At 39.2% G+C, this 576,716-nt stretch overlaps 34 protein-coding genes, 2 long non-coding RNA genes and 1 other non-coding gene across 48 annotated transcripts in view; 16 read left to right on the top strand and 21 right to left on the bottom strand.

Moving 5' to 3' along the window:
- Positions 1–9,207, bottom strand: part of LOC133988186 (probable G-protein coupled receptor 153) — a 16,996-nt gene extending 7,789 nt beyond the window's left edge. The window contains exons 1-2 of the mRNA XM_062427744.1: positions 8,834–9,207; positions 4,615–5,044 (exon numbers count right to left, since the gene is read on the bottom strand). Coding sequence (XP_062283728.1) covers positions 4,615–5,044; positions 8,834–9,207 — 804 coding nt within the window. The remainder of the gene's footprint in view (positions 1–4,614; positions 5,045–8,833) is intronic.
- A 19,198-nt stretch (positions 9,208–28,405) lies between these two features.
- Positions 28,406–83,359, bottom strand: acot7 (acyl-CoA thioesterase 7). Of its 2 annotated transcripts, XM_062427259.1 has the most exons (10): positions 83,226–83,359; positions 82,148–82,294; positions 75,134–75,251; positions 73,320–73,497; positions 60,961–61,052; positions 60,528–60,642; positions 59,798–59,884; positions 44,732–44,848; positions 37,545–37,729; positions 28,406–28,895 (listed from the first exon to the last, which is right to left on the bottom strand). In XM_062427259.1, the coding sequence occupies exons 2-10, from the start codon at positions 82,195–82,197 to the stop codon at positions 28,797–28,799; spliced, it is 1,041 nt and encodes a 346-aa protein (XP_062283243.1). In that variant the 5' UTR covers positions 82,198–82,294; positions 83,226–83,359; the 3' UTR covers positions 28,406–28,796. The 2 variants fall into 2 exon arrangements, with proteins under 2 accessions (XP_062283243.1, XP_062283244.1); XM_062427260.1 differs by lacking the exon at positions 83,226–83,359 and having other exon boundaries at positions 73,320–73,476; positions 82,148–82,403.
- A 2,670-nt stretch (positions 83,360–86,029) lies between these two features.
- Positions 86,030–86,953, bottom strand: LOC133988220 (transcription factor HES-2-like). Its single transcript, XM_062427791.1, has 4 exons — positions 86,864–86,953; positions 86,665–86,760; positions 86,466–86,553; positions 86,030–86,361 (listed from the first exon to the last, which is right to left on the bottom strand). Exons 1-4 carry the CDS (start codon positions 86,951–86,953, stop codon positions 86,030–86,032), a joined length of 606 nt encoding a protein of 201 aa, XP_062283775.1.
- Positions 86,954–97,806: 10,853 nt separating this feature from the next.
- On the bottom strand, positions 97,807–98,627 carry LOC133988225 (transcription factor HES-2-like). The gene is made up of 3 exons (XM_062427797.1): positions 98,538–98,627; positions 98,248–98,431; positions 97,807–98,138 (listed from the first exon to the last, which is right to left on the bottom strand). Exons 1-3 carry the CDS (start codon positions 98,625–98,627, stop codon positions 97,807–97,809), a joined length of 606 nt encoding a protein of 201 aa, XP_062283781.1.
- Positions 98,628–114,549: 15,922 nt separating this feature from the next.
- Positions 114,550–154,617, top strand: espn (espin). The gene is given in 15 exon segments (XM_062427255.1): positions 114,550–114,849; positions 116,971–117,164; positions 124,232–124,418; positions 124,781–124,963; positions 126,449–126,580; positions 128,648–128,819; positions 129,052–129,087; positions 129,505–129,822; positions 133,488–133,630; positions 136,296–136,530; positions 141,311–141,456; positions 141,973–142,350; positions 151,555–151,634; positions 152,572–152,583; positions 153,911–154,617. Coding segments are annotated over 15 exon segments (2,664 nt in total). The 3' UTR covers positions 154,059–154,617.
- Positions 154,618–157,722: 3,105 nt separating this feature from the next.
- arhgef16 (Rho guanine nucleotide exchange factor (GEF) 16) lies at positions 157,723–172,049 on the top strand. The gene is made up of 15 exons (XM_062426403.1): positions 157,723–157,848; positions 158,566–159,190; positions 159,887–159,938; positions 160,873–161,036; positions 161,372–161,428; positions 163,759–163,919; positions 165,196–165,348; positions 165,440–165,569; positions 166,252–166,326; positions 166,429–166,521; positions 166,653–166,804; positions 167,855–168,037; positions 168,891–168,961; positions 170,722–170,823; positions 170,922–172,049. Exons 2-15 carry the CDS (start codon positions 158,633–158,635, stop codon positions 171,059–171,061), a joined length of 2,091 nt encoding a protein of 696 aa, XP_062282387.1. The 5' UTR covers positions 157,723–157,848; positions 158,566–158,632; the 3' UTR covers positions 171,062–172,049.
- ybx1 (Y box binding protein 1) lies at positions 171,816–176,523 on the bottom strand. 4 transcript variants are annotated; one of them, XM_062426404.1, is made up of 8 exons: positions 176,267–176,523; positions 174,462–174,525; positions 174,160–174,193; positions 173,985–174,074; positions 173,489–173,833; positions 173,091–173,188; positions 172,458–172,744; positions 171,816–172,170 (listed from the first exon to the last, which is right to left on the bottom strand). In XM_062426404.1, exons 1-7 carry the CDS (start codon positions 176,370–176,372, stop codon positions 172,504–172,506), a joined length of 978 nt encoding a protein of 325 aa, XP_062282388.1. In that variant the 5' UTR covers positions 176,373–176,523; the 3' UTR covers positions 171,816–172,170; positions 172,458–172,503. The 4 variants fall into 4 exon arrangements, with proteins under 4 accessions (XP_062282388.1, XP_062282390.1, XP_062282391.1 ...); XM_062426406.1 differs by having other exon boundaries at positions 173,103–173,188; XM_062426407.1 differs by having other exon boundaries at positions 173,552–173,833.
- A 3,263-nt stretch (positions 176,524–179,786) lies between these two features.
- Positions 179,787–193,801, bottom strand: ppih (peptidylprolyl isomerase H (cyclophilin H)). The gene is made up of 9 exons (XM_062426402.1): positions 193,654–193,801; positions 184,327–184,391; positions 184,129–184,152; positions 183,277–183,321; positions 182,799–182,841; positions 181,407–181,499; positions 181,041–181,128; positions 180,877–180,917; positions 179,787–180,278 (listed from the first exon to the last, which is right to left on the bottom strand). The coding sequence occupies exons 1-9, from the start codon at positions 193,792–193,794 to the stop codon at positions 180,210–180,212; spliced, it is 609 nt and encodes a 202-aa protein (XP_062282386.1). The 5' UTR covers positions 193,795–193,801; the 3' UTR covers positions 179,787–180,209.
- Positions 193,802–194,414: 613 nt separating this feature from the next.
- Positions 194,415–198,757, bottom strand: taf10 (TAF10 RNA polymerase II, TATA box binding protein (TBP)-associated factor). Its single transcript, XM_062426928.1, has 5 exons — positions 198,343–198,757; positions 197,651–197,808; positions 196,561–196,625; positions 194,838–194,952; positions 194,415–194,722 (listed from the first exon to the last, which is right to left on the bottom strand). Exons 1-5 carry the CDS (start codon positions 198,473–198,475, stop codon positions 194,633–194,635), a joined length of 561 nt encoding a protein of 186 aa, XP_062282912.1. The 5' UTR covers positions 198,476–198,757; the 3' UTR covers positions 194,415–194,632.
- Positions 198,758–200,196: 1,439 nt separating this feature from the next.
- On the top strand, positions 200,197–206,215 carry zgc:154075 (uncharacterized protein LOC556929 homolog). Its single transcript, XM_062427254.1, has 14 exons — positions 200,197–200,293; positions 200,594–200,702; positions 201,064–201,148; positions 201,248–201,321; positions 201,444–201,503; positions 201,797–201,904; positions 202,298–202,354; positions 202,510–202,640; positions 202,909–202,963; positions 203,188–203,280; positions 203,452–203,586; positions 204,751–204,852; positions 205,244–205,405; positions 205,672–206,215. The coding sequence occupies exons 1-14, from the start codon at positions 200,280–200,282 to the stop codon at positions 205,798–205,800; spliced, it is 1,314 nt and encodes a 437-aa protein (XP_062283238.1). The 5' UTR covers positions 200,197–200,279; the 3' UTR covers positions 205,801–206,215.
- Positions 206,216–215,000: 8,785 nt separating this feature from the next.
- On the bottom strand, positions 215,001–215,957 carry LOC133987804 (uncharacterized). The gene is made up of 3 exons (XR_009925584.1): positions 215,618–215,957; positions 215,199–215,320; positions 215,001–215,092 (listed from the first exon to the last, which is right to left on the bottom strand). It is a non-coding gene; the product is annotated as an uncharacterized LOC133987804 (long non-coding RNA).
- Positions 215,958–219,511: 3,554 nt separating this feature from the next.
- LOC133987802 (putative oxidoreductase YteT) lies at positions 219,512–234,117 on the bottom strand. Its single transcript, XM_062427249.1, has 16 exons — positions 232,982–234,117; positions 227,383–228,175; positions 226,483–227,077; positions 226,074–226,182; positions 225,628–225,712; positions 225,455–225,528; positions 225,266–225,325; positions 224,865–224,972; positions 224,351–224,407; positions 224,037–224,167; positions 223,713–223,767; positions 223,382–223,474; positions 223,132–223,266; positions 222,549–222,650; positions 221,954–222,115; positions 219,512–221,687 (listed from the first exon to the last, which is right to left on the bottom strand). Exons 3-16 carry the CDS (start codon positions 226,494–226,496, stop codon positions 221,559–221,561), a joined length of 1,314 nt encoding a protein of 437 aa, XP_062283233.1. The 5' UTR covers positions 226,497–227,077; positions 227,383–228,175; positions 232,982–234,117; the 3' UTR covers positions 219,512–221,558.
- A 987-nt stretch (positions 234,118–235,104) lies between these two features.
- On the top strand, positions 235,105–245,182 carry LOC133987803 (ERBB receptor feedback inhibitor 1). Of its 3 annotated transcripts, none has more exons than XM_062427251.1 (4): positions 235,105–235,798; positions 240,519–240,653; positions 240,962–241,111; positions 242,780–245,182. In XM_062427251.1, the coding sequence occupies exons 2-4, from the start codon at positions 240,641–240,643 to the stop codon at positions 243,775–243,777; spliced, it is 1,161 nt and encodes a 386-aa protein (XP_062283235.1). In that variant the 5' UTR covers positions 235,105–235,798; positions 240,519–240,640; the 3' UTR covers positions 243,778–245,182. The 3 variants fall into 3 exon arrangements, with proteins under 3 accessions (XP_062283235.1, XP_062283236.1, XP_062283237.1); XM_062427252.1 differs by having other exon boundaries at positions 235,110–235,798; positions 241,032–241,111; positions 242,780–245,181; XM_062427253.1 differs by lacking the exon at positions 235,105–235,798 and having other exon boundaries at positions 240,521–240,653; positions 240,985–241,111; positions 242,780–245,181.
- Positions 245,183–245,598: 416 nt separating this feature from the next.
- emc1 (ER membrane protein complex subunit 1) lies at positions 245,599–256,124 on the bottom strand. Its single transcript, XM_062427248.1, has 22 exons — positions 256,004–256,124; positions 255,076–255,203; positions 254,902–254,967; positions 254,718–254,811; positions 254,475–254,603; positions 254,109–254,235; positions 253,839–253,988; positions 253,486–253,653; positions 252,835–252,906; positions 252,440–252,538; positions 252,140–252,236; positions 251,365–251,481; positions 250,448–250,647; positions 250,088–250,237; positions 249,631–249,792; positions 249,266–249,385; positions 248,936–249,073; positions 248,074–248,247; positions 247,709–247,919; positions 247,444–247,528; positions 247,223–247,352; positions 245,599–246,592 (listed from the first exon to the last, which is right to left on the bottom strand). The coding sequence occupies exons 1-22, from the start codon at positions 256,093–256,095 to the stop codon at positions 246,413–246,415; spliced, it is 2,889 nt and encodes a 962-aa protein (XP_062283232.1). The 5' UTR covers positions 256,096–256,124; the 3' UTR covers positions 245,599–246,412.
- A 3,162-nt stretch (positions 256,125–259,286) lies between these two features.
- On the top strand, positions 259,287–312,264 carry ubr4 (ubiquitin protein ligase E3 component n-recognin 4). Of its 4 annotated transcripts, none has more exons than XM_062426365.1 (104): positions 259,287–259,411; positions 262,749–262,846; positions 262,973–263,076; positions 263,288–263,417; positions 263,677–263,819; positions 264,033–264,132; positions 264,789–264,930; positions 265,091–265,215; positions 265,432–265,556; positions 265,694–265,753; positions 265,943–266,133; positions 266,437–266,536; positions 266,852–266,989; positions 267,813–267,930; positions 273,396–273,583; positions 273,725–273,881; positions 273,967–274,052; positions 274,202–274,371; positions 274,638–274,917; positions 275,314–275,446; positions 275,716–275,795; positions 275,933–276,061; positions 276,519–276,701; positions 277,073–277,195; positions 277,281–277,510; positions 277,874–277,992; positions 278,091–278,188; positions 278,384–278,541; positions 278,722–278,928; positions 279,047–279,148; positions 279,230–279,330; positions 279,539–279,926; positions 280,290–280,353; positions 280,496–280,687; positions 281,214–281,284; positions 281,718–281,865; positions 283,050–283,283; positions 283,484–283,654; positions 283,789–283,971; positions 284,135–284,293; positions 284,553–284,705; positions 284,930–285,157; positions 285,390–285,547; positions 285,849–286,023; positions 286,184–286,385; positions 286,676–286,839; positions 286,962–287,178; positions 287,427–287,643; positions 288,512–288,575; positions 288,669–288,803; positions 289,613–289,787; positions 289,989–290,120; positions 290,378–290,499; positions 290,849–290,960; positions 291,237–291,367; positions 291,692–291,869; positions 292,268–292,372; positions 292,844–292,981; positions 293,245–293,413; positions 293,676–293,880; positions 293,955–294,068; positions 294,252–294,461; positions 294,551–294,700; positions 294,808–295,035; positions 295,301–295,379; positions 295,491–295,721; positions 295,876–296,044; positions 296,405–296,549; positions 296,804–296,889; positions 296,988–297,075; positions 297,205–297,398; positions 297,547–297,786; positions 297,881–298,019; positions 298,140–298,265; positions 298,673–298,801; positions 298,894–299,243; positions 299,477–299,567; positions 299,727–299,811; positions 302,293–302,420; positions 302,746–302,875; positions 302,996–303,156; positions 303,349–303,458; positions 303,782–303,923; positions 304,110–304,191; positions 304,382–304,555; positions 304,674–304,795; positions 304,916–305,113; positions 305,235–305,315; positions 305,470–305,557; positions 305,708–305,835; positions 306,241–306,348; positions 306,514–306,630; positions 306,763–306,953; positions 307,160–307,333; positions 307,456–307,555; positions 307,745–307,963; positions 308,107–308,220; positions 308,426–308,568; positions 308,700–308,825; positions 308,922–309,116; positions 309,289–309,513; positions 309,705–309,795; positions 310,215–310,377; positions 310,740–312,264. In XM_062426365.1, exons 1-104 carry the CDS (start codon positions 259,287–259,289, stop codon positions 310,802–310,804), a joined length of 15,462 nt encoding a protein of 5,153 aa, XP_062282349.1. In that variant the 3' UTR covers positions 310,805–312,264. The 4 variants fall into 4 exon arrangements, with proteins under 4 accessions (XP_062282349.1, XP_062282348.1, XP_062282347.1 ...); XM_062426364.1 differs by having other exon boundaries at positions 293,955–294,095; XM_062426363.1 differs by having other exon boundaries at positions 281,718–281,910.
- Positions 312,265–316,609: 4,345 nt separating this feature from the next.
- On the top strand, positions 316,610–317,332 carry LOC133988088 (transcription factor HES-5-like). Its single transcript, XM_062427629.1, is given in 4 exon segments — positions 316,610–316,639; positions 316,641–316,697; positions 316,699–316,773; positions 316,889–317,332. Coding segments are annotated over 4 exon segments (606 nt in total).
- Positions 317,333–321,571: 4,239 nt separating this feature from the next.
- Positions 321,572–322,260, top strand: her12 (hairy-related 12). Its single transcript, XM_062427707.1, is given in 3 exon segments — positions 321,572–321,623; positions 321,626–321,738; positions 321,847–322,260. Coding segments are annotated over 3 exon segments (579 nt in total).
- Positions 322,261–326,941: 4,681 nt separating this feature from the next.
- LOC133987318 (taste receptor type 1 member 1) lies at positions 326,942–331,182 on the bottom strand. The gene is made up of 6 exons (XM_062426636.1): positions 330,995–331,182; positions 330,099–330,414; positions 329,260–330,015; positions 328,942–329,160; positions 328,484–328,604; positions 326,942–327,867 (listed from the first exon to the last, which is right to left on the bottom strand). The coding sequence occupies exons 1-6, from the start codon at positions 331,180–331,182 to the stop codon at positions 326,942–326,944; spliced, it is 2,526 nt and encodes an 841-aa protein (XP_062282620.1).
- A 3,430-nt stretch (positions 331,183–334,612) lies between these two features.
- rprd1b (regulation of nuclear pre-mRNA domain containing 1B) lies at positions 334,613–342,789 on the top strand. The gene is made up of 7 exons (XM_062427642.1): positions 334,613–335,276; positions 336,024–336,153; positions 336,473–336,609; positions 338,309–338,427; positions 338,655–338,781; positions 339,414–339,589; positions 340,330–342,789. Exons 1-7 carry the CDS (start codon positions 335,126–335,128, stop codon positions 340,477–340,479), a joined length of 990 nt encoding a protein of 329 aa, XP_062283626.1. The 5' UTR covers positions 334,613–335,125; the 3' UTR covers positions 340,480–342,789.
- A 3,583-nt stretch (positions 342,790–346,372) lies between these two features.
- On the top strand, positions 346,373–350,349 carry LOC133987317 (kelch-like protein 10). The gene is made up of 5 exons (XM_062426635.1): positions 346,373–346,482; positions 347,287–347,773; positions 348,586–349,203; positions 349,566–349,715; positions 350,002–350,349. Exons 2-5 carry the CDS (start codon positions 347,354–347,356, stop codon positions 350,347–350,349), a joined length of 1,536 nt encoding a protein of 511 aa, XP_062282619.1. The 5' UTR covers positions 346,373–346,482; positions 347,287–347,353.
- A 998-nt stretch (positions 350,350–351,347) lies between these two features.
- LOC133987799 (protein-glutamine gamma-glutamyltransferase 2-like) lies at positions 351,348–359,871 on the bottom strand. Its single transcript, XM_062427243.1, has 15 exons — positions 359,706–359,871; positions 359,117–359,302; positions 358,752–358,985; positions 358,369–358,487; positions 358,055–358,183; positions 356,525–356,693; positions 356,017–356,149; positions 355,739–355,842; positions 354,961–355,049; positions 354,568–354,721; positions 354,195–354,283; positions 353,510–353,693; positions 353,028–353,188; positions 352,282–352,418; positions 351,348–351,964 (listed from the first exon to the last, which is right to left on the bottom strand). The coding sequence occupies exons 1-15, from the start codon at positions 359,713–359,715 to the stop codon at positions 351,799–351,801; spliced, it is 2,064 nt and encodes a 687-aa protein (XP_062283227.1). The 5' UTR covers positions 359,716–359,871; the 3' UTR covers positions 351,348–351,798.
- Positions 359,872–362,450: 2,579 nt separating this feature from the next.
- On the bottom strand, positions 362,451–403,051 carry LOC133987316 (uncharacterized). The gene is made up of 30 exons (XM_062426634.1): positions 402,993–403,051; positions 398,006–398,317; positions 383,465–383,612; positions 377,368–377,565; positions 376,754–377,136; positions 376,344–376,540; positions 374,817–375,767; positions 374,509–374,712; positions 373,999–374,119; positions 373,753–373,846; positions 373,355–373,441; positions 372,657–372,773; positions 372,440–372,538; positions 372,119–372,270; positions 371,579–371,717; positions 371,068–371,190; positions 370,745–370,942; positions 369,639–370,366; positions 368,857–369,303; positions 367,367–367,616; positions 366,913–367,002; positions 366,117–366,224; positions 366,050–366,063; positions 365,898–366,006; positions 365,614–365,784; positions 365,317–365,494; positions 365,087–365,210; positions 363,925–364,184; positions 363,326–363,561; positions 362,451–362,519 (listed from the first exon to the last, which is right to left on the bottom strand). The coding sequence occupies exons 1-30, from the start codon at positions 403,049–403,051 to the stop codon at positions 362,451–362,453; spliced, it is 6,366 nt and encodes a 2,121-aa protein (XP_062282618.1).
- Positions 403,052–403,462: 411 nt separating this feature from the next.
- Positions 403,463–421,604, bottom strand: kif5aa (kinesin family member 5A, a). Its single transcript, XM_062426774.1, has 28 exons — positions 421,476–421,604; positions 417,352–417,439; positions 417,188–417,261; positions 416,561–416,665; positions 416,283–416,331; positions 416,135–416,190; positions 415,892–415,979; positions 411,667–411,791; positions 411,329–411,433; positions 410,376–410,524; positions 409,764–409,912; positions 409,398–409,576; positions 409,238–409,306; positions 408,942–409,148; positions 408,064–408,210; positions 407,781–407,969; positions 407,536–407,653; positions 407,341–407,402; positions 407,105–407,214; positions 406,792–406,893; positions 406,546–406,606; positions 406,351–406,422; positions 405,635–405,739; positions 404,912–405,128; positions 404,623–404,791; positions 404,203–404,282; positions 403,869–403,908; positions 403,463–403,559 (listed from the first exon to the last, which is right to left on the bottom strand). Exons 1-28 carry the CDS (start codon positions 421,602–421,604, stop codon positions 403,481–403,483), a joined length of 3,123 nt encoding a protein of 1,040 aa, XP_062282758.1. The 3' UTR covers positions 403,463–403,480.
- A 1,444-nt stretch (positions 421,605–423,048) lies between these two features.
- mbd6 (methyl-CpG binding domain protein 6) lies at positions 423,049–438,521 on the bottom strand. 2 transcript variants are annotated; one of them, XM_062427011.1, is made up of 13 exons: positions 437,945–438,521; positions 437,193–437,405; positions 436,194–436,333; positions 435,713–435,815; positions 435,046–435,217; positions 429,316–431,724; positions 427,920–428,938; positions 427,404–427,512; positions 427,070–427,215; positions 426,164–426,925; positions 425,844–425,896; positions 425,606–425,672; positions 423,049–424,779 (listed from the first exon to the last, which is right to left on the bottom strand). In XM_062427011.1, the coding sequence occupies exons 3-13, from the start codon at positions 436,307–436,309 to the stop codon at positions 424,708–424,710; spliced, it is 5,028 nt and encodes a 1,675-aa protein (XP_062282995.1). In that variant the 5' UTR covers positions 436,310–436,333; positions 437,193–437,405; positions 437,945–438,521; the 3' UTR covers positions 423,049–424,707. The 2 variants fall into 2 exon arrangements, with proteins under 2 accessions (XP_062282995.1, XP_062282997.1); XM_062427013.1 differs by lacking the exons at positions 435,046–435,217; positions 435,713–435,815; positions 436,194–436,333; positions 437,193–437,405; positions 437,945–438,521 and adding an exon at positions 434,288–434,999.
- Positions 438,522–441,598: 3,077 nt separating this feature from the next.
- Positions 441,599–445,932, top strand: stac3 (SH3 and cysteine rich domain 3). Its single transcript, XM_062427383.1, has 12 exons — positions 441,599–441,641; positions 442,111–442,189; positions 442,662–442,815; positions 442,950–443,047; positions 443,222–443,276; positions 443,425–443,522; positions 443,752–443,821; positions 444,092–444,141; positions 444,286–444,368; positions 444,521–444,572; positions 444,699–444,836; positions 445,006–445,932. The coding sequence occupies exons 1-12, from the start codon at positions 441,634–441,636 to the stop codon at positions 445,111–445,113; spliced, it is 993 nt and encodes a 330-aa protein (XP_062283367.1). The 5' UTR covers positions 441,599–441,633; the 3' UTR covers positions 445,114–445,932.
- A 7,010-nt stretch (positions 445,933–452,942) lies between these two features.
- On the bottom strand, positions 452,943–453,056 carry LOC133989400 (U5 spliceosomal RNA). The gene has a single exon (XR_009926539.1). It is a non-coding gene; the product is annotated as a U5 spliceosomal RNA (small nuclear RNA).
- Positions 453,057–458,151: 5,095 nt separating this feature from the next.
- On the top strand, positions 458,152–463,691 carry LOC133987305 (neurexophilin-2-like). The gene is made up of 2 exons (XM_062426623.1): positions 458,152–458,238; positions 462,864–463,691. The coding sequence occupies exons 1-2, from the start codon at positions 458,152–458,154 to the stop codon at positions 463,689–463,691; spliced, it is 915 nt and encodes a 304-aa protein (XP_062282607.1).
- Positions 463,692–464,183: 492 nt separating this feature from the next.
- On the top strand, positions 464,184–473,643 carry LOC133987315 (serine hydroxymethyltransferase, mitochondrial-like). The gene is made up of 13 exons (XM_062426633.1): positions 464,184–464,191; positions 464,272–464,374; positions 465,981–466,175; positions 468,184–468,263; positions 468,529–468,729; positions 469,965–470,046; positions 470,217–470,339; positions 470,635–470,774; positions 470,951–471,113; positions 471,304–471,403; positions 471,894–472,049; positions 472,442–472,549; positions 472,742–473,643. The coding sequence occupies exons 1-13, from the start codon at positions 464,184–464,186 to the stop codon at positions 472,867–472,869; spliced, it is 1,587 nt and encodes a 528-aa protein (XP_062282617.1). The 3' UTR covers positions 472,870–473,643.
- Positions 473,644–476,516: 2,873 nt separating this feature from the next.
- Positions 476,517–481,935, bottom strand: ndufa4l2a (NDUFA4 mitochondrial complex associated like 2a). Its single transcript, XM_062427675.1, has 4 exons — positions 481,817–481,935; positions 478,338–478,423; positions 477,406–477,466; positions 476,517–477,305 (listed from the first exon to the last, which is right to left on the bottom strand). The coding sequence occupies exons 1-4, from the start codon at positions 481,859–481,861 to the stop codon at positions 477,249–477,251; spliced, it is 249 nt and encodes an 82-aa protein (XP_062283659.1). The 5' UTR covers positions 481,862–481,935; the 3' UTR covers positions 476,517–477,248.
- A 5,664-nt stretch (positions 481,936–487,599) lies between these two features.
- Positions 487,600–494,025, bottom strand: actr5 (actin related protein 5). Its single transcript, XM_062427453.1, has 9 exons — positions 493,642–494,025; positions 492,701–492,939; positions 492,297–492,466; positions 491,993–492,210; positions 490,850–491,014; positions 490,355–490,459; positions 490,007–490,146; positions 489,356–489,488; positions 487,600–488,560 (listed from the first exon to the last, which is right to left on the bottom strand). Exons 1-9 carry the CDS (start codon positions 494,023–494,025, stop codon positions 488,234–488,236), a joined length of 1,881 nt encoding a protein of 626 aa, XP_062283437.1. The 3' UTR covers positions 487,600–488,233.
- Positions 494,026–502,399: 8,374 nt separating this feature from the next.
- On the top strand, positions 502,400–504,719 carry LOC133988201 (vesicular inhibitory amino acid transporter-like). The gene is made up of 2 exons (XM_062427767.1): positions 502,400–502,780; positions 503,532–504,719. Exons 1-2 carry the CDS (start codon positions 502,400–502,402, stop codon positions 504,717–504,719), a joined length of 1,569 nt encoding a protein of 522 aa, XP_062283751.1.
- A 2,037-nt stretch (positions 504,720–506,756) lies between these two features.
- bpifcl (BPI fold containing family C, like) lies at positions 506,757–513,744 on the top strand. Of its 2 annotated transcripts, XM_062426938.1 has the most exons (16): positions 506,757–506,871; positions 507,014–507,117; positions 507,280–507,394; positions 507,603–507,734; positions 508,675–508,830; positions 508,909–508,972; positions 509,100–509,160; positions 509,343–509,434; positions 509,559–509,735; positions 509,848–509,907; positions 511,944–512,111; positions 512,497–512,564; positions 512,649–512,691; positions 512,780–512,840; positions 513,211–513,287; positions 513,391–513,744. In XM_062426938.1, exons 2-16 carry the CDS (start codon positions 507,018–507,020, stop codon positions 513,445–513,447), a joined length of 1,431 nt encoding a protein of 476 aa, XP_062282922.1. In that variant the 5' UTR covers positions 506,757–506,871; positions 507,014–507,017; the 3' UTR covers positions 513,448–513,744. The 2 variants fall into 2 exon arrangements, with proteins under 2 accessions (XP_062282922.1, XP_062282921.1); XM_062426937.1 differs by lacking the exon at positions 506,757–506,871 and having other exon boundaries at positions 506,878–507,117.
- LOC133987545 (uncharacterized) lies at positions 510,028–510,987 on the bottom strand. The gene is made up of 2 exons (XR_009925574.1): positions 510,689–510,987; positions 510,028–510,558 (listed from the first exon to the last, which is right to left on the bottom strand). It is a non-coding gene; the product is annotated as an uncharacterized LOC133987545 (long non-coding RNA).
- A 535-nt stretch (positions 513,745–514,279) lies between the features above and the next one.
- On the bottom strand, positions 514,280–520,609 carry LOC133987543 (PRELI domain containing protein 3B-like). Its single transcript, XM_062426939.1, has 6 exons — positions 520,508–520,609; positions 518,890–519,058; positions 518,697–518,786; positions 517,448–517,518; positions 516,695–516,797; positions 514,280–516,574 (listed from the first exon to the last, which is right to left on the bottom strand). The coding sequence occupies exons 1-6, from the start codon at positions 520,537–520,539 to the stop codon at positions 516,458–516,460; spliced, it is 582 nt and encodes a 193-aa protein (XP_062282923.1). The 5' UTR covers positions 520,540–520,609; the 3' UTR covers positions 514,280–516,457.
- Positions 520,610–522,371: 1,762 nt separating this feature from the next.
- atp5f1e (ATP synthase F1 subunit epsilon) lies at positions 522,372–524,578 on the top strand. The gene is made up of 3 exons (XM_062427424.1): positions 522,372–522,458; positions 522,797–522,921; positions 524,366–524,578. The coding sequence occupies exons 1-2, from the start codon at positions 522,427–522,429 to the stop codon at positions 522,918–522,920; spliced, it is 156 nt and encodes a 51-aa protein (XP_062283408.1). The 5' UTR covers positions 522,372–522,426; the 3' UTR covers position 522,921; positions 524,366–524,578.
- Positions 524,579–525,411: 833 nt separating this feature from the next.
- On the bottom strand, positions 525,412–553,726 carry si:dkey-11f4.7 (piezo-type mechanosensitive ion channel component 2). The gene is made up of 56 exons (XM_062426632.1): positions 553,663–553,726; positions 552,032–552,127; positions 550,029–550,130; positions 549,850–549,895; positions 549,309–549,468; positions 549,012–549,225; positions 548,618–548,831; positions 548,025–548,202; positions 547,240–547,338; positions 546,933–546,974; positions 546,580–546,712; positions 546,162–546,316; positions 545,039–545,305; positions 544,320–544,428; positions 543,975–544,096; positions 543,331–543,390; positions 542,092–542,240; positions 541,809–541,973; positions 541,422–541,463; positions 541,119–541,151; positions 540,729–540,841; positions 539,967–540,142; positions 539,551–539,727; positions 539,211–539,375; positions 538,562–538,762; positions 538,286–538,490; positions 537,878–537,979; positions 537,599–537,764; positions 536,189–536,432; positions 535,987–536,083; positions 535,483–535,642; positions 535,149–535,238; positions 534,957–535,045; positions 534,530–534,595; positions 534,286–534,398; positions 534,006–534,126; positions 533,427–533,501; positions 533,061–533,227; positions 532,696–532,895; positions 532,350–532,511; positions 531,565–531,660; positions 531,192–531,450; positions 530,796–530,984; positions 530,439–530,643; positions 530,198–530,330; positions 529,870–530,017; positions 529,562–529,776; positions 528,642–528,800; positions 528,416–528,563; positions 527,893–528,081; positions 527,511–527,603; positions 526,947–527,116; positions 526,529–526,645; positions 526,173–526,252; positions 525,775–526,000; positions 525,412–525,667 (listed from the first exon to the last, which is right to left on the bottom strand). The coding sequence occupies exons 1-56, from the start codon at positions 553,724–553,726 to the stop codon at positions 525,412–525,414; spliced, it is 8,022 nt and encodes a 2,673-aa protein (XP_062282616.1).
- A 5,454-nt stretch (positions 553,727–559,180) lies between these two features.
- The window catches only part of gnas (GNAS complex locus), a 26,152-nt gene continuing 8,616 nt past the window's right edge, over positions 559,181–576,716 (top strand). The window contains exons 1-4 of the mRNA XM_062427991.1: positions 559,181–560,244; positions 564,822–564,894; positions 571,012–571,066; positions 571,303–571,422. Coding sequence (XP_062283975.1) covers positions 560,106–560,244; positions 564,822–564,894; positions 571,012–571,066; positions 571,303–571,422 — 387 coding nt within the window. The 5' untranslated portion in view covers positions 559,181–560,105. The remainder of the gene's footprint in view (positions 560,245–564,821; positions 564,895–571,011; positions 571,067–571,302; positions 571,423–576,716) is intronic.

The raw sequence follows: 576,716 nt of genomic DNA, 5'->3' as shown, positions 1-576,716 counted from the left end.
TGAAGAATTAACAGAGGTATATGCAAATTCCATTAATATCCATAGCTACATAAACAATCTGTCATGCACCAAAGCAAAGAGTTCATGTACAGGTTGCCACTACATGATGATAATAATAATAATAATAATAATAATATATTAAGATATTGTGTAATTGTGTTTTCAAGCATTAATGATTTTGGCAGCCATTGGATGAAACTGAATGAAATTAGTCGCATTTAATAACAGCAACTGAACTGCCCCTTAATGGAATGAAAGGTGACTTTGGTTTGGGTTCAACTCCTTTTAATAAGCATTAGAGCTAATATGGGTCATCTACCTCGTTGAAGCAATGAGTACATTATCTGATCATTGAAGTTGACAGGTTGAGTGCCTAATCATGCACTGAGCTATGACACTGATCAGATTGATTAACTCAGACTCATTACCTGTTGATGAAATTGCAGAGACTCAACTTGTTTGTCTACTGAGCCAACCACCTTTTAAAAACTGCCAAGCGAACCAAAGACAATGCAGGTAAACAGGTTTCCCTCAGAACACCTCACTTGCAGATTTGTAGCATCTTTTCATCTGGAGAGCACAATGATTGAATGTGAACCCTAGATAAGAGTTTGAGAGTAAGGCTGGAGTTATTCTATATTTTAGTTATTGATGAAAAGCACCAACATGTTACTACATTTCTCAATACATTCCAATGTCCCAAGCTTGTTCCTACAGAAGTTTGTTTGTTTGTTTTTTTTAAATGGTAATAACTATACACTTTGCTTTTTAAAATCTTCAAGAATTTCATAAAATGGCATAGCACTGCAGTTTTTAGCAAAAATAACTTAAACAGCAGTAAATAATGTATTTGTCAAGGACTATTTTTAGACCCAGTCCAACAATGTGGCTAATGTATGTGTTAATAGTTCTATGGCACAGAAGAATAAGCTACAGTATATCAGACTTTGGACACACTGACAGTACTTATTAGAAGGATCAGTTCACTGCTGCTTTTGGTCTTCTCGTGGGATTTGTTGACATTTAGTGCAAAATAGAATATGACTGGATGTACCCTTATAAAATACCCCTCATAAGAACAGTTTGAGTACATTACAGTTGCACAGTGTTCCTGGCTACCAGGCTATAATGCTGTTATAGCTGATGTATTTTCCACTGGCAAGTACTGTCTTTGGTTTTTTAGACAGCAAATTGCTAATGAGTGGTGAAGTTATCATTAGTATGTTTCAACTGTGTGCCGTGTTTCAAACAATGTTTCCAATACAGTTAAATATTTACTCGTATAGCTTATAAATTCATGGCAGAATCTTTAGCAAAGTGGCATCAAATGACCTGAATCATGATGAATTTTACCACGACATAGTAATGTTTACTTGTCATCATCATCATCATCATCATCATCATATTACCTCAAACTAAACTGAGATTATTTGAAGCAACTTTTTTTTTTTTTTTACAGTCCATCCTCCAGAAATCAAATATATTATAGTCACTGTTTAGAAAAAAAAAGTCCTGTAACAGCTTTCACTGTCATATAAAAATGTTTATGTATAAGCATAATTTTTTCCCAAGTAGTATATCAACTCATCGGCCAATTTTTGAGTGTATGCTCATACAATCAATTTATTTCTTATTTGTTTCTTTCTTTAGCATCTGTAAAGATTTTCCAACAGTGTGGATATTGTGTTCTCTTCTGATCATAGTCTTATTCCTCAGTATATATCTCTGTGTAACACTGTAGAATTGAAAACAATTGTGCACATCAGTTTGTATGTGTGTTACAGCTTCCCATGCATTTAAATAGCTCATTACATCAGGTCATAAAGATGACTAGGAGACCTTTTGTTGTTTCTGTTACTGCACTGGAAATATGATCTTTCATCAGCACTGCACTCCCCTTACCGTTATGTATGCAAATACAGATATACACAATAGGATCGTGTTGCAAAAGTAATACACTGCTGTCTTTTCAAATTAACTCTCTGTTTATGAAGCCAGAAGAAGTTTCAACTCTGATCCTGAACTCAAACATCTCAGTATAGAGGAGTGGTGTTGTTAAATCTTACAAGTAAAAATATAACACACACACACCATTTAAAACAACATTATTAAAGGAATTATCCAAAGAAATTGTAGTATATCCCTTACTCATGTTTCATCTTTCACTGAAATTCATTCATTCATAAAAATCATTTCCCCTTGCTCTGAAAAACCAGCTAAAAACAGCAGCTGTGGTGCCTAAAGACCCATGAGCTCATCAGTGCTGACTAATTGCTCTTACCAGCAAGGATTTAATAACAGAGTCCATTTAGTATTCACTATTTTCAAATATATTTTTAACACAGACTATAATGTTCCACCATCTCCTCAAATCTAGCCAGGACCCATCATATTCCTTGTTGAAAGGCAAGGGACAATTTCTGGCAAATCATTTTTTTGTCATGAGAAAAATAGTCTTTCACAAAGATGATAATATTGGTAACATGTTAAGTGTCAGGTAGAGGCAAAAGGGCACAAAAGCAATGCATTTGTCAGCTGATTATAAAAGAGACCCTTTTTGTTGTAGGATTGAGACAGGGAAGCAGTTTTGGGAAGGTTTCTTGTAGCTCAGCTCTTGATGGGCAGACACTGGCAAATGGCAGCAGATTTGGATAATCCCACAGGAAACCAGAAGCATAACTTTAAGCCTAATTTAAGATCACTTTAAAAGCCAAGACCTGCAAGGTGTTATTATATCCTCAAGGACATTTTTCTTGGAGACACTTCACAAGAAAAATGATTCCAGTGAGACACTTTTAAAAGAAAGTATTGTATTGTAATAGAAAACAATACTCAATTGAACAAAAAAACAGCATTTTTAAAGTAATCATTTAAATGATTTTGTTCTTCAATGTTTCTTTGAAGCATGCTGCTGTCCAAGGTTATTATCACTTATGTAAACATTAATGTCCCAAAAATGTGTCCATTTGAGGTGGGTTCTTCAAGTGTTTCTCCCAAAATTAGCAAACAATAATATCCATGCATGTTAATACGATCATTAAAGTATGAATACCATATTTCTCCTATAATTATATGCAGAATTACTAGTTATCTTGCTGTGTGCTTCTGATTTCAGCATTAAAAGGCGTGTGCACACAGCAGCGCTTAGTGCAGGAGTTTCTGCATGGCTTGCCTCAGGTTTACAACACTTAATTTAAAAAAAAGGCTTTGTTTAATGTCAAAATGACGACTAACAGATGGTTATTTGTACAAATACTAACAGGACTGAGGCGATGTATTGTAAATAAACTGAGGCTGAGGCACTTTCATACAAATAATGTTCTCCCACTTAGAATTAAAATAGTGCTATCATATATGAGTCAACCCACATTTAACAAAACCTCGACTATAATTGAGGTGGTTTAAACATGAGCGGAGGGTGCTTGCTATAACAACCAGAAAAACTGTCAAAGTACATTTCCCTTATGGAAAGAACTCTACCATGGTGACTTGCTTTTAAGATGCCAGGATGGCTGATTTGGCTGCGTCACAAACAATGAGCCTTGAGCTTTCTACAGGCTGCATAGAAAACCAATGAATTGACTCGTTTAAAAATGAATGAGATCCTGAGGGTAGAATTTGCAAACCAAATGGTATCACATAGAAACAGAGCTTGCTCCTGATGTACTTGAATGATTAGTTTCCCCCCAGGAAAAACAGGGAAGTTACACTCCCTGTTCCCTGTAAAACTACAGGAGGAAGATGATCCCAGTGCTAATCTGTAACCTGTACCTCCAGTAGAAACATACCATAGACCATATATAAAAACACTCACACCATCCATAAGCACTTAGTCTGACCTACTTACAGCCCCAGATGTGAAGAAACATTGAAGTTTATGTAAATAATAAATCAGCATGGTATGGTAACAGGAGCTACAGTGTGCTAACTCCACCTTCAAAACATTCTTTTACATTTTAACCCTAAGCAGCCCTGTGCACTGTCTTTGTCTCACTAGTACCAACTCTATTAACACTCTCTTACCCTAAATAAACAGAGTGGATGATGAAGAGTTCACAAATATGGCTGCCATCAGCCTAAACTTGCTGTTGGTGTATTTGTGTGCCTGTTTTTTAAGAGGGATGTGAGTTATATTTCTATATATATGATAATGCATTTATATTTTCCTGTTTCTTTATGTTACTTGCAGCTCTTTGTTTGAATTAGCAAATACAGTCACAACTTGAGAAAAACAAGTTAAAAATAGTTTTTATTTTGCAGAAAATGTACTATTTTTAAATCTAAATGGGCAGAAAAGTCTTTGAGAGTTATTAAAAATACCTACAAAACATCTGGCAATGTTGGTAAATGACCTTGAAAGATCACTAGGGATTTAGCTTTCAGAAAAACAGATGTTCTGTGAATCAAATGTCATGATAAGACATGAGAGTCACACACTGGGGCAACGTGTACACCAGAAAACTCTTACAAAACACTAATGAATGCCTGAAAGCATACGCACTCAGCCACAACTGATCCAGAGGTCTAACATATATGCCTCATATTTGATGATATGGCAGACATATGACATCAGCTCCATCATGACTTTCAGTCATGTTTAAGCAGTGAACTCACCAGTATGGGGAAGCCAGTCAGGAAGTCATAGATGAACACAATGCCACTGATCAGGTAAGTGATCTGCAGTGACGTCTTGAGAGGCTCTGATCCATCAATGGATGATCTGCGCTTCCCCTGGGCATCCTCCACCACTATGGTGGGGACATTAAACTTGTTCTTGTCAGCATTGTGGCCCGCCTGAATGGAGAAGGTCTGAAAGAGAGCAATGCCGATACAGATCACACCCATGGCCACGCTCCCGCCAATCAGCAGCAGAAAGCAAACGCCAAAGCCCAGGCCGATCTCAGTCACAATAAATCGACAGTCAGAGGTGTAGAAGCGGTCGATGGTGTCGTGCCAGCCCACTGCTGGAAGCGTAGACAGGATGAATGATACCATCCAGATACCCATCACTGTGTGCACCGCCTGCTTCTTGGTGTTACTCAACCTGGAAGAAGAACAACAACACATTTAAGCACAAAGCAAGTTCAGTTGAATGTTTCTGCTGTGTATGTCTTATAGCTCATAAGAATAGGCCTTGAGTCTTAACAGGAGAACCTTGACTGATACTGATGGATCTCAAATGTTCTGATAGTACTAACACAAACTGTGTTAAAGTCTTAACGCTTGTGTTACTTATACTGAAGGTATTTGCAGTTTTCATCAAGTAAAGCCAGGAACAAACAAAAAAGAAAGAAATATATGACTTGCCGACATAACAAACATGTTCATACCTTAGACAAGACAAAATTGATGGTGAAAGGAGGACCCCTTATAGTAATTATAACAGCTTACGGATCACCAACTCAGAATGTTGCATCAAATAATTCAAATGTGACACTAATAACAGTCTGACAGTATGGTTAGTCTCCTCCATCAGTCTTCTAATTAAAATATTTCTAAGGAGCAGAATAATAGTGAAGAAATATGCTGCTGAGAGAGTCAACAGAAAGAACCCTTGTAAAACTACTCCATACCTAAGCTATGTCCGAATACTGTAAATGCCACAAAATGGCAGATCTGCACTTGGGACATATAAGTTAAAAAAGCACAATCTCACAGTGCTTTTCACATCCTTCGGTCTATTTATCATCTAGGTCTATTACAGTGCAAAGGGATTTCCATTTTCTCTCACCTCCAAGTAATTGTTACAGTCAAGCAATTTGCTGAATGTGTTTGTGTCCTCTGGCAGTGTGGCACTTTTAAAGGTTTGCAAGAGTACATGTACTGTACATCTAAAAATACGGCAGGTGGTGACTGGTGTTCTGATTTTCGAAAACTTGACGAAAGACTGCGATATCCTGCAAAAAACCATTTGCACCTCACGTAGTGCTGAGCAGTTCAAGTCATTAGCAACAAATCATTTATAGAGGCAAATCATTTTTAACTTTTAGAATAGATACAGTCTATTACATTGCCTCAATAAAGAGGCAAACGTTTGAATTTAAATTCAATTCAGTCCAGCATCTATAAATTGACTCCCTTTAAAAGTGTATATAATATCTCATATAATAGCTCATGGAGAGAGTGCTACAGTTTACATAAACGTACCTCTCCTGCTTCATGTATGTTGCAAAGGAATACATTAAATTGTCTGTTTAGTGTCAGTTGTCCGGGAGCAGTTTTGGCAGAAACCTTATTCTGTCTCCCTCCAGAGAAGCAGAGCACATGTCGCCTATCCTCTTCTTCCTCTCATTAAAATCATCTGGAGAAACACTGTTTAGATATAGAATAAATCCTACCACATTCTAAAAGGTACAAAACATAGTTTAAAGATATTTGTATCTCATAATGCTTTAGCTTACATGCACTGACACAATAAGAGTGGCAAAAAGGGTTCTGCAGTAGCCTCTATGTTTGCACTGTGGCTTTGTGCAAAGACAAGTAGGTCTTGTTGTCACTGTGAGTAATAATGCTAGCCTTTCCTGAATATACCTGGGGTACATATGATGGGGAGGTTACATCACCAAGCTGCTTGAATCTATTACCAGAAAGAGAGAGCGTTGCAAGGGAATAAGCTCCTAAGAGATAGTGAGAGCAGGGTGATGAGAACAGCTGCCGAAGTACAAGGTTGGAATTCATAATTCAGGCCTTCAGTGTGTGTTAATGTCAGAAACAAGGCAGCCATGCTAGCTCAGCACGGCAAACGTGGAGCGATTTAAATGAAAGATGAACAGCAATTACACGGTGCATCACCTGAGCAATCACTTCACCTTATCGTTGTTCAAAGTGACTTGAAAACAAGAAGAGGAGCTGCTGAGAAGAAGGTCAGTGTTTCCAGACAGGAGATGATAGAGAGTATAGTCTGATGAGTGAGAGAACAGACGAAGGAGATAAAAGCGTTTGTGTAAAGTCTGATATCACTGTGTGGGCATCAGCCAATAGTGACAGCTGCTCTAGCAATACAGATAGCAAGACTGAGCATAGATTTAAAAGGAAGTTTGCATATCTTATTTGAACGTCTGCTTATCTGCATGAAGCTGAAAAATTGGCCGAGCTGACTGTATGCTGAGCATCTGCAGATATTATGCCACAGGAAGTACAATCACTTCTCGTTGTTCAGCTGGGAAGATAAAGCAAGGCAACATAAGCCACAGCATCACTTTCTCTACCATTTCAATAACCCACAAAATGAATACTGAACTCATGTGCGCTATGCCTTTATTTGCCACAGTATTTGCTCCAGAAATGCATTCATCTGCAAATCATTGTTCCGCGCCTGATGACCAGAAAATGAAGATCTGCATAGCCATGAATAACAGCTGGGTTGCACCAAAGCCAAGACCTTTGAGGTGTGCTTCAAGGTGAGATGTCATACAGCTGCAAATGTGTTTTTAGATTCATCACTGTGAAGCTATTGTCATGTATCGTTGCAAATAAAATACCAGGCCAAAATCAAAGACATATAACAAAATCCCTGATGTTGGAATCAAATGTAGAAATACAAACAAAACTTTCTCCTCTTTTGTGATAATGAAGTAAGATAAATGCCAACATAATGACGTGATTTTCTCATTAAATGTGTTTGTAAAAGTGAAATCTTCTAATCAAACAATAGCCAAAACACTGGATCTTATTAAAACAAAATAATAGCTGCTGTTGATTAATAATCATTTTCATTTTTAATGTTTAAGCAGCACTGGTTTATCCCTAAATACAGATATAAATAGCATAAAGGAAGCACCAATGTTGCTCAGAACATCTGATTATGTGTGAACAGCAGATGTCTTGGGTGCCTAACAAGACCAGAATGGTGTTACTGCAACAGGGTGCTGCCTGTTAATGTGAGGTGAACCTGATTTTTATTATTCAGTGCTACTTTGTAATAACACTTGTTGTGAGGAGCCATCTGAAGCTGGAAGCTAGAGCTGGCAGATGCTCAGTCTAGATGGTTTTATATGGTGTTACCCCAAATAACTGCAACCAGCAGATGCGTTGGCAGGAGAGAGATTTCACCTGATGCAGAGCAACCCTCTCAAAAACTGAGGTAAACAAGCTCAGAAGTGACACTAATCTAAACAGTGTCCCCATCCCATCAGAGGAATCTGTTCAGAGATGCAGTGAGAGGCATGAAATTTGCAGCTTAAATGCCAGAATGTTGTACTTCAAGGTGGTTTTGGCAGGCGGTGTGTTTATGGAAAGCCCTGCAGGAGGTCAGACATTCAAAATATCATCTTACAAACTCTTTTGCTAGGAAGTTTACACACATATATATATATATATGAAAGTACTATAGCCTGAGCAGAATCTAAAAAGTATGTTTAAACAAAACTGTTTAACTTTCATTCCATTGGTTTCATTGTGTGTCTAGCACAGTAAAACACACAGCATATGAAAAACCTCCATACAGGACACAGAATATTATGTATGATAAAATATGTTTGATGGAATGTGCAGACACATGTTAAAGGGAGTTAAAAAATAATATATATATATATATATATATATATATATATATATCCTCTTTTCTATATTGGTCAATCATGCAATGGCAAAGAACACACTGTCAAGAGAATATAGTTCAGAGCAAGGTCTTTGATTTATTCAACATAACAGAAATTGTCTCTGAAAAATGTTAATGCTATGAGCACCACAAACAAAATTTCATCCACTTATTTTGTAAGCAGACATCTCAGATATCCTAAAACCTAAACAAACTAATGCAAAATGATCTTTGGTGGTATAATCTGGATAGATAAAAGAAGTTAGTGTGTAACAACAGAATCAGAGGTCTTACCTGTAGTTTACAGGCCAGCGTACCATCCACATGCGGTGATAAGAGAGCGAGGTGACAGAGAAGCAGGTGACCAATGTGAGAGTGTAGAAGGTGGAAACAAACACCTTGCACAAACCCTCGTTCCACTCGTAGGTCGAATGCTGGCGGCGCAACGTTATGACACAGTACATGGTGATGGGGATGGCCATGTTGAGGATGTGCGTGCCTGCCAGTGTGCAGATGAGGAATTCCAGTGGCTTCCACTTTTTCTGCTTGGCACTGACGCTAAGGATGCTCCATGTGTTGGCCAGGATGGACACGCCCGAGCAGACCAGCCAAGGCAGCGTGTTGGCGTTGATGACGTCATCCTTCATGGTGGTCACCTCATCCACCATGTTGGAGCGGGGCAAGGCAGAGCCTGGGAGGCCGCAAGGAACTGTTGGCAAGAGCAGGTACACGTGAGGAGAAGGAGGAGGTGGTGATGGGCAGGAGGGGGTGCAGGGTGTCGGACGAGGCAGGCATCCTATCTGAGTGGGCGTGCATTCTCCATGGGATGGGCACAGTGGGGAGAGGACATGGTAGTGGTGCAACACAACGGGATGTTAGCGGGAGAGGATGGCAGATCGGGGCCTGTTGCCTGAAGGGGGGGGGGGGGGGAGGAGAAAAAAGGCAGGGACAGTAATCAGAAACAGAGGAAGAGAGGATGTAATGAGAATTATATTAGTCAGTCCAACTCACAATAATCCTTCATCCTACATGATCCCTCATCCCAGTGAACTAATAGTGTTATGTTAATCACAACTCTAACTATTACTGTTAATACTAAAACGTCATGCATTTCACATGGTTAAGACAGAACAGTGATCAGGCTTATTTTCAAAGCAACGTCATGACAGAGCACAACAAAAGCTACTGTCATTTTGCAAATACTATTTTACAGAAAAGCAAAGTGAACCCAGACCCTTTACCAAAATGATACAGGAAATGAACAAAACACATGCAATTCAAATAGGACCATCCTGAAATATATACCATTTCGGGAAAGGTTATAATTGGTGTTGAAACAATTAGTTGATCAAGTTGGCAATCAGTGAAAAATTAATTGAGTGTGATTTTGCTCCGTCATTTATCAGGCAAACATGCAAAAACATTTGCTGGTTCCTGCTTCTCAAATGTGAGGATTTATGCATTTCTGTTTTTTCTATCATTCTATCATAACATCAAATTTTATATATTTTCATTGATTAGACAAAATAAGCAATTCAAAGATGTTAGCTTCCAGAATCCAGAACTGGCATGAGCATTTTCCATGGACTAAATAATTGATCCTGATGGGAAATAATCAATATTCTAATCTATAATGAAAATAATTGTGAATTGTAATCTGATCTATGGTGTTAATTCTTGTCTGTAGTCCGTAGTGTTGATGTGCAGGGTAACACTATATGGTAAATTGTTCCTATTATTTTGTCTTACTACAATACAGTACACCAGATTAAAGGAGGATGGCATAACAAAATTGAATCTCATGCAATCTTGTTAAAAGAAGCTATCAAAAGAACATGCACAAAAAACGATTGCTCCATTTTTTCGGTGTCATTTCCTACATAACACAGCTCTCTGGTCAGAGAATCATCAGAGGAGAAAGACTTTTGTTCCCCCACTGTGGAGTGAAAAATGCTTGGCACAGCTGGAGCATGTTGTCACATCTATTTCCTGTCTTTTGGCTTGTCCAAACACTGATGTGCTGTGGGCAAGACCCCTGAGAGGGGACACTGGAAATGACAAGAGCCATGTCATCATCATCCTGCTCTCACTTCCAGTGATCTAATCCTCACTCTCACTCTTCCCTCTGATGGTACCTGGCACGACCAATCATATTCAGTTGTGCTAATATTGTGCTGGTTCAAGGAGCTGCATATTTACACCAATGCATCCAACTCTTCACTAATTTGGCCAGTGGAGATCAATTAGACTCTAACTGACTCCTGAAATGTGTAGTCTCAGAAAATGTGGCACAGTTTGCTAGCAGTAAAATAATGGTACTATACTATTTGAAATGATGCCATCATGATGTGTCATATGTAGAAGACTGTGAATGACTTTATGAACAGAGGCTGAACCACAGTCCAGACTCTTATATTCAGCATATTATTATTCTTCTGAAATCTCAATATGCAATAACCCCATATGAGGCAAACAACACAACACCATATTTGTCATGATTTTCCTGGCACCAGAACAGGTTACCACTTGTCTAATTAAAAAGCTTCCCAAGGTCTGTGTGAATTTTGTTTGAAAGTAATTTGGTTGTAATACTGCACTGTGAATTTAAACACACCGAACACAAAATAAAATATATTTTCAAAAGCATAAAAACAAAGCAACTGATCCACTAACATTTCACCGTGGAGACAATACAAGATAACACAACACATTGTGTTAAGAAGTGTTTTCACACCTTCAAAAAAGCACAAAAAACACATTACACCAGGCTGGAATAGGCTATAAAAAGATCCATGGCTTTGATGCAGGAATCCCCAGGTGGTTGGGATGGACTGAGCTGCCGCCTGTCTGTTGACGGAGGACTGCAAACTCAGCTGAGTCAAACACTAAACACTTCAACAGTGTCACACGATCCACCACAGCTTGAACCAAGTGAACAAGTCCCCACAGTGGGAATACGCTTTACTATGCCTCCCTAACTCTTTTTCTTTAAATGCATGTACTGTGTATGTTCTGTCCAGGAAACTATGTGGTGGATTTGTGAAGTAAATTCCCTCTTTTCTGCTTGTGTCATCTTCCAGTTGCTGAGCCATGGGTCAGGAAAACACTGCTAAAATGAACAGTGAATGCACCCAACCCTTTAAACATCATTCCCACACTTTTTCCTTTCACATGAGAATATAACTATTTCATAAAATAACAGTTATTTTGCCCCCAAAATGATTAGTTAAGAAGCAATTTCTGGGCAATTAGTGTGTACTCTATTAACCCTTTGAACCCTCAGCTGTAGATTTTCATTCCCTTTATTTACAGGATATGGCAATGTTACTTCCTGTCTAACCTCATTAATTATTTTCTTTTATTTTATTGTTTCTTTGTTTTAAAATTTAAATAGTCTGCCCTGTGAAGTCATGCTGCAATAGCTACTAGCAGTTTGCACTGTGGCCAATGATGTACAGAAACAGTCGTCTAGATTGCTTTTGATAGGAAAGGAACATCTATTAGTGGAAAAGGTTAGTAGTAGTAGTAGTAGTAAAGGTACTAAATAGTGGTTCAAAGTAGTACTTTTTAGTTTGAGTGCACAATTGACATGATAGAAAGACCAAAAAGAAAGGTTGAAAATTTGAGCCACCCCAGAGCTGCAGTCTAGAAGCCTTCTATGAAATAAATGAGCTTAATAGGAATTACGTTTTGTGAGAGCTGCCGGGGCTCAAACCAAAGCAATAAGCTAAAATCAAAACAAAAGTGCTGCAGAATGGAGCTGATTTTCAGTGGGATTATCATAACTATGGCTTTCACATTATGGGGACCCATTTGATTAATCTCTATTTGTTCTTTAGGTAGCATTTCCATGTTTGGTGTAGAACTAATTAATAATTCATTTTGAGGCACCAGAAATGTTTTACTACTACTACAGCACAGTTTGTAATACAGTCAGACATAACTTGCAATGGCAGAATTAAATTCCAGTTATTTAACTGATCAAATAATTAATGTGATCTTGACATGTGGCACCATTTTGTATGTCAGAATGAAATCTTATCCGTCAGTTTCTTTACCTGCAACTGACCTAATTCACTATGGACAGAAAGCCCGATCAAACAGTAAAAGTTCATGATCAACTGACCACAAGATCAGTTTATAAAATCAGTTACATTGTATCTTGTAAATCGGCCACATAAATTCCTTTCCTGTTTATTTTTCATGCTATAACATTAACATAGCTGTAAAAATGTACACATCTGTCAGTCACAGGAATATGGTTTTCTGGTGAATAGTTCAACCCTTCAGGTCTAATTAACTGAATGTACTTCATTAGTAGGCATTGGATCCCAAATTTACTCTGATTTAGCACTGAACTTTGATTCTATTTACTTGTGTCTCCTTCTTCATTCACAGGCTTAACTAGAAGTTAGAAAAAACATTGGATAATATTTCAGTCACAGTGAAGGAATTGGTCCCTTGGCTTATAACCTTGTGATGCAGGTTTAATATAAAAGCCATATCTATTTATGTGGGTATTGCTCATAAAAGGTCATATAATACCACAGAGACACTGCAAAAGACCACTTAACCAACAGTATGCTCCGTATTCAAGATAAGTCATGTTTCAACTTAGGCACAATATACCAAAACAATTCCCCTTTCCAGCTGTGTTTGTAATTTACCGAGTAGGCAGAGAGCAGAGAAAAATAAACTCCAGGCCCTCCAGGCACTTCTGCTTGGGTGACTCATGAGGCTCATAAGGGACAATGGCAGCATTATATTAAATACAAGAAATGGCAATTAAGTTATTCCAGGATGTTTACAAGCAACTGCAGTTTTGCTACCTCTGGGAACAGCTTGAAGTACTGTGGAGATTTAAAAACCAATAACAGATGGATGGTATTTTTAAAAACGGGTAATGTCAATTGTGATCCAATATTCACATTTTGGTAGTTGCTCCCTTTATGTATAAGTCAAATACTCATAAATAAGACCGTAGATGATTTGAAGACTTATGTTGCTGTAGATGTCACTAAGAATCCACAGCTAACCGCAAGATGTCTGTAGGAGTAATAATGCTAATGTTGATGCACAGGATATCATGAACAAACCAGTTTTGTTTGTTCACGTTTGTGCTCTATGAAATTCTTTGTCATTCAAACTAAAATTCAATTACATCAGCAATTCTCCTCTAACAACAGTATCTAATAAGGCCAAAACATGAGAGTGTGCACCTCAGCGCTACGATGTGCTACACAGACTCCAAAATGATTTTTTCACAGTTAATATTCAGAGATCAGAAATGGAAGATGCAGACACAGTTCATTATGTCTACAATGTGGGCAAACCCTGCATTACAAATCAAAGTACAACAGCAGACTACAAATTAGATCCAGTCAGAGAATTATTTTAGGGCATGAACATCCAATCTGTAGCTTGAGTGTCAAATTTTTAACAAGGACAAACACATTCCTCTCTTGTGTGTTGAAAGGAAAAAGAAAGAAAAGCAGGCTACTCAAACAAGTGACACATACCAATTAACATACTAACACCAATTAGACCAACCCGACCAACCCTATCACCCGACAACAACAGCAATACACTACGATTCTGCAATTTTTTTTTTTTTTTAGGTATAATGCCTTAATTTTTAAAATCTTGTTTTCCATAATATCTGCCATTGGCAAGTATGGTGTTGTTATGGTTATGGAAATACTGAATAAAGAAATGATGGCAATATCTGCCTCGCTACATAAAGGACACATGTAGCACACTGCATTGTCTTTGCATGTTGACATTGGACACAAATCATGGCGTGCAGAATCATCCATTAGAAAGCATTCATTATTGGGATACTGGGCTGAATTAAACATGATCAGCGGATTGGCTGACGTTAACTTAATTTGTTTATTTCCATTTCCATTACTTGTTATTATTGGTAACAACGTCTCTTCCTGCTAGAAGAGAAAAAAAACAAATGCAGCAGCTTTCAGTGCGAATAATACTGACAGTTACAACTAAAGAGATTTTGTTGAGACTCTGGGTGACACTAAAAAGCGCGGTCAGTAAAAACTTCCCAATTTCCTCAATAATAATTTCTCTCCATTTTTTCCTTGTCATTTTCCTTTAAAGGAAGTGTAGTCACCTTTGTGTAGGAAGTGTAGTCAGTGCTGACTTCACCTTGAAAAAAACCTACTTACTGTGAACTGCCATGAACAGAAAATGCAACTACTTTTGGATGCATGTTAGACATTAAATTTGGATGGCCTTCTACTATTTGTATGTAGTAATTAAAATAAGTTAAAATAACAGCTTCAGGGAAGTACTGTATTATTTTGTGTAATAGTAGTAATGGTAGTAGAGTATTAACAATAGTATTAGTTGCAGTAGCAGCAGTAGTATAGTGGTTGTCGTAGGAGCATAGTAACAGGAATAGCAGTGGTAGTAGCAGTAGCAGTGCTTTTATTTAAACGCTTGACTGACGGGCTTCCTAACCACAGTGGAACTAACAGCTCGATCACCCACAATCCCCTGGGCATCCGAGCCAAATCTGTCCTTTACACAGGGGAAATCAGTGCTGACAATTACAAACACGCTGTAAAGACTTTCTAACATCAAGATGCTGAATGTTCAGGGAGATAAAAAAAAAACAGATGTGTGTCACTGGAAACACATTTTAATAATTTGAAATTTTACACTCTCCCAAGCTTACATTAACTGTTTACATCCAAATATCAGTAATCGCTTTAGAGTAAAAGTACTGACCGGTAAATAATTAATATTTTTGATCTGATGAAATTTAATGGAATTGATTTCTGTGACTCCTGCCATCAAAATTGCTTCTCTTTACCTATAATAGCTATGACAACAACATGTGGTGGCAGAAGTACAAGTCATTATAGCGTTCACTGTTCCTCTATTAGCTCTGTTAGTATTTAAATATGATCAATAATAACGCAACATGATCAAATCTGCATCTTCCCTTAGCAAGCTGTAGAAATACTGTGTATGTATCACAATGACTTCTGCCCTATTTTTAGATAAAACAATATTTTGGGTGTGTTTTGACACAGATTACTGAGCACTGCTTTTTTATGTCTAAGCACAACATAAGTCATTTACTACCATAATGTATAAGCCGATGTTAACAGAAAGGCTGACAGGCTGTTTGTGCAAATGCATTTACGGAAATACAATCAGCATCGTGGAGGTCTGGTGAAAACTGCTGCGTAGGGAGCTTTTCTTCTCCTCATCACTTTGCACATTAGTCACATTTTGGACTGCAGAAGGAGAAAAAAAAGGGACCACAATTTTTCATTCTTTATTTCAAACTGTAATCAGCTGAGACACAAACAGAAAGAGTGTGCCTAGACAGATTTTGGCTGGCATAGACACAGATTTATCTGTTGAAACAAAGGCCAAAATGGATGACATTGTGTCTGCATTAGATCAGGCCATTAATTACACAGAAACCTGTTCCAGATAACATGATGATTTTCAAGGCTCTAACCACACTCATCAGCACTATGTCGGTTAGTGTGCTGGGTGTGGCACACTGTGTTGCTGACCCACATCTCTCAGCTTCAAATTGGCAGGAACTCAGGTAGACAGGGTGGGGGTGGGGGGGACTCTTTTATAAGCTCCCTGCTGACAGGTGTCATGCACGGTGTCTTATTGCCCGACCAGCCAGTGAACTCTGGAGCTGTCAGAGAGGAAAATACTTTCCCCAGAGCACAGCTTCAGTGTTTAATATTACATCTCTGATGCTTACACATGACAGGTGCTTTTCTTTCAAAGTCGAGTCAGCAGATATATGTTTTTGCAGCAGTACCAACCAGTTCTCTACAGCTCTGGGGGTTAAGTGCCTTGCACAGGTGCAGTCACTCATTTCCCTGTTCCACTGAAAAGCAATTACAAATATCTACGAGAAATGCACAGCTGTCTGCTTTTTATTCATTTTAATTGTCTTTCTTGTCTGCAAAAAAACTAAGCAAATTTTCTCTGGCAGTAATCTGTTTTCTTTGTTTAGTTATGCCGAATGTTCTCTAATATGAGTGTCTGTTTACATTCTTAAATCCTAGATTTTTTTTTTGAAGCAGCTAAAGGGGATCCTATAAAAATGAGTAAACCTGATCCATGGATTTTAATAAGCAGTTTTCTTTTCCCCACATGCCTGTATTTCTGTCATCAAGTAAACATTATTGACCATTATGATAAGCAGATGTGGACTGAATTAGCATCCAAGTCTTCTGTATATTTTTATTTGCAGTTTACAGACTTTAAATTATTTTTTTGCTTCTCCCATAAGACATATCTCAAACATTAATGTGTGCATCAATTATCTTTGTAATAACATAGAGGACTATAAAAGTTATCTTAAACTCTGAAGTTACACTCCTCTTTGCAAGATATTTTATATTTTTTAATTTAACATTTAGTTTTCAGGCTTCTCTTCTGCTCTCTCTGTGGACCACAGAATCACTTAGCCGGGGGGGGGGGGGGGTTCACCAGAAGCATTTTCCTGGTTTTGACAGGGAGTGTTTAAGGTTATTAATAATGTTCAGAGATTGGCCTCCTGATGAGAGGGAAAGGGAATAGTGAAATAATACATAAAAGAAGTTATCAGCAGTTAAGGAGAAGGAAATAAAGATTACACATCAAATTGCAGCTATTATTAGAAATGTAAGACACACGTCTTGTCTATTAATGGATACATTTCCATGGGAGAAAGTTGATATTTCACAATTTATTATCTTATCGATGCAACTGATCTTTCAATAATATAAATAATGATGTGTCTGAAAAATAATGGAAAATATTTTTTTTTAAATAACCGCATCCCATTTCTAATTTGGTGTGCAATGTCACCCACACAGTGCAGGCAGAGCTCTCCTTTACCCCATGAGGGATTAAGTTGGCCCTTTAGAGGCCAAAACACTATCAATCTCACTCACTTCCAGTGAGCGCTCATTATCAGGTTATCAATGATAATCCTGGAGAGGCTGCCCCATTAGTGACAAATGTTCAGAAGAACTGGCTTTAACCCGCTGTCCTGCAGAAAGACTCACCTCTGACAACATAGTTTAACCTCTTTAAGACTCATGAGGCTGATATTTGTGACATTTCTGAAACTGTCGGTTCAACATTTTACACATTATTATTCCTGGAGGAGAGGAAGAATAATTGAGAACACAGACTTTGGATTTTTCCTAGTTATCCTAAAGGGCTTTTTACCCTCTCACAAAAACAGTCAAGCATGATTGGAGTAATTTCCAAGACTGCCTATACCTACTCTACAACCTCATTGACAGTCTGTCTACTAATTTTATTATATGTGAATCCATTCAAATGTCTTTGTATTGCATCCAAGTCAAAAATCTGCCAGCTCTTAATTAAAATCTATTGAGATTACTGTTACCTCGACTCCTCTCTCGTTGGTCTTTATATACAAAAAAAAAAAAAGCACAGCAGAGTACTGGAAAGTTTATAAAGCAGCCAGTGGTGATAAACTCACCAGCTCAACTTCCATGTAAACATACAGCCATCCCACCTCAGTCAAAATCTGTCTGACCACAACTCCCAGCTGTTTCCATTTACAATATTATCAATACCTGACATGTCTTTATCATCCCTTCATCAGATAAGCTATGTAAACCATTGGTAAACCACTATCACATCATGCATGCTGTTCCACTGCACTGGAGCAGGCTGGATGTCTAATTGTGTATGTTGCATAGCAACTGCATCAGCCTTGTAGAAAACATTCAGCAGGAAAAATAAATAAATGTTTCCCTTAAGAATATGCTAGCACTCCTTCTCCTATGTTATTTCTTTAAACAAGCCCATGTTACTCTTGTTGAACAGCTACAGAGTGTCTGCAAGGGGCAATTACAGGATTGTGCCACGCTGACTTTACCTTCATTTTCACAAAATTATCCTGAGTAAGCTGCATTGCATTGATGACATCATAATTAGGCAATCTAACTCAGAGCTAATGCTTCACTTATGTCATATCTGAAATATCGTAATATTCATTCATATTAATAAACAGAATATATTTGGCTTTTGGACAGTTTCAAACAAAACAAGATATTTTAAGACATGACGTTTGACTCTGGGAAATGTTCATTATTTAGTTATGCTAGAGACAAAACAATTTATTGATTAATATAAAAAATAATCTGCAGATTAATCAATAATGACAATAATCATTAGTTGCAGCCCTAATCTCAATTTCGTTATTTGCTGGTTTCAATAGTCAACCACATATGACCTATCAAATCACTACAGTTGTTTCAGGGTTTATTTTCCTACAAGTAGAGCTTGTAGGAAGCGTGTAGGATGTTTTATTAGCCCAAATATAGGCCAAACCATCCTCTTTTAAAGAAGAATACGTATGCTCCAACAACTTTGTTAATATCTATGAATGGCCTGTCTGGTCTTTCAGACATTGGTGAATGGGTGAAAACACAAATCTGTTACATGCTGGAAAATAAAAAGCCACTGAGATGCATTTTCCCAGGGCATTACATCCACGTCACCATTTTGTTCCAGTCTATTCAGGGTAACATGAGGCCAAAGTACAGTGTGCAGTAGCTTTATTGTTTTTCAACTATGAATGAAACATTATGTTGGAAAAACATTTTGGTGTAATTAGAGTATAATGTTAGCTTACATGTCATATACTGTATAATGGTCTTCCCATAGTGAGTAATTTCCCTCAGCTGCTGTTAATGTAAAGATCAGTTTACAGCAGATGACTTCGGACAGCAGATATGCACAATCACTCATAGTCAAGGACTGAAACAACAACAATAACATGTTGTGAGCAAATGCCCCTTCCGTTTAATCACAACACTTCACTAATGCATAGCAGGGAGGCAGTGTGAGCTGGCAGCCTGCTCTGACACCAGAGGACCTAGATTCAAGACCCTGTGTCAGCCCTGCTCCACTGAAGTCTCCTAAACTGAGCCAGTGAAACTCTGTCAGCTCCACTCATCAGGAAATAGTACAGTAAGCTCTAGAGACGCTCTGTGACCTTGACCTCTGACCTTTCAGTCAATAGAGGTAAGTTGAGACTATTTCTCTACTGAGTCAATATCCTTTAAACTATTGACTGCTCCCTAGCTTCCCTATAGTGGCAAATAGTCTCCCTAGTACCAAGTATAAAAAAATAGTCAAGTTGTCAATAGTTCTGCTATCCTACAGTCAAGTAGAAAAAGCAACACTTTCTTCTTTTTTTTTTAAACGTATTCCTTCATCAGGCTTTTTTTTTCAAAGAAAGGTTTAAAATACGGTATTGACAAGATATTGTTAGCAGTCCTGCAATTATTTTCATTATGGTTTAAAGCTGATTATTTTCTCAATTAATCGATTAATCCTTTTGTCTATAAAATGACAGAAAAGAGTGAAAAGTGCCCGTTATAATTTCTTAGAGCCAAAGGTGAAGCCTTCAAATGTCTTGTTTTTGATTCAAATGTCAGCAGTCCAAAATCCAAAGATATATAGTTAAAAATCATCAAATCCTCACATCTGACAAGCTGCAACCAGCAAATGTTGGCATTTTTCCTTAACAAAAAGACCAAAATTATTACTCTATTATTATTATTATTATCATTAGTAGTAGTAGTAGTAGTAGTAGTAGTAGTATTATCAAATTTCTGTCGATCTATTGATCCACCATTATCAACATTTTAAACATTAGAACGCCCTTTGTCCCAGTTAGCACATTATTTTACGGTAAGGTGATGAAAGTATCAATCAGTCACTAATGAATCAAGTATTATTAAAGAGTGCAAACACTGAATCAAGTTCACCGGTGCAGAATGAACTTAAAAATTAAATCACTTTAGATGAAGTATCACTGATTACATAACTCTCAATTAATATCAAGAACATTATGCTTTGAGGTACTTAATTTTGCAGTGCCAGTAAATGGAGTCTGTTGTCTTCTTCTCTCCACAAGGAACATAAAAATAAAAGCCATCAAGACATTCCCAGTGAGTTAAAGCATCTAAAACCAATACTGCAGCTGATTAGAGGTCTAAAAGGCTTCCAAAAGGGTGCTAATTTGCTCGTAAGAAGCTAAAAAATTTCATTTAATTTGTTTTTGACATCCCATTGCAACCAAGCTTGACATACTTTCTCTTAAATATAGTGTGCAGTCATAAGAAAACAGAGAGCCTCCAGCACTGATATGTCATATTATCTGTGATTTTCATAAGTCCTTTCCTGCCCTTGATTTTCCAGCAACACAGAGCTGTAGTAAATACTGAGATTACCAGCCGTACTGGTGCAATCAGTGTCAATTTGATGCCTCGCCACAAAATTACTAATAAGGTAAAAGGTATTAAAAGGTTACAAGCTAGAATCCAGCATGTTGTTTGATGCTCCTGGGGGACATTGTAAGCATTTACAATCTTTTCTTAGCTGAGAGACCAGCTTGTCACAGAGTAAGTAGTTACATTTTCCATCACAAATGTAACCCTAGAGGCTGCCTTCCTGTTTATGTTGAGCTACCTCCAGCTATGACTGTAGCTGGATCACTGGCCACCATATGGCAGACGGTTTAGAGTTTGTCTCAGGAAGAGACAGGTGGTGGAATAATGCCATAGATTAAAATTTCAACTGATGCAAGGGACTTATAGCATCTTGGAACGATTCTTACTTTTAAATCATTAAATCAGTCATTATTACCACATCACCAGCCCAAAACGTAACTGACTCTGGTCGATGTGTTGTGGGTGAGTGAAAAACAGAATTGTGTGAACCCAAGCTAACACAGTCACAAAACGACAGAGCCAAACGTGTGACAAACAAAATGTCACATATGCCCTGTGAAACACTGAGATCTGTTATGAGGCTTTGTGGTGTAGCAGCAACTGTCACGTGTGTAGGCTACAACACTTTCTCTGAGAGGTGGATGTGATCGCTGGCTATCAAGGCCACTCTCTGACCTGTGACTGCATGTTATCCACACTTCTCCTCTATTTCCACCATCAGATCTCTAATGGGAAGTGTATTTAAGTACTTTTTGAAAGAGTGCGAAGAACAGCCTCCTGCTCATCATCTGTCGTAAGTGATAGTTGCTGATGACACTGGTGCACTTATAACACACATAAATGAATGACCTTAGATATTTATAGCACTTTTTCGAACTGTTATATTTCACTCCTCATCATTATTGTGTGTGTTAGTCAAAAAATTCATTAGCATTATATACAGGGTGAAGAGGGTGATTGATTGGAAGGGAATGTGTAAATGTTTGGTCTGGTGTGGGGATTCTAATGTCTAATCAGTGTCAGTTACAGCTGGTGTCAATATGTCTTTATGTCTTTAAAAAAAACAAATAAGTTGGAAGAGATGCAGCTGAGAACTGATGTTTCAGGACTGTTTCAGGACTGGTTCAGGACTGTTTTCATTTGTCATACAGAATGTAGGGCAGTGGCCTAAAGGTTATAAAAGCGAGCTAGTGAACAGAAGGTCGTTGGTTCAATTCTTGATCACTAGCTGGCCACTTCCAGATGTGAATGTGATCATGGCGTTCCTGCAAAAGAAAGGCTTCCTTTAAGTAGTTTTACTCTTTTGAGCTTCTTTTTTTATTTTTATGTATTGAACATTCTTATGTTTGAATTGAAAGATTAAATTATCTATTATATCTACATTCATTCATAAGGCATAAAGTTGCACTGATAAAAACAAAGGTGGAGGTGTAAAGCATTTCTAAAATTGTGACCCCCACGTTTAAGAGAAGCAGAAGTTTGCATGTCCCCTGCTTTGTGTTTGTTTGCATGTTGTAATATTGTTTGCCTACTCGGTATTTTTGTGTCAAAAAACCTGCCTATAGTTAATATACTCTGGGTTATTTAATCCAATTACTGGTGCATTTCTCTCTATCACCAACACAGTCTTAACACAGTGCTTAATCTGTTTTTTCTAGCAAGAACGCACGTAGCAGCTTTGTGTAATTACCAGTCTTAATTTAATATAAAAGACGCTCCTCACTCAGTTCAAGGTTTAACATAGCAACAGTATTTAATATTTGTAATCCAACCTTTCAATTAGGCCATTTTTTTTTCATCCCTACTTGACTGGCTTGAAAATTGATTATAGTGCAATCATCAAAATAGGTCAGATTTGCTCAGCAGGTCCACAGGAATGTTGTATTTATATTTACATTTACACACTTTTCATTAGTTGAGCTGTTCGTGCAGCAGGACACCACCTGTTTGGATGAAGCCTTTTCTTTAATTAACCCTATTAAAACTAGCTGATTACCAATGAATGTGAAACCAGCTGTGGGAGACTTATCTTACCTTTCACAAGACGTGTGAGCTACTATCTGCTCATTGTTCCCGGGTATGAAAACATGCTCGCTGTGTCACATCAGTTCAGCTCCGCAAAAGTGGCTTCCCAGCAATTACATCCCCAAACTGAACGGCGTCAGGAGTGTCGACAGCATCAAGTTAGAGGAATGACCTGCGAAATGAAGGATGAGCCCAGGAACAGCACATCACCACAGCTGTACTCCTCTAGTATCTTGTTGCCCTCTTTGTCTCATTGACGTGAGGGGGAAAAAACATTTAAAAAAGACAGATTATCGACGACTTGTGATACAATTTTCAGTTTCTTCAAGCGGGCAGTAGCGACGCACCACGAGTGCCTGAAGCTGGTGTAATTTTAGGCAAAATACCAATTTCTTCTTCTAATTCTCGACAGCGGCGAGGCGAGAGGCGGCTTAGGCATGACTGCTGCGCGCTCCCGACAGCACAGGCTCGTGCGTGGGACAGACGCTCAGTGGCCGTGGGAGCGAACCGCAATATGAAATAATTCATGGAAAAGGCAAATGGGCATTTTGATAAAGAGAGAACTGCTTTGCATGTTGCACATGTCCTTTGAATAAAAAACAGGTCATGTTATTCCTTCAACGGTAACCTCTTTTTTTCTTTTTCTTTAAAGGTCTAAATTAATGAGTTTATTTCTACAACAATAGAAATATACTAACGTATTACAGTTCTAAATTTCACTGACTCTGTCATTTTTTATTTAAGATGGACTATTGCAGTGAACCTCCCATACGTATTAATCTCATTAATGCACGTTATTCATGCTCCTTTAAATGGGCCCTTTTCATTGACATTATACGATTTGTTATGTAAGACTCCTTCCTCATGATTCTGTAAGAGCGGCTTTCCTCCCTCAGGGCTTAAATTGTACCAAGTGAGAAAACTAATAGGCCCTAGTACACGAGAGGAGAGACACAGAGAGGTCCCCAGTGCTTTGGTTTTTGCGTCACTGTTATAAGGATTATTTTCATTTATTTGGTGGATGGACTGATGAGCAGCGCACGCCTCTCCCCGCCTTCCATTCATTAAAACAGATACACACAACCACACCTGGGAGCTGCCTGTGTATGTCATGCAGATTCAGTATGAAATGCCTTCTTTTTTTTTAAGAAAGAAAGAAGGAAAGAAAAAAAAGCTCCTCCTCAAGCAGGGTATGAAATTTCCCCTGAGCTTCCCAGCTGATCCAGTCAAGGCTACCTAAAGCTCAAGAGCTCCCGCAAGGTTTAAATTCAAATTACACACATAATTGGACTGCAACAGAAACAACACATTCTGTCAACTTAATTTAAGGGCAATGTTTGCTTTTGTTCTTTTTAAGTTGGTGCAAAATTACACTAAGGTGCACTGCAGAAAAGAGAGACTTGTTAAAAGATTCTCAGAGGAAATCATGAACACCAGATGATTGGAGAGATTGCCTTCTTTTGTCAGTGGAAGGTAAAATAAAGTCCCTCATAAGAATTGTTTCAAAGGTTTTTCCCAAATTTTGGGAAAGTTACCAATTCAGCTTTAAAACTTTTATTTTTCACAACGTGGGGTAATAAGCAACATTTTTTTTCACCGTCATTGATGAGATATAGAAAATATTCCAGCAGAAACCATACAAACAAGTTTGAACTAGGCTCATAGTTTAGCCCTGTTCTCTAAATCATGTATTGGGTTAAAAAACCTTACAGTTATTGAGGATGGGAGATGTGTTTTTAGTTTTAGCTGGCTAACCTCCAAATGTGGGAACATAAAGGTTTTCTGTATTACCAAATCCCATTAGATCATCCATACCTGACTTTGTGATCTTACCATAGATGTGCATGCTCACATTCTTTTGTGCAATGGTCTCACTTCCTAATAAGTGGTTTAGATAAATATGTGATTTGTTTGGTTGTCTGAGCACTCATGTTTCTTGCTTTGTTGGACTCCACTGTAAAGCTGTGTCCAATGATGTTGCTGCGTTCCCTGACCTCAGTAATCTAATTGGAAATAGTGGCAATGTTAACATAATCCAAGTTGTAAAAGGGCTGAATTTTCCTTTAATAACCTATTCCAAATAGTTGTACACAGCAACCTTTGCACCCCATCCCCAGCCACCATGTCATGGTGCCCATGGTCCAAATCACAGCTGTGACCAATCATTGTTTGTACTTGAAAAAGCTTTCACAGTGTTGAAATTATGTAAATCATAACCTTATTCACGCATAGTTAATCTGTAGAAAAATAGATGAACAATGTTTATAATATATATAACATGTATTATTTTAATGTTTGCTTATCTCTGCACTGGGGAAATGTGACACCTACATGTTTTATTTAAAAAAAGGTTTGTGAAGACCCACATTTACACCGTTACTCAGACTTCCTTAATTTTTCTTGGGATATCTTAACATTTAAAAGGTTCAACAGAAGTAAGACTTGAGAAGATGGAAACAAGATGAAAGAACAGAAGTTTGTCACCCACAAAACCGGTGTGTGCGTGAGTCAGGGAGAGAACATAAGGGACAGGTTGTGAAGGGAAAAAAGGAAATGAGCAAAAGGAAAAATTTGTTTTTTTAGCAACTTTAAAGTGAATGACGCATTTGATCCACAAACGTGTCAAAAGTAATTTCAGTAAACAGGAGTGTTACATCCGAGAGTGTAAGACTCTGCAAGAGTTGGCTTAAACTTGAGTGACTTTTTAAGATGTTCATTATTAAGTTGTCAGGATAAATTCAGCCAGGACCTCTTAAGTAGATCTGTTGGGGGGTGAATGAATTAGCAATCCATTTACAGAATTAGAATGAGCATCAATTAATTCTGGCCTCCTTTGCTCGATGAATGGGTTGCAGTAAATAAATCAAACCTATTTCTGATCAAACTTGTTTAACAAAAGGAGCAGAGCCTGAGTTTCTTTCTTGGGCATGATGGTGTATGGGTAAAGACAGGTATAGCATGTTATGGACGCTTTATTTTTGTACTTTTGGCATTAATTCATTCACTAGAACAGGACAGGACAAGAGAGTTTGTTAAAAGAAGCAGACCATGTATCTCTAGTCTCTACTGTGTGATGCTAAGTGACCTGGAAGTAAAGAGTAACAGAAGGCATTCCCGCCCACTGGCTCCTCTGGCACCAGGCTGCCCCCACTCTTCACCGTCATCTCCACAATCACACACAAGCACAGACACAGCAGCACTTCAGTACTTAACACTATTTGAAGGTCCCACTGTACGATGTCGACTCTTCCACGTCCTCTCACGGTTGCCTCCTCCCTGTGTGGAGGAGTTTGTGTGTCTCACAGTCAGAGGTAGCCTAATTTAGTAGTATTCCCAGCAAGGTCCCCTGTGGCTGAAAAAAAGAAGGGAGGTTCCAGGCCAGACAAAGTACATCCCATCACCTACTCCTCTGTTAGGAAAGCCCTGTTGGCTCCAAGCCCAGATAACAAAGGAAGGATGGATGTAGGACTTGTATCTCTATTCTGTGAAGCTATTCCAGGAAACACAAACAAAACTTACACAAAAAAAAAAACAACAAGGAAAAATTGAGCTTTTTAAACATTTTGTGTGTGTGTGTGTGTGGCCGGCATCTGCCAAGAAACTTAACAGAAGCATTTTCTCATACAAATATTGACAAACTTATTTTCAGGAGTAACCTTGAAGTGTAATGTGGAGACGTTTCAGGTTTCTGTGTCTTGTCTCTTGTGGAAGTAAAGCTGTCAGAAGATGATGGACGATGGTGACATTCGCCAGCTGCACGCACGACGAGGAGAAAATGCAAAAGCGGGTCACTCTGTGATGAAAGCTTAGAGTTTTCTCAACACTGCTTCGCTTTATCGGTTATCCTTCCTTCACACACCTTAATGGTTTTTGTCCTGAACCAGAGGATCATTCATCTTCAAAGTAGCCTTGTCAGTCTCTCTACACTGTGATACAGCAGTGAGAGGGGTGCTAGTCCCCTAATTTAGATGCGAAGACATGGGTGGAAATATGAGATGTGCTTTTTGCCTTCGATTCATTATTCTCTGTCGGTGAAAAAGCAGTTTGACATGTAGCTTCCTCTGGTGTCATTGATTTTGGTGTATTGAATATATGCTGCTTTTCATATATGGAAAGCACAAAGATTACTTACATATAAGACTTTAAAGATGCAATTTAAAGCAGATTTCAGCATTTTCTGTTGCGACCTGGAGGATAAACATCTATTTCTGATAATGTCATCTGTTCTATTTCAAGTCTGTTCTTCCACATGAGTAACCATGGTTACCATATTGTGTCTCTACATATAAAAGCCAGCTGCTACCAGCTGAAATGGCCAAAGATAGTAATGAACATTGTTGTGAATGATGAGAAATGAGAGTAGTTTTTTGGATTTTCTCAGAACAGGGACTAATGCTCTATATTAAAAAGTGCTTTTCAATAAGCGTGTATTTCCAAGATGTCATATATTGCCATCTGAGATGGATACTGTCTCCCTGTATTGTGCCCTCCTTCCTCTCCCTCCATGTGCTCTCCTTTTCCCACAAGATGCCTTGACTTCACTGGGGCTAAAAATAGATGTATCCCCCGGTGCAGCTTGAGCCTAACTTTATTTTTTTGGAGGAAATGAAAAGCACACATACTGTGCTGGAGGGAGAGAGGGTAAAACAACAATAACCTTCAAGATCCAATGACAAATCAGTTTCTGTCTGTGTAGAGACAACAGTACAAGGAGGAACAAATGTTTAGACCTCAGTAAAATGCTTCTTTTCTTCACAGAGCTCTCTTTCATCCTTTAATTTCACTGTGGTTTTGATCTCAAATTAGTTCTCGCCATCTGTTGCACAGGGTGAAGCCCACCTACTCCCCCTGACAAATCAGATTCAAGTCTAAGAGTCGTCTCAATAACTAAATGAAAAAATGATCCTGCTAAATATTTGAACAGCAGTTGTTGTTTTTTTGTTTTTTTTTATGGAAGGTTAATAATCACAGCCTTCTCAGTCCTGGCATGGCAATATGAATATTGATTCCTCACTGGCTAGTGCTGACCCTGATACATCTTTCTGATCGAGGACATATGCAAAGAGAGAAGTGCACATACATGATGCTCACTTTCTCCCTGTCAGGCTCCTACCAGGCCGTGAGGAGTCTTTACATCTCATCTGGAGACAAAGGGAGGGAGACGGCGAGAAGACTGGAGGAGACAGAGGGACAAAAAGAGTGAATGAGAGGAGCAAAGAACTGACATTGCAATAGAATGGAGACCAATGAGAGACCTGAATGTAAGCAGGAGAGGGAAGTGAGAGCCTGGGAAGTGAGAGCCCGGCAAGGCAGAGTGAATGCTGGAGTCAGAGTGTGACAGACAGGCAGAGGAGAGGAGAGCAGGGAGGAAAGGAAGGGGGAAGGGCAGGCGTGGGAGAGATGTGAGTTGAGTCAAAGCCCCCAAGCTCCCCTGATTCGTCTGTGAAAGACACAGTGCTGAAAAGATGGATAGCGTGTGCCCTCTCTGCCAAGGCATGCCCAAGACAATGACATCATCATCATCATCATCAAACTAGCAAGGACACAAGGCGAGAGCCCCAGATTCACGCTTGGATCTTTTATTCATTATTATTCACTCACTTATTCATCATTTTGCTTTCGCTCAGACTATCACTTTGCATTGACACTGATCATGAAGTCTTCATACTTAAAACAAAATAGTACTCTTCCTTCTAAATACAGTCAGACTGTTGCTTTGACCTGACATTGATCATAAATAGTCTTCATACATCAATAAAAATCTCTTACTTTTACATACATGTACAGCTACAAGCGGACACTTTGGTGCGTAGCACAGAAGGAATCATCATAGATTTAGGTTTAAGAGGTGGTTACAATTACAGAGGAATAAGAGGAGAGATGGTTCTTATTTCCTTCATACTGTATGTGTTGTGAGGGGTCGATATACTGTTGCTGAAGGCGTTCAGTTGTGGTGAGCTGCGGCGTCACTGCTGGCGTTCTTTATCGGCAAGTCTCTTTGCTTTACTCTGGAGGTAACGTGCTTTGCCCTCCTCAAAACGTCTCTGCTCCTCCTCACCATCAATCTGAGGGAAGAAGACAAAAGATTTGTTTTCAGACACATTCATCTTTTACATGCGTTGTATGCTGAAATGCTTCCCCTGCTGTTATTATATTAACCGTGGGTATGAAGCTCTGATCTAATTTACCAGTCTGTGCTATTGTAACTGTTGTATATCTTGTTTATGACGTACAGGAGGACTGGGAATGATTGGAACTCGCAGCTCTGCATTATATGCATACATCAACCTGTGGGAGAGTAATAAAATATAACTTTATGACTACTGTATTTACTTTAGTCATCATATTATTGGGACAACTGCCCACCAGACTGCACAGTGGACTGACCGTCCATATAATGCCACCATTAAGTCAAATATTCTTGATGGACATTTAGGTAGTTTTGGTAACTCAAAGACTAATTTGCAGCTTTCCATGAAATTGGCAGTAAATATTCACAGCTAGACCGTGGGATCCTTCGTGGGAGGATGCGCTTGCTAGCCCTGCACGGTTTAATTAGACTGCCTGGCAACCTTGTGACTTAAACAGCAATACCACCACCAGTGACAGTGTCAACACTTTTTTTGTATGGCGCTGCCTGCTTTCTCTCATCTGCACTGTTCTCACAAAACAAAGGGGGAGGGGAGTATGTTGCATGTGAGCATATAGGCGTGTGTAAAATATAGTTTGCGTTAATGACACGCTCAGGAAGAGTCTCTTCACTGTGCATGCACAAGTTGGTTGGCAGACTCAAGAGCACCTGCCACTCAGTAGTACTCGGACTGCAGAGCTGACAGATGGCGCCTTAACTTTATGGAGAGAGAGCAGGGTGGTAACAGATATGACAAAACATCATGCCAGGGACAAGCCCAGGGGTCACGACTCAAATGTGATGAGAATATTAAGATAGTGAATTACAAGCAGTGCAACGATGGGAGTATCCAGCAAGTTCTAGGGAATACAGCTGTAGTACTGGTGTGTTTGTAGTATGTCGGTTATATAACCATCAACATACTGCTCAGTCAATTTTGCTTGTGCCAACCAACTGAAAGTAATGGATAATTACAGTTCATTGACCCTCAAAGAAAATGAATGCCAAGTTTCACTACAGTTCTAGTATTTTTTGTTAGGGTTGTCAGTATTTTTGTGTTGTTAGAAGAAAAATTCAGGGTTGCAAAACAATGCATCAATATTGCAAACAAAAAGCCACATAGACAGTAAACTTAAGTTTATGGCATATTTTTTAAGAATATGGATTGTTTGTTTTTTCATTCTCTGTGTTTCTCTTCCTTATCCTTAAATAAAAACTGTCTTTAAGGTTATCAATGGAAAACTGCATTATCCATTCTGAAATTTGAATTGAAAGTCTTCTAAATGCTGGTTTAAGCATAATATAAATTCTTAAATGGTTCTACTTTATTGTCCAAGTGTATATTTGCATTATATGTACACACATTATTTTCCCTGCTAATACTCTATGTGCATTCCTGGTAGCGTTGCACATGTGCATGCATATGTTTATGCCCATGTGGATCACATTTGCATAACTCAATGAGACAATTCAATACTAAGCTCAAAATGTCCTTCTTGTGTCCCTGTGTAATTGGTATTCCCACAGTGTCTCCAGTCTAATAACTATGATTATGCAGGATCATCAACTACCACTGGTGACTCTCTGGTACAGAACCTATAACCTTGTAAAAGCAGTCATGCCTGTTTTCTAGTGTCTTATATGTGTCTCTGCTGCCTTTTAACATTTCAGGCAACAAGAAAATTCTGTAATTTAACTCAGATATGATCTATTTAACTTTTATCTTTAACTCTTATGAATTATCATTATTATTATGTCATTATTGTACTGTTTTTGCTATATCTAACACTAAAGCAAGGACATTCTGTCTGTGTGTCCTTTGCATATCTATAGAACCACTCCTCTGATAAACTTCACACTTGGAAGCTGTATTGCTGGGGACCCGAAAAAGTGCAGTGTCTAATTTGGTGCAATTTAGACAAGCAACATACTTTGAGTAAACAAAGCAAACAGCGAGCCACTCAGCTCTGCAGCATGGTTTCATGGCTCTGTGAACGCATGTCATGAGCACAGCCGGAGATCAAAGCTGTACAGCAAGTCAGAAAAAAGTATGTTCACATGGCATGTTTGGACACGTGAGACATTTAATTTTAATAAACTTTGAATACACAAACAAACAGCGAACTGCACAACTCTGTGTCTAAATGTGGAGTATGCTGCCCAGTAGTAAAAAGAGTGGGGTGTGGAAGTGGTGACCGTCCTCCACTGCTGGAGTGGAGAATTTCTCTGTATCTGGAAATGAACTTGGATTAGTAGGAGTGGATTTTCTCACTCAGGATAAAATCTGATGATTTGGAAATTGTATAGGGCTTAACTGGAAATGGCTAAATGAAGTACGTTATAGTCAAATAATTAAAAAACGATTGAAAATATTGAGTGTGAGTGTTCATTAAACTAAATGCTCAGAGTTGTTTTCGTCAACAATTTTTTTTTTTCAGATTTTTTTTGTATTCCATAATAATAAAACCATAAACATGGGCACAGATGGTGATCAGAGATGTACGGTGAGTCAGAGAAAAGTTTTTTGCACATGGTGTGCTCTAAAAAGAGAAAAGTACATAGCAAAAACACTTTTAATCAAGAATGAACTGCTTCTTAGGCTACTTCTCACAAGCAGTTCAAAACCAGTATGTCTCATATAAGCACAAATTGTTTGAGCAAACATACCCACTCAAATGATCCGAACTTAAGCCACAGACAACAAACAATTTAAGAACCCAATACTATCAATGCACTTCAGAATGCACGTTATTTCAAAAGCTCTCTGTTACAATGCAGCCTACCGGAGGCCAAGCAATCAGTCTGTTCCGAACAGGCACATTTTGCAAGTGTGGCTGAACTCTGAAACCCTGCTTGTTGCAAAGCAGAAAAAACAATATGATTCAAAGGTCAGCTGCAACAGACTGTACAGGAAACACATTAGATATCAATCTGAATGTCATCCAGTGGGAACCAAGACAAAGTCAGACCTCATAGCCTGGGCCAGTTGGGTCAAACGACCAAGAAAAACAGCTGTTCCACCTGTCATCCTCATTGTCCATTAGATGGAAAGCTGAATGGATTTTGACAAACCAAATGCAGTTAACTTGGAGCAGCCACAAGGCTTGTAAAAGGGACTCACTCCGACAATACCAGAGGGGTTCCTGTGTGTTGGCACAAGCCGTTATTAGAGTGGGCACCAGGTATCAGTGGCACTGCCAAATGCCAGTGTCTCAAACGTAGCACTAAGCTGTAAGCAAGAAAAATAATAACCATATGGTCTGGCATGAGTTTATATCCCAACCTATATTATCTGTCAGAGCAAGGGAGAGAGAGAAAGACATACACAAAGGCTGGCATTTTAGAAAATGTTGAAAGGTGTTTTATGCTGACAGCAGCGTATAACTAAGTAATGACCTTTCGTACACAGCTACAGTGGATGATTGTTTGCTAAAGGTTCAATTTACCTTAAAACACTGCTAAAAAAATTAACAGATGTACTTTGCATTCCCGTATCCAATATTTGATGTTTTATCCTTGTTATTTGCTTATTGCTGTAGATTAGGTTTGTTTCTCCAATAACACACAGTATCTCATTCATGCAAAGCAGTAAATTAACGAAACAATAAGCCAGTGTTCAATTGTTCAAATGAGTCTGAGCTTTTAGGTGCATTACCAGGTAACAGTCATGTAACTATGACCAAAATAAAACAATACATTCTCTGAGCTAAATTATGCTGCTGTGAAATATCATCCAACAATGTACACAATGTATACATGTCCACTGAGAGAGTCAGAAATTATTTTCAGCAAGATTCCTAATTACAAATACTGAAGAAATCCAGCAGCACTCAAACTTTTATAGAAATCTTAAGTTAGCATCAATATTAGCTATCTCTCTTTATGTTCCTGTAAGCCGATTATTTAATTAGATTCATGTCTCTGTGTTGTGCTTTGGACTGCCACAGAATCAAGAATATCTTCAACTCTGGCACGAGTGTACCCGTTAACCCGTTGCTGATTGTCTCTAAAAATAAACGTGCATTCATGTGGACTACAGGAGGTTGCCATAACAACTGGGCTTGTTTTCGTGTCAAGGGAGGCCAGCTGAGTCTCTGCCAGCAAGAAAGCAAGGAGGACGGGAGGGAGAAGAGATGGAGGAGAAGGAAGCAGGGAGAGATGAAGAACGGAGGGGAAATGATGGATGGAAGGACAGGGAGGGGATGGAAGAGAAGGCAAGGGTGTAGTGAGGATGAATTGAGGCAGGGGGAGATGAAGGTAGAGAAAAAGGGAGAGGACATATGATGTAATAAAGAAGAAAAGGGAATAGGAATAAAAAAGAAAGCTATGTATGGTATGCATGATGTACACTCTCTTGCTTTAACCTTTATTTGTCTGCAGAAGGAGTGCTGAAAATGCTGACAGTTTTGAGCAGCGACCAGCTTTTCATTAATGCCTCTACACACATGCAAACTCGAGCTCTGGCCAATGTAACCACAGCACAACCACATCCATCCACCGCCAGCTGTTAGTCAGCATGCACTGGCCACTGCTGAGGATTCAAAGTGCTGACCTTCTAGTAACAAGCACACTTTTCTAACCTTGAGGCAACTGCTACCCCATTAAAATACATCTGAAACACAACAAGGACATACATTGGGTAAAGGTGCTTCCAGGCATTTTCAGTTTTCTCTATGCTGTCCCAGCATGTACATATATTATATCAGTACCTTTCAAGGGTAATACTGCAGAGAGGCAAGGTATTCCCCTGTTATCCTCCCTTCTCCTCAAGCTGTCCTCTTTCCCCACTTCAGCATTACCCACAGTGCACTACCGTTAGTGACAGCCCCCCCACAAACTCACAGTCCCTAACCCCCTGCTGTGCTAAAACAATGAAAATCTATAAATAGTAAACGCAACAGGCTCACTTGAGAGAAAGCAAGGATGAGAGAATAGGGGGAGGGGGGCACCTGCAGTCAAAAATAGCAGAAGCTGTCCTTTCAATCGGGCTATTTATAGAACACGACTGCAGCCAAATCTGCCACAATGCCATGAAAATTTCATCAGTGAAGGTTAGAAATGTATCTTTTATCATTGTGGGGTTTTTTTAAGTTTAGACTGAGGAGGTTTCAGAAGATAGAAAGATGACTGAAAGATAATGGTCTTTTCAAAATATTTTGTCAGACTGTGCTGTCCAGATAAAGATAAAGAATACATGAATAAAGGTTTTTGCTCTGGTTTTAGCTTTGTGATTCATACAAGCTTCATAAGAGGGATCCAGGAGGAGGCTCGAGAGAATGAGGTTGAGCTTCTATAAAGCTGGAGAAGGTGGAGAGTGCTTTGGTAGAGGGGGGCTGTGTAGGAGTGGAGTTGGGTGTCACTGATGTACATTTTAGACATCTACAGTAACAGTAGCTGTCATGCAAAGTGCTTTGCATTGAGTTCATTTCTAACAGAACATATGATTGGTATTAAAGATTCAAAGTGCACTGAGATACACACTGAAAACCCTCCTCACTATAGTCATGCCTGGACGAAGAATAAGCACCTGGGAGAAATAGTAGAAAAACGTTAAGTTGTCTTTCATGAGGGTTAGGGTTAGGACCAGCAGATCAAGATTGTATGAGGAAGAGGGATATGTTTGTGTGATCTCTAAAAGGATAAAGAAAGGTCTTAAAACTAATCATCAAAAGCTGTGACATACTGTCTGGTTAGCTAATCATAGTTCTGATTACACATTACAAGAAAGAAAATCAACCTTCTTCTCATACAATGATACACTATACCTGACACATTTAGCTGATTAATCCATGCAGAAAATCTACTTTATTAATCATTCAGATCATTTATGAAGCAAAGTAGCTAAATATTGTTTGCTGGTTCCACCTTTTCCTTTTTTAAATTATATGTATTTATTTTCTGCTTTTCTCTGTTTTATATTATTGTAAATTGAATATCCTTGGACAAAACATTTGAAGGTTGATCTTTGGAGGTACTTCTTGTTGTCACCAAAACAGTAAAGAACAACATTTATTGTACTTGAAGGGAAGCAACATGTTGATCATCTTTACATAAATGGAAAATATCTGCTAAAGTTTGATGTTCACTTGTGATAACAACTCAGTGACAATTAATTCAGTTAATTTAGCCTTAAGTTAATTTGGTCTTTTCAACTTTTTCAATTGAAACAAAAATATTTTACCACAACAAGCCTAAATGCTTTTTGATAAGACTGTTAATAATAATAGATGGTGATAGTGGCCGCAGGTAAATTAAAAGTGGAAGGATAATGAGGCCACATATTTGTTGTGCTGTGTTCTACTCATTATCATCTGGTTTATGAGGCTAATGAATGTCATCACTGCATTTCCATCCATCACAGTCTCATCTCCACACACCGCCATCAATAGAGTCCTGTGTTTAAGCCCTCGGTAAATAGTTAAAGCCATAAATAGCCCCAATTGAACCGTGTCCTCCTTCTCTCACTCATTCGTATAAATAAACACACACGCATTTGTGCCCAGTGATGTGTTCAAGCACGTGCACATATACACGCAAAGTCCACTCTCGCACACACGGGAGCTCTATTTGTCCTTCTTTCTCTTACAAACAAACACATTATGTCTGTCTATGCTGTATTTCTGTCCAGCACATTCTCTCCCTCTCTCACACACACACACACACACACACACATTTCTCTTGCCGTGCCCTTGTTTATCCGACATGCTACATCAGAGCCCTGACAGCCCGGGCCCCATTTAGACTTCCATTTATAGTGTTGAGGATGAATTATTAAAATCACCAGGAGATTTTTTTAGCCTCCCTTCTCATAAAATTGAGGTGAACAGAGAAATTACAATGACTCTAATCATCACTGCACTTCCCTGCCACTAAAACAAAAGCCATGAGCAGCTCTTGTGAGATGGAAAACCAGGTAATGAATGCATGGAGGGAGGCAGACAATTGGCGAACCAAACATAGGTTCTTGTGAAATGGAAATGGGGAGTCTGGCAGATGCTTTTGAAAATGCCGACCGGCAGAGATGCACAATGGATTCACATTTCTCTCAGGGGGGAGCAGAAGCAAAAAGAAGTCTGTTTCCAAATAGACGTGTCATGGTGGTAAAGGCTGATACTGCACTTTTAGGTGTATGTGAATGTTTATAGTAAGAGGGGTTGCTAGAAACATGACGACACATGTGTAACAACTATATTCTACACTTCATTCTCATCCACACAGCCATGCTTTGTTTTGACCTGCAAATTTCTTATTACTCACTCATGCTGCTTGAGACACACCAGAACATGGTGTTACGTACCACTTTTCTTTTAAGATGTTAAGGTGAGTTAGACTTCTGCTATACAAAATGTATAATTTTTTACAAGATGAAAGAAAAAAGCTTTGTCTTTGCAGTTCCCTGGCTTACTCTGTACTCTGCGCATACTTAAAGTTGAATGATTAGCTCAGGTGCAAACGCTGTGAATTTTGTAAAATGTTGTGGACTGAATGCTATTGTTACTGAATTTATCAAGAAAGTGATTGATGTACAGTAGATCATGTTTCGAACATCCATTTAACCCAACAAAACAATGTCCAGACATCAAACTGAATATGAATTTTGAGTCACAAAATATGGCATATTAATTACAACCAGAAAAATTGAATAAATGTTAACTTGTGTTGGTATTTATTAAGAAGAGTTAATTGCAATCTCCTAAATCCTTTGATTTGTGCTTGGAATGTGATTTCAATGGCTCCTCTCTTGTCTAAATCCCATTAAGCTGGCTTTAGTTCACACAAAAGTTTGGGACGAAAGATTTTTAAAAGGATCATCACAGAGACTGTGCACTGTGCACGAATGGCACTAAACAGATGGTCTGTGCATACACTGTTTACATATAAACAGACTGTGGATCAGCGTGTATTGCAGAGCCAGATCAAACAGCAGGCGCCTCTCTCCTGTCGGCAGGTAAACATGCACACTTTATATCCTGACAACAAGTGCTGAGTTAGGTAGACATCAACGTCCAGGGATGTTGTAAGGGACATCAACGTTCAACCCTCAGTTATTAAAGATAATATGCAGACACAGCAAAGAACATAATAAACTGAAAAGAAGGATAATCAAGGACAGTGTCTCTCACACGGTGGGCTTCAAAAGGCACATGTATCACTGACTGAAGGAATGTTACTAGCAGAGCAAAAGGAAGCGAAACAGAAGATCATATTTACTGAATGAGAAGTGAAGAGAAAACTATGAACATTAAATTGAAATTTAGTGTAGGATCTGGTGTTTGTCATTACAACATTAACATATAATTATGTTAAAACAGGAAATGTGTCTCTTTATTAGTTTGGACAGACAACCCAGCATTGAATGCAGTCTGTCTTTCTACTTTTGATCCTCAGTTTAAAAAAACATTGTACTCATCCAAATTGATATCAGTGAGACAAGCAGAAAACAATCCATGTTTGACTCTAAATCTGTGTAAGATCTGTGTAAATGTATGCTGTCTGCATGGAGCACAATGTGGATCTAAAATGAGACCACATTAATTCCATGTTCAGGTTTAATAAAAGAAAACAGTGCTTGGATGGTACCAACCTTGAGAGGAGGGACAGGCAGAGGCTTATTTTCCTTGTCCAGGGAGATGAAGGTGAAGAAGGCAGAGACAGCGCGGTATTTCCCTTTATCTTCCTGCACCAGTGAGGAGGCATCTACCAACACTTCAATCTCCATAGACTTGTTACTGACAAAAGTGAGCCGTCCTGTCACAGTCACCACACAGCCTTGGAGAGGAAAAAGAAAACCAAAACATGCTTGACGTTAACACAGTATACTGGTTTTCAGTGCTTTTAAACACCTGTAAATATGCTGCTATTGAAGATAGGAAGAATCTGAATTTCTTACATAATGATTTGATAACATTTCCCAAAAGTGCTTCAACTTTTTCAAAATCTTTATGTTTGAGTCAAGCAAATCTGTCCTTCTGCCAGCCGTAGAAAATTCATTTTGTGTTGTTATTTAAAGATGTACCAGGGTACAAAAGTGAGGAGTTAATTGAGGATTACCAAGTTTACAACTATTTCACATCAAAATGCTGAAAGTTCCTTATCACCTTGAACTTTGAATGGATGCAACAATCTTCACATTAAACTATGTAAGTTAGAATCAAACTACGGCCCTTCATGTATACTGAACATGAGCTGAACATGAAATAAGGTGGAATATTGATTTAGTCTGCCAAGGAACATTTAGGACCTGCTCTTAAAATCTACTTCACACTGTTGCATCACAAACTTCTTGAAGTCTGCTCCACGGACAGACTCTCCAGAGCAAGACTGGGAGATGATCTCTGGCTGCAAGAATTTGACAACTACAGCTAATCCAAGTTTTTTTTTTCTACTGCAAAGTTTTCAGATGAATAAAAAATAGGATATTTAAAAACTATAGCTTGTTTTTTGTGATTAAATTAAGACAGAAAAGTAAGAAAATTAGTAAAAACTAAGTTTTGTTTTGGTTCAAATCTTTAGAAAGATGTTCATGTTTGTTACCATATATTCAGAGGGCACATCATATCCATTGCAGCTGAGTATTTTATCCCCTTACTTTTGATTTCAACCTGCGATCCATCTAATCCACCTAATGTGTCTGACTCATCAAAAATTAGTGCTCCTGTGCTTTTGTCACTGTGGGAAGGTGGGGAAAAACTGTCAGCTAACAGTACAGGGGATTGTTGATGTGTTTCTTTATTCTCTTTGATGTGCCTGTACTGTGTTATTACTGCTTGTTGCCATAGAGACAAGGAGTGAAGGTGTTATCCCTGCAGTCTGAGGGAGACATTGGCTGCGTCTGAAATCCCATACAAACATTTAGTATACAAAGAACAGTATGTGAGATGTTAGTGTGTCCAAGACCTTAGCAGGAAACCAATAGTATATAAACTGCACATTATTTATGGGGAAATATTACAGTATGCAAGCACTGAAAACTAGGCCTGCATACATATCCCACAATGCAATGCAACAATGACGTCAACAACAACTAACAGACACAGCGGACAGCGACAAAGGCCGCTCAGGCATAATGTCAGGAAAGCTTAAATTTAAGTGTGAGTGTAAGATTTCACTTTGCTAGGCATAATGTATGTTTTAATTTAGTTCAGACTTTATGGTTGGCACAGGCTACCATGGTTACAGGTCTCCAAGCGGCTCTCAGAAAGTGACGTGATAATTACAGCTCAGTGTGTCCAAAAAGATACTCAACAGTATGTCACCACAACGTTAGCACACATAGTGGGTATGTAGTACATGTGATTTTGGATGCAGCATTTTTTACTAAGATCTTATAAAACAGTCAAAGTCTTAAATAATAAAAGATGTACATGGAAAATGAAAAGATGGTTTTCATCAAAGCCTCTTCCCTGTCATTATGGGAACAGTTTCTACAAGAACTAGTCTTTCATACAATGGCTGCCCCCCATTAGCAGCAAACTCAGACCTCAGAAAAAGGAAGGAAGATGAGGCTTATGGGTGTACAAACGTGTCACTTTGACATCGGAGACCATGTTTCATGTTTTTTTTAACTATGATGGAATAAAGCGTCAATACCCAAATGTTCTTCTTCGTCTTCTTCAACTTTGACCAAAACCATGATCCTTTTCTAGCTAGTTTTCATTCCCTAACTACATTAAACTTGTAAATGCAACAGATCATAAATTCTCATATGAGTTGATCCTGTAACAGTCATATGCATCGGGTGTCTCCCATATCCTGTTTTTTCACTCTTCTTGCAGACAAAAATGCAAACCTGGCAAAGATCTCACTGCTAACATTATGTGAAATTACATCATCATTATCAGAGATCTTAAACACCAAGAGATTTGAAAAATGACAACAAGGTGATAATGAAACTCCCACTGAGTGAGAAACTGTGCAGAGGTGATTTAATGCAAATCTGTATAAGAGTTTAGGATGATTCGTTTCCATGCAACTTGTTGACCCAGAGTGCATACACTTAAAGTATTAATTTTATCCCTTACTCTAGTTCTTTGTCTGGCCCATTGGGTGTTTTCACATGTTACCACCAGGTGTCCAGTTTCATTCAGGTACACTATCTCTGGCACAGATATATTAGGCTCAGTGGAGTGTGTTCCGCTCAATGAAAATACACAAAAAATGAGCTTTGATGACACGGGTTGATATTTTTTAAAAGACCTTCATGATTAATAATTGATTTATTCAGAAAGTAGATCTCTGACTGGTGTAGTAGTGAAGGTCAGCCAGCGTGAAAAACTGGCAGCAAGTCTAAGTCCCACCTCTGAGGAGCAGTTTGATACAGCTAATCTGCAGGGAGGAGAGTACATGCCAGGACGTCATGTTGTATGCACTAAACTGGGATTGTAATATCTTTGAGTCATAGATTTGCTATTTTAGTAACAGCCTAGATCAGTAGAGTTTAGGTTTGTCTATTATTCTGTCTGTCGACTGCCTGTGGACAAAGGGGAAAATATTTCTCAGTTGTGAAAACAAGACCGACAAAAATAAAGTCTAAAATGTGTTGTTATACATGTTTCCCTTTATTCACAGAGCTTCCTGCTAATTGTGTTTTTGCATTATAGTGACCAGAGAAGACTACAGAAAAAGGGAACAAGACATTAAACAAATGAAATAAAATCTCGCACTTGTGACACGAAGAAGAAAGAAACACAGTTTTGATCCCTCAAAGTACATTTGAGGGATCAAAACTAATTTTCCTTTCTATGTAAGCAGTAATACATGACCGACAGAGGGTTTAGCTTTTGGGCTGGAGTTACTCTAATCCCAGACTACAATAATACCAGTCAGTTGTGGCATCCATTCGTCCACCTGTCACAGATCATCCCTTCTATCTGCTGTCTTTACTCATTTGGTTAAACAATGCATACAGGTTCACCCAAAGATCAATAAAATGACATTTAAAATAAGCGAGCAAGAACATCATTGTGAGTTTAAATTATTCAACCAATGTTCCCTTCATTTCTTTCTCTCACATTTTCTCTCTCACCTTCAGCACTCCCTTTTCTCTCCCTCCTTTCATCCACCCTTCACTTTTTGAAGTTGTATGCCTTTCTTCTCATTCTTTGTACCTCTGGGCATTTTTGCTGTAATGGATAATAGAGAGGAGCACCGACTGAACACTCCTTTGGTACATCAATGGCCAGTACATCACTGACTTATGTCCCAAATGCCAAAAAATACACATTATTGTTTCGCAGCGTGTGGTTAAAGAGACAAAAGAAATGCTTCACTGTGCAGGCGAAGACAAAGAATGGACACCAATAAACCAAATGATCCCTAAACTATGACACAAGCAGCCATTTTCTAATATTTAAAACTTAATTTAACTCCACCCGGGGTGTAATTAGACACCAAGGTTAACTTTTCACACTTCTCTCTAAGGAAAATCAATCCAATTAACATACAGTGCATCCGGAAAGTATTCACACCCCTTCACTTCCCCCACATTTTGTTATGTTACAGCCTTATTCCAGAATGGATTAAATTCCTTTTTTTCTCATCAATCTTCACACAATACCCCATAATGACAAAGCAAAAAAAAAATTTTTAAGACATTTTTGTACATTTATTAAAAATAAAAAAACTGAAATATTGCATGTACATAAGTATTCACTCCCTTTGTTTTGACACTTAAAATTGAGCTCAGGTGCATTCTGTTTCCATTAATCATCCTTAAGATGTTAAGATGTTTCTACAACTTGATTGAAGTCCACCTGTAGTAAATTCAATTGATTGGACATGATTTGTAAAGAAGCACACCTGTCTATATGAGGTCCCACTGTTGACAGTGCATGTCAGAGCAGAAAACAAGCCATGAAGTCAAAGGCGATCCTGTCTCCGAGACAGGATTGGAAAGTGAATGGGTGTGAATACTTTCCGGATGCATTGTCGATGTCATTTCAGTGTGACATCAATACTTAAACTCTCAGAGAGCCTGGCATCTTTTGGCTAGGTATAATCAAGTTTTACTTTTACTACTTAATTATTTGCATGGCACACTGTCTGAATGTTTTTCTAAAACAGAGCAATAACTGGTCTCTTGACAGCTTCATAAACAGTAAATTAGGCGACAAATGAGGTGTGAGAAGGAATATGACAGGAAGGCACATTGTTAAATGGAAAAATAAAATTACAACACATTAATTTACTCATGATTGCTCAATAGAAATACAATTTTATTATTTTTGTAATAATAGTTTTTTAATAGCTTACATGAAATGCAGTATTCCTAATGGCACATGGTCTAATGGTTTGTTCTGCTATTGTGTTGATAATGCATAAAACTAAACCAAATGTTTTTTTACACCACACTGTAAAATCTTGTTTGCAGTTCAGTGAATCGAGTTTCCAAGAATTTATATATAAGTGTGTTGTGGTGACAAGTTAACAAGTCACACTGTAGCTGTTAGTAGAAATTATTACACCAAATCAGTTTAAAACACTGTTTTAGTGACATGATTGCATATAGACATTTAACTTGCCTTATTAATTTCCAAATCTTTCCATAGTTTGAATTCAGGTTTTCTGTGTTTTTTCTCTGTGGAGATTTTTTGTTTACACTGCACAATGTGACACTGTAGTAGAGCAAAAACAAGTCTGCTTTTTTCTAAACCTTCCGTGTTCTACAGTGATTTTTCTACTGTTGAACTTGTGACTGGATCTGTGCAATCTGTTCAGGCTAGACACAGCAGGACCTCCAAAAACTCATAAACAAATCATCGGGACATCCTCCACATGAGCAGACACAGACCTCGGCCTGTTCTTAACATGCCATCGCACTGTACTTAATGTTCATTTCATCTGCTGGTGTGTGTGGTCCTCCAGCTTCACACATGGCATGTTCAATACTACAAAGTATTGATCAGTTACTTAACTATAAAAAGCTGAAATGTACCTACTGTATCTGTCTATAAATGTAACTCATCAACTCTTCTTTTATCTAATGATCTTCTTCTTTTTTTTTTGCAATAAAAATAAATCTCTGAATGGTAGAGATTATGGTGACAGTACCCTCCCTGTTTAAAATGAGAAAATTGGTGTAAAATAGTAAATCTAGAAAACAAAACCTCACATTTACCACCCATAGTTTGGATTCTTTAAATGTCTGACCTTTACTGTAACTGTACTGGAAATACTTTAGAATTATGTCTTATTATCTACATTTGTCTGGCTGGAGAATGTAATGCTAAGAAATGCACACCATAAAATAGTTCCAGAGGTTCCAGCATCTGTTTTAAGATGTATTTTGTCTTAATCCTTGACCTTATTTTCCTATGCACATCTCCTGAGTTGTTTGTCTGAAGTCCTAAAGCAAAACGGGAAATCTACTGGTGACATAACACCTAAGTCTCTGGGGAAGCCAGGGCAAATCATGTCACCACCACCTAAACTCAGAGGACAGACAGAGGCAGGAACTGGAGCGACTAGCAGCAGCTGGAAGCTGTGGACATGAATCTCAACCAATCTGTACTGTTCAGTTTTCTGGTCCTGAAATTCCCAGACAGTGTTTTAAATGTTTTAAATGTTGCCTGCTTTAAATCCCCTTACTCTTTCCTCCCTCCTAGAGAACATGATTTTGGATTGAGTGAATTATCCTGCTTGAATAAAGTCGCCTGTTTATGCCAATGCACGTACTGTAAATGCAGCACGGCAGTTAGAGCTGACTTAGCATAGTTGTGCTGAGTTGTGAGAATAAAAATGTTCCTACCGCTTCATAATATAACAATAGTGAGAGATGTAGCTGCACAGCATGGCCTGTGCTAATCATAACATCTGAATGTCAGCACTGGATGTCTGGATCCCATCACTTCCAGCACATGAACACATTACAATAACCCACAAGTGTAATCCATTTCACACATCACTTTGAAGTCTCAGTCACTTATAAAATATTTAGATTGTGTAAAAAGATGAATGACCAAACTGTGGAAACATTTTATCCACAATCTTGCTTTCCAAATGTGGTCTGTACTTTGACATTTTCCCTGAATAACAGTCATCAAAAATGTCTTTTAAGTCAGTCACTGTTAGCTTGTTTCACTACAGTTTTTACTTTTTTTGTTGTGTGCAAAATGTAGAAGAATACATTTGTGCCCTCTTCGATTTATGTACTATTTTTTTCCTCCAGCTGTGTTCAAACCTCTAAACCCAGCGTTCAACTTTCAGAATGGAAAATCAGTATGAATGGTATCACCGTCATCACGCAACCTTTTTTCCCACCAAGATGTGAAAGGCTAAGTTGATAGCAGCAAATTGTTGCATTAACTGTAAAATAAGAGGCTTAGAGTTTGTCTGTATGGTAATCTTGACCTCACAGATTGAGAAGAGTTGGGGCAAACACAGTATAAATGATTTCTCACTTCATCATTGAGGAAACAATAAGCTCAGAGACAAAGCTTGGTAATGGAAAATAGTTTAAATCATAACAACGATGTGTTTTTCCAGATGTAGTGGCAGTGCTAGAAAACACAACTGGTCTTGATTAGCAACAGTGTGGAGACTGTTAACATTGGCCAGCCCAATTTAAAACAACATGTCTGAGGCTGAATTTATAGACTGCTGAGTTTTTTCCACATTATCATGTAATTAGGTGTCTTGAGAGTGAGTAAAGTATAAGAAAAGCAGCTTCATGTAAGGATAGAGAGACAGTTTCCTGTATATCCTTCAAACCTGTGGATATTTTTAAGTATCAGTGACTTAAAACTCATAGTGTATTCTCAGTGTCGCCCTCACCTTTCTTGATCTTGCGATGGAAGTTGATGGCATCCACAGAGGCGGTGACAATGTTGGTGTTGCAGTGCCGAGCTGCCACAATGCCGGCAACCTCATCCATCAGCTTCATGGTCACACCTTTTCCAGACAAACACACACACAGAGACTTCAGTTAAGAGACAGTACAGTATATCCATACAGGAAAACTACTACGATGGCTTGTTCTGAATATATTTTAGTTGGTTTCTGTTTCATTAATAACAGTGATTTCTCTATGATGTTCTCTTATCAACACAACATCATTAGCATTCATTATTAGTAATAAAATGATTATTAGAACATATGCAGTCGTGTGAAAACTAAGCAAACTCAATGAAGACCATGTGATGCAATCCAAAGTGAGTATGTGGTCCTTTACAGTTGAATTTTTTTTTTGTCAGTTGCTGATTCCAAGGTCAAGAATGAACTTACAATGACCTTAAGCTATGATTGTGCACTTGCACAACTAATACAACTAAAACTTATATTTATACAGCAACTTTTGCTTCTCCTGTCATCACCAGCGGAACATCACACTCATCCTCTCTGCAGATCAAAACTTTCAGGGTAAATGAAGTCATTAAGCTGGAGGGATTCTTGGTCATGTTTGAGGAACTATTTCACTGAGATAAGCTCATTTGAAGTAAAAGCTAATGGGTTTCCTGATGCAATTAAAAAACTATGCACCTAAGGCTGAATTATGAATGAGTCTTCTCGTCGTTTCCTCAATATTAGCTTCTCATTGAGACTCATTAGTCCACTGTTAACATTGTGCATCAGCAGACTGCCAAGAAGTGTTTTGACAGACTTTCAGCTAGCTGACTTTTAGCTGCCAGATATAACAAATGTTCAATAAACTATCAATAACTTGTGATTCATTTATATTTATTTGTATGTTTCTAAGTGAAGTTCACCTCTTAAAATCACTAAAAACTGCCCGTTGATGCACTGTAAATTACATAGAGGAAACACAGAACAGTCCACTTCTCCACTGCATTTGCTGAAATTTACTTCTGCTTACATTTTCCTGACAAGTGACTTCATGCAGTCGTAGATGGTGGTGCATACAAAGTATGTGACTTTAAAACAAGACATATACATCAGGTTTTTTAACCATTAAGTCATTAGGTGGTGTGGAAGGCACTGATGAATTAACCATTTTGTCAGTTACATTGTGCTCAAAACTTTTACATTTATCTCACAGAGTTCGATGCTTATGCTTGCTGCTAGAGACCAAAATGTGTCACATTAGTTTTAATAAAAATAGTATGTTTGGAAGTGTTTGGAAAACAATGAGCACATGCTGGACAACATAGGATTAAATTACACTGCTGAAAGGGTCTGAGAACAGGGATCTTGTTGCTTAAGTCATCTTCCTTACAAGCAGTACATCAAAAGATAGGTAAAATGACATGAGATCTGGAGCACATGGCCATCTGAAGAAGACATGCAGGTTTGTTAAATGTTACATGAAATTAAATAAGTGAAATTAAATCAAGCAGTTTTCAGTCAGAGAATAAACTACAAAACAGGGGGAGAGTATTGATACTCAAAAGACTTTTTTGAGTAATGTATCATTTTTAAAATATGAGAGCACCTCAAATAGTTTATGCAACACTTTGCCAATTTCCATTCTACAAGCTTACAAATGATTTGCAGAGCAAGGAAACACTTTGAGCTGGACATCAAAGTTGCAGATTACAGTAAGACCTGAAACCCATTAGCTCCCTAATGGAGCAAAGCTCACAAAGTGGACACAGAGGAATCCACCAATCCACACCTGCATCTACCAGCCTGTGTAATTGGTTAAGGAAACAGTCATTTGTGGGGTTTTCACAGAAAGCGGGACATCTTGTCTGGAGTGGGTGGGTTGAAGATGATAGAAGTGAGGAAGAGTGGCATCTGTTTCTCATCTTGGAGATGGAGAGAGAGAGAGAGAGAGAGAGAGAGAGAGTGTGTGTGTGTGTGTGTGTGTGTGTGTGTGTGTGTGTGTGTGTGTGTGTGTGTGTGTGTGTGTGTGTGTGTGTGTGTGTGTGTGTGTGTGTGTGTGTGTGTGTGTGTGTGTGTGTGTGTGTAATATCATTTAAAAATATTCAGACTCCTTCAATCCACACTCTCGTTCTATGGTTGATTTCTGTATCTCTCATGCTAGAAAATCAATAAGTCTGCTTGGTGATGGCTGCTTTGGCTCCTTCCATCTGCACTGTGTGGCTCTATTTATGACGGCCAAATGTGTGGGAGTACAAACAGAATGTGCAGCCTGCTCCAAAACGCAGCATTCACAGTAAAAGTGGGCCTGCTTAGATGCCGAAAAGGCTTTCGATAAGATGGAGTGGCCTTATCTCTTTAATGTCATGGAACGTTTTGGATATGGAAATAATTTTGTAAAAAGGGTACCTTTACTTCGTACAAATCCTACAGCAGAAATAATAACAAACAAAAACATATCAGAACCAATTGCAATCAAAAGAGGATGCCGTCAGGGATGTAATTTGTCCCCATTATAATTTTATTTTGGCCATTGAACCATTTACAATAGCTGTAAGAACACATGTAGACATTACTGGTATAACAATTTGACAAACTGAGCATAAGCTTTCAATATATGTGGATGACGATTTTTGGTCCATTTCGCACCTTAGTAAATCTATTCCTGCTTTGCTAGAATTGATAAAAGTATTTGGTGGTATCTCAGGATACACAATAAATAACACCAAATCCTCAATTTTACTATTTGATGAGAAAGAAAGGGAAAACCCACCCAGAACAGTCTCCCAATTCAAACTGGCTGACCAGATCACTTACTTGGGAATACAAATTGTGCCCAAACTAGCTTTAACTGTAAAAATTAACTATGACATTTTAATGGAAGAAATAACAGAATCAATCAACAGATGGATGTTTCTGCCCATGTCCTTGATTGGTAGAATTAATATCATAAAAATGAAAGTGCTCTCTAAAATACTGTACTTATTTCAAAACATTCCGCTGACACCCCCTGAAGATTTCTTTCAGAAACTAAGAAAGCTATTCATCGGTTTAATATGGCAAAACAATTAAAAAGATTAAAGACTTGTACCCACCTAATTCAGACAATATGATGTCATTTGAAGAAATAAGGCATAAGTATGATATAGATAAAAAATACTTTTAAAAAATACTTCAACTCAGAAGCTTCATTAGAAAGAGTCAAGATGGTCTCCTAACTAAATCCTTTACATCAAACTTGGAAAAATGTATATCTAAAGACAGCCTAAAGTAAAGGTGCTATATCGGAATTTTCCATTTTGCTGTATCCAATTCATCCGAGAACTCTGATTACAAAAGAAATGCATGTAGAGAAGACCTGGAATTGGATATTTCACCAAAAGACTGGGAATCAATATGGCCGACACCCAAACAATTAAATCCAGATTAAGATTGCTACAGTAAAAAAGGTTAATGAGGACATATACTACGGCAGTTAACTTAAATAAATATGATAGTAATATTCCAGATTTATGTGTAAAATGTTCTGAAATAAAAGGTACGTTTATTCATTGTGTTTGACAATGTCGCAAAGTAAATTATTTTTGGTTCAGTTTGTATATGTTAATATGGTGTGTATGTATGTGATGTACTCTTGCTTATTTTGAAAAACTTTAAATAAATATAGTGTTGGGGGAAAAAAGTGGGCCTGCTGAGCATCCTGTTATCTCAAATGGACCAGGCATCACTTCTTTGCTTTGATAATACTGATATTTAAAATAACTGCTGAAAAGTTAAACTGCCCAATCTAAACCTTTTCAGACATCAAAGAAAATTGTACTAAAATTCCCAACATAAAAAATACTAATACAATGGCTTGTGAAAACTGAATCAAGGGTCAACTTTGATGAGTGATTATGTGGTTACACACGGGCAGCATGTGACAGTCAGATGATTTGCTCCACAACATAAAAGGCTCCATCATCCTTTAAACTGAACCAAAACCCAATTGGTCTAGAAACTTTAATCATTAAAAACACCCTCTTATCTAGGCTGATGATGTAGCCACATCAGAAAAGGTGACAAGAGCATGTCAGACCTTAAGTGTATGTGGGGGAGGAAATATATCACTTCCTTTCTCAAGCCTGTTGCAAAGCATTTTCCAAAAACCCATCTTGTTTTTCCACCTTATCTCCACTATGTTGTTAAAATTGATGGGATCTCACCTAATTGAAAATTTCCCCTGGGCACAAGGCACAGCAGACTGCTGCTATTCAAAACCTGGACTAGTCACGTCTGAGCATGTTGCACATAATGGAGATGGATCATGACTTGGACAAGATGATGAAATTGAACATAGACACTGCATGGCATCAGAGTGAATCTAAACATTTGACATTTTTGAAAAACAGAAAATGTAACCTTCATGAATGTAGGATTTATTGCAGGGCTGTTGTATTACACTGCATTAGTTATATCTAGCTATAGACCTACCTAATAAAATGGCATGTGAGTGTATCTGGCAAGAAAGAGTGAAACAAAGCTAACAGGAGAGTGAATATTGGACTTGGTGGCCAGAAACACAACCTTGAATGAATACTAATGTTGCTCCATAACAGCTGAAACAGTGTGCTAACATGTGAAACATACCAGTGTAGTCCAAAGGAGACTGAAAGTTAGTAAAGGTTTAAAATGAACAAAACTACATTTTAACACCATTAATGTGGACCAGAATAAGAGCACATCCTTCTATAGGCTGTAGTTTTATAGGTTATATATTTCTACGATTAACCCCCAAAGGTACACACTTACTGAAGCATGAATTCCAACTTACTGCTGAATGGTCTAGCACCCCATCATAATTAAGCTTGGTTTCACTATTTCTATCTCTGTAAACTGCACTGTCTCCCTGTCATGAGCTAATATGGTCCAGTAACTTCCTTGAACTTTGGAACTTGTTCCAACTTTCTAGGTTTCATCTGCCTCAAACTGTGAGAAACTGAATCCCAGGGAACCAAAGTCACCAAAGTTTCTTTCTCTTAAGAGAGGTCTGATGCAATATACATTTTATTTAGAGGAATATCTTTAAGGTTGTTTTCCATTAATTAATGCTAAATTCAAGGACTATTGGACTGGGCACGTGCACAACATTGCATTAGTGACAATAGCAGGTAACTGTTCAGAATTCAAATTGCTTGAATTTAAAGCAATGAGGATTTCAGCTTGCAAAAATAATGTATTATGTCCATAAGAGTATATTCTTATTTTCTCCAGTAAACATTTTAAGCAGTAAAAAGGAATACAACACTAACAATGACAACTGAAATCTAAAAGCAGCATTCAATATGATGATCTAACTGAGCCAGATAAGCTGCAATAAATAATACATTGCTGTTGCCTTTTCTACAGAAATATCTTTTTTTTTCTATTTTCAGAGCTGAAAAACAGCAGCTTTGGTAACAGCAGTCATGCATCTGCTGATAAGCGCTGATGATATTAATCCTTGAAACAAAGTGACCCCGCATTTTTGAGATTTCATCTGATTTGATCTTCCGTTTGCAAATATCAACTGGTAAGAATTAGATTATATTTTTATTCTGTTTATCTGTAATTATATGGAGGCTCTTATCAGAATGAAATGACCCTTAGGAGGTCGTCTGGGGTAAATAAAGGAATCATGAGGGATTGGACAGAAAGTCCAGCTCAGCATGCTATGGTATGAAGTGAATGCTAATGTGCTAAATGGCTAGACTGGATCAGTTGAGAATATCACTTTTACCATGACGCAAATTCTGTGACTTTGTGAGAAAAGAATAAATAGAAAAGTACAGAGGACGTAAATGTCTGGGCTAGGGTTAAGGGAGCAGTGAGAGTGGGCTTCTGCGGTCTTTTTCCCCGGCTCCCTTGTGTTAGCAGCTCTTCAGTTGCCATGTGAGAACGAGGCTGGTGTGTGTTTGTGTGTGTGTGTGTGTGTGTGTGTGGGGGGGGGGGGGGGGGGTTTGCTCATGTTCTTCACTTTACCACACTCCCTAAGAGACTTCCCACGGCTTCAGAGTCGCTACGAGGAGTTTGGATGTTTGAAAATACTGTTGTTTAGTTAGAGAATGGAGTTAGTTGAGAAGGCAGAGCTCAGAGGCAGTTGTGCACAGTAACTGATAAAGGTCTTCATTATCTAAATTGTTGCAATTTTAAGTCACTTATTTTTCTACATGTCACACTGTGGGAAAAAGCTTCAGTAGTTCTCCAAAATAATTCATTAGCATTCCTCATTGTGCAGCACAGCGAATGTAGATGTAAACGAAGATATCTCATCACTTCACAGAAATGTTAACATTAAATTTAGCTGCTGAGGGAAAATGAAGGACAAATGTGCACTGTGGTCTGAATTATGGATAAGAGTACAGATCTGCCTTTGACCACTACCTTGGTTCAAATCCCAGTATAATGTTACATTTTTCTAATACTTTCTGTTAATCTTCAGCTAGTTTTTCTTTTTGTTGCACTACCTTAAAACTCAAATAATAAATATTCTTTATATTAACAATGAGTCAAATCTAAATCTAGAGTCTAGTATTTTGAAATAGGTTAATCAAAGTCACAAACCACCAAATTAACTCAACTCTGCAGCTCTGTGAGCTTTTTAGCATCCATTAGCTCAGTGTTTTGATTTTAAACACATTACTGTGTGGTTCAGTTTAATCATCCTCATCGACCTCATCTCAAACAGTGGACCAAAAATGCATTAACACAGATTTAAATTTTCAATAGCGACTATCCCATCAAAAATGGCACATTTTATCCTATTTGTTACCTCTATGACATTTCATCACATATTTATGACATCATCACATAACTATAAAATAAGGCTCTTTTCTTTTCTATGCCATTGTTGTTGTGGTTTGCTAATAGAAAGCCCCCAGGAACGGTGCTGGGTTGTGAAGCAATATTGGATTCATCACACGATGCACACTGGCAGGAAAATTAATCTTCCTATATATAATCATTGGAAAATGGTAAAGATGTTTTTCTAAGCTTCACAAACCACATGCAATGATATATATTGAATTATAGTATCAGAATTTAATCCATTTGGTCCAAAAACATTTAGAAAATTGAGAGAAACCATATGATTACATTGTTTCATTCCATTTATGTGTGCTGGGAGCCAGCAGCATGTCAGGAAATGTTTTTGGCTTCAAACATGAAGCCACTGGGCAACTTTCATAGGGCCATGGTGCCATCTTGTAATGTGATATCCAGCTCTCCATCATACACGATTCAGAATTTGCTGTTAACTTTGCTTTACATCATTATACAGGTATACTGTCATGTGTTACAGTATACTGCATCTTGCAGACACACAGCATTCATTTCTGAGGATGTACTCAACTGTGCTCGTCGTGGGAATAATGAGACTGTGTTGGATGTATAATTCATGTAGTGCACTAGAGACCTGTGACTAAAATGTCAAGGCAAATCAAAAGGAGAACTGCACTGTCCTTGAGTACCGAAGAAGATCTTTATTAATCACTACCATCAGTGGAGCTGTTAATGCAACTACTGCAAAAACTATCTCTGTATACAGTTGATGTAAAAGGTTGAAGTGAGGCTCAATGTGAGACTGAAAATGAGGACAAGCGAGGCCAAGACAGCCCTGGGCCTGGCGTTACACATTCACAGGGTGACATGGCACACTATGACTCTCCCTTTGCCGTAGGGTGGGAACACGAAAGGCAGAGTGGGGTGGATGGGAGGGTGGGGAGGAATGGAGATGGTGTGTGTAAAGAGGAAAGACAGCTCACTCCAAATGGGGAAAAAAGGACAATTAGTAACCAAGTCCCTAGTGCAGCCCAGTTTGCCACGGGGCAGAATACCTCAGTGATTAGATTCCTTGTGACCATTTCCCCAAATTTTCGCGAACAATGCTGTCTGTCAGCAACAGGCATGAGAACAATGAAGGGAGTGTTCCGGGCAGCTCTCACCGCCCATCAACTCTGCCCACTAACTTTAAAACCCTTTTAATTATAACAAGCTCAGACACAGCACACTACACAAGACACCCACTCATGAAAGGAGGGAAGAAAAAGTGACACCAAGAGATATCGACAGCAAAGCACGCATGACCTCTGCCTCTCTTACATATTCTCTCCTCACTCCTCAAACTTACACCCTCCACCTCCTTATCTCGATTTCTTTCCTTTTCATCCTGGTTCTTGCCCTCTGCCTACCTCCATCCACTAAAGACAATTCCCTTTCTATTTCTGTCCCTCTCATCCCCTCCCCAACAAGTGCTTTAATCATGGACAGTATCAAATGGCTCAAACTGCCTCCTAATGAGCTGTTACTATAGAAACAGCTCCTGTTAACATTACAGCCATGCAGCAACCCACCCACATCTTGTCTGAAAGTCCCATAAGCTGCATTTTCTTGGTATGTTTTACCATTCCAGCTGTGGGAAGCTTTATTAAATACACAGCAGTAACTTAATAAATTTGTATGTGGTTCAAAGTTCTGCAAATTGCAAGAACCCGCTGTCATGGTTACTGTTCAACTGTAGCCTTCATGAATAAAGCAGGCCTGAGAAAAATCACTGTAATGGAAATCCTGTCTGCTAAATGGCAGTATTTCACTGCCCTCTCTGGTTGACAGTTTGTTTCACCTCTGGTTGGGGATCGACAGAAGAGTGCTTTTGCACCTATAACCACACCCAACAACGACCATATACTGACACGACCTGGAGCACACCTCTACATCAGTGCAGCAGCAAGGTGCATCATTATGATGCCATGACCAGTTGCTGTGCTTCAAACGAACCTGAAAGAAACTAATGGACTGGTTTCCTAATTACCATAAACAACCAAAAACACATTGCAGTTTGTTATGATTATGTCCTGCTTTTGGAAAAAAATATGACTTACTGGAAAACAGTTTTATAAACAATAACTATGTGTGGCAGACTCTTCCACTCCTTTTCACAAGTTTTTCACATTTGATGGACAACTGACAGCTTGTCGGCATTGCTCAAATTGTCCTTCCTTCTGGGTTAAAAACACACACACACACACACACACACACACAGTCAAAAACATGCCTTATTATACCATGTTTTTGGGTTGGTGTGTTGAATCACTTTGGTGCAGTTAAAGTTGGTGCCTCAAATGCTCCTCTGGTTCAGTCACTCAATATAACTGTGATTTGCTGCATGTTATGTTAATGTGTCAAAAATTTCCTTTATTTGATGGTTTTAGGTAACTCGATTTTCATGCAAAATTCATGATGCATGTACTTAGACCAGCACATCACATGTACATCACCTTATCACCTACATCTATAGCTTAAAGAATTGATTTATGATCAGGTTTCCTATAGCTTTAATGATTGTGGAGGAAATGTGATCAATATTTGCTTCCTCAAGCATGCTACCATTTGTGTGACCATCCTGCCAGCGGATGTGAGGGAGTTTTCAGAAGCATATTTAGTGGAATGAGCTCTGAGATCTGATATTGGCCACTACACAATACAGCAGGATAAGATAATCCAGAGCCTTCTTTCGTACCAGGAGCTTGGCGTTTACCTGAATGTCCAGATCTTGAAAGGCTCGTCTCTTCAGACTTAAAAAGGCTACACCAGCGCATCTGAACATGCAAATGTGTGCAAATGTGCACTGAAGTTTTCATCAAGTTTGAATATTTAGCATCTGATTTACTAAAAGAGCAGTTCATTAAGAGGTCAGCTCCTGAATTGCGCCTGGTGCTGCCCTACAGCTTCATTCTGCCAGTGAAGGAGAGCTCATAGACGCAGTCAGCAGCAAGATTTCTATGAGATCACTGGACTCAGAAAAGAAAGAACAGAAAAAACTATGAAAACTGAAAATATTATTAATACAATTATGATATTATGATATTTAGCATTTATCATAAATACATATGGAGGCAATAAACACATTTATGTGAAACAAAAAGAAGATGAAAAGTTTGATGTGCGAAAACCAAAACTGCCCACTTACTGTTGTTTTACACTTATCAGATATTAACTATATATTAAAAGCTTTTCAGTCATATACAAGCTTTTATTTAATGCACATTTATTATCTGAGCCACTCTGTTTGTGCCTGGTCTTTAGATGTGGAGAATTGTATCTACAAAACGGACACATGATCTTGTTGAATCCAGCAGAATACATAATCAACCTCTGTTAACATGTCTCCTATTATTTGCATGATCCTCCCCTGAATGCCTACAATGAGGAGAGAGGCACACCTTGCAAACACTTGAACAAATAACACAAACTCCGATGTGTCTGATAAATAAAGCATGTGTGTTTGGGCAGAATGTGCCACATCTGACAAACAGGTGCAAAAGCTGCAGTATATCTGGCCCTGAGTGTATTATCTCTGAATCAGTGTTGGTTTTGGAGTTGAGAAGGCTGCCAAGGTAGAGGAAGCAATCCACACACACACACTTCACAAAGGTCGATCACACAAGCTCCAGTGGACATATCCCTATCTCCATGAATTCCTCTGTGTCTGGCACTGGCATGTTTATATACCAACTGAGCATAGATCAGAGCAGGGGACAGATAATACAGAGCCACAGTGATGGATGTGTTCCTGTGCTTAGGCAATCCCTGGCTCAACTCTGTGTCTCATACACACACATACACACTTATACACTTACACACTTACACACACACACACACAGAGACACACACACACACACACACACACACACACACACACACATACTGCATTAAATCTCTGCTGTGTGCACAGAATGCAAACATACCGATGAAATCATAAATCAGTGGCATGAGCACACACAAAACACAGATTTTAATTTTTTTTTTTAAGTATTTTAACACATCGAATTTTTCATAGAGGACATCACACTATTTAACACTGTGTGTGTTATTTTTATTCTTCTTTTTTGGTGCACTTATTTTAATCAGACTGCAGTGGTGTCCACCTGTGGCAATCAACTGCTGTTTCCATGGAAACAGGTGGTACGCTTGCTTAGAACATGAAGGAAAGAGGGAGCGAGTGGAAAGAGAGGGAGAGAGAGCATGAGATAATGAGGAGAGGTGGGCAGAAGCAAAGAAAAAGCAACAAAGAAAAGGAAAGTAAGCAAGAGAATGAAAAGGAAGAATGTTGAATGTTAATGGGCATTGTGTTATGCCTCTGATCTTTTCCGACACTTAGAACGTTTCAGGCACGTTGGAGACTTTCATTTCAAATGCAGGTGTCTACATTTAAAGAGCAACTGTACAGTCACGGGGCTTGACCTCACAACATCTGGTGTTGTAAACATAAGTTATTCATCGCAAACTATTATATCACACAGTGTGCAGGTTATTCTCTTTTCCTAGAGGCAAGCAACTGCCAGTGCATGCATGTTTTACTGATCAATAAATATGATAAATGACTCCTCAAATGTGACTCATTCAAGTTCAAAACATATCTTACTATCTAACTTACTTACAAATACAGTTTTGGTTTTGTGTGACCAGATTTTGAGATATCTGTCCCTAAACGTCAGCATCATGGGTTTCCAGAAATAATGTTTTGGCTACGCAGGATCACCAACAGGATTGACTGAAAACTATTTTCAAAGGGATCTTTTCTTGTATTCATAGTAGATCCATAGAAAAAAACTTTTAAATATCCGACATACATCTTAAACTTGGCTAACAAAATGAAAACTGTCTGCATGGCTGCACACCACTAGAGGTAAGTATTAAAGTATATTGTATTGTGATTAACAGAGTGTGTGAATCTGATGGCCATATATCGCAGAATACAATCCTGTATGACTGTCAAATCATTACTGACCAAATAGATAGTATTACATTGACACATATGTATTAGCCTTCATTAGCTCAATTACATTATTGTCTAATCTCTGGCTAGATGAACATGGTGTCATACTTTGGCTCTGTAATTACTATCCGCTGTCAGTTGGTCAAGGCTATTTAATAAGACTTAAATATATATTATTTTATAGAGAATAGGACAGATGGGCAGTGTCTTGAGTGTTCATTTGTTTGGGCACATGCTTTACGTCTCCTTAGGCTCAAACTAAGTAGGCCACTTTTCCAGACCACTGTGAGGAAACAGTAACAGAATAGCCTGTCAATGTCATGTAAAAGTCAGTTTTCTTTTTCCAACAAGGGTGTAGATAGAGGAGCGGGGGGGCAAGAAAGAGTAAAGACTACACAATAAGAGAGAAAGAGAGAGCGAGAACCCTGACTGCCTGACCTGACTCGGTTATGTAAACAAAATAAGTGTAGTGAAAGCAGCAGCAGCGAACAACAGGGAACATTGGCTAATGAGCAATGGCATGTACAGAGAGAGAGCGGCGCTCTCTCTGTGTGTGTGTGTGTGTGTGTGTGTGTGCGTGTGTGTGTGTGTGTATTCTAAATGACCTGTATGCTTGTTCCACATTTGATTTTTAATTGGACAGATTTCTCAGCGAGCCCTCCAAATTACAAAGGCAACCATGACACATGCAACACTTCTCTGTCCCACCCTGCTCCCTCCTCCTCTCATCCTGCCGTCCTGCCCCGTCTCCTTTTCATTCCCCCTCGTTCTCAGTCAACATCTCTCCTCTGCTTTTCGTCCACACTATTTGGTGTCTCTCTGGTGGCCTCTTTACATAGCTGACCCCAATAAAAATGGCAGCACGAGGCAGGAATGTCCTGCCAGCAACAATATACCTCGAGTGATAAAAAGCATCTGTTTTGTGCTGATAAAATGTTGGATTTATTACAGATGCAGCCAGGTCAAGTCAGTGAAGGTTTTCTTTTTTATGTTGTTTGAGACATCAGATAACTGGGTTTTTAGTTACGGGTGGCTAACCCATCATATCTGGACTCATTTTAATCAATTGTTAATCTGGCTTTTAATCTTGGCTTGCTCTATGTACTGTTTGCTCTGTGCTTTTTTTCTTCACTACTTTGTAAACGTTTCTTTCAGGAATCTGGATCAAATCGAGTGGGGAAAAGGGCCCAAGGAGAAACAACAAAAAGAGAACTGGAAGCTCCTTGCTTTCCTTTGTTAATTTACATAGTAAAAACTTGTTTTTTACTTATTGCAAGCAAGGAGCCTGCAAAAAGTAGGCACAATCCAAATAGTAGTTTTTATATGTAAAGATGATTGGATAAGCCTGGTCCAAAATTCTAACAAGCTGAAAAAACGAGTCATAGGGGACAATTTAAGCCTCCGAGTAGCTTGTCAGCAAAGCACACAACTGGAAACAGCATCAGCACCATAAATTTCCTGTTACAATGACTTTAAATTTCCCATCTGTTGTTGTTGTTGTTGTTGTCTATTTCATGCTTTGTCCTTGTCACTCTGTTCTTCACTATTACAGCCATGCTCATAACAGCACAGAGTGCTGTCAGCGCGAGTAAAACAGAACTAAAACAACCCAAGCAGTTATTTTAGCAATGCAACAGTGCACACATAAACAAAAATACAGAACAATCACTCACAACCCCCATGTATTCACACTTACACTCCCCTAACAGCATTTTTTATTCTTACAAACAACGTCCATTCGCTTAGGAGAACATAAGTACTAAAAGCCACAACATTCTTTCTCAAGGACATTTCACTTTGGATTAAATTCAGCAGTATTTCATGTTCTGTTCCTCCACTGTGTCGCCACAGTACACACAGTGTCGACTCACATTCTGGGGGTTAAAGCCAAAGGCTGTAAAACTGTGAGGAACCTGGTCGGTGATTCATGAGCTCATTCACAAGATTCATGAGAAACGGAATAAGCTGTAAACACACGAATAAGTACTGTATATGTATATGCAGGTGCATGAGTATATTTATGAGTGTGTGACTGTGACATCTTTATGATTTTATAAGCTTCAGGCGTTGTTTTTTGGTCACTCATAAGAGATGTTTTTTACTCATCTCCTCCTGTCGTTTCATCTATACATTTGTTTTTCTTCTACTTCAGTAAATCTCTCTCCCTCAGCCCAACCCTCTCTCTGTCTTTCAACCCTTTGCTATATGTTCTGTGCTGTATGTGTCTCTGTTTCATCCTCTGCAGCATATCCATACCGTACAAAGAGCAGTGGGTCCGGTCTGTTCCTGTCTTGAATACCAATCAGTGTGATGCTGCTCATATGCTCTTTGTTTCACTTGTGTGAGGATGAGATCTGATAGACACTGGAAACTAAGTGGCAGAGGGCAACTTGGAAACACTGGGCTCTAAAATGGCTTGTCAGCAGCTGTTACTACTGGATCGATCACATTGTGTGCTTGTACATTTGAACTTTAAACAAAACTGAAAGTGGTTATAAAATGTCACTTTGTATTGATTTGAATGCCATAGATAATATCAAATAAATTCAAGTTAACCACTCTATACTTCAGTGAAGTGAGCCTATTAGATATTTTTTCTTTGAATATTTTTTCTTTGACCCACAGAAATGCTTGTATAAGACGTAATAGTCACCATGGTGTGTAGGGAGCACACGTATATGTATGAAGTCATGATGAGAGACCTAGTGTACATCTTACTGCAAGCTTGCTGCAATGCAGACCAGATGTAGAGAAACAATATGTACAATTCACACTGAATTCATCAGTCAGTATTTTTGTCTGTGCCATAAAAGGTAAATACAGACAGGCTGTTGGGATTAACTGAGAAGAGGAACAGAATCCTCTTCAGGTTTTCATGCACTCCTCATCGAATTTTAGAAAATATTTCAGGTAAGTAACATCAACCACTCCTAGCTGTTTTTGGACATCCTGTTTACCACTGAAAGCTGAATGTATTCATTTGTGAACACAAGGGACACAGGAATGACGCAAGGTGTGAATTTGCTTCACTTTCTGTCTGAACAAACTTTTTGAGCTGCAGAGAGAGGGATGTCAATTCTCGGTGAGTTTGATACTATAAAGGACCCCTCACATTGCAGGTAGTCATTTCATTCAAAAATATGCTCAATTGACCAGTAAAGATTCTTCATTTTTATCAGCAACCTGGTAAAGGATGGACTCTCTAACCATCTGACATTCACAGAAAATTAATTATCTACCTAATGACAAGAGGTTGTTGGACTCACCTCCATGAACATAGTCATGTAGTGTACAGTCAGAGGGGCCCACCAAATGGATCAGACTGGACTGGCTGAAGCCAACCGTGTGCTGCTCTGCAATGCACAAACACACATATACACAAGAAAAGAAAAAGTGAAAAAAAGTCATTTTTGCACTGAAAACCTTTGTAAACTACATGCTTCTGTATTCTGCCTAGCCAAAGTCATTGTTATGTACGGGCATAAGAGTTAACATACTGTACCTTTTGGCGCATCCTCTGCGGTTGATGGAGAATGACAAAATTAAAGAATCAATCAATTTTACTGTCATGATGGTTGAATACATATACAATGCACCCAAGTGCATTAAGTACTGAAAGCAGAAGGTATTCTTCACTTACACTATGGACAGTTGCCATTATTTTACCTCAGTAATTAGCAATACTGTCTATATAAAAAAAGAAAAATTACAGTGTTCAAGAGAAAAGTTGATTTATCTGTATTTATCATACATATCAAATCCAGATAAAATAAAATGTCCTACTATGATTAAAACGTTTAATTTTGACTTTGGGCTGCAGTCAAAACATTACACTACACTGAATGTTCTCATGTTACTGCAGTCACCACACCAACTGTACATACTGCATATCCACTGTACCACAAAATGAAGATCCAAGAGGGAGTAAAAACATTACCTACAACCTGTTGATTGCATATTTGAATTTGATTTGGGGCCTTGAGGTTAGTCTGTTACCTGGGCTAGGTGGAGGTGGCACCACCTCTTCAATCCTAGCCTTTGTCTCCAGTCTCTCCATCTTCTGAGCCTCGTAGCGCTTCCTTCCCTCCTCCTCTTTTTCTTCACTGGCATACTACAGGCAGAACATATAGAGAATGAACATATGCACAGGTGTACACATCCACACACTAAAGATTTACACTGTGAGACTGCATGCAGTATAGAAAAACAGTTTTATCACATTGGCATTCAACAGAAGTGAGCCGAATTAAATGGACTTTTCACACTGTTAAATGTCAATATCTTTATCTTTACCACCCCTCTCTCATGAATTCCCTCTCATCTCTGATGTACATACTATGTGTGCAGAGAGAAGTTGACACGAATCTACAAAAGGGTAAAATGCCAAACTTTGGTCCATTAAGGTCAGAAAAACCAAGTTTCCATGTACCTTGATGGGCGGCACCTCAGTGATTTTTTCGACATTCTTCAGAGAGCAGGGGACGTACCACAACGCCGCCTTGTTAGCCAGCTTTTTGGCACCTGAAATCACAGAGAAAAAGTTGAATTTTTGTACCAAGAAAAATGTCAGTGAGGAATTTTTAAATAAATAATACAAATAAACGGACACATTTTTGGACGCAAAAGACAATTTTCAAGTTGTATGACTGCAAACCAATAAGCAACAAGTTTTGACACGTCTTTCAAATAAAACAACAATGGCACAAACGATTTTGAAACAGTTGTCAAAACAACAGCTACTTTTATTAACACCCCAATAAAAGACAATCCAGTTTTTAACAAATCCACTGCCACCGCCTGAAGATTAGTCTTTCTTCCGCCAACAAAGGAAAAAATGAGGACTTTGTTCAAAGACAATTGTTCATGTCCTATTGAAAAACACAAGCTCACATTTACTGAAGTGCTCGGTTAGGTTTAGCATAATCCCTAAACCCTGAACCGTTCTGCTTTTCATGTTGTGATTATAAAATGGCTGAAATACAATAGCTCATGCATTCAATTCTTTATACACAAATTTATTTTGTGACATTCATTCTTTTGGCAGTTGACAGTTATTAAAGGCATTTTCTTCGGTGACGATTAAAAAGCTTCTTTATTATGGGAAAGCATAGGAGAAAAATTCCAAAGTCTACTACTCTGTTCTGCACAAAATGACAGAATATACTGTATGTCCTCAGTGAGTTTTTTTTTTTTTTTTTTTAAAGGAGCAGAATGTGTTGCTTGATGACTTTTTGTTTTTTACCAGTTGAGTCAAACTGTTGAGATGTTGATGACTGTTTTAATTTTTAAATCATGGGAAATTATGTTGCTTTAACTGTTTAGATATTAGATATTGAAATATATTAATAGTGTGTTCTTGGAAATGTTGCTTAAAATATTATTCCTTGAAATCTCCTGTCTTGAAAATCCATAAATCAAACATTCACCATTGACAAGTGTATACATGCCTCTTGCCTGATATTTCCATGTGGTTCCACACAGTTCAGTACATGAAACATTTATGTGGTTGGAGGCTATAGCATTAGCTCTGCCTTCCTGCAGGAACTTCAGAAGACAAAACTCACATCTCACAGCAATCAGACAGAGAGGTTGTCAAAGTGATATCTGTTCTGTTCTACCTACACCTTTTCACTTAATTCTCTAACGGAGTGAGAGGGTCTATTTTGAGGTTGTGTTGTTACGGCACAGACAAGAGACAGCACACAGCCAGCAGGTTGGAATTAAATCACTGTCTTGAAATGTTAAAGGCTATTATTTATGTCTCCCCCATCTGATGAACTGGGTTGATTGTCTCATTAAGACAGATGAGGCTTTTATTCATATAAATTAGAAATTAGACTAATGTTTTATGTTAATCAATGACAAAAATATGTTTTCTTTTAATAGTTTATTTGCCCATATTTCTACTATTCTAACTTATGTCAAATGCATACATACTGCATAAATGTGCATTGCATTCATATGGTCATGAAAATATGGCATCTCACAAATAAAAGTCTTGATGAATTAGAAAATTGTGACATTATTGTGTGCACTGTGACCAAAATGATCAACAGTAAACCAGCTGAAGACTTTTTGCGCAAGGCAGGAAGAAGTACGAAGTTCAGAGAAACGAGTGGGAGCACAGGCTTATAGCAGGCTACTCTTGGGGAATAACATGTGTATTTTACACGCGAGTTAAAACCGTGCAGACAGACAGACCTCGTTGCCATGCCGACCTGGCTTCTCTCCTCCTCCTCTCATTGGCTCCCGCCCTTGCCAGCAACCAGGAAGTTGCCCACAGGAGAAAGGGAGACATATTTACATATCCTTGACTCTACCAAGACTGAGAGACTCCAGTCTATTATTAGCTGCTGCTGGACCTTTCAAGTGAACTGTTTAGGATGGAGGGAGGAAGAAGAGGAGTAAGAGAGGAACGGAAGATGAATTGCTGAAAAGAACCGACCGCTAAGAACAATTCCCAATCCAACTGATGACCTTTTTGACCAGAGCGCAACCAGGGAACTGGCTTTGAATTTTAAATCCCTCAGCATCAAATGAAGACAATGTCAATGTTTGACCATGTCGCCTCTTGGAATTCACCCTTGTAACCTTCACAGTATGTGAACAGCACACATTTCTCTTTATCCTGCTCACTATCATGCACATTTTTACAAGACAACAAACCTGAGGCAGAATAATCACAAAATCTACCTTAAAAACTACATGTAGAATATACCTATATATATCTTAATAGCATTGTTTTACATTTTAAATGCTTGTAGAAAAGCTTGATATTTTCTGAAAAATCTGTTTATTGTACCTGTTGCCTGCTTTAATTGTGACTACAGATAATTCAGTTACAAATGAACTATACAAAGGACAGCTGGCTTACTTAGTTAGCATTAATTAATTAGTGAATAGGAAGATTTTTGGCTTCCTCAACCCTGAACACAAGCTTTAAAAATCTGCTCACTCAAATTTCCACACTCTGACTTTGTACGTGGTTCGTCAAGTTTGTCTGGTGGCAGCTTTAGAACGAGGAGCTCAGTGAGTGCAGGAGCACTATGGCAGCTATGATGACAGCTGAGACAAATAACACCTGGCAGCAGCAGATTTTTTTTAATTGATGGTATATTGGTGGAGCAAGACTGTGTGACGCATGTTACACAGTGCATTGAGTGCATGAACGTGCAAAAAAGAAAACTGCTAGTGAGCGGAAGGATATTACACAGCAGACAATCCAGCTAACACTTGACTGATTTTACAGGAGCCTAATGTTGGCAAACACAAAGCACTTTAACATAAGCAGTAATAAAACATACTGATGTAAGTGTAGCAACAATGGAAACCAAAGCCACATAGTCTGGCAATCTGCCGCAGGACAAGCAAAAACAAAAAGATCTAATTCATCAAACTGCACGTGTGTCTACCATTGTAACACTTACAACTGATTACAGGACATAAATCCAGCAAATCAGATATTAACTACAATACAAACAGCACCAGCAGCTGTCAGGGTTAGACACCCAGGCAGACCGCAAAATGTTTAACTCTATGACAGGCAGCAGAACACTCTGCTCTGTCACATTTAATTATAAATTAGAGCATTTTTGGGCACTGATTTGACTATTCACGGGGGTGCTTAAGTGGAGGAAACATCTCTCCAGCACTACTTATGCCTCATCCAATCCCCTTTAATCTAAGTTTAAGGCATCAATCAGTGCTTCATACCAGTCTTGAAGTTTCCTAAATGGACATTTTTTTCTGTTCGCTAGTGGTTTGAGTGGTCCCAAATCCCAGCCTGCACTACTCAAAGATCTCTCATTTATCTTGTTGTTCATTCCCTCCTTGTTCTTCCTCTTTCTTAAAAATATGTTCCCCTTTTCCATCCACTTTGCTCTCATCCCCTTTTTTCTCTTCAAGCACTTTCACTTGATTCATCATAGTCTTTTACTATGTCCCTCTTGTCCAACAGTAGCCTGTATCCATAAGGACTGTGTGGACATGGACTCAGGAGGCTAATGAGGCACTGAAGGAATGCTTTGAGTCTACAGACCAGGATGTGCTTTGTAAGCCACATGAGGAAGATATTAACAGCATGACAGACTGCATCACAGAATACATCAAATTCCGTTAACACTCACTTTGCTAGCCTAGACTGTACACTGCTTCCTTAATAGCATGCCCTGGTTCACCAGTGACCTGAAAGTATGAAAGTACCTCTTAATAATAGAAAGAAAGCCTTCAGATCTTGGGAAAGGGGACTGAGGAGTGTACACCATGACCTAAACATACAACTGGAGAGATTCCACCAAGTCAAGACTGCAGGCCTGATGGTATCAGCTCCAGGGTTCTGTGACACCTCTTCAACTTGAGCCTGAACCAGGAGGAAACACCGGTGCTGTGGAAGACATTCTACATGGTTCCTGATCCCAAGAAGACGACTCCATCTAGCTTCAACAACTATCAATAAGTTGCCCTAAAACCTCATGTGATGAAGGCATAGGACAGGCTGGTTTGGCCCAACTTAGACTGCAGGTGAAATCATTGCTGGACCCTCTGCAATTTGCCTACCAACCTCATCTGAAGGTAGGTAATGCAATAATCTACCTGTTCGCATCTGGAAGGAACAGGTTGCACTCTGAGAATCACATTCTTTCAGTGCATTCAACACTATTCAGCTACTGAGGCAGAAGCTGCAAGAGATGTGGGGACATACGTCCACCTCCTCATGAATAACTGACTACCTGGCAGGCAGACTGCAGTTTGTCCAACTGGGCAGAGCTCTGTCTGAAATGGTTGAGAGTAGTACAAGGCCTCCTCAGGGAACTGTGCTGTCGCCCTTTCTTTTCACCTTGTATACTTCAGACTTCCAGGTCATGCCACCAGAAGTTCTCTGATGACTCTGCATTGTTTGGGTGTATGAGTGATGGAGGAGTACACAGCACTGGCAGATGATTTTGTAGAAGAAATCATCCACTTCTGAATGTGACCAAGAACATGGAGATGGTGATCAACTTCAGAAGGAAGAGGCTGTTATCCATCATGGATAATCCTGAACACCCTCTTCATCACCCACTTGACAGTCAGCAGAGCACTTTCTCTAACAGACTGGTTTAGTTTCACGACCAATACAGGAAGTATTTCCTGTCCAAAGCAATAACTCTCTACGACACCTCTTTCTAACAGAGGAGTCTCAGATTTATAGTTTCTGTCTCAACCAAACTCTACTGTTTTGCTCCTTCAATTACTTTGCTCATGGTGAAATACACATCTTTATACAATTTGAACACATATTTAATGTCTACAGTATGTTATCATATGTTCATATTTTATCATGCATTCTAGTATATTCTTTATATTGTGTTCTATGTTGTATTTTTGTTGGGTTTATTTTTTTGATAGACATACATTTCTCTCTTCTTCAAATATTTTTTGTCCAGTGCAATGCTTGGATAACCTGCTGCTGTAACAGAATAATTTTTCTGTCATTACATCATCCATCCATCTCCTCTGTTCTCCACCTTGTCTCTTACCCACTACACTTCAACCTCCTACAAGCAGGAAAAAACCCCGTTTTCTTTTCTTCTTCCTGAACAGCATGTTCCAGGCTCAGAGACATTGCAGCAAGGATTGTTCTTAGTGCTTGATCCCCATGATCAAAACCACAGATTTTCCATTGTGCTGAGCCAAGGCTCCATCACTTTTAACTACACTAGAGTCCCACTGTGGGATGTTTCAACCTAACAGGAATAGATGAAATCATGCCAGAAGTAGTTTTAGGACAGAGCATTTTGACTGAAACCTAATATCCAATACTCAATGTAAGTATTATGGTATGTTTCAACTGCAAGACCTGAACTGAGACTTAAATCTGTCCTTTTGTCCAAAATGTGAGATGAAAAGCTGCCTCACATTTGATGGATTGCAGAGTAACTACACATGAACATAGTTTTTTGTTATACTCAAATGACCTTTTTAATGTAGTAGTAGTGGTCTTGTTACAGACATCAAGAAATTCTTCTGCATTCAAGTCAAGCCAGCCTCACACTAAAGGTGTTACATAGTTATTTAGTTTTACATCTTTCATTTAGTGTTCAAATTTAGATTTGTTAGATTTTACATTATAAAAATATCACTTCTTCTAGAATGTCTTCGACTTACTTTTCGTGCTGTGGGTGTTAATGACGGGACAACTGAATAATTAAGAATGGCATTATTAATTTCATTTCAGACGAGCTTAAAATAAATCTGAAACAACACTTTAAAAATTGTATCTTTATAGATTCAGAAAGCTCTCTTTCAGTACGTGTAGCTGTGTGACCCACCAGGATCATGGAAAGAACCATCATGCTTATTTTAAGCCTTACCCACAATGCATTGCTCTCAGCTGTGCGTATGCATGCTTGTGTATGTGTGTTGAGGGGGCACGATCTGTGTATGCTGTGTTTATGCAAATGTGTGCCTGAGTGTGCATGCAATACAAGCATTATTACCTCTGTGGGAATTTTGCGTGAGTGTGTGTTCCAAGTGAGGCTGCGCACAAACACGTGTGTATTCATACATGAATGTTCACTGCTTTTTCTGTATGGCAATTTCACATCACATCTGCACATCTTTGAGGCTGTGTGTGCAAAAGCCTGATTGTGTGTATAAGTGTGTGTGTGTGTGTGTGTGTGTGTGTGTGTGTGTGTGTGTGTGCGTGTGTGTGTGTGTGTGTGTGTGTGTGTGTGTGCGTGTGTGTGTGTGTGTGTGTGTGTGTGTGCACATGCAACTCTCGAAAGTGGATCTATGTGTATCATGTTGGATCCGAATATGTGTGCATTTACATGTGGTATGTATATTTTCATGCATGTTTGTACATACATGGGTATATGCAAATCTGTATGTGCCAGTTTGTGTATGTATGTGTGTGTGTGTGTGTGTGTGTGTGTGTGTGTGTGTGTGTGTGTGTGTGTGTGTGTGTGTGTGTGTGTGTGTGTGTGTTGGGGGAGGAGGCAAGCATCCAGGTTCCACAGTCAGTCAGGCAGCATCTCGTCAGGCAGGCCTCAGTCACGGCACCCCAGGGGAAGGCTGCCTACTGTGGGCACGAGCCGTGATGATTGTCCCCGCTGGGCGGATTGCACATGCGCATTAACACACACACACACACACACCAGTTTGCGCAGCTATTCTTGTTAGGACATTACATTGACTTCCATTCAACCCACTAACCTTAACCCAACCTCAATACACACCTTGCCCCTAACATTAACCAGGACTTAAGAGTGAAGTTTTGCCTCTTTAGGCTCAGTCTTTGGTCCCTACAAGGTTGATGTTTGGAAAAGGTCCCCAAGAGGTAACAGAAATGTGCACGCACACACATGTGTAATAAGCTTGAATGCTTAAAATACAAAGATATCTGCACTGACTTTTTTTTTTTGCACTGAACAAGATGTGTGTAAGTTTACATAATACAAAAAACTGCCAAAACATGCATGACTGCACAAATGCAGACAAAGATTCATTAAAATATAAACACCAAACCACATATGCAAGTCTACAACCAAACAGTAAAATTAATTCTTCTATCATCCCATACCAGTCATCTATCTATATTTTGCCTTGTAAAAGATGTAGCCAGGAATGTGAAAATCTCTGTCAGTCCTGCCTCAGTATGAGACTTCTTTTAGAAATAAGGGAAGTGTATCTGTGATCAGTGTGCATCCGTGTGGGTGTGAGAATGCGTAGGTGTGTGACTTTTTCTGTGCAAAAAGTGTCAGCATGTGCATATCAGGCTCTGTATGCATACAGGTCGCCCCTACACATCATATGTGTGTGTCAGTGTGTGTCGGGTATGTGCACGTGTCGTGTCGGAGCATGTGTGCAGGTACATCCACTTGGCGTCCGTGTCTGACTGGGCCACAGTGTGTGAGGCCTGATGCTAAGCCGACATGACAGAAGCAAATAATGTCTGCTCCCGTTATCTTCTCTTCCCCCTCGCCCCGCAGGAACCTTTTAAAGGGCCAAACACTGATGAAAGCACACACACATGCACACACATGCATCTATACAATACATATGCCCACACAGTACATATACATACTGTTTTATATGTACGGAAACACACATCCACAAATTCATGTATCTAAATGCAAGGAGCAAAGAGAAACACACACATCTAGCTTCACCTTTTTCTCTGTTATCGACATATGAATGACCTCCTGCGCAACTCTACATATTTAAAAGCGGAATCAGATCAAAATGTGAACTCAACCTTTTAATCTGTTAACAAGTACTCTACTGAGATCTGGACAAAAATATATCAATAAAAGCCCACAGAAATGCACGTGTTTCTATGGATAACAGCTGTGTGACCTCAAATACACACGCCCAAACATACTGTTTGGTATACACAAATGTGACCTACATCCTATAGTTATTACCTAATAGACCACCAATCCGCAGCCTGTTCTTTGGCTCTCCTCTTAACATTGAGGCTGTGTGTTGTTCTTATTAGAGATAATAAACTGATCTGCTCACTCTACAGAAAAACAGCTTTTACATACTGGTATTCTGAGCAACTCACCTCCACGCCTGCTCTCAGCACAAGCCAGAGCTACACTCATCTACACTACACCCACACTGCCCTGACACTGAACCCACACTAAAGACTTAAGACACCCTTTGTTTGTTTATATATCATAATATGCACAGTTGTGCACTTCTAATCTATGAGCAGATCTTAACATTTTGAAAAAAACGTGACCTTCTGAGGCTAATTTATTGTATTACAAAATAGTCTACAACCATTTGTTTTTTTGTTTTTTGTTTTTTTTTTTTTTTTAAGATTTCTTTTCAGGCATAGACACCTTTATTTGATAGTTGCCAGACAGGAAACATGGGAGAGAGAGGGGGGTGTGACATGCAGTAAAGGTCCACCGGCCGGGATTCAAACCGGGGTCCACTGCGTACGTGGCATGCGCTCTAACCACTCAACCACCTGCGCGCCGTCTACAACCATTTGTTGACAAAAAAGGCTAATATAGCAATAATGTGGGTCAATTTATTTAAAATAAATGTTATATGCTTCTAAAAAAAGCAAATATTTGATATTTATCAGGAAAAACTCTGGATTGCATTTCATTAAAAATGTATGTAATACTATTAAATATGTTATCACTGCACAGAATCATGAAGCCTGTAATGTGCATCAATCATACAGTGCTTTTAGTGTATTCTCTTCCTGATCTGCCCTCTTCGGGGTCCTTCCTGACAGGCCATGTACTGTAGCAGGCTGTCTGTGTCAATGCCTGTATGTATGTACACTACTCTCCACCTGTCATCTCATATCTCTGCCTCCGCCTCCGTCAACCTGCTTCCAGCCCAGCAACCAGCCAACCAACCAGTACAAGCCTGTTGCTAGGGCAACGGCTGTCTAGGGGATACTTCTTTTGTTTTTCTCACACCTCCTTTTCTTCATCCTTCTTTCCATCTCTTTTCTATTCATATTCTTGCTTTCTCTGCTATCGCTTTGCTCATCGATATACCTGTCTGCCTGTCTTGTCCCTCTTTCTGTCTCACCACTCTTTTTCTCTCTCTCTCTTTCTCGCCCCCCCTCCCTTCTTTCTCAGTCTCTGTAACCTTATCAAATAGAAGCCGAATGGTTCCTTTAATGCTACAGTACCTTGTAAATGCAAATTCATCTAAATAAGAAAAATAATTTTTATTTTTGATGAACAAGAGACATAAAAAGCATACGTTTCTTATTCTGCTAAATGCTATGCTATGCTCATTCAAAACCAGCATTACCATGACATATTGTGTGTACCGTATGTGTGTGTGTGTCCATACATCTATTAATAGATGTAGACATCATCTCTCCCTCTTTGATATTAATTCAAACAGTTACAGTACAGATAGCACATGACATTTGGTTGTTACACACAGTCTGTACATTGCTGTTGCCACTGGCATTTAAGAGTAAAGAGATAACACTAGGTCAGTCCAATGTGATCCTCCATCAGTCCTTACTCAAGGGAGTTGAGTGTGTATATATAAGCTCGCCTACATGGTGCCTGAGAAATGAGCACAAATAATAAACAAGAATTGCAGATTGCTTCTAAAACAGGAAACCAACATGGCTCTTAGTTTACGTTCCCCTGTCAAGGCAAGTAATGCAGGGCCACATGAAAGCATTAAAGCAGTGTTTCATCTTTCATGCTTCTGGGGGCTGCGTTACTTATGGCGTCCTGCCCTCTGCTGGCCAAACAGCAGAATTTCACAGTGAGGTAATTCTTGTTACCTCTGACCTAACCAGACGGATCGGAAAGACTGTGTATTTGGAAAGTGACACCTCGATTTTAAATTAAATGGACCATATTTTTATAAACAAATGATAGTAGGGAAAAAAGTAAGTTAAAATTCTGCTGCACTCAATTTTAATGAGAGCAAGTGACAGAATTAAATTAATGATTGTAAAGTAGATATATAAAGCTTCACAAAACAAATTTTCCAGCTCATGTATAGCCAAATTCATGGCACTTGATGTTTTAAATTGTGAACATTACAGTAAGACAATCAGCCAAAATGATTCTCACTTACAAATGTAATATAATTAAAGAGGATTTTACATTGGAGGGATCATTGCAAAAAAACAAGGTTTGTTTATATACACTCACCGGCCACTTTATTAGGTACACCTGTCCAACTGCTCGTTAACGCAAATTTCTAATCAGCCAATCACATGGCAGCAACTCAATGCATTTAGGCACGTAGACTTGGTCAAGATGATCTGCTGCAGTTCAAACCGAGCATCAGAATGGGGAAGAAAGGTGATTTAAGTGACTTTGAACGTGGCATGGTTGTTGGTGCCAGACAGGCTGGTCTGAGTATTTCAGAAACTGCTGATCTACTGGGATTTTCACGCACAACCATCTCTAGGGTTTACAGAGAATGGTCCGAAAAAGAGAAAATATCCAGTGAGCGGCAGTTCTGTGGATGCAAATGCCTTGTTGATGCCAGAGGTCAGAGGAGAATGGCCAGACTGGTTCGAGCTGATAGAAAGGCAACAGTAACTCAAATAACCACTCGTTACAACTGAGGTATGCAGAAGAGCATCTCTATACGCACAACACGTCAAACTTTGAGGCGGATGGGCTACAGCAGCAGAAGACCACACCGGGTGCCACTCCTGTCAGCTAAGAACAGGAAACTGAGGCTACAATTCGCACAGGCTCACCAAAATTGGACAATAGAAGATTGGAAAAAGGTTGCCTGGTCTGATGAGTCTCGATTTCTGCTGCGACATTCGGATGGTAGGGTCAGAATTTCGCGTACACAACATGAAAGCATGGATCCATCCTGCCTTGTATCAACGGTTCAGGCTGGTGGTGGTGGTGCAATGGTGTGGGGGATATTTTCTTGGCACACTTTGGGCCCCTTAGTACCAATTGAGCATCGTGTCAACGCCACAGCCTACCTGAGTATTGTTGCTGACCATGTCCATCCCTTTATGACCACAGTGTTCCCATCTTCTGATGGCTACTTCCAGCAGGATAACACGCCATGTCATAAAGTGCGAATCATCTCAGACTGGTTTCTTGAACATTACAATGAGTTCACTGTACTCAAATGGCCTCCACAGTCACCAGATCTCAATCCGATAGAGCACCTTTGGGATGTGGTGGAACGGGAGATTCGCATCATGGATGTGCAGCCGACAAATCTGCAGCAACTGCGTGATGCTGTCATGTCAATATGGACCAAACTCTCTGAGGAATGTTTCCAGTACCTTGTTGAATCTATGCCATGAAGGATTAAGGCAGTTCTGAAGGCAAAAAGGGGTCCAACCCAGTACTAGCAAGGTGTACCTAATAAAGTGGCCGGTGAGTGTATGTTCTGTATGTATAAAACTATCTGCCAATTTATCAATATCAGAAAATGTATTTACTACCTAATACTGGTATCGGCCAAAAAGTCAGTATCAGTTGGACCCCAATCTTTTTCTCTCCTTGGTTCCACATCTCCCAGTTTTGGTTCGCTTTACATTTAGCAATTTTCAACATTCACACACATTTAATCCACACACTTCTTCCGCTACAGATGTGGCTGACCACCATACCCTATGATTATCATTTTATATATATTTATGTTTAAATTAAGCATATTAACTCGTACTTGTACTTGGTAACTGGTTTTTGACATGCAAAAAGTAACAGGAAGAGAACTGCATTAATATAAGAGAGATAGAGAAGAATGAAGAGAGAGAGAAAGAGAACAGAAGTGAAACACACACTTTTTCTAAGGGAGTATTTCCTTATTCGAATCATAGATCTAAGGACAGAAGGTGTCGTATCGCTGTATTGACTGCAAAGCCCCCAAAGCCAAATTTGTGATATTGGGCTATACCAAAAAAATAAAAAAAATAAAAAATAAATTCTAATCTTGTTATAGAAAATTGAAGCTTTTGGGGTTTAGGACTGCTGTTAGGGAAAACGTGACAGCTGAAGCACACACTGTAGCTGGCACATATGTGTACGTGTGCGTGTGTGTCTACATTTGTCTGTTTGTGCATATCTCTGCTCCTGAATGCCTTTCCCTTTTCTCCTCTGCAGTGATGCAGGTGAGAATGAGGCTAAAGGTGAACACTGATGAAAGGTGAGAAAGTAGGTTCAACCAAAATCACTACTTCTAAACAAAAAGAAGCTTGATAATTTGCCTCGAGGTTTAAATTTCAATTTATTACTCATATAAACGTATCATCTAATACTTTCAAGAAAACCATCTGTTATAAATGTATCAAATGCCAACATTAAAATGAGTCACCTGTGAGGATGTTCTCAGCCATGACTTTGACCTGCACCTCCAGTGAGTGCTTGGAGGTGTACGTGATGTCAGCGGTGACATGAGCGACCTCGCCAATGAACACGGGGCACAGGAACTCTGTCTTCTCCACCCGAACCAGAGCTGCCAAACAGCGGTCCTGTAGAGGAGTACAGGACATCTAAAACAAATGTCATATATACTCAACATCAAAGAGAAATGTACAGAATACTTTTTAAAGTGGCGTTAAGTAAAACATTGACTTCCAACAAGATCTAGTGATGATGAATGAGTACTCATTGGCAAAACTTTTGTATTTTTATTAAACTGCTCTCTACTGGAAATTAGGTTTAGAGTAATATATATCAGAATCAGTACTGATTAACCCCGTAAATCCATCACTGGTGTACTGTTGTAATTTTGTACTGGCTAAATCTACTTTTTTTTATTTACTGCCCATTGAGAAAACATGGTATCCCCCCTGTTTAGTCCTACTAGGGTTAATGATTTGTACAACTGTATAGGCAGAAAAGTATCAATTAGTGCCAGATGATATAAGACAAAGGCAGACGAGAAGAGGGAAGGATAATTAAAACTGTTAATTAATGCTTGAATGCTTAAAAAATAATTAAAACTAAGTGTTAGGAGAAAACCAGGAGCGGGGGGGGGGGGGGGGGCAACCACCACACACAGCATGGCGACTCTAATCAGACAAGTTTAAAGGTACCATGATGTCTGTAAAAGATAAATCTGCTGTACACTTGAAAAATCAGTGCAACTATTGCAAGATGGGCAGGGTCAGAATAAATGTAGATGTTATTATAACAGAAAAGACAACTTATGAGGAGACAAAATACAACTGATTATCCTCTGTGATTCTACATTTTCCGGGTTCACACGGAGCCTTTTAACTTGATGGAATAACTGTTTAAAACTGTCCACAGGTTGATTAGTTATTTGAGTTTACCTGTCTTATATGATAATATTAGTTAAAGGGTGCTACTGTGATGGCACTGAAACATCCATCAACATGAACCATCACATTACCACTAAAAATAAACAACAGAAATTGAATTTGATATGAAAAACAGGAGAATATGTGCATAAATAAACAGTACACAGTGTATTATAATATGAAGAAATTATTTTAAATTATCATAATCATTTCTTAACTGAATTTGACTTTAATGGTTTAGATTATTTTTAAAAATATGCTACCTATAAGTATATTAATTCTTTATAAAAAATAGTTTGTCTTTATGAGGCAGGTATGTACTGTAGTAGAAGCAAATAGGTTTGTGCACATTAATGTCTTGTTGTTGTCTCTGAGCAGTGGCACACACTGAAATGTGGGGCATTAGATCAGATTATGATCAGAATGTTCATCAGATGAGATGACAATCAAATTATGCAAGACAAGAGCCAAGTATAGTTCACCAGGTGAAAGGTAAAACTAAGAAAATGAGAAGGAAAGCAAAGGAGATGGACACCTGTTATTCTCTATCTTGGTTAAGACTGTCATTGTTTATGTGAAGTATGGACCTATGGTGTCTATTTTGACCCTATGCAAGTTATTTCATTTGTATGTAGTCTATATGTGTGGAATGAAGCCAAACTCAAGGTGATTTTGTTATGTACAGCAGTTTATGAATGGCAATAAAGTTTAAAAAAAAAAAAAGTCTTTATTTACACAAAAAATAGAATAAAATAGTTATCAGGAATACAATAAATATATATATATATATATATATATATATATTTTTAAATGTATCATGAAATAGTTTAAAGTAGGGTCTGAATGTATATTATACTCTCACCCCATTCTGTGTGTTACAGTGTCGCGTGCCGACGATGCATCCAGCTTCCTCGATCATCTTGAGGATGATGCCACCGTGGACGTTGCCTACAATGTTGGCATCATCTGGGCGCATGAGCCTGCAGTAGAGAATATTAGTTAGCATTAGCGTCTTGTAATAAATAACCACATCTTGTATTATATGATTTCTTGGCATCTTGGTGTAAACAATACAGTCAATAGATAAATATGAAAACCTGGGCAGCACAGCTGACTGGTAGAAACTAAAAAGTAGTTTTCCCTTTTACATATTTTATTTCAAATTTTTCAGATGCTAATGTATGAAAGGCTGTTTGTTGGAACATAGCAATTAAAAAAACAACAGAAAAGAATCTGACATTGCTTGTTGACAAAAGGCCTTAATTATAGTAACACACTAACGGGAAATAATTTGAGCTGCATTCCATCTAAGTGAACTATCAGGGAACATATCTGCGGCGATGTGCTCCTAGATGCTCACTCTTGCATTAGAAGGACTGCCTTACATGTTGTGCAGTACATTGTCTCATGCATCAGCTGTTTAAAATGTTTCATTGCGTGGGTTAAACTAGTCTTACTGGTTACATTCCAATCTGTTTACATACTCGGAGGTCACAAACACACAAATGTCAAACCACTCTGCACCATTGCACTGAGATCTACAAAGTATGACTCAGATGGTAAACTTTTACAGACATGTGCGCAAAGTAAAAAGCAAGAAAAGCAACACCTTGGTGTCATTAGCAATCCCTTAAATTTACAAGATCAACTTCCCAAGAACTGACTGTAATGTTTACCATCTGAAGATTACAGCTTCTTTCATTTTACAAATCTTCCTTGTTTTTATGAATGAACAGTCTGAGTCACAGTTGTATTTACATGTGTGGGGAATTTTACAGTTGCAATACCAAGTAACGGTCAGAACAGAGCACAAGCACTGAAAGAGGAACACTTGTAATTATACAGATGAACCAGAAAATGAGAAACTCCTATTCACTGCAATACAGTCCAGTACAAAAGCAGTGTAATAACTACTACCTTTGTGAAACGTATAGTGTCGGAGAGGGGTCGGTTTACCTTTATGATATGCTTAAGAGGCCTTTGTATACATTGTTAAGATATTCTAATAGTTTCTCAACTTAATTTACATATGGGAAGCAAAATGTTATTAAGAGCTTATAACATATTGTAATCCAATACAACAGCCTAAAAAATGCCAAGAGTTGAATCAACACCTCTCAGACAATGTCAACAATTAAAAAGTTTCACAAAAGGTAGCATTAAATATTCAAAGCATTTTTAGTAATTTTGTAATGAACTGAAGCCACTCAGTATGTGTTATTGTGTACAAGTGTGCGAGATAGAGAGGGAACCAGACAGAGCATGTGTGTGTGTGTGTGTGTGTGTGTGTGTGTGTGTGTGTGTGTGTGTGTGTGTGTGTGTGTGTGTGAGTGTGTGTGTGTGTGTGTGTGTGTGTGTGTGTGTGTGTGTGTGTGTGTGTGTGTGTGTGTGTGTGTGTGTGTGTGTGTGTGTGTGTGTGTGTGTGTGTACCTGCTGACATCAGCCCTGACATCTCTGCTGACTTGCCGACTTTGACTCGCCTGGTGATTCTCCACCACTGCTTTTGTCTTATCCACTTCATCTACTGCCTTGCTGCTCCGAGGCCTAAAGCAACGCATCTTTACACCCTGGCTCTCAGTCTTACTCTCTAACCCACTTCACTTCTGAATGATCTCTACAGTCACATCCTCTGAGATTTTTGGCCATGGCATTTCTACTGTGAGTGACATCACATAGCATTATGGTTAGGCATCACGACTGGTCTAACTGGATCTCAACTCACCCACTGATCCACTGATAGACAACAATTGACCAATAACATCTGTTGTTTTCACACTAAGGTTAGTGTGTCACAGCTGTCAGGCAGAGTAGGAAATATCTCAGACAGGAAAATGTTTGCCAAAAAGCCCTGAGGCAAATGTGAAACAGACTTAAAGACAGTTAAACATTGTTTCTTTTCAGTTAGAATGTGCGTTCTCTTTCAGAAACTCTGCCTGAATTGCTTAACTTCTGAATATATCTTATATACATACTGTATCTTCATGTCTTTTTTATTCAACAACAGCTAAGACATTTTATAATTATAACAACAGTGAAAATGTAGACAAACACCTGTCTGTTCATCTTATATCAAATTTGTTCATATAGAAATATCCCACTGGCAGACAGACGAAGAGACTAACAGGGGCAAAAGCACGGTTACACCCATACTTCTTGTGAAGGGGAACTGAAAGGACACCAGTGTTGCAGTGTTGTTTCAAGAATTGATTTAGAAGTGAAGAAATATGCCAGGACCGAATGCCTACTTTGGTCTTTTAAATCCTGTTCACATATCTTCTAAAATGCGGATGATCAGCAGTTCCCCATATGGTCTGGCACTCACAACCAACAGTCATTTACCATTGAAGTATGAGATAAAATTACCCAACTACAGATGGATGATTAAGAAGAGAAGTGGGTATAAAAGTGGTTGATGCAGAAAATATTTCAATTTAAATGATCATATATGTTTTATGCAATTATGGTATATCTAATCAATATATTTTACTGCCTAGTGTGTTGGTTTTGAAGTTGTAGCACTCAATTGACATGAGTTAGATTAAACGGCATGCATCTGGACCAGCCACACCATGAAAATACTTAAAACACATATTAGCGTAATAGAAATGCATAAACCAAAATCAAAATAAATCCTACTGCATGTTGACAAAAAACACTTACCAGGTTTGTGAATGGTAGCGCAAACCTTGAAATAGCTTCAGAAAAGGACCCCTTGGTGCCATTATGTTTCTCGCAGAACACAGCAAAGAACAAAGAACAGACTGCAGGAGTGGACTCTGATTTAACTGCCCCACCTGTACAATATACCATGCAATCTTACATTGCCAGGTAATACAGGTATTTGTCAAACACTGTATATACACAAACCTGAAACACACACCTTAATAATACATATGTATTATGTTTGCACGGACTGATACACAGTGATAAATTATCCTTTGGGGTAATAAAAAAAAGTTGAAACAAGAACTTTAACCAGGTGCTGGAGTAAAGAACTAAAAGTACGAAAGAAAGAAGAATGTCTGGTGTAAGGAGATAACCAGGTGAGTGATGTTTCTCACATACTGTTTGTGGACGTGCTTGTTTATTTTGTTAATATTGACACCAAATTTACAGAAATCAACATTTCATTGGTTGAAAATGTCTCAACCTCTCATCTGCTGTTAAATGTCAGCCCTAAAAAGGTAGGGTCAATGCAGCTTTTTCTTCAACGCCCCAGGAGAGCTGGCTAATCAGTGATATTTACAACATCCTGCAAACAGAAACGATCAGATAAGAAGAAGCCTTTTCTCCTACATAGCCACTAAACCGGACCGCTGACTCAAGCTCCCTTTGACCCTTCAAGATCTACAAAAACCAGCAAGATGGAAAGGTCAATTCACACCCAATATAAACTGTTAGCAAAACTTTGATAAACACCCCCCACCAGTGGCTATGATAACTCATTTCAAAGAGACAGTCACACTAGCTGGCACCAACTTTAATCCCACTGTGAACGCTAATTTTCAAGACTTCAATAACTGACCGAAGAACTGATCACTGCACAAACCAGCATAAGTGCATGAACTCTAAAATATAGTTTGTATTTTGTTTAAGGACAATTAATACAGTGTATTAGTGTGTGTGTGTGTATGTGTGTGTGTGTATGTGGGTTGTGCATATATAACAGTTTTTGCCTTCGTTAGATTTTTATTCCACTGAAGTGTACCACTAACATAATTCCACTAACATCATATAACACTCTGATTGCTCCACTCTAAAAATGGTAAAGCTACTATCACATATGCAAAATTACAAATCATGCAAATGTTATAAGACTAACGATTTTGAACGAAAGAGTAACAGTATTAAAGACTTGAACTCGCCTATCCGTGAACTGGAGGGGACTGACACTGCCCCCCCCCCAGGACTCCCTGTAATTGGTCAGGGTGCATCTTCTGGACTGAAACTTTAAATGATCTCTTATCTGAGAAACCAGGCTTTTGCTATTTGGCATTTTTCTTGCTTTTGTCTGTCTTCTTGCATTTTGCCATGCCAGGGGAGTGCCTGCTCTTTGCTTAATCTCAGACTCAGGAGTTAAGAATCAAAACTAGAAAAGCCAAAACCAGGAGCTCTCTTCCAATTTACTCTTTGTTACAAGATCTAGACCTCCACTTCTCACCCAGCACATTGAACTCCATTCTCTGTGAGATGCCACTCGAGAGAGCAAGCAACTATTCCTACAAAACCTTCATAAACTTATTTAACTCTGGTGCTTTCATGATTAGTAACTTCAACTGCCAATTCAGAACTAAGCTGTTGTACCTTGTCTCGCTGCATCTTAAGTAACATCTCTCTGTTCATCAGGTCTCTCATACCAGCTTTAAAAGATAACTCTGCATGCATTTCAATCATTCACTGGCCATAGCCTTGTGTGCCAGTTTCCTCTTTCCCTCTTGTGTCTTGTTATTAAAATGTAGTAGTGTACTTGTAGCTGAAGTATTAGTAATAAATATGTATGTCATCCAAAGTTAAATTGTTTTTTTTTTTCTTGTGTTTGGATCTCAGTCACTTAACCTTAAATAACTTTATACACTCACAAAATAATAATTAAGATTAATAACAATAATAATTCTATTTGACATCTGTTGTCAAGGACTACTTCCATTTTAGTATACATACTCTAATATGAGTTATGTTGCTGGACAAATAATTTAATATTTGAGCCCCATTAAAATCATAACACTATTTGAGTGCAACATTCCTATCATGGGCAGATGTATATGCAGGGTTGTCAGGTTATTCTTTATGCGGATCCCTGAGCAGTTAGTCATTACAGCAGCTAGTTTCTGTGTTTACTTTCAGTGTGGCTCAGACACGTGTTTAAAATTATTCATGTAAGAATCATGTTTATTTGGAAAACTGTAGGTTTGTGCAGCTTGCCCCAGTATACATTGTTTAGAGTGAGTCCTTGTCTCCCAAAATCTCTATATTGTCGCTGGCTACTGCAAAGTTGGCAAGACCACCACAATGGCCACATTTACTGGAAATACCCCAGGTTGAAATAAACAGGAATTATCCTATAAGCAGACTGAACATTTTTGAAAGTAACTGGCGTGCACAGCTGAAACCCCTTTAGTCAAGTCCAAGTCAATTTTAAGACAAGAGACAGTACAGATTAGTCTAAATGACATTAAGTCCAGATTTACAGTACAACACACACAGCACGCACCACAGTGACGAGGTGGCTGACTGTTACCAGCTGTCAACTCCCCCCTCAACCTCCATCCATCAACCCCACCCCCACACAGTCCTACTGTACCAGACCAGCACCCTGAGCCTACATCCCTGACCCACCATCAATCTACCCATCTCTCATTCATTAATACACACACGCATGCATGCAAACACACAAAGACTGTGTTGCATACACTCAAGCGTTTTTCTTTATACTTTACACGCACGGCACATGATCTCCACGCAGTTTTGGCATAGCTGGCCCATCTGCATACTTCTAAGTCCATGTTGTTAGTGTCAGCTGAAGCGAATCATCCTCACCCTCCTGTTTGGAAGCTCTGTACTGTGATTGTGTCCTTTAGCTTGACTCTTGGATATTTCAGCATTAATCAGTTTTTCTTGCTATAATTATTCCTCCTGTTCAGACTGGCCATCAAAAGATCCATTCATAATGCACTTACAATGGAAGTGATGGGGACCAAAATCTACAGTCCTTCCTTTGTGCATCTGAAGCTAATATAAAGCTTCAGTCCAAATGAGTCAAATCAAGTACACATCTTTCAATGTTACTGTCTTTTTAGTGCCAAGGTCCCTCTTTTTATTACTATATTTTAACCGCAGCTCAACATGGAAACACTGTCTGAGGAAACACATAGAGAATTTGATGCTAAAACGACTATAAGTGAGGCAGATATCCACTTGATATGACTAACTCCAACTGCTGAAGTCTCATTTAAGCTTCAGATAGACTTTTAAATGCATTGCTACACAAAATAACTGTGTGGACATTGTGGATTTTGGACCCCAACATTTAGATTGAAAGCACATTTGAAGGACATAGGTCAATATGAACATGAGGAATGATTACAGTGAAGAAAAACCTCTTTCACTGTTCATATGGACACCTGACAGCTGTTTTAAAACAGGCTTGAAACAGTGTGCACCAGTTTGTGAGGGGTAAAGCTGTTTGTCAAGCAGAGCTGTTGTACTGTGACAGAGCTATATGACTCCATCTATCGACGAGCACAAGTACAACACCCCCTGCGTGCAACTGGGAAATGAAGCCTATTCATTGCAAAGGTATTTTAATGGGTAGCAGTAACGTTAATGCTGTATCACACACAGCTTCCTGCACCCCTCCTCTGCTATTTATTCTTGGGATAAATAAATAAAGGGCTCGATTACGCACCTAATACGTCACAGTCCTTACGTAGGTAATGTTTCCAGGAGCCAAATTACTGAAGCCTACACTGTAAAATAAAACTTTTATTAGAGTTTCAGTATAATGACGGCGACCTTAACGTGTCCTTGGTAGTTTTAACGCGCCCTGCCGGTGTTTGCCGCGTTGAGGTCATCACACAGACTACGACATGCGACATAAACAGTCTGCATCTCTGCCGGGAGCTCACAGGCTAAATAACCTGGAAACATCCCGTTTGATTGATCAGAAACCAGTCACAATTAAACATCAGCGCCAGCAGTAAACAGTGTGCACAGACCGCAGTGTGCTGTGTGTTAACGCGGGGCGGGAAGCGGATTATCTGGGTTATCATCCGGTGAGGACCGCTGCGCTCGTCATTTGTCGATCAGCAGCAGCACGTTTTTTTTCATATGAAGGGTTGCTCGCACATGTGTTAACGTCTCCTAATAAACGTCCTACCTGCATAACTGAAGGGAGGATGCCGTCTCCGGAGCCCGCGTTACCGACATGATGATGACGATGAGCTTTCCTGTGAATGTGGTCCTGTGCGGTGTGAGGGGATATCTGACTCCTTCAGTGTCCGCCGGCTGCTCTGGTCACAGTTTCCTAGAAAAATGAGTCATGTGTGTTGTTGAATGGGTTCAGATACAAACACAAACAAGGTGTAATGCAGCTTATTTGTTTTGCAAATATAATTAATGTATTGAAAACGGCTCAAAACGGGCTGTGTTTATAGGCTATTACAATCTAAGTCACACAGACACTTGGTTTAGATAAAGGGGCCGGTGCAGGGTGACCGGATGAGAGGGGGTGAAACCCAGCACAGAGGAGTCAGAGAGGGCGTGGTTTCAGTGGCCGTGGTCTTCGGTTAAATTACATTGATTAAAACACGTGAAAGTCAAAACTCAACACTAACATGTATTAATTTTGTGTTCATCAAGTTAACTGTATGTCATTAGGGGAAATACATTTAATAACTGTGTTGTATGTAACAGTGTGTAAATCATTATCCGTGAAGTCAAATTCATTCATCAGTGCGCTGCCTATCTTATGATTTATGTCAGATTGTGACAGTTTGACTTTTAGAGATCTTTGGTCTTCTTTATTTTGTTTGGATGTCAGCTACGTTTCTCTCCTGGCATTTAAGAGGAGTCACTTTTGTAGTTTGTCACTTTCAAAAAGAGTTTATCTAAATCAAACATCACACCAGGGTGAAGACATTTTACTGTAAATACCCTTTTCGTTGAATGACCATAAATTCAAAACTCACAACTTTATTGTAAAAGCAAGCAATTACTTACATTCACAGATTTCATAAAATCCCATAGTTCACAAACAGAAAAAAAAATAGTCCAACTCAAAACTCCACCACGGGTTTTCTTCCTCACTCAGTTCAATTTCAAAGATAGAGAACATTTAAATTCAAAATTCAAAATTTAAAAATCAGTTCAGTACATAAAGTAGCAACCAAAATAGTTTTCAAGAAGAAAAAATAAAACAAAACAAACAACAAACGTTAGTCAGTTTTGCTACTCACAAATCCGTCAGTCAGTGATACAGGCCGGGTTTTTCCCTTCTGGGGTTGAATGAATGGCCGGTGTGTGTGATAAACTGATGACACTATTGTCACAGCAATCCGGATGAATGAAGAGTATTGTCGTTGTGGAGAATGCTTGAAGACCGGAGGTTGGTTTAACGTGGTCAAGGGATTTACGACCTCACTGTTAGTACCGCGCACGGAGCTATTTGCTCTGATGAGTGCGCACACTTCTTCCTCCTCGCTCCTCAGACCGGTGTTCTGTCGATTTCTTCTACCCGTCGAGAACTGCTACTTTGTGGTTCTGCGCATGCGCAGAGCCGATTTCCCAAGTTTCATTTCCACGGCCATAATTTTTTGCGGCTCCTCAGTCTAAATGTCCATCTTAAGTTTTACATGTTTGAAAAATTTTGACTATTTAAAATAAATCATAAAAAAAAGAAAACTGGGAAGAACTGTGCTGGAGCCCTGGACTCTGGATGTAGTATGTGGTTTAGCATATTGGTATTTTATGAATGCATTGAGTAGCGGGAGAATTATTTGATAGGATGTTATTGGACTATCAAAATATGCTACCCCTGCAATATTAATTAAAAAATGTTAAAGAGATATGTCTAAATATGCAGCCATTCATCCTACAGTGGCAGTGAGGTCATGAGTAGTCTTACTTGAATGAGTTGAGTAGAGGGAGCATTTTTTGATGCTAAGTATTTGATCCATCAAAATACACTACCCATGACATACATTTCATTACACTTTTTGTACATTAGACAAATGAGAGAAGAAAACACTTTATTATTTATTACTACATTATGCCTTTATTTGATATACAGAGGTAGACAACCATAAAGTAGCATTTTTGATAGGTAGCGTGAATCAATAGACAGACCTATCGGTTTATGCGGCGGTAGCAATTTTCGACAAAGCAGCAGAAATCGACAGAACACCGGCAGACACATCGGATATCCAGGAGGGTTTAAAGCGGAGCACCAACCAAGGAAGAATCCGCGAGTTGCGCTAAGGCAAGGCAGTGGAAAATCCCCTCCCACTCCAACCGTCCTCCACATGCCTCACTGCTTCCTGGATTGGTGGAGCCTCAGCATCGTTCTCAACTTTAGAGAACAAAGCAGCTGTCTGCCCTCATGTGTATGATTCATGCCTCCAATAGTTTGATCTGTGTACTATACGATATGTACGTTTCATCTAGTTTAAAATGCATTTATAACAGCTTTAGTTGTTTATGATTTATTTGTTGTAGATTACTGATAAGGTTTCAGTCAAGGTAAAGTTATTTCTTCATTTCTAAGGTTACATCGTAACTGTGTTTGAAGTTAAATTACCCTTGTTGGATTAAAATGATTGAAATTATGAATTATTATGTCTAGATTCATTTCATTTGTTATCCTGTTTCTTCTATCAGGTAACCCAGTGTAATATATTCCATAATAAAAGATTGGACTGGATCTTCCCCTTTGCTTATCTGTCCTGTAGGCAAACCATTGAGTCAGAGATATTCCTGGAACCAGACTATCCGTAGGAGATATTACGATCTCAGTCACTATATAAACTCAATAATAGGCTACATAATTTGATTTTAAATGTCAGCAATAAATATATAGGATAATGTAGAGTAACATCAGACATCACAACATGGTGCCTCTCGGAGGTAAATAGGAAAGTCATGTTTGCTCAACAGAAATAGACACCAAACCACGTTGATGCCCACAATCGCCGTAAGAGGGCAGCAGAGACCGTATTTATTCCAACAACATCAACTGAGGCAGTACTTATTACTGCCTGATGTAGGCGTGTTTGACCCCAACATCCTCCAACGATTTTTTGTGTTGAATCTGCTCGACAGATGTGTCATCCAGGTTTTTACTCATTAACAGAGAGGCGTTTTGTACTTTATGTAAATGCATCATATTAGCTGTTCAGTCTGGTGAGGCTGTCTTTAGTTTTCATGCTACCAAAGATGTGTACTTCCACTATTTTAAACTGAAACGGCTCAACCCCAGCCTCAACGCATTTCCTAGTTTTTTTCTGTTGCATTTTAGTAATTTGTTGTCTATATTACCACTGAATGTTGTGTGCATAGTTTTGAGAGACTGGTTGTAAACTCCTTTTTCTTTCCCGTTAGTTTAAAAAAAAGCACATGCTGTTTTATGTGTGAGGCCTTTATTTGCCTCTCAATAGGTTATCTAACCTTTCATGTCTAAATGGGTTAAGATGAATTTTCTTACAAATGACCATGAAGTGTACAGAAAAGACAACACCAGAGCTAACCACGACATCGCAGTTTATTTTTTTTTATATAACATATATACATCATTTGCTGTAAATAGCAAAATTAAAACACATCCCCACAGAGGTACTTACAGTGACACATTATGTGTCAACAAAGTTCATTTGCACAGATTCTGGACACTGAATTCTATGCAAATTCATACATACTGACCCGTTGGGTCTTACAGGGCTGTTTCAATGGCCCTTTATCACTCAGTCCTCAAAGAAGACTAAATATTTACCGACGCCTATACATACATGCAGATTTTAAAAAAAAATACGACTGTCTAAACTTGTCAACGTATACAGGACAACAGACTAGTGCGCAAAACGTAAGTATATAATACTCAACTGATACGATTTAACAATTAAATCTGGATTTTCATCAACGGAAACAAAGTAGTAAATCACTGTGAATATTTAAAAGTGATGCTATGTCAACATGTTGCCTACATATATTACACTTTACAGTCTTTTCACAGGTTTGTGTCAGACCCGGCGACTTAAACTCGAGAAGTCTACCAAGGTCTCCACATGGTAGCGCTGACAGCCTGCGGGCTTGGATGCGCTCTGCTGGGAGCAACTGAGCTGCTGTTGCTGCGGGACTCGCTCTCAAATCTGGAACTGAAGCTGGACTTGAGGCTCAGGAGTCTCTGCTGAATCTGAGGGAAGGTCCTGGAGCTCTGAGCACAGCAGTTCAGGCAGGCAGGGGCGACCGTCGCGGTCATGGACCGCTGAACGAAGTCATTCACCCGCTGGCACGCGTCTTGGTCCAAACTCGTTTTGGGAAGCAGAGCGGAGATGCGCTGGAGGCAGGCTTTGTAGCCTTCCTTGTAACTTTCTGTGGAATCTGAAAAAGCAATGGGATATTAGTTTTATTGTTCAAAAATGATCAGACAATAGTGTTTATATCGTTATCAACAAAAATGTTATTCAAGCAGAAGCAGAACTCACTTTTGGTGTTAACGGGGGGAATGTCGCTGAGGAACCTCACGGTCATTTCCAGGATGTCGGCTTTCTCAAGCTTGGAGTAGCGACTCTTCTGGAGAAAATGATAAGAAGCAAATGTTAAACATGTGACTCTGAACGCTGCCTTGCTTTTAATTGATCTGAAAAGCGTGTTGTATGTATTTAAGTTCATATAATAACTTACATCTCTGCCTGTGAGGGGAAGAATGAGGCTTTTCAAGTGGTTCAGGCTGTCGTTGATACGTGCGCGCCTTCTTTTTTCCATTAAAGGTTTCATAGTCTGAAAAGAACAAATAATAGTTAGTATTCACTAGTAACATCAAGACTAAGACATCAGAGAAAATGCGTAAGATAATGAAGCAAAATTCTGTAACTTCACTCACCTTTCTGAGCTCAAGAGCCTCCTTTCTTTTGGCCACAGTTAGTCTTGGAGAAAAAGACTGGAGAGCTTGACAAGTCATGTTTGGAGACATTTTGAGTGTCGTCTTTGTACCAGAGAAGTATCCAAAGCAGATATCGACAAGGATGTGTCTCTAACTGCCAAGGGCTGTGGTATTTATCCAGGTCCGTGGCGTCGGTCCCCGTGCGTCACGGGTACGCCCCCAAGCCAAGACCAAACGATTTGACTGGCCACGTATTCGATGAAAACAACAGAAAAGCATCACATTAACTAAGATAACCATCTGTCCTCTTCTTTAATCCAAGCGTAACAACTCCAGTGCGTGTCTGCATTATGATCCATAGACAAAATAAAACAAAATCTGCATCAAGAAGCCGAAGAAATGCGTGCGTAAAGATGATAAGGTTGGATGAATGCTCACTCCTCAGATACCAATTTTGAAAACTCTTCCATTTACATCTTATCAAATAGTACACAATTAAGTGCATTATTTCATATTTAATATATGAAGTTTTCGTTTAGTTTAAAAATAATATATTTATTTTTACTGGTGCGTAATTACGCAGTGCCTAGAGGTGTCTTGGGCCAAAATGTATGTGATATTTTTACCCAAATCCAATATTTATTTATGATTTTACTATTAAACATGACAAACTAGACTTAAACGTAGCCTACTCGTTAATGTTAGTAGTTAGTAGTTCATAGTTAAAGTTAGTAGTTCATTTGTTGCATTGTTATTGTCTTCTTGTTTAGGTTTACTGTATGCAGTTATATTTTGTGTGTAATTTACCCATGTTTTCATTAAGTATTTTTTTCATAATGTTGTTCATTTAATAAATATGCACACTTTGAATAGTAGGGTGCAATACATACATTACTGGCATAGGGGTCAGACTTGCGTGTATAGAAAAGTGTCCAGACTCTTACTCCAATCACATACCCAAGCCACGCTACTTTCAAATAACATCTGCTCTTAGATTTTGACAACAATAGTTTTGCATATAATGTTTTCATGCAGTTTCTGCCCGGGGGGGGGGTCTATACCTGTAGGGTGTACTATCCTGCTGCTGCCAACGCCTAACTCAGGACGCTGGGGGCTAAAAAAACAGAGGGAGGGTAGCGAGGGAGTCACTATACAATAGCCACCGCAAAATATAAAATGAGCGTATTTTTTCAACTTCTAACTGGGTGTTTTCAATATTTAGCCTACTATTACTTGTGGACTTGGTATATTAAATAAGCAAACATCGCGCCCTGAGAAATATATATCATTTGAATTACAACTTTGAGATTTCAAGATTTTAAATAAAAACTGCAGGGACATGACAACCCATCAAATACCACTGCACTCAGGGGAACCACGCGCGAGGCACGCGCCACGGAGACCAGATGGCTGTCTGTTACCCAGTCTTCACCCCCGCCCCTCAACCTCCATCCATCGACCCCACCCCCCAACAGCCCCCCCTGCACCACACCAGCACCCTGAACAGCCCACATCCCGTTCCACCATGAATCTACCCATCCCTCATCCATAAGTACGCACACGCACACGCGCACAAACACAAACACACACACACAAACACTCACACACACACACACACACACACACACACACACACACACACACACACACACACGGAGCGTGTACTCGAGCTATTTGTCTTTATACTCAACACGCACGACACATGATCTCCACGCAGTTTTGGCGTGGCTGCCCCATGTGCATACTTTTAAGTCCATGTTGTGAGTATCCAACTGAAGCAAACCATCCTCACCCCCCTGTTTGGAAGCTATGTGCTTCAATTGTCTACTTCAGCTTGACTCTTAGATATTTCAGCGTCCAAGCCATCATAAAATGCAATGTTTATCCATATTATATGCTGATGACGACACACAAGACTCAATCTGTTGATGGAGATGAAAGATGCTTGTCTGGAAAAGCAGATAGCACTGGAGGTCTGTCAACACCTCTTTGTTTAGAGATTCCTTATACAAGGTTCCTTTTGAACGAGAATTACGTTGAAAGTAAACTAGCCCGATCGGAAAAACGCACATATTTAAAAGCAGGAGTTATATTTTACTAATACACAATTGTATTTCGTGTAAGCAGTCATGTGAAGACAAACTGTATAAAATGGGGTTTTGTTTTCAAAGACATTTATCAAAACTCTGCAGTCAACTTTTCAAGAATATTTTTTCTATTCTTTTATACATTTTTGAATAATTTTCCACTCTGCAGTACTCATGCAGTTTGATTTCTATTACAGTATTATGTTTTACTACCGTATACCTGGACTTTGGGCGACTTTTCTAACTGTAAATGTGATTATGTATATGACTGTAGTGTTTCTGAAACTTGAAATTGAAACAAATAAAATCTACATAGATATGTGAAGGTTAGCATCGTGTTGACATGATTTTGTTGTGCTGCTCTAACAAAGAAAAGCGTTGTCCTGAAATTGAGAGGCACACTTGCTGCACGCGCCCCTCACTGCCCTGCTGGGATGGAGGGATGATTGGGGTCCGGAGATGGGGGGAGGTCACCTCTCCTCCGTTTTGGTCTTTCGGTTAGAGTCCTCTTTTGTCTTTTCAAGTAAATTCGGCGTCGGTAACCCATCTGTGCAGGCTGGATAACAGGGAGCCTTTGTCTGTAAATGTTCCGACACTTCATAGGAATTAAGAGTCACATGCGGGCTTTGGGATGGGGGAGAAACAGAGAGCGCGGCACCACCTGACTTTTGCAGTAGCGTTGATGTAAGCTGAGAGAAAACGGCCGGCTTCGGTGTTTTTTCTGAGTCTCAAACAATAGCGACCACCTTTTTCCTCTCTATACCTCCTATAAACAATTTGGATCCCCCAATCTTACCGTCAACAGAGTCAACAGTTTCATTTAGACTATCAAACGTTAAGAGACACTGTTGATATGACGCACACATCGACTGTATTATCTATTATTATTCTCTATGTGTAATGAAAACAATATTGAGACTTGGTGGAAATCTGATCTAACACACGTCGGTCTGCACTGCTGTTGTGGAAAGATAGTGAGAAAATATCCAAATGATATCGTAATAAACGAAATCTTGCTAGGTGCACTTGTTCTCTTTGTTTGACTGACTGGTTTTGTTATAGCACCAAGTAGCTTTTAGAAACTGCACTGTATCACACTTAGACTTGAGCTTTGCAGACAATCTTTAGCTATTTTTATTTATTTTATTCATGATTATTTCCAATGTTATGTGCAAATTCAAATTTACCTGTAGGTGCGAAACTGGGAATTTTTTGTTCTTGATCCTTATTAGAGTCTTTTAATATTAATATTCTAGTATTTTGTGTAATATCTGGACAGAGGAGAGCCTGTGCAGATCTGCTGTGGCAGGAAGCTTTGGAAAGCAGTCAGACAGCCTCAATTGATCCTCAATATGAACTAAATACTGAAGTTCAGCTGCAGTTTTTGAACCAATAGCAGCACTTCAGAGGTCTGATTCACCTGCAAAATGTCACTGAAAGAGACAGAAAATGGCTTACTACAAATGGTGCAAATGCAGGAAGGGTGGGGGACATGCCACATATCTGTGCCCAGGGGCCCATTGTCTCATAATAATGACTACTTCAGTGGAGTTCTTCCTTAACAACAAATATGATTTTACTTGCAGCTTCCATGCGTCCTCCTATCTGACAGCATGAAAAAAAAGACTCATCCAATTTGGAGTAGAAATACATACTGTGTTTTTGCAAATTGAGATATGTATTTCCATTTTTTTTTAAGATCAGCAAAGCAGCATAGACTTATTCATTCAAATGACAATAAACGTAAACTTACAGTGCATTTGGAAGTTATTCACACCCCTTCACTTTTACCACATTTTGTTATGTTACAGCCTTATTCCAAAATTGATTAAATTCCTGTTTTTCTCATGAATCTACACATAATACCCCATAGTGACAAAGCGAAAAAGGTTTTTTATAAAAGTTTTGCAAATTTATTAAAAATAAAAAAACTACTGTACATATGTATTCACACCCTTTACTCAGTACTTTGTTGAGGCCTTGGCAACGATTACAGCCTCCAGTCTTCTTGGGTATGAAGCTACAAGCTTGGCACACCTGTATTTGGGGTATTTCTCCCATTCTTCTCTGCAGATCCTCTCAAGCTCTGTCAGGATGGGGAGTGATGCCTGAGAGGTGCCTGGTTTCCTACAGACGTGACGCTTGGCATTCAAACTTGGTTTCATCAGACCAGAGAATCTTGTTTCTCATGGTCTGAGAGTCCTTTTGGTGCCTTCTGGCAAACTCCAAGTGGGCTGTCATGTGCTTTTTACTGAGGAGAGGCTTCCACCTGGCCTCTATACCATAAAGGCCTGATTGGTGGAGTGCTGCAGAGATGGTTGTCCTTCTGGAAGGTCCTCCCATCTCAACAGAGGAACACTGGAGCTCTGTCAGAGTGGCCATTGGGTTCTTGGTCACTTCCCTGACCAAGGCCCTTCTCCCCTGATTGCTCAGTTTGGCTGGGCAGCCAGCTCTAGGAAGAGTCCTGGTGGTTCTAAACTTCTTTCTTTTACGAATGATGGAGACCGGTGCTCTTCAGGACTTTCAATGCTGCAGACATTTTTTTGTACCCTTCCCCAGATCTGTGCCTCAATACAATCCTCTCTCAGAGGTCTACAGACAATTCCTCTGACTTCATGGCTTGGTTTCTGCTCTGACATGCACTGTCAACAGTGGGACCTCATATAGACAGGTGTGTGCCTTTCCAAATCATGTCCAATCAATTGAATTTACTACAGGTGGATTCATATCAAGTTGTAGAAACATCTCAAGGATGATCAATGCAAACAGGATGCACCTAAGCTCAATTTTGAGTGTCATAGCAAAGCGTGTGAATACTTATGTACATACGATATTTCAGTTTTTCATTTTTAATAAATGTGCAAGAATTTCTAAAAAAAACTATTTCACTTTGTCATTATGGGGTATTGTGTGTAGATTGATGAGGGGGGAAAAAGGAATTTAATCCATTTTGGAATAAGGCTGTAACATAACAAAATGTGAGGGAAGTGAAGGGGTGTGAATACTTTTTGGATGCACTGTAAATTACTCTTTGCTGGACATTGTGGCATCACACCTTTTATGACACCTGTTAACACTGATCAGAATCAAACATCATGTGGTGCCTTAATGGGAAAATCAATACTTGCAAATACCCACTGAGAAATCAAATCTGTGATTTCAAATTGCACATTCATAAAGTTAGTAAACAAAACATAATGTACCAAATCAAAGTAGTAGAGGCCAACATATTGCAACATTTCACTACTAATATGGGTCAAGCTCCTATAACACTGGATTCAACCACAGTGCAACTCCATAGCATTGTTCTTCAGACCTTCCCAAGCTCTTTATTGCTAACGTCTTTAAAACCCAACATCTGATCTGTGGGATTTCTGTTAGAAGTTTCAATCCCATGCTAACTCTGATTATATTGTTTTTTCAAACTTTAGAAAGCTCCTCCAAAACCACAGAAAACATTATACAACTGTGTAAAATCAACCCTATCACCACAGAACAATGTCAATTGGAACACAGATACATTCAGTGCAACATGTTTATGTATCCATTGTTAACATTGTTAAAAAAGATCTCACTCTCTACAATATCAACAAATGGCCTCTGCTGTAAGGTTAATTTTTGGGGAAATATTGTTGATACAGAAAAATGAAGTGGTATAGGGTTAGTTAACTATACAAATTCAGTCAGCTTGGGTTTCCAAATGTTGACTGATTCTGTATATAACAATTGATTTGGCAACTTTCAATCTGGCCATTGAAAGAACCACAGTACAGAAACAGCCCTGCTCAGAGTAACAATGACATCCTAATGATACTCTTACTATTCTCATATTCCTAACCCTCCTGTTGTCCTCCTGGGTCAAATTGACCCCATCTCTTTTGACTATTCCTTCTTTCCTTCCTTCCTCCCTCTTTCTTTAATTTTTCCTTTGTTCTTCCCCTCCTTCCCTCTTTCTTTGCTCCCTCCTCCTTCCATCCTTCCATCCTTCCTTCCTTCTTTCCTTCTCTCCTTACTTCCTTCCTCTTTTCCTCCCTCCCTCCCTCCTTACTCCTTTCTTTCCTTCCTTACTTCCTTCCTTCCTGCTTTCCTTCCTCCCTCCCTCCTTACTCTTTTCCTTCCTTCCTTCTTCCTTCCTTCCTTCCGTCCTTCCTTCCTCCCTCATTACTCCTTTCTTTCCTTCCTTCCTCCCTTCCTTCTCTCCTTACTTCCTTTCCTTCCTTCCTTCCTTCCTTCCTTCCTTCCTTCCTTCCTTCCTTCCTTCCTTCCTTCCTTCCTCCTCCCTTCCTTCCTTCCTTCCTTCCTTCCTTCCTCCCTCCTTCCTTCCTTCCTTCCTTCTTCCTTTCCTCCCTCCCTCCCTCCTTACTCCTTTCCTTCCTTCCTTCTTTCCTCCCTTCCTCATCCCTTCCTCCTGTCCTTCCTTGACCGGAGGACAACAGGAGGGTTAAATACAGTTGATCATACCATTTTACTTGATAGACTGATGGACTGGGTTGACCAAGGTGAAACCGCTTTAAACGCTTTAGAGTATGCAAAGACGCTGTTGATAACTTTAGTTCTTACTCAGCTCTGATGTCACGTGGGGTCCCAGTTGATCATATAATTTTACTTGATAAACTCATGGAGTGGTTAAATGCTTTAGATTATGCAAAGACGCTGTTGACAACGCTCATGTCCCAATTGCTACATGCATCCAATTCAAAACCCTGACACTTGCTTAAAAAACAGTATCTAAAACAGCCCCTGTCTGCCTGAACATCCTCATCCAGGTCTACACCATTGAAAGGCAGCTGGTACCACCACAACAGGGCCCTAAGTTGCTAGCTAGACTCTTCTCTTCAGTAATTCCCCAGTGGTGAAACAAATTGCCAAACTCCATCTCATTAGCAAAGTCTCTCTCAATCTTTAAGAAAAGACAAAAGACCCAGCTCTTTGACAAACACCTCCACATTTGATGGGCTGAAAAAAAATCTGCTACTATTCATTGCCTCTGTGCACTGCTTGTTGGCATCTACATCCAATCAGACTTAGACTTAGATTTATAGCACTTACTCGTGTTGTTCTCTCTTGACTAGATCATTGCTTGTGTTGTATCAACTTCCCTAAATGAAACTGTAAATTGTAATTGTAAATCTCCAGTCCTGGCTGAGTTACACCAGCTCCCTAATTGTTTCAGAATCCAATTTTGGATTATATTTTGAAATCACTACAAGGCTACAGCTGAGTCAGGGCCACATTTTAAAAAGCTTTTTAAAATCCACTTGTACAGTATAGTTTTTTTATAGCCTCTATATAATTTATACTGCAATTGTTTTATGTTTTTATATAACACTTTATTTCTCTATGTTTGACCACTTCATGAAATTCCTCCTATATTATATGGTTTTGGTATTGTAGTTACTGTGAAGCAGCTTGTAACCCTGTAGAAAGAGCCTAAAAGGTTTACTTATTTACTTACTTACTAAAACACTTGTTTAAAGGAAATATTGTGGTTACAAAGAATAAAATGCACACAATAATTGCAGGTCTGTGACAGGAAACACTCGTCTCCTGCATCAAAGTTCAACCTAACCTCTATACCCCCATTTTCTACATAAAGGGCACAATACTTTCTACATTGGTACTGAATGTGACATTGGATGTAGGCTAAATGAGGTGCAGATTTGCCATATGAACACAGTTTGCAGGGATAAAATTGACAGTGTGCTCCTTTATGACAGACAGGTAACACAGGTGATGTACTGATAAAGCCAAACTAGGATAACCTTTTTTTATATTTTTTATATATATACTGTATATATATATATTTATTTTTTCTTAGTATATTTTTACTTTTGGACAAGAGCAAACTGAACAATATGGATCTCAGTTTTTTTTTAAATTCTGTATTACACGACCATTTTCTAGTGTTTTCATGCACAATTTTAGTCCTCTTTCCACCACTTTTTAGACAGAAAACGTGTTTTCTTAATGAATAGTTTTACCTTCTCACACCTTCTCTGTTTTTGGCAGTGCATTTTGGCAGTGTATCCTGAACTGTTATGTCATATGTGCTTGTCTTCTCAGTGGCAATGACACATTACATTACATATGACAACTTGTTGGAAAAAAACAAAAACAAAGCTAAGAGTTGGCTTTTGTTTAAGTACTTCTTATCTTATATTATCTTATATGTTTTTCTTTCTTTCCGCCATATTTCTGTCTGTTCTGAATTATGAGATGCCTTTAAAAACATCCCTCTTCACAACACCTTCACCCTTTCAACTCTGTTTACCATGGCGCTTTGCAGTTTACTACTAACTCTGCTGTCTGTAGCCATTATTTTGCTTTGTATAAAAAGGTTGCCCCCCAGTTTTTGCTTCACTCAGACTTACACACTGATGCAGACGACTAAGAAACACTTTTTCTGCTTCTTTGATCCTTGATAGCCTGGTATTAGTGATATATGGTGCTCCCTCTGAGTGGAACATGCTTCAGTCAGACAGAAAGCTTAAAGGCCCCCTCTCTCTCTCTTTTTTTGCAGGCTTTCAAATCCATTATATTTCCATTTGAGACAAGCTATCCATGTTTCTAAACTACTTACGTGCTTGGAATATTTTAATGTGCTCCACGGTTTCAACTGGATTGTATTTCCCATTTGATGTATCTTCTAACACATTTTAATCTGTTGCATGTCTGTTTGCTTTCATTTTTTCAATCTTACTTCATCATTTTGATCTTACGTGTTTAGTGACAGTTGATTATTCTCTTGATATTTCATCTAATTCTTCATAAGTCTCTGTTCATGCTTTGTAACCTCTATGAAGTTTTTGTCCAAAAATGAATTTAACTTCCATAACAACAAAATACAAATGAGTTCACATTTTATCAAGTCCCTATACATGTTGATAATTACCAGAGTTTTTGTTCAATGTAATCGTTTTTCCTGTTCATTCTGGCCACAAAGAGATCTCTTTTTAAACAATGTGAATGTAAGTGACGGGGAACAAAATCCACAGACAGCCAAAACTAATATGCCTCAGCATTTTCCAAGTTAGACTTTTTCCCTATTTGTGTTACTATCCTTCTACCACTGGGACCACAAAGAGGTAAACAGACTATGAATAGAAGATGTCAACTTGACAAAATATTGCTGAATCCTCACAATAGCTTCAGCTGAAATTAGGGATGTATATTTTTACAAGAGGAAGACTGAGGATTTTGTCCTCCATCTCTTACAATGGGGTGGTATATTCATCGCCATTGTGGAGAGCAAGAACTATTTCAGTGTTAGTATTGTTTTGAGACTTATAAATATCCACCTGTAGTTTACAGCAAATATGATTTTGCAGTTGAATTTACTTTATTACTGACCATTTTCCAAATAAAACCATATGTTTTCATATGACTTTCCTTCCCATAGATAGCCACTAGTTTCAGTTCATGCCCCGCAATTTGAAAGTCAATTTGGAGAGCTTAAATATAAACAGATAATATTTCCTCACCATTATTGGTTTATTCAACAATTCTCCAACATACACGATTTGTGAATTGTCTATCTAAAAACACTGCATTTATCAGAAAACTGTGAATTGTAATGTGAAAGGAGATTGATTTGAATTAGTTTTTTTGCATTTAAAAAGTTGGGATTGAAGTCTGATGGACCTTTGAATACACCAACACTGCCCTCAACTACATTACCACAGAACAATTCAATATCACTTTGCACTGAAATAAAGATTAAGATACCGGTCTGAGGTGGGTGTCAGGTCTCTACAATTTGTCTTTTAATTCAGGGATGAAAAACCAATGTTGTTTATAAAGTGTATACTCTCTCCTTGGGTGTGCTCTGCACCTGATGAGGAGCTGATCTGTGCCGGAAAGGTTGCAGTTTCTCTAAATGTAATGAAGTTTTTGGGTTTTTTTTTAATTAAACGGAACATTCTCAAAAATTCAGGATACAAGCCACCTATATCACAGAAAAAAATAATGAAATGTTATAGTGATGTTATTTACTGTGAAATGTAAAATATTTGGATGACTTTAAGCCTCTTAATGGCAGGATAGGCTTAATTATTTTTAAAGAAAAGTGTTTGTTTGGGCTTTGTCGATTTTTTCATTGTACTTAACCCTACCCTGCCACCCCCCACCCTCATCTCAGTGTGTGTTCCATCACACACAACCAGTCCAACTTCTTCCCACCAATTTGGCGGCAAAAGAGAGGCGCCTCTCATCCAGCAACAATAGAGCAGCTGCTCATCAGCATCAATAGGCTCAGGATGACCTGTGGCTTCCTGCGTTTGCGCGCCTTTTTTATTTCTCTCATATCCCTGAGATTCCTCTCGTCACGATGTGTGGGATTAATGACACATTTGAGATCCATAGACCACAACAAAAAGATCAAACAATAAATCTTCTATTTCAGTTCGTTTATTTAAAAAAGCTCATCGATGACAAAACATTTCAAGTGTCACAAAACATATTTTTTCTTACATGCCGTCAATGAATGTATGATCCTATTTAACACATAGTGTTTACGGACTATTCTTTTGCACAGACCAAAATACTTTTAAGTCCATCGTGCAAACCTCGAACAAAATAACCCTTGGGGTTTTACAAAAGTGTTGTCTACAACCCGTATCTTTGAAACCCCAAAGAGGATTGCATTTAAAAAAGCTCATAAACTGTACAGTTTCTTTGAGATCTGTGCTCGTGTGCCTTCTGGCATTAAACGCAAAATGAGCTAAATGCTTATTAAAGTCATTATACAGCAACTCCAATATTTCTTCATCTTAATCGCTAAGGTTGGGGATATATGAATACAAACAGCATAAATAACATCACAAAATAAATAACACATAAGATAAATGTCCATCTAATCTACCAAGGTCTCCACATGGTAGCGCTGACAGCCTGCGGGCCTGGCTGCGCTCTGCTGAGAGCCACTGAGCTGCTGCTGCTGCGGGACTCGCTCTCCAGTCTTGAGCTGAAGCTGGATCTTAGGCTATGGAGTCGCTGCTGGAACTGAGGGATGGTTTTGGAGGTCTGGGCGCAGCAGTTCAGACAAGTTGGGGTGACCGTCGCGGTCATGGACCGCTGAACGAAGTCATTCACCCGCTGGCACGCGTCTTGATCCAAGCTTGTTTTGGGAAGCAGAGCGGAGACGCGCTGGAGGCAGGCTTTGTAGCCTTCCCTGTAACTGTCTGCAGAGTCTGGAAAAAGAGAAGATATTTGATTAGAGGTTTGAATCTCACGCTTAACCTTAAATATGAACGGAAGAGTTTATGGAATGCACATGGCAGTTTAAGAGATGATACTCACTTTTAACTGGGCTGGTGGGAAGGTCTCTGAGGAACCGGACGGTCATTTCCAGAATATCAGCTTTCTCCAGCTTGGAGTAGCGTGCGTTGTCTTTGCCAACCAGAGGCAGAATCAAGCTCTTCAAATGACTGAGACTGTCATTAATACGAGCACGTCTTCTCTTTTCCAGCAAGGGTTTCAGCGTCTAGAGGAAATTGCGGAAAAAAAACGTTATTCGGCTGCACTTAAAAGTCAAATCAGAAAACATTTCCAGTGATAAGAAGGTCTGTGTAGTTTTCTCTTTTTCTTACCTTTCTTAGCTCGTTGGCTTGTTTTCTCTGGGCCACGGTGGACCTGGCAGGGAGAGGCTGGTTGGCCTCAGTAGTGATGCTGGGACTCATTTTCTGCTTGTAGTGTTTTTTGAGGGGAGGTACTTGCTCTTGGAGCGACTAAGCTGAAGTGTGCTGCAGAGATGGAGAGCCTCCTATTTATGTGGATCCGGCGCGTCAGAGGGGAGGGAACACAAGCCACAGTGCTGGGGGTTTGAAGCAGGGGGGCGATGCCTTTGGGAAATGAGTGGAGCTCCTGTCTGGGCCATCTGGTCAAGTTTGCCCCCTCCGTGTACCGCTGGTATGCAGAGTTTGGTGATGATGTTGCGCTTTGTTGCATTTACATTTTGTAACGCTTTAACGTTCACCCAAGATCTAATTACACATACAAACCATCTAACAATGTTGTTTTTCATTAATAGACAGGGTATACCAGGCAGCATTTCGTGTCGTTTTCTACACTAAAGATTGCTTATTTTTTCGTCTGCCTTTGTTGTAAACTGATATTCATAGAGTTTGCTTATTCTTCCCTCTAATTCCCTGATAAGGAACGGCCAAATCAGTAAAAGATATAGCTTTTTTGATGACAAAACAGAAAGTTGTAGTTATAAATAAATAATTAAAAAGTTGGATTGTTATAATGAAAATATCGTAATAAATGAATGAATTCCATGTATTAATAATGCCTATGGCCCGCTTGTCTAACGCCACAACAAAAGAAACACAGAACCAGACGAGTGTTTCTGAGGTGACAGAACTAATCTATTCCTAAAATTAATAAACCAGATACCCAAGCCACGCTATGTATGGATTAACATCTGCTTGTGGACCCTCAGCAGCTTGTTTCCAATACCAACAACACGGTGTTTACCTGGAGCAGAGGGGGAGGAGACTGGATGACATGGACAACCTGGAACCCACGCAGTGCTGAGCAGAGAGCTGCGTGTATATGTGCGTACAGAGACATGTAAAGCACAGCTTCAACAACGGAGGGGTGATGGGCTACGAGTATTATGATCCAGTATAAAAGACTTGAGCCTTTCGAAGTTCCAGTCCCACAAAAATCCCACAAATCACTGGGATATACCAATATAAATCTAATGAAGATGATTTAATAACAGTTTTCATTTCAGTATAACAACATAGTGTCAATCTCTGCTGTTCAACATTAAGCTAAACTGTGCAGTGAGCTGCCAGTAGGATTCACGCGTTCGGCACGCGCCACAACCGTGCAGCAGATGGGGAGCTCCCCTCCCCTCTCATCCTCTGTCTCTACATACACCCCTCCCCCCTCCTCTGTCTCCCACTGCTGCTCCCATCAGCATCCCGGCTCCTGTTCTCGTGTCCCCTCACCATCGATGTGTTTCAACGTTGTGTCTGTTTTGGAGGGAGGGAGGCTTGGGCCACAGCGCATAAAAACAATAAAAATAGTTATAAAGCTATATCATGTTAATACAAGACACCATTAGGAAGTCTTAACATTTATAGTAAAAGTTCACAGGAAAAACACACATCAAATTAAACAAAATCTATTTAAAATTGTTAAAATGATTATGGTAACATCATTTCCTACGAGAAATGTTGAAGACTGTTCACTTATAGATCGTTTTGTGTTGAATATTACTTGACATTTACATTTCAGATATGGAACATGTTTTACGCACAGCATTTACGCACCAAATTGTTTATCAAAGTTCATCTATTGAATGTAAATGTAATTTACATCTGGAAACATTCCGCTCAAAAAGCTCATATCATTAAGAGGACGCTGTTCTTCGGCTGCAAGCTGTCCTGCTGTAGCTTGAGGGTTTTCAACCCTTCTTTTTTCAAACATTATAGATGCACCGTTTTGCACGCGTCCTGCCCCAAGGGGCCCCAAATAACTGCCATTAAGTCCAGTATGGGAACGAGCCCTTCGAAGTAAGCACAAAAAAAGAAGTCAGAGGAGCTTCGGTTAGGACCCTTTTTGTCCCGGTTTTAGCGTGGGTATCCATCTGTGCAAGCTGAGAGCACAGTGATCTTTTGTTGGAGGATGTACTGTACAGAAAAGTGGAATTACGAAGAGTTTTTCGGCAACTCTGTGGGACAGGGATATGATTAGCATCTTTATTTTCTACCAGTTAAACTGTAGGTCATCTAATTCATTGCGTGGCTATTTACGCATAATTCAGGGAGTAAAGAGAAAGCCTAACTGGAATATTGCAGCTTTATTTCATGTGCACCGTAAGGGGACAATTAATTATCCAAATGAAACAATGTGAAACAGGCTTATAGCCACACTTGTATTTTCCAATCAGTTATATTACAATTAAATCAGATTAATAAAAATGGCAAAATGTTTTATTACATATTATTATTTATCCTTTAGAATTATTACAAGTAGGGCTGCAAAACATCATCAACAATGTTAGTAGGACAAGAGATTAATATAAATCAAAAGATGATTCAGTATCTAATGTTTTCAGGGAAAACATTTTAAACTTCAATCGTTGAGTTTGAGAATAAAAGTCTATTAGAGTACTTGGTTTATAAACGGCATGAGACTGACACGAGCCAAAGCATTCAGACAGATGGGGCCGTCGCGGGTTAATTGAGGCGTGAAACCAAAAGCATCGACGGACTCTGCGCAGTGCTGAAGGTGATCTTCAGTCTCCACCACGGCTACATGGAGGCTTCCAGACTTGTTTTCCAGCCAAATCGCGGCTGCATCTGAAAGGAAGTTTGGCATCCCAAGCCAAAATCTATGCTCACATTATCTGCATGATGCTGTGACACATGTCTGGAGAACAATAAAACATTAAGGCAACCATGTCCAACTTTAAAGTTGCCCTATGTGTTTCTTTCTTTCATCCAAAAAATATTAGAATAAAACGCTCATGTGTTAATTAAAATGTAGACTCAAAATCAACAGGGCTCAAATAATTACTCAATGAGTGTCACAATTCTCCAGAAAAGTCAATATGATTTCAAAACGTGTATGTGCTGTATGTTGTATGTTATGTGCCTGATTTCTCAAGTCAGCTCCATTTTCTTGTTACTACAAAGTGTATAAGTTTGTTTAAACAAGTTACTCAACATATTAGGTCTTTTTATCCAGTTATCCCACAACCAGGTTTTACATGGAACTATCTCGTACTGAAACACAAAAGCTAAATTATTTTCATGTCAACTTATAGTAAGAAATCTCACAAGTCTGTGCATCCTCTGAGCCTTGTTGCTCGGTCATTTACTTCAAATTAAATACAGATAAGTAAGAGGACATGCTGTATTTTAACATCTGAAACATATTTAAAAAACTTATCAAAGAAAAATGTATGCTTATACTAAGCACACAAGCTGAACATATTGTGATAGGCATTACAAGAACATAAATTACACATTTTGTGATGCTTTTGATTGGTGCTGATTCAGAGAGACTGATAACCAAGGGAGCACAATGGTGTTTTATAGAAATAATCATACTGAGATGGATGATTGGAAGCCAGTTTGACATTATAATGCCAAAATAAATAAAGATAACTCATTAGGATACTGTGTAGAAATGCAGAGCTCCTGAATGAATCTTAAAGGCATTGTTTGTCAGACGTCCCGAAACCATGAAGTCTACAGTGGACACTTATTTTCCAGGCTCTCATGGTGAGTTGTACCTGATCAGTAATGCCATCATGGTTGGGGTCATTATAGCCTTCATCAGGGTTTACAGATAAAGACCAGGAAGATAGAAGATTTATTGACCTTCTTTGGAATTTTCCATAGACTGATGCGTTCACATGATCCATCTCACGCAGTGGGACTTTCCCACACAACTATGGACTAACTGATGATACTCATTGTTCATGTGACACTTTATTTATCCTTGGAATTGTGGCTGGAGACACTTTCTCTCATAAGAGGATTGGATGCAGTCATTTAAGTTTCTGGCTTTCTGAACCTATGAGCTCATAATCATTAGCTTTTGGTTGCACATAAAGCTAAATTCAGACTGTTGGTAGGATCACAAATACTCCTTTGCTATAAGTGGATGAAAACACTACAGTCTCCTCTCAGAATGAATCGCTCTCCACTCTCAGTTTTTCATGTCCTGTGCAAGTGACAGCATGATAAAAAGCAGTGTTGCTATTGTAGCAGTACAGGGAAGTGGGGATACTTGATTAGATGGGTTGTATTTCAACCAAAGAAGTGAGCTTAACTGTTCTAGCTCAAATTCAATAGCCTGCCCCCACTACACTGACTCCTCAACAACCTGAGGCTTGCCAGACTCAACCGCTTTCTCTTGGCTCTCTAAATCTCTTTGGCACATCTGGTACTTCATGTGCATTCAGTCCCATACACAATTTGAAGCTAAGTTAAAACCATTTCCAACATGGTTGAGTGGAGGTTATGTTTGTTTTTAACACAAGGAATAATACATCAGAGAGCATTCAAGTAAATAATTTTTTAATTACTTTAACATTTCTGTCCAAATGAAAATTGAGGTTTGGATTCAGCTAGGGTTCATTAGGGGATTGAGTTTGTTCAGTACAATGATGACCATGAGATATGGCTGAAAGCTTAGGTAAAGGCAAGGTAAGTGCAAACTCAACGTTAAAACTGTTTCTATGGTCAAGAATAATGTTTAAGGTCAACTTTTCCAGCATGTTCGCATAGTCTCAATCGCTGCATGGTCTCTTTTTATTCTGACTAATTACTATAGTCCAACCAATATATCAGTCAACTGATAATACCAGCTGATATTGGCCTATCTAGGTATCAGTGTATAAGTTGTTCGATGTGCGCCACCTTTAAAAAAAAAAAAAAGAAAAAGTTATATAGGCAGCATTTTATGTGTATTTGATCCTTTTTCTTACTTCAAGTTTAATATATAATTTTTTTTGTTCTGTGTTTTTAGTTATAGTTGCATATAATTAATAAATTCCCAGTGAAGTTTACTGTTCCAGAGCAGTGATGTCATTTTATACAATAAATCTTATTGTTAAGCTGTAAAATATCATGCCTCCATTACATATCTTTGTCGCAAGTGTTTTATAACCATATTTAAGGGATCAGTGCAAAGAAATGTGTATTTATGTATATATTCTGTAAATATAAGATTATCTGCTGATAAATCGATATTGGCAGATTATCATATCAGAACTATTTAACTCTGTGATATCGATATTGGCATTGGCCCCACAAATTCAGTATCCGTTAGGCCCTACTAGTAAAATTACAGGTCATAAAATAACATTGACTGTAATCTACTTTGATCTAGTGAAAAGCCTTCCTGAGAGGAACCTGAGCAAAATTTCAGGAATGGCTTCTGTCCTCTCCGCCATTAACACAACAGATAGAAAGGTCAGTGTCAACATCCAGGTCATGGTAGATACAAGGGGATGTCATTTAAACAGTCTCTAAGATATTGTAAATTTAGGCACTGCTTTCTTTAGCTACTTCTGAGGCTTCCATGATGAGCCCTCTTCTGTGCCCTCTCATCTCAGATCAAGAGGAGTCAGCTGTGGATGACTGGTTGACGTTTTTGCTCCATGTGTTGGTGCTTTGTAAGGTGATCGCTGTCCATGGTGCTGAAGAGTCAGGGGGTGTTTGACAGGTGAATCTGTTTGTGGTGCTTCAGTCTGGCTCTGAAGTCACCAATTCAGGTCTGACAGTACAGGTTTTGTTTGTCCTTGTGTAGTTGTAGTTATCTTAATTGTTCTCTACCACTAAAAGAGGCTGCATAACAAAGATGGCAGCGAATTGGTGTTTTCTGATATGCATAAGGGCATATTACTTAAAATATGCATGAGATGTTATTAAATGGAGAAAAGGTTTTCCAAGTGTTTGACTTCTGCCTGAGAGGAACTATGCCCTGCTCCAATGAATTACTCCTGCAACACAAACATACCAGCTGTATTATCAGTCCCCATCATGAAGAGGGACATTGGTCAAGATGAGTTTCAATGGAAAACATTCAAAAAAGATCTATCATCAAGAGTTTTTGCTGAGTAATTCAGTTATAGTTATCATGAGTGATATGCAATGAGTGCAACAAAGAAGCTCAGAGCCCTGGAGTGCATAAATAACAATTTTGGTAAAAAAAAAAAAAAAAAAACAAAAAAACAGAAAATAGATATAATATAAAGTATACTCCACTATGTTGCTGTTATTATGTTAAGAACAGCTCTGGACCAGATATATAAAACTAAGAATGACATCATGAATGTATTAGTGTACCAACAAGAGATTCTCTTTGTGTGGCTTCAAGATACAGTAGGCTAGATGTATTATTTGTACATTACCAGTTAAAAGTACTGTTTTTTGTTTTTGTTTTACATTTTTAAAGATACAAAATGTTACCATATAAATACAAATGTCAAATGCACTATAGCGTTGTTTTTGTTTGTTCGTTTTGCAATAGCACTGATGCGACATTGTATCACTGCCCCCTCTGGGGAGGCAAAATGAAGACCTATCAAAATGTGCCGAGGAGCTTCCCACGCCTGAAACAACGCCATTTTCATAAAGCATCTGCTGCACCAGCCAGGAAATGCAAACTTTTTTTCTACTTTGCACGACTCGTTTGACGTCACTGACAGCATCAGCATCCTCACAGCCAGGTCACGTGCTAAATGCCGTAACCATCACCATCAGGCAACCGTGGTAGAGACAAGCAGACTCCCTTATTCATTGTTATGTAGGCTTTTCGATTTGAGTTCTTAAAATACCTTAATATAAACCATGTAGACTCGAGAGGTCTTGTAATGATGTCAAACTATTTCAGCTGCCTCTTATTTTGTTTAACTTACCGTGTTTGGTTATCGGTACCTATTTATTGTACTTCATAATTACTGTATTATATATTGTGTTTTATGTAATGTTATGGTTATTTGTTTACTGTAGTTCAACAGATAGATACTGGCTACTGGCTAAATCTGGTGCAATCACCTTTATATTTCTCGCGAATGATTAATGTCCATGCACACTGTCCTTACTAAACATCCTTTAAACACCGCCATGGTTTCCCCTCTGGGTATTATTTTCGTTTTAGTTTTCAGTTACATGGCTGTAAGAGAAAAATCATACTGAAGCCAGAACTGAAATGGATCCAAATCGAGCATTATGAACATCCATGTAGCCTACACTTGGTTAAAGACAGACTAAAGACTGACATACACATATTGTATGAAAAAACACAAAAAAGGGTAAATGAAAGACATAAAATAATAATAATAATTGTTATTATTATAATAATAAACATGTATGAGTGACTAGAGAGCTTTTGGGAATGTCTTGCCAACATTCACGGTGCTTTAATTACTTTAAAGACGCGTTGCAATTGATTGCGTCTATTGTCACTCCACATTGAGAAGAAAGTCTACTACAGTCAAAAGCATCGAGTCTGGCGTCGTCCTTCGTGGCAGAGGCTGAGAAACATTTTAGTTGATTGTACATAAATTAGAAGGATGGCTCAGACGGGATTTGAATATCCAAAGAAGCCTCACCAAGCCAAAAGCCAAGCTGTATGTAGGCCACCACACATCTGATGGCGCACATTTGTTGTGCTCTTCAAAGTTGACAAAGGTAAACTTATAGCGTCGCATAGGCTGCTCCACCAATAGCTGTCGTTTTCTGCTCAGACAGACTCTTCATTCATACACGTCAATGTGAGCTCCACAAGAAGCCAGCAGGATAATACATCTATCAGAACATTAATAATAAAAAAAAGGCACACAACCCTGAACTTAAAATACATTTCTGTTGATTTCTTTATCTTTTTGTAAATGGACTATGCAGGGCTTAAAACTGCCCTAGCTATTGGCAAGGTATCAGACGCGCTGGACAGTCGGCTTGTTGGCGGGGTTTTTTGAATATTGGATAGAAATCCAATCCGTCCATTGTGCTGCCATATCAGGGGCACGAGAACAGCACGAGCCGGGTGAACAAAGGCAGCAGATGGCTTTCCTGCTCCGATGAATTATATTGAAGTTACAGAGACACTGGGACTATTAAGAGTTGTCCGAGGGGAAATTGAGCATGGGGGGGGGGGGGGGGGGGGGGGGTATATCAAGCTCCTATAGACTGAATACCTAATAGATTATAGAAGGAAAATATGATCAAAGTTGATTATTGGTCATATCACAATCACCTGAGTGTTACTTTGTGATGTATGTCTGACAATGATCTTCAGATCTCTATCAAAACGTTACTCCGTTAAATTAAACTGGCTGGGAAAGATCACCAAAGTGTCCGGATCTTTCATCAAACCTATGCCTTCTGTTTATTTATTTTTTTAAATGCAGCATCTGTAAAGGTGTTTTTGGATGTGCATGCCCTACATACTGCATGCATCTGCTCATAACAATTAACAGGTATAAGAATAAAGAGATCACATTTGGCATTTAAAAAAGGTAGTGCCATTACTCGATAGGTTATTCATATTTTACATTAACATGTTTTGATTTATCAGACTCTTTTATGCAAAGCGACTTACAAGCGAGGCAAGACAATCAAACGACAGAGGACAGTGACCCAGAAAGAGCCCAAACTAACCAGGTTTTTAAAATTGTGTAATCAACAAAGCGCTAATAAGGTAAAGAGGCACAAGGGTCGACGTGTTCAGGTGTTCAGGGGAGAGCTGCGTTTTCAGATATTTCATGAATGCACCAATGCGGACTGTATGGAGCTTGGTAGCGTATATACTACACTGGGACAATTAAAGATGCAAACCTGAGAAATGGATGCTTTTGACTACATTTTTAGTAAAGAGGTAACCTGGCAACAACAAACAGCCAAGAAAATAGCCTTTCTTTGGGTCTAACTACGCCTTAAGTGAAACTCAAGCTTGCAAATATCGCAAACAATTTCAACTCAATCCTTATTGAATTGGAAATCTTAAATATTCTGTATATTTTTGCACTTTGCTGTGCTGTTGCGTTGTCCTGCGGAGGACTTCAGAAGTGCAGCTGAACCAAGCCGATGTGGGGTGTGACCTGTAGGAGGGATCCGCCCACAAAGACAGAGCGTCTCTGCCATTGAGCTTCGGACCTCGTGTTGTAAAAGGGCGCTCAATATGATTTCAGTCCTCAACCAGCAACGACCTGGAACCGCTGCTGCTGCTTCTGCTGTATGGGCTTTAAACTGATGAGCATGTGGAGCAACGAAGTCACACAATGGTATGTTATTTTTGCGTTTTAAAAATGTATGACATTTATACCTGTTTGTGTTTTGAACATGTTACTTACTAAATGGTTAGTGTACATGGCTTTAATTAATCTCAAGACACCGCGATTGACATAAAATCCTTTTCTCTTATCTTCACCTGTATCAGTGTGTTGTTTTAATATGTTGTTTATGGCTTTATAAATGACAAAAGCTGTTATGTGTAACATTGTCTGAGCTTGAATAATGACACATGTCCAATAATTTGACTGTAGCCTAATTGTAACCAAGACTGTTTTAACTGTAACACGTGACATAAAGATTTTGTAATGACACATGGATATTATAAGAATAAGCTAATAATAACCTGTTATTTTTATATATTGACTATATTTGTTGTATGTGTAATCTGACCCATTGTTTGATGTTGACGATATAATTAGCTGAAGACTGAATAATATACTTACTGTACTACTACCACTACTACTACTATTACTACTACTACTACTACTACTACTACTAATAATAATAATAATAATAATAAAAATAAAAATAATAATAATAATAATAGAGTAATAATAATGATGATTTAAAGTCTATTTAACCAATCAATAATATCACACCAAAGTTGTCTCAAACTTTTCACTGTAGAAGCTGTACTGTACTTCAAATGTCTGTCTTGTCAAATTAGTTGTCCTGTTTCTGTCTGTCGCTAATGAGCCTGAGTGTGAGAAAGTCTGACCATAGAAATTCTCACTGCAGCTCACGGATGACTGGGTCGCTGTGGGGGCCACATCAAGCCTGCATGGTGAGTTCAAGGGCACAGAAGACGTCTCAGTAATGTCTGAAGGCTGCGATAAGGACAGAGGAGAGACGAGATGAACTACATTATGCTTATTCTTGTTTATTTCTATACAAATTTGCATTAGTGTGGAGCCTGTTATTGAAAAGATGGTAGCCTATTTCTATGTAAAAAGATTGATGTCAGTCTAAAACCAAAGAGAAAATGTTGTTTCTGGGGAATTACTCTAAAGTTTCTTTATCTTAAAGCCCCATGAATATAATTAGCTACAATATACCTCAATTATGCAGAAAAGTTCTTTATTTCTTTGTGGTTTGTGTCAATCTGGAACCTGTTGCTTTATTGAAAAGATGATATTTATATGAAAAGGAATTTATGTCACTGTTAAACCAAAGGCAAACATTCCACTACTATGTATCTATTTTCCACAACATCCATGTGTTTTGTGTCAGTAAGGAATAATGTGATAGAAACAATGATAATATTAAAGCTGAATTTGTTTCTGTAGAAAACATAAAAAGTGGAGGCTTTGTGTTTATAAAGATGAATGAATCTGTTTATCTTTAGTTTGGAGTGTAGGAAGGTCAGCAAGTACAGAGTAAAAAACCTTTTACATCAAAACGCAATGTATAATCAATAACAATGGCCTATAGACGACCAATTTGTTTGCAACAGAGCCTCTCAAATCTTTTATGCTTTGGGCTTCCCCTATTCCAAAAAAAGACAGCCAAATTCAGAATATCAGAGCATCTCGTAGTGCTGGCTACAGCCTCAAGCCAGATTTTTGACTGAATACAACTTTGTACCGTATAAAACCACCATTCATGAAGATTTTTTCTTAAAGTAAGCCTTTTTATGTAAATGTGTAAATCATGTTTAGACATTAGACATTCAATTTATGAAATCAGTCACATTTCTAATTACATTTACATGTGCATAGATATACCATCAGTATATAACCCCTGTACAGGATGCTTCACACAACTGCTTTTACGTGTTTTCCTGATGTTTTAAGTCGGATAAGGAAAAGGAAGAGAGAGAGAGAGAGAGAGAGAGAGAGAGAGAGAGAGAGAGAGAGAGAGAGAGAGAGAATGAAAGAAAGAACGAAAGAAAAAAGAAAGAAAGAAAGAAAGAAAGAGAGAGAGAGAGAGAAAGAAAGAAAGAAACAAAGAAAGAAAGAAACAAAGAAAGAAAAGGAGGAAGGAATAAAGAAAGAGAGAGAGACAAAAGAAAGAAAGCAAGAAAGAATGAATAAATTAATAGATGAAAGCAAGCAGGCAAGAGAGACCATACTGTAGGTTAAGAAAAATGTGAAAAGATGCAACCTGTTGCGGATGTGAGGAGTATAAATAAAATGATTTCCTCTGTGTGTGTATGTTTCTTCTTTCAATGTCTTAATAAAGATTTATTTTGTCTGGTCTCTTTTTTATAAACAGTACAATCGTTATTATCAATTATGGTGATTTTTATTCTTACATTTACACAAATATGTAAGTTAGATGCTGCATTATTATCATTTTGTTATTAGTGGTATTTTTGACCATAAACTAAGACACAAACACTTCGCTTAGACTTGCCTCTTGGCTGCACGCGCCCAGGTTTACTCAGGCGAAAGCAATCACTCATATGGCACGCGCCAACCAGCTGGGCGCGAGGATAGCTGTTTTAAAGACAGTCCAGCTACTCTGAAGGACCGAGTTACCATAACCTCATTTTCAATATACGAGTTTAAACGGTGATGACCAACATAATGAATAGAGATTTAAGGGAACAAAGAATATTCTTATTTATTATTTTCATTATTTTTGATTTCATAAAAATAGAAAAAAAGTGTTACATTTTATGGACCAAATCTGCACGAAAACATTTCTAGAGGTCCTTATAAAGAGACGTCTTCTCATAAAAATGGGCCTGTGTCGGCCATAAAAATGTTAAAATAAACAATGATCTGTGATAAGCATGGACTGTTATAAGCAGTGAACTAGGGGCATACTGGTAAATCGTTCAGTATCAGCTTATACTCGGTTTTGGGACTTTTCCCTGGATGGCAGGCCACTGTTTGAAGGTGTATTAAGGTCTTTCTGTCGTTGTAAAGGGTAAATAGCTGCAAAGAATAAACGGACATTGCATTGTTATAAGCAGTATGAACTTGAGCAAAAGATGTCCTGATTTGAATGTTCCCGCGCAGCAGCAGATGTGACCACACAAAAGAGGGGCCCCACGCCTTGAATAATTGAGTCCAATTTGAATAACTGTCGCACGTCTGACGCGTGCAAGAAATATCCCAGCCTTCACAGGAAAACCGTTGGCAGCCCGTTTTCCAATTCAATAGAGATTTAAGCTTCTCTTTACTTGAAGTCTGTGGGAAAAAACTCCAGCTCACACACACATGATTAAGCCCTGTGTTAGACCCTTCATTATAAAGCTGCTAAGCTGCAGCTGCACCAAAGGCTTGACTTACCTACTCTTGTCTGGACCTCAATGAAAAACCAAACAAATAGACAACCGACAATCGACAAATAAATATCAAATGGGCAGTAAGTTATCATGTGATCAATAAGCATACATATCCTTTAGAAATGTTCAAATATCAAATTTTGTATAGATCTATGGTGAATTTGTGCTATTGCACCTTTAAGTTGTTGTTTTTTTTTTTTTTTTTTAAAAAGCTGTCGGTCTGCTTCTGTTTTGGTAAACAACTAATGTGGAAATAGTATAATCAATACTATAATACATTTACTTAATAATAATCCACTCAGTCACTAAATAAAAACAACAAAAAATGGCTTAATACCTCTAAATATGAGTAAGCTGTGACGACTTTAAGGTTTTTTGTGTATTTTGGCCTTTACAAAAACTTCTGGGCTGTGTTGTTTTACAGTGATATTGATGAGGTGTCTTCCCACATCATGCTGAGTGTCGCTATTGTCCATTTTCTTCAGGGACTTGTACAATTAGTCAGACCACTCGTGGGAATTTCCCCTGACCTCCCCCAAATTGGCGCGTGGTGTCTATGACAGTTGGGCCGGTGCAACAGATGGGACAGAGAGGCACGCGTCGAGCACGAGGCTCGCCCATATCCCCCAACCACCTCCCCACCCTACCACACACACTTAAGCGGAAAAATCAATCAACCTAATCTGAGCGTGTGAACATGCAGTGCGATACCTGATGTGAGGCTGCACGTTTTCTTATTATGATGTTAGCTCTCAAACTATCCCATAAAAAGAAGAAGAGGAAAAGTTCGTTATTACCCTATAAATAAGACTGAATACTAAACTGCATTAGCTTAATTGTAAGACATACGTCATAGCTGATATTTTGACATTGTAGCCTAAATCATAAAGACTTGAAAGGGCTGACATTTTGAGTTAAAAAAAAGATTGGTAGTGTACTTCAAATTGTGTAGCCTATAACTAGTGGTTATTTGGTTACATTAATGTCCTATGTATGCCACAATTTACAGTGATTCTGAGCCAATACAAAAACACAGTTTAGCACCTGAACATCTCTGCAGGAGGAAGAAGATTACATTTTGAATATCAAGCTTTCCTGCCACCGTTTGGTGATGAAAAGTATTACAGTTCATCATAACGCCAGGTTCATACACTGGAAATATGTATCCATTACATCTATCAAGCCTACGTTTTTCTTCTCTTCTCTTTCATTCATCCATCAAGCTGAGATCCTAATACACATGGTTCATTTTAACAGCATGAAGCGAGAAACATTACAGTGTAACTGACTTGCGGCGGTAGACATACTCAGATCTTCTACTTAACACTTACATACTGTTCATATACTGACTCATAATTAATCTCTACACCAGTTCATTTTCATAGATTGCCCGTCAGTCATTAATAAATGTTTGAATAATCTTGTGGAAAAAAGACATTCACAATCACTATTTTATGGTCCAGGAGAACATTTGATAGAATATGATGAATACAACATGTTTAATGCTGATTTTTGAGTTTTGATTTTGATTTTTAAATAAACACGTGTTACATGTATTCATTTGCATATAAAAATTGTGTCAGCTGCACACACACAAAAAAAAAAGATGCATTTTATTTCCTTTTTTGTATACTGTGGTTCAGGAAAAGTCTGGCTGAAGAAATGTGTATAGGTTGTTTTTACAGCTCTCAAATGTAAAATTGGGTCAAATTTGACGCTGAACATTATGTAAGGTTTAAGAAAAAGTATCAACAATGCAGACTAAAATAAAAAAAAATGTATAAGAAAAGTTCTGCATACAAAGTGTTACTGAAGAGAATAAGTAGGTAGTAGGCTATAAAAGTATCCAAAATTAAGTATATATTCAGAATATATATACTATTACCGATTACTATCACAGATGCATGAACATGTAATAAGTATAATATTTCATGAACTGCTTATTATACTGTTAGGCACTTTAACCTATCACTAAACATCAGATGTTAGAGGCTGATCTTATTTTTGTATATACAATCTTACTCTGCAAAGTGACTACAGATTTAGAGTTAAATGTAGTGGAGGTAAAAGTGCAATATTTCTATTAAGTTGCATAAAATGAAAATACTGAAGGAAAAGTACCCTAAAAATTGTATTTCATTGTAGTAATTAAGAATGTGTACTCAGTTAATTTCCGCCATTGCACACACCACAGTAAAACATTGCTATTATTATCATCACCCAGAAGTAACTTGCTCAGCATTTTGCCAGTGAATCAACTGTATTGCTATTATCTGTTCTTAATTTCTTACATTTAGTTACTTGGCAGATGCTTTTATCCAAAATCCAAAGTGACTCACAAGTGAGGGTTGGATTACTTTTATGTCAGTGACTCAAAGGAGCTGTGGCCCTAATTCTTAAGTAGCTGAGGAACAAGTTAATTATAAAGAGTTTGTTTATTTTTTTAAAACATATAATTATTAAAATAAAAAAATAACTGGAAAGAGCAAGAGTATAAAGAATACCATTAACAACAAGTAAAAAAGTGCAACAATCAACAAAGTGCTAAAAGTTTCTGGGATTTCAGTTATACATTAAATTAATAGATTATCTGTACCAACAGCCATGTTTAACACTTCAAAACAACAGAAGCTTTAAACAGATAATTTTGACCAAATTGTTTTAGCTTTTAGCTCCAAGGCATTTCATTTTGATACTGTACTTCTCTAAACAGCCACATGTGAAAACACAAGTTATAGTCTTTCAGAAGCTCAGTTTTACAAAAGGCCACCAGATGGACCTCTTCAGTGTGCAAGACTGTGGGTGTCCAGTGATGCTGATTTCACTTCCATATGTAAAATTAATGCTGTATGCAAACAAGACTGGGCGTGTGTTCAAAAATTCCACTGCTGGATTAGTTCATAGCCGTGTTGTATAGGCTTACTTGACTGACATCCACCACCACAGTTGTGTAACTTTCTCCGTTGGACAATACTCAGAATTTAAGCAGTCTGGTCGCACTGCCCCTTTAACTTCTGAGCCGATTTCCAGAAAGCAACAACCTGTAACAGGCTCAGCGATCCTCCCCCTGATGGATTATTTAACAGGCTCTGAGTCCCATGTCGCCATCTGCTATAGGAAGAAAAACACTGCGGAATATTCTCTGAAACGTATTTAGTTTTTCGGAAGACAATTAGAACAAACTTATTAAACAAAACTAGTTTAATGGTTCACAAGAAACAAATAGTCTAGTGTAGCAATTACGCAACAGGTGTGCAGCATCCTGCTGGCGTCAGAGAGAAAAGAAGCAGACAACTGGGCCACATCCTCTGGACAAACATAGACAGCGGGTTAGTTTATCACTCAGATAAACAATAACGATCTGAGTTCAATTTCAACATGTAAAAAGTCGCGTATTAAAATGTGCAGCATCTGAAGGAAACCGGATCTTGCTTGTCATTATTTGGCTTTTGAAAGATGTGGAGCGATAACTGAGCTTTCGTACTAAATTAATCGGGCGACTGAGATGATCTGACGCTTCAGAGGGACAATGCTGACCCCAGCCACACGGTGAACTGATTCGGGCTCAACTAGAAAGGAGTAGTGTAGCCTGCGGCAGCCATGGTGGTGGAGGGGGACAGGACGCTGCTTGCTGCAAGGCAAGGGGACGTGCAGACCCTGAAAGTGCAATTTGCGGCAAAGGCGCTCACCAGCGATGTGAAGGATGTGCTAGGAGCCACGCCGGTCCACCACGCAGCCCGGGCAGGGAAACTGACCTGTCTGCGCTTCCTGGTGGAGGAGGCAGGACTGCCGGGTAACTGCCTGGCCAACAACGGGGCGAGCCCGGCGCACGACGCAGCAGCCACTGGCAACTTGGCCTGTTTACAGTGGCTGCTGACCCAGGGTGGCTGTCGGCCAGAGGTGAGTGATTTACGCATAGTGAAGTGTAGCAGACTGTAGCCTAATTCAGTTTCCTCTGACCTGGCCGGTATTTCTCAGCCCTGCATGCATCACCTAAACCCCATTTTTAGTTGATGTGGGCTTTATTTGACTGATGTCAAAGTTTCCTCATGTCTAAAACTTAAACGTTTAATGCATCCTTTCAGACAGAAGTGAACATTTTTCCAAAACAACATTTAGATAATCAGATTTGTATTACCAAACTCAAATTGTTCATGTTTAATAGTTCTTCCTCAAACCAGGGTGACTCCTCTTGTAGAGGAAACCAAGATAGACATTCATGATAGGCTAAGGCTACCTTTGTGGGTTTGGTGATAGAGAAAGACTTCATTCAAAAATGAATGGTGTATAGACTAGCTGACAAACTTTGGTAGTCCCTTTGAAAGAGAAGAAATCCTCAGACATTCAGAAAAATTGAAAGGTAGCATTATATGACTAACATTGAAATCTGTTTGATTAAAGAAATCAAATTAATCTCACAAAGCTTCAGTACATATAAAATAATGTCAGCAGGGCATTTTAAATGCATTGACAATGTTAGAATTTGCCCTTGGAAATTTGTGACTTTTCTCTTGGTGCTCCATTGCCTCATGTTCTCATGGTAATGAAGTATGCAAAACTGGATTTGCAAATGATATCCATTAAACAGCAAGTACAGTAACTCAGAAAAGGAACAAATAAAAACACATGGCAGAGCCTTTGATGTGATACTGGGCAAATAGTTAAACCCTTCACATGATGGATTAAACCTTATGACTCAATTACCTTATTTTCATGTCCCTGCTGGTAAGATGCAAAGTATTCACACCAATGAAGGAATGCAGCAGGCACTTTGAAGGAGCCTTAGTAAAAGCTGCAGTGTTGTACTACAGTGTTCTCTTTATACCCTCATATATACAGGTTTAATACATCATCATCAGCACTTGTATTGTGACTTTTCTACACCTGCTTATACTACACATACTATGCTACATCCTTCTCTGACATACTGTGTGTAAGAGGCAGACAGTACTTTCTTTACAGGTCACCAGTATATCACACATAGACATGCAGATTAGGGAAACAGGAATATCGAAGTTGCCTGTGAATGGATGTCTTTGTGACTGTAGGAAACCCACACATACATATGGAGACTATGCAAACTCTGAACAGAGGTCCCTGCCAGATTCATACCAAGAGCCTGGAGCGACAGTGCTAATGATAATAAACAGCTCTGTGACCCACATTAAGTTTTCTTCTCTAACTCAAAAATAATTTAGGCAGCACAAACAGAATTACCAAACCTGAGTTGATCAAGCACTTGATCTGACCGCATGTAATCTGTGATTCTAAATGTGAAAGAGTAATAAGAGCTCGTCCATCTACTTACTGTCTCCATTTGCTTTTGAGGGCTGCCTGACCAACCGCAGAAGAGTGACAAAGAGCGCCCCATGCCACTAACTAACTGATAAGATACTTGGCTGACATTTAGTAAAACCTATCAATTACCACTAGCACTGGCAATCTACTTGACAAATGGTCAGTGCTGGCTTCCAGTTTTCACCATTGTGTCTTTTGCTTTGTTATTGCACTCTGATTATATCAGATGTTAATGATGTTAATTTAAAGCGCTCCGCTGCCTCAGACTACAACTGTAGCTTCTATGTGATTAGACTCAAGTATTAATAAACATCCAATCAAAAAACACAAAAAATAACACAGGGTGTCCATTAAGTCTCTTTACAATTTAACACATTTATTACAAAAGCAAATGAATAGACAAATCTGTGGAAATCATTTAATACACCTCTATATGGGCACCAATAGTTTCAGTTCCACCTGCTACTTTTCTAAATTGTGAAGATTCCATATACATTTCTGAAAATCACACAACTTTGAGCATTGAGATTAAACATGAACCTTTATAGAAAAAGATATATGAACATTTCATCTCATACCGCACAGACGTTGTGTGACTAAGTCCCTTTCCCTTCATTTCAGCAGTATAAAAAAGTAGCCAATAATAACATTATTGTTTGATAAATACATCATATCTGACTACAAAACTATTTCAGCTCTGTTCCTTCTTTCTTTGTTTTCTAGGAGAGGGACAGCTCCGGTGCCACCGTTCTCCACCTTGCATCCCGCTTCAGTCACCATGAGATCACTGAATGGTTGCTGAAGAGTGGGGAGGTGGACCCTGGGGCCACCACAGATGCAGGCGCACTACCCCTTCACTATGCAGCTGCCAAGGGAGACCTGCCCTCTCTCCGACTGTTACTGGGGCACAGCCCAAAGTAAGAGCAGCATGGTGGTTTTCTCTTTGCAGGGATCTGTGAGCTTTAATTCACCGTTTTCAAGATCTAAGCTAACAGTATGATTTTTAAGTTGTCGATTTCTTGTTTCTGTTGTCTAACAGTGACTTAATTTGGTGACTTTTGGGCAGGGAAGGCAACTGACTTTATTAGAAGGACGAGCGTATAGGATTTAGGTATCTAATGGTGAGGTTGCAGATTGCAACTAACTGAATACTTTTCCCCACCCAAGCATGTAGCTACCCAAGCAACCTAAAGTGGCTGCAAAACTCGTGAAAAACACAAGGGCATGTTAGAGTCAGTGTTTGGTTTGTCTGTTCAGGGTTACTGTAGAAAAATGATGGTGCAACATGGCGGACTCAGTGGAGAGGACCTGCTCCCTGTGTAGATACAAAGGGCTCATTCTACAGTAATGAAAACATGATTCTTATTTTCAGATGATTATACACTAATGAAAACATAATTATGAATTATTCTACAAGCTTTTACAAAAAAAATGACGCATAATATTAGTAATACACAAACTACAATAGTATTTTCACTTATGCTATGATGATGAGCATCCATCTGATCAGTGCAAAAAATCTGTTGGTCCTTAGAAGTTACTTTCAGTCCTCACCATTCCAGTCATTCCCATCCTCTGTAGTTGTTAACTGTTCCACCTTTACAAAGACATTTTAACACAATGTTAATGAAACTGTGAGCTCCAAAATTAATTCAAACAATACATTAGGAGGACACTGAGTTTTGTCAACATTTTAAGTAAACATACTAAATCATCTCACAAACATCACAACAGTAAATTCATGAGTAAGTCCAGCTGCAGCTTTAAAAGTAATAGCTACACATACAGTATCAACAGGCTTGACACAAAGTTAGGATAAACAGCCAATATAAAAGTATGTTATCAGTGTTGTTTATGTTGCATATATAGTGGGATAAAAAGCTAAACTCTCAAACTCCACAACCCACTTTTTTTTCTCCCTCTCTCTTTCTCCAACACGGTGCCCTTTAACACTCTTGACAGCCATGAAACCAGCAGCACAACTTTGATTTAAAAAAAGCCCTAAGCTTTACAATCTTTATTTTTTATACAGGTCAGTTTTCTCCTACTGTTTAAAGCTGAAGCAGGTTGTAATGGATCCACTGTTCAGATTCAGATTTAAAAGTTTGAAATTGTTCAAAATTTGAAAAACTTGCCTTGAAATCTGCAACTTCAAATGACCTAGCAGATTTCAAGGCAAGTCTTCTTTCTTATTAGGTGTTTACTAAACAGTTCAGAAATAGTTCAGTTTTTGCTAGTATATAAACTTTGGGCTTATAGTATTTATAGTACCCATTGGCACTGGTGGGGATCAACCTGAACTTTGCTTTTTTTAATACCAGTGAGGCAATCAAAATACCAGTTTAAATCCTTAGTGGTTTGCTTTTCACAAAATATCGTGACAACAACGCCCATGTGCTGCTTATGTAATACATTTAGAGTCTAGACTAATGTCTCTGGGTGCTGTGAGAGCCAGATCAGTCAAGTAAGATTTGGTGATCTAATATTTGTGTTGTCAGATTGTACTGTGTATTACTATATGGGGAGGCTCTTGATGGATATCATCCCTAATCAGTGCTGTGTCAGAACCACCTGTGCCCTGTAGAGATGACACCCACTCATATGATCCCCATGGACACGCGTAAGGCATTAGGAAGACTGAATTGTCTTTTCTAAGACACAACACTGATCACACAGAGCTGAAAAGATAGCACAGACTCTTTATACATAGCAGACAGGCTATTTGCAGGGCAGGTATTATATAGTAAAAAGGGAAGCATGATTAGGGTCACTGCATTCCCATTTCAGTCAGTTCAGCTTTTGTACAGTAAACCCCAGAGAGTTTGGATTTGATTGATGTGTGATCATGATGCAGCAATTTAAGCGCAGATTTGGAGTAAACACTGTAGTGACTGTATGGTCAAGCTGTTCTTCATCTAAAGACAATTCTTATATGTGCCTGCATTGCACTACATTCAAATGTATTGAACTTCACATAGTCTCGCTTAGGGACATCTCAGCATGGCTGTTGACTGATCATGTCTCCCTACTGAAAGTTGCAAGTAATGAATGCTTCTAAAATTTAAATCAGTTGTTTTTATTTTAGCCTATAAATTAAAGTGTATTCAGCACATGACCAGGTACCACTAGATAACGTTAAAGTAATGTTAAGACGACTGGGTTTGAGTGAGTTTTTTTCTGTTTAGCGTTATAGATAACAACACCTGTCTGGTTATAAAAGACTAAAGAAGGACAATATGGAGATGACCGTTGAGTTGACGGATGTTCTCTGTGTTGGTGTCTTCTTCAAACATCAAGGACAATAATTCACTGCTGCCATAAAGAAATAGTCTTTAAACTTAACAGCGTTGTCTGTTGAATTGCTTTGACTTTGAAGGCTTTAGCAGGAGCAGCTTGTAACCTTGTGCTCTACACCTCCAATATTGTCTAGATGCAGCCCAGACAGGTGCATAGCTGTTGAAAATTTAATGAGCCCCAGGGACACGGTAGCCTCCCTGATAGCTGGGCCCCATTCACTCTTCTCCTCAACCCCTCCCATGGTTGCTGTTTACCACCATCTCCACGGTGACACACAGTAGCACCAACCGGTGATAAGATAATGAGGAAAACAAACCCGTTAGAATAGACGGGCTTCTTTCTGGTCGCCAGCCTCATTGTTTAGAATGGAACTTTGCAGCAGGGAGATAGCATTCTTGTTTCAGGGTTTATTACAAACCGCAAATTTGTATCGATGAGTTTTAAGAGCTAATTGTATGGCTTAGAGTTTGTTCCAGTTGAACAATTGCAAGGTTAACATGACCCCCTCTGTTACATCATCAGTTTAGTAACTGGCAGACTAATGACAGTAAAACATAATTCTGCACAGAGGTAATAGTAGCTGGCAATAAACAGTAAACAAGTGACACCAACTACATTTGAAGTGCTTTGTTGCATTTTGTGGATGCTGCATTATCCTCTGTGTCATTTACAAGCCTCTTGACTATGACAACAAGTTTACAAGTGGTTACAACCTGTTTTATGTTGTATTTCACACTGTTAACGCTTACACAACTTCAAACTGAAAACTTGTGTAAAAGACCACATACCTCCACCTAGGCTTTGACTGACCTTACATTTTGGAGGCTGGTGGTCGAGTTTAAGGGTTTGGGATTGCATGTTTACCTGATCTGACCTCTTCATTACAAAAAATGCAAAGATCTACAGAACTTTCGTCTTGAATTTTTTTCTTGACATAGCATTCAGGGTGCTGTAAAACTACCACTACATCATCTATTCACTGACTGGGTAAGAATTAGATTGAAACGTATAAAAATATATATATATATATATATATATATATATATATATATGTAAGTATTGGTTGGTATGAAGTATTGGTTTAACCATACTTGCAAAATCCACTGAGATGGTTGCAATTGGGGTTTTTTTTGTATTGTTATTTTATTTAGATAAAATTGTTACAAATGCGGCATAGCAAACGAGTTTTCTCAAAAGTCCTTTGTGAAGTAAGGACAAGCAAGGAAAGGTGTAACCATCAATTGCTGCAGTATTAAGATGTCTACAGTTTTCTACTCATTAAGCAATCACAGTGTTTATATGGGACGAATGTGGCTCTGTTTCCAGACATGTAGTGTTTGTTAGATTTATAAGCCACATCTGAATTGTCAGCTTGTTCGCCCATCCATCCCAGTGAAGCAAAACCAACAGGCTCGTGTGCTGTGCCTCCACTGATAACCTTGGTACACAAAAGACTGAATGAATGAGAGAGCGTGAAAGGGGGAGAGAGGCTACAGACAGGTTATGCAATCAATTAGCACAGATTAAGATCTTTTGGCCAAGCCATAATTTTAACATGCAGTTGAGAAGGGAAGACTGCTGCATTAGGATATTCTTGAAAGTTAGATGACTAAAGTAGGACTCACTGCCGAGGGAGATGACAAGTCTTCTGATTTATTATTCATACCATACAGCGTAAAATTAATTTATACTCACATTCGTTTCCTCACCTTCAAAGAAAATATATTTTTCCAAAACGAGTCAAGACTTCATCAGGTATCCAGGTCTCTGATGTAGCAGTAATGAACAGCTTTAACACTAGCATAGAGAAGAAAAGACCAAGATAAGTAGACATCTTGAACGTTAACAAATATGAAAAAGTAATTAAGATGGCTGCTGAACACTACAAGTATTTTATCAGCATATAAGCGCCTTCTTACTTCTTATGTTAAGGTCATTTGAATTGTTATGGTTATTGTGTATCAGTGCGAAAGTTCTTAAATTAGGTTTTCAGAATTAAGCAAAGAAAGAGGTAAATAGCAGTTTTTTACCCAGTCAAGAGCTGAACTGCAATTGAGTTCTTCAGCACAAATCTTCTCACTGAACGTCTTGCTACGAGTTGGATAAAATCCCTTTCTGTTCCCTTTCACAACACAGGTTTAAACTCAAACGCAATCCAATGTGCCATAGTGAGATGCTTTTGGGCAAAGGGCCCACAGTATTACAACTGTACACTTGGACATGGACGTGCAAGATTATACACCTCTCTCCAGGGTCAGAAGCTGAACAGAGGATCTACATAGATGCTGTACATCATGTAATCAGTGGATTTCCATGTTGGAATGTCAACTTTTTAAAATTGCATACAGAAACATACTTAGATCACATTGGTAAATAATGCGTATGAATTCTCCCACAACATTCTTCATTATTTAGACAGGAAAAGCCATTGAGTCTATATCCGGCAGGAAGACCATTAGTGTGACATCAATTACTTTACTTGTAATGAAGTCTTGAAGGTCTTTGTTACCATTCACATGGTTCGAAGGGAGGGGCCAGTGTACAGACAATTACTGAGGTAAATTACTCATCGGAGCTGAAGTAGAAATATATCAAATGTCTGCTACTTCAGAGTGTGTGTTTTTCCCTTTGAGTGACAAAGTGATTGGCGAAGTATTGCCCTTTGTGCCACTTGCTAGCTGTTTCGTCACACAAGGCTAACCTCATTCTCAGCACTATGAAATCTACACCTGTTCCTCAACAGCACTTCTTTAGCGGAGAGTGTTCAAGCCTCTTCATTCTGGAGAGTTCTGACAGGAAGTTTGTGCTTTGTTAGAAACGTATCCATCTTACCTCAAACACATTGGAGTTTGTCACTCTCACAATGTTTGTGGTCAGGATTAATGACAAAAGTAAGATTCTCTCCTACAAAGACCCCACTGCACAGGTGAACATCATCCCACTTTGGTTACATTCATGAATAATTAAATCTGTCTGTCCACTTCCTGATGATAGAACTCCAGATTACTTCCCCTTCATTCTGTGAAATATTTAGGATGTGTTTGTTTTAACTTAGAACTTTTCCCTCAATCACCCAAACAGACCCCCTTTCTAACGTTTGCCTCTAAGACAAACCGATGCATCAGACTTGTCTGACTAAATTTATTTTGGATGCCTACAATTTTCGCGGAAGATGTTATTTTGAGAATGTATATCTCTTTCCTGAGAGCTCAGGCACACATTGAGCTTTAATATGGGGTCTTTAGTCAGGAGAGTTTTGGCCTTGAGCCACATCCCTTTGACGGAAAACTGGGCAGGGTCATGTTTGTGTCTACAAGATCCACCTGTCCACTTAATCCCTGCCTCTCATTTTCCCCACCTTCTCCACTCCTCCTCTTCACCTACTTAGTCCGTCTTGGCCACTGGCAACCCTTCATTAAGCACAAAGCAAGTTGGGCAAAGCCAGTGGAGTGATAATCCTCTTAGGAGACTCATTGCTCATTTGTCAGTGTCCAAATAAAGCACGACCTTATGGGATTTAGAGGGGAAGTGCCTGCTCACTCACTGACCTCCCGCTGGGACTGAAAAGATCTGGGACAAGGAGAGATACAGGCATTGGATAAGCTTTTGCATGGGAAGCGTGCTAAGGGCCTTTGGAAATAAAGAGACCAGGATTTGGCTCAGCATCACCACTGACTGCTCTCAAAACAGCTGTATGTTGACATTGACAAAGGCATGTTTTCCTGTTACAGTTACCTGTTTCCTTCAGACTATTGAGTGAATATAAACAACATGGATGACATGACAGCTCCCTTAAAGTGAAGCCAAGACATTTTGATCGCCCCCTGGTGGCTGGCTGCATCATAGGTCAGAAGTCCAGCACCCTCCATGTTAGCGGATGGGTCAAAGTACACATCAAATACATTTTTCCCCATTTTTGGTAGTTCTTATCACATTGATGTTTGACCAAATGCTCATTTTACTGATACTTTGTTTTTAATTAGTAATTTGAAGACATAAAAAGGGGTGCATTATATCATAAATGAAAGCTGTGACAGCCGCTCTCAAACCTCCGTCAGGCAGCAGGATGGCTGGTGTGTCCTGCGGGAAGTCATCCACCCAACTCTATTGCACAGACTTTGGTTCCAAATGTCACAAAAGCAAGATGGCAGCTCCTGGAAAGGAGACATTTTGACTTAACTTTTCCACAGGAAGTGGAGACAAATCGTATACATATTTATATAGAATACTACTTCAGAATACTTCCCCACATTCACAATCTCATACTGAAAACTGAAACCATGGGAAACACACCAGGGGAAACACGTTCAAGTTTTGGATTCTCTATAATAATAAAATAATAAATGCTAGTTTTCATTGCAGAAATTGTAATTACAGGTGAGACATAATGGATAATTTCAGTAAATGTGACCAATTCTAGGCAGCGTGTTTTGTTTGTTTTGACATGCTCAGTGTAATAGTCTTTATTATGCCTTAAAAAAAGATTACTCAAAATAATCCATGCTTGAATATTGGGTGTCAGCAAGTTTTGATGTCTTAATAATCAGGGAACGAAAAACTCTACATTGAGTTTGTTTCTGTTCAACCATCCAAGTTTAAGTGATAACGAGAGAACAGGCTAACATACAACCTCCATATTAGTTTCCATGGTCTCTCTTATTTATTGCACTGTTTAATTTCCCTTCAGCGTTGTCAACTCCCAAACTAAGAATGGTGCCACACCGCTCTACCTGGCCTGCCAAGAGGGTCATCTGGAGGTTGTCCAATTATTGGCCAGGGATTACGGGTCAGATCCGAGCATCAGAGCCAATGATGGGATGACACCTCTGCATGCTGCAGCCCAGATGGGCCATAACACTGTCATCGTCTGGCTGGTGTGTTGGATTGTCAAGATCCTAAAGATCAAATCTTGAAAACAACAGAGTTCACTGATCTATTTCTAGGCCCACATCCCATACTTAATGCATTGTTATATTTTTATATGGCTCCACTTAAATCTGGATATTCTATAGGTGTTGTATCTACTCCAAGTCTTAGTCCAAGTCTATACTGCATATCCAAAATTATGCCTAGCCGAGAAAAACTGGAGAATGATTTGGTTCTTTTGATTTTCCCAAATCATATTTTATAAATACATTGCACATATTTAAAATTCAACTACAAATGCAACTGAAATATTTCATTATGAGCTGATAGAAGATGACTGTAACTTGTGTTGATGTCCTTCCTCCTGTAGATGAGTTTCACAGAGATCAGCCTGACAGACCGGGATAGTGATGGGGCCACAGCCATGCACTTTGCAGCCAGTCGTGGTCATTCAAAGGTGCTCAGCTGGCTGCTGCTGCATGGTGGCGAGATCGTCACTGACAACTGGGGGGGGACGCCCCTTCACGACGCCGCAGAGAACGGTGAACTAGAGGTGTGTGTTGGTGTGTAATTTTTTTTTCTAATGTCAGAATCAAACTACAATTAAAAAAAAAAGGATATATAGGAATATAAATCAGGTAAATAGTCACCAGAGAAAGAGATGCTGCATGTTTAACCCTGAAGTGATTACAAGATGCAATATTCTCTGTCTGTAATAATTAATATTAAACACTATTTTGTTGTTTTAGTTTTAGTTATTATCACTCAAGTCAAATAATACAGTAGAAATTTAATGTAGTGGCATGTTGATATTAGAGTGTAAAGGCTTCCTACACTGAGATATTTCGTGTTTGAACGGTGAATTTTAATTTTTCATGTTGTGAAGTGACTTGGCTTTGTTGGCTCTCCTGATCATTTTTAATAGTAAGGATATTACAAGCAATAGTAGAGATGACTTAAAATAAACCATATTCCTATCAGCTATGTAGGAGTACTACATAAGAATATGATTCTTGGTGCTCACATATCCCTTCATATAGCCACACTGGGTTTCACCCTTAACTATCTGTTTTGAATGACTGGTTTCATGGTGTACACCACTCCAACCTACTACTTTGACTAATGTTTTGCTGTGTCTATGTCTGGTCAGTTAGCTGTGTCAGCACAGACTTGATGTATTAAACAAGGAGGAAATTAATATTTGTCTGATATTTGTATTGCAGAAGAGGAATTAAAATTGGTCCAAACCCTGACTTGCCAGGTGCTTGCCCAAGTTTTGAACTGGAGAAAAGAATATTAACAAGCTCACACTAAAACGAGTCAATATGGTAACACAAAGCTTGCTCAATCTGAGAACAACAAACTTAGGCTGGCTTCCACCTGGCACTTGACAGGGTTTCGTAACAGATGTTTGAAACAGTTTTCAGTTTCTTTTGAGTACCGGAAAGCCATGCTTTGTGTTAGAAGAGATGAACGTTCCCAATCATAAGGTAAAGCATTACAATCATACACTAAATCAAGTAGCTGTTAGAAGGATGTCTAATTTTTGTCTTCTTTCATGATGATTTAAGAGCAATCTTTGAATGAGATGATCAGTGAAGAATCAGGCAAAAGTTCACATCTTATGCTCAATGAGGGTGTGATGACTAATTCAATTGTAGTAAGGAATGATAGTAGAGATTTAATTATGATAGTGTAAATATAAAAACAGAACAGGTGGTTTATACAATACATTGCCTCCATCTTTTATACTAAATTAAAGTCATGCTGCTGACAATTTTTGAGTTGTATTCCTCTGCAGTTAATCATGTCTTTAACTGGACAAGTTTTTAACAGTACGTGTCATTATTGTGAATTGTAAGTCAATATTTACAGAGTTGATATTTACAACCAGGGACATAGCTTGACCAGAGACAACGAAGAATTAATTTCACATCTGAGTCATGCATTTATTCAGTCAATACTGTGAACTTCTTCCAAGGTTTCCACCTAATTAACTAATTAACAAAATATCTGTTTCTCTCATGTCACTCTCAAGTGCTGTCAGATCCTAGTGGTCAATGGCGTGGATCTGGGTATCAGGGACCAGGATGGCTTCACAGCAGCAGACCTGGCTGAATACAACGGCCATTCCCAGTGTGCCAAGTACCTGCGCACTGTGGAGAACATGGTAAGAGACACAGATGAGCCCAATATGTCCTGGGGCTGAAGCTAAGAGCTTCCTCTGCAGAGCTATTAACAAAGCTGCTGAGAGAAGCTTTTACTTAGAAACTGAGAGAACACAAAGCTATGAGAGGGGATCGGGTTGAGCTTGTTACTATGAATGACATCATGGTTCATGAATAAAGACTTACTATCTGTACAGTGACCCGTCTGTGTATGTCAAATAAAATATTCAATACATAGAAGTACAAGAAGCAAATTCAAATTTGATTGATCTTATTAACACATTTTGTAGATATGTTATATTCTGAACAATTTTGTAAACTTTTATCCAGTTGAGCAAGCAAATTTTCATTCTTTGGTGGCATAATGAGTGTGTCCCACCTATTTTACTGGCCCTGGAACCAAATTTATTTAATCCAGTTGAGATATTTCAAGTTAATCAGCCCAACCAACTGCATTTTTCGACAGTCACAGCTGTGACCATCATCACCTGATTTATTGGATGTTAGGAAGCTGACCGGATCCTTATTAACTCACCCGCAATCATATATGCTGTTAAAAGTTCACTATCATTGTAGTTTTTCAAAATGTTGATGCAACAAGGAGTATTTCCTGAAGCACATGGCTGAGTGTGAGCAGGTCAAAAACTTAGAAGTCCTAAAGTTTGGACTGGCACTATCCTTATTTTGTAGGTGTCTGTCCTGACTCATACAGTTTGGAGCTACTTTTAGCCTTTGTTGCCCATATCAGCCCCTCATCTGCAATCTCCCTAAGAACACTGCCAAGCTGGTTCTTGTGTGGATCAAAGTATGACAGTGTTTTATTTTACACAAATGGCTCCAGTATTAACTGAAACTTTAAATCATGTCATAAGTAAGAACAAATTAAAGCTTGTATTATCTACCCAAAGAAGGAAGATGTACATTAAGCCTACATACAACATTTTTTACAGCAGTCTGTGATTTCAGCAGGATTCAATGAAGAGTTTTATATCTAATAATGTCAGAATTAACAATAATACACCATTTAACTAGTTGTATGTTATGAACAATGTCTCGGACTCCATTTATATTGGATTTCCAAAGATCTCAAACCCTTTAGCTGCTATAATGTTTCGATGTAGAGTGATTACACAATGTTTCATACACTGCTGGTCAGATTCGTATCAAACCTGGGGACACAACATGACATACCAATGTGTCATTAAATTTTCAGACACTAATTGGGCCAATGGGAGCGCTACTCTTACAGGTCAAAACAAGGAAACAAACAGTATTTATTCCTTACTATTCAAAACAGAAAATACTCGGACAGTGTGTAAACTGTTGCCTCGTTTGTTCTGTCAAATTGTCAACTCTCACTTTATCAGACTCTAAATTGAATTATGACTTACATGTCTGCTTTAGTGAGTATGTGTTCCATGTCCAATGTATTTCAAACTGTGTGCAATATTAGTCTACAATGGAATCTCTGAAGTCCAAATGCTAAGCCAAAATGCAGCCTTAAAAACACAAGTATATATAAACTGAAGCAAAAAAACAGCTGATGCTGAGCCAAAGTGTTCTTTGACTAGCCTCAGTTTTTCTCAGCTAATTACTACAGGTATTAGCACTTGACATACAATGGGCCCTCATGGCTCAACCTACTGAAACCCCCAAGTGGCCGACTGAATAATAACTCCTCCACACTGCAGGATGTGGGAAACATATTTCTCCCTCTTGTATGCATTCCCATGTGGGACATTCAGCCAACTGAGTCCTACCTTGTGGGAAAAGCAGATGGCCACAGAGGCTTTTTTTCAGCTGTGAGATGTTTCATTAGTGTGCAATAATTAAACTCATAATGCTGTTCTCTTCATGTAAGTCATCAGGGACTGAGAAGTCATGGGATTTAAGAAATGAATACTGAAATGATGAATGACACATTTCAATGATTAATTAATTCAGAATGAATCAAAAGATTGTTTTTTTTTTCATTACTAATGTAAAAATTATATTCACATTTTGAACAGTTCAACAAAACAGATAAAGGGTAATGACGCTTGTATTCACAAACTGCATTCCTCTGACAGAGTGTGGAACATCGTGTTTTGTCTCGGGACCCCTCAACGGACCTTGAGTACAAGCAGCCGGACTCGGGCCTTTCATCCCCAAACACCACCATGCCCCCTGCTAGCCAGGCAGCACACTTTGACATCGGTTCACCATCCAGCTCGCTGTCAAACTACGACTCAGCCAACTCCAGTCAGTCCAGCACTGGGGAGAAGAGGAGCAGCTTAACAATGTCACGAAGCCCCCATGCCCAGCTGAACACAGTCGCACACACTGGTAAAATGAATGAACTCCTTACATTTTAGTTTGATTAGATCAATTAAAAAATCCAAATTAAGATCCAAATTATGCATAATTCTGTTCTAAATTGAAATACCAAGTGCTTGATGAGCTTAATAGTCAAATATGTGTTTTTTTTAATCAGCACATAATCAGAATGGGGGTTGAAACAAGCCCTGCTGTCTATATTTAGCTGTGAATCCTTAACTGCTGTTTTTTGTAACATGTCAACTTTGTTGAATTGCAAATACAACTCCTCAGCAATGGTGGATCCCTCAGATATTGACTAAAGTGTTGACAACATGCAGCAGTTTTTTTTACTCTTTTGTTTTATGCCACAGGTGCTTGCTATACTGGTGCTGCACCCTAGTGGTCTGTGTGCAGATAGTTGATTTGGATGGAGGTGTGGATCATCATTACAGTAACTGTCATTTCTTAAGAAAAACAAATGGAGTAAATGTTGAAAGTTTTCAGAATGCTTTGTTTTGTTCATCTTAATTGGGAGTACACCATGTTCAGGTTCATAAGGGAAACTGTAAGTCTGTCAGTCTCCATTACACATGCCTACGTGTCATGTGCCTCTATATCTTTGTCACAGGTGCATCAGAGTCAGCCATATCAGACATACAGGCGTACATGGACATGCTCAACCCAGACATCGGCTCTAACATTCCCAAGAAGGATGAAACACCTACTGATCCTCCCACGAAGCTTCCGCCACCACCAACCTATCCACCACCGCCTCCCCCCCAGGCTCCCCCGGTGCCTCCTCCAGCCCCGACCTACCCAGCACCACAGCCCCCTCATGAGCCATCATCAGTTGAATTTCTGAAAGTGAAAAGCAACTTGCGCCATGTGGAAAGCAGCACCAGCAATAAGCAGGTAAGGACAAAGGCAGAGGTGAGCTCTTGCATGAGCTCAAAAGATTAAGCCGTTTGCAAGATGAGCCTCAGAGCTGTGCTAACATTTCCTCATCTAAAGGGAAATTTCTCAAGCATTCACAAAAAGTTTTTATTTGTGCATGTGCGTCAGATTGTCAGAGATAGTTAGCAGCACATCACCCTCTGGCTTATTTTTTGTATAAAAACAAGGATTCTCACTTTTTGCTACAGGGGATGATGCACGGCACATGGCAACATATTATCTATATTGAGTTATTGTTACTCAAATATACCTCCTTTATTTTATTAAAACTATAGATATGAGTGATATGGAACAATCCTAAAGAAGCAGAGGGACCGGGGTGTTTGGGATAAACTGGTCATTAGCTGCAATGTTCCCTTGTGCCTCATCAGTTGAGCTATTGCTCTTCTGTAACAATGTGTCTTGTCTTGGTGCCGACAATTATGTTATTGTGTTAGCAAGGCTAACGAGACTAACAAAGATGCTCATTACTGAGGCGAGCCTCTGGGTTGACACATTATGGCTGTTGTGATGGGTTTGATGTTAATTCCAGTAATTAATCTGGCTGCAGATCACTCAAAAGTGAGTTTTACGAGCTGATAAGCAACAACAATTAAAATTGGCATAAATATAAGTTTCAGTGCTGCTTCTGGTGTTTCTAGTGGTTTAGTACTTCTGTGAAGGACATTAACACTGAATGTGAAGTTGTGATTATAATTAAATTGCAATTGACTTGCTCAGGGAACACTGTAATTACAACAAAGATAACTAATCTGAGTGAACAATTTTCTGTCCAGCTGTATGAACGTGGTTTTAGTTTCAACCAGAGACACCAAAAAAGTGCAATATTTGGAAGTTTGGGAGTTTTTCATCTCATAATTATTGCTTTAGTTTTAATTTTCTGCAAGCATAGTGGCAAAATAATGTGTTGTACGTCTGTTTCATCGAAAAGTACAAGTGTAGCATAGTCAGCTGAGTTGCAGGAAAAATCTATTCTTCAGACAGACAGAAAGTTAGGGGCCATGTGTATAAATCAGCTATGCAAAATCAGCTGTTGTTAGCTGTTATAAAGTCCACAGGTAACCATAGTGTCCTGTCGCTATAGACTGTCTCCAGGGTGATGTCTGTATGTATGTGTGTTTGTGTGTGGACACATGCACCATCAGTCATGTGAGGGAGTGATTTTAATTAGTGCCGCCCCCTCTACTCTCTGTACCCAGGTGATCAGCCCAGGGCATGCCCTCATCAACAATTTAACATCAGCCTCTCTCTGGAACACATAAAAGCAAGCGCGCACGCACACACACACACACACACACACACACACACACACACACACACACACACACACACACACACACACACACACACAATTAAGATCAGTGTACACCATACTGTATACATTGGAAAAAACAATCTACCTTGGATGCCATAGTAACAGGACCATTAACTTCATCCAGGGAAACAGCTGATCAGATGGAATAATTTTTACAAACTTAAGACATATTCGAGCTTGGTGCGTGGAAAATGTATTTCACACTCTTAAATTCACACTCTTCTAACTCTTTGTTAGACAGTGTATGAAACTTGTTAAAAGCATTTGTAAGTGAAGGAGGTTTCTGGTGTTTTCTTTCGTTCACGACTTTGTCCCCTCATTTGTCTGTACTTGCTTTGACTCAAGTCAAATGTGTCGTGAAGTAACCAAACAAATGACTGCTTTGCCTCTCACATTATTATTCTTTAGATCTACTGTAGTAACTCCAAAAGAAACTTTGAGATATCACTCATGATAAGTACATGTTCTACCATTTTTTCAGCAAATTTAGGCCACTGAAGTTATCAATATTCTAATAATCCTAAAGCTTCAGAGATTTGAGTGCAGCTGGCCATGGTGAGGGGCAGCACCTGGGTCTTTGTGTTTTGCATAAGAAGCACTGGGCAGTTGGGGAGTGGTTGGTCTGTGCGCTGGTGGTGACATCATTGGTACTGCTGAGGTCTGAGTGATAGGTTATTGATGAAGCCTGTGGGTAAAGTGAGAGGGCAGGTAGAGTGACAGGTGTAGCGCTGAGCGGAGAGGAGGTGACGCTGTGGATCTGGTGACAGCTACTCTCTGTGCTCTGTGAGGCTTTGTGGCTGAGGCTGTGTTGAGACTGGAGAGCTCCAGGAGAGGATTGTTAACGCTAAGGTAAGGTGTTAAGAGGAGAAAGAAAGCTTTGTTTTCACCAGTGACAGGAGTAATGTCATGTAGAAGCTTGTGCTGCCGATATAAGTTTTTTTGCTTTTTTTTTTTTTATATCTCCAGGTTCAGAAGCTGTTTGAGCTGCAAGATGATAGGACAATGAATCTGTTGCATCTTAATGTCATGTTTTAACTGTGTACTCGCTGTGTACTTTCAGTTTTAAAAGTTTTTAAGGTAGTTGTACAGAATGTTTGTAGCTTTGTACTTTGATACACTGAGGTTTTTGCAAAATGACACACAAATGTGCTGAACCAAACTGCAGCAATACTAAGCAACATTTGATAATACAAACAAATTAAATTGTAAAAACAAACATATAATAGTGACTTTATGCTGACAGTCGGATTGTATAATGGGAAGAAAGGCTTTCTCGGTGTGTATGTCTGTGTAAGGGATGGGAGGGGGCAATTGAAATGCTTTGTACATTTACTATTGTTGGCCCACCTCCCTGGAGGATGACAATCAAACCATCTGTAGCGCTCCCCTGCTCACATTACTCTCCCACCTGATAAGTGCCCGGGGACCAATTCTTTAACAGGAGACATGAGTCAACAGCACTAAACAGGCTTATGAGAACTCAGAACATGACACCACAAAGGATGAGAGGTCAGGGGTCAACTGTCAATTATTTCCACTTGAGTTAACTTTGGACATCTGCTTGACCGCTAAAGCTCTTGTCTGGATTTTGTGAGAAGTCATGACCTCGGTGAACACCAAAATGTAAATGAAAGCAAATCTGAGACTGATGCCTAGATTTGAAAGGCAAAGTAACTATACTACATTTTGCTATGACAACTGAGGCATTTCTTGTACTTCCCAGCTTTTATGGGTTTTTTTTTTTTAATATACAGGGCTTGCTTTTTCATATTTACACACCATATCTGCACACTGTTGGAAAAAAGGAATGACTAGTAAACAAGGATTTTCGTAATAATAAATTGATACGAAGAAGCATGTTAGCTGCTCAAATTGGAAAGTGATTTCCAGAAACGTATTCACTGCTAATTTCTGGTTCTTCTGCAATATGTCCAATGGGATCCACATGTTTTCTAACCGCAAAATACTATGAAGACTCTCAGATTGACAGGATTTGAATATCCTGCTTTGCAGCTGAAGTAGATAGTAAAGTATGAAAGTAAGAGTGTGAATTCTTATATGCAGTGGCCCAGCAGGCTTCACATGAAACATAAATGCAAATGTTTTACTGGAACTTAGTGAAAGCTTGTTGTCACTAAAATAAAGCTAATTTAGTCACACCAGAGAGCTAATCTGGCAAGAAAAGCTACTAAGCTACAATTTGCACAGTGTGTTGTCCCACACCAAAAGAAGTGCTGTAATAGTAAATTAAAGTAGGAGAATGCAAGACATGTCATTTTTAATTGTTCTTAGCAATGACATCACTTTTTTTTTGTCTCTTGAGCAACTTACTCCTGAAGAAGACCACGAAAAATTGCGGCGAGTGGATTCAAACAGGAGGTCGAGGAGCTTTAGCAAGCAGCCCAGCACTGGGGACTACTACAAGAACCTGGGCAGCGACACGGTTGAGCCCCGCGGGAGCAGAGGCATGGTCGCCAATGAGGAGGTGAGCCAGATCTCCGCTGTTTATGACCACACAACATCCGAATGATTTAAATGAAGTACATGGCTACATGCTGTGTTAAATATAGTCGGTCTGTACTTCTCTGTAACCACCTCATTACCATAAACCAACAAGTGCTGACACGATGTCTGAAAAGTAAAGCATGTGTAAACGGTTTATTATTTCATTTATGGACCTATATGGAAATGCAAATATTGGAATATTATGGCTTAATTTCCCCTTTAGCGGGCATTTTCATGAATTTATTGGTGTGTATCATGAAAAAAATATACATGATATTGCAAATCATGTGTAGTGTAAACTGTAAAACAACAGCCTATTGGTCACAAGCTTGATGGATACTGATATAAGGTTAATAAAGGATTAATATACTGTGCCCTGGTTGTTTACGATTGTGAGTAGATCTTAGCTCCTTTAAGATCCTTTTCAGGGTGAAGTTTAGCTGGATGATGGTGTGTTGGCATTAGGTTACCACTCTGGCTGCAGTATTTGCATTTGCATTATGCTACTCAGCATGTTACATATCTTGTGTCCTCTAGATGCAAATTGCCCCCTCATTTTCACTTGACTCTCCACCCTGTTGTGTAAACTTTCTAAGAACAAACAAAAGGAACAAACTCAGACAAATGAGGCCTTAGAAGGAAGTCACCAATGAACAGACATCATATAAAAAAGGATACCACTGACTTTCATTTTGTCTTAATAACCAAGGATCTGTTGTATTTTTTAGCTTGTGATTCATTTGTTACAAAAAATGTGTGACATGTTAAAGGTTAATTCACACTAATATTCGAGTAGTATCTGGGAAGAAAATAAGTAATTTCACACAGTAATTGAATACATTTTTTGTATAGTGCTTTTCATAGATATAAGTCACAGAAAGTGCTTACAAGGGCATAATACAACATACAAAGATTAAAGAAATTATAGTAGATGAAGTGACTACCTAAGTCACATGATTAAAGAGTGCACAAGTAAAAAAACACAATGAAAAAAAAAGTGATTTTGAGAATAAATGCTCAAATATAAAAATAAAATTCATCTTGTTATGTGGTAAATTAAAGACTTATTAGGTTTAACCTGATAATGCTTCTATAAACTTCATAAACAAAACATCAACATACAAACTGAAAAAGAGTCCAGGTCATGAGCCACTTCAAACATCGCACTTTAAAACACTGCTCTGATGATAGCCTGATGAGATGGAATCATCTTTAAATTTTACATTACTTAAAGTAAAATAACCTCATTTTGAGTTGTCTTTTCTTGGTATCTGCCACTGGCTGTAAGAATAACACTCTCTGAGCTGCCACTGGTTGTTGTCAATCTGTGTAAAAAAAACTATTAGTTTTCTCATTAAAGGACATTTGCATGACAATGAAATGGAGAGTTAAATATTTTAGATGCAAAATTAAAGTAAAATACATTTGCTTTCATACGTGCCCTAAAAAGATTTATCAAGAAAATATTTTGTCTGTGCCTGCTTGTGTTTCCTAATATTATATGTTAAACTACTTGTTTATGGCCACATACCTGCACAGGCAGTTTGAAAGGACTCTCCAGGGACTCTCTTCAGTGTCCCTGGAGAGGTGTTTTTATAATCTCATGGGGATCCAGAATGGGGGTGCTCTGGGTGATACGGGGTATAATCCACATTGAGCCAATTAAGGCCTCAGTGGGGCCCCTACTGGTCTCAGAGGCACCCTAGCAGATGGACAGGCTAATCAACGGCAGCAATGGCACGTGCTGCCGAGACCCATCTGGACAGGGCCCTCGCCCCAACTCTCTGGGGGGCTTGCAGAGCGAAGGGGTCTACAATCATGAGCACGCGTCTGAAGAATAAAAGGAGGGGCGGGGCGGGTTAAATGTCAAGGCCCATTAACTTGCTTCCAGCAGAGTTATGGCACGCTTTCAGAGTGTGTCGGACGCATGCACACTGGGGGGGAGGGGCGTGGTGGGCGTGGGGGTTAAAGCACTATCACTTACACTGACAGATGGCTTCTTCCCACTGTTTTCCCTCAGAGTTTCCCCAAGAGATTAGGTCATATTAGCTTGGTTATTAGCAATAGGGTATTATGTCTTTATGGGTTGATTAAAGAGGGCAGGAAGCAGAGGAAGGACACTTCTAATAGGGCTGCATACATCTGTCACTGTCAACAGCCTCTGTGCAACAATGCTGGCTCAGCCAAGCAGGACTTTCAACTGGGATGCCTATGCAAGCAGGGAAGGCAGATTCCTGTCAGTGTGGTGTTTATTATATATATATATATAAATAAATGTTTTTTTTGTTTATTCACAAATTAAGAAAAAATTGAGGCAACAGATTTGATTATGACTGTTTTTTTAAAACATTATTTTGCATCCTTTATAAGCAGAACTGGCAAAAGGAATGCAAAACTCACACTTATTACTGTATTTTATTACTGTTTTATTAAATGTGTGTTTTATCTAATGTGTTTAAAATTAAGTGGACAATACTACTGAATGGACAACATGTCACAACCCTGTTTATCAGTGACCAAATATTAGCCAGCAGAGTAAAACAATATGGTTGCTAGGGGAAACCTTCTAGTGGCGACTACAACAAGGTAATGGATATAAAATTCGACTGACTAATTCTTCTCTGTGCCTCCCTCTTCTCAACCAGGGCTCCGTGTTATTGGAGGAGCCTACCGACAGCTCCGCCCCCAGCTCTGAGAATGGCACTACAGAGGAAACAGTCCCGCCACCACTTCCTCCACCTCCACCCCCTCTTCCCCGAAGCAACCCAACGCCAACACCCCCTCCACCTCCTCCGTTGCCCCCAGAGATGCCAACCACTTACAATCACTATACCAGTAACACCTACACCAACCAGCGTCGCCCATCTTCCTCATCAGGAAGTGAGTGTTCCATAACTTTTTTTTTGTTTGTTTTTTACACACAATTTTCTTTTTTTTGTTTCTCTTCTTTTCTTAATTGCTTTTCTGGTATTAAAGATCGCTTAAAAGCTATTTAAAAAGAGAAAAAAAAACAAGAAATGTAAACACCCTTTTCTGGTTAAATGTATTATTTTTTACACATTCCTGTACATTGAGCAGAGCTCCTGGAATTACAGCAAAGGCCACAATCTAATCTCACTGGGTTAAGATGAGTTGAGTCTCGCATCCTAAATAACAGATTATAAATTAATGATGCAGGGCTACCATTACCCTGAGAACTGGTTTAGTGTTCAGCCATTTCCTTAAGTGCCCCGCTGCCCTAGATGCTGCCGTCTGACGGAGCACACACTGCTCCAGTTGCAGGGAAATTTTTCACTCTTGTGTAATGTTATGTGTTAAAACTGCATTTAGTAAGTGGTGAAAATGTATTATCCAAGTATAATTTATGAAATGATGTGGGACAAGAAATTGAGTCAAAGCTTTAAGTATTGACAAGTCCTTGAATTTGATTATGATTGTAAATTTGTGATTGCTGTTCAAGATCAAGTTCATAAAATTTGCCTGCACTATTTCTCACAGCTAAACCTAAACGGACTTTACAGAAAAAAAACAGCCCCAACCAATTTACAATCAGCTAAAAGGAAAAAAAATTGACAACAATGAAATGTTGCCTCAAATAAGAAACTGGAAGGCAAAATTAGGCCCAATACACCATCATATCAAAGAAACAAAAGAAATTTATATAATTTAGTCTGACCTGTTAAAATTGACTTTGGTCCTAAGAGAAGATGAGGAAAATGTCCCCAAGTAATCGTGATTTTTCAGAAAATGAAAGAAACCGTGGGTCAGTCAGGTCAATGACATTACTTTCTCCTTTGGTAGTAATTAACAATGTTACACAGACGCTGTTATTGTTTGTTTATTTTCATTGTCAGGCCAACACTGTTCTTTCCTTTTTTCCATTCACCTTTTTGTATGTTTATTTCTGTTTACATGTTTCTTCATTTTCTCGCTCCATCTCCACCTGTTTTGTGTTTGTTTCTGTCCTCTTTTTGCCTGCCGTGGTCTGTCCTCACTGCTGCTCTATCAAGGCGGGGGTCAATCTGACTCTCAGGCAGAGGGAGGGGCACTAAGACCAATGAGGAGTAAGTACAGTCTGCAAACCAGTCTTTCACCTTATCAGTTAAGTCATGCTGTAGCACATTTGGGTTTCACTGTAGGCGTCATACTTTGAATCCACCTAGTTCTAAACACAACACCACACATCATAAATAGTGATATATTTTCTTTACACCACAACAAAGCACTCAGAATAAATAGAAGAACTGGGTAGAAACATTGATATCCACTATGGCTAGACAGATAAAAGAGAAACACCTACCTACTTGGAATTGACCATTGATCCCCAGGATGTTTTTTTGGGGGGTTTTTTATAAAATAAAATAGAGCAATTAACATGGACAAAGTCAGAGTCAGAAAGACAGAGAAACCCGAATCTAATTTCTCATCCTAAAACTGGATGAAAAAAGATGAATCAAATTTCTGTACAATATTAAAAATTTACCCTCACAGTAGAAAGTCTCCCCAGTAAACCACAGGCTACATGTTATTCATTTAAAATAAGGATTTATTATTTATTTTTATTAGCTTCAAAAATTATTTGTTGATTGTTGAATATTTTTAAGCATGCACTACCCTGGTTTGAGAATATACTATTTTAAAAAGTAAATATTTATTATACTGAAGAAATTTCTGCTTAAATCATTAACATTTTTATAAAACAGCCACATAGATGACATTTAAAAGAGCAAATTCTGGTTCAGAAGAGAATTTTTGGTGATGAGAATATGACTATCATTGACACAGCATGTCACAGTTCATTATCTCAGTGGTTTAAGTGAAGGATGAATTGCAGTATGAGTGACAAGCAGCAGCTCAAAGGGTGATATACAAAACAGGTCTTTATAAACCAGTAATAAAGAGAAACATCAATTAAGCTGTAAACCATTAGTTACTTAATGTGAGCACCTTTTTCAATCAATGTATTTTATCTTTAGGCTTTTTTCACCATATATCTAAATGTCTTTGTGTATGCCACCTGCTCCCTAATGACAGGACAGCAATATAACCCTTAACGCTTCAGAGTAGAATGTGCTCACTAATGCCATGATTTGTGCTACAGCGTTAATCAGGTAATAAACAGGCAGTTGGGTGGTCATAAAATTAAAAGCCACCAACACATCTGAGAGTTCAAGATGAATTTACAACTCTGGTGCTTATTGATATGACGGCAACAGACCAGGTGGCTGATTGAAAATGCTACTGCAACATTCTAGACGGTTAGAGGTTCCCCTTTGTTTCTCATCGATCAACAGGATGGAGAAGATTAGTGCAGGACACATCTTTATCTGAATTGCAGCTAATAAGAGATGCAGCAGCTTGACTCCTTTTAAATGTCTAACCCAGAGCAGAAACCCTTTGTGCTATGATTTCCAGCATGAGAGGCAATTTGTCAAATGTTCTCTACCTGTCACAGCTCCACCCTCCTTTACTTTCCTTTACTCTCACTCTGGCGGACCTGCAGAGTCCACACCCTAGCCTAAACAGAATTTAACTAACACACACACAACCTTTGACTCAAAAACACACAAACTCCAAAGGGTTATTCAAATACATGTAAGTACTTCAGTCAAGTGCTAGTTTAAGTTTAGCCTTTAAAGTGATCTGGCTGTGGATATTTAAGTGTGCTGGTGCTCTACAATTAAGATCAGGGAGAAATGGGTGAAGGTAGGCTGTATATGTTGTCAGACTTTTTTTGCGATGGATCCACATTAAGTAAGAGAAAAAAAGAGTAAGACTTTTGGGATGACTCATTATAAAAGATCCTAAATCTGGATCTTTTATAATGAGTCATCCCAAAAGTCTAACTCTTTTTTAAAATATAATCTATTAATGGTAAATTTAAAGAGGTGTTACATGGGGTTGTAAATTTCCCTGTAGCTGTTTCCTGTCTTTTTACAGACCACAGTTTTTGTGTGTGCACATTGTGTGGTGCTCAGGGGTTGACGGTCACCAAACTGTCTCTCTGTGTAATCCAGTGAATGTGTGGTGAGACGGTGGGGGGAGGAAAGTGAGTGAGCTGTGTGCATGTCATGAATGCGTGTACATGAGTGAATTATCTGTTGAGTTTGCTGTGGTTAGGATTGGTCCGGTAGGGTGGACTAACAAGCTGGGGATTGAAAGGTGATTGTGTGTGCTTGCGTGCACGTGAGTGCATGTGTGCATGTGTGTCTGCCTGCCTAACCTCATCCGTCCATGCGTGTGTACGTATGTGTGTTAATTCCTTGCCAGCTTGCCAATAGCTCGCTGTCACTCTCAGTTACTGGTGATTCCTTTAGATTTCCCCCAACTGTGATGATGGGTCTTTAATAGAAAGCTGCTCTCTCCTCCCCGAGAGAGAGAGAGAGAGAGAGACAGAGCGAGTGAGAGCAAGGGAGAGTGAGGAGGGGTGGCAGGCTAGCGAGGTCTTGTCTCCAGCTAGACCGTTGTGGTCGCCTCAACAGGGAACATTTTACAGGACCTTTTTTTCTTTATTTCCAAAGTAGAAAATGAGTGCTCAATGAGGGACTGAAGATATACAATTCATTTGAGGTTTACATTCACTAAAACAGGTGAGGCAGCTGTTGGTTCTTGGTTTATTTTGGATAAAATGTGTGAAATTGAAATGTTGTTAAATAAAAAATGTGTAGCTATTGTTATAGCAGCAAAATACATTATCATGTTTGTTTTGAGATTTTTCCAGCTACAGCCTTAAAGGTTCTTTGGATAGGTAATGTTAAACTAGCAGCTACATTGCTATTGTTTCATATTTTAGAACTGTCCTATTGACATTGGAGTAATTGGAGTTAATGTTAATTGATTACCATTTTAGTAACATTTACTGTATGTATAAAGCAACTGTACAAAATTGTGGCGTCACATGTAAGCATGTAAGCACTGCCTTATTGACATTTGAAATTTCAATAATTTTGTCCATTTCATTTTCTTTTTATGGCATTATCAATAGAGGTCGTATTTGAAGTCTGAATTTGATGCATTTTTCACTATAAGCAGATTAGTGTCCGTGGAAACTGAATGCATACATTTTACCACAGTTCAGCAGCAGTTTAGCTGTATACATAACATCAGGTGACACTCCGAAAGAGACTGTGTGCCTCTCTTTGGACTCACTGTAGTGAAATAACGTAATAATGTTGAACTGCTCCTCCCCATCTCATCCCAGCTCATTGCAACTGTTTATTGATGCAACAGTTGCCAAATATGCTGAATTATCACTGGTCTATTTGTCTCTGAAACGCATTCAGAACCGCTTGGTAGCTGGGGAGCCATTTGATAATTACAAATGGTGTCAAACTGTTTCAGAGAAACAAAGCAAAACCCTGAACTCCAAGAGGCATAAAGACGAATGCCAATCAAAGCAAACAAATCTAAAAAGAAACATATTGCTGAGAGACACTGACTCACTACAGCATAATGACCTCCCATCACGATGCAACACGCTCCAGGTCAGCATTGTTACCTGCCTGATCGGATGAAATATTTAACACTGAAATGCCACCGAACCCCTCTCCTGCTCCCTCTTCTTCAATGTATCTCTCTCACTCTCTCTTTTTTTCTCTCCCTCTCTTTTGTCTTTTTTTCTACCCGGTTTCACTTTTCTACTCCATCCTTTTGTCTGCAGGCACAAAATCTTTCAACATGATGTCCCCCACTGGCGACAATTCAGAGCTGCTGGCAGAGATCAAAGCAGGGAAGAGCCTCAAGCCCACACCCCACAGTAAAGGCTACACCACTGTCTATTCCAGCAGTGCACCAACAGGCAACAATGTAAATCAACATCTTTTCTACATTACTGATAATACATTAGTCACAAATAGAGAATTGATCATTTTAGAAATTCAGCCACAGTTTTCGCAATTGCTCTGTCTCAATTTTAAATCCAGTGCCAGTAAATGAAAAGACATGCTGAGTTAAATGCATGCAGTCAAGAGATAGAAATTAAGTTTTTATGAATTTGGAAACTGCAAACAGTAACGAGCGGACGCCATAAATTACCTCAATCACCTAACTTACACTACAATGTCACTAATACCAAATACATCAAGTAAGTTGTGAGTTTAACTTCAGCTAAGTAAAGGCTGACTAGAGAAGATTAAATCTGTCTGAAAGCTAGTTAATGTCTGTGAATCTGAAAGTAATCATTGTAGGACATTCAATTTCCACAAGAATGCTTTTTGCACAGTATGTCTAAATATGTAGTCAGAAGATAGGTTACTGGTTAAATAAAAAACTGTTTTGTTACACCCATGTTCTCCTGTTCACCTGTTGCTTATATTCCCCCAGGGAAACACCACACCTCCACCAGAGACTCGCACTTGTATCCCATCAGCCAAGCCACCATCTCCTCCACCGTCCAATACGTCTGTCACCTCCCCACCCACAACCCCGAGTCCCAGCCCCAGCCCAACTGGCTGTGAATCTGCCATGACCATGTCATCCTCTGCGAGCTACGAGCAACTGCCCTCCAACTCTGTGATCAATGGGAATAGCGGTGGTGGCACAGCAGAAGCAGACCCAGGGCGGAAGACGAGCCTCACAGATGTGGAGGCACTTGTACCCACTCATGACGAGCAGGGAAAAGCTATCCCTGAATGGAAGAGGCAGGTGATGGTGCGAAAGCTTCAGGTCAAGATGCAAGAGGAGGACGAGTACAAACGCAAGGTAGGATTGATGTTGAAAGTTTTGTCATGTTAGCTATCCCATTTGTGGCCCTGTAAATTTGAAATGCTCTCTACACTTGTTTACATGAATGCACTCTCAAATTATTAATGACACAAACTGGGATAGCTGCTTGAATTTGGATTTGAGTGTGGATTTTTGTGATTTTGAACAATGAGGATGTGTGAATGTATTTTAGCATACATGCATGACAGAAGTGTTGATCTTACTTTTAGACTTGTCAAACAGTTAGTCGAGTGTGAAACATCCAATGGGAGTCAAGACTACACAAATGTACAAATTTACATTTAGCATCTATGCTTTCTTATAATTATCCTTTTCAGCTTTTTTGTGGGTTTCATTGCCATCACCTGCCTTACACTCATATACTTATTTATATATAGTTATTCACAAGGGATTCAGCCAGCACTCTGTGCTTTCCTAAACAAGCTTTGTGTTTAAATTGAATTATTTGGCCTTACAATCCATGACATTTACCTTTAAGTATAATCAATGCAATGTGTGTAGTGATATTATGTGTATTTAGACACGGTTTTAATATGTAATTTATACAGTGGCAATCTGAACACTTATTAGTCCTGTGTAATACTCTATACAATATGTAATTTGACTGATTAATAATTTATTGCTATCAAGGATGTGGTTCATTAATGCTGGCCTACTAGCTTTTTGTTTATTTCTTGAGATACAGGGGCATCATTACAACTTCTAACAACGACATGCTTTAAGTAGTAATCTGAACTGAGCATAATGCTGAACATTTTTAGTGATATATTGCCCTTGTAAATAAGAAATCTAAATACATCTTATTAGTCACTGCATGAAAAGACATTTGACCTAGAAAGCTCTGAATTTAGATATCAGTGTGTTCACTATTTATGTTTCTTTGGGCATCTCTATGCATGTTTCTTTTTTCAACAGTCTTTCGAGTGCAGTGAATTGAATACTTGGCTACAATGCCCATCACAGCACTAACACACTTGACATGGATTCACAGTGTGGGCTGGTGTTTGATGATGGAGTTTTGCGGTTTCAAGGTGTTACATGCTGATTCAGTGGTGTGATGCCAAGCCCATTCACACTACAGGTCAAAGTAATAATAACAAAAAACACTAATAAAAATACTAATATGACATTTATATAGCACTTTACTCTAGAAGTTAAAAAATACTTCAAATAAAATGTACAAAAACCCTAATGTCATCCCATTCAAATGTTTTGTTTTATTTTTTTGCATGGAGATCATGACATATGGAAGATTAACTCCAAACCACCACCTTTACGTTTACTTTGTTGCAACGACCACTATGGGTTGACAGTTTCAACTCCATTGCACCTCTAAACAAATCCAGTGTGGTTTATTACCACTGTTGGCTGTAGACTGCGGTCTATTGTACTGGTGACAGTAACCAAAGGCGATGTGACATTACACTATCATGCAGTACTACATCCTATTTGGGTTGCTGACGGAACATGCAGCAAGACTAAAAAAGATTAAAAAGCAGGATGCTCAGCCTTTGTGTAGTTGCTCTTTAAATTAACCTAGAATATAAAAACCTGATTCATAAAAATGGAGTAAGGAACTGGGCAGAGGGGAATTGAGCAGATATAGATGTAAAAGATCTACAGTGTGAAGTGCCCAGAAAGTGCAAATTTAGACATGTAAACCTTAAATCAATGCTCTATTTATCCATGCTGGTATAATGAATATGTAATTTGCATATTAATTCAAAAAGGATAAAGCTTTTTTGTTCTCTTTGACTCAAAACAAAAGTTTGATGCTTGTAATGAGGCAGTGCCATTGCACCACTAAATCCATGTAAAATCTGTGTGTCAAGACGGATTTGCACTGAAGCGTGTGTTTACACAAGGAACTCCCGAGCTGAAGGAACTCCCCCTTCCTTCCTTTTTTTCTTGTCTTGTGGTCTCCTTTGACTTCTGATTTAGTTTGCGGCAAGTGGGCACTACCAGCCTCAGGAATGGCACTACTCCCATGTCCACAATGCCATTTTGGGCCCATTTGGGGAACTGATGACAGAGGATGACCTCAACCGCATTGAGAAGCAAATAGAGAATCTGCAGGTGATGCACAAGGTCTCAGAAGTCGAGAAGGAGCTAGAGGAACTGGAGCGGGAGCTTCACCAGCTTCTCCCAGTGTCTGCTGCTCTCCATCAAGGGCATTTCTCAGTCAATCCAAAGCAGGTTCATGGCCAAGCTGAAGACCTTCCAGCCTGGTGCAACAAGATTTCCACCCTACTCAAGAGTATGGCCATTCTTCTTGCCACCCTGGGGGGCAAAGAGATAGACATTTTGGATCTTATATGTCCTGGATATTCTCAAGAAGAGACAAGGACTGTAAGCGTATGTCAGTCTGATCCAGCAGGATCAGCTGGATTTATTGGACGGTCTCAGTCCTTCTCAACAAGAGAGGATGTAGAGAAGGAGATAAAGCAGTGTGGAGTTTCAGTGAAGAACCTCAAGGCAAATTATGAAATTCAGAATCAACCACAGTCTGCAGATAACAAAGCAAACAGAGTGTACAAACGCAAGAGGTCACTCCCTGTGGTAAGTGAGTCTAGTTATTGTCCAGAAACCATTCCAGAGGATGATATCCCTTGTTCCTATGCTGAAGCCCCTCAGTCCCAAACCAATGGAGTTTTACCTTCAGTGGAGGAATCAGTCTTACCACTTGTTGAAGAGCCAGTTATCATTGCATCTCATGCTCCTCAGACGTATGTGCCCACTGAAATATTGGCTCCAACCAACATTGAACAGTTTAACCAGGTTCTTTGTACAGACCCCATTTTGAAAAATGATCAACTAACAAGAAGTTTGGAGGTGCAGACAGATCTAAGCTACGTCCAGGAATGCATTGAAATGAGGAAAGAAAGGATTGTCTTCCTGTTCCTTGAACATTGGCGGAAGTACACTATCTCTGAATCTTACAGGACTAAATATGCTAGTAGAAGAGGAAATAATTTAGATGTTGGCTGGGAGGATTACAACCAATTTAGTGCACAGATTGGAGAGGAGATGCAGAGTGAAGATGACAAACTCCTCCTTTTCATGAAGTCAAAGCAGGTAGTAGGGAATCTGATTGGCCACTGGAGGACAATCATGAGCCAAGTGCCTACACGCCAGATTCGCAGGCTGAGCCGGGCGCAGATGATCTACTGGCCAGAGCATTTCTTGCCACACATCAGCGGATCACCTGTGAATTACGAAAGCCTAACCCTTGACCTATTCATGCTTGGATACTTTCAGCTGCTGGAAATGAATATGTCTCGCAGCGAGCGCAAATTCCGCCACCTCTTGTGTTATGAGATGTTTGATCGTCTTGGTAGCCATAAATGGGAGGTCATTAGGCAGTTTCACAAGGAGGTCATGGAGGAAATTGAGAGAGGAAAACGAGACTGGGCGGATGGTTTTGAGGACATAAAGGCCAAGTATTTTGGAGAATCGGATAATGAGGGAGGTGTGATGACGGCTTCTCTACGTTCCATGTCTCCTGACATGTCCATCCTACCAGTGCAGGAGTCGCTCCCTCCCCCACCTTCTCATCCTCCACCTCCTCCTCCACCTACCCACCCTGCTTCCACAACTCCACCTGCACCAACCCCACAATCAGAGGTTTCCCTATCATCACCACCTCCTGCAGCCATGGATGGTTTAGCTGACAATAGTCGGTGTGTGGAGCAGAGACCACTGCAACACTCATTGGACAATGCTCAGAGGAATGTAAAAGCCACTGAGCACATGTCATCAAATGAGACTGGGGTTTCTAATGGGACAAGTTCAGAGCAGGACAATATGCAGAACTTGGCAACTAAAGCTGTACCACAAACTGATGCAACAGCAAAACCTAAGACACTGCAGGACACAACAGTAAGCGCAGGACCAGATACAGTTAAGGATGTTCCACCTGATACCATTAAAATTATAGAGAAACCTCACATTGATGAACCTCCACCTAGAGATGAACCTAATGAAGACTCAATTAAACTTATTTATGAGCTCAAAGAGTTCAGTAATGAGGAGATCATCAGATACATTGACCGAAGCTTTGCTTTCTGGAAAGGAAAGGAAGCAGAGCTTTTTGATATCTAACAACCCTGTTCTATTGTATCTATTCAATTCTATTTAAAGTCTGATCCACCTGCACAACCAGAGAAGAAATGCGTGAAGAGCATGGCCAGGAGAACTAACCTGCACAGTGGAAAGGAGCTAATCTGGTGTGTCAGCTTTTAGGCCATGTCACATAAGGGACTTAACTGCAGCAAGGCAAAGAGCATCCACTTAGTAGTACCGACTTCATCACTTGCATGCTTAAGTGGATGAAAAGACAGCCTGTGATGTCAAAAGATGTGTAAAATTGTTACAACCCTTTTGAATTGTTTTGAACCAAGTGCTTTTGAATCTATGATTGATTGCCATGGTACACTACTTCTAGGAACGTTTTTAAATGATAAGATTTGCCATACAAGTTGTGCAGTATGTTTGTTTAGATTGGCTTTGTATTGAAGAACATAATTGGTAAAACTCTGCATACCTGATTTATACTGAATACTTCAGATTGCATTTCGTGATAAGGTAGTGTCATTGATTCACTATCTCAAGAAGGTAAATGCAGTAAAGGATCCACTTCACTATTAAACTGCGAAGACTACCTGGTTAGACAGTTACTATGCATACCCCAGTGACAGTGAAATAAATCTTAATTTGCATTCTTGATAACCACTGATGGCACAAATTGTATTGCTCTAAGTGCTCTTTTTTGCTTGAGCAAAGCCCTAATACCTAATTTCTTTGCCTTTGAGTTGACAAAGGCAAAGAAGTGCTCAAGTTTAAGGTTACTTAGTGGTTCACAAATGGTTTTTGCCTTTACTTCATGATTGTGCTCATACAATGAGTGCCTTTCAGTATAGATTATTATAAAGATTAGCAGGTATGTTAAAGGTCTGGAGAAACAGCTCAGATTATGTCTATAACTACCAATTCAGAACTCAAAAATTGAAAATTTCTGTTAGCAAATTGAATTCTATTTATATTTATTTTATTTTATTACATTCAAATGTATTCAACTGACAAATGATCTAAATCTTTCTTCTAAATTCAACAGCAAATTTACGATGAATTGTTCCATGAAGGCTGTTATGCATTTTGTATTTTACATTTTATTTATAATTTGAGTGTTTTTGAGAGAATTACCCAAGCTTTCCATAATTTAAATTTGTGTTCCTTTATTATTTGGTTTTTACATTGTTGTTTGAAATAAAGTTTGTTGACATTTGATTATATATATTTGTGATTATACGATTGTAGTAGCTCTTTCCTACTTAATTCTACTTCACATTTTTAACGTAAACACGTGAAAGCTTAGGAGTCATCCAAATGCATACATGAATATACTTCATAAGACATTATTTGTTTCCATCATGGTAGAGAAACTAAATAATCTCAGTGAAATACATACCAATGAAAGAGCCACTGTCAAACACTGAGCTCTTAAATGTGTAATCTTTTACTGCAACACTTGTAGCTATGAAGAACAACACTATTCTCATAGTGTCATCTTGAGCATCAAGATTACCTTCAAATAACCCTCTTAGCACCACCCGCTGTCATGCTATCTGTGGCTTACAGAGGCCATAATGAGGTTACAGTGAATCTTTATCAACTCACAGCCCAAAAGGGAAGGCAGTCAGCTGGTAAACCTTAAAGGTTTACATATATATTTAGGTTTGTATTTGTGTACAGTATGTGTGTCAGATTTGGTGAATGTACACAGCTCGGTAAAAAGTATGTTGTGATGCTGTTAATATCAACAGTTATGTCTTTGTCAGTGTGTGTCATGTAGAGATCTAGATTTGGTACCACTTCTGTCTGCTAAGCTTGTACACTGCACAAGGACAGAATCTTTGTGTTTACAGTATTGCACATATTCAATTGACTGTGAAACACTAAATCCTGGCAATGAACATATAGCATAAAAATACAGTATAAAACAGAAAAGAGCTATGAATTTAAAGTTCAATAATTAGATTGATTTTAGTTCTAAACCCATTATAACAACATTTGACCAGACTATACAAAGGTTTATGTATTTATTGTTAATATTTGTTATTTGTTTTTATTAGTTAGTATTTGGAAAGATTTTATTATAAGATACCACATGCAGCTAAATATAAATATATGCTATGCAAAAAAGTGGTAACAGGTAATGGCCAACTGTTTTTAAACAGGCATGAGTTCCCACATCTTGAAAACTCAACGTGCCAAATTCAAGGCCCACTGCGAACCCACCAGCACAAAATACAGTGAGCTTATAATTGCCAAAGACCTCTTCCTCTTCAATATGTATAGTGGCAAAAACACTGTACAAATTACCCCAACTGCCACAACAGGACATCTCATAATATTATAATAATAAAGCCTCTGCCTTGCCTGTTTGTTGATATCAAGGTCAACTTGTCTTTGGTCAGATGAATGTGGCTGATAGACTCAAAACTTCTTACTCAAATGAACCCAACAATTTACACAGTCATAATCCATAACAATGTAGAAATACCATCACACGTAATTAAAGTTTTGTCTAAATCACTGGGTGTTTTGGGAAGCTTAGCTGTTCACAGTCTTGTATTACGTCCATTAGTGCCTTTAATGTATGGTTGCCAACATAATGCAATGTACTGGCTAAACTCTCTAGATTTGAAAACAACCAAAACTGGAATGAGACATGATCCTGAAGCTGTTTGCAACAAAATGATACAAACCTGACCCATAGGTTGTATAGCAGAACATCAATTCAAACTATCAGTGTGTTGATTAGTGCTTCAGTATATTATAATACTGTCTTTTGGTTTTGTTAGATTGGTCTCTGCATCGACACTACAGCATGTTATTTGTGTATGTTCCTTTCTTAATGTTCATATTACATAGCTGATATTGAAGGGTGTAATTAGTCAATTAAATATTCCACATACAGTAATGTACAACCAAGTGTAAAACAAGTTACAATCCATAGGTTTATATAACTACATGGCATTTTGTATAGTACCTTGAGGAAAAAAAGCCAAGTCAAACATTGTCTATCAAAATATGATGAATTTATCACTGGACTTTAGGGTATCATGGTTGCCAGGTAACAAACACAAGTAAATCTGTAACTTGTAGATGAACAGTAAGTGGTAATACAATCCGCATTTAACCAGCAGATTACTTACCATAGTCAATCTATCAGGTAAAGTTTAGATTTTTCTTTGTTGCTCTCTAATTCCCAGGGGAATCATTAAAAATTGATTATGAAGATAATCTTACCTGGATTCATCTTAGCCAGGGCAAGTGAAACGCTTTAGTAAGAGGAATGCAAAAGGGTAATGTATCTTGTCAGGCGAAGATGAGAAATCCAAGATGGCTGCCCTCATTCTCACTCTCTGCTCCACCTCCAATTACAGGCTGAAAAAGAGAAAAGGATCCAGTTACTTTATGTGTGTGCTGTCTGAATCCTGTCCATTTAAAGGTCTTTACTTTATTCTAAACAAACAGGAGAAGAGTACCTATTGTGAGCTGTTTGATATTTTAAGCACATGCGTCAGTTAACACAACACATACGCTTTAAGCAGTGTAAGCAGTAGTCTCACAGTTCTGCTAATAGAGGCATTTTGTTTTAAGTTTGACATTTGAGAACATTTTGATGAATAGGTTGGAATAATGTTTCATTACAGTTTATTCTTCTCCATGCAGGTGCTCATCTGCCCTCTTTAGCATCGTTTTATGTGACACTGCAGGCATGAAACGCTTCAATGCAACCTTTGATTGTGATTGAGTTCACTGTCCCTTTAAAAGTTGCCTTGACATAACCACAAACCACAAGTTTATTGATTTATCTGAGTAAATTTGCCAAGTAAAACCCTTGAAATGCCAAAAAATAAATAAATAAATAAAGACAGAAAGACAGCAACACAAATTGATGTTTGAAAACTAAAATGATTTATGCATTACAAATGTTGATGAAATCCAAAATGACATTAGCACAATTTAAATAACAAACCCACATTAAAACACCTAAACTAATGGCTGAAGTAACTGAAAATTACATTATAAATCTGTGATGCCCCTCTTGTTTTATTACAGCTGATAGTGTAACAGAAGGCTGTTCCACAACATGGCACCAGTGTAACTTAAAGGAGAAATATGTAATACTGACAACAAGCATTTAAAACGGGTACTGCTGTCCGGATTCAAAATATTAGAGATAGTTGTCTCCCCCGCCGCCTCCTCCCTGAATTCAAAGCTCATGCGTTTTTTGTTTGTCTGTTTTTTTAAGTTGGGTGGAATCTATCTCTATCTATGTCTGATAAGATATCATGGTCATTTTATGACTTAGTACGGTAAATATTCTACATATTGGTCCTTTAACTGTAATTTACTCAAGGCACTGGACATGAATATGCAGTGGCTCTGGTATTACAGCCATGCTGAGTATGGATGACTGTTATCTGTAGTATTGAAGAGAATATCCATGTATTATATTGTATGATGTAGCTTCTGTTATTCTACCCTGAGCTGTGCTGGCAACAGTCCTACCCTCCTTGATTCATTGCTGCCAATATGAAATAATGTTGAGGGGATGTGTTTAACCAGTCCTGAATATTATTTTCCATCACCTTCAGTTTGTTCCTAATTGTAGATTAAACCAAGCGTTGCATTGAGCATCAGTTAGAGCATGATTTCTGTGATTTTGCATACTTGATATTAACTGTCAGTCAACATAATATCAACTGTCACAGCATGTAGGATTGTCCCCTTAAAATATACAGATGGCTCTTCTAGATTGATAGACCTGATGATGATTGAACCCGTGACATTACAGAAAACTAATCAGTCTGCTAACTGTCGGTTCATGATGGTGCACTACAGCTATAAAGGCTTTGGTAAATGTTCTGTATTTCAAAATTAGAGAAAGGTTACAGAGAGTTTTGATTCTTCGCCACACAAAAAATGCATTGTACAATTCAACCGAAATCAGACAACTTGATTTCGGTTTAAATTCACTGGGGGATAAATTGACAGGGGAAGTGGTCATGCAGAGCAGGACAGGACTGCCTGTGTCAAAATTACAATCTTTTACTGACTGGTATGGGAACCCATCTCTGTCTCTCTCCTAACCCCTCTTCCCCTCTACAGGCTGAGGAGGAGGCAGCACGCCTGGCATCAATGCCGGCCTGGAGGAGAGACATGATGAAGAAAAAAATGGACGAAGAGAGGTGAGTAACACCTCTAGGTGTTTGTCATCTTATCTAGTATCATCATGTCCTGGGCGAGCAACGGGAGATAGTGTTAATTGTGTCTTTGTATGTAAGTGTACTCTTTACTGTTTCTGCAAGTTTAGTTTTTGCTGAATTTTTAAGGAAATTGTTTAACTAACTGAAAACAACCCCAAGATTTTAGTATGCACTGACTCAATACCATCATACAGTTCCTGTTTTTTATTGTGGATATGGAGGGAGAACATGATGCTGAAGTGAAGGTATAATCTGGAGATGCACACATTGTAATATGGCTCATTATCTAAATAGAAACATGTTGTCCATTGTTTTGCTTAACAAGTGCATCACAAGTGCAGAGTCAGCTTTATTCAAGACAGAACGGATCCATGGACACAAGATCTGTACATTGTTGGATGAAGTGGTTTTTAACTCCACGCATTCAGTTTTGGATTGTATGCTTTTTTTTCTTTTTCTGCCACTGCAGAAATTCAATCACTCTGCACGTAATTATTGTACTAATCTATATAATTATCAATATTTATGCATAAAAACATAATTTACTCATTTACCGACAACTAGTCCACAGAGCCACATATGTGACAGTTAGGAGCAGACTGATGTTTTTGTAAACAGAAAGTTTAACCTGTAAAGTGGACAGTGTCAGTGTTTAGTTGAGTAAAGTAACCCTGTTAAAGTCTACATCTCTCTTTTCTTTATTTATCATTTATGTTATATTAAAGTTTTATTTATCTATTTAAAGCATTTCTCTGCACTTCTGTACTAAAATATAATTGTTTTGGGTCTGTAATGTTACCCCACTTTTGAAGATTTATTATGTACAATGTGCATGTGGTTTAATATGATAAAATAACTGGTGTTGCTGTTTGAGATACTTACCATTTCTTCTTGTGCTTATGCCCACCTGATGTGGCAGGGACCAGAAAAGGTAAGCACAAAAATGATTTAAAACTAATGCTCACATAACATTTAGCTTATTGTGAGATGTGATAATGTTGATAAGACTATCCTGACTGATTTCATAAGTGTTTCCTTGTCCACAGTAATAACCAAAATCTAGACATTATCTATTCCTCTGTTAACTAGAAGGGACAGAAAGAAAAGAGCACCGAGGATAAATCAATATCACTTGTTCAAAGGTCTAAACTCCAACAACACTAAGCAGTCTAAAAAACAACGTTATTGAGTAAAGTTGTTTTCTCAGACTTTATAAGCCCTTTACCTTCTCCATGTGCTTTGGAAGTAAGTGAGATTGTGCCAGATATGCCTACTTAGTATCACTTGTAGGCTACAGTCCGAAAAAGTTATTCGGTCTGTCGTTTGCTTTCCTGACTGAAAACCTCCTAACTCTGCAGAGTAATACGATGGGCATGTTTATACGCTATACTAATGTGTAAACAGAAGAATAACTGTAGAAATCCTCGAAGAGTTAGCCTTCAAAAGTAAGCTAACACGACCTATCCCAGGGCTCATGCTAACACCATAAAATACAACCATAACACAACCTGACCACCACTCACGCACCTGTCATTTTGGGCCATAAATAACTTCTCCTTTGAACTGAACGGGTCGCAGTTTGGAGTAAAAATGTCACATACTCCACAAATGTTGTCGTATATAGATATAGCCGGAAACAACAAGTCTAGTCACTGTTTTCAACAGCCAAAACGACTAATGTTTTTCACCTTGCACCTACGTACTTTAAAACGGTCAGTGTCGCGCCAATTTGCCAAATTAATCCCACGTGGGCTTATCAGTCAATCAAACGGTCACAACAGAGTGACGTAGACGTTGCACCCGGTCATTGCATTTGTGTTTCCCTTTACTAGCCGTACTCATCCTCATGTAGTGAGTGGGAAAGTGGCTTAGTTGTGTAACTTTATAAAGTGGAAGACCAGTTAGCAGCCAGGGGCCATTTATCAGCCATTATCAGAGCCTGACGTCTTTAATGCCTTCACAGAGTGGAGGCCGTTATGACAGTGTATTAACACACATTAACATGTTTTTGAAATGAGATAGTGACAACAAATCTGTGCCCATGTAGTTTAATAATAGAGGAAAAACACTTACATTTTTCCCACAACACATAGACAAACAACTAGTGAACCAACTATAGGCTTTTTTAGATATTGTAACAAACTCTTTATGTAAGTGTATATAATTTTAAATTATATAAACCAATGTTATGTGCAACTTTGATGGTTGTTTTTGAACCTTTGTCCTCCATTCTTTTCTTTTCTTATTTATGCATCTAGAAAAGCAGATGAGGAGGCCAAGAAGGTGAAGGAGAAGGAGGAGAAGACGGAGCAGGAGCGACTACGAACCATGGGCTACGACGAGAGCAAGCTGGCCCCCTGGCAGCGACAGATCATCCTGAAGAAAGGGGATATAGCCAAACAGTGAACTTCGCCGTCTCACCCCAACATGCCCTGCAGCACTCCTCATCCTCACACCCCCACCCCCAAGGCCTTCACTATACACATCCCCTCTGCCTGATCCTCAACTCTTCTCTGTAAACTGGACGGTGGGGACAAGATTGTCTTCTCTGAACCCTGTCTCTCTCTTCGGCCTCCAGAAACACAGGACCACGTTACAGTTACTTCTGTCCACACAGGCTTTGAGACGTAGCCTGGATGAAGCACAGCAGTGTGACCCTTCACCTCCCACTGAACGTATCATGGACATAAACTCTTGGTCTTTTAGCGTTAACAATAGCTGTGATATGCACTGATTGTCCTCACTTAGACATTTACTATAACTGCATGTGTCCTTAATTACATTAAGATTATTTGTAGTATCCAGCTATTTGCTTTCCTGCAAATCACCAGAGGCTGTTTCATAAAGATTTACTCAAACAGGTTTATGCTAAATAGAGAGGGGCTACTTGTGAGCATTTCTGCTATGGAGGAAACATCCTGTCATTGCATTTGTGTTTTCCCTTATTAGCCGCCCTCACCCTTATGTAGTGTATTGAAAAGTAGCTCAGTTGTGTTATCACAACTCAGCAACGGCTTATTAAACCCTGAAGCAGCTAATGCATTCTGTATGTAGACAATATCACATCTTTATCATGCTATATACTTAGTCATGAGGTTTTTGTATCAAGCTCATAGAAGCACTTTCTAAATGGCTTCATTTTACTGCCAGAGTTGTAATTCTTGTAAGAAACAAATCCTAACACTTTTCAAACTAATCTGTTTCGTTAGATAAGCTTGTTGTCATTTCTTTGTGGATTTGGAATACAGATATATATCTTATTTTAATTAATGTAAAGATTACGTAGCTGTGCAAATTGAATTTGATTAATTATTACTGGGGGAAAAAGCTGCAATGTTCGTAATTCATTTTTCTATATGTGACCTATGTGTTATTGTGATCATGAATGTGAAATGTTGTGTGCATGTGTTGCATAATGTGTATCAAACATGTGGTGATGTATTATTAAGCACATTTGACCCAGGGCCCTGAATTTACACAAAAGAAAAAAACAACGACACACAATGTGAATACAGTCCTGCTAGGTTTCTATATGAACATGGCCTTTTTAAAATATATGCATATGTGAAGAGCAGCATCATACACCAGACATCTCATCTGCACACGCTATATATTGTGCAAGCAGAAAAAAGAGATCAGTTTGTACTGTATCCTGTTCCAGCCAATCGCCCACTAACCTGGAAGATCTGCCGACAATACAGAATTCTCTCAGTCTGCCAGAACATCTGGAATGCACAAAAAATATGCATAGACATGCTGGCTGTGTTATTATCTGCAGCCACTAGTGTGAAGAGTCTAGTTTCATGTCTTTGGTCAATCATTTGATAACAAAAGATGAATTAAACTTGCACAATTTACGGTATAATTCACACTAAACATTCAGGCAGATCATCTTTACATGACTGAATTTATGCGAATGCCAGATTGATAAATATACAGCTCATTTGATTCATAATTTCTCGGGTCTAAACAGCTTATTAGAGTTCCAGGGTTTCAAACACTCGTACAATTCACAAATTTGTTGAGCATTCATCAGTTTCAGGCTGAATATGAATATCTGTGTTGAAATTTTTTGGCAAAACTGAGAAAACAAATGTTAAGTTGTAGCAGTGTGTGAACCTGGGCATTGACATTTAATAAGTAAGTGAATCTCACTCAATCATGCTGGATGTCTATCTCTGAATGTGACACATGAAAAATATTCTACATGTTTACTACGTTCATGTTGGGTGCACATTTTTACAAATCAAGCGTACACGTCATTTCGTCATCAAAGACACAGTCCTGGCCAGGGGAATTATTTGGAAATATTCTAATTCACCTTCATCGGATGCCATATGATGTTGAAATTGAAAATGATGTAAACGTCATTGCCATTTGATATATATATAAACTCTGTATATAGTGACCCTCTCAAAATTGTGTCATTTTATTGTTTCCACTTTGCATCATATTACATGTCTCAGCCTTGCTTGAATAGAATATTGGCTAAATCATGTATAATTATATTTTCAGACTGTTAAAAATGAAGCAAATAAATCTTTAATCACCAAACAATGTTCAGAGTGTGTGCGTGTTGACTCCAACAGAAACACATGTACAATCAACTAGTCTACAAGACATTCCTTAAATAAATGCTACCTCTGTGAAACTTAATGAAACTTTTTTTGTTGTTGTTGTTAGAAATTGGTTCAGTTGTGGTGATTTGTGAGGCTGGAATTTGTGGTGCTCTTATATTGGACTCAGTATAAAAGTATTTTTTATCTTTAGGGAAACTGACGTGAAATAAAAAAATATGCTAAAAATATGAACACTGATGAAGTAAAAATTAATAAGCATAAAATGTAAATAAAGAAAACTAGGATAAAATAGGTTATATATAAAGTATAAAAAAGACAAATAATTATAATAGATATAGTATAAAAGCAGTGTAAGCAGATCAATAAAGAAAACATATATGCAAAAAATGTGATAAAATATGGTGTAAAAGTCATTTAACTTTAATATTTTAACAGTTTAACAGACTTGATACAATTTTCAAATACAGTACTTGGAATAATTAAATAGATGTCAGAGGTTAAGAAACTTTGGATTTGTGATTATGAAATTTAGCCAATAAAATGAGTAAGTTAACAGTTGTAAGTTGTAATTTCTGGTTCTTGTTTTGCCATCATCAATTCTTTTCTTTTTATTTGTTTACTGACAAACCTGAACTTTACATCAAGGACGCAGAATAACAGATTTCAAACATCATAGAAAGTAAAAATAAAGGATTTATCTCATATGAGAGACAGCTGTCCACATACAGATGTCATCTGTATGGCCTTAGAGTTCTGACTAAGTTTCAGGGATCCAGAATTATGCCAAAGATTACTTTCAATATTTTGAGGTTTGGTTTTGGCTTCTTTTTATACATCTTCTCTGAAGAAAGTTCATCATGTCAGTCCAAGTTTTTAGTGTAGGTGTGTTCAGTGAAGTCACAAAACAGATTTATTAAAGCCCTCATTTCTCTATGCAGTGTGCGTTTATCAGTGACGACGCTGTAATGCACCTCATTGGTCACCAGAGTGCGCCAAAGAGCTACTTGTTGCATCAGTTGCAGGATGTCAACAAAATGAGAAAGAAAGAAAGAAAGAAAGAAAGAAAGAAAGAAAGAAAGAAAGAAAGAAAGAAAGAAAGAAAGAAAGAAAGAAAGAAAGAAAGAAAAATGCGATGCAAGATAACATAAATCAGGGCACTTTATTTTCGTATATTTGCAAAGGACTAGACGACAGATAACGTAATATCTGTTACTGTAAGATGTTTTAAATGTATTTGATTTAAAAATGTCACAGTATGAAGCCAAGAAGTTGTCCTGCATCACAGAAACTGCTCAGAAATACAAATATGAAGCTGTCCTTAAGCGAAAAGTTGCCGCAAACCTTTTGCCTGAGAGTAAACCAGCATTTATCGATGATTGATTGACGCTCACCTGTAGTGACGTAAGCAGCTGGGCTCAATGGGCGCGTGCAAGCAGAGGAGGAAGTGAGTAAGAGAGAATACATATGTGACAGAGGGGAGCGGAGGACTACAGCTGCTTTTGCTGCTGCTGCACTTCTGGACTCACCGGTGGACCGCAGCTCCCACACAGCTCCTGGACTCACCTGTGATATCATCCCATAGAGAGTTTTCTGTGTTGTACTTTCACCCCACACAGGTAAGACGGCCGTGAACTGCTCTCAGTGTCTGTGTTTGCTGAGCTGCGTGTCAACTCGCTGTTATGGACCATGGGAATGTGAGGCAGACATTTTTCTTTCTCCCACCCTAATCCGTCTTTAAGGCAGCGGAGAAATTGGGGACTCAGACTTCTACTGGGAATGAAAATAGTCAAACAAGCTAATAAGTTGTTTTACTTCAAAGCCTTATAGAATGCATTTTAAAACCTCAATTAAACTCATTTCTTACCGCCCGACATGTCATTGTAATATTGTCACTGTAATATGTTTAGAATTGTGAGGTTACTGTGTGCACGCAACAGGTTAAAAGTATTAAGGCGTGTGAATTTGTTTACTTGTTTTTTCTGTGGCACAGATTTGCTGGAGCAGGTCTCCCTGTGTGTGCTTTTGTGTAGGCAAGTGCAGTGTAGGAGTGAACAGTGAGTCACGGGTTGAATGCCTTGATATTAGTTTGAGGACTGACACAACTGGCTGCTCTGGGGAATTGGATCACGGGTAAGGCTCAGTTTTGTGATGGGAAGGGATCTTGGAGCCCCACTGTAGGTCACTTGTGGTATTTGAGGGTCATCCAGACAAGAGACATTTACATAACTGCTGTTTTTCTCTGGTCTCCATTTAATGTGCTAGTTTATACACGTTGGGGGTTTTAACTGCTATCTCCTGTTTTGCATGCTATAATTTTGTCGACTCCTCTTCAGCCTCCTTCGATGTTGTAGGTGCTGAAGAGGTCAGTGGACCGGGCCAAGGTAACGGAAGGAGGACGCCATGTCTCATACCCAGTCAGACAGCTCTATGGGGGACCAGGCCCCTCTAATTCTGGAGAGCCAATTCTCCATAGAACTCCATATATCTGAGCCAGGTGATGAGTGCTGCGAGCCACAGAGCTCCCCCACACCGCAATCTGAAACATCTGTGCCCCAGGAGGATGTAGTAGACAAGCAGGTGCTTTTGAGCACCCACAGCGCAGCTGCGTTAAAGGTTGGCACCCATCAGCTCATACCTAAGAATTTAGCTGTGGCCAGCCGGCCTAAACACCGGCACCACACCACAGTGGTGACATTCCCATTGGGACTGGAGAACTCCAGCAGTGGGACCCGAAGCCGTCACTCAACTCAGGGGCCGGATGTGACCTGGGAGGATTATGACAGTGATGGAGACGGCTTTGCTTTGAGGAGGAACCGCAGGAACAAATCATATAGAGCAGCTGTGACCAGCCTGGACATTGAAGCTATGGCAAAGGGACAAGGGACTGCATCCACACTGAAACCTGTCAAAGAAGACATAGCAACCAGTCCTAGTCCGGCTCGCAGTCCTAGACGCAAGGTACATATCCTGACCAGGTGGAGTTCAAAGCATAATATTGTACTAGAAGTAGATGACTAATTGAAAATAGTGTAAAAATAGGGTTTTTAGTATATCAGAAACAGCCATTTAAAAAAAAAAAAACAATTTACCAGGATGAATAATGTCATGAAACTCAGTGTTTGAAATCTTGAAATCTATTTTTTTTTTTTAATTTTTTTTAAAGGTTTTGCCTTCAAAACTTAGTTTCAGTCTTGTAAAACCAGTTTTTTTATATTAGTTTTCACGGCTTTTCTGTCAGTTTAAAGTATATTATATTCAACCGTTTGTATGCAAGTGTTGATTTTGCCAGTTATATTCCTCAGATGAAAACAGAGCTGAGATGATACATTTTTGTTCCTCTTATAGCCTCAAAGATCACAGCCAGCATAGCCGTTAGCGTTGGCTGTGACCTCTGTAAAACTCTCCTTTAGTCATAGGGATGATGGTATGTTTCCACAACTGTTTCCTATCTTCCAGACCAGTGTTGAGGAAGTCCTCATAGGGGTTTTACCAGGCTATACTTCAAAAAATATAACCTGTAAAGACTGATAAAAGAAGCAGTGCTGAAGAGAGGAAGAGCTATCAAGAGTAAAAAGGGTATAATAAAAACATAGTATTCTAGTCAAATGCATTCCATATTGATAAACTCAGGCTTCTGTGCTATGTCCCCTCTAGCGAACCCTGGGAAGAAGAAGGAACCGGAACCAGCGTGGATCCTTTAAAGATGGTATGTTGATTATGTGTCACTCGTTCCACTTCTCTAAATGTGACCACAGGACTACAAATAATTATAAAAATAACAATGACCATTTTTATTGGATTGTGGAGGAGTTTTGTGTTGTTGAATATTGTTCACAGAACACTTGAATTGATTTGTGTACGTGTTCCGCCTATCTTTGAAAAGATCAGATCCCCTGAGGCAACAGCAGAAGGCCAAACAGGAAATCACTCACTCTGAACACTCCCGGTTGAATGTCAAAATGTTGAGTCTTGAATATAAAATTGTATTTCCTGTACCATCAGACATTGCCACTTCTCCAGTTTTAAATGTTTTGTTTTTTTAAACATTTTTTTCAGTTATAGTTATGTGGATATAGGAAAGGTTTACTGAAGAGAGTACACTCACTGGGCCAACTGCTCACAACAGCAAAGAGTCACTAAAATGAATCTTTTTAACTGAAATGAACACTGACACTGACTCTTTGTGGGCCATGATGTATGTTTTGATTTATTCTCTAAAATGTAAGAGCACTCATGTAAGATAAACATCATATTATAATCATAGTTCACCTGTACATTTAAGACATTTCAGTCACTTTATGGTCTCTGTATCATTCCAGTAATTAAACACTTCAGACCGAAACCTGCAATTGAATCGAGTTTACTATCAGCTTTATTCCAAACAGATGCATTTTCAACTTCCACGCTTTAGTTGTCACAGTGGCATGTTATTATGTTGACTGACATCACCTCTGCTGCCATGATACCTGTGACTTTCTGTCTACTTTTATTAGTATTTCCTCGCTCTAGGGTCATGAAACATTGTCTCACAGTGATGTAAACATGTGGCTGAATCTAAAGTGCAAAACTATATCACAAGCTGATATGGCTGAATTGACACTGTCAGGATGTCTCATTATTGTTGTGAATTTGATCCTCAGCTACACCGTGTCTCTACCAGGAGATACGTGAGCGAGGGCTACACTCTACCAACCAGGATGAGTTGCTGGATGACTTTGTGGTGGTGGAGCCACCTATTGAAGACCAGGGCATTGTCGTGAAGAGCTATCGGCCAGTACAGCTCACCTGGAGCCAGCTGCCACAGGTAAACCTCAAACTACTTCTTAATAACTTAATTCAGTTAGGATTCAAGCATACATACATAAAGTACATACATCTCTTCATGTATGTAATCTGATAAAATATTGTTATTGTTTCAAGGTAAGAGCGTGTTCCTAAAATGGTGTAATATAAAAGCTTACAGTTGCCGCTGCATAAGCTCCCACACTCTGTGACCCCTTGTGGGACTGATGTCAGAACATCTACTGTATCTGAGCGGCTTCAGGCGTTAACATTTAATTTTTACCATTTTTAACACACACATCTTAAATATGCAGTTGCATGTGATAACATTACATTCTTTTTGTATCTCCAACAAAGGTGAAAGATACAGATATCCTGACAATGATCACACCTCAAGAGAGAAAGAGACAAGAGGTAAGCGCGTGCCAGTGTGTGTGTAAGTGCTACTGTACATCACTGCCAAGTATGCCTACGGAAATGTCAGAGCGGGTTGAGTCAAATTTAACCATCAAAAACGCTGGAAATTTACAGTGCTTTGCTTTATTGTAAGATACCTGCAGGACAGTTCTCAAGCAGCTCAGTGACAGAATATTTTACATTTTTTAGATTGCAACCATAAGACGTTGTTTTTTGAGTCAGGGGCATTGACTAGACCATGCCATTTCAACAAAAAATATGCAGTTTCAGAAAACTGAGCTGCTCTACAATTTAAAATAGCATTTTCCTGTTTTGTGATGAAAACAAGTTCAGCAGTGTTGTTCAGTTCTTTCTGCAACTGAGATGGAGAGGAAAACCACCACAGCCCGCAGTTATAATAAACAGTTACTGGAATAATAATCTGTATCAGTAACCATTAATAGTTTTTATCCAGTGATTTAATATTGTGATTCCATAAACTTTGGGGGACTCACAATGGACAGATTAAAAAAAAACCAAAAAAAAACGGTCAAAACCGATGCAGCAGAGGTTGAGATACCTTGACTTTTAGTCCTTATTATGGCGTTTTCACACCTGTAGTTAATTTGCTTTGGTCCAAATCACTGGATGAGTTGCTACTTACTTGCAGAGTTTGTTTGTAACCAGACTGAGACCACCTCTTTAGCAAGGCCTAAGTCCAGTTGTTTTGGTATGCACCCGAGTGGGATTGCTATGTCCACACCTGCCCAAACCAACTGCAACATGCAAATGCTCTAGGGTTCAATCCAACCAAACTAAGGCAGGTGTGAAAACACCCATTAGTAAAGCACTAAAAACTACTGAATCTTTTCTATTTCCCATTGTGCAACTCAAAAGAATCTTTCCTTGGACCCTCCCTGTCTCCTAAGTATCCACTTCTTTCAAAACCTACACCTTGTAATACAGGCACGATCTTAAGCCCAGGCTAAGAAATTGTTTATCAAAAGCTTTGGAAAGCTTCCAGATGGCCACAGAAAACATGAAACTGATTTTACTAGTGCTCCTTGTGACAAGTGAACTGAACTTTGGGTGTAAAAATGGTGTCACTCTAAAATCTTGATTTTTATCCCACACCTGCCAACATTGTCTGGCAGTTTGGGTAGAAGGTTTTGTCAAAAGACTTCGTTGGAAATGTAGGAACACACTGAACAGAAGCAGACGTTGATAAAACCGGTTGAGCTAATGTGGCTATAGCAGCAAAGCCAATTACATTTTATCTTCCTCAAAAGCAACTGAGTACCCAAGATTGATAACATCTAAAGATTGTAAGAGGATCTGATGGTGGATTTTCCCTTTTGGTTATGTGCCTTCAATAGCAGTCTGACAGTAGATGTTTTGTCAATACCAAAGGTCCACTCTGTGTGCAATACAGCCCTTGAATAAAGCCACACCCTGCCTGTGTAATCAAGTTCAGTCCGTCTGCTGCACAGCTGCTTGCCTCACTCTATTGTACCTTTAGTCCTATAGGTCTAAAGGTACTAAAGTTATAGTGCTCAGGCAGCTTGATCCAGATCTACAGCTATCCGTAGCAGTTTTAATGCTACTGTTTAGGGATATGAAAGCATTTGTGGGAACTTTGTGAAGTAATAAGATTTGAGATTTGAGATTTCTTCCTGAGAAGTACTTTTCTTGATTTAATTCAGCTAATGCCCTTTGGTCCTTTCTGAGCTACTTCCCAGGAAGTAGTGTGTGGAAGGTGTGTCATTACCACGTGATAGCTCACCTACTGTAAGATCCTCAACACAAACAGCAGTGTTCAACTCAACCCTGTAATGCAGTAAAAACCTTGATCACTACTACAAATCAGTCACTGCGGTTGTGTCTGATGTGTTGCTGTCTGGATCTGTCTTGCTGTCTGCAGTTATATACTTTTCTCATACTCATGGATACGTTTTTACTGAACCTGTCAGCTGAAAATACACATCAATAAACATCAGTGGTGTTACTCAGTCTAAAGATTCACCATTCTGATCCAATATTGAACATGCAAGGAGATGTTTGCCAAGGAGGAAAACAGATAGACTAATATCTCCACCAACGGCAGCCTCAGTAGACCAGAATGCATTTCAGCTACATCAGATAAATTATTTTGTGTAAGGGGCATAAGCTTTGCACTTTGTTGATTTTGAAGAAACCGGCTACTGCTTTGCTTTGTTCACTTACACAAAGTGAAAATCATCAAGCTTCTAACAGCAAAAGAATCACATGATGGTTTTGACCTTTTTTAGGAATTAAAACTAAAATTCGAGTACATCTTGCATATGCATTTTTGTGTGGTCATTTGACAGGCCATCTTTGAACTCATGACCTCGGAGCATTCCTACCTGCACAGCCTGGGCATCCTGGTACGTCACTTCCAGAGCAGTGAAGCTCTGAGGAAAACGATGACGGCCACAGAGCATCATCACCTCTTCTCCAACATCTCTGTCATTCAACAAGTCAGCAAACGGTGGGCTCAACACTCTCATAGTCATTGCTTATGTGTGCATGTGTGTGAGAGGGCGGTAGAAAACCTAGGTCAGGGGGTGTTTTGCCACCTTGTGGAAAAAAATAATCTGATGATGCTATCAGTGTGTGAAGCAGTGTAATGGCTGCTTATCTGCATGTCTACAGGACTTTTAAGATTTTAAATGGGCCTGCACATTGTGTGGTTTTTTTGTCACACATTTAGATTTATTACCACTGAGACACAGTCTCAAGTGGAAAATGGATTGATTTTAAAGTTTGAAGGAAACTGTGTGCTCTCAGCTTGTCTTCAGTATCCTGTAGGCTCTATCAACATGTTAAAACACGCAAGCCAAACTGGTTCTGCTGCCTAGCTGCTACGAGTGGTATTCCCAAGCTTTAAGATGATAATGGGTTTGAGACCATTCTGTGTTGCTATCTGCATTGCTGGCTACTTCAATGAATACATGAATAACAACAGATTTAGCAGGAAAAGAACCCTTCCTCTTTGTTTGATCCTTATGTTTGCAAGTAAAACAGGATCTGTGAACCTAGAAGAAATTAGATGTTTCTCACAAGCTGCTGACATGTTTTATCTGTTATGCAGTATCTGTGTGTGAATGTATGTCTGTCGTTGCTTTCTGGGTTGGGCTGTTGGTGTCATTTTACTCCTTTTTGTAAAAATGGCACTTTGCAGGGGTGTGGCTGAAAGTCATTTATCATATGTTTGCAAAGCCACTAGTGTAAAGCATTTACAAAACTTGTGGTTAAATGGAATTATCTGGATTTTTCAGCAATGAAATAAAGTTTCATTTTAGTATATTTTGAGCCTGAAATGATCAGGATCTGTGTATTTTCTGGATTGTTCTGAGACTGTTGACATGTTTTAGTTAAATGGAAAAGGCAGCTAACTGTTTTAAAAAGAACAAGCTCAATTTGAGTCTTTTTAACTGTGACAAACTGATATCAGGATAGTAACTTCAGTTAGTAAACAAATCCCATGATAACAAAATGTCATTCGTAACATAAAGTCTCTAGTTCATTATATATTGCTATAACAGACTCATCAGGACATAAAAGACTGCAAATGTATCTATCCATTCCTGTCCTTATCACATACTAATATCCTGACATTTAAAACCTTGAGGTTAGTCACATTCAGTAACGATGTCCTCACACAGCTGTGTGTGTATCCAGCTCAGGTAATTGGTCTGTGGGAGGAAAAACAGTCTTTTTCTTTCATTACTAACTTCCCCTTCTCTCTCTCTCTGCATTTTCAGGTTTTTTGAAGACCTTGAACGTCGTCACTATGACAACCCAGTAATTCGGGACATTAGTGATATAGTTCAGCAACACGCTGCCCACCACTTTGAGCCCTACATTGTCTACTGCTCGAACGAGACCTTCCAGCAGAGGACGCTGCAGAAGCTGCTGTGAGTAGCAGAACCAACTGCATAGTGTTATTGACTTTCTGCATTAAAAGGCGGGATTAGCTAAACGTCCCTTTTTCTTCCCATCTAACAGGACTAGTAATACTGCGTTCAAAGAGACCCTGAAGCAAATTGAAGGAAGCAGTGAATGTGGAGGCCTCCCCATGATCTCTTTTCTCATCCTTCCCATGCAGCGGGTCACCAGACTGCCACTGCTGCTGGATGTCAGTTGAACCTTTTATTTTCCTTTTTGAACAGCTCTCAAACCCAAAAGTGAAACGGTATCTAGTCAAAAAATCTGTTTGCAGGTGTACACTTTGAGAATGAGGAACTTTTCTAAATAACTAAATTTCCTTTGTCATTCAAGGGATTTTTGAGTTGATTGTAAAACACATGGAAGCATATTTCCTAAGAGATTGGAAACATTATTATATACAGCCTTGACAACTTTAAATCACCTGATCAACCCTACTTTGTTTTATGGCCTGCAAGTTGAGAGCTACTTTATCTATATTCCTCAAGTTTGGTTAGTAGTTATTCCATAAAGGTCATTTTTTGGCTGTAACTATAATTTTAGGTATGCATTTGTCACATTATCTCTGTGCTGTTCAATTTTGTCAGTCTGTTAAGTACTTAAGTATTATTTATATAACTTTTATTTGATAAAAATTCATAAAAATGTTAACGAACATAATCAAAAAATCTATTTAAACTAATGTAAAAGTGAACAAATATGTATACTTTTGGTTCTTATTCATGACTATGACAATGCATGTACTGTTTATACAGATGCACAAGAAATAATAGGTAATTAGTCATTAATAGTTTAGGAAGATTCAGTAGATTGCCTTGCTTACAGGAATAAACAACCTTTGAGAGTTTGATGCCTTTGTTTTCTGTTTTCAGACAATTTGCCAGAAAACTCCAGACAAGACGGCAGAGTACTTTGCTGCTGTTTGGTCACTGCACGCCATCAGCAAGGTCGAGATGCTCAAAACAACTCAGCTGTGTCCTGTATCTCTATCTCCTTATCCCCACATTTTAAGATTTTGATTATTATTATTGTTTTTATTATCTCAACAGTTGGTCAGTAGCTGCAATGATGGAGCAAGGCGTATGGAGAGGACAGAGCAGATGTATACCATCCAGAAACAGATGGACTTTGGTAAAATCAAGGTAAGAGCATGTTGGCTATGGATGTGGATAAAAACAGCAAGAAATATAATGCAACAGGACTGATTTCCATTGTGTAGTAATAAAAACATCCAGTTTGCTAACCTGGAGTAATGATTATTTTGTCCTCACAGCCATTTCCACTGGTGTCATCTTCGCGTTGGCTGATGAAGCGTGGCGAGCTGGCTGTCTGCACTGAAGAGCTCAGCATCTGGAGGGCTTTCAGCCACAGGAGCTACTACCTATTTCTCTTCAATGATGTACTGATCATCACCAAGAAGAAGAGGTCAGTGGGAGCTTGTTTTCAATACTATTAACTGAAATATTACTGGATATGAAAATGGCCTTCGTGTGCTGTGATGATTTTCACAAGCATTTTAATGTTTTCCCTGTGTTTTACTCAATTTAATTTGATATATAAAGTGATTTGTAGCTCTAAAGAGAGCTCTGTAAAGTCTGATAAATTACATAAAGTGATATCAAACAAATAAATAAAATAAACAGCTTATGTGGCTCAAGGCTACATTAGCTGCTACTTGCATAACATATGTGAATCTGGACCAGATCAGTGCTGTTAACTTAATCAAGTTGAGTTGCATTATGGCTAATGTAGGCTGGTTCTCTGCATTGATTTTGATCCTTTTTAAATTGCCTTTTGTGAATCCAACAATGTTATAGGGATGGAAAGCTGAATTGATGGAGTATTCTTTTTAAAGCCTCTTAACGTACCAAATTACTTTTTAGAATAAAAATGAACCTAGCTACAGAAAACAAATGTCTGAACCAGTTTTTATGAGTTTTGTGGTTATTACCTCGAGACTCATGTGGACACTGAGCAGGTCCAGCTGCAGGTCAGCAGGGAACATGAGAAACAGAGAGGAGAGGAAGGGGACGGAGCAGGGAGAGAGCATGGATGTGGTGCATGCATACTTGGGAATTTTCAATCTTGCATTCAGCATGTCAGCTCAACAGAGTGTAGCTTTCTGTTTTGAGTTAGGGAGAAACAAAACAATGTCATCTCAGAGGAGGGAGTTGCCTGCACACACTGAAGTCATTTTCAGGGTTGTAAAGTCAACACTGTGACCCAGTCATCAGGTGATCTAGGAGATCCTATTAGCAGATACTCAAGGAATGTGTGTGTGTGCGTGTGTGCGCGTGTGTATCTGTCTTAACAGTAGATAGTAAAATTGTAGCCACACAACAACGTGTAAATAGGTCACTAAAAATCAAATTTCTGTGAATGTTGCTTCATGTTGGGACCAGAGGACATGATCTGTCAGATAACAAATATACTGCACATTAAAGCCTGAGTGAAAAAATGTGTTTGTTTGGCCAGTGAGGAGAGCTTTGTGGTGATGGACTACGCCACTCTGGAGAATGTGGATGTGGAGGTCCCGGTCGATGCAGAGGGACGGATGTCTCCGCCTGCCAAGAACAGCTCCTATCTGTCTTTCAGACTGCTGATGAGCAGGAACAGTGAGGGGAGACCGGAGCAGACCTGCCTGGTGGCAGAGTCCAGGTACTGCTGCTGTACTTCAGTGGTTAAGATATTATCCAAAGTCAAAATTAACATCTCAAAACACTGCATTTAAGTATTAAACAGCAACGGATGATGGACATTTGTAACAATTACTGCAGCTGAACATCTGATTTTAAATTCTTTGTCAAATATAAATGAATATATAAATGCATAGATAATCCTGTTACCACTGAATGCTGAGTGTTTAATTTAAGGCAGCCTCTTGAAAAAGTGTTTTGTGTTTTAAAGTCCCCTTCCAGCCAAAAATATATTTTTCTTTGTTCCTACTGTGTGCCAAATGATGTATGTTCAGGGTTTGCCACTCAGAGATTTTTTTTACGCATTCATCTGCTGAAAGTGAAAGTTACTCTGTGATCACCAAAAATCAGATTCATGATCAGAGCAGATATTTGTAACATCTCCACTAACTTTCAAGACAATTCTGGTCCAATATTCATATAATAATATAATACTTACACAAGTGCAATGTGAAAACGTGAAGTCTCCCGTGCACAAACACTGTGAATGAACTCTACAGTGTGTCTACAGTGTTTTTTATTTAAAAGAGTGAGACGGAGGAGATGCCATTTTAAGGATTTTAACATGATAATTATCCTTGTTCTGAAAAAAAACAACAACAAAAAACAAACTGTCTGGAAGGCATCTTGATCAAAATCACATTCACATGTGTGAACTGGAAACCAAATGTTTTGTGTCTGGCTCCCTCTGCTGACAGAAGCTTGAATACCGTCCTGAAATACTTCTATGCAGTTCATTTATAAGAAACATTTTATCACATGTAGATGACACTGGGTTTGGAGTTCAATTGTGCTTATTTGTCTCTATTGCTAAGGGTGGACCGGGCTCGTTGGATAGTTGCTCTCAAAGAGCACAAGGAGGCGGGAGTCATCACATGTAAAGATGGTAAGTCATTGTGCTTTATTTACCAAGGGTGCAAGCATTCTTTTAAATTTACTTTGAGTTGACTCTGAGTTTCAATGTGTACTGGAATTATTTCCATTAGTGGGAACTAATGACAAGTTAGTTCTCTTACCATGGAAGCTTTTGAGCAGTTTGGCAATACAGTGTGCTGCACAGAGTACAGATAGTTTGCATTTAATTATTGGTTCCAAAAAGAAGTCTGATTGTCTGACATATGGCCCTTTTCAAGGGTTTTGGAAATGCAACAAAACCTACGGGAAATTTTACTTATCACTTGATTTATTACCTGAGTAAATGCTAGTTTCAAGTCTTCAATACTGCATGATGTTCATTTTGTAAATTATGGCCCCATTTAATTTAAATTGTATGATAAAGAAGTGTATGCTTTAGGGCATGGCTACGTTGTGACTGAAAATTTGCTACCACTACAACAACATTGGTTTGGTAATGTAAACATGACGTAACTAGGCGGAGACTTTGCCATCACTAGTTCAGGATGTTTTCTGTTCATGAAAGTTAATTGTAATATTTTGGTCACCTAAAAAGTCTTATTCAGCATTTGGTTGAACTGAAAGACCTTCTAAAGAGTAATTTATTCAGTTGTTCTGGTAAGTTCATTTTGTTTTTAATGGTTTTAAACCATTTTTGTTTGTGAAAGTTAGCATTAGCATTATCACAGTTAACCATAGACTGTTAATTCACAGTGCTAACCAAGTTACGCTAGCTTTAGTGGGAGCTCCACCCTCTTGTCTTGTACCTTAAATAGAGGCAGACATATTGGACGTCCACCTCCACAGTTGACAGGAAATCACATGACCTTATCAGTGGAAGTTGGTCTTTTTCTTGTTGTTCGTTTTCCCATGAAGTAGTACTTATAAAAAATACATACAAATATGCTATGTATAAAATGTGTTCATTAGAAATATATTTTAAGTTAACTGACTCTTAAAGGCTTTAGACAATATTTTAGATTAAGAACTTTGCAATGAGTAGAGTTATTATTATTAAAAATATGCCAATATATAGTTAATTTAGTCTTTAAAAAGTTGCCAATCATTTTAAATGTTCAATGTAATGTTTTGAAACATGTATTTATATTACCAGAGCAAGTGTGGAATAATAATACAGAATTGTGATTTCACTCCATCTCATTAAAAAATTTTAAAAAAGCAGTTGCCCCAATCTGCCACTGAGTGTCACTGTCGCACCGCTCTGTAGGGGCGTGCAGGGTGCTGCTGTAGTGAATCCGGCTGTGTTGAATCCAGAGAAATGAAAGAAAAGAGACAGTTGAAATTACAAAAACAACTAAAAAAATCCCCATAAACCTTGATCATCTGTAAAAAAAATAAATAAATAAATAAAAATTAGTAGAAGAAAATCTCAAAACATGCATCCCTGAATGTTAAGTCATAATGTCCAATTGATCATGTTAATACAAATAAAACATCCTTGTGAGACCGTGTTAATGTTATACTGTATTTAAAACAAAACCATTACACATACAGTACTCGCGACTGTATCCATGTTTAATGTTCAATGTTCAATATTGAATATTGTTATCAAAGGGAAAATGACACACCCCAGTAAGTAATGTGTTCTAGATATCCCAACAGTGGGCACACAATGTGTTTTTATAATACAATGTAGTTTTTCATTGACGGTAAAATTCAGAAAAATGTCATATTCAACATAAAAGTGCTGGAGTTTTACAAACTACATCGCATTATGGGAATATGTTTCAGGTCTACCACAGTATGAGGCCACCAAAGCCTACATGCCAAAGGAACCAGATGAGCTGGGGCTGCAGCAGGCTGAGATCGTCATCGTTTTTCAGCAAGAAGAGGGTGAGGCCTTGTTTGTCTCCATTGTTACCTGTAATACACTATCAAACCCAGAACCTTGTGTCAACGCCTTTTCTACTAAAACTTTCTGCTCTTCCTAGCCTGGTGCTTTGGGGAGAGAATGCGAGATGGAGAAAGGGGCTGGTTTCCTGCCAGCTGTGCCACAGAGATCACCAACCGCACTGCCATGGAGAACAACGTGCAGCGCATGAAGCGCCTACGTAAAGAGACAAATGTATGAGATTCTCAGTGTCTAAGACTGTCATTGATGAATCATATACTGAACACAGGAACTGCATGAATTACAGTAACAGTGTCCCAGAAGTCCACAACCAAGAGACAGAGACTAAACAGGATATTAAAGTCTCTAATGGCGTCCTGGTGCCCCAGTGGTCCCTACTCTGAATACAGCCAGGGTTCAAATTTCATTTTGCTCTGTCAGACTACCTTTTTTTTTTTTTTTTTTTACTTGAGTTACTACTGTAGGAATTTTTACTCAACATGTACAGCACTCACTGTAATTTCCTTGGTGTGGATGTAAATTTACTTGATTTAGTAAATACTTAACTTTAGATTCAGTGTATGATTTTATTTAAAATCTAGATGCTATAAAATGTAATTCTTTTGCCTATATACATTTAACAAACAGTTGCATGCAAAAGAATTTCAAGTATGTTTCCTACACTTTGCTTAAGTCCTATCACTTCAACTCAAGAAGGAACTTGAATCTAAATCTTGGCTGCATCTTGTTCTATTGTGTGTTAATGTCAATTAAAGAGACTGTAGTTGATGTCCTAGTGTACAATAAGTTTTTGGCCACAGAATCAAGTTTTGGAAAAGATGGTATTTTAAATGTAGTTTAGTATGCTGTGGCATTGTTTGGTTATGTTGAATAAATATTTACTGCAATAAGACTACCTGAAATGAACAAATAACACTCCCAACAGTCTTCTCTCATTTCTTTACCAGAAGAAAATAAAACCCACACAAGACCATTTTCCTGGTTTCTGGACTTTTATTTGAGCTTGCGTTCTGTTAAAATGTTTTGAATACATAAAAAGTTATTTAAAAATGTCAAACTGACCAGATATCAAATTTCCATTTTTTCTTTAAAAACCATTTGGTGTAAAAACTTAGGACAGATTTAGAAAAACATTTGCAGTTTCCCCAAAACGTTTTGTAGCTGTCACATAAAAATAAGGAGAAAAACAAAAAAAAACAGGTCTGCATAGATTCTGCAGGCAATCGGTGGTAATCTGGTCAAATGCATGGTGCAAGCTTGTGACGATCGTCAAGTCAAATCTTTATTGCTCAGATCTTGTTTGATGTTTCTTCTTGTTGACAAAAAAACTGTAAAAAAAAAAAGAAAAGCATCATATTAGTCCATTGTTTATCTGTATGCTGCTTTTTTATTGAACATTTTCAAACAATTGGTTTAGTCATGTAGGGTGCTGCAAGCTAGAGTTGGCTACAAATGCGTATCATCACCAGACAGCAGAAAATAATCCAAATCCCGAAGCTGCTGTTCATATGGAAGCGAGACAATAGCCAGAGGGCTCTATGGTGCCAGACAGTTTACTTTATCAAATCCACTGCATTACCTCATGCTTTGGATCACCATGAGGATATAGACTCACCCGGACGATGGTAAAAGATGGTAGGTGCCGGTGGGCAGGTTGTTTCCTACTCAGCCCCACCCTGCTGGGCCTCGGGAGCGGACGTTTTCTCTGCAGATGGGTCACCTCCTGTCTTGGCCTCCTTGGTTTCTGGGCCGGGTTTGCCACCAGTCTGTGGGCGTCTGCGGCGGTAGTTAAAGTTACGGCGATAACGCCGCTGGCGGGGCTGTTGGTTCTGACCACCTTCGCTGCCCTGATTCTCCTTGTCCTCCTCACCGTCCCGCACCGGTCTGGGACGGGGTGGACCTCTGGAATGTACAAGCAAAATGTTGTAAGCAAACATGAGGTATACTATAACTAAGAACTGGAAATCTCATGCAAAGAATAAATTATCCACTGATAAAAGATGCAGTTCAAAAGTCACAAGACAATTGTGATTATAAAAAAAGAGAAAAAAAGGGAAAATTTGAATGCACAGCTGCAATTTGAGTTTAGGCTGCAATAAAGGGAGAGTTTCTCTGGGCAAAATAAGTGCCTTTATTATTATGCAAGGGTTAATTTATAAGCAGAAAATTGGTGACTTTAAACTAGGACAGCCCCATCTTTTACTCTCCCATTTTTGCAGCCCTGCGTCAATGAAGCCAACATGCAAACCTTGGTCTGAACCTTGGTCGGAAGCCTCTGTAGTAGTTCTGCCTCACTGGTTTGTTGCCCTGGTCTGGACCTCCCTGGCTCTCATCACCCTCACCTCCCTGAAAGCAAACAGATCAAACTACTGACAAACAAGCTTTAGAACATTTGTCATGTAGTGTAGAGCTTTATGTTGAGGCTGATATAAGTGGGATATCAGGTAGCTCTGTACACACAAGATTAGGGGCCTATTTCAATCATTTTGATAGATATAGTGGCAAGACCCCCGATACACCAATTGTTCACAACCACGTGAGTTTTGAAGAGGAGAGGGTCTCTAGTTGCCTATGACATGTTAACCTTCCACACTGTCATAGGATGCCTGGGTGCCTGCTTCAGGTGGAAGCCCTGTGACGGCGTACCTCAGTCATCTCTCCTCGTGGTGCGTTGGTGTACGGGGGCCGGCGGCCGTAGCGTCTACGTACAAAGTATGGCGGGTAGCGCCGTCTGCCAGGGTAAGCGGGCCTGCGCTGCGGTGGCTGTGAGTCTCCTTCAGGGGCGCTCTCTCCCCCGTCACGGCTGCCTTTGTCACGGCCTCCACTGCCTGGCTCACCCTCTCCGTCACTCTGGTAGTTCTCTGGATAGTCTCCACCACGGGGAGGGCCCCTCCTTCTGGGGTAGCGCCGATAGCGGTTTCTGTCAGCGGCGTACTTACTTCCCTGGACTGCAACGCCTCCTGGGCCAGTGACATTTGCTGCCTCTGCTCCCTGTGGATTTTTGTAATATAATACATTTTTAAAAAGGCAATAATCAAAATTAATAATTTATAGTTTTGAATTTTAGAAACTAATTTAATTTTGTTTGTTAAACAAAACTCTGAATTTACTCTCAAAAGTGACTGCATTAACAACCACATACCTTTTCTCCCTCAACTACATCAAACTCCACAGTTTCTCCATCTCCAACACTGCGAAGGTATTTCCTCGGGTTGTTCTTTTTGATGGCTGTCTGAAATTGTGAATAGTTCAGATTTAAGATTTTACATTCATCATTTAAAATGAACAAAAATGCAATAAAACTACTTTCAACTTACCTGGTGTACAAAAACGTCCTCTTTTGTATCATTCCTAAACAAAAGAATAAACCACTTAGTTACATCTAGTTAGCAGTATCCCGTTGAGTTACAACAATGCATACGTTGACAGATTGTAACTAAACCAGCAAATGTAAGCATTAATTAAGTGCAGCGTGTAACTACAGCATGGAGACCAGTAGACAAATCGTCTGGTTAGCATCGTAAGCAAATCAAAGCCATAATAGGATTGGGAATGTTCCTGCACACACAGGTGATTTCAGGGTCTTTGGGAAGCTGTGATGGGGGTAGGGTCCACATACCTGTTGATAAAACCATATCCATTCCTGACGTTGAACCATTTGACTGTACCCAAGACTTTTGTTGCTGCAATGACATAAAACATTAGATTATTAACCAAGTATAAGCTTAAGTCATTTCGTTATACAATATAATGTTAGGATAACATAAATGACAAGATTCTAACTAACCTCTCCAGCTACACGAGGCATGAGAAACTTGAAAGGAATCAAATAACGACAGATGATTGAAAACTAACTAAGGCCACAGATAATTTGAGTTATATTTAACTCCCAACTGTCACTCTTTTTATAGACCCTGATGCTTAGGGGTGCCCTGTGCCAGCTGCACTTGGTGTGAGGCACACGCCCAGAATATTATGAGCCAGTAATGACTACCCTACTTCTCATGTAGCTCGAATGGCTTCTTGATAGCCACATTATCCGTGACTATGTCGTAAGGAGCGGCTTTGGTGATAACGTAGGCTATGTTCCCCGTTTCAAAGTTAAACATCTACAGAGCTACTGCCCCATTTCAAACCGCACTGCTCAGCACTCAGCGCTCCCCACGTGGTGGTGTCGCGTCCGGAAGCAGGCATCGAGCCCAGCTGGCTTGTTAGCATAGCTACCTGGGTCTCAACCATGTGGTTGGATTGGAGCCAGCAAGCGGAAATAATCTTAGGACATGAGATAGTGTCTATTGTGACTAAAGGTTATGTCAGGCCGAATAGAAATAGATCGATGTGTGTGTTTTCGGCGAACAGACGCCTAAACGGCGAATGAAGCCAGTGGAATTATACGGCGGACATTTTGGGTTGGCCCCTTCAGCCTTGTAAATAGCTAACGTTAGCTGGATAGGCTAACGGCCATGCTAACGACACGCTCAACTAATATAGGCCGCAATTATAGCTCATGAATTAGAGCGAAATTCGACAAGCGTTGGGAGTTGTGTTCTGGTGTGTTTTTTTTAAATAAGCATCTGTATGAAAGTTTGCCCCCATGCTGTCCGAAAGTTTTAGCGTATGTTTCGACTCTTTTGAACCAGGCTCTTTGGTGTGAACAAAGAGACGGCCAGCAGCTAGCCTGTTTTCGACGACAGTAGTCGTGGCCGGTAAAGTGAACACTGTAAAATAACTTAACTATTAAGTGTGAGCCGCTAGAAAAACTATAAATCACGTTTACGTTGTAACGTCCCCCAGTATTCTGTAACCCTTACACCAACCCGGCCCTGCAAACGGCTTCTATTAACTTCAACGGTCGCGCATGTGACGGCCGGCCGGCAACATGGACGATAAGAGGCCGACGAACCGGACAGATTAGCCGGCTAACGTTGAAGGATTACCTCTGCCCATAGTATATTCTCATCTGAAATCAATGCAATTCCTTGGGGCAACTGCTCATAATTTACATCTTGTATCATTTTAAACAAAGAGTGGTAAAAAGGCAAAGGCAGTGTTGATGTCAACCATCCATCTACGGTTAACGTTACCAACTGACATTTTTGAATTTGTGTTAACGTTAAAACCAACGTTAATTTAACCGACAGCAAAGAGAAATACATTTAACTTAACATGTTATATTACACACTAATTCATAGACACCCGACAAATTATCCAAAAATCGATTATATTTTGTGGTCGGTAAAATTAATTATTTTTTTGCCATTGTCGTGTACTGTGTTTAAACAGTAATGTCAGATTGTTAACATGGTGATTCATCGCAGTATTGAGACGGTGATCGGCTTGATAATGTTTGCAACGGCCGCTTTTGGTGCATCGCCTCCACCGTATAGCTAACTTAGCTAACTAGCTCACTTCCAGTAGTCTTACCGATGACCTTCTTATCCCCCGCGGAAGCTGCGGCTGCCGGGCTGGATGGGCTCTCCGCATCGGCAGCAGGCTGCGGCGGTTGTTGTGTCTCGGCCTCGCTGCTCATGGTTGGTTACTGGTTGGTAATGGCTTCTGCCGGCGGCGGCTCTCTGCTGTGTTTCCCGGTGCTAGATGGTAACCTGGGCCGGCGGTGGTGGGGGCTACTGCCTTCGGGCTCTCTGCTTTCCTCTTTCCGCTCCCGTTGCCGATCGAACTGGGCAGAACGTGAAACTGTGCCGGGGAATGTTCCTGCCGAGGTGTCCCGCCCCACTAGTCCCCCAATTGGCTGGAATGTGTAACGGAAAACAAAAAGCGCTCCCATTGGTTAATACAACTGTCAATTTTTTTTGTGTGAAGCGTTTACTTATAATGATTGGCTAGAGGATGATGTACCTGTCTTTAGTGTCTACACCACAATGATGCCAAAGCCAGACAAGTCCGACAGGTAGCTGTGACAATTAATTAAGGAATTTTACACCACACAGTATATTTACAATGGAGGTGGCTTAAAGTTTCTTATGGAATATAACTACACTGTCTCTGTATTGCCAGAAATACTCTCAAAGTTCTGTTTGCAGGCCTTATTGGAAACAGTGTGTAGTTCAGAACTTTTCATCACATATGGATATGATTTGGAGCATCAGTAATGTTACTGTTAATAATAAAACTATATATAAAGAGAACTGGATGGAAGAGGGATGATCTTTGTTAAAGCTTTGTTTGATGGTAAAGGTAATCTTTATAGTTGTGAACATTTCCTCAGAGCCGAATATGTATAATTAGGTTAATGAAATGTCACTTAGGCTATCAAAATGTTCATCTTCAAGTACCTTGTTTAACGTTTGGTGGAATAAAATTCACAGACATAAAATTCACAAACATAATGTGAAACTATAATAAGATTTCAGCCAAAACGAAAAGTTTTTGGAATTCACAGTTAGATAATATGAACTGTCACAAAGCATGCTTATGCTCGTTCCAATTCTGTGTTTCGAACAAGATCAAAGATTTAAAATCTTACATAACATTTACCCATGTAATACAATCATTTCCAAATTTAATAGCTTAAATGTTAAATTCCCCTTTTGTGGCGGTGAGCCAGAAACAGTTCTGCATTTGTTTATTCACTGCCACTCCTCATATGAGAAGTTTTTCCATAACAAGACTGGACATTCTATAACAATTATGCCTAAAGATATTATTAAATTCAAATTTAATAATAAACCTTTGAGTTACATGACAAATCTCATACTTGTTCTTCTTCATAAACTGTTAAATCTTACATACTTATGGCATGTTTATATCAGTTCTTCCCGAGCCTTAATATTTTTCTGGTTGAATTCAGTTTGTACGTAGATACATAAAACCTTAACACAGAGTGTTGTATTTTAAAGAAATATGTCTGTAGCCCCTGATTGACGTAGATTAACTGTTATTGATGTTATTTATTATCATGTTTAGATGCTTTAATTTTTAAATTTAATTTGTTTACTTGGTCATCTACTTTTTCCACACTATATTGAATAATACAATAAGCTGGACTCATTGGACTCATTCTGCAGAACAAACTACTGTCAAAAAGACCCAATGACAGTTCACCGTGAAAATTAGTCAAACAAAACCTAAATTTAAATACATTTTAAACAAATTTTCACTTAAAGCTTTGGAATACTATTATTTTTGCCTGAATGGAAATGTTTTTCATATGTCCGCTATCACTACTGACTAAACATTAAATGTCTATAAATGTTGTAAACTCTATCTATAGCCTCATATGCACTGAGTGCAGCCTAGTGGAAATATATTGAGGGATGTCTGACCTAAATTAAAGGAAGCCTAGAGAAGCCTCAATATTTTATTCAGTGAACATGTTGGTAGTATCTTTCAAAAAAATTTCGAAACCCTGGAAATAATCAATGCACAGTAAAATGCACAAACGATACCTTGGAAAATTTAGGAAGAAAGCTAATTTTGGTGTGCAGTACAGAACAGTAAGTCCTCACCAGCGTCTGCACTGCCTGTCAATGGCAGCTGCTTATAAACAGACAGCTGAATTCACTGGTCCATACCACAGGATATTTCTAATTGAAATATGATATTATGTCTGAAATTAACCCCAATCATTGGTTACTAGATTGGATAAAGGTTATCTTAGGACATATGACACACAATTGATGAATTACCATAATATTCTTTCACAATTTAAACACCAAGCATAATATTTAGCTTCTGAAATAACCACAGATTCACAGGAGACATTTAAACTCCTCTTTTCTACTTCTCTGTCAATTGTTACTGATCATTCTTAAATTTTAAGGCTACACAAAAGTGACACTGAACATTTTATATACAAACAATTTGCTTATCCTGTCAAATTGCCCTGCACATTAAACTGGTTAAATGCAGCCATTATCCAGAGTGAATTCAGAAACTCCACATCCAGTAGCACAGAGTAGACAGACCCAGACTGAGCGTGAGACAACCTCACCACAGCCCCCCACCCATTGTCATGTTAATGCTCCACTGGCACTGTTTATGAGCACTGGCTGATGTGTGAAGAGCTCGCTGTTAATGGCCGAGCCCCGTTCTCCCACAGATGGGCTTTAGCATTGACCCCAGAAAGCCTCCCCACGAAGAGACCCCCTCCAACCAAAAAAAACCAAGAAAAAAAAACCCCTTCTTCCTGCCTCCATAAGAACAGTCTCAATCTGAAAGGATTCTTTTGTGCTACGGAAACGAGGTCCAAGGCAGAAGAGAGAGAGCGTGGATGGGGGAGGGGGTCTGGTGGCTTGGATTTGTATGGATGGCTGGGATAAGAAGAGGTAGCCATAAGTTCAGCAGAGGATTGCTTGGCACTGGAGTGTGTGCCTGGAGGACTCGCCTGCTTTTCACTGTAAAGTGTTTCCCTCCTTTGCATCCTAGCCATGACGTTGAGATTATTACCCAGCATCACTTCGCTGTCAAACTACATCTCTGTACAATTTCTTGCTGATAAATTCAATGTTTTTCCAAGCTAAAGGCATTAATGAAGGCATCCTTTCCCATGGTCAAAAACATATGAGGAGGGAAGAACTGGCTGACAGAAACACTGGGAACACTATGTTCCCACAGTATAAAATGTGATGTCATTCACAGCTGTTTCAATCCGTGGATATGCATCTTTTCCTGAGACACAAATTGAACATCCAAATATTGGTTTAAAAACATTAAAAGAGCCTGATAGACTCAAACTTTCAGATTTGTGTTACTAGTTAATTTAAACAGGTTTTGTGAAACTGTTGTTGATAGTAATTGAAATTCCATGTTACTGCTGTGAGCTTAATGTCAAAAGTAATTACACACGCCTACTTTAAATGGTATACTTTACCATTTGGGGTTGAGTGGAAAAAAACGGAACATATAAAAATCTCTGAAGTATGAGACCATTAACAGACATGAACAGTTCTTTTAAACACAGACAAATCTCCTGCAAAAGTTTACAAAAATGTAAAACAATTTATTGATCATAAACGATACAGAGTGACTGAATTAGCCTAATATTTTCACCAGGCTTAGAAAAATAGACATTTTCTTATTTGTCTATTCATGACAGGAAACACAAATTGTTTCCATTTGGAACTGGCTATATCATTAATGACAGTGTTGAACGTGATATTCAGCAAACAAAACTTCAAATCCATCTGGAATCAGGTGAAGCAAACTCAGAATAAGACTAAAATGATGCACCGCTGAACTTTCTGTATTGTCTTTCAGTGTGCATTTTGGCAGAGGGCATCGTTAAAAGGAAAAAAAATGTGGTATGAGGTTTGTTGAGAAGTATCCAGAAATAATGATACGCTGCTTCATGTTTACAGAGATCGTGCTGTTTTCTCACTTCCAAGGATGGCGTTTGGAGCAAGCTGGCTCACATCTCTCCACACTGTGCAATGAGGATGGGTAGCTTGGGTTTATTGTTGGGTCCCGTAGGAACGTTCTGTTGGGAAGAAAAAGCACAGATTTAGAATGTAAACCTGTAAACATTACACCTAACTTCTTTTACTGCAGGCATCAGTGTTTGGTCACAGGTTGGATGCCTGCTCTGAAATATGTGTGGCTCAAGTTTTACATATCACTGTGGTTATGAATATGATGAGGTCTGTGATGCCTGCTAGAAACATTTAACACCCATTCTGACTGCACATGGTATATATGTAATTCTCAACATGTATATTAAAATTGTACTTATGTTACTTTCTTTTTCTTTATATTCTTTTTGTATTTTTATGTCATTTGTCTTGTGTTTGGTATAAGATGGTTGGTTTTACACTTTTTACATTGTTATTGTGGCTATGAGTAAAATAATTCATGCAACAAGGTTGTTCACTGCTGTATGAAAAAAGAGAAGGCCTTTCACTTTGAACGTTATCAACAATTTTTAGAGTTTGTGAGTCTTTCTCCTCTTTTTCATAGTATTTTGTTTAATTTACAGCTCAGTCTAAAGTTTCTTTACTGATTTATTTCTGACAAAAGGACCACATGATATCACTCTAGCAATTTATTAATAAAAATCACAATTTAAATTTAGTTTTTACCTCAATTTTTCTCATGATCAGCAAACCATCGACCACTTTTCCTGAAAACGATCATGAATAAGACAATTAAATTCCGACGCATAAACATATTGTTATATTATTATGTATTAATATGCATCTCTAAATGAATATGAAAACCCAATTCTTATTGAAGACTTACTCACCAAAAACAACATGCTTTCCATCTAACCAGTCACATTTAGTGCAGGTAATGAAAAACTGACAACCATTTGTCCCTGGACCGCTGTTTGCCTGAGGAGCAGTATTGAGAAATAGTGACAGTTTAAATACAAGGTTCAGGGTTCACTCACTTTGAATGGATCAATCAAATTTTATTGGGGTCAATTCACTTTAAACTGATTGGCAGAATCTTATCTAACTGAATCATGTCCTACCGTATACTACAGGATATACAAAAATGCTGAAAGAGAAACCCACATCTTGATTTGGATGAAATGAAAGTAAAAATACTTTTTCCTGAGTAAGGAGTGTCCCTGCTATACTGTAAGTGCACAGACAGACACACATACCATGGATAGAAGGCCAGGCGCAGAATGCTTCATCCGAAAGTTTTCATCTGCAAATGGACCTCTGTAGATGCTGCAGATACCAGTTCCATCACCCTTTGTAACAGACAAAGGAGAAAGAGAAAATTATTCTGTACATTCAAAACTTTAGATTTGCTGTACTTCACATGTCCACTAGAGGGCTGAAGACTAAAGGATTGTTTTTTTCCTGGAGCCCCATGGAGCCCAGGAGGTGCATTATTCATTCCCATAATTTAGTCATTTTGTGCTTTGGATTTAATAATTTGTGTCCACAAATGACTAACTCTTGCTCGCGTTGCAATGTTCTTGAGTCACATGTTATCACGCTCTGTTACATAGACACATCATGTGCCAAATATGAGAAAGCCACACACAGTCACTCCTTTATGAAAAATATGGAGTGCAGGTGAAATAGGCATCCTCATCACGCAGGACAACATACATGGGTTCAGTAGGCAGTGCCGCACACACAACTCTCTATAATAACAAAACACCTTTCATGTAGGTTGAGTTCAGCTTCTTTCCAGTTTGTCACCAGGGTCATCTTGAGTTAAAGTGTCATAGCATTACATTTCTACTGTCATACTATTGGTTTAATTTCACATTCACGTGTATTGAAGCCTGTTTGACAGACAAATTCGAATCTGCGGACGTGCTCGGTCTACCAGTAGAAACACTGCTGCACTGTGTTTGGAAATGGAGAAGTTAGTATTCTAATGTGTTTCATAAGCATTATCAAAAAAACAGAATACAAACTGTAGGATCACTTTATATACTGTTTATAGTTTGCTATACTCAATATTTATTTTTACCTGCATCAGAAACGTGACATCACATAATTTTTCTTGGGCGAGGGGAGTGCGGGAAAATTTAGGATGGTGTAATGTGACGGAAACTTGAAACTTCACACTTAAAATATTTGAGAAAAAAAAAAACGGCTTTGAACTGGAGTTTGATATTTGAGGGTATTTAACAGGCAGGGAAAGTCTCAAAAGATGCTACAGAGTTGAATTTTGGGAAATGTGGGGACAAGTGTTTTTGGAACTTGACTCTTGAAGCTTAATCTAACTCTTGCAAATCTCCCAAGTGAAACTATAATTTCCTCATTTATGACTACAAAAAACGTTATAATTTCGTAAGTGCTTCAATGCTCACTTCCTATAATATATTGACATACATACAATTTCATTTGACACCTTGTCCTGCTACTCCACCACTTTCACTTACACTATACTTACACTATTTATGGGGAAATCATCTTTCACAATCAGATCTTTTTTAACATTGCTGCAGTTGTTTCCCATGAACAATCCCCTTCATTATCACGCTGTAAATTATTTAGCCATATAGCCTAAGAGGTGTGCATGTACTCACATTTACAAAGTCCCCTCCTTGTATCATGAAGTCTTTGATCACCCTGTCAATGCACAATAAAAAACATATTACTGAAGTCACATTTGCTGAGGTAACAGCTAATAAAACAGAGCCTATAAAAACACTGCAAATTGAGATAACTACTGTTGTTTAATCTGGCCAATTGATCAGTGTTTTTCTAGATGCTGCATATGCATTTTTCAATTAAAAAATGCTCTATTTTGTGTTCAGAAACAAGAATCATTTGAATGCTATTATTTCATTCTGTGTCCAGGATCATACTTCTTTTACAACACTAAACATTACGGAGAACAGGGACAGCGACAGCCTGAATGACAGCGCTGACAGTGCATCCACAGAGGAGGCTGATCAGAAGACCACCAGCTTGAATAACTCTAAAAGCCACCGGAGGGCGAGGGTTTCTGGATGAATTAAAATCCTTCCAGTATAAAAAATAAGTGAACTACCATGTTTGTACCTGTGGAATGTGCAACCCTTGTAGCCAATAGGGACGCCATCCTTCCTGTGGGACAGAAGTTTGAGATAGGACAAAAGTTAATGATCAAGACAAACATACTGTATTCTTTAAAAGACAACATTTTCCATCTTTACCATGTGTCCTTGTGTTGATTGTTCATTTATTTCTTCTTATATGTCAAATATATGTGAAATAATCTATATGTTTTTTTTAGTTTTTTTTTACATCTTTTCTCTTTCCTGTAAAACTGATCATATTACACTTTACCGATTGTGGGTAATAGTAGCTAACAGAGCAATATGGAAAGAAATAGGAAGAGATGTGTGTTTTCATTTCCAAAACAATGTGTCTAATGTCTGATTCTTCCTCCTGATCCAACGACAGGTGAGGAGGTGTATGGCCCGGGGTCTTTTACCTGCTGCTACATGTTTCCACTTCCCTCAAAGCAGGCTATCATCTATGTACGTGATTTGAGTTTGAACAGTAAATGAAAGGCCAAGATACATGTTTGGATGGAAGCTGTTCAACAAGCATTTAAACAGGTCCTGGAGGTTGTTTAAACAGGTTCTGTTGGAATGTAGAGGTATTCATGTAACGCACTTGGCATTCATAGTGAAACTCTGTGTTGCATATTAGTAACATCATAAAGGAGTGGTATCTCTCCATGTTATCAGCCTCAGTGGCTCAGAGAAATGCGAATCCACTACCATGTTTAATATCTGGCCGTACACACCAAGGTTTCTCATATTCATGGAGTACTCAATTCCCTTATGTACATATATTAAACAATGCATAGATATGTGTGTTGTTTACTGTGTGGGATGGTGAAGTAGAGCCCTTCACGCCCCTCACCTGAACTCTCCAGTGCAGAACTGCCTGTAAGAAATAATGAAACTGTCAGACACAGCTGTGAAACTCAGAAATAGTCTAATCCATGTTAATAGTGATATCAAAATTTATGATCCCCACCCGCCCCCAGCCCTCAAAAAAGAATACTACAAACAAAAAAGAAAGCCAGACCATACAATGCAATAACTGGAGCCACCTTACCGGAAATTCTCTGCTGTTTTTGGAACCACATCAGCAAACAGCTCCACCTTCATCCGTCCAACATCCTAAAAAAGAACAAATATTTTAAAAAGTTGAGATGATTAATGAAGACAGAAACATATGCCCTTTAAAACTAGTGTCTAGTAAAGACACTCCTTGGTTTGAATACAAAGAGATGATTCTTGTTCCTTGAGGCTCAACTGAAACAGCCTTTGGCTTAAGGACGTGTTGTAATGACATATTACTGAATATTGATTCATTCTCCTATTTCTTCCTCATTCCTTTTACATCGTTGTTATCTGTTAACTTTGCTAAAAACATCAAGTAGACTCTTTATATCTTAACAATAAAGGTTATTTCATCCCAGTACTGATAGCATTTTCCAGGGGTCAAAGCATAAGTAATCAGTTGTAAATGAGAAGAATTTTGACGCAACACATTACCGGACATAAATGCCTCCATGAGCTTGGTTTATGAGAATGTCTGTGTATGTGTTTGGCAGTGTGGGTGTCTGTCCACCCAGGCCTCCTACAACACGGAGGGGCATGCAAATATACATTTGCCCGACTGGGAGAACAATGTCTGTGTGTGTCTGTGCGAAAACGGACAATATGCCGGTGTAAAAAGAGCAGTTTGTCTCCGAGATATCACTGCGGGAAGACGTCTCACAGTAAAAACAAGCAGCCATTGGATCTCTTGCATTTTCCATTTAGAAAAACGTTTACATTTCATGGCCTGGAAACTATAATTTAAGAACAAAGTGCTGACACAGAACAAACATCAACCGCGGAACATTTTATCTGCAAGGCTTTTCTCTGGCCGAGGTGTGACGTCCACTAAGGTTGATTGCCTGAAACAGGTAAGATAACATTCAAAAAGATTGTTGTCACATTATATAGGGATTTATAGGACGGAGTATTAGGGCCAGACTAAGAGAAAACGTTTTATTTTATTTTATTACGAGAATAAAGTCATAATATAACGAGAATAAAGTAGTAATTTAATGAGAACAAAATTACTAAAATAACAAATAAGGAAATACTTAATCTTTTGGCACGTCAGCATCATATTATTATCAGTATCAGGACTTCGAAACGATTGCGTAAACGACTGTGTCTATTTCGAAGAAAGAACCACACAGACTTGGAAGAAATTGCTTCTTTTGTGGAAGAGGAGCTGTCTGGTAGCGGTCCACTGCAAAGCTATCTGTGGTAGCAACATTAAGTTAGTTTAACATTCAACATTCATTTGACATTCAAAATACAAACCTATTATGCGCTTCAACCATTTGAGTGAATGATGTCAAACCAACTGTAAAACATACAGTTTGACATCATTCACTCAAATGGTTGAAGCTCATAATAGGTTTGCGTGGTTCTTTCTTCGAAATAGACACGACTCGACTCGTTTGCACAATCGTTTCAAAGTCCTGATACTGATAATAATTTGATGCTGATGTGCCAAAAGATGAAGTATTTCCTTATTTGTGAAACGGATAACAAAGTATAACTTCACAAGATGCTCAACATTCCTCATTTTAACGCAGGGGGAAGACTGCTCTTTCTTGTAAGAGTTTTTTCTCGTAATATTACGACTTTTTACTTGTAATATTATGACTTTATTCTCGTAATATTAGAACTTTATCCTCGTAATATTATGAGATTATTCTCGTAATGTTACGACTTTATTCTCGTAATATTATGACTTTATTCTCGTAATATTAGAACTTTATCCTCGTAATATTATGAGATTATTCTCGTAATGTTACGACTTTATTCTCGTAGACCTAATATTATGACTTTATTCTCGTAATTTCCAAAAAATAAAATAAAAATGTTTCTCTTAGTCTGGCCCTAATACTCCGTCGTAGATTTTAGTCTTCATTTAGAAGAATTTACACTGTTGCACTACTTTTTGTTGTGATGCTGTAATGAGCGAGTCAAGTTACAAAAGGTCAATCCGTATTCCTTTAAATAAAAAGAAAACACAAAAAGGTGTAAGGAAGAAAAAGGTATCAAGGGCAATTAACTGAACTTGACACGAGTCTAAGGGTTTCATTTACAAGTCACTTTAAAAAGGCACAAACTCCAGGAAGGCTATGGCACCTGCCACACCTGCAGCTTCCTGGATCTATAAGTACATGGATGTTAACATTTACAAAGAGAGCTAATAAACCCAAAGAGCAAACACATTTAGCATAGACTATGTGATAAGTGCAATAAAACCAGTGAAATGGTATCATATTTCAAACTGCAAGGGTGCAGTGTTACTCATTTATTAAAAAGCCTCATTGTTTTTCTATTGCCTCAGTGTGACTACATGTAAGATATAGGCATCAAGGCGTTTAAATGATCTAATTGTTTCAAGCTATTTCTGTAAGGCTAATTTATATTGTAAAAATACCTTACTCCTTTATTATGCAACATGAAAACATACAGAGGAATCATTTTACCCTGCTTAACTTTTACCAGACTGAGGATTTTGTCAAAATCACTGTATAACAACTGTTCTTGTTATAGTTAGGTAAGAAAGTATTTCTAAGAAGTAACATTAGGAGTCCATCATTCAACCATGACAGTGTTTGGGATCATAGTGTAATTGTATAGGGACATTGTACAGATGAACAAAAAAACAATGACAAGGTGTGGTTTCAACTAACAAGTATTGTTAGTAGAAGCTACCTCCACTTTTGGGTTACCTGTTATAGGAATAGTATACTGACATAACAAGAGGCAGTCACCTGGGGGCATTTGAGAGGCAAAACAAGCAAGCTTCCTTGAACACACACACATACACAGAAGGTGTGTCCCAACAGTTTTTCTCTCTTTTTTTTGGTATTCACAATTAGAAGGTGGAGCCATAATGTGCTGCCTAACACAACCCGCTCCACCTGACAACAGTCAAACACCTTACCAGGATGAATGCATGCTTGGCCTCTAAGTTGCATTACAGTGTGAGAGAGAAACACATGAATGTCTGCTGAATCGCTCAGGACGACAACAAGCCTACATGTACAGGTACAAGCTACTTCTACTCCCATAGTGGTTTTTTTTTATTTATTGAGGTAGTTGGAGTAAAGAGCTGCCTTGAATAACTTTCTTTCTGAATACATTTCTTGAGAAATGCGATTATTTTTTACTACTCGCACGTGTGCGACCGGCAAATTTGCAAACTTTTTTTTTTTTTTTTTTTTTTTAAATGTCAAGAGAGCTGGTCCGCTGGTGTAGGCCAATTAATACTTCTCAATGATCTTAAATTGCATCTACGTTTCCCTCACTTGCGTTTTAGTTCAGCCCACCGTGAATGCATGCAGAGACGGGAAAAAAAAAAAACACGAGGAGAGAAGAGATGATTTTAGAGAAATGAGACGTCGTTTCTGTTACGTGAAGCGACGTCTCTTTTTAATGACGGATCAGCTGTCAATCGGCTTTGACAGCTGTGGCGACTTTTGACGAAGTTTGAGTCTCCACACACGATGTAATGTGCGCAGTTATCATTGACAGAGCAGCAGTGTTTTCTCTTTGCAGCCTGTTATATTATATTTTAGATGTTTGACAAACACCTGCACATGGATAACAAGCTGCATTCCTGCTGTGTAGTCTACTGTGTCCTGCGTATCGTATGTATTGATATTCTGATTGTGAATGCATTATTTCATAACCAAGAATATGATCAGGGTGCTTTCTGAACACTGAAAAATTGTTTATCAGGCTAAATGTTTCAGGAAAAAATGATATGATGTATCATGTAAGTCATATCAATCACGATATTATTTGAATTTAAAATAAAACACTTTGTCATTTCTGTAAGTTGTCCAAAGCATTTGTCAGTAATACAGTTCAAATGGGCAAAAATATGAATAATTGCGTTGCAGGTCGATTTAAAGTGTGCCCCTACATTTTCGGTTAGAGGCTACAGTGCTCCTAGTAAAAGAAAATATAGTCTGTTTTTGCAAACTTTTTTATTGTAAGTGTATTGTATTTTAACAGAGTGACAGTGGTTACCTTTCTATTTTAGATATGCCTCCAAAGTGAAGGATGGTGAGTGGTTAGTGGTGAACTACTTTCAGTTTCTGCTCTTGCTCAGGAAGGAAGAGACCACCAGGCGGGTGGGTTGAAACATCAGTTCAGTTTTTTATGTTTTTTTATTTCTTTTAATTTGATAAGACTGGTAAGTTCAGAGGGAAAATTATGTCAACAACATTTCAGTTTGACTGCCAATCATTTGTGTTTGTGAAGATGAAATCTGTGAGGTTTATTAGTCTCGATTTCGGCACCATTCAGTATTCAAATAGCATGGAGCAACTTTAGTTTTAATGTTTCTCCTCATGTTGGGGCGGCATTCAATGAATCAAGATTATATTACAATAAATTACACAGGCCTTATGTTTATTTTTTTTTGGAAAAAATATGTAAAAGTTTTAATGTAAACTATGACATTTTTGCTGCTGGGCCATTATTTCTGATCTACTTTCTGATCCATGATCACTGATCTACACCTTGTTCAACTGAACAAAGTGTGCTGTGTGGTGAGACATTGTACTAATACATTCAAACCAAGGCAGTTAAGATGGGGTGTTTGCAATATGGAGAAAGTCAGGCATCAGTCCTCTATCAGACCTGTATGTTTATGGGCATTTTGCATTATTTGCTCAACTAAGTACTAAGTTCAAGCTTTTCTGATTCCTCCAAATCAGACATTATGTTAAGGAAAGGTTCCCCCACTTTGAATTGCTTATGAATAGCGTTCACACACAATTAGTCTGATTACTTGATATAATCAATCTTGATATGATCATAATTTCTAACTGATATTCATTTTCTCTTTGACAGCATTTCCTGGAGCATCGTGATACTGAACTGAGCAACAACATAAATATGCTCAAGCCATCAGCGTCTCTTCAAACTATCACCACCGTCAAAATGCTGGCCATTATAGAGCAATGGGACGGGAAGTCTGGCTGTCATACAGACAACAATAAGCAGTATCTGTTACTTATACTTTTCAAGCTAGGACTGGATGTAGCTGTATTGTACTCATGCTGCCGGAAGCGGAGTGCCTCTTTTTTAAACATGTGCAGCCTGTCCATCGTCCTGGCTGACATGGTGATGGCGTTTTTTATTGCAACTGTGTGCTTTTTAGGGCCTGAAAGGTCTTTCATGTCCACCTGCTTCCTCTTGGCTTACGCCTCAGCAACATATGCAGCACTGCCACTGCCGATGATGCTCCTGGGTGTATTGGACTACTATTTGGAAGACTCTTGCATTGGCAACCAGAGGGCCTTCTGCAAATCCCTGAGGAACGTTGTCTTGACATTGCTGGTGTGGATTGTAGCTGGTATTTACTCTGTAAGTTCTGTCCACGGCGAGCTGATAGAAGTGGAATACCTGACAGGGACAAAGGCTCTAGGGTGTGAAGTAGATGAGTCAACACTAATTACCTACTTAGTTTTGGCGATTTTCGCTGCAGTAATTATCGCAATGGTGCCCTTTTGGTCAAACATTCCTAAGTGGATGCACAAGGTTGACAGGTTGTCTGAAGCAAGAGAAAAACAAGGGAACCAAAAGAGCGACTTGTTTTTCACTTCAACGCCCTGTGATGAGACAAAAAGAGGTGAGGAGATTTATCCGGAGGAGCCCTTCCAGCCACGACCGGCTCTGTGGCTCAGTCTAACGCTGGGCTTCAGCACATTTTGGATGCCTTATCTCGCTGTGTCGGTGGCCTGTACAGTCTTTGGCTTAGGGGTACCTGCCTACATCTCTGTTAATCTTCTGTGGCTGGAGTGCACCAACAGTTTAATGGTGGGTGCGATATTCTGGGCGAAGAGCAAGGCGCTGGGGCCGTACAGCCATCTACCAGAAAATGTGTGCTTATGGCATCTTTACTGGCATCTTAGCAGAGGAACACAACATCCCCATCAACCGTCACAAGGGAAGCGAGACAGTCCTCTGTGTCTAATAGAAATCTGTTACCTGTCAGACCTGACAGGCAACAGCAAGTGAAAACCATACTATAAAGAAGTGAATGAAGTATTCATGAAAATGATCCAGCATTGTGTTAAGAAACTTAAACTGACTGACAGTACTAGGCACAAATGCTGTAGGTCTCACGTCTCCACCAGCAAGTGTTGACTTGAAGGAAATGTTCTGGTAACTGAGTTGTTGGTATTTGACCCTGATTTTCCAGAAAAGCTGCTTAATAGACCCTCTGGTGCTGTTTCCATACTCAAGAACTTCTGCTTCAATTCAGTTCAATCTGCTGATGAAGATCAAGTGGCATGACTCAAGCTCCAGAAGAGCTAGAAGCAGGATTGCTTTCTCAACATCTTCCTCCGTCAGCTTATATCAGTATACAACAGGGGTGGAACGGTTCATGTAAAAAATCCATCCTGTTCGGTACGCTTGCTTCAGTTGGTTTGGTTAATGACACACGTAACGTAAGCCTTGCCAATAACCCAGTGAGGTTGTTTTGGGTTGTTTTTGAGGCATTACATTATTATACGTGGGACCTATGGAGGATGGAGGCTTTTGCTCCGTGCCAAGCTTGCCAACAGTACGAACACCGGCAGCTACTGACCTAAGAGAGCGCTCATCTCCAGATGCAGGTTGATTATAGAAAAGCACAGCCAAACTACACAAAAACACAAATGGTAGGATACACAAAGGTGTGGACCCATCTCTGAAATGAAAATATCTTTACAAAGTAAATATCTATAGCCTTTTATTATTAGCACAGCGGTTGATCTGTTATGAATAAATGATCCCATTTTATGTTGACATGTGACCTTGATCTCCTAAGGAGATTATTATTTATATTAATTATTATTATTATTATTGTTGTTATCATCAACATTCCATGTGCCACAGGTGGATTGGAGCAGCATTAATAAAACAGTTTCCTTAGGTGTTTTTCTCTTTTATCCTGCAATGTGCTTATTGAAATAGGCTATGTAATGTAGCCTGAGATAAGTTACAAGTTTTATTTTATAGTTGGCTTGTTGTATTTTAACATTGTGAGGCAAATTGGTCCATTTGAACAGGAGGAGTGCTGTAAATAAAGTGCTATAAATAAATCAATGCACATATTTGTTTTTTGTAAACTGATGCAGAAAAACAAAGTAGCACGGGACATTTCCAGTAACTTCATCAAACTAATGAATGTATTATGGTGCATGAATGCACGATGGTCTTCATGTGACAGCTCTTTATATTCCTCCGTCAGTTAGGGCCGGTCAGGTGGGAATCCCTCCGGATGACGTGTTTCTACGTGGGGGATCCTGGACCCCAGCCTGTGTTCACGCCTAGTCAGTGTGTGTAAAAAATGTTAATTCATCTGAGGCACTAATTTAGAAGTTTCAGGATCAGGGCAGTAGGTTTACTTTACTGTTATTTTCATAATTTAATATTTCATCACCGCATGGTAATCTGACTCTCTAGTCTGGGTCTGTTTTATTTCCACAGGTAAGATTAGTGCTTAAACTACTTAGGATTTTTTCAAATTGATCTTTATTGCGCTCTTGCCTTGATGACAACCTCCAGTCTAAAAATATGAGAAATGAAGTGTTAAACCCCCCCCCCCCCTCCCCCCAACCCCAGTATACAAACATAAACCTCTATATGCATCAGAAAACAATAAGAATTTGGATTTTGTTTAGTTTAGAACTATCAATACAGTGATGAAACCACTGCCAACAGTCCACCACACTGTCTGCATTCATGCACAGAAAATATTATCTGAAGGTTATTTGAGTTAATCAAGTGGATATATGACCCGTACAGTCGTTTTGGCATCAAAGTCCCTCTTTTTGTGTTTCCTCTGACAGTGTTTCTCTGTTGAGCTGTGGTGGAAGTATACTAACAAAAAAAGGGCCTTGGCAATAAAAAGACTAACGTTGAAATATATCTATTTGATTTGACTCGTTTTGACAGTTGAAACTTTTCACCTGTAGCAACCTCAGCTTTCCTACTGCTGGTAATATAAAATCTGTCTGGAATGTTTAATATCTGAAAAAATGTTTTGAGCAAAAACAATAAAAATATAACAGCAACATTCTTGTCTGTACTAGTAGATGTTACACCAGGGGAGGGCTGCAACTAATGATATTTTTCTTGATTAACTGATTTGTCATTGGGTTCTTTTTTCTTTAAAAATTACAAAAAGGATTTTTTTTTTTTTTCTGTCACTCCACTAATCACTTAATTGACTAATCACTGCAGCTCTACTCCAAGGGATCTTTTATCTGTCTTTATATAAATGTGCTATATAAATAAAGCTGCCTTGCCTTGCCTTGAGTTTGTACAATAGAAGAAACTTATTATGGCTTATTTCACCTCTACTTCACAGATCTACATTTCACAGTAAATATAAATATGTACTGCAATGCAGACATTAGGGTCTAGTGACAGTCCAGAGTATAAAAGTCCAGAGTATAAAACTACCACACAGAACACTAAAGACAAAACATTCAGCCCTATGCATTCATGCAGGGTTTCCAAAAGTGAAGTGACTAGTTGTTGATAAGGCCTCTATGAGATTTTGATTAATACCTTCCCAATTTCTTAAAATAAGGTTTCCAGTCATGTGGAGGGTTCAGGTCATGTTGGCCATGAGAAGCATTTCACTGCATTTTTCAGCCCCAGGTAAGCTTATCAAAAGTGCTGCTGATAAAAATAAATAAATAAAATGAATGGTACTGTGCAATAGGGCTGGGCAATATATTGATATATAATAATATTATGTTAATATTGTGATACGAACTGATCATCAAAAATCTCATTATGTAAATATTTTCTGAAAGGCATAGACACACAACAATTCATCCTTATAATATTGTTGCAATACTTATATCATGTTGTTTAGTCAAACATATCGTGATATTTGATTGTTTTCCATATCGCCCTACGGTGTAGACAGTTTGATACATCTTATTACATCCATTTTCTGTCACTGTTGTTCTTATGTTTGACCAAGTAAACTCCATAATGGACCCATTTTGAGCTGTCAGATTAGCCCTCCTAACGACCTCACACTTCACCTAAGTATCATTTTGTTGGGAATAAACCTTTAACGTTATCATAGTGTAAAGCGTGAACGTGCTCACCATTTCAACACCGTAATTACACTACAAGACGCTCACCACATTAAACCCCGCTACAAACACTGCATTGTTTTGTGTATCATACGTGTGCATTATACAGTAGTAATTTAAATAGCGACATAATAGTTCATTTAGTCCCATCTTTGACTACAAAGTGAGGGCTTGGCGAGCTTGGTAACGCGTTGACGTTAGCTCGACGTTATCTGCTGTGACGATTCTGACTTACTCACCTGCCCTCCGATGGTAATGTCGAAGAAAACAATCGGGTTGTTGGGATTTGTTGCTTGAACAGACATTGTAACAATTTCCCCGTGTTTAAAGTCTAAGTTGTTCCCCTGATAATGTTCAAGTTTGAATATCCAGCTGCGCATGCGGTGTAAGGACCTACGGTGGCTCAGGAGAGACATGCTACGGTTCGCAGTTGGGGACAAAATATTGCCATCGCAAAAAAAAGCGCTACCGCAAAGGTTTGGATAATAATTGTCTTAAAAGTGTAAAATAACAAACCGACATTTATATAATCATTAGCAGCTTTATGTGTACTTGTGCTGGTAGACTGATTTTGTAAAGTCACCAACTCTACCTTCTATCAGTTTAGTATCAGTAATTTAGTATCTTAATTGTGTTACCGTGGTCCGTGCCAATAGTTGCTCATAATGCCCAGAAAAACACATGCCTTCCTGTTCACAGTCCATCAGCAAAGTTAATAGTTAATAGCTAGCTTCACATTAGGCTCCCTTCATATCTTAAAACCGTTCCAACTGCCCTTTCTAATAAGCGATTATCGTTTACTCTGAGTATTGTTAAAGAGATTAATTTTACTTTAAATATTTCAACAAGTGCCTTTACTTCTGCAGAATGTCAGTAAAACTAAAGCATTTAATCTTGGGCTAGATATTGTATAACTATTTCCAGCAGTGCAGCTTCTCCACCCACACAGTCTTAACTGCTAACACTTAAGCCTCAATCTCAAAGACACCAAGGTTTTTATTAAGGATTTTATTTCCACAATGAAAATGTAATTTTACAATTTAACAAAATGCAAAGGTGGCTCCACAAAAAAAAGAACAAATAGCAAAGTGACTACAAAGATTTGTCAAAGCTGTACTAAAGGCCCATGATAAAAAAAATTTAAAAAAAGTCAACACTCTAGTAGGTCAGCAGGGATGTAAAACAAGCTAAAGCAAAAGGCCTTGAAGACAGACATCTCTATGTGAAGTAATATGGTTTCTTGACATTGACACCATATTCTGAGAGGGCGGGAGTCAGGTCCTCCATAGTCAGAGTGTACTTCTTATCCTATATATTTAGGAGGAGAAAAAAAGGTCAGATGATCAGAAATATTTGAATACATGGACAAACCTGTGCCACAATCTATTACAAGCACAATCAAATAATGTATGGAGACACACACCTTTGTCTTGCTCCTTGAGCTTCCTGAGGCAGTGCCCTTCATTTTACAGTACTGCAGCGCATCATTAGCAATGTCTGAGATGAACTTCTGAGACGCAAGGGAGATCAGACGGATTCTAAAGAAATGAAAGTTAAAATAATTGTTGTGGGTTTTTTTTGTCTGTACAGAGCCAGCAACAAACACTTCTTACATCTGTGACAAGCAAACCAAACATTTTTTATTCAACATTATACACTTAACACATTCAGACAAATGAAAAGATGAAACACATTGTCCCTTCACTGGAAAACTTGTCGACTTATTTTCTAAGTGTGGCGAGTAGGTTCAGAGAATTCATCAGGTCTCATTTTTTATTTGAAAGGAATCAAAACAGCAACTGTGACAAAGGTTACACAATAAATGGTTTACTAAGTGTAAGAGTACATATTGAGCGCAGCAGCAGTGTGTACAGATATATAGCAGCACTTTGGCTGTTTTAAACCCCCATGTGATCAAAGTCAGAAATGCATTGCAGTCAAAAAAGGAAAAGCTTATATTTGCTTTAATCACATAAACAGCATGATCTTCCAAACTAATACCTGAAGGACTTCAAACAATGAGGTTGTTATGTGTAGATAAGCATATGGAATCATGCTAAGCAGGTTTCAAATGAAAATGCATCACCTAATGACAATAATTGGATCCAGTTCCTTATTTAATTACACTGACACACCATAATTCCTCATACTTCTGTCTCAAGCTGTGGCATGTCTCTGCCTTGTCTCAGTTTGATCAAACATACAACAGAGGGCTTTGTCATCCTTTTTAAGACTAACTTTGCACTGCACTTTAAGTTAATGTTTCTTTTGATTAATAATTTACAATTATTTCTTAGGTCTTTAACCTCTTGCCGGTATCTTCCGCTGACATTACTGTCTTTCAGAAGCTGGAGCCAGCTCAATGTGAATATTCTGGTAACATATGAAACTAGACGACCTAAGACATCCATTGGTACCAACCCTGTCATGATAGCCTGTCGGGAACTGGGCTAAAACTATATTTTGGCAAAGGAAAAACTGGCATGGCCATTTTCAAAGGGGTCACTTGAACTCACCTTGAAATATCTGAATGAAAATTAGTTCTATGAGTCTCCACTTTACAGATATGCCCACTTTATATTAATCCCTTGCAGTTTTGGACAAAAACCATGCAGTTAAAGCATGCAGTATAAATGTGTACATTTCACTTATTCTAATGGTATATTTGAATATTTCTGCAAACAGTCTTGGAATTGCATAAATTGGTTAAGATTGGAAAGCTAAGAAACGTATGGATTCAATAAGACCAGTTGTATTCATGTGTAATGATGTTAGTCCCTATAGTAGCCATTTCATTGTAGTGAGACCATTTTTAAAAACTTGACCTCACTTTATAAAATGACTTATTGTGACCTCTAGGATAATCACAGCCTCATGAAACTTAATAACCACAAAACTAGAGACCAAGGGCATTCAGAGGATATATGTGTCTTATTGCGATATTTGGAAGGATTTACTATTTTTATCAATTCTCGAGTGGTCAAAAATAGTTACATTTGCAGCAATCCTGTACAAGAGCTGGTATCACAGCAGAGTTCACAGTTATATCATTTGTATCATTTGGTTCAATGGGTATCAGGACACTCACTCATATTAAAACTTAAACATAACCAATATTTCAATGAGTCTGCCTTTGTATTACTCACATTCTTGGATCAGAAGCTTCAAAGCCAGCCCGGTTGAGGTAGTATCCTGTAACTGCATCAGGAATCTGAAAAAAATATATTGACAAAAGAGTAGTCAAGATTCATATCGTCTGCTTTCACTGCTGCTGACACTTACTTGTGAAGAACATCATAACTGTATGTCTGCTACTCAGTGACGATCAGCCAAGTAATCTAATAAGAGCATTAGTGCACTCTCTGACCACTGATGGAAACGTCTCTAGGGAGGACAGGGGTTGGTAAATAATAAAATCTCATTTTTGCACAGTGTATGGAGAAACTGTAAGAGGCTGTTTATTCTGAGACAGCAGAATATTGTAAATTGCTTTACAAGGTAAATTATCCTGCAAATTTGCTTTATGGTAATATTGGATTTTCAGGATTTTTTTTAAATTTGAGTTATTTCATTGACTGGATACACCAAGAACAGACATATTCTGTATATTTTACAGTTATATAGTTACCTAACTGTATGTCCATAAAGTTTGGTGATAGTGACGAGCTACTTTGGCTAGCTGGGTTAATAAACCTGATAGGTGTTTCCAACATTAGCCACTACTCAGCTGTTGATGGGCTTGTGTCAGATGAGCCAGGCCTTCACAGAATTGGCATGCTGCTGCTGTCTGATCACTTCCATAACAGGATTTGAATATTTATGTGACTTCCAGTATTTTATGTGAAGGCCACTGAAAACAAACTGATTTGACTGCAGTTGTCTGTCACTTCCTCCTGCTGCAGCAGACTGATCACGTCCATTTTCCAGGCAAGGCGTAGTTCATCTCTAAAGAGTCTAATAATTTACTTAATTCTCCAACAACATACTCCCATCTGTGAATGTAGTAGTGATGTACACTGATGGTAAATGGTAAATGGACTGTACTCATATAACGCTTTTCTAGTCGGGAGCTACCATACAGGGTGCCAACCTGCTCATCAGATGGAAGCTAACCATTCATACACATTCATACATTACAATACAATACAATTTGGGGTTAAGTGTCTTGCCTAAGGACACATCGACATGTGGACTGGAGGATCAGGGAATCGAACCGCCACGATGGGCAAAACTTACTGTGGGAGTGTACTCTTCCAACTGCAGGAGGAAATCAGCCAGGGGAGTGGTGTTGACAGCAGGCTTTACATCTCCATTGGTGATGCCACCAGGAACATAAACACCATTGGAGACAGATACATCTGATGATGGTGTCACCATGGCAGCTGAGGCTGTAGCTGTAAGAGACATTATTAAGATGACCTTCATGTTTAAGTAAAGAAACAAACATTTATACCTATCTGCTGCATTTCACAAATAAGGAGGGGTTACAGTTTTTACTTGTAGAAAGAGGTGTTTTGCAGCACTGAGGTTCCAAACCTTGTTTTTACATCATTTATCTTTCATCATCTTTTTGTCTTCTTTCTACCCTGTTTTTGCATCTTTTGCCTTAATTTTGAATTGCTTTTCTTTTGTTTCGGCCTTACTGTTTTGCTCTCTGTTGTTATATTGCTTTCTGAGTGTCCTGCTTTTGCTTTGTCTGTCAAGGCACTCTGTAAAGTTGCTATATAAGTAAACTTATTATTGTCAATATTATTGTTGTTATTCTTGCACATGATGATCCACATAAAATGATTAGCTTAATGCATTATTGTAGTGGCAGGCATCTTCTGGTCTAACCTGTTATAATTACTCAAACAACGCTATCTTAAAGTGTGTGTCGAGAAACAGCAACATGGATAATAACATTAGCCGAAGTCACGCAACGTTACCATTAGTGGTGACAGACGGGATGCTGCTGACATTGGTTGTTGCATTATCATTTGCGATACAATTGCTGGAAGTTGAAGACGTCGTAGATACCACTCCAGTAGTAACAGACTGATTAGCGTTGTCAATATTCATGTTGATGGTTTTTTTTTTCGTTCTTTGCAGCGTCCGCTAACGCGCTAACCTTGGCTAGCTAGTACACAAAAATGCCCAAATACGAGCAAAACTGCGACTCCGTCCTGTGTAGCTCTTCGACACTCCTCTACAAAACCGTAAGTTGTGGGTAATGCTACTCCTGTAACTCAGAAGATGTGAAAATTGCAGAATCATGTGCTAACTAGCATCAGTAATGTTTGTAGCTATCGTACAGCGGAAAGCTCACGCTGCACAGCTAGTCGCGTCATGTGACCTCAGCTTCGGACCTAACGGAGGTAGCCGAACATTTCCGAAGATCCTTCATAGATCACTTTTTTTTTCTTTTTAAAGAACTTTATTAATTTGAAATCTTTCTTGCACAGACCGAAATGCAGCAAATCAGAAAGAGAAATTGAGAAAACATTAAAATGATTAATAAACATTAAATACATTTAAACAGAATAGCTAACATTTTACAGCCTTACTAATGCACTATTTAATAGTCTGCTCACATTCTTTATGAAAAACTGAGAAGAGATTTTTTTTTTGTTGGCAAACATTCACTTATGGACATGAAACATGGTTAACATAATTATAAGATTGATTATGTAGACTTATTTCTCATTCTTTTTGTTGTAACTTAAAAAGCCCAAACAGTCCATGTTTATACAATACAGCAAAATAAGATATGAATGTAACATTAATAGTCTACACTTTTTTTGCCACAGTAACAGTGCAAAAATAATGTGTGCGGAACAAAATGAACACAATACATTAATATCATTCGTAAATATTTTAAGAAAATGTTTTACAGGGTAGAATTTGTGTGTAAAATGAACACCTCCTTCTTATTGGTGATGGGATATTTGTGAGGCAACCATAGACTGTATATAAAAGGAGGCAACAGACAAACCCTCTGCCATGGAATATCACCATGGATGGTTTTATTATACATCCACGAATGTTTACTGGAGGCATTACTGCCATCTCCTGGAGTTAATTAATCCCTGCACACTGCGGATTATCAGACACCGCGTGGTTACAGCCATTGTTTGGTTAATATTGATTTCATTTTTCGTTTGTTTGTTGGATTGCAGATTAATTAGATTCAGTTTTGTCAAAAGCCAAATAATTGGATGTAGGTATAACAATTAGGTAACAGGTAACAAGTAACGGGGGATTCATTGATGCATACACACGTATAAAGGGATTAGGGATACTTTACGCCTTATCTGGTAATCAGTTATGTCAAGTGTAAAACCTGTAGGTCTTCACATTTCTCATATGAATCACAAAAGACAAACTATGGCAGAGACAGAACAAAAGAACCCCTTTCAATCCTCTGAACAGATGGCTAAAATGTTGTCCTGGGTGCTAAACGCTTTTAACGGTCTAAAATTGATTGGATGAATTGTGAACAGGCTTAAAAACACCAAATCCAGACGCTCAATACTTCTGTATTTTATTACTTGGATGTCTGATAATCTCCCAGACCCAGACCCAGGTATGTGATATCAATATTAGGGTGCATTTTCCCTTTAACTATCTAACACATTCTGATGTTTAAACCAGGAATTAGGAGTTTACGAGGAGCCCTGAACGCAGCAGCATTGCATCGTCCAGCAGGGGGCGCCAGGCAGCTGTCTGACTGCTTAATGCTTGTTTTATTGTTCGAGGAAGTGAAGCTTCACTGTTGTAGCCTTATAGCAGGCTCTTGATTTGTACTTTAGTCACTCAGTCAGTGGACTCCAATGTTTATTAAGTCGTGTGTGGACAAAACTGAACCAACGCGGAAGACAGTCGTATGGGACAAACCAGGTACTGAACCAAACAGCCATGACATAAAGTGACAGATCTTATTTACCAGAAAACATGTTTAGTTTATATATTTATTAGGCTCTCATACTGTGTCTGTTTGGATCTTATAGCAGCTCATTTGTGATGAAAAATAAGTGTTAACATGGTTAATCTTTCAAATAATAATCCATATCTAGACATGTAGGCCTAGTTAATGATAGACCAGATTATGGGAGACTGTAGAAGTGATCACATGTAATTGAAGAGTGTTTATCAGCCACTGAGCACAAGAGTGTCTAAAAGTTATGATGCGTGTCAAAGTTCACAGGCTGACAGAATGACTTGTTGTGTCCGGGTCATCGTGGTGGGAGCTGGCAGTCGAGGGGAGATCTACTCCCAGTTTGCATCCATCCACCCTGAACGCATGAAGGTCAGTGCAGCCTGCATTTATCAACAAGGTGACTCAGTCATACAGTCATTATTATGGATTGTCTTCTTCATTGACTGCATTGATACAATTCCTCTCAGACAAGTCATCCATGATGAGACACTAATGAAAAGAACATGTAGATTGTAATAAAAAAGTTGATGTCAGAGTTCAAGCATTTCCTTTCAATATTTCCTTTTAGGCATACAGACAGTGAATTAAAATAGTCCAATGACTGCTAACTACATAGAGGATTTGGTTTCTATTTCCACTGCTGTCTAAATGTTATTATTGTCTAGGTATTAATTATTAATTTTAAACAGAAACTTGCTCAGCCACCATTTACTCAGCTTCACTCTTTCAGGTTGTTGCAGTAGCTGATCCCCGAAAATTTGCTCGCACTAAACTTCAACAGCAACACAACATTGTAGATGAAAACATATTTGAAGGTGAGCATTAATTTAGATAATAATAAAACAGCATTTAAAATGTTCATAATTCTCTGTTTTTCTGCTTTTTAAGTTAATTAAATTCTTTTTTGATATCAGACTGGCACAGTATAGTTGAAAGAGAGAAATTTGCAGATGCTGTGCTCATTTGCACTCCAGACCGCCTTCATAAGGTAAATATATTGATGTATATTCTGTATTTGTGTTGCCGTTTGTGTTCTCACTTATTGGTCTGAATTATTTGGAAACTTGATCTGTGGATAATCATTAGATTAAACTAGTTTGTGTTTCCCAGGAACCTGCAGTGGCCTTTGCAAAGAAGGGCTACCATGTACTGTTGGAGAAACCAATGGCAGTGAGTGCTCTGTAAATAATTATGAACATAGCACAATGTTCACTTTGATATTGATGGTATTAATTATACAGATTGACTTTGATAGTATTGTGTTGTTCTATATTTTGATCAAAATTACCCTTTAAAAACGTTTCCTATCATACTTTTCATACAAAAATGTACATTGCAAATTTCAGGAAAGATACTATCTCATCCTTAAGTATCCATTTCTAAAATACTAAAGCTCTTTCTATGATTGCATTAGTGAGACATTCATGCTCACGCTGCACATTAATGTTTTGCTGTGACTTTAGACGACTGCTGAAGACTGCACAGTGATTGTGGAGGCTTGCATACAGAGTGGTGTGATGCTGTCAGTGGGTCATGTTCTCCGCTATGATCCCGTCATCCACAAGATTAAGGTGAACAGTTTCTGTTTGTTTCCTTCAGGCACAAGGCGGGACTTTGGGGTTAAAGATCTCTATTTGGGTACCTCACAGTGATTATTGATCCTGAATTCAAATCATCAACATTAACAGCATCCGCGATATCAAGATCAGCTGATCATCCTGCAAATAGAGTTGTTCCATTTGTTTGACTTGAGTTTCATCAAGATGGATTTCTGTTGGGAGTCAAATATTTCTTGTACGTGAAAATGCTAAATTGTGATGAAGTGTTAAGTACAATTCTGATAGCTGTAAACCTTATTTTAAGATTCAGTCACAAACACTGACACTTTTCTTCAAACAGAGATGACTGGTGAAGAAAACTACAAAATCTAACTGAGGATTTGGTTTAAACTTTTTTTTTTCTAGGAGCTGATAGACGCTGGTGTCATTGGTGATGTGATCCATATTCAGCACCTTGAGCCAGTAAGAACAGAAATAAATTAATATTGTAAATCCTCACAGTAACATATGTCATAGTGTCATTAGATTTCTTTTCTTCATGCAGTTCAAAAGCTTAAGTGAATACAAAGTTACATGTATACAGTGTGTTTAAAAGTGGAATCAACCTCTTGTTCCAGGTTGGGTTTTATCACTTTGCTCACTCATTTGTTCGAGGAAACTGGAGGAATGAAGAAGAGAGCTCTTTTGTTCTTTTGGCCAAATCATGTCATGACATCGATCTCATACATCACTGGGCCGGAGGACGCAGGTAAACAATCAAACAGCAGCTAAATATAAATTCCAAGCTCATCTGAAGTTCAGATATGAAGAGCAGTTCTGACTTAAATACTAAAATAAGTCTGTTGGTCAGTTTGGTGACATCAAGTGTCATTTGTTGGATGCCTCTATCCAAACAGTGCCAATAAAAACTAGACCCCTTACCCATTCTCTGCCTCGTCAGTGGACGGACTGTTTGCTGTGTGTCATTTCTGTTTTTCCTTATATTAATCATTAACATCACAGTTTGTACTTGGCAGGTGTGTTAAAATGTCATCATTTGGATCTGTCAGCCACTTCAGCAAAGAAAACAAGGTATGTAGTCTGTTCACTTTATTTGGCCCATTATAAAGAAATCACCATTAACACAAAGGAAATGAGGAGGCACTGCAGACATGAATAAACTGGGTTTTGATTGTATTTTGTTCTGTTGTCTTTATGTGTTTATTTTGTGTTTTCTGCAGTATTGCTAACAGAAATCTCCACACACACTGAGCCTGAATATAAAATGTGATATTGATAGTTTTTGTTTTGATCAGCCAGCAGGTGCTGCACATCGCTGTCTGGATTGTTCAGTAGAAGCAGCGTGTCCTTACTCAGCTCGCAAAATCTACCTGGACAGAGTGAAACAGGTGAACACCTCAACACATTATGTATACCAATTATCTTTTGAACTTGTGTTTCGTTTGCTTTACTAAATATGTGTGTGTGTGTGTGTGTGTGTGTGTGTGTGTGTGTGTGTGTGTGTGTGTGTGTGTGTGTGTGTGTGTGTGTGTGTGTGTGTGTGTGTGTGTGTGTGTTAGGGTCACACCGGCTGGCCTGTATCAGTCATATGTCCGAGCTCGTTCCCAGACATCGAGTCAGTCTCTGAGGCGCTGAGGACTGGACCATATGGCCGCTGTGTCTACGAGTGTGACAATGATGTCTGCAGTAACCAGGTTAGAAAACTCTGGTGCTGTAACAGTTTTAGGCTGAGAGAGCAACGTGAGTTTGAGTCTCAATCTATACGGCACAGCTTACTATTATTTTCTGACCCTTTAACTTTTGTTTTTGCTTAAATTGTTGGAATCTGAGCTATCTCTACTTGCTAAATCTTACACTATGTGTGAGGTCAGATCCGTGTGTTCGTTTAATGAAAAAATAGGAGAAGATGATCGGTCTCAACACGCTATTTTATTTAGCAGTAAATGAATAAAGCATACAGAGCTCTGGGTCGAGAGCTTCCTTTCCCTGACAAAGAAACAGAGTGTCGGTCAGTTCACGAAGTCTGACCCCTATCTCTTCCTGAGGCTGGGCCTTATATACAATCCTGAATGGTTATGCAATGTGAGGTGTGGTCTCCTGGTGGGCCGTTGATCCCACCTCCTTAAGCAACGTCCAGTGTAGTGTGATAGTTCCTGTCTCTGAAACTACAGAATCACAAGACATCCTGTATCTCTGAGTACAGAACAGTAGCCCCTGAGTACAGAACAGTAGCCCCTGAGTACAGAACAGTAGCCCCTGAGTAAAGAACAGTAGCCCCTGAGTACAGAACAATAGCCCTCAGAGATAACTACTTCCTAATCATCATTATTGATAGAAGCACTGTTCTGTCTTTAAGGGTTACTCCTGCAATGTGATAATCATGTCTTACCAAAGGTCAACTGTCTTCCAGCTTGGATGCATTCTTATTACACAACAAACTTACTGCTTTCAAACTGTCACACATAGCACCACAGTTTTATATGAAACAAACAATAAAGTAATTAATCCCATTATCTGATATTTTAGCATGTGCCAATTCATAGCATATACAGTATCTACAAAATCCACGTAAAACTCGAATTCCATCGGGGACGCACCATTATCTATAGTGGTATCAAATATTAGGTCAAAATAAACTATTAGTATCTAGACCCAAGAGTGACCTGACGTGTTAGAAATCAAAGTAAACCATAAAATATCAAATAATATTTCACTCTTCTCAAAAAGCTAAAATAACAAGCTAGTATTAGTTTTTGTTTGTGTTGGATGGTTTTCAGCTGATTACTGTGTCATTACTGAAAGCCACAGACTTCATGTTTATGATCCTAACACATCTCCACTGTTGTTGTCTTGTTCAGGTTGTTAACATGGAGTTTGAAGGAGGTCTGACTGCAGCCTTTTCCATGGTGGCGTTCACTGAGGAGATATGCCAGCGAAAAACAACTGTCTATGGCAGCAAGGTAGGACTGAAAGGAATGTGGACTGAAGAAACAGAAAGAGGAAAGAGGGGCTGATACTTGAGCTACAAGAGGAGCTGCAGAGAAAGAAAATCTGCATGAAGAAGACGTAGATCAGCTCATCTTAAGCAAAATCATTCTGCCCAATCAACAATGATTGTAGACAGGAGGGATGATAATGAAAGAATCAATATCACAGTAGTGTTGACCACATACACAAACTGTCTTAAAATATGTGGACACCCTAATATAGATTTATGTTGAACTTCATTATTGATCCCACTCCTCTCAAACACAGTTGGCCTTCATAATGTAAACCACTGATCATGTTATATGATGAAACACTGTGATGTATGTTGCCAAGCTTTAACTTTAAACGCTGCTGTCTTCACAGGGGGAGCTGTCATATGACGGTCATGGGATACAAGTGTTTGACTTTCTAACTCAGAAATCCACAAAACACACAGCACACAATAACGCTCCCGGACACTTTGGCATGAGTGGACATGGTGGAGCGGACTACCACCTCATAAACGCCTTTATCTCTGCTGTGGCGGTGAGAGCTTATAAATTACTATTACTTTCTGTTAATGTAGAGTTTCCTGTAGAGCTCCTCTGGTTGTTTCATTATTTGAACAGTTTTCATTTAAATCTTTTTATTTTACGGACAGTTAAGTTGTAATTGTAGTTGCAGAAGTTCACTCACAGTGACATATAACAAATATTGTACATGTAGGGGAGGCACTGACACTAAATTCATGTATTTGATTGGGAAATATTGGTTAATGAGAGTTGATTAACCATGTTTGTGTGTGTGTGCAGAACAACGATCCATCTCTGATCCGCTCGGGTCCTGAGGAGACGCTGCTGAGCCATTTGCTGGTGTTTGAAGCTGAGCGTTCACGACTGGAGAGCAGAGTGGTGTACTGTGGTGACACAAGCCAGAACTAGATGACTAAACAACATTTTAAACCCAAAATGATGTCATCTTAAAACAAACACTATAATGATATCTGACTGATTAATGAAACAATTAGACTGACAAAAAAAAGCCAAATTTTGAAGTTTAATCAGGATGATGTAATTCACATTGCTCAGGGATTTTAGTTGTGTATATGTACTGTGTGTGTGTGACAGAGAGAGAGTGTATGGGTAAATCTGCTCAGTTTTTAAATTTTTTGTACTATGTAAACATGATTTGTTTGTTCATTTTTCATGTTACAATTTCTTGAAAATAAATGTTTATGTAACACATACATAACAGTGATTTCGACTGAAAAGTTGTGAATCTGCTGAATTAAAATGTGTCTTCAAATGATAGTTTTCTCTAAATGTCATCCCACACATGACTTTTGTATATCTCAGTAGTATATTCAGGACTGCTGACCAGCCTCTAAAAATGTTAAGAGCTTAAATGTTGAGTGGAAAAACTATTCATCTTCCTTTATTAAAGTACATTTTTCACAAGTACATTTTACTATAAAACATCAACATACAATACACATGAAGATAAATAAGACCATTTTATCTATCTTTAATATATCCATTAACTTAATCTTATTATACACTTCTATTAAGTCAAAGTTACATGTGACATTAAAAATAGTATTCCCTATTGAATAACTAATATATTGATGCCTCCAAATACATTCATGTCTATCTTAATATTTGTTACATTATCTACACATAGATGTATGCTGTATTTTTCTTAAAGCATACAGTTTAATATAGCTTTTGGAGATTTAAAAGCTCAGTACAGACTTTCCAGTGGCTACAAACTCAAAGTTTTCTGTCACTCTGGGATGTGTGCAGTAACTGATGGCAGATCCCAGGAGCATTAGGTCAGTCTGTCGTCTTCTCGCTCTGAATCTGACGGGAAACAAGACAAACCCAACTTTTTCCAATTCTACTGGCAAAATTAATAAACCAAATAAAATTAGTGACTGGATGATAGCTTTAAACATGGATGTATATAGATATGCAAGTTACATTTCATAATCAAGCAGCCTACCACAGATTCATAACTTCTATATAAACAGTAATGTAAAAAGACCACAGATTTTGGTGTACATATATTGTTTCATTACACTCACCCTCTTACTGACCAGCGCGAGGAGATCATCTTTACTCATTGGCACTTTCATCTCCAGCAGCACTGACTCCACGGAGTCTGGGTCGTTACTGTGGTATTGAAGATATTTTAAATGTATATGTGTAGTTTTATCAGACATACATCAAACCAGAAAGCTAACAACATCTTTGACTGTGACTCTGTCATTACTAACAGGCTGTGATATTTTTATTTTAAAAAACACCTACTCAGGTGCAGGGGTTGTAGCTGCTGTGGTCAGGCTTACAGGGGGGGTTATACCCAGGAGCTGCTCAGCAATGACACTGTCAGTGTCCTGGAAGTGAGAAAGTACAGTAATATGCACAAGCAATGGATCAATTCATCATTTATCAGTTTTCCTGATGCAATTTCCTTTCCTCAGTATGTATTAGATACAGAAGGATCAATGAGATATGATGGGCAATGGGATTGGAGGCAGCAGTTGGCTGAAAGATCAAAGTATATAGAAGTCAGAAAGTAAATACTACTGTATGTCTGCATCTGGTTTGTACTGGCTGTGGTGACATATAATCTCTACTGATGAGGAGTTTCATGTCCACATACCCACTGGCTGAGGTTTTCCTGGAAGAGAAGATAGGACTGCAGAGTAAGAAGCTCATTGGTTCTGTCCTCCACCATTCTCAGGCACTCTGTGACATTTTCATCCTGGACTCCATCAGAGGAGCTCAGCTTGTCACAGATCTCCGAGCTGTCATGGCTGATCTGAAGCAATGATTTAACACCTAGAAAAAGAAGTGAGAAAAATTTAGGCCTGAAACTAACAAGGATTTTCTCTCCATTGATCAAAAAATAGAGAAAAGTGCCAGTGAGTCACAATGTCCTTAGATCCAAGGTGATGTGTTCACATAGTTTGTTTTGTACAAAAGCCAAAGATATTCAGGTAATCATCACATAAGATGGTCAAAAAGCAGCAAATCCTGCTTTCTAGCTGTAGGTGGAACAAGGCCATACTGAAAATTACTACTCTTTTACCATTTTACAGGGAAAGATTAAATATATTTGACAGCTCAACTGCAAAGACATTTCTCTTGTGGAGCAAAATTCCCTTTACTTTGTTATAAACTACATCCAATTCACAAAGCAAGTTACACGGCAGTCTGTAAGTGCTGTGTTGGGACTGTACGCACACCAAAACATGAATATCCTGTATACAGTTGAAAATATATATTATGTATACTTTCTAGTAGCCAAAGACAGATAAAAATTGCTTAACTTCATCATACAGTTTTCCATGTGCCAGCCGTTCAAAAGGATGATGTCATGCAGGATGCCCTGTGCTGTACCTTTTTTGAGCTGATCGAGGAGCTTTTTCATGAACCCGACACGCTGTTGATAAACTTCCAGCTGTTCATCAACAGCCTCTTGCTTGATTAAAACTGTGCTCTGAAGAGACTGATGCTGCTCAAGCTGCTGCTGGTTCTCAACCACAAATATCTCCATCTGCTTACAAAGCTTCAGTCCAAACAATAGTGGAGAACAGGATACAAGACCAATGAAGTTTTTATTTCATTCTTTGTCATTACTCTCTCAAACACACACACACACACACACACACACACACACGCGCACACACACACACACACACACACACACACACACACACACACACACACACACACACACACACACACCTACCTGAGATATTTGCCTTTGAATGGTCTGTGCTTCATTGTGCTGATAGTTAACAAACTTCAGTACAGTGTAGTTCTGCTCCTCCACTGATGGAAATGTATCACAAGATATTTTGATTACTGATAAAAAGCAGAACTTCCACAGCAATAGTAATGTTTAATAGAGACTTACTTTGTATGAAGTTCCTGACCAGTTTGTCCAGGTCACTTTCCCCTGTCTCTCTGAGGATTTTTTCAATTGCATCCTCAAAATCTTCCAGTCCCCATTCCTTAAATTTCAGTTGCTTGCACTGCTCCTCTATGGGGACAAATGTGAAAGTCAAACTCATACGCCGCATGGTGCGTACATAACCTGTCATACCCCATGGAGGAATCTTGCACTCTGTGCCAAGTAATTTCATTAGAAGTCAAAACATAAAGTCTGAAAACATGACTGGAGGGACAGTGGTCATTTGAATGAAACATTCTGTGATTTATGACAAGGGGACCTCAAAATGCTGTTGTTCTCATGGGCATTTAGGGATTCAATATAATGCGTGAGAGATGCATATAGTCACCATTTCTATGTTCTGAGTCCTGGCTGACACGTGCAATAGCCTTTATGTCCAGAAAAGCCTCACATTTAGAGTAATGGAAGATTTCTCGTTCCATTTTGCTCCTTTCTTTCTTGTACTGAGCCTCTTCTTTTCCATTCTGGTCTCTCAGCATCCTCTCTTTCTCCTGGATCTTCACACTAGGTGTCACCATAATTATACAACACAATTACATGGTAATAACCAAACAATTGTGCCTAGTTGGCCACTATATTTATAGTACTGCAGAATGGTTTACCTGCTACTGAAGGCTTCAGTGCACTCAGTACTCAGTTTACAAACATCCTTGCGGATCGTATGCAGCTCCTGGGAGAGATAACACACAGTTAGCATCACAGAAAAAAACTATGTCTGTAAATTTCTGCCCTCAGATTCACAATCCATGCACACTTTCAATGAAGCACAATCTGAACAGACAGCTGTTAAAATCACACAAATATCCTGCTGTAGCTGCAGCTGACAGACGGCTGCTCCTGTGGACAGAGATGCTAAATGCAGAATTAGAGAAGTGAGGAGGCCGCAGAGAGTGCAGAGGGCCTTTGTGCTCACATAAGGCGAAATTTAGGAACTGACTGTTATAAACTGAACCTACATGTTCCAGCTTAGATTTAACGCGTAGAAAGTGTTTCTTCTCCTCCTGCAGTATCTTCAGATCCTCCCTCAATTGTCCATTCCTGGTCATCAGCTGATTGAAGCATTTGTGACCCTAGAATGGAAACATATGTTGGTTTTTAATAGTAACAGGTTTAACACAAAATTACACAAACCCCAGAGACTGAGCGTGAAGATTTGCTAATTTTTCTTCTTTTTTAAAAAAAAAAAGAAAAAGAAAATCTGATTAGAATTTGTGGTAAAGTGGATTCTCTGGGTGACACTAACCCTGTCCAGTTTGTTTTCCATTGAGTAGGTGGTTTTTCGTAAGCGGCTTTTATCAGATTTATAACTGCGGTGTACAGTTTCCTCACTATGTCCTGCCAACTTCCTCTCCCATTCCAAAATCTGAAAACAAAGTCAGGTCAACTGTGGTTAGAAAATCAAGAGGGATTCACTGTGCAGCATGCTGTCAGTTGTCTTAGGAAAAACCGACTTCACCTGATCTTTCAAAGATGCTATTTTGCGTTTTTCTTCTTCCAGCTCTTCATCTATTCTGTCTTCAGAGGCCAACATTACAGTAAGATCTTGAACAACACCCACATCATTCTGACGGTTATAACAGCTCTGAGAGACTCTGAGACTGCGTAAAAGCTCCTCCTGTTCTTCCTGGAGCCTTTGGATCTCTCGCCTACCACCGACAAAGAGACACAAACAAAAACATACACACACAGTTTGGACAAAACAGGTAAAACTTGCCAGGATGTAACAAATGACCCTTCAGTCAAATATGAGGACAGAGCAGATGCCTTTTAGAGCAACTTCAGTCTCATTAGTTTTAGTATTAATTGTTGTTTTGACTCTTTCTGCTTTGAATCTACAAGGCATCCTAAAGCAGCTTAGCTTAGCTATGAGCAAGGCCGTAGCCAAGATTTTTCAAATACCGAGGTCAAAAACAAGACCACTATTTAAATGACTATTCGCTTTAATCCATGATGTATTTATACTGCTTTCTTGCTGTGCATTTCTCAGTCATGGTCATTCTTGTGGTCCAGTTCTTTCTTATCATTTCCAATTTTGCAACTTAAATCAACTCCTATTTCAGTATTCTACAACTTCCATGGTTGTATATTTAAAAATTATAACTGCAATATATTATTTTCTTTGTTTGTTCTTAAAATGTGGAATGGAGCACGGCCTGCTGGGAAAAGGAGAAAAGGGCTCATCCAATGAATGAACAGTTTGCAAAATCGGGTCAAGTCCAATTCACAAATGTAAACAACATATTGCTGGCGATTTCAAGGCTTCACTCCACCGCTGGCTATAGCCAGATACTTTCGTTTTGACATGGCAGCGGAATCTTCAAGTACGTGTCACACGACGGTCCGTTGACGCCAGTATAATTGTCTCGTCGGCTATTTTCTTATACTTCACAATTAAACGAAACTTCAAGAGAAAAATATCGAGGACATGACTTCGGTGTCCTCAATGGTAGCTACGGCCATGGCTATGAGAGATACTTTGTCTTGGACAGCAATTTTCAGATGACAGTCGGCATTGTATTGTAATTGTTAATGGAGACATGAATGGTTACATAATTTAACTAAATGTATCAAATCTGTTAACTTAAAATTGAAGATATTGTTAAAAGTCTTGGGAGCTGGCAGGTACTGGTACATAGAGGAAGGGGCTTACTTGTCTCTGTGGAGGAGTCTTTGGGTTTTCACACAGTATGCCCGCCTGGCTTCCTCTGCTTTGCGATACTGCAGCTGCAGTCTCTTCAGGTCCGTTTCAGCTGCATTAAAACACAATGGCTGTATGCTGCAGCTATATGTCCAGTTTGATAACAACTGTTTATCATGGTTTTGAATCATGGCACAGACAGAAAGGAGTCACTTTCTATCACTGGTGGTGTGTGAGAGCTAACAGATTATCATGGAATTTACTTTGTGCAACATGGTCCTTCAAGTGATATACATTTGTTACGCAAAAATGCAAACATCACTACCTCTATTTTTGGTTCAGTCTGTAAGTAAATATAAATGCATGCTACATGAATAAGGAACTGCTGACTTACAAAATTCTTCAACTAGTTGACTTCTGACAGCTGATGGTCGCCGGTTCATGTTGATTGATGGCCTGGTTGAGTCTGAAGCACAACATAAAGATGAAGCATTATCTTTTTTTAAATTGTAATTAATAACAGTGTCAGCTAAGAAGAGCCACTTAAGACTAAACTAACCTAATCTAATGTTAGCTTAATTTAGTTGGGTTGAATTGACATACCCACTGTATTATCTAAATAATATACTAGATTTAATATATTAACGTTACCACCTAAATAAAATACAATTAATAAGCAATACCCAATTAGCATTAGCTGGCTAATATATCTCCACCGTTAAAGTCACTGAACTGTTACCTAGCAACCGAGTTCATGCCAGTTGGTTTCAGTTTTGACATTAGCTACAATGAGCTAGCTCGTTAGCTTAAGGCATAACCAGAGCTGGAGACTTAAGACTTCAGAAAATGAGGACTTTCGACTCGACCCTGCTGTGAGAGTCGACTTACTTTAGACTTGAGGGCAAAAAGCTGAGGAGGCTTGATTTCTTGACCAGCTTAACTCCCGCTGCTCAACTATCGTAGATATAGCCTAATACCCCAAACGTCAACTTAACGCACACTTTCAGGTACAGCTGCTGACGCTGGGGGAAGAAATCGTGATACAATGATTTAAATGTTTTTGTAAGCTGTCACAGTTTAATGATAAATGATCTAAACTGCTTAAAAGGCGGTTAAATGACACTAACATACCTGTCAGCTGTGCGTCCTGTAAACAGCCTGGACACTGCGCTTCATACCATCCTCAGAGCCAAGCTAACTATTATCACAACTAAACCTCATCTACACTTGTCATAAAAATGCCAAAAAATCATTGGTATTTGTGTCAGATGGAAATTTTAAAAATCCTTCCATTTTGCCTTCTGTTGACTGAACATTGCCTGCATGTAATCATGGGTCATATGGGTTACATTATCTTTCCTAGAGTAATTTTGATACCATATTAACATACTGTAGTCAGTACATTTTCGGGTAATTTAATTATGAATGTATAAACAGATGGCAAGTCGTTTGTTTGTTTGTTTGTTTGTTTGTCTGTTTGTCTGTCTGTCTGTCTGTCTGTCTGTCTGTTGGTTTGTTTGTTTTGGGTCCAGCAAATTAAACTCCCAACAAGTCAAGATACTACGGAACACGCGGTGCGGGAAGTTTCTGGTGAGCATGTGAAAAGCATGTGAAAGTTTCACATGCTCATGAGAAAGTTTCTGATGCGCATACAATTACTGTGACATTTACATCTTTCAATACCATTTTATTTCCATGTGTGAATGTCTATTTCAGTCATTCAGCAGCAATCCAACAACGAAATAATCACTCAGTTTCTTCTACATCTAGAATAAGTCACAAGTAAAACTTTTTATAATCCCTCACTAGTCAAATCACTCATGTATCATTAGATACAAAACAATAATAAAAATCTTTCCCACAAGCCAATACAAGGCTTTCACGTATTCTTACTAGTAGTGTGATGCAATAGCCTCAGTCACACGCTTTGTACATACAAACATGATTGTGCCTTATGTGTACCTTCCACAACTAAGAATCCATCAGGATATCCTGTTTCCTTTAAATATGTCATACAAATATTGATTGAATATTTTTTTCTTACAAATCCCCCAAAACACAAACATCAAACTTAGCAGAACTACAGTGAAAGCCCCCTTTTTATTATTTTTGTCTTTTTTCAAAGATTACATCTACCCTTTGTTAAGATTTTTGTCTCCAGTTTCATCACTGGTATTAGCGTTCCCTTCTGTGCCTTTGGTGTCTGGAGGAACCAATTGGGAGATAAGATTCAGGTAATCCTGCTCTGATGGCTCGTGTGTGGACACAGATGCTACAGTGCTGTCCACCACTGCACGATCGCCAACCTTAACACAGTTGTTTGCGTCCAGGATGTCCAGCGGTTTACACAAACCTGACGACAGACTGGCGACGAAGTGGGGAGACATGACAAAAAATGCACATACAACAGTAGTCAAACACTTTGTGTGTGAATACTTTGGAAAGAACACAACAGAGCTTTTTTCTTTTAACAACAAAAATGAAGGTAAACCACAAATATAGTGATTTTTTGTTGATTGAACAAAAGTGTGACCTTTCTTAAACTTGCCTTACCTTAGCGTGGATGTATGCAGGATGCCGTCACTGAGACTTTCAGAGGGGAGAACTTTCTTGGCATTCTGTTGAGCATTTGAACCATTAAACATCAACACAGATTAATGTCTTGTTTTTCAGTAAAAGAAGGGACATGTCACACATTCTACATTTGGTCAAGACTTTGTAAAAATTCTTCATTAACTACTTATGTTGTACAAGCATTTTAGATAATTAACCATGTGAATTTTTGGGTGGCATGTCCCATTAAGACTTCAGACACACCTCCAGGCTGTAGAACGACTGTACGTTCCTCAGGACGCGCTCTAAGAAACTGACTTGATTGGACAGCTTCATCGTTTGATCCTGTAGTTGTCTGTTTTCCACATCTAAAATATGGACCCTGGAACACATGACTAATTTAGGGTAACAATGAAAATGCAGAATGTTGATTTGATATCCAATCCTAGTACTTGATTTCCACTTGGAAAAAAGGTACTCTACTCAAAGAAATACTTAAACTGCCATCTCAAAAGGAACATCTGTCAAACATCTGATCAGCAAATTTCTGTAATTCGTTAGTGCGATTCAGTATGATACCTGTGTTGAGCTGTGGATGCGGCCTTCATGCCATTGCTGCCCATTTCCTCTGCCTCACTTATCTTCAGCGACAGCACCCTCTTCTCCTTCAAAAGCTTCTCATTTGCCTCCACCACTTTACGGACCCTCTCCTTCTCCTTTAGGGTGAAGTACATTTAAGCCAACTTTGTTAAGCTTTATACACCTTACAATACCCTTTATAAATGCAGAAGAAGTTGCACTTAGCAAACTTGTCAAATCTGTGAAAACTACAACATAAATGTCTTTTCTCGAATATTTAGAGGCAAAAAGTTGTTTTCATACCATTAGTGACATAATGACTGGATAGTGACATCATCACCTTGTTTATGAGGCTGGAGGCCAGCACCTGGTCAGTCTCCAGTTTTTGGATGGTGCTGTCCCTTTGTGTAGTAGCTTTATGAAAGGCCTGCTTAACCTGACGCAGCTTGGTCTTGTGCCGACTCTTCTTTTCATTGTACTTCCTGGTTGGAGGAGCAGAAAAGCATGGGAAAAGCAACCACATCTCTATATCTCCATGTTTCTTAATTAGATTGTGCTATGGCCTGTACATGGGTAGGTCTGTCTAACCTGATGTGTTTGTCCAGTTGGAGGTGAACCTGCTGCAGCTCGGCCTGTAGTCTGTCATATTCCTGCTGACTGGCTGCCAGTTCCTCCTTCAGTCCGTGGCTTGACGTCTGGCTGTCTCTCGCCTAGAGGACACATACAAAACATTGATTTTAATCTAAATTCAAACAGGATAAAACACATATTAAAGCTTATGACAGAGTTCACAGACTGTATAAACATTGTGATCCCATTGAAAAGCAACAGTTGAGAATGTATCAATGGACATTTTATTATAATTTTTTTGGTTGTAAATCACATCTGATCATAGTCTCTGTAAAACAGACATATTAGGGGTGTGAAGAATGCGCTAGGTGTGTGAAACACCCTGCAGCATTAATGACATCTGATTAGCTGTGTATCAGCTGTACACTGTTCCACACCTCCTCTTTGGTCTTGTTAAGCTCAGCCTCTAGGGTGGATAGACGAGTGTCCAGCTGCTGGGCACAGTGACTGAGCTCTGCATTTGTCCTGGTCAGAGACCCCTCCTTCAGCCTCAGGGAGCGCACCTGCTGCTGCAGCTCCTCCCACTGCTTTAACAGCTTCCTGAGAGAAGAATGAAGGAAAAGATGGAGCAAGGGGGGAAAACACTTCTATGTGATGTGAATCAGTATCGTTCCATAAAACTTGCATTGTTGGTTGTGACAATTTTTCTACTAATGAAACTAAATCAAATTTGGCAGTTTGTGTAACCTGGTGATGTGCTCCTCCTGCTGCTGGGCTCTCAGGGCTGACAGGTTGTCGGACAGATCCCTGCTGTCCCTCTCCAGGCGGCTGCTCTCACCAGCCCGAGCTTTCTCCATGCGCAGCTGGTGCTGGGCATTCTTAAGCTGCTGTTGCAGCTCCAACACCTGCCATCACAACAGAGACGCACCTTTTTAAAAAGGCTATTTGCAATATCATATCTTGTGCTGTGCAGCATTTTAAGGACATAGGAAACTACACTCCAGTATACAGGCTTTCATTCCAGGCAAAGACTACGACAGGGGATTTCACTGATAAGCAAAACCTCAACCATAGAGGAGGAACTAAAATCACCTGAGGCTGAATTGGTCTAACCATAGAAACACCAGGCAATGATTTCTTGCCACGTCACTGACCTTCTTGTCAGCAGCAATGAGCTGCGTCCTCTCAACCTGCAGGTCCTCCCGCAGACTGGTGGTAGTGCTGCGGTTTGTGGAGTTGCATGCCAGTTCCAGTTCCCTGATTCTTTGCTGGTGATGTTCAGAATAAGCCGTCTGAATGTGGACGCTCTGCTCCAACTGGACCAGCTTGGTCTGAACCTGATTCAGCTCTGCACAACGCTGGAGGAAGCAGAATGAGACAACAGAGCATGAACATAGAAAAGGATACTGAACACCAACATAACAACTATTCTAACAATTAGAACCTTTTGTATAGCACCTTTCTTCCCTGTTAATTTAGGATCAGATGTACCTTGATTCGTGCCTGGCCTTTATTGATCTGAGTCTGCGGAGCCAGTTGGTGCTGAGAGACCAGCTGCCGCTCCTCCCCCAGCTTGGCCTGCAGATGATTCAGCTCCCGCTTCAGAAAATGAAAGATACGAATACAACACAGACGTAGCATATAAATCATGTATGATCCTGGCAGAGGAAACACACAAATGCCTTCCTCTATAAGCAGGACAACGATTAAGATCAGCTGCTGAATGGTGTCTTTAAGGTTGGTGGCAAATTAACCTAACAATGGACATGCAGTTACCTGATCCAAACACTGATCCTTAGTCCTCTCCACTGAGTTAAGCGTAGACTCTGCGTGAGCTGTGAGCAACTCAGACTTCTGGTTGCTACTAAGTGCTTCCTTTGTCGAGGAGCGCTGCAGGTGGAGCTGTCCCTTAGGCTCAAGTCTTTTCCTTTCCTGCAGCTGATCAACCTGCAACTGGTTTTGCTGCAGATTCTCCTGAGTCCAGTCACTGTCCATGTAGCACTCTGCCTCACTCTGGAGTTGGCAGTGGGCGTATTCCATCTGGGCTACCTGGTAGGCAGAGTCAAAGTGTTTTTGAATGTTTTCTCTTGTTGGCACTCTGTCTGAATGCTGTTGCCCTCAAGTCTCTTCAGCGTTCGCTCACCTATCTGTACAGGCTTTTTGAATTGACAATGCGGAAAGTGTGTACTGTTAAAGACAATGTTTGGTTTGTGACAGGTTAACATTTACAACTAGCATGCATGGCAAAACCTGTTTTTTTCCATCCCTGTCAAGGTTGCACATGTTTCCAGTGAATATTTTAATTTATAATGTGACAAAAAGCATCAGGACTGAACTTCTTAAATTCTAAATTGAATTGCACATGCTTGTGTAGCTGTGGAGTTGTTATTCTTTCTGCACAGTCAGATGAAGCATTAGATATATGTGGTGTTTACCTCCTTGTCTTTTTTAAGTGCGGCCTGGGCAGCACTGAGGTCCACCTCCAGCTGTTTCCTCCACTCCTTCTCCTCAGTCAGACAAGCTTCTAGCAGAGCCAGTCTCTCCTGGCTGCTGTCCTTTAGGTGCTTTGTACATAGTTAAAGGGGAGCACAATGCATTTATAAATTGAATTGAAGTCACAAAGTATAATCTGAGACCCTAAAAAGGGTCTAAAATCACCCCTGGCTCTGACCAGACCTGCGCAGACCAAACAGCTTCTTCCATGGACTCTGAGATAAACCCTGCTGAGAGGAAAGACCAGTGTGTGCAGAGTCACACCAGACAATAAATGAGTAAGTAATAAAAGTTATTAAGCACAGAGGAAGAGGAGGGAGGCACCACCCCTATTCCTTCCACCAGCAGCACAAACAAGAGACAGAGACTCACCTGAACAAGATTATGTGGTCTCTGCATTTGCTTAGGATGGTTAATCATTACATTCCACTACACATGAAGCCTTTAGAACAAGTTCCTTTGAAAAGGAAGTATTAACAAGATACTGTAAATTCATTGGTCAATATGATAAATACTTGTATTTTAACTGGAAGCCTGACTGACATTCACAGTTCAAATGATGAAACTTAACTATACCACAGCACATACTATATTCACACTATCGTGTATGGTTCCTTTCCTGATAGGGAAATTGTGGTCTGATGTAGGTCAGTCCTTTACCTGGAGGTGGACCTCTCTCAAGTTGTCAGAGAGGCTGTGACTGTCCATCCTCCTCTCAGCAGCTTCCAGCCTCTCCAGCAGTGTGGCCCTCTCCACCAGCAAGTAAGCCACCTGCTCACTGGGGGTGCTCAAGCCCATCTCCCCCAGCTCTTTGCGCTGGCTCTTTGGAGGAAAGGGGAGTTTTTACTGGTCAGTAGTTTGACAGGCAGGACTGTGAAATAACATCGAAGATAGGATAGAAGTATTGCTGTGTAGCAGCAGACTCAGCATGAACACACTCAGTCAATGATTCTGGAGTAAGATTGTTGATATTTGAACTAAACACCCAAATAAATACACCCCTCCCTTCCTGCTCCTTAAGAAGCCCCCACCCCCCTCAATAAGCATAAGCATAAGCATGTCACAGGTAACAGCATGTATACTTTTTGTCCCAGTTATTTCTCTTTGCAGGTGAATCATAATGCTGAAATACAAGTCAGCAACTTTTCAGACTGCCACAGCAACTTTCTTGCTTCAAAAACACATAGCAACAAATTTAGCTACTTTTAAAATGTATTTGGAACCTTTAGCAGCTTTTGAAAGGTGAGTCAAATGCTAAAATGCATATTTTCCCTCTAAAATGACGTTCTGTCACATACTCAGTTACAATAAAAGTGACATCAGCAGTAGTGAAAACTGAACTTTAAAAAAAAAATCCAATACACTAATTAATACTAGTTTTACTTATTAATAATAAAATAAAATGTAATTGTTTAATAATTCAAAATCCTATCAGTCATATTCAGCTTTTTTTTAAAATAGCATTGCAATATGTTTTTAAGTTGTTAACTTTTCTTTACTCTGAGAACATCTTTGCACACTGAAAACAGTGTTGGAGAGAGAGATTAGAGATTAAAAGATTGTTTTTGCCGTCCTTGTTTACAATCTGATGGAGATCTTTGTGACTGAGAACCAGCAGCAGCTTGAGCAGCATCAGGCTCTTCAGAGGACAGTTTTCATCAAGCAAGAGGCTGTTAATGAACAGCTGGAAGTGTATCAACAGCAGGTTTGGGTTCATGGAAAAGCTCCTCGATCAGCTTAAAAAAGGTACAGCACAAGGCATCCTGCATGACATTATTGTAAAGTGTTCTTTGTTTGACCAACCAGTGAAAGTGGACAAGGCAACACAAGACAAAAGGTACGGTTTAAAGGAGTACTTTTTATTTATAGAAATATATAAAAACTAATCAAGTCTATGGGGGAAGTAATTAAAAGAGTCTGGAAGGAGGTGGCTGAGAGTGTGGCTCCGTGTAGCCTGGTGAGTGGCCGGGCTTCACTCACACAGGCTGGCAGGCTGGCTGGATCTGCTGGTCAGTTGGTATACTGGTTCAGTGTCAAGGTTGTATCATCATTGCTGGCGCTGTGTGCTGTGCTGCTTACGACTGCTGCAGGCTGCTGCACTCCACTTCGTGGCTGTAAAGCGCATCTGTTCAGCCCTTGAGGTTCCAACCTGACCCAGCGTCCAAAGTGACTCCAGCCTACGCCACACGCCACCTGTCACAGAGAAGATCAGAGGGAGACTCAACACCAGATACATTCAACTTACAATTTCTTAAGACCTCAGACCACATTCACAGAGAAGATCAGAGGGAGACTGAAGGAGGGAGTGTGTGTGGGTAATTAAGCTGGTTGCCGACCTGTCCGGCACACCTGTTTCCAGTTAGCCCGTCACCATGCTATCACTGCAGCACACTCACTCTGTTAAAACCACACCCACAGCAAAATCCACCACAGTGTCACACAAAATACAAAGATTACTAGCCGATACAGCTTTACCCTGTTACATTATCCTTTTGAAAAGCTGGAACATGGAAAACTGTATGATGAAGATAAGCATTTTTTATGTTTACTAAAAGTATACATAATATATATTTTCAACTGTATACAGGATATTCATGTTTTGATGTGCGTACAGTCCCAACACAGTACTTACTGAAAAATGTATATTGTGTTTTTCCATCAAAAAACAACAACATGCAGACTGCAGTATAACTTGCTTGGTGAATTGGGTGTAGTTTATAACAAAGCTAAGGAAATTTGCAAAGTGTCTTTGCAGTTGAGCTTTCAAATAAATCCAGTATTTCCCTGTAAAATGGTCAAAGAGTAGAATTACATGTATAGGGTTAGGGAATCAAAGGCATGCTGTAAAGACTTCAGTTGTTGATTAATGTAAATTTGTGTTGGGTAACAACTGAAGCTTTAGTCTAGATCGAAAATAGTGCACCTGTCATACCTGTCATCAGATACAGTGTAAATAAATAGGTATAAACAAGATAGTATCTTATTTCACTTTTAGGCTATGAGTTTTACAATAGGAAATTAAATAAATAACATCAGTCTTGTAAGAGCTGAAATAATTGATTACAAAATCTTTCAGCAACAATTTTGGTGATCAATAATTGCAGTAAGTTTTAGTATGGCCTAGTTCCAACTACAGCTAGAAAGCAGGATTTGCTGCTTTCTGACCATCTTATGTGATGATTAACTGAATGTCTTTGGCTTTAGGACAAAACAAACAATGTGAACACATCACCTTGGATCTAAGGACATTCGTGACTCACTGGCACTTTTCTGATGGAGCAAAGGAATATATGACAGAGTGCCTGAGAATGGTGGAGGACAGAACCAATGAGCTTCTTACTCTGTAGTCCCATCTTCTCTTCCAGGAAAACCTCAGCCAGCAGGTATGTGGAAATGAAACCCCTCATCAGTAGAGACACAGTAATGCAGACATACAGTAATATCATATTGTGTGTGGGATGACATTAAGCGCAAACTATCATCCAAAGACAATTTTAATTTAACAGATTCACAACTTTTCAGTAAAAAATCATGAGTATGTTAAATGAACACTTATTTTAAAGAAATTACAATAACATGAAACAAATCAGGTTGACATAGTGCAAATATAATTTAAATATTGAACAGATTCCCCCATTCTCTCTTACACACACACACACACACACACACACACACACACACACACACACACACACACACACACACACACACACACACACACACACACACACACACAATTAAAATCCCTGAGCAATGTGAATTACATCATCCTGATTAAACTTCAAGATTTGGCTTTTTTTTAATTGTTTCATTAATCAGTCAGATATCATTATAGTGTTTGTTTTAAGATGACATCATATTGGGTTTAAAATGTTGTTTAGTCATCTAGTTCTGGCTTGTGTCACCACAGTACACCACTCTGCTCTCCAGTCGTGAACGCTCAGCTTCAAACACCAGCAAATGGCTCAGCAGCGTCTCCTCAGGACCCGAGCGGATCAGAGATGGATCGTTGTTCTGCACACACACACAAACACGGTTAATCAACTCTCATTAACCAATATTTCCCAATCAAATACATGAATTTAGTGTCAGTGCCTCCCCTACATGTACAATATTTGTTATATGTCACTGTGACTGAACTTCTGCAACTACAATTACAACTTAACTGTCCGTGAAATAAAAAGATTTAAATGAAAACTGTTCAAATAATGAAACAACCAGAGGAGCTCTACAGGAAACTCTACATTAACAGAAAGTAATAGTAATTTATAAGCTCTCACCGCCACAGCAGAGATAAAGGCGTTTATGAGGTGGTAGTCCGCTCCACCATGTCCACTCATGCCAAAGTGTCCGGGAGCGTTATTGTGTGCTGTGTGTTTTGTGGATTTCTGAGTTAGAAAGTCAAACACTTGTATCCCATGACCGTCATATGACAGCTCCCCCTGTGAAGACAGCAGTGTTTAAAGTTAAAGCTTGGCAACATACATCACAGTGTTTGATCATATAACATGATACAGTGGTTTACATTTTTGTTTTTTTTTCTAGTTTAAAAAAGCTACATTATGAAGGTCAACTGTGTTTGAGAGGAGTGAGATCAATAATGAAGTTCAACATAAATCTATGTTAGGGTGTCCACATATTAGACAGTTTGTGTATGTGGTCACCACTACTGTGATATTTGATTCTTTCATTATCATCCCTCCTGTCTACAATCACTGTTGATTGGGCAGAATGATTTTGCTTAAGATGAGCTGATACTTGACATCTACGTCTTCTTCATGCAGATTTTCTTTCTCTGCAGCTCCTCTTGTAGCTCAAGTATCAGCCCCTCTTTCCTCTTTCTGTTTCTTCAGTCCACATTCCTTTCAGTCCTACCTTGCTGCCATAGACAGTTGTTTTTCGCTGGCATATCTCCTCAGTGAACGCCACCATGGAAAAGGCTGCAGTCAGACCTCCTTCAAACTCCATGTTAACAACCTGAACAAGACAACAACAGTGGAGATGTGTTAGGATCATAAACATGAAGTCTGTGGCTTTCAGTAATGACACACAGTAATCAGCTGCTTCAGATAATTAGGTAAATATAACAGAGATGTTAATTGAGCTACATCTTCACTCTTTCATGAGAAAACCATCCAACACAAACAAAAACTAATACCAGCTTGTTATTTTAGCTTTTTGAGAAGAGTGAAATATTATTTGATATTTTATGGTTTACTTTGATTTCTAACATGTCAGGTCACTCTTGGGTCTAGATACTAATAGTTTATTTTGACCTAATATTTGATACCACTATGGATACTGGCGCGTCCCTGATGGAATTCGAGTTTACGTGGATTTAAGCAAAAACAAAAGTTAAAGGGTCAGAAAATGATAGTAAGCTGTGCCGTATAGATTGAGACTCAAACTCACGTTGCTCTCTCAGCCTAAAACTGTTACAGCACCAGAGTTTTCTAACCTGGTTACTGCAGACATCATTGTCACACTTGTAGACACAGCGGCCATATGGTCCAGTCCTCAGCGCCTCAGAGACTGACTCGATGTCTGGGAACGAGCTCGGACATATGACTGATACAGGCCAGCCGGTGTGACCCTAGCACACACACACACACACACACACATAATTTGTAAAGCAAACAAAACACAATTTTCAACCTGTGGTCAAGTTCAAAAGATAATTGGTATACATAATGTGTTGAGGTGTTCACCTGTTTCACTCTGTCCAGGTAGATTTTGCGAGCTGAGTAAGGACACGCTGCTTCTACTGAACAATCTAGACAGCAATCTGCAGCACCTTCTGGCTGATCAAAACAAAAACTATCAATATCACATTTTATATTCAGGCTCAGTGTGTGTGGAGGGTTAGGGTTAGGGTTTTCTGTTAGCAATACTGCAGAAAACACAAAATAAACACATAAAGACAACAGAACAAAATACAATCAAAACCCAGTTTATTCATGTCTGCAGTGCCTCCTCATTTCCTTTGTGTTAATGGTGATTTCTTTATAATGGGCCACATAAAGTGAACAGACTACATACCTTGTTTTCTTTGCTGAAGTGGCTGACAGATCCAAATGATGACATTTTAACACACCTGCCATGTATAAACTGTGATGTTAATGATTAATATAAGGAAAAACAGAAATGACATCACAGCAAACAGTCCGTCCACTGACGAGGCAGAGAATGGGTAAGGGGTCTAGTTTTTATTGGCACTGTTTGGATAGAAGCATCCAACAAATGACACTTGATGTCACCCAACTGACCAACAGACTTATTTTAGTATTTAAGTCAGAACTGCTCTTCATATCTGAACTTCAGATGAGCTTGGAATTTATATTTAGCTGCTGTTAGATTGTTTACCTGCGTCCTCCAGCCCAGTGATGTATGAGATCGATGTCATGACATGATTTGGCCAAAAGAGCAAAAGAGCTCTCTTCTTCATTCCTCCAGTTTCCTCGAACATAGGAGTGAGCAAAGTGATAAAACCCAACCTGGAACAAGAGGTTGATTCCACTTTTAAACACACTGTATAAATATAACTTTGTATTCACTTAAGCTTTTGGACTGCATGAAGAAAAGAAATCTAATGACACTATGACATATGTTACTGTTAAATCAATGAGTTTGATGAGGAGTCCTGAGGATTTACAATATTAATTTATTTCTGTTCTTACTGGCTCAAAATGCTGAATATGGATCACATCACCAATGACACCAGCGTCTATCAGCTCCTAGAAAAAAAAAAACAATTTTTAAAAAAACAAATCCTCAGTTGGATTTTGTAGTTTTTTTCACCAGTCATCTCAGTGTGAGGAAAGGTTTCAGTGTTTGTGAGTAAATCTTAAAATTCAGTGACAGGTTTGTAGCTATCAGATTTTCAGGAGTGACTTATACTGAGCACTTTATAAACTCTACTGATGGTTATGATTCATCACAAGTTGAGACAATTTACCATTTTCACGTACAAGAAATATTTGACTCCCAACAGAAATCCAACTTGATGAAACTCAAGTCAAACAAACTGAACAACTCTATTTGCAGGATGATCAGCTGATCTTGATATCGCGGATGCTGTTAATGTTGATGATTTGAATTCAGGATCAATAATCACTGTGAGGTACCCAAATAGAGATCTTTAACCCCAAAGTCCTGCCTTGTGCCTGAAGGAAACAAACAGAAACTGTTCACCTTAATCTTGTGGATGACGGGATCATAGCGGAGAACATGACCCACTGACAGCATCACACCACTCTGTATGCAAGCCTCCACAATCACTGTGCAGTCTTCAGCAGTCGTCTAAAGTCACAGCAAAACATTAATGTGCAGCGTGAGCATGAATGTCTCACTAATGCAATCATAGAAAGAGCTTTAGTATTTTAGAAATGGATACTTAAGGATGAGATAGTATCTTTCCTGAAATTTGCAATGTACATTTTTGTATGAAAAGTATGATAGGAAACGTTTTTAAAGGGTAATTTTGATCAAAATATAGAATTACAATACTATCAAAGTCAATCTGTATAATTAATACCATCAATATCAAAGTGAACGTTGTGCTTTATGTTCATAATTATTTACAGAGCACTCACTGCCATTGGTTTCTCCAGCAGTACATGGTAGCCCTTCTTTGCAAAGGCCACTGCAGGTTCCTGGGAAACACAAACTAGTTTAATCTAATGATTATCCACAGAACAATGATCAAGTTTCCAAATAATTCAGACCAATAAGTGAGAACACAAACGGCAACACAAATACAGAATATACATCAATATATTTACCTTATGAAGGCGGTCTGGAGTGCAAATGAGCACAGCATCTGCAAATTTCTCTCTTTCAACTATACTGTGCCAGTCTGATATCAAAAAAGAATTTAATTAACTTAGAAAGCAGAAAAGCAGAGAATTATGAACATTTTAAATGCTGTTTTATTATTATCTAAATTAATGCTCACCTTCAAATATGTTTTCATCTACAATGTTGTGTTGCTGTTGAAGTTTAGTGCGAGCAAATTTTCGGGGATCAGCTACTGCAACAACCTGAAAGAGTGAAGCTGAGTAAATGGTGGCTGAGCAAGTTTCTGTTAAAAATTATTACTTAATACCTAGACAATAATAACATTTAGACAGCAGTGAAAATAGAAACCAAATCCTCTATGTAGTTAGCAGTCATTGGACTATTTTAATTCACTGTCTGTATGCCTAAAAGGAAATATTGAAAGGAAATGCTTGAACTCTGACATCAACTTTTTTATTACAATCTACATGTTCTTTTCATTAGTGTCTCATCATGGATGACTTGTCTGAGAGGAATTGTATCAATGCAGTCAATGAAGAAGACAATCCATAATAATGACTGTATGACTGAGTCACCTTGTTGATAAATGCAGGCTGCACTGACCTTCATGCGTTCAGGGTGGATGGATGCAAACTGGGAGTAGATCTCCCCTCGACTGCCAGCTCCCACCACGATGACCCGGACACAACAAGTCATTCTGTCAGCCTGTGAACTTTGACACGCATCATAACTTTTAGACACTCTTGTGCTCAGTGGCTGATAAACACTCTTCAATTACATGTGATCACTTCTACAGTCTCCCATAATCTGGTCTATCATTAACTAGGCCTACATGTCTAGATATGGATTATTATTTGACAGATTAACCATGTTAACACTTATTTTTCATCACAAATGAGCTGCTATAAGATCCAAACAGACACAGTATGAGAGCCTAATAAATATATAAACTAAACATGTTTTCTGGTAAATAAGATCTGTCACTTTATGTCATGGCTGTTTGGTTCAGTACCTGGTTTGTCCCATACGACTGTCTTCCGCGTTGGTTCAGTTTTGTCCACACACGACTTAATAAACATTGGAGTCCACTGAATGAGTGACTACTACAACTCAAGAGCCTGCTACAAAGCTACAACAGTGAAGCTTCACTTCCTCAAACAATAAAACAAGCATAAAACAGTCAGACAGCTGCCTGGCGCCCCCTGCTGGACGGTGCAATGCTGCTGCGTTCAGGGCTCCTCGTAAACTCCTAATTCCTGGTTTAAACATCAGAATTTGTTAGATAGTTAAAGGGAAAATGGACCCTAATATAGATATCACATACCTGGGAGATTATCAGACATCCAAGTAATAAAATACAGAAGTACTGAGCATCTGGATTCGGTGTTTTTAAGCCTTTTCACAATTCATCAAATTCATTTTAGATCATCCAAGCCAACCAATTTCATTTGGGGGCATGTTAAAATTATATGAGGTTAGTTGAGGTCTTTATGTCCAGAAAAGTCTGGGAGATAAGAGACTTCTAGTTCCATCTTGCTCCTTTCTTTCCTGCCTCTTCTTTTCCATTCTGGTCTCTCAGCATCCTCTGTTTCTCCTGGATCTTCACACTAGGTGTCACCATAAATATACAACACAATAACAGTGATGGTGGTAGATGTACTTTATGAATCTCAGCTGCTTTCTAAAATGGCTTTTGTTAATGAAATTGATTGTCATGTATTTCTGTTTTTGTTGTCAAGTAATCAGTAATATTCTCCATGAGATTATGAGATATTTAAGGATGCTTACAATCAGCTAGTGATGATCCATTCTCCAACATTTGAACTGAATGCAAGTGCAACGGGATATGCACGCTAACCAAACAATTGTGCCTAGTTGGCCACTATATTTATATTACTGCAGAATGGTTTACCTGCTATTGAAGGCTTCAGGGCTTCAGTGCACTCAGTACTCAGTTTACAAACATCCTTGTGGATTGTATGCAGCTCCTGGGAGAGATAATACACAGTTAACTATCAAGCATCTCTCAGTATTTCCCTTATAATCGCCCTTTTGAAAGAGATTCCACATCAGAGGTTCTGGACTCTAAACCAACAACTTTTGCTGGGCACTGTTCCCACAAGTCTTTATCTTTACGGAAAGTGTTTTAATGGTTTGTTGTAACTAATTTGATTATTTTGTGTGTGTGATATATAAAGAAGATTTACAAGGAAGAGAGATAACCATCATTCTGGCACTCCTTCTTCAATATCCTACTACTTACTACAAAAATGGTCAAATGAGACAGCAGTGAAATGCACATTTAGGAAGCTGCTGTTATTAACTCGATCTACATTGTCCAGCTGAGATTTAACATGTAAGAAGTGTTTCTTCTCCTCCTGAAATATCTTCAGATCCTCCCTGTCGCTTCCTGGTCATCAGCGGATTGAAGCATTTGTGACCTTAGAAGAGAAACATATGTTATTTTTATTAGCAACAGGTGTAACACAAAGATACACAAAAAACCCAGAAACTATGAATATGCAAGTCGATTTGAAAAATATGAAAATGTAAAGTGAATTTATGGTAAAGTGGATTCTCTGGGTGACACTAAACCTGTCCAGTTTGTTTTCCATTGAGCAGGTGGTTTTTAGTAAACAGCTGTTATCAGATTTATAACTGCGGTGTTCACTCTGTCCTGCCAACTTCCTCTCCCATTCCAAAATCTGAAAATAAAGCCAAAAAGTCAGGTCAAATGTGGTTAGTAAATCAGGAGGGAATCGCTTTGCAGCGCGCTGTCAGTGGTCTACAGGAAAACAGACTTCACCTGATCTTTGCATTTTTCTTCTTCCAGCTCCTCATCTATTCTTTCTTCACAGGCCAACATGGCAGTAAGATCTTGACCCACAGCATGATTTTGACAGTTAAAACTACTCTGAGAGTCTCTGAGACTGAATAAAGCTCTTCCCGTTCATCCTGGGGCCTCTGGATCTCTTGTCTACCAGCGACACAGAGACACTAACAAATACACACACAAACCATTTGGACAAAAGAGGTGAATCTTGCAGGAGAATTAGCCTTCAGCCAAATATGACAACACAAAAAAGAGGCAATTTCAGAGAGAGAAAACACTGAAATGTGTCTTTGCTTAGTGAACAATAAGTAAATGTGTTATTTAAGTGTTATCACACTCTGTGGAAGGTGTCTTTGGAATCAAGGGTGCAAACAAGAGGAAAAAATCCACTGTCTTGGAGTCAGCTATGTAACATAAAAGGCATTTTATTTCTCCTCAAGACTCAGAGTACCTTGGATTTGTTCCACTTGTTCACAGAACAGATGCCTTTAAAAGCACCAGCAGTCTCATCAGTTTTATTAAATGTTGTTTTGACCCTTTTCTCTTACTACTTAAGATCTATGTGGTATCTTGAAGTGGCGTAGTTTGATGGAAGAGATACTTCCGTTTTGAGCTTCCATTTGGCACAGAACCTGTATGACCTCCTTTTTGATCTAATCTCCACTCTCATTCTCTAGTATTATTACTAGTATTATGCAAGAATGGCTGCAGTCCAATGACTAAAAATACAGTGACATGTATTGTCACATGTTTATGGAGACCTTAATGTTCATAGAATTATATTATTTCCTATTTAAGATATTGAGCATTGGTGCAACATCATTGTGTCACTGTTAAATATCTATGGGATTTGTAAGTATTGGCAAATAATAGAAGCCTTTTACTTAGAGGAGGCCTTAGGGTTTTTTTCCCCAATATTCCAGCTGTCAGCTGGAATATTGGAGGGATTATCATCTATGTGATTCAGCTGCTGGCACCCTAAATAATGGCACTGGACTGCAGGTTTAAACTTGCTGAGGAAAATCATGCCAGCAGGTATCTTTCCAGAAGAAGCTGCTACTCATTGTTTTCCCATCATCATGGTTTTTTGGTTTGGGCTTAAAATACAACCATCAGTAATACTGTATTAAAATCTATATAAGTACAGCTAAACATATAATTACATACGCTCGCATTGCACTAAATACAGTCTGACTCACATGGCATCACACTAATGGCTCTCCAGTTTTATGAAGAAATCACATTCCATCATGGAGGGAGGTGTCCGGCTTAATTACCCTATGATCATAATAATGTCAACAACACGCTCCATTCCTGGTTCTCATCCAGGATGAGTAATACTGGAGTGTGTCCCAGAGTCCATACTTCAGATGGGTCATGTTGTGTTGATAATTGGACTAACACAGTTATACTACTGTGGAAAGAAGGGTGTGTAGAGCAAACTAAAGAAATGACGAAATGGTAGGATCTTTGACCTGGTGCCAGGATTGGATTACAGCAGCAGTGTGAATAGACACTCCTTTGGGCAAAACTTGATTTTCCATTTGATGTCACCCGCACGGTAATTGTTTCAGAGGTCTCTGAACAAATCACAAAAATATATTTTCTAATAGAAAGACACATATGTCAATAATGTTAAAACTAACTTTTCTCTTTTTCTGATTAATGAAGATCAAACTGGAGGACTTCCCTTATACTCTGTCTACATGAAGACATTTAATCCTCACAAGAACAGGTCAGGCACACACACACACACACACACACACACACACACACACACACACACACACACACACACACACACACACACACACACACACACACACACACACACACACACACACACACACACACACATACACACACACACACACACACACACACACACAATGCCAGATAGACTGGCAACTTGCTGTAGGAGACAAGTTTGCAAACTGAGTCAGCAGCCGTATTTCTGAATGACTCAACCAATCCACCACAGAACCCTTTCGTTTATCGGAGCCCTGCCCTGATCCCTCCCTCACACACAGGCACGCACTGCCTACGTTTTATTCCTGGCCTTACCTCACCACAGCATCACTTCCTCCTACTTAAATCAGAGAGGTTTCATCTTCAAATAGCTCGTAGCAATGTAGTAATGTAGCACTAATTCATGAGAAAATCAGTGCTGGTGACGTTTTTAATTGGTGTGGTAAAAATCAGCAGAAGTAGTACAACTCCGTGGTCATTCTCGTGGGAAAGCTTATGTGAAGATTTAATTTGATCTGTTGACTCTGTGGTTTCTCACAATTCAAGGGTCTTAATGTGCCTGAGACTCTACTTTTTTTTCAGTCATGATATACAGTGATGACACGCTGTGGTGAGTGATGTGGTGAATTTTCTGCAGAGCTAATAATCCTATGATCCTGCGAGTCATTTACTGCATGAATCAGAAATGTTGCCAGGAAAAGACTCCTACGTGTCCTTTGAATTTTCTTGGACACTACCTGCTTTAATGCTGTAATATCTGCTGGAGGGCTGCTATAGTGTCACGCTTTTCTCCCTTACAAGACAGGCATCAGTGAACGAGGAAGTGGAGGAGGAAAGCAAGGAGGGGAGCAGTTAACTGTAAAACATGGCATCGTGCAGTCTGGCTTTGTCGATGACTCAACAGGAAATGACGGAGCAGGAGTTAGTAAGGTGAGAGAGAAAAGAAAGGGAGAAGGGTGGGAGTGAGAGGAGAGATAGAAAGAAGGAAAAAAAGGGAAGATCAACTTTGTCATGCCTGTGGACTCTGAGCTATGTTGTGGGGAGAGACAGACAGAGAGAGATCATACCATGGTTTTTCTCAGGAAGTCTGTAGGCCATGAAAACACAGATGGGCTCGTCATCCCCTCACCCCCCCACAACTCTGCACAATAGAGGTATGACGTGCACACACACATGTTAAATAATCAGCCTGCTGAGCAACAATATGCCAGAATTACAAACTTTCCATGACTGTCCATTGCTGCATGTTACGTGTTGATCCCAAAAGACTTTGACCCCAGAACAAGTTGTGAAAACAGCAAAAACAAATATTGACAGTCCTCCTGTCCTCTCTGCAAATGAAAAGAACTATGTCCATGAACCTGATAAGTAAACTTGTGTTACTGCAAACAAATAATATTTTTTACTCTGATGGTATGGGGATTCATGCAGAGAGTTGCTACTGAAGAGCCAAATAATATAAACGTTGAACCTACTGCTCATATATAGCAGTCTGGATTGTGCATGGCCTATTTCCCCCTTTTATTGTAGCTCATTTGAACTGAGACTCTTAATGAACTGGAGATAAACTTCACAGGGCTGCGGAAGGACTCCCGCTGGGCCTGCAGACCCTCTGCCCACATTGAGGCCTGGTAGGGAAGCGCCCAGGCCTCCAGTGCTACATCCTGGGCAAAGAATCACTCTTTTCAAGCTCGGGTTTCAGACATTCATTGAAGTTGTCACCATGAAATCAGATGTCATAGGGTTTAAATCACTCTAATCCTCATCCTTCCTCAATCGCGCCTTTACCCACTGACTCTTTTGTTTGTCTGTGTTGGTGCCCTAAAAGTTTTTCCTTCCTGTGTTTTGTAGGGATGCACATGTGTATGTGCTTGTGTATGCGTGGCTTTCCAATTCCAGTCAATTCGTTTGTTTGTAGCAACAAGACATAAATATTTACATGACACATGAGCTGCCCCTAATTCAATTTGTGTGATTTAAAAAAAATGTCACGTCAATTTTGCGTTAAAGTACATTTCCCAGAAATCATTTTCTTTTGGCTCTCAGTGCATTTTCTAAACTATCCAGTAATCACAGGCAGCAAACACATCATTTGTCAGCCGTTCCTCTTCCCAGTGACTCTTGATTCTTTGATAACTGAGCTTTCTCCTCTCGGGATGAGGTCAAAGGCCATGGTGTGAAGCCCACTCAGACATTTGAGGAGCCTGATTCCTTCCTGATGCCGCCAACTCGTCAGACCCAACCGTATATAGTCGGTTTATGGTATATACATATACATACATATGTACCACATCCTTCTTTTGGCAGTCTACTTTGAAATAAAAACGTTGAACATGGCTGTTCCATGACAGGCTGAAGGAAGTGGTGGGTGGTAGCAAAGAAGTGCAAAAAGCTAGACATATTGCAATAATTTCTCTCTGTTTTTTTCATGATTGCTCCATTATCAGTCTGGATTTGGATGACGGTGCTGCTTGTTTTACCACTGCTGCCTCACTTAGTAAGAAAATTCCTATTGATTTTATGAGTGGGGCAGCAATAAGTCAGTTTAATCACTTACTCTGAAAATGAGTAGGAATTTTAATTTCTTACACATGTAGCAACTGTAACAGAGTTCTTAAAACATTTTATCAACTAGTGTTAATGTGTATATCTCATAAACGTAACTGTGGTGGCCTTTTTATTTGCTACAGCCTGTAACAGAAACAACAGCATTAAGAGGAATGTGAAAGTCAAACATAAAACAGGTCGACCGTGACTTTGAAAACAGCAGCAGGCTTGTGTGTCTGTAGTCTGTAACAGCGCTCTAATTACTATTACATGTTTGTACACAGCTGGTTCCTCTATAAGAGAATTCCCTGTCTCACCATGTCAGCACATCAACCTACACAAATGTATTTACCATAGAAAACGTATGTTAACACCTACTTACTTTATTTCTCTTTCCAGCTTGAGACACTGTTAAATGATTGGTGGGCAGACATTCATCTTCTGAGATATTTCTTATTTCAGGATTTGGTCAAAGCATTTTCTAAAGAGATGTGAAACCGATCTGGTCTACCACCCCAGCTTGATATTTCAGGACTTATTACTGCTGTTTATTATCAGCTTATACTCACTGTTAATTCCTGCTGTAACCTTCATGTTTCTCTGCTTTAATTGAATTGGGCTCATAAACAAAGTGATGAACAGAAGTCCTCAATTGTGGTTGAACTTTGATGGTCTATCTTTAATTTTGCAGCAGCGTGAGGGAGTTCCTCCTTCAGAGCAATCCATCACATCTTTGAAAAAGCATAAGAAAGGAGGGTTACAGATGTGGGAGTTGGGTTTCTGACTACACTGACAGCTGTGAGGGACAGAGGTCTCTCAGAGCAGGAAATGACTTGACCTCCCCTGTGGGAGACTGGCCCACCCCGACAACAACCCCCACAGCTCTGAGTGTCCTGGGACGCCACAAGCGCCCACAGAGGGCCACAGAGCAACAGCAGAGAAAATCTTCTGGTCCAGGTGGCAAAAATTTTAAAATTGGATGGCGCTGTGTCACCTCTACTCAACAAAACAGAACAAATGGCTTAACTAAAACCTTAAATCGGATGTCCTGAGTGCAAAGAGTTTAGATATCAAGATGAGAGCTGCTCCGTCACCCTTCACTCTTTTGTTTAGTGCAATTTGACAACTGACAGCAGTTCAACATCCCACTGGGATCAATGGTGTAACTCATTTTATTGCACAACAGGAAGTTGAACAAACAGCTTATTTGCTAAAAAGTATGAGTATTCATTTAAGCAAACAAACTATGGCGGTGGGCGAGAGACAGTCAGTGATTGCAGCAATAGCACATGACATGTGGTATATTTATTTTGTGGGTTGGTGTTTTATAGGCATATGGGTATAAGGCACTCCTTAATCCATATATGGCCCTATATGGACTTTATTGGAGCATTACAACAGTGTAACGATAGGAAAGAAGGAAGGGGACATTTGGTGTCTGTTTTACATTTTTATGAGGTGATTATTATATACAGCACTTAACAATATTTAATGCATCTATTTGCCTGAGAGGATTTATTTAGACAGTTACTCCAGCTGAAAGATTATTGGCAATCTAGGGGGATAATGTAGGCTCAGTGTGGTCTGGACTCTGTTTGGCCTGCACCCACTTCCCCATTATTTTCTGGTAAATGGCGTCCTGTAATGTCCTCCTGCCTCTCTCAGCGTGGGTGAAGACAAACACAGACAGTGAACTCCTATGTGACAGGAAGGCTTCAAAACAAGTCATCATCCACCATGACCTGGCTGCCAATCTTGTACTTGTTCTTCTCTATCAGTCGTAGATTGTACTCAGGCCAAAAGCCACCCACACACACGCTGACTCCCACACAGGTCAGACCAAAATTGTTTACTGCCTTATGAGGGGCAATTTCCCATAGTCTACATTCATTACACAAGACAGATAAAATTATTCTGCCTCTGCTTCTGGAGGCCACTGGTCATTTTTGGCCGAGTTATTTTGTGCAGGGGGACGTTGTTCACAACAACTGGAAATGAGGCTTTCTGATTTATAAACAGAAACATATGAATCTCCATGGAAACAGTGAAGCACTAGTTTTTGACAGTCGCCGCCTCGAGGTACAGTCACATGTGTACATCATTGATTTTCACACATGTTCTCTTCCATTGGTAGTGAGGACACACATTTTGTGGATAATGACAGCTGCACCTGGAGTGATTTTCTGTGCAATGATTGGCGGATTTGATTCAGATCTATTTTTACACAGAAAACCCACCAAGATGACAACATTTTCTCTGGTTAGAGTCTAAACAATACTGCATTTAAAAGTACAGAAGTATCATCAGCCAAAAATACTTAAAAACATAAAAATTAAAAATACTAATACAGAGTTACAGAGTGTTAGTGGATCATTATTTCTGACCATCATATGTAAAGACAAAGTAACTAGTAACTTGAGTGAAAAGTACAAATTTTCCCTTTGTAAATGTGTGTTGTAGGATGTATAACCTAAAGAAGTGGTTCTCAAAATGGGGTTCAAAGTACTTGTGGGGGACCCAAAATATACATATTAAAAAAGGGGAATAATTTACTTTCACAATAATCCATCCATAAGTAGTCTAAGACAATGATAGCATGTGTCAATATTTTGGTCATAGGTTTCATACACTTTCTGTAATAAAACATAAAAAGCAAAAATCTCATTAGATGGGGGGGCCATGGGACAAAATCTCATCAAATGGGGGTCCATGGTCTAATTTGTGTCAGTTAAGGGGTACTTGACATGAAAATGTTTGAGATCCACTAGCCTGAAGAATCATTAAGTGGATATATTCAAGTAAATATATTTAAAAGTAGTCCCCAGCCTTCATTCCCCAAATGTATTTTCCACCACCACTGATTTATAAATAATTACCTACTTTTCCTCCTCCCCCCCTCTTAAGTTTTTCCTAATGCTTTTTGTGTTTTGGGGGATTTTTCCCTTTAAGACGGCCTTTGGGTGGAGTTATCGTGTTCAGGGTGCTGGGTGTATTTATAAGGAGATGAGGAAACGCGCGTCACTCTGACAAAAATGAGTTTCACCTCCCAGTATTGTTGACAGGAGGGATGCTGCACATGGTTCAGTTTGGACTGGGAGACTGACTTTTACTGTACAGACAGACTTTTTCTCATTGGACACAACAGATCGACCGACCCGGCTGTCCGGGATGAAGGATTAACCTAAACTGCACATTCATGGTAAGATTTCTTTGTATTTAGCCATGAAAACAATTCGTTATTAAATGTGAACTGGGCTTTAAATTATTGAAATAAATGATCAGGGACAGTGTAAGGCCTATGTGATATGAACAGAGAAACCTGTTCATATCAAGATTTAACTCCCTAATCGTAGCTACAGTGAAATAACGTCAACCTACTTGTAAAAAGAGCCGGTCTGAAATGACTTTCCTTCAATTAAATGGTGAGTGGACTGATTCAGCTGGTCTATGTGGGCTCACTGTCTGTGAGCAGCGGGAGGATCTGCTCCCCTGATCCGCTGCAGGACGCCCTGATGTCCGCTCAGTGAAGTCCCGTCGAGGCGGGCGGGATGGGTCCTGCCTGCTCCGCACCTCCCCGGTCAGCCGCTGGGGGGCGCTGGACAGTCTATCTATCTATCTATCTATCTATCTATCTATCTATCTATCTATCTATCTATCTATCTATCTATCTATCTATCTATCTATCTATCTATCTATCTATCTATCTATCTATCTATCTATCTATCTATCATAATTCATTGGGGTGCCAGCACAGTTTTACAGGCAGCCCTGTATGTTGTCAGTGTTTTTTGCTCAGAGTATTTTAGTTTTGAGTATTTTATGTAGCCTATTTTAAGAATGAAAGAGATTTATAAAATGTGTGTTTTTGTGTGAGTTGTATCTGGGCGAAGTTAGTGAGTGATGACAGAGTAACAGCATCTTATGTTAAACTCATTTGGCAAAAAATAACTACAGAAATGTGTATATGAGTTATTGAGCGGTGCTTTGTCTCATAAAATGTAATTTATGGGTCGTCCACACTCAATAAACAGTGTCCTATTCTGTTTATGGTTGAATGAAAATATTGTTGCCTTTATGGGACTGCTATATGAATAATTTATTACATTTGTATATACTTTTTTAAATTTTATTTTGCTTGTTATATTGTCGAATACAGTAGATTTGTGGGGAAAATTATGCAAAGCAAACTTTGAAAGGGAAACCCTGGTTTTCTTGGTAGTTTTTGTTGAAGGGACAGATTTGGCCTACAGGCTATTTGCCTACCACTGACCTACAGAATAGTTATATCAAGCTATCTAGATACCTACATTTAGCTTAGATAATTACCTATATGCTTATAAGGACACTACAGAAAATTGAGTCTATCTTTTTTGTGATATTCAAATGCAATGAAATACATTGACATTACATTAATGAGCTTACTCAGGTAATCTGTAGATTTAATTACATTTTTGACAGGCGATCACACCTAGATGTGAATTTGTTAGAATAAATACAAATGTGAATAGCTGTGCATCCTATACATATTAAGCATCTTTTCCTCAGTTGTTCTTATTTTGGCCCTCAGTTTTACCTTTTATGTGGGACCACAGGCACTCTAATATTAACAAATTATGAATGCATGAATCTGTGAATAACTGACGTGAGTGAGTTACTTTAAAGCATAAAAATGAAAAATAAAAATAAAAGTCTACAACCGTGACTCTGTAACTCACGTAGGGGGAAATTTAATACAGCCACTTCCACACCTGCAGTCTGTGAGTGATCAAGAAGCCTCTGAGCTTTAATTCTTTTTCTTTTTCTACTAAATTAACAAATCAAATATGGGTCTCAATATGTAACCTGAATAGTGTGTGAAGGAATGTTTAACCGTTGTTGCAATAATGGTAATTACAAATTACTCATGTGTAAGCTCCGATATAGATCGTAAATGAATTGAGCCAATCCCACAGATGAATGAGTCACTGCTATTGGTCCCACACTCCGTAAGTCTGCCAAAAGATTGACTTAGATTGGGATAGATTTTGCAAATGATAAGGGGAACTAATTTTATCCTCTTAGTCAGATGTTCCACATATCTCAAGGTTGGCTTATTCCACTTATATTTTCATCATGCCTTCATATGCAGTGAATGGTTTTTATAAGGTGAAGAGTATGGTTTAATGAATTGCATGCATTGCCCTGTTACATCTATAGCAAGAGCATCATACATCTGACGCTCTCACACCAGTGCATGGACAATATACATGTCTGTTGGTCTGATGTATTTTTAATAGTTTTTCTTTAATATATCTTTGAAATAATTTTGTTTCATTTTAATCTAGGCTGCGAATACTGTTCCTGGGAGCAGTTTTAAAAACAAAGTATTGTGGCCTAGTGAGGCTGTGGATGAAGAATTTACATTAAAGGCATTTTAATAAGATTTCCATATACCCTGCTATGATGTGAATGTTACTTTACCGTAAATTCTAAGTACAAATAGGGGATTTAAAGCACATATTTTATGCCAGGGCTTTAATTAAGTCATCTGTTAAGGCCCAGTCAGTGAATAGCTTATTGCCTGAAAAAAGGTGACGTGAGGACTTGCCAAGGACAAGTCATCAAGGGGTCCTGCATGAGATAAACAAACAGTTTTTTCCTTCTTCTGGCTTGTCCTTCCAACAGTGCCAGCGCACGTAATTCTCCTGCATGGGGTTTGCGGCACAGGCTCATACCTTGGCCATGTCTTCTTGTCTCCATGGCGTATCTTCAGTCCTAACCTCATGGGAGAGTTCACTTGGATTTTCAGGCTTGCTTCACTGCGCACCAAAGTGACACAAAGGCCCATTCATGCCTGAGAGTGGCTTCATTCATGGACACTGAGTAATTGCCGGTAGAATTCATAATTGTTCAGCGTCTTCCATCTCCGAGGCTCACTGGCGGAAATAACGCCACAGTCGGTTGTTTTAAGGATGACATAAATATTCAAATAGATGCATGGGTCACTGTTTTGTTTGTAGTGGGTTTTGTTGTTGCATTATGCATTCGCTGCATTGTTTGCATCCCACATCAGTTGTTGACCTGACATAAAACAAAGCAGGACTTTGAAGAAAATGATTGCACTGCGACTGTAAAATTGAGACTTTTTGTCCTCATGCAGGCGAGTAAGAGGAGCAGGCTTCTGTAAATATTGGTTTAAAGATAATTTGGGTGCACCATTTAATTTTAGAGACAGAAAGTTAAATGTATAGTGTATTTTTCGATGCTTCATAAAGTAAAGTAGTTTGTTTGACTTAATTACAGTTGGTGTCCATGTTGGATATGCAATGTAAAAAAAAGCTGGATGAGGCACCTTTTCAATTTTGAACAATAACATGATTTACTCATTTGATTTTGCATTAATATTATTCTTAAAGTAAAACCAATTTACCAGAATAAGTGGACTGGTAATTTCTGATCATTAGGATAAATTAGGATATCAGTTGATTTGTCTCTGTAAACTGCATCCCTCAAGCTGGAAGGGGCTAAAACTAAATACACAACTTTCTCTGTGTGTTCGACTGTTATTTTGATCCTCTGCATATACTGTATATGCAAATATTCACACAGATTTCCTTTCTTCTTTGTTCTTGAGCTGCTAGTCTGAAAAACACTGTAGTTACTTTTTTATCATTCATTACTCTGACTACTATAATTTATCTCCTTTAAAAAAGACCTGATAACATTTTCATAATATTTCCATATCAGTTGCAGTGTCTTTGAATGTACTTTTTATCTGAACTGAGATTAGTCCTTGGCTGAATCTGGATCAAGCCGGCTTCTCCTTTAAGTGTCAGTGTAATATGCGGTGCTTTAGTGTGACATCTCTGTGTTGGAGTTTGTCATCCAGCAGCATCACAGGAATGCCGCACAATTAGCCCCTGTTGTAAGGACAGATACTGCAGGGTTTCATGGTTACAGAGAAGAAGGAGGGCGAGGAGTGCGGCCGCCCTCCCACATCTGACCCAGAGGTTGTGCAATAGCCCTCTCATCAGACAAATGGCTTGAAGCTGGCACCACAAAGAGGTACACATGCGCAGCTGCCAGAGCAGACTGAAGTCATTTGCTGGGTTTTGTTGTGACTGTAGTTTCACCTTTATGTCTGTACTTTCAATAAAAATGCAGACAATCAGTAATGACACTGTGTTTTGATATTTACTGTACTTGGTAAATATTAGGACAATTTCAGGATGAGAAAATCCCCTGCACACTACTCTCACAAAACACTTTACATTTCTTCAGTTTTGCTGCAGGCTGAACTTTTTCAGAGAAAGAAATGTCCCTAAACAGGACAAAGTACATAGTGTAATGATGTTTAATATGCTATTTTACCTTTCATTATAAGGCTTTCACCATATGTAGTGCTACGGTTTTTTTTGTTTTTCTACATCTGCACAGTTTTGCTTTATTGCTCCATGTGTAAATCACTTTCCACAAATGGAAAGTTATTTGCCATTTTTATGTGAGTAATGTGACTCCACATCAACATACTGAAATGTGAACTTTGTGAAGCATTACACCCCTAAAGTGCATAATTATTATATGCTGTAGTCACATATGCAGCATGTTTTTGTTTCAGTTCTTTAATTTACATGCTATATATATGCTGTTGTGATTCCAGTTCGTTAAGTAATTAAAGCAATTACTCCAAAGTGTTTGCTGGAATTTGACTTGCCTGGTAGTATGAGTGCGTGCAGCTGGGTGTGCTGGATGTGGTTGTGTTCCAGATGTGCGCTGTTTATATGCCCTGTTTGTAGGTAGAGTATTGTATTTGTTGCATTGCAAAAGCCAATTGTGTATGATGTTTTTAACATGTTTTAAAAGCTTAATTCTAACAATGTGTTGAAGATAAGCAGCCGTGTGAGTCCCCGCCATCACTCAGTTTTCTGTTTGTCCAACAGCTCACCGTGGGCTAGGATGAAGCCGGGATGGTTTTGATGGAGCTCACTTGTGTTGGAGCTTTAGACCGATACCAAACAGAACTACAACATGACCACGAGTCAGAATAACTACTGGGGACAGCATGACCTCAGCAGGTACGTTAAACACCATCCTGACACAAGCAAAAACTAAATCTGAACATGCCTCCATTGTTATATAATATTGCAGTAAAACTTTTACTTTCATCATAGTATCAGGAGTGTCATTTTCACATGATCTTGCTACATTTGATGTATAAAAGGACAGAAAGAATGAAATAATGAAAGAAGGCATCTGTGATCAGAATCCATTATTTTCATTGGTAACGCTGATACAAAACATACAACAGAACATTTACTCTGTTAAGGCATGTCATGCTTGTTATTTCACATATAATCACTTACTCATGACAAGTTATTTGCAGAAATGATTTACACACATGCGCAGCTCTGTGCAGATTTCTCAACCTCTCCTGCGTTACGACTGCATTGCAGAATGTGCTTTGGCCTGAGTACTGACATGGATAACAACCTGACGGAGCTTCAACCAGAGCAATTAGCCAAAGAGTTTAACTGTGAGTCTTCTAGATATCATTTTTACATGTCTGTCATTTGAATTATAATTTTTGAAATATGAATATTTATACATTATTAATATTTGTATCAATAGACTATGTATGTATTGATCATTGCAGAATTAGTTGAAACAATATTGCAACAATGATCTGTATTACAAACAGGTCATATTAAAGCAAATATGAGGAACTTCTGCAAATCTTTATTAATTTTTCTACTGTATGTTTTTTTAATCCCTCACTCACTTCTGCATATCTTCAGCTACAGAAACCATTCAAATAACAAAAAGGCCAACTCTTTAAGGACATTTATGCTATGACTTTTCATCCTTGTAGCATATTACAGGGATTTTATTTTATTTTTTAATATTAAAATGTATTATGGAAAGTCTACAGGAGGATTATTTGAAAGTCTATATCTCAAAAACTGAAAGTGCTAAAGTCTGTGTACTACATGTACAGGTGTCTCATGTGGGAATACTTGCTTGAAAAAGCAATATTTGGACAGGGTGTGTTGATTCTACTGATATAGGCCACACCGATTTTCACCTGGAAAAATGTTCTGCCATTTTGGATTTTTTGGCAAACATATTTTTTTGCTTATGTAGGCACGTCATTTATCAAATTTTCACCAAACCTACCAAAAGTTTTGATCCGTGACTCCATAAGTATCAGCCTTAACCACATAATATAACGTCAAAAATAAAATTATTTAAAGAAAAACCTCCTCCTGCTTCTTTTAACTGGCTAACGTACAACTCATTGTCAAACTTGCTTGGGAATATGTAAACATGGTCTAGTCTGCGGGCCACAAATCATATCGTCTGATTTCACGGGGAATCTGACCTGGGGACAAGGATTTTGAATAATTATATAAAAATAAAATAATAGCTCGCTTTTGGTCTCATTTTCTTATGTAGGTTGCATAGAGGCATCAGTTTTAAACTGAGACTGTTTCATAACCAGTTTAATTTTCACCTCATTCTTATTGTCAAATCCTGTTCTGACAAGTCCTATAAAAAGACATCCTATCCAAATTTTTAAATTAAATACAAATATTCTTAGTTTTGTCTTGGATTGAGAAACTAAAGTGTAAGGCCCATTTGACTGACTAAAGAGCGTGCAGAAAGGGTTTAGGTGAGTTTGTCATCAGAGGAGATGGGGGGGGGGGAGTAGGAGGAGGGGAGGCTATCGCTCCCTGGTCACACCAGCTGTTCCTGCAGTCTGGGGCACGTCGGATGTTTCCACTGAGAAGGTTATGGGAAGCTCTGTTAAGATTATGGCCTGCCTCACAGATAATGATGATTCCTGTGTTAATCAGGGTGTTGTGGCTGACGTTTGACGAACAGGGTGATAGGTTAAGCGGTTGTTTTTAATGTGTTTTTACTCCTGTTTCCTGTATGATACCTTCAGCAAAACTGCAGAGTGGGCAGCCCACTCACCCTGTTATTTTTCCCTCCTACACCGTCACTACAGTCTAGTTAAGACTTTTTTTTCTCATTGCAAGTTGTTTTCCATGTTTCTTCCTCTGAGAGTTGTTTCTGCTCTGAAGGAAACAACAGTGATAGCAAAAGCTTGAATAACAAACAGCAGCTTCTTGGTCTTTGGTGCAATTTAGGATTTCATGAAGGCAGGTGTTTAATACATGATTGTTTTTCCCTTTTCCAGCCAACATCCCCCTCTCTCAGTCTTCTTTCTACTCTGATACTTACCGCCTGACGCCTGAAAACATTCTCCAGCCCCATGAGGGGGACCAGGTGGTCCCTTCATCCCAGAGACGGACAGTGTTTGGGGGCCATCAGAAAGAAGCCAAACCCCTGCCTCCTCTTCCTGACCCTGAGGAGCTCATGTCAGACGAGGCAGCAGATAATGAGGTGGAGTTCTTTACCAGTGACCGACGGCGCCTTTTGCCCAAAAGCTGCCCCAAGGCTGTGTGCAGGGGCAGGAACAGAGGCTTCGGCCAGGTAAATAATGCCTATCAGGAGAGCTCATTGCAGGCTGGGGCTGCTGGAATTGGCTCCATTGCTTTCTCCTGGCCAGGCAGAGAGGATAGACCAACAGGTACAGGGGGTGGGTTTGGAGCCAACAACTGGACACTAGCTCCCCAGAGAGAAGCAGTCGGAGATAACTTATGTAGAAAACGGCTAGACCAACACCAGTCATCCAGACTCCGGTTTTCCTGCTCAGGTCCTGCTTCCCAGCTGCTCCACAGCAGCACAACAGTCCCCACTGACAAGCCACAAATCCCTCCTCGTATCCCCATCCCTCCAAAACCTCTGGCTCTCTCAAAGAGTGGGAGCGCCAACAGAGAAGACAAGCCTCCCAAAATCCCTCCAAGGGTCCCTTTAGTTCCACCGTGCCCACCACGTAGCCCAAGCCCAAAAAGCCTTCCAATTTATATCAACGGTGTGATGCCTGCCACACAGAGTTTTGCTGCTAACCCAAAATATGTGAGTAAGGCATTACAGAGACAGCAGAGTGAAAGGGCGCCACCTGCAGCTCAGTTTTCTCCTTGCATTGTTCCTATTTTGAAGGATGGGAGACAGGCCAGCGCCACTCACTACATCCTCCTGCCGCCAGGCCGCCAGGCGTACACAGACAGACGAGAAAGACTCCTGAGTGAACCCGCCAGGACGGGAAACTCCAGTGTCTGGCAGAACAGATAAAAGTTCTTGCTTATGTCACCGTATGTGAGACTTAAAGAGGAGAAAACTTTGACTGACATCATTAATTAACATGTGATACACTAGTGTACCGAGTGTGTAACAACATCTCCATGCTACATTCACATGTCTAATGTCATATTGGTCTTACCTTCAATGGCTGATGTATTTTAAGATTATTTATGTCACACACCACTGTGAGGTTTTTGTCTGTTTTTAACATTTTACCGGCGAGTATTTTAAAGACGTCTCCTGGAAAACATCATGACATTCCAGTATTTTCCTTAATGTAGGAGAAATATTTACCTCCCATAACCATTTAAATTTTTGATTTTCTGCAGTTTCTTATGGGGATTATATTTTAAGTCTGACAGCCATACAGGCACATCATTAAACCAACGGATACTATATTCCTTACAGGTGAGCGAATAATTACTGTACATACAAGCTGGGCTTGTATAAAACTGTTCATTCCCTGTGTGTTATTTTTTTTTAAGACAATGCTGCTTGAAATCCTGATGTTAATGTATTGACAGATTTAATATTTTGTAAAATCATTCTCAGATTAAGATAATTAATGGTAAATTTAACAATGATAAATGTGGTTGATATTAGAAAGACACAACACAGCCAAAATACTTTTTGAATTACATCAATTTAAGCTCTGTTTGTATTTCAAATCACATGCCTTATGCAGGATTTTGTGCTTAATGTTTCTTAAAAGCACCTCTGATTATGAAAAAGCTGATCTTATTTTAAAATTACACCAACCTACATCCTTCCTGAAATATAATAACATTTTTTTATCTCAAACATTGATTCATGCCTTTGGTTCTACAAAGTTTAATTTATTTAAAAGGTATTTTCTGTGATCTGAAATTCACAACACATGACTGAAGCCTGCTGTCATCATCGAACTGATTGACAGGTCTCTTAATAAATAAAGCAAGAAAACTAATTAACACCTAAATCATTAACCATGTCTGATGCTCTTCATTTTTGTGTTTCTCTACACAGGAGTAAAAAAGCCTCTATATTCATTAATGATCCTTTGACAAACAACATTTTAATAATTAAAGCAAATACTTATAATTCTCTGCATGAATTTAGCTCAAATACTGTACATGGTCAAAAGAAAAATACAGATTGGGCCTTTTTTATTTGTGGGCATGGAAACCGTGTTACGTTTACACTGAGGTGAGGACCCGCGTTTACAATGTTTGTTACATCGATGGGTTGGAAGTTCTCATGAAGGTTCTGTGTCAGATTCAGCCCAAGCAAAGGCTATTTGTAAGTTCATCATGTTTGTGTCAAAAGTAAATCATTGTAAAATTGTGTTTTTAATGTATTTATAGAAATAAAATAACTTATTCATTCTATAAATGGGTTAGTGTCCTTTTTCACACTATGTACCTATGTAAGGTGATTTTTGGTTGTTCTTTTCTGTCTTGTCAGCATTCACACTGGGACACTTCCCATATCATTAAAATTATAACCTAAATTTTGCCACTGTTACTGTGTTATAAATCTGTTTAGAAAAAATATAATTAAGAAGCAGTAGGGTCTGTTGATGAAATTTTTCAGTAGCTTTATTTACTGATTAACTGGTTAACTAAATGTATTACGTGTGTACCAATCAGCATTTACTTCTATTATCATTATTAACTTTTAATACGGATAAGGACATAAATAAAAGGATAAAGTTCAGGTGTTGAGCTGATTTTAATGTTTTATATTGATTTGTGAAGATATATGTGCGACTGAAAAATTACAGACATGTTTCTGACCATAATCAGGCATTTTGAAGTGTAGAATTAGTTTTGGAAAACAGAAACAAAACACTTTAACTGGAGTTCTGAGACAATTTTTAATGGAGCATTAACGGTAGCCGATAATGGATCAAAGCTGCTCACAAACATTTGAGCTGCAGGATGACTGATGTACAAAGAGAAAGGCTACTGTTGGTCATTTTCCTTGATGAAACGTGATGGTGACGACATCATGACGGTTCTTTTGGTGGGAGCGCCTTCAGGAAAGTACAAATAACCATTTCTTCTCCATGCTACATTATCTCCTCGCACTTCATATTCACAGTTCATTTGCCATCAAACTGAATGGCATTTGGGTATCATGGTGATTCAGCGGGTTAAAAGTACCAACCACTGTGGTTTTGTACCAAATCATGCTCACATGTTTTGCATGTCTTCTGTCTCGTTTCTCTGATCTCAAAATTTATTATCATTCTCCATCAGAACAGTCTAATGACGCAGAAATGTCACAAAAGTAATCTTGGTTAAAACTAATTTCCAAACTCCTCCATTTAATTCAAGTCGTTTCAGTGATTTATTAGTTATGTATTGAACATTAATCAAAATGACATGGCACAAAAAACTATTATTCTACTATGAAATTATTTCTTGTGCTTGCAAAATAAGTTATAAAATAACACATAAAACCTTTTCTAATCCCTCCTTTCACCCCCACCCCGCCGTCCCCGCACCCCTGCAGTTCCTTATGGGCCTTATTGAACTTTGGACCTGTGTTCTTCTACAGGTACGACCTCAGCGGTCTCATCTCCTCGGGCTGAGGTCCTTTGTGCAGCCTCAGGGCTGTCAGAGATGGGATTTTGACGATCAATTTACCGCCAGGCCCGGTTGAGCAGTTTGACTTCTGCCAGGCGTTTGCTGATCATGGTGGCGAAGAACAGGGCGAAGAGGACGCTGCTGATCAGCATGTAGTCGTAATCATCTTTCAGAACGTCAAACTGCTTCGAGGGATAGACGCGCGTCTGGTAGATGTCAAGACCATATGCCACCACCTACAAGGGAAAAAAAGGAACTTTAAGTTTACATTGAAGGGGAGAAAACAATGTGTTGACGAAACATTATTTAAGAACTGGCAAACAAATTAAAATAAAATATCGTCTTTGGTAGATTAAAACTACAAATTACTGTTTACTTGAAAATGAGAAATTTCTAACACAAAGTGGCAGTAAAAAAATAAAAATAAAAATAAAGCTTTCCAAGTCATCATCGTCTCAAACCATTTTATAATAGGGCAGAAAATTGCTAAAACTTCAGTCTTGGTAATAATCATAAGCCCCTTTTACACAGCCTGCCCAAGCCTGTCGGGAATGCTGCGCCTTTATTCTGCCTTGCTGGTCTGTAAAAAGGAATGGACAGAAAGTGGCTGGGCAGAGCTGCTCTACCAATAAGCCGGTTACGAAGGTAGTCAGAGTTGGATTGAAGTCTGTGTAAAAGGGACAGAGCTGACACTGTTGTTACCTGTCACGCCTCTGAATCCAGAACACTGGCATGCTGTGTAAAAGCACACACGGGGGCGGCAAAAAGCAAAATGACGGATCTTCTTTATGGCTATAATGCTGGATTTCTATATAAAATAGCCTGTAGTATGGAATAGTTTGTCAGTACTGTGAAGGCAGACTCACCAGGCAGGTTGACTCCAGGCCAGAGGGGGCAGTGTAAATTCCTCGCACTCTTGATACAGTTTGATTGTAGTTGATGAACCATTCTGTTCGGATCAGCAACTCCGGTGCGTATGGTATCAGGTTCTCTTCCCTGGAGATCAAGTTAACAGGTTACATAGAAAAGATCAGGAAAAAAAACAAACATTACATCGTTTTAAAACAAGTCTGACTCAAGGACGTACCGGCTTTGCTCAGATACTATTTCAGGCCTCCGAGGATCAAGGAACATTTTGGGCAATGACAAAATTCCTCCTGATGGCAAGCCAACTGTGACAAAGGAAACCCAAAGAAACATGTTAGAAAAGGCCTCGTGCTGCCAGACAAGGTTGAAAAGACCTTTTTTGTTTGTGAGAAAAGGTTGTCTGAAGGTAAACAGTTAAAGACACTGTGGCGGGCACTAACACACGTCACTACACACAAAAGAATAGACCTCTGTGAAAAACTTACTGAGCAGATGGCGGCTGGTGATGCCCTTCTCAGTCAGGGTGGCCTCCATGGCAGAAATGGAGGAGGGGAAAATGTAAGACTGCTGCAACACCTGGGGAACATGTGGCCGATCCAGCGAGCTGAACACAGTGCTGTTGTAGAGCTCCATCCCTTCATACAGTTCAATCACAGAGAACTCGTTCCTGCGAGACTTGGTGCTCCAGTATTCGTACTGCAGAGTCAAACACACATTCAACAGCATGAGTCTGAGTATTAATATGTTACATTATCTTTTACAGTGTGGAAGCTAAGTCACCGTACTCTTACAGTAACCAAGCAAAAAGCATCAAAACAACTGAGGGTCCAAGAGTGTCAATAATGCTCACCACCACCCAGTTTTCAGAGTGCACAACATGCACCGGTCCTTTGGTCTTTCTCTGAACAGCCTCGTGGATAATGCGACCAGTCACACCATCAATCAGCAGGATCCCGATAAAGCTGCGCTCCTGATGCAAGTCTGTGCTCTCAGTCACCACCGCCAGAAGATTGGGGTTCAGGTACTATAAGAAATGAGATTAAAACACAATTTGGCATCTAAATTAAAGTTGGAAAAATATAGATTTTGTTAATGGACAGACATTTGTAGTTAAACGCACAATTTCTCAGACAGTAAAAAACACTTTAATTATGGTTAAGCACTATATGTTGCTTGTCTGTCAAACAGATTTTTAGTGGAACAATGTAATGAATCCTATGACACAGTAGTTGCTGTATTAACAAGACAATTAATTCAATTAAGTGTGGCTGGACATTTTCTTGCTTAAAATTATGATGAGCAAAAAAAAAATCTTAGAAGTAGCAGCAGAGCCTAAAATAAGGCAAAAATGTTTTAGAACTATAAGCAAAGACTACAGTAAGGACTGTGAGAGTGCTAGTAGAAAGAATCAGTGTTTATTCTCATTCAGAGTGAATGGTGGAGACGCTTTATGATTCACTGGGGAAACTGTTACACAAGGTACGGTATTTATTGCAAAGATGAGTTTTTCAGTCCATGCCAGAAAATGAGGAGCGACTCTCTCTTTCTGAGCGAAGAAGGAAAGAGAGAAGGACAGAGAATAGACAATGCCAAGCCGAAAGCCTACCAAATCCAGCACAAATAAGAACAATGATATAATATTCAAACTTTCTCAAAAGTGTTCTCAACCCATTTCTCACAGCTTTAGTAAGCTTTAAGGTAAGTTACTATACCTTATAGAGGACACTACGGTCTCCCATTACTCTGCCCTGAGAGTGCACATGTTCGTTGGGCCTTTTCCCTTTGACCGAGACAATCTTCTGTACCTCCGTTGGCATGACTACCTCCCAGATCAGCTCGGTCGACAAGTCCTGAGAAAACACAAACATCCATATTTATTCTTTTTTTTCTTCAAATCAGTCATGTGAGATTTAAGCAAAATCATTAAGCATCAACCCTGAAAGGCTGCCAGCTGGACAAACTTAAAAACAAAACAAAAAAGTCTGCAGGGCCCTGATGTTCAAAGGACCATGAAATAATGCAGCAAAAGAAGCTTCACTTGCCGTTCGTAGCCTGTAGCCGGACAGTCTTCCCTGACTGGAGTCAACAAGGTAAAAGAATATGGATGAGGCCATCTCCTGGAGCTGCTGTAATACATTCTTTGTAGAAGGAAAGGCAGACACCTGCAGAAAAATAAGTTAGATACAATTTTAACAAAGCATTTGAGGGTAGCCAATATTTCTCGCCCAATAATAAGAATAACACTCATGTTGTATTTTGTATTTATAAAATGGTTTGTACTGTGTGTAATATGTGGACAGACTCAAAGAGGAGTCGAGTGTTGGCCAGATGTGTGTGAATTTCAAGAGAACGGGACACAATGTACAGAATGTGTAATAGTTCATCTGGTTTACAGTTTGCCACTGACCTTGTATTGGTCATCAATGAGAAGTAAGACTTTAGCATAATCCTGGTCCATGAGCGGCAGCATGAGTGACTGCAGTATTGGCTGAGGCAGAGCGGGTGGGGTGACGTGACTTTTCTTTCCAAAGATGGGGTTAAACACATGAAGCATGGCCAGCCCTGTTTCCTGATGGGAAAAAAAGAAATATTCAGCCATCGCCACAGTGAGAAGACACGTTCAGTCAAACCTCGTGGTGACCTCTATTTATAGCCCATTAGCAATTAGTCTGTTGATATCACACGACAGTAATTTTCACAATTGCTTTATTCGCATTTACAGCCCGACCCAGAAGATAATGAAATTGACCTACCTAAAGCTCTCCGACTCTGGTATTGTGTACTATGGCATTTATACATTCCCAAATTACCTTCAGTTTGCTTTTAAGAGGTATACAAAGCTCAGAGCCCTTGTTACTGGATACCTTGTCTTTGATGAGCAGTGTGCACTGTGGGGGATGAGGGAAGTGTGCAGTCGTCCGTTGCACCATTAGTTTGAATGCTGCATTAGATGGGATGTTGTCCAAGTAGTGCCTCCATAAAATACTGCCGGTCTTGCTGTCAATCCCAAAGAGCTTAACAGGAAAAAAATAGAAAAGGCTGAGTGCAGGTTTCAGAGAGGCTTAATGGAGTCTATTTATTAATGTTTAATTTTACTTCAGGCCTACCTTGTCTTAGACAAAATAAACAGAATCTAACTTTACCACAAGTGTGCAGCACAGCTGGCCTCTCCTGAACAGCTATCAAACAGTAACTGTGTGAAAGGGTAAGCTTTAGTCTCGTACCTTGCCAGACGCAGTAACCATAACCATCATCTTCTGCAGGTTGAACTCGTCTCTGGACAGGTTCTCGATGGTCACGTCGTTTTTAACTTGGCTGCGAGGTTTCCGTGCATCGTAAAACAGCTTCCAGAGGTGGGAGACCCAGGCCTGCAGCAAGATGAGCTGAGAGGAGAGCCTCTTCAACACCATGGACAACAGGCCGTCTGGACAGTGAGAACACAGATGGTATTTAATGACTTATAATTCATGTCTGAGGATTACAATTTACTAGACCATTCTCAGAGTGTATCTTGGCAATGCGCATGTGTAACAGACTCTGTAGATGACTTAATGTCTAAAAAAAAAAACTACAATACTCATTTAGCAGCATATTTTTCACATAATGAATAAAACTGTGCGAGAAGCAAGAAGACAGGAGCAAATTAGTCTTTGTAGAAATATTACATGTATGATTCTAAAAGTGAAATCTAGAGCTGAGAGGGGTTGATGTAAAGACGGGTTCTGTGAATGTTTCGCTGGATTTTCCAGACGACAGGAGACCGTAACCATAAGACTCAAGCGATCAGGCTTTATTGAAGAAGAGCAGAGAAGTGCGTTACCTTGAATGGCTGAATCCAAGCGCAGCAATAAAAGCAGGACAGAACAAAAGAAAGTGAAGATAATGCGACAAAATGATCAATGACCTCAGTACATATTTTTAACTGTTGCAACCTCAAGAATTAAAAAAAAGAAAAGAAAAAAGATTAAGCTTGACAAAAATAACCCTTAGTTTATAAAGTGGTTTTGAGGACTTGAAGCAGAATTTGAGAGTAAAAAACACAGACTGAAAAATAATACTGAATAATAATCCACAGGAAACAACAACACAATCAAGACTTTAGAGACAGATAATCTAGGAGGGATTCTGGTTTGACATTTACCAGCCTTTTTGCCAAACTCTCCCTCCAGCTCTGCCTGCGTTCCTGTGAGGGGCAGATCCACCATTTCCATTGTCACCACATCTGACAGGGCCTCCTCTCTTGTCCACATTACACGCCCTGGAAAACAAGACTCATTATTGTTCTGTAATCATTCATTCCACTTTCCACACCCTGTTACAGTATGTAGTTTGAGTTGATGCTTGCCACGAGGTGAATGAATAAATTACCCCTCCCCCGCCCCCCACCAACCCTCAAAAAATGTTTGTGGAAAGGACAAGATTATGTGTACACCATGAAAACTGAGAGCAGTGGTCAGATGTTGCTGGTGTTTATGATGATGATGATGATGAAGTGGTGGGATATACTCAAATGTTACCATGAGGCAAAGCATGGCCTTTTTGCATTTTGAATAGAAGTGCTGGATTTCCACAGTAAAATCAATGAGGGCTAGAATCTTTACTTATCTTTAAGTAACCTGCTGGCTATTGGCTGTCTATTAATTCCCTGTGATTTCCTACAAACCACCATGTGCACAATAATATCATGGTCCAGACATTAGCGTGTGGGATCTGGTTATATTTAATTCCTGCTTATTTTGTCTGTTATTTTATCACTTACTACTACTACTGAGAAGGATTTTGAAATGTTTGGACTCTGGCGCCCCTCAGTGGCAGGGAGCACTGCATGCAAATACCGAAGATGACATTAACCAGCGCAGACTGGCATAGTCTTTCAAACATTAACAACTAAAATTTCCTGTTTTTGCAGTCCATACCTGGCTGTTGTATGAAAGTGATTGTGTGGTCTTCTGTCTGCACAATGACCCGGTAGCCAACAGAGTCGTCTTTCTTCAGGAATGATTGCACATACAGCTGCAAGACAGAATAAAATTGACTTGCATTGCATTATATAACAAAAAGACAACAATGCATGTGTGAAAAGCCTTTTTTAACATCCTACTGCTAACAATTTGAAGTCACAGTGACTTGACCAGCCAACACGCTGTAGAATCACTAGGAAGAAACTTGGAAATTTGAGCCTTCCAGCCAGTACAATATTAGCTGTTTTCACTCACCTTCTCTGGTTTCCCACCATTAGGATCCATATTAAAAATCAGGGTTGTGTCTAGAAGTCTGCGCCCAGATTCTGCACTGAAGAGGTTAAGACTGGAAGCCTGAAGAAGAAAACAGATCATCAAATCTCTCACAAAGCTTTCTGTCTTTCATTTGATTTTTAAAAACATATTAAATACAATTCATACTATTTTAAGTATACCCCGTGGCATTATTTCCAAAGGGCACAGGCACATATAAATCCTGATTAAGAAGTGTTTCTTAGCATTAGTGTAACACATTTGATCTGTTCATCAAACTCAGTACGTTTATAACACATCAAGCAAACAGTAGCAAAACAACATACAGTACATATTTAACAAGTCTGTCCAATCAGTGCAATTTCACATTAACTCACAGTTTTATTCTTGGGTGACATGACAGCAACAACAGTCTTCTCTCCAGTGGTTGCAAATGAAGTCAGCATGGCCTTTGAAAAAAGAAATATGTGCCATTAACAAATCTTACAATTTCTTAAATAATCAATTTCAAATTTTGATTGAAAACTAGAATATTTTTGGGAAAGGAAATCCAGAGCTTAAACTATTATAACTTTAGAAAAAAATGTGAGATTTACATTATTTATAAGGCAAAACTCTATTACTATTTTCTTATAAATAGCCTGTAAAATTCCTTCTGTTGGCCAAACAGTATTTTATGTATATTTGATCCTTTTTTGATTAAAGTTGAATGTATACCTTCATATGTTTTTTTTGTTCTGGTTTTTATTTACAGTTATTTATAATTATTGAATTCTTTAGTTTACTGTTTCAGTGCACTGAACAATAATGTATATATTTGGAGGACCGTTGCCAAAAGAATTATATATACTATATATTTAAGATTATCGGCTGATATATCAATTGTTTTTCTCCCCAATATCAGTATTGGCATCAAATATCCAGTATCGGTTGGAATCATAAGAAGCAAGAAGTCTGTTTTTAGTCTGTTGTTTAAATCATCTTAATCATGCATGAGACAAATGAAAGGTGGAGAAACAGTTACTTACAGGCTTGAAATCCCTCAGTGTGACTATCTGACCATTGTTGAGCTGCAGCAGCAGGTGGTTTTCAGGCCCGAGCTGAAGGACGAACTCTGACAGCGGCTGTCGGGCTGGGTTGGGCTGGGTAGCAACCAGCACAGGATGGAAGCCGGGTATGACTTCAAGTCCCAGTGACTAAGAAAAGACAAATGGTAGAACACTGTAAAAAATGACAAAGCATTTATGCAGAAAATAAGCAGTATTAAGAGAGAGAGAATCCATTGTGTAGGAAGAGAAAAGGGAGAAATGGACAGGAGCTGATGATATTTTATTAAACAGAATACATTTGATGGAGAGGTTTTTCTGATTTCGGTAGATACCTGCAGGGGGATTTGGGTCATCTGTGACTCTGCGTGCAAGTCAAGCATGTAGAGGGATACAGTTGCAGAGTCCACACACATCAACATCCCCTGGCCGACTACTGCACAGCTGGCCTGTATGTTGGACAGCCACGGAGCTTCAACTGACACCTGAATACAACAACACAAGCAAAGAAGTCAGAAATATGACCAACCAATGTGTTGCTTTACTTAATGTATAAGTAACAAGGCACCTAGATTCTTGATACTGTTACTATACATCAGGATTACCTGCTTGATTATCTCTCCATCGTCAACACTGTAAACAACAACTGCAATGTGGGAATGAGGAACGACTCCCAGTGCATAAACTTCACCATTTCCACCAGAATACACAGTCTGGTAATCCACAGTTTCACTGTAAAGACAAAAAGACACACAATTGTATAAACTGTTTTTATTTATTTATTTAGTCTCTCTATTATGCTCATCTTTCTTTTCTCTTTCTCCTTTTCTTTTTTTTACAATAAATATGTATTTCATAATCAAATTCCAACTAAAGTTCGACAAAGCCAAATTTCACTGCCTTCAGTGTTGCCATCCACTATGCTGCTGTGCATGTGACAATAAAAGCTGTTGAAAAACATGACCACTTACCTTTCTGGAAGATTCTCTATCCATTTTTGGTGACCATTGGAAAGATAATGGAGAGAAATGACAGTTTTCTTCAAAACAGCTACGTGTTTCACTGTCTCTTGCTGTCCAACGAAACACGCTGCCTGGAAACTAAAACGTATAATAAAAGCAGTTTTCGATCAGTTTCATTTTTATTTCAACATTTATAAAAATGAAATAAGGACAATTAAGAATGGGAACACTGCCAGTCAAGATGGTAATCACCTGCCAGAGTCAAGCACAACCTCCCAGTTCAAACCACCAACACTGACATCCCAGGACCGTAAAAGGCGGCCGTTACCAACTGACATCACCGCATCTAGGGCACAAAAACAATTTCATGAATGATCTGTGTTCAGTAAAGAGACTATAAAACTCTGTAACCTCAAGAGTAATGACAAAAAATTACCTTGTCCATGATGCAGAAGAGTGTCAATGTTTCCCTCTGGCCCAGTCTTATCCACATGTCGCCACACTGTAACAGACATTATGCAATTTAAGAACAAACTACGTCAACGTATGAGGCAATTGCGTACTTGGCCGAGTAGGACTGCCTACTATGAAAGACTAACACAATACTTACAAAGATCTCCAGTCCTGGTATTAACTGCTGCAAAAACGTTGTTCTCAGTTGCCACAATCACCTTTTTAGATGATTGCAAATGTGTGTCAAAGTGGGCAAAGCGAACCTTGCCTACATATTGCTGCCTCCTGTGAATCACAATGAAGAGGATGTGAGGTTAGTTAGTAAGATAGTTTAAGGGATCAGATCCCAATGTTGTAACACACACAGCTCAAATTTAAAAAAGGAAATATTGGTTGACGTTACAGTGGTTAGTAACAGGATGGTTATAAACAATCTTTCCAAATGCTTAGAAATGTATTAAAAGTCTCCAACCACTCCATAATATGTTTTTCTTCTTGATCTTTCAGGTGGGCCTGTCACAATAATTAAGTTATCAACTTATCATGCAATAATGTAATTATCAACATCATCATGTCTATATATTGACTTATCATATGATACATGGAGACTGTAGAAGCGAGCAGCGCTGCTTATATGGATTTAAAGGTAAATAACTCTGTCCTGGCCCATAATGGTAATATGTGCCTTTATAGAAGTTTTTAACAAGATAATTATATATTTTTTGGTGTAAAAACTACATCAGATACTATTATTATTCACAGTAGAGTATTTTACGTACATCTTAAAACATATCTGGAAAGGATCTTCTTGAAATTAAATACTAAAGCTCATTGAGCTTACTAGACCTCTTGTTTCATAGCTGGCAAACTCAGCACCTCAGAACCAAACTATCTGATGTAGTTTCTTGCATTTTTAAATAAAAATATATATAATTTAGCTTGTTCTCTCACATAAAGACTAGGTTAGCTCAAACATACCGGGGGTCGCAGCTAGGAGCTGTGACAGGTGTTAGCTGTAGCATCTTCACATTAAAACATGGGTCTGATTAGCTTCCGTGTTTTATCGGTCACTAGTTTCCTCTTACCAGTCAAATTTTCCAACTTGATCTTCAAACACAGCCTCGACAGTACTCCATAAAACTATACATTTCATGAACAACCAAATTAGCTTTGCCATTGCAGCAGTAGCTTTGGCTTGCTCTTCAAGGGAAGGAGGAAGTCGGAAGTTGTCAGGCTTCCTCTTTGTGTGGATACAGATGAGTGCCGCCCCCTACAGGCGAAGAAGACACACGATGTAATAAATGTCATGTAATGGCGATGAAACATGAAGAGTACTTCTAATATTTAATATAATAATATATAATACATCTATGACTTTAGACCATCAGATGTCAGATGCTGATGTCCGCCTCAACAGTGATCTCACCCTGAGAGTAACACTCCCTTACATGTTCCCTCCATCTATTATATCATCAAACAAAATTATCAAGACTTTTATTATCATTTAACCTTTACATTTTTTTGCTACAGACTGTCAAACTGCAGCACATCTTTCCTTGTTATTCTGGATAGACCTCAGTAATAGTAATCTGATAATATGATGGACACAACTGAAAAATGTGAGTACTGATTGTCCGGTCAGTCCAAGAAATGCTGATGCACATTGTAGGGTCAACACAACAATCAGTAAAGCCACACTAACAGTCTACTCAGATATATTAATAGTTTTGGTTTATAACTTCTTCCACAAACAAATTGAATTGTTTCGGTTCAAAAGAATGGTCTTAAAATACACATCCACAGTGTCAGGTGCAGTGGACAGTGTTCCCAGGACTATCCTCTCGGTGGCAGTGTAGTTCTATTACTAAAGAGCGTTTTTTTAAATAGTGATTTACATTTCTGTTAAATTTTAATGTCAGTTATTTAAATACTTTGGAAGGAAGGTCCAGTTCATGCTGTAAGTTATATTACACAACAACTAGAACGTTAGTGTACAAACACACTGAAGATGACTGATCTCAAACCATCAAACTGTGGACATGGATTAATAAATGGTTGGTGTCAGCCACTGATCAAGGTTTATCAGTGTTTTTAAAACTTTGAGAATAAAAGTTGTTCCTGATTACACCAAACCATCTAAATTTCTGTTTTTGAATAAAGTAAAAGGAAATTTAGTGTACTGACTTATGCATCACAATACAAACACAAGATTTAACTTGTCATGATGTAATAAAAGCATTATATGTAAGACCAATGTCAGTGTCTAAGTGAAAGTGAATGTTACCACCTCTGTGCTATGGATTCATGCACAGGAAGGCACATGAAGGCATGACAGTGCGAAGTTTGATTTCAGTGAGTTATCTATACAATGTCATTAGTGATACAAGTGATTTTCTTACTATGTCAAGTCAAAATGTCAGCTGTGAAAAAGGCTAATCAAAGGCTGCTGAATGGACCCTGTGAACCTTGAGTAACCACAGGGCTCTTATAAAATGACAACACAAACATCTAAGCCTCTGTGCACACTATATTTGCATATTATTCTCCCAGTTTATGAGTTGTAGCCTAGTCTACATCATGGAGCGTGTAGGAGACTGTGGCATCCTGGACACATGATGCGCACATTCAGTCACAGATGCATAACAAATCAACAAATAGGCTTCTTTTCTCGTTTCTCACTAGGAAATATATTTTAGTGCTAATATAATAAAATACAATACCAAGTGTGGCTTAAGAGGGCTCCTGTTAAATAAATTATTAACGTTACACTCAACAATGGTTGTGGGTCCAAAAACACACCTGCTTCGACTTCGATACGTTCATTACAGCTAATGTTGTGTTGGGAGGAATATGTGAAAATGAGTTCAATGAGGAAATAAACTGTTACTTTAAAAAATGCGGCGACTGCAATTCTGGATCAATTTTAAAGAACCCAGCTGTCCACACAGAATGAACATACTCTGGTTTGTTTACACCTGCACATTAATATGTGATGTAAAGCTCTCCTAATACTTCCATTATCTCCGTAGTTACAGAAAAAATATACATTTTATGCATTTTATGAAAAGTGGCCCAGACGCCAACTATTTTCAAAAACTTTAAATGCCAAACTTGATTAAATTAATGTCCTCAAACCTAAACAACATTGTTTTCAAATCAGTACACAACTATAAACACATCCCACAACTTTCCTGGGGCTTTCATGCATTTCAACCATCCAATAATCATTTTACACTGAGAAAACAACCTGTATCACCCAATCTGTATTTTACAAATAGATCATAAAAAAATCTAGTACTTGTCCATCTTAAAATTGAACAAATGATGTTCATTTTTGCACTGAGAAAGCTTTTAAACCTTTTATGAAGATGCACCGATGAGGAAAAACATGAATTTAGTTCTTACTAAATTCAAACTAAGACTATTAGGTCTTACTTTACTGATGATGGTCCAGGTCATGCTGGCCTCCACTCAGCAGGTACTCCTCCTTGATTGGTAGGGTGCTGACAGGCATTTTTCCAGCAGGTTGCACTTGGGATGATAGATCAGTTCTCCTCCAGTCTACTATCTATAAAGTGACATGTCATTCTTTTGTTCATCATTTGATATTTATCTCATCACTGTTCACTTCTTTGTGCTATTTGTATCCTGTTAAAGTTCAGAGAAACGGTTTCCCCTGTAGTTATTCCTTGTGTATATTTCTGAAGATTGTTGTGTTGTTATTGTATGTGCCTACATTGACAGCCACTAAACCAGAGTCAAATTCCTGTGTAACTATACTTGGCCAATAAAAATGATTCTGAGTCGGATAAGAGTGACAGAAAAAAAATTGTATATTATTTTTATGGATAAACTAGAAATTGTTTTATTGGCCTTTATTATCCTTGTGGTGAGATGCTGTTCCTTGTATGACCTGATGGATTTTTTAAAGAAATAACATAACAGTATTACAAAATAATGCACATACATTATACATATATGAATCATAACAAATTATATCAAACAAACAAAGTAAGAAACATTATTGAAGGAAAAGGTGTATGCTGAAGCTTTAGCTTACTTTTCCTGTCCGAAAAACAAAACAATACAAAACAAAAATTTCATTCACCATTATATTCATACTTCCGTTTTATATTTGTTCACTGCTTTTTTTTGAACATTTCCTTTGAATCCACAAAGTGTGCTACACATTTTATGTCCTATCACGGTTATTCCGTAAAATAACCCCTTTAACAGTGACACATCTATTCTTTAAACATGTAATGACTGGTGTTAGAGCGTGAGGTGATGTTTGTGGGTGTGAGCGCCCCCAGTGATTTACTGGCCGTGTCTTCTTCCAGCAGTGAGCTTCTTCTACGGGATTTGAAGATGGCGTCGAGCGGAGGAGATGGGGAGCACGAATGGACAGCGGCTGTACGGCCGCTTTTATCGGCTTCGTACACCGCTTTTGAAGCGAAAGAGCTACCTCAGCTTATCGGCTCTATAATCAACAGGTAATTGGTTATGTGTCAATTAATTGTGGGCCTCTATTTGCTCGGTTAGTGGCCTTGTCCACTCAGGAGTGAGCTAACTAACTCAGCCCGGTTAGTGAAGTTAGACGGGAAATGCTACCATTAGCAGCTAGCAACTGCTAACTTACACTGGCATCCAGGCAGTTGCTGACGCTAGCTAATATGCTAATGTTAGCTAACTTGGTTAAATGCTATCAAGCATAACCTGATTTGCAACGCATTATACGTTTAAAACAATGCACTTCCTAAGATCTGCGGATATTACTCTTCAATGTATAGCTGTATAGAGGTTAGCCAACGTCGCAGAGTAACGTTCAGAAAATGTGCTTCATCATTAGCCGTGAGGCTAACTAATGGGCCTTCAGCTGGACTGGATAACGTAGCGTTGAAATCAGACCAGTCACAGTACTATATGACATTGTCAGCTAACTTAAGTCGCCTAAGTACAGTTAGAACTGTATGCTGAGGTTGTCAACCACCCTGGGCATGCCAGTAGACAGTTTGTGCATTAACTGGTTAGCAAGGTAGTCAGTCGGCATAATGTTATCCGCTGTAAACATGTCTGTGGTTGGGTTGAAAGTAGGCGGGGACCGTGTACTCTCTCCTGGATGTCGCCTTGAATACAGTGTTAATACAATGATAACTTGGCGATGTTGCTGTTTTGTAATTAAATGTAACTAAGAGTAAAGGTCTTGTGGGTAAGGTCTCTTGCTGTTAAACCACACCGATCCTGGTGCAGCGCCGGCTGCGCAGAGGAGTGTTAATAGCTAGGCGTAATCAATATCAGGGACCTTTCATTAGTTTTTGTCTTAAAACTAGGCAGTATATGCACATTTTGACTTGCAAAGTACCAGTGCATACATCACCATGGAGAGATTATCAAGCCGGTACCTATAGAGTTGCCAGGTTGTCACTTGACACCCTTGTTCAGTGGTGACATCAGCTGACTCCCCTGGGCTTTGATGATGTTTGGTTTCATTTGCTGAAGCAACTACCAAACTGCACATCTAAGCACCACTGCTATGTGGCCTGTTAGTTTCGTTTTCTAGTAAAACCTCCAACCAGGAAAAATAACAAGTAAAACTGTAGTTTGGTTGCATTCTCTTGTGAGGAGTTTTCAACAATCCTCTTAGTCCATTACGTTTAACATGTTGAACAAACACTATGAAATATCAGTTGCCTTGTAATAATAATGTTGTAGAAAATGCAGATGCCTGGCCGTTTAGTTCAGTAACCTAACATTTTTTAAAGGAGGTATTTAAGTTAAGTATGTGAAAATATCAGATCACACCTAAAATAAACACCAAGTCAAGTTCTATTGATGTTAGCATAAAAAGAGCTGATTTATGTCTAATTAGGTGTCTAACATATACATTAGGTATGTGTCAGTGGGCTGGCTAACCTTGCGAACATTAAATAAATATAGATGAGAGATTTCACATCACACATTGTTTGTGTTACTGCATTTTAGTCATCTGTAGAATTGTTGATTCTACTATTTTACATACAATGTTCATGATGGTCATTATTATTTATAAAGTCATTGTTTATGATACACACCATTTCTTTCAATTGGAGCTTGCGCTTACCTGTGAAGGAATGGAGTCAAATTGACAGTACAGAAGTCAGCCCTTTTTTACATTAAAATCCTGTCAAAGTAATTTTCATTGTTTGGAATGAAAGAAAAAGTAATCTTTTTAGATACTAATTTATCATTGTGCTATGGAGAGTATGGACTGGTATACAGGTGTGATATAGGTATGACTAGCATGACTATTCTAATGCTCACCTATTAGCTACACTTGAAAATGTGTATTTTCAGCTGTATGTCATTGGACATGAACAAGTTTTAAACATTCTGAGAATGAAAGTTGGACTATGCTGAATGACATAAAAGTAGTTTGACATTTTTTAACATACGTGTTTATGCAACTGGACCGTTTTGTTGTCAGCATCAGGGGTTAGTCCACAGCAACACATTTCAGTGTTACACTATTAGCAGAGTTGTTTAATGGACATAATGTAAAGCACAAGTTAAGTTGCCATTATTTACCATAGCCATCTTAAAGCATCTGAGAGCAGAAACAGCACATCAACACAACAACACACTTGGACTTAACAGTCATATCATTATAGTCTGTTTAAGAGACTGGTTTTAGAAATGTTATGGGTTAATTGAGAATTAATTGGGAGCTCTTCTTTTCTTGCACCTAAATTTGTGCAGCTTCTTTGAGGTCAGTAAAAAAAAAAAGCAAACGACCCAATCAGCAGTACTTTCTTTTTCGCTTGATTGACAGATTGTGTTTACTAATAGTAGGACATTTTTAGCAGAGATGCATTTAGTTGTGTTGGTGATTGTGGATACTGTCTATTGTTATGGTGTGGCACGTTGAAGTGATTATGTACAGTCACTTGGGCAGATTGACGTATTGGAGCCTGCAGAAAAAGTCAGTAATATTTCGAGTATAGATAAGGAAAATAGCAGATTTCATACCCCTGTGGAGGACTTCTGCTTACAGTATGCCACACAGGTCAGTTTCCAGCAACACATGCTGTTTTCATTCTGCTTGGTAGTATATGATCAGATCTCAGATTGAATAGGTGTCATTTGGCTTGGGCAGTTTGTGCCAGTTCTGAATCAGCAGAAACATATTATCAGAGTTGTGGGTTTCCAGGTGTTTTTAGGGCATGGGCAGGCTCATTGTAGCTGCATAATTAACCAAAAACAGGTTTTCCCTGGTGGCTACTGCAACTAGCCCGAGAGCAGATCTGTCAGACATTTTAGAAAAGGCAGCGTAACCATGTCATGCCATTTCTGTCCCGCTGTTATTCATGTGAGAATGCAGTTATCAAAACTCAAGGCAAACTATTATAGTTTATGAAGTGTGGGTAATTAATACAGATATGTTTGTACGATAATAATTTGAAGATAGCATGTGTGGGAAGATTTAGTTTTTGCACAGACACACACAAGATTAATCTGAAGTTAATATAGTACCAAACACACTCTAGTTCACTTATTATCCTTTGCATGGTGTTAATAATGCTTATTGCTAATCAAGGGTAATTATCAGGTCTAGATCAGGATTTCTTTCTAAATCAGCATTTTTTGCAAATGATTGTCTGGATTGAAGGATGTTACTAAACGTTGCAAAATGTCATAGGTTGTATTAAGTTAAATTGACAAAATTGTTTCTCAAACGCAATGTTATTGTTTCTGTCTGTACTGTTTCCCTGCTCACTTCTCCAGAGATGGAAAATGTGCTATGAAGATAATATTTGACATTATTTAATGAGATGTTCAACTTGTCATTTTCAGTGAATCAGACATTCTGCACCACGACAAACAGTATGAGCCTTTCTACTCATCGTTTGTGGCACTCTCTGCACATTACATCACCACAGTATGTGGACAGAGTATGTATCTCTCATTTTCTCTTCAGTGTAATAATTGTTGAATTACTGCTGCCATTCAGTCAAATATTTCAGTGTTTATAGGTTGTGTTTCTTACAGCCAGCAAATGTTTTGCTCTGTCTTTCTAGTACCGAGAAATCAGTTGCTGTCGGTAGCTGCAGCATGCAAAGTATTGATTGAATTCTCGTTACTGCGCCTGGAGAACCCAGATGAAGCATGTGCAGTGTCACAGGTGAGAGGAACAAACAATAAGGGAAATAATCAACTGAACATTTCAGGTCAATTTTAAGGAAATAGGATATTTACACCAGCAACTGACAAAATGTTAAGCAGACACCGACTAGCTTATTTGGTCACGTGTCAGTTTTCTCATTTCTCTTTGTAAGGAAATCATTTTTAAATCCCTCATGTTGAATCAAGCGATATTGTTTATTTTTCTCCAGAAACACCTGATTCTTCTGATAAAAGGACTTTGCACTGGCTGCAGCAGACTAGATCGAACAGAAATCATAACTTTCACTGCTATGATGAAGTCTGCCAAGTTGCCTCAAACTGTAAAGACCCTTTCAGATGGTAAGTGTGCCTCCACATACAGCCCAAAGTTAAACAAGACTTTACAGAGTGTGACAACACATTAATGGTAGTAAAATGTTTCATTTATTTTAAAAAACAAAAATCATTAAAAATTAGGAAATACAGTGGCCCAACTGGTAAATCATTTTTGATCCATGACTGATCTAATGGTATTTATTTTACGGTTCATTAGATTCCTGTATTCACTGCTGTGCAGATTGTTCAGTAGAGAAAATGTGTTTCCTTTTTTGTTCAATAGTGGAAGATCAGAAGGAGGTGCCCAGTGCTGTGAACCCAGAGCTTCGGCATAAAGAAGTACAAATGAACTTCTTTAATCAGCTGACTTCAGTTTTTAACCCTGACCTTACCACCATCTTGGCCTCCCCATCAGCACACATGCAGGTAAGTGTTACAGACACTCCTTTAGAAACTGACAGCTAAAGCTAATCACAACAACTGTGTTAAGTTTCTCTTCCTCAGTGTTTTCTTTCTCACTCTTCACCTGTTTTTAATTTGCTGTATTTGAAACAGCTGTTCTGTCACTGCTTTGATGATTGTAATTGATTACCATAATTTGAATTATTATAATTTTCAGCTCTTTTTTTCTAATTACAGACTGAGAGTGATTGCGATGACCAAACCACAGATCAGTCCATTCAGGCCAAAATGAAAAATGCCTTTGTCTCTCAGAATGTGTCAAGCTTACAGGAACTTGGTGAGTGGTTGTTACTTTGTTGTTGGACAATGTTGGTTTATTAGCACTAAGTTTACAGTTATACCGTATGCATTTCTTAATATTAAAGTTTTAATCTCGATGTATGTGCTGAAACATGTTGAAAGACATTTACTCAGTCTCATATTTTAGAAAGCCACTGTTAATTAATATGCACAAAGAGTTACTAAGAATTTTGCATTTGGCAGTTAAAGTATATAAGAAATGAGTTTACAGTTAAATGTTTCCAACACAGCCACCTGAAGTAGTAACCACTTATGATGATAACTGAATTCAAAATTGAATGTAAACTCAGAATTTTAAGGCTTCTCATTGTAATCCCGTTCCTTGTGTTGCCACTCAATATATAAAAAACACAGACACACTGTTTTTAAAAGTGAATCAGCCATCATCTTTTAGCAGTATCCTGCTGGTTTAGTTTGTTTTCCCTCAACCTTTTCATGCCATATGACGTTAATGTTAATTTTACACTTCCATTAGTGGAAAAATTGTACTCTGGAGCTCTAAATCCATGGAACCTGCCAAAGTACCTTTTGCTGTTGACATTGCAATATAACATGAGAAGTTTTATTCTTTTCATTTTGTTATTTGCTCTTAACTGAGATAATAGTTGCTTTTTTCATAATTTGTCTACCCAGGTGGGTCTGAGAAGTTGCTACGAGTGTGCCTCAACCTGCCCTACTTTCTACGCTACATCAACCGTTTCCAGGATGCAGTATCAGCCAATTCATTCTTTATCATGCCTGCCACAGTGGCTGATGCCACAGCTGTCCGCAATGGGTATGTTTTAAAACTTATGTACAAGGTTAAAACGATCTAATGCCACATTTTAGTATAATAGAGGCAGTATAATCTTTTTCTGTGTGTAATTGATAAGAAATGTTTGGAAATCCCCCCACCAACATAAAATTAATGTTCCATACTTAAATCCCATACACAGATTTCATTCACTGGTGATAGACGTGACCATGGCTTTGGACACACTTTCCCTGCCTGTTCTGGAGCCCTTGACACCAGGGAGATTACTGGATATGACTGTGCTGGCTTTGAGCTGTCTCTATGCTGGTAGGTGATAACTCTTGGTGGATAAGCTAAAATTATACTGTCCAGATATTCAAACTGTTATAACCTCCAAAAAATAATAAGACAATTTGTGATTGAATGTACTAGCATTGGCTAGAACACGTGTTACTGCTCTTTACCCTGTTTTTTTTTTGTATCAACAGTTGAATGCAACGACTTTGTTTTCATGATTTACATAAATCTATTTTCCTTGTTTAGGTGTGAGTGTGGCCACTTGCATGGCCATTCTGCAGGTAGGTAGCGGCTTGCAGCTTCGCTCTGCCTCCACTGGGACTAAAGAGGAAGACTATGAAAATGACGCAGCCACAATTGTCCAGAAATGTGTGAGTATTATGAGTATAACTTGCTCTATGACTTAGCTTTGAAGTCCTAGTTTGGTGCTACACAGAAACCTATTATCTAACAAAATATAAATATATATTTAAAATGGTAACAAATATCAAATTTGTGTTTGTAACAGCTGGAGATTTATGAAATGATCGGGCAAGCCATCAGCAACTCCCGTAGAGCTGGAGGAGAGGTGAGTACCAGATTTGAGTGCTATGGTATTTGCAGTGTTGCTTAATAAAAAAAGAGTAACAATTATTTAGAGCTGTTTGACTGACTGACTTTAGACATTTACCCTTTGGATTGTGGAATTGCCAATGGTATTTTGAAACAGATTGTTCATTTACTAGTGATCATTTTTGTACATATTTGTGTTCTGCAGCATTATCAGAACTTCCAGCTACTTGGAGCCTGGTGCCTTTTAAACAGCCTGTATCTGATTCTCAATCTGAGCCCCACTGCCCTGGCGGATAAAGGGAAAGAGAAGGACCCCTTGGCTGCCTTGCGTGTTCGGGATATTGCTGCTCGCACCAAGGATGGCGCAGGATCTCCTAAACTGGGACCTGGCAAAGGGTAAAGTGAAAATATTTCTAGTGTCACTGCGGGGTCATTTGTCTGTCCTTCATTGTCAGTTGTACAAATGTTGTATTTTGTTGGAATTGCTGAAGTGGGCAGTGATAACAGTCCTGCTGAGAGGCTGAGTGCCTGTGGGCATGACTGTGGAAGCACTGTAAACACCTCCTGACAACGTTATAAAAACTGTTATATATGTAGTACTTACTGTAGTTTATGCTCAAGAAAAAGGTCACACTTGAAAATTGATTAATGTGCTATTTTTATTTTTGTGTTTTTTCTTTTTACTGTTTTTTTCTCAAGACATCAAGGGTTTGGAGTTTTATCCGTAATCCTGGCCAACCACGCCATCAAACTTTTGACTTCACTTTTCCAAGATCTGCAAGTTGAGGCCCTGCACCGGGTAAGTAAAAAACAAACACATTTGATGACTTACTGTTGTGTCTTTATATTACATTAAAATGAAAATGTGGCTACTGAAATGTGAGCCTTTAGCCTGTTTGATAAACCAACAAACAGCCTGTGCTTCAGTCAGGCTTACTTCTCAGTTGTGTTGTTCAACTGGTTGCAAACTGCTAGATGCCACTAAATCCTACACACTGATCCTTTAAGCCTGAGAAGTCTTTGAGTCTAGAAAATTAAGAAAAATCCTATGCGTGACAAACCTGTGAAGGATCCTTGTATTGATAGTCATGTCTCTTCATCCCCCTACCTGCAGGGTTGGGCAAGTGATGGGCCGCCAGCTGAGCTCAACATCATGGCACAGAGCACCTCCATCCAGAGGGTCCAAAGGCTCATCGACTCTGTGCCCCTGACCAATCTACTCTTCACTCTGCTTTCCACTTCTTACAAAAAGGTGCAGTCATCTACATTGACATACCTGTAATTTGCACAATTGATAGTTATGGTGTGTTATATTTCACTGTGGAGAATATGAAAGTGCTGCTTTTGGCAAAGTAGACAAAAGATGAGGCCTGCAGTTAATCTGCAAACTGCCTGCAAGGAGGAAATCTAATTTCCTCTTTATTTTAATGAGTAAACTTACTTCTTCTTTTAATTTTAATCAGTCCACTTGCATTTGCACCACAGCCTAAGGGTCCGGTAATGCCAGAAGATGACAAAAAAAAATTCAAAGTGTGTACAGCTGTTCCAAAAGGCCACACTCGAAGGTGGAGTAAAAAGACAGCTGCCATTAAAAAGGATTGGGTGTACATTTTGAGAAATTCTCCCCTGAAAGATGTTAATATTTGTTTATATGCGTATATGATGCACTTTGTTGCACACATGAAAACTGACAAATAGTACAAGTAGTGTAAACAATGAAACAATAGAGCTGAAGGTAATTTAAAACCCTGACTGCTTTGTCACCTCCACACAGCTGGTCAGTCACAGCGTGAAGTTGGTGTTAAGGTTTATTGTCAGTTTCAGAAAGTTATAGAAATAGACACAGCCCTCCCTTTGTCAAATGAGAAGTATTTAAGTATTCATATTTTATTAGTGCAGTGTGATATACTGTAACACAAAAGGTAACATGGACGTTCATAGTCACAATAAAATGTACATTCAATATACAACAGATACTGTTACTTTGAAACAAAATTGGACTTTGATGAAAAGTGTGTGAAAAAGTGTGACTGAAAGACTGAGAAGTTATAAACAGTTGTTTTTGCTTCCATCAGGCTTGTGTTCTCCAACGCCAGAGGAAGGGCTCCGTCAGCAGTGATGCCAGCGCTTCCACAGATTCAAACACCTACTATGAGGACGATTTCAGCAGCACTGAGGAGGACAGCAGCCAAGGTACTTTATCATTCTGGATTTCAGCAACAACATCAGCATTTAAGAAAGCCTCCTTAAAATTGAAAGATCATGCCGAAAGTACGCACCCACATAGCAGCTTTAGACTGGCAGAACAAGGGAAGATCATACCTTTGGCTCTTATCTGGACATCACTTCTTACTTTAACCCTGGCTGTTGGCAAACAGATCATACAACAATCAATACACATGTTGTTCTGCACCACATTGATAATACATGAACAATAACTTAACATGGAAAATTAAACATTTTAATTCAACTTGAACATACTAGAGGACTTGGACTGATATGATGTTGACAAAAGCACACAATTTATTAACTTAATAAAAAGAGGACAGGTAGCTATTGGGGTGTTGAATTAAATACTAACTTTAAATATTGTGGATAAGACAATGACTGAAACAATGTCATGTTTAAGTAGCATTGGACAGTGCAAGGACTATGTACTGTTTAATAATCCAAATACGTCTCATGATCACACATGATCATTTATACTGATTATTGGATCTAGAATAAGTGTTATTTATTTATATAAAGTATAATACATTTATGGAACATAACTGAAAGATGATCAGGGCATCCTCTACGTGCTTTTGACTTAATGAGTAAATTGACCAAACAGTCAATATCCTGAAAGCTTCTTGTGACATGACTCGAAGCTATGCCTCAGATTTCTCTCCATGACCGTGTTGTGCAGGTGCTGACAGCAGAGTCATGTTTGTGTTTGAACTCTGAGCTAATGTCAGTGCTGAGCTGTTTCAGTTGAAGCAGGTGTGCTGTCAGTGGATCAGTCAGGTTATGGCAGCAGTGAGGGGTAAACACATACTTTACACAGACGCACAATATTGTCATTCAAAATTGTTGTCCCGTCATCACACAATGACAGTGTAGTTGACAGTGTCTACTATTTCAGCAGAAAGAAGACAGGAGAAGACAAGTGCAGCTTGTGTCTCAGGTCAGCAGTTTTCTGTCCTCACGTCAAAGACTTGGTGTCCTCTTCACTGTCCTAGATTCATTTTGTTATTGTGTGTCTCACAATTTAGGCTATGAGCTGTAGCTCCATCAGCTAAGAAAATAACAGAGCCACAGATGAAGAGCCTTTGGCAAAACTGAACCTCATCTGAAAGATGCTTTGTGTAATAATTGACCTGAGCTAAATTTGAATGTTTTTTCAAAGAAGGTTCATCTATGGCTCAGTGTGGTTCAAAGGATAATACCAGTGGTGTTATTATGTGGGAACTCCTTGCTGTTTTTTCAGGTATTAAAAACCCCAATAACATTGACAGTAACTGACTGACTAATCTTTGCTACTCTTGGTACTTTGTATAGAAGTTTAAGGTCCTTTTGAAAACTTTTTCCTAAAAACAATATGTCACTCCTTTGTCATCACCCAGTCTGCCCCTGCCTTGTCCCCTATGTTCTGTACAGTCATTGTAAATGAAGTGACTTCCAACATTAGGACCACTAATGGTAATACTTTCATAGGTAAACTTGTAGCAGATTATAGATATAGTATATAGTTAAACTTAGTTTTTTTGTTATTTAATGATTTATCAATACTGAGGTGAATATTTAAAATTATAGTAGCACTGATTTTTGTGGACATATTATCTTGCCCTATCTCAGATTTTTGTTCTTTTTTTTTTTCTTTGGCCATCATTCTTCTTACTTGTCATTGCATTACTGGTCCCACATGTTTGAAATGTTCTCAATACAAAACTGTATGTGGAACCCACGTCAAAACAGTGGTATTATTCTTGAATACGATATATTGAAGTTGTGCTTGTAAACTATGGGCTTAAACACACTATGCTACGTCTTGCTGTCACTTGAAAAGTTATGATTTTTGTGTGTTGCATGCAATGTGAATATCAACTTAAAGTGATATTCTTTTCCAATCTAACAGTAGTTGGTTTTTATATTTCAAATGATCTGTAAATACCTCAACTAGCCATGTCTGCAATGAGATGCTTTTCTAATCTGATCATTATGTTGCCATTATAAGGCCCTCCTGAATCCTGGGTTATAAGGACTAGCTTTTTGAATGCAACCTCTCTGGTGGTGAAGAGCTAGTTAGTTTGGGAGGTTGATGTTCATGTTCATGTGAATCTGCTCCACCTCTACACACACAACACCAAATCTTTGGATATGGGCAGTACTCACTGTTTGGAAAAAACGCACAAGCACTCAGCTTAGTGCTGCTGTATTTGCGTTTTCCTAGGAGAAAGAAATAGTCACTGCTGTTAATTTTATAGTTAGTCTTTCACGGTTATCTGTTAATATATAGCAAACTTTAGAGAATATGGCCACCTTGGATTTCCCGGGTGTTGTGCTTGAGAGGGCAATGTATGTGGATTCTTCTGATTCTAAGCTTTAACATACACATGGGGAAAAAATGATAAAGCTGGAGGAGGTTAATTGGGAGAAATAACCTGTCTATTCTGAACCCAAAGTGTTGTTGTCTGACTCCTTGGGTGCTTTGACACCTAACGGTCCTTTGGTTGAGTCTGACTCAGTGGATGAGTTGCTACTGTGTTGTATTTTCCTTTTGTTTCGGTATATTAAAAAAAAAAAAAAAACTCATGTTGGAGCTGTCACACTGTTCCTTGATTAGAAATCTTGTGGGATTGGCGTGGGGAGAAAGGAGAGTTTGTTTTTCTTCTGGGATGTCTGTCCAAAATGGACCTTTGGTACAATTGGCATTTTTCATAATTGCAGCCATTGTTGGGCCAAGCTAAAATATGCCAGCAAAATGGCACATTTGAATGTATTGTAGGGCAATGCACAGAGAACAATGTGTTTGGTTTCCCATTAATATATTCAACCACTTGTGACACAGACACGTGCGTACCGACACACATATATACACGATGTAATGCCCAAATGAACCGCTCCAGGCTTCAATTTAACCTATGTGTGTGCCAGGGATATGATTGACTTCGCAGGCATTTGATCATGTTTGCAGAAGCATGTCTTACACTGAATAAAGGTGCCGAGTGGCCAACTGATGATCACCTGGTGTAATGATTAGGACAGGTGGTGGGCGAGCATGCTGGACAGACTTGGTAAAAATCTAAATATGTCTTGAGGCTGAAGCAAGAACATCTAATTTTCTTGCATCTGATCTTAGGTTTGGGACATACAATTAAAGTGGGCCCTGTTTCAATCCTTAATTGCTGTGGTGGCAGCCCTGAGGTGTGGCCAGAAATGTCTTAAAACCTGCTGTTGGAAGAAAGCTGTCAAACAAAAGAAAGAGACCTTCGGACGCTGAGATTGACATGCTTTCTTTCCATATGCTCTTTGACAGGGAAATATATTTAAAAGTCAAGTTGTCATGATAATGCTGATTGTAACCGTGAACAGTAATTTGATACAATAGAAATGGACATTCATAATGTGTGTTGGTCCAGTTCTCATTGTAACGCTCATTAACGGTTCAGATGCCACATTTAATTTGTAGCTTCATGGATGGTTGTGGCTCAGCAGGTAGAGCAAGTCATCCACTATTTGCAGGGTTGATCCCAGTCTTCTTCCGTTTACATGCCACAGACACAGACCCCTCAATTACTCCTGATGGTTAGTCCGGTCTGGCCAGTTAGGCCATGTACGGTTGCCAGATGCCATTGGTGTGTGAGTACTATGTGTGAATGGGTGAATGAGAGGCAAAAAATGACAAGTATTTTTTGTACAAAAGTGCTACGTAAATACAGTCCATCTATCTTTTACAATTAGTCAGTATTAATGACTTATTGATAAGTCAGCTCCTGCTGTCCATACTACTGCAAAGACAGACAGAGTTGGTCGTGTGGCAGAATCAACCTTATTTTTTATTCCAGGATCATAGTTAATCCAGTGTTTAAGAATTATACATTAAAACCACATAATTGTAACTGAAACAATAAAATACCAAAAATATTAGTTGTAGCTTGTGCATGTTGCTAGTGCATAAAAGATGTTATTAGAGAATAACAGTACACGTGTTGCATCAAGTGTGTAGTTGATCCTTTGCATTTTTTCTCATTTTTGCATATGGGTCAATGACGTATAAGGATTTAGAACAACTCAATTGTAGAATAATAAAAACAAGCATATCTAATGCAGTAGTTCAAACATTCAGAATGTTGTGTAACTGAAGCTCCATATTATACATTTGAAATTAAGTGATTTTAGTGGGTTTTTCAAGATTAATTGGCACTGGCCTTTAAAAAGAGTCATGTGGTGCGACCACGATTCATCTTGAAATAAATTAATTTACTTAACACGCTTCACATCTTTTTTTACAAGTTTTCAGTAATATAAAGTGTTTGGAAACAAAGTATTTGCATTTTTTTTTTTAAATCTTTGTAAATGATGGTCTTTTATTTATATAAGACATTTCAAGATGAATCATGGTCGCACCAAATTACTTTTTTTTTCAGTCCAGTGCCAATTAATCTTGAAAAAACCCCACTACAATCACTTTCAAATTGTAATATGAATTTTCAGGTAAACAACATTCTGAATGTTTGAACTACTGCATTAGATATGCTTGTTTTTATTATTTAAAATTGAGTTGTTGAAAATCCTTATACGTCATTGACCCATATAGCACAGTAGCATGTATAAGAAAGCACACACACACACACACTAACTTATAATATAAATAAAGCATAAGTCAGCTTTGAACTTAGCATGTATTGCCATGCTTTTAAATGTGTTGATTTATAATTTAAATTTAAAAAAATATTAATATGATTTGTTAATATTTAATAATGATTTATTCCATTTCGTAAGAAAAAAACCTTTATTTATTCTATTTTGCAAAACAACACTTGTGTCCAAATTACATATTTCAGAAGAGTTTACTATTGGAGTTATACACAAGATTTAACCAAGACTCAGCAGGAAGATGTTTTTATGTTCTTTCTGTGTGAAGTTTTTCCACTTAGCATTGGCAGCAAAGCTTACATCAGTTAAAGGTTAAACATTGGTTAAACGTTAAATCTAAAATGAGGATAGAAGCTTTGAGAAAGTGGAACATTGTGGAGCAGTTAGGGTGAAAGAAAAACACTCCATGATGAGCTTAATCATTATCATTTCACTGTCTGATGTGATGTTAAGTATATGAAAGAAAAAGGCGAATATATTAAACAGCCTGTTCCTTATTCTAAGTAATAGGACATCTTGGACATCTTTTGAGAAAAATATTCTTAAAGACAGATTACGTAATATTCTTCTTTAAGTGGATATTCACCAACAGAATGTCAGTATATGTTCAATATGTACTGCAGTCTTTGGCTCTTGTTCACCGCCTGCACATTGTTGTAGGTGTCATGAAGTAGTTTGAAGCTTCTTACATTTTTCGTTTGATAACACCACTACCACTCCACAAATGTCTTGTAATTGTTGGGAAATTTCTTACCTCCACTCATAAGAAATTTATACAAATAAATGTGTCTTTCACTCAGATGATGACAGTGAACCCATCCTGGGGCTTTGGTTTGAAGAGACAATTTCACCCACCAAAGACAAAGTAGCCCCCCCACCGCCTCCACCGCCCCCACCCCTGGAGACCTCTCCCAGACTGAAGAGCCCAAGCAAGCAGAACCCGAGCGAGAATGGCAACATTTTAGCAGGCCGTAAAGACCCAGAGTTGGTGAGGATGTGTTTTGATTCATTTTTTATATACCTGTCTACATACTGAATCAAGTGCTACTCTATGTCATGAGGGCACGGTGCATCTAAAGTCTCAGTGATTTTAAACAACCGAATAACTCATAATTGTTTATTCCTATAGTTCCTCAGTTTAGCCTCCAGCATTCTGAACTTCATCACCACCTCAATGCTCAAGTCAAGGAACAACTTCATCCGCAACTACCTGAGTGTGTCTCTAACAGAGCAGCACATGGCTACTCTGGCCAGCATCATCAAAGACGTGGACAAAGATGTCAAAGGTATGCCTGAAGAAAAGACTCACTACTTATCATGCAAATTATCTTAAACATGCTGCTCGATTTAATGTACTTTCTTTTTCCTCAGGCTCCTCAGATGAAGTATTTTCTTTAGCTCTATATCACTTCAACCACACCCTGGTAACATCAGATCTACCATCCCCGGCCCTGCAGGTAAGAGGAATTTCTTTGTATTGCCAGGATCTTCTTCATCTAGAGAAAATGACACCAAACATCTCAGTGATTAAGTTAATGTATTGCATGTAGTTCTTTTTGATGCATGGTGGTAATTTATGATTGATTGTATCTCTTATCATTCCCAGAACACCCTCCTTCAACAGTTAGGTGTTGCACCCTTTTCAGAGGGTCCCTGGCCTCTCTACATTCACCCTCAATCGCTGTCAGTCCTCTCCAGACTTCTCCTCATATGGCAGCACAAAGCCAGTGTGCAAGGAGAACCAGATGTGCCTGAGTGCATGAAAGTCTGGGAAAGGTATGGCAACAATGAAATTCTCATTTGCCTGTTGTGGGAACCTTACTGGTTTAAATTGAATATAAATTAGGTGTATTGTTTTGCAAAGCTGCTCAAGCACAACCTTTGACTCTGATTATGATAAAAACAACTAGATATCATATTAGCTAATGAGCTGTGGTTTGCTATACCTCATTTGAACTAGCTTACATTTGTACACAGTTTATTGTTTGTTTGTTTTTAACCTATTTCTCCTTTCCTCCACATTTCCTTTCCTGCTGTCATAGATTTTTGGGAACATTGAAGCAACACACTATCCAGGGGTCTGTTCATGGAGAGGATGACCTCAATGTGGAGCACCTTCAGCTCCTGCTACTCCTTTTCCACAATCTGTCAGAGCGTGGGCGACGGTCAGTCCTCACCCTGGTCACCCAGGCCATCACTGAAGTAGCACAGAGTAGAGACTCTCAGCTAAAGGCTGTGCCTCTCAACCTGGCCCGCCTGTTGCTGGTCTTTGACTACCTGCTGCGCCACTACTCCAAGGCTCCCGTGTACCTTTTTGAACAGGTAAATGCTTATTTTCAAACGCCTATTGTGTTATCCTGTTGGCAAAGTGCATAGATTAAGCTTGGTTGTTATACAACATGTGTTACATGGTTTTATACTTTCAAGCTAAATTATTTCCTGAAAACACATTTTTTTCAGAACTCGACATATAACATGTAACAAGCTGATTGGTGTATCAAAAATATTGATTGCCTTAGGAGAAGCTACTAGCATCACATCTGGATAATTCTGTAGATTTACATATTTCTGGTTGCCTGGTCTGGTATGTTTTTTGTTTTGAGTTGCATGCTGTAAGAGTAACATGATAGTCCAATGAAGTTGAACTTAGTTATATAAATCAATGTAATCAAGGGAAAAAGAGATTTATTTTTTCTCTACCATGAATGTTATTTACAGGTGCAGTACAACCTCCTCACTCCACCATCCACTGGACCAAGTTCTATTCAGGACGGTGGCAAACGCAGCAGTCTCCCTCTTTACTACGGCTTTAAGGAGGTGGAAGAGAACTGGGCCAAACACTGTTCAGGAGGTAAGACTAGGAGCTGAAATGTACTTTTATAAACCCACAGGCCAGAACAAGAAAGCAGATTTAAAACTTGTCAACTGCATTTTTTAGCATAACGATTATCTGAGCACTGGTTTTCTACCTGCTGGCAGTGATTTCCCAACCTCTGCAACTTGCACACATGTAATTAATATTGTCTGTGTTCTTACTACTTATCTGTGAACAGGATGTGGATGTATTTTCATGTTGGTACTCGCTGACAAAATGATGAATTTTTTTTTAACCTTTCTTAGATTCAAATGTTCAGCCCAAATTCTACTGCGTTTTGTCCCCTGAGGCGTCTGAAGATGATATCAGCAGACTAGACAGCAAGGTGAGACTTTAATCTTTGTTATACCTTTTAATGAAATGTTTTTATGCATACAGTGATGTGACCAGAGACTTGGAAGTGTGTTTTTGAGGTGGTGTATTTTGAGGATATACATTTACCTGTTCCCTTTTTTCTGGTAGGTCTTTCCTAAGCTGTTCAATGGAGCAGTTAAATACGATGAACTGTATGCATGGCTAATCTCACTCCTGGCAGCAGGCTCTCAGTTTGACACTGCAAGAAGACAGGAGAGCAAGCCCATCACTCCTATGGTGAGAACAAACCGCATGAACAAACTATGAACTGTGCAAACAGGGTTATTATGATGTAGATGGTATCACAGATTTGCCCAAACTTCAGCAAACAGCTGTTGCCTGCAGCTCTTCAAGTTACTAGCTTGCTGTGACTATACTTTTATACAAAAATGACTGTCTTGATCTAAGATATTTCTTATTAAACAGTGAGTCAGTAAAATTTCCAACCTCCATGACTAAGGCTACATGTCCTGAATGCAATGCTGTGATCATTCCTCCTCGTCAATTTTAGTATTTTAAGAAAAATAAATGGGTAGTTTCCAACGTTAGTCTTTTTTTAAAGATTATTTTGTGATATTTTTGCCTTTTATTTGAAAGTTGAAAGTACAAAGAGACAGGAAACGGATAAAGAGAGGAGTATGAAATGAAATTGAACCATCTGAAGAACTGTATGTCTGATTATCACCCCTCACAGGAGGCCTGCTCCCTTCAGTACTACTTTCTAGTGCTGTGGAGGATCTTGGGGGTTTTACCACCTTCAAAAGCCTACATGGAGCAGCTAAAGACTGGCTGCAGTGATCCCAGTGAGAGCGACATCTTGCACACACTGCGATGGTCCTCACGTCTGCGGGTGTCTGCCTACGTGAATTGGATCAAGGTCTGTTGACACCTGAAAGTACTGCTGAATGCTAATTAGCATGATCGATTCCCAAAGACAGAAATAAATAATATTACATTAGTTTCATGGTCAAGTCAAATGTAATTGGTTATATTTGTGATTATTCTACTTATCATTAGAAATTATTATTCTAGTCATAATAACAAATTTAACTCATAATTATATAATTAAATTTTCCAAAAAGTCAGTTGCCCCTGGATGCTATAGATTTACATTTCTGAAATGATTTGCTTCTTGTTTTTTGTCCAGCTTCAAATTTACACCATAGGCTGTACAGTAATCCTGTTATATCATAATCTTTCATTATGGTTTAATTTGATGTGTGACTATGTCTGTGTCATCACTGACAGGAGCACCTGGTGAAGCAGGGAATGAAAGCAGACCAAGCAGCCTCTCTGGTTGAGATGACAGCTGCTAAGTGCAGCACCGTTAAATATGATGTGGATCTAGCAGAGGAATACATTGCCAGACAGGTAAAGATTGTTATGTTGTCATTGGTGACCTAAGTGTAGATTGAAGTCCAGTTTAAGTTTTAACTCTGTCACTTTTCTGTTGCAGATTTCCACTTTCTCCAGTGTAGACCCAAATGTTATTCTTCCACTTCATCAGTTGCCGTCTCTGCAAGCCATCTATACACTGGATGCAGTCATCTCCAAAGTGCAGGTGTCCCTAGATGAGCATTTGTCCAAGGTTGCCATTGAGGCAGACACCCACAAGTCCTCTGAGATCGCAAAGAATCTGCTGTCTGCCACACTACAGCTCACTGATGTTTACACAGCCTTCACAAGGTGACAAAGATCATTATTAACCTCTCCACTGTGCTTACATGGGACCATGGGACAAGCTGGTCATGTATAATTTAGCAGACAGTAATATGAGGATGTAATTGATAACGTTTTTTTGGGGTTTTTTTTAAATCTCATCCAAGACATATGGGTTTGCTACACAATCCGATGTTTAAAACATTAGTATCTACAGAGCACAAGATTCAATAGACAGTGGCTGGCTGTATTTTTAAGTGTTAAATCCATAAAAATGTGCTTATGTTAACCCTAACCCTAAACATTCAAATGTTGGACATTACCTTTTAAACCTTATCTGCAAACCTGCATATCTTAATCAAGTTATTAAAACAAATTTGTCTCAATCAGGTCTTACCTGCTAATGAACATCCCAGAGGAAGGGGAGAACAAGCTCACAGATGCCAAGCTCCAAGGTTATGCTGCAGTTCTGTCCATCGGGTCCACCCGTTGCAAAGCCAACACGCTGGGTATGAGAAAGAGTAGCTCACAAATGTTAAACTGTACATTTTCATTTTCATTACATTTCTGTGTTTTAACCTGAACTTTTTAAAATGTAAATTCACAGGCCACAGTGTTATGCAGAACTTGCCATCAGCTGTACAGACAATATGTGAGACTTGGAACGGCATCCACACCAATGAATTCCCTAACATCGGCTCGTGGGTATGTGAGCTGCATTTTTTGTGTCCCAAAATTACACCGTCCCATTTTTAGATTATTTTTCTTGTCAAAAATATCTTGAAGCTCTCAAGTAAATATTTAAATTTTTACCAAAAAGTAGAATAATATAATTCAGTGTAAATTAATAATTGTACTAGCAATCATGAAACTAATAGTTTGGCTTCTTTTCCTTCTCAGCGAAATGCGTTTGCCAATGATACCATTCCATCAGAGAGCTACATCAGTGCCATCCAAGCAGCTCACCTGGGAACTCTGAGTTGCCAGTCCTTGCCTCTGGCCTCCTCTCTTAAGCACATCTTGCTGTCTTTGGTTCGCCTCACCGGTGACCTCATTGTGTAAGTGCTTGTCCAGTCCTAATTAAAATCTGATCATTTAGGAATATCTAACCAGCAGCCAGTTGTCCATGCAATCAGATAGGTTCAATGTGCAGCTTGGAAGCAGATGTAGATAAGTTTATTTATGAAAGACTTGAAATCTAATATAATTTTAATTGTTGTGCATGTCTGCGTCCTCAGCACAGAGGAGCTGAATCCCTCACAGGTTGTGCGTACTTTGCTGCCCCTCCTCCTGGAGAGCAGCACAGAGAGTGTGGCTGAGATCAGCAGCACCTCACTGGAGCGCATCCTCGGCCCATCCGAGTCAGACGCCTTCCTAGCTCGCATCTATGAGCGTCTGGTGACCGGTTGTTACAACATCATTGCCAATCACTCAGACCCCAACAGGTAGCACCACACTATGCAGCTCTGTGTAGCTTTTAGCCTAATGTAGCATATTGTTCTAGTCTGCACATTAATTGTTTGGTTTAGTCTCACTGCTCAACTTTTGACCTCATCATTTTAGTGGTTTGGATGAGTCTGTCCTTGAGGAATGCCTTCAATACCTTGAAAAACAGCTTGAGAGCAGTCAAGTCCGCAAGGCCATGGAAGAGTTCTTTTCATTCAGGTATCTACTCGACTGATGATGCAGGCGACATTATTGCGTGTGAATGCAGCTACCTTACTTAATTCCTCCCTTTATTTCCAGTGGTGAACTTGTCCAGATTATGATGGCAACAGCCAATGAAAACCTATCAGCAAAGTTCTGCAACAGAGTGCTCAAATTCTTCACAAAGCTGTTTCAGCTCAGTAAGTGTACCCTTTTCAGAGTTCATATTATTATTTATACATATTTCAGTTATAACATTTTTTGATGCAGATATTTCAGAAGCTGTTCAGACAAGCTTTTTGTTTGAGTCATACTTTTTAAAGTTTAAATATTAAAACATGTTAAAAGCTGCAGATGCATTAGATTTCTCTATATGCTTAAATCTCATGTTGTTGCCGTCATCCGCAGCGGAGAAGAGCCCAAACCCCAGTCTGCTGTGTCTGTGTGGCTCTTTGGCCCAGCTGGCCTGTGTGGAGCCCTCTCGTTTGCAGTCCTGGTTGACACGAATGACAGCCACCCCACCAAAGGACTCTGAGCAGCTGGAAATAGTGCAGGAAAATCGTCAGCTTTTGCAGGTGCTCACCACTCATATTGTACGTGACAACAGCCAGGTGGGCGAAGGAGTGTGCACCGTACTCCTCAGCACACTTGTTCCCATGGCAACAGACATGCTGGCCAATGGAGATGGAACAGGTTTTCCTGAACTCATGGTCATCATGGCAACACTTGCCAGTGCTGGACAGGGGGCTGGCCACCTGCAGCTGCACAGGGCTGCTATCGACTGGCTGACCAGATGGTAAGATTTTTCTTTTAAGCCATCAGTAGGCTAAAGCCATCAGCAAACTGTTCTGTAAAAGGACGTGTTGATAACCAGTACCAGTAAAAGGTTTGGACACACTTTCTCATTGATGTGAATGGGAAAGTGTGTCCAAACTTTTGACTTGTACTGTGTGTGTGTGTGTGTGTGTGTGTGTGTGTGTGTGTGTGTGTGTGTGTGTGTGTGTGTGTGTGTGTGTGTGTGTGTGTGTGTGTGTGTGTGTGTGTGTGTGTGTGTGTGTGTGTGTGTGTGTGTGTGTGTGTGTGTGTGTGTGTGTGTGTGTGTGTGTGTGTATATATGAAGATATTAAATAGATTTAATGGATGTTCTTTTTCTCTGCAGCAAAAAGTATTTAACACAAAAGAATGTCGTGGAAAAAGTGAGCACAAACTTGTCCCAAGGAAAGGTACGTTTTTATATTTATCAGTATATTCCACCAGGTGTAATTCCATTTTAACCACATGTGATTCCCATTTGGAGGTTCCAAAGGGAGTCATAAGATCTTAAACCATCAAGTAATTTTGTTTTCACCTGTTCCTTGATTTCAGCACGCGAGCATGCTGGAATGCTCCTGCCACATCATTTCCTATCTGGCTGATGTGATGAATGCTTTAAGGCAAAACAGTGGCCAAGGCACATCAGCGCTGCTGATGGAGGGCGAAGAAAAGGCAATGGAAGTGGACTCGGACTGGGTGGAGGAACTTGCAGTGGAGGAGGATGATTCCCAGGCAGAGGACTCTGTGAGATCACGTCCCTTTATGTCTATTCTCCTGAAACAGGGCCGTGTTATGTAAATTAGCAGAATACAGAACTGAACTTACAATCTGATGATTGTAAGAAGAAAAAAAAAAGTGTTAAAAATTGCACCAGCAAAAATGTTCTATGATCTGTGTTGTCCATACAATCAGTTAAATTCAATGTGTAGCTTGTAAGCAGCAAGTTTACATGACATAGAATAATCTCTTAGGTTTTGGTCTAAATGCAAAAGCCAAATTATTATGCAGTGATGCATATTCATATCACAATATGAATTAAACTAATATTTTTTAACTTAAGATCCCCCTTAAACTTCTGTTAGGTTTTAAGTGGGTTCAGAAGGTGAAAAAAAAAACAAGAATTGTATCGCTTGCATCAAATATGAGATTAATTAAGATCACCACTTTATTTTTGCAGAAACATGTTTATGTGATGTTTTATTTCCCTTATTCAGTCTTTGCTCTGTCAGTTTGAACAATCCATCTTTACGTGTTTGTCATTGTTTGACAGGATGAAGACTCCCTTTGCAACAAGCTCTGCACTTTCACCATCACTCAGAAGGAGTTCATGAACCAGCACTGGTAAAAAATATGAAGATTGTTGCCCATGATTTTGATAAGCCTAAGGGTTTGTAGCACGTAGTAGGTCCTTTGGTACAAATTGGTCGGCTGTTATACTTGAAAATAGATTTATCATGCAGGAACCCTTAAACGTTGAAAAAAAAGAAGAAAATATTGGTATATAAAATAATCTACATATTGTAGATTTACATGAATCTTATAAGTCACTGGCAAGTGTTAAAAGCGTAAAAAACAGGACAACTGCACACCATTGACAGTGAAGAAACAATATACATCATTATGCTCTTTGGTAATATAGGTAATCATTATATAGATGAAAGGAAAAGTAGCAACTAATCGGTGATCTAACCTTATATAGAAATACAGTATGCAGGTGACATTACTAAACTAATGTACTGTATACTGACTTGACCTGTTCACTTTCATTCTGCAGGTACCACTGTCACACCTGTAAGATGGTGGATGGGGTAGGTGTGTGCACAGTGTGCGCCAAGGTCTGTCACAAAGACCATGAGATCTCCTATGCCAAATATGGCTCTTTCTTCTGTGACTGCGGTGCCAAAGAGGATGGCAGCTGCCAGGTGAGACCGAATACCTCAGGTCATCATGGGAAGAGAACAACAGCGGTAACTTTGGCTTGCAAGTCATTCCCCCCATTGACTTCCATCCAGTCATTTCATTTGGTCAGGGTTATAGCTAGCCCATACACACGGCCAGAAAATGAGATAAATCATGTTATGAATGTCTGTTGTCAAGATTTTGTGTACTGAAAAGGCCAGCTTTCTTAGTTAATCTTAAATTATGGATCTTTGAATATGCATGCGATGAACAAACCATCAACTACATTTTGCCTTCAGTTTAGGGTTTTGTAAGAAGTATGACAGGCCAGTTACATTCTTTCTTTGTCTTTGTGATTACAGTGGTTTCTTCTATCAATCTGATTATTAAAATGGCTCATAATAGTTTTTTTTCGACATTTGTACATTTACAATTATACATGTTGGGTTATCATGAGTTGAGTTGTACTAAACTGAATGGGGTTAACAATATGAAAGTACAGGTATAAGGTAGTGGCATGCAGCAAATTCAATAGATTTCTCATCAATCCGTGATTTTTGCCTTGGGAAGCAGTTTAGATAGAGAATGTCTCCATCCGACACAATATCACAATATCTGTGGCTATCTTTTTTGTTTACTATATACTCCACAATGTCGAAGAGCTAGCAAAGTAAAATAAAAGTTATTGTAATTGTAAAGATCAGGGTTTCCGCCAGAAAACTTTTTGGCCCGACGGGGATGGAGGGTGGCACAGAGTAACAGTAGGAGGTCTGTCCTCCCTCCTGCTCTCTGCTGTAAACACAAGTCACTGATAGTGAGCAGCATTTCTCCATGGGTCTCTGGGCTTGTTTTTAGCAGAAACTCTCTCGCTCTCTGCCTGCTCAGCCTGCTCTCAGATGGTAGGAGGGTTGCTCTGATAGCAGCATCACTGTCACACTTCCTCCCCCTAGACCTAGAAAAGTGATGCACTACTTTTGAGTTTAGAAAACATCTTAAAATACATTTTTAAGAATCCCTGATGCTTAGGCGGAGGGTCAACTCAGGCCTGGTGGGCCGCCGGGCTTGCAGTACACTGGTGGAAACCCTGAAGATTATGCTCAAATGTGAAAATCTTGTATTTGATGCACTGTCATATTCAAGTATGTGTGCTTGCTTGTATTGACACTTGTTTTTCTCATTGGTTTACTGTGTGTTGTGTCATCCACAGGCCTTGGTCAAACGCAGCCCCAGCAGTGGCATGGGCTCCACTCTCAAAGAGACTTCTGCGTTCCAGAGTGAACTACGCATGCCTGAGAGTGCTATCCGCCACCAGAATGCTTCACCCTCTGACAAGAGTAAGGCCACCATCTCTGATGGCAAACCTGGTGAAGAAGACAGACCTAAGAAGAGTAGTGTGTGCAAGAGCATTGAGGGCTGCCAGGAAGAGTTGGTAACACAAGTGGTGAGAAAATTATGGTCATTCATTCTTGATTCCTCACTCAGTGTGTCTCTGTCTTGCGTCTTTTAGCTTTACAATTTTTGGGTTTTTTTTTCCTCTGAAAAGACTGCCAAAGGACATAACATTATGGGTCTTGTGTTTTTTACATCCACTGCAGTGTGCATTGTGTGATTCATACTTTTGGCTCGGTTTCTCCACAACAGATGGGATCATCTACTGCAGCCGTCATACTGGAGATGCTCATGTTTCTCATGGAAGCCATTCAGACCAACTTCCAGCAGGCATCAGCTGTGGGAAGCAGCAGCCGGGCTCAGCAAGCCCTCAACGATCTGCACACTCAAGACAAAAATGTGGAGATGACAGACCAGTTAATGGTACGATGATCTATACAGTTTCGAGTCGTTAAAAAAAAATCTCTAAAATCCTTAAATCATGGTAATTTATTAAAGCCTTATTAGAAACTATATTATATTACAAATTGTTTACGTTGGGTTTTTATTTTTTTCAGGTGCCCACACTCGGTTCTCAGGAAGGGGCATTTGAGAATGTGAGGATGAACTACAGTGGTGACCAGGGGCAAACGATACGCCAGCTCATTAGTGCACATGTCCTACGCCGTGTTGCCATGTGTGTCCTGTCCTCCCCCCACGGCCGTCGCCAGCACCTTGCAGTCAGCCATGAAAAGGGAAAGGTGAGCCTCACACACTAGTAATTTGAATCCCATAATTGTTTTATTTCTTTTGTTATGATTGCCTAAATCTAAGTTTTTTTTTTCTTAACGTTCATCTCGAAGTTGCAGCATCTTCAGTTAGAACACTGCATAATCCAACCTTTCTCCATCTCCTGGTTCACAGATAACAGTTCTCCAGCTGTCCACTCTCCTGAAGCAGGCTGACTCCAGCAAGAGGAAGCTGACACTCACACGTCTGGCCTCTGCCCCAGTCCCTTTCACTGTCCTCAGTCTCACAGGCAACCCTTGTAATGAAGATTACCTTGCTGTGTGTGGCCTTAAGGTAAGAAGACAAGATTGTTCTGTTTTGTGTTTTTTTTTTAATAAGGTGTGTAAATCAACATATTAAAATGAAAACACAGCAGGCAACAATGTAGTCATTATGCATGATGAGGAAGAAACTACGTTTACTCAGTTACACTTGTGTATAATTATGGTATAATTCAGATCAGCTGTCTGCTCACCTTGGGAAATACCTTTTTTATATGATTGACTGCTATATTTGGTGTCTGTCTTGACTTTGTGATTCTTTTTTCCCCCAGGACTGCCATGTACTAACTTTCAGCAGCACAGGATCTGTGTCAGACCATCTGGTATTGCACCCACAACTGGCTACTGGCAACTTCATTATCAAAGCTATCTGGTTACCAGGCTCACAGACTGAACTGGCCATCATCACTGCTGACTTTGTCAAGGTATGCATTAAGAGAATGGACAGATTGATGGCTGAGTGGCACTTTTTGTTTTATATGTTGCATGTACCTTAGTTTTAGAGTGTTGATGTATTATAGGTGATTTGATTAGATTTCTCTTTTGAATTGAGAAAACAGTTACAAGTGCTCACAAATATTATTTGTTGAAAAACCAAGTGATACTTTGTTTATATTGTGTTGTCACATTTGTTTCCCTTTTCAAACAGATTTATGACCTATCAGTGGATGCCCTGAGTCCCATGTACTACTTCCTGCTCCCAAGTTCCAAGATCCGTGACGCTACCTTCCTTTTCAATGAAGATGGGAAAAACATCATCGCCATCATGTCTTCAGCAGGTTACATGTATACCCAGATCATGGATGAGTCTAGCAGCGCCCAACATGGCCCTTTCTATGTAACCAACGTGTTGGAGATAACCCATGAAGACTTGAAGGTAAATGGGCCACATAAATTTATACCTCCAAAAAGATTTAATGTTGTACCACGTCACCAGTGTTACCACATCAACAGCAAAACATATTATTGTTTGTTGTAAGGGTCTGCTATCACTTTTTGGAATGTCTAGTTAACGTTTACACACCACTTGAACACCACATTTGATGTTTTTGGAAAATTCTGGATGGCAAAAAGCTTTACTGACGTAGCTTCTTTCTGTGTGACTCCAGGACAGCAACGGGCAGGTGGCTGGAGGTGGTGTGTCCGTTTATTACTCCCATGTGCTCCAGATGCTTTTCTTCAGCTACAGCCAAGGGAAATCCTTTGCTGCCACAGTGAGCCGTAGCACCACAGAAGTGCAGCGGCTCTTTCACATCAATGTCAAAGGGTAACATTTCTTCCACACTATCAACAGTCTCCTCACTTCTTTAATTGTTGCATTGGGTTTGGAGTATGTAATGGCTAACAGGAAGTAGTTTTGTACCAACCCATACAGTACACAAAGACAACATCATTGTTTACATACTTGCTTGTGTACTTTGTGTTTACCTGGAAGATTAAAAAGTTAGGATTAGATAAGCTATGATGCGCACATTAATACCCACCGTCCTACTCTCCTACTTTGCTTCTTTCCCATCATTTCTGATTTTTTAATGTTTATCTGTTTCTTGCCCTCTTGCCGTCTTCAGCTCTAATGGCGGCAGCAGTAAGATGTCACCAGCTCTGTGCCAATGGTCCGAGGTCATGAACCACCCAGGGCTGGTGTGCTGTGTGCAGCAGACAACAGGCATACCACTGGTCATCATGGTCAAACCTGACACCTTCCTCATCCAAGAGATTAAAACTCTACCAGCCAAAGCTAAGGTAAGAGTCGCTCACTGTAGTAATAGGGAACAGTCTGCAGCAGATTAAGAAATGGTGAAAAGATTTTCAGCAATGAAAAATCAACAATGCCTTAAATGGAAAAAGGAAACCTCTAGTAAAATGAAAATGTAAGGTTAAATTAATTTTATTTGTTCCCCAGATTCAAGACATGGTAGCTATTCGACACACAGCCAGTAATGAGCAACAACGCACTACCATGATTCTTCTCTGTGAGGATGGAAGCCTGCGAATCTACATGGCCAATGTGGACAACACCTCTTACTGGCTCCAGCCCTCGTTACAACCCAGCTGTGGTATCAGTATCATGAAGCCTGTCCGCAAGCGCAAAGCTGCTGCTACCAGTGAGTTTGAGGCCAATAAAGTGCAGTTACTTTCTTAACACCAAAACCGGAAGTTTAAAAAAAGAAAAAAAAAAATGTAATGTGCAGTTTTCATTAAAATGTCTGCTATCCCATTGAGTGCTTTCACATGTATATATTTCATTCTTCGGGTACACTTAGTTTACACCAGCATTCTCTTCATATGTGATAAAAGTGAAGGATTTTGTTTGTAGGAACATGCTTACTTCTATTCATAGCAGCCATCTGCCTGCCAAAATGTTCAAATTTGAATGTAATGACTTTACTTTCAGCCACCCGAACGTCCAGTCAGCTGACATTCCCAGTGGACTTCTTTGAACACAACCAGCAGCTCACAGAGGTGGAATTTGGGGGCAATGACTTGCTGCACGTCTACAATGGACAGCAGATCAAACACAGGCTCAACTCCACTGGGATGTATGTGGCTAACACAAAGGTACGGACATTTTAACAAAAGGAGTCCTGTGTTTCAAAAGTCCTGCATGTGTTTGTTTTATGCTATTTTCTATATTGTACATTTAACTAAAGGTTGGCATGATTTTGGTTGTTTCCTCCTAGCCCGGGGGATTCACAGTAGAAGCGGTCAACAACAACAGTTCAATGGTGATGACGGGCATGCGGGTGCAGGTGGGCACTCAGGCCATCGAGAGGGCTCCTTCCTACGTGGAGGTCTTTGGTCGCACCATGCAGATAAACCTGACAAGAGCGCGCTGGTTTGACTTCCCTTTCACCAGAGAGGAAGCCTTACAGGCTGACAAGAAGCTTTCCATCTTTAGTAAGAGCAAAAACGCATAAACTTTCAATTTCTTGTGCAGCATGATTACATTTTAAATTCACTAAATGCATTCTTAGCTAACACTCTGAGTAATTGAAGTTTCATCATGGTCGGTGTGACTGTTTTTAAACTAAGGATAATTATTTTGCACTGGGCTGTTCTTTTAACTTGGATCATATTGAATTAGCTGCAGAAAATATTAAACCATCATCAGATACAGTTTCACCTTCCTGTTTTGTTCTTTAAAGTTGGAGCGTCTGTTGACCCGGCTGGAGTCACCATGCTTGATTCAATCAAGATCTACGGTAAAACCAAGGAGCAGTTTGGCTGGCCTGAGGATCCACCAGAGGACTTCTCCTCTGCCTCTGTTAACAACGTTTGCAGTCCCAACCTCAACCAGGGCAATGGCACCTCTGATGGAGACATAACCACCCCAACCTCCACCAGTGGCACTGTACTAGAGAGGTATGAGCTTCCACTTCCAGGTTCATAAGGTCAAAACAAACAACAAAACTGCTGGCATTTACATTTCTCAGCCTCCTATAATTCAGTAATCACATCTCATTTTCTGATGCTAGCTGCGAACAATTAACGTGACCATTTGTTTGACTTTCTAATGGACTCATCTTTTCTATTAAACTACCTTTTATCTACATGGTCAGATTTTGCTTCACTGTTACTACTATGGTATCATATTAATCTATGGGTGTATTCGACCCTTCGATTATAAAGTTTTTGCAATAAAGATTCACATACTGTGATGGGTGTGATGAATTTTAGTCATATTGTCCACTTCTAGTGTATCTTTACCCTTTTGATCTTGAGGAAAAACTTGATCTTTTAATAAATGGGGGGTTGCGTTCTCTGTAGAGTATTTAGTGCATGGCTATCGTGATGTCATCTTTTCTTGCATGCCTCTCTTTTGTTCAACTGAATCATTTAATTTCACTTGTTTCTTTCTGTGATCCTCACACTTATTTTGTTCTTTTTCTTTTGCTCCCAAATATACAATAAAAAGTTGTGAAACTGAGTCCTTATCAACCTTGGACCGGTTAGTAACTGCCCTTTCTCTGCTTGTTTGTATGGTTTTGTGCATGTGTGCCAGTTTGTTTGTCCATTCCTGAGACTGTGAACATGCCATGCACCATCTCCACACTTGTGCAGCAACAAATTAATTTTTTTCCTGACATTTATTCTTGCATTGTTGTTTTTGGCATTTAGATTAGTACAGACTTCAGCAGGTTGAGATTTGCTCTTTGCTCTTTAGTTTGATTGTTTAACTTAAGGCAAAAACTGAAGTAGGAGCAGTGTTGATATTTTTTCTTTATTTCAGGTTGGTGGTCAGCTCCCTTGAGGCTTTGGAAAGCTGCTTTGCAGTCGGTTCATCTAGTGAAAAGGTAAACCGATAAGGATAAGATGTCTAAATAAAAATACCAGTCATGCCTGTCTTCAGGGAACATAATTAACTGCATGTCTTTAACTTTGTTTAGGAGAAAAACAAGGCTGCTGCACTGGAGTTGGCAACTCTGCTCCTGTCCATGCCAACCCCCGCAGGTGTGCAGCAGCAGACCAAGGGACTTCTTGCCAGCCTGCACACCAGTCGAACTGCTTACCACAACCACAAGGTAAAACAATATGTCAGATCAAAATCAAAGTATTCTCCATCCACATGGGGTGGTTATACATAAACATACATTTTTTGCAATAATCCCTAAAAAGTTATCAAACAGTCGTGATAAAGATATGTGATGGAGGCATGGTATTTTACAATTTAACAATAAACTTTATCGTCCAAAATCAGTCCACTGAAACTGTAAACTTAACTGGGAATTTGTTAATTATAACTATGAATAAAGAAACACATTTAACCCCCCCCCCCCCCCCAAAAAAAACAAAAACAAAAAAAAAAACAAAGAAATCACATACACATAATTTAAATATGAATTAAGAATATAATATACAGAAAAAGAAAGAAAATATATATTGGCGAGATCAGACAACATATGCTGATACCAATGTATTATATCAGTCAGGTTGTAGTTGTAATGTTTAAAGATGAGTTAAAGAGTAAATGTGGCATATATTTAAATGGAAGAAGAGACAGTTGGTGAGCCAAAGAAATTGGAGAATATATGTAGTGTACATAGATTAACCCTGAAATCTTTACATGAAGGAACTTCAGCGGAAATATATGTATAATAAGCCAATAAGATTGGTGGCTAATTTAATAGGAATAGCCTGTAGCAAGCTGTGCAGAAAAAACTGCTGGTTCATCATTTGTCAACAGTTAATCCATTTATTCAGAAACCACAGCCCCAGACGAGCATGCTAACATTAGATTATGTGTTCTGAGCACTCAAATACTTTCCAGTATTAAATGTTGTACATCACTTAAGAAGAACTAATGCAGTAATTACCTGTCTCTTCTCATCAGGACCAGTCCTTGCTGAGTAATGCAGTGCAGTGTCTGAACGGCTGCAACCGTGAGGGGAGGGAGCTCGATCCTGATGTCTTCCAGAGGCTCGTGATCACAGCCCGCTCCATTGCTATCATGAGACCCAACAACTTGGTGCATTTCACTGAAACAAAGTTACTACACCCTGAGTCTGGTAAGAGGCTGCCCTGCTGGTGATGAATGTTGCATGAAATCATTACACTGTATGTAATCATGATTTCATTAATTGCAGACACAGTCAAAGTAAACTCTTCTAAGCAGCTACTGGTTAAAATGACTGTGTGTGTTGCCCGGAGGCTAAATAACCTCAAACTGCCAGAGAAGACTCATTGATGTTCTTGTTTTCTTAATCCAGAAATGACAGAAGATGGGCAAAAACATGTGGATGGTGAAAGCTGTAATTTCATCACACAGCTGATGAATAACTTCTGGAAGCTCCATGCCCTGAAACCAAAGAACGCCTTTCTTGCTCCAGCTTGCCTGCCTGGTATGTGCAAGCACTCAGACCCCAAAGTTTTGCAGCTTCTTTTACTGATTTAGTTAACATGTGTTGACAAATAATGTGATTGTGAACATGATTAGTTATACACTCAGGTATTGATGTCATGTAGCACATTTACACATAATATATGTATATTTTTTTGTATTTTATAAGTATTTTGATTTTGATACTGTATAACTAATTGCAAACAAGAATCAAAGTGTGTGAATATGTTTTTTTGTTTTTCATTTCCCCCATCTAAGGTCTAACACATGTCGAAGCAACCGTAAATGCCTTGGTGGACATCATCCATGCATACTGCACATGTGAACTTGATTACATCAATGTAGCCTCCAAAATCTACATGCAAATGTTATTATGCCCTGTAAGTACAGTACATCCGTTACTCAGTAAAGTCTCATTTCACCTAAAGTACCTTGGGAATAAATTATAGATAATTCTGGGATTTGCAGAACTCAGGGAAACATCCATACCATTGCTTTTGACTAAATGTTTATCTAAATACATCTTGTTTTAATATAAATTTATGCAGAGACGGTTGTTCATTATCATGATTTAATGATGTATTTATATAACCGGAAAATGTACAATAATGATATATAGAAATTAATTTTGCATAAATATCTTCTCCCAATTATAGTTGGAACTTTTACATGGAGTACTGTAATTACTGTGTCAGGTAACCAATGAATCTCTGTTTGAACCATTTTCAGGACACTTCTGTGAGCTTTGCTTGTAAGCAGGCGCTGATCAGGGTGCTTCGACCAAGAAACAAACGGCGACATGTTACCCTCCCATCTCCCCCACGCTCCAACACACCCATGGGTATGTCTGTGCAGGCTTTACATAAAGATCCCATGTACTCACTGTATGTTGTTCTACCTGGGAGGATCTTTATCTGTAGATAGTTTGATGGAGCTTGGGTATTTAAACATAGCATTGTATTGTAAGGCATTTTGACTATTACAAGTTGAACCATTGTTTTAGTGTAGTCGAACAAATTGAATGTCTCAACGAATAACTTGAACTTGTGTTCAGGCTCTTATAAAAGAAAGTGGACTTAGATCTTAAAGACTTGGTTGGTTCATTTCCCCTTATCAGGAGACAAGGATGATGATGACGATGATGATGCAGATGACAAAATGCAGTCATCAGTGCTGACAGGAGGAGAGGAGGGACGACAGGAGAGTCAGGAGCAGAGTGAGGTGGACCACGGCGACTTTGAAATGGTGGTGAGCAAAGAGGGTTGTATTTGACATGGCACATGACGAGTGGTGGACCGGTTTCTGAATGATCCTGCTTTTACTCATTAATAATGAAGCAACTAATATACATGGTTTAGTTTATTTATTTCACAATTTTCACAACACAACAGTAATCATGTCACATAACAACTTTGAGCATCACTGTTGTGTTCAGCTGTCAAATATATCTTTGAAGTACCATCCAATTCACACATCATAAAAAACATGAATGAACTAGGCCTACAAAAAGACGCCACTTATAGTGTACATTGTTCTTAAAATAACACACCTTTGTTTTTTTGGCCTCATCAGTCAGAGTCAATGGTCCTGGAGACAGCAGAGAATGTCAACAATGGAAATCCATCTCCCCTGGAGGCTCTGCTCGCTGGAGCTGAGGGTTTCCCTCCCATGCTGGACATCCCTCCTGATGCAGATGATGAAACTATGGTAGAGCTGGCCATCGCTCTCAGCCTCCAGCAGGATCAACAAGGTCAGCAGCAAAAAAAACACAAAACAAAAAAAGAAACAATAATTTATATGCCAACCCAGCTTGCCTGGACCTGCCAAAACACATTTAGACAATATCCCCAGCAGTAAATAAACAGGAAGTGGAGATCTAGGATCTAAAAATCTTTGGAGATGATAACATCAACAAAACTCATACATTTTAGTAACAAAATTATCATTTTCCATTTCCTACAGTTAGTAACACAACAGAAACCTAGTCATTGAAACTTCTCTGCAACTGAATTAACACCAGTAAACCTGAATTATCATTAACTTGAATTACACATTTTCTACTCTGCAAAATGTAATGTTTCTTTCTTATATATCAACAAATTTTGGGCTAGTACTTAAATGTATTGTGCATATTTTTGGCATTCTCAGGCAGTAGCAGCAGTGCCCTTGGCCTTCAGAGCCTTGGCCTGTCTGGTCAGGCGCCAAGCTCTTCTTCACTGGATGCTGGCACCCTTTCAGACACAACCGCATCAGGTAATAGGACCATCTCTGCAAAAGTATGTGATCAGCAGAAAGCTAGATTTTTATTTCTTCAAGTCAAAGTGGCTAGAAAATTCTTAAGATACAACACTTCAAAAATATTTTTCTCTAAGGAATCTTGCATTGAAATAATTATTTTATTATTAATAAAATCATTCCACTTTAAATCTCACAATGTAATCTGTGGTCTTAGTTCATCATTTTGAAATAAAAATTTAGTCTGTTACAATTCCTCAATTAGTTGTAAGATAGCTAGTCAGTGTTGAGTTAAACCTTAAAAACATGGTTCAACATGAAAATGAAGTATTGCATCCTTATTGTTTTATTATTTCATATTATTATTATTGTTATTATTGTTGTTATTATTATTATTATCATTGTTATTTCAAAGTATAAATAAAAATCACATATCCTGGCCAGATGACTGCGTTGTATTTACTGTTACAGCTATTGCTATTATTTCAGCCCCGGCATCAGATGATGAGGGCAGCACAGCTGCTACTGATGGCTCCACGCTGCGGACTTCCCCAGCTGAGCATGGAGGCAGTGTGGGCTCAGAGAGCGGAGGTTCTGCAATCGACTCTGTAGCAGGGGAGCACAGTGGTGGGTGAAAAACTGCAGTGACCCTGAACACAGCCAAATGCGAGATACTTTTTTAATACTAAATTAATGTTGAAAATGTTATACAGCACCAGTCAAAGTGTCCAAGCATTTGACTGGTGCTGTATATACATGTAAAAATTAGATCATATCAGTTTGTATAGGTTTGCAGAATCATTTTTAGACCATGTGATTTTTAGGACTCCCTCCAAACATATTTTACATGACCATGTTTCCAGTTTACATAGTTGCATGTGTGTGTACAGTGTCAGGGCGCAGCAGTGCATATGGGGACACAACAGTGGAGGGCCACCCTGCAGGTCCAGGCAGTGTGAGCTCCAGCACTGGAGCCATCAGCACCACCACAGCCCAGCAGGAAGGCGAAGGCTCCGAGGGAGAAGGAGAGACTGAAGGAGACATCCACACAAGCAACAGGTCAGACATTTCAAATGAGGAAGCACATTAAATTAAGTGGGAAGGTTCAAGTTTTAGCTCTGCTGACATCTTTCCTCTTTTGTGTTAAGATACTCGATCTTTACCATGCAAAATGACTATGGGGAAGACAGAGATTTAGAAATGAAAACAGTAGATTGTTGTCGTAAAAAATACCACAGGAAGCACAATATGATTGACCCTGTTGCAGAGGGAAAATGTTACAAATACAAATGTACTTTTTGTATTTTGTGTCTCTCATCAGGCTGCACATGGTTCGTCTTATGCTACTGGAGCGTTTGCTTCAGCAACTTTCTCAGCTTCACAATGTAGGAGGAGTCCAAGCCATCCCATACATGCAGGTTATCCTCATGTTGACCTCTGACCTGGATGGCGAGGATGAGAAGGATAAGGGGGCCTTGGATGACCTGCTTGCACAGCTCATTGCCGAGCTTGGCATGCACAAGAAGGTAACCACAGTCTCTTTGTGATGAATCGGGTCTGATGTGTCATTATTTTACTAAACCACTTTGTCCTTCTGCAGGACGTATCCAAAAAGAATGAGCGCTGCTCCATCAATGAGGTTCACCTGGTGATCATGAGACTACTCAGCGTCTTCATGTCTCGAACCAAGTCTGGCTCCAAATCCTCTTCTGAGGTAGATCATCTTTCTTCACACTTTATGGTTTGTTCAAAGGCGCCTTAATGTGCCCATCGTAGCTACTTGCATTGCAAACATAAACGTTTTCTATGTGAGCTTTTTAGTTCTAGTTTCATGAGTATCTAAAACTACTTGTATAGTGTAATACATGCTGCGTGTTCCCCTTTGTCTCTCTTCCAGTCATCCTCGCTGATTTCCAACGCCACAGCAACAGCCTTGCTCAGCCTGGGTGCCATTGATTACTGTCTCCATGTGCTCAAGTCGCTACTGGAGTTCTGGAAGAGCCAACAGGGCGAAGAAGAGCCTGCGACCACCAGCCAGCTCCTCCGCCCGCACACAGCCTCCTCTCCCCCAGACATGAGCCCTTTCTTTCTGCGGCAATATGTCAAGGTATAACATAACAGAACATTTCTTTATCTGTAAGAAAATCAAATATTTGTATGAAGACTGTTAATGTGAACTTGCTGTGTTGCCTTCAGGGACATGCTGCTGATGTGTTTGAAGCCTATTCCCAGCTGCTGACTGAAATGGTGCTCCGGCTGCCTTATCAGATCAAGAAAATTGCTGACACCAACCCACGTATCCCACCTCCTGTCTTTGACCATTCCTGGTTCTACTATCTGTCTGAAGTAAGCATTTGAGTGTATTGGCCAGCTATGCCATATTCCTTTTCAACAACTGTCACCACAGATGACTTGAATACGAACAGTCTATTCTCTCTCCCTTTGCTCTTCAGTATCTGATGATCCAACAGACTCCGTTCGTCAGGAGACAAGTCAGAAAGCTGTTGCTGTTTATCTGTGGATCCAAGGAAAAATATCGTCAGCTGCGGGATCTGCACACTCTTGACTCCCATGTGCGCAGCATTAAGAAGCTTCTAGAGGAGCAGGGCATCTTCCTCCGGGCTGGCGTGGTCACAGCCACGTCTGGCTCAGCTTTACAGTATGACACACTCATCAATCTGGTGAGTGTCTTCTGAACAGACACTAAGATTTACTCATTCAAGGCTTTTTGGATGCTTAGTATAAAATGTAAATCCCCTGCATTGTTTTTTTTTGTATTAATAAGCTAACATCTGGTTTACATAGTTGGGTGGTGTTTCTATCGTATTTTTCTGTATTTGTGCTACAGTATATTTCTCTGCTCTGTAATATTTCTGGGAGCTGCTTTAAGTATTAAGGTTTTTGTCACTTCCTTTGTTTGAGTTTAACATTCTTCTCTTGCTTCAGATGGAACACCTGAAAGCTTGTGCTGAGATTGCCACACAGAGGACAATCAACTGGCAGAAGTTCTGCATGAAGGATGACTGTAAGATGATTTAAAACACTTTTTGTAAATGCTAACTCATTCTTAAGGCCCGTGATGTAAACATTGTGTCTTTTCTCTCTCCTCTTATCGTTTGTTCTCTCGTCCTTCCAGCTGTGTTGTACTTCCTGCTCCAGGTCAGCTTCCTAGTAGATGAAGGTGTTTCTCCAGTACTTTTGCAACTGCTCTCCTGTGCTCTGTGTGGCAGCAAGGTGCTGGCCAGCTCCTCCTCCTCTTCTTCGTCATTCTCAGGAGGAGGCTCCGGTAGTGCTGGGACTTCTCAGTCTCAAAGCAAATCCTCCAGTAAAAAGAGCAAAAAAGAAGACAAGGAGAAAGACAAAGAGAGTGAGGCCACAACAAAAGCTTTTTCATGCTTCGTACTGCTGCTTATTTAGATAAAACGTATGCTGCTGTATCACATGAGCCTGAACAGGATGTATGGATATCAAAAAATGAACAGTAGATGCCTGACTGTTTTATTTTTGTGGACTGACTACAGGTGATGGAGTTGGCAGCCAGGAGGATCAATTGTGTATGGCTCTGGTCAGTCAGCTTAACAAGTTTGCAGACAAGGAGACTCTCATTCAATTCTTGCGCTGTTTCCTGCTGGAGTCCAATTCATCTGCTGTACGCTGGCAAGCCCACTGCTTGGCATTACATATCTACAGGTACGGTTTAAACACATACTATATACAGACAGTTCACCGAAATCCCAGTCTCATACTGTCACTTCTCTCTCACACACACACACACACACACACACACACACACACACACACACACACACACACACACACACACACACACACACACACACACACACACACACACACACACACACATGCACACACACAACCAAGTTTACACAAGAAAACCTCTTTAAATATTTCATCTTAATTTTAGACTAGTTTAACAATCATAAATAAAGCACCCATGAACAAACAGTGGCATGAGTTTGTGTACAGAAGCATTATTAAATGGTGAAAGCTTAACTGAGGTTGGTGGTTTTCTCTTGAATCTCTCTGTAGGAACTCCAGTAAATCTCAGCAGGAGCTGCTGCTGGAACTGACTTGGGCCATCTGGCCTGAGCTCCCTGCATATGGCCGCAAAGCTGCCCAGTTTGTCGACCTGCTTGGATACTTCTCACTGAAGACCCCTCAGACAGAGAAAAAGGTTTGTTTGAATCCATTATAGGCTATTGTTCATCTGATTTTTATTCATTTAATTTACAAAACAAAAGATGCTTGTTTGGCTGCTCTTTCATGTTGTTAGGCTCTCTGGCTTAAGATACAAAGGCAATTTGAAACATTAACAGAACTTTTCAATGTATGAATTATGAAAAATGTCCATGCTCATGTTTGTTTTAAGTCTCATTCAGTAGAATACTTTCAGTAATAATGCTGATAGGTCTTTTCTGTCTATTCCAGCTGAAGGAGTATTCCCAGAAGGCTGTGGAGATCCTGAGGACACAGAACCATATCCTGACAAATCACCCCAACTCCAACATCTACAAGTAGGTCTAAACATGCTGTCTGGTGACAAGAAGAATGCAATTTTAAGAAATGGACCTTATCTGCATGAAAGAGTACTCATTTGTGTTCTGTCCTGCAGCACTCTGTCAGGTTTGGTGGAGTTTGACGGCTTCTTTCTGGAGAGTGACCCCTGCTTGGTGTGCAACAATCCAGAAGTTCCCTTCTCAGTATGTGCAAGAAAACCTAATTAAACAGACACAACTTCAAGCTCAAAAACTACTATTTGGAATAAACACTATTATTGTTTTTAATTAAACATTAATTGTTTTCAATATTGTCTTCTGTTTGTCCTCCAGAATATCAAACTGTCATCTATCAAAGTGGACACCCGCTACACTACCACACAACAGGTCGTCAAGCTGATTGGCAGCCACACAATCAGCAAAGTTACAGTGAAGATCGGTGACCTCAAACGCACCAAAATGGTCCGCACCATCAACCTCTACTACAACAACAGGACTGTACAAGCTATTGTGGAGCTGAAGAACAAGTATGTTTCCGTTATCTGTTAATCTAACTTTTTACTCTTTCTTTATTTTTTGCTATCCACCTTCCCTTTTTCATTTCCTTTATAAAGGGTTAGGGTTATAAAGTTAATTCTAGTATATAGTTAAAGCTCTTGCTGTTTCTGTTTTAAGGCCTGCACGTTGGCACAAAGCAAAGAAAGTTCAGCTGACTCCAGGACAAACAGAGGTGAAGATTGACCTTCCCCTACCTATTGTCGCATCCAACCTGATGATCGAGTTCTCCGATTTTTATGAGAACTACCAGGCGTCCACCGAGACCCTGCAGTGTCCACGCTGCAGTGCGTCTGTGCCAGCCAACCCTGGGGTGTGTGGCAACTGTGGCGAGAACGTGTACCAGTGCCACAAGTGCAGGTGAGCAGTAGGTTTCCTTGCAGTTGTGGGAAAATTAGGAGAAATGGTCATAAACAGTGAAGTTGATCGTATTTGAACTTGATGTTTTTTTCAGGTCTATCAACTACGATGAAAAAGACCCCTTCCTGTGCAATGCCTGTGGTTTCTGCAAGTACGCCAGATTTGACTTCATGCTGTATGCAAAACCGTGCTGTGCTGTGGATCCCATCGAGAATGAGGAAGACAGGAAAAAAGTAAGCAGCTGGTATTGGTAAAGGCCTGAAAGTGAAAAGAATCACTTTTATAGTCTCCAACTCTACCTTCAACTTAAACTTTCCCTCTTTTAATCTTTAATGTTTTGGTTTTCCCTGCAGGCTGTAACCAATATCAACACTCTGCTGGACAAAGCTGACCGGGTCTACCACCAGCTGATGGGCCACCGGCCCCAGTTGGAGAGCCTTCTGTCTAAAGTCAATGAGGCAGCACCAGAGAAGCCACAGGTCAGTAATATATATATATTTATTTTTAATTTTTTTACTGATACACTCTGGGCAAGAAATTGAAGCACAATTCATATAAAGGAAGTCTCTTTGATCCCCTATGAACCGAAAAGGAATGTACTCTAGACTGATTCATCACTTAAATACCTGGGATATTATGTTAATTATTCTTTTCATAAACCATTTCTTAGTAATTATGAATCACTGAAGAGCTATAACACCAATTTACTAACAGTATTGCAATAGCAGTGATACATAATTTAAAGCCCTCCAGCAGAACTGCTAGAGTTGTGGCACTAGGTTTAAAGACAGTCGAATAGAAAGTTTAAAAAGTCTTCTCTATTTTTTTGTTTACAATTTTATTCCATCCACATTCCCATACCTTTTCTTTCTTGTTTCCCCTCCAGGATGACACTGGAGCAGGTGCAGGTCTTGGTGCGTCATCTGCCAATGTGAACAGATACATTCAGCAGCTGGCTCAAGAGTACAGTGGAGACTGCAAGACCTCATTTGATGAACTCTCCAAGATTATACAGGTTAGAGAGGAAAACAAGTTCATTTTTCTTGCAACTGTTGGCATTTTTTATTGTTTTTTGTGCTCATATAACTCTTTTCTTCTTGTTCACAGAAAGTTCTTGCATCTCGTAAAGAACTGTTGGAGTATGATCTGCAGCAGCGAGAGGCTGCCACCAAGTCATCTCGCAGCAGCAGCAGCCACCAGCCCACCTTCACCGCTAGCCAGTACCGTGCCCTCTCTGTGCTAGGCTGTGGCCACACCTCCTCCAACAAGTGCTATGGCTGTGCCTCAGCTGTCACGGGTCACTGTATCACACTGCTCCGCGCACTGGCCACTAACCCAGCACTCAGACAGATCCTGGTCCTCCAGGGGCTCATCCGTGAGCTCTTTGAGTATAACTTGCGGAGAGGCACAGCAGCCATGAGGGAGGAGGTACGCCAGCTGGTCTGTCTCCTCACCAGGTATTTCCCTCCTCCGTATGTTGTAGTTAAATAGAAGAGTTAAATGTTTACATAACTTAAGCTCAGTGGCTAAAGCACGTCTCTCAACACTGACGGACTTTTGGACAGTAAATCCAACTGAAAATATGTTGAAACAATAAATTAAACTCTTTGCTGTGTGCACATACAGTATGTTTTAATGATGATTAATTATTGGTTTGTTTCTTGATTCCTTTCATATTTTCCTGGCTCAGAGATCACCCAGAGGCCACTCAACAGATGAATGACCTCATCATCGCCAAGGTGTCGGCTGCCCTCAAAGGTCACTGGGCTAATCCTGACCTGGTATGTCCTTTTCCATATCCTACATAAATCAGTGTTAATGAAATAAAAACACTGGTGAAATTTTAAATTTTTTTTTTAATTTACACAACAGAGGTGTGCCTTGTCAACTTGAGAATTTTCACTTTTGATATGAATATGATGTCTTTGTTTTCCAAACAGGTTAGTAATCTGCAGTATGAAATGCTGCTACTGACAGACTCTATTTCAAAGGAGGGAGGATGCTGGGAGTTACGATTGCGATGTGGTAAGCCTGATTTCCTATCTTCTTTTTTTTTCTTCTTTACTTTAAAGCATGAGAATAAAGAAAAAGTTTCTGTCCAACACAGCTGATTGAAAGCTGACATGTGGCCTGTCAACTTCTCACTGAGGGGCAGATCATAGTTTTGATTCTTTTCCAAGTTACTAAGGCTTTAAATCCTTCTTTCCAATTCATTTTTGTCTTTTTGTGTACAATATGGAGCTTGCTAAAAATAAAAAGAACAAAAAAACAACCCACTAATATTACAGACAATCCTTAAACTCTGTAGTGCTGGTCAGGGAGGAGAGAGATTGCTTAAATTTTAACTGGCAACTTGTCATTCTTTGTCTTGCCTCTCCATTGTTGACTCAACATTGGGAACAACCAGCGACTATCTTGTTTATATTTGACAGTTAATGAATGTATAGTACATAGTATATGGGTCAATGACGTATCAGGATTTTCAACAGGTCAATTTTAAAATAACTAAAATGGGAATATCTATTGCAGTAGTTCAAACATTAAGAATGTAAAGTACACATAAATTCATATTAAAATAGTAAATTAGGTGTTTTATGTGTTTTTTCATCTCAATGAATTAGAACTGATCTTAAAAAAAGTCATGTGGTGCGACCATGATCTATCTTAAAATAAATGAATTTCCTTAACATGCTTAAATATTTTTTTTACAAGTTTTGAGTAATATAAAGTGCTTAGAAACAAATTATTTGCATGTCTTTTGAGTTTTTGTTAATAATAATCTCATATTTATGTTCTATAATGTCACAGTTGACTTCTTAAATGTATGCAAGACTTATTTTTCCTGTAAATTGCTTAAAAATGAAGAATAAAAGAATTAAGAATTAAAAAATACAATTCAGTTAAGCATACTGTATCAGTGATTAATATTACTGCCACAGAAAAGTGATATTTCACTCTGAATTTAATACAGTTATTGGTATTATTGGTCGCACCCCATGATGAATGGTTGCACCAAATGACATAAAGACCTCATATCATTAAAAATCTATTGAAAGAAATAAAAAAACAATGACTTTAATACAAAATAGAATTAAACCAGTGGTTTTATTACAATTTCACAGAATTTTAATAAACTCAAACATTTCATGAACATTTTTTAAAACATAAGTGCAGCACGCATTCATGGCTTTGTCATGAACAAACTTCTCATTTAACTTGACAATGGAATAAGTCAATTTTGATTATTGAATCATTCTCTTCTCCTAGCAGGGTACACTGCTCTTGCTGCAGGGTCAGAATTAACACACTGCCAATGGCAAGCAGTTTTTACCTTGCATGGGAGTGCGATCTGGTAAAATAGATTATAACAGTTAGAAATAAATAATGCATTACAAATAAATGCATAATTGCCATAGTGACATTGCATTTTAATCATGATATTAAAAAAAAATTAAACATAAACTGTTGCTTCTGAAATCTTAGAAAAAATGACTCAAATTGCATACAAATATATTCCAAATAATACTAAAATAAAGGAATTAATTAAATAAATCATTGACTGAATATAAAAGTTTCTAATCTAGGACATATCTTTCATTGAAAACACTCTGCAATGGTCGCACCACATGATATTTGGTCGCACCAAATGATATTTTCAAGTTCAGTCAAAATTTACAGGCACATAATTGACCACCAAAATAAAACAAGCTAGCGTGCCACAAAAGGTCACTATGAAATTTATAATCAAAATATATATTTGTAGAAATAATGTAATATTTATTGTTTTCTTGAGGTCATACCACATGATATCCAAATATGGCAACTACATACGAGCCACTGAAAAGCTTAATTTTTTCCATATTTTAGAAAGAGTTACAAACCTGCTTGTTGTATCCATGGGTCCTTGGCAAACTAGTGTATGATGCAGCATCCTGCCTTTGAATGATTTTCATCATAAAAGTCCCAGAGTGGTTGTTTCTTGATGGTCGCACCATATGATATTTCATAAAATCATCATCGTCAGACAAAGTTTGTTTTTATGTTATGATGGAAAAATAAATACAAATGGTTTGCAATGTTGTACAGTACTATAAAACACTCTGGAAATCATGCCAAACAGGGCAGAAAATACATTTGAATAGATTTGGAGTAATTTCAAATAAGTTTTCATAACAGCAGTCATGGCCAGACGGTCGCACCACATGATATTTTGTCACTTTAAATAACAGAAAAATTACTAATAACTTGTGGTTTTTGAAAACTTAAAGTGAGTACATATAAAGGAAAGCTACTACATATGTATGGTATTTTTTTTATCCATTTAAAACACTTTCAAACGGAATAAAATACAGTCGGACTGAAAATGTAGGCGTCACGTCATTGACCCATATATACAGTCATGGTTTGACTCAGCTATCCTGCATCCTCTGCGCGGTTAGAAACATCATTGTTATTGATTGCAAGTGAGGTCTGTGTTTAAAAGCCCTGCATTTTTTGTTCATGTAGCCCTCAGTTTGTTCCTCATGTCAGTGAATATAAAGACGCCTGTAGTGGTGGAGAACATCACTCTCATGTGCCTGAGAATCCTGCAAAAACTCATCAAACCTCCAGCTCCCACTAGCAAGAAGAACAAGGTAAATATTGTGTAATTCTGCTGCCCAGCTATTGCGTAATTATGGTTCTCCTCTGCCTTTAGTGAGGCGTGTGTAGTGTCACAGGTGTATTTTAGTTTAATAGGAGATATTTGTCTTTTGTACTCTTTATGTTTGAGGACCAAACATAGTACCAGAGAATATTTTGCAATATATGTTCTAGAAGAAAAAACACTGAATATCCTTTTATTTTAATCAGAAAAAAAAGAAAAAATCTTAAAAAATAAGCAGGTTTTGGAAATGTCAGCTTAGGAAATGTAAGAGTTACACATTCAATAACCACTTTGTGATGTCTGTTTGTTTTAAGGATGCTGCAATTGAGTCTCTGACCACAGTCAGGCCCTATAGTAATGAAATCCATGCCCAGGCCCAACTGTGGCTCAAGAAGGACCCCAAAGCATCTTATGAGGCCTGGAAAAAATGTCTCCCAGCAAGATGTAAGTACAGCTTTGGACAAATAGTCAGTACATCAGTGGTAAAACACAGTTTTCTAAATTTTATAATGAAAACTGATTCTGACTCGTTTTTCACAACTGATTTTATCTTGATCATCACAGGCCAGGAGACATTGTCAAAGCCTCAGGGGAAGGCTGAGTTGCGGAAGCAGTACCTGCTGGAGAAGTATGTGTGGAAGTGGAAACAGTTCATGAGGTCCAGAAAAGGTGAAAGCCTTTTCCCTCGCCTGCTCAAGCTGAGCCACAACAACTGGCTGCGGCAGGTAAAAAAGTGTTTTTGAAGCTCTGATTGTCATCCTTATTAGTGCACATATAAGTACCCTTTGTTAGAAATCAGATTATGAGCCAGTGACCATTTTAACAACGAGAAATTGTAATAGTATGTTTTGGCTTGTTGTTTCATTAACTGGTCAATGCAGCTACTTTAAACAAAATTGTTGTTATATTTGCTACAGGTCCTCTTCACGCCTGCCACTCAGGCAGCCAGACAGGCAGCCTGCACTATTGTGGAGGCCCTAACCACAATCCCCAGCCGCAAGCAACAAGTCCTTGACCTGCTAACCAGGTATGAGCCTCAAACAGAAAGCAACAAGACGAACAAACATCCAACTGTGCAGTATTATGAGATGTACACAGACTGTCGTTAGATCACAGGAAGATTTCCCCAGTACAGAAAGTTAGTGTGAAATGTTATTAAATGTACTGTATGTTATGTAAGTAAAATTTATTGTACTGTTTTTATCGTATGCTTAGCTTTTGTTGGAGTTTACGAAACTTATAAAGCAGAAGTATGAAAACTGTTAAAAAGACCAAAAAAAACAAGATTGAGGCACATAAAGTGTATCTTAAAGTTTGACATAGTGTTAAATCACTTTGTGTGTCTGCTAGTTATCTGGATGAGCTGAGCGTGGCTGGAGAGTGTGCGGTGGAGTACCTGGGTCTGTACCAGAAGCTGATCAAGCCAACTCACTGGAAGGTTTACCTGGCTGCCCGTGGAGTCCTGCCCTACATTGGGAACCTGATTACCAAGGTAACACTTTTACCTTACTGCTGTATATGTTTTATTAAATGTAGCTAAATTCATTAAAATGAGCATTCATTTCTTGTACTTTATTACATTTCAAATGTTTGGTATCCTAACTGAGTAGAAATACTTAATGTCAATTTCACCAAATAAAATGAGAGCTTTCAACTTATTGTTTAATTTTCTGTTTAGGAAATAGCCAATCTGCTGGCTCTGGAGGAGGCTACACTGAGCACAGACCTGCAGCAAGGCTACGCCCTCAAGAGCTTGACTGGTATGCTAGTTTTCATCCAATTGTTGGTCTGACAATAAAATTCAACATGAGTCTAACACTTTCACCAACCTTGTAGGATAAATGATATAGAATTTTTATACCACAAGTAGACTTAAGGCTACATTTTTGAATGTGGCTTTTATGCCTTTTCTTGAATACGTAATAATTAGTGTGATGGGTGTCTCTGCAGGATTGCTGTCCTCTTTCGTGGAGGTTGAGTCCATTAAGCGGCATTTCAAAAGCAGGTTGGTCGGCACAGTGCTTAATGGCTACCTGTGCCTGAGGAAGTTGGTGGTGCAGCGTACCAAGCTCATCGATGAGACTCAGGACATGCTGCTTGAGATGCTGGAGGACATGACGACAGGTCTGCACTGACTCAAGTTCAGCCGACATGAAATCTGACCATGTTCCACAAAGAATCTTTTGTCATAAAGTAATGTAGAAAAAGCAATGTCTTTAAAACAATCTTGTGTTGTTCATAGGTACTGAGTCTGAAACCAAAGCCTTCATGGCCGTGTGCATAGAGACTGCAAAGCGGTACAATCTGGATGACTACAGGACACCCGTATTCATTTTTGAGAGACTCTGCAGCATCATTTATCCTGTGAGTTAGCTTTACCCTGCTGTATTTCAGTTTAAAATGTCCTACAGATATTTCTCTAAAATCCAGTGTAGCTGTGGATTTTTCTTTATCTGAAACTTCTGTGTCATCCTTTGCGTTCAGGAGGAAAATGAGGTGACAGAGTTCTTTGTGACCCTGGAAAAAGATCCCCAGCAGGAGGACTTCCTCCAGGGCCGCATGCCAGGAAACCCCTACAGTAGCAATGAGCCTGGGATCGGCCCTCTAATGAGGGACATCAAGAACAAGATCTGCCAAGACTGTGACCTGGTGGCGCTTCTTGAAGACGACAGTGGCATGGAGGTAAAATGACATATTTTAGCTGCTTTGTCTTATTTTTATTTCCTTCCTCCTCATACTGTTTTTCATGCAATTCTAAGAGCGGACAAGTTTCAACAAATATTTTATGCCTCCTTGTTCTCAGCTTCTGGTAAACAACAAAATCATTAGCTTGGATCTGTCAGTAGCAGAAGTCTACAAGAAGGTCTGGTGCCCCACAAATGAGGTGAGTGTTCTAGTTAGTTTGTCAGTGAAAAAATGACCTTTTTACTGACATTTTGAGTTCTTTAGATTTAGATTCAATTCTTATAATACTCTTTAAAGCAGTGTAATAATGCATTTATTGTTAGTAATGGAGGCTGCTGGCTTTCTTTTTTTAGGGTGAGCCAATGAGAATCATTTATCGAATGAGAGGTCTGCTGGGAGATGCAACAGAGGAGTTCATAGAGTCACTGGACTCAACCACAGGTTAGATTTACTGTTGTTCATAATTATGAGTCAAAGCTTCTTTCACGTCTCATAATCTACATGTTCTTTGCCATCACTTGTGCCAAGAAATGATGAACGTGTAACATCTCATTACAACTTATGGGGGAACATTTTTTCGCCTTCTTACAGATGAGGAGGAGGATGATGAAGAGGTCTACAAGATGGCAGGAGTCATGGCACAGTGTGGAGGACTGGAGTGTATGCTGAACCGGCTGTCTGGAATTAAAGATTTTAAACAAGGACGGCACCTGCTCACTGTAAGACAGACCTCTTTATTCTCTCATCTTCAAAGCAAACTGAAACACTGACATTTCTTTGGTTATTGTTCAGGCAGCAGTTTATAATTATGTTATGAAAATGAATGATAAACTAAATTGTAACATATTCCAACAAAAATGTTGGAAGGGAAGGCAGATCAAAGTCTGTATATTCATCACATTTTCAAGCTTTAATCCCATCAGCGTAGCTCTTTTGTAACAGGTTAGCCATTTCAGTAGTTTACATAGAAACTCCATCATTGGCTGTATAGAGTACTCCAATGATCTTGATACATTGTGAAGTCTGATATTTACAGCAGCAGAAACAAATACAGTGGTTGCTTGTGCAATCATTAACAACAACCACAGAGCAGCAGAGCTAACTAGTGTCTCTTTCACTCACAGGTTTTGCTGAAGTTGTTCAGTTATTGTGTGAAGGTGAAGATCAACAGACAGCAGCTTGTCAAACCAGAGATGAACACACTTAACGTGATGCTGGGAACTCTAAACCTGGTGAGTGTGTGACAGTGACTGTGTAACATTGTGTTGTATTGGTTAATGTCACATTAGTGTGTAGGAGGTTCAATCTGGTGCAGAAAAATGCAGTCAATCAAATTTTGTTGCATTTTTCTCCAGGCTCTTTTTTTTTAAACAGTACATTTCTATGTCTGTTTTCAGGCTCTAGTGGCAGAACAGGAGAGTAAGGACAGCGGAGGAGCCTCCATAGCAGAGCAAGTCCTGAGCATCATGGAGATCATTCTGGATGAAGCCAATGCAGAGATCTCAGAGGATAAGGTAAGCATCGAAAACACATTCACCCCTCCAAGTAAAGAAGAAATATAGAAACCTCTGACACTATAGAATTACCAAAACCAAAAATTCTCCTAAATTGTTTGATTTAAATCTGGACCTCTTTGTTTTCTGCAGGGTAACCTGCTGCTCACTGGAGACAAAGATCAACTGGTCATGTTGTTAGACCAGATCAACACCCTGTTTGTGCGCTCCAACCCCAGTGTGCTGCAGGGTCTGCTGCGCATCATCCCATACCTGTCATTCGGTGAACTGGAGAAGATGAGGATTTTGGTGGAGCGCTTCAAACCGTGTTGCAGCTTTGACAAGTGGGCATCACTCAGCTTTCACTTACAAATGAGAAAATATGTGTTTTAAAAATGGATAACGATTAGGCTTTAAATGGCACACGTTCTCCCATTAGAAAAGTTGTTCAAATCTCGAATTTCAGACAGAGTTGCGGCACTCTGAGCAATGAGTTTTGGTATTGAAATTTGTGACTGAGTAAAACTGACCTCTGTTTTTGATTTCTAAGGTACGACGAGGAGCATAGTGCTGATGACAAAGTGTTTTTGGACTGCTTCTGTAAAATTGCTGCTGGAATCAAAAATAATAGCAACGGCCACCAGTTAAAAGATCTTATTCTCCAGAAAGGAATCACTCAGAGTGCATTGGACTACATGAAGAAACATATCCCAAATGCCAAAAAGTATGTCTCCTTCAGTTTCGAGCACTCAAAGATTGTCCTTCAAAACCTGTGATGTAATCAAATATACAGTATGTTCCTGATTAGGTAAACCATTTTCTTCTTGTCCTGAACTCTCTCATTAGTCTGGACGCGGATGTCTGGAAGAAGTTCCTCTCTCGGCCAGCTCTACCCTTTATCCTCAGATTGCTCCGTGGGTTGGCTACCCAGCATCCCCCCACACAGGTACTGAATATTCGTATTGGAAAAACTCCACTGGAGTTGATTACACAGGAAAATCTCCATATATGCTGATTACCAAAGTTCATAGATGAGCAGTTTAGAGACGGACCATTCAAATATTTGACCTGCGTCTAAACTCGGCATCAACAACCTTGGACTATATTGACTGGGTGTTTTCTTTCCTCTGTGCAGGTGCTGATAGGCACTGATTCAATAACCAACTTGCACAAGCTGGAGCAGGTATCCAGTGATGAAGGCATTGGCACGTTGGCCGAAAACCTCCTGGAGGCACTGAGGGAGCACAGTGACGTCAACTTGAAGATTGAAGCAGCCCGCAGGGAGACCAGAGCAGAGAAGAAGCGCATGGCTATGGCCATGAGACAGAAAGCTCTGGGAACACTGGGCATGACGGTACTCTTCCTTTTTATTTAACTTTTCTTATTTTCCCCCTTAATTGTGTTTTAACTGCTCTTCATTTATACATCTGCCACCATCACTGTCATTAATACAGCACAATGATAAACTGATGATTTTTTTATGTGTTTGTCTTTCAGACCAATGAGAAGGGCCAAGTGGTGACCAAGACCTCACTGTTGAAACAGATGGAGGAGCTCATAGAGGAACCAGGCTTAACTTGCTGTATCTGTAGAGAAGGTTACAAGTTCCAGGTACAACAACACAGCTGAGATGGTGACAGAAAGTTGCACTCTTTAGTTTGGATTAAATCATTTTGATTATCAGACTGTCACTGATATAACTAGTAATATAACTAATAATATGAAACATGAGTGCAGCTGACTTACAAATCTTCATGTATACTGAACCAACTTGTGTTTTGAATTAACGTCTCGGTCCTTGTCTTTCTTTCTTTAGCCAACCAAAGTCTTGGGGATTTACACTTTCACAAAACGTGTGGCCTTGGAGGACTATGAAAACAAACCTCGCAAGCAGCAGGGCTACAGCACTGTGTCGCACTTTAACATAGTTCACTACGACTGCCATCTGGCAGCTGTCAGGTAACAACATCTGCATAAACATCTGCATTTACCTGCTGATGTTCAGAAGACCTCAGAAATTCTCTGCTGTGATCTTGTGAAGTTACTTTCAGTATTACAAACCTTTTTAATTTTCCTTTTCTCTGGAGCAGGCTGGCCCGTGGACGAGAGGAGTGGGAGAGTGCCGCTCTCCAGAACGCCAACACCAAGTGCAATGGACTGCTTCCTGTGTGGGGGCCACATGTGCCAGAATCAGCGTTTGCTACATGCTTAGCAAGGTTAAAATATAAATCAGCACACTGACAGACATTCAAATATTCCTTCATCAAGCAGACAGTAAATCGTTCCCAACTAAATTTCTCTCTGACACACAGGCACAACACATATCTGCAAGAGTGCACAGGCCAGCGGGAGCCCACGTACCAACTCAACATCCACGACACCAAACTGCTATTCCTCCGCTTTGCTACCGAACAATCGTTCAGCGTGGACACAGGAGGAGGAGGCCGAGAGAGCAACATCCACCTCATCCCCTACATCATCCACACTGTGCTCTATGTGCTAAACACGTATGTACCTTTTTACCTCACTCTAAAAATCCATTCAGTCAGTCCCAATGGCCAGTTTCTAGAGTTTCATGAGGTATAAAGATGACACATGAACTTTAAGTCCTTCCATGTAATCAATTTAGGCTGGTATTGTCATGTTAACTATCTCCCTTTGAAAACTCTGCCTCTGCAGTACGAGAGCTACGTCGCGGGAGGAGAAGAACCTGCAGTGTTTCCAGGAGCAGCCATGTGAAAAATGGGTGGAGAACTCGTACGAGGTTGAAGGATCGCACTATTTCACCATCTTGGCCATGCACATCATGCCACCTGAACGCTGGAGGACTTCACGTTTATACTTCCTACGAAGACTCCTGGTCACCGCACACGCCCGCAAGGTCTCAGCAGTCGGCACCAACAAGTACGACAGTTTTGCTTTCTTCTTTTTTTTGTCCCTCTTTGTATTGACACAGAAATGTTTATAGTTTGAAAAATTTAGGAGCATTTCTTACATCAATATTTGCTTAAAGCAGATTTGTGTTTGATTGTACTGAATGCTGTGAACCATATTTAGTAAAACATGCTTCTTTTTTTTTTTGCCTTGATTATCAGACTCACAGATAAAGCACCAAAGGAATATGCAGTCTATCGCTCGCCTCTCCTCTTCTGGGGCCTGGTGGATCTCGTCTACGACATGTTCAGGGTAAATGTGTTCAGATTTAAAAACAACTGTTCATGATGATGCCACTAACGCATCATGATGATATTCTCCTGTACTATGCATGAGATCAGGATGCTTTTATTGACTGTGTTCGGATTGGTCTTAGAGATATCATCCACAGAGACATGTTTAATCCATCTTTTTAGTGTGTAAATCAAAGATGACTCATAAACAGAGGCTTGGCGAACAGTGATGCAACAAAAGGAGATTGCTGAATTTTTCAGGCAAAAAGAAAAATCTCTTAATGCAGTTAAGCAAAGTTTTGACTGTAGCTGGACAGTCGTACAGTGTTGTTTCTGGAAGCACACATGATGTAACATTTGAAAATGTGTCAGCTGTCACTTGATGAACTTATCTCACTGCCTCTTTCTTCTATTCTCTTTGGCATTCTCTTTCTGCAGAAAGTACCCACCAGCAACACAGAGGGGGGCTGGTCCTTCTCGCTGGCAGAATATGTCCGTCACAATGACATGCCCATCTACGAGTCCTCAGAGCGCGTGCTCAGGTCCTTCCAGGATGAACTCATGCCCGCCGAATCCTTGTCAGAGTTCTTTGATGTAGTAGGTCAGTATATATTCACGCCTGATCACCTCTATAACTGCTCAATCATGTAAACTGAAAAATACAAAGACCTTTAAAAGCGACTCACAAGCTCCCAATGTTAATCAAAGAAAATGATTACTTTTGTTATTAGTATTGTCCAATACAGACTTTGTGCATGTCATGTTTACCTCCATGTTTGTCTGTGACTTAAGACAGTTTGTACTTTGCCCACATTTTTATTTACTAAGTCATGTGGGTGTAAAAATCTGATTTAATTTGAGAGCATGACAAGCCTACGATGACTCAACTGACAGAGCTAGGATGTCTCTACTTTGTCATCTAAATTGCTTATATGTTAACAGAAAATTATGTTTCTCTTCCAGGTCTCCTTTCTGATATCGCCGACCCAGACCTCTTCCTGCAGGATTTGTTGAACTCTTTGCCCTGATGGCCAACCTCACCCAACACCCTCCAAAAGTAAAAAAGAAAAAAAAAGAAACACACAACAGACCTGCAAAATAACGCCGGGACACCTACCAAAATTATTTCTCTCTTTTTACACACTGACACACACGCAGATTACACACACAGCGTATACACCATGCTTCCTACTCACCTCCCTCCCCATACAACAACTTCAAATTAAACTTAAGCAGAAACTGTGTGTAGTCTAAAAATCATCCACTTCTGGCAACATCTATGTAACATTAACACAAAGAAAATACAACGCTGTTAAAGGACGGGGACACACACACTCTAAAACAGAATTTACACGTTGCCCTTCTGATTCAGACCACGTTGATCCAGAGTTGAGGACGTGACTCCTATTCTCACCAAGCTTGAGACAAGAGATCTGGGACCCGATGATAATAGAACCAGAGACATTGTGTGTATTTTCTGGTTCGTGACTGTTACCGCCAACAAACCTGAAGCTTCATCGTTGTTGTGTCTTCAAAGGACATCAGAGATCGTCACAGAACGGCAAGCTGCTCTCTGTGCTGATGAGAGAATCAAATTATTCATGCTCATAAATAACCGAGGGAATATCTTGTGAATTCTGTTTTAGGGTGGATGTTTTGAGGCTTTTCCCCTCCCTGTATTGGGGTGCAATGTTAAGGTAACTAAAAAAAAAGTTTTGGGATTTGACCCACCACATATTGAGAGTGGAATTTGATTTTATCTTGTTTTTCCTTTTTTGTTTCTTTGGTTAAAGTTTGTTTTTGGTCAGGGCTTTTTAAAATGGCAGAAGTGTCACATGGTTGCGAGCTAACTTGTCCTTTTCTTCCAGGCTTTTGCTGTTTGGTCTTCATGTAGGTTCTAACTGGAATTTGAGTGATGGACAGGAAAAAAGGATTTTGTTTCATTTAGTGCGTATGTTTAAGGTTTCTTTTATCAACCTCCGAAGCAACATGGGGAAAATAACGATGAATAAAATTTTGTTTTAATTTCATCCTGTGACGAAGGGAACTTTGGACTTGTGAAAGATTCCACCTGTTGCAATGAAATTTCAGACCTGTTTAAATTAATAATAAAACGGACTTGCATTATATCCTTAAACACTTTTTTCTTTGACTTTTTTTTGTCATTCAGTTTGTTTTTCACCACTTCCTTTACTAAGCCTCTCTTCTCTGTTTGTTAAGATTTGGGTAATCCCCAAAATAACCGGAAACACTCCGGACTGATTTCTGGAAAGCAAAGTGCCGCTGAGTTTTCTCCTCAGCGATTGATCACCTTCTCAACATACAGTTAAAACAGAGTCCTTGTACTTGAGAGCTGAATGCATGGTGTGGAGTTCACCCAATGTATTGTTAATTCGCCTATTCCCGCTGCTACAATGTTCAAATGTTGCTGAATGTCTGCTTTTTGAATTTAGTCTGATTAATAAAGCCGTAATAATTCCAAATCTGATCCAGGGTAACCTCTTCTGTTCTAGTCACAGTGTCACAGTAGGAGAAGCACATGTGTAAATGATACAAATTATGATGGATGTACTCCAATTTAACTGCTTCAGTTACAGGGTGCTGGATCACTGGCACAACTTACTGACACGTAACATAACGGAGCCATCATTAATGTTATCAGTTACACCTGTGCTTTTCCTGCTATGACAAGTAAAGGCTCCAGCAGATCATGCACACTACTACACACCGGGGTTACCAACAACTGATCATGTGGCTCTGAAAGCTAAATTAGTGTCTCACGTCAACAGTGTCTTCTGTTACACCACACCTGAAACTAGCAAAAGCCGTAAGGACTTTTGATGGAGATTTTTCACTTGTGCTTCTTCAAGCTTTTACCTTGGTTTTTGCCTTATATCTGAGGTATTATAGTATAAAGGCCACTAGGAGGCGACATTCTTTAAAACATTGAGATGTGTGAGACATGACAAGTGCAGCTCCCCATTTCCAGTGTAAACTGAATAACAGGATTTATTTATTTTTCAACCAAACACCATGGATGGCCAAAATCTGTTAACTGGCATCAGGAAATAATCAACACAAACCAACACAAAGTGTAAATATTCAATGTCAATTTATTTTCACTTTGCATATGAAAGCACATATTGCACATCTCATTTTAGACTTGATTCAAAACATTTATACACAGCGACTAAAAGAAACACCACTCACAATGTCCTGAAAATATTAAACATATAGTATGCATTGGCATAAACACTTCACCTTTATACAAAGGAATATGGCTTTAAATTCCACAAAACCTCAACAACATGGTCTTTAAGTAACCTGTCTCAAGGAGTTCCGAGGGTTAAGGCATAGAATGCACATTTAAAGGCCCATTTTGGCCCAATAAGATCAGTGTTCATGGTCACAGATGATGGGACGAAACTCATCTTTTCCATATTACTGTGGAGAGGAACAACCCAAATAAAATAGGTTTAAAACAGAAAAAAAGCTTTAAAAAAATAGATTTGTTTTTCCATTTGGATCTTCTTGACAGGATGCTGCTTTGTTCAGTGCATCAAAACTTGTAAATAGATCTCATTTCATCATGTACGTGTCCACTCTTTACTGGCAGTACAGCGGTGCCACATCCTCGGCAGGTGAAGGGAACAGCCGCATGGCCTCTCTTGAGGATTTGGTGTAGCCGTTGTGGAAAATCAAGGCTTTTTTCACTGTGAAGAAGGAGACCGTTTTGTCCCATACGTCAGAGCTGGACATGCCAGTGGTGAGTTGGCTCTCCAGGGCTGAGCAGACCCTCACTGCTCTGTCTGTGCACTTCCTTTCCAAAATCATCATCTTACACATGCTGAGGAGAGAGAGGAAGAAACAGATGAGTGTTGGATACACAGAAGAGAAACCCGTTTTAAATGTATCTAGTAATCTATTTTAAATTACACATGAAGTACATTTTCATCCTTAACACTAGTGGTATGTAACTGCAAACTGTTTTTTGAATGTGTCCATGTTTTTAGATTAATGTCTCTGAGATTTCTGCTGCTGCAACAATATAACGGATGTGAAACAGACTTGAATTTGGTGAGAAATTACATCTACCTAGCATCAGTGTCCCTGTTACCCACGGTTTGCATTAACTGCGTTCCTCTAAACAACAATCCCTATAAAAACTGCTTTCAGTATCATCTGTGCTTGGTTAAATAGTTAAAGGTAAGTGAAAAAAGGTTTTTTTTGTCATTTAGGTGAACTAATCCTTTAACAGATCACCCAAATCCAGATGAGCTTTCAATCAGTATTGATAAGATACTGAAGCAGAATTGATCTATGAATTAAATTGTTGTATCACCAACACTGATGGCTTTACAAAACCAAGATCCTGAAACATTTCTGACCCTAGAATGACCTTTGATGAATATAAAGTCACACCAAAAGAAGCTGATGATGTTAAACCAACAACTTCTAGAGTTCAATTCATTTGAGCTTACGTTGTGTGCTGATCCCTCATGGTGAATATGCAGTCAGGTGGCGTCTGGTCAGTCCAGGCTCGTGTGGTGTTCAGGAGGCGTTCAGGGTTATGATTTTACCCTCCAAGTCATTCCTCCTTTTTATACTTATAGCAACTCTCATCGATTTAATGTGATGCTGGTTCTCACAGTGTTTAGCCAATCACTAAGCAGAGATATGACAATAGAATGTGAATAAATTAGTTGAATTCATGAGTTACAATGGCCCCAATCCAAACAAACAGGTGGGAGGGGCCCTCCGCAGGTCGCTTGTCGCTCGTCGCTCAGCTGATGTGCCACAACAAGGCAGATATCCTTGTTATTGTATGGACTGGGAGTGATATGTGGTGGGAACATGGAGGAAAACATCTGCCTGAAGACCTCCTACATGGAGAAGAAGTACGTCTATTGAAAAAGAAATGGTGGACAGAGATGTTAAGTCCGAAGTTGAATTACTTCTTAAAATGTAATGGAGTAAATGTAGAAAAAGTTAAATCATCAGACTTAATCACAATTTTTTTTTATGTTGACAAAAGAAACACATTCAGTACACAAATATAACACATGGTATCTATATTTTCCTTTTTTTGTTGCATCAAGCTCATAATGTGATTCAATATTCACTTATAGAACTTTTTATCTAGACAATTTAGAAGTTTTAGACCTTTTCTTAACAAACTTAGGGAATCAACTTCATCAAAATATTCACACACCCTAATTCTTTTTTAACTTTCCTTCTCTATTTCAGCCTCTCCAATTCTCACGGTGAGCGTCTCCCATGCTTGATTGGCTGACAATAGCGTAAGATCCGTCCAGATGGTGTGCCTGGAAGCCCTGTTGACAGCCCTGTGTGTGTGTGTGTGTGTGTGTGTGTGTGTGTGTGTGTGTGTGTGTGTTGTGTGTGTGTGTGTGTGTGTGTGTGTGTGTGTGTGTGTGTGTGTGTGTGTGTGTGTGTGTGTGTGTGTGTGTGTGTGTGTGTGTGTGTGTGTGTGTGTGTGTGTTGGGAGGGGGTTGGTCACTCAATCTTTGTTCGATGGGGCACACTTCCTTTGTGCGGCTGGCCTCAGTGTCATTAACACTGAAGTGTGGGAAGCCTGGGACCACAGCGGCTCCCACGTTCCACACAGGCAGGAAGGGAGCGTGTGACTGAGACGTGGCCAGCGGCAGGCAGGTCAGCCAGCTGTGAGTGTGTGAGTGTGGGAGAGAAAGTGAATGAGAGTGTGTCAGTCTATGGCTGATGTGTGAGCATGTGCTGGGAGTGTGGAGGCTGTTGGGATGTTTATAGTTGAAGCACTTTTCTCCCTTGACAGTTCAAATCATGTTCATCTACCATCAAATTAAAGATGACAGACTGAACTTCAAAAGCTACTGAGTCCTTTCCACAGCAAAGTGTCCAGTGTTCGTGAGCGCTGATCTTTCAGTGATATGAATAGAAAGTATATATCAATTCAATGAGATATGTTTAAAACTATCTGAAAATATCAAAGTAACTGCTAAGTTTGTGCTTTTGTGAATGGTATATTTATCACTATAAAGCACAAAAACTTCTTTTCAAATCCTACATGTTTCTCTATAAGATTGAATGTTAGTATCTGAATAGTTGCTAAGTTAGAGAAAACATCCTGCAATATGAATTAATAATATAATTATGAAGCAGAATTATCCTTTAATTTTAAATTAGTCCTCGGAAATACCTGACATCATATAATATAAAAAGAGAAATCTCTCATGTGAAAGAACCAATGTTGTTCTAACTTTGGCAAATGATAGTGATCTCAAGTGTTCATAAGAATCTGATTAATAAAATATGTTGTCAGTGCGTTTTGGTGTGTATGCATTCTCTTTTTTTTAAAGAGAAGCTCTTTTTCTATCCATCTCTGAGCATTCTCAACTGTTGCACCGCTCCATGAGGGAAGTCTGCCGTGTCAAACTGGTGGAAGTGGCTGCATGTTGGTCTTTTCTAATGGTTGGCCCTCTGTAACACCCACGTGTGCCTGGTGGCAGAGGCACTTTGTGCTCAATTACGTTGCGGTGGAGATGACATGAGAGAGCGGCGTGCTTCCCTCTGGGGTCACCACTTTCCCATATCAACACAAGCACTGGGTCACTCTCCCAGCTACACCCCCCCTCCCTCCTCCCCGACACCCCACCCCGGGCTCTTTCACCCTCAGTCTATTCCTCCACCTGCTCCCCGGAGACACACTCATTGTCCCCACGGCTATAAACACTTCATTGAGCATGTGGCAGCCCTGCGTTCCTCAAAGCCCTTCCCAGTGCTCTCATTGGCCCGGGGACTGTGAGAAACTCCAACAAGCCCAAGACCCACACATTCATATGGAGATTTGGGTGTATAAATACAGGGCAGAGGCAGAGGAGAAGGCAGCACAGATTCAACTGGCTCTTCAAACCGAGCAGAACAGCTCTGACTCACAGCTATGGCACCCACTGTTTTTGGACAAGCAAACTTCTCTAAGGATCACCTGACACCAGCTCATAAGGTAAACACTATTGCTATGAATTCACTTAACTCCATTTTTGAATTGTTTTCATTTCATTTGAAAAAAAATTCCCAATATTCAAATGAACTAAATGTTTTTTCATTTTCATTTTCAGCTGAGAAAGCCAATGGTGGAGAAACTTCGCCGAGATCGCATTAACACCAGCATCGAGCAGCTGAAATCCCTGCTGAGTCCTGAGTTCCTCAGGCAGCAGCCCGACTCCAAGCAGGAGAAGGCCGACATCCTGGAGATGGCTGTGTCCTATCTGCAGAGCTGGCAGCAGCAGAAGCAGCAGCAGCAGGCCAGCATGACCTCCGGCTTGATGTCGGCCAGTGACGGCTACTCCTGCTGTGTGCAGGAGGCCGTCAGCTTCCTATCCCACTGTGAGGTCCAGACTAAGGCCCACAGGCGACTGATCAGCCACTTCCAGGGTCTGCAGGCATCCAGCAGGAACAGCCACAGTCTCTGCACCCTCTCCCCTCCAGGCTCACCACTCCATCAGGTCAGCTCCAGCAAAGGTGTGAGCCAGGCTGGCTGTGATCTGTGGAGACCCTGGTAGGATGGAAATAGTCGCCTCCACACAGAGAGAGAGAACCACGTCTGTGAATGTCATGGACAGCAAGTTAAAGACTCACTGAAGTCTGTTTCCTTTTGCTTTGGCAGGAGATTCAATATTGTCTTACTAGTGTGAAGAAACAGGCACAGTGTGCCGGTATTCCTTTGGAAGGACTGAAATGATTCAGGTTTTACTGAATATGTACACCATGTGTATATGCATGGTACACTTTATATTTTAAAGTGTTTACTCTGTGATTGTGTTTATTGTTCCTCTGGAAAAAAGAGAACCTCAAATGTTGTTTGTTTTGCAAACATTATTGAATTGACTTGTTGTAAGACCCACATTGGGTTGAAACGTATTAATGTCTAAGACACTGTTTGATTTATATGTTTAAACTTCTATCTTTGATACTGAGTATCACTGACATGTTTCATCAGCTTTTTGCTGATGAATCAATAAAATCCCATAAATGGATCCCATGGATCCTTTTTTAATGTAAATCTTCTTTTGATTATACTCTATTATAACTATTTGTGACCATAATTTGGCCTATGTGTGAAGGAGTATTATTACTGTACTTGCTGATTACTGTTCAGTTGTGATGTTCAAATAGATGTTTTTTCATCTTTAAATGCATACCTTTTATAAAGGCATTTTGTATTGAAAACATTGATCTTTACTGAGAGACTCTGTTGAATTGCTTCCCTGAGAAGATTGTCTTTGAACATTGAAAAAATAAATGAAAAACTTCAGATGAAGTTTTGCAAACATAAACAATAGTGGTGTTTTTACTTTTTCTCACAAATCTGCAGAATGCTGAGTATCAGAGGACAAAGTACATAGAAAATATCATATAAAAACAGTAGTTTGTGTGTTTCTATGTGTGTAGTTATGATTAAATGAATTCAGGTAGGGAGCAACTAGTGTTTTATGACGATTTTGAGGAAATAAATGCAGCATCTCTGTTTAGGATTACACGCATTTATTCAGTCACACCTGTTTATCTCAAGTGAAAGCAGCTTCACTATGTGCCTTGCTCAAGGGAACAGTGGTGGTTGTGTTTGAGGCAGAGCACGAATCCTGTAGCAGTCTGTCTTGGAAATACTAAAAATGACCTAGTTTATCTGTAATTATAGCTTACTTAAACTCTACATGTTCACATTCAGCTGCTTCAGTAATACATCAGTGTATTAATTTATTTGAACAGTGTACTTGAGTCATAATAGAGGCTACATGTACAACTATAAAGTGTGACCACTTAAATTTGATTGCAAACTCAATTTACAAAATTCAAAATGATTTGTTATTCTTCAACACACTTGTGAAAAGAAGAATGAAATATTATTTATTCTGGTACCAAAGTGCAGGCAACATAATAATATCAACATGCACAGATCTTGAGAGGATATATTTTTATTATGAGTTGAGTTGAACAGTGGTGCTACACATTTAAAGTGATTATATCTAAAAATTATAATTTGTACTATAATGGATGTGGCCTTAATGGTCGGATTTTACTTCAACAAATCAGTTGAAAAATCACAAGTAAAATGTTGTTGTGATTGCAGCTGGCTGTGCACCTGTCTTTTATTGTATCATATTTTTCTCTCCAGTGATCCAATATTTCCCACAGGGATCATTCATTTGGTCTTGCTGGTGCACAGGTGTTTAAAAAAGAAAAGAGAAGAGAAACGGGGGTATGGCGACACCCCTGCACATCACCACGTCCCACTTCTGTTGTGGTGGCTGTGGCATGCTGTCTAGTGCTTGAATTATGTCTCAAGTGCCACAAAAGTCTTTCACAACTATTTGTGTGTGCAGAAGTTGTGGAGAATGTGGCATGCCTGGGACTTTCTCAGGGTCTAGTTGGCCAGGCCAGATGGTCTGGCTGAAGCTGCCTCCCCTCCCCCTTCAACAAGAGATCAAACACCGTAGCTAATGTGATGTGTAACAAGACACACTTCTATTGTCCCTGTCTAGGGGCCAGTGAATAGGCACAGAGTGTGGGAAACGGGAGATACCACACTCACAGAGAGATGGCTGACGGGAAGCCGCTCTACGATGGCCGAGACTTTATGGCAGGAATTCAGGGCTCTCTTCTGGTGGGAGGGGAACTCGTCTTCACACACACTTGTAGACAAAGACCCCCAGCAGCCGTGTAGTGCACACTAACTTTCAGAGGAGGCACAAATTCACACAAACATGTTGACAATGAAATCAATGGAGAGGACAGATAATAAAGCCAGAAAATGACCAGACAGATTGGCAATTGCTATGTTTTAATGCTACAGTGGTGACAAGGAAGCTAAAGACAAGAGATGTTTACCTAGATGACCTGAATGTGCAAACGAAGAGCAAGTAAACAAAGATTGTTGTTTACAATCTTAAATATCTGACATGGTCTTCCTAATTTCCATCTTACCTTGATGGAAATTTAAAACACCAAAAATATCAACAGGTCACCAACCTGCTCATATGTGTACAAGAGGGAATGAACCATGTATATTTAATCAAAACTGTATCATTTATTATACTTTGAAGACTTTATACTTGACTGCCTGATGAAGACTGTAAGTATTAAAAGGAGGATTATGTTTCTGTTGTGGCACTACTTCTTTGACTCATTTAAAGCTTTGAGTACTTCTTTCACCATTATGAGCTGCTGAAAGCCGAAATTAAAAGAGCTAACACAGACCAAAGGGAGGCAGGCTGCTCTGTGCCAGGCAGTGAAGCCAGTCGACTTGATTTTTCCCAGATGGACCAGGACACAGAGTTTCTGTTTGTCCTGCAACAAAAGATCAATTAACATTCCCAGCGGAGCATGGAGGAGCAGCATGGCTTTTGTAGCTCATTTACCCTGATGTTGGGGACTGGTGGGAAACTGGGGAGACGGGACTACTCACACTGCACCCACAAGGCCGGCTTCACATCTGGGGCCAGCCAGTGACGGAGACCCCTCAGAGGCACACTGCCAGCCCACTCATAATGCCATTAACTTGACACTAATTTGAGACAGTTCATTTACAACAGAGTCTGCAGACATCAGGGGAGAAAGACAAGAGCTTATGATTAAAGGCTGCATACTTACAGCTTTCAGCAGAACTCTTTAACTATATTATGTGACTAAAAACAACATGCCTGGACATGCAGTTCAGTTTCTGAAACAAAAAATTCCCACGAAACATGTTTGGCCTCAAATATCTATAATATGAAGTGGTTTGCTTGCATGCTATAAATTGTGTCATGTAAGAATAAATAAAAATAAATAAATAAATAAGCTTTCTTTATTCATCATCAAGTATTTGGCATGAACAGGCTACATCAGTTGTTCACATATTGAATTAATTTTCTGTTAACATTTATATGTAATGTGTCTGTGTTTGATCTTTATAAAGGGGACACAAACGAAATCAAAAAGTCCCGCTGTGCACGTGAGGTCATTTGTTGCGCCTCTGTCACCGCACGCGGTCTCGTGACTCGCGCCGCAGAGAACGTGCGCCACTTTCACACCTGAGACGCGCGTTAGTCCAGCCTTTGATCAGCGCGTCTCTTCAGATTATCAGCAGTGTTGTGTTCACACATTGTTACTGCGGGAGATCCTGAAGGGGAAAAGAAACCGTGATGTACTCATTTAAAACTTTGAGTCGTTAGAAAAGCAACAGGTGGAAAATATGTTTCACCTGCAGCCAGTTGACTTTTACACTCTTTAAAGTTGACGATTTCCTTTTTATTTTATTTTACAAAAGATCTTTATTGAATTTCCACATAATTAAAATTGACCATATCTACCTTTGTTTTGCAGTTTATCCCCCTCAGTTTAAATATTATTTAATCAAACTTCTTCCTCTGCGTCCAAATGTTCCAGTTTGTGCACCAAAATGCTTTTTGGAGGAAAAGGTCTTTGAAGAGAAAAGTCGTCAGTTCATATTGTTTTATTGCAGTAAAGCATTTGGTCTTTAATTGCAGGCCCCCTCCTCCTCCTTCCTTTGAAGATGCTCTTTTGTGTGTATCACTTCCCCTTATTTTACATCCAAAAATTTAATTTGGACTTTCAGTCTGTGATAAAAATCTCTGTTGATCAGTTGATAAAGTGTTAATTACCTGTTGCTTATCTTGGGAAACATGCCAAGCACAGATACACACCCTCTGAGTTATTGACATGTCTTCTATTGTTGTGCTGGGAGTCCCACTGGTCAGAGTGTGGGAACCCCAGCCCAGCCTGAGCCACATGGCTTTGTTATGCTAATCGCACAGTATAAAATGAGCAGCAACTCCTCCAGAGACATCAGAGCTGACACTGCTGTCCAGAAGAAGCTGTTCTCTTTACCTGCACAGACATGGCTCCCTGCTCCACCAACTACTCCTCTATTCAGCACATCAGGATGTCTGAAAGAGACAATATCAAAGTGAGTATTGAAGTAGACTTTAGTTTTTCAACAGCTTTTACAGTACAAATATCTGATTATTGCTGAATTTGAATCATGAACTTACTTCTGTTATCTCCTCTCCCCCAGTTAAGAAAACCTGTTGTGGAGAAAATGCGCAGAGATCGCATCAACAGCTGCATCGAGCAGCTCAAGATCATTCTGGAGAAGGAGTTTCACAAGCAAGAGCCCAACTCCAAGCTGGAGAAAGCCGACATCCTGGAGATGACTGTGAGCTTCCTGCGGCAGCAGTTGCAGTCAGGCCTCTGTCAGAGCGACTACAGCCAAGGCTACTCTCACTGCTGGAGGGACTCTATGCACTTCCTCTCTGCCAGCTCCAACACAGAGGCCTCTGTCACTCCTCTGCAGGGCCTCCAACAGCAGGAACAGCTCCTCCAGACCCAGAGAGCCAGCAGCTCTTCCCCAGTCTGCTCCACCCTCAGGCCCACCACGCTGCAGGACAGCAGCAGCAGCAGCAGAGGCCCTGTGTGGAGGCCTTGGTAGACTCTGACATACAGACAGTGTGAGACCTGAGGGGAGCTGCACTCTCCCTCACTATGTAGGAAATATGCATTTCCAGCCTGCTTATTCATGGTGGGTTTCCTTATTGTCTCATCACATTGATGGACAAGTAGTAAAAGCGAAGGGTCTCACTTATTTGAAGATTGTCCTGCTTTGACTTTGATTCACATCTGATGTTTGCTTTTTCTTTGTGTTTAAAGCTGTTTTTTAAGTGATGATGGTTTTGTCAAATCTTGTAAAAGGATTGTTTACTCCAGTGGAGTTTATCTGTTCGATGTAACAGTATATATCTGCCATACTGTGTTATACTGACGGCTGCTGTTGAGAATATTTCTCTTCTGTTTTGAATATCCTATGTCAAACTTTTAATGTTATGGATCAGGATGATGATGATTATGATTATATTGATGGTGTGAGTGCGTGTGTGTGTGTGTGTGTGTGTGTGTGTGTGTGTGTGTGTGTGTGTGTGTGTGTGTGTGTGCGTGTGTGTGTGTGTGTGCCAGTGATTGTACATATTAACATTTTGTAATGGGATGTTGATATTGCTGGTTTGCTATCACATTTAGGCTCTTAAAACTCATTTCTTTGTATGACAATTAACAATAAAAAGATACAATCGTTGAAAAAATGGTTGAGTCCATATTTTCATGTTTCATGTTTCAACTAAAAAAACATCTCTGTATAGTGAGGACTTTCCTTTTAACTAAAGGACATATGTGTCTCTTTGGCCAGTTTAAAACTGCCTTGAGGTTGTCCTTATTTTGGAGAGGGTCATGTGATGTGTGGTTCAGGAAGTGAAAGCACATCAGGAAGTTTTTGTACATACGGTACATAATACTAGAAGTAAAAGTCATTTTCACACTTAGAAATGCAAATAAAAACAATCATCTTCTTTGATTTATACATTATGTATCAGGAAACAGGTCAACATTTACTTAAATATTAATTAATTCCACTAGAACAGAAAAATGTTCACACATTAAGACACAAGCAAGTGTTGAGTAAGTGTGTGTACTAATACATTTAAAAAAAAAACAAATCATAGTCGAAAAGTATCTGCTGGAATTTACTAACCTTCACATGACAAGATGAATTTTCTCTCCAATTACCAAAGAAAATCCAGATGGTTATTAACTCCTGGAAAAAACATCAAATCAAGGCTTACAAGTTCAATCTTGTTTAAATCAAGCCACCATAACATGAAAAAACACACGCACACTGAGGTAATTTTGTTTCTCGAATAATGTACATACTGTATTTGAAATTAATAGTTCTACACAAATTTAAAGATATGTAAAAATATATATTTTATTGACATCAACATTTAAGATACAGTAAACACTTACTGGCACATTTTTAACAATTAAATCCTATTTCCAATACATAGCATTTATTTATATTACATTATAATAATGCACAGCACACACAAATTACTTTTTGCTCTGTTTCTTTCTTTTATCAAAGGCATGACATGTTCAATTAACCATGCTAGTTTCAAACATAATGTGTCAAACTTTACATTTCAGAGCAATTCCAATTTCACACAATGAATACATTTTCAGTTACATAAAGGAACAAAACACTGATAATAATGTCAAAGTGACATACTTCCCTGGAAAGAGCATTTTGCAAGAGTGGATGATCTCCAATGTGAACTTGTTATTACAATGAGGCAGAGTACCTATTACACATAATCTCATCAATATGATGAAACAAAAAAACTCAGTAACAGCATGAATGAGCAGGCTGGAAATGCATATTTCCCACATGTGCAGCTCCCCTCAGGTCTCACAGTGTCAAGGCCTCCACACTGGGCCTCGTCTGCTGCTGCTGCTACTGCTGCTATCCTGCAGCATGGTGGGCCTGAGGGTGGAGCAGACTAGGGAAGACCTGCTGGCTCTCTGGGTCTGGAGGAGCTGTTCCTGCTGCTGGTTTTCTTAACTGGGGAAGAGGAGATAAGAAAGTAAGCTCATGATTCAAATCAGTAATACACATGCTGTCTGACTGTTAAAATCCCTGCTGCTACTCACTTTGATGTTATCTTTCTCAGAGATCCTGATTTTGTGACCAGAAGAGTAGTTGATGGAGCAGGGAGCCATGTCAGTGCAGGTGTAGTGAGCAGCTTCTTCTGGATGAAAGTGTACACTGTGATCTCTCTGTAGAGTCTGTCATCATTTTATAGTGACATATTCGCAATCCCAAGGGCTTGTGACTGGGCAGGTCTGGGGTTTGTTACAATGACAAACAAATCAATAACTCAGAGGTGGAGCTAACACAGGCTGGCCAGTAGAGATAAAACCAGTCCAAAGAAATATATCAGCCTGAGAATGATGTGCTGTCAGTCTCTTATCTCTTATTTCACATTCCAGTTACACAGGGGACCACAGACTGTGGTTCCTGATGGGGACCCAGGGAATAATTAAAGACAGGATTTAATGCTCAGGTGTCATGCAAGGAAAAGGTAATAAAAGTGAGTATGTTTTTGAGATTTAATTAGATGTGTAAATTCAGTGATGTGTCATTCACATTTTGGGAACAAAGACATTTCTTCAACCTTACATTGCAATTGTTTGGACATTTCAGATATTTGCATTGCAGTTTTTCCAAATTTTTCAGCAAATATCTCAAAACATCTTCTAGTGTCACTGTTACACATGAAGTGCCGCTCCTAATGAAATTACACCTTTTAGAACATTTAACATAAACTAATAATATTGTGAGGACTTTAATAAAATGCAATATTGACTCCTGCTGGTACCACATTTCTGGATTGTTAGACATCTCTGTTGTCCCATCATAGTTTTTTGTAAATTGTGATCCCAAGCTTTTGATTTTCAGAGGATACACCCAGTGTCCAAAATAAAATGGATCAGTCAACTTGTGAAATAAAACTTTTTGAACTTTAGTGTGTGTTCGTTAGGTGCTGACAATAAAACTCCTGCTTGTTCACCCATGGCACACTTCAATTGTTGATGGAGGGTATTAAGCTGTGAGTGGACAGACAGACTGTGGGAAAGCCAGGCTCGGACTCTACTCACACATCTACTGGTCAATAGGGCTGACCTCCCAGCTACAAAAGGCCTTTTCATCTCTTCCCTCAAACAACAGCTAACAGCAGCACAGTGACTGTGTGTGTGTGTGTGTGTGTGTGTGTGTGTGTGTGTGTGTGTGTGTGTGTGTGTGTGTGTGTGTGTGTGTGTGTGTGTGTGTGTGTGTGTGTGTGTGTGTGTGTGTGTGTGTGTGTGTGTGTGTGTGTGTGTGTGTGTGTGTGGACAGGACAATTGTGAATCTATTTATCTAATATGCAACAAGACTTTATGCCAAGGTGTCGCAATTCTGAAACTTGTTTTTTTCTGTTATCATCTGCCACTTGTTGTTGAATCCCTGAAAAAAATGATCATATCACTTGTTCTGATGACCTGAACTGACATTTATAAACTATAAAAGCTTTACAGATCACGTAATCATAATCAAAATCTTTTTTGTTATCAACTTTTTTTTATTGTTTACAAAGGGTAACAAACAACATATACATACACTTACACAATTAATCAACACCCCCAACCCCTGGCGGCAACCCAACCGACACTACAATCAACCATAGTAGATCAAAATGGAGAAGAAGTTAAAGGGAAAAAAAGTGGCCGTTTAAAAAAAATTATCTATATTTTTCTTGATACTAGTGAGATTCTTAACATTTTTTCCTCTAAAGAAATGTTTCAGAAATTCTATAAACTAGCTTACCTAAAAACATGAAAACTTTATTATTGATATTATATATAGTATAATTAACCAATAATAATTATTAGTTTGATGTCCCTCATGCAGCTGAAAGGGGGCGCTGTGGTAGAAAAAACACAGTACCTGTTGATTCTCTTCAATAGCAAACTCACACATCCTCTTATTTTGTGGCCACTGCCTACTTTGTTTTCTTCTTTCAAATTCAGCTTTCTTTTTGTTTCATAAACAATAAAAAATGTAATAATTTGAAATTGGGATGTAACTATTGAAATTTGTGTTGAAAATGTTCCACTGACTCCTTGGCTGGTCTGTTATAGTGTAGTTTTATATCAAATGATCTGGGATTAAAAATACAATAAAACTAAAGTCTAAAAGGCCAAATGTTTTTAGATAGCTGATATTCATGTTATAACAAAACAAACAGACAAAAGTGAGTTACACAAACAAGGAAATCAAACCTATGATTGACCTTTCATTAACCATTTCTTTACCAAGAGTTTTAATCCTCTCTCTGTCTGTTGCTACTTTGAGGAAACTTCAGAGAAATGTATTTTTGCTTGTGGAGCTCTTGCATATAAACATTATTATATCTAAATAATATTAGTGAAACTACCTCTTGCTGCATATTTTAATAATATGATTAGACTAAAACAGTTGGTTAAGTAAGCAAGGTTAAGTTAACAAGAGCTGTATATAACTGAAAAACAGTTATAAATTAAAAGTCCCTGAACTTCAAGCAGAGGTCCTGTGAAAAGAGATTTTTTATTCTGAGACAATATAATGCAGCTTTATTTGAACACACACTATATTAAACTCTGTTGTCAGATAAATATCAAAGGGAATATTTCCTGTCACTTTTCCTGGTAGATCTTCACTATAGCTTCTCTTCATCTGCTTTTTATTGAAATAAATCATTACAACTTCATCTTTTGTTCATGGTATACATCTGAATGCAGTTCTGGAAATGGGCAGTAGTGTTCATTTCTGGCCTCAGGACAATAATATAAATCTTGGGCAGGAAGTAGCCCCCGAGGAAGGTCAGAACGCTGAAGAGTATGGCGAAAACATTAGCGGCCATGGTGAACGGGCCTCTGCCGATGAAGTAGACAGTGAAGAAGCTGATCCAGGAGATCATGTACACCATGAGGCTGAAGGTGACACACTTGGCCTCGTTGTAGTTGGCTGGTAGGTCTTTGCCCATGTAGCTGAAAGAGAAGCAGAGGATGCTGAGCAGAGATACATAACCGAGCTCAAAGCCTGCACCAGACGAGAGGGTGTTACTGCACTCCAGAACAATGCTGTCATGGTAGAAGTCAAGATCCTGGGATGGCTGTGGAGGGTCGAGGGCTACGCGGACCACAGAAATAAGCAAGATGATGACAGACACTAGGAAAATGGTTAACTCTGGCCCATGTTTTTTGGCCCACTTGTCATAGGCTGGCGGCAGCTTGGATGCAAATTTAAAAATGCAGACCACCTGGAGGGCACGCACAGTGATACAGGCCAGACACACAGTGAAGCTGAAGCTGAATAGAGGTTGCTTGAGGAAGCAGGCCAGAGGAGATGGCTGGCCAAAATGGCACAAAGAGCTCATGGCAGCGACGGTCATGGCTGCCAGCATCAGCAGGCAGGTGCGGCCTCCGGCAGACTTGGCCACAGGCGTGTTCAGGTTGACCAGGAGGATTAGTGCAGTGCTGGAGGTCATGAGAACACAGGCGGCCAGAAAGACGAGCAGGGCAATGGAGAGAGGGTTGTCCCAAGCGAGCAGCAGGACGGTCCTACTCAGACATTGCTCACTGCCTGCAGGAGCCCACTGCTCTGGCAGACACTGCTGGCATGTAGTGGACTCTGAGGAGGAGAAACAGCACAGAAATAAAGGTCACTTTGGAAAAAATTGGGATGTAAAAGCTGGGTTGTAGTTTCGTCCAGTGTGATAGCATTCAAAATAAACACTGGTATGGCATCACAAGATAAAACATCTTCTACAAGAGAAGTGAGATAAGTCTTAAAAAACAGGTAGGCACAGTGACACATTTCATTTTAGTTCTTGAATCTGTTTGGCTCATGCTTCAGGACACAGTGTGAGTGCGCCACCTGCAGGTCAAAGTCACAACCAACAACTGAAAACACTGCTATATATTTTTCTTGATATTTTGTTCACTTCCTTCTTAAATTTTAAGTAGAACTCAATAGAAAAAAAATCTTTAAACTGTAAGCAAATTGACAAAATTAGTCAAAGTGTCATCTCTGCTCTGACTGGTGAGGTAGGAAATATGATGCTTTCTGTCCTACACATACTTTTTTCCCCTTTCACAAATAATTTTCTTAATTCTATGAATTGCAAAAAATTTGCCTGGCTTGTTGTGTTATCTGTTTCTAATTTCATTTCATCATCCTCTTCTTCACACCTGTCCAGTTTTTCTTTTCTTTTCATAGTTTTTTTTAAGTCTTTTTCAAGTGTTACCGCTTATATTGAGGAATGTGGCAATGGGACATTCCTGGCAGTCGAAGCAGCATGTGTGCTGCCCCGTCAGCAGCTTCTTGTGGCCTTTCAGGCAGGGAGGAGAGCAGATGGACTGTGGCACCTATAGATGCAGAAAATAGAGAGGAGAGAGATTGCAAATAAAATAAGATCAGATGAACAATTCATGACTGCATGCAGTAGGTTTGTAATCCACTGGAATATACATTTTCAGGGCACCAAAAAAAAACAATTTATTCCAGAAATTTGCTGGGATCTTTCTGAGATCAACACAGTTTTTCTATATATTCACACAATAAGTATCAGTGTTTTTACAAGCTACAACATAATTTCAATTTTTTATTTAAGAATTAATTGCTTATTTATTTTCTCACTGAGATGGAGAAACATAAAAGAATTTGAAAAGTAAGTTTTTTTATGTAATACATTATTGTCCTTACTGATCTTGAAGCTCCAGTGGTGTGCCACTCAATTTGATCTGCATCGATCGTCAGTGTAATGGGATTTGGACTGAAGGAGCCCACCATTCGGAGAGACCAGTCCTTCTTCTCCCACACCCAGGTCACAATGTCATATCCTGTGGGTGGGTCACCATTCATATCGAAGTAAATAGAGGTGTTATCCAGAGAGAATCTCACCTGCTTGAGCCATGACAGAAGCTGTGGTGGAGACAAATGAGGAAAGATCGGTGTTGAAAAAACAAGAAGGTGGCTCAGAGATTTTCTTTTTTGGTAAAAACACAGTTCACGTCTGCTCACCTGCCATGGATACACACTCCTCCTTTGGCACTGTCCAGTGTCACAGCTCAGTGCTTGGTGCAGAGCATGAGCCACAGCGTACACTGCCTTATACACATTGAAGGAAGAGGTGATGTCATAGCTCTCCAAAGAGAACTTCTTCCTGGCAAGGGTGTACAGGTCTGTGCTTTGTAGACAGTTGTTGTCATCAAAAACTTCCTGTGTGTTATTGTATTTCATTGAAGCCTCAGATACCTTTCTCTCAAACTCCTGAAAACCTGGTAGGGATGCATATTTGACAGACACACCGAGCACAGTGCCAATGGTGTGAATCCCAGGTATCTCTGATATGAGAGTAGCCACTGACCAGTCCTCCGTCCCAATCCACACCTTCTCCGTCACATTACGCTCAATAACATAGGGGAAGAAGCCACGGAGTTTTGACTTGCTGGAGAAGACCACAATGGTGTTGACTTGGGTTGTCAGTATGCCTTCCACCATGTTCCTCATGGTCTGGATTGTGTCTGCTGTATGCGAGGGGATGACTGCTTGGTAGGCAATGCAGATGCCATGGTGTGGTGCTTCCTCAGACAAGCTCGTCATGCCATCCAGGCCATAGTCATTGTCACTGCCCAACAGCGCAATCCAGGTCCAGTTGAAATGAACCAGCAGCTGGATCATAGCTGCCACCTGGTTCTTGTCACTGGGAATTGTGCGGAAAAAGGCTGGATAGAGGTACTTGTTGCTCAACTTTTCATTTGATGCTTCAAAAGAGATCTACAGCAGAGCAAAGAGGATGTTGATAATGATTCAGTGACAGGTGGAATGGGTAATATTTGAGAGCCATGAGAAAAACTTACTTGTGGTATGAGGTAGGCCCCCAGTAAAGCAGCAGGGGTTAAAGATTTGCTGCTGCTGTCCGGCCCAATCACAGCCACAGCCTTTTCACTGTTGTTGTAGTTTGGGTCTGTCCTGGGTGTAGATATACTGTGGTGATGCTGCTGGAGCAGGTCCACAGTGGCCAGGATACCCGCTGGTACCGAGCAGATGTCGTAAAGCTGGTAGCCCAGCTTGACTTCTGGTAACAGAGACTGTGGTCCAGTGCTGTTATTGATTTCCTCCACAGCAAATCTCATGGCTTGCATCAGGTGAAACCCGTGTTTGTTGTTTGTACCGCTAGAAAAGATAACATTTAAAGGTCAGGTTCACAGTTTGTCAAATATATCCAAAAACGTCAGATGCTCTAATTAATGTTTTTTTGTTTGTTTGTTTTTACTGTAATCATTCCTGTTCTAACTGGCCATGAAGAGATGCCTTTATAATGAAGTTTCAATGTAAGTGATGGGGAACAAAATCCACAGTCCCCCTTCTGTGCAAAAAATATATTTAAAAGTTTATCTAAAGATAGTGTGAAGTTTAAGACTGAAGTCTCATATTATCTTACTTTTAAACTTTTAAATACACTTTTCTCAAAGCAAGGACTGTATCATTTGTCCCACATCAATTACATTATAAATACATTTGATAATAATAGAAGATGATGTTAATTTGGGCACCTGGTTATTGTTTTAAGACAGAATCAAAAAACAGTAAAAAAAATATGAAACACAGGACAATAAAAGTGTCTGAATACAGTATTTGCTGTGTGTGTGTGACAAATAAAGCCTATGAACTCCAGATAATTCGGAGTAAATTTGTAGCTGGACCACAGGTGACATGCATTTGATCAGTGGAGCTTGTTGTCCAGGAAACTCACTTATTGCACGGTATCAGAGCGGGCAAACCACTTGGTCCATCTGTATAGTGGAGAGGAAAGAGTCCAGCGATGAGGAAGTCACCCTGCAGCTGCATTCCCTCTCCCTGAGAGACATAATCCAGTTCCCCATCAGCTAACTGCAGCATCAGCCAGCCTAAGGAAACAAAAACAGCACTGCTCAGTTCCATTTACCTCCACGTGCATGCAGCTGCTGTGGGAGCTCAGTGTGGCTTGCAAAACGGATAAGGACTGCTTTTCAAAGTGTGGATTGTTATGGAAGGATGAAAGGATCCCTTTTGCATCTGTCCGGGGAGTATTGGTTGACTGAAGCATATTTGCATGTCTGATTTGTTTGTGTGACTGTAGACTTTCACTCCTATTAAAATGAATTGCATGAATGTAATAAGCCATGCAAAAGGAGACCGGTGTTTTTCCATTAATCCTGGACAAGTGACATGCAACTGTAATCCAGAGCAAACACAGACAGTTTGTTGTTCAGGTCAGATCTATAAGTAATGGCAGGAATTATTGAAGAAGTGGGTTAAGACAAATTAAATGATCTTTCATCTGTCAAAAAGTTTAATTAAATAGAGTTTGAACAGAAACTCTGATTCAAGTCAGCTTTGTAAATAGCACTCAAGGTGGTCACTCAAGGATTCAAATTATTTGTCTACACTTTGACTGGATGATCTATGTTTATGATCTCTTTTTTTATCATGTCTGTGTTGGTTTTAATTTTGAACAGTTTTACAGCGCTCATGACACGATACTAACTAGCAAGAAGAGCAAAACATCACATCTTGGGAAAAAAAGTCTCTGAGACTTCAGTTTTATTGCAAATATCTAACATAAAGCCAATATTTCTGTCTTTGGACCTTCATCAGGGCAAATGTTTGACTTTGTTAGAAAGGACTTTTGCTTTTAAAAAACAGAAGTTGGCCTTACTGGCAATTCTGATAAGATTTTACATGCAAACCTGGCATCACTGTCTTTCCTCCTGAGAATTGTATTTTTGTTTTTTCATTAATAGCTCATGTTTAACTCAGGGTCTCCATGGAAATAACAATTTCATACACAGCACAATAATCAAAGACAATCATCTCATCTCACCCCTGATAAAGATTTGATAGACAAAATTTTTACTCTTCACTCATAGCTGTCTAGGACATTTGATTATCGTGTTGTACTGCTTTGTTTGACATGATATAACTAAATAATGTACATACATTAGGCCTATTGCATAATAGTTAATACAAAATGCTGAAACAAACAGTCATTCACCTGAGCAGCACTGGTTGATTTATAATGTGATGTATCTAGCTACAATATTTGTGCTACAATACTTTTACCCAATTTTGATTAATCTCTCATAACCAGAGAAAATGTTAGTACAGTCTTCCCACTGACAGGCTTGTTCACATCAGACATTTTCATTTGTCTTAGAATGAAGAGAGTGATTACTGTATGAATCATGCAGTTACAATCATGAGCAATGCTGGCTCACTCCTGTTCAATTGGACTCACCTTTGTAAATTATTGTCATTACTTGTACCTGTGTTTTTGCTGCATTGTTAAAATGTTTGTCATGAAATAGGTTTGCACAGGTGGGGCTGAATTTGCATCTTGGTTGATATTTGAGGCTCATTTTGTTAAGTACACCTGTTGAACTGACAAACTATTTGCCTGACACTTACCTGCCTTCAATACCCAAACCCATTGTTTTGACAGGAATATTGTGCATTTTGTTCACCGCATTATTATGGAGGCAAATGGACATGTAAATATCAATGTCTGTACAAACACCAACATTTGAAGGAACATATTTGCATTGTGTGAGCTTTACCATTTTAACAGAAAAAAAGACAATATCCTTTTATGACCATTTAATTTCCCCTGTTCATCTGCTCTTGTGATGATACGTTACTAACGACTCAAGTTATGTCTTAATAAAATATGCTGTGTTGATTGTGGTCTTTGTTATGTGAGTATTATTTACCATTCAGTTAAATTGACTGTTTTTTACAAAGTCATGTATGAATGTCAGAGTGATGTTTCATGATGTGGTAACTAATTTTACTACCACTGTCAGGCTTCATAAATGAGTCATATTCATATTGAAACACTGTGTTTATAACACTTCTATATGATACACTGAAGAGGATTATTTCATTCATTTAAGAACATTTTTATTGTATTTATTGTAATTAATATCGTTTTTACAAGCTACAACATAATTTCAAATTTTAATTTTAAGAATGAATTACTTATTTAATTTGTTAGTATCTTGTTTGTGATTAACATTACTATGTGTTTATGTTTATTACTAACATCAGTGGTATTTTTAAATGCATTTATTGGGTAGGCCTATACAGAATGTATATGGTAATGGTTAAGATTTTCAATTTTTTAAAGATTTTTCTTAACAACACAGTAATATTACAATGCAAATATCAATACAGGCAGTATTGGAGAAAAGAAAATCACAAAAACGCAAGCAGAAATTAAATTGTACAATGTGAAACGATACATAACTTTTAAATAATCTGTCAGTGTTTCTGAAGAGGTGAAGTGTCTTAAAGCTTTTTTTGTTCAGACAGAATCATCAACGTAAAACAAGATGTTGTTTGGAAGAATCTGAAGAAATCTGGCTTTGTGAATATGATGTTTGTATGGAAGCCAAGAACGGCCATGCTTACATTTATTTATTTATTTTTTAAAATAATGCCATTCTCTCAAGATCAATAGTTAATAGTTAATTATTTTATTGTCTTGAGAAAACAAGCTTTGTCATCTCAAAATACACAAGCAACAAAAGGTCTGACCTTGAAAGTTTGTAGGGGAGAACGGGGTTGGTTGTCACATTCATCAGATCTCGGTCCCTAGAGGGCGCTGTTAAAAAGCGTCGGTACTGAATGTTTCAGGATTGATGTTATTTCAGAGGTCATTTCTGTTGTAAACTGCTTGACATCAAGATGAGAGGATGTTAAGTGTTCTTCATAAAAATGTAAATATCCAACTCTTCAGTGTTTCTCTCCTAGGCTTTCACATAAAGATTTTGTAATAAAACAATCATTACCATTCAAAAGTATGAAGAGAGAGCGATAGTTAGGTAGGTTTTTTATTTTAGCTAAACCAAAACATGTGATTAGCTTTCCCGGTGGCAAATTGGGGATGCTTGTCACATTCTCTTCGGGGTTGGTTGTCACATGTTGGTATATGTACATATATGGTGTGATATATCTAGTTCTTCCTTTCTTTTAAGATAGCAAAATTACCAGGAACTTTGTCAGAAAGACAAACAAGGGCCACACTCCTCCAGATGTAAAGCTCAGGAAAGTTGAGAGATGAAAATGCACAATATTGTTATATAAGGACAAAAAATGCACATACAATACAGGAATATTTTTCCTGTTTATGTTCTCATGGTGCATGGGATGTGTTAGGTTGTTGTATTTCAATGAAACTAAACATTTCAAATTATTTTTAATTTCAAATTGGAACATTTATTTCCTAGGCTGTGCACACACACTTGCAGGGAAATGACACCAAATACGTTGTAACACCGGCTCTGTCCACGTCACTGCAGTGCGACGCACATGTCGAGGTGAAAGTGCAAGCTGCCATTTTTTCGAAAAAAACAAATGTGATTAGTTTAGGCAAAGCAGAGATAAACCGTGAGTTTCTTCCATCGTCAATCTTTCGCGGTTTTGTTGAATCTGTTGGTGCACTGAATCCACATTCTGCACAAATATTAGCGACGCTTGGTTGATTTAAACTCGGACTGAAGCGCAGGTTAGCTCGCAGCTTCAAGCTGCAGATGGCTGCTTAGCTCGTCTGGCTAGCGTTAGCTGCGGCTGTAAACAAACACTCGAGACTGTAAAGGAGTACCTGCTGATAAACGGGGGACAGTGGCTGCAGGTTTGTGAGTTACAGGGGAGACTTAGGTTAGTAATCTCGGCTTGTGAAGAGCCAACACGACGTTAGAAACAGTAGTAGTGGAGGAGCATGTCTGTAAGTTAGCAACACAACTTCAGTTTTGATGACAGTGCGAGTTTCTCCACACTAGCTCAGAGCTCAGTCGCTTTGGAGCGGGTCGGAAACATCAAAACACACACAGAGACATACACAGACATGTCGTCTTTCTCTGAGTCCGCCCTGGAGAAAAAGCTGTCGGAGCTGAGTAGCTCGCAGCAGAGCGTCCAGACTCTGTCTCTGTGGATCATCCACCACCGCAAACACTCCGGCCTCATCGTCAAAGTGTGGCACAGAGAGCTGAAGAAAGGTACTGTGGAGCTGCTCCTACACTGTATACACATAACTGTATATGTTGGAGGGTGTGTGTGATTAACCGGGAGATTGATAACGTTAAAACTGCAGAGACTAGAGAGTCAATAATGTGACATTTAGAGATCAACAGAATTATTTTAAGTGGACCCATCACTTTGCAAAGAGGGGATGTGGTCTGTGTTTTAAAATGCTGTGTTCAGTTACAAGGATATGACATTGAGAGAATCAAGCAATCGAATTTCTACTTTTCAGAAGCTGTGAACAGCAAATGTTTGGTGTTTTTACATGATTCAAAAGAAAAGGAGAATGTAAGAATGTATTATTACTAAACCTGCTCAGTGCAGAGGAGGGAAATCAACATAAAAATATAGTCAAGACAGTTGATGTGCCTTGTTGCTGGTTTGTTCTTCCTGCAGATAATTAACAGTATCTAGACATCATGTCCTTTTAGACCGAATTGACAAGTTGTTACACTTTGTTTGATTTGAACCACTGAACAAATCAGAGATGTTTGAGAGGTTTTTAACCAAGATAGACTAGAATGCAGCACACTCAGAAAACCTGCTGCTTTTTAAGTGAAGAGGTATAAGCTAATCTAAAAGTCAATCAATGCACTGAATGACATGTATGTTTAAGTAAATTGGTATAATTGGTAAATTACACTACATTGCAAAATAATTTAGAATGTGGGAGCTGATTTTCCTTTGTGAATCTTGAAATATCACTTTCACTTGTCCTCCAGCTAAAACCACAAGGAAGCTTACGTTCCTCTACCTGGCCAATGATGTCATCCAAAACAGCAAGAAGAAAGGACCAGAGTTCACCAAAGACTTTGAGTCTGTTCTCGTTGACGCCTGCTCACATGTTGCCAGGTGACGTGACCACTGTATGCTTTCAGATGCTGTGTGTGTGTGTGTGTGTGTGTGTGTGTGTGTGTGTGTGTGTGTGTGTGTGTGTGCGTGTGTGTGTGCGTGCGTGCGTGCGTGCGTGCGTGTGCCCACAGCCTAAAATATACAACAGATAATGGGATGATTCAAAAGATGTTTCATTCAACTGATTTAATCATTGTTTTTTTATAATGATCCGTGAGCTGTGTTGAGAAATGTATTAAATCTTTTTTTTTTCTGTGTATTTCTCTTTACGCCTCGTTTTTCTTCTGCTGGACTCTTGTGTGCTGTTGCCTCCCTGCAGTGGTGGAGATGACAACTGTAAAAAGCACATGGAGAGACTGCTGAACATCTGGAAGGAGAGGGCCCTCTACAGAGCTGACTTCATTCAACAACTTAAACTGGCCATCGAAGACTCCAACAGCAGCCCCAGACCTCCAGGTTAGATGATCTCTTTGTAGCAGCGACACATACCTATAAACAGTATTTGTTAGGTGTGGGCCCGGACCACAGACACTGAAACTGACACTTTTTATTATTAAAAGCTGCTAATATAATATGTGGGGCAGAGCAGTGTGTCATGATTTAGGATGTGAATGCATCATCAATACTCTACTTCTAAGTATGTTTTAATTGCCACACAACTTAAGCCAAACATTAAGCATTTCTTATTACTATTCACCATTAGTTACTTAATCACATGCATGTTAAAATATAGGACAGTTTTTAAAAGTAAATAAAGGTTTATCACGTTAATGTTCCGAAATATTGAGGGGCTTTCTGCGTCAAGTCTGTTCATGTGTCCAGATGTGATCTGACGTGAGACAGATCCCTTTTTTTGGTACTGGTTCTATCGATGTTAGTATGGATTAAGACAAGACTTAGTATCATTGGTGGTGTAAGTGGCTCCATCTGTTTAAAAAAAAAAAAAAAAGCCCATTTAAACGAGTGCAAGCATATAGTTGACACATATATAAAACTCTGTTATTCGTTTCAACGGTTTACTGAAAAACTTTTAAGGGCATTCAAAAGCCAGACATGACTGCAGTTATTATTTAATTGAGTATACTGCAAGGAGCCTATAGTGCTGCGTATCCTCAGCAAATTAAATGTATCAAACTACAAAAAATACAAAAAACTTTAAAGTTAACTGTAGCGTAATTCAACATTCAAAAACCCTAAAAAAGGCAAATGATTTCATACAATTATTGCTTTTTGTAAAGAAGTTTAGTTATGCTGATGTCTCACCTGCAGTATAATATGTAGAACTATCAATCAATCAATCTTTATTTAACTATAAGAGCACACTCAGTAGAGTGCAGATCTCAGATGTGTCTGAGGACATGTGGGTGGTGAAACACCTGCTGCAACACCATCACAACTGCCAGTTGCAACCAGTGGAGATTTGCAGAGTTTCAAAAAAAGTTTTTTGTATAGTATAATGTACATTTTCACATATAAAGTGTTTTTGTATAGTATAGTCTCATATTTCTTTAAGAAGCATAGAATAATGTAATGGCATTGTGACCGAGCATTGTGGATTTGTTGAACTGTATAAATGATTATTGTTATTTACGTATTTACATTTTGTCATAACGGACCACACAAAATAAAAGCCCTCCCTGCCTCTCTTAGCTGAAACTTACTCTGTTGTTCCTCTTGACTCCCTTACAGTCAAGATGGTGTTGAAGCTAATAAAAACAGGGAGATATTCATCTCATATTGTGCCTAACTTCAGTAGATTACAACATATTGGGTATGGAATTAATCTGTAGATGCTCGAAGAAAGATGAGACCAAACTTTTCTGTGGATGTCAGTTTTTAGAACCAAGACAAAACTCAAAATATAGCCTGTGACAGACTATAGGTAAGGCTTGTTTTTAGCCTAGCGGAAATGTCTTTTGCTATGTTGTAATGCATATCGTAAAAGAACGTAGACTGCTGCAAAGAAGAAGGTCTAAGCTTTGTTATAGCCTCATAAGGAATCAGATTTTTTTTTTTAAAGTTAATCACCACAACCATGAGAGGTCCTTGAACTTACAGTCATAAATGTTCACAAAAAATAACTAAAACACAACTACTTGGTTTGGTTTCACATGAGTGTTTTTCTGTTCTGTGGTGTCTAAACGTAACTCTGAAGAAGAGAAGAAGGCCGTCAAACGAAGCTATCAGAAGATCCAAGAAGAGGAAGACGATGAGGACGACGACTACAGAAGCCACAACTCCCCCCGTAATTCAGACGCAACCGCAACTCAGCTGGTAGGAGGCAACACTGCTTCAACAACATAAAATGCAGATGTAAAATATCTCAGTTAGTGTAAAAAGGCTTTTTGTTCATCTCATTCTGCTGTCTCTCCTCTTCCTGCTCTCGCTTCTCACATTTCCTTTGTACCTCTGTTTTTATTCCTCCACCATGTGAACTGTGTCACTTTAACTTGATCTCTCCTTTAACGTGCTGCCTCTGTTCCCTTTAAACACACTTGCAGACAGAAGAGCTGGTGAAAGCCCTGCAGGACTTGGAGAACGCTGCATCAGGTGACGCTGCTGTTCGTCAGAAGATCGCCTCGCTGCCGCAGGAGGTGCAGGACGTTTCTCTTCTGGAGAAAATCACTGGTAAGACTTTACAACTCAACTTGATTAGAAATTACTTCACTTGGAATGTCTTGTACAGATTTTGCATGATTTGCAGTATTTTCATTTTTGCCTCATTTTAGAAATGAAAATTTAAGAGGAGAATTTTAAATTCCTCATAGCTGTCTTGGTCTCTGTATCAAGGGGGACTGTCTGTTGAATGTATGTGGTGAGGATTGTCAAACAGATTTACAATGAAATTAAAGATCTCAGTTGAGGATGCAAACATAAAGCAAATACAAAACAATAAAATAAAACAGTGCGTATAGTGTTGAAAGTAAGTAAGGTTGTTACCTAAATTACCATTTATTAAAATCAGGTGATTTAGGACCATTTCTTAAAGTCACTTTACAGCATGTACAAGATGCAAAAAATGCACCTTTTTAAAATGATAATACATTTGTTTTGTTTAACGCTTTTCTAAACAAAAGTCACAAATACTCAACAAAATGTACATGCAGGACAAAATATACTCAATCATAGAAAAATTACAGCAGTATAAAGCAACAGTAGAGTAAAAAAAAAAAAAAAAAAAAATAGAGAGTAACATGTCTAAAGTTGACCTCTTCATATAAATGTCTCTCTCTTAATGACCCACTTTGGCCCCAATCTAGACAAGGAGGCAGCAGACAAGCTCTCGAAGACAGTGGATGAAGCCTGTTTGCTGCTGGCAGAGTACAACGGCCGACTGGCTGCAGAGTTGGAGGACCGGAGGCAGCTGGCTCGCATGCTGAATGAATACATCAGCAGCCAGAAGGAGGCGCTGACGGAGAGAGAAAAGAAACTAGAGGCAAGGCATCACATTATATACAGCACACTGGAGACAAGCTGGTGTTTCAATCACTTCAATCACTTGTTAAATCAGATAAGAGAGCGTTTCCACATACGTGAGATGTTTTTAATTAACTGTCCTTGTGACAAGAAAGTCAGTATTATATATACATATATATATGTATGTATATATTTTTTTCAATAAAAAAAATGTCTTTTGATTGGCATTAAAAAAACTTTAATGTAGTCAAAATTATGTCCAATTGAGATCTGTAATATAATGCAAAATGGAAAGTGAAATCCATGTGCAGCTTGTATTTGAACTCTTTCAACTCATGCCAATTATAAACTGTGAATCCAACAGGTTAGCTTTATTGTTCCTATTTTGGCTCAGACAGCAGCTGAGCTAAATGTGAATAGCCAACCTGATTTAAGTCTCTCCATGAAAACATACTCACTGTGTTTTAATCTAGGGTCAGTTTACAAGCTGTCTGAAATATGAGTACTTGTGTCTCCTGACTGTACATATTTCTAGATTTCATCAGTTACTTGAAAGTAATGGAAAGTAATAATTAAACCAGAACTACACAAATAAGATGAGATACCTTAATTTTCCCTTACAGCCCCACAGTGTGACCCAAATGTGTTTCAAACTGCCAGAAATCTTTAGTTAGAAAACATTTTTGTAGATTTTTGTGATAACTGTCATTCATGAGTGAGTAATCTTCCGTGCTGTGTTTTCGTGATTGTTCTCTGCAGGAATATAAACAGAAACTGGCGAGGGTGACCCAAGTGAGGAAAGAGCTCAAATCGCACATCCAGAGTCTCCCTGACCTCTCCCTCCTGCCCAATGTGACCGGGGGTCTGGCCCCGCTCCCCTCGGCCGGAGACCTCTTCTCCACCGACTGAGAGGCCTTTGCTCAGACAAACTACCCCCGTGCTCCCCCCTCCCTGCCCAAACCCAGCCCCATGTTTGATACACAAAATATTCCCTGCAAGGAGGCACATGTGGTCAAACCTCTCCCCAGCAGAGTAGCTAGCACACCTGCTAACTACAAATCTGCAGAACAAGTGGGAAGAAGGGACATGAGAAGGAAGGTTTGGTGAAGTGCTCTACAGAGAACAGAGACTCTGTCAGCCTGGATTTTTCCCGCTCTACCGTCAAGGATTCCACTCCACCAGCTTGGAACGAGTTAGTTTCCTGTTAGTTTTAATTTTTTTAATGCTGGAAATGTCAGTGATTTAGGAAGGGGGGGCAGGGTAAAGACGCAAAGCTTAGACAGACAGAAATGTTGGTTGTCAAGTGTCTTTCTGTGGGGTGTATTTTGGATGCAGCGAGCAACAGTTTGCTCTCACAATTCTCAGAGGTTGCGCTTTCACTGTGATGAGAATGTACTGTTAGTTTCTTTTTATGGCCTTCAGTTGGTGATCTGATACATGTAGGTGTATTTGATGTGTGTGTGTGTGTACAGTTCAGGTTGGGTTCAGTGTACGTTCCTTTTTGGTTGTTTCATGAGTTCTTGGTTGGCAGCAGTGACATAGCAAACAAATTTCAGTAACACTTGACAAGAGTCAGTGATTAAACAGGACATGTGGGACAGTATCATCCTGTTTGCACAAGACTTGGTTTTCACACTGCGTTTAGCAATCGTTCATTCTCATTTACAGACTTTGAGACTCAAAACGGCCATACATTTAGGTTTGTTTGTTTGTTTTCATGCTTCAATTTGGACGTTTGTGCTTGAAATAGTATAAGGCTAATTATGTTAACAAGTGTGTACTAGACAAGGTTTTGAGAAGAAATACTGGTAGTTTGAAAAAACGAAGTTTCCTTTCCAAGAAACTGCCTGGTCTCGTATAAAAAATGAAACCCCAAAACTCAAAAAATGTATCTCCTGAGAGGGCAAAAAAGTAGAGCAAAGTAAATAAATTAAAGTTTTAGTGTGTGTAAGATTGGGCAATATGGACTTCAAGAAAAAGAAAGAAAAATAGGTCAGAATATATAGTTATATATTGTTATATATCACCTAACATCTGTTTTGGTAAAGAATCAGAACAGCTTGTGTAGTTATGTTCATTTCATTAGTTGGTGATGTGAAATGGACTGGAGCTGTCATTTATTTTCAGCTGCATTCTCAAGTTTTTAAGACCATTGTGTATAAATGACTCACAATATTAAACCCCCACAGCATGATCAAAATGATCAATAATAACTGATACATATTGCTCAGCCCCAATCGTGTGTAGACATTCAGTGATTTAATATTTTACGAAAAACAACCGCAGATTCACCACTGCAGTCCCTTTTTTTATTTTTTATTTAGATAATAAGGTCAGGAAGAGTGAAGTGTTCCCCAAATAACCCTTGGTACAGCAGTTTGTGATGATTTTGTGAACAGTTTTCTGCCAAGGCCAGAATAACATGGACCATTTGTTTAGCTTATATTTAATTTTCACTTATTTGTATACAAAAATAAATTTTCCTTGATTATGTCTGATGATAAAAAGTCACAGATGTTTACCAAGATAAACTCCTCATTTTATTAAAGTTGTCAGAAGCTGATCGTGGCTCCTGCTGCTGGTGAGATGAGTGTTGTCTTCAGTTCGAGAGAAGACGGTATTGACGATTACCTGCTGATGCAACAGGCTCAGGTGAGAAATGCTGCTGCAAAACCTCTCGGAAATCTCTGATTTTTTTGTGTCTCCTGGCCAACTGTAACCAAAAAATATTCCAAACAACAGGTTAAAATGTGAATTGCAGCAGCTTCAGCAGTGTTTGTTAAACCAAAGGATGTTTTCATTACAGTCACTGACAGAGACCCATAACAGATATTTGTGCCTGTTATTAACGCCTGATGTCAGATAAAGTTTCTGTGGCTTTGGATGTTAAATTATAAAGAAAAAGAACAGCGATTGTAGGAATTTTGATCTGTCATTTGGCTCAGTTTCAAATGTAGTTCAGTGGTAAACTAAGGATGCATACGAAAAGAAAGTTCAGAACAACCATCGCACACCAGGAAGGATTTTGGCAACATTTTGACCCGGGTGTGCTTCACTGTAGATATTAGTTAGATATTTTCTTACCTACCTGCTGTGTGGGACGGTATGCGTTTCCGCAGAATCGTACTGTACTAGCAGGACTCTACCAGTAGGGGTAGTGTTTTTCTCTAAATAAAGTGATTTAAGTGGATGCCAATAAACTGGAACCATTTGAACAAATCTGTGCTCTTGTATTAAGTCATTGAAAGGAAAATAAACTTATGTAACACACAAGTATGTCTATCCGGGATGACAGAACGAAAGGGCCCACCGCCCCACATTGCATGGATAAATGTGCCTTCATGCCTCTTAAATTTATAGCACAAATTATTTTCTAGTAAACATTTTATGAAGACAGACAAGTGCAAAATAATATAGATGAAGTATGTTATAGTTTGTACATTTTCCAAGAGCTTCTCTTATAAACGGCCTGCACAGAGTCGCCACATATTGCATTAGCAGTTATAAAAGGGCAAAGCTAAATGATTATGTTTTAGGTCATTTAAAATAGTGCTGTACCATATTATCCTCCCCGGGAAACAGTATAACTACACTGCCCAAATTACTAGGGGACCAAATTACTACATCATTATATGCAGATATCTCCAGAAGTCTTATGTATCTTTTAGGTTAAGCCGCCCTCTCTTATTGCTGGTTTATTCCAAGGTGAAGGGGAAAATTATTGTGAATTTTATTTTATTTTTTTACCACACAAAATGAGTTCAGCAAGAGACTGAATTTGTTACTCATATGTGGTTAACTTCACATAAAAATAGGAACCATTTACAGTGATGGGAATAATGGTGTTATAAATAAACGGTGTTACTAACGGCATTACTTTTTTCAGTAACGAGTAATCAAATTAATTACTGTTTCCCCGTTACAACGCCGTTTCCATTACTGCCAAAAAAAATGCGGCGTTACTTCTTCAGACCTCACTGAAGCGGTTTTCACCCGAACAGGCGCTTCTCTCTCTCTGTCTCTCTGCTAAAGAGTGGCTGCACTTAGAGGCAAAACCAAAAACAGAGTAGGGCGCAAATGAGAAACAATCTCCCGGAATCACGAGCGAGGGAGCAAGAGTGCGCTGTAGAGAGTGACTGGGTGATTCTCATGAACCCAACCTTTGGTATGTCTTAGAAGATTTTAGGGCCATACTCGTGAAAACTAGAAATAATTCACTTTTATTTGAACAATCATTGTATCTATTATGTGGCACAGTTCATTGTTGGTTACCAAAATAGTATTTTTTTTTAATGTTTTTTACCTGATTTTGGAGTCATAAATTCATTACCGTAATGCTTCCAAAGAAAAATCTTATGTTTTCACCTCATTTTAGCATTATAAATATTCAAGCAAGTTCATAAAAATAAATATGAATTTGTTTGAAACTAAATAATTTAACAGGTTTTGATAATATATAATGATTTCCTATTATGCAATTACAAATATTTGAGGAAAATGGAGTGTCCGAATGTGTAGTTTTCATTACCGTTGCACTGTGTTCACAGTCCTCTCATAATCACAGCGTCTTTTACAATAAAGTTATTTTGACCCATAATGCACCACAAAGAAGAGAAGACTAAAGATGACTACAAGGTAAGATTGTTTGACATGTTTTGATCACCATAATTGTTAAGTTTCTCCTTGCATATGCCTATTTCCACACCACAGGTGATCATTACCGTAATGTGGAATATATCATGTTCTTAAAAAGTTATCAATTAGATAGTTAACTGTAAAGAAGATATTAGGGAGCTCAAACTGTTGGTGAACATTTTTTAGCTGAGTCATCATAGCATGCTAGCATTTTAAGCTAGCTTAGGTGGATGTTATTCATTAAAGTAATGCGTAGCTTTCATTACCACGTAATGTGAGGCCTGTTACAGTAATGAAAGATAAGATTACGGTGATGAATAGTTTCTTTTTTTTGTTTAAATAACATAAATGTATAGTACATAAACTTTATTACTGTATGTTATTGTTTATTACACCTTAATTAAACATTTTTCTTACTCATAGTGGGGCTGTTAAGCTCTTATAATAGGGACGATCTTGCTTTTTATGAAAGAAGCATGAAACTTTCAGGGTTTGTTCTTGATGACCTAAGCTTTCATTTAAGATCTGGAGGCATTCTCAGTTTGACCTCTGAGGTCAGATAGAGGTCACTGACCTCTGTAATATGTTGTGACACTACAGGTGAATGGGGTAAATAAATTAAATAATAGATATCACCATGAAACGTTCTCAGTTGATTACTCATGTTAAGCTAAGATAAAAAAGTATTGAAAGTTTTTTTTATTTTAATGTTTAAGAATCAGGGTTCGGGGTTACGCCACTCTTGTGACTGCTTCTCCCCAAAGGAGTTTGTTTTCACCCACAGGGATTCAGAGGAGTCTGAAGAGACCATCAAAGTAGGAACATGGGTCCTTGTGGACTACAACGGAGACCTCTATCCTGGCACTGTAACACAGGTAGGTTTAAGACTCAGAGTTGAAAGCAGAGAAGTCAAGTGTGTAAATATTGAATTCAGATTGTCAACATGTAATAACAAAGGTGTAGGTCATAATCACGTAATAATAAGTTTAATTAGTTCCTATTTTTAAATAATTAAGTTGTTACACTTAATGCTGTTGATGTTCAACTTTCTGCTGTTTTAATGTATCTTTTTTAGTCATTAATCCAGGTTGCCAGTGGTCAGTACGAGGTTGATACAATGAGCTGTGCTGGTGACAACCGCTTCTACATCCCATCAATAAGATTTGCTGGCGAGAAGGTTTGGTATTATTTGGAGGACATCAAAGCAATTATCCCCGAACCACTGCCTTCCTCATCAACTGCAAGACACTTCTGTGTGGTGCCAGAGATCTGGGCCAAGTACAAAAATAAAAAATAAATGAATTGTCACCTGGGAGTGTTATTACATGAGAAGGATGAGCAAAGCTAGAATCTAGCCTCTAAGTGTTGTTGTCAAAACTGTCTGTTCTTGTTTCCTAAGATTGTTTGGATCCGCATTTCCCTCAAACCCTGACTCATTCACAGATGATCTGGTTTAAAGGAGTGGACCGATGAGTGTTATTTGTGATATCATAGTCAATATTGGTCCAATATTCAATTTGCATATGTATGGTTTGTTAGGGTTAAGGAGTAGATGGCATTTTATTGTTTATGTGTAGTTAAATATAGTGTAGTTATGAACTGTTCACTACCGAAACATTGTTGTTCATTACCGATATACTTTTTTCATTACCGCTATGTTGAGTATTTGATGATTTATTGAAATTAGATTAACTAATTACTCTTAATTTTTAATCCCTTCATAAAATGTGTCAGACCCTTTATACTGCGGTTGTGTTGTTTTTTTCAATTTAATGATTTGACACAAAAACACAATCAAAATTGATGTAAATTAAGAGAGCGGCGCGCAGCAAGAGAAAGTACCTCCTGCTCGGGGTAATAGTCCTCATGTGTTCAACTTTATTTCCAGGTTTCTCTGACTTAGCGCTTAACGGAAGTCAACTCACTGAATTCGCTTTTGAGATTTGTCGAGGAGTTTCAAATGCATTTATTGTGGTTACACCCCCTCGTAGTTTCGGTCTCAGTTCTTGATTATGACAAAATGATCAATTCTAGAATCCTGTCTAATCTGTGTGACAGAACATTCCATTTACACAGCCAGAGACACTTGCTGAAGAAGCCGCATCTTAAACTTAAAGAGTACAAGCCTTCATACTTAAAAGCAAACATGAGTGACAACAGCTCGGTGTATAATGAGCTCCGTCTGGAGCAACAGCTCTGCGATGCAGTGATCAGAGTGGACGGCGTAGAATTTAAAGCGCACAAAGTCATCCTCTGTAACTGCAGTTCAAACTTCAGGTGAGTTGGCTTTCAGCTGTTAGCACCGAGATTCTGCAAATTGTATAAATAAGTTGAACTAACTGAGGGAAAAAACCTTTATATTACTAAGTGACACTGATTCATTAAGAAACAAATTGATGAAAGTGTATGAACCAAGAGAATACATTTAAAAATGGATGATTGATCATGTGCGATATTAAGACATTTTACAGAATACTGATGGTTTTCTTTAAGTTTTTACTAAACAATGCAGGTTTGATGCCTGCACACATTTAGCACAACTGTACAAAACACATTTTCCTTTCAGATGCAGATTTTTTCTGCCAGTTTTTTTGACTGTAATATATTGCAATATGACCATAGTTAAACTTAATATTTACACACTGATTTACAAGTAGTTTTCTTTTTCTTAATTAGATCAGTACTATCAGTTAAGTTAAGTTTGGTTGTTGATTGGTTAGTATTGATACATATTTGGGGGAACTTAACAGCTCACAGTGACAGTAAATGTAAAACAATTAAAAAAATATTCCTTTTAAAGATGATGCTGCAGGCTGAAGACAATTGCACCTTCATTTTAAAGTGGTCTGAAATCCTTTAAGATGATGTTTGTCATGCTTTAAAGTTGAAGTTGATTTAAAAATAAGTTAATATGTGTAGTAGCTGGATGCAGCTGTATTGTACTTGAACTCAAAAATTTCATTTGAACTTTATCACTCCTACAATCTGATTTATTTCATTATTTTGTGAAGTGTAAATATAAAAAGTGCTGAATATTGTTCATTTTACGTCCCTTGTGTTTGTCTTGTTTCTGACCTACAGAGCTCTATTCACACGCTGGTCAAATCAAGACAATCAGGTTTTTGAAGTTCACAGTGTGACGCCTGAAATGATGAAGGTCATCGTTGAGTTTGCCTACACCAGTTCTGTTTATGTGACCAAAGAGAATGTACAAGATCTTCTTATAGCAGCAGACCGGTTCAATGTGACAGGCATCACCCTGGCGTGCTGTGACTTTCTGGAAGAGCATCTGACCCCAGAGAACTGCATCGGCATTTGGTGGTTCACAAATGTGTACTACTACCCTGACCTGAAACACAAAGCCTACCTCTTCACACTGTCTCATTTTGAGGAGATTGTTGCCACATCAGAAGAGTTCCTGCAGCTGTCTGTGGAGGACCTTGCTCAAATCATTGAGAATGACCAACTCAATGTGAAGCAGGAGAAGACGGTGTTTGAGGCCATCCTCCACTGGATTGCATATGTGCCTGAGGAACGCAAAAATTACATCTCTCTGCTGTTGTCTAATGTAAGTGAAGGACGAATAATTACTCAACCACAACTACATCCCCTTTTGATTTGCATTTATTTTTCTTCATAATGGCTCATGAACAAAACATCTAGAATGTTTTCGAGACTACCGTAGAACAGTCTGAGAACAGGTGATAATAAATCTAGGCCGGACATTAGAAGAGAGGACAAAATCAAAATGTATCTAGAAATGTATCTTTTTATTATAATTATTATTTACTTACATTTAAATGTATCTATTTGAATGAGATAAAAGTAACAATACTTTACTCCTACTCACAAATGTAAGAATAAAAACTATTTATCAAACTTCAGTTGAAGTTTAAGAGTTCCAGAAGTCTTTTAAAGGATCGGTGTGTAGGATTTAGTGGCCTCTAGTGGTGGAAATGCAGATTGCAACAAACTGAATGCATCTTCCCTAACCGTTCCCTTCCAAGCATGTAGGAGAACCGTCAGTGACTGCGAAAATCACAAAAAATATGAAAGGCCCTCTCCAGAGCCAGTGTTTGGTTTGTCTGTTCTGGGCTAACTGTAGAAACATGTCGGGCTCTGTAGAAGAGGACCAACTCCCTATGTAGATAGGCTCTTTCTAAGGTTACTAAAACTCAACAACTTTTATTTTCATGGGATTGGACACTAATTAAAACATACTTATGAATATTATATTCCATCTCTGCCAAGTCCATTCTGCTTTATGCTGATCAAGACATCAAGATAAAAGGAGCTTGTAATATCAGTGACACTGATGTGTCAGTCAGGCTTTATTTTAGACAATTTGAATTCAACTTCTGCCTTCATGTCCCCGTACAGGTCAGGCTGGCCTTAATGAGTCCAGCCTATATCACAGACAATGTGAGCAACAATGAAGTGGTGAAGGCGAGTGAAGAGTGTCGACCGATTCTCCTCAAGACCATGCAGGCCATGCTCGACCTCAGAACAAAAAGTTTCTCTGACTCTGTGCTCTGTAACCCTTTGGCCCGTCCACGTCTGCCCTCTGCCGTCCTGTTGGCTGTTGGAGGCTGGAGTGGTGGCAGTCCCACCAATGGCATTGAGGCATACAATGTCCGTGCTCAACGCTGGGTCAATGTAACTAACAGTGAGGAGGCTCCAAGGGCTTACCATGGCGCCGCTTTCCTCAATGGATCAGTTTACTGTGTCGGCGGCTTTGACAGTGTTGAACAGTTCAGTTCTGTGCGCAAGTTTGATCTGGGCACACAAACCTGGCAGGAGGTGGCACCAATGCATTTTAGCCGCTGTTATGTCAGTGTCACTGTGATGGATGGGTGCATCTATGCCATGGGAGGTTTTGATGGACGTTATCGACTTGAAACTGCAGAGCGCTATCAGCCCATTACCAACCAGTGGACCGTAATTGCACCCATGCACGAGCAGAGGAGTGACGCCAGTTGCACCACTCTCCATGGCAAGGTGTGTGGAACTAAAGAGCATCTGAGAATAACAGCTCTATGTTGAGAGCACAAAGGTTGCACATGTCTGAAGAAACACAGAAAGTTGAGCTGGACAAATTTAAATGTAGATTAAAATTTAGATTATAAGATTATAATTAGATTATTTTTGTCAAATTCATAAAACAAATGCCCAAGCAGCATTATCCCTCAGTGTAATAAGCACTACGATATGAACTATTACCTGTTCACAAGATGTTTCCTTTAATATTTGTATTAATGTTGTTTAAATATACAGTAGAAAACATAGATACTATGTTAATGTTTTAGAGTACATGTTTAAGTCTACAAGAGATTACTTATTACCTCTTTAATTCACTTCAGGTGTACATTTGTGGCGGCTTCAATGGGAACGAGTGCCTGTCCACGGCTGAATGTTACAACCCAGAAACCAACCAGTGGACGCTCATCTCCTCCATGGGCAGCAGACGCAGTGGAGTTGGGATCATCACCTATGCAGACCGGATCTTTGCAGTAAGAAAACTGAACACTGAGACACAGAAGAGCTGAAGATGTACTTAGCAGAGTTTCAAATAGGACTACTATAAGACTGATATAGTTTGACAATATTATACAGAACACCTCTGATATGATGTCCTTAGAAACCTTTATCTTTATATTAATGAGCAACAATTTTGAATCATTCATTCAAAGTCATTGTTTAAGCAAAGTTATAAATATTCACTTCTTCCAGCTTCTCAAAAAGACAGAAAATCAGTAGACAGAGTCATGTCTTCATATTTCATCTTTTATGTAACAGGTTGGTGGTTTCACTGGAACGACCCGCCTGCGCACTGTTGAGGCCTACAACCCTCACTCCGACACCTGGCACTCTGTGCCCTCCATGCTGAGCGCCCGCAGCAACTTTGGCATCGCAGTGATCGATGACTGCCTGTTTGTGGTCGGGGGCTTTAACGGCTTCACCACCACCTTTGACGTTGAGTGTTACGATATCAAAGCTGGTGAGTGGACTGCCGTCCGTGACATGGAGATCTCCCGCAGCGCTCTGAGCTGCTGCGTGGTGTACGGAGTCCCCAACATTGCAGAGTACGCTGCCCCTTATTACCAACTGCAAATGTCCGGTGAGGAGGAGGAAGCAGTGCTTTGATGAAGATCCATCTGACCTTGAGTTATATTGTTCTGTAAATAAATGTCTCTACACATCAAACTAAAGCTGTGTTTATGTTAATCAAGTGGTTGCAAGGATTTTCTGCTTTTTTGACCTCTTAAACTTCATGTTACAAACAAATAAGTCCATGTGCAAGCCACACGACCTTTGACCTCCTTGTTTCATGGTGAAGGGATAGAGGAACCTTAAAGGTTCACCTTAAAGGATTGGTTTGGGTTTTTTATGTCTTAATAAAATGCTGATGTGCAATTATTTACCTGGTAATTGGTCCTGCTTGCAGTAACAGTCTTACTCTCCAATGTTTACTCAGACACATCATACTTTTCTGTAAGTAGAGCCTAACTCATACTGGATTTTTGAGGCTCTCAATGGTCTCTCCCTGCAGAAATAAAGGTTAATATATTTGCATTTTTGTGAAATATTGAAGAGTTTCGCCTCTTTGGATCCCAAACAGTTACTTAATTTAAACCATGTGAGGGAAAAAGTATTTGTTGGAACTGCAAACAACTTTATAGACATCTGAAACATGAAAAGCAGACACAAATACATGTAGATTTCTTGTAAGGGCCCACAAGCCAGCAGGTTTGTGAACCACTGGTTTATCTTTAACAACAAAGTTTCATTTATAAGCTTATGTAAAATTGTAATCTGAAATGCAGTGGAGTAAAAATGTACCTCTAAATTGTAGTGAAATATAATGATCAAGTAGCATGAAATGAAAATACTCAAGTAAAGTACAAGTACCTTAAAATTGTCATTCACAACGACAGCTTAGTAAATGTACTTAGATGTCACCACTGTCTCTAATATCACATAAAACTGTAAACAAAAATATCAATAATATCAGCTGCTCATGGTGACACTTTGATGTGAGCAACAGGTGGCAGTATTTATCCACTGAGAGTTTATTCTGACTCTGCAGGGACTCTTGGCCCACAAGACAACAATTAAACACTCAGCCTTAAAATGCAGCCACAACATTTTTATTTTCAGTTAGCAAACTTGATTTTTTTCTGCATTGCCAACAACAAAATGTTTCCTCAAAGAAGGAGAGGAAGCACTGATCCCTTAAACAATCTACTGGCACTTTAAGCCACAATCACTTTTTTGTCACATTTTAATTCAGTTAAATCAAAATTCAAGTAAAGTAAATGTGTTTATATCAGTATCTTATACTGCATCTATTAATCCTATTGTAGCCTACTACAGAGACGTTGTACATGATGTTAGTGGATGTGGATCATTGAGTTTCTTAATAAAGTTAACTCAGGAAAAAAGTTTTTCTTGTGCATAGTTTATAGTGTATTGTATATTTTAGTATATAAATGAATACAATAATAAGTGCATTTAAAATAAATTCAGGGCACTATGTTAAGAGCGTCCCTGTCTAGTCCAAAGAACTACATTGTAAAAAAGCTTTCAGTGCTTTTAGATTTCTGTACAAGCTCCTTCCTCCACAGTTACATTGCTGAAGCTCCTGATGTTCTTCAGTTTGTCACTATCAAAGTTAACCAGGAGCACGCTGGAGCCAGTGATGCTGGGACTGAATCCAACACTGGCTTTGGCCTCTTGTTTGGGGCCCACATCTCCCATCCTGCAAGAATGATACCAAAAGTTAGAGAGGATATTTCTGTTTTATGCTTATTTCTGATCTCATACATATAAAATGTTTGTGCACATGGCATTATTGTATAAATGCTGTGATTTTGGGTCTATCACCACAAATCACAGTAAAGCATCTTATTTTACTTGTGGTGGTGAGTAACCGTTTTGATTTGAAAAATAGGAATCAGTGAGTGATGGGGAATTACTGTGTGCATAAAAAAAGACAACATACAGTCATGTATAAATTCTAAAAGACATAATAAACTCATATCTGCTGCATCAACAGGTGGGACAGAGTTGACATACGTCACTGTTATGGGCTTGCTGTCAGTGAGGCCGACCCCCTCTATTGTGAAGCTGCAGTCGTGCAGTAGCTCTGGTAAAGGATTCATCAAGCTAAGCTCTGCTGTCATAGACTGGTTTACTCTGGCTTCTCCTTCCAGCTGCAGAAAAGGGGGCAGATAAACAGGCTTCATCATGCACGAGTTGGTATAGAATGATTAAAATTATGTAATTTTATTATAATGATCAAATAATTCAAACATTACAAATACTTAACACTGTTTGTTTTAACCTGATATAAATGCTGGAGTAAGCAATACAAAATAAATCCAAGCATTTCTGTGATGCCACCTCACTCATCATTCAAGGTTCAAGGTTGTTTTTTCCTTTTTTCCTCCCCCTCTTTATTTAACTTGAACACAAAGAGGAAGGAAATGATTTGACAGAATATTTGATGCCACTCATGATATACTGTATGTCTGTACTACACTGACATAGAAAAAGCAGCTGTTTTATCAGTTGAAGTCATCAGAAAGTATTAAATTCAATTGAGTTCAATGAATAAAATTATACTTTGTACCAACGTTATGAATGTGCGATTGTGTCTGTGTGAGGGCTGACTTGTTATTGAAAATCTGTTTTGTCTAGAATGTAAATAATTCTTGAATGCAATTTACTAATTTATTCACTTGGTTTTTTGTCCTACAATGTAACAATGGTACAAGTTTTTATTGCTCATGAACACATTTCCTCTGCCTGTCCATCCATACCTTGATTTCTATCTCAGGCTCATCTAACACAATGGTCTTCTCAGCCTTGTGGTAGTCAATGGTCTGCTTGTCGATGGTGATGACTGACAGCTGGATCAGCCTGTCAGAGGTGATCACTGATCCATAACTGTCATACTCCACTCTGAGGTACAGACGCTTCTCTAACAAAACACACATATCATGCGTCACATTAATAAGGTTACTATAAATTCATTGCAATTTCCACATGAGAAATGGATTTTGGAAGGCTGTGAACCAGGTTTAACCAGCAAATGTTGTAAGGAAGTTATATGACCATATCCAGAGAAATATTTCTGTGGTACATATGAATGAACTTGATTAGCTGACTTTTAATCTTTTTGTGGGTGCAGATAAAAACCTTGTTTCATGGAAAGACATATACACAATATGGGGGTAACTTCTATATGATATTAAATTTACAGCTCAGACACTGTGGTGTCTGTGAGAGGATCAGAGCTAACCTTCTCCAGGGGGCACGTCCACTTTGTCTGAAGAGAATCCACAGCTCTCTCCTGGTCTTCCGTTGTAGCCGACAGTTTTGGCGAAGAACAGGAATGTGCAGGTCTTTGCCTCCATGCAGTTATTAGTAAGTACAGCACACACCTCAAAGTCTGAGCCCACAATCATGTTATCAGCAAGCTTGATCTGAAATGAGAACGATAAGGTGATTCATTTAAATTAATTCAACGATAGGAACACATTATTTTATATTCCGAATAATAAACTGGTAGTTTGTTGAAAAATAATGATTCTGTGTCAACTCAGTTGTAAAATGGCAACGTCTGGTGAAACAATAATAAAATATTTATGGTTAAGTTTTAAAAATGTAAAGCTAATGCAGAATATAAAGTGAAAAATATTCATTGAGCTTCTATGTAACCATCCATCCATCCAACTAACTGTACAAGGGAACACTTAATGAAACATTTATCTTCCATGTAAACAAATGACTAATGAGCATGCATGATTTCACCTCTCAGGAGCTGTGATGAAAACCTAGATAATTTTGCTCATTGACAGATCTCATTTATGACCGGACTCAGCAGAAACATTTTAATTAAGTTACCTGAGAGTTAATTCCTTTTCTATTATGTGTTTACATTATATGCTGTATCCACTGTAGATCTATGTATGAATAGAAAAAACCTTGAGATGGAGCCCCGGCTCTTCCCCTCGCTGCTGTAGCTTGTTGTGGTGCTGGGCCTTTTCATACACCTGCCTCTCCTCCTTCGAACCTGAAAACCATCAGGATAACTGGTAGGTACAACATCATTATAAACCTCCGGAACCAGACTCCTTTACCACAATCATCATTTAAATTTAACAGACATGTAACTTGTGTGATTATATTTTTTTAAATTGTTTTAGCTGATGCCATCTGTTTACAATGTATACAGTGTGTGTGTGTGTGTGTGTGTGTGTGTGTGTGTGTGTGTGTGTGTGTGTGTGTGTGTGTGTGTGTGTGTGTGTGTGTGTGTGTGTGTGTGTGTGTGTGTGTGTGTGTGTGTGTGTGCAGTACCTTCAGTATACTTGTACTGGTGTGTGATGTCATGCCTCTTATCTGAGCCCACAGCTTTTGTGCTTATGAAACGTCCAACAGACTTTGTTGATCCACTGAATTTGACAAATTGTCCATCTGACAGGCGCACCAAGTCCACAACATCTGCATTAACCTGACTCCACATATGACACGACATAACATGTGATAACACTAAACACAGATATTATACAACTATACAAATATATATTATACAAACATTTTTATATACGCACAGTACATGTACAAACATGGTATCTCTTAAATTATGTCTCAGAACTCAAATGAAGCTGCTCTTGTTTATAAATACAGTCCAGCTTACATTTGTGAATTTTTCTCTAAACTGTGACATTAAAAGATCAAGCAAAAACCCACCTCTGCAAAAATAAAGGGAACATCATACTTCATGGTCAGCTCTCCTTCTCTGGTAGCCGTCAGTGAGGCTGGTCCGCAACAGAAAATACCTGCAACGCAGACGTGGAAACACAGAACTTCAGACACACAACACTTCATTCTGGCCACACAAGTCATTTAAGCACGAAACTACACTACACTAAACTAAAACTAAAAACTAAACTAAACTAAACTAGAAACTAAAGTTAACTAGAGTTGAAACTAAACTACTGTGTCGAGGAGTCTTGAGAGGAGTCGTGTGAACATGCAGAACACAAGATGACTCAAGTTTGGCACAGATGCATAACTATAAACAAAAGCTGGCACTATAATAATAATAATAGTAATTATAATAATAATAATGATAACTTTTGTATAGCGCCTTTTATGAAACCCAAGGTCGCTTCACAATAACAAGAACAAGAAACACAGACAACAACAGTACAGTACAGACAAAACACACATTTAGGCGGCAAAAGCCTCCAGGAACAAGTGCCTTTTCAACTTAGATTTAAAAGAGTCCAGAGTTGGTGCCTGACGAATGTCCCGAGGGGGCGAGTTCCAAAGTGTCTGTCAGAAGTTGAAACTCACTAGGGTGGATAAACCCTGCGTCTTAGAGTCATGTTATACGAGGTGTTTCTATTATTGTGTGTGGCTTCTGCAGCTGGTCTCGCATGGTAGCATGAAAAAGTCAGCTCACAGATCTACATTTAAGACTGATGCATTGAAAAAATAAAGGACAAACTACATTAAAATTCACCTTCACTTGTCTCTTGTGGGGTTGGATCACTGGTTTGCCAACCATCATATTTCTGTCCTAAGTCTGGACGAGTCATCCAGCTATCCACCCAAACATGGAAGTTCCTGGGAAGAAAATGTGTAAAATATAAAACATTAACATGACCACTTTGCTTCAATCTGTAAAATTATGTTTAATTATGATCATGTAGCAATAATCAAAGACTTACAGAGAGAGAATGTGGGGGAAAAAAGCATGATTGTGTGTTTGCACATGTATTAACGGGATAATACACTCACCATATAGAATCACCTTCAGATATTCTATCACCATCTTCATCATAGAAGTTTTCTATCACAAGGTTGGCGTCAGTATCGTGAGCTGATCCAAAGTTAGTAACCACTCGACATGGGATGCCCAGGGCACGGGACACTGGAAGAGGGAGGAAAGCAACTCTTCATCACACCAGCTTACTAAAGCACACACTTGAGATAATGTCTGTCATCAAAGATAAACCATTGAGACACCACATAAAAATGGCACATGAGGTAGATGGCTACAAATCCGTGAGATTAAATTCTAAATTTAGAGTTTTGATTTTAAAATAACCAAATGGATTGTGGAGGTATTGTATCGTACCTTATTGTAATGTAACAATATACCATGTGAATAATAACTCTATATAATACAGGACACAATAAAACAAAACCTCCAAATGATTTGACTGACACATTTTTCAATAATTTAATAAAAAAAATGAAATGACCATTTGAATCAAAACAAGACTCTCTTTTACTGTGGTCCAACCTGTGCACGCAACAGCAGCAAAGACCCAACACTGGCCGTAGTGGACGGGGCCACTTTCAGCCCACTGATGGAGAATGTCTCCGCTGCCAATCCACATGCCTGGATGAACCCCATCTGAAATCTCTCCCCAATTTCCCACCAGCACACCACTGTCATCATTACTGTTGATCTGAGGGCACAGACAATGACCAGACAAGGGAGAAAGAATGCATCAATGGAGAAGTGGATGATATTGTATCATATCGTATCGTATCGTATAATTTTGTATCGTAGCATATCATTAGTGGAGGATGTTTATTTACATTTTGCCACAGCCTGCTGAGTGGTTTGTATGTATCAAATCAATATGTACATGATGTTAAGTGTTGTTGTTTTTTCTTTAGCTGTTTTAAACTCACACAGGTCTTTCGAGAAAAAAAGTCTTCTAACTGATGCTGATATTTTTAACATATTAGTAACAAATAAACTGTACCAAGTCAGACATCACTTTCATCAAGCTCACTGAGTTACTGGAAAAAATAAAACACAAGATTTGGATAGAAATACTATGGGTAAACACTGTGCTGTTATTTTTGGTGCTTCCCTGCAATACACCTCAAGTTCTTCCCTTGAAGATTTCCCCACACCAGATTTGCTCCATCAGCATTACAAGACAGAAGCTTAGCCATGAAAGATTATGAATGTGTAGAAGAAGAACTGAGTAGCTAACAGTTTCAAGATCAGCAATTGATATCTGGGAAGTGAAAAAAGAACTCAAGTTGTGCTTATCTGAAAAGTACATGTGGAGAAATATACAGTAATATAAAATGGTTTGATTGTGAAGAGACAGACTGTAAAATTCCCCTGATGAATTACACATATTTCTTCAAAGGGAAGAGCCACTTAAAGAAATACTGTATCAGATTTTTTCTTTTTTATGTGAACAATTAAAAAGTCCATGAAGGATAGAAAGGACACTGATTAGTCATGCAAAATCAAAGCACCTTAGATATTTTAGTTCATAATCAGTGCATGAATTTAGTGAGAGAAAGTGAAGGAAGATAACATATTTGTAATGTTGGCTTTGTGTGAGCACATTTTCAGATATGTCATATAGCCCTAAACATAGTGCATGATCCAGTCATGGTTATTAACACTGTCTGGGAACATACCTGGCTTTAATTTATTGTATAGTGACCCAGAATAATGACACTCGGTAGAAATAGCCCTGGATTTCTCTTTAAGCTATTTTTGAATTGCAGCAGGAATAGCATGTTGACAGACATTAAATTATTTGTTTATTACTCTGCCTATAGCCACATTTTAGCTTGGAATGAAGGCTACAAATTATGTTACTTTCTTTTTTTTCTGTGGCTGTCTAACACAAAAGTTGCCAGGGCGTATGGGAAAGTTTTAGAAGATGTAGAGAGGTTACCCTGAAGAACAATAAAGTACTCTGAATATAAATGAGCTGGCAGAGTTTTCTGGGGCACTATAGCAATCTCTGCCTGCCAAATAAAGGGCTTATTACAGGGTGTGACAGAGACCTACCATGGCACTCAGCACTCTGGTCACATAGATGGGATTTCTCCTGGCAGAGCAGTCCTGGTTGGCGTCAGACACAAATTTGGGGTTGTCATCCAGGATCTTCAGACAGATATCCAGTATTCCTGGTTCAAACTTAAAACAGAGGGTCAATTATTAATGAACTAACTTGAAGAGGTTGGTAAATGTAACTGTATTAAAATAGTGTCATGTTTATTGCTCTTTTCAGGTCACAGTGAAGAATATTTCAGAGATTATACATTTTCTTTGTACAGAGTACTGAATTTTACTGAATTGATGTTCCTTGTAAATCTGTGTACCTGTCCAAAGTTCCAGGGTGTCCCTTTGATCCGTTTGTATGTTCCTCTGTAGACCTGCCCATGTTGAGCTAAAACATACTCCTGCCTCTTCATCTCACTTTGCATGTAAACAGCATCCACTGTGAGTCAACAGAGTCAAAGTAACGTGTTCAGACCAGCATACTACATTAAAATGTCACATCTGACAGCATTTGGCAGATGTTTTGGGGCTGTTGTAAATATTCAAGTTTAGTTTTGGAAATTATACATAATGGACTATGAAGAAGGAAGGAAAACAAGCTGCAGGTGAAGCACCGGTTTAAATTGATATAAACTGAAATTCAACCAGAACACAAATAAAATCTCAAATGATTTGGAGCAAAAAACATGTCTACTATACTCACTGGGGCACCAAGCATTAAAAAGCAGGGTGAATTGTCCTAAATTGGTCTTCTGCCCCTCCTGGTCCACAGTCAGAGAATACACTCCTATTGGGGCATTGGGGGAGGAACTGATTGTCACACATACTGTGTTTCCAGAGGGATCACTAGTGGCAGAGGCGCTCCACTCTGTGTCCACCGTGGAGCCATGGAGACCAAAGCAAACCTTGGTGTCAGACTCTTTTCTTGGCAATGGACCTGGAGAGACAAAGATGGGAATGAGCACTGAATCTGGATCAAAATGGAAACACAAATCTTGACGTTCACTCTGTTGATTCACACATGTATGCATGCCATTTGCAAATTTCACAAGTTAACATGGAACGTACCAGTTTCAACAATGAATGTGACGCTTGTTTCACTTGCTTGGAACTCATGACTGCCAGCTTTCAGATGTAAAATAACATTGAAAGGCTGTCCCCTTCTGACAATCAAACGCTCCTCCCCACACAGCTCTGTATGATGATTCCTGCTGTTATTCTTGATATCCAGATCACAGCACTCGATATCCAAGACTGTGCAGAGATGGAAAGACAAATCACTTCTCTCATGAATTAAATATGTATGTATGTTATAATGTATGTGCAAAGTCAAAAATATCCAAATTTGATCTGATAATTTGATGACCATTAAATTTGATCACCTTCTCAAAGTTTCTTCATAAATCAAAGAAATCATCAGTGAGACATTCCTCAGTGATGAAACAGTATTACTCCATGCTACTATAGGTCTGAGATATCTAATGTCATCCACCATTCCTACTCATCGTATTTCACACTCGACTCACAGTGTGACACACAGTCAAAGCTCTCTGACACTGTTAAGTAACACAGCCAAACTCATGTTCAGCTGTAGATAATTCAGTGCACTTTTAAAATCACATTTCATACGAGGGAAATACTTTTTCTTTCTCCTTACCTTGACTCATGTCTGTACTGACGTTCTTATCCCTCGACGTCTGTGTGCAAAGTCATCAAAGACACACGAGTTGCAGTCTGTGCTTATTGGTTAATGACCCTGGAGTGTAAAAAGTTCAGAGGGGATATTTGTAGCCTGTGAAACCTGATCGAGACGCCCCCATACGTCTACTCGACACACCAGTAGTTCTGTTTTTAGTCAGCACGGATAGAGAGACTTCCCGCACTCCTTCCGTTTTATTCTTCTTTCTAATCACGACCTGAAAGTTGTTGTGAAATATCTCTATTGGAAACAAAAGCTTTCCGTTCAAACAGCAACGGCAGCAACAGATCAGCAACTGGTCAGCAAATCTCAGTTCTCTGTTGATTTAGTTGAGTGTAACAAAATACATCACAGTACTAACACTATATAATAATACAACAATGCAACACAATACTAACACGTTTTAATGCACGAGATACCTTTTTCCGCAAACAGAAGAATAAGACAAAATACGTGTTTGTTTTTTAAAATAAATTATTTATGGCATTTTTTGTAGTTGCAGCAATATATAACGGTATGATTCAACAATAAACATCTTTATTAATTCAAAATTAATTAAAAACGGATGAATTAAGATTTATAATGCAAAACAAGAACACAGCATACAGTTACACTTTTATGTAAATTCTTCTGCAGTAACATACTTAACACATTTTTCAAGTCAGCATAATGGTACGTTTTAGTTTTTAATGTTACTAAAGAAGAAGTGAAAAGGTTATGTGTGTGTTATGTGACTTAATTGCGCAGTTTCTTATTTGGTTTCAAGACCAACGGAACAAATCAAGAAAATAAACCAAAAAAAGAAATTCTACATTTCTTCAAATTTGACCACAAAATGTATTTCATGAAAAATTTGATCAAGAAAAACATAAAATGAAACAAACACATAAATAAAGAACTAGTCATTTCTACTTTGGGCAATAGTGTTATCACCAATCTTAACTCTGCTTACATTGGCAATGACAGGTTTTGCAGCAAGTGTCTATGGCTATTGTAATACAGAAATACTGTGTCTGTGAAATAAGGAAGTAAAGAATGGTGTAATAACCACATGATACTGCAGTCTGTCTGGTCACAAAGGTGGCACAGGATTAAGAGGGAAGAAACCACACAAAAAACATCTTTCTAAAAATCAAGAAATAAAACAACTGCACTGACCACACATTCAAAAAGTTAGCAATAAAGAACGTGATAGAAAACAAAACAAAAAAAGCATCATATCATAAAAAGTTAGTGGCTTTAAAAGAAAACAAACAGAAGTCAAGATCATGGCCTTCGTTTTTCCAAGATCCCATTACAATCTGTTTACTGTACATTTTGCACATACAATTAAATCAGAGCTCACAAAAGAAACTTTTTATGAAAAATCTGTAAAGAAAACATAAAAAACACATTAAAAAGGATCGTAAGATACTTCATTTTATGTAATGGTCATTTTCACGAGGGTGACGCTGGTATATTGATCGGTTTGGAACCAATAGTGGACCCTAAATAACAGTAAGTGTTTTTTGCCTGTTTGTTAGTAGTCATATACTGTTTATTAGTATGCAATTATAATGTCACATGTACTGCAATAATTACTAGTACCACTTTAGAGTACTTTTATCCAGATGTGAAAACACTTTTTTTCTTTTTTCTTTTTTAGATGTGAATGGGTTTTGCAGTTAGCAAGTGGTCTGTCCCTTCTGATAAATACACAAGTAATGTAAATGTTCTTGCAGCAGTAGTATAAAACAAAAGCCAGACAGAACTTAACGGAAACACAATCACAACACAATCAAGGTTCCACATTTGTTCACACATCTATATATGTTTCCATTTATGGTCATCATCGTGAAGTCATGGTCTTCAGCCAGTCCTGGGCGGAGATACTTGAACTTCATCCTAGTTTCACTTGTTATTTTGTAATCAAAACAATGTAATTCAGTTGTAAACAGGATAATGTTACAAAATCATGTCTCAAGCTTTGCCTGCTAGCATGAAACACTGGTCTGACAGGGGCTCCCACAAATACAGATGCTGGTCCTGCGTGTTTGTTCTACACAAGCTGTTGATTTCCACGTCACGAGGAAATACAACATTGATCCCTGCATTTCAGTAAATGTATTGTGTATGTATTGTACAGCACAGAGAATCCCGAAAAAATATCTCCAGACCACATGATGCTGTGTTATTGTGGAGTGGCACAAACCGATGCTGCTTATACATAATGAGCAGGTTTTACTCCAATAAACAATAAAGTAATTTAGTCACTAGCAGTATAGGTGAATTTGCCAGGAGAGATAGTTCCTCATATGAAAACACATTTAGTTTACTGAACACAGTCAGAAAAACAAATTCTTTTTTTTCAAAAGTGTTTCATGTTTTTTACACAAGCTAATTTTCATATATTTTGAACTGCTGGTGGTGAGGATAGGAAATGAAATAATGTTTATATGTTAAGTCTTTCAGCAGCTGATTGCATTGAAGTGATTCATATTTGTTAAAAAAACAAAAAAAAAACAAATCATCTCGCACATCTCTCCCGCCATGATGAATCTCTCCACCACATCACTAATCCATCTCTTCATTCAGCAGTCTCTTCTTCTTTCTTGCATATGTAAAATCAGAATACATGTGATCCAGACAACCACATTATAATGACTGAGGTGTGAAACGACACACAGAGTCATGTGGTTGCGCAGCCACATAAAGTAACTTTTGTCACTCCTCCATCTGCAGGACGACCAGAAAACCTCTGACAGGGTTGAACAGCTTCAGCGCAACGATGATCTGCAACAATATTTATGGCACAATTCTTCTTAATTCAGAGACCATTGATGATGATGCTAGAAATGGTGAAGAAAGTATATTGTAAGATATTGTAATACAATAAATGTTTACCACTAACTCTTTGTAATGTACAAACACAATGTTGTGGTTCTGAATTCATCGTGTTTGTCAGTGCTGGATCAAAGCTTCCTAAAGCTGTGGATTGCAGCAAGAATACTGATCCTTATAAACTAGAGGTCTTCCCATCCTTCCTTCAACACAAGGTGAGTTAAGTTTGCTGCTACTATACAAAACCGAAAGGTTTCCTTGACGGCTTTACCTGTATTTTTTCATTTTCTTTTTGTACTTCAACACTGATATTATTATTTTACTGAATATTTAATTAATTAATAAATAATTGGTGCAATTTTTGTCTGTCAGCAACAAGTAGTAAATGGCCACTACAATAAAAAGAATACTACATGCTTACCACCTGCTGGGAATCCAGGGTTAAACTTCTGTTGATTTTCCGATTATAATTTCATCACCCTGCAATTCAAGTTAAAAAAAAAAGTTTTTTTATTATACTTCCATATAGTGGTCCTGAACAACCCCACAGCATAGGCTTGTAGCTAATATTGAGTTTTCTTTTTCAGGAACAGACAACTTCTTATTTAGTGTTTTTTCCTGGCACTAAAACACGTTCACATCTTTAAAACTGCTAACATTAGAGAAACAACATCTGATTGACACCATTTGAGTCCAGACCCATAAAACATATGCATACAGTAAAAAATGTGGTTATATCATTACACTTTCACCTGTACCTGAGCATCACCCAGGTGTGGAGGTTTGGGGGCAACACCTGGTTTCTTTCTGGTAATTGCTGGCGAGCTGTTTCTCCTCAAGCTGGGGGTCCGACAAAGTGACGGGCGGGGCTTTGAACTCTGGGATACGAATGAAGAGGAGTCATCCACTACCTCTCCACCGAGAGCAGACAAACAGCTGCGGTCTGAGCTGCTGAAGGGGTTGACGCAGTCTCCAGATGAATCAGTGCTGTCCACTAAAGCAAAAAAACATATTTGAGAGACCTTGAAAGCTTACACATTAAGAATATCTATATTTTCTAAGTCAATTTCAGTCCACAAATCCAAAATGGCAGCAAAACTGAATAGGTCACTGAGATAAAAAGGTCACAGTGTCATTCTCAATGGTGCCAACAGATGGTCCCAAAGTAAATGTTCAAATCCCACCTGCAGTGGCTTTAAGAGTACAAACTCATATTCAAATGTCATTCTACTTGAGGATGATAATCATATAAACATGTGTATTCAATCATTGTAATTTCTATCATAACATTTTGTGCTATTAAGCTAAAGATTCAACTTCAAAAATATGTAATGAACGCCTCGAACAAGACACTGACAGACACTCAGAGGGTGATGGATTGATTTCCAGCGTTCGCAGTCATGATGAAGATGAAGATGATGGTTGTTGAGTTCATTGTCAGTGACAGCCTCAGGAGAGGAGCAGACGGCAGGACTGGTCTCCAATCCCTGTGACTGGTTCCCAGGATAACCAGTGGGTGGGAGGGAGCCCCGGCCCGAGGAGGAAGATGATTGGCTGAGGGTGGTAGAGGCGGTGCTGCCAGAGCCAATGGAGTGCGGTCGTGTATATTCTATGCCCCTGTGTGAACAACACGCCACAGGGACTGGCGACACACATAAACAGATGTCATTGATGAGAAAATAATTGTGAGATGGATCAATGAGCAATGAGGGCACAAGCATGAATGCTGCAGTTATTTCTGGACTACAGTTTAGTTTTGTCACATTTAGTCACTATGTTAGCTAACTTGTTGAGTTAAAGGTAAAAACAAGGAAAATGTGTTTTAAAAAGTAAAAATTATGTAACAATGTTAAGAACACAATGAGTCTACAGACACACAAGTGCCTCAGTGAGGCTGTATTTCGGCACAGTGCTACTTCGAGTAAATGCCAACGTCAGCATGCTAACAAGTTTACAATGCTGAAATGCTGATGTTTAGCAGGTATAATGTTTACCATGGTCACCATTTTAGTTTAGCATGTTAGCATGCTAACATTTGCTGATTTGAACACAAAGTACAGCTGAAGCTGATGAGAATGTCATTAGTTTTGCAGGTCTTTGGAAAAAAAAAAAAGGTATTGGACAAATTAAAATTTTGACCCGATGGTGTCACTAGGTGAAAAGTCAGAGGATCACCAGTTTTTTCCAATTCATCCTGAGGGGGACATGAATGTGTGTAAAAATTTTTATGGCAATCATTCCAGTAATTGTTTAGATATTTCACTCAAAACCAAAAAATGTCAACCTCATGGTGATGCTAGAGAAAAGTCTAGGGTATCAGAAGTTATTATGATTCATCCTTTTGGGACTATGAATGTTTAAAATGTCATGGTAGTACACTGATCCCAGGAGCCTCTCCGCTAGTGTGACTTAAAGCACTTTTTCCAGTATTTACTAACTTAACATCATAATTTACCAGAAAAATATCAACGAAGATCTGAAGCCCTGTTGAGTAATGATACAAATGTGATGTGAGCAGCTCCTTACTTCTCCCAGGCAAAGTACAGCTGACAGCTCGGTCACAGATGGCAGCATCACTAGGCTGAATATCCATGAAAGGTTTGCGGCCCATTCCCATGAACACCCTCTCCTGCATACGCAGCTCTGGAACATAGTGTATTCACAATATGTATTTTAAATCTGTAAAACACTGTGGGAAGTCTTCTCTTAAGTATCATATAAAAAAGTTATGTATTCTTGTTGCTGCTACCTCTACTGTGAGCGGCCTGATCCCACAGAATCTTCTCCAGGTCGGTGTTCCAGGCTTTCTTCACTTCCATGCTGGAGGCCTTTAGAGTGTAGGTGTCCTCACATTTCCTTCTGCGGAACCAGATCTCAAAACACAGACCGCTGACACTAGAGTTATGGGTCATACCAATGTCGCTTGTCTAGGTGAGAAAACACAAAAAATGCCTCTGAAGTTGAAGAACATGTTGTACAAAACGTAAAAACAGGGTAATGTATTAAGGTTCCAACAGCATTTTGAAAAACAAAGATGTATGCAGACCTTAAATGACTGCTTGTAGACATAAACATCATTTCCAATTTCTGTTCTCTTGGTCTTGCTGAAGAGGATGAGATCTTCAAAAAGAAAGATGCGGCGGACACATTTCTTCTTTCTAAAGAAAACTGTGAACTCGTCCTGGCGAATCAGCTGGCCCTGCTCTTTCAAATTCACCTGACCGACCAGAGAAAAGTTCAGCAGAACGGGAAGGAAAAGAAGACTTTTAACTTCGATGAATTATTGTGCTGTAGGTACTGTATATCTTATCTGACATTTGAATATCTTACATCACAGTCCTGGATGGCATCCATGGTGAGCAAATCGTTACCGTGGCGCATCTGAAAGCGAACCAGCTCTGCAGCAGCATGGATCTCAGCCCTCTCCCGCTCCCTCTCACTGCTAGTCAGGTCAGGCACAGACACACCGGGGCCACAAACACTTTGTGCACCCACACTAGATGCGAGCAGTGTATCCTGGATCATGTCTTTTGGCCTGTATGAGCCAGCCAGAGCCAGCATGTCCTGCAGCAGGAGGCTGTATTTGCTGATTCTCTGGATTGGCCTCAGCAGGTACGATGAAAGGTCCATCATGTCCCCGAGCTCCTGTTGCTTTTTCTGTGAGGGGAAACAAAGTTGAACTTGTAGAGCTTGAAAGGGTAGCATCTCAGGGTTGGTAGTGGGATGACCACTGCAGCCATAGCTGAAACTGTATTTCTTTGTATAATGCTGTGTCCAACACACAGACTACTAAAACTGTTCAAACAGGTTCATTCAAGTTCATTCAAAGGAAAGATGAAAGCAACTGTTAAAATCTTTTGAACCAGAGAGCAACCTGAGAGGATCATCAAAAACGTATATTGTGTGTAAAAACCTATTTCAAATACTGCAGAACTTCATAAATAGTACTCAGGACCCAGAACCAGAAAGTCTCAGGGGTATTACATATGCCAGGTAAGATTATAGGAAGAAGTATGACATCCAACATTTGTAAAATGATTTGTTTTGTGCAGTCACAGAAAAAGGAACATTTTTCTCATCAGTCATTCTGAAAAAACAAAATTAGAAAAAGTATTAAAAAGTATGAGTTGCTCTCTCTATGTTACTGCACAGATTCAATTATTGTGTTTTTCTTGTGTTGTATGAAAGGGGGAATTCAACATTTTCAAACTCTGTCAGCAGGTGTACAAATACTGTGTGCTATGAAAGTGAAGCTTGTGTGTTACAACCACAGAAACATTTAGAGTGTGAAATCTCAGCAACTGATATTTTTTAGTTGAGAGAGAGACAGGACATATAAACAGACCTTAAAGATGTCATGGCGACGGTGTAGTATCAGGGCGTCTGACTGAGGTTTGTTCTTGCTATACAGAGCGTACAAGCCAAAACTCTCACTCTGTGGAAAGAAGCCAAATTAAACCATATTAGGAAATAGATGTTATTAATGACAACTTAAACTTGTTGCTTTTTTCATTGTAAAAACAAAGTAATATTATATTTATCTGCCATTATCATCCTGTTACTGTGCATTTCTGAAAAGCAGGATTTAAAGTTCTGTTCAGTATTGTGAACCACAGTTTGATATTTTTCCATGAATTTACTAAATAACTTTTTCATTTTCCTCAATTACACAATAATAACCAAAACAAAATAAACATAATCTGATTAAAAAACTAAGCTAAAACAATAAAAATGAGCTTCATGAATGAATCTTAAGTATTGTATAAAATCATTCATTAAGTTATTCAGTTACTACTCACATGTCTGAGGAAGCAGCGGGCCACCATGGCGGGCTCCCTCTGGCAGGCCTCCAGCTCTGGTAGAAAGTAGTGGCTGTGGAAGTCGTAAAGCTTCTCCAGGTTGCCGAAGATGACACCTCGCTTGCCCCTGAGGTCCTGGGGGATGTCTGGTGCATCCAGCAGAGGGAGGTAGTGGGTCAGGATGTAGCCCAGCGAGCGGACGTATTCCCTCTCTGTGAACACCAGCTCCTCCAGGACACGCTGCAACCTCCTGGAAACACAGAGACAGAAACCAATTATTAATTTCAAACATAGACTAATAGAATGACACTCAGCATACTGCAGCACATAAATACAGTTTAACAATATATTTAATGTCATATCTATTTCAATGATATTTACAAATGACTCATTTTATCTCGTCCTTTGAATACCTGGTGATGGTTTTTCTGCATCAGCTCAATACAGGGAACATTAGGAAGGTTTTATGGGGGAGCACTTTGTTGTTGTTTTATCTACTCAACAGCGCATTACTTCTGTACTGTAACTGATTATTGATTAGTTAGGCTTTGTTTTCTGAAACATGACTGTGATGAAGGATTTTGATAAATTACCTTTAATAATTCATTATTTTGCTCATCTGTTCCCTAACTGAGCAAAATGAAAACTGTAAATTGTTCATAAATACAATTTCACCTTGATATTTACTTAGTCTAAGTTATGCATCATTATCATCAATTTTCTTCTTCAACACAGTGACATGCATTCATTATACTCTCTCTAAATGGACTGCAATAGAAAAAAAACATGCAAGACATGGACAGAAAGGGCACCGAGCTGGACACAGACACATAACGCACCTCCTAATGTTCTGTATGTGGCACCTCTTCTGCTAAAAGCCAGAATTTGTGATTGGGATATTCCTACTTTTGACTGAACCCACTGATTCTAGATGAGTGGTTCTAAACCTGGGGCCAGGACCCCTTGCAAGGGGTTTCTTGCAAAGTGACAGAGCAGGAAAAGATGACACACAAAATTGTCTTTTTTCAAGCTTTCTTGTTTCTAATTTTTCCTTTATTCTTTGTCAATTAGTGTGTTTTATCTCCTCTACGCCACTGAAAGATATTCAAATAAAACGATTTAAGTGGTATACAATACAACATGTGATGAGGGGTCCCAGGTAGACTTTGCTCTATTTTTAAGGCATCACAGGCCAAAAAGGTTGGGAACCACTGCTTTAGATCTCATTGTTAGCAGTCACAACAAATTGAGGGGTTTGTGTCCAGAGGCCCGTTCAGTAATCAGGATACCAAACAAACAAAGAGAAGCACTGAGAGGAGAATCAGAAGAAACAATACCTGTAGTACTTCAGTGTAAGCTTAGAGACAGGAAAGAGTGCATAAAATTGCAGTAAGACTCACAAGACTACATTAGTACAAATAAAACCATGACACTGATAATTCAGATCTTTCTCATCAGAAATACACTTTCAAGCACATATGAAAACTTACTGGGCATTGCTGGCACTCTCCTTTGGACTTGCCAAACAAAACCCCCCTTCATATCCCCCGATGGGCAGGCTTGAATGTTTGCAGCATGAAGTCCCATTGCCTCCAGCAGCCCCCTGGTCGCTTATACAGGAGTCCTCTGAGCAGAAGCTGCCATGGCGGGAGATCTGAAACTTCTGAGCCTCCTGGAGGATCCGACAAGATGGCTGACCGTGGTGGGAGCAGGATGACGGGGATCGAACGTGCTGCTCTGGAGGAGTGGACGATCTCACTGTCGCTACTCCTGTGGCACACGAGTCTTGGCTCACCGACCTCGCTCTAAGACCTCGTCCCCATGGAAACCACTGGCAGCCAACAGTGTGGGACTGAGACAGAGCAGCGGCATCTCTCTCACTCCTCGCTCTGCTCGTCTGTCTCCTCCTCATCTCTCTTTCTGATCTCTTTGATGACCTTTTGGAAAATGACAATGTCAATAAGCTTGCGTCCAGTGGGGCCCTTTAGTGTGTGTCAAGAACAAGATGTCAGATAAAGAAGCTCACATTATTAATTATCGATAATACTGGGATTTTTGTGACTGGGAACAATGCCTCTATATTACAAAGGGCCTGGATCCTCAAATAAGAATTAAATGACACTGCATTACAACCAATGTCTAAAAAAATGCAGGCATTCAAACAATAGCTACTCTCCAACAGCAACATTTTACACTTTTTGGAAATTGCAGTGAATGAACTTCTAAGGTTAGATCACAGAGAAATGAATGACAAACAAAGCAGTTGAATTACTTGCGAGGTGACTGTGGAGTGACCTTTGACCCCTCGCTGGTTCCAGCATCTCTGTGATCCTCAGGTTTGACGCTGATGTTACAGGAGGCTACAGTTGTTGAGTTAGTGCTGTTGCTGCCCAGGATCGGCTTTCTCTTCCCTAAATCCACTGTCCCTGACACAATGCCCTCCCACTGCGGGTGTCGCGGCCCAGGAGTTGACTGTACCACAAGACTCTGACCACTGGGCGATGCTGTCTGAACATTAGTGCTCACTACATCAACATAGTGACGTTCACACCAGCTGCCAGAATGTGGTTGTTGGTGGTAGACCTCATCCACTTCCTGCATCCTCTCCTGAAGCTGCTGCCGGGCCTCCTGGCATCTCAGCCAGGCTGCATTCCAGACCCGCATTCCCCTGGAGCTCCGCAGGGCGCTGGCCTGGGTCTTCATCTCCTGGAATCTCTCTGGGCTGAACTGGAGGAACTTGTCTTGAAAAGTCTGGAGAATGGAGATGTCGTTGCCTGGCGGTAAAACACTGTCGGTTGTTGTGCCAGAGCCATGCGTTGCGTGAATATCAGACTCAGAGAGGGAGATGCTGCTTGGGCCTTGACCCTGGTTTTGATGTTGTACAGGCTGACTGTTTGTTTGATTGACAGGTGTTGTTTTTTGATCATGGTCTTGCATTGTGTGGATTCTGGGTTGATTCTGTTCCAGGTACTCAATGCATTCACTGGCCAGAGCCGTAGCCTGTTCAGAGATTTAGAGGATTTTTGATTTAATAAAAGAACAAAGGTTTTTAAAAATCATGCTTAAATTCTCAGGCAAAAGTGCTGTTACTTGACTAAAATGTTACTTGAGTAGCGGTACAACTAAAGCTGAAAGTACTCAAGTAAAAATATATGAACAGAAATAAAAATAGAAATTAATCATTTTTGTGCTTTTTTTTCCACCTTCAAATGCATATATGTAAATAAAAACAAACTTGAATGAACAACCAATGAAACAAACTTGTGTGTTTGTGAGTTTAAGCTGCAGACTGGGCTGCATGTCTGTTTTTACAGGGTGAAAGTACTACTGTTTACTGAGCTTAAATACTCGAATCTTAAATACTTATCTGACACCAACCTGCTCACAAAAATCACACACATTGACCATGATCTGCAGCTCCCTGCCACACGCCTCTGCCCTACACAGGAAGTCCTCCAGGCCTGACTTGAAGGTGCAAACTAAAGTCCTGAACGCCTCAGTTTCTGGGTAGTTCAGCCCACTCTGCTGGAGCCGCTCTGCGTCTGACGCTAAAGACATGGCATGGTGTCTGCGATCCTGGAGAAAGGAGAGAGAGCGAGAGAGAGAGAGTAAGACAAGTGAACAGACAGAGAGAGCGAGAGAGAGAGTAAGACAGATGAACAGACAGACATAAGGACAGCCATGGGCACACTTAGACTCACATTAGCCTCAATAAGGAAACCAGTGAAGCTGTTTAGAATCTGCTCCATTCGGTCTCCAGAGTCTTCGACTGATTCAGCTTCCAGCAGGTGGCGCTCTCCCTCTGCATTAAACCACTGTTGCATCTGTAAGAACAACATTGTGTTTGGTAAGACCAGAAGGACATGCCGCAATACACAAACTCAGATTGATTTCTTTTTAAAGCGATTTATCTAAACTGTATATTCTATACAGTATGACTACTATGTAATGACATAAAACCAAGACAACAAAAAAAAGAAAAGTTATACAAATGCTGTCATTTTTTCTGCATATTACTGAACTGTATCCCCTGATTTATGGCAGATTGATTTCATGTGTCATTTTCCCTGAGATCTAATGTTAATTAAAATGCTAAATCCTGAGACTGTATTCCTCACTGTACCCACACACATAGTAAATTATTATCATTGGATCATTGCACTTTCATAAACTCATTCTGCAGATTTGATGATCAGCTGGTATATAATGTACCTGTGTGAAATGTCCCTCCGTCTCTCTGAGTTGCAGTAGATACTCCAGGTGCTCCAGAGACATGTTAGACCTCTGCACGAGGACGTGAGCCTGCTCCTCCACATGGTTGTAAAGGCTGGTCACCGAGTCCACTGCATCACTGATTATAGGAAAAACATATCAGAAAAATAAATAACAAATAAAACAAATAACTTTTGTTCTGGAAGAAGATTTGAGTAGAAGATAAGGCAGCGAATTACATTTTATGTACAATTATTTATTTATCATGGCTTTTTTATAATGAACCTGGCTGGTTTTATTGATTCCTATTGTATACAATTTTTCTCTCTCTATTTTATCTTTAAATTGTGGCTGTATTCATAATGCTTGTTGGTGCGATGCCCTCTGCTTATTTTTTTTTTTAGTTTGGCTGTTTAGAATATTCAATCAATGAGTATCACAGACCATGAAAACAGCTAAAACAGAATCACACAGCAGAGTAAACACACGAGGTGTTCTATACATGTAAATATATCGGACATTTACGTTTAAGATGTTTACCTGAGGTCCTCGCAGTGAGGGTATTTGAGGTCACTCTCCTTCCTCAGCCGAGCCAGGATGGCCCCGCCCTCCCTCTGCAGGTTGACCAATCGGCTGTCTCCCAGTACATCGCTCATCAGAGTCCTCTGGTCCATCATACACTGCTGCACAGTCTATTGGACAAAAAAACGCATTGAGATCAGTGACACTCTAACACATATACTGTATTATCAATGAGGCAGAGGTAATTAACTCAGGATAAACCCAGTTTTCAAGGAAGCAAACTGACAGTACTGTGGCAGAAATAACACCACAAAACATTAAATGACAGCGTTAAAGTACTTGTACAGTGTTTGTTCTCTGGGTCTCCTCTAATGTACTGATGGCTCTCAGCAGCAGACTTGACGCCTCATGAAGATCACATACAAATGGGAAGAGTTTCTGGAGAAAAAAAGACATGAACATGAAGCAGTTAAGAAACAACTTGTGCATTACTATATTAGACAGAACAGAGGATGAGAAAGAGAGATATACAGGTTTATTGAGGTGACTGACTCACCTGGTGTAGCTTCATCCAGTCACAGTAACTGTGAGACAGAGTCCCATCCAGGCGGGAGCTCAAGTGACTCACCTCCACCACTTTGAACAAAGCTTTCATCGATGTCACCACTTCAGTCTGATTAGAGGTATAAAAAAATATTAAAAAAGGAAAACAGGTTTTTACAGCTACAACGATAAAAGAACAAGAGGAAGATTCCACATCATCATCATTTGTATTGTGTGCTCAATATAGGCACAATCCTCACCACAGTGCTGATACAGTAGCCAGTATTTAAAATGAAAAAACATCTGAATATAAAAAATCAATTATACATGCTAAGGATTTGAAATTTTCACCAAAATGTAATGCCAACTGTGAAAAGTTTTTCGCTCCAGTGGAAATGGTCAAGTCCATCACTTTAAATGTGTAAAGAACATGATCTAATTTCTTAACAGTGTTCAAGTTGAACAGTTTGATCAAATGTCACCAAAATGATTGTACTTTATGATTAGACCTAGCCATACGGCTGCAAATGTAAAGGAAGACAAAAAAAAGTTGTTTAGGTGATGTTGAGATACATCACTGAATGTGTGAAAAATTTGACTTGCTGCTGGCACTACATGAAATGTTTTGTGACAAATGTCATAGTAATCCCTCCAATATATACAGTATATTTCATATTTCACTCATAATAATAATACAATAAAAAAGCTGACCTGGATGCCAGGACACCTCTCTGGCTGGAGGATGCTCTCTTTGTCCACCAGCATCACCAAACTGTTCACTGCCTGTGGAGTCTGCTCCTGCAACAGTTAAACACTCCATGAATCGTACTTTACGTATGGAGCTGATATGAATGCTGGAACACTCAAACCTTTGCAAATATGAACTGTGTCATGATGCAATAAATTGTTACGTTGATAAAAGAGCCAGGCAAATTATTTTGTCTCATCACTCATAATTATTTAATGAACTGTAGGAAGTCTGAATATGCTGTCTCGGCTCAAAAGCGGATGCATTATTCAGTGCTGACATTTTACTCATAATTCATTGTGCCTGTAAACACCCACACAGCTGCAGCCAGCTGTGATGCAGGAGTCTGTGTGCTTCTTACCTCAAGTGTCATCAAGGCCTTATAAACCTGTGGTTGAGGATTTGTCTTCCTCGCATCAAAAATGAGCGTCAGCCCAACTTCTCTGATTTCTCTCCTTTAGATACAGAGATGAAAAGGTATAAAACACAGAGATGCCAAAACTGCTTTCCAGAATGAGTTTTTGAGTAGTAGATTGTTTATGTAGATTGATTGGTTATTTTATTTATTTATTCATTGATTTATTGGCACAGGACTATCACACCATACCTGATAATAGAGTAGAAGTAGAGCAGCATTTGGAAGAGCTCCTGGCTTGTTACATTTGATCTCCATCCCTGGTGGTCTCCATAGAGCTCAACTATTGCCCTGCCTGTCCTATCTCTGCCGCCTGGAGGGGTGGGAGAAGATAAAGATGAGAGTATGCGGCAGAGAAACTACCTGACGACATAAGTGGTAACATGACTCATTAAAATTGTTACTCTGTATATTGAGAATTAAATACATTTAGCCAGATAAGTGAAGCCTCTATGTCTGAACATTAGTTAAATTTATAATGACCCTGTAAAAACCTTCTTCTTGCTTTTTTAAAAATGATGTATAACTGACAAATGTTAAGTAATCTCTTTCTGCTGTTACAAAAGGCAATGAAAGATTTAAAAAAAAAAAAAAAAAATCCAATCTCATTTTTATGTGTTGCACCTTTCTGCACTGTGAAGAACTTTACAGCTCATTTGAAAAGCTGTTGCGATTGTTGTGGTTGTAATATTATTAACTTACCTGTGAGAGAGGCTACTCCTAAATAGAGGGGGTGGGCTCTGGGGTCTGGGGATCCCAGGGGGAGGTGGTCAGGTCTGGGACGAGCAGAGGAAAGCTGCGATTTCTGCTCTGTCTCTTCAGCTGGAGGTAGAACCATCTGTGAGATGCTCTCCATCTGAAGGCCATTTCTACTGATTATGGAGGTATTGACAGTCTGAGCACCATCTACAGAGAGTGGATACATTTTGTTCAAGGAAAGCTGATGAAGAATTATCTTCATCTTGTCATAAAGGAGTACAACATGTAACAAGAACAACATAACTGTGTACCTGGAATGGCCATCTTCTTCCTGTTGATCTTGGGTGAAACCAGTCCAAAGGCTGTGCTTTTCTTACACTTGACCACATGTAGCTGGGGAATCTCTGCACAGGGGTCAGTGTTTTCTCTTCTCCTGACATTTTGACCTTCAACAATGACCACCTCACACTTCTCTGAGGTGTCCACCACCGCTGTGGAGAGGGAGGAACATCTTCCATCTAACACTGATTCTCGTCTGTTCTGTGGTGCCGTAAGATACTTAGAAAGGTTTGGATTCCCTCCCATGGAATCGGTTCTGTTTTGCAGCCTTTGACGAGGCTTATAGGTGCTCATGTTCATCGCTGAATTGTCACCAGAACTAAATGGTAATCCATGATGTCTGGTGGAGGTCACATCTGCCTCTTTAGGATCATTTGAGCTCGTGTTTATCCTTGTTCCTGCTGATAAATTTGTTCCGTTCACAGTTTGTAAATTGCCATAAAGTTTGGCAGAGAGAAGATCTCTTGTTTCCCTAAATGGCACAGTGGTCCTTTCAGTTGTCTGCTCCGGTTGTCCAACACATTTTAAAACATTTGTGCTTCTGTAATCCATACAGGGGGCAGAGTTTGTATCTCCTGTTTTCCAATATGGAACAGTGTTCTTTTCTCCTGACTCCTTACAGATGGCTCCACTGACAGAGGAAGAGGACTGGTTTTGCATCCCGGGATCACACCACATTCCTTCGGCATTACACCATGGATCCCCTGTTTCAGTCTCTGGTGGCCTCTTTCTGTCATCACACTTTGAGAAATCTCCATCCTCCTCCACCACAGCTAACATATTCCCACTCTCTGTTCCCTGTCCAAAGGCGACAGGGTTTTGGATTGCCGCCTGGTAGGATTCCCTGTATCGACACCTCAGCTCCTGAGCTCTGGAAACCTGTCCGCCTTGTCTCCTCCTCATGCACGGAGTACAGGGTTTCTCTGAGAAGCGGACAGTGCGGACACATTGAGAGGGCTCAAAGGAGTCAGGGTGGGGATGATGGGGTTGGGAATGGTGAAGTGCGGATGAGGGTCCAATTTCCCCAGACATATTGGACCTTAATGATAAAGCAGCCTCTGATCCAGAATGACTGTGTGTTTGTGGTTTTGTAGGTAACAGCACATGTGCTTGTAATTGTGCTTGAGGTGATATCTGTGTGTTAGGCTGTCTTTGTGTTTGCCTGTATGACTCCATTTGTGCGTGTGGTTGCATTTGTGTTTGCCTGTGTGGATATCTTTGCATTTGTGCAGCAACTTGTGTGTGTGGTTGCATCTGTACTTCTGATTTCTGTTGTTCCTCTTGTGCTGACTGAGCTCTACCAAAAAGCATAGTGGCCTGCAGGATATCTATATATTCCCCTTCTGTAGAAGCTTGGCCTGCTGGCCCACGTCTGCTGGTATCTTGTAGATTTGCGTCTTTATGTTTATCTCGTGCTATATTTTCAGGAATAATCACACCCTTATCTGCACCCTTGCATGTATTTGTGTTTTCACAAGTGCTTGCACGGCTGCATGTACCTGAAACAGTGCTTGTTTTTTGCGATGTATTTGGATTTGCCCCAGTAATGCGGCTGTCCCATGTATTTGGGGACACCCAGCCGATAGGCTTTGGCTCTGGTTCAGTCTCCTTCACTTTGACCAGCTTGGATGAAGAAGCACTGCTAGTATCCACGAGGCGGAGTGACACAGCAATGCCGTGCTTCGCTGGACATATTCTGGTCTCCACAGAGAAAGCAGAGGGATGTGAAGAAGATGTTAAAATGGTTACAGGACACTGTTCTGGTGCAGTTTCCTTTGAAGGAGAAAGAAGAAATGAAGTATTTGATGAAGAATTCACAGAAGAATTAGGAAGAGGTGGAGGAAGAGGAAGCGGAGGTGGTAAAGGAAGATACGAAGGAGGAACAGAGGCCATACTACTCCAAGCACACTGTGGTATGTCCACAAAATCAGGCACGGCCACCCGTTCCCATGGTAACCTCACCACACCCTGCTCAGTGGCAAGCAGGCATCGGCTGAGAGACGTTCCATGGCGGCCCTGGTTGATCTCCTCTAACCAGTCAAGGCTGAATATACAAGGATAGGAAGTTTCAGGGACCGGGGTCTCCTCGACTAGTTCCACTCGAAGCCCCTCCTCTTCCAGCAGGCTGCAAACCACAATGCGAGCTGATTGGTCACAGAACGGTGTCACTTGAAGGTAAAAGTCTCCAGGCTGAAGAAGCAGGGAGTCGATGGGAGCAAGTTGGATGACGACTTGGTCACGCAAACACAGAGGCCAGCCCTCACAGAGGAACAGTGCATCAGAGTATTGAGCCTAAAGAAGACAGAAACATGGGTTGTAAAGAGTTTCTACAGAAATTGACCTACTTTTATCTCTAAATCCAAAATTATGTTAAGTGTCATAGAAAGACCTTGGGGATAATCTGTTCCATAATTAACAGGGTTAGGGTTAGGGTTAATTAACAAATGTTTTAAACATATGTCTCTTCAGACGATCACACAAGTGTAGTCCAGCATCTCTGTTGTGTATGAAACAGTGACTTACACATGCAGCCTGCTGCACAGTGTCTAAGATGTGCCTGGCTGGGACCAGAAAGTCCAGCAGGCACCGCAAGGCGTCTCCCTGATAACGACTGTCAATGATCTGGAAGACCTGGCTGAGAACAGTGGGGGCGGTGGCCTCGAAGGGCGGGTACAGCACCGACAGCAGGTTTTGGATGGACCCCTCCAGAGAATCAAGATTCTGAAAACACAAGAGAGGAAAAGCTGAGGCTTAAGAAAAACATTGTTCTGTATCCTACTATCCAAATAACAACAGTGACAAGGCAGGCAAGGCCACATTCTGTGGGTGATATGTGGATGTGGACTACTTGAACAACAACTTTACAACAAGTCCACACGGATACACTCAGTCACTGTAACTTCACGAATCTTTTGCCACATGTTGTAACTTCTGACTATCAAAAAAATCATTGTGACATATCTGCTCTTTCCACATATTCACAACTGCTCCACAACAGAGGACAAAGATGTAAAGAAGCCACGTCAGTCATATGATATCACATTCAAACAACAAATGATGTAGCATCACTTTTACTAAAGTAGTTTGCTTTTAGAATTAAATGTTAATGCCCTAATCTTCATGTTGAATGTGCTTTAGAGCTGTTATTTAATCTGCAGATTATTTTTCAATTAAATAATCTCTAAAATGCGAAAAAAAAATAAAGAAAATTAACCAGCACAATTTCCTAGAGCTCAAAGAGATGTCTTCAAATTGCTTGTTTTATCCAACTAACAGTCCAAAACATTGAGATATAGAAAACGGAGAGAAGTAGCAAATCCGCACATTTATCAAACTGGAAATAACTAATTGTTTTTGCTGTTTTGGTTATTACCTAATTAATTTATCTCCTCAGCACTATACAGTAAACTCTACTCTTCTGAAATTAGGACTTTTATCATTTATGTTAACTACAGAAATAAAAAAAGATTGATCCTTTCATGTAATGTACAATAATGCTAAACAACAGGAAAGCTGAAGTCATTCATCTCACTGCCATCTCACATGAAATTACACGTCTATCCTCAACCTCATGACCTTCTGAGAGAACAGCTCAACAAACACAAAAGCTCATCATTAAACATATAGTCAGCCAGCCTGACAGCAAACATCCAAGTAAACAGTGTGTGATGGCTGGTCCAAGGCTAGCTAGCCCCTTGGTTTATGGTTTCACATTCTCTTTGACCTGAACTCATGGCCCGCTACCCACTTTTAGGACCTGCTTTATTTAGCCCGGCAAAGGCCACAGCAGCAGACCTCGGGGGTTAATGTATATATATATGCATGGCTGAAACCCTGTGGGGAGTGGATGTGTGAATGTTGATGCATAGCAAGAATGTGGCTGACTTTTCTTCCCCCTCAGGTCCATGTTCCATGTAATTTACTGTGTGAGATTACATCCGAGTACATGTAGGAGTAAGAAACAGCAAAGGGACACAAACATTCTTCTTAAATGTAGAAATCTTCCTCTGTACAGTTGAATTAATCATTGTAGGTTCATCCTAAAATGTTCAATATTAAACTTTGAATCTTTTTTATCTTCTCACTGAGAATTTGTTTTTGATACATTATCCCACAGAATTTAAAGGGCTTCAGCTGTAGTTATGAAGAGAAGCAGACCTGTATGGACTGTAGGGAGATGGAAACAGACGAGGGTGTGTTAAGGGTGTGATGAATTATGTCCCTTCAGACAATATTGGCTCCATAGTTGTCCAACTCCTCTTCACCTTTCAAAAATAACATGACTCGCTCATTCGTTCTGTATAACAAGCAGACTGTCTCATTGAATTCTTCCAACTGTAATAAACTGTCTATTCTGTGTATTCTGCTCATCCCAACCCTTGCCGTCTCATCCCCTTACATTATCATCTAAAAATGCTGGACTCTCAGCCAGTTCGCAGCCCCCATAGCTGCAGAGACAGCACTGTGACTCTGAGCATTCAGGTCAGTCCTGCCACACCCTGCTGTGACAAAACACAGCGATGGTCACCATGATAACATGGAGAAGGAGGAGGAGGTGGAGGATTGCAATGGTGGTGGTCGACAGATGAGGACAGTGATTACTGTAAGCAAATCCAGTTCACAGCTCACACATTTTAAATGAAGTGCTTTCCCACCTTGACGACTATGAGCACCTGCTTCATCAACTATTAAATAATGTCAGCGAGGGAGGTCCGGTATCGGTCCACAGATTCTTGGCAACAGTTTGGAAATTGTAGAAATTTTAATGAATGTGACCTTAACAAGGAACAAGGAAAGTAACCAGTGATGTTGGGTTGAGAGCCCCCACCGCTTAGAAAGCCTTTGGAGTGCTTACAAAACAAGAGTGAAATGTAACTCAGTGTATTAACACTGCTGGTAATATGAGTCAGCTAGGAGAAGCAAGACACATCCCCATGTTACTATATGTCTATTTACAAGGATACAGGCTGACATGCAAATGTAATGCCAGTAATGCTTGCGTTTGAAGCATAAATCTTTGTTGAGTGTGTGTTTTTTTTTTTACAGTGTGCATTTGAGTGTGTGTCTCCAGATCATGGTGCATGAGTGGGCTGTTTGGACCTGTCTCTCTGCCCAGGCCAGCATTCTGTTGCTTGAGATTCACACGACTCTATATAAACACCCCGATCTCTCTCACTCAGCCACTGAAATAAATGACATTACTGCTCACATTACTATGGATAGCATGTCCCAGTGCGGGTGCTGAGGACAGTCTGAATATCTCTGTCCAGTATCATTATGAAACAGAAATAGTCTTTGCACATGCCAGATGTCAGGCAGGTTCCTGCGTGGGCAAGAACAAAATAAAAGAAATGCATTTATGGTGACTTAATACATTCCTGTGGGACATTTATCTCTTTATACAGGATGTTTTTACAGTGACATTACTTTCATGGGAATTTTGACTTTTTGACTTGATAGTACCAAGAAGATGAGTGATGTGAAATGTGGGGAGCAGAGGAAGGATGTGACATGCATCAAACTTCATAAGAGAGAAATGAATCCTGATAAAAATCTTAGTGGTAACAGAAATAAAAACTGGAAAAATATTGAAAGTATTTGGCTCCAGAAATAGCAGTTTTCATGACTGCTACTGTCCTTGACTTCAGTGTCTAATCTATGTTGTGTTTACTTCTTATTATTTATATAACTACTGTAACTCCCTTCAGTTCACGAGTCCAATGAGGTATCCTCTAAAATATTCAGTTTGTGTAATATTATGTATACAAAATGCCTGAGAAATATGTGAAGCACAATAAGCACAAGTGATCTGATTTGGCCAAACTTAAGAGATTCTACAGACACTGATAAAGCCTCTAAATAAGCATGAAAAGAATCCATTTCCTGTGTTTACGTCTGTGGTTTATCATCTTTAGAAAAAATGAGCTGATGTACACAGATTCCCTACTGAATTACACAAACTATTTAAATGTTTTTTTCCTGCCGCCCAGTCAAAGTGGAGCTGAGGGACCAATGTGGTTTTGTATAAGTTCTCTTACAGGAGGGACTTCTTCCAACCTAATTCATCATTACAGCTTCTGCAATAATTAGTTCCTGAAACATTACCAACTTTTCAGGTGCTTTAACAGTCTGGCTTTTAGCTTGATGGCAATATATTCTATTTAAAGGGCTTTAAAAATGGCTACTCATGTGACGTGTACATGCGATGTCCATCTGGTCATGAACATATTAGATATAATCAAAACAGATGTACACATATGTATGCAAGTGTTTCCAGGTTTACTACTAGTGATGAAATCTTATGGTAATAAAATTGTCTCTCAGCTGCATATTTAATCACTCCAGATATATGATGATGTGATATAATAGTGTTATATTAATTAGAAAACATTATAGTTGTAAGCAGAGATTGTGTAAGATATCTCTGACATTACACTGGCAAATAACACAGAGGCATTGTGTCTGTCTTCTAAAAGTGAAGATTTATCAGCTGACAGATCTCCTTTTAATCATGCTCAAGAGCCTTGTATAGCTCCGTTAATCTTGAATACATTGACAAAGTTAATTAACACACCACTCAAACAGAGTTGTCAACGCTGTCATATTTCTTATTCTGTAGCACTTAATTAAAAATCATTAAAATCTCATTATGTCTACACTTTTGGGCTACTCACAAACCTCAACCTTTGAATTTATGACTCTACAGAGAGAATGTCAGAGAACTTGACTGGGGTTTCTCCAGTGTGCGCACCTGCTGTGGCTCATTAGAAAACAAAGGTGAGGAGGTATAAAAGCTCCTTAATGTGACTTATAACACCATTTTTAACTATAGTGGATAGTTTAAATGCTACTGGTCAAAGTTTGGAGGAGGGAGAATCCATTTTGGCTGAATGAAATGCATCAGCTAAGGTCCTGTTGACCCCAGGCTTCTATGTGTGCATCTTCTGACCTGAAAAGAACAATTTCTTTGTCAGAACTGAATATAATGTACTATTGATCAGAAGATGAGAAGACTTTGCCACTATAGATAAATATACTATAGTATATAGTATTGTGAATCTGATGTTAAATGCAAAAGAAAACTATATACAAAGTACGAAATAAACTATTTTTCTCATAGGACGTTTTTATTTGCTACAGGCAGGATTTTAACACTTAATGAAATACCTCTAAAACAAACAAGTTTTCATCATATAGAGAGTTTATGAATCCAGGCTCTTCTTTTCAGCAGGGAGGGTCACAGTCTCGCATGTGTCATGTCTGATGAGCCGGCTATGTTTTCAGCCTGCTGTTGAGCTATTCACTGATAATGACAACTTCATGAATGACAGCAGCTCTCACAACACGTGTCTGGACCAGGAAACACAGACAGTGATAAACTATGTGAACTATTTTGTAATTCAATTGTGCAGTAAACAGATTAGCCCTGACACAGAACAGACACAACAATTAGTCGAGCACAGATGTGCTTCACAACAGACATTACACATGATCCGTCGGATGAAGAGTCTCCCTGTTTAAACAGATGCCTGTAAAAGTTGAGATTCTTTAAAAGGTGAGGATGCCAAAAGTATTCATCACATTTTCCAAAACTAAATCTTCGAATCTGTGATATTCAGCCCTCAATAATTATTTTTAGCACTAATCAGCATCATTAATCAGTTTTGTTTATTATTTATTGCATCAAAATGTTTATTTTCTGAATCAAATCCTGTGGATGTTTAATGCAGCTCTATGGGCTTCCTGGAGGCTGTTCTGCTTTATACAACAGGTCAAGTTGAGATTTAAGATGAAAATACACACCATATTAGATCTTTTTAGGATGCCCAAAAACATTCGTTGTCTTTTTTGAGCATATTGTGTGTAAATAATTTACCATTCTCTGCTATTTACATCTTGGAAAGGAAAGAGATTACTCAGACTAAAAGGTACACAATTCTATCTTTTGCCAGGGGGGGCTTTACTTCTTTGGAGTAAATGGGTGTACCTAATAGATATACTTTGTACCTTTTATCCTAAAAGCTGTACCTGTAGACTAAAAGGTCCACAAAGTTTTCTTTTTCTGAGTGCAACACCTCATGGCTCTCTACCTCAACACACCCGGTGACACCCGACCCCAGGCACAAACCAAATTACACTGGGGCTGGACGTAAACACAGGCTGAGTAAAACTACTGTACATGACCGCTGAGGCACCGCGTCAGCCAGACGGTATATTTAGTAGCTTCACAGGGATCAGCAAATCAGAGCTTGCGGAAGGCAAACACTAATTATGATGGCCTTGATCATCAGGATGGTTTGAAGGTGGCTGTAAAGTAGCAGTCAGGAGGCAGCGAGGCCTATGTTTAAGTCATTAAAAACACGTCAGGGAGTTATGAATGAGCTGAGACCTTAAGCACATCTTTCAAGTCATCGTGAGTGAGTTGACGTGTCTGTGCCGTGTGTGAGAGGCGTGCTATTATATCAAAGTGTAGCTTAGTTTTCACTGACATACTCATCTCATCTGTAATTAGCCTGCAGCTGTGCTGATTGGCTGTGACCCTGAAACTTTTACCTTAACCCTAACCATCTCAGTCCACATGCCTAATCTAACTAATCTAACCAACAAAGGCAAAGAGTACTTGCCAATCTGAGGCAGAATAGGGCAGGTCTTCATGGAATACGGGTGGGGGGAAAAAGCCGCCACGGAATCCCAAAACTTTGTATGAAAGCCAGTCCATGCCCTGGCGAAGTGAGTGCACTGCTAGGCAGTCTGTGTACTCCCAGTATCTACATGACACCATGACACACCCATGACACACCTGCTTGGTTAGGCTTAGGCTTAGGTGAGTCATATCGGTTACGGTGACAACATCGGTGGGGTGTGTGTGTGTGTGTGTGTGTGTGTGTGTGTGTGTGTGTGTGTGTGTGTGTGTGTGTGTGTGTGTGTGTGTGGTGGGGGGGGGGGGCATGTTGTGTAGGTCTGCAAGACTGTCAATAGACCCTTCTCACGCACTGAAGACAGTCCGTCCTGGTTGATAGTCATTGCTTGTTGATGTAAAATGCATCACTACCGCTGCACCAGTATGGGCAATTCACCTCATACACCAGATTTTAAAACTCTAGTATACTGGGAAATTACAACAGATAAGAGATCAAAAGAGATTTACCTACCAGTGATTAACGCTGATTAATCAGCATTGTGTGAACTCATTTGGCGATGGCTTGACTATAACAGACGTTATTTTATATGCATGTAGTGCTGCACTTCAGATTTAATGTAACTCACACAACAAACAACCAGAAACGATTACTTGCAGGACAAACAGGTTAATATATGGATGAACTTCACTCAGTCCTGACATTAAAATTCATGGAGTCAAATCCTTTAAATGGGTCATACTGAATCCTAAAATGGCACTGAGACATACAGATCAAATTATTGTCACACTAATTGGGACTTCTGAATCATGCAAGTCTTTATCTGATGTTTGAACGTATTCGTTTGATGTGCGGCTTTAAAGAGACTATTAGAAAACCTTTGATGCTCTGAATCTCAAAACTAGATGGGGAAATTTAGAGTTTAACGTTGAACAGCCGCTTCAGAGCCATATCAAGTCAGTCAACATGCCAACTCAAAGTTACTGTCACTGAAAAGCTCTTTTAGTATCATCGGAAATGTCGTTGTGTACTCTGAAAGCATATGCAGCCCGGTTCTTCGCCAAATTAACGTAAACAAGTGTGCTCCAGGTAAAGGTGAGGTGATGATTTGTAATTTGGCAAACAGAGCTGTTGAGCTGACTGTTGTGTGTTTCTATTGAATCACCAGGATGGAACAAGACGTCTTTCTGCTGAGAGAAAAAAGATGCTCTGTGTAACCTGGTCAACACTGAAACAAATTCCCAAACATTGAGGTCACTCCCAAAACAGGAATAGTCGGGTTAATAGATTCTGGTTTCAAACACATAGCAAATATGCAGGAAACAGGGCGGGAGAAGCCACACACACACACACACACACACACACACACACACACACACACACACACACACACACACACACACACACACACACACACACACACACACACACACACACACACACACACACACACACACACACACACACACACACACACACACACACACACACACACACACACACACACACACACACACACACACACACACACACACACACACACACACACACACACACACACACACACACACACAGTCCTGCCAAATCAAACCTACAGAAAAGCTGGGCGGGTATTTTAAAATTCACATCCTCCCAGTCAGTCAGTGCCAAACAAAATCGACTTTATGTACAAGCCAGGCACACCCTCTCTGCATACCAACGTAGGTGTAGAAACATAGAAAATACATCCATTCATGAATTTGCTCGCCAGCATGCGCAGGCTGAGATTCTCAACAGGCCAAATGAAAAGAAAAAGAAAAAAAAGAAAAACCGTTTGACTTTCCAAACGTCAGACCCATACATCGGACAGCACTGATTTTCAATGTCAACTCAACCCTGATGTTTCAGGTTTGTTCACAGCAGATCTGTTCTACCATGACTCACATGCCAGTAAGCAGGAAGGAGGCAGATACAGTGGCTGGTTTGTGAAATCTGCCTTAATGCTCAGTAACCTGAAACCTTTACCTTGAGTCCAAACACTACAGCAGAGAGTGGTAGCCAGAGTGAGCTATGGAGCTATGGGAGTTATGCTGTGTGGTGCACAGTCAGTGTACATACATGTTTCAACATAAAAAGGCTACTTGTCAAGACGTAATAAATAAATGGTTCTGCAGTACTGTTTCAAAGGAGACAGTGTTGTGACTGTCTTATGTGTTATGAGGAAATTCTACATGAATGAACCATTTCAGATGTTAAAAAGGGAATGGTGTCTATACTAAGATAATCAGGGTTTCTACTAATGATTTTTGTGATTTTTTTTTAATTCAAAAAATTGCCCATTACATTTCCTAAGAATGCAAAGTGGCATCTTCAAATAGTTTGTTGTGTCTAACCAACTGTGAAAAACCCCAAAGATATTCAATTTATTATGACATAAAGCAGAGGAAAGCTGCAACTTACATTTGAGAATCTTATACTTGCAAATAATATTAATCGACTTAACCATTAATCAACTCATCATTTCAGCAATAAAGATTCTTACTCTGTGTCAGAGAAGTACAGGACACCTACAGGAAACCTATTACAGGTTTGTCTTCATATAAATATAAGCTCAGGATTTGACGGAAGTACGCCAAATCTTTCTCTTTAGTGAATTAAATCAATGCCAAGTGTCTAACAGGTCTAAGCCTGTTAGTAACATGAGCCAGAGTAGAGAAAACATATTTAAGATTCAATTCTGCTATTTCACTTTAAAGTTTATATATGATTGCAGGGTGACAACTATTTCTAATAACCACTAAAACCAAAGCAGACAAGCGTTCACTCAGAAAAAATAGGATGGAAGTAAAAGTGTCTCACAGTGAACAGAGCAGATTTTTACATTACCATCTTCCTTTCTGCATATTTCCATTCCCATTCATCGAAACAGTGTCGGTTTCTGAAATAATCCAAAAGGAGCAGTAATCATCCGCAGAGCCGCCTGTCGTACGTGGTGGCTGCTGGACTATAATGAAATCCATTCTGCCTAGACACTTGTTCACAGCTGAGTGAGCCAGGACAACCTTAAACCAGCTGGATGAGCATTCGTCAGTTCCACAGCCTCACTTAGTCTGTAATTTCTCTTGCGCCCCCCTCTCCCCCCTCCTCTCTCTGTCTCCCTGTGTCTCTGATTTACTGTGCTCTCTCTGCTTTCTGTCTCTGCCTCTCTGTCTCTCTCTCTCTGTGTTTGCTCTCCCTCTCACAGCACATCGAGTGCTGGGTGCTATGTTTGTCTGAAAGGGGCAGCGTGACCAAACATGAGGAGAGGTTAGAGAGAGAGAGGGACAGAAAGAGCGATAGAGAGACAGAGAGAGAGAGAGGGAGCTTTGCACTAAATCCAAGTACATGCAAACACAAATTCTTACTTTAGTTTTTTCTCTGTACCATCTTCTTACACACACAGACACACACACAGACACACACACAGACACACACACAGACACACACACACACAGACACACACACAGACACACACACAGACACACACACAGACAGACACACACACACACACACACACACACACACACACACACACACACACACACACACACACACACACACAAAAACACACACAAAAACACACACAAAAACACACACAAAAACACACACACACACACACACACACACACACACACACACACACACACACACACACACACACACACACACACACACACACACACACACACACACACACACACACACACACACACACACACACACAATAACCTTTGATGCCAACAAGAAACATGATCACTGATGCCAACAAGGCACTGACAGCCAATACCAGATGATACATCAGCTCAGACTTATATTACTCATAAATCTGGTCCCACTGTCACATTAAAGATGCTCACTCACCTGCTATTTAGAGACAAAAAGGTAACGGCTGAGGTTAGGCATGTAGTGCTTATTAGCTAAGGACTTCAGTGAATTCATGTAATCTGACACTGTGGCAAAAGTGATCAAAACACGTTTTGTGTGTGTGTGTATGTGTGTGTGTGTGTGTGTTGGGATCAGGTGAAAGGGTTTTAAGAGATGAAGGCACTACGTGGAAGACTTAGCTGGCAAACTGAAATCTTCTTTCTGTTATGCCTTCAAAAACACTAAAAGCTAAACCACACATCACTGACCATTTTTAACAGTAAACCAATTTTTTCTCTTTACATAATCAAGAAGGGTTCACAAAAGCCAACTTGAGGCAACTGAACTGACAAATACAGACAAGGCACAAAAAACAGCACAGGCCTGAATGCTTGACCAACAGCGAGGGGATCTAGTGGCTCTGTCAAGCTGTGGAGGGCTTTTTGCTGGCATGATTTGGTCCACTTGTCCCCTTAGAGGGAACTGTCACTGCAAATCAATACAAAGTTGTTCTGAGTGATCACCTTTATCCAATGATGAGACATTTCTATCCTGGTAGGAGTGTCTCTTCCAGGATGGCAATACCCCCATCCATAGGACATGAGGGGTCACTGAATGGTTTGATGAGTATGGAAATTATGTGAATCACATGCTATGGCCCTCACAGTCATCAGATCTCAACCAAACTGAACACCTATGGGAGATTTTGGACCAACGTGGCAGACAGTGCTCTCCATCACCATCATCAAAACACAAAATGAGGGAATATCTTTTAGAAGAATGGTGTTCATCCTCCAGTAGAGTTCAAACACTGTAGAATCAATCCCATGGTGCATTGCAGTTGTTCTGGCAGCACATGGTGGTCCAATACCTTACGAAGACACTTCATTAATTAATTAATTAATTAATTAATTGATTTTTCCTTTGTCACTGTCTGTATGTGGCTATTAGTTCTTTGCAATCATTTTACACTTAACACTGCAATATCTGTTTATGTTAATAGACTGGCAGATAGAGACAGATACTGTAGAACGGGAACTGACTGAGATTGACAGTGAAGAGGCTACCAACATGTTCTATGGGAAATCACAATATTCAGATTGGACATTAACATGTATATATGTTATAAACATACAACACACTGTCATCATACTTTCTTCAACTACTTCTTTGGGCTGAAGTCATATTTCTTAATCAATGCTACCACTGCATAAGGCAACTATTAGTTGTCTACTAAGAATACAAAAAAAAAAAACTAAAACTTTTTTTTCCTTTTTTCCCCCTTCTAATCTCACAATTTTCTGCCAACTCTCAAATCAGGAGGGAATCAGTTAACTTCCCAGAGGGCTAACCAGCTGGCTAACACAATCAAAGCTACAACAGCACAGTGCCAAATTGTTTGATACTGTGGCAGCAATACCGCCACCCACCACTGCCTCATGTCATGTCACAAGACCCTCTTGAGGACAAACTGAAAGAAGAGAAGAGAAACAGGCTTCATGAATTCTAACAAAACAAAACATCACATTATTCACATTTTAACTGTTCACATACAAGCATAACACACGCAAAACATCTGTTCAGCCACAAAGAAATGGACCAAAGAGTGGCTATGCTGCCTAATTCTATTTGTTGTGGAGACCTGAGGATCATCATCCTAGTTAAAGTTTTAAGATATTTTGGTGATTGGAGTTGAAACTAGAGCAGAGACAGAGAGGAGCATGACTAGAGGAGGAGGAGAGGTGAAGAGGTGAGGACGTGAGAGTGGAAGAAGAAGTGTTCAAACGGAAGAGGCGATGCTGCCGGGTGAAACATCATACTGACGGCAGCTGTTGTGAAACAGTAATATCTCGTCTCCGTATGTTTGACCTGGTCATGTCAAAGGGAGACAAAGAGTGACAGACGGAGTGAGACAGACAGTGAGGTCTCTCTCTCTCTGACCCAGACTCAGAAGGACAAAATTCCTCCGGAGCTTTTCCAGCACTCAGCTCAGTTCATCAACGGACAAAAACCTGTGTATGACTGTGACATGTGCTTTTGCAAATGGATGTCTATTGTATTGTATTGTATGATACTATATTGTATTGGCACTATATATGACTAATGACTAGTAAGAAGAATAAGAATCTGTCTTACCTACAACAGAATAAGCTACAGTATTCATCATCATGTATCTGAGAGTAGCATGCCCTCTGCCTCGACTTCTGCAGTTGAGAACAAGCCTGAGGACAAACTTGTTGATGTTGTTGTTGTTATATATTGAAGCTATCATTGTTGTCCTCATGTTCCTTTCTCTCTGTCTCTCTGGTCCTCCCCCAGGCTCTGTTAATGCACTGACTCCACTGAGTGACCAAGCAAATGTGCAGAAGTCACAAAGGGACACACAGAAAGAGAAAGAGGGAGGGAGAACGGGGGTAAAAAGCAGCAGGGAGTGGGAAGGATGGAGAGAAGGAATTTATTTTATTTTTGAGTGTGTGTGTGTGTGTGTGTGTGTGTGTGTGTGTGTGTGTATGTGTGTGGCATTAAGCTTGAGCAGAGCGAGCGTGCCCTAGCCAGAGGAGAGAAGCTGTTGATTCAACTGGTCGCAGCCAAGGCCTTGTCGCCCTTGTCCTCATCTCACTCTCTCTCAAAATCCCTTTCTTACTAAGGCTTGCTCTCTCACCTCTCTCTCCATTTCACTCATACATATTATAAACAGAACATTTTACTTAATCCAAAATCTCTTCCCCTCCTCCCTTGCTTCTTTTTCAGGTCGTCACTGTGATTACAATCTGCATAGAACCAGCATGGCTGATAAAAAAAATAAATGTTTAATGAAAAACAAATCCACCAAATTTTGTGTGTGTGTGTGTGTGTGTGTGTGTGTGTGTGTGTGTGTGTGTGTGTGTGTGTGTGTGTGTGTGTCACGTGTGTGTAGAGGATAACTTCTTGTGACACACATATAGGGTGGACATGGGCTATATGACGTTCAGACAACGATCACAGATTAAATAAAAATGAAATCACATCTGTATGTTGCATTCTCATGTTGCTGCTGCATTTTAACATCCATGTCTTATTAACGCAGTCTTTCAAAATTGTCCGAATAACAGTTTTACATGATGACTGCAGTCACCAGATAGGCAGTAAAAACTGTGCAGCTACATTTATCAGTCATATCTGCAAATTACAAGCAGCATAGAGAATATTTTTTCAAATGGCCAAAATTTAAAAGAACTGAGTTTTGAATCATTTGATCAGTGTGTCACAAATGTATGGCACTCATTGCCATAGACATAAATGGAGTTTCACTCCACTTATTGTGATCTGGACTGAGCTGAAATAATTAGTCTTTAAATCTATTATTATTATTTAATGTGAAGATTGGCTGCTTTTCTTCATCTTACGTGACAGTAAATCAAAAACCTGTAGCTTTTTGATGGTTGATCGGACTAAACAAGCAATCTGTTAATTACTTTATATTCCCAGCTTTAGGAAACTGTGACAGCAATCTTCAGTATGTTATGGCATTTCTTGGTCCAAATGATTATCCTATTAATTGTGAGAACAGTCAGCAGATTAATCAGTAATGCATATTTTGCCACTGAATTAGCTTGAGGTAGATGTAAATTCAAGTAGACTGTCTTTAACTAACTTACTTCTGTCTTGGCAACGCAAACTGTTCCTACATCTGATTGAACAAATGCATGCTGGTCTTTGCTTTTGATCCTCAGTCTGGAGGCCAAGAGTTTCCCAAACTACCCATTAAAATAGTTTCTGAATACATTTGATGTGAGATTATTTCAGAATCCTACTTCTATAACAGTCTTAATACTTGTTAACATGGTTCAGGAATTTTGAGCGGTGGTAAGTCATCAAAATCATCTTAGCACTCCTGAGTATGTTGAGTCAGCACTCATTTGACATTTTCTCTTTTCTTTTTTAAATGTAGCCTGGATTTTCAAGGCGGAATTATCTGTGGCCTTAAATATGGTAAAATATATTATGAAAAGTATTTGTAGATAGTATTTGGTGTGCATCTGTCCTCTCCTGTCATCTTTCTATTTATTTCACTGTGAATGCCTGTGTAGCATTAACAGCTCCAGACATATTAAAACAGCCAGTAAAACAAGCCTGACACTTTAAATGTAACCGTGGCTTTACTGTATGTGGAAGCAGTGCTGTCAATGTTAGACTATGTCAGAGCAGATTCAAAAAGCAGTTTGTTTGTTCTCATGAGTACTTTGTTACAATAGCTTTAATGGAACAGAGTGTTTAGAAGCTGTTAATCCCAGTGGGTGATGGAAACAAATGCACCTCGATCATTGCCTTTCTATTTTTGCCTCCAGCATCCTCAGAACTTCAAGCATGCGTCGTCCCAAACTCTGGCTTAGGCAGCTAGCACCTCATTACCATTCTGTAAAGCAGTTAACATAACTGGAGATCCATTTCCTCCAGTGAGCAACCGAGGTTCAGAGCTGAGAAGCACAGGAAGTTCATATCATCGACAGTTTTATGAGCAATTGACTGCTTTAGTGTTTCTTGAACTTTTTATGGAGTCACTGGGATGCAGAGGCATGTTTCTTTCGGTAAACAAGAGCATGAATCCTGCTTAAGAAGACACATAAACAGCTGCGGTAGATTTCAGACAACTATTGAATCGAGTCTACAGTATGTTTACATTTAAATGTTTGACAGTTGATGCTCATATCAGAGGTGTTTCTGCCCAAAAGACAGTGAAAGCTACACTTCCTCCATCATTCAAGTTGTTCTTATTAATTTCATTAAAAAAATTCAGTCATTGTCCTTTTCACATATCAGTCTCTTCTACATTTCTCTTTTCTTTGTTATAATTCAAGTGAAACAGCATCCCTATGTACTGCAACATGTGGTCAACGTCAGGCATGTGTTTGTGTGGTGAAAGAATGAACTGCACTGCAATGAAACATTTGCAACATTTAAGCATTTTAATGTTGTAGCAGCTAGAAAAGTGGGAGTACTGTTGACTACTTCACTGTTTAAACTGTCCATTACTTCAATCTAAAACTATCATATTTAGTGTGCACTTTTGCAGAGAAAGCGTAGGATGTTAAGTAGAAGTATAATAAAATGGAAATACTTCAGTAAAGTATAGAAATATCATTCTATGACATTTGAGTAAATGTACTTGGTTAGATTCCAGCACTGCCAGATATGTCTATTATCATGACAACTATTAATAGTCATGGCTCTGAATATTTTTAAGACATTTTTATTCTTTGAAATAACTTTAAGAAGTTGACAAATCAAAACCAGTAAATAAAGACTAACTGGCCTCTGAGGAATTTAGTAAAGCCGCTTCATGGTATCTTTATGTTTTATTTGTGCAGCAACAGATTTAATTTCTGCCCAAACTGAGGCTATAAAATGAATAACAAACAACACAGTATCACACACAATATCCTGGTTTCTACTCCAGGTAGCATATCCAGATTTAGGGGCTTAACCACGTTTCTGAAACTGGGATATGGAGTTCACATGCGCAACACAACTTCTGAAAACCCTATCACAACCAGGATACTTGTGCACATGTAAACAAACTCAAGAGAAGCTGAATGCTCAAAAGAAAGAAAAGAAAGAGAAAGAAAAGAAAAATATATAAAAAGAATTTGGCTCTAACTTTCATTCCTGACTGATTCTGTGTCTCTTCATATGTAATCAGTTGTCAGTGGACAATGAAAACCAAACTGGAAACAATGCGTATCCACATCAGCAGCCACCACAGATGACCCTTGAACCACTGTGCAAAATGCATTATGATGCAGTACCTGTCATAACCACTAGATGCTTGCTCTGAAAAAGAGCTCTATCTGGAGGTCAAAGGTCAAATCCCCAACTTCTTTCTAGTAGTCAATACAAACTGACATCTCAGGAGCTAATTTAACTTTTCTTTGTGTAATTTCTAAATAACTGTGACATTAGGGCTTCGAAATACTTTGGGGTGTGTTACCTTGACTGACAGGTGTGTGAGCCCATCAAAAATCAGCTGTGTTGATCACCACCTGCTTGTTCCACCTCAGCCCCACCCAGACTCCAGACTGCAGCCTCACAGCATATTGTCTAGCTCCAAACAAGAAAAGGCAGCAATGTATAGTAAATGTCAGCGTGCTGTGAAGAGCCAACACATGCATCGTCCCACTTTGCAAAGGTGCAGACAGCTTAGCAGGAATGTCATCATTATAGTCGTGACACCCATGTGACATACAAAACTGTCCAGTGCTAATATTACACCACACTGATGCTGAACCCGGTACAGACACCACAAAAACTCTGAGAGTCAGGGTCTTTTAACAGACTGACCCAGGAGATCTAGGCAGACTGATTCAACACTTGCTCTGCAGCGACAGCTCTAGGTTGAGAGAGACAAATCGACCCAGTGGGGGAGTGAAGGAGAGGCGTCTATTTTGGCCGCCCAACTGACTGTGTGACCCCTCACTGCCTCCTCTAGAACTGACCCTGCCGGTCATAAATCACCATGAGCTGTTTGAGTCTGTCAGTCTGTAGGGCTGACTAGTGGGTTTTTGTTGTTTTTTTTTTTTTTTAAACATATTGTTCTCACAGCAGTGTGTGTGTGTGTGTGTGTGTGTGTGTGTGTGTGTGTGTGTGTGTGTGTGTGTGTGTGTGTGTGTGTGTGTGTGTGTGTGTGTGTGTGTGTCTGAAATATGACGCCTACAGTAGCAAGATAGACAAACAAAATAGACATGCAGGAATGACAGGAAACTAGGACATTAACTACAGAGAATGTAAAAGGGGACAAGTCGAAGATTCCTGTTCCTACTGATATTCCTTCAGCATGTTATGGTAAATTATTAGCCTTGACCCAGTTTAGGCCTGCTGTCTTATAGACCTTTATGTTTGACTCATACAGAACATGTTCTTTAGGCTGGTTCTGCCATGACTCCCATATGATTCATATGCAACCCTGGCTGGACTTGAATGTCATGTCACAGTAGGCCTGGAGAAAAAGTCCTCGATCACATCACCAACAAACTGCAGCAAGACTGTGTGTGGTTGAATACTTTCCTGCTGTGTATTTTCTGTAAATAAAAAGCTATTCTAAAAGCCAGCAGGAGCTTTAATCACACATGCCTGGCTTGATTAAAAGGAATGGTTCTAAAATTGTGGGACAATATTAAAAGGATTTATCAATCAACCTGCCATCAACTCTAAAGATTTACAGGTGCTGGTAGGAAGGCTTTTTCAACCTTCAGACAGAGCAAGGCTTGCTGTTTCCAGTTTTTATGCTATGCTAAGTCCAGCTTAATATTTTGTACAGCCTCAGTCAAAATGTCAGACTCCTTTAATTAACAAGTTGGTGAAACTGGTGTGACAATGGACTCTGTTTGGATCCCAGCAGCATTCAATAGTCTTTACTGCTCTACTGCTGTATCATCTGGACTCTTAAGGTAAATCTCATGTTTTTGCTCAAACCTGGGATCCTTATAAAGACTAGAGACAATTTTATAATAATGTATTTTTTCTTTTAAGTAGTTTGTTTTCATGTTCTCCATATATACATATATGACTGTATATCTGCACTCTGTGGAGTTTTGTACACCTTTTGTTAACATGTAATTGAGTGATTTAATACTGGCCTTTGGATCTAGTTTGTTCTTTCTTTTTTTTTTTAAAGGAATTTAAAACAAAAAGAAAAGAGGTGAAAAACGTTGATGATGATGATAAACATGTTTTTTGTCTTAACATAAAACAGTCTCCATGAAATCCACTGTGGGCAAAGTCACCATTATCTTCATCTAAAACATAATGTATACTGTACATGATTGTGTATGGAAACTAGGCCCTGTTAGATACTGTAGATGCCAAGCTGTCGATATTCAGATCTCTGTATGTGACTGTCACTGCTGGTGGTCTGGCCTGAAAACTCGGGGCCACTTTCCCATGCTCCCCTCTGTCTAGACGAGAACACACACACAAGCACACATGCACACACATACACACCCACCCCTAAAGGAGTGTAATTTATCTAGTGGAGCTGTCCAAAAATCAGAAATAGTATTAAAAAAATGGGTTCTTAAACTTCCCTCAGCAGTACTGTAAGTTTTTTCTGGGGGGGGGGGGGTTCCACTCTGGAAACAGCACTCAGAGGAAAGTAAATCCTCCCAAACTCTCAAATTACCAGAGATTACTGGAAGTCATTTTAACCCCATGACATTACTCATTGTGTATATTACTGATCAGTGTTTCCTGCATGGGCTTTATGTATACTGTATGTATGTATACTGAATTAAACATATTTACTTACTTACTCATCTACTTAAAAACTTAACTTAGAGAAAGAATTTAAAAAACAAACATTTGTCATACAACTGAAAAATATTTTATATATATATATGTATACACACATACATACATAATAAAATATTTTCTTTTTACTGTATTTGAAGAAAAAATACAAAATCTCACACACACACACACACACACACACACACACACACACACACACACACACACACACACACACACACACACACACACACACACACACACACACACACACACACACACACACACACACACACACACACACACACACACACCTGAAACAGAGGAGACAGGTGATGCTGATCAAACACAAGTAGCATGAAACCCTCAAGGTAAAAAAGACGAGTGGTAAGCATTGGGCAAAACCTTAACCCAGGCCCGAGAACAGCATCCAGAGGGCAGCGCGTACACCTGCACTCAGAGGAGACAAACAAACCTTCCCGGCAGCTGGTTAAACAACACACACACACGCAAAAACCTCCAGCCTCTTATTTATAACCTCGCTCACACTGCAGAGAAGAAGCCCCAGAGTAGAGGAGACGTAGCCACACAGACAGACAGTAACAGCTGCTTACAGGACTGAAGCCACACAGTTCAGGTCACACAGGAGGAACGTTATGTTTGGAATAACACAGAGAGCACGTTAAGGCCGTGGTGGATGTTTTTTCTTTACTGATTATCTATTAAAAACTCTTTCTACTTATGACATCACAAATAATGACAAGAATGACCACAAGTTTCCAGAGCCCAAAGTAATGATTTCAAATGGCAAACACAGTATCATCAAAAGCCAAAAACCCCAATTAGCAATTTCAGTATGATTTCTTTAAAAGAAGACAATCAATTCTTTACATCTGTGAAGCTGAAAAAAACAACTATTTTGTGTCTCCAGCTGTTATGTGACTAAAGCAATTGACAAATCCAGTATTACACTCAATCAGTTCATCTGTTGATTAAGTAATTGCTCCAGGACTATTTATTCCCATCATTTCAAAGGTCAAAGGGATATATTGAGAACTTTATAAACAGTATACACATATACTTGTTTAACTACAGGTTACGCAAGTACTTTATTTCTAGGATGAGTGTTAAATTGCTCTTTATACAAATCATAATATCCTCTCAAACCAAATTACTGTACATTTATGACAAAAAAACTCCCAAACTATCCAATTAATCATGCATTCATTTCTAACTTATGAAACAATCCCGTCTGCAGGAGTTTGTGTATTTTAATCAGTGTCTTTTTCACAAATATCTCCCTTAGTGCCAAAACTCTCCAAGCGGAAGAACAGGAGCTGCAATTTTGAATATCAGATATCAGCCCTTTGATGAGGACTCAGATCTTCAATCATGCTAATTTTGATTCAGTCCAGTGACACTCAAGCACACCGTCCTGCATGTGCGAGTGTCATCACATCATCAGTCATAAGTTCATGTAACTGCCAGCAGGGCAGAGAGTCGGGTAGATTATCACCACCTCCTTGGCTTCTGTTTATAATAATATCAGCATGGAGAAATCAATCCTCTTGATATTAATTTTATTGGAGTGAAACACAATACTTTGGGTGCTGATATGAGCTTTCAAATAGGGCACAAATTAGCTGTTTTTAACCTTCTGGCATCCACACTGTGATGATGTAAAAGTGGCAGTGTTGTGTATGTATCATACTGATAACATTTGGCTGTACAGAACAAACTTAATGTGTGATCTGAATATTGATTCAAATAATTATCCAAATTAAAGCTTGTCCCATGAACCGTGTGCTTTTTATTTAGAGACAGGCGAACCTAGTTTAGAATCAGGTTAAATCATTTGACATTGCCAACATTAACATAATGCAGTACATGCAAGATAGAATGTAGATAAATGCAAATATAATGCAAATAATGCGTGGCTGAATTGAACTTCCTCACAGTTTGGATGCGAGTCAAAATACCAATTAGGGCACTTTTTCTACTGTTCTACAGTGTGCACATTTACACACAGGAGCTTACTGAGCATTTCAAAAGCGCCTGAAGTCCACACATGATATTACAAATCCACCAACTGTGACCTATTAATTAAAGTTGTTCTACAATGAAATCTTAATTTGTGCAACTCGTCAGAGGGCAAACAGTGTTGGTTCAGCTTGACACAATCATGCGACAAGTCAATTAAACGCTCCTGTGCCAAATCTAAACACAAAGCATTTCATTGTTGCGTTAGTTTATTAACTATTTCAACAGTTTGACATTAAGATAAAGTACCTAAACGATCAGATGGGCTCTTTTATCGACTCATTCGTCATCCATCTTTAGCGCATCATTAACAAACTTAATGACTGTGTGCTCTCTACCTTGCGTGTCGCTCCTCATGTCCAGCCGTGTGTAGAGTAGCAGGAACATGTTGCAGCAGCGAGGACAGGCTCCGTCTGTCTATCTGTGTGTCAGCGTGTGTCCACCTGGAGGTGAGGAGGGTCTCTTGTCTTTGGATCAGCAGTGCAGCGTCCTCCTGGTGCCGCAGAGTCTCCAGAGTCTGATCCACAGGGCAGCGGGAGCGCGCAGCGGGGATGCGCTTGTTGAGTGAGTAGAAATCAATGGGAGGAGAGCTGCAGTCGCGGGCGGAGAGTGAATGAAGCCAACCAGTGGGGGAAAAATAGGAATTCTCGCTGTTTAAGCACACTGTTCATCACGTGTCTGATATAGACCTATAGGACCATTGAAAACCCTAAAAGGAGGACCAATCGATACAAATGTGTGCCATTGCACCATTAGTACAAATAAGTTCGTGATATCAATACAATAAGTAACAAATAAAATACAACGAGAAATAAAACTGCAAATCTTTACTAAGGATCATTGGTTATCTATATGTAGACTACTGCAACAGAATATTGATCCTGAACATAATCTGATGTTTATGCTGCTGTGTCAAATTATAAATGACATTGTAACTAAAATGAAATTGTAATAAAGTATTTATACCACACATCCAGGAGGGTGATAAATTATTATGAATTATTCGAACTCTCTTGAAGCCATAAAGGTTTAAAAGGTTTCTGGTGTAGGAAGCAGAAAACCTTGTGCTGTATCACTAAAATGTTAAATTGTTCAAAATTGTATCATCTTATAGTAATTGTACTATTTTTAGGATGGAGTGTGGGATATTTGATCCATACTACCAATAACAGAAGGTACAGTGGTCGACATCTAAAAATGACAGCACACACTCTTAAATATAAAGGTAAAGGTACTTTATATGTCACACATACTGTTATGTGTGACTTTTCATTGTAGTTTAAACATTCTTTTATCAAGTGAATTGGTTTTATTCTTCTTGGGTTTAAAAAAACAAACATATTAAGTTGTATTAAATGGAAAGGATTTGTAATTACTTCACATTTTAGTGATATTGGTCAGGGCGTGCTCAGTTTTGTTATATACTGTCACTTTGCCTTGAATTGATTAATATTAAATCTTCTGTCTTTTTCTTTCACACACACTGTATACGATTCTTAATTTTATATCAATTCTACAAGTTTCCAGACAGCATTGTAACAATGTAGATATTGAATTTTCTCGTACAACCCAATCTGATGATTTCCTGTGAATGTAACATGTGGTTTTATAAGGACATTCAGCATCACACCAAGCACACCCACATACAGTACGATGATGCTTCACATGCTGTTGCTGTTTACATCACTGCTTCCTTTCTCGTGGGAACCATGAAGAGCAGCTTATTAAAAGATGAGGGCGGTGCTTTCATCACTTCAGCAGAATTTGAGAAATGTCAGTGGTTATGTTCATATAGAGAATAATCACTATTAATTTATAATAATACAACACAACAGTTGCAACAGATTATTGTGTTCAATGTGACAGGTGAGGGGTTTGAGTAGAGGAACATTTTGATTTTAAAGACACAATTTTTTAAAAAATGCAGATGTTTCACTAGAAAGACGTTGAAATGTCTTTGCAGGCTTTATTGGTCTGCTGCTGTAAATCTTATTGACATTATGTGTCCATTATCAAGTTAACTCATAGAGAAGATGCTACTGGGTGATTAATGAGTGGTTAAAGGTTAAATCAAGTGATGTAATTTTACCCCAGTATGACATAACATCATCACAATGAAATCACCATACAAGATTGTGTCAGTGTGAAATAAAGATATATGTGGGCTCTCTGATTCATTTTGTACTTGATTGCATTTCTGCTTTACAGCATCAGTAGCAAACTTCCTTTTGAGTAGTTTTCATGTCATAATTTTTGGCAAAGGGCCCTTTTCATTACATAGTCCCAGTTCCACAGTTTCCTGTTTGGGTTAAAGGTTGTAATAACAACAGAGAGTCCTCAACACAGACAAGAAACCCATTTTTAGCAGCCACAGATGGAAATCAAATCACAGTTTTCAGTGGAACTTCGCAGTTAGCAGATAAAGCTGGGAAACCAACAACTGAACTCCATTAAGAGTCATGTAAGAGCAATGTTAATATAGATATTTAAATGTCTCTCTCCTCCACTGTAAATGGATTTAACAAGGGAAGGAATATTTACTTTTTCATTAATACTTTTACTCTTTATTCTATCTGCATGTTGAGTTGAAGGCAGCTGTTCTTCTCAGAGATGTTTTGACAAAGAAAGACAGTCAGATTTCCATTCGCTTGCAACTATATCAATATCCATCACTAGATGGAGCCATTTGCACCTGACAATATGGGAAGTCCTCCTTGCACACTTCTCTCTTCTAAACATAAGATACAAACAACCATTCAGATCCAAATGAATCCTCAGACAAACTCCTTTCTACAAGTTTATTTAACTCTTTACTACAACACAATGGTTCACATACAATACAGCATAGTGATGTGTCTATATATACAGAAGTTATGCACGGTGATTCACATAATCATGTCGACGCTACAGTATAATAAATAAAACAAACATTTTGGATGTCTCTGAACAGAGTTTGCGTGTACCTCTCTTTTGCATTTTAATATGCCATGGCACGCTCTTTTTCATACAAGATTAACAATATATAGCACATGTATTTTAGATATGTTGAAATCAGACAGTGGAATAGCAGATGACAATATATCACACATTCCACCCCCCCTTTAAATTTATTACACTTAAAACATGATGTCAAATAGAGGGTCTGCTTGGACACGTACAGTAGGGTCTGACCAGGCTGAAGCTGAGGGATTATTTTGGATTTCATGTGCTTGAATGAAGCTGCTGTACAAAATGAAGTTATTTCTGTACTAGACACACAGACTTGACTGATTATCAGTAATCACATAGTTTTAAGCCTATGAGGAAGACAGCGGTAATGGCCCATGGTGGCTGTGATAGTGAATGTGAAGCCCTGAGATGTTGTTAATGCCAGTAAGAGCATGAGACCGAGCGGTGCTGTCATAGTTAAGACTGTGGATCAGACAACTGCAGAGCATCACACTTTCCTACAGTATTTGAGTTTAATGACTCGCAAAACAAGTCCAGTCATGCAATGTAATACACTGAACTTCCCATAGAGAAACATTTTGAATATAAAATTTGGAAGATTTTGTCATGCAAATAGCAAAAGATGCTCAAACAAACTCTGGAGAATCTGATCAGGGTAAATTTAAATGGAGATTAAATACATCTGGAGAAACTTATCTTTCAAATAGCCTACATGCCAACATTTCCTAAAACTGATGTTTTGACCTTCAGCACACCTGTCACTTATGCAAAAAAGCTGCTTGGTTCTTTTGCATGTTTCCAGCGAGACACTTCTGGTCCAATCTGTCCTTTACAGTAATTCAGTGATTCAACTCAGTCTAAAAGCATTAATTTCCTCATTCCACACCTGAGATATGCTGCTTTCTTCTTATCCAGATTGGCTGGTCAGGATATCTAATAGAAGATTTACAGCACGACCTTAAAACAAGCGTCAAACAACAAGCTTCTGTCAAAGTGTCCGTCTATCCCAGACTGGTGGCTGCTCAGCTGGGGCCTGAATCACCGAATCACATCCGTACAGTCGTAAAAGGTTTTTTGATATTATTACACAAATCAAACTCTAGATAGGGAAGGGGAAGCATGTCAACAGTGTAACTTTACATTTAATCCAGCTCTGATCCTGCTATATGATGCAGAAAGAAAATGTGTATGAAGGGATCTTCAAGAGAAGATAACTACTGCTCTGTACTTACAGCAATCGGCGTACTAAAGTCACAACTTTCTCTAGAAATTCTAAGATTAGCTCTTATTCAGCAGTTGAAAAGATGATAGTATACTGTAATAAGTGTATAATAAGTAGCTCTAGAGGTAGTAATTACAAATGTATGCACATGACAGCGTATTAGTTTGATCACAAGAGATCAGCTCTTTTTAAGGCTCGGTAAGAAGACTCAGGAGGTGTGAGTGCGATGCAGGGAAAGGGCCACATTAAAATGGATGTGGGCAGCATTACCTGAAATGCACATAATACAGCTGCAACATCACAGTATCAAAGCTATTACAAAAGTTGTTCTCAATGCAGACTGCAAGCCTGGACTGCGTTTCCCTGACGCATTTTTTTAATGATGTCCTCTTCTGTTAAATTAAATCTAATCTCAGTTGTTGTTTTTGTTCATTTTCTTGTGTTTACGCCACACTAACATAATGACCCAGACTTGGACTCAAATCTACTTTAAAATAGAAAACCTATAGCACTGACACCAGGACCAGGATTACAGGAAAACAGCTCTCTCTCTCTCTCTTTGACATCTGTCAAAGACGATCAGACGGTTCACACACAGCATACCAGCTCCTGACTGGAATCATGACACATGCAAAGATTTGAAAGCTAACCCGCTAAGCGACATGCATGCAGGGTGTGGGTCTTCTGTTACAAGCTGGCGTTAACACACTATACTCTTATTTACGACAGAGAAAAAGGTCACGTCTGCTTACAGTATGTCATCCACATGATGCCCTTAAGGAGATGTGTGCAGGGGACGGTGGAGGCTGTGCATTCACACAAACAGTTGCTGGTCAAAAACCTCTACTGGAGTATACAGCACTATTATTTACAACATGTGTGTACTAAGTAATCAGAGATGGAGTCAGCCCCCTTTCAATTCAACCACCTAAGGAGGAAATCAGCATCAGTGATATCTGGTGACAAACTGATTGGCTGATGGATAGATGAATTGATTAAGTGAAATTCTATATTTTAAAAAAAACAACTAATTCTGATTTCATGTATTTCCTGTGCAGATTGAATTGGAGGACACTGGACCCCAAATCTGAGGGTGAGAATGGTCACCACAAGAGCAGGAGGGGCTTCATATAGTTAGAAGACTAAAGGGCTACAGATCTTCATCGTCATCTTCATCATTGATGCAGTGGGGGGACGGGGAGACGGGCTGCATGCAGATGAGAGGGGAGGGTCCTTGGATGGGTACAGTGTTTGGTCATCTTCTGGAAAGAGAAAAGGAAAGGAACAACAGAAATTTGCTTAAAGTTCAACTGAATGTGTGATTAATGAATATAAAAATTATTGTGATCAAAGGAACATAACTGTGATTTCTCCTGACAGGTTAGATCAAGTTCACTTTGTTCTATTCAAAGCACAACACCAGTTTTTAGACAGATTTTGTACTTTTCAAGCAGCCACATCAGTTTGTTTGGAAAATCAATTTGCAGATATTTTAAAGTAGCTTCCCAAAACCTTAACTGGTGGTGAACATCTGAAAATGCTCAAAAAAATGCACTGAGTTATGTTGTTTCAAAACTAAAGCTATGAAACAATGAGCTAAAACGTGGGCGTGGGACAAAGTGTGTTGTTAGTTACCATGGTATTAACTTGCAGCGGTCTCCTGCTGAATGATGTAGTGCCTGTTTGAATCATCCACCTCACTGCCACAGTGAACATCACTTCTGTTAATGCAGATTTAAAAAACACACCACTCAGTATGTGACAGTACTGTACAAAATCATTATTCATGGCACCTCTCTTCTACTGGACACATCAGGAGTGAATTTGTCTCATGTAACAAGAGCTAAATTAAAGAAATGAACAATGTATCTGGTGCATATCTCAAACATTGAATCTTCATTTAATCTCAATTAAAAGGCTCCAACAAAGCTCTTATTCCTACAAATAAATCACCTTGTTTAATGATTAATATACAAAAAGCAGCTCAGACTTTCTCTTTACATCTAACTAACTTTAACTGACATCCTCACCTGTTGTCATTGATGTCTCTCGTTTCACTGATGCTGTTACCTGTGGGAAACAAAACAGTGGTTTCATTTCACTGATTAATAAACACTATCAATACTATTACTGCTTTAATTACACTAATAATTACTATTAGTTGTTGAATACTAAAATATAATAAACAATACATATATTGATAAAGAAAAAAACAAGGAATACTGAGCTCCTAACAATATATATGTATATATCTCATACATTTAAGAATCCCATTATAAACACAAATTTGATGTTGAAATATGAGCATATAATTATATGAATACTAATCTGAATACAGGTATGTCTGTGTGTTCTTGTGCTTACCGTTGTCAATGTTGAGTGGGAAAGACTCTAGTATGTCTCCATTATATTTGCCTGCTCTGTAGCCCAGTGCTGTGGAAACTCTGTGTAAAACATTGCAGAGAAAAACAGTCAAACACCAACACAGTATGTGACATGGTAGGTGATAGACAGATGTCAGATTCTGTCATTTAAAAAATGGCAATACCCGCTGCATACTGCTACTCAATGTCATATCTATGTGACATGTCTATTATCTTTTTAATGGATCTTTTGTAGTGATGTCAGATTTGTCCTCTAACCCCCTGAACACCACAGTATTAGATTTGTCAGTGTCGACCTGCTCAGTTTTTTGTATACCAGTTATTATTACAGCCAGACCTGTGTTAAACCATGTAATGTTTAACGGAGAAAAAAAAGATGTGAGAAAGGACTAAAACTCACGTGTTGCTCTGGACAGAGTTGGGGTTGCAGTTGACGGAGCTCGGCTGTGTCCCGTTGCTCTGGAAGAGGGCGTTGCTGTATGTGTTGGCGTGTTCAGTAGCACGGATATAGGAGTAGAATGGGTTGGTGGGAGAGCAGACGGGCGGTTGCTTCGGTCTCACTGGCTTGGCTGTAAGGATCATAAAATAGAAGTACAACTGTTATGAAACCAGACACTGTAACTGAAGATCAGAATGATGCAATGAGAAAAAAAAACTGCAAATTTGTTAGCTAGTTATTAGGGGAGTACCAATCTGTGCTGCATGTGGACGCCTCGATGCGTTCTTTGCCCTCATGGCATCCTTGATGCGGTCGACTTCCTGCTGGTAGCGGCGGCGGTCCATCATGGCACCCTCCTTGGCATCCCTCAGTGCAGTCTCCAGGGCCTTAACTCTCTCAGCAGTAGACCGAAGACGTTTCTCCAGCTTTGGAAGCTCACAGCGCAGATCTGCATTGTCACGAACCAGCTGGAGGGAAAGAGAGAGACAGAAAGAGAGAGGGAGGGAGAGAACGGACATGAGAGATGAAATGGAGGGAAAACTGAAATATAAATGAAAAAAAGTCAATCTGAGGAAGGGAGGGGAAGACAAGTGAGGAGATAAAAATATATAGCTGAATATAACACTTACAGGTGAAGTAGCTAAGTTGATTAGTGTTTAAAAACACTCAAAGATGAAAAACATGAAATTGGACTTATATTGCCAACTGTTATTTAGTTAGTAAGTCACTTCTGGCTTGCTCTTCACCTGCACTCGTCACATTTTCCTTGAATCACAAATGATTTATGGCTTTTGGACATACTGTAGTTACTTTGCATGAAGTGAAATATGACAACAGATCTTTATTCTGTTATGCACTCACTGAGCTGGAAGACACTGGTGTTTATTTAGTGTTTAGTTAGTGCAAGTAGAAGTCAAATTATCCTCATAACATTGCTGTATCTCAGCACTGTCACCTGTCGTGTGTGCTTCACCTGTTTGTGAACCTTTGTAAGTTGGTCCAGGTTATTCTCAAGAAAGGAAATCTTCTGCTTCTGGGTGCAAGACCCCCCGCTATCATCAGGTTCCATTTCGGAACTCTGCAGAGAAGACGAGAAAGAAAATAACGAGTTAAAAGGATTTCTTCTGTTTATAATACCTGACAGAAGTGTTCAGAAATACCAGTGACTCACTGATTAATTGGTGATTACATTTTCAAAATCACTTTTGAGTAATTGTGGAACAAAATTCAAACAAAATTCAAGACATAATTCTTTGATCTTGACCATCTACATGCCCCCCGCACACACACACACACACACACACACACACACACACACACACACACACACACACACACACACACACACACACACACACACACACACACATTTTCTGCAAAAGGGATTAAAAAGTGTGTTTTCTCTAATCCAGTTATCTACACAAATACGTTTCTTGTGTCATATGCATGAAATGTTATATCAAGGGGATTAGAAGGGTGGAGGATGTTGTTGCTATTCCTACTGAAGTTGATCAGGGGTAATTTAAGTCACTGATGCATTAATAGAGTCTGTTCATGGTGACTTCATGAGTAATTGCCTTCTCTTGAGAGTAGGAATAAAAATGTGGGCTTTCTTCAAGATCAATCAGCACCTCAGTACAACCTTTGGTCTGCATTGCATTCCCATTTCATCATTTTCCACCTGCTTACTTTTTTAACCCGCGACGTGAGGTCTTGAACGAACAGCTTGCGCAGGTTGTGGAGGGTCTGGAGTTCGCGGGCCTGGAGGACAGACAGATGGAGACGAGGTTAGGAAGACAACACTGGATACTGTGATATGAGACAGAGGTTACATGAGAGAAAGGAGTGCAGAGGTAGATGGATAGTAGTGTATATTTTACTCACGACAGTCTCCTCCAGACCCTTCAAGTCCTGTTTTGTCTGCTCATGGCGCTCGTGGAGGAATCTGACAGAAACAACAAAAACGTCATTATAAATAGAACAATATTTCTGTGTAATAAAGCAAATGGTGATATTTATATGTGTTGTTGGCTGGTAAGATATGAGTGCCCTCTGCTGGAATTTATGAGAAGGGAGACTGGACTATATCACATAGTGCTCTGTATATAATTGAATATGCCCAACACTTACGAGAGCTCCTCCAGGCGCTCGCTCTTGGTGTTGTCCTGACTCTTCAGGCGTTCAAAGTCAGCACGAACCTGAGCCAGCTCCAGCTCCAGCTTGGAGTTGCGACTGGAGGTGTGAAATAATAACACACATTCAGGAGAAAAGGAAAAATTTGGGTTAAAATTTGTACAGCAAACCTGCTTTTTTCATCTGTAAATTTATACCACATACACAGATGTTTACTAACTCTTAATCTATTGTCAAAAATAACATAATGGTTAATACTGTGAAATATAAGAGCTATATTATCTTTGTGTTAATAGAAAAAACTAATTACTCAGTGAGTTCGTCAATGATCCTCTGCTTCTCATTGATCTCATCCCGCAGGCGGGCCAGTTGCTGGTGATGGAGGCCACGGTGAGAGTCTCCCTGCTGACGAGGAATCTTCTAGAAATGAAAAAAAAATGTACAACTTAAAGGCGCTGATTTATGCAGGTACAGGTACAGTAATGCTACACTGGGGAGGCAATCGTTGAATTCAAGATTTCATAAAGGCCTTATAAACTTCCTTACCTTGATATTTCCCTCCTCAGTCTCACCCTTCTCGCCTTCCTTCTCCTCAAGTAGGGAGTTATCTGGTAGGAGAAGAAGAGACACATCAGAGTAAGAGCCTAACAGGAGTTTGAAGCAAAATTCCCGAAACATAACAAATATGGCGAGTGTTAGCGTGCACATATGTATGTTATTTAGCATGTCTGTGCATGTTACCCTGGTCTTGCAGCTTGGCCAGCTCTTCGCTCAGGGAGTCGTGGCTTTCCTCCAGCAGCCTCTTCTTCTGCTCCACGCTCTGCATGTACTCGGTGAGAGAGCGGATCTTTGCCTCATGCTGTACAAATAGAAACCCCCACCGGCATGAAGTTTTTAAAATGCCATTAATACAATTACAAACTGTAGTTACTTTCACATTATATCAGAAGGCTCCTCTCTTTCAGTCCTTCTCCCTCTGCCCTCACCTGAGAGATGAGGAGCTGGCAGGAGGACAGCTCCCTGCCAGTCTCTTCCATCTTGCGGTGGCACTCCAGCTGCATGTTCTCCAGCTGGCGGCAGCGCTTCACCATGCTTTTCACCTCCGATTTGATCTTACTGATGTAGAGGCGAGCCACCGTGAACTCCTCCTCAATCGCACCACTGATTTCCACCGGCTGAGGATCGGACGAAAGATTAGGATTATCTTCATATATATTTCCATCGGTCAATCAGGACAGGAAATGTGTTCACCTTTACGATCCAACTCACCAGCTTGATCTCTCCGTTGCCCACAATGGTGCTGAACTCACTGAGATCCCTCATCAGCCCGTTGAGGACGTCAGCAATACGCTTCCTCTGCTGACCACTCACTTCCTGCATACGAGACAGCTCTGCCTCCAGCTCCATCAGACTGGCCTGTCACAGAGAAAATGAGAGGGAGAGAAAAGCATTAAGGATTAGAATAATTACCTTTTCCCACTAGAAAGCACTCACAGACCACATATTGTACTCCCACAACAAAATGCTTAGAAATATTTAATGTGCATCTAGTTCCAGAAACCAGGAGATCAACTGATATTTAGAACTCACAAGAGTGAAGTTAATATTAGAAAGAATACATGATAAGATCCAGATCTGTGTTATAATACACACAGTGAGAAACAATACACTAACTGGGTGATGAAGGTCATAACTCCTCTAGACATCCTCACTTTTACACATCATCTCCAGGGATATTGACATGAATGAAGTTTGCAAGATTTCGATGAAATAAAGCTCATACCTCACCAATCATTAAAATGTACTCATATTATACCTTTTTATACCTGATTACAAGTCACAAATATATTGTATATTTCAGGTCCCAATATTTAAACGCAGTTAAGATCTACAACAGATTTATTTTTTTAAAAGAAGGGAAAAAAAGAGATAATAAAGAAAACCCTACTTTTAAAAGGCTCTTCATTTATATATTTAAATATATTTTCCACTCCTCCTAACCCTTGTTCACTGCACCACCACAGCAGGTGCTGGTCTCCATAGTGCAGCCAGTGCGTAAGTGGATCCATCTGTTCCACCTCCTGTCTCTGATTTTCACTCTATTCTGTCTCTCAGTCCACTGTTCACACCACTCCTCTTAAACTTACCATTTTCTGGGACAGCTGGTCAGCCAGAAGCTGGTTCTGCAGGCCTTTCTCCTCCACCTCCTGGCTCTTCTGGTCATAGTTGATGGCCAGCTCTTCCAGTGCCTGCAGCACCTCCTTCACCTCAGCCTTGGCGCAGTCGCTCTCCACCTGCAGCCTGCCGAGTTCGGCCTGGACCTTGTCTCCATCGCCACGGGACGAGGCCAGGAGCTGGAGGGAGGTAAACATGGTGTGTGTGAGAGGTTAGGAGATCTTCAGTTTGAAATTATCGCATCAAGTGTGAGTCTGTGTGTACCCACCTCATCCTGATCCAGCATTTGCTGCTTCAGTTTCTCCACCAACTGGCACTGCAGGTTGATCTCATCATCCTGCATCAAAAATCATTATAAATACCAACCTCTATATTCATCTACACTCACTCACTAATGTACAGGCAAGAAGTGGCTCTAATTAGTTTACCTTGTCATCAAGCTGCTTGTACAGCTTACGGATCTCCTCCTCATACTTCTGACGCTCCTCCTCCGATATACGGACCACAATGGAGGAGGTGTCGTTGTCCAAAATGGGGCGTTCCTCCACAGTCTCGAAACGGGTCACAATCTCCGCCTCAGTCCGCTCAGTCTCAGGCACGTTCTCACCTGAGGGGAGTGATGACGGGACAATAAGGATATAGAAACAAAGACATGAAAATAATGCAGTTTTGTTTACAATCTCAGCACAGAAGTTTGTTTTAGCAGCTGTACAGCTGAAACAAGGGTTTTCCTGGGATTCAATTTCATCCCAGTTACAATAAGCACAAAGCAGAAAAGGTTTAATGCGTCTCACCGTTTCTCCAGCGGTTGAGCTCAGCCTCCAGCTTCTGGACGGTGTCCTTCAGAGTCTTGTTCTTCTCCTTTTCCTTCTCGTACTTCTTCTTCCACTGCTCCGCAGTCAGCTCCAGGTTGATGGAGGCGCTGTTCCTGATAGTCTTGGCACTGTAATGGGGGAAGACAAAGACAAGGACACAGAGGAATAAGGTGAATCAGCTCAAAATTAACCTTAATGTTGCTGATATAGTTACATGGTCAACTGACAATTAAGTTTTACAAAGAGCCACTAAAGAAATAAGATTGTGTCACAATTATAATGACAGAATTTTTAAAATGTTAATCTCTTGCTGAGACTTTTTTGAGCCTTCTGACTCAAAAAGACATTTATTCTTCCCTGATGAAAGACCATTATTTTCCTCAAAATAAATATGTAATACATGCCATGTAGTCAAGTGAGCAGTATCAACTAGCATCTGCATCTGCCTTGTTTGGATTTTAATAGGTCACACCCAAAATAGATCCTTGCCCTGCTTTTGAGGAGTAAATATAATCAGCAGCACATGAAAAAGCTGCAAACAATAAAATTCCCTATCTAAGATGCATTGACTGTAACCACAGATGTATGTACCGTTGTCCAAACATCAGGGTCGACTTGGTCTCGGCATCGTTGTAGCTGGAGGGAGAGCAGCAGATGAACATGGTGGTACGACAGTTACCACCAAGGGAGTCCTGCAGGATGCGGGTCATCTTACTGTCACGATACGGCACGTGAGTTTTCTACAGGAGAGAGTGGGAGAGAGTGGAAGATGGAAGAGAGGGTGAAAAGGGAGGTCAGAAAAGAAGCAGGGATTAAAAAAAACAAAACAAAACAGAAAGAAGAGACAAAGAAAATAAAGCAGGGTAATTAGAGAAAGAGGGAGAAGTAAGGAAAGGAAGGCAGAGATGGGCGATAAAAATGATCAAGCAACCGAAACAGATGTATCCTTCATTTGTCTCCAGATGTTGTACTCCTGCAGTGATTCATCAACAGACTGTATGATACAGCAAACATTTACACTTTCCTATTCCTTACAAATCCCAAAGCTACTGTCAAAAAGTGGCAGATTGATTGTACTGCATCAAATTAATCTTATAATTGGCAGGGATAGTTTTTGGCATTTGATGGCCAAAACTGGTGAGTTGGCAGAAAGGAAAGAAAGGTGCAGGTACAGGAAGGATGCATTTCATTAACAAGTCAACAGGAGGGACAGACAGCTACTGCACTTAAGTGTTGTTTTAATTCATTTAAAATCCCCAAATTGTAAAATAAAATCAAGCTTCAGGTGTTGAAAAGGTAAATATGTTTCACTTATCCTAGATGTGAAGAAAAATATAGTCTACTTAGATGCCTCAAAAATATTCAAACACTCATATAGCCTACTCACACTTCTGTATTAGTAAAGGTGTAACTAGAAAGACACTTCACACAACTTCAGAATTTGTTCATATTTAAAATATATTTCTGTTATTTTGGAGGCACACAGTGGCAGTTGTTACTGGGTGTCAGTGTGAATGGAAAGAAGATAAGTGAATCTGGCTCACCGTGCCCTCAGCCAAGGCAGAGATGACGTTTCCCAGAGCAGAAAGAGACTTGTTGATGTTTTTAGCCTCATCCAGGACGGCTCCTGCAGCTCCAGTCTTACTGACCTGGAATAAAGACACAGACAGAGCCAGTCAAGTCAAATATGAGAGAAGAATAAATGAAGACAACCACAGAAACATGGATGAAGTTAAATGGAAAAATATTCTCTACATTCAAATTTTACTGCAAATAGTGATCAAACACAACGTAAAAAAAACACATTAAAAATGTGAGCATGTGAGCAACCTGAATCTCCGGTTGGGAGCCATCATTTACAATCTTTCAGCAGATCTCCTACCTTTTCACTGCCAGCCAGATCCACCAGGTAGAGTTTTCCACACAACTTCTGCTCAGTCTCCACATGCTCCTGCTTGATGTTGATCAGGAAGATGCTGTGGCTGCGAGAGCTGTGCTCGTTCATGTCTGCACAAAGACAGAAGCAACACAGCAGTCAGAGGCAGGCAAAAGGCAAAGAGGTTACCCTACTTACAATTCTTAAAGTTATAATTTCAGTGAAGATTTTAATTTAAATAAATGTCTGTTAAGTCACTATCTATTGCCAAATGAGGTAACACACCGGTGATTGAGCCTATGGCCCACTGATGAAAGCTCTTACATTTGCAGTATTACAAACTGGTTGAGAAAAATCACAAGCGGCACACAGTTAGTGACTCGTTTTCCATCATCTGCCTGAGAGGATAGACGGTACTAACACAACAGACTCACTCCTAAACTCATGTGTGAAGCGGCGTACTATTCTGTCTGGTCTCTGCTAGCGACCAACTGACTGACGTCACACAGGCAACACTGTTTGAATCTCTAGGAAGTGAGGTCCAAAAACACACCTGCAATTACTGCTTATTACCATAGGTAGCGCCAAAGAGAGGGAAATAGAAATCTTCAAGATTGTTACTTTAGATTTATAAGAAGAATAAGCAAAGATTGACTGGAAGTTTCATTTAAAACTAATTTAAAAACAACACCGCTGAGAAAAATTTTTTTCACAGGGTTGATGAATTCAAAAAGGAGAAATAATACACACAAAACCTTTAACGGACAACTATAAGCGCGAAAAAATACAGACTAAACTCTTTAATCTACATTTCTTATCATCATCTAGATCATTATCTTTATTATAGAAACCAGAATGAAAAAATAAACTATAACTTACTATCTATAATCATACATGACTGTTGTTGACCATCTGATAATGTCTCCTTAATGCACTGAAACTAAGAAATGTATGGGTTTGAAATCTTAGGTGTCTTTTTTGTCAACCAGAACTGCAGCAGTGTGATGTCACGCAGATAACGAACAGCACTCCTTTAAAAATGCCTCTCTCCGTCAGACCTCCTAACAAACAGAAAGTTCAGGTTTCCATGCAGATGATATCTGAGGGCATCAGCTCAGCGTCTGCAGAGTGTCGCCCCATTATTCTGCTATCAGCACACCGTTCTGCAGCACAGTGAGTCAGCAGGCATCAACCAGAACCAGGAAACGGAGAAGACCGCGCTGCCTTGGGAACACAGATTTCAGTAGATCTGATCCACTGCTGCTTAGATTCTGTTGTTTTTAAGATTGGGGTGTTGTAGACGGTTGCATACATTATTACCATTTAAAAGCTTTACTAACCAGACTTTCTCTTATAATGGGTTATTTCTAAATTCATTTTATAAACAGAGATAGGATCTATTTAATTTGTCCCCATGGAGACATTTGTGTCAACATATCTTCTATCTCCCCCACAAGCACATAAAATCCATAAAATGCAATGCCCACACAATTCTCTAGTTCATACTATCTATGCGTGGTTGTTGCACAGCTTCATTATGATGACACTGTTTACTAAAAGTCGTATCACACACAGGCAGAAATGACTACTATAGCGATTTAGCATGCACCAGGGGACTCCTCTGCCAGCGAGCAAAAGCTGCAGTTTAAAATGGAGAGAATAAGCTGGGTCAGACAGTATTTTACTAGCCTATCTGGGATGAGGCTGCTCAGAAATCAGCTCAGTGGACGGATGATTCATAACACTCATGTTTTTGTTTTTTTATAGCGGTCTGTACCAGATGACAAATCGCAGCTTTTATCTTTACAGACAAATTGCCAATAAAAACTGTGGGGCTGACTCAGTGCCTGACTGCGTCTGTCACAGAAAAATATTTCATTCAAACTGTGCTTGACAAAAATATCCGTTATTATTAGATATAAACATTTCAATTTTATCTATCTTACATAAGACACAAAAAGCTTTTGAGGGGACAGCATTGGAATATAACTTGTAACTTAGATTTGGTTGTTCGTCTTTAATCTGACAGATCTCTTAATCATATAATGTTAATCAATATGTGTGATAGTGATTTTAATAGTGATGGTGGGGCTGCTATTTTTGTCATTTGAACAACAGGTAGTGCTTTTAATTTACTTTATTTTAAATGCAAACCTCATTTTGACCTGTGATTCATCTCGCTGGCTCATTACCAGCCTGCTGAGAGCATTAGCTTATCACTGTCAGAAAGCTAGACTGCAGTGATTCAGTTTAAGGTGATTAAGGACCTGCGTTGATGTTTACATTTAGAATGTTAAGGTACAAACATAATTTATAAAAATTCCAACTGATATATGATGACTGAACTGAGCAGATAAATGGCTGTAAATCTTTCAAAAAATAGTATTTGATTACTTTACAGGTGTTGATTTATGTGTTTGTGGGGATTCATTAATCCTACGCAAGTTTATGGTTGCTATGCCATTTTTTTGGAGGGGAATCACCCCTTTTTTGCTCATGTCACTGCAATTATCTATTAGTTATCCATTTGCATGAACAGAGCTTTTTATTTCATGTAATAATAATAATAGTACATTTCATTTAAAAAGCACTTTTAAAGGTAATAATAATTTAAATGCTTAATTAATTACAGTTGATATCACTGTAGGGCTGCAACAATTTGAATGAAACCATTTTGATAATCAATTAATTGTTTCAGTCATTTTTCAAGAAAATACACCAAATATTCCTTCATTTCAGCTTCTCATTTGTCTCATCTTTGTTTTATGTGATAGTAAACTGAGTATTATTGTGTTCTGGACAGTTGGTTGAACATTTTATAGACTAGAAGAATAATTGATTAATATAGGGAAATTATCGATAGATTAATCATAATGAAAATAACTGTTAGTTGCAGCCAAATATCACTGTAACATATTGTAGGCCATCAAATTTACTTGGCACTTGGCACTATCAGTCACACTGATCTTCATGGATGAGTAAGCACTCATTTCTAGTCCTGCAGCGAAGATGTTGACCAATGGCAATGGCTGACAACAAAAGTAGAAAAGGGCAAACTGAAATGACTGATTTCTTGAAAATGTCACAGTCTAATGTGAGGATGAGCCAACACACTGAGCACCGAGGCACAAAATGCATTAACTGTGGAATACAGGACTGCACAGGAAGAGATTTATAACAGTGAAACAGCCTGTGTTTTTGCTGAACACTGAATCCCAAAGCTCATCTGATCTCGCTCATTTTACTTCAGTCTGCAGTCGACCTCAGCACCGTGAGTCAGCACAAGACTCCAACACAGAAAAAACAAATTAATAGACGATGCTGGCTTGTTGCCGAATGGTTCTCAGAGGAGTTTCTTTCATTTTTTCCTTTTGAAATACCTCCACTGCAATACAAAATCTGTCTCAACAGTAGCAACTGAAACGTTAATGATAAAAGATGAGAAACTTATTTCTATCCCACTGAAGTAGCCAATATAAGACAACAGCTTACAGTAATGCACCATTTTTAATGCTTTTATAAAGTATATTCTTTGAGTTTACTGGTAATTAGGTCACATGTTATTTTTGGCTGCTTTCTTACACTGTAATGAAATATTGTAGAACGGAGCCAAAGCATCACTCTGACCTGTAAACCTGCAGTATCGCAGCCATTACTCAGATATTATTACTGGAACACAGAGGAGTGAGTCAGCAGCATAGAGGACAAAACAAGGTGCAGGAAATACAGATCAGAGGGATTAAATTTCTAGTTTTGTAACATCTACTAAAGATAAACATACTGTTTCCAGTGTACCAAAAAATCCACTCCCTGAAAGCAGATTAAAAGAGCAAAAGCTGTTTCCTGTTTCTGTTTGCTACCAGCAGTGACTATTGAAATAATGGCCCCAGGCAGAGACAATGTTCTGCTTTCTCCAAATCCACAATAACTGTCGAATGCTGCCAGGTACATCACAGTAAAGTCCATGTGACAGGATCTTATTCTTTTCACGAGAATGAATGAAGCATGAAAATTATAGTGGGCTTTAACACGAAGACTACATAACAAGACATAATAACAGGCTGCATGTACTCAGCTGTCACTTCACGCGTCAGTAATGAGTCACGAGTGCTCAAATAAAAGAGAAACCAGAGCTGGATCTCTTACTCTGACAGGACAGTACAGAGACAAGAGAGCTTACTTTACTGTTGAGATGGAGAGCTAAAAATATTTCACTATTCGATAGACTCACTGGTCACAGCAACATGGCGGTTAGATTTGCCCTCATCAATCACATCCATAACCTCATCGGGGCTGGAGACGAAACGCTCGGTGCATCCCTGAGAGAAGGAGGAGAGGAGAGGAGAGGAGAGGAGAGGAGAAGAGAGGAGAGGAGAGGAGAGGAGAGGAGAGGAGAGGAGAGGAGACAGATTTAACATCATGGCTCTGACACCCAGAGACAAATTTTTACATACAAAGCACGATTTTCACAAACCTTCACATATGGGACCCTGTTCTTATCCTCATGGACAGACAGGTTGGTCTTCGTCACTAAAAATATAGAAAGAAGTATTTTAGAATGAAGCACTAAAAAATATGCAGTAGTTACACTATTATTACTATAGTTTGCAGGCATCACTGACCATCCAGAAGGTCACGGATTTTGTCCATGTAGATTTCAAAGTATGAAACCTGTGAAGAGGAAAGAAAGAAGTTGAGATTTAAATCGTAACATAAAAAACTAATTTTTAATGTAAAACAACAAACAATTTAAATTACTATTTTACTGGTCTGAAGCAGAACTACATGTTTGCAGACAAAAGGACAGGAAAAGTGGTAAAGATAACAGGAAACTAAATGTTGAATAAAGCAATACATTGTTACATAAAAAACAATGACGAGTCACAAACACAGCAGACACCTTGATGTGGAATTCCAGGTTCTCGTCCATGGCAAAGATGTGGTTGAAAATGTCCTCAGCGATGCGAGGAATGATACCCATCTGGTGAGGGTCGTGCAGCTTGCCCTGAAATAGGAAGTGACAGATGGTCATATGTTCAGGTATAAGACTGTGTATTTTTCTAGGGTCAAAGGTTAATTAATACTGAATTCACTAATTCCTCTTAAATTTACTTAACATGTACAACTATTGAGGTATTCGGGCTTGTGGGAATAAGAAGCACATTTTTTCAAATATTAGAAAACAACAAAACAAAAAAATACCAAAACTTAAATCATCATAAAAAACAAACTCCATGTAGTTAATGATAATAATAACAATAATTTATAAAAAGAAAAGTTAACTATGTCCAAAAAAAAGTTTCTAGCAGTCAAAGCAAAGATCAGACTAATTAAGCTATGTAACGGCTAAATGCAAATGTGTTATTTCTACAAAAATTATAGACAAGAATGCCAGAAATACATCAAAATGTTTAATAGTCAAGAGACACAAAATAAATACGAAACAAAAGATGCAGATATTTTTATAGCAAACGTAATCATTTTTTATTGTACAGCTGGTTTTCTTTAATTGCTCTGAAAGCTGTACCTCCATGGTGTGAGTCTTCCCGGAGGAGGTTTGTCCATATGCAAAGATAGTGCCATTGTATCCACCCAGCACATCTATGAGAAGGACAAAACAAGGAGTGAGACCACATACAGCATGTGCATTTCAATAATCTGAAGTATTTTGATGCAGCTGTTCATTCATACCTTTGACAATCTGCTTGGCACAGGTGTTGTACACCTGCTCCTGGGTGGTGTTGGTCGGAAATACTCGATCAAACGCATAGGACCTCCCCTGTGCAGAAGACGAGAGACAGCAAACAGTTAACAAAAGATAGAAGAAATAAAATGGTCTGTTATTCTTCAAATTGTTTTCACTTCAATATCAGGGCAGTCAAATAACTTAAAAAAGGTGCAGTGTTCTTTGATGTTATATTTCTCCTACAGAAAGTGTTTTTGCTATTACATGACAGGATGCAACGATGGACACAATAATGATAATAAATCATCTTTGACACTGTACAGTAAAACATCCACAAGACTTAAATCTCTTTTCCAGCAGCTAGTCATCAATATACACTTTGGGAAATGATGTCATCCCTGTGAGGCAATCTAACTGACTCATCCTCTGCTGCCCGTGCCTGACCATCAAAACGTCTATATATGTAGCTTGAAATGTCACTGTTGGATGTATTAATAAACTGCATCTGAGGGAGCTACAGTATGCGGACCTTCATCTTTCTTTGTCCCATGCCAGACAATGAAAGAATAAGATACACTGATATAAAATGGGCGTATGGTTCTTAAACTTTAAAATCTCTCATCTCATCTCTCTTTGGAAAACATACAGATGTTACTGTGCAGCACAACATCTCACTGTTATCATGTGAGAACAACAATTCTAATGATACGTAATCACACATATTCACATGAAAAAAATGTTCTCCTTTAAGGCTGTTATTTCTCAGGATGATAAATGCTTTTTGAAAAACTCAAGAAGCTAATGTCCTTTTTTCCCCCTCATAACACAATATATATGTTGTTTTGTGGATGGTTTACAGTGTTGGCTTTATCTCCTCCGCTGTAAGTCATCAACAACAGAAGATGATATCAGTGTTTGAGGAAGCCAGCTCTGCAGTGTTTCCTTCTGCCAGCGATTCAGAGCCACATCTCATCCAGGACCCGACAACTTCAGATAACCCCACCAAGATGGTTAAAACTGCTCTTTTTCCATTACTACCTTTAAACCTAACATGAGACTATATTCATAGGAAGACAAGACAAGTGTATCACAAATGGCTGCGTATCAAGCAAGATGTTATTACTTTCCACTGATTTTCTTCAGGGCCAAACATCTGTGACTGGCTTTCTTTCAGTTGTCTCAGGCTAAAACATTTTCTGTGCATATGCAAGGATAAATGAGTATCTACAGCTGGGCTGGACTTTTAAATTTAAATGATTATTTGGTTTTAGTTCAGCATTTGGGAAAATACACATATTCACTTTCTTGCTGAGATAAGATAAAATATCTGGCTCAAATCTTAAATATGAAGCTACAGCCTGGAGACATTTAGCCTTCTGCAAGACTTTTTTGCATTAAGAGCAGAAACAGGGGCAAACATATCCCTACTTGCACATCTAAAGCTCTTTAAACTAATTAACACACTGTATCTTGTTTGCTTAATCTGTCCAAAAAACAGCGTGTGAAAATATCACGTTGTTGTTTACAGGAATTATATTCATACATACATGTAAATGTAGACTATTTCAAGGCTCTGGTGGTTGCCAGGCAACAATAATTTTTTGCCTGAACACTGCTGTTTCCCCTCCTTCCAGTCTTTATGCTAAATTATGTTATTTAATGGACAGATAAAACAGTAGGCAGTCAATCCTCTGATCTAACTCTCTGTAAGAATCAATAAAGTATATTTCCCATTACTTTAAAATGACAAGATGCTGAAATCTGACTGTGCGGGGCTCGTTTCATAAAAGCCCTTTGGGAGCATTGCCACGTCTCACAAATGATTGTCACTTGTGTCCCACAGTCCTCACACATTGAGTGTTTCTTTGGATTAGTTAAATTAACACGAGAGGAAATAATCTTGGATTGTAAGTCACCTAACTTTCATGTTGCAAATTTGGTGAAATGGGCCACAGTCCAGTAGCCCACATACCCATCTGTTTAAAATATGAACAGAAAACTCCAGTACGTGTTTCTGCTGTTTCGAAAAAAACTGATTAAAACTGTTTAAAAGCTTGACATGAAAATACATTGACTTAAAGCAGCATGTTGAACAGATAGCTACACTAAGAGAGTGGGCAGGACTTCAGTGTTTCTCTGATTTCTTTAAAAGAATTTCAGCATTCTATATATATAAATATATATATATATATATATATATATATATATATATATATATATATATATATATATATATATATAAATAATTCCCATTCGTGCACACAATACAATTAAGTAGGTCAGCAATAATAGAAACACACTAATTTGCAATCAATACAGCGAATGTGCAGCTCTGTAACAAAGCTTGTAAAGGCTCCATCTTTGCTTACTTAATATTTATACATGTAAATTATTCTTCAGAAAATTTTTGTTTTTAAGCTATATATATTCTCACTCTTGCAAAGTCTTCATTTTTACATTTAGTAAAAACAGGAACGTTTCCTAGCAGGCTGAAATCTACAAAGGCACGTGTACTGTTTATTTCCTAATGTGTCCCCAAAATAAACCAGCTCCATATTAAAAAAATACAAACAACCATTGTGTTTCACGCTGATGAGTGACTCAGCCCTGACAAGCCTCGCTGCAGAAAACAGACTATTAAACTCCTGAATGTCACCGTCCCATCCGATACAGAGGCCACAATGCAACACAATAAGGAGAGCTGCCAGAATATGAGTCGTATTAAATGTCATTGACAAATTGACTCATCGGCAGGCCGCCCCCATGACAGAGTGATTTAACAGAGAGGGAGAGACATGTAGACCTGGGACAAAATGCATATGGATGAGCGAGGGAGGGACAAGGTTAAGAGTCAAAGAGGCAGGGACAAAGGAGAAAAGACAGATATAGGATCAACAGAATGAGGTGGGGAACTGAGAAATATTTGAGACAGACAGAGAGGCAGACAGATGGAGCCAGAGAGAAGAGAGAAAGCAGGTCAGTCAGGGATGCGTGAGCTTGCTGGATCATTATTGATCCTCTCTGTAGGCAATTAGGGAGATCAGTTTCTGACTCTACTGTACAGCATCACTTTAAGAGGGGAGAGGAAGGTCAGGCCGAGATGTTTCCATCATCGCTCCAACATCATCGTCATCCCTCCTCACTCTGCTTTTGTCTCGTCAGAGGAGAAATAAAGCTAACTGTTCCTCCTCTTCTGTGAACACTTATTACTCTATTGTCATTTCTTTCGACATGTATGACTGAAAATTCTGGGGAGCCATATTTCATATAAACAGCTGCTCTCATTGTTTTTATTATGATGGCATTAATCAATGCTACTAATTCAATATCACTTTTCTCAGTGAAATCAATGCTGCAAAAACAACATTTTATCAAACCTTTTTCTCTTTTAGAACTCAAATACTAAAACTAGATAACTATATGAAAAAAAAACAAAAAAACAACAACAACAACATGTGACAAAATATGCCAGTGCAGCTGTGTTATTTAAATCTTTTCTCTAATACAACTCAGTTTCTTTCAAGGCTTTTCTAGAAATTAGTCTCTGTTCTCCTTTGTGTCAGCATTAAGCACAGGTTAATTAGAGAGTGGTTAATTAAATCAAACGCCCAGAATGAATGAATGAATGAATGAATGAATGAATGGTCCCATCAACATGAGTCAGGAAAATACTTTGCATTCACTTGAATTTACCTTTGAAAGCCGTATGTTATGAATCATGATTATTCATGACTGACTGATACCTTTGGGCCTGCAGAAAATTACAGCATCTTCCCATTTCAAATATTAGATGTCAGTGATCTGTTTCAATGTAACATGATTGAAAGGGCTGTAATAATGATGTCTATTATAATAAAACAAGCTATGTATCATTCATAGACAGTGCAGACCTCAGTCAGCTGATGCAAGAGGCCAGCTGGCGCATTTTTTTTACAACATTACACGTATTTCTGCTTTGTCATGTTATAGAAAAGACATATTTGGGAGGGAGTAAGGTGAGATATTCCCTTGTGCTGGACCGATTATCATGTTTTCCGGCCAATCCACAACCCAAACAGATGGGTCGAGCAGCTAATGATTTATTGATGAAGGGCCTGCATGCACAACAAAGCGCCTCCCTTTTACTCACCCCGATGGCAACAGTGTCGTCTCCTTGGAATTTGGGGAGAAACAGGTCCCCTCGTAAAATCTCGGACTGGTTGAGAGGGCGAAAGCGACACAACACTTTAATGTTGCACTCAGCTGGGATATCGGCCATGGCGCAGATTGGAGTAGGAGGAGGACGGATGCTGCTTTCTGCTGGGAGGAGGGATGCTGCTGAGGCTGGAGGCGATCAGATGCTGGTCGGGGCCTGATCTGATCGTCACGATAAACGAAGGGAAAGGTGCGGTGAGGCTTCGTCCTTCTACGTGCAGAGGACTGTGAGGGTTGTGGAGAGGTTGTGCTGCTTTATCTTGACAAGCTGAGAGAGGCTGCGATTTATTTATGCGCAGCTGGACGGTGTTTCCGTGTCGCAGTGAGGCGGGTTGGCTAAAATAGATGTCAAATCGCAAAACGATCCCCTACATTATTAAAACGACCGACTGTGATGATGCTCGGTTCTTCTTGTTGCTGTTTTTGACGCTGCCCGTCTTCCCTTGCGTGTTGTTTCCTTTATTTTTCGGGTGCGGCGGTGTGAGTGCGTCTGGCCGGTTGAAGGTGAGATGCTGCTGGAAGGGCAGTGAGGTAAAGCTGCTGCTGATCGGCCTGCTTTGGTCGCCACAGCGTCCTCTATCGGCGGCTCTGAGAAGGGCGTGGTCTGCATCCTCTTTAAAGTGGTACCCACCCCAGCATCATCAGCTCAGCATCCTCACATGCCGAGCCCCATGCTGCAGTCACATCCCAAAACAGCAGCGAGGATAACTTCATTACACTCTGTGAAGCAGCTTCAGGCCCGTTGATGCAGTGACTAATCATCACTGCCATACTTTGGACTTTTTCCGATGCCTGACTATATTTCTTGGAAGGCCTATATGAAACCATTATGGGAAGGTAGTGGAGGTTATTGATTTAAAGATGAGCCTCACCTTGAGGCAGCAATGATGCAGCACAATGTCAAGACTGAAGTACCTCATCATCAAATAAAATGTTTCACATACTTGTGTACAGTGAGCATTACAAATACAATCTAAAAACAGTCACTGGACACATACAACAAGCCTGACCAGTTTACTGGTTTATCTGCATCAAAATACATATAAATAATTGTGGTTTACTATGGTGTTGGTGCAAATGTGGTGCCAGATTTTGAAATTTAAGGAATTTATTCGTACTGAAAATGTAAAAAACAATCATACATTGCTAAGACACTCTAGATTCAAACTGGATCCATGATTAAAATCATCAACTGGGATTTGTGGGTTCCTGCAGGTCAATGACTAGTCATATAACTCGGCACTAATGACTGAAAGCTTTAACACTGTTCAGAAAATATCACATATGTGTTTGCCCGTGGATTTCATTGTTGGCAGAGTAAGTTTCACCAAACACAAACATTACCATAATTGTTATTTTATATATTTTTCAGCTATGAGACTTTTTACCAAATACTTCACAGATTCATGATAATATTAATTGTTTTGTCTTAACAGCCCCCAGTGCTATGCCCACGTTTCAGATTCTCACATCCTTTTCAGAACACAAATTGACACAAGGTGCATTTTCTGTAAATAGTTTAATATTAAATAAAAAAGACTCCCATATAAAAAAGAAAGCTACAGTCCACAATTTAATCGTCTTTTTAAACATAAGTATTGAAAGCAAGGGGTAGAATGAGAAAAATACTTAATTACAATTCCCAGAAAAATTCACAATTCATTGTTTTCTCTCGTCTCTTTCTCTAACAATATAAAATCAAAATAAAACACATTAACTGTACATATGTACACATTTCCAAGTGTAGAAATTGCATAATCTGCTTTCTTTTTCACTTTTCTTTATTTTTTATTTTATTTTTAATTTTTTAAATACAGCTAGAGATGCCAGTACTCTTGGGACAGGGCAGTGTGTGGAGGAGAGCTCAAACAGTGATATGAGGAGACAGAGGGAGGATATTACTCCAAATCCACAGTAACACACGGACTCAACAGATCCACGTTAAGACATCATCGCTCTCTGTGTTTTAAGTTTTCCCACCATTCGTTCGACCAATCAATGGACATACTGTACTGCCTATAAACTTAAGGGTTCCTGCAAATGTTTCATTTCAAAATTCAACATTTTCTCCACACATTTATTTCATAACTGGAGGGTGAAGTGGGAGTGGGCGTTAAGTCAACAGATATGAATTGATCTCCATCAGTCTGGAGGTGCACACAGTTCTTCACAGCAACAAATAACACAGCATGTGAAATGTCAGCGGGCAGCTTCAGTGTGACAAACGATGCGTATTGAGATGGTCGACTTTGCAAATGTCACAAACTGGATGTTGTCAAATTAATTTGTCATCTGTTGGGTTACCATGGCAACTACCGAAATGATTAAAAACTGTACAAACATTAAATAAATGTTTTCTCAGTCCATGAAATTATTAGTGATGAACAAAATATTAAGGACATCTGGCAGGACATGTGGAGTCATGATTATTTTCTGCTGTGATGAACCAAATTATTTTATACCGTGAAAGAAAAAACAGGAACTCAAGCCTGATCCGTCTAATGTTTTCTTTCAGCACCTTCTGAAAACATTTTTTTTTTTTTTTTAAATATAACCGCTGTGCGTCTCTGCAAAGAACGCTTTACCTTACTAACAGACGGTGTCGTTCATTAAATTATAATAAGTTCAACTAAACCACGGTCGGACAGTGAGGGGCTCAGCAATAGCACTGTTGTCCAACGCACACTCAAACACATTAAAAGACACACATACACACACACTTTCAACAGAGAGCATCGTTCAAGTAGATGGGCTTTATCCTGACTCACAGTAACACACTGATGAGAAGAAAACAGTACTCATTATTTTTTGTGTTTTCTCATTGATATAATTCTAACATCAACCATGATTAAGAGATCTCTGATCACATCAAGCAACCATTATTCTGTGAACTACACCTATGAGAAGACCTAAGTGAAAAAGTATCCACATTTATCTTCAAATTTTTTTAATTTTTATAAATTAATTTTTCAGACTAGACCTCTATGTTTTTTTTCATAGTGGTTGTCATAACAATGGTTGACATGACAACGGCATAATATTAGTGCAGTTGAATTTTTAAGAAAAGGTCTGAACAGTGGTGATGATGGAGAAATGGAGGGGGAAAGAGAGGCGTATGGCCGCCTTTGATTGGTGAACAGCTCTGACTGACAGCTCCCTCCAACCAATCACTGCCTCTGAGACCTTGCGCCTCGTCTCCTCCTGCCACGGACTGACCTCTCAGGCTTCAGCAGTGCTGTCTGGAACAGGAGAGAGAGGGAGAAATTTAAGTCCCATTAGCCGTTTTCTTCTTCTCCCAGCTTGCCAGCTGTGAAACAAATTTACCACTGCAAGCAGAGCTACGCTGCGATTCCCTTCACATCTGGCATTTGCTTTTACCCTTCACAGAGAAGTAAGAGTGCAGTCTAAACTACAGAATAATGCCCCCACAAAAACTAGTGTCTCACTCTTACGGTTTTTAAGAATCTGAACAAAAACTTGAAACATGCTGCTTTTTGGGGTCAACAGTTCTTGACAAAAAAGTCCAATATTCAGATTTGAGATTGTTGTCTCGACTTCTGTTTCCAAGGTCAAGACTTAGACTTTTAACCAACATGGACAAATGTTCAGAAATAAAGATCATGTGACATGACTGAAAGCTCCAGAAGAGCAAATGGACCTTGTGGTTAGATTGTTTACTTGAATTCTGTTTTTGTTTGTCCATGTGATATACTGTGATTGCTGAGTTGTGGATTAGTGTCTAAGTGGCATGTCTGTTGACCTACCAGACATGGCATGAATGAACAAAGACATTAAAACTAATTAATTCACTGTTTCTTTCATCTATGAATCATCTATAGGGAGTGGTAAAGCAGCTTAATGATATTAAAATGTCACATATGATGACATTAATATGTTGGAAAGTACTAGCAGCATGTTTATTAATAACAAGAGGAAAATAGGCTATGCTGGAAGAAGTCTGATTAAAAACAGCTTAATGACACCAGTTAGAGTAATTAACCAGTGCTGCTGATAGTTAAACCAATACTGTAGATCTGTCAGTGGCTGAGGGGGGCAGGGTCTTACCGTAGCCTTGGTTTCCTCTAGTGCTGTAGCATCCATGTCTCTGAAATCTTCTAACACATTCTGTAGCCTTCCACACAAATAAGAAACAGTATTTCATGGAGCAGAGTATAGCCAAATAAACCAACACAAATATTTTCTCGTGCATCGTCAGATTACAGTGCAACTGGATTTGCATTTATCCAGGTGATTCTCTGCCTATATCATGTCTGAGGAATGAACCATTGACAAGACAACTTACGTTTGTTTCCTTTTCCTTCCTCTTCTGGCTCCCCCCACTGTTCCTGCTTGATCCTTGGAAAGTACAAACAGAAATCAAATTACAAAAATCATCTATCAATAGTTAAAAATGCAGCCATTCAAGTCCATCACAATGCTACATCCCTCTATTCACTGTTGAATTAACCCACTGAGAGGCTCTGGGTCAAATTAACTGCTCAGTGCCTATTAACCCTTGTTTCTTCCCGTTCAATTGATGTGTACTTCTCTAATACAGTCCTAACTTTGTGATATAAAATCTTGCCTTTGAGTTTGAAGGAAACAGAACATCCAGGCACTCACCCTTCCCTGTTCAGTGTGCAGCAGTGCTCCTGCTGTCTCCTCATTGGGCCCCCTACTGCAACCATCCCTGGGACTGAGGTACCCCGCCTGTGGAATATGTCCCTGCCTGTCCACCCCTGCATCTATATAGGGGCACACAGCTGAAGCTGGCCCAGTACAGTCTGTCTTAGCCTCCTCCAGGTATATGGGTGGCAGAGGAGGCTCTGAATGGGTATGTCCCTCTACCATGACCGGCTTCCTTTGTAAGGGAGACGTAGCCCCGTCTTCAGTGGGCTTAGGCGTCCCCTGGGCTGGCGAATGGGCAGCTGCTTCCAAGCTGAGTCGGGATAAGTCAGGATTGCGGAGCGAACAAGCCCGACGTGGACTGAGGGAGACTGGGGCACTTGCCTGGGGCAGAGTTGGGACAGGGGTGGACGGGGTATGGTGCTCCACAGGGAAAGAAACCGGCGGTAAGGCACAGAAGGGTGAAGTAGGGTCAGATGGCCCCAAGTGGGCCCCGTCCTCCTGCTCTTTAGCATTGACTTGAAGGAAGGAGGTATAAATTGTGTCCATGAAAGAGGTGTAAGGATCAATAACAGACCTGCCCTCAGACCCTCGCTGTGGGGGTGGGGAGGGTTCTTGGCAAGGGGCAGGAGCTGGAATGGGACTGGGGACAACTTCACGGGCAATCGGACTGGCTGGAATGTCTTCCTGTGGGGCGGGGCTTTGTGTTTCCTGCAACAGGACTGGCTTCTCTCCTTCTGAGGGAGGTGCAAGGTTTAGCTGGAGGAAAAAAAGTTGAAGCGATCAATAACGGTCAAAAGATCCCAAAAAAGAGATCAAACAATGCAAAAAATAATAATTCAAAAAGCTAATTATCCCCATTTATTAACTTACGATCCACAAAGCTACATGTCAGTTACCAACCTGTATGTTGTTGAGCAAGTTGATGGCTCCATCAGGACCCTGCAGCAGAGGCATGCCTAGAGCAGAGGTCTGGACTGGGGGTAGGAGGATGGAACCTGCTCCAAGACCCACCATGTTATGGAGGCCTGCGATGCCAGAAAGATCTCCTACAATAGACAAAGTTCACGGATGTGTTGGTATATTAGCGTATTGCTACAGTATGCCCTCAATGTTTTAACAGTGAAAACAGTTAGTCTTCGCTAATGTTATGTCTTTAGCTTCTGACATATAACTGAAAATCATTATGTGGCCTGAATGTGATCTGAAGTGTTAGAGAGGATGGGCACTAACTCACCTAATACAGCAGGGTTAAGCAAAGTGGGCAGTAACTGTTGGAGGAGGGTGTTGTCCTTGCCTTGGAGAGATAGAGGGATGAGGGTATCAACACCAGCATCAGTAGGTACCTGCAGAGTTGAAGAGAGTATTAAGAGTTTCACATGAACAAATTTCACAATGGTGAGTCAGAGAAAAAGAATGTAGAGTCTCTGTCAGATGACTTGGATGCAAGAATTGTTGATTTTTTACATGCAAAGTTAAAAATGTTTCCCAGAAACGTGCATTCACAAGTAAAATACATTAAAGACAGATGAACTGTAGCCAACCAAAACAAAACGAAACGTAGTGCGAGGGATCCATTTTAAAATAGATTGGGAAAAAAACAAGGAAAATGGTAGTTTTTTCTTTTTTAGGAAAATAAGCATCTAGCAGAGATGAAAACAATGGAGTAGTTGAGGAAATGACTTCATAGGTTTTACTGTGGAAACTAGGAGGAGCCCAGAGGAAGGAGCTTAAGGAGACAGGGGGAGCCTACCTGAGGTTGGGTATGTTGGGTTTGCTGTGCGGGAGCTAACTGGGTGGGGGGAGGTGGGTTGAGTTCAGCTGAACTCAGGGCAGCAGTGAGTAGGGCGGGGCTTAGGGGCAGAAAGGCTGCATGATGAGGAGGAAGAGCGGCAGGAAGGAGCAGAGATTGCAGAGCTTGGAGAGAGCCCTCAGCTCCTGGAGGAAGGGGCAGAAGGCCCTGGGAGACCTCCAACAGCCCTGATCCATGTAGGGTTGATGGATCCAGGAGGCCAGAGGTCTTATCCAGGGTGAGGCCCTCCAATGTGGTGGGGATCTGCTGTTGCTGCTGGAGAGGAACTTCCAAGCTGACCTGGCTCAACTGACTCAGCCCAGATAGGGGTAACAAATGTGCCTGCTGTTGTCCGAGCAACAAGGATGCCATAAGCAGAGCCTGAAGGCTAGGTTTTTCTGTTAGCCCCAAATCAGCTTCCTGTCCTTGGGTAGGTGTTGAGGCTGGGGGTGGAAGTGGGTTCAGCAGGCCCAAAAGGTTCAGAGGCAACTCCCCTTGGGCACCACTCAACAAGGGCAACAAAGGAAAGAGAGGATTGTGGTTTATTTGTTGCTGCTTCTGTTGCTGATCCTGGTTTTGCTGATGAGTCTCTTGTTGTTGTATTAGTAAATGCTGCTCCTCTGATTGCTGTTGCTCTGTAAGATTCTGTGGTGCTTGTGGTGTAGCATTGGCAGGAGGCATCTGTGCATGTTGCCCACCCAACCACAGTCCCCCTAGGTGCAAAGAAGCCAGGACTGCAGGGTCCAGGAGGGATGGCAGACCTCCTGTGGATGACAGCAGCTGAAGCAGCTGCTCTTGGTTCATGAAGGGGAAAGCCTCTGCCAGAGGTAAGGGAGCAGTTGAGTCGCCCACAGATGTAGGTGTATGAGGACTGTTATTATCACCAAGATTAGAGGAGAGGGCAGGTCCAGGGCTGGTGGCTGCTAGAGATTTGGTCACTGTGGAGACCTTCTGGTCCACACATCCAGGCTCCTCTGGCCCTGTGGAGAGAGAGACACGTGAATTTTCATCTCTGTTCAATCTGGCTTGATCCATTTTATACAAGGAGTTTCAGCTGGGTGATTTGCATCATTTTGGCGGTTGACTCTGAGGCAGAATTAAGCGTTGGCAGTCAGCTACAAAACAATATAAGATTCCCAAGCCAGCAATGACACATGAATAAAATAAACATATGCACTCACTTGATCCTGAGCAAGATACATAAAGGGTACAAACATGAGAAAAATGTGTAGTCCTTATCCTGAACTATCTCACAAAATAAGACTTACTTTACTTGGCTCTCTGCACCATATGACTTCAATATGCATTAACAAGTTCACCAAAATCACAACCTTTCAAAACAGAAAAAGATTCTCACCTGCAGTGTGATTTCCTTGGGAAGGCAACACAACATCAGTGGTACGGTTGGAGGAGCTACCCTCTCCCTGGGGCACAGTGGAGGATGCTGCGAGTATGGCCAGGACATGGTTGCTAAGATCAAGAGGCTTCGGGGAGGTGGATATCGCCATAGAAACACTGCCTTGAGGATGACTCAGGTCCTCAGATGTAGACATGCTGTTAATGCCAATCTCTGTTGCTACAATACCCTGTGGTAATGCTTCCCGCGAAGGTGCCTGAGAAACAGAGTCAACTTTAGGAATGTGGTTCTCAGTTGGTTGATGCTTGTCTGATGGAGCTGGGGACATACGCTGAAAAGAGCTGCTGTTGTTGTGTAAAGCTAAATTTGAGTGGGCTGTAGAAGCTGGAGAATGTCTCTGTAGAGGACTTGATTTAGTAGACTGAGGCTGTGATTGAGACTGCACTGATATGAACTGAGATGAGGCAGGAGGAGAAAGCGGCTGTGCCACCAAGGGGAGAGGATTAGTGTTAGTGGTTCGGCACGGTGACAGAGTCTGTGGGTGCCTCACATTAGAAAGTGGAGAGGAGGGTGAGAGTCTGGGGCTCTGTTTATTAGTGTGTCCACCTTCTTCAACAGGCACAGATTCTGGCTGAGTTGAAGCAGAGTTGGATGCCGACGCCTGTGCATTCTGCACACTGAGCAGGTGTAACAAAGCAGACAGAGGCTGTGTTGGAGGATCCAAGCCAAGAGGTGTCGGTGTCAGGCCTGTAGTGAAATCCAGAGCCTCGCTTTGTCGAGGAGGCCTGGAAAGGTGTGCTGTCTGACGAGGAGCAGGGAGCCTGAGCGTCTGCCCAGGGAGGAGATGATGATGGTTTTCTAACATGACAGCATTCTGGTTCTGCGCAGCTGAGGTAGAGGAGGAGGAGGAGGAGTGCTGGGAGGAAGAGGAGGATAGGTTGATAACAGTGGCAGAAACAGCATCTCCTGGTGGGGTCTTCCGCGGCCCATTAGCCAGATGCTGGGTGTCTCTTAGCATGCTGAGCACTGTGGGAGATCGCCGTTGCCTCTTCCTGTGTGACGCACTGCGCTCTGCTGTGGGAGGCATGTGGGGCAAGGAGGAAGCCAGGGATTGGGCCAGAGAGTGGGATGGAGGAAAGAGGACGGAGGAGGCTGCTGCAAGGGAGAGATGGGGCGGCCTAGTAGAAGCGATGGAGGAGGGAGGATTGCTGTTATGTAAAGTGCTGTTTGTTACCTTTGATGACTGTTGCTGCTGTGCCTCTTTCAAGACCTCCAGAGAAGAGGGCAAGTTCATCTGGTTGCTGGCCACATTTGAGCTCTGGCCCTGGGTTATCTGGTTAGCCAGTTGAGCCTTAGCAGCCGCAGAGAGCAGGCTACTCGCAGGAAAAGAAGCTGGGTGTGGCATCTTGCCCTGATGGCTGTGGTGGTGGTTCAGATATGGCCCTGTGGAGTTCAACCCAAAACCTGCTGGTCCTGTGCTGGGAGTCGGACTCATGCCACTCTTTGAGGGTTTCATGGAGAGAGCATGGGGGTTGCTACTGCTTTGGTTGGTCAGTAAAGAGGGGTTAGTAGGGAGTAGGATGTGGTGGTTATTAGTGCTGCTGTTGCCTGAGTTCTTAAACTGCTCCATGATGTCTTCCAGCTTGTATTTGGGGAAGTGGGGACTGGGATTTGGGGAGCCACAGGGGAGAGGGGAGTGTGGAGAGGAAGAGCTGGATTTCCTCCTCTGAGGGAAATTACTTCCCGTCAGTCCTCCTCCTTCTGCTGCTGTTGAGCCTCCTCCTTGCTCATAGAGAGGGGAGGGAGAGGCTGAAGGGTGGCGGGACCGCTGGTGAGGAGACACACAGTTCATGTTATGGACAGAGGGAGAGAGAGAAGAAGATGGAGAGAGAGGGGAGCCTCCCACAATGACACCATGAGGATGATGAGCGTGAGTCTGTGCTCCTCTTCCTCCTCCGCCCAGGTTCATAGGGGAGGAAGGAGGAGGTGAAGAGAGGGGCCCTAACCGAGGAGAACCAGGAGTCTCTGGGGTTTTAGGTGTTCTTTGACCTTGACTGACATTCTGAGGCGTGGGGGCACGGGGTGACCTCTGTGCAGCACTGTAAGCTGGGAATGAGGAGCTGGAGGAAGAGGTGGAGGACACAGGGAGAGGAGGAGGATGATGAAGCCTTCTCAAGGCATCTAGGGGATGGTGAGAGTTCGTGCCTGTGTGAAGGACCGGGGAGGAACCATTGTAAGGGTAAATAAACTGGTGGGAGGATTTGGGGGTGGCGCAGGGGTTCGGGTGCAGGTTGTTGTGAGGTCGAGCTGGAACTGGATGGAGTTTGGGATGGTAGATTCCTCGGTTCTCTTCTTCCCGCCCCACATCGGCCCTCTTTGGATTGCGGCTGTCCACTCCACTGCTCACCTCTAGAAATTGACATACACAAAAATCATTTACCATTTACAGTTTTTATTACAATATAAAAACAGGCTCTGCCAATGTCTTTTTCTCTACATTCATAAAATATCTTGTGCACAATTTATAACTGAGAATTAAAAAGGTAATTGGTGTGCAATCTTTAGCTCATGCTGATTCCTAAGAACCCTACCTTAGAGATATGGCCAAACATCGGCAGAAAATGCTTATGTGTCCATGCAAGCAGTAAGCCTTCTGCAAAAACCTGCATACTTCTTTGGTAATATAATATATATATATATCTATATCACATACCTCATGTGTTCATACAAACCTTGTACATGGTTATAAGCAGTGGGCGATTTGGTTTTTTTTTTAACAAGGGGGATGCACCTTGTTAACCACCCCACCACCACCAATTGCGGTCAGTCGCTCATAAAAACGCTTTGCCTGTGAGACGTCATGGTGCCTTCAAGTGCACCTCGTAAACCTCAGAAATCTAATGATAGGCATGTTGTTTTAGACATCTGCCATACCTTATTGTTCTTGTATTACCTTGTTGCCCCGCTGCTCCTCTCTCTTTCACCTTGTTGCCCTGCTGCTCCTCTCTCTTTCACCTTGTTGCCCTGCTGCTCCTCTCTCTTTCACCTTGTTGCCCTGCTGCTCCTCTCTCTCCTTCACCTTGTTGCCCTGCTGCTCCTCTCTCTCCTCCACCTTGTTGCCCTGCTGCTCCTCTCTCTCCTCCACCTTGTTGCCCTGCTGCTGATCTGACTTTGTCCATTCTATTCAAAAGTAATGGTACGAATTTAAAGCTTTGTTTCCCACAGGGCTTTAGTGTAAATAGTGCTGCTAGTGGACTGTATAAAATGATTTGTTTACTAAAGTTTTCCTTTAGATATGTTTTAAGATGTAGGCCTATATTAAATATGCTAAGCCCACTCTACTTTGACTCTATGTCTGATATGATTTTTCCACAAAAAATAAATAAATCTATTGTTAAAAACCTTAAAATCACATCTACACCTTCTACCTCATTAAATATAATTAATTCCATAATCTATTAATTTCATTTCACAAGTCTGTACACAAGTCTGCTCCTTCACTGTAAAGTCCATTCTCAGTGTATGTGCTCACATCACAGTTATATATGCTGAATACTGGACAAATCTGGCTTCCAAACAATTTGTGATATCACAAATCTTGCACACACTGTAGGCCCACCCTTTAAATTTTGGTTTTCAATGAGCACAGAGAAATGTTCCACTTTCAGCAGATAAGTGTGAAAACAGCCTTCAGTGTCAAACTCTGAGCTTCACTGTACAGAATGTAATGTTATGTGCAAACATTTAACTGAATGAACAAAAAGAAAAACATATTTTTAGTTGTGGAGACTTTACAGATATTTAACGTTACTTCACGTAAAGCAGTCACCTAAGAAAAGGTAAAAGTTGCACCGGCAACATTACCTGTGTAACACAGGCTAATTTTCATGCATAGTCTGGATAGGAATCAAATCCAAGCTAATTTCTCGCCTGTCTTTTTATTTTTGAAAAAATAAACGAAGGTCAACCTGTCCTCCTTTTCTTTTTTGATGACATGATGTTATTAGCATGCCTGTGTGTCTGCTCTGTGCCGCTGTACTTCCGTCTCCCCGCTATTTTCCCTCCTGGCAAGCCCCCCACGCGCACACCCAGGAGGAGAGCGGGAGGGAGGCAGGGTAACGGCGCAGCATCAGCGCATTGAACAGGCTGTGTATCCATGGGACAGCACAAGTTATGTAGGATGGGAATGCCGACGTGAAAACTAGCGGGGCTAATTAAACAGTGGCGATCCGCTGCAGTTTAATACATAAATGGGAAACCCTGTAAAGGATTAATGAGTCAGGCAGAACATACTCAATAAGCATCCCTGCTCTGCCCTGACAGAGAGGGGATGGCAGGTTAACAAAGGGGACGCATTTTGGTCATTTTGCTAACAAGGGGGACACCATCCCCCCTCAAATCGCCTGCTGGTTATAGGGGTTATGTTTCGGGTCTATTAATGGGCACTTGATGCATTTCTGTGTGATGTGTAAATCTGTAGTAGAGTGCGATCTAACAAAACTTGGTGTTTTTTTTTTTAAAACATCAATTTAGTTTCACTTTATGGCGGATCTGCATTAACTGAATGACCATTAGCAAGAAAGCAGAAAATAATTGCACAAAAGAACCAAATAAATCAAAAGGAAGTCATGTCTTGACATATACTGTTGACATATAAATAGTTGTATCAAGACAAAAGAGATGATGGACCTGTTCTGCTGCAAACTGAAAGACTTTTGAGTCATGTTTAAATATATCGATGAATACAAACTGCAGCAAGACAACACATTGTAACAACCACACATCCTGAGTTTCGCTGAATGTATCCTGTGTTCAATGTGAAACTACACCACTGCAATTAAAATATCTATAGAGATGAACACGTTAGCGTGCAGCGCAGTGGTTTCAGTTGCTGACACCTGCAGCACAGAAAAGCATATCAGAAAAAAGGGTTTACAAAGGACTTTTAAAAAAAAAAAAATCCAACACCCACCTGATCCAGCAGGATTTCCCACCATCACTGCCTGCTCCAGCAGATCCCCCTCCCCCCATTTTGCTCTTTCATGAATTGCAGTTGAACATTATGAATCATGTCACTGTTTCTCTTGACGACTGATGAACAGACACAAACCAGACAGCAAAATGGCTTCAGATTTCAGAGCAGCATTTGCTGTTTTGTTTCCTGAGGAGATTTGGATTAGATATGTCTATTTGTTTGATGTTATTTACGTTTAAATTAATTTATTAAAGCACACAACAAGTCTAAATAGAGAGAGCACAAAAAGGGGAGAGCAAGACTACTCTGAGGCTTATGGTGTACTGGGAGGTTGGATGGTTAAACCCAATAATAACAGCCTCTCATACTTTCATAAATTAAATTTAATCTATAATTCATTCCATCATGATGATGACACTGACTGTACGTTCCCACCCACAATAGAGTAAATTTGTGAGATCATATGAGAGGTTACTCCTGTGCACACAAAACACTCAACCCAAATAGCAAGAGATTTGGTAGTGTACAGACTGTGTTACTATCTAACAGTGGAGATACCTGACAGAGACACTCCAGCCATATAAAAATTAAAATGTGAATGTAAAATAACATTTTATACATAAGCTGATCAGTATCTGTTTAGCAATAATGTAGAAATCAGTATATAAAAGCTAGTTTGATTAGTTATTCTGTAGTTAGATTATGTTTGATAGTACAAGAGTGGCATGTGTCAACAGTAGTGTGTCAAAATTTACCTGGATGATGAAGGTTAGCAAAGGGCAGCTGTGAAGCCTGCATACTCCGACACAGAGCAGCCATTGCTACCACTTTCCTGCGATGGTTACATAGTTTGGTCATGTCCTGCTCTGCTTTGCCTAAAGGCTGGCTGTGCTGTTCTACCTTCACTCCCACAGTGAAGTTAAAAACCTGCAGGGTACAAGATAAAAAGAGGATTAGGCAGAATACAGAGGAAACCCTTTGCATAAAACTTTATCCAATTTACGACAGTTAAGGGCACCTGTGGAGGTATTTTACACTTCTGTATTCACACTCACTCATGGACCACTGCTAATCACTACAGACTGTGTGTATCTCTTCATGGTTTTATGAAGAATAGGTTAACCATGACTCCATGCAGAGATGGGCAAAGTTTGGTTTAACTCCTAAATTACAGTTTTTAATATGATGTTAATTTAAATATTAATATAAGACCCCTTGAATAACTTTTCTCTCATTTCCTATTCTTAGTTCATTCAAATCCTGCATTTCAAGCTGATTTTAAAAAATATATACTGACCAAAAAAAGATAAAATGTTCCAAATACATATACATTTTGATTAAATCTGTGCAAGTATATTCAAAAAGTATCACCACCTTCACTACATACACACACCACAAATTAAGCTTATAGAGCAACAATACCTTTTGGATGACGAGTGGACACTCCAGACCGCATTTGCAGGTGCCATCAGTCAACAGATACGTCTTGACCTCATCCAGAGAGGATAGGGCAGTGCCACTAGGACTACAGGAAGAAGATAGCAACAAAATGTAAAAGCACATTCAAGGCAAAGGATAAAAAGGATGTGAACAAAAAAATCTGTTGAAAGCACAGTGATGTTCTCAGTTGAAAAGCTGAAAATACACCTCATAATTTAAATGTCATTGAGTTTTGAGGATTTGGAAATAAAGGAAAAATATGAGATCCTCCACAGTTCACAGAATAGTTGTGGTTATGACAAATAAGTTATATTAAAAGCATGAGGAGTTGATTGACATGTCAGCTCTTTGTCTCTTTATCATATAACTTTAAGTATGAATTTTGTGTTCAAATCAAGATCATTTGTCCATTCATTTATATACATCAACAATAAGTGCTTTCTGTTCAGCTGAACCAACGCACCTGATATAGATCACCTGCCCGCCCTCCACTCTCCTCTGCCAGCCGATGGGGATGTGTATTGCAGCGGTGTGGACCCCATCCTTGTCCCCACTGACAGTCTCACTGCCTCCCATCATTTTGTAACTGCGGCCTGCCAGCACCTTAAAAATAATAAGCAGCATGTTATTCAAATATCTATTCTTTAATCCCTTCAAATGGAATTTAATTCATTCAACAAGCCTAAAAACTAATCATGTGTTCATGTTCAAGTTGTAAGCTAAAGACATCTTACAGCTTCCGTAGTGTACAACAGACATCACATCTGAACGTCATTTTGGAATTACACTCTACATGTGCTTATAACATGCAAGAGCTTTCTATTAGTCAAGTCATGTTTATTTTTATAGCCCCATGTCAGCAATTCAGCTTCTTTAAAAAAAATGTACAGACATGCAAATATAGATTGTTGCATCTGTCAATGTAGTTTGTTGTGGCTCAGTGTGGGTCACTAAGTAAGTAAATGCATACATACATAAACGGATGACTGAATGTCTCTGCAGCTGCAGCTCTTCAGGATATCAATGTTCTAATTAAAGCAACCTACATGCCAAATGTGAGGCCCATGTTCATCTGATTACATAACACCCAGTATCAACATCAAATACCAAATATTACGAAATCTAGCCTTGGTAAAATGCTAAATTCAACCAGAATTGTGAAGGATGCATTAAATACAGGCTGTTCCTTACATGGTTTGGATTATTTTAATGCCATTTCAATGAGACTTTATTATCCAGGTGTCCTCCACATGCCCAAAAGGGTCTAACAAAACATCTAAGATTCATTTCCTTCTTTCCTTCATCTTTGCTCCTGACAATTCAAGCCTCTACACAAAGTTGTCTTCAACATTAGGAATTCAAATCACTGGGTGTGGCCATGGCAAAAGAAAAAAGACGAAGGTAAGGATTAAGGTAAAGCCAAGGTAAAGTAATAATTTAAAAAAATAAACATCTTGCATACCTTGTCATCTTTGGGAAGCCAGGACCTGTTTTGGCTATGGTATCCACTGTCCAATGTACATGCTGGTGGGTTAGAAGCACACTGCCAGTAAAACCTGACTTGATGCCCAAAAACACCTGAACCGCCCCAGCTACGAGGCAGATCCTCGACTCAGAGGATCACTCCTGCAGGTGTATTTGGTCAGAGTAAGGGACTTGGATGAAGATGGAGAGCCTGCAAAGAAAGGTGGAGGTGGATTATGTAACATGACTAGAAATTCTCGAGGTAACAACAACTCATCAAATAAACCATTTCCTGCGCATGATGTGATGCAAAAGGCACTTGAGAAACCAAATCAGATGCATCACTCTCACAGAAAGAACACAAGTTCAGAAGAAGCTGCGGCTACTTTGAAGTGGGAGGGTGTGTTTGGATAGGCCCGTGGTTTACTGGATGTTCTGCTACAATATAAGCAGCTGCCTTATACAACACTGACCAACTTACAAGCCAACAAGGCAGCATCGTGACAGGAGCTTGAAATAAGATCTTAAAAGAATCCATAGTTGAGGTGAAAGTCTGTCATGGAAGAAAATCTCCAAACTACACGACTGATAGACGGCAGGCTAACAGCTAGGCTAGCAGCTAAGCTTACCCTACTTTGTACTATGTTGTCGTGACAGCTGTCAGGCGCACAAAACACTCCGATGCAAAACTCTTAGGACAAAACGAGCCATGCACAAAACTATGCATTAGATAACAAAGCTTGCACTTACTTATTGACAGCCGTGAGCTAACTTGAGTGTCAGCAGCAGGACATATAAACCTTTCTCTGCGTCAGGCTCCCTCTCTCTCTTTCTCCGTGTTGGCGAAGTTTTTGGACTCTTCGCTTTTCTCTGCTCGCGGGATAATCAAGAGTGAGCTAGCTAGCTAGCTAGCTGGCTGACGAACTAGCCAAATAATGTTTTGAAAACGGTTCATACGTTAATAAATAACCATGAAATAAATCTCCCCCTCGTTCAAACTGCGTATTAGCGCGCCCGGCGCTCAGCGTTTGTACACCGTCTGCCAGTCCGAGTTAAAAACAAAGGGCAGTACCGCTTCATTTTACTGCGCCCTGGCTGTCGGAGCAACCAGCTAGGCTATCAGAGCTAACTGAGCGTCCCGGCCAGGCTGCAGGACGCCCCGCTGCCTGCGCACTTATCCAGCCGCTGCTTTGGCCTCTGCTCTGTTAAATCCGTTTTATATTCAAATGTATTCCGACAACCATAACGACCCATGTAATCCCAAATTCACAGTTGCCCACTGTGTTTTTTTTTTCTTACAGATTCCGAGCAAAAAAAAATAATGGAGTTTTCTGACGGGCATGCGCAGTGAGCGCTCAGGGAAAAGTGTACCCGACATGCAACGGGACCTTTGTAGTGTTTCCAGACAGACATCAGAGCACCCTGATAGACATCCAGTGAATATGGCAGGAGTCTCTGTCTGCACATCTTTGGGATTAATATGCTTATTCTTTTGGCCGAATTTTATATTTACAAATCCAAATTCTTAAGATAAAAGCCAAACTTTTCAGACCTGATTATCTATATCAAACAATAAATGTCTTCAGTATCTGAACATACAAACAACATTCTGTTAAAGTGTATCACCTCTGTAAGCTTTACATGAGCAAGTATTTATGTTTTTTGATTACAACCTTTAGTTCACGTAGTGTGCTTGAGATTGTGGAGTGTTATACACAATGTGCTGTAAACTTGTATACTGGTTCCAAAAACTCCGTTTAAAAAAAGCTTCTTAATAGAGGACAAGATAATAATGTCTGCAGCTCAGAATAATGGACTCATGGGCTGACAATTAAAGCAGTTAAATATACACTGAAATGACAAGGGCCTCAAGATGACAACTGCGTCATTAGTCCTAGATCATTTTGCCACAACATAAATTATTATGATTATTATTATGATGATGATTATTATGATTATTATTATTATTATTATTATTATTATTATTATTATTATTATTATTATTATTATTATTATTATTATCAATCCAGTTTATATTGGGCTTACACTGTCCACATTCCTACATATATAATAGACAATATATACTAAGAAACCAAAAAGGTACAAATTAACAAAGCACAAAAAGAGGGGGACAAAGAGACCAGTAGGGGACCATAAATTATTTTTGCCCCTGGACCTTTTGACAGTTCATTATGCAACTGCAAGAACAAACCTTCAGTTTTCAAATGAACCATTAGCTGTAAATAGACATGTGCAGAATTTGCAAATTCATGTTCCTAACATGAAAAAAAAATCTTTTGATTTTAACAACCCTGTGACCAATGTTCTAATACTTTAAGAAATAAGAGTCTTTAAGAGTTTTAAAGATATGATCAAGATGAGTTAATGCAGATAACACTCACCTCCATTTATGAGGTATTTTAAGTCTAGGCAGAAAAATGAAACAGTTCTGTCTTAAGTCTAATTGCACAGTAAAATGTGGCATATGGCATAAACAAGGCAGTAGCCAGGATTTTAGAACTTAAGACATCACAAATAAAAAAGTCACTGAATTCTCTGAGCAGTCAGCAATGAATTCAAAAACATATTGCATTTTATTTACTTGTTTACATTTTTGATTTGTTCCTTAAATCAATTATGTCTCCATATATGATGGTGTAAATCTTTTTTTATATGTAGTCAAAGAATATCAGAGGCAGACTTGAGACAAACAATATACATATGTGTGTAATTGTCAAACTCAGCCTCAAATCATTCAAGATCATTTATCAACCTTTGTTGATTGTTTTGAATTGTAGCTGCAGTTCTAAACTAAAATGATCTGATGAGATGATTAATAAAAAGGTGACACACAGGTTTGTGCATTGTTATTGTTTTCTGTTTGGTCTCCAAGGGATTAAAGGTTGAAGACAGTGAGCAGTATGAATGTCTGTGTGTGTTTTTGTTGTCTGTGAAAAAGTGGGACAAGAGGAAAAAGGTGTGTATGATGTATGTGTGTGAAGAAGACAGTGAGAGATGTATCTGATTTCCCCTCGTCAACAGGGATCAGTCTGACGTCCCCAGCTGTCCCAAACAGTCAGGTTGACACATGAGTCCTCAGCTTGGCACGCACATAAACACACAAATAGACATAAAAAATCCTAGTGAAGTACACCAATAAGGACATAGGATCACAGTCCAAGCATGAAATCAACATCAATTTTGGAAATCACCTAAAGGCACTGTAGAGGGAATAAAGAAAGGCGTCCTGACTGTACAGGTCACAGAATCCTGAGGGCCTGAAGTAAGGACAGCTGGTTTGTTAGACTCAAGTCCACTGACCATACAGCATTCAGTCACTGGCAGCGGGTGAAGGACTAGTTCAGAGATTTACCCACCTACCGGATTTCTTCTGCTATCAGCGTGGATTTTGACAACAGGTATGTCCCAGTTTAAATTTGCAGTTTGCGTCATTCTGTTGCAAATGCCATAAAAGTGTTAAAGTTAGTCACTTTACTCAGTTTACTGTCAGTGGGTTACATTTTGTTGCATAAGCTGTGGAATATTAGTTGAATAATTTACAAATTGAGAATATTTGTACTGATTCATAAAGCTGGATATTTACTTCTTACATTTTCTAAAACTTTTCTCTTTTTTCCATGACTGGCAAAGGCAACCAGATTTAGCTGGGAAGAGATTGAATTTCACAAACCTAGAATAGTTTGTGTCAACTGGACAAGTGCACGATGTGTCTGTGTTGTGTATTCAAGTGCATTATACAGCTAAATGTAACTTCTTATGTTCATGTTATGTGTTCATACAGACACAAGAATGCATCCATCTGCTGTGCATTCACAGATCACATTTGTTTTTGAAACAGTAGTGTTCGTACTAATCTACTTTCCACATCACAAACATCATATGTCATTTTTCTGTACGTTTTTTGATCATTATTATCCTTTTATAGATGGTAAAGGATTATAAAATACTGAGCCAAAATTTGATACATTTTGATTGGCTGCCATGTGAAGGCAAACTTCTACACATGAAAGAAATACAGTGCATGCTTAATATGACCTAATTTGCTGTCTATTTGTGTTTGTATGAAATATACACAGTTGGCTCATGGTGCTTGTTGATTTTACCAGTAATGGCAAATGACAGTTGATACGAAAAAAATAAATTTTTTTCTTGTATTTGTTATTGCACTGAAGTTTAAGTCTTTAACAGAGTCGCTTAACAGTTTTTTATAGGAGTGTGATCTACAAAATATACTATTTTTTTGTGCAAGTGTGCAGCTTCAAAAACTCATATGACAAATCCTTTAACCTTTAATTTAACCAAGATATCATGATTGTTTATTAATTGTTGCGAAACTCTTCATAATAATTAGCTTCAGAGAAACCTGAATATATCCGTCTCTGTAGGTGGGGCGGTGCTGATTTTGTCCACCCAACACCATGGACCTGTGAGTATAAATCAAATTCAAATCACTTCAATAACATGTGCATGAGAAATGTCTTGTTTGTCCTAGTTTACCTGCTTGCACCTCTTCAACATCTCCTTTTTAATTTGAGCTTAGTTTGACTTTTTCTATCTTCAGCTACAATGATGCTCCATGTTCTTTTGAAAAATTGTATCACAGGAGTCTCCCAGAATAAATAATCACCACTCAACTATTTTAAGGTGGAATGGCAATTTGATACTGGTACAAAGCATGTCAGTCACATCCTGCCCTGTGAAAACCTTGTCACTCCAACTTTTATAATATTCATGTTGACATGTTGTGTTATCAACATAGTTTAAATTTTAAGGGTTCACCTTCAGAAAAAACAAGTTAAAGTTAAAAAACAAAAGTTAGAACTTTTTTTAACCAAATTCACATGATTTGATCTCACTTGTGGCTTTGTTTTCTTTTCTTTGTATGTCTGTGTCAGGGAGGATGACAAAAACTCTGTGGATATCCATGACAACCCTCCAGTTCCTGACAACGTAGTGAAAGAGGACGGAGATACTGTGAGTGACAGGACCATGTCAACCCCCCACTGTCAGAGGTGCCATTCCCGGGCAGTTTAAAATAGCCGCCAGCTGGGACTGGAACGCAATGCAGCATTGATTGGAAAAACATGAGCCCTGACTTAGGTGTTCCTTTCTTTTATTTCCCCTGTGGGATAAAGTAACGCTGCTAACTGATGAACTAAATGTGACTATTTAGATGCTAGAAAAAGGAATATAAGAATGAACAATAGAATGAAAATCTTTTCAAAAACCTGTATGGTCAAATGATTTATCACTGTCACTTTTTGATGACTATTGTTTTGTTTTATAAACACTACATTTTTCCACAAATTGTATATTATTCACATGAACTTAATCCCCATTATCATATTTCTTCCCCTCTACAGGCAATGCTTCCTGGAAAGCAGCAAAACTTGATCATGGATTATGTTTTTTAAATGACATAAGATATATCTTGTTGTGTCTCCAGGTCTATTTCATATATGAGGAGGAGGTGGAAGTGGAGGAGAAGGAACCAGAACCAGAAGAGCCTGTTCTCCGTATCAATGACAAACCCCACAAATTCAAGGACCATTACTGCAAGAAACCCAAGTTCTGTGATGTCTGCGCTCGCATGATAGTCTGTATGTATTGGAAATGACGTCACATGCACAAACATCAACAACGTGACGCTATTCTTTCTCATAGATGGGCTACTTATACACTTGAGTCTTGGTTTCTGACAGGCACCATTGCTGTTCCTTTGCTTATTTTTCAGTGAACAACAAATTTGCTCTGAGGTGTAAAAACTGCAAGACCAACATCCACCATTCATGTCAGCACTATGTTGAGTTCCAGAGGTGCTTTGGCAAAATTGTGAGTCCTATTCCTTCTGCTGAGCTCAGCAACAACAGCGATAAATATACAGTACTGCACTGTATATTTATCGCTGTTGTATAAAGAGTCCCATTATTTTACTCCTGGTGATATCCATGACCAAAAATGTCTTGAAACATTGAAACATGGTGTTCTCTTATTTCTTCCTGGTAGCCGCCTGGCTTCAGAAGGGCCTACAGCTCCCCTCTGTACGGCACTGACCAACAAGGTGAGTCCACCGAATGCTGAATGACAATGTATATCTAGGTGTTTTCATTTATTGTTTGTGAAAGAGTAAAGCTTATGAATGAAAGTGCACAATTTAATTATCTGTATGATTATCTGATTATCTGTGTAACTATTATATCCTGAACCAGACAACCCAAACCATCATGACCCAGTCTTTGATACCCTGCGGGTCGGAGTCATCATGGCTAATAAGGAGCGAAAAAAGAATGAAAATGACAAGAAAAACGTGAGCATATATTGTATTTTTAATCACACCTTGTAAACTAAAATTTGAATGAATAAAATGTCTCCTTGTCTTTATTCATTCACTGAAACCAGAAAACATAAATCAAGACAATTAAAGCAAATATTAAGCAAATACAATGTCTTTAAAGGGTTTGAGGTAATATATGAATACATTGTCAAAAAATATATATTTGTGTATGATGCTGATGTTTACAATGTTTTTCCTCAAGATGATGATGATGATGGAGGAAGAGGAAGAGGAGAACCAGCAGCCCAAAGAGAATGAAGAGGGAGGAGAAGGTACAAAGAATTATGTTGCTTATTCTGCTAGCCGTGGTCATAAAAATTACACATTATGAACATATTACTATATCCAGCATGGAGTTGAATAAAATAATTTCATTATGTCATGAAAATGATCTAGTGTGCAGGAAAAAAGTCACTAATCCTACAAGAAAATTACCTACCCAAAACGAAATTATTCGTTATCCATTTCCAAAATATAGTGGATTTAAATCCCGTCATTACTAGGCAAGGACTTGATTTTCTCTTACTCTGATTTTCACACAGGGAAGCCTGATGATAAGAAGGAGAAAGGAGGAGACAAAGCAGATGACAAGGTAAGAAAATGTGTTCCGTTTTCCTTGTAAGCAGCTACAGAGAGCTACGGCCCTGATCTGCCAGCTGTAATACTGCATGTGCTCATATTTTTTGTTATAAATCATTTGTCATAAACAGCAGAATCTGTGCTGTTTTGTCAACAGAGTAAGGGCACATTCTCACTGTCCCACTATTACCTGGCTCTCTACCGCTTCAAAGCCATTGAGAAAGACGATCTCGACTTCCAGTATGTTTAAAACCACAAACACATCCCCACATGCAATAATTGAACACAGTTTAAATATTATTTTATTTATTAAGTTAAATTGACTTTAATATGTCATCAGACAAGACTTGTTTTATGTGTTGGTAAAAGACATGAGTTTGTCTGTGTGTTAGCCCCGGTGATCGGATCACGGTACTGGATGACTCCAATGAAGAGTGGTGGAGGGTGAGTCTAAACATTTAACTTTCCTGTTTTAGTTTTGCAGTGAACCTGATTTGGTCTGATCCTTCTTTGCTCTATTTTTTTATTTCTGGTGTGGATGAACTCAAAGTTTGCTCCCTCTATTTTCAGGGAAAGATGGGGGATAAGTCAGGTTACTTCCCCACCAACTACCTCATAAAAGTGCGTGCATCCGAAAGAGTTTTCAAGGTGACGCGCTCTTTTGTAGGGAACAGAGAGATGGGACAAATCACACTGAAGAAAGATCAGGTAACTGCACTAATGTCTAGTTTATGTTTATTAGTATGTGCATAACTGAACGACAGGCAACAAGCCTCTCATCAGATTTTGCACGAACATCATACAGTATTTGTGAATGTGTTTCAAGATAACACTGATACTGACCTGTTGGCTTGTTCTGTGTCATTCTGTGTTACAGATTGTGGTGAAGAAAGGAGATGAGAAAGGCGGCTACTTGAAGGTCAGCACCGGACGCAAGCTGGGCTACTTCCCCGCTGATCTGCTGGAGGAGATCACTGTGACATGAAAACCATGATCTGCAATGAAAGGGCCAGCAACACTTTAAATATCAATACAAACTGTAGATCCTCCTGATCTTTCAACAATTTTCTATATTTGTTATCCCCCCCCAAAAAAAATCAAGATTTGCTCTTATTGGGTCTGTCACTGCAGAGGTGAATTTGCTGTAAGTGGAGCATAACAAAAGAGAGACTGAAAAGAAAGAAAACTGTCTCATTAATATGTACATTTGTAAGTTGTTAAGCGACAATCAGGGGATGTATTGATTTCGTTTGAGGAGAGGTAGAGAACACCTGGAGAGCCTCGTAAAAGGCTATAAAGCAGTTTATTAATTGATATGAAGGTGACAATTTAGAGGCTTACTATAATATTTGACAAAGTAAAGAAAGTAAATTTCTAAATCAGTTTGGCAATACAGCATCTTAAAGAAGTGGAAAGGGAGAGCTCCTGTTACATATTACAGCAGATCAGTTTGGCCACAAAGAAAACTCAGATAAATAAATTAGCAAATTGGAAACTGATGGGTGTATGAAAAATATGCAAGGCTACTTTATCCTTTATATTAAAACTGTAGAAGCTTTGAAGTCAAGCCCTTTTAACATGTACATAGCTTTATATTAACAAATTGCGGAGAACATTTCATAGGTATGGCTTGTACATAATTCCACATGCAATCCTGATGAACCACAAAAACATTGTAAAAATACAAACAAACCCTGCAATACTTCTTACAATTGTTTCAAATGTTTGCACTAATTGCTGCTGATAAAATTAACTGCATGCTTGGAGCATAAATCTTTCTATTAAACCTGAAGTGCACTTAAAAGCTACTTGTGAAACTTTATTTCAATTTTGTATCAATTTGCTCAAACAATTGTTTCCTTATCAGAAGTGGCAGCACTCTCTTTACAAGTCTTTTTTTTCATTTCTGAACCTTTGACTTCCTTTAACTCTTATCTGCATATTGGCTTAACAACCTGCCAAACTTTAGTCCAAATTTAATATGTCATGCAATAGGAGCAGTATAGTCCCACTTGAGACTGCTGCTGCTGAAGTAATCCGTAACTTGCACTGCAGTTTGAGCACACATCATATCCTGTGTTTAGACTGGCAGCCCAACTCCAGTTGTATCAGATCCAGGCTGAGTTTAGACTGTGATTAATAACTCTGGGCAAATCATGTTACCCAGCTGCAAATATTACACATCAAAATCATTTTGCTTCCATTTACTTTCCCCCGCCCCAGACTTTTACTGATTCTCTTTCCTCCTTCATTTTTTTATTGCAAAACATTTACTAAAATATACAAATTAAAATATAATGTGCTAAGTAGTGTGATGAGTTTAAAAAATACAACAACAACTACTAAATGATAAAATACAACCAAGGTGTATAAATTAAAAATATAAATAATAAAGATTTTTTCCAGATTAAAAAACAAAACAAAACTTGACACTTTACTGATCTGAGTTTCAGATTCAAAATAATCTTTGGCTTCTCTCCAAAGACAGAAAGGAAAGTCCTTGTTGACAATCTTCATAATTTAAAACGTTAAGAAGAACAATGAGTTTGCTATGAAGATGAAATTAATTAGACAGCAGCTGTGTGAAAGATCCAATGTCTGATGACAATGTCCAAAAGGATTACTTGTAAGTTTTTGTGGTGCATGCAAACATTTCTTTTCACCTCATTAATGGAGAAACATAAATAACATAAAAAGTCAAGCTTTAACACTTACAAAAGTTGTGTACATCTCTTGAGAATTTAAAAGCAGTAGTATCAGAAGCAACACCCAAAGTAAACTTAACACTGTAAATGCACCTTTTTTCATTTATGTTCTCTCTACTAATGTCAGTTTCTATCATGATGCAATCTTAATTAAAGGTTTAAACAATCATTTGTCACATAGAGGAGCATATATAAGAAAAAGTACAGCATCTGTATTTGATGAAAACCAGCTGTGGCACATTGACAGGGAGACGTCTGTAACCAGCACCAACAACATCTCCTTCTGTGTTCAAGATAAATTGCACCCCACCTTAGTGAAATCATCATCACAGGTGGTTTTCTAGATTACACTCTTATTCCTCCTTTGCTTTTTAGTTGGTGGTGTGCCAGTGATGTGTTGTTGATCACAATCAGCAGCAGCAGCAGCAGCAGCACTGTCAAACTCTGATAAGTCTTCAGTCTTAACTTCAACATCAGCATCCATGACTGGTCTTAACAGAGGACATACTCGTAACATTGTTCTGACTACAATAATGACCAGCACCTTACACGGTAATACGTTTTACATGTGGACCTATCACATCTGATCGCCTTCTTCTTCTCTCTGGTCCAGGAGTCCACACGTTTTATTCGCTAACGTGTGATAGTTTAGTTTATTCATTTAGTGAGGGCTCCTTCTCTCGGGCTGGTAGTCTGGATAAACGACTCTGACTGTCGCACATGTTCACAAAAAACCTATGACCGATAAAGAGAAACTATTATAACCTCTCTACACCCAAAGATGATTAATCTTCTGTTTTAAATAAAGTTCGACATTTTGTTTTTCCTCACCCCCCCCCCTTCTCTTTCTTCTTCTTTTGGTTTTATTGGCGGCTGGAAAACAGCTTTCGGGTGCATTATCGCCACCCACTGATCTGGACTGCAGACTAAAACGCTACCATCTGCCTCTACTGAACAAAGTATTGTAATCAATAGAAAGGATAGCCATATTTAAATAAATAAATAAAAGGACCCAAATGATAATGAAAATAAAATGTTATTGTTTTTCTTTCTTCATTTCATTACGACGGCGTATTAGGGCCAAAAAAAAAAAAAAAAAAAAAAAAAGGACCTGAGATTAAACTCGCAAATTTGCGAGAAAAAAAAACCTCGGAAAAAAGGTGTTTTATTCTGCCAAGAAATCACCTCACTCTATAACACCGGAGCGAAGTCGTTTGTGCTTTTCAGTTAGGTTTAACAATAAGGAGATACCTGTGTAACCGAGCGTTATACAAATAGCTTATAAAACCCCGCTGCTTGAACAGAACGGACACACATTACTTTTTTTTTTTTTTTAAATATTTTATTTTCCAGTTTTTTTTATATATATGCAATATACAAACAAACATCCATATACCAACAGTATAAAGACACAACACAAAACATGGAGGATAACCTTCCTTACTCTATAACCCCACCACCCACCCACTTCCACCCTGAGAGAAAAAATAAAAAATATTTTAAAAAAGGGTCAGTCAGTGTGTACGGTCAATACAAACCACTAAGTACTTGGTGTAACAGATGTACCGATATGGTCTAGATATGGCTGCCATATTTTCAAAAAGGCATTATATCGTTTTCTAAGACAATAAGTGATTTTTTCCAGGGGAATGTAACTATTCATCTCAGAAGACCACCTGTCAATAAGAAGAAGAGAATCAGATTTCCATGACACTGCGATACACTTCTTAGCAACACATAGGGCAACTTCCATGAATTTGAGTTGTGCATTGTTCATAGAACTGCGTATACTTGTGAAGTTTCCCAATAAACAAAGTTCTGGGTCCCTTGGAACATTAACTCCTGTGATCTTGGTTAAAGTGGAGCAGATATCATGCCAGAAAGGCCTTACTTTCGCACACAGCCAGGTACAGTGCAGAAAAGAGCCAACTTCAGTGTCACATCTGAAACATATTTCTGACAGGTTAGATTTGAATGAATGCAGTTTTTCTGGGGTTACGTATAGTTGATGTAGAATATTATAATTAATCAATCTATACCGGGCATTGATAACAGTTGACAAGCTGTTTTGACACAAATCTGTCCACAACTGTTCATCAATTGTAATATTGAGATCTGACTCCCATTTCATTCTAGATTTATGCAATCCTGGTTTGGGGCCCTCATTCAACCACAGGTGATACATTTTAGAAATAAGTTTGTGTGTGTTTCCTTCAAAAATAAGTTTTTCAACATCATTCATAACAGGCAAAATCATTTCAGAACCCAAATTAGCCCTCAGAAAGGATCTTAGTTGAAGATAACAGAAAAAAGTGTGATTAGACAAGTTATATTTCCTCTTCAGGTGTTCAAATGGCATAAATAGTCTTTTATCGAAGCAGTCCTCCAAGTGTTGGATTCCTTTATGATGCCACGTGTCCAGAATCTTATTATCAAGAGTCATGGGTATAAGATCATTTTGCTTTAAAGGTGTTTTAGGTGACAGTCCCACCTTCAATTCAAGACTTTTGTGAGCCTCATACCAAATTTTTATCAGATGCCTCAATATAGGGTTGTCTGTCCTTTTGTTTACGGTTCCAGAGTTATGCTTATAAATGAAGTCACTATGGACCTTTTCTTTCAGGGGGTGTAGTCCGATTTGGGTCCAAGAGGGGGGGTCACCGCTCTCAAAAAAGGAAGAGATGAACCTCATTTAAGCTGCCAAGTAGTAGTTCTTGAAACTTGGTAGTCGAAGTCCCCCTGAACCATAGTCCCATGTTAGCTTTCCCATGGATATCCGGGGTACTTTACAATTCCATAAAAATTCTCTGACATGTCTATTGAGAGCTTTGAAAAAGGACTGTGGTAGTGGAATGGGCAGAGATTGAAACAGGTATTGCAATCTTGGTTGTACATTCATTTTAATACAGTTGACTCTACCAATCAAGGTGAGAGGCAAGCCCATCTATCTACGTAAATCATCTTCGATTTTACTGAGCAGTGGGAGATAATTCAATTTGTACAGGTTTTTAAGGTTATTGTCTACAAATATCCCAAGGTATTTTATACCATCCGTAGGCCATCTAAACGGACTTGTGCGCTGGAGCTCGGAGTGATCAAAATTTGTCAATGGCATGATTTCACTTTTTTCCAAATTCACCTTATAACCTGAAATACTACCATAAGTTTCCAATACAGTTTGTAATTTGGAAAGAGAATTGCTAGGGTCTTTTAAGTACAAAATGACGTCGTCTGCCAGAAGATTAATTTTATGAACTGCTTGACCCACCTGAAAGCCCTTTATATCAGGATCTCGTCTAATTGCTTCGGCCAAGGGCTCAATTGCAAGAACAAAAAGTGCTGGATACAGAGGGCATCCCTGTCGACTTGATCTACTTAAAGGGAATGTACATGAAATCTGTCCATTGGTGCTGATTTTTGCCTGGGGTTTATGGTAGAGAGTTTGAACCCAACTAATAAATAATGGGCCGAATCCAAACTTGGCTAACACTTTAAATAAATATGGCCACTCTAACCTATCAAAGGCTTTCTCAGCACCTAAAGCCACAGCTATACTGGGTTCTGTTTCCGATTTTGTTAAATGAATAATATTAAAAAGCCTACATAGGTTGTTTGCTGAGAAGCGCTTTGAAATAAAGCCACACTGGTCTGGATTTATTAATTGTGGCAGGTATTGGCCAAGTCTGTTAGCCAGAGCCTTGGAAATCAATTTATAATCTGTATTTAACAATGAAATCGGCCGGTAGGAAGAGCATTTCAATGGATCTCTATTTTTTTTGTGGATCACAGTAATTATGGCAGTAGAGAATGATTCAGGGAGCGTCTGGGTCTTAGAGGCTAAGTTGATGACGTCCATAAGAAGTGGGAGGAGTAAATTCTTAAATTCCCTGTAAAATTCTGGGGGGAATCCATCTTCTCCCGGTGATTTGTTTGCCTGCAATGAGCCCAGAGCCTTTTCAATTTCTTTCTGTGTAAAGGGCAGGTCAAGAATATTTTGATCTTCCTGGCCAAGTTTGGGCAGTTCAATCGTGGACAAGAATTCATCAATATTACTCAAATTTTCCAGTGGTTCTGATGTGTACAAATTTGTGTAAAACTGTTTAAATGGATCATTAATTTCTGTTGGGTTATATGATACAGAGCCTGTTTCAGTTTGGATTGAATTAATCATCCTAGAGCTTTCTTCTTTTTTTAGTTGCCAAGACAAAACTTTGTGCGCCCTCTCTCCCAATTCATAGTATCTTTGCTTGCTTCTCAAAATATTTTTTTCAATTTTATAAGTGTGCAAAGTATTGTTTCTAAGCTTTTTATTTACCAATAACTGGTGTACTTCTTTAGACCTTGATTGTTGAAACTCCTTTTCCAGTTTCAAAATGTCGGTTTCCAATTCTTCTATTTCTGCCATGTATTTCTTTTTGATACCTTTGGTATAAGAGATTATTTGTCCCCTTAAAAAGGCTTTAAGTGTGTCCCATAATATAAAACTATTGGGAGAAGAAGCACAATTTGTCTCGCAGAATAGCCCAATCTGTTCTCTTATGAATTTGCAAAAATCTGGCTTTTGGAGGAGAGTAGGGTTCAGGCGCCACCTCTACATATTAGTAGCTTTTTCAGGCATATAAATGGATAGGGTCAGAGGTGAGTGATCTGATAGTGTTCTAGATAGGTACTCAGATTCTACTGCTCTGTGAATCAGCTGCGTTGCTAACAGGAAAAGATCAATCCGAGTAAAAGAGTTGTGGCGACCAGAGTAAAAAGAATACACATTACATTACACATTACTTAACTTTTCTGATCACACGTTAATTGCTGCATATACACATACACTCACTTCCGTTATACTCCTTCAAAATAAAATCACATCTTCGCTGTGCGAATGCTCAACCGGAATAAAGATAAATTGACTGTAACCCAGTGTTTCTTATTTTAGCCCAGTAGAGTAAGGTGATTGCTTGGCACAATAAAACAGTTTTTTTCCCACGCAAATTTGTGAGTTTGGTTTTTTTTCTGTTTTCCTGCTGTATTTACACAACTGGGTCTTGCTGCTCCTTATAGGCGACTTGGTGAAATGCACCTACCCAACCTGAACCCCATTCACAGGTCATACATTCATTCACGTCATTTTTTACGTTTTGAATTAGTTTAAAGTTCCTGTGAGGAACAGCTGATGCTGATATTCAATCAATTTAATGAATGTAATAGTCCTAATACTATAACCCAGGGCAACCACTACAAATGTTTCATCCAGTGAAAAAAGGGACCTCATTGAAATGTATATTTAGGAACTAAAACATTTATATAGTGGGTTGTTGTATGCTTGTATGACGTTAAAGTTCATGACTCATTTTCATTTTTTTTCATCTAATTTTTATTTTATTTTAGGAGGGAAAAACAGCAGAGCAATGTAACACATATACCAGCTGTGGGCCTGACAACTGTTTGCCAGCAGGTTTCCTGCTATCCCACAGTGACAAAGCACAAGCACAAAAAAAAATATACAGGCACATGATAAAACAAGAAACACAAACAATATTTTTCATGTATATGGGCTGAAACACACCTATTTTAAAAGTGGATTGTCAATAAAGGTATACAGCATTTAGCAAAATATAAAAATAACAACAGCATATAAATCACATATCATTCATTGCTGAGTAGGAGCATTCAACCATAACAAATGTTTATTAAATGTGGCTCTTTATGGACTTCATTGTAAGGTGATATAGTTTGAGTTTGCCGCCTAGTGGTCAAATACACTTAATGCAGCTGATTCAGCGCTTGACTACATCGAGGGTTGTTTTATATTTCACTTTCTGTAAATGTGAATTTATGACCATTTTAATTTTTGACACAATTATTGGAGGCTCTGCTTTTGTTTTTAATGTAGAGATATTGTACAGCAATCTCAACGTCTTCCTGGTGTATTGTAACGATAACATGTTGTTAAAACTATGTAACAAAGATATGTCCGCTACACTCCAGCGACTTAACTTCACTTTCTCTAGTGAATAACTTAATACTATGTATCCCAATAAGTATCACACATAAACACTGGAGATACTATGTTGAGAATTCTACTACTATTATTTATTTTAAACATTCAAAAGGAAGCCCCACATTCGCAGGGCATCAAAAAATTAATGAAAACTCTGAATGTTCCTCTCCACGGAAATCTTTAGTAAAAGGCGAAAGATTTATACGATCTGAAGAGAAACAAGAGTGTACTGAAGAAGCAATGTTAGAGCAGCCGATCCCATTGTCCGCCTTAACGTCCTCACTTACGTTTCGTTTCATTAAAAACAAGAATGCACAGTTAAAACTAAGTGGTATTCTCCTTTAAATAGAAAACCCGTTTATAGTCGCAACAATCACTTTGAGTCACAAAGTAACAAGTAAAAACAGTTTATGCTATTGCTGTAACATGCGCACTGTGCATGGTGGGTAACACCGCGACCTTAACCACGCCTCTTTTTTTGTAATAAAAGCATTTCAACATTTAAACGGTTTTTTTTCGCTAAAAAGATGGGGTGACATAAAAGTAGAATACGTCAACACTTTGATGTGTTTTCACATTAAATTGAAAAGTGTTGCCGTTACAGTTTACAGACAGATACTCACGCGCATGCGCAGGCAAAATAGAGACGATACATTCAAGATAGTTATCCGCTTCACTTCCTGGTCAGGTACTATCATCTGATTGTAGCTTGTTTTACACTTTACAACAGCCTTACTAATTAACATGCTTACAAGAATATTTAATCGTATCTAGTTCATGTTCCTTTTATATTGAACAAAATAAGCATTTTTAACCAAAGAAGCAAATACATGATGACTTTATAGCCCAGCTACAACGCAGACAGCCTCCTATCAAACTTGGTGAAATTGATACTACATAGTCGAGACATGAATACTTTGTGTTAAGGCTGTGTTTTCCATTTGAGGCCAATTAAAATAAATATACACCCTGCCTGAGAAATGGCACACAATTGCAAAAAAGTCAATATGATACATGACTACTTTTTCTTGTCATTACTATGGCTCGTCTTTAACGACGGTCTATCAGATGTAATTATGCTTTTCTACTGGCGGCCTAAAGGCAGCGTGATTACTTGTTTGTCTTCTAATATTTCGTATGAAACACTTACCACCATGTCATGGTTAACGAAGATGCATTAAATTGTAACAGTTATAGCTTACTTATAAATGTGAGCAACATAACCTATTGCTTTTGAGAATCACAATCAAGATGACAGCAGCCTTAATTGGCAGTCAGGTGTCCAAATGAATATCAAACAAGGGTTTTTCTTGCTGTAACTGTGCTTCCTGTCCAAGGTGACCATGAGATGTAAGTGATGGGAGACAAAAATCCACAGTCCTCCTCTGCAAAAAAATTATTTATAAGTTGATCTGAAGCTAATATGAAGCTTCAGTCGTCCAAATGAGTGCCAAAATCCCTCTTTGTGTTACTATATTTAAACGGCAGCTCAAACACTGTCAGAGGAAACAAAGCCTCATATGAGCTTTACACAAAATGACTTTGCAGACACTGCGTTTTGTCATCCATTTACAAAACAGGAGGAGTAAATTACATTTAATTAATTAAAGCTTCAAAGTCCATTGCAATGTTAGCTGTAAAACGATTCGCTAAAACATCAATTTACTTGTACATTTTAAAACTAAATTTTCATCCAAGGGACACATTTAAGCAGAAATCACTTAAAAACAAGTGGTGCAGTTCGAAAACATACATATAACAATCATAAATGATTAAATAAGCTTTGTCAAAGTACTTTCACAGGCTCTTATAATGCTTCACCATAATAAAAAAAACGTGTCTGGCTGTTGGTACTTGCATTGAATCGTTGGCTTGAAAATCCAGTTATACGAGAGATGGTGCAGCAGAGTCTCACCAGACTTGTCACTATTTTTTATATTTCCTGGAGAGCCTTTGTCATTTTGTCAGCCTCCCTGTGGCTAAAGTATGTGGGGAAAGCACGGAGGGCTGTCAGACTGTGCCCGCCTGAGAGCTCCTTTCCCCAGGTTGATGAGTCGTAATAAGGGCCGGCCAGGTGTGTGTGTGTGTGGTCTTTCATAGGCTACTTTTGGGGACGAATTTCAGGCTTTGGCTCTGTTAATTGGGATGACTTGTCCAATTGGGGACAAACGCCTGTCCTCAGCTGCTGATTTTTGAGTCAGTAGTTGTTAGGTCTAGGCAAGTATTGGATGGGTAGGGTTAGGATAAATCTCCAGCAAATTAATGTAATTCTATGTAATGTCCCTAAAAATGGCTATGATTATTTATTAGTGTGTGATTTATGGAGATATTCATATGGATACCATGGATAGAGCTAGATGCCATTCAATGAATGGGCACCCAGCATGTGTTGTGACCATGAGTGACTGAAATGACAATTCAAACTTACCAACCCACCAAAACTCACTTGTTTTAACGTGGGTTAGTTTTAAAGAGAAAACTTGTTGAGTGTCAAAATGTAGTGAATGTCTCTGTACAACTAATTAACATAAGACAGTTGTTTTATGTACTATTTTGTCTGTTAGTACTAGCAGCAGCATCTGCAGAGGCTTCATAAGTAACAGGAGTTTCCACCAAAACACGTAACTTGTTGGTAAGACAGGATGAAGGTTTATTAAATTATCAAAGACAATGATACGACCTGTTGTTTGACATCAAAACAGCGGTGGTTCAGCAGCTGGCAAATGGGCGCTAACATCAACTCTATGTGACCATAACACTGTACTTAACATAGGAGCCCACAGCTAATGTGAGGCAACATTAACCCAGCCACACAAGACGCTGTTGTCAGTCGTTTGCCAGCCACTGAACCACCGCTGTTTTGATGCCAAACGATAGACAATATCATCATCTTTAATATTTTTAATATAGCTTTGTCTTGTCTTAACTGCAGGTTACTTGTTTTGGTTCAACCTCATGTTACTGATGAAACTGCACACACTGTTACCAGCCCTGCCGTTGCTGTTTATGTTGATAAGCTATAGCTGGATGTGTATATGGAAACGATTCAGTCAGTGCCAATAAAGTGTCAAAGTTCGGTACGCCAGTAATAACCCTGGATGTATCTGTGACAGTTAAACTGATCAGTTTAAAAATATATATATTTTACTGAAGTCATTATCAGCTTTCGCATGAGATGTCAGCCATGAGGCCACAGAGAGTAAAGAATAAAAGAAGAAGCAGCATGTTTTCTCCTTGGGTGAGGACATGGATGGATTAAAAATATAATATATATAATATCATATATAATAAATATATGAGTTAATTCAAAGGTTAGTTGCCAAGGTATTAGTTAACTATTCTTTAACACAGGCCTACTTTTTAATTATTGTTTTAATATTATCACCTTTTCAGACACATCTTCTGTTCTTTGTTGGGTTGAGGAGTAAAGTTGCCACCACTTTCAGAAAGGAGACTACCTTATTGAATATTGAGGGGGAGCCATAAGTAAACAGGAACATCATAACAAACTAAGAGTGTACCATGATGCCCGGAAGGTTTTAATGTTTGAATTTCATTACAACCGAAAAAACACAGTATGTGAATTGCCACACTCTATTTACAGTCTAATTTCACCCAGAAAAACAAACTCTGCTATTACTAATACTGACTAGTATTAACTCAGTGTTAGTAGCAGTAATAGGAGTAGTAATGGTGATTTATTTATTCATTCAGCATAGTGTGCTTCTGTAATTATACATAAGGCCAGGGGAAGAGATAATCTACCAGTACCATTTGTTAGCAGAAGACCAATGTTTTCCTTTTACACAATTTTGTTAAGGTGCGTACTTGTTACTGAACTATAATATAAATATTATACCTCAACAGTTTAGCCTTAACAATCTCCTGTATAAGTAATTGTGATCTCTCTGTGTAGACTTCATGGTAGGATGAAATGGTAAGAAAAAAAAATGTTGACCAAAAGTTTGGATTTACATTTACAATCTGGTTCATTTTTAATAACATTTCTCAAAAGTGCTGATGAAGGGCATGATCCTAGATGAAACGGAAACTGCAATGGTCTCTGGCTGAAGTTTCAGCAATGATGACACATTTCAAAGATCTCATCAACAAGAGGAAACTAGCGACAATGATTCAGTGACTGCTGAGCATCCTGCTATATCCAATTGCACAGTTCAAAACGTAAGAAACTTTGTAAGTGATCATGGAATAACGAAGAAAAGTGGAATTGAACAACCATTTTTGTTGCAGAATGGTTTTAAGATTTGAGTGAATGAGAAATGTTTTAATATTCATATTCAAGAACCCCTTACAATTCAAGCTAAAATTATATGGATTCATGGAATTGTCATGTTGTGACGAAAACACAATTAAAATTGAGTCCTTATTCATTGATCTACCACTGCATCTGGTTTATTGTCCTTATCTATCATCTATCATTACAAGGCTGCACCTGATGTAGTTAACATAATACATCAAAAGCATGTGTGCAAGTGTTTTAGTAACATGCCATGTTTGAATCCTCACAGATCAGGTCTGTCTTTGCACCTCAAAGTATTGTTGTGTAAAACTATTTAGGTGTGTTGTTTTAATGAACATTGCCTTCATTTTTGTGTTATTTAAAGCCTTGTTTCATTACATCATGTTAGACCTGTGTGTGTTGTATAACCACTTTCCCTATAAATTCTATTAGTCCTTATAATATCAATTTTGGTCATAGGCGGGGCTTATGCACCCACTTATTTACTGTTAGGTATATCTTATTTACGATTGGGTATATTCTCAGGTTGTTAAACTTTTAGTTGTTTTTTGTGTAATCAAAATTTTGAAGTGAGATTTGTGTAGTATTGCTCAAAATAGATTTTCTGATATGCACCACATCTTCACATCTTTGTGGAGAAAGTGGAAACCAGTTTTCTTCTGTATTAGAGGGACTAATACAGAAGAAAACTGGTTTGGAGAGCAGTGTCCTTTTAATACATGCCCCTGCAAAGATGTAGAGAGAGAGAGATAGAGAGAGAGAGAGAGAGAGAGAGAGAGAGAGAGAGAGAGAGAGAGAGAGAGAGAGAGAGAGAGAGAGAGAGAGAGAGAGAGAGAGAGAGAGAGAGAGAGAGAGAGAGAGAGAGAGAGAGAGAGAGGGAGGGAGGGAGGGAGGGAGGGAGGAAGAAGGAGAAGGAGCACTCAGTCTTATATTCACTCCAGATTATTAAGTGTCTCACTGCAGAATGTCTTCTCTACTTTTGAAGTGAATGCATGCTTTAAGTCAGTAAATCACCACTTACTCATTTGGACAGATTGCCTCTTAGTCTCTCCGACTCTCTGGATGGATAATCGTTGTTGCTGTTGCTGCAAAATGAGGGCGCTGTGTTTGAACTTTGCTATCACCTGTCTGTGGCTTCTCCCTTCAGCGGTGAGTAAGATCAGCAAACAGCCGCTCTTTGTACTGCTCCTGAGGGTGTGTTGCTCATTAATAACACAAAGTGTTGTTGTAGTTGTTACCCTGCAAAGGATTTACTTCATATGTATTTCCTATTTAATTCATCTTCAATTGCCTCCTGTTCTGGTTTTGCCACTGTTCATCATAATGCTGCATTGTTGCACAATCAATCAGTGCTCTTGTTGTGCTTGTGTCAGCTGGATTTTTCTTCTTTTAGTTAAAGGATGATGTGAGGAGAATCAATCAGTATCATTCATTTGTCAAATGTTTGTATATGTTCTGTTACAAAAATGAGATTTCTACCAAGTGAAAAAATATTTTGTATGCTCTTTATTCACAGCTTATAATAATAAGAATAGTCTAATGGTAACTTGATTATGTATTCATGACTGCAGAGTGAATTCTCTACATTTTATTTAAAAAGTATTTGAGAGGTGAGGAGTCAAGAGAAATGACATGAGCTCCAGTTTTACTCCAGTGAGAATTTATTGACTAGAGACTTGACATGAAGTATGATGACTTGGTTTCTACTGATTTGAGATTCCACTTGGTCTTTAATATTGTTAGTCTATTGCAAAGTTTGAGATATGCTATTTTATATAAGGAATTTACATAGTACAGGCATCATATTCTGATATTATTTGGGTTTCTACATTCAAACTTAACTGACTTAGAAGTATCTCATAATTTCAGAAAGTCTTGGGACTTGACTAAAGTTTACTGTTCTATTAGATGGTGAAGCTCAGCCAAAAGGTATATCATATAGCTATACCATCTGCAATTTTTTAATTTGTTCCGCTCTTGCGGTCTGTAATTCTCTTTCGGGCATAATTGTGATTTAATCTTCTTTCTTAATGTTGCCTGCTGCATGAGCAGCCTACTACAACATCTCTAACTTAAACATTGAAGTTTTCAGGTGAAAACCTCAAAGCCAAACTAATTTAGTGTTTTATATCTTGAACTAAATGACTGCACAGCCTTTATCTGTTTGAAAAGGTTTTATGACCCAAGGGCTTAAGAAACACTTGCTTCATTTTTTTAAGTAGTGAAAAGCTGACACATTTGAGGATCTTTTCAGCCAATAGCAAGAATATTGTCTTTGCCCGTATAATGCATACTGCTCTCAGGTTTGTCAGGTTTTTTTTTTTTTTTTTGCCTCTGCAGGTGCGTTTGCACAGGTGTTGTGCTTGCATCTACTCCACCGCTATTGCTCAGTCACAGTCCCTGCGCTGGCATCTTGACACAGAGCCAATGACACGGCTGTCACACAATGGGCTCCAATTAGGGTAGGTGAGAACAGCACATAGTTGGAGATTTAGGCTTGTAACAATTGGCACAGCTGGAGCTCGTTTGGTTACAGGAGAAGGGAGAGATTGGCACATAGTGCTGGGGTGGTAAGGGGTGATGTGAGATGTGAGAAATAATGATATCCTGGGAGCTGTTTATTCAGAAATCTGGAGGAGAATAACCCTAAACCTGCATCTGCCGTCGACACATTATGATGAAAATAGAAATTAAATCCTAAACAACCAGTGTGAAGAACTTTTTGAAAAACTCATGTCTCAGTTCTCTAGAAGCAGAAATAAGTTTGACCTGTCTCCCACACTGCATCCACGCTTGCAGTTTAAAAAACTGAAGTGTTTTTAACGAGAGAAAATAAAGTCTGATACCAGGATCCTCCCGATCGGTAAGGTGGCCCAATTAGTCACCCACAACACAGTGCGCTTTGTTAACATTGGTGTTTTATGATTGTTCTATTCAAACACATCGTATCCCTGCATGTCAGCTGTGCAGTGAATCCCACAAATATCAGTCACACAAACATCCTCACTAATGACTGGATTTATTGGGATTTGTGCATTCTATCAGGCACCTCAGCAGGTGGCTGCCTGGTTTATAATAAGCTGCTTCATCAATCTGAACATGCACTTCATTTTCACAGTCTCACTTCTTTTTGTATTTTTTACGCAGTGCTATTTTTTAACTGAGGGGGACAGTCAAGTGGTATTAGCCATCTTTCTGTATGCAAGTGATGCATTCTGCTCTATTTTAGCTACAAAGAACCAAGTATTGCTGATACCACTGTAACAAAAACAACTGCTACTTGCAATAATCCAAATATTTTATTATAATAAAACAGTTTAAGCATTTAGTTGCAATAAATGATGTGCTTTCTACAAACCTATTAGGGGTATGTTTCTCAAAATTCAGTATTTCCTTGAGGAAGAAGCTGCATTGTACACTATCTCATTTTGTATGATTTTACAGAAAGACCAAGGAAAGCGAGTTTATGCGCAGTATGTTTGACATACCTGAATGTGAAGGACAGTAATAGGAAGGAGGAGAATGTGTGATACAGTAAGTGAATAAAACATTGACAAGGTGAATACAGTTGAAAGCGCAATCCCTAACTAATTTCAAGTATGTAATCCAACTCAATTCAAGAATGGAAACTACGATATTTAAAGGGATGAAGGGGAGGATAAAGGTTAAAGAGGGATTTTTTGGGGCTTTTTGAGACAGCTGAGACATATTTAGCAGAGAAGGGGCTCAATATAAAAAGGTTGCTGCTTACAATTTTTAGATTTTTTACCTAGTTCATACATTATGTACTATCAATGTATATTATTCTATTGAGTCCATGACGTATCAATAGTGACCTGTGTGTAGCCCATGTTCCTCTCTCTTTCAGGCATATTTATGAATAAGCTCATAGATTCCATCTGTCATCAAGGTCGCATTGAAAAGCCTACAGAAAAAAAAGACTGAGAGTTACAAGGGAGCGAGAGAGAGGACATGAGGGAGGACAGGCAAATTAAAATGTGTTAATAGAAATATTAATGTGACTAAAGGATGTGTGTGCGTGCGTGTGTGTGTGTGTGTGTGTGTGTGTGTGTGTGTGTGTGTGTATGTGTGCATGCTCCTCGTTACTGCAGTCCTTGCCTGAAGGAGATGACCTATTGATCATAGTCAATTTCAAGTGGTGATTCAAATAATTATTTTAATCGATTATCTGCTACCTTGTAACGTCGCTATACTCAAACTGTCCTTCATTTGCTTTTGTCCTGGTGGTCCAGAGGCATTAACTTCTCATATTGTTCCTGTCACTTTTTGTACATCCTACACAAACAAAATCCTGTGATCCTGTATTTACTGTTTTTGTTGACTGAGGAGTTGTTTACAACTGCTTTTCTGTAATGTGGAGTGATATAAACACAGGTATTATGTTGCTTTCAGTGTGACAATTTGCCAGACAATCATGTCAGAAACATTCCAGAGAAGTATAAGTGTGAGAGTATATGTATAAGAAGTCTAAGTAAAAGATACCGGATGTATCAAACCATCACAAACTTGGTACGTTGTTTAAAATGAAAAATAAGAAAAAATAAGTGATAATGATCAATCATTTTAGTGAGGTCTGTCAGAAATTAAACAATAGGATCACATTTGTTCAAGTCTAAAATAACAATCAGGTGGCCAGACAGTATGTACATGGAAACAGTCTTTGCTTGGTGTAATCATTCCTCCTGTCCATACTGGCCATTAAGAGATCCATTCCTAACAGGCTTTCAATGAAAAGAGGGAGGACAAAATGTAATCCAAGATTTAACCTAATTTGATGCTTCAGCAGTCAGAGTTAGGCAGATTAAGTGGGTGTCATCCAGAGTTACAGCCTTTGAAGAACAAAAGTTCCTCTTTTTGTTTCCCCACACAGCAGTTCTGTGCTGATAGTAAAACAAAAAGGGTATTTTGTATCTAAAAGCCTGTAACTTTGGAAGATACCTGCATGATTTGTGTAACTCAGACTGGCTTCAGCTAATGTTCAGCACGTGATTTTGCCTCTGTAGACGGGAGGTATTGAAATGTCCAATATTAATAAGGGGAATGATTACATAGAAGGAGCTCAATATAATCCAGTATGTTCCAAATCCTATTTGAATGTCCATAATGTCCATTGGGTCAGTGACCCAATTTGTGCCATCAGTTAAATGAAATGGAACAACAACAAAAAGACATATTTTTCAAAGATAATTTGGAGTAGATGCAGATCTAAAAAAAATCCTACATCCAAAGGAAAGAAACATGACCTTATTAGCCAAAACATTTCGCACAAATATTCTATAACAAAAAACATTTGATCACTTTCCTCTACTAGTATCTGGCCATGCAGTTGGATTTTGAGATATCTGTGAAGTGAAGTTTTTTAGGAAATAGTGTCTCTGTTACTCTGGATAATCCAAAGAACTCACTGTTTGGACTGTATGGACTTTTCTTTGATCAAAAGATGTTCCAATGAAAACTGACATCTGTGGATTATCGAGTGTGATGGGGACAACGTTTCTGGAAATAAAAATGTATATTACATTCTTTAATTGTCATTTTTCAATGCTGTGAGCACCGCAAACTGCGATTTCATCCACTTCTACTGTATTCAGGTGGAAGTCAAAAGCTCAGTGATTCATATCTCAAAACTTGGACAAATGAATTATTGCAAAGGGCACGTGAGATTATGTGTGAGATTTGTGTGAACTGACCCTTTAAATGGAAAGAAAAGAGTTTTACAAATCTGACCTTAATTTACGTTGTGTTCTCCACAGGTCCAAGAGACAGCCAAACCCTTTGACATTCAGATCCCACAATGGCGAGAGGAGGAAGGAGGAAGAGGAGACACTGTGGGGGCTGCGTTGAAGGTTAAACACATCTCCAAGCATTTACAGATCATCTCCACCAAACAAAAAACACCTGCTTATGGCTCGCTTGGCCCTTATGGTTGGCCTCAGAACTTCTCCCAAGCCATGGATCAGTATCTGTACCGCCCTCTTCCGAAATCCAAACCTCTTGCAAAAACGTCCCCAAAGGCCAAGAAGATCCTGGGCTGGGGCGATTTTTACTTCAACGTGAAAACAGTGAAGTTCAGCCTGTTGGTGACGGGAAAAATCGTCGACCACATTAATGGGACATTCAGTGTCTACTTCCGACACAACTCGTCCCGTCTGGGGAACATATCCGTCAGCATCGTCCCCCCTTCCAAAGCTGTCGGATGGGAGGTTCTGGATGCTCACAACAAAAACTCAGTCCTAGTTCCAGATCTGACAGCACATTTCCAGAGCCCCCCTCAGTCCACCAGCTCAACCCCTCCAGACCAACAGAAGCAGCAGCAGGACATGATGATGGTGACTGAACTCAACTGCAGGATCGAGTACCAGAGAACCAACCGGTCCAAGAAGACCAAGCCCTGCATGTACGACCCGGGTCAGACCTGCTACTCAGAAAACACCCAATCCCAGGCAGCCTGGATTTGTGCCAAACCCTTTAAGGTTATATGCATCTTCATCGCCTTCACCGGCACTGACTACAGGCTGGTGCAGAAAGTCTGTCCGGACCACAACTTTCAGACAGAGCAGAACCAGCAGCGCTTTGGATAACGGATTCTGAGATGATGAAACTGAAATATTAAACATTGACTTGTCATACATCCTTCAAAATTATGTGTTCAGTTTTCAAAATAGGTCTAAGATTGATTTGTAACTGTTTTTATACGCAGTTGAAAACCCAATTTCATGTCAGTGAGTGCAGTTTGGGCCAAAACTTGTGTTAACATGTAAATAGCAGCATTAATTTACGACAAGTTTCAAAATGTGAGCTTTGTGTTTTTCTGAAACTACACTCATCCACTACAACTTTGTGTGGAGTGTTTAATGAATTTTGTTTTCTGACTATTCATTAATAGCCTTTAATTTATAATTAAATGTTCACTATTTGAAAATGTGTTTTTTCATTAATAAAACAAAATAGACATCTTTATGGACAATCATCTGTAGTTTTTGAAACAAGTGCTTTTTGTCAATAAAACTGATTAAATTCTTGTAGGTGTATAGTAGCTATGATTGATTAGATGTTAATTCTTCAAAGAACTGATGACAGAGTGAGATACGACAAATGATTTACTATAGCAGTCATCATTATCAGTGACACAGAGTACGCATGTCCTTGGCTCCCTTCCAGTACTGTTTTTACTTTCACCCTTTGCACCTTGAAAAGATTTCTGTTTTCCCAGCCGTCAGCTGTCACAGACATGATTTCTTTGTCATTACGGCAAACATTACGGGTGAGTACATTTCTTTGAAGATGTATTTATTTTAGAGCTTTTTGAAATACACACACAGATCCTCTCATATCTATCTTAAAAGATCTTTACCCCCTCTGCTTCTAGAAATCACTTATTACTGCAAACTAGGTCAGCTTGTCACCCCAGGTCATCTGAATCCTGACAGAAATGTCTTGTTTGAAGATGTGCACCGTATTTTGTTGTATCTGCAGTTAGTCGGACCAGTTGCATAAGTGCCACGGTTTGTCTGATAACCATGATTATCTCAGGTAGTCGAAAGAGAAAAGAAAACAGGGCTACTGTTTGTCCCAGAACATTTTCTGTTGTTGAAGGAGTGTTGAATGTACAGTCTGCGCTTTATGCAAGACTTAATATACTCAAGGCTTAGAAAACATAATGAACACAAAAAGATGAAAGGGGACTTGCTTCAACATATGTTTATGCTTGAACAGTAACCTGTCTATTTGGCCATAGTAACACATAGTTACACAACCATCATGCAGCTACAAGCTGGCTTCAACAAACAAGACCCTGATAACTAAGTCACTGCGTGTCTGCCCAGCCCACATTACACTTTTCATGTCCAAGGCTTTCCGTAACTGCTCCATTGAATAACACGTTTGGTTTTTCACTGCCTTTCATTTAATGGATTGTTTAGAACATCAAAAGACACATTATTCTAACTCCCTTGTTTCCAAACCCCCGGTGCAATGCATTATAATTTTGAGTGATGAAAGTGTTTTTGCACAGGCTCATTCTTCATAACGTTTTTCAAAAAGACAACAAAGGAGCAATCTTGGACAACAACAAAAAGAACCCCTCGGAAACTTTTTTACTCCAAACAGTTCATTGCACAATGTTTGAGTTGCGTCAGATCCTGTGACTTGGTATTTTTTCCCCTCATTAAAGGGGATCTATTATGCTTTTCCTTTTTTTCAGTTATACATAAATAATGTTACAGTGTCCAAAGTTTCGAATAAAGAGGCAAACGTATGAGCAAAAAGCATCAACTTCAGACTGCTCTGAATGCTCAGTTTCCAGCGTTGCTTCTACTTTCAGCCCAAGCTGATGTCGGTTTGTGATGGATTTCTTAATATGGTCATCTGTTCCACTCAATCGTTTTTTTAGCACTACTAACGAAGCTCCACAAATAATGTGAGGAACGTGTTTTATTTTCTTTAAATTCTTCACATTAAAAGTCTCACGTTATTTAGTCTTTTAAAATCTTTTAATATAAAGCAGGAAATGCAGGAAATGTTGGGTTTGCATCAGCAGTAACATACACAGCTGCTGCCTGTTAAGAGACAGAGGATGAACTGAGGGGCTGAATGAAGGGCCCAATAAATATATAATATGTAATTTAAGATAAATAAGGAGGGTTTTTTTTTTAAATCGTCAAGCTACTCAAGTAGAGTCCAAAAATAAAAATATAGAGCTGGGAATGAACATCATAGGTCCCCTTTAAGGTTTTAACAGTGTATCAAATACAGCACCATCTCTCCAGAGTTATCCAAAACAGTGCCCATACATTATATACAGTGACAGTTTCTTTTTCTACTTTAGAAGATTAGTGAAATGATTCTTCTTCATCCACTGCTCCATGCAGCCCCTCTTCTTCAGGGCTTCAGGATGTTTGGGCCGAGAGGGTCAGGTCACGGCCGAGTCGTGCAGGCGAGGCCTCAGCAGTGGCGGTGGGTGGACGGGACAGGACAGCTTGGCCCAGGATGACCCAGAGATGTGGAGTCTCCTGCAGCAGGAGAAAGACAGGCAGTGTCGGGGACTGGAGCTCATCGCATCAGAGGTGGGCTCTGGTTTTGTGTTGTATTATCAGTTTGATCCATTTTCACATTTCCAATTTTGCTTTGCTGTTTATTATATTAATTATTTACTATTCATAACATAGTAAGCTTTGTGAAGAGCCTCTTCCATCTATTATCTTGTGTGTAAACAACATTCAGTCGCAGGCTGATTTGAACTGTGGTGACCCATAACTGCTCGAATGTTTGTTGAGTATCTTGCATCACACAGAGTTTGTGAAATTTGTTCTGGAACAACAGGTGTGTTTTAACACATGAAGTCTAAGAAGGACTGATATACAACACTTACTCCATTTAGTTTTTGGTGAATGAGTTCATGCCAGACTATAATTTCCAACAAAAAACCGACAGTAAACATAATATCACCGTACTTATATTTGACATTTGATTAAATGTCAGCTGGTGGAAATGTTTTAAGATTGCTCCAGTGCACACAATTCAAAGAAAGCTTTCACACCCAAGCAAATTAAAAGAATAAAAAAAAAATACTATGTAATACAGATAATTGACTGTAAATTCACAAAGATTTGCAAATCATCCATGCAATATTTTCAATAATCATAGTACAGTATGTTAATTCAAATTCTGGCTTTGTGTTTTCTTCAGGATAGCTGCTGTTCATACTGTGAATATAGGGGATGAGAAGATGTTGCTAATTATCTTTTGTGCTTTCCTGTGGACAGACGTGTTTAATATTCAGTATGTGAGACACGTAATAAGAAAAACAACTTAAAGTGCAGAGCAGCCTCCTTCAGCAGTGTAACCACAAGTCACTGGAGTTGATGTTTCTAGAATTGAACTGTTTTCTTCAGAGAGTTCGCCAAGATTTCCTTCACATTTTTCCTCTTGCAAGTCACTGATTTCATCTGAGTGGAAGCTGTGGGAAAAGAAAGGCGCATTCATTCTTTTATTCTCCAGCAATTATAGATCCACAGCACTATCAGTCACAATGACATCTGAAACATTTTCATCTTCTTGTGCATGTGCTGTCAGTCAGTCGTCGCTGCAGGCTGACTCCCAGTGGAGAGCCCCTCCTTTTTTTCTTCAGGAACACAGTCAAATGATCCCATTAGGTTCCCTCACTGATTTCTGCCATTGATCTTCAGATTTTTAGTTTAGACAGAGGAGGAGGAACAGTTTGTGTGTGTGTGTGTGTGTGTGTGTGTGTGTGTGTGTGTGTGTGTGTGTGTGTGTGTGTGTGTGTGTGTGTGTGTGTGTGTGTCTGTGTTGAGATAGTGTTTAGAAATGTCATAGAGAGAGTTTTTTGTCACATGGGGGACTAGTTTTGAATCCAGGTGGAATGATTGAGGGATCCCTGAACAGTGACAGGTTTAGTATAATAACAAGGCAGAGGGGGCATCTGAAGAGGACACAGAGACAGAGGAAGAGAGAGAGAGAGAGAGAGAGAGAGAGAGAGAGAGAGAGAGAGAGAGAGAGAGAGAGAGAGAGAGAAGATGTGCAGAACTCAGAGTGGGAGAAGAAGAAAAGACAGACAGAAAAATTCATTTACATTAATTTCCTTTTCTGCAGTTCAATCTCTTCCTCTGACTCTAAAGTGTCTTTGGGAGGTTTGACACTGTGCTGAACCCCAAAGGGTTTCAGTATTAGCGTGAGTCCTCAATAGTCATCCCTTAATTTGATTGTACTACCTCTAATACTTTAATATTTTTAGCTAAGCTAATTTAATTATTTTAAAGGCTGTATTGAGCCTTTTATACATATAATAATCTATTGTTTTTATAATTGTTTTTTGTAAGACAGATTTTGAACTAATTTGCATACTGGATACCTGTGTATAACTCGTTTAGACTGTGGTTGCGCTGTCTAGCTGGGTCTTGCTGAAAAATAACAGGGGTGGTATTCAGTCACCCTTCTCCAGGTAAATAAAGCTTATATTTGGATGATAACAGGGTTCTGACTGTGTAAGGATAATAAAAAATGTAGTGTGTGTGTGGCTCTGGATCTTGACACTGTGTTTGTTTCTCCTGTCAGAACTTCTGCAGTCGTGCAGCACTTGAGGCTCAGGGCTCCTGTCTGAACAACAAATATTCTGAAGGATACCCAGGACAGAGGTACCTACACCATTAATGTACTTTTTAAAATATATTGTTACCATGGTTACAAAACTTTAGATTAAAATTTTCAGAAGAAGAACACTTGCTTGGCATTGGTTAAAGTGCCCTTTAGCAAGGCACTTAAAAGGCAATTACTTAAGGCACTGTCAGCTTTCATGTGTTAGTCTGAAGCTGGATTTACAACGCATATGGAATTTTATTTTATTTTTTACATAATTGTTCAGATTAAATTTTAATTGCTGTTTTTTTTTTTCTTTCCAAGGTACTACGGAGGGGCAGAGATCGTAGATCAGATTGAGCTGCTTTGTCAGAAGCGGGCGCTCACAACCTTTGGTCTGGACCCAAAGCTGTGGGGTGTCAACGTCCAGCCATACTCTGGATCCCCTGCTAACTTTGCAGCCTACACCTCTGTACTGCAGCCTCATGACCGCATCATGGGCCTTGATCTGCCTGACGGTGGACAGTGAGTGCATGTTTTTCTGTTTAAGCATGAGATGCACAAATATATAGTTTGTTCATATATCTAATTATATCTGTTATTTCCACATTTGATTTGACTGATTTCAGTGCGTCTGTGTTGTTGATGTTTTCTCAAATTGGCTCTAACCATTTTTCTATAATGAACAAACAATAGGTAATTTATGATTGACCAAACACTGACTAATAATATAACATTTCATTCTTGCAAGATATATTACATAAAACGTATGCATATAATATTAATATTTGCTAATAATGTAATGTTCCATAATTGAGAATTCATAACAATTACATGATCTAATTTTTCTATTATATGTCAGGCATTATCTTACACATTGAAATATAAATATATTATGTAATATAAATCATGAAATATTTTGGATTAATCTTCTGTGGGTTTGACATTTTCCATCGTGAAACTGGATGTTGTTATGGGACTTAACGTCAAAAGGAATTAATATAAACGACAAAATGTTAGTCACACAGTCCAGAGTTGTCATATTACACCACCCTCTTTGAGATGAATTTATTTTTAACACTTGAACCACAGAACTGTGGGAAATGTAAATATTTTTCCCAAACTGACACACAAGTACCCATTTCTGAGTCATATTGCTGCTGCAGTTATTTTGGCTTTAAAATTAATTCAGACATGCAACTTTTATATCACATGAAACTTATATTATGGCTGGCTGGGAGCTGGCAGGGTTACCCTAAAATCTATACTACTATTTAACATTTTATTGGAATTTGTGATGCAGGCCAGCAAGTGGAAGATGAGTCTTCAAAATCAACAGAAAGAGAGGAGTTTGGATTTATTTTTACATAAAATGCACAACAACAGACATGCAAATAATACAACCAGAGACACAGTATAACAACACAAGCAGTTTTCCTCTGATGGGATCAACAATATAACAACATAAGAAAGACCTAGTCTTAATTAATCAATGTACAAGCAAAGGGGAGCTGTAGACGAGAGGAAAGAGGGCAGGGCATTGTATTCCTTTATTAGATAGCAACAGTTGAAAGATAAAACGGTAACAAGGAGAGATAGAGAGAGAGAGAGAGAGAGAGAGAGAGAGAGAGAGAGAGAGAGAGAGAGAGAGAGAGAGATGAGGATGGACATGCAGCAAAGATCCTGCTGAGACCCTGCAATGCACACTCTACTATAATCTAAGTTATGTCTTTACTTTTTTCTATTCCAACACATTTCAGTCTTACCCACGGCTACATGACAGATATCAAGAGGATCTCAGCCACCTCCATCTATTTCGAATCTATGCCTTACAAACTGGACGTGAGTAACTTTTTGCAAATAGAAACAAAGGTTCAAACCAAATATATCAATTCATCCATCAAAGTCCAACTGTTTTCTTCTGTGAGGCTGAAAAGGTGTCAGGCTGTAAAAGTCCAATTTCAATTGTGTGTGAATCATGTCTCCGTCCTTGTCCTTTGGCATTGTCTTAGCCCAAAACAGGTATGATAGATTATGACCAGCTGGAGAGGACGGCTCGCCTCTTCAGACCCAGACTGATCATAGCGGGAACCAGCGCCTATGCCCGCCTCATTGACTACCCTCGCATGAAGAAGGTGCTTCTTATGACAGGAATTATGTCCGCCATGTTTTATTCTGAAGTGGGAGTGATACGTTAGAATACACTTTTAACACTTTAATGGCCCTTAACTTGATCCAAAAGCTATTTATTGAGTCTTTAAAGCAAGAATATCAAATTATACAGTAAGTGCAATAAGCAAGGAAACACAAACAAGAGAAAACAAGTTAAAAGGATGATGAAATGGTGTGTATAATGAAATAAGATTTTTAATAAGATTGAACATGGGAGGTGATTTTTTTACCTGCTGTGTGTAACTGTGTGTGTTTCAGCTGTGTGTGGAGCTGAATGCCTACCTGCTGGCAGACATGGCTCATATCAGCGGCCTGGTCGCAGCAGGAGCTGCTCCCTCTCCTTTTGAACATGCCGACCTGGTCACCTCCACTACCCATAAGTCCCTGCGTGGATCAAGGTAAGGGCCTAGTTTGTGGCAGTCAGGTCAGGTTATTAAAACAGGGTGGGGTTATTCTGTCCAGTATGTTCTATGTTACTCTCTACTGTGTCTTGTCAAGTGAAAAATATTAAAGGGACATTTTAGGTTGAGTACTTTTTTTTTTTTTTTTTTTACTTTTTCTCTTCACTCTGCAGGGCTGGTCTGATCTTCTACCGGAAAGGTGTCCGGTCTGTTGATAAGAAAGGTCGGGAGGTAACCTACGACCTCCAGGACAAGGTGAACTTTGCAGTGTTCCCATCACTTCAGGGTGGACCTCACAACCATGCCATTGCAGGGGTGGCAGTCGCCCTCAGACAGGTCGGGACACCAGGTTTATTTATTAATACTCAACAGTAGTCTGCAAAATCAAAGAGGAGAGAAAATCCTTTGGTAAAAACACATTTTGAACACCAGCTTGCAAATCCTGCTTGTCATGTGGAGCATCTTGATATGGTCTCTCTCTCTCTCTCTCTCACACACACACACAGCATCATTTCTGTCTCTGCAGGCTTCCACTCCCATGTTCAAACAGTACATCAGTCAAGTGCTGCTGAACGCCAAGACCATGGCTAATGCTCTGCTGAAGAAAAGCTACACCCTGGTATCAGGTACTGGAGGAACTGATGAGTGTTTTTTATGATAAAGATGCACTTCATAAGTTTTTTTTACTTTAAAGAAAATATATACATACAAAGTTTGTTTACATTTTTGTGTTTCCTCACTGATTATGGAATTAGTTTCATCATCAAAAGCCACAGTGCTTTATCATCACCTGAAGCACCTGATGCAATTGCTTTTGGATCGCTTCTTTATTTGCCAGTGGATTAAAAGAGACCTTATCTGCATTCTGTTTAAGTTTAGGACTTCGGAGAAGTTTAACTTACCTTTGTGACAGTTCAACAGAGAAAAAAGTCAAAATATTATGAATAATTTTCAAGAAGTGATGAAATCTTTATCACTGTCTCCATGAAGGTTTGAGTGGAGAGTAAACGGAAATTCATCTGTCACCATCAGACACATTTTCCCCTGAACTGAATTGAGCTGAATTATATTTTTTACCATGAACCAAAGAAAAACTGTAGATCCCCATCTCCACAGGTGGAACAGACAACCACCTAGTTTTGGTTGATCTTCGACCACGTGGGATGGATGGGGCTCGAGCTGAGAGGGTCCTGGAGCTGGTGTCCATCACCGCCAACAAGAACACCTGCCCCGGAGACAAGAGCGCCCTCACGCCTGGAGGACTCAGACTCGGTACTCAAATCAGTAAAGCTAGTGCAGAATATGTTGGTTAAGTGATGAATTTTAATAAATAGCTGCAGGAATGGAGGATGTTTGGGCAGTGTTTGTCCAGTAATATACAGGTAGTGTCAGACTCTATACCTTTACGATAATGGACCCTCTCTTCTCTCACTGTGTGTGTTTTTCTCTGTGATTTGTCTGTTTTCTTTTGTCTGTCTGTGTGATTGTCTGCATGTCTGTCAGCCTGTCAGTCAGTCTGTCAACCACAACCACATCATGTGTCTCTTAGCCACACCAGTCTTAACCTCTTTATCAACTTTATGAACAGAGATCACCATATTATTGTCTTATCTTTTCTTATTTTCTTCTAATCTGTCTTTTTGTCTGTGGTTGTTGTCTCACAGGAGCTCCAGCTCTGACCTCCCGACAGTTCAAGGAAGCAGACTTTGAGAAGGTTGTCGACTTTATTGATGAAGGGATTCAGATCGCACTGGATGTGAAAAAGAAGACAGGTGAGTGAAGAAAAAATGTCTCTTTTTTATGTGAAGTTCTGATGTTGTATTCAGCTGATTCTCCTCAAGGGAAGAAGGTAGAGTCTGAGGGTTTTATATATGCTTTGATCTTGTTTTTTTAGTAAGGTGGATATACATGACATGCTTAAAAAACTAAAACTTTAAGCTCGTTGTTCTGCTTCTTCTTTCCAGGTAACTTGGCCAGCTTCAAGTCCTTCCTGCTGGAGGATCAAGAGACAGTGTCGCGCATCGCAGAGCTCCGCCAGCGGGTGGAGCTATTCGCCAGGCCCTTCCCCATGCCAGGATTCACTGACCACTAACTGACCACCTTACACCACACCATAGACAGAAGATAGTTCCCCATCACATCATGGACATATTCTTTTTAACTCCTCCTGATTTAGAGGGGTTTTTTTTTAAAATAATTTTGCAATTATAAAGAAAAATCAGTTTTGTCTGACAGGAGACTTACTCTGCATGCATAAACTAATATCATTATATCTTAATATGTTTAAGTTAGGAGTTACAAATGTGTAATTATCAGATAACACAGTAACCTTTACAGCATCTGATCACATCATTCATTGCATCACCAACACATTAGATCGACTTATGATATTTGACTACTTATTTTTGTGCAACGGTCTTATTGGCCATTTTGGAAAGTAAGGTTTGAATGCACTGGACACATTTATTGAAATACTTTGTTTTTGGTCTGACAGTTTTTTCTCACAGTACTTCACACACATGACTCTTGTTGGTTGTCCTTAGCTGAGAAAGAACGTCAAGTGTTTTTAGGTATTTGGCTTTTTGTCACTAAGCTTTATTTAGAGCATTTATCAAACGTCAGCCTTTGTTGCAGGTCCTGGGAAATCCACAGCAGCTATGTTTTTGAACACCAGCTTAGTTTATACCCACAAAACCACAAAGTAAAAAGGAGATGCAGTTAAACATTTTCTAACTATCCTTTTAGGCTTTTCTTTTTAGAGCTTCTATATATTCACTTTGATTTGTTATTTTATCGGATTTGTGATGAATATACAATGTTTATACAGTAGATCTTCTCAATTGCAATAAAAACAACTGATCCTGAACATTTAAAAGTTTATTTTGTGTGTGTGTGTGTGTGTGTGTGTGTGTGTGTGTGTGTGTGTGTGCGTGCGTGCGTGCGTGCGTGCGTGCGTGCGTGCGTGCGTGCGTGCGTGCGTGTGTGTGTATGTGTGAAGACTTTGCAGCTACTGTATTGAATACATTCACTTGATAGAGATGCAGATAATTAATGTTTACAGCAGGTGGAGGGCGGATACTCTTCAGAGTTTGTGTTAAGCTGCTGGCATTTCCTCTGGTCATTTCCTCTCACTGTCAACTCCATACAATGAAAATAAAAGCTGATCTCTAGACAGTGGTGCAGATCTTGCAGGGAGATAGCTGAAGCCAGAGCACCACGTAAAAACAACCAATTTCATATGTTTTTAAGGCTCTTCAAATGCCTGATTTATCTAATGTAGACTTTTTATCTCCACTGGACAACTGGAATTATTTTCTATGAGAATATAACCTTAGTTAAAATGAAAGTGTTCTTTGCATTAACACTAATAACCAGCCTGTACCTGCTATAAACAAACAGAAACACACAGGATGTTCAGGTAAATGTGACTCTCTTCACACAGCTGTTTGCAACAGCTACGTCCTTCATTATTACCATTTTTATTTTTGTGATACTGTCTCTTTATGTTATCCTGCTGCCTGAGATTATATAATGCTAATAAATACAGACAATTCATTATATACATGAGAAGATGAGAGCATTATGTAAAAACAGAGTCCTTCACTGTCCTCACACAACCTTCAGATATTACATTTCTGTTTATTCAAACACTTCCACTGTTTCTCAAATGGATCCAGTCAGATCTTTATCCTCCCAGACAGATAAAAAAGAGCCGACCTCCTATTTCTTTCACTCTGGGATGAAATAATAGACTTTGTTATTGTATTTCAGTGTGTTTATCTCTTTTTATTGAAAGGTAAGTTTCCTCTGAGACACAAAGTCTTTTATATAAACAAACTTTGCAACATGAAGAGCTTCTGCTGTCAATTGGAGCGTTAAATATTTATTTCGCCAAAGAACTGAATGGACTTTTGTTTTGTGTGAGACTTCTTTGTGTCCTGTTCGGCTGTCCCAGCTCTTCTGTTGAAGTTTATTGCTACAGTTTCTGCCAGAGGAATGTGTCCCCTCCATAGAGACTGGCCAGCTGAGTCAGAGGTCAAATGTCGGAGAAACTTTCAGATCTGTTGTCAGAACACACACACAAAAAAACGCAAGAACACACGTCCGCAGAGAAACGCGAGCAGCATCACAAAACAAATAACGTCTCATCCGCTTCATTTCTCAGACGGTTTCTCATGACCTGACAACTCCTTTGACGCAGCGTGTGTGTGTGTGTGTGTGTGTGTGTGTGTGTGTGTGTGTGTGTGTGTGTGTGTGTGTGTGTGTGTGTGTGTCTGTGTGAATTTTAAAGCTTTTGAAAGTCCTTTAGGGAAATCATTCTATCCCTCATGTTCTATCGTTCTGGGTCACTAGCCCTTTCCTTACTGCCAACAACCCCCTTAGTTTTCAAAAGCTGGATCATTTTTTGATGTTCGCTACTCTTTTCTTCTCTTGTTGCATTTACAGGGAGGAAAACACTGCCAATACTGATACGACACATGAATATGAGCACAGAGTGCAGAGAGAGCCGAGGGAGAGGTTGGATGTTTGCTGAGAGGAAGAAACAAGAGTCTCACCTTCACTGAATAAAGCGAAGATCCTGCGAGAATTGAACAGTTTGTTTTTAATTTATCCTTCAGAAGGAGCAAGGGAGTAACTGGGGAGGCTCATGAAGAAGAAGAGAAGGGATAGTTAACTTGTTATTATTTAATATGACAAATTATGTCATACAAAGAAGATCAATAGTCACAAGTTGGGGATTGACAAATGACTGCAGCTCAGATCATCATCTTTTGCAGAAGAAAGTGAGAATGGATGAAGCAAAGTGTAAAGCCAATGTTTTCCTGAAAAGAGCAGCAGCAGTGATTTATTGTGAAAACTTAATTTATGCATTGTTAATGTTGTTTTAGTCTCCAGGCATAAAAAGTAAATTGTCAACACATTTTCCCATTTTAATGGCATGTATGGATTTAGATTTTTAAAGCCAACCAGATAAAAAGTTTTCACCTGGATTAATTTAGTCTGTTTCAGTTTCATCCTGCTCTGTGCACACAGTCGATATGCTTGTGTCTGCAGCACAGAGATACAATGGTACCCGTGTGTGTGTGTGTGTGTGTGTGTGTGTGTGTGTGTGTGTGTGTGTGTGTGTGTGTGTGTGTGTGTGTGTGTGTGTGTGTGTGTGTGTGTGTGTGTGTGTGTGTGTGTGTGTGTGTGGGTGTGTGTGTGGGTGGGTAGGTGGGTGCATACGTGCCTGTATGCATGTGCTAGTGTGTATGTGTATTATAGTCAGTGTGCTCTGCTGTCATATATCAACGCCATACTGGGGAACTGTTGAGCATCCTGCCACCCCTGTTGCTGATCAAAGGCACAGTGCTGCTGTCACACACACTCATACACTAACACACACACTAAATGTGGCTATAGAAGCAGCAATCAGGCTGCAGAGTGACAGCTGCACTGCTAACAGATGATGATTGTGTTTTTTTTATCTTGGGATGTGGAAAAAGATTCATATCAGATTTCGTTCCATGCAGGTGTTTGAAGAAAGTCACCTGTGTGTGTGTGTGTGTGTGTGTGTGTGTGTGTGTGTGTGTTTGTGTGTGTGTGTGTGTGTGTGTGTGTGTGTGTGTGTGTGTGTGTGTGTGTGTGTGTGTGTGTGTGTGTGTGCGTGCGTGTGCATGTGCATCTGTCTGTCTCTCTGATAAGAAAAAAAAGAATGCCTACCCAAACATAAATCAGGCAGTTTATTTATTGAAAGAATTGATCCCAGTTTATGCATCTTTTTTCATAACTTGCACAGTCATTGCTGAATTTAGTGGCTGCTAAACTTACAATCATGTGCCAGTTATGAAGAAGCACTTGCAGTTCAGTGACATTAGCGCGATGCAGCAGGTCAAACTGATTTCCTCAAAGATTGGTATAGTTATTACAGCTTCATGCTTGCAGAATATGAAGAAACAATTGCTTTTCAGGTGCAGAAGATTTTTAACTTTCATTCTCTTAAACGAAGCACACCAGTGTGTTTGTAGGTTGTAGCTCCCTAAATGTAAATCATGTATATTTTACATTTATGTTGACCAGTTTTGGATGCATGCGATACCAACAGATGACTGAAACATTCAGAATAATACATTCAGATTTCTAAAACTCAAATCTTGTTCCTTCTCCGTTCATGATATACTGTCCAGGAAAGTTCAGACATAAAGGACTTATATGCACATGTGTGTCATATCCTTCCTGTGTAAGTGTGTAGATGTATGCAGAAATGCAACATATTTATCTTGTATTCATATGTGCCTTCTGGATCCATTCACTGACAATCCTAGTCACACCAACTGCTTTGCAAACACTGCAGAGACACTAAAACATTATAGATCCTGATCTAGGATCCAGTTCACCTTCCACCCACTGTGAGGATGCCAGGAGGTGAAGGGGAGTGAATCTGAGCCTAGATCAGGATTTTTATCAGATTTTCCCTCCCCAGTGGGAGATTCAGTAGTCAGGTCCTTCCTTCTTCAGGTTTTTGTAGTCTGTTTCGATGGCCACAAACTGGGGGAAAAGAAGATTCCGTTCAATAGAGACTTGATTTTATTGTGACATCCTAGTTTTCCGGCACTGAATACTTGCATGTGTATGTGTGCTGCATTACCTTGTACTGGTATGTGGGGTCAAGTTTATTCCAAGGCTCTGGGTTACTGGTTTTGTTCCAGCTGAAGATAAACAGAGAATTGTGATAAGCTGGCATCATGTTAGACTCTGTAGGAGTCTGATATACATGAATCAAGCTCTTGTTTCAGAACTAGCAATATTCATTCACCAGTGATCTGATACCCCTGAGAGCTCCTCTGTGTCATCCTTGTTTTGTCAGTTAATGAATAAAAAGCAACAGAAGACGACCAAAAGTTGAGGGTGAGATTCAAACTTACAGCCTGCTGATCCACCACCAGGATACTGTTTCTTATATTTTAATCAAAACTGTAAACAATTACTGCAGTAAACAATGGATGAAAGACCTGCAGAGAGAAAAGACAGTGCACCATCCTTCGAGCTCTTGTTTAAAACACTCAGCTTTGGCTGCTGTTATTGGAAGTGTAAACAAGCAGTTTGGATAGCAGCAGGAGGAAAGGAAATCCGAGCAAGAGGCAGTTAGAGGGGGAGATGAAAGCGAGCGGGGACGCCTGTTGTCAGTAACAATCATTAGAAACAAACCCCTTCTGCTTAATTAAAGTTTTAAAAATATTCATCTTCCATCCATATGACTTGTTTATGTTAAGAAATCTGTACTGCAGAGGGAAATCATAGCTTACGAGAAGAAGAAAGTCTGAGTTTAATTAGTCTAAAACCCACATCTATGGTGGTGTACTCCCTCCTGTTCTGTAGGGGGGATCAGATAAATGAAAACAAAACTAAAAAGATGTCTACACTAGGAAACATACTCCTCATAACAAGCTGATGTGATTATTTCTAGTGAATTGACCTAAAGTTGACTCATTTGTTCCAAACAATGATGCTCACATATTTGAAATATTTAAAAACATTTAAATCATCTCAGAAGTCACAATGAAATATGAAGATCCTTACGTGACATGAGGTCCTTTGGCCAGTCGGACCAGGTAGAAAAATGCCCCGCCCATTCCCAAACACATGAAAAAGAACTGGGGGATGAGCTGGATGTAGAGAGAGAAATAACCTTATGTTACTTAATTTAATGTTAGTTGATTTGTTATTTCTGAATTTGATATGTGATATTTTGCAACTTAAATGACAACACAGCATTTTAACAGTAAGGCTCTGAGACAACAAATCACCTCATGAGTGTGATCTAACAGTCAGTGGTGTATCTTATATAAAAACACTGACTGCATTTACATTTTGTCATTTGGCAGATGCTTTTATCCAAAGCAACTTACAAGCAAGCTGTTTGGTGCTCAGTTTACAGTTAAAGAAGTTAAAACAGTCACGTCTGCCTTTGTGTGATCGATTAGAGCTCACATGATCAGAGGGAGAGATAGAATTGTCAAATCTTAAATAAACTCAGCATTCAAAATTGTGTTGGCAGTATGTATTTACATGTTTATATTTGATTACTGATTCATTGTGTTTAAGCAGGCAATTAGTTTAGCTATGACTGGAAGCAGGGAGAACAACTAGCCTGTCTCTGACCCAAGTTTTTCAGAGTTATAATGTTTTAATGCAAAGTTAATTCACCACCTGCTGGTTGTAGATTCATAGTGTGCACACATGATAGTCGTAAAGTAAAAATGTCAAATTATTCCTTTGAATTTACTACTAAAGACAAATACATACATCAAGGGGAGTCAAAAAATTGAAATACTCATAAACTTTCAGACACAGTGCCAAAGTAAATGTACACTTTGCTGCCTCACAGGGAGTGTTATTTTGGTTTATTAACACAAGAAACTTTGAAAACATTGTTCCGAAAAAGCAATAAACTGAAGAAAGTTGGATGTATTTCAAAAACAAATGTATTCATTAATATCTGACAAGGAAATCGGTCAGCTGGGACATTTAGAACAGCTTGGGGAAATATGGAGACACTAGAGACTGTCATACTGTCAGTGCTGATTTACATAATAGCTATAGTGCCTCTCGGAATAAGTTTATTCAAAGTTCGGTGATAGTCCACCAGCTGCACACTTGAAAATGTGTACTTTGTTATTATGAAACAAACTATTGTATATTAAAGTATATTAAGTAGTATATTAAATAATAATCTATAAAGCTTTTATGAGACCTATTAAGATCTACTGTTGGACCAAGTTATATTAGAAATAAGTAATATCTCCAGCATGTTTTTCGGTCTTTGCTGTAGAGTTTCAGACATGAATTGACACTTCTTACCCACGGATTAGAGTTACTGTAACAGTATTGACCTGAGCAGCTGACCAACAACAGCTCTGAGGATTAACTACTGGCCTGCTTTTGCTCCGTCACCCTCCGTCATCCCACTGAACCTGCTGACACTCAGTACTATACTGCATGAAAAAAAAGCAAGCCATTGATTTGTAGTTGTCAATAAGCCATTAACACTACGCTTCTTACTGTCAACCGAAGATTTACAGTAACACACGTGAATGACCATCACGTCCTTAACGTCTGTCTCTCTGCCATTCAGACTTTCTCTAATAACGAGTCTTACTACACTATACTCGTCTGTCTGTCTGTCTGTCTGTCTGTCTGTCTGTCTGTCTGTCTGTCTGTCTGTCTGTCTGTCTGTCTGTCTGTCTGTCTGTCTGTCTGTCTGTCTGTCTGTCTAACTCACACTGTTTCTGAATGTATTCACTTATTTACTTTGTAGGGATTTTTTTTGGATATTTGTGTGCCAGATGGAAAAATCAAAAACATTTTGGAAACAACTATACTTTCATCCCACCGTCATCTAAAGTGACATTTTTTCTGTCTTGGTGGTAGTTAGCACCCTGTCAAAAACAATTTTACACTACATTATGGGAGAATTTGAGTCCAGCTCAGACAACACCAGTGGGACGGTATAATGACACCCCACCTGCCTGTCAGCACACTGCCAGTCTGACTTTGTGTCTGTCCATCTCTATCTGTCTGCCTGACTCTATCCCTCCATTTTTCTGGCAGAATTTCTACCTCTCTCCCCATAAACTTTCTGACTCTCTCTAACAGCCTGTCTCTGTCTCTCTATCTGTCTTTAACTTGATCAAGCAGGCTTATGGAGTCTCACAGGGATTTGCTCCCTGCTGTTTCCCCTTCTTGCTCACTGCCTGTCTCTCTGCCTGTCTGTCTATCAGGATGATAGACCATATCGAGGAGCTCTGGTGGAGTCTCATAAGTATTTCCTCCCTGTAGCTTCTCTCTTTCTATCTCTATCTCCTGGGAGGCTGATGACGAGAAGGAAAAACTCTGTCACTCCGCTCTCTGACAGCAGTACTGGTTAGAAACGCAGAAATAATCCTGTCCCCTGCAGGGGCAACTCAAATTTTTTTTAATGTATGATATTCCATTTATTTTCTTAATGCTGGGATGTTGTCAGTTTAGATTTGGAGAGGTTTGTAAAGGTTACGGTTGTGTTTCTAAGCCTCTCACAGCTTGGCTTGATCTCAAGTGAGCTACTACAAGGAGCAAACTATCTTATTGAATTAGAGTCAAGATAAGATTAGATGAGACAAAATTAGATGTCCCATCATGTCTCCTGCTGTGACCCGTTAATTGACATGATAATGATAATGATATAAAAACAATGCAGGTAATCATTGGGTTTGTCTGCTACTAAATATCATTGATTAAGAGGTAGAAAGTCAATAATCTGGAATTTTAACATGAAGCACATTAGACTGAATTCATAGTGCAACGTTTTCAAAAAGATCTAAAGCAAATTGACACGTGCATTCAGGAGGGTTTCATAAAGTCCATCATATAACAAATCACAGACAGATTTTACAATGGAGTTAGTAATAGAAAAAAACATTTTATCCTGATTTTAGAACCTAACCAGGGCTGCAAATTAGCTCAACTAGGTATATCCTATAGCTTTTATTGTCCTATATGTAACAATGTTGTATCTGTGTTGCCCCTGCTAAATTCATAGATTGATTTTTAAAAAACACAACAAAAAAACAGAATACAATACACTCATTCAGTATGAGCCTCTATAAGAGGTTTAAGGGTGCAACCAAGCTCACTACAGTTAACCCAAATGTATTTACACTGATATTTATGTAGTGATATGTTAAATAATGTGATCTGGTCTTGTAAATTAAATGCCAGAAATAAAAGTGAAAACTTCTTTTTATTTATCTCATCTTTAGAGAGTGGAGCTGTCCAAATGCTGATTACATCAAGTCAAGCACAACCACATTTGACCAATTTTCCTGTTTTAACTTGGTAGTCGGTGATTTAATATAAACATTTTGCAAGCAAATTTTAGTAAAGTGAAGCATGCTGAGAGTTTATGTGAAATCCAGGTCTTATTCAATCTTTAGCTGCATGTTAAAACATTTTTAGTTATGAAAGCAGGACACTGAAGTGCTAGGAAGCTGGAAAATAGGCAAGGAATTAAGATTACTTACGCCAGGGTGCTTCTTAGCATGCTCTACTGCTGTCCGAAATATCATTGTTCCAGTTTAAAATAAAATTTGGGGACAAATTTGGAGCCAATGTTTTAGGCCCTTGCTATCAACAACCAAAAGCTTTGTACAGGATATTGGATTTAAACCTGTTGCTCTCTGCAAGTGGAGAGAGGAGGAGGAGGAGGAGGAGGAGGAGGAGGAGGATGAGGAGGAGGAGGAGGAGGAGGAGGAGGAGGAGGAGGAGGAGGAGGAGGAGGAGGAGGAGGAGGGGAAAGAGGTCATCTACATCTGATTACAGCCACTTCTGCTCCCTTGTTTGGGTGATTAAACTGTGCTGGACACTGGTTTATATTTTAAAGATAAGGTTTTGTCCTTTGAGGCCAGAGACATTTAATGCTTATATCTGGATGTTCAATCTTGAGGCGTTATGCAAGCAACTGCAGGGAGCTAAGGGGCTCTTCTCCCTCATTTCCTCTACTGAGTTTGGAGACTTTTGGCCCTTTGGGAGCTAACTGGAGGAAATGGAAAGGCATACAAACACTGTGTCCTTTTAACAGCCACTGGGGAATATCTATGGACCACCTCATTCATCCATATCATATCAATACATTTTGCAAAAAGCAAGCTGCTAAAATAAAGTAAAAGACATGAAAACACCAGCATACAGTAATTACAGTAAACACCGGACATGCAAACTACACTGATAAGGAAAAGTGTCACACCAGAGGAAAATATAAACACTGGTACAGAAGTCTGTTGCTGTTTCATGACGCATGCATGTTGCCTCCACTTCAAAATCACTTAATTTCAACATGTTCCTAACCCTAACACAAAGTCCAGTGACACTCCAAAACAAAATGATGTACCACAATCACCACGTTTCTCCCCTTTAAGGAGTAATCAAAGGGTCAACCAGCACATGGTACATTGAGAGGGGTTAAAAATCTCTGGATGTGAGCAACACATTCAGCACCTTTTGTACAGCTAATGGTAAAATAATGACTCAATTAATTTTGTAAGGAACATTTTCTACATTTCCAGCAAGTGCTTGAAGCATGGTTCAATCTAGAAAACATTGACATTTGATAATAATTGATCTGTACAATTATCAGTCCTTAATCCAGCCTGGGTATCCATGTGAGAGTACCAGAAAAAAAATATATATATATAATAAATAACATGTATGTATTTTTTTAAATAGTCAGCTCATTGTACAATCTCTTTCAAGCCCTAAATATAACAATGTTGTGTACATGTTGTGTGATGTTTCATTACTCTCCAGATGTACGTCCCCAGATGTGTGTGTGTGTGTGTGTGTGTGTGTGTGTGTGTGTGTGTGTGTGTGTGTGTGTGTGTGTGTGTGTGTGTGTGTGTGTGTGTGTGTGTGTGTGTGTGTGTGTGTGTGTTTTTGACTTAAGTCACTTTCAGGGACATAAACCAGACTTAAGACCAGTTGATTGGGGACAGCCTGTGCAGGGACAGAGGGCTTGTCCCCCAATTAGTAAAACACAGATTTCTGGGTCAGTGGTTAAGGTTAGGTTGATGGTTTAGGTTTAAGCAAGTAGTGGTTATAGTTAGGGGGTTAGGGTGAGTCTCCAGAAAATGAATGTAAGTCTATGCAAATATCTCAAAAGTGACTGAGATAAACATGTGTGTGTGTGTGTGTGTGTGTGTGTGTATCAAGGTGGATTATTGAATGATCAAATAACAGCAATAATACGAGCACACTCGCAGCCTGATACAATGATACAATGATACAGTGATACAGTATGAAAAATTTACTGTACAGTACCTCCTGTAGGCTTGAAAGCTGGCTCTGAATAATTTGTACAAAAGATTATAATACTTTCCACTGTAGTAAAAAAAAAGTACAGAAACTTCTCAAACTGCTCCTGCAACATGTACTCACCTTTTTCACTGCCATACCAAATGCTTCTTATTTTTAAATTAAATGACTTTAGCGTTATATGGTAGGATGCACTGCTTCTGTATCATGCCATTTCCTTCCTGGAACCCTTGAAACAGTGGTAGATGTACAGTGATGTTGATTATTCTGCAGAGATGGTTTAGTGGGAAACTACAAGCTTCTTAAAAAACACCTTTCATGACTTCATTGGGTAGAGCGCTACACACTCTAAAGATAGATAGATTTTGAGTGGAGTACGCCTTTAACAGGAATTCCCATGACACAGTCAATTAAGTTGCTTTGACAAATAAATAAATAAATCATGATTAAGTACCAAGGATGTAGGACTTAATCATTAGAGATACAGAGACAGCAGCTTCTCACAAATTCTTCACAGTCCTCAGTGGAGGCAGGAAATGTCAGGCTTTTTGGGGTCATTCAGCTCATAACGTTGATGCTGTTCTTGCTGATCTGTGAGAGCTACAGTAAGTTCCTCTAGCTGGACGGCAGCCAAAGCTTCTGTGGAGGAAAACGTGAGATGTGAGAGCAAGCGCTTTGACAGTTAATCTAAACTGCAGCTTGGGAGTCAAGGAAGTCAAACTGAAGCAACTGCAGTTTTAAAATGATTAATATTTACATGAATGATAATAAAACTGGTTAATTATAGGTCATATGATCAGCATTCAAACCAATAATTATTATTATATTATAGGCAAGTTAAAGGAACTTATCAGACAAAGGAGTTTAGGGGTTATGATGGCGACCATGAACTGCAATGTGATTGGTTAATGTCTTTCTCTCCCTCATTTCCTGTTGTCTCTCTCTATCTAGTAATGTATTAAATTACATTTTTTAGCCAATTTAACTTCAAACTCATTATAATTTATGAGTCGTGCAAAAGTGTACAATATGGTTTTCAGACTAAAATGTAGAATTTTGTCCCAATTCATCTGGATGATATTTCACTCAATAAGTGAAAACTTTGACCTGCAGGGGGTGCTGGTGAAAAGTCAGGAATTCGCAGAACGTATATATTGTTTTTTAGTTGTTTATTCTTAGAAACTTTGAATATTTTTTTTACCAAAAATCATGACTATCCATCCACAAGTTGTTGAGATATTTCAGTCTGGACTTCCATCCTAAAACCATGCTGCTAGTGTGACTGAGAATGAAAGTAACAAATGAGTTCAAACACTGTTTTTTTTACACAAATTCATACCCTATGAGCTTCACCTGAAGGGCATCACATGTAGTGCTGTAGGTTCAAGTTATAATTTCATTCCTACTCTAGACTGTGAAGTTGCCCTGACCAACTGAGAGTCGGTAGCAACAACGACATAATCCCTCACAGACTTCCCACCCTCAAACTGTTTGCCGTAGTCTGCAGATACTTTGATATTGTGCAAACTGAAGAGACACAGGAAGAACAGAGATAAATAGTGAAATCGTCTTCAACAAAGCTCCTGCTGGATTTCACTTTAAGACCTTCAGTGTTCAGGACATTCAGTGAACAGGCTATTTTAAACCCTGTAACCATCATCACCTCTCTACAGGAAGGAAGTCACTGCTTCCAGACTTTTTGTCATTATTACAGAATTTGTGACAGATTCCAGATTTTCTATATGACAGATGTGTTTTACAGGAATAATAAAGTGAAATAAGATTATCCAGTCGTTGTGCATGTGTCACACTGCCAGCACTTCCTCTCTGACACAGGACTTGTGACATGAGCTCAGCCCTGCCTGGTGTTCCCGCTGACCTGAATGACGACAGCCCACACTGAAATCCTCCTAATTAGACACTGGCCAACACCACAACACAATTGGTGTCCACTATGGGGAAGGCTTGTTTAAAAATACACTAAATCTGCATGGTGCACCTACAGTATCCCTGTTTGGGGGAGAATTTATTTTGAGACCCACTTAATGGTGACATTTATTGGTTGTAGCAGTGAATTTGACTTGTATATTACTAAAAAAAGAGGAAAGGTGCTTTGGCAGTGCACATACTGAAGGGAAAAAGGTAAGGGTGAGTTAAGGGGGTGAAAGCCTGTAGGAACATGGATAAAAATGGGCTCCATGACTGCCCATCACATCTGTTGTTTGATGTTTGAGCCATGACATAATCTGATGGGTTTGAAGGAGAAGACAGGATGCAGAATATTGTAAATATCTTTCAAACTCACATATTTCAATTTTCACCTGTTTTTTTCCAATGGTAATGCCATAGTCATATCGTCTGCATGGGAAGAACTAGAAAAACATTCATTGTCTTTTTTAAGCAGCACCTGCAGTTGTTCTTTCTTTCTGAAATACTATTAGGAAATCTTTGCTGAAATGTAGCGTAGCCATAGAAATAAATCCTATTTACTTTCTTTTTACACATAAAAGATGCCTTGTGTTTCCCTTTTAATCCCTCTTGTTAAATTTGAGCCAACCGCCCTGTAGTCATAGGCCTGTTTTGGCTCTGATTAGCACTGCTTTACCCTGCTGTGGAAACCAGGCTTCTTTGTGTTCGTGTGTTGTTGCCACTGCTGCTTGAGGAGAAGCAGAACAAGCTGGCTGAGGGTTTGAACTTTGAGCTGTGGCACAGTTTAACACCACATAATAATATTAGATGGCAGATGTCTGGGTTAATAATATGGACCAACAAGGAGCAAAACAGTGCAGCCATAACACCCACAAGGCAGCTGACAGCCTCAAACTCTATCCGTTAGATAAAAGTTCAGATTAAGAACTGGACTCCACATCATTATTATTATTATTATTATTATTATTATTATTATTGTTATTATTATTATTACTAGTAGTAGTAGTAGTAGTAGTTGTTGTTGTTGACGTATTATGGTGCTGGTCTGTGAATTAGTAAAGATAAAGTTTTTTTGACTGGCGTTCACAGGGCACCAAAAAAAAATCAGCATTTAATATTATTAGAAAAGCACAGAACAGAACCTAAAGCACCACATAAGCGTCTCAGAGAAACTTTGAAACCCTTTAAATCTGTTAGTACAGAATATTAATGAGGCCAGTCAATTTTTTTTTGATATTCTGATTGTGATATATGTTGAAAACAATTAATAGCTCTGTAGCAGCTCAGTCGGCACTGGTTGGCACAACATTAAAATATTGTGTACATCTGTGTCATCTAGTGGTGCAAGACTAAACTGCAAACTTTAGTGTTTAGTGTGTTTAGTGTATAAGTTCCTGTTGTGAGTAAACTTCAGAGAGCGGGAGGACACTTAATAAAATAATACATTTATATCCATGTAAAGCTGGTGATATCTGTACATATACAGCCTAGAGGCAGTGCTGTTGCTCTGTACAGTAAAAATATGAAGCTTCACACAAACGTATGTGGCAGCTACAATTGTTAGATTTCATCTGTAAGACCAAAGGTAATAATATCATATATCAAAATGCCACACATTAGAGCTAGCGGTATATCACCAAAAATCTGCACAGATTAGATCAGATCAGTTTTTTGTTTTTTTGTTTTTTTTTAAGTGTGATTTTTGCTGTGAGGCCCCAAAACGAAATCTTCTCCACCTACAATGTGTCATTGACAGATATCTGTACATCTTCATAACACTAGAGGTACTTACATAAATATATAGTACGTTTGTTCTTCTGTTCATGTATGTGCGTGTGTGTGTGTGTGTGTGTGTTTGTGTGTGAACCAACCCTTGAACTGATTTGAAAGTGAAATCTAGTAAAAAATAAAATAAAATTAAAAAAAAAATTAAAACTATTTTAAAGACAGAGAAAGAAAATGGTGAAGAAAGGATAAAGATGGGAGAATGAATGAATCAAATCATACAGCTTCAAGAGTTTCATTCAAACAAACGCAAACAGCTATTTCCTTTAGTGATAATATAAAAAACATACAAAGAATACATTCTATTTACATTACAAAACATCATATAAAAATCATTGGACTTCTGCAGACAATTCATTTGATGACCATTCAATATGAACAATCAAAGCTGTATTTGCAATAGTTCCAGACAGGAAGTTGCAAAATTCACAGGAGAACAAGAACATGATTAAAGGAAAAATCCACATCATAACACTGTGGGAAAAAAAACAACTTCTAATGTAGATTGGATCCAGGCCTATATTGTTGCTTAGCGATGTATTTTCTAATTTCCACAGAGAACTACTTCATCAGGTGATGTAATGTTACATGGAGATATTTCATTTCCAGTTAGTCAGTTTATGCATTTCAAATTGCCTGAAACATCAAATAGTAAACAGTTGATGTGTCAGCCGTTTTGCTTCAAGTTGACACATTGCTCTCTTGAGCTTTCTGAAAGACATTCTAGCAAACATAAGAAGTCGCTTGCTGAAGTAAAATCAGTTGAATGAAAGTGGGCGCACCAAGAAAGTACAAAAGAACAAAAGAAAATAATTCTTGGAATGAAATGAAATGAACATCATAGTCTGATTCAACACTGAAAACACAGCTGATGGTGGGTTTTTCCTTTACATGTTGAATCCAGTGGTTCTCTCAGTTTAGGACGTAACCATGGGAACATCAGCAGTAACAGCAGAAGAGGTAGCGGTCAGAGCAGATGTAACCGTGGTGACGGCTGTAGTAGTTCCTGTTATTGTTGGCATGGTAACAGAAGGCTCAGCGGGGCGAGCAGGAACCGGTTTGACGATCTTCATAGGAATGAAGACATTAGAGGAACCGTGCTCGCTCAGGTACTCGCCTCCTTTCTCCTCGTACTCCTGTCTGCTGATCCATCCTTCTGCTGCCCCACCTCCAGGCAGATGCTCCAAGGCCCAGTCTCTTGCCCCATACCAGGCGTCCAAGGCCGGCCGCGACGCCATGGTCACCTGGGAAGTCAGGGAGTCAGTCAGGGTTCAAGACGGCAAGTGTATTTATAAGTGGGTTACCTCTGGATTATATATTGAACTCAGCAGAAATTATTTGGTACGTTAAGTAAATATTTCTCTTCTTAAACGCAGATCACAACATCTCAAGATCACTTGAGAATCTATCTTGCCAGGCTTCAAGATGTACATGTGTCAGAAGCACCAGTGGAATCCTATGAGGATTCTCGTGTGATCTTGTGAATCCAGCTGCCTAAGACAGTGATAGACAGATGGTTCATCCAGGTATGCCTGCCAAGTATTTTTTTGAAAGTGCCTGCCATTTTCCAAACAGTTTCAAAGGACAACTTCTCAGCTGGTTCTGCAAAAAGAACCAACTGGCACGTCAGGTTAAACTTTTTCTCCCCATTAAAAAGATTTTTATCCTACTTTACTTTTTTATCTCACATCCTTTGTTCTTTTTTATATCTTTAAAACCAGGTTTCAGTGTCTTTAGATTTAAAGGAGAGCTGTGTTTACAGGTCTTGACAAATCAGCATTGTTTATAATTGTCTAACATAAAAAGTTGTAAAATGTATAATCTAAACTAACTGTGTCAGAATAGGTCAATTAATCTGGGATAACAGTTATTAAGGCCAATAAATCAATCAACCTTTACTTCAACAGCACCTTAATGGATAATTTATGCTCTGTAACACAGTAATCAGATCTGTTCACTGTTCACAGGTTTAGTGAAATGTTTTAATCATCATAATTGTATTATCATAAATAAGGGTTTATAAAGGATGTGAGCTGCACCTTGAAGTGTGACTGGAAAGGCCTCATGGCCCGCAGTTCTCTCTCCACTCTGTCCTTCATCCCGGGGTACTGCATGTTCCCTCCTGTCAGAAACACATTGCTCACCAGTGCCTCCTGCTGCTCTGGAGTGTACCTGTATATGATGCAAAGGAGTTGTAACGCTTCACATCATTCACTTTATAAAAAGGCAATAACTCAAGTTAACTACAAAAAAATATCTTAAAGGTGCAGTGTGTAGAATTTAGTGGCATCTAGAGAAAAAGGAAGATAATGTATAAATATGTTTTAATTAGTGTATACATAACCTGAAAACAGCAATTATTGTGTTTTTGTTACCTTAAAATGAGCCCTTCATATCTACACAGGAAGCGGGTCCACTTCCAGAAATCCCAGTTTCTGTTTCTACAGTAGCCCAGAGTGGACAAACCAAACACTGGCTCTAGAGAGGGCTTTTTGCATTTTTCGCAAGTTTACAGGCTACCGTAGGTTCTCCTAAATACTACACATGGTCCTTTAACGATGCTAAAAAAGAATTGTGTAATAAAAGCAAGGAGAGAGTATGTGTGATTACATGATCATGTGTGTATATATATAGGTGTGCATGTACACCTTTGTCTCCGTTGTATGCACTTTGCTTGATTGTATCATTACCTGGCCAGGACATACTGCAGCGTCTCCATCAGTCCCATCTGGTCCTCTCCAGACAGCGAGGGCTGGAAGAGGATCTCTGGACACCGCAGACGCTCCGTCCCGACAAACAGCTGATGGTACTCCGCCATGTTGAACACCGGCTGGAGACCAAATCAAAGTTATTAATTAGTTAGTAAGTGTTATCACAAAAATGTTCCAGCTAATGAGCAAGGTTAGCCAATTTAATTTCTGCTCTGGCACAAAAATATCAAACAAATGAAAACATTTTTTGCGCACATCCTGCTACATATTAAACTGGCAGATAATTGCCTGCACGGCCTTAATGAGACAGTCTCTCTGTGCGGCTACCTGAGCCACATTAGCTGTTTTTTCTGGCAGCGTGTCCTCAGGGAAGTCAGGATCCATCAGCGCCACTCCGTCTCCCTCGTCCATGGGCTGCTCCAGCTCAGACACCTGGCAGAGAGCGACAGAACAGCCTCAGGCTTCATGTGAGCCGCAGCACATCCACTACAGCAAGCAAGCAAAGACCCGGGAGAGCCCCACATAACATTCACGCTAATGACATGTAGACCTAATTAATTATTGGTTCATTTGAATATCACTTCAGCTCAGTGGCTCTTCAGTTAATCAGCTGCTGTTATTTCTTCTATGAGGAATACAGTTTATATAGTCTGCAATTTTCAGTAGAAACATGTGCATTGTCTGTTTTTGAATTAATTAATGTGCTGCTACAGGAAACTTTGACTTTTTTGAACTATTTAAATGTTTGTCAGACTGAGCTTCAACATCTAGACACGGAACTTACAAGATTTCAACAAATCAAACATTTCCTAACTCCCCCACCTCCGTCTTCCCCTCTGCTGTGTCGCTGTGCAGCAGTTTCTGTCGACCCTGCTCCACAGCCAGCTGCAGCTTGTTGATGTACGACTGCAGCTCTTCAGCAGAGTCCATGTTGAGTTCCACCAGGCTCTTATGGAACTGATCCAACAGGCCGTCCTCCAGCAGCTCCTGCACACACACACAGTTATTGTTGGTTTGGGAACAAAACATTTGAGTTTATTAAAACTATTATTTTTTTTAGAGTTTAAGTAATGTTTGTAATTATCAATGAAAATCTTTCTTCTCTACTACATTTAATCTTAAAGATCCCCTCCTGATATGTTTCAGGACATACAACCTCTGCTAGGAACAACAAATGATATCTAACTTGTTTTTTCCACAAGGATTTCAATTACTTCTTCAGAAGATGAAAATATTTTCAATACAAAAGTTTAACTGCGGGAGATAATATGTCTTCTACTTCACTGAAAAGTCTTTCTCTGTGTTTGTGCACTGCAGGCTTCACATTTTATTGTATTTTTTTTAACCTTTATTTAACCAGGAAGTCACATTGAGACTTTTGCAAGCGAGACCTGGCCAAGACAGGGTCAGTTAGCAGCATCACACATGCAGCAACAACAGCAACAACAATAAAATAACAATATATAAAAGTGCAAAATACAAGTCAGAACAACAGGCAGCAATAAATAGGCATATGTTACTTTGATAAGGTGGATGGCGAGGCAAACCTCTACATGGTATCTCCAAAATCAACCTGGGACAGGAAAGGGCCGACAACTATGCACAGGACATAAACCTGTACAGAAGGCCTAATGTGAATTTCAATTTTTTTTGAGAGATAGTTAATATGATGTTTAAAATTTAGGCTTATGTCCAGGCAAATTCCCAAATATTTGTAATAATTAACAGATTGAATAGGAACACTATCAAGAGAATTGACAGAGTGTTGGGACCTCTGCTCTCCCAGGAGGAAAAATAATGGTTTAAGTTTTGTTTGAATTTAGAAGCAATTTGAAATAGAGCAGAGAAATGTCCACGTCTCATTATGTACATTGCATACTGGACTGCAATTGGCTCCACTCTAGTTGTGATGTCATGTATCACGCACATAGGAACGGCCCTAAACTCAGATTTAAGATTTCTTGCCTGTACGGCCAGCAGTCTGTCCAGTCTCTCTTGATCCTGCAGCAGTTTCTCTTCCCTGCGGCGAGCATTGATCTCCTGAAGCCGTCGAAGCTGCTGAGCTCGTCTCTCTTGCCTCTCCTCCACGCTCACACAGCCGCCCGGTACCTTGCCCGAGAAGGGAAGTTGCATACGATGAACCTCGCGCTCATAATACTCTGGGCTGCGCCACTTTTCCAGCTCTGTGGAAAACAACACGTAGGGAATAGAAAATTAAGCAAAGGAGGAAGAAAGGGTGCGTGCATCTCCATGGCTCAACATACAGTACCTTCATGATAGTCCACAGCAGTGTAACTGTGTTCATGCAGTAGCTCCTCCATGCGGCTGAGTGTGATGGCGGCGAGGTGACCTGGGTATTTCAGCTGGAGGAGGCGCTGCAGGTAGGATGCTGCCTGACTCCCAGCCACGTTCACACGCTTACAGTTGACCGCATCCAACCTCGAGTCAAAAGCAGATCAACATTACACTGCGGGAAAAACTGTGTGTACGACTGTATAAATGAATAAATAAAAAAACATGAATAAGACAAAGCGAAGGATAAAAAGGATACAAGTTTTCAATGAGGAAATACAGTTTCTCATTTGAAAAAACAGGAAGGTGTGTCCAAACCTTTGAATGGTACTGTATAAAAAGAGGGTCAATACAAAACAGAAGCAGTTTTCTGTGTCTCACCTGCCATTGATGACCGGGAGGATGTGTGAGCAGTGGTATCCTGACGACAGAATGATCCCGGTGTGTGGAGGCTGGAGGTTCCTTTGAGCGTTATTGTGGTAGAAGCTGTACAAGCCGTCCACGCCATAGGAGACGTGCGGGACCTGGTAGCACTCGAACAGCAACTCTGACATCATCTGCCGACAGTGTAGCGGATTGCAGGACGCCTCTGTCAGCACGATGGGGTGGTTAACACTGCCCTGCAGAAGTATGAGGAGAGTAACACTGATTGGTCGACTGGTCGTCATCGTGAGCCAATGTCACGCAGCATACAAATGAGAAATGCCGGAAAATTTCTGTACTTAAACCACACCTCAAGGATACACTTTTTAGTTACAGCCACAAAAAAGTTCAGTACAAAGATTTATTAAATGATAAGCAAACCTGGCATTAGCATTACCTGCAGCAGCTGACCAATTGTGAGCACGTCTTAAAGGACATGAGGCAAAATTTTAGGAGCATCAGTCAATATAATGTTGTGTGTGTGTGTGTGTGTGTGTGTGTGTGTGTGTGTGTGTGTGTGTGTGTGTGTGTGTGTGTGTGTGTGTGTGTGTTCTTACAAAAGAGGAAAAGATTTTCTGGTACACAACTTCACTTTATTGGGTAAACACTTTCATAATTTAGATATTTAAAGGTTAAGCTACACATCCACAGATGGAAGAATGAAGTAAAACTATTTGCAAAATCAATACATGAAAGATAGAAACAACCTGAAACTTCTTTCCTTTATCAGACTTGTTGATGCTGCTTTAAAGGATCCTCGTACGTTTTAATTTCATGCTTATACACGTTTTTTTCTCCATAATTTCTCCTGTTCCAACACGAGTGTACGTTTTTGTATTATTGACATGTGCCATAAATGTGCGTAACTTTTTATACAGTTAAAATAACTAACAGCTGACCTCTGAGGTGATGCCCAGGTGTGTAAACACATGGTCAAAGATCAGCTCCTGGATCTCGAAGTTGACCACCACGTTTCGGTCGAACTGGCTCTTCAGCAGCCACCTCAGAGGCTCCAGGTTGGGGATATCGTTGCCGATCTGAGTGTCGCTGCGGGCGGCTCCTCTGCTGCGCGCCGCCACCGACCTGAAGAGCAGCCGCGGAGCAGCGACCTCGGCTGCTGGAGCCGCCCAGTCGGCCCGGGTCTGGAAGGAACCATTATCGATCACTATCGGGGCCGATGTGGGGCTCAGGTAGTGGGCGGGAAGCTCGAAGATTGGATCGGGAGAAGTTTTACAGTCCTGAAATGAGAAGATCTGACAGACCGGCTCCTCTTTGGAAGCCATTTTGGAAGTGTGTCACTGCAAAATAACGCCGTGTGGAAGCTTGGGTCTCCGACCTAAAAGTTCCCAACAAGTTCAACATACAGATACTGAATATGTGCTGCGGAACAATGTCCATAAAACTGTGCACTAAATACAAAATTAGGTTGACTTAGAGTAATGTGTACTTAAGCAAGACATTTTTATTTTATTACAGGACTAATTTTTGAATGGTATTGCATGTTTAATGTGCTTAAATACACGAACATACATGACTGTTCCACATTTCAAACCACATTTCCAAACGTAGGAAGAGGAAAATTTGACTTAAATTAAAAACTAAAAATTATAGCCATATTATAGCATATTTGATGTATGAATATAGCATAAACATAATCTGATAGCAAATAACATTGCTTTATTTATTATATATATCCTTGAAATTAACTGACACTGACATGTTACAGCATGTACTTCCTGTTGGACAATTGCTCTGCTCCAATCATTTTTGTGAAGTCATGTTTAATTACATTCAATAACGAATTAATTGGACAGCAGCAAAAGAAGAGATAGATGCATTTGAGCGTACACTGTAAAAAGGATTTGGGGTTTAAGTTAGATGGACAAATTTTATCATGTTGAGTCAACTTTATTAAAATTTGTAAGAACTTGATGATATAAGTTCAACAAACAATTTTTATTTTTCTTAATTAATCTTCTCAAGTTGACATTATTTGACACATTAAGTTGAGTCAACTCAAAAATATGTTATAATATGATATATCAACAAATCTCTTTGAGTGGTATAAACTTGACACCTTAAGTTGACACAACTTAACTTAGTCAAAGCAACAAGATAAATTGACTGAGTTAAGTTGAGTCAACACTTTATATAGACAAACACATAGGGATGAAATAAAATGTTATGACTTTACTATCCATGCAATATATATTTCCTAAACTGTTTTCATGTAAGAATTCTAAGCTAAACATTACCTATATATATCAAGGAGGAGATTTTCACCTTCATTTTAATCTTAAACCACGTCAAGTGGAGCTCTTCAAATATTTGAAGTGTTAATTTTTGCAATAAAATACCTACTTTTAACCACCAGAGGTCATACTCCTCTCAATGTAAGCACAAGTCCTACTGTGATGAGTCTCATTTTTGCTCATGGTGCGTTTTAGGCAGGTAAGCTCTCAGATGGGGCAGCTTTATCATTTAAGTTATATTCTGAAATATATAAAAGATATTCAATAAAATCTAGTTGTGTTTGACCAGTCAGTAATACGTTTTTTTTTAATTCTGGAGAGCCCAAAGTTTGCATGTGATGGAATGATGCAGCCATTAAAATAATAGCCTAACATTCATCCAAAGACACTTTTTAAAATGCAAACAAAAAAAATGTGTTGAAAGTCTTATTGTAATTTCCTCATAATCACTCATCACCCTAACCTGACCTTCGAATCAACTGGTTATGTTTACTAGAAATTTTGAAGCTTCACTTAAACCATGTGAACAGACGTTTTCCCTCAGGCCCTGAAATCCCTGATTTCCTTCTGTCTGCCATCCTGTTACTCTCAGCTGACCGGGTAAAGCCTCAGCTGGTAATGTGGGACACCTGCACATGAGAGCTGCTGTACTGTACGTCCCAGTGGGCTTCAATTCAGACCTTTTATACACTGAGCATGTCCCTGTTACACTCTGTGATTCTGATTATAAACACACACTGTGAACTGCACATGATCTACACGTACAGTAGCTTCAACATAGTTTTGCATCCATTCATGATCATTCCATTCAAATTTTATTAGTATAGCACCACATCACCCCAAGGCAGTTCAAAGTGCTTCACATAATAATAAAATAATACATCAGAAAAATGTGCTTGCACACAGACATCCATACATTCACATTCAATATTAAATGCTATCTCATAGGCCTTTAAAATGCTCCAGGTAGATGGGGAAGATGCCATTTTGTGATTTGAGAGATCTGCTAGGATTGTATACTGATGGCTTGTCTCATAATTACAATGGAGCCAAAGCATTAACTGCTTTATACACCAAGAGGAGACTTTTGAATTATATTCTGAAGACAATAAGTAGCCAGTGAAGGCTTCAGAGGACTGGAGTTGTGTGGTCTGATCTTGTTTTGTCCTGTTTAGAACTGCATAATGGATTAAAACAATATCCATATATTCATACTCCCCTTAAGATGTCAGTGTGAAGAGCAGAAGCCTTAAGTCAGCAAAGGAATAAATGTACAATAATATTTATTTGTTGAATATTTAAATTGTTTTTCTATTTATAATTTTTCGTTGAAGATTGATGGCACAGGATGATTTCTGCTGTTCTGATTCAACATAATTTTGTTTGTACTGGGATTTAATGAATGCGTGAATAATATTACATTTATTTAACCTTCAGGCTCTCATGCCCAGAATTAAATTAATTTAACAATACAGGACGGGTTTTGTTTTAGATTGAGTGGGTTTATTTCCTGGATAGCACAGAAATTTTGGAGCAGAATGAAAAGGATGAAGGAAGGAAAGTGTGTGGGTGGGTGGGTGGGTGGGTGGGTGAAGGAGGGGGGTGGGGGGTATTACTGTATGAACCTTGATGGTGTGTCACTGAAGCACGAGCACAGTTCAATGCTCACGCACAAAGCTCTAAGTGACTGCCGTCCCCCTCCTCCTGATGCTAATAAGCAGATCTGGGTCAGCTCACCCTTCTCAAACACACACACACATGGTTACATACCCACTGGTAAGACACACACACACACACACACACACACACATACACACACAATCATATCCACACTATTCATACATACCCACCCACCCACACACACATGCACATACGGTCACAAACACACACAAATACACCCCCATCAACTTCCTCTCCTCACACACACACACACACACACACACACACACACACTGACGTCCATCCCTCCCAGAAGGCAAGACGTGACATTGTGCCGCAGTCCGTGCGCAGTGCTTGCAGCTCTCTGCTTGTTGTGCTTGTCATCGAGGCAGCAGTGATGAGGCGCAGGGGAACTAATAGGCTACAAGCACTCTGGGACTGCCACGCGTGATGCCAAGCAGCCTCCATTTTGTACAGGCACAAACAGACTGTTAGTTCCCACTGAGAGGGAGGAGACGGAGAGCTGAGGGGGAAATATAATGTATATTTTAATTTTGGTAGGTTCCCATTAACCTTGATGGGATGTAGAGAAGTGAGTGTAAAATGCAAATGTTAAATATAGGTAAATGCTGCAAAAGATTAAAGTATAATGATGCACTGATTGGATAATCAATTTATTGTATTTTTTCTTTGTTTGTTTATTTATAGAGCTATTTTTTCCTATCATAGTGCATTTTTCATATTAAAATGGTTCTGCAGTAATTGGACAGTCAAATGCTTATTTCGGCTATATTTAGGCAGAAATGAATGTGCAGTATGATGTTTTTGCAGAACGCTCAGAGGGGAAAAACATCTGTCAGTAAAAATTATGTGTGTGTTAATGAATTGCATTATTTCCATTTCATGTTTTTATTTTGTTCACCTGTTTGTGTCATTAATGCAAAAACTGCTAAAACAGATTAATCTGTCAATGTGGGAGTGAAGCATGCAAGAGCGTGCGTGTGCGTGTGTGTGTGTGTGAAGGAATGACCGACGGAGGAAGAGAGCCCAGTTTACGTAACGGCTCTGACTCTGAGCACTTCTGATATATCAGAGCCACACTGAAGACAAAACCCCCTGCAACCTCCGTGACTGTCCTCCGCACCCTGTCACGCCTACACACACACGCACACACACACACACACACACACACACACACACACACACACACACACACACACACACACACACACACAGACAAATTCTTCCACTGTGAGACACATACACTGCAACCTCTATTTCTTTGTTTCTCTCTGGCTCCCTCGTAATAAACACACACACATACACACAAACACACACTTGCCCCCACACACAGATTCTGTCACTACAGCTCTCTTCAGTCTCTGGCCCTGTAAGCCCAGCAGATCTTTTTGGGCCATAGAGTGATTAATGTGTTTGTGCACCTGTCACTATTCATGCATTAATGTGTGTGTGTGAGTGTGTTCATATGTGAGACTGTGTGTGTGTGTGTGTGTGTGTGTGTGTGTGTGTGTGTGTGTGTGTGTGTGTGTGTGTGTGTGTGTGTGTGTGTGTGTGTGTGTGTGTGTGTGTGTGTATGTGGGAAGGGTATTTCTAAAGATTAAAATAAACATATTCAAATGTATTAGTGTGTGTGTACGTCTCTGTCTTGTTTAGTGGATGAATATGTCTACAGAGTCTCAATATATTGAAAATGCACCATCTTTAAAAAGTAAAACCATCTCACATTGTATCCATGTTTGGAATTGACTGTTTGCTAAACACAGCCCCTGAACGTCCATTGTCCAATCATAGCAACCATATGTGCATGGGGCTCTTAATACCTGGCATTTAAAAAGTTTAAAGGGTCTTTTTTAAGCCTTTACAAAAACAAACTGTCAATATGCAACCTGCAAGGGGTCAACATGCCTGGCCTCATAATACTGTACTTTAATACAATGGCTAACTAGCTCTATCCTGCAATCCAAGAACGATGCTTTCTACATCATCAGTGGGTGAGGATGATAACTTTGTGCCTGAGACATACTGTACCTTTGGTCTTTTAGTCATTTATTACAGGAACCTTTAATAGAAACATTATTGAGACAGTTGGAGACAGTGCCAACCCAAGGAAAATATCTTCTCATTTCAAAAAATTAGTGAGACCCCTTTGAGATGGGTTACAAGCCTACTTGCCTTATTTTTTTTTTTGCTTCATCTCCCTCAAAAAATAACAAATTAACAGGCTTTTTTCACTGTATTTTTGTCTTAGTATACACCAAAAAGGTTCACTCCTTTCTCTGTAAATTAGCAGCACATCTCAACCTGCAACACAGACTTCATTCAAATTTGGTGGAGACTATGGAGCAACTGATTTATGTTTATTAGAAAATAATATATGATAGGGCAGCCCTGGTATAGTGGCACATGCTCTCTGCTTTGAAGTTAATAATGTTCCTTTTCTTTTGTCACTCGCTATAATCAGAAAAAAAAAGGTTTAGGATTGGCTTAAATACTTTAATTCTGCCATATTTAAGGCTTTCAGAGACAAAAAATACAACCTGTGCTGAGAAAATCTTTTTTCTCTAAAACCTCAACATATACACACACACCCCTCCAATTACTGTGGCCATGGCAACTATCAGAGATTATTGCTCCCAGTCAGCACTGCATGGCTGTTAGACGAGGCTATAAGCCCCTCCGTATCTCAGGCCTCCACACACACTCTCACACACACTCTCACACACACACACACACACACACACACACACACACACACACACACACACACACACACACACACACACACACACACACATCCAGCCTGAATTAATCCTTCTCTTTGTAGCCTTAGAAGCTAAATTGGTCGCCCCAGCAACCAATCTTAAAGCCCTTTCAGAGAAAAAAGGCAGACTGGAAATTCATTTTGTCATGAGGAAGTAGCTCAGAAATACATATATCATATTGAACTGAATTTGATCTATTTCGCTATATTTTAAATAGGTATATTTCACTTTTTCTACAACATTTTCTTTTTCTTTTTTGATTCTGCTTGTCTTTTTTTCCTCATTTCTTACTCAGATGTGGAATCAGGCTTGCAGATTTTGGGATGAGGCTGCGTGTATTTTTGCGTTCTTGGGTTTTTTTGTGCGTGTGACATTTGCAGCCGATCCTCTGTCCCAGCGCCCGCGGTTTGTGCATGTGATGGGGGAGGAAGAGATGCCTCAAGGACTCTCCCTGTTTCCTCACCGTAAACACATACACACGCACACGGGCACATACCCCCAGACATGGATGACACACACTCTCTAACAAACACTGTGTTGGCCTGAACACAAACAGCAGCTGGCAAAGCAGCCCAAGCCAAGCATGAAAATATGCACAACTTTCTCTGTCCTCTGGCTGGTGTCTAAATTTAGACCTCTCATCCGTGTTCCGTTTTTTTGTCTTACAATGCTGCTGTTAGTCAAATATTATCTTGCATATCTCAATCATTTCTTTTGCCCGATCCACGACAGTTTTAATGTAAAATGCTATGGGAAAAAAGAGTATAATTCGTTTATTTTACTAGCGTTTTTAATTAGCAGATTTTTTTCTTCAAAGCCCATAAATGTGAGAGTGTGACAGAAATGCCTTTTCAGCCCTGCTGCCACAGTGAGCTACATTTCTGCAAGAGGGATGCAAAAATTTGATGACACTTTTGCTCAGCCGTGTCACAGCAGATTACGGAGGCAGAGGCGAGGTGCTTCGTATTCCCGAAGATTAGAGCTGAAGTGGAGAAGAAATAACTCTCACCCTCAGATTTCTTCCCTCTGTGAAGATATTCAATCCATTTACCCACTAAAAGACAATAATTAATTCAGATAATAGATGGTGTGTTAAATGGAAGGACCTTTTTTTCTTAAGACCTAAATGAAAATGAAAATTATTATTTTTAAAAAGACCTGAGGAGTCCGATCCTTTTTCTTTTCTTTCTGTGTGTAAGGAGCTGTCCATGGTGCTGCTGCAGGCCATCTGCACTATGTGCATCATATCAGCAACGAGTTGCATCCTCCTACAGCCTGTTAAAAATGCTCATCTGTTAATCCAGCTGTTAAATGAGCAGGAAATTTAAAATCTGCAGCTGCATGCATGAGCAATTCAAACGAATGCAATACTGAGGAAATGGTGCAGCCTTAATATGCATGTTTTAATGTGAGGAGTATTGTATAGAAATACATGAATTTATTTTAACTTGTATTGATGATTCTGTTTTTTATTATCGAAATGTGTAAGGAAACAATTATTGGATAATGCTTTAAAATATATCGGCAAACATGTGGGCTTATGTAGAAGCACTATTTCATTTCTAAATAAATATGTTAGACTTCCCGTGGAAAATGAGGCCTTCAGTCTTTACAGAAAACTACCGTGAGCTGCGCCTGCGCGTATGTGTGTACGCGGCTGTGAGGTGTGCGTCTCATCCACAGGCTGCAGTTTGTGCTTCATTTCACACATTTAAGACTGACTGCGCGTTAAATTAGAGGCGAGCCGGTGAGACGGAAATGTTTTCTAACAAAAGAAAAAAAAAGGATAATTCTTGGGCCAAAATCCTACACCATATGTTTAATTTATATAAGACATGTTGTAGATGCTGCAAACACCAATCATTTAAAATATATATTTGTTCATTTAATACATTTGAATTTGTTGACGCAGACGGCCCAATTAAATGTTTATTTATCATCATACAGGCATGAAGCCTGTTGTTTGTTGACGGCAGTGCCTGTCGACCTGTTGCCAGCAAGCAGGTGAAATGTTTATTCTCTTCATTCATGCATTTTAATGTCTGTTACACTGCTGCTGCCTCTAAATGACAGTTTTATCCGCGTGATCACTCTGCTGTTAAATAAAATCCCGTAGAGAGGGTCAACCTCTGTGTGCTGTGTGCTGTGTGCGTGCCGTTACACTGGCACTGCGGACATGTGCACGCTCCTCTCGCTCTCACTCTTGTGCACGTTCCTTTCTCTTTCCCTGTCTCTTTCTCGTGCATGCTGATGTCACTCTGCTGCCCCCAGCCCCCCGTTGACTTTATTGGCACGAAGGTTTCAAAAACAAGTACAATTTGTCCAAATGTTTTGATTTTAAACAATAACAGTAATATGTATTTTAACATTAAGAATGATATATATTAATGATATATTCACAGTATGGCCTGGAGATGCATATGATATTCGTGCTCTCTCTCTCTCTCTCTCTCTCTCTCTCTCTCTCTCTCTCTCTCTCTCTCTCTCTCTCTCTCTCTCTCTCTCTCTCTCTCTCTCTCTCTCTCTCTCTCATGCACGCGCCTCTCTCTCCCTCTCCTCTTATGATGCGGTCAGAGATTCCTGCGCTCGAGCTCTCAACACCAACCGACAAAACTGCTTTGGGAAAATAAAATGCTAAATTGACTTTTTTTTAAAACAACAAATGAGGACATATTTTCTTCCTAGTCTTTATTTTGGGGAGTTTTTCGTTGCTGACGGAGTGATTTTCAGGGAGTAATATGGATGAGCGTTCCAAGAAAAGCGGCTGAGGATTGTAACGGTTTGGGAGAAACGGTTAGGCAGCCGTGACTTCACGACGACATCAAGAGGCAACAGGCATGACTTTACAGTAGCATTTTTTTTTAAAAGCTGATAAATCACCCTGCATGCATCTTCATCTCTGCTTTTTACTCGGCAATAACATTTCTTCCATTGAATAGTATCTTTTAACTCGGGTAAAGAAGATGGCTCACCTAATTCGACACAAGCTGAGCAACAAGCTGACCAATGCGGCCCACGAGGTGTCCAACAAATCTCAGGCCAAGGTCAGCGGGGTGTTCGCCCGGCTCGGCTTCCAGGCCGCCACGGACGAAGAGGGTTTGGGTTTCGCCGAGTGCGACGACTTGGATTATGACTACAGGCAAGGGATGCAGATGGATGTCCTTCAGGGAGACGAGGAAGGGGGAGACATGGAGGGAGAGGGGGATCTGGACGGAGACAGCCACTATCAGAGGGATGGCACCGGCCCGAGGCCCTCGTCCCTGAAGACAGGAGGCTCCCTGGATGAGGACAAACCCAAAATCACCACATGGGAAGCTGGCTGGAACGTCACCAACGCCATCCAGGTAAATCCGTGCATGTGTGCATTTGTGCATGCAGCAGGCCTGCAAAGGAGCCCAGAGTCACCTTGAAGATCAGACATATTTTAGAATTTAGGCCTATGCAAGGAGAAGGGGATGCGCACAATTTTACGCAATCCAGGATTATAATGAATTAATATGCTCAGCATAGTTGAATCATAATTATATTTAGCCTTTAAATTTATTTAAAAATTCTACATTTTACTATATATAAAAAACAGGCTCAATTAAAGGGTTTTATTGATGGTTTGAGTGTGAATTGACTGCAGCGGTGGCTTTGGGAATTTATTCAAATCTTTTTATCAGTGGAGCTGCAGGCAGGGCCTGTTTCACTGAGATAGCCACGAGGCTGAACGGACCCACGTGTTTATCATCGTCTCCATCAAATACAAGTTTTTAACAAAATAATTAGGAATTTATTTATTCTAGCTATATCTAGCTATTTTTAATAACCTTAGATTCCGTAAATGAGAAAAGGCCTGATTTTCAAGGGCGAGGCGAATGAGAAAATAATTGTGTGATGTAGCTAGACATTTGAAATTAGTCAGCTGTGGTAAATCTCACATTTCTGCATTGTATTGTCATTTTAATGTGCAAAAATATCATTTTTTTTGTTATTGTTATTATGTAAGCTGTGGGCCGTGCGAGCCAGTCATTGCACGCCTGGACTGGCTCGACCTGTCACTGCGATGTGGGCCTCGTCCATTACCACTCAGCTGCGCTTCTCTGTCCGCAGGGCATGTTCGTCCTCGGCCTGCCGTACGCCATCCTCCACGGCGGCTACCTCGGTCTCTTCCTCATTATCTTCGCGGCTGTGGTGTGCTGCTACACCGGAAAGATCCTCATCGCGTGTCTGTACGAGGAGAACGAGGACGGCATAAAAGTGCGCGTGAGGGAGTCCTATGTGGACATCGCCAATGCCTGCTGCGCGCCCCGTTTCCCCGCACTGGGCGGGCACGTGGTGAACGTGGCTCAGATCATCGAGCTGGTCATGACCTGTATCCTTTACGTTGTGGTCAGCGGCAACCTGATGTACAACAGCTTCCCGGGGTTCCCTGTCTCTCAGAAAGCCTGGTCTGTGGTGGCCACGGCCGCGCTCCTGCCGTGCGCTTTCCTGAAGAGCCTCAAGGCCGTGTCCAAGTTCAGCTTCCTCTGCACCGTGGCTCACTTCGTCATCAACATCCTGGTGATTGCCTACTGCCTCTCCAGGGCGCGCGAGTGGGCCTGGGAGAAGGTAAAGTTTTACATCGATGTAAAGAAGTTCCCCATATCCATTGGCATCATCGTGTTCAGCTACACCTCCCAGATCTTCCTGCCCTCCCTGGAGGGGAACATGCAGAAGCCCAGCGAGTTCCACTGCATGATGGACTGGAGCCACATCTCTGCATGCGTCCTCAAGGGCCTCTTCGCCCTGGTGGCCTACTTGACGTGGGCAGACGCGACCAAAGAGGTCATCACGGATAACCTGCCGTCAACCATCCGGGCTGTGGTGAACATCTTCCTCGTCGCTAAGGCGCTATTATCTTACCCACTGCCCTTCTTTGCTGCAGTTGAGGTTCTGGAGAAATCTTTTTTCCAGGATGGTGGGAGAGCCATTTTCCCAGACTGCTACGGTCCCAATGGGCAATTAAAATCATGGGGTCTAGGCCTCCGAGTTATCCTGGTGGTGTTCACCTTGCTTATGGCCGTGTTTGTCCCCCATTTCGCCCTCCTTATGGGTTTAACTGGGAGTCTCACCGGCGCCGGTCTGTGCTTCCTCTTGCCAAGCCTCTTCCACCTGAAGCTCCAGTGGAGGAACCTCCTGTGGCACCACGTGTTCTTCGACGTTGCCATTTTTGTTATTGGGGGCATTTGCGCCATATCTGGCTTCATTCACTCAGTCGAGGGGCTCATAGAGGCGTACACTTACGATATCCACGACTGAGAGCTCCAGAGATGGCCTTTATTGAATGGTGATGTCCTAAAAATGCCGCACTACGGCAAGGTTGTCATGACGCAGACCTTATCAAAACATCATGTTGACCACTTGACATAGAAGCTCATGAGGAGGATTATTTGTGTGAAATGTACATCTTTTTATTTTGCCTTCGTGATAATGTGCAATAATAAACTCTACAATCATAGTGTAAAGTAGTCATTCCAGAAAACATGTTTTATTAACTGGACAGAGGGACACAACCTCCGCATGAAGGGGGGGGGTGATTATTATAAATGCGGGCATTAACATGTCTGTCCAGGTATCAAGTCTTCATGCAAAGTTGTCTAAGATCCAGTAAAAAAAAAAAAAAAAAAGGGGTCTAACTGTGAGTGTGTACGTGTTTATATCTGGGGAATGAAATATGTGAAAAACAATGGAGTGAATTGTTATTACTGGTATTTGAGCTGCTAGATATATCATCAATCCCACTTCAGAGAAAATATAAGACAGAGACACCCGTCAGATCAGATGGTGCTCTGTGGATTATAACCAACCATGAATAACTTATGTGTAGTTGTTACAGAGTTTTTATTTTCAGTTTCTTTCAGTTTTGTGTTTTTATTTTCCATCTTATGCCTATAATAGACCTTGTTTGTTTTCTCGGTGTTTCAAGTGTCATTCTGGATGAAGTGAATTCAAAGTGCAAGCAAGTGGGTCCTATCTGTGTTATATGAAAACTGTTTGTCTGATAATATTCTCTTCCTATTGAACTTGTTCATTGTGATTTATTGGAACTAATCATGGTGTGTGAGACAAAGAGTATTTGTTGAATTAAGAGATAAATAAATCAAATATTTTATGGCTGGTCATTCTAATGTTTCCTTGTATGGTGAAATGCAGCCAGGCTTGACTGAAAAAGCAGATTTTACTTTCTCTTTCAATTTGACTGTTCTGGGCTTTGGTTAAACTTCCCCTTCAAAGGCCAATTAAGTTTCCCTTTTTTTTTTTAAACAATGGTGTGAGGTTCAAAGATAAGACCGAAGTTTAACAGCTGCGATGCTGTGTTTCAAATGGAATGCATGAAACTTTTTCCAAGTAAAATAACAGCAGCAATAAAACAGCCTTGGCACCTCCAAGTCAGTACACCTTTGAGCTCAGAAAAAAAGAATGTATTATAGTCACATTTTTTATTTCACACAACATATATTTGTTTTTTTAAATATTAAAGCCAGTAACTGTTTACGCAAGCGCTAAGAAGTGTAATGCAGAATTAAGAAGTCATAAGATCAGCCTATTTTCACTTCCCTTTACTGGTCAGCCATGACATTCAATGTATCTAAAACTGAGGATATATATATAAAGGTATAGATATAGATATATAGATATAGACATTAAAGTGAAGATGGAGTGTCATGGAAATTTAAAGATGAATTCACAGAGAGCAAGTTGTCTCTCAGCATTTTATTGCAATGACTAGTTCACATACAAATCTCCCAGTTTGGTACACTGAAGAGACACTGTTAGAAGTTCAGTGCATTCATTACAATCTTAGCTTATTTGTCACCCTAACAGATATTTTTGATTAATTCACTGTATCTCTAGAGATATCTCTAGTGTCTCTGCTGAAAATTAAGAAATGAGGGTGGTGTCCTTATCTGCCTTTCCTCCCTGGACTCTCCCTCTCTGCTTCTGTCTAAGTAGAAATACAAGTTACCTTTGATGGTATCTGTTGGGAACATTTTCACACAAAGTCTCACAATGTGCTTTTGGCTATACAGCAGTACAACATAATCTTAAGATTATAAAATAAGGGTATACGTTTTCATTTCAGTGGACCTTAAAATATGTCACTTCCAAAAACACTGATCATGTACAAATGCTTGTTTCAACACTTTAGTCCATATAACACACTGCAGTGTTTTTTATTTGACACATTTACACTCAACTATTTGATTCAGGCAGACAAACCAGGATGAAAAATAAGAAACAGTTTCCTGTTCCTCACACCACCCCCGCAGCAGTCTAACCAAGGCCACTGTCAGATGTCAGGTAGTTTCACTTCCTTAACAGCGGCAGAGAGGCAGAGGAGACACTGGTTCACAAAGTCAGCAGCAGACTTTCAACTTTTTGGCCAAAGCACTTCACACTGCAGTGTCAGGTACGCCTCATATTCTCATTCAACAGGCTTATTGTGAATAAAAGCTCTTAGATTTCAGAAACTTTTTGGGAAGTAAAAAGCACATGTCTCAGCCGGTCTTTGACTGTGAAGAGCTTTGCTGTTTCATTCATTATCTCCGCAGCAAAATGGTTGTGTCTGTGATAGTGGCGCTCATGCTCGTCTCTTGCACCTGTGGAGAAAATCCTGCCATTCAAGTCGTTCTGACAGACAAAGGACTTCAGTACGGTACGTTTGTTTAAACACAAATCTGTTAAAAATCACTTTGTATAGTATTTGATTGATTTGGAGCTACCTGAGTCTTTACTTAAAGTCTCACTATATGATCAGTACATAAAATATGTTTCATTCACATCAGTTGTAAATTTATGTTTGTGCTGTTCATCCCAGGGAAGCATGTAGGCGCAGGATGGATTCAGGAGAAGTTGGAGCTCGTCACTCTCCCTGACATTAGTGGTAAAGTCCGCATCGGCATTCTTGGCAGCATAGGCTACACACTAACAGGGTAGGGCTACATCTGAGATTTTTTTCTTCAGTTCACAAATTCCAGTTTAACATTTACCCTTCATAATGACAGAGAGTTTATTCTTCAAATTTAGTCATTTGAACTTCATGGTTTGTGTATACTTGAGTTTAGGTCCATTTACATAACCTATGTCTGTGTCTTCACATTTCTTTACACCCAACACCTTTCTTCTCCCCTTGTGTTTTAGTGTCAGGATCACCAAGTGTGACTTTCCTGAACCGTCTGTTGAGTTCAATCAGGGCCCCACAGGATTCAAGACATCCACCTCAGGCCTCAGTATTGCAGTAACAGGAGGGTGGAGGACACACTATAAAGCAATGTGAGTTGGAACAATTAACGAATCTCCATGTAAACTCCAGTAATCCCAACAGCTGTTCTGACAGGGTGTGTGGTGTTGTTCCTCTTTAAGTTCCTCATTAAAATTGGAGGACTTGTGACTTACATTGTCACATTACATTACATTGGTTTTAAAAGTTGAAAAATAAATGTGTATAAAAACCTAATGAGGAAATAATATTAAGGTTCAAAGTCAAAATGGCCTTTGTGCCAGATCAGAAAAGGAAGTGTGCCTTTTCGGTGTGTCAGTTTCTCCAGTGCTGTGTTGTTTTACTTTCGTTGAACATCAGAAGTTTTGTTATATTCATTTATTTGCAAAAGGATTATGCTCAAAAGATTAGGAAAAAACCCAGAAGGGACTTATAAAGACATCTCACCAAAAAAACACACAAAAAACAACAACAACAACAACAACAAAACCAATAGCATCAAAAATTGAAGTTCATGAGTTTATAAATGTGAGTTCTTTCACAGGTGAGAAGTCTGTTTGTCTGTTCTTCTTCACTCTCACTTCTTATTGTAAAATGAACTGTACTGAAACCAGAATTTGACATAACATCCTGAACTGGTGTCAGATAAGTTAACTAATAATAGCAATGTGGGCAATGATCTGCATTTTATGACCTCCAGCAAGAGAAATATGTGATTGATATCCTGTGTTGAACATTTTGAAACAATTTGTCAAGTATTTTCACAGACAGATAAAAATCAAAGACTCGGGAATGTAGCTACACTCTTGTTTAGCCGGTATATGTTGAATGTGAAGATGACAGCTAGCTGGAGAGATTATTAGGTCTGCAGTCTGCAGGTTTATATTAAAATACAGAAAATTAAAGAATAAAGTGACTCACTTCTGCCAGTGAACTACAGACCTATATTGTGTCCAAATCTGCACTGATTTAGTATGTTGTGTGTATTTTCAGACATGACGGGGGAACATTCAACATGGCTTTATTTAATGTGGACGTGACCTCTGTAGTTGAGCTGGGGAAAGATCCTGATGGACATATATCTGTCAACAGTGTCAGCTGCAATGCTCAAATTGGAAATTTGGACATAGAGTTCTCTGGTGGAGCCAGGTATAGTACAAAAGAGGGGGGGCCTAGAGGGTTACAATGATGTTAAGATTCAAGTCCTGCAATCTTGTTTGTCTGCAGTTGGATATTCCAGCCTTTTGTCGACTATTTCAAGGGGCATATTAGAGGTGAAATAGAGTACAACGTGAGTGTTTCTCTACATCAACATTTATATCAGTAGTGGTTTTGTCTGTCCTGAACATCATCGGATAATGTTCAGGTCAAATCAATGTCTATGTGTAAAGACTTTCAATGGTGATCTCTCCTTCTAGATCTGTCCCACTGTGGAGAAATACATTGTAAACGCGGAGCAGAGCCTACAGGCCATGAATGGTATTGCAGCAGACTACACGTTCATAAAAACCCCATTTATAAAACAATGTACACTGATGTTGAAATCAACAATTTCCAAGGCTGGAAATGACTTTACTCGAGGTCAAAAATAAAACAACAGTCAGGAATTGAAATATGTAAAATAGATAATTCAGTCTGTATATGATTTCTATTCTATTCAGTCTCTTTTGAGGTGAATGAAGACCTCACTTTTGACATCCCTCTCACCGGCTTACCTGTCATTGAAGAGTCAAGTCTGAATCTGGGTTTTAAGGTAAGAATACACACTTACAGTAAAGGTAGTTTTCAAGGCATTCTTTCACTTCTTAAAAAAAAAAAAAACTATGATTACAACAACACGCAAAAAAACTGATCAATTGCTTTATAATTAATTAAAGGGGGAGTTCTACAGTATCAAAACTCATCAGGAACCTCCATTTGAGGCCCAACCTTTCGTCATGCCTGTGCAGTCAGGCTACATGTTGTCAGCCGGCCTCTCTGAATTCACTGTGAACTCTGCCTCCTATGGATACTACTCAGCTGGACTGCTTCAGGCCATCATCAATGACAGCATGGTGAGTTCACCTGAAAGGGTTAGGGTTAGCAAGCAAGACAATTCCAGTTTGGTTGAAGGTTTTTCTGGCTTTATATTGATTTTGCTTAAGGGACTTTGTTTTGTCATTTCAGATACCTCCAAGCTCTCCTGTGCACCTAAACACCAGCTCAATGGGGCCTTTCATTCCTCAGGTGAGTTTATTTATCAGGGCTACATTTAGCAGCGTGCAGCTATCTGTCGCAGCTCTACCCGTGACATCCACAGACTTCTTTAGGCTCAAAAAAATAGTTAATAAAACAGGACAAAAAGAGTGGTGTCATCCGTGTAATTCTTTAATCAAGATAAATGTGGCATCCATAGTGAGCAAGTATTCATTCAGAGGGAAAGAGAAAGGTGAAACAAGGTGAACAATGCAGGATATATACTGCTTCTGTGAAGTTGTATAGGCCTGGTGTTATATTTGATTGAAAACATGTTTATATATGTAGGATAATACTGAGACAAACCAATTTTTAGTTCTTTGTCTCTTTAAATGGAATTTGTAGACAAAAACAAAAAAATAATGCCTTTAACTGATAGGTACAAAGACCAGCCCAGTCAAGATTAATGTCATATCAGTCCTATCTTTTTCAGAGTCTTTGCAAAGTCTGGACAAAACACCCATATGAAAAGAATCACTAACAAAACAAATAAAATTAAACACATGCATTCTGCCCGAACTCGAGTTTCCACTTCCTGTTGTAGCTGTGTAAAGGTTTCTTTCAACAGGACATGTATTTCCATTGGACTCTGATCTGAACCGGCTGGCAGCATAACATTCACATCTTGATTCAGGGACGGCTCTGAAAAAAGACAGACAAACCTCTGGTTGGCAAACATTGCTACATTTTAGCAGTGATATGTTGAAGCTTAAAATAACTATAAAATTCCAGTATCGTTGATGAAAAATCTGCAGACAAAGAGTATCGCTACCATTGCTATGACGAGTGCTGCAACCTCACGTGGAGAGAACTCCTTTTTCTGAAGAGCAAACATGAAGACTCGATTAACAAAAAAAAAGCCAAAATTAGGGATAACGCCTCTGACTCCTACTGTAGTGTACAGGTGTAGATCCTTACCAGGGTTGTGCTGGTGCTCCTAAACATGTGATACAGAAAAGGTTGAAATCAAATCACAGCATTTTTTAAAGATCACTATTCATGCTCACAGTAAAACTGCTCTCAGTCATAGTTCTCTATTCTCATTTGAAAACAGCAGTGAAACTACTAACTAAAACAAAGATATAAGGCCACATGATTCCACTCGTTTCCTGTTAATAATAGAACTGATATTAAGATTTTTTTTGGATAATTTAAGCTTATGAAGTAAATAATAGCCTTAATAATATAATTAATACACATACACGTTGTTTTTCTGGTGTAGATGCTGTTTTTGAGCTGTTCAAGGCACTCTCACTGCCTCTTTGTCACCCTCACTGCGCAATACAAACTCTGCCAAACAAACCACAGAGCTGAAAGTCTGTGGTGTGAGCTTCAAGTCATGTGACTAAATCAAAACTTTAAATTTAACCCAAGACAGAACAGAACATGAACTATGTGCCCTTGTCGAGAGATAAGCAACAATTACTGTCATTATCAATAAATCTATAAAAAAAATTCACGCCTTTAATTGTTTAGTCTATAAAATGTAAGAAGAAAAAAACTCAAAGCATATACATTCACACATACAATAAACTGGTTAAAAAAAAACAACAACACTTGAACACCTAAACAAACAAAATCAGTGGAGAACAGAAGCTATCTGAAATATAAATCTGCAAATCATCACATTTGAGAAGCTCAAACCAGTTAAAGTTTGTTATTTTTGCCTGAATAAATAACTCAAATGATTAATCGATTATAAATGCAGATTCATTTCCAGTCAACTGTTTAATCAAATAATCAAATAAAGGCTGTCTCCAGTTGAATTAGCTGTGAAATGAAACAAAAATCTCCAGGTTCAGCTGAGTGCTCTGACACACAACATGCATATTTAACAATTGTCTCAACATGTCTCAATTTATACACCACAGACAGAAAAACACGTGCTTTTAAATTTAAATTATTGGATATAAAGTAACTTTTGAGTATTAATAGTACTAAAAGAGAGGCAGACTGGTTTCTATGTAATAAATCAGAATTTATTTAGAGGAACAATGACAAATATTTGACACTTCTTTCTCCTGCAGTTGCCCAAGATGTTTCCAGGCCTGCTGATGACTTTGCAGGTGTACGCCACAGAGGTTCCACAGGTTTCCTTCCACTCTGGTGCTGTTAAAATGGGCTCGATGGCTGCTGTCAAGGCCTTCGCCATCCAGCCCAACTCTACCCAGACTCCACTGTTCAAACTCCTTGTTGTGAGTAGTTTTTGTCACTCTTTATGTCTACAACACTTTACAGGGGTTAATTTAAATATATTTAAGTACATTCACACCTTGTAGCCAAGTCAGGCCACAGAAGGAAAAACTGAAACTAGCAAATGAATGGCCAGCTTCTCAAATGGTTTCTGTTTTATACAATTGTAAATGTAATATCTTTACAGTCTGGTTAGTTGGACATAAAAACAATTTGAAGTCATCATCACGGGCTATCGGGAATTATAATCTTCATTTCATCAGATTTCATATACTGGATAATTGATTAATAATTCATTAGTTGTGAGAAAGGATTGAGTGGTTGATCCATAATAAAAAATAACAGGTCAATGCAGTCCTACATTTACAGTAAACCTATTTCCCTCAGGACTCAGAGTTCAGCAGCAAAGTGTGGATCGCCGAAGGAAAACTGAAGGGCTCCATGACGATGGACAAGTGAGCATCACCGTGTTTTAATACAGATTAACAGACTCTAAACTCACAAAGTCAAACGTAACGACTCTGCCTTCTTTCAAACAGCTTCACACTGAGTCTGGACTCAACTGAAGTGGGGACCTTTAATGTAAGTGACACAAGAAAACCTGCATCACATTTTATATCCACAGAATACGACAGGCTTCATGAGTAAAGAACTGTGTTTCTTTTTGCAGACTGATGCTTTGGCAAGCATGGCAAAGATGGGAGTGAAGATGGCCTTGTCAAAAGTGAACAGTGAGTTTTAGTAACATGTTTTATCAGTGTTTTCACTTCATAATCTCCCCACTCTATGGTGTCATTTTAAAATGCCTTCATTTCTTAATTTGTGTCTTTCTGTTGGCTTTATACTTACATGATCATGACATAATCACAAAAAGGTGTGGGGCACATAGTTTATTTGATTGTTGCACTCACTGGAAGTTGTTTTTGAAAGAAATACCAATTAAATGTTTATAATATATTAGGTTTCCATGTAACTGACGTATTAATCCACCTGTTACTAGAATACAGGAGACAAAGCATGGTTTCCTTTAGAATAAGACCATGAAATACTGATGATCTGAGTGTTGACATCATGGTCTTTGTCCTGACCTTTCTGTTTCAGAGCAACTTACTGAAGGTATCACGTTACCCAGACTGAAGCACGCACAGCTGGTCAATCCAGTTCTGACGTTGGAAGAGGTCAGTATGAGTTAATGAATAATGTAAAGTTAATGTTTAACTTTAAATCAGAGCAGAAACTGTCTTAGGGGCGATTATTAATTGTCAATTTTTTCCCCAACAGGGATTTATTGCCATCTGTTCAGACGCGGAGCTGCTCGAAGACATAGACTTCAACTGACAGACAAACCTCAACTACATCAAAAAACTGCTTTTCTTCCCAGTTTAGATTCATGTGGAGCTGGATTCTCTTGAACTTTAAACCTGTAAATAAACTGGATTTGCTAAATCTGACACCACATGAGAAAAGCACTGATGTACTTAAAAGATAATGTTACATCTAAATTTCTATATTCAGTCTTAACATATCTACAGCCTTTATGTTTAATCAGTAGTGATTTATCCTGCAGTTCAACTTTTAAAATGCTTGTTAAGTGTATGTGCAGCGTATGTTTTTTACAAATAAAAATGAATAAAGATGATTATTTTTAAAATGCATTTAGACTCATTAATATAAAGGCTGAACGTCTTATTTTCATCAGATTAAAAATAGGTTCAGTACAGGTTAAAAAAAACTGTTCATTTTAGTTTCTATGTGTATGTTTTTATATGATTATAGTATCTTTAAAAATTGTTCTGATGGTATATACTGCAGCAGTGTGTATCTGTCATAATGTACAATACCACTAGATGGAGACAAATTACAAAAAAAGCTCAAAGTCACAAAATGAAGGACAAGTAAGGTTTCTGTGACATTTTCTCTTACTCAATACTGCATGGAGAACTAATTTAAAGTCAAAGTCATTTTAACTTTAATTCGTTAAAAGCTCTGACCCCCAATAAGGAATGAATATATTGATTAATCTACAGTTTTTCTAATCTGGGAGTAGTTCAGTTGTATTAGGAGATAAATCAAATATGCCTTCATGTTGTTCAGGATTTCATGTATTTAGCCTTGTTGTCTAGAGGAAATGAGAGCGCTGGTCATCGTTTACTGTCAACGATGTCAAGGTTCAAGGTGTTGATAATCTGTGTGTCCGGACACTGACAGGTTGAATAAGAAGGTCTTATTGGAGAATATGTCTCAATGATGACGACGAGGCCTTTTACAAACACTTGAGCACCACCACATTCATGAAACAATGACATCTCTTTATTTCCAAACATTTCAGTACGCACTCTTTAGATCCTGTTACATGTTCACATTCTTGGAATGTAACACCACCAAAATATAAATATTATCCTATTTACAGCCACTGTTCTTAAAATGTTCCCCATAGAAATACTGAACACTTCATTCATGAGACGAGACACTGCAAGGACGCTGAGCGGTCAGTCGGGCATCAGAGGGGAGCAGACCTTTGATCCCATAACTGAACATGATGAGCTGGAACAACACATTGTTATTTAGGAACAAGATTTTTTTAAGTGGATCTAAGCTGAACTGGAGGCAGGTGTGAAAAAAGACTGACTGCAGATAAACAAGGATCTACTGAACTATCTGAGACCACGACAGCCAAGCAAGATCGAAGGGACAGTCAAAAACTCCTTCAGCTGTATCACAAACCCCTCTAATGTAAACTTTAATGCGTAGAACTGTCCTTATTTAATTTATCAGGAGACACTATCGGAAGAAAATGAAGTAGCCTACATTTCAGAAACCAACAGGGAAACTGAACTGAGGTCAACTACGGAGCACCTGAGATGTCTATAGGATAAGAAAGCTAACTGTAGTATAAAAACACCACAAGCTAACGGCTTTTAAAAACTATTCATTCCACAATCTTTTTCAGTATTCACCACTATAAACCAAAAATAACTCCAGTATGGAAAAAAAAAAATGGACAGAGCCTACAGAAGGGGGTTCATCCAAGATCACAAATCAAGTTTCAGAGTGCTTCAGGGTTTTAAAGCAGTACAGTTATGTCCATCTTTTTGCCCGTTTTAAAATACGCGTTAAATGTTGGCACTCAGTGATTCCAAACGCAACACTGCATCTTTCAAAACATTTCCTGCCACTTTAATATTTATTTATATTTATTGTAAAAATGCTGAAATTAAGTTAAACATTCAAGTATGCACAAAATACTTAACTGAACAGCACATCATCAGTGTGAGAGAACAAACTGAGAAACACAAGAGACTTTTAGAAATCATTTTGACCTTTTTTAGCCCAAACTAAACCAGGCGGACTGTAAAAGAGCAGAGGCATCTAAACCACTACAACACAAACACTCTGACCCAAAGTGTTGAAATGCTTTGAAACAAAAAAAAACTAAAACTCTGCTGCTGAGTCGTGGACTACTTTGGACCCCTGCACAAAGAAGTAGAAACACTCACTGAGAAAACTGGTCGACTTCCACTTGGTGGCTCATGACTTTCAACATGTTACACTGAAAATATAAGACAAAATGGCTACGTAATCCGCACTGCTCCAGCTCACAGAAACTCCACCTGTGAGGAGAAGTAAAAATGTGAGTAGGAATAATTTAAAAAATACCTATCTGGAATACCGCTGGATGTAACAGGTGTTTCTGGAGAGGCAGCCTTGTTCTTATACTTTCACCATGACAGAAATACTAAAAATACTGGCATTTCATAAAGTTGTTCCAAGATACAGTTCGTTCAGTATCTGACCTCACAGGACAGCAGAGAGAAGAAGTCTGCTGCATCAATATCATAGCCTTTAAACTCTGTTACAGCCCGTCTGCGTTAGGGGGTTTAGAGACAATAAAAACACCAGGGAGACATGACAGGTTGAAAAAAGAGGAAGCGAAGACAAGAGGAAACTGATGAGATGATGTGGAGGCACAGTGTGAATTTTAAAAAAGAGCTTTAACATCACAAGACTACATCCCATGAGCTTCAAGTGCAATCTTATTCAACCCTGTTTGTTTGTTGTTTTTTTTTTAAACTGTCATCAGCTCAAAACTCCCCATAACTGCCCGCAGTGGCGAGTATCGAGCTCGTCACTGCAGGCTGCCGAGGAGGGGCGAACAGAGACTTCTTGTAACACACACACACACACATGCACACACACACGCACAAACAAGCACACACACAGGGCTGAAGGATGGGGCTGTGGTTATTAGGCCGTGCTGGCAGATGAGGTGAGAGGTCCCGTTTGAGGGGCAAAAGTCTGAGAGGTCCATCGGTTCATGATGGTGGAGCGATGGCAGCAAAGGCCGGGATCATTTGTCTGCAACAGCTGCTGCCATGGGAACCCGCATGGTGCCGCGAGCGGTTGCCGCCAACTCCTCGATTTCTGTGTTTAGACGTCTGATGACCCACTCCATCGCCTCCCGACCCTGACATACACACACAGAGGACAAATGTCATAAAGCATAACGAGTACTGACAGTCACTCCAATTTGAAATCAGATGTTGGGCCATGATAGCACATCTGGAGTTTTTAAGGGCGGCTTCACCTTGCCAGCATTGACAGAGATGGTCTTGGCCATGAGACCCTCGAGGTAGCTGCTCAGACTGATACCTTTCACACTGATCATAGCCTCCTGGGTGAGCACCGTCCTGAACACACAATCACATAAATTAAAAAGCTCACCAACAGAGCTGAAGAAAATCAACAATCTTAAACATGCTGCAGTTTATTTCATAACCTTTCACTTACAATACACAACATTCCTGTCGGATTAACACTTCATAAAATGTGTCTGCTTTTCCTCAATTTCAGTTGGTCACATGAGGTAAACCATGTGAAAAAATAATACTTTAAACTGTGTGCTCAGATGGATTATGACAGATTATTTGATAATACAATTAACAGCAGCTCTGGTTCTTAACAACTGATGCAGCTAGAGAAGCTGAAGTACTAGACCAGCTGTCAGCTGTTTATGAAACAGTACTTTGCCTAATATCTGTGTAAAACATTCAACTTAATACTTTGCAGCATTTGGTATTCTGCATGCTGCCTCACTGCCATGATACTAAACAGAAGTGAACCATTGTTAATGTTAGTAACACCTTTCTTACTATGATAAGTGATAATGTCCACTGTGAAAAAGGCCTATTAAGTTTAATTAAGAATATAACTCAGGCTGGATCAGAGACACATGTAGGACTTAAGTAGAGAAGCGTGAGAAAACCTGATGTCATAGGAATAATATTCAATACAGCGAGTGACCTTTAATATTTATACAAAGACAAGTAGAGTCATTTACTTTTCAGGATCCTGCGGATGTGGCTTGTATGTCAACTTCTCGTCTACAGATACCAGGTTAGTGAAGGAGATCTGGATTCACAGAATGAAGTTTGGATTAGTTTTTTTTACATCACACACAACATTTACATTCAAGGGCAACCAAACCAAAATGCTATCGCTTATCGCTAATGACTGCACCATTATAAGTGATAAGAAGCAATTATACATGTCATAAGGTATGCCTGTGTTTGACAAAATGCATATCAAGAAATTAAATCAGTTTAACATCACATTTAGATCCATATGATTAAAGTTGTCTTGGCTGTTCATGTATGTGATTAGAACACAAATGACCACAGAAGTCAAACTTCTGTCAAATAAAAGACACACTAAATATCTAAAGGAGCGATTATACACATCTGTACATATTTGAACATGTCATTAAACAGATGACACAATCAGAATGTAAAACACTACCTTCTTCCAAAAGCCTGCTAAGTGAAGGGCTGTGACTTCTTAATGAAAATCAGGTGACTGAGTCAACGGACTTCTTTGTCCGAAATTAACTTTTTGACTCACCCGCCAAGAAAACTGGTAGAAAAAAAAATATCGGCCAAAATGATAGATTGCCTTTAGTGTGTCACTATAAATTCATTTTTTACACATGTGAGTGGTCAGTTGATATTTACAGCATGTATTATTTTATTTCCTTCTGTTAACGGTTTGTTACATTGGTTATAAGGGACCCTGCAATATATTTGTGAGTAGCACTTCTGGTGCTTGATGGGTGTTAATTTCAGACCCTGATGGACTTTCTGCGGCATTCTTATGAAACTAAATAAATTCTGTTTTACAAGAAGCACAAATGTTACATTAAAAACAACACCAATATCATTTAATCCATCACATCAGAGAAATAATCTATGTATTAGTTTTCTGTCCTAATGATTAAGATTCAAAATAGCTTAACTGAGACTTTCAGTGTGTAGTAACAACAAACACCATGTTTCTGTGGTTTAAACATGTATAAAAATTAAGGACTTCAGATCAATGCAACATAACACAGTTGCAAATGTTTATGCAGTTTTAGTTTTCTGGTCTGTTTAATAACTTTTTATTCTTGCAGATCTCACTGTTTGAGCTCAAGTGTGAATGACTGGATCTGCTGTCCTGACTGAAGAGGGAGTGTCTCTTTATATCAGCATCAAGCAACAACAGGTCCTGCTGACTGTGTGCTTGATAACACAATCTATGTCAGTAGTACTCACATTTGTGGATTTGAGCTCAAAGGTTTTCTCTTTTGGGTCCACTACTGAATGTTCTTGGACATAAGTGCATGTTCTTGTTACCCCAATCATCTGAAGCAAAAAGGAAGGAACACACAAACATGTTTAAAATTAAATCATCAATCAAAAGAAAACATCTCTGCAGTTCAAACATTTCTCTCATCATCTAACTTACAGATTTGGCCATGGCAGGAAGACCCCATTCTGTGCTGAGCAGTCTGGTGCTGTGTAACCGTCCCTCCTTGTCCACGCTCCTGTCCAGAACATCTACACCAAACACGCTGGGGTTCATGGGGTTGGGGTACTTCTGCATCGCTGCCTTGGTCACCGTCTCCCACGGGTGGCTGTTAACAACCAATATAAATATTAACTGAGAGTCTAATGTCCCTAAAGGCCATTTATTATTCTAGTAAGGGTCAATATTAGCATATTTCAATAACTGTGTGTGTCCCTTACAGATAGATATATAAAATGTTAGTAACTTCAGTAAATTAGGTTATATTGGTGTCTTATTGTGCTTTTGTATCCACTTTTCTAAACCCCCCCAATAAAACAGAACAATACAATCCTGCCTGACCACATGTTGGAAATGAGACTGATTGATTATGTCATTCAGGTCATTTTCACCATTGAAATAGCTTTTTCTGCTTGACAAAACCGAACAAATAAATAACTCTTAATATCATTCCCACGTTCCATCATTTTGCCTCATAAATCATTTAAAATGATCACCCCTAGTATTTCACTCATCATACAAAAAAACAGCAGTGCCAATGAAATTAACTGTGAACACATGCAACACTTCAATTATTTACTATTTTAAAAGAAAATGTTTCAAACTTGATGGTCACAGCTGTTCTCACTTTTATTGCACTGATATTGTACTTTGAAGCCTTTGTTTTCAATTTAGTCTATTTCTTATTTGTTTTTAATTACAGATCAAATCAAATACCCTTCACTGCACCCTACAACGCTACAATTACTATAAGATGATATTATGGCTCTAACATTTTAGTGATATTGCACAGGGGGTTGCCCTCAGTTTTGCTATATATACAGTGTGTGGTAACCAGGGACACATTAGGGTGAAGGTCACCAGTTAACACGGTCACCAGTTAAACCTGAACACCAGGAGGAGCCTTCTCCACACAGCGCAGACTGACAGTGGGTTTTTCTAGAAACTTCAGTAGATGCTCATTAACCTACATCGTGCTCCGATAACTCACTGTATGATGAGCACCACACGGTTAGCGGGTCTCTGGTCCTTTACATAACGCTCATCGCGGCGGGTTACGTCATGCCAACTTAAGTGGCAGATGGCGACAACAAGTGAACAGCACACAAACCCTTTACCTTCTGCTAACATATGGCTGATATGTTGCAATAATGCTTAAAGTTTATCTGTGCAGGTAAAGCACCCAGCAGACAAAGTTAGCTTCTATATGCTAACTTAGCGCTAGCTAAAGCGGACAACTTGTTACATCAGACGGACCTTTGAATGTAATCATGTGTTGAAACAAACCTAATGGCGGCTGGGTGTAACATTAACTGAACATGGCCACTGTGCTAACATTAACGACAACGGGACAGCGTTAGGTAACTTCACCGAAGGCTCCTTGTGTTAAGTTATCTAACTTATCAGCAACCTTAGCAGCTAATGTGGCTAGTTGTAGCAGCTTGCGCCCCGGACAACACGAGGAGAAACACACACAAAAACTGGTTATTAGACACAAAATATGACAATTAACACATATACTTGTATCAGACATCACCGACTACAGACACCCACTCACTTGAAAATGTGCTCTGACGCCCAGATCTTCATTTTAGCAGGCTTTCCTGTCAGGCTTCAGGGAGCCGGTGACTGATGGCAGTGACCGAGGTGTGGAAGGAAGAACGGGCCGAAGGAGGAGACCTTTAGAGGGGCCTTAGCAACGAGACGCCCCCCTCTGGTTGACATAGGCACTGCACGTCGGGCTTTTTATTTATTTATTTATTTCATCAAATGTGCTGATAAATAAAAACAAAAAAACTTACAATGATAATGTTAAATACATTTTATTGTTTTAAGGGACTTTCACTTCAATCAATCAATCAATTTGTGTAGCAGCTCTCATACAGATTATTGCAGTTCAAAGTGCTTCATAGATGAGTGACAAGCCAATAATAAGACAGTACCAATTTGAGATTAATTCACACAAGAAATTATATTACTGAAATGTAATAAACAGATTTAAAAACAAGAATAATCATAATATAGAGTGAAATAGAGTTACGCTAAGAGGGTGAAGTGGTGGCAGCATTTTCTTTAGCACATTTTAAGAGCTTCAGACCAATGATTGCTCTGAATGTTTGCTTTAACGAAACATGTAATGCTGTCTCTGTGGTGTCTGATGATGTAACGTAATTTTAAATCTTGCACATCACTCTATTTAATGGTGATTTGTGTGCTTTTGTTTGGGTATTTACTCTTTCACTCAGTTTTAAACTATGTTAATGTATTGTTATATACTTATTTATTTCTTCTTTTTTTCTTTTATTGTTAGTTTGTATGGTGGTCAGGCAGTTGGGGACAGGGGAGGGGTAGTTCCTGTTGGGTTTGTTGTTAAAAACTTCAGGCAATATATACACTGACAAACCTGTCTATTGATCTTTGTCTGTTTATGGTCCAATTTACGTTCACCAATAAAGTGTTGAAACTATAAATAGATTTAACAAAGATAAAGAAAAGCAAAGTAAAATACAATTTTACAATATTAATATAATATAATTAGTGAATAAAATGTCTATAAATCCCTATTACCAAAAGCAAGTTAAAGACGTAGGGTTAGAGTGTAGGTTTACATTATAGTATATCAACATTTCAAGCTGTTCTCAGATCCTGACTGTGTTCTGTCTGTGTGATCAGAGGGACCAAACCACTACTTTTACTGCAATACTAGTACAGTTACTAATATGTACTACAGACTTTTCATGCAGGACTTTTACTTATAGTGGAGTATTTTCACATTGCTGTATTTTTATCATGTCAATATGCAGGCACATAGTCCAACCCACAGAATATATCCCTCTCTTTCTTACACTGTTATATTTGTGTTAGTTTTTTGTTCCATGTTCATGTTTATTACACTTTCTATTGACACCTGAAGCACAATTAATTCATCGTACTTGCTACTTCATGAATAGGCCTAAATCAGTTTATGATTCTGGTACTTTTACTGAAGCTAAAAGATACTTCATCCAGACCTGCTTTTTATAAGTGCATTCCAATAGCTACACTTTCTAAATCAGTTATATCTTAACTTAATTAAAGTAATTCCATCTACCAAAGGATGTCCTTCATGTAAGGATTGAGATTGACTTCATGTGACAAACTCACATCATATTACCCACAAGCTGACCAGATAAATACGTTTAGGTCATCACTGTCATCGTCAAGAACAGTAAAATCACTCCAAGGTAAACATCTTTTTAAAAAATATTATAAAAATTACGTGCAGTTATAATTATATTGATATCGGGGTTTTTTCACAATTTCGTGCCTGTCAGAGACAGAGAAGTACTTTTGCCCTATGGGCGGGACAAGTCACAGTGTGAGCTGTCAATCATAATCCATAACTGCTCTTATTGGTCAGGAAAAAGACACAGCGTTCCTTAAATGACGTCACCACGCACATACCCGATCTGTCCTTGACGCTACCACAGAGCCAAGATGGTCGCATACTGGAGACAAGCAGGCCTGAGGTAAAACAAATATGTCAATAAGTGTATGTCGTGTCACCGAGTAGTTTATATGTAGAATTTGTCATCGCAACTGAATATCCAGTCAAAACATTTCTTGTTATTCATTTAATGAAATACATGACGGAGCTAAGCTAAGCTAAGCTTTAGTTAGCTTCTCCAGTCATGCGTTTTAACTTGTGGAGCTGACGTCTGCTAACATTAATAAAGTAAATCTCCGTTAATGCTCCTGGTGCATTATTTGTTCTTAAAGATTCTGCTGTTACTCAATTTTCCAGTCTAATCACTGTTAGTGTAGCTTGCCCTTCAGCGTGCGGCTAACCAGTGTGTCCTCTCTGCAGCTACATCCGCTTCTCCGCCATCTGCGCTAGCGCTGTGCGGGCTGCGCTTAAGCCGCAGATAAAGGTAGAGGCGATGAAGGCCGCAGAAGCCAACGTCAGAGTCCTCAAACCTGGACAAAAATGATGTAAGTTCATCACACGTGTATAAGCTACCATGTATGCAGCAGGTAGAAGACATCTACACATTAAAGCACCTACACACCTGTTTATTTCAAGGAGAGGCAGCTGTGACATTGAGCTGTGACAGACCGGTTGGAGTGTGTTATTACAGCACAACTACATTAGTATAGTCATTTACATTTATATAGTGAGGACCTATACCTTTTTATTTTGAATGCTGTGTTAGATAATCGTTACGGGTGCACACAATGACAGAAAAAGAGTGATTTCTCCACTTGGATCATATTAGGTAAGGTCAAGATCAATAAATACTATATTTATCAAATGGGGATTCATTGTGAATATTATTTTTATTATAAAATTTGACAAGTGGTTTTGGTTTGGACAAAAGTTTTGAAATCACCCTTTTTTCTGTTTTTTAATAAGCAAAATAAGATTTCACAAACCTGAAAGTGGTTTAAACAGCCTGAAGGCTTTTGCTTCGATCTCTGAACACTTTTTCATAAGTGTAAGTAGGGCTGGGCAGCATATGTATTATATTAATATTGGATATGAGACTAGCTTTTGTAGTATTGTGTTACAGTTAAAGTGTTGTCTTATCCTGGTTTCATAGGCTGAAGACTATTCTGTTCTTTTATTTTCTTTAACACACTTAGTCATTATGTTCACATTACTGACAATGATCAAAATCTCATTGTGTAGTTGTTTTGTGAATGCACCAATAATCATTCCTACAGTATTGTCACAATAGTTAAATCGAAGTAATTGGTCAAAAAGATTATGATAATTGATTTTGTCCATATCACACAGCCCTAAGAGTAAGTAGTGAGGAAAAATTAAGACCGAGCCACTAAATAACGCTATGTATGTTTTCCCTTAACCTCGAATAGGAAGCTGCACTGCTCTGACATTGATGTGATGCAGCATTTATTCTTTCGGATTTTTCTGGATGCACACAAAAATGGTTTCATATTAAATCTTAATCTGTAATTTAAAGAGTAACTACAACTGCCAAATGTATTAAGTATATTTAAGTATATATTTTCCTTTGACATATACTGAAATTAAAGTTTAAGGTGGCATAAAATTGAAGTACTTGCATACATTTACATCAAAATGATATTTAAATAATTTGAATATATTTGTTTATTGTCTGTTATTGGTCAGGCTAATGCAGGTGATGTCAGTGGTTATACTTGTACACTTGCTGCAGTCTTTGGTACATCGTTACATGTACTTGGTTAATGATACTATCACAGTAACAAACTGTATGAGTTGTTGCAGAGTGAGCAGAAGAGCAGTTTTGTCATCCTTATACTAATAATGCAGATTTCCAGGAATGAAATAATATTGAATCTTAACAGTTGGATATGAATTATTGTGTTTCACTGGGATGAATATTAGCTTTCATGAGAATAATGTCAGTAATGTTTCTTCTTTTCTCTCCAGAATGTGACACCATGATGTAGAGCGTTACTCTTGGAGGTGTGCGGTCCTGTAAATGTCCTGTCCCGAACACCGTGGATCATTTTAATTTACAATAAAGAAAAGATGGATGACATCAGGAGGATCAGTTTGAGACTGGGGACCTGAATGAAATTGCTGTTTTTCCCCCTATTATTTGTAATTAAAGTTGTATTAAAGGTGGATATTGGAAATACAGTTTGTTTCTTGCCTCATTGAAACAAACACTGAAACATTTTTCTGTGTAACAATTTTTATTTTGATATAAATTAATCAGTGCACTAGTCTACATAGGCGTATTCAGAAACATGGTATTTTCAGAGGTATTTGTGTGTTGATCCATGAGTATATCAAGAATTTGTCAAAATTTAAGTCATCCTGCAAGAATATGTCAGGAAAATCGGATGTGTGTTTTACACCAGTAAAAATCCAAAATCACGATTAGAAACGCATGCATTGTCCAGTGTGTAGCTGAAGTGAACATCTGGCAGGCACTTCATTCACTTAACTCAGGTCCACATTAATCTCTGTTAAGTGCCTTTTAAATTATTGTTGAGATCCTGTTTGATTTACAAATCTGAATGCTCTCCTTAAGGAAATTGGCTTTTTTTCTGTTGGCATGGAAATGAACACAAGTGTCAGTAAATAAACAAACATACATTTCATACAAGTGAATCTCACACTAATGACTATCCAATTAATGTTTTACCATGAAAGCTATTAGAACACCCACTTAAATAAGCAATGATTTAGAAAAAGTCCCCTTTTGTCCTGTGCATGGAGGTCAGAAGTCAAGGTCAGCGGGGTCAGAAAGCGATTGGAAACCTTGATTACAACTAGATCATTCTTTAATCACAAGTTTTTACACAAATTGTGCTTTAACTGCACTCATGTTAAAATAAAATGGTTGACTCTACTGCACCAAGTTTTATTTGCTCAGAAACATCAATCCTGATTGAAAGTTCACATCCACAGGTTCCCTCCTCGTCCCTCTAACTCATAACTGTTCAGACAATACACCCGGGAAAACCTTAGCTGTCTTTCTTCTCTCTGGTCATCTTGATCATGGTCTCTGGCGATCTGTAGAGGAAGATTAGTTTGTCAAACAGAGTTTCCTCCAGCTCCATCTCTCCTGTCTCCCGCACCACAAAAATGTCTGTGCATAGCTTCAGGACCCGGTCTACACACGGCAGCTCCTCAAACATGATGGACCTGGAGATCCCATTGAAGAATTCCCTGACGAACTTTCCGATGACCAGCACCACTGACATGTACAGGCCTACAATGCTGAGAGAGGTTGGACAGGTACAAATCAGTGTGTTAATGGCCCTTTTAAACTTCAAAAGTAGGTCTCAAGTCCACACTGACTTCCTGACAGACACCTCATTACTTACCCGTGTCCTGCCAGGAAGCCCACACTGGAGGGGCTGACTTTATCATTGAACACCACTATCTCGATGCTGTGACATTTGTGTTCGGACGAGACGAGAACCGGAGAGCACTCTTCCACCACCCACCACTGTTCTGCGTCCCTCTCCAACGTCCCATTGGCCTGCTGAAGTTTGATCGACATGGGCCTGAAGAAAGACAGTGCCAGGAGGTCTGGACGGTCCGAGTGGTCTGTGGGAGGACATGCAACAGGTTAAATTAAACTGCACAATTTAAACAGTAAGAGAGCATAAGGAGATGAAGATTCATCACTGCCAATATGAAGTCCCTCAGACAGTGATATATTATGATATATAAGAGAATCCTTTCTTGTGCAGTTAATGCACAATAAACAGTAACTAACCTACTTTCATCCTGGTTGCCATTTTGGACTCTGGTCCTCTGTTACCTCTCATGAACTTAGGCAGCAGAGAATTAATGATCCTATAAGACAAAACAACATAGTTAAACACCATTTAATTCAAATATATTCAGTGACGGTGCACATGAATGTCTGCCTGGTAAAAGCATTTAGAAATAGTTGCTAACATACTGTACTCCCACTCATGTATGTAGAGTCATGCTTATTCAAGTATTTTAGGTATGAGTTCATCTTAATTATAGTCAGTAGTAAGGAAACTGCATTACAACAAGAAGACCTAAGAATAAAACCCATGTTTTAAAAAAAACAGCTCTTTGTGTGCATTGAATGCAACTCACACAGGTTTACTGCTGTTGCCTTTGAGCATGTGGACGATCCCTTCCATCATGGCCTTGTCCTCAAACTTCACAGTGTGTTCTCCCATCGTCTCCACATGCATTGATATAGATGCATTCCTGAGGAGGATATAAATAAGCACAGGTGCCAAAGTTTGCTCGAGACTTTGAGAATTTGACATGCAATTACTGGACAGTTTTAATTTCATTGAGATGTGTAAAATGAAATGATGTTCATTTCGCTATCAGTGGTACTCTTTAAGTTAAACCTGAATGAAAATGTATTCTAACATGCAGAATACTCAGGAACTGAATACTTAATTAAATCATTATTATTATTTATAGTGCATAGATGGCCACAAATACAGATACATGCAAAACATGATTTTGTACACATATGCAGTCTTAGAGTAGCACTGACCTGAGCAGCGTCCAGCGTAAGGTCATGTATATGTGAGAGGAGTTGCTGAGCTCCTGTATCATGGCCTCTCGACTGGCCGGGCTGATGCTCCAAATCAGGCTGGCATCACTCTTGATCTTAGCAACAACAATGTCATCGGCCAGATAGTTCATAATGAACTGCATAGCACCCTGTGAGAGACAATAAAACCATTGTATATCTTAGAGTGCCACATTTTAAATCAATCACATCTGTATGCATCAGTGCTATGCAATCCCTCCTCATGACGTCAACATTTAAATACTTAAACTAAAAACAATCAACATGATACATTTAACAGTTATGCTACCCTACAGTTCATATAATTAATAAACTGAACAGTCTTCCGCAGAAAAAAGGAAGGGAACCGCCAGAGGAATTGAATATGCTCAGTAAGTGCATGAATACAGGCACTTAACAGCATAAAGAACAAGAATCAGCAATGTTAGTTTTCCTAAATTTAATTTGGTCATAGAATCAAATTTGATAGAAGGGTTAGAAGGGTTGGTCTCAGTTTGATGTTTAGTGTAATGAAGTGCATCTTACTGGATAGGTTGCGTAGACTTTGGTCAGCTGGTTGAATCCAGCTTCTGAGTACGAAACCAAGTTCTGCTCCTGGGCGCTCATGCTGAACAGAGGCTGTGAAAACACACACAGACACACTGGGGAGTAAAACATACATCCACACCAGAGGAAGACATTGACAACTGCAAAGTTGGAGGGCAAATAAAAACCTAAACACTGGTATAAATCATGACAATATTCAAGACACCACGCCTGAATTTCTTTATTGTATCACTTCGAGCAAAAAGCACCTTAAACAAACATGAATCTTTGTGTGGATATTATCAGCGACTTAGCTTCCTTGTCTTGTTTTACAAAACAAGCACGTAAACACTTAAAAAAATGTATTTATATCCATGCTGACCTCATATCCTGAGATGCTGAGCTGGATGGAGACATCCACGGGCTGATTGGTCACTCCGGCTGCTGATTGGACGAGCGACATGAAGAGGAGCGGGAACCAGATGATGCTGATGAGAGCGAAGATGATGAAGCCTCCCATCCCATATTTCACCACTGTCTTCTTTTTCTGCCCTGGATGGTGGGGGTATTTCTGGAGGAATTACAATGAAATGACTGTAGTTCACTTCACACGCATTGTTATTCAGTGTAAAACTATTATTTCCCATATCAATTCATTCATTTTGTCTTTAGGATATCAAATCTCAAAAATAATGACATAACATATCAGAGCAATGCATTCAACTTGTTTGTTGTGCCTTAACAGCAGTAATAAATAAATTGATCTATAACTGCTCATATTCTAGTTTGATAAATCATCAGTCAATAAGGGATGGTGAAAGAACATGGATAATGATGACAGTGATGATGAAATACAGTGAGCAACACACACACACACACATACCAACCCACAAACGCACACTCACTTTTTCCGACTCCCTCCAGCACTTGAGGATAAATATGTTAGCATAAATGTCTTCAACACAAATCCAACTGGACAGAGACAGAGTGGTGTCGGTCCAAACCCAGTCCATCACCGCCCTCAGCTCCGTCAGGAAGGGAACCATTCGAAACCTGGAGGAGGTACAATGTTGTTGATTTCATATAGTGTAATTTGTAATTAATTATTAAAGCAAGAAACCATTTTCGTACCCTTGGAAGAGGAAGAGGTTTAGGTAGTTGTAATTTTTGGTGAGGAAGTTGCCCAGAATGCGGTTTGGGTAGCCACATTTGATCTGGTAGGCAGACAGGCCGAAGTATATACACTTTACAAAGTACCAGAGCTGAGCAATAGGGTTCCGGTTGAACCTCCTGTAGAGCAAAAATCGACATGATCAGAGAAGGCATGAATGAAAATATCTTGTCAGTGTCTTAAGGACCTGACAAAGCCAGATGTTTCACAGTCTAAAAATAGTCTTTAAGAAAATGGTGGCAATAAGGTTTACCAGTTATTATGTTTCATAACAATCTGGATCAATCAGTCAATGAACTATCCTGAAATTGAATGGAAGGTAAGTAGTTATGAGGATAAACCCAAACTAGTCTAGCGATACCAGACAATTGGAGATCTCCCCACCTATTGATTTTCTCCTCATTTCTAAATGTAAGTTAATAGTTAGCTAACAAACCTGCACCGCTTACATTTTGTCAAGGACCACACTGAAAATGCATATCACCGATGCAATATGAAGGACCGTCCTAAAGATTGGTTTTGCAATGCAGGTTTTTAAAACTCTCCCCTTTGTTTCCACCCAGTTTTAACAATGAAAACTGTGAGATCATCCTCAGTCTTGAGTTGAGCAAAGCCTTTAGAGACATACTCGATGTATGCTTACGTAATGTTTCATAATCAATAAGTCCTTACAGTAGTTTTAATTCTAAACGGCATCATATTTTATACCATAAGATCTGAAATGTTTTTATTTGTTTGTGTGGTGACGCTGTAAACAGTGCTCAGTCTCAAGGTTAAACAAATAAATTAATGAATGATTGAATTTAGATTTCCACAAGCTTGGACGAATGAATTCAACAAGTCAACTAAACATATGAGGAGAATAAATCAGGTTGATGACCTCTCGGTGACCCCGGGGAGGATGAAGAACATCCAAAAGTGTATGCCGAACACCAGGACCACTTGGAAAACACACTTTCCTAGCAGGGTTTTCTTAAGGTAGATGGCTCGGTCCACTATCATGGTACCGAACTGCATGAGCAGCATGACCAGGAAGGCTTGAGGGACCTGGTCGTCCGACAGGGACTCTGTGATGTCGACTGCTGCAGAGTATTTCTACAGACAAACATCAGCATCATATACTGTACAGTAATAACATTAATGTGTATGTATATTCTTGGTTTGATGAGAAGCATTGCACAGTCTTACCCCAAAAGCCCAGTATCCATATATGGTGACGATGAAGTTGACCACCTCGATGAGAAACATGAGGGCGTAGACGTCACACACGGGACTGTACTCTGGGTGGATGATGTCATAGAAAAATTGCCTTATGGGTAAGTAGATGTGAAGAGCACTGTTGAAAAACATAAATTAACAAAAAAATAAAGTATCAGAATCCAAAAGAGGCAGAACACTGGATACAGAGTCGTGGACAAAAAGAGGTGAATGTAAATGAATGTACAAACACAGTAGCTCCTTCTAGACACAATATCTGAACCATAAACAAACCCCAGAAGACAAGAAAACAACGCACACTTCTATGATGGTAGCTTTGGATTGTAGCATCCTCTCTCTCATCAGCTGTCTGATCCTCTGCTTTCTGGTCAGTGGAGCCTTTTGCTGGTGCTGTCTCTTCTTCTTGCTGCTCTGCTTCTTGGGATTCACCTCTCCAGTGGAAAAAAAGAGAGAAATTGTAGTCATATTATGTCATTAATGTCCCTCTGTCATGAGAAAAAAAGACAACAAACTGCAGGAGCGGACTTGGATGTATTCACCAGATTCTGCACACTCTCCCCTCTTCCGTCTAAAGAACATGGAGGTGGTGGAGGTCTGCAGAGGGAGGAACCTCAGCCGGCGTGGAGCTCTTCCTGTAGTGCCCATCTTATCTCCTCCTGTCATCTTTTTCTTGTCTGCCTTCTTCTTCAGCTTCTTGAAGAAATCAGGCATCTCGACCTCCTTGCCGTCCCATAATCCGTGACACTGTGTGGAAACATTATACATTCGATTTTTTCCAAATTAAATATATATAAAATACGATTGACAAAAAAGACTATCTCCATGGCAATGTGGCTGGTAGTGTCTTACAAAACATTCAGCAGCTGATACATTTCAGTGGTAAATTCTATGACTACCTTGAGAATAGAGCGGTGGAAGAACAGAGCGAGCAGCTGAATGAGGTCAAAGAGGACATAGCCGTCTTTCTTCTCCACCCCAATGATGTTGGGCAGGGCAAAGGGCCGCTCAGCGTTGATGCCTCGGTAGGCAGAGGATGTCCAGGGGAAGAAACCGAACTGGAAAAAGTACTTCACCACAACGGTCAGCTGAGAGAAACAGAAACAATTATCACCAAATCAGGGTTAGAAGGTAACTTCTTATATGTTCCTTATACATATCAGAGTTTTGCTATTTGAGTTACAAATTGATAAAAATCTTATAATAGTTTCTAAAAAAAATAATGATAAAAAAAAAAATAGACATTTGGAGAAAATAAACCCTCATGCTTGACGATTATGTTTAACACACCACACCTCTGTGTAGATAATGGCAGTCATCCAGAAGCGTTTGGTCGGTCGGGGCACAGACAGCATGGCCCAGAGGAAAATGAGGATAGGCAAGATGAGGGAGAGGAATGAAGCTGACACGATGTGGTTGAGGATGATGACAAAGTAGCACAGCATCTCTGACTTGGACACCATGGTGTTGTAGAGGGCAAACATCAGCTTCAGCGGCCTCGGCAACAACAGGAAAAACTTATTGGACTCTTCGATCTCGTCGCTTTCAAACATACTGCAGGAAAGATGGGGGGGAAAGAAGGCAAGAAAAGACAGTGAGGAACAAACAGAAAATGATTTTGAAAATGTTTTGAAAGTGTCCATCACACATCTTTCTGCATCTACTGACTTGTTGAGCAGCAGCTCGCTGGCAGTGAGGTTCCTCGTGTCCTGACTCAGAGGCCGGGGCGATTCTGTGAGATCTAGACTCTCTATGTCACCCTCCCTGAAACCCAAAGAGGTGCATTTTGGGGAATCAGGAGATCCCTCTTCTTCTCTATGCTGTGTTTCCTTGTCCATCTCTTCCCTCTCCTCCTCACAACCGTCCTCTTTTTGTTCCTCCTTGTCAATCTCTTCCCTCTCCTCCTCACAACCGTCCTCTTGTTGTTCCTCCTTGTCAATCTCTTCCCTCTCCTCCTCACAACCGTCCTCTTGTTGTTCCTCCTTGTCCTTCTCTTCTGTCTCTTCTTGTTCTTGCTCATGTTTCTTTTCCTCCTCTGCGTCCTCCTCCTCCTCCTCCTCTTTTTCAAGATCTTCCTTCTGAAGGAGGCCTTCCTCACAGCTTTTGTGAAGAATAGAATCAGAAATATTCTTTAACTTCAACAATCAAGGAAACACTGAAAGTACCAAACATAATTACCCTACAATATAAAAAGGTATAAATTGTGATATTCTGTGTAAATCTAAAATTGATCATACAGTATAACACAAATTATGTATAAAAACTTGAATGAAAGAACCAAATGAGGCACTACTCCCAAAAAGCGCGATTCTAGATTTATCATAGAATACATCTAATTTACTTATTAACGTATATTGACATCAATTACTGGTGCTGGTGATCACAAGCCCACAGCCCAAGTCTGTGTGCCAACCAATTCTTTTTAACTGTTCATAAACAGATTTCTCTTTCACCTTGGTAAGTCTTCATCGGTCTCAAAGGAGTGCATGTCAAAGTTGGCAGTTTTCAGGAGTCTCCGTCTGAGTTGGTCAGCAGCCGACATCACAGTGGGAGGTTCATCCAGCTCCTCCTGGGTGGGCTGCCGGGAGCCCAGCATCGTCTCGTCTGTCATACAGCTGAAGTCAGCAGGAGGGAGAGAGAGGATGAGTATACAAGATTTTAAAAGAGGAGGTACACTGTGAATATGTTGTTTGCATCTGTATGATTGGCTGGCAGTTGTCACTTAAGCACATCTGCAGGAAAGAGAATGAAAACATAAGAGAGGGAAATATTTGACTGACTCAGCATTCTGTAACTCACCTGGAAAAGCTGCTGCCCCAGGACACTTTGGACGCTTGATTCTTCAGCTTGGCGTAGGCGACATTTGAGGAGGGGATGGCAGGTGGTGAGCAAGGAGGGGGCAGGGATTCATCTAAGTCATCCTGAGATGACAGTGTGTTCTGACGGGACATCCAGTTTTCATAAAACTGCTTTACGCTCTCCTGGCTCACCTCTTTTCCCTGCAGAGCCAAGGAGCGAAAAACAGTGTGTGTTCAGACTATACCTCCACAAATTAACTTTCGTTACTAGTATATATTCAAATTCAGTATGTAAAACAATTTGACATTAAAGAAATAAAGGGTTTTCAAGAATATCATATACATTTACAGTTTACAGTATCCCACCTTCTTCTGCTGCTGGCTGAGTAAAGTTCGCTCAAAGCACAGCACCTTGGAAATGGCTATGTGATCTCCACAAAATGAGTTCAGACCCTGCGTCAGGTCGTCAAGGAGGGACTGGAAGAACACCCAGCTGAATTTCAAGGTGTTAATGAGCCGCTGCAGAATGTTTTCTGGAAGGAAAAGACGAGTATACAAGTGAATCCAGTATGAATATATCATTCCAGTCCAGGTTGTTTCTGCTCTTCATTTACAGTTTTACAGCTGCTGCTTTGTATTACAGCTATATTCACATCTCTGAGTGGTTTGTTGCTGTAATGCATTCACTTCTTTCATTTTGTTTTTCACCTGAGAAGCTCACTGTTTTATTACCTTTTTCCTCCTCTACCTCCCCTTCCACGGTACTTTCATCCAGTTCATCCTCACTAGAGTCTGTTCGCTCAATACCTGGAAAAAAAAGAAGATTTTACTGTTAATTCAATCACGCTCCAATGGTGGTGGCACCTGAAGAAGCAGATGTTGACTCATTGGTCAGCGTGTCCATCCAACAGTTTGGTCCACAGGAGGATATCAAAAACAAAATGGTCACGTTTCCATAAAGCTTCTGGTATGTGTTCATCTCTAGGAACATATTTGATATCCTACTGTTTACCAAACATTTCGCTGCAGATAAATCCTAATGTTTTTGTTGATCTGATCTTTCCACTCAAGCCTTCATATCCACTTTTACACAGGAAATACAGAAATTTTACTGCAATCCTGAATGAAAATTCCAACTTCAGAATCATCTCTCAATGTTAAATTAACACCAATATAATTTTAATTATATTATTACATGAAACAAACTGTCTTTCATAGTTTGCCACTCTGACAATCAAATTCAAAGTGACCTGATTCAATTAAGGTGCTCTACAGGGAGAGATGAGGTCCTGTTATGTGTTGGTCTCTCACCCTGCTGTTTCTGCAGCTCTCTCTTTGCTCTCTTCTTCTCCTCTTTCTTTATTTTCTTCTTCTCTTTCTTCAGATCCTTCAGAGCTGACTTAGAACTGGTGGCCCAGGCATCGTAGGCCAACTGGGATATCGGAGACACAGATACACGACTCAACTGATGACATTACAATATAGAAACAGTCTTCATGGAGCAGCTATAATCATTGAGTACGTGGAGATCATATGAATGTATCCTTTTCATTTGTAACTGATTTTCATCTGTTGGTTTGTTAGCTCTCACCTGGAAAGCAGATTTCTTCTTTGGTGGTTCTTCCTCCTCTTTCTTCTCTGTAACATCCTCTTCTTCCTCCTCACTGTCACTCTCAAACAGGTGGTAGCCACAGTTGTTTTCCACTGTGTGAAACAGAGCAGAGCACAGAGCAAAAAACAAGAGCAGTTTGTTGGGAAAACAACCCAGAAATTTAACTTAAAGGAAAATAGAGCAATTATCATTCTTTCATCTGTTCTGTGGTGTTGCTGCTCACCTCCAGGCTGTGAAACCCAAGGCTTCCACCATTTTCCTGCATCCCTCTTTGCCTTCTCATCATCACCTGGAAAACACAGTCTGGTAATTTGTCTCTACTATTTGCTGATTTTCTCCCTTCACATGTTAAGGATTGATAAGCTCCATAGTGTAAACGCTTATGGGTATAGATCAAAGTAAAAAGGTAATTATAAAACCGGACCAAGTACCCCATATTGACATAAAATATCTCACAGCATAACTCTTCATTATATATTTGGATGTAGTACAAATTATACATGACCAAGTTTTTTACTAAATATGGAAGATCTGTCCCAACCCAAAAGATGAATATTTTAATGGAGTGTCTCTATATAAGTGTGAATGTCTGCTCATGCTTTTGCTGGTTAATTAACAGCAGGAACAAAAAATAAACCCTTGTGAGCTACCTGCTGTCACCTGCTCCTGATCAGCAGGAAGTCCTGGTTTGTCTGCTGGTGCCGGCCGACCCTTTTGTTTAGATTTGATCTTCTCCATCCTGCAGGAAGGTGGTGGAAAGGTAAGTTCAGTACTGACTGTTCACTACTTTAAAGAGAGGATAAATGGGAGGTTGAAAAGTGAGAAGTTTACATGTGTCTTACTGTTTCTTCAGTGTCTCCACAGATTTCTTCTCCATTTCCAGTCTGGCTGCAACCTGCTTCTTCACTTTTGCCTCAAACAGCTCAGCGCCCCTTAGAGGAACAGAGAGGTAAAGGAAAAGAACATGATTACTTTAATTGTTGTTATCAACAATCTGGTCATTTACTGCTGCTTGTGTCTGTGAAGCACCTTAAGACTTAGTTTAGGTTGTTTAGGGGCTCTTATGACAATTATTATTTACTATAACAAAATGACAATTAAAAAAAAAAACCATCACCCCTTGCCATAACGTTTGTTGCTTTTAGGTATGGTAGGGACCTAACCAGGAGTACATACCTGGAAGCCAATATCTTAGAGGCCTTGAGGTCAGACACCACATAGAGGAAGTAGTAACTGAGGAAGACCCTCCTTTGGGCCAAGAGGACAGTGAAACAAATCGCATCCCACACAATGCCAGCCTCGCCCTCCGGCAGCTCACACTCATCGTCAGGATCAGCTGAAACACACAGAAGATAAAAGAATAACTCACTGGTAACTTTGACAGAACTCTTAGATGGCATAAATACATTCTCAAATTTGTTCCAATTACCTGTTCGTATCTAATACAGTCAATAATTCAGATTTTTGTCCATCATGAACCGGAGCACTAACCTCACGTATTGATGTAATAAGGCAAGTACCATTTATTAAGGGTTTTACAAATTGTACCTTATGGCTTCACAGTATCATAACATGCATTTTTTCTTTTAATATCCCTCTATAACACACACAGACACTACAAACCAAAGAATGTACTAAGGTTGAAGGTGTCAGTTACATTATCTTGTTACAGACACTTACGGACATCGTAGCCTTTGATGGTGCAGAACATGCTGAAGGCCTGAATTAACCAGCAGCCATTCTTCAACAGGCTGTCCAGGTAGGCACAAGAACCGAGCTAACATAGAAGAAAAAGGAAATGACAGAAAGAGACCAGAGGAAGCATTACAAAAAAAATAAGGCAATAATCAATAGTATAAACTGCTGTGCTGCAGTAACTCACAGACAACAGGTTCTTCATGGCGATCACAAAGCAGGTGTAGCCAATGAGCCAGTCCCACAGTCGCAGTATGTATCTGACAGGCTGCATCAGCACGCTGCCTCCAAACAACATGAAGTAGAAACAGGCCACCAGGTAGCCCAGACAGAAGATGTTAATCCTTGTGGTGCCGGTGATGAAGATGAGGCAGAGTACCAGCCAGAAGAAATAGCTGAACACAAATACCTTCACCATGTCAAGGTAGCACCTGAAAAAAATGTTGCAAAAGTCATTTCTTTCACTACTGTGAAAAATATACAAGAACCAGAGATTTACAGCTTCCAAGAACAACACTAACAACTCTCTCAACACTCTTTCTCTTTAATTATGGAAAAAGACAGAGATATTTTTTTGGGGCGAGGGAAAAAAGCGAATGCTGTAAAACAAAGTAATGGTTTCCTCACGGTTTCCAGGCTAAGCTAATTATCTCCTGGCTGTAACATATTTAGTCATATTTAGCGTACTAATGTGAGAGTGATATCAATCTTCTCATTTAACTCTCACAAAAAGTGAATAAGCGTATTAAAAATATAAACAGAGAATATTTATCAATGTGCTTCATAAATGACATGAGAGATTATCAAAAGTTTTTCAATCGACTAATTGACTTCAGAACTACTTTGTAATGAGATTATTACAGTATACAGTTGTAATATCTCAAAACATCAAATCCCACTTATATCATGTGCTGTATGTGTTGAAAATGATACCATCGACAGTCCATTTCAAATTTAAAAACTAGTTTAACTTTCGACAATTAAACATACAACATCCACCAACTTCATCAGCCATTTAATTTGATTTGACTCATGTTCCATGAGGAAATTTTTGGTTTTTGAGTTAAAATATATTCTGTCAGCAGCGAGATGTCAGTACTGAGACAGTGAAATGAAGCCCATAAATGAAGGCACTGGTCTATGATCTATGGTCTAAATGGAAGACGTCTGGGAGTGCTTATCTAGCAATTTCACTTTACCAGAAGAGCTTTCATGCATTTGATAACACGTATAAATTAATGATCTAATTCAAGCCCTTAATGCTCCTAAAACAACCACAAACCAGCGTGATGGACTCCCAATTCTCCTTCGGCAGAGCTTAACCTACAAGGCAGGAAGCTGTTTGAAGAGATTAACTAAGTGCTGGATTATTGAGTTCAGGCTGTTTCCTGTTCTTATCCACAGAATACATTTAGATATGAATGAGTCAACTTCAGGGTGAGGAGAAAATAAATCAAGCATCATATTTTTTGATAATATAGATAACCATGACATTTTTAAATAGACATCTACTCTTAGTTTAAAAACATCCTTTGTTTCCTTTGCTTTACTAAAAAGGTAAAGGTAAGATCTGAAGAGCAGGGTGGATATTCCTGACCTGCAGTGAAGAAAGTTGCTGACAGGTATGAACTGGTTGAAGGAGCAAGGATCCAGACTGCGGCTGATCTCAACGTTGTCTCCGGCCAGCAGTCGCACTACTGCTCGGTTCTCCTCCTCAAACACCTGCCACTGCAGAGAGGAGCAGAGCAACAGGAGGTGGTCGTCTGCAGAGAGCAGGAGAGACAGAGGGGAAGTCAAAATCTGAGGAGAAGAGAATAGGAATAGAATAGAGGAGAGGAGATGACAGGATAGGAGAGGAGAGAGGAGAGGAACTCACAGAATATGAATGAAGGGTTGGGTTTCATGGCGAAGTCGGGAAGGTAAAACCACTTAATGACATTTGAGGTCAAAGGTTGAACAGCGGTCCTCCAGGGGTAATCTAACAAGTGAATAGAATCATCATTAAAGTCATTTATCAAGCAAAAACAAAGCATATTTTAAAATACTTCTCTGGCATTTTATCAACTGATCAATTTAACCTTAAAAATAGTTATACATCTTTCATGCTATGTGTTAATTTCTGTGATGTTTTTGCACTGGTTTGTTGTAGTTAATCAGTTTATATGGTGCTCTTCTTCTGTGGACTGAATCACTTTCAGTGTGCCATTGGCTTTACCACACAGGAAATAAAATAAAATATGCTTTTCTTGAACTGGATGTAAATGATAGTTTCAGAGTTTCATACCAACACAGAAAGCAGGAGGGATGCCGATGCAGAGAAGGTACTGCAGCACCATGAGCCCAGCTGTGAAGCAGCAGTATTTAGGCCACACCTCCCCGATAGCTTTCCTGCGACGTCGTGACACGACAGCCAATAAGGCGCAGGAATGGAGAAAGGCATAAAAATCCATCCTCTGACCAATCACGTTGACGGCCACAATTAAACTCATCTAGGACGAAAACATGGATTTATGTTAAGATGCCAGATACATTAAACAGTGAACAGTGAACTAAAACTTACCTCAAGCCCGAATTTGTAGAAGCAGAAGTTGATGAAGTATTTGATGCAGGGCAGGATGCCGTGATCCAGGTGCTGCCGAGTGATACCTTGGAAGATGATGCTGAAATGCGGGGCCTTCAGGTTGTTACGGAGACGGAAGAAGAGCTGGTGGCGATGGACAGTCGCCTCGAACACCAGCAGGCCCAACACCATCAGATGATTCTGCAACACAGAATACACAATGCACAATCCAAAAGTAAGATTAGGGGAAAATGTGGGAAATATTTTAATTTGAGATTTTTGGGAAATATTGGGAAGTATTGGATGTTTGCAAAAACTAACTCAAACTCTTAGATCAACACCATGTGTGTCTCTTTAATTAAAAATGAAGTTAGCAATCACGTCATATGTATAATTATTACTAAAATCTGATCTTTTTGTGCCTGGTCCTCTGCCTGAGATCATCAGTATCTAATCAAAGTTCATTACAGAGTCCACCTTCTCCGGTCATACTAACCACAGTTTCACCTCTAGTAAAGATGAGTATGTTAAAGCCCAAAGCTCTTACTTGATTGTATAATTGAACACAAAAGTGTGATGATTGATTTTAATGAAATTTGAAAGCTATACAATTTCCATGACTGTAACTTTAGCATATGTTTTATCTTACCCTGAGACAGGGGAGGATCTTGCCCTCACACTTGAGCAGCGCTCCACACCAGTAGATGGGGTCCACAGGCTCGACGTAGAGAATAGACCTTCTGAGCAGCTCCATCATGTTCCCCCTTATCTCCACTCCATCATCCAAGTCTGAGCTGTTGGAAGGTACCAAGCCCTGAGATACAAAAGACAAATATGTGTAAGTTAGAAAGTATGTGTCATGCTTGTGTCTAAGTCTGAACAATGATACTGGGAGTACATGACAAAAGACAGTTTATACCGTTTAATTTTAATGCCCGAATTCAAACTCCAAGGCAAGATAACTGTTACAAAAACACACAGAAACTTACAGCAGTGCAGTTGGAGGAGTAATCGAGGGGTTTGATGACTTTGAGCTGGTAAAACATCTTGCACACCACCATGACGCAGGCCCACACAGCAGAGATACTGGATGCCAAAGGTCGTAACCGTGGAAACGGAAGTGCAAACACCCACAGAACCAGGAAAAGCAAGTTCATAAGAGAAACCTGTGAAAATGGAAATCATGTTTCTTTTCTTTTCTTAAATATATGGATGAACCTTGAATACAACACTTAATCTGAGTAAAATACCAATAAGTTAGATTGATTCTTTCCCGAGAAATACATCAACCGAGTCATTAAAAGCTGCAAATTATGTCTTCTATGGGTTGGTTTTACTTCCTGAAATTAAAGAAACTATTTGAATAACCATCAAATCAGCACTGAGAAAATCAATAACATCCCACCTCTTGTAGTGACACCCAGATGATACCAGTAGACACTAATTTGAGGCTGTGGAGCTCCAGCAGTCTCCACATCAGCTCCTGGAGTTTGTGGAGTCCTGACAGAGCCTGAATGAGCAGCAGGCACGCCCGGTCCACAATCACAACCCATTTGTCCTCACGACTGCTGGGAGCGTTTTCTGGGAGAAAGAACGAAGTGAAGGTCAGTGGAAAACAGCATTAGATATCAAATGAACTCTGCTATAGCTCCGATATGGCTGATACAGATGATTAATGGCAGGATGATCCACTATGTTATGTTGCAATACCTGTGTAACAACCCAAAACTGGGGAAATTATGCTAAAAAAACAGGAATTTATTCACTGCGCTTTCTGTTTCACGTGATTTCATGTGTTCAGAGTCCAAACCTGTTTACCAAATACAGCATTTGGACAGATTACTGTCATTAAAAAGTAGAAAAGGGTTGAACTGCCAAAAAGATGTACAGTTCAATTGTCTGTGAAGCAAGGAAAGATATTTGCTTCATAGCAAGCCTAACAATTTTATCTCAACTCTCAAAACAGCAAATTACTACATACAATTCATCATCAGTACTCACAGGACAAGCTATATTTGGAGCCAGTGTATGAATAAAATACTTGTATAAAGAGCATGCTCTTTTTGTAAGAGAACTCATGATTATGTAATGCCACATCAATTATTTCTCTCGCTTGTAATTGACCCAACAAAGAGAGAGCAGAGGCATTTTCCTGAGCTGTAGTTACCCTCTCCTGTTGTCTCCTCCTGCTCCTCAGCTCCGTTCTCTGAGGGGGTCTCTAATGTGATGCTGTCCAGAGTCTCTTTGCTTTTCCCACTTCCAATCTGCTCCTTCAGAAGTCTGCAGGACCACATGAAGTATTTTTTATAGATACTTTTTAGTTACTTATCAGAAAACCAGAAGACTAAGTGGGTTCAAAATCATGTTTTACGTGTATGTACACATTGGTTGTTACAGAGAATAAAGATTTTAATTGAAATGCTACCCTCGAGTGCTCAAAAACCTATTACTTGTCTTTATTTCTAAATACATTAATTATATTCCAAATAAGCATGAAACAGTATATAAACACAAATGCTGATTCATTATAGTAGAGAACAAGGATAAGAAGTCTCACCTTTTCTGTAACTTTTCAATGTTTTCTTTAATGCTGGGGATTCAAATAAAGAGGAAGCCGTTTGAACATTACAGTGAGTATTACTGAAATGTTCACTGACAAGCTAAAGCAGCACTTATTGTATTCCTTTTAAGACACATGGGCAATACATTTGCACTGTGTGAGGGAAGCCATTTCTGGTTTAAACACAGATTATGTCAACTGGGAATAAATCAACAGTGTGAGACAGTTAATCATGAAGAATGTATACACAGAGCAGTACACAAAGATGACAAAACATTAACGGGTAAACATGGCTCTTACTTCTCAGATATCACGTTGACTGAACTTCTGATTTCTTCCTCTCTGGGTGGAGAAAATGACAGATTAGACAAATGACACAACAAGGGATATACACGTTGTTCATCATTCAACTAGAACTTATAAAGCATATACAATAACCAGAAAAAGTAACTGTTTTAGCATCCAATTAAAAATGGCACTTCAATCTAAATAATGTGCACTGTGCTGGTTTATATGACACAAGTATAAAAGTAGAGAAGCAGTAATGATTTTATTCCTCTATGTACATGTTTTGATTAAGAACTGTACTCAATTACAGCTACTAGTTTAACAAAGTATAAGTGAATCATTTCATTAGACGTTTGTGTCCTTTCCTTTCCTTTCCTGCATGCATTCTTGCTGTCTCACCTAGAGTTCTCCCTGACAGGTACATTATCCAGATCAGTGAGAGTCAGGAAGTCTGAGTTGAAGTAATGTAGCTGGAGAATACAAGCCAACAGAAACACAGCAGGAAGCAGGATGCGAGCAAACAGCTCCACCGTGTCATACCGCTCCAAACCCAGATCACGAAGACTGGAGAGTCAGACAGAAGAATTCACCGTCAAGCACACAGAATTTTCCTGCTTTAAAAATGTGCAAAAAGTAAAAGTATTAATTAGATGAGTAAAAGAACACACACAGTCCTACTCACCCTTCCTCTGACATGCCCATGATCTGTCTGAGCAGCCCAGACACACTTCTGAACTGATAGAGGTAGATGAATATCAACACCACCATGGAGTAACCGACCACCACCGCCCAGAATGTTTTTAAGATCCGACGCCACACATCATAACGGACCTGAGGTGAGAGAAAACACACAGAAAGATACAGTATCTTTTTTTTTTATCAAGCTACAGATCTTCATTGAAGTAACATTTGTGTTGGCACTGATCCTACCAATGTGCTAAATAATCAATAAAACACAGCTTATGAAATTGACACAGTTTGCCCTGATTGTTCTGTATCCCCCAAAACAAACAGTTAAATAAGATACTTTTTATGATTAATATAGAGAGTGTTACCATCACTCCTTCTATCACACACTCCTGGGTGTAAAACAAACAACACAATGTTGCTGATGCTGTGTAAACAGACAAATAATGTTGTTTTACGTCACCTCCGAAGCCATTAAGTCTGCCTGTAAGTGCCTATTGTGATTCTAAAAGGTCAGCAGAAACATAAGATGGGAGAGAAAAGCCAGGAAAACAGAAGCAAAAATGTTTTTGTAGGTGCCTATGATTCATAATCAATACTTTTTACAGTAACATAGTATCTATCAGTGATGGGTAGGCCATCTGTGTGTGTGTGTGTGTGTGTGTGTGTGTGTGTGTGTGTGTGTGTGTGTGTGTGTGTGTGTGTGTGTGTGTGTGTGTGTGTGTGTGTGTGTGTGTGTGTGTGTGTGTGTGTGTGTGTGTGTGTGTGTGTGTGTGTGGATGTGTTTTTAACCTTTTTATGTGCAGACAACAACAGAATAAATTACTGATGGTGATTTAGGAGTTTACACATTACAGTATAAGATGAACCGGAAACTATAGTTTCGCATTAGGCAATGTCTCAACTATAAAAGCGAATTGTCTTTCTATTTATTGACCCCTGCAATCTCATTATCACATTTCCATCATTTTTCAACCCTGCTGTGTGTACATCAACTCTACTTTACATACATAGTCCGCATAATAGACAATATTCATATCAAGAAGCCATTCAACATCAAGATCATAGTTCCTACACAAGATGACACAGACTGTCATCTAAAGGTTACTACTTCACTGGAGAAGCTGAATAACTTGAGTGCTACTCATCCATCTGTTACATCATTTCAAAATGCACACAGACTAAATCTACAACCAGCCAGATCACTGAAATCAATAATAGAAAAATTACTTACCTGGTAAAGGACAACGCAGAAGAGAAAGAGGACAATGTAGAGGATCTTGTAGACAACCACCTGATCAAGACAAGATTAGGTACATTTGTACGGTGCAATAAATAATCATTTTTTATTGTCGATTAATCTGTCAATCATTTTCTTGATTAATTTGATATTTGTTTTGTTCATAAACTGTCAGAAAATGGAGAGAAATGTTGATTGCTTTTTCCCAAAGCCCAAAGTGTCTTGTTTTGTCCACAAGCCAAAGATATTCATATTCATATTTTTACTTTTAAAAAGGTGAGAATAAGATGAAAGATGATGAAAACAAATAACTACACATGTGCCCTGAAGCCCTCAGCAGAGTCATTCAAGCATATAGTTTACATATACTATATCCATTACGGTAAACATAATTGTAGTTTGCTGACTTGGCATCAAATCCTCATTACTGATGCATACATGCATTTTCTCCAAAATATATCTCAGACAGAAAGCAGCAGTGTTGGAGAAGTCTGACAAAAATACAGTACCAGTCAAAAGTTTGGACACTCTTTACCATTCACACCAATGAGAAAGTGTGTCCAAACGTTTGACTGGTATTGTATGTAATGAATGGGACTTTTCCCATGATACGTTTTTAAGGTGCTGTTTGTCGATACCTTTCCAGAGAAGCTGATGATGAAGAACATGGAGCAGCAGAAGAGGATCCAGTATTTCACCAGTGTCCCTTTCACTCCTGAGATCAGCATTGCTACTAGAGGTGATGGTTGATTTTCTTCCGCTAACATGGAGGAAACAAAGAAGAGAAGTATGAGGAGGAGGAGAAGGGCAGGAGAAGATAGGAAAAAAACACCCAAAAATTAAAGTACGGAGGAGAATAGGAAGGAGAAGACTAAGGGGCAGAGGGAGAGCCGGCATACATTTTTGTTATGCTTTGAAGAGGACATGTTATTCTCTTACAAAATAGTCACAATCATTAGAAAAGCAATACAAAAATAAATTACGTTGCATAACTTTGACTTCATCCAGAGATTCCTCCTTCAAGTTCTGCTCCTCCTGTCTCTCCTTCAGCTGCTGTCGAAACACCAACCAAAAGCTGAAGCTGTAGAAAACCTGCGACACCCACACGGCATATCAGAAAGAGAAAAAAATACAATCAATTCAATATAATCTAGTAAGCAAAAATAAGTTAACCTGATCACTTAATACACTGTCACCCATAAAGTTGGAATAATTTAGTTTTCAGACACAATCCTCTGTTTATTCCTATTTAAATTTCCATTGTGATATGTTTGGAAGAGATTGATTGATAAAGTTTTGAGAAAAATACACTTTATCTTTCAAGAATGAATCACATTGTCACAATCATTTCATGGAAAGAGGTAAACAATATTTTATTCCAACTTTATGGGCGACAGTGTAAGTTAACCTTAGTGTCTTACTAATATTCATGCAGTTATTGGGGTTTAACATTAAAAAGATCTCCACTTAACCAATGGATATTTCATCTTATGAATGCCCTATGAGCTACATGTAATTTGGCTAATTATTATGATGTATTATTTTTTTTAATTGCAGACACAAGGGTTGTTTGAGGTTGGTCGGGGGTGATGTATATGTTTGGGGGAGTGAGGGTGGTGGTAAGGGTGATGGGGAGTCTACTATCATTGTAATTGTATTAAAATCAAACAGGGAAATCAATTTGACCCTCCCTCCTCCTCACCTTTGCCACCAGGTGGATGCAGGGCGCAGGGTGGTAGCTGTTCAGGTCGAAGTCTATTATGACAGCCGGGGGGAGGCCGGGGTACAGCTCGGCCCGGCTCAGTCTCAGCCCGCTCAGGAAGCCCAGCACCAGCAGCACCGTGCCGTAGATGGCCAGGAACGGGGCTGATATCATAGCGTACCGGCGCCGGTCCCGCATCATCCAGATGATACAAGACCACACCAGCAAGGCAAATGTCAGCCAGTTATTGTAGGTGATACTCCACACCTAAAAACATGGGTTGATAAAGTGACCAACCAGCAAATTAAGGTGTTATGGCGACTAGCAGCTGGTCAGTTAACTAACGCTATAGGTTGACAACTGACTGAAATTGACAAATTTACTAAAGTTGGCTAAACTACCAAACAGCAATGATAACGTCATGCGCTGGTAGCTAAATAACGTAGTTGTAACTTATTTTAGCTAGGCCTATTTGGTTTGACAGCATAATTCATACTAATTAGCTACCATGGCTAAGGTTAGACTATGCTAAATTTACCTGTTGGCTATAGTTTAACTGTCCTCTGACAACGCTGAGGTTTAGTGGATTAATCTCCAATTTTGTACCATTTACATTTTTGAAAAAGTGTTAAACATTGAAGCAAAAGGCTTAACGCTCGTTTTAAACGCACTTTCAGATTTGTGAAACTTTTATTTTGCCTATGAAAACTGAAAAAAGGAAGATTTCACTGCTTTTCTCCCCATACAGATCACATTAGACCAGGTCAATAGATGACAAGTAAACTTAGCCTAATAATTTCACAGAGTTCAAGATGCCTTTCAAGAGATTCCCTTTGATGAATAACAGTCCAAATCCAAAGATATTAAGTTAACTATCATATGACTTAGTCCCATTTGAGAAGTTGAAATTACATGTATGTCATTTGTCACTTTAAAAATGACTCAATAATGATCAAAATAGTTTCTGATAAATGTTATCGTCCATCAACTAAACTAATCTTTCAGGTTATCTTACACAACACTCATAACACACCAACCCTCTTTAGATATAATTTTCTCCATTGCACCTTCATGATGTTCACAAACGCAACGCTTTTATGAGATCAGTATTAGTATAGTTTACCATCATGATGATAAGAGCGCTGACATAGCTGTGTTTTTGCACCAGTCGTCCAAAGATGACCAGACCACTTGGGCCTGAGGGGGGAGGCAAGGTTTCTGTCGGACTCTTCGGAACCTCCTCACTCCTCTCCTCGATTTCATCCTCATCTTCTGTCTCTAGTAGAAGAAAGAGAAAATGGAATTAAAATAAACTGTTTAGTTAATTACATTAACCCCCTGACACTACAGTGGACAAACCTAATACAGCCCTACAATACCTGAAAAATTTCAAGAGACAATAATTTGGCATATTTTCAATAGCGACACAATTATCTAGGGACAATTACACAACACTACACACATAAGAAAAATCAGAAGCAGTAAAGCTGTAGTTGCTGTAACTGCGAGGGCCATGTTCTTAGATATTTGAGTGTGATTACCATATGATGGTGAGTCTTTGCCTTCATACTGTGGTGGAGAGTAACAGTTTGTGTACCCTGCCCCTCCTAACAGAGATCCCAGATCGTTTCTATGGACATCTTGCCAGGAAATGCTTGTCATTAAGATCATAGGCTGAGGAAAGAGAGCGCATCATGCTGAAAGTGTAGATCACACATATTCATTCAAGTAAACACACAAAAAACACTCTGTGTGTGTCATTTGGCATAGATCTGATATTGTACACACACACATACACACACACAAACACATACACGCTCACACATACACGCACACAATAATTGAGTAAAAAAAACCTTCAACCTTAATTATCATTAAAATTAAAATGGCTTACTTCATCAGGTAGATATGTTTCATCATCTGTGCTGCTCAAAAGCTGAAAAAGGAGAAAATCTTCTGTCGGGACTTTGAAATAGTGCAGGATGACAGTTTGAAATGGGTTAGCAGTGCTAATATGATATCCATGTTTATTTATCATATGTTAAGCCAATGTTTTTATCCAAAGTAATTATGACCATACATTTAGGATCACTGGCATAACAAGCAACCAGTAGTGCAGTCAGAGCTGTAATACATTTATATTATTCCTGTGACCCAACAACATAATTCAGCAGAGAAATGTCATTGTTGTCGTAGGTTACCTCCTGCTTATCCCCTGAAATGTACATGACTCTGGAGAAGCTCAGAGGATCATCTGGACTTTCTATTAGACTCTCACACTCCTCACCATCAACAGTATCCTGAGAAACACAGAAGCTGTTAAAAGCTTGTCATGTAAGTTAATATCAAATAAATAATGTACAAAGTTTAATAGGGTTGCATGTTTGTGCATAAAAATGACACACGTATGTATTTGCCTAAAGGAAGGAGGTGGTGGTGACAGTGTTAATAGCAGTCATTGTTGTTCTGTTGAAGTATTGATAGTGGTAGAAGTGGTAGCAATAGAAGAAACATCAAAAGTATTAAGAAAAGTTGCAGCGCTGGAGATTTTTATGCAATAATTGAGTTTTTGCCCACTTGGGGGCAGCAGATACAAGTTGTGACCACACATACCATGTCATTACGTTTTAATATGATGTGTTCAATATTTAGGTACACATCTGGCAGTTACAGAGCAAAATTATCATTAATTTGTATTCCTGTCTTTCGTTATCTGGTGAATGTAAGTCTAATATTCACTGTGCTGTAGCTCTTTGGTCTATACAAACTCCTGAGGGAAATATCTGGCTCTCTAGCTGCTAATTGCTCCATTATGTTCAAAAGATAGTCGATAAGAGAGTCTGTTTGCTGTTTGATGCTGGGCAGGTAGGGTACAGTGGGATTTTCACAACTTTATCAGTTAAAACAACTGCATGCTCTCACATTAAACATTGTTGTTTAATAGATTATTATAAAGACATTTTGAAAGTAACCCTGCCCCACAAACACACTTACAAACCTCCTCTGTGATGTGGACCCATTTGTGCAGCAGAGCTACCAGTGTGTAATACAGCAGCAGCAGGACCAGAGGGTTGATGAAGTCCGGCCAGATGACATGTGGATGCAGACAAAGAGTGTACGGGTCTGAGCTGTTGGTTCTGATCACTCCTGTCATGCCAAACAGCCTGGGACAGGTAGAGAGGAGGAGAGCAAGGTGAAAACTTTTTTCTTTTTTTCTTGCAAAAATATCTTCCTTTTCTCAGCTTGTCTTATAAAGTGAGACGTAAATATAAAAATTTAAGCCATAGCTGAGGCATGTTAAGATATATTCAGAACAAATTAAAACATCTAGTATTTCTGTTTTAAAGTGTAGTGATTCTCTGATTACCTTCATTCACGTATAAATTTCAAGACGCAGAGTCAAAAGTGATGAATTTGAGACCTGATTCTGATCAATATGCATTGAAATATTTGCCCTCTTTTAAAATTTCTGCTTGTATTCATAGTTTTTGATTTGTAAGATTAGTAACTAACATGAATAAAAGCACCAGATCAGTCCAATATTTCAGTCTAAATCTACTTTTTTTACCACTTCTGTACCTGGCATAGACATCCTTTGGTTGCACAAGCTGCTGAGACATGGGCAGCTGGTAGAGGTACAGTGCCAGCAGGTGTCCTCCGCTGTAGATGGCCATCATCACACACAGGGAGCTGAAGAGGAGCAGGCTGATTGAGCGGCTCAACACCCACCACCATACCAGTCCAAGAAATGCACCAAAATACACAGCCGAGGTGAGAGAGGGCAGTGTGATTCCTGGACACTCACACACGCGCACACACACACACACACACACACACACACACACACACACACACACACACACACACACACACACACACACACATAAATACAAAGTATGACAAGACAACAGTAAAATAATGTGAATTACACTTCATTTATAGACATTGTAAAACTATATTGTATGTATTTTACCTGCCAGCCCCAGCAGTATAGTCACCACCACTTTCCCTGCTGTGTTCATGATTGCTGACAGCAGCAGCCTCATTCCGGCTGCAAACACTATCAGCTTCTGAACAAACTGGGGCGGACCCGTCTGAATCGGTACTGTGCTCTCATCCGAGCTGTCAAATGACGAGCCCTCGGTCTCACTCTCTCCCTCAGACTCTGTGTCAGAGGTTTCCACTTCCTGCCAGAGCAATCAGATGGATATCATTATGCATCTTTCACGTAAAGTAATTTGGAGAAATTGATGAACGTGTTCACCGTTACCTCAGGATCAGAGGGTAGGATTCCGTTTTCATGGAGGTTGACTTGGGGCACAGGGCGCAGTAGCTTTTTGCACAGCCTCACTACAAATAGGGCAGAGAAGCAGAGGCCAACATCTGGGGCCAAGAGACGCACAATATTCCCCGGATCTACCAAGCTGAATCTGGAAACACACAAGCAATTACTATAGGTTTGATCTCTTATGATTTCCATTCATAATAGAGTAATATGAATGATTGTCTGCTGAGATTTGCTTGAGAAAGGTAATTCATATTTAGTTGCCTTTATTTTTTGGAAGCATTACATTATCTGTCCTCAACGTCAAGTTTCACTCCTTAGTGAGGTCATTTTCATACTTCACTCAAATGAACTAGAATATAAACTTGTGTAGAACATAGGAAATCAATTTATATACTCATGGTATGACTCGGAAAATGGTCTGCAGTAATGAAAAGACGATATGACTCAAACTTATGGGATATAAAAATGCGTGACCTCTGATAAGTTCCTTGACAATAAGTAAGTAAGTAAAATGTAAACGAACCTCACAATACCCACATGATAGAGGAAATCTTCCCAGGGGCCGCTACCTGTTAAAAAAAAAGTGTTAATTGTATGTTATGCAATAATTCTATAATATTTTCACTTAGCATACAACACAATGACATAGTATTTGACAAAAAAAGGTCCTTATTCCCATAAGTGTAACATTTTTGTTTTTACCATGTGGAGGGATGTAGGTGAAGGGGATCTGCATGAAGCACTGCAGGGACAGAAAAATCAGACTAGTGCAGACGACCACTTGCAGGAACTGACCTGTTTTACCTGAAGAGAGCAAAAAAAAATATGAAAGGAACCAGGAGGAAACAAAAGGAAAAGTGAACAAACCAATTTCAAAGTCATGTCATTTATAATAAATATACTGAGAATTGTTGGGCTTTACAACAACTGTCATCCTTTGTTAACTATGCAGAAAATAACAAAAGCATAAAAATGTTATAAAATAAAATATAAAAATAAAATATAGTTATATGGAAGATTAATCGGTTTTCAGCAAGTTACATTTTTTTAAATTTCAGATTGCACAAATTGGATTGGATTTTAAGGAAATTATTAATTTCCCTTTTTCCCTATCTGGACAACTTTAGGGAGATTATAACCAAACATACCACTCTGTGTGTGTCATTTGGCATAGATCTGATATTGTACACACACACATACACACACACAAACACATACACGCTCACACATACACGCACACAATAATTGATTGCCCCGTGCTTCTCTTCAAGACATTTTTCAGTAGAATATTATTGTCGTAACAGCAGTATTTTTAATTGAACTATCTATGTGAGCACTTTTACAGATCAATAAATGTAAAAAAGATAACAAACAAAAAAAAGACATTCCTTTGGCTTTAATGGTGACACCTGATTTAGTGAATCACTAGTTTGAGATTAGCCAGTAGTTAACTTGAGAATGATTTAATACACAAACTAGCCAAAATAACTTGCCGTGCTTATCAGTGTGTGTCTGAGCAGAAGCAAAACTCTGAAAAATCACAATTTCTCTATGGCACACATATATATTTCATTAAAGATAAGAATTGTATGCTTAAAATTGGTCACTTTCAAAAAAATGCACCAATTTGTTATTTTACTCTTTAAAGTTTGATGCTTGCAATCAAACAGTTGTAAATATAAAGCATTAATAGCTGATGTGGCTCAACATCAGCTGAGCCAGCAAATGTGGTGTGGATTTTTACTAAAAGCTTCATTTCACTTAAACCTCTCTGCCAATAAAAGGCCAATAATAACAACACATACACACTCACAAGTATAGGTGGACTCAAATGCACACACACACACACACACACACACCACTTAGACCAAGCAGGGCGAGATCATATTAGGGAGATGAAGATAACTGAGAGATCTATGAAGCTTTCAAACACCGGCTGAAAGGCAAACAATTTTTAGATGGAGGGATGGAAAGCGGAAGAAAGAAAAAAAAATGCCATCAGAATGCTGACATCAAATGTTTTAATTCCTCACTGTAATTACCAGGCTATGTATAATTGATTTGACCGTCCCAACCGCATCCCCTTTTACAAAGTACTTTTGAGGGAGGGGTGCTGATACTTTAATTCATCAGAATGCAGTGATCAATACAGTGAAGGCACTCACACACATGGATGCTCACACATACACAAACTTTTAGTCATACTCAGTATAGTATAATACTACTAATAATAATGATAATAACGATAATAATAATTTCTTCACAGCAAACTTTAATAGAAAGTTTATTTGCATCAATTGTGCTGAATTTTGTCTTAAATATGCAACAATTTAACTAAGCTGCCAAATTATTCTGATATTTGAATGTGTTTTTATGGACATAGGTCAGTGACCCGTGCATGAAAACACATGCAGATGAAGAAAAGACAAAGTTCTACAAAACTGCATACACAGGAAAATAATATATATATATATATATATATATATATATATATATATATATATATATTCACAAGTAAAGAGAATTATTGGTTACATGGTGGAATTATCTAATCTTAAACTGCTGACACAATTTACTGAAATTGAGGGAGGAACAGATACTAACTTCAAGCTCAGCATTTAAAGTTTTACACTTTGAGATTCTGTCTTACAATCCAAGTCTTATCAAGAATGTGGAAAATGATTGAAATCAAAAGTCTGTCTCACCTTTCATGGTGGCCAGACTGGGGTTCGGCAGCAGTGGCAAGGTGAGCACAAACAGGAAATACACCACTGATAGACCATTGTAGCGGAACGAGGAAGCTGATGTGTAGAGGAGAAGACACACACAAGTCTGATTGATTGATTTCCTAATTAACTCAGCTGTCTACAAAAATCAGACCAGGATATAGTCTGCTAGCTTTTTTAAAATCTATTCTCATTCTATAATTGAAATCTTTGAAAGTCCTCCACTGTGGGTTTTTTTTTGCATTGTATTTTAATGTAAGACACCACGTTAAACAAGTGGGCCTGGAGCTTCATGCATTGAACTTATTCAGTGACATCATTTTTTCTGTAACTGCACTATGACATCAAATGGCAGATGTCTTATACACTTCCTGTAATTAGGTCTAAATTTAGTAACTTTTTAAAACTTTAAAATGTTGACTAGAATTAAAAAATAATGTGCGAGATGCTCAGCGGCACAACTTGGGTTTTGTGTTGACGAAACCGCTGAACTTCAGATAAGCTATCAGGAAACCTCATATCTGTCTATGTGGTGAATAACTGAAGAGAGGAAGGAAAATGTTATATATTCTATTCATTCATCACAGCAGCATCACAGCAGCAATTTTATAACATATTTTAGGGTCTCATAACAATTACATAACAGGAAAAGCAATCTTTTAAAATGTCTAATTGTCATCACATACTACAATAAATGTGCACCTAGTGAGAATTTCACAACATATAGTGGCACGCATTGGTGCAAACTAAAAATGTAACCTTCTGTCTAAGCCAAACGTTCCACTAAAAAGATTTAACTTTGTAAGATTGCTGAAGCCTCACATGAACACATTCATTTCAGTCAAACTTTGGAATACTTCACAATTTTGCAGAAAATGAGGACTGCAAATTTTGTCCCACATCTTTTCCTTTGGAAACCGCTCAGGACCGGATCGTACAAACAGGAGGAATAATTACAGCATGCAAAAATGTCTCAGTGTACGTGTGGGCGTGTGCGTATTGTTTCAAGACAAACTTGAAAAAAAATGATCTATTCTTTAAAAACACATCTCCATAGCTCATGTATCATAAAAATATGATGGCTTTTAATAGAACACCTTAATAATCCTTGAGACTGAATCAGCATTGTGCATTTCCTCTGTACTATTAGGTTAAAGGACAGTTGTCTGCAATAGTAAGCGCACGTCTAGCTGGACAACAATAACCCATTTCATCAAACAACGATTCAATACAACAACATGAAGTATTTAAAGAGCAAATAGAAAAGAAAAAATGTTTGTCCTGTCACTGATTTATTTCTTTCTGAACTTGAGTAGTTTTCACCTTTTTATAAAACAAAAAATTACACTATACACAAAATGTACAATAGAAAGGAAATTTGATTCAGCAGCATTTTTTCATGCACAAAATCTTCACTGAGACACCTATAAGAAAACATCAACAACACATCACCTCTGATTTCAACTCTGACATATTAAGATCTCAAACTGCTGCAGAAATACCATTTGTATATTTTTTTCTCACATCCATAGTGAAGAAAAACTGCAGAAATGTCTATCCTATTAGCAAAAATGTGTATGAATAAAATGATTAAACAGATATCAACTCACCAGCCAGCAGGAGCAGTGGCAGTAATAAGTTATAGAGCATCCCAACCAGGAGATCCCCCGCCATGTCTCCTTCTGGGAGTCAGAGACACTAACACAGCTCTTTCAGATACTATAACTCTCTAGATATCCGCACAAATGGGTCTAACCTGCTCACACATCTCTCAAGAGAAAATGTATGCAGTCTCTGTCAAAACATCCTTTCAGCATGTAGAGAGAAGGAAGACAGAGATTATAGTCGGAAGCAGTGACACGCAGCACTGTGATGATAAGTAGAGGACAAAGCGGAGAATCCTGGTTCAAAATTATGTGAACGTGATGTCTTCTTTCGCACTTTCCTTCTGAATCTGTCACACCCTCATTTTCCTCCCTCACCTCTCTCCCTCTCTCTCTCTCTCTTTCTCTCTCTCTCTCAGACATAATGGGTTGTAAATCAGCATCTCCGTTACTATGCTGATATTGAGGTAAATCACAGTCAAGAGAAAACACAACTCCACCAGTACATAAAAGCAGACAAACAACAAAGAGCAACAATGACTTTTTATACACAATAATACAACAGTTAAAATTAGTAGTGAATAGTAGTGTATGTTTTTGTATGTATCCTTGGTTTGCTTTGCGTATTACATGAAACCACAGTGTGATTTCTTTATTTCTGAAAGCCAGACTGATTCTCACACAGCACTGTGTTTTTTTCCTTACAGTCGGGTCAGGCTGGCTCATCATATTTGCGCTGTCGGGTGAAGGGAAGTGTATCTAATATTCATGGCTGTGAGGCCATTAAGAGCTGGTGTGACTACAGAGGAGTGATCAATGCAAGGAGTCAGACCAGCAAAAACATTAACTTCATTTCAAAATATCAGAAAAAACAATTGCACACTCCTCAGAGAGAGATCTAATATAATGTTTTAAAGGACAACATAAACCTGAGCAGCTGTGACTGTCTGTGTGAGGCACGACTGTTAGTGGAGTTAATTACCATTTTATTACCAGTGACATTTAAACAAGTCTGTTACTGTGATTGACAGCCATTTTCAAGTGCTGTAAATTTTGTTCAATGTTAACTGGCACTTATTCAGTGCTGAAGCGTTTAGTGTTACTGTAATTATCATCCATCGCTTACTGGTACAAAAAAAAACCCACATACATATGATACCATACAAAATAATTTATTAATCCCCAAAGAGGATCAAAATCATCATTGAACTGAAATAATTAGACATGTTCTGTCTTGAATTATACAGTCTGTAGTTTTCTCTTTTTTGATGTTAGTGAGATGTGAGATTGGCAAATAAAGTGAAAAAATCTAGCATCACTGAGTTATGCTGAAATAAAAACAGTGGTATTTTAAGGAAGAAACTTTGGGTTTACACAGTTCAAAACAAAAAGTGGAACCAGATTAGAGGAAAGGATTTTGTTCTCACCAAACTTCTCCATTTAATCATTACAACACCACAAATAACCCAGATGCTCTTCCTAACGTTGTTAACTAAACCAGAACTAAACTTATAAACTCCTAGTGTGTATTTGACAGACAATGCTAAACCTGACTCAATGAGAGGAAGAGTAAACACACCCAATTACGCGGCGGCAGTAAATCTTAATTGATTACTGTATGATGAGAGTGAATGCTGAGTAGGCAGCTAATATTTCATGACAGTGCAGTTAAAAAGAGCTGCGAGCTGACGTGCTGTAAAAGGGTCTGGGGTGATGCTGTAGGGGGGAGAAAGTGCGTGTGTGTGTGTGTGTGTGTGTGTGTGTGTGTGACGATGTGGCTGGACTGTATCAGGGTCAAAGATTGGATGAGTATTAAAATCAGAATAAGGTCAGAGTGAGTCAAAGTGATCATTTGTGCTCAACTTGTGTTTGTGTGAAACAGGAAGTTCCAAAAGCCCGTTTTGTTTCAGCAACAACATCTCTTTGGCACAGCGGCACAATATTGGAAAATTCTTTAAAGATTTCATTGTCAGATGAGTATTGATCTGTTGCCGGGAAAAGGTAGTCTGACAGTCTCACATCATTTCCTTTAACATTTACAAACATGGTCACTTTCCAACTCCCATCACTGTTGCACTTCTCCCCAAAGCTGTGTCCACATATGTAACAGTAAGCACTTTGAGGTACGTGCACTATTACTATGCAAATGTGGGAAGTGAAAAGGACACAGAAGAAAAAGTGGGAGGAGTAGCAGTCAGAGTTAGGGTTAGTTTGGAGATTTAAATTCAAATGCATGTTTTCTTATCACAAGCTCATGATAACGTGTGTGTTTAGCATAACAAGGAGCTAAATAGAAAGCAAGAATAGTTCTGTTGTTACTTGCATTTTTAAACTGTATGTTGAATCTACTTACAATACAGACCACAGACTATAAACACACAGACACAGCTACTGTTTACAAAACAAGCACAGAAGTGAGAAGTGTGATGAAGGACTGTTGATGGGAAGACAGGTCGATTAACACAGACTGTGATCGAAAGCTTGAAGTTACGACTTGGTTATAAGTATAATGGTGGTTAAAGTGGAAATACATTTATAGGTTTTATATGTTGAAATCCAAACTGCAGAAAAAAGGTGTGGCAGTAATGTGTTTCATGTTAGTCTCACATGTTGGACAGTCAGTGCAGAGACAGAGAACAGCTCAGCTTTTAGTCTGGCACCAGTCACCAGACAAATGTTGGTCAAATATGCAAGTAGCTGATAAATTAGCTTTACACACCAAAATAAAAGAATGGTAATCTATTGAGTTATTGAGTAGCCAGTTAAAGTGTGAACATTCACACTATTTGTCTGTTGGACTAAAAAGTTAACTTTGCACCCTGGTCTGCTCACTGATTCACTACACTTCTAATGTCACTGACACAAACCACAGTAAGCCTTTCGTCTGTCCTGCTGTGTGCCCCGAGTGGAGTTTAAAGGGTTAGTTACAGGATACAGGTAGTTATCATAAGTCATAAAAAAACATAAGGAAGAATTAATTATCAGCCATGTGATATATTATGATTTATAGAAAACTGTTATAGAAAACGGTGGTTTTGATTGCAAATCTTTCATGCAAGCCATCTTGCTTTTAATAAAATCACAACATAATGATGACTATTTAGACTAGAAATTTAAGTCAGTCAATTTAACTTTGCAAAGTTACTTCAAAAAAATACATTTTTAAATTAATGTTTCAAGATATCCTGAAATGTTTGACAATGATGTAGTTCTTTAGGTTGAAAAGCAATGAACCAGTCTGCTGCTCAGAGTTGGAAGACTGCTGCCACCTAGTGTTTAACAGACATTAAAGCAATAGAGGCAGATATGTAACTATTATGAACCATTTATTTAATAACATAATCTATTCATAATTGTTTTAGAATTGATTTTAAAATGTACACAATGTCCTTATTTAGCCCAGAAAATAGAATACAGCACAATTCACTGTTTGCATACATTTTATTGTTTCAGAAGATAGATGCTAGTATTTTAATTTTCAAACAATTTTGTGTTCATTTATGCCTTTAAACTAAAAGTATAAAATGAATTTATTATTACAACCTTTTAACATTAATGATGCTGTAGACACTTTAAGACTGGTAAGTATGATGACAGTTTATATGTATTAAGAGTTAGGTTATCCTCTTGTTGATACTTTGTGACATTAGTAAGCAGTAACAGTAACAACAGTAGATCAACTACAGAGAATCATGAAATACATGAAAAGGTAATGCTGAATTCTGACTGTTTAAGTGAATTACCTTCTTTACAGTTGTCAATAAAAAGTGAATATTGTGAGTCTCACACATAGGATTTGTTGCAGAGTTGTTGTATTGATTTAGTGTGTAATGCACTGCTCTGTGTAATTATGTTGTGTTTCACTTGTGAGCTGCCAAGGGACAGCAGATGTAAATTACTTTTAAGCTAACTCTGGTACACTACATCAAATGGCAACATTTATGTTTAATATTGTACATGGTCCCTTTACAAATAAATTAAAATAAAATAAAAAATATTAGACACCGAAATGGACAAGGTGCTGTGGCTCTGTGTTGTCTCACAGTATGAAGCTCCTGTGTTCATTGTCTTACTGCGTGGTGTTTTCACATCCTCACTGTGTTTTCTCCAGGTGCTGCTGTTTCATCCCATTCTCCTCTGAAGTCATTCAGGTTAGATCAACAGCCGGGCCCTTCACTATTAACTATCAATAGTAAAAATGATTTTGGAGTTTATATATAAGTCATGCATTCAAATTTTTACATAGTAAGAAGTGAAGAGTGAATCTAAATTTTCAACTTAAATCTTAACTTCTGTTGGAGGTGGAGCTTTAATTCTAACTGTTATACAATGCTGGATGGTTTAATTAATAATAATGTATCATATTAATTGCTATATTTTGTGAGTAAAGTCTGAATCTGTAGTGTAACCAGTAATGTTTTCATGTCATGTAAATGTAGCCTAATCATACAATGTTTTTCCTCTGAAGTAGAAGTATACAGTTGCATATTTTGGGGGTCTTTTTCAAGTAACATAATTCATTTTTTCTAAACATCATAATACATATATAGCTGTTTGGGGCCCTTTCAGTCGTGGGCACCAGGAAGTTGCTTCCCTTGCCTAATGGTTTAACTTCGTCCCTGTCTCTGGGAGCCCCTGGCCTGGCCCTCCAAACCGTGTGCGGTCGTTTTCTTTGAAGAGGGCGCCGTTTTCTCCGCAGAACCGCCCGGGCCACGTGACGAGGCGAAGCGGCCTCTCCTCTCCTCTTCTCTCGGTCCTTCCTTCCCAGGGTTCAATGAGCGCTGTGTGGCCCCACCCCGTCTCTCTTCAGCGCTGTCTACCTCTTCAATGTAGGCTACTATTCTCGGAGAGAGAGAGAGAGACAGAGCGAGAGAGAGAGAGAGGGAGGGAGAGAGAAAGGGAGAAAATAATAACCTCCAAGAATTGGTTATTCCTGTCTTTCACCTTCCACGACCAGCGGCCAGGAGGGGAGCGGCCTTCGTGGTGGGAATGTGCCGCTACAACAACCCCGTGTCCTATTTTTTGTGAATGTAAATGCACATGTAGTGTCAAGCCTGTAGTCTATTTACCCACCTCGGACTCCAAAGGAATATATACATATACATATATAAATGTACATACATATTATGCCTTTTGTATGCCTTATGTAGGCTGGACAAACTGAACCTGACAGCGGGGTTTTCTTTTTTTCCCTTCTGCTTTTTCACCTGCAAGAAACGTGGATACATTTCGAGGGATTTTTCACATCTTGGTCACGTTTTCTTTTCCTTTTCATTTTTTTTGTATGATTTTCTTGAAGAGATTCATCGGAGCTGAGCCTGGGAATTAAAAAAAAAAAAAAAGTATCGGTGCGCAGTTTTGGAGGCTCAGTAGTGATGTGAGGGGCTGATAACACATTTCAGCAACAAAAGCGAGGGGCAGAGAGAGAGAGAGAGAGGGGAGAGCGAGAGAGAGAGTGAGTGAGTGAGTGAGTGAGTGAGAGCGAGCGAACGAGCGAGAGAGAGAAGGCCCTTTGGAGGAGAAAACACAGCGAAGAACAGCCATCACAAATAAGGAGGACAAATCGGGGGGATAGTGGATCGTTTCGGAGTTGGAGGTGGTGGGGGATCCAGCCGAGAAGACAGCCGCAGTGAGTTTGGAGCCGTTTTGGGCTGATTCGATGCGGAGAATGAAAAGGAGCCGGATGACGACGGAAGCAATGAAAATATCACACATGTAGCTCGTTTGGGTGTAAATATTATTCTCCTTCCTCCTGTCCTGCTGCCCCCCCCGCCTCCCCGACGAAGACAGCCGTTGGGGAGACAGAGAAATAGATAGAGAGTCAAAGTGTGAACCTATGGAAATGTTTATGATGAGAGGAGACGTGGAAACGAGCCGCGCCACAGTACGGGCGAGCCTTTCGGACACGCCGAGTTCGGCTCCTTGTCACGGGCAGCAGTGAGACGCAAGACCCGGGCTTTTGGAGATGCAAATTAGGCTGTGTGTTCTGCCTCCGTTTGAGGTGAAACCCCGCTTTTTGGTATCTTAACACACATTGTGGATTACACATTTTTACACAGCTGACTCGGGGAGGACACAGAGTGGGAAAACAAAACAGTAAAACTACACTGCATGTGAAGGAGGAGAAAAAAAAGCCCAAAGCAGGATTCAGCAAACTGAGAAGGCGGCCTCGGTGTCGTCAGCAACAGTATCCTGCCCTTTCTCTGACAGCAAAATACGCGTTATGGACATATAATTTCTACCGTGCTGCACCACGGACAGTTTTTGGAGCAGACAAGGGACGTGAAACGGTGTAAATGTGGGTGACACTGCTGCCAAATTCGTGGGTCAAACGAGGGATCTAGACTAGTTTATTTATTTTTCTTTCTACATATCCCCCCCTCCACCTCCACTTCTTCTTCTTCCTCCTCCTCCCCTGGACCCCCTTTTTTCTTTTTTCTTGCGGGAAGATGGGTTGTTTGGGCAACAGTAAGACCGAAGACCAGAGAAATGAGGAGAAGGCACAAAGAGAAGCAAACAAAAAGATAGAGAAGCAGCTCCAAAAAGACAAACAGATATACAGAGCAACACACAGACTACTACTTTTAGGTGAGTTTGATTTTTTTATTTTTTTTATTTTTTGTTTTCTCTGCTTGCTGCTTTACAGGCAAGGCCTCAGTCTGCACAGTTGAGGCTCTGCTTCCTCTCTGCATAACCTTCTGGGATGTTGTTTTGGGAAACATTGTCAACAGTGTGACTTTGCCATTGCATAAGGCTAAAAATGCAACACTGTGCTGGGTTTTCAGCATGTTGCTGTCAAATTGGCTGTCTACCACTGCCAACCTCAAAACATGCTGTAGCAGAGTCCATAGGTTGATTTGAGAGTATACAGTGATGCAGAGGTGAACATATAAGGTGAGTAAACTACTGTCAGTGCTCATTGTAGGATAAACAAACACGGACATCAAGACAAACAGGTTTTATTGTCATTTATACTCAATCTATACATGTTTTTCTTTACAGAACATGTCCATCTTAAGCTGTATCAGTTTGGGACTGAATAGCATGGTGTACATTGTTCATTTTAATCCTAATCATGCATGTGGGCTTGAAAAGTTAGCTAAACTAACACTAGTTTTACATGACATGCCAGTTTGTGGGTGTGTAGCCCAAACAGTGTCTTAAAATAATGTGACTGTGAGGAAAAACACCCACTCAAATCTACTTAATGAAGAAATGAACATGTGTCAGCCTCAACGTGTGTGTGTATGTATGTGTGTCAGACAGTGAACTGGAGGTGGGCTGGGTCTCCACATTACATAAGAGACAAATAAGAGTGTCTAACTTTCCCCCACCGTGCTCTCTTGTACACTCCTTGAATGTCCACTCGCAGGCTTATCACTTCTAAGAAGTCGCGGTGTGCTCGGTAGAAATCATAATATTTGATTACAGAAATGCCAACGAGGGTGCGTAGTGTACGACAAGCCGGTATTTGTGTTGGGGAGGAAGTTGTGGTGACTTTAGGAAAGCAGAAGGACAGGACCCACATGAAAAACAAAACAAAGATGTCTGCCGTAAAGTTAGCTGACTTTCCATTATATAATCTACTAGTTTGCCTGTATGGCAGACCTGTGGACCTGCAGGCTGTTATTTGTGATGCTGCAGATTCTGGGGGTATCTTAATACAGTTGGACCTCAAATCAAGCCTGGTGCAGCTGCACAATGTAATCTAGGTCCTGCACTATGTTTCTATTGTTTTTGGGGAAAGATACTATGAGAGGTAGTATAATCATATTAGTACTATAAAGAATCTAGTGTTTAGTGCCAACCAGAAACCAAAGTGCAGCATTCGTGGTGTCAGTCTTTGTGTTGGGTGCAGCTAATACACAAATGTTGACCATCTGTTTGTAGAACAAAATGTTTAGTGTCTGCCCACCTGGCTGTAGTTGTTGATCAGTGGATTATGTTGCTCAGTATAATTGTAACCTGCAACTAAAAACTACTATGGTCATTGGATTAACAAGATCACCTAATTAAAGTGTCAATGGATGTGTGGTTTATGTTAGCAGGGTATGTTTCACAGTCCCCAGTTAACAAAATAACACTTTTTCAGACTTGAGCCTCTTTCCTTCAAATATAAATTGTGGTTCCTTCAGGGAACCACAATTTATATATGAATCGTCTACATTTATAATTGTGATGTTTTAAAAATGAACTAAAACAAACAAACTACCTAAAATGTATGGACATGTTTCATGAATGAAGACAAATTTTGGATGCCAAGTCCTCGATACATTTTCAGACCTAGCAAAAAAACATCAGGATAATAATCTGAGGAACAAATCATACCCATGATCCATTTAAACTTTTTATTAACTACAAAGTTGTTTGACAGTCCATAATCGAAGTGAACTTGTCGGTAAAATCATGGCAAGTGTTTGAGTCAACACCGCAATTCTAATTCTCAATCTTTGCAAATTAAAGTGACGATCCTGTGTGCACAGAGCACTGCAGATGTTTGTTATGGTAATGTACTACCACAGTTATCTCTTATTTAACTGCAGTAAATGTTACATTGATTAACAGGTTTGCATCCTTCCCCAGAGATCGCTCACATTTTGACCGAGCAGAGTTCATCACTTTTCTCTGACTGTTCAGTGACTTTCTGCACAGTTTACATCCGTGTCTGCATTACAGTGAAACATTTCTCCATGTATTTGCATGTCTTGGCTTCTGATTAGAAACATTAACCACTGGTGTTGCCAGGAATTTAGTCATTAAGGTTATTGATTGTTCAGAGCTCACCAGATCTACCAGCAGCCATGCAAGCTGCCAACACACTAACACATCTTCCTTGGAGGTAGAAACAACAATATTCTAATAAAACACAAGCTTCAGTTCACCTAACATAACTAGTAGATTGAAGAATCATCTTAACTCCACTACTTACTACTTACATGCAAGTTTGATATTTTTGGTTTTTTTTGTAAGTTTTTCTTCACAATAGAAACACATTTATAAATTGTAGTTATTATGGGGATATGATTAAGTTTACAGATTGTAGGAATATTACCAGTTGGACATACCACTGTTGACAAGGATCATCTTGTAGCATGTACTACTTTTACTTTTTCAATTGCATGGTATGATCCAACCAAACCTCTCAAATCCATCAGTGTTTAATGCTGATCATCTGCACGAGATCTGCATGAAAATAAAATTGTGTTTAAAAGTAAACATTTATGACATTAATTTAGAAATTAAAAGACAATAAAGAAGACTAACAGTGACCAAGTCTTGAAGTGCAAATTTTCATATTTTGAATGCTTTGTATTATGGACACAGTTCAGCTGGGATTCAGGTTCAATACCCAACCTGAATGAGTGTGTCTGCTTTCAACTGAAATTGCCCCAAATTGACCAATACACCTCTGTACTTTGACTAATCCAATTAAATGCATTTACTTTGCAAAATGTTTTTGGCATTTCTGCATTGTGTGGCGGTGCAGGGTGTGTGAGGAGACAGGAAGATGTGAGTGAAACAGGAGAGCGGACATTGTGCCATGAGGTCATCAGTCAGATTTGAGAGCATGATGAGTTATGAGTTCATGGTATGCACTGTTGGTTGCTGAGCCACCAAAATGCCCAACTCAGACTACTGTCTGGCTTGTCTGATAGTGTGATTGGCTACCACAAATGTCCCATCACTTACTATTGGGCTTAATATAGGACTTTTAGTTTGAGGACACTGGACAGATAGTGACAGTTATCCTTTTTCCTCCATTGAAGAGATCCAACATGGCTGAGAGTAACGTCTCCTTTCTGAGATGCCATGTCATGCCCATGTCTTCATAGTCTGATATTTGATAATTGTGTGTGTGTGTGTGTGTGTGCCTTCTTTATTAATTCATGTTAAGTTACCAAACACTCATAAGGACTCCAGTTCACCTGATAGCAATACATCCAAACATGTCTTTAGTCACTCATTGAGGCTTTAAAATGCCAAATGATGTGTTTTCTTAGACTTATACTCTTAAGACTTAAAGTATAATAATTCAGACAGGTGTTCCATAACCTCAAAATAAATACAATGTTTTCATCTTTTGCTCAAGGCGGGGAATTTATTTGAGTCAGCAGAAAGTTACAGGTCATTGTTTAATTCTTGATCTTTCTTTCTGTTGTAAAGATAAAAATCAAGATAAATAGACCACTTATTGAAAAAGGGTTAAAGGGCCTTTGACCGGAAGGACATCAGAGTGCAAAAGAGCTGCAAGTTTTTAAGATGATCTCTCCGAGCAGTTGTACTACAGATTTGACATTACAGAGAAACGGCTGTAAATTTAAGCTCAAACCAGTACAACTCTGTGGATACAGTAAACCAAAAAACACACATTTCATAATCAATCACATTGGTGGTCTGTTTCAGGCAGCTGTACATTAGTGGAGGTTAATGAGACTGTGAAAACATTTTTACAAGTTTGAATGATCTGCTGTAACAATCAAAGCCACATATGAGAGGCTCCTTGCTGGTGAATCCAACATTTCTTCCTCTGACTTGTCCTACATAGCACATTCAAACTTTGTGTTAAGAATACTACCTGCCAAACCTTTTCTATTTAACACTATAGTTTCTGCTCTTTGAAGGGAAATGTTAAAGCCATATGTTACAGAAATGTTTAAAGTCTAAACACAGTCATCATCACAGCTCAAAATGTAATCTCCTGCGATTGTGATCACAGTATCTAGTGGAATAATCCAGTTTATTATTTCAGCCATGACCATGCAGCAGTGTCCTTGCCTTCACTCCTAGTTTTCCCGAATTAAAAAAAAGTCAGTCACTTATAAAAATGTGCTGTTTGTTGAAGTTTTGTATAGAACATAGAAAGTCACAGCCAAAACAGCTTATGTATATCCAAATTGAAAACCTTTTCAGTGCAATTCAAATAAGGGACACTACACGGTGGCATTTCAGACAAATGTGTATGGTCTCTATCCCGACACTGTGTGTGTGTGATCTTGTTTCACATGTAAACAGATCCCTAATATTTCTCTCTCTCTCTCTCTCTCTCTCTCTCTCTCCTCTCTCTCTCTCTCTCTCTCTCTCTCTCTCTCTCTCTCTCTCTCTCTCTCTCTCTCTCTCTCTCTCTCTCTCCTCTCTCTCTCTCTCTCTCTCTCTCTCTCTCCCAGGAGCTGGTGAGTCAGGAAAGAGCACCATAGTGAAACAGATGAGGATCCTACATGTCAACGGCTTCAATGCAGAGTAAGTATGATAAGAGTAAAGTAACTGAACATGAGCATATGTCCGAAGTAGGTTTAGGTACTATATGCTCGGATTGCTGTGTCCCAATTCTGAGGCTGCATCCTCTCAAAAACGAGACATGATGATGTGTCCGTGGAAAAAGTTGAATCTGAACGTCTTCTCAGACTTGTTTAGCTTAAGTGACAAAGTTCTACCCCCAAAAGTTTGACAGATGGTTGATACAAGTGGTAAAAGTTCAATCATACCTGAGCTCGGAGTAAGAGCTGTGACATTTCATTTTATCATTTGATAAAGACACCTTAAAATAGTGTAGTTTAATTGTATGTGCATCAATATAACATCTTTTTAGCTGTAAGACATTTATGTTTAACAACATATTCAAGCTGCTAACAAGAATCAACAGTGAGAATTATGTCTGGCTCCCATTACACAACCTGTTATCCTGATGTAGTGTTTGAGATGTGTATTCACCAGTGACTCATGACCACCTGAACACAAATACCTGGTTAACAGGTTGTGGTCATGTGAATTTTCCCAACCTTATGAGTTGACGAGGACTGGCTGTATGCCGTATTAAACAATTGACCAGTATGCAGTATGCAAGCATACTGATGGCCACAAAGGATGGTCCAGTTGTGTCTTTCAGCAAAAGGTGGCTGCTTTTGGAGGAGCATTTAAAGTTAGACTGCCCTGTTGAGTCGACCCATAATAATGTTTGTGAAATGTGGACTTTATAGGTTATGTATGACCCTCTGCAAAAGAAACAAAGTCAATTTAACAGAGTGCCAGGAAGAGTTGATGGACATTTGATTGTTTTGGCTGAAAATGACTGTTCAATTAGGCAATCCTTCTCCTGTTAGTTGGCTAGCTGTCCATGTGAGGTGAATGGAAATATCAATTTTAAATGCTAAATGAAGTAGTATGACTTAGCTTGGCTCCATGACATCTTCACCATCAACATTCACCGTGGACATGCAAAGCCTTATGGGAACTGTAGTTGTTGAATGGTAACGTAATTGTTGTTATGTCTTTGTTAAAATATATTAGTGAGTATTATTAGCACATTTAGGAGTAGATGCTCATTAAGCCTAGAGTAGGACAGACTATCTTGTCTGTGCATTTCAGAGAGATCACCAGTCTGGTGACCCAAACACAGTGAAACAACCATCAGGAGTTATTTCCAGATACTTTTTTTCCCCTGTCATTAGCAGGACCCCAGCTTCTGTTTCATATTATCTGAAGTTGACATTCCTCTGCTTCTGTCAATGTAAATTAAATACATTTATCTGTTTTTTAGCATTCATCATTTAAGGATTCTTTAATTTAGTCTCTGGAGACAAAGTTCTCAAGTGTTTGTTATGCAAGATTACAATTCTCCTGCTCTTTATTTATTTTGCCTTTTCATCAGTGGATCACATCCTTGACTTGTGTTTGTTTCAATAAGTAAAAAAAGGAAAGTTTCATCTGTGTGTCAGTGACTTGGCATGCTTTGGTCTGGTGGTTGTAATGAGGATGGAGGCATCTTTGCAAGGTTAGACTAGAAAATCAGCACCTAAGGCAGACAAGAGCGTATGACCCAGCGCGTGACTCCACAACACTGAGCTGTGTGTGTGTGTGTGTGTGTGTGTGTGTGTGTGTGTGTGTGTGTGTGTGTGTGTGTGTGTGTGTGTGTGTGTGTGTGTGTGTGTGTGTGTGTGTGTGTGTGTGTGTGTGTGTGTGTGTGTGTGTGTTGGTGTCAACAAGACATACAAACACATACAGCATCACCACTTTCAGTCAGATCTGTGACATTGTTTGAATTATCTAGGTTGTTTTTTTGTTTTTGTTTACCGAGCTATGTATGTCTCCTTTGTACTTCCATATGTATTTGACTGTTAATGGGCGGTCCGATGTCATCTTTTAAGTCGGAAACAATGAATCACCATTGTTTTTTGAAGACCTGTTCAAAGCAGAACTTACAGGCCAGTTGCTTGTGGGTCTCCACATGACAAGCATAGTAATATGTTTTAATGAGCTTGGATCCCGAGGCAGGACATACATTTACTGATTTGGGACTGAAAGGGTTCAGTAACGCCTGTGATAAAAGATTTGGGTGAATAGATTGAGTGTTGTGGTAACCTAAAGGTCAGAGTAATTCGCTTGTGACCGGAAGACTGTTGGTTCCATTTGCTGGCTTGATTCGGGGAAAAGGGATGAATGACTGACTCAGCGTTCTCTATTCTTTCAAAAACTATGACTGAGCTGCCCTACCCAAAACCTCTGATCCAAAAGCTCTCGGCGCTAATGAGAGCGGTGACTCTGAAGCAAAACCGTAAAGTTGCTGCAGGCTGCAAGACAAAACAATGAGGCGAAAGACGCTAAAACGCTCCATAAAGTTGAGATTCCCTGTGGGTTCATCTCCATGAGTGACCACGTTTACATAAAAGTAATCATATGATCCATTATTAATCTCAAAATATTGATTGATATACACTTTATGTATATAGTAAATATTGATACTTGTTTTTATTTTAATGTTCACAGTTTTATATTGACGCAAGTGATTTAAAGGCAGCCTTGTCGACCCAGTTTAAAGGTTCTGGATCTGGTATTGGCCATTTTTCACTTTCATTTTATACATTTTCCAGACTAAAAAAAAGAAAAGTATTCCTTGCCTTTTTAAAACATTTGATTCCATGCATTCTTCTTCCCTGTAAAAACCTCGCCCCGACATCACCCACAATGCATCTCAGCTGTCGACAGTTCGGTTGGAAATTTAGTTCTATTGTTAATGAGTTAGTTGAAAAATACTCGTAGGTGATTCGCTAGTCCTCAATCAAGAATTAACCAGTAATGTGCCATTAATTGTGCATAACTTGGAATAAATTCTAGCTGCGTGTGTTTTTTGAGCAGCTTATTCTGCGTATAATGAATATAAATTTAATAACACATTTAAGATTTAGAATTTATGACAAAAGTGTCATGGTGGTGATATTGATTTCTTCCTGTCATCTGCTTTACATTTTCTCTGCATATATTCATGTTAACGTATCACTTGACGTCATCACTGTAACAAGTTTGTGTGTCATGTCTTCTTTTTTCTTTTTTTCTCCCCCTCTCTTGCTAACCACACACAGGCATGCAGTCGCTCTCTTAAGACTGGAGAGTGCAGACACACGGCCATGTGATTTTTAATGACTATCAGGTTGAAAATGTAAAAAGGCCTTCTCAATCTCCCTCCTAACCCAATAAACTCAGTCTTAACCCCCCTTTTCTCTCTCTCTCTCTCTCTCTCTCTCTCTCTCTCTCTCTCTCTCTCTCTCTCTCTCTCTCTCTCTCTCTTTCTCTCGTGTTTCTCAGAGCACAGTGACCTCACAGGCTTCTCGGGTTCTGTTACCATTTGCCAAAGAGTATTACACGAATGGTTTCAAGTGTGTGTGTATTTTTCAGGCTCTGTTTTGAAGCTCATGTGATTGATGCATCAACCAGGGCTGGACGATATCACCTGAAATCAATACCAAGATTAAATTGTCACATTTACTTTGGCAACGATTACTGAAATGATACTGTATTTGATACGCCTGTGCACAAGATTTTCCATCCTCACAGTGGACCTTCTTATTACATTTTTCACTCACCAAGAAACAGAATAATTATTTAACATATTCAGTCATTTAGAACATTTTTAGGTATTTGCTAAGCGATATAAGCTCTATTCACATCTCAAGAAGCTATTAAAGTAAATAGCTTAATATTCGAAATAGATTTGAATATTACTTTTATGGCCTCTATTATCTCGTTCCTTCAGCTGGAAGTTTTAAAATGTGACATTATTCTAGCAAAGGTTTGTCTTAACAGATAGCTGATTTGACACCATTTTACCATGTTCAGCATTGCTGCCATCAGTCTAGTCTAGATAATTTGTGAAGCCTTTCAACTTTCTGTACATGTTATGAATCTTTAAAGGTTGTCATTTTCTTACTCAGTATTTTGCTGATTGCCTTTTCATTTTAAAATCTTTTTTTTCTGGGGACACGGGAGACACCTTTACTGTTTCACAGCAGCATAGCTAACTTGGGTGTTAACATCACTTTATGCTGCTGGTACACAAAACTCTAGCTGTTGCATTCATTGCTTACCGCCAACCTGACTGTGCCATCGGCCAGCTATCTGCCTGTCATAAGCGCGCACACACAGCATGAACGCCACCAAACAGACTGTTACTACACTATTTTCTGGCACTTTTCACATTTAACGTTGTATTGTGCTGTACCATGTTTACTAAAGACAAACTGTGCCCACATGACGGACATGATTTCCAGCCACCTCCAGCTGCTTTCCTCCAACAGTCGTCATGTCTACTTGAGTTTGACCTGCATTGTTAATCACGTAGCTTAAAACTTCCTGATTGAACAATACTGACTTATGATATGAACCCACAGAGCAAACACTCACTAGTTGTGTACTTTTGTTGTTGCTAGGTGGCAGCCAATGAAAGAATTAATTTATTGAGCATACCGACATGACTGAAAGGAGGTTGATTACAGAGTCATAATATCAGTTTCTGTAACTTTCCAATGGCTCTCCGAGCCCTAGCTGCATCGGCAACAGAGCAAATTATGTAATGGATGTTGATGATGAGCTAAAATACATTATGTATAGCATTGCAGCAACATGGCAGCTTGGCCATGTGTTAATAATTGTCTGCATGTGTGTATGTATTATGTTGAGTTTGTGCGTGTGTATTTTCTGTTTAATTGGATCATGGTGTTTGAGAGAATATGTTCTTAGTATTAATCTGTTCATGTTCAGTTGGTTAATTTAAGATCTTCCACACTCTTTGCCGATCAAGACTTTAGCAAACAAGTTAGAAATTCCTTTTTGTTCGTATGAATGTAGCATAAAGGTTGAGCTATAGAGATAGTCTAACTTGTTGCAGTTTTTACTTTATTAGCCTGCATGTATTAACAATGGCACGTCTGTATCTGTAATTGTAAACTGCTACTGCGATTAATTACAGAGTCTGTCCATATCATGGTTAGCATGTGTAAAACTAGTCCGATCATTTTGAAGCAGCTCCCCCTGCAGCCTGCTAAATGTAAGTACAAGAACAAGAACGACCATTAATGTTCATTTCATCTGACCTTTTGATGCGTCATGCAGCTGTAACCTGGACAGTTCAAGCAGTAAACTCCTCATAGATTTGACCAGTCAGGTGAAGTTTTGAAAAATAATTGTGCAGTTTTTGTTTTTGGTAACCAGATAAATAAGTCAAACTTTAAAATGCAAATCGTACTGACATAAAGACATTGAAATGTTGCATCGCATGCCGTCTAGTGCTGCAGTGTCACTTGTGAACAAGTAAAACCTGGCACAGGACAAAGAGGCCCATCTCGCCCTTTGTCGCTGACATAGAACTATTGTACACACAATGCGTTGCGGTCCTGGGAGGCTCAAGGTGACAGATAACTGGCTCTCTGGTTGCCTTTATTAGAAACATTTCTGTCACACACAGTCCAAATGCCTTGTACAAACAGCTATCCTTCACAGACATAATTTCTCTACCACGCGTGCCAGTGAAGGTCTGTTTACCCTTCCCAGATCAAAAACAAACTCAATGCAGCTCGCTGTTGTGTACCATGTCATGGTAACATGGAACTCATTCTCGTTACCTTTTTTTTTTTTTTTGACTTCACAATAACAATGTTTGCAAACTAAACAGTTGTCTTCTCTCGTGTTTAATAGAAGAAAAGCAGTGCAGTGGTGCTGTAGTGATAATGTAAGCTGTGAGTCTGCTGCGATGACTGATGGATGTAAAACTGCTCAGTCTGTCCTGTTTTCATCCAACTATTAGTGTCAGTTTGGGAATTTCAATCACAGTATTGACTATAATTGTGCATATTTGACCATTCTTTCAACATTATGCATTCATTAATATTTTGTATTAATATGCAATTACATATTTTAATGACTTGCTGAATTAAATCGCTATTTTGGCTCTTAATGAACTGTGAACTTATTGGTAACTGTTGGACTGGATGCAGTTTTATTTTACTGTACTATTTGTGTGATGATTGTTGTATCCTGTTTTAAGTGAACGTTGATGATGATTTAATTGAACCTATTTGTCTGTTTCAGAGAGAAGAAGCAGAAAATTAATGACATCAAGAATAATATTAAAGAAGCTATTGAGGTAAGTGATGATGATGTTTTCATCAGAGGATGAAAACAAATTGCTCCAAATTATTCTGTTACTTGGATTAATTGCACTTTGAAAACAGATCATCTGTGTGTCATCCATACTGAAATGTATATTGTGTGTGTGTGTGTGTGTGTGTGTGTGTGTGTGTGTGTGTGTGTGTGTGTGTGTGTGTGTGTGTGTGTGTGTGTGTGTGTGTGTGTGTGTGTGTGTGTGTGTGTGTGTGACAGACCATAGTTACAGCTATGAGCACCCTGACACCACCGGTGCAGTTAGCGTGTCCAGAGAACCTGTACCGGCTCGAATACGTCCTCAACCTCGTCAGCCAGAAGGACTTTGATTTTCCATCTGTAAGTAGGCAAACACACACATAGACCACTACACATATTGTCTTCACACCAGTTTTTAAAAGAACCTTTTTTTTCCTTTCTTTTTTTTTTTTTTTTTACAGCCGCAGCTTTGTGGTTTTTGCAATGAATTGAATGACTTTAACGAACATTTCAGGTGCATCCCTTTTTGTTTCACCTCCAAAAAGTGTAACTGCGGTTAAATTAAATGTAGGATTGACCTTCAAATGTCCTGTTCGACTGTTGATGTACAGCTGTGGCAACAGGTGCAGGCAGGTTTGTCTGTAGATGCGAGTAGATAATAGTTAGGAAATCCCAGGTGTTAATCTCTTGACACCAAGCTTTACTAATGACCTCGTGGGTAATATCTGTGCTGGGTTCAGTATTCTCAGTGGGACATTCCCATTAACTAATTGTCCATGCCAAGAGACCAAACCTCAGAGTCTCACTGTTTATCCACCTGTGGGGCCACAGACTTAATTCACTTTCCAGTTCACTCAGTCTCTCATTTGAATAGAAGCTGTAGTTAATTTTCTAGTATATGGGAATTCATCGTGTTTAAATTCCTGCTGCTTTGGTACCTTTTAATATGTCGTCAATGTGTGACTTACTGTACCAGTCAGTAATCATACGTCATATTACTCTTCTGACTATCTTCTAAAACGTGCCTTCTTTTAATGTTCGGATGTTTTTTACTAAACTGCAGGCAGCTTCTAATTTCAGTTCATTTGAGTTTAGTATGAAAATCGACCTTCAGTCTTGAAAGATAATTTTTTTTAAATCAAATTTCAATGATTAGATTTCAACACGTGGATGTACACTCACCGGCCACTTTATTAGGTACACCTTGCTAGTACTGGGTTGGACCCCTTTTGCCTTCAGAACTGCCTTAATCCTTCGTGGCATAGATTCAACAAGGTACTGGAAACATTCCTCAGAGAGTTTGGTCCATATTGACATGATAGCATCACGCAGTTGCTGCAGATTTGTCGGCTGCACATCCATGATGCGAATCTCCCGTTCCACCACATCCCAAAGGTGCTCTATCGGATTGAGATCTGGTGACTGTAGAGGCCATTTGAGTACAGTGAACTCATTGTCATGTTCAAGAAACCAGTCTGAGATGATTCACGCTTTATGACATGGCGTGTTATCCTGCTGGAAGTAGCCATCAGAAGATGGGAACACTGTGGTCATAAAGGGATGGACATGGTCAGCAACAATACTCAGGTAGGCTTTGGCGTTGACACAATGCTCAATTGGTACTAAGGGGCCCAAAGTGTGCCAAGAAAATATCCCCCACACCATTGCACCACCACCACCAGCCTGAACCGTTGATACAAGGCAGGATGGATCCATGCTTTCATGTTGTGTACGCGAAATTCTGACCCTACCATCCGAATGTCGCAGCAGAAATCGAGACTCATCAGACCAGGCAACCTTTTTCCAATCTTCTATTGTCCAATTTTGGTGAGCCTGTGCGAATTGTAGCCTCAGTTTCCTGTTCTTAGCTGACAGGAGTGGCACCCGGTGTGGTCTCCTGCTGCTGTAGCCCATCCGCCTCAAAGTTCGACGTGTTGTGCTTGAAAATCCCAGTAGATCAGCAGTTTCTGAAATACTCAGACCAGCCCGTCTGGCACCAACAACCATGCCACGTTCAAAGTCACTTAAATCACCTTTCTTCCCCATTCTGATGCTCGGTTTGAACTGCAGCAGATCATCTTGACCAAGTCTACATGCCTAAATGCATTGAGTTGCTGCCATGTGATTGGCTGATTAGAAATTTGCGTTAACGAGCAGTTGGACAGGTGTACCTAATAAAGTGGCCGGTGAGTGTATATAAAGACTGCAAACTTTATGTGATGATAATCATTCACATTGATATACAATTGATTTTATTAGCTACAATTCAGGTTGTTTTGTGGTCGACCAGTTTGATGGTTAACCGTTATAATGCGACAGAATGGGATGCTGTAATAGGTGGAGGGAAGAGGGGGATAGAGGAAGTATTACATCATGAAAGGAAGAGTGGGGGTTTTTTTCTCCTCTTCTTAAAGCGCATGACTGATTTATAAAAGAGCGCTCTGTTTGTAAACACATGATGAGTTTGCTGTCATGGAGAACTACATGATGAAAGGGGCGACACAGACGGCAGGATTTCTCTCACTAACAGGGCATCGATATCGCAAATAAAGACACATTTTCTAGCTTTAGTGGCAATTTGAAGGATGTGAGGTTTTATTCAAAATCCTCCTGAAATTAAAAGTGAATCTTAGTCAAAATGTAACACCTCAAGAACATCTTAGCAAAAGAGGAAAAGGAGAGAGAGATTACAGATTTTTATATAAGTTTTTCTACCTCAGCATCATTGTAGAGATACAGGAGAAACAACTCATAAATGTAACCATATCACCTGAAAGTGAAAATGAAGGCAAATCAAGCTGTTAGACAGACCTTGTAAACATATCTTTTTTTGCTACTTTCATGCTTGGTTCCTCTTTGACACACCAATCGACTGAGTTGCACAAATACAGAGTTTTACAATGAATACCATAGTTATAATTGACATTCTGGGTGGAGTGACTTTCATTCCCACTTCCAAGGAAATGTTTTAGATGACTGAAGATGTTCAAAGGAAGTGTAAGTGATGACATAAGAAAAAAATCATTCTGCTTATGGAAGATAATGATCCCATTTTATTCCAAAGTGAGGAAAAATTGCAGGTCGAGTGCAGCATGTGTGTGTTTGAGCCAACTGATCATCTTTTCCAGATACATTAATTCATTAATTTATTTTATTTACGCTCTCATCCTGAGTGATTTATAGCATGTGAACAGACAGAGAACGACTGCTCAGCGACCCTTTATAGAGACATATCGACTCTCGCATGAATCAAATCTGCGATTTTTCTGTAAGGGATGATTTTTTACCACAAAATCACCCGGCTTTTCCAGGAATTCCACTCATGCTGAGCTGTTGGGAAGCAATTATTTGTTTATGCTTGCTTGTTTGTTTGGCTTTTCTTGTTTGGACTTGACTTGTTTATGGTGAGCACGGCATACTTTCCAAGTTATAAAACAGTATGGCGAAAGTGTATCTTCCCTTTCATCAGGGGTGTGTGTGTGTGTGTGTGTGTGTGTGTGTGTGTGTGTGTGTGTGTGTGTGTGTGTGTGTGTGTGTGTGTGTGTGTGTGTGTGTGTGTGTGTGTGTGTGTGTGTGTGTGTGTGTGTGTGTGTGTGTGTGTTTTACGAAACTTCTACATATGATTACACATAGAAAATTGATCCATTCTGTTATAAACTGATATAATTGAAAGAATGTGTGTTTTATAAGAGTGAGACAGACAGGCATCTGTGTATTACCGCTCTGAATAAGAAAGCAGCCTATGCTTGACCTGCATTAAGGTAATTCATTAAGACAGCAACCAAAAGGTCCTGTTAAAGGTGCAGTGTGTAGAATTTAGCGGCATGTTGCAAAGTGGACTTGGCATGAATTTAATATAATAGTATGTTTATAAGTAGTGTGAAACTAAGAACTTTTGTGTTTTTGTTACCTTTTAAAATGAGCCTTTTATATCCACATAAGAGGCAGGTCCTCTCATGTTGCACCACCATGTTTCTACAGGAGCCCAGAATGGACAAACCAAACACTGGCTCTAGAGAAGGCCTTCACAGTTTTGTTTAATGTTTTTTCGTGAGTTTCACAAAAGTTAGGAAGTTAGTTAGGAACTTTATTGTCAGATCAGTAGATTTACAGTCATAAAAACAAAGATAAGCTGCAAACCCTTATATTTGAGGATGGTTTGCATTTTTCCTTGATAACTGGTTATTTCCAACGTCAAACCTTTTTTTGTTTTTAATAAAAGGGGGGTCGAGAGAGAGAAAACACCTGCAATGTACAGATGATCTGATAATGGGGAGCATTGAACACCTGAGCACAAGTTGAAGCCTGTCTGTAAAGAATTTGGATCGAAAAGAGGAGGTCCACTAAAGTAACACACATCATTCAGTGATATTTTTAAGCCTGTGTGGAATCATGTTGTGCATTTTTGTGGATGTAATACTCACAAAACAAATAATCCAGTTTTTGAGTGAACTGACATGTCCTCTGTCCAGAAGGACCGTTGAGGAATTATGCCAATTACACATAGTTCATGTAGTATTTTTTTACATGTTGACACATTTCCATGAAGGCAGTGTTTTGACTTGGAGTTGTGAAGTTGTTGAGTTATAAGGTAAATTGAATTCTCCTTTAGTTCCTCTATAAATTCCCAAAACATATGGCTCCAAAAGGGACTGTTGGCTGGATATCAACATCAGTACCATTGGAAAAGTGCCTGTAACACGAAGTACTGGAAGTTATTTACTTATTCTTTGATCAGATAGTCCTTCATCTAAACTAGAAATCTTTGCTTATTTTGCCATTTATTTGTTAAGACAAAGTTGTTGCTCATGTTAAGACTAGCTGTAATCCACAGATGTTTGGCTTATGTTGCTTAAAAAAGAAAAAGAAAAGGTTGTATATTGAAACACAGAAACTCAGCTATCATATTGGCACCATTATCAAAAAATGTGAAATGATATACAGTTCATGTGTTGCCCTGTAATCCTCCTCACACCTGTAGACTGCAGACGCATTTCCAAAACATGCACTATATATAAACTATACACAAAGACAGTAGTTTGCAGTTAAAACTATGTCCTTTATTTCCATTATGTATTCTAGGGTGACGTTATGATAAGTTTTATAAGTTAGTCCTCGTCTACTGCCTGTCACTGCGTCTTCAGCAACTTTCTGTCCTCCTTGAAATGAAATCTCCAGAGAACCCCTGTCGTTCAGTCGGTGAAGAAGTTAATTCACACTGTGTCACCGCACATTTTATGGTGCCTGTGTACAGTGAGGAGCATCTCTTTCCCTCCACCCATATTTACCTTTACAGACATGTACACAGGCATCGCCCAGACACAACGTACACTGCATGTGGTGTCAACAGAAACACTGAGCGCCCGGTGCCCTCACATACTCGCCACGGACGACAGACAACCCTGTCCTCGTTTCTTTCTTCTGCCCCAGCTGTCATATCTGGTGTAATATAATGCACAGTGAATAATACAGAATATCTTCTTTCTTTGATTCAGCTGATGAACTGCTGGTTGACCCGATTTAATCAAGCAAAGGTCGCTGATTTTTATCGTATTAAAAATACTGTGGATGGCCGTTAGATCAAACTGAGCGTGTGTTTTGTAATCCCGTTTTAAACAGGTTTCAGCTTGGTAAACATACACAAACATGTACAT

This window comes from Scomber scombrus, chromosome 10 (assembly GCF_963691925.1).
Source record: "Scomber scombrus chromosome 10, fScoSco1.1, whole genome shotgun sequence".
NCBI lineage: Eukaryota > Metazoa > Chordata > Actinopteri > Scombriformes > Scombridae > Scomber > Scomber scombrus.
The sequence above is the reverse complement of the archived record's forward strand: the minus strand, read 5'-3'. Positions and strand labels throughout refer to the sequence as shown.

Bases quoted from the DNA above. Each gene is read 5' to 3' on its own strand.
- acot7 (XM_062427259.1), bottom strand. From the start codon at position 82,197: ATGTCGGTAACGCGGGCTCCGGAGACGGCATCCTCCCTTCAGTTATGC. The intron at 75,252-82,147 runs GTAGGACGTTTA...TCTCTACTGCAG, and splicing joins TCCTCCCTTCAGTTATGCAG to GCTCATGCGCCCAGATGATG. The intron at 59,885-60,527 runs GTAACAGACTAA...TGTGCATTGCAG, and splicing joins GCCACCTCCACCTAGCCCAG to AGCAGCACACGGTTGGCTTC.
- LOC133988220 (XM_062427791.1), bottom strand. From the start codon at position 86,953: ATGTCTCCAAACATGACTTGTCAAGCTCTCCAGTCTTTTTCTCCAAGA. The intron at 86,761-86,863 runs GTGAGTGAAGTT...TGTTCTTTTCAG, and splicing joins AGGCTCTTGAGCTCAGAAAG to ACTATGAAACCTTTAATGGA. The intron at 86,362-86,465 runs GTGAGTTCTGCT...TTGCTTTTTCAG, and splicing joins TCCCCCCGTTAACACCAAAA to ATTCCACAGAAAGTTACAAG.
- LOC133988225 (XM_062427797.1), bottom strand. From the start codon at position 98,627: ATGAGTCCCAGCATCACTACTGAGGCCAACCAGCCTCTCCCTGCCAGG. The intron at 98,432-98,537 runs GTAAGAAAAAGA...AATTTCCTCTAG, and splicing joins AAGCCAACGAGCTAAGAAAG to ACGCTGAAACCCTTGCTGGA. The intron at 98,139-98,247 runs GTGAGTATCATC...CTCTTTTTCCAG, and splicing joins TCCCACCAGCCCAGTTAAAA to ACTCTGCAGACAGTTACAGG.
- arhgef16 (XM_062426403.1), top strand. From the start codon at position 158,633: ATGTCTCATACCCAGTCAGACAGCTCTATGGGGGACCAGGCCCCTCTA. The intron at 166,327-166,428 runs GTCGAGATGCTC...TTATCTCAACAG, and splicing joins CACTGCACGCCATCAGCAAG to TTGGTCAGTAGCTGCAATGA. The intron at 170,824-170,921 runs GTGAGGCCTTGT...TGCTCTTCCTAG, and splicing joins CGTTTTTCAGCAAGAAGAGG to CCTGGTGCTTTGGGGAGAGA.
- ybx1 (XM_062426404.1), bottom strand. From the start codon at position 176,372: ATGAGCAGCGAGGCCGAGACACAACAACCGCCGCAGCCTGCTGCCGAT. The intron at 174,526-176,266 runs GTAAGACTACTG...ATGTCATTGCAG, and splicing joins GGGGGATAAGAAGGTCATCG to CAACAAAAGTCTTGGGTACA. The intron at 172,745-173,090 runs GTTTGCATGTTG...TGTACATTCCAG, and splicing joins CGACCAAGGTTCAGACCAAG to AGGTCCACCCCGTCCCAGAC.
- ppih (XM_062426402.1), bottom strand. From the start codon at position 193,794: ATGCGCAGCTGGATATTCAAACTTGAACATTATCAGGGGAACAACTTA. The intron at 183,322-184,128 runs GTGAGGGGCGTG...TCTGTCCCACAG, and splicing joins TTCTGCACTGGAGAGTTCAG to GAAGGATGGCGTCCCTATTG. The intron at 180,279-180,876 runs GTAAAAACTAAA...TCTTCCCAACAG, and splicing joins TGATCATGAGAAAAATTGAG to AACGTTCCTACGGGACCCAA.
- taf10 (XM_062426928.1), bottom strand. From the start codon at position 198,475: ATGAATATTGACAACGCTAATCAGTCTGTTACTACTGGAGTGGTATCT. The intron at 196,626-197,650 runs GTAAGTTTTGCC...TATTTTTTTCAG, and splicing joins TGGAAGAGTACACTCCCACA to ATTCCTGATGCAGTTACAGG. The intron at 194,723-194,837 runs GTGTGTGTCTCC...CTAAATATATAG, and splicing joins GCTCAAGGAGCAAGACAAAG to GATAAGAAGTACACTCTGAC.
- zgc:154075 (XM_062427254.1), top strand. The intron at 201,149-201,247 runs GTGAGCATTAAT...TTTTGATATCAG, and splicing joins AGATGAAAACATATTTGAAG to ACTGGCACAGTATAGTTGAA. The intron at 202,964-203,187 runs GTATGTAGTCTG...TGTTTTGATCAG, and splicing joins ACTTCAGCAAAGAAAACAAG to CCAGCAGGTGCTGCACATCG.
- LOC133987802 (XM_062427249.1), bottom strand. The intron at 225,326-225,454 runs GTAAATATATTG...TGTGTTTCCCAG, and splicing joins CTCCAGACCGCCTTCATAAG to GAACCTGCAGTGGCCTTTGC. The intron at 224,168-224,350 runs GTAAGAACAGAA...CTCTTGTTCCAG, and splicing joins ATATTCAGCATTTTGAGCCA to GTTGGGTTTTATCACTTTGC.
- LOC133987803 (XM_062427251.1), top strand. The intron at 241,112-242,779 runs GTGAGTCTTCTA...TCCCTTTTCCAG, and splicing joins ATTAGCCAAAGAGTTTAACT to CCAACATCCCCCTCTCTCAG.
- emc1 (XM_062427248.1), bottom strand. From the start codon at position 256,095: ATGGCAAAGCTAATTTGGTTGTTCATGAAATGTATAGTTTTATGGAGT. The intron at 254,812-254,901 runs GTAATTTTTTGT...TTTGTGCCCTAG, and splicing joins TCTTCTGCATCATGGACAAG to ATGCGGTGATGTCAGTTGGT. The intron at 254,604-254,717 runs GTGATTACCATC...TATACGTTTTAG, and splicing joins GTTGTGCTTGACTCTGGCAG to TTTCCAGGCAGCGTGTTTCG.
- ubr4 (XM_062426362.1), top strand. From the start codon at position 259,287: ATGGCGTCGAGCGGAGGAGATGGGGAGCACGAATGGACAGCGGCTGTA. The intron at 263,820-264,032 runs GTAAGTGTTACA...TTCTAATTACAG, and splicing joins CCCCATCAGCACACATGCAG to ACTGAGAGTGATTGCGATGA. The intron at 276,062-276,518 runs GTGAGAACAAAC...CACCCCTCACAG, and splicing joins GCAAGCCCATCACTCCTATG to GAGGCCTGCTCCCTTCAGTA.
- LOC133987318 (XM_062426636.1), bottom strand. From the start codon at position 331,182: ATGGAACTGAGCAGTGCTGTTTTTGTTTCCTTAGGCTGGCTGATGCTG. The intron at 329,161-329,259 runs GTGAGCAGACGT...TCTCCACCACAG, and splicing joins GGAGTGTGTATCCATGGCAG to CTTCTGTCATGGCTCAAGCA. The intron at 328,605-328,941 runs GTAAGGACAATA...CTGCATCTATAG, and splicing joins CCACTGGAGCTTCAAGATCA to GTGCCACAGTCCATCTGCTC.
- rprd1b (XM_062427642.1), top strand. From the start codon at position 335,126: ATGTCGTCTTTCTCTGAGTCCGCCCTGGAGAAAAAGCTGTCGGAGCTG. The intron at 336,154-336,472 runs GTGACGTGACCA...GCCTCCCTGCAG, and splicing joins GCCTGCTCACATGTTGCCAG to TGGTGGAGATGACAACTGTA. The intron at 338,428-338,654 runs GTAGGAGGCAAC...ACACACTTGCAG, and splicing joins ACGCAACCGCAACTCAGCTG to ACAGAAGAGCTGGTGAAAGC.
- LOC133987317 (XM_062426635.1), top strand. From the start codon at position 347,354: ATGATGAAGGTCATCGTTGAGTTTGCCTACACCAGTTCTGTTTATGTG. The intron at 347,774-348,585 runs GTAAGTGAAGGA...GTCCCCGTACAG, and splicing joins TCTCTCTGCTGTTGTCTAAT to GTCAGGCTGGCCTTAATGAG. The intron at 349,204-349,565 runs GTGTGTGGAACT...AATTCACTTCAG, and splicing joins GCACCACTCTCCATGGCAAG to GTGTACATTTGTGGCGGCTT.
- LOC133987799 (XM_062427243.1), bottom strand. The intron at 358,488-358,751 runs GTGAGTATAGTA...GTTGACTCACAG, and splicing joins TTTTAATGCTTGGTGCCCCA to TGGATGCTGTTTACATGCAA. The intron at 354,284-354,567 runs GTACTGCACACA...GATGGTTTTCAG, and splicing joins CCAGTACAAGTATACTGAAG to GTTCGAAGGAGGAGAGGCAG.
- LOC133987316 (XM_062426634.1), bottom strand. From the start codon at position 403,051: ATGCAGCCCGTCTCCCCGTCCCCCCACTGCATCAATGATGAAGATGAC. The intron at 375,768-376,343 runs GTACATGCAGCC...TCCGCTTCTCAG, and splicing joins AAAAACAAGCACTGTTTCAG to AGAAACCCTGTACTCCGTGC. The intron at 373,442-373,752 runs GTAAGAAGCACA...TAACTGTTGCAG, and splicing joins AGGCCTTGATGACACTTGAG to GAGCAGACTCCACAGGCAGT.
- kif5aa (XM_062426774.1), bottom strand. From the start codon at position 421,604: ATGGCCGATATCCCAGCTGAGTGCAACATTAAAGTGTTGTGTCGCTTT. The intron at 417,440-421,475 runs GTGAGTAAAAGG...TCTTCTGCACAG, and splicing joins ACGACACTGTTGCCATCGGG to GGGAGGTCCTATGCGTTTGA. The intron at 409,307-409,397 runs GTAAACTAATTA...TTTTTGATGCAG, and splicing joins ACAAGCAGCTTGATGACAAG to GATGATGAGATCAACCTGCA.
- mbd6 (XM_062427011.1), bottom strand. From the start codon at position 436,309: ATGATGGGAGGCAGTGAGACTGTCAGTGGGGACAAGGATGGGGTCCAC. The intron at 431,725-435,045 runs GTAAATTTTGAC...GTCAATTTCTAG, and splicing joins TGCTAACCTTCATCATCCAG to AGGTGAGCAGTGGAGTGGAC. The intron at 426,926-427,069 runs GTTGGTAACTGA...TTTTTCCTCCAG, and splicing joins ACTTGCTCAACAACATACAG to CTAAACCTTGCACCTCCCTC.
- stac3 (XM_062427383.1), top strand. The intron at 444,142-444,285 runs GTAAGAAAATGT...TTTTGTCAACAG, and splicing joins GAGACAAAGCAGATGACAAG to AGTAAGGGCACATTCTCACT. The intron at 444,369-444,520 runs GTATGTTTAAAA...TCTGTGTGTTAG, and splicing joins AAAGACGATCTCGACTTCCA to CCCCGGTGATCGGATCACGG.
- LOC133987305 (XM_062426623.1), top strand. From the start codon at position 458,152: ATGGATAATCGTTGTTGCTGTTGCTGCAAAATGAGGGCGCTGTGTTTG. The intron at 458,239-462,863 runs GTGAGTAAGATC...TGTTCTCCACAG, and splicing joins TGTGGCTTCTCCCTTCAGCG to GTCCAAGAGACAGCCAAACC.
- LOC133987315 (XM_062426633.1), top strand. The intron at 466,176-468,183 runs GTGGGCTCTGGT...TTCTCCTGTCAG, and splicing joins TGGAGCTCATCGCATCAGAG to AACTTCTGCAGTCGTGCAGC. The intron at 471,404-471,893 runs GTACTGGAGGAA...CCATCTCCACAG, and splicing joins AAGCTACACCCTGGTATCAG to GTGGAACAGACAACCACCTA.
- ndufa4l2a (XM_062427675.1), bottom strand. From the start codon at position 481,861: ATGATATTTCGGACAGCAGTAGAGCATGCTAAGAAGCACCCTGGC. The intron at 477,467-478,337 runs GTAAGGATCTTC...GTTTATCTTCAG, and splicing joins GCCAAAGGACCTCATGTCAC to CTGGAACAAAACCAGTAACC. The intron at 477,306-477,405 runs GTAATGCAGCAC...CTTTTCCCCCAG, and splicing joins ACCCCACATACCAGTACAAG to TTTGTGGCCATCGAAACAGA.
- actr5 (XM_062427453.1), bottom strand. From the start codon at position 494,025: ATGGCTTCCAAAGAGGAGCCGGTCTGTCAGATCTTCTCATTTCAGGAC. The intron at 492,211-492,296 runs GTACTGTATGTT...TGTTTTCCACAG, and splicing joins TGCTGTGGACTATCATGAAG to AGCTGGAAAAGTGGCGCAGC. The intron at 489,489-490,006 runs GTAATGATACAA...CATCATATACAG, and splicing joins CTGCAGTATGTCCTGGCCAG to GTACACTCCAGAGCAGCAGG.
- LOC133988201 (XM_062427767.1), top strand. From the start codon at position 502,400: ATGGCTCACCTAATTCGACACAAGCTGAGCAACAAGCTGACCAATGCG. The intron at 502,781-503,531 runs GTAAATCCGTGC...CTCTGTCCGCAG, and splicing joins ACGTCACCAACGCCATCCAG to GGCATGTTCGTCCTCGGCCT.
- bpifcl (XM_062426937.1), top strand. From the start codon at position 506,955: ATGTCTCAGCCGGTCTTTGACTGTGAAGAGCTTTGCTGTTTCATTCAT. The intron at 509,736-509,847 runs GTGAGTTCACCT...TTGTCATTTCAG, and splicing joins CCATCATCAATGACAGCATG to ATACCTCCAAGCTCTCCTGT. The intron at 512,692-512,779 runs GTAAGTGACACA...TTCTTTTTGCAG, and splicing joins CTGAAGTGGGGACCTTTAAT to ACTGATGCTTTGGCAAGCAT.
- LOC133987543 (XM_062426939.1), bottom strand. From the start codon at position 520,539: ATGAAGATCTGGGCGTCAGAGCACATTTTCAA. The intron at 516,798-517,447 runs GTAAATGACTCT...TTGTGTGTTCAG, and splicing joins CATCCGCAGGATCCTGAAAA to GACGGTGCTCACCCAGGAGG. The intron at 516,575-516,694 runs GTGAAGCCGCCC...TGTGTATGTCAG, and splicing joins TCTCTGTCAATGCTGGCAAG to GGTCGGGAGGCGATGGAGTG.
- atp5f1e (XM_062427424.1), top strand. From the start codon at position 522,427: ATGGTCGCATACTGGAGACAAGCAGGCCTGAG. The intron at 522,459-522,796 runs GTAAAACAAATA...TCCTCTCTGCAG, and splicing joins TGGAGACAAGCAGGCCTGAG to CTACATCCGCTTCTCCGCCA.
- si:dkey-11f4.7 (XM_062426632.1), bottom strand. From the start codon at position 553,726: ATGGCGGGGGATCTCCTGGTTGGGATGCTCTATAACTTATTACTGCCA. The intron at 549,896-550,028 runs GTAAAAACAAAA...TTTTTTTAACAG, and splicing joins CACCTACATCCCTCCACATG to GTAGCGGCCCCTGGGAAGAT. The intron at 538,491-538,561 runs GTAAGTTTTAGT...TTTTCGTCCTAG, and splicing joins TCTACAAATTCGGGCTTGAG to ATGAGTTTAATTGTGGCCGT.